Source organism: Oncorhynchus mykiss, chromosome 20, assembly GCF_057628025.1.
Source record: "Oncorhynchus mykiss isolate SJ-2025 chromosome 20, ASM5762802v1, whole genome shotgun sequence".
Classification (NCBI taxonomy): domain Eukaryota; kingdom Metazoa; phylum Chordata; class Actinopteri; order Salmoniformes; family Salmonidae; genus Oncorhynchus; species Oncorhynchus mykiss.
The window spans coordinates 23,239,987-23,749,114 of NC_143041.1; the positions used below are offsets into that span (position 1 = coordinate 23,239,987).

Here is a 509,128-nt window from a genome sequence, read left to right on the forward strand (position 1 = left end):
TAAAATGTAAAACTATTATTCATGTCCATGTTGCTCATTGCTCCAGTGTCTCATGTTGCCAGCAAAATTGTATCATGGCCTTTAATGTGCTGCTGAGCCTGAGCTGGCAGTGCTAATGTATTAATTTGAGTTTTTGCTCAATCTGATTAGGCCTACGGCCCTGTGTCAAACTGCTGCCCATAGCTCACACAGATATTTACGGTCAGCTTGTCCTGTCCGATGGGACGTTAGTTGGTGAGTGAGGGTGAGGGGTCACCTGATACAGCCCTCTGATGGAGCGGAGAATCCACAAGAGATGTTATTTTACAAATTTTTAGGATCCCAGAATCCTTCAATGATGAGCTGACACATTAGAGAATTAGAGGGTTTTGTTCAGTGATGTAATGAGAGAATAATATTAAAGGAGAGGATGTTTGACTGTAGCTTTTCATGTACAGTAGGAGAATAGATCTAAACGCTATGTGATATTTCTTAATATATGTATATTGGTATGTACATGTGCATTTAACGAGGCACAGATGTATTTCAGAGGGGTATACTACAAAGCAGTATCAATGAGTTAGTCAGCTAACTTCGATAAATTAACTGTTGATTATCTGATTCAATAAGAAAGTCAAATATCTGTTTTTGGTTGTTGAGACAATTAGACCATGCCAAATTCGCGCTTATCTTCCAAAATGTTGAAGTTATTTCAGAATATTTAGGCAAGTTAGCTGGCTAACTCCTTGATCCTAATTTTTAGTATACCCCTTCAGATTTCAGCAAGAACGAAACAATGTAAAAGTATTTTAAAACAGATATGAATTTATTGTTTCAACATTTTAAATCCAAACATTTAAACATCAAAGCTCTTGACAGTTTTTTCCCTTTCTTATCAGTAACGTAGTAGATAGCGGACTCACAGGGATGCATAAAAGCATGTCTTCTTACACTCTACATCAGCAAAGATAATATACAAACACAAACTGTGTTCACATTTACCTAACAGAGTAGAAAACTGCAGAAGCATCATTTGGCACACAAATGAATGTATTATAAACTGAGTATATTCCCTGCGTATTATCGTTACGATATTTTACAACTAAAATGCAACCGTTGGTTTCAAGGTAAAGGGTGGACAACATGTATAATGTCACATCATGATCATAATATCATCATTATTGACACAACACCAGCCAAGTGAAATAAATATTTCTTGCAGATTCACTCTTCTGGTGTGGTCTTAAAAATGATTCACACTTCTTAACACTGCTAAGCTTATTGTACTATTCTATAACAATGGTAATACATTAATGTGCCTGCTGCAGCATCAGGTGTTATATTTGAGTAATATGAAGGATATTACATTAGGGCAGTGTAGCTACTTCATAAACACAACATTATAATAAGATTATAAGCACTACTTAAGACATTTGGCGACTACCAGCCATGTACAGGCTAGACTGGGGGGGGGGGGGGGGGGTTATAAAACATGATTGAAAGGTTTAAAAAAAAAAATGTCTAGAAGTGCTTATGAAGGCAAATGTCACACACACAGCATCAAAATAGTCTGTATACTTTAAGCCATAACTACTCCCAGCTGATACATACATTACAGTAAATGTGCTCACACCAGTGTGGCTTTGGAAGGATGGGTAGGAAGGAGATAGTACAGTGCAGCTCTATTACAAACATAAAGGAAGACACACATAAGCTGCCAAGGGTTAATACTCACTAGAGGTTAGGTGTGCTTACAAGACACTACTTTCTGTACCTACTTGATTTCTAGACAACAAAACTATGTCACTGCCTTGACCTAAGCCTCTACTTACACAATGTATCCAATCAACACTGGTGGTCGTATTTAAAATAGGAGGAAACAAAAAGGAATATGCGTCTTTGTGTTACAGTATCTGGGTCATTCCACCAATTGACTACCTTTCTGGGTATTATAACATGTTTTATTTAACCTCATTTTAATATTATGTCAAAGAACAAATGTTTAACTTAATAAAAAACACTTTTTCCCATCTCAATTTTTTTTTACTATAGTAAATGCCTATTAAATGCCAAATATAGTAACATGGTTGACGGTAACATGGTTGACGGTAACAGGGTTGACGATTTCATCTTAAATCAGCCATTAATCCCCTTGTGACAGGGGGAATGGAAGCTTGTTGTGTTAAACAGGTAAGGGAAATTAAATGCAAGCTTCCCCCCAAAATGTTTTATTGTTAAAACATTTCAAGCCTGTCTATCTATGGGTAACAGGGTTGACATGTTATGCTCGACCCACTACGTTTCCCACCACAAAACAACAGGAAATGGCCAAAAAGAGTAGAACCAGCTCACCTGCTTTTACACTATGATTTGACTATTAGATATTCCATGTTCCTTTTGAAAAAATTAGTTATAGTTTCACTCTTTTAAAATGAGAGTTCAGTTCACGTTACAGAGTTGACCTTAAACGTAACAGGGTTGACATAAATTTCATGTGATTAGATCAGGTCAGGGCAACTTTGAATACATCATGAGGGGCCGCAGTGGCTCGCGGGTCTGTGTACTCACATCCCAGGGGGGGTCAATTGACCTGCAGGCCTACAACAGAGGGGCTGCGGACCGCCAGTTGCCCATCCCTGGATTAGATTAATCACTAATCACATGAAATAAATCATCATCATCAGAAATTACTTTGTCAAAGCAACAAAATAACTAGGGCTTTACAGTAACCAGGTTTCCATCCAACATTTTTATGCGAGTAAAGTAAATGTCTGATAGAAAATGTCACGACAGGCCTGATGGAAACAGCTAATTTGTTACGCTAGGTGGGATGTTTTTGTCTGTAAAATGTATTATGGGAGAAATGGCGGTATTCACAAATATTGATATAATAACTGTCATATCAAAGTAAACTCGAATTCACACCATGATATGGTGTGTGGTTCTCCCACTATGACTCGGGAAAGCATTCAGTTTATTAGGCTACAAATTAAATAACCCACAGGGCACACCCTGGTTGAATCAATGTTGTTTCCATGTCATTTCAATGAAATTATGTTGAACCACCATGGATCAGATATTGAATTGAGGTCTGTGCCCAGTGGGAAGTTATGATGAACTTCACAGGGTGGTAATAATGCACGGTGATGAGCTTGTTGCTCCTTTCCAATAAATATTGAGGGTCTTATTCTGGTGACATGATGATCGATCAGCTGCTGTTTGACAAATAAAAATAATCTCAGGGGACATCCGATTCTTTAATGAACACACAGAGAGATGTAATACTTAAAAAAACAATATAGTGCATTGTTGTGACGTAAAGAAAAACATTTCAAATACAAAAGTGCACAACTCATACTGCACAATTTAAGACAGGCAGAAGTCCCACAATTTCCTGGTACACTCCAAGGACCACCATAGACTTTAGATTTTAAGAAAATAAATACATTCTTAAGATATATTATTTACAATGGACACATTGTTCCAAGTGTCACACCTTTCAGTGCGCTTCTTTCCTCCCACCTATTCCCAGACAATTACCTACAACTAAAACAGAAAAAAACTATCCTCATTAATCAGTGCATTGGTTCCTTTTGATCATCACTTCGTTATACTATAGGGTTGTGAGGTCTAATACAGTGAGACAATTCTCAGCGCTGGTCTAAAAAGCACCAGATTTCACTACAAGTTAGAGCCTTTCGGCATGAATAATGTCCTGTAAGTGACTGTCGAATTCATTGAACGTGCAGACTGCAAACGCGGTTGTAAACTGCCCTTGGAGAAACCTCAGGACTCATATGGCTGTGTTTTTCACTAGACTCTGACTGAAGCAGCTGGTTAAAAAGATTGATTAACAAAGCCACGAAATCAAAATGCAGTGAGTAGTACATTTATTCAAACTGAGCTGCACTCTCTATCGCCTTTTTTAAATTTAATGGGATATTATATTAATGTGTCCTGATCATGCACTGGTTCCCCTGTCCACTCTCAACAACCGTTCCATTATCGTGTTATCCAGGGTTCTAGTGAGTTAGATGAGCTACAGCAATACAAAGTTGGGGTGGGAAGAAATTGGCTTGCCACAATTGACGTGGACCCAGCAACCAGCAAAAACCAGTTGTGACTCACACATTATGGCACAACGCAATATTCTTCTCAACTAGGCACACTCTTAAATATGACTTGCCCAGTGTACAACTTGCCTCTGACGAATCCAGCCCCTACTTGGCCTTGGACTCCTTGTCAGCGGCAACCTTGAGGTAGGACTTGTAGAAAAAGGAGGCGAACAGGAGCAGGTAGCTGAGGTACATGAGTGAGCCCCAGGCGATGTTGGGCACGTAAGACGGGCAGCGCACTTCGTGCATCCAGTGGTAGACCAAGCCTAAGACAGCAAGCCCCATCACCATCTGCATGATCTGGGTGGCCGTGATGACCATGGCGCAGGGTCGGGGCACCCGGTAACCAGCCGCCCGGGCAGCATAGTAGGTGTACATGAAGGAGTGGACCAGGTAGTTCATGGTCATGAACCAGCCACCACCGGCCACCTGGTCCTTGTAGGAGTACCAGGAGTAGACCAGCACGGTAATGTGATGGTACCAGTGCAGGAAGATGAGGCGCTGCTTACGGAGCACGATAAACACCGTGTCGCCTGAAAAGGGAGGGAGGGGGAAATCACTTAGTTATACTCTGATGTTTGATCACTTTCCCTCTCTCTCAAACAATAGTGAACACACATAGTAGAAGTATAAAGTTGTGAGGACCGGCTTTTTGGATCGCACTTGCAAAAAAATTATTGGAAAGATGGGATGTTGTGGTCCTCAAAAAGACAATCAAGCACTAAACACAAACACACTTGCACAAACACACACACCATATTAGGAAGCATACTACAACATACTAGCGAACTCTTAAACTGAACATACTCTACAGTCAGGGACGGCGGAACAATTTTTTGACGGGGGGGCAAACATTGTTTTTGTTTATATTTTTCGGCTTATAATTTCTGACATTTGGTAGGCCATTTGTTAGTGTACTTGTCTGTAATTAGATACATGCATCTTATCATCTGTCATGACTTGTTGCCTTAGAAGATAGAAGACTAAATTAAGCCTTGCCCACAAGAATAATGTCACTAATCGATAGAATGAAGGCATCAATAATAATCGAGTTTACAGGTGTCAAGTTCATTTTCACTTCTGCTCCTCTCGCCGGAGTGAGGACGTTTAGGGACCAGGGAGACAATAGCCCAACTCTAAAACAATGACCCAACATGTTTATAATAAGATTTCTGGATTCAGATTTTGTGTGGTTGATAAACTGTCAGCTTTTATGTCGCTGACAAAGACGTTTACACATTCCTTAATCGCACATTCGCATTCTCTCAAGACGCTGAAAGAAAGAAATTATATTATTGCAGAGACAAAATTACCATTTTAATTCTGTAGGAGTTCATATTATATTAAGCTACATGTGAGAAGTTATAGGCCTACAGTCAGTGCCCAGACTTCATTCCATTTAACCCAGTTGAGCTTCGAAGGTGCGCAGACCAGGGGGTGGGGCCGCTGCTGCCACAACCCTACTTCTGCAGTCTCTGTGTACAGTACAAACTAAACTGGTCTAATACTGTATATTGTCCCATTCTAGAAGCATGCCCTTCCTGTCTCTTGCTCAGGAGGAGACATACGTCAATTATTCCCTAATGGATTTGTTTTTGCCACCTCAGCATCTCTGTCCATTTATCAACACTATTACTTCCCTGTCTGACTGACAGATGGGCAGAAGTGACTAGATTACTGCTCTGAGAGAGGGGACAGCAACAAAATGCAGCCACACAGGTCTTAATGTAATAGGCCTCTGCTGATCAATAGAAGTGCACTAGAAACTTCAAATGCTTCCGGAATTACATAAATAGACAAATTGTTTCAAGGTTGTTTTTTGTCCTGCACCAGCCTCCTTCTCTATGATTGGCCCTCTGACCTAATTTACCAATTACAACCCACTCCATTGCTCCCACTCATTGGCCAGGGCCAGAAATGACTTGTATACATCAGCTCAAGGTGAGCTGACTATCTTGCACTGCATGACAGAGAGGTATATGCATGTCTGTACTACATTACATACACTGAGTGTACAAAATACAAGGAACACCTTCCTAATATTGAGTTGCACCCCATTTTGCCCTCAGAAAAGCCTCAATTCGTCAGGGCATGCACTCTACAAGGTGTCAAAAGTGTTTCACAGAGATGCTGGCCCATGTTGACTACAATGCTTCCCACAGTTGTGTCAAGTTGGCTAGATGTCCTTTGGGTGGTGTAGCATTCTTGATACACACGAGAAACTGTTGAGTGTGAAAAACCCTGCAGCGTTACAGTTCTTGACAAACACAAACCGCTGCGCCTGGCACCTACTAACACACCCTATTCAAAGGCACTTAAATATTTTGTCTTGCCCATTAACCCTCCGAAGGGCACACCCACAATCCATGTCTCAATTGTCTCAAGGCTTAAAAATCCTTCTGTAACCCGTCTCCTCTGATTCATCTACACTGATTGAAGTGGATTTAACAGATGACATCAATGAGAGCCTAGCGTTCACTTGAATTCACCTGGTCAGTCTATGTCATGGAATGAGGTGTTCCTAATGTTTTGTACACTCAGTGTATTTCTATCTGAAGCATTCAGAACTGGACCCTATTTGGGACATTTCTTACCCAACTCAGGGGCCTTGCTCAGGACAAAGGCGTAGGCCCAGAACTTGCTGACAGGAGCGCTGTAGAAGCTGGTGTCACACACCGACTGCTTAAAGCCACTTTTGTTGAGGACATGGAACATGTAACATCCGGTCCTGACAGCTCCGATGATACTGTGGAATGAAACACATATAGATTATGAGATAATGCAATAATGCATAGTGTTATGTGAATCTGCTCTGTCTAACTATAGGGAATTCACTATTACACACAAGTCATTGGTATACAAAACATTTTTAACACAAGTATAATGCCCATGGTCGATCAGAGTGGACTGTAAGTAGGTTTGTACACGTCTGAATTCAGCTCATATTTTTATACACCTGAACTATAAGCTTTGTGGTTGTCATAATGTAATGCGATATACATCTCTCAACTATATTATATACTGTCAGCTTTGCGGTGCCATGACGAAATGTGATATACCTCTCAACTATATGAACTGTCACTGTTGCAGTTGCCATAACGCTCTAAACCTGAAACAAGGTAAGAGATAAGATATATCAGTGGGTCACATCTCCAATTGGCTGTCCTTCCCCTGTCTCCAACCATTTTACCACCTCCATTAAGCCCAATAAAGACTTCGACACACATGGTCTTACTTTGTAAACAGGATGCGTATGCTTAGTAAACACTGTATCGATTTGTAGCTTTCCTTCTCATCTGTAACACACTGTGGCTACTTACAGAGTGAGTGTAACGTTCTGACCTTTATTTCCTTTGTTTTTGTATTTATTTAGTATGGTCAGGGCGTGAGTTGGATGGGCAGTCTGTTTGTTTTTCTATGTTTTGGGGTATTTCTATGTTTCGGCCTAGTATGGTTCTCAATCAGAGGCAGGTGTCATTAGTTGTCTCTGATTGAGAATCATACTTAGGTAGCCTGGGTTTCACTGTGTTTTTGTGGGTGATTGTTCCTGTCTCTGTGTTTGCACCAGATAGGACTGTTTTAGGTTTTCTCACGTTTATTGTTTTCTTAGTTTATTCATGTATAGTGTCTTCATAAATTAAAACATGAATAACCACCACGCTACATTTTGGTCCGCCTCTCCTTCAGATGAAGAAAACCGTTACAGTGAGGTCATTTCAATTTGGACACACTATGAAAATATGTCACCTCTCAATTGTAAATCACAAGGCCTGTGTTGTGTCTTGTACTATCATTAATGTGAAGACTTTTATATTATCAAATCAATCCTCTGTGTAATTATTATGTGATTAAACTAATCATGTAAACATTAACTAGGAAGTCGGCGCACCACGGGAAAATGTTGTTTAGAGTTACTATTTCCCAAATTGAACTCATCAGATATTTTCATATTTGATCGATTACAGTCACTTATTAATGCATTATTACCTCATCAGTCATATTCTGAATGTCGCAAACTCTTGGATATCTGCACGAATCCTAGCATAAATGATTAATCAGCGATATACCAATTAGGTTAATTATTTATTTACGAACTAACTAAGTAATCACACAGAAGTACATAAACACACACAGGATAGATTATGCATTGGTTCCTAACATGATACAATGAAAAATCATGAGTGGACTTAACCATAGTACCCTCAACACCATAGACCCTCCAAACTCATCATCAAGCTGGAGGCCCTGGGTCTCAACCCCGCCCTGTGCAACTAGGTACTGGACTTTGACGGGCTGCCCCCAGGTGGTGAAGGTAGGTAACAACATCTCAACTTCACTGACCCTCAAGGGTGTGTGCTCAGCCCTCTCCTGTACTCACTGTTCACCCACGACTGAATGGCCATGCACACCTCCAACTCAATCATCAAGCTTGCAGATGACACAACAATAGTGGGCTTGATCACCAACAACTACAAGAGGAGGTGAAGTCACTCGGAGTGTGGTGTCAGGAAAACAACCTCTCACTCAATGTCAACAAAGCATAGGAGATGATCGTGGACTTCAGGAAACAGCAGAGGGAGCACCCCCCTATCCACATCAAAGGGACAGCAGTGGAGAAGGTGGAAAGTTTTAAGTTCCTCGGCGTACACATCACAGACAAACTGAAATGGTCCACCCACACAGTGCCTCTTCAACCTCAGGAGGCTGAAGAAATTTGGCTTGTCCCCCAAAACCCTGGCAAACAATTACAGATGTCACGCCCTGACCTAAGAGATCCTTATTATTCTCTATGTTTGGTTAGGGTGTGACTCGGGTGGGAAATTCTATGTTTTCTGTTTCTTTGTTTTTGGCCGAGTGTGGTTCCCAATCAGAGGCAGCTGTCTATTGTTATCTCTGATGGGGAATCATACTTTGGCAGCCTGTTTTCCACCCGAGTTTGTGGGACCTTGTTTTCTGTTTAGTTACTATTGCCTGACAGAACTGTGCATTTTCATTTTCAATTTTGTTATTTTGTTTGAGTGTTTTTTTAAATTAAAATCAGGAACACTTTCCACGCTGCGCCTTGGTCTACTTTTTCCACCACCAACGAGAGCCGTTACAACAGATGCACAATCGAGAGCATCCTGTCGGGCTGTATCACAGACTGGTACGGCAACTGCACTGCCTTCAACTGCAAGGCTCTCCAGAAGGTGGTGCGGTCTGCACAATGCATCACCGGGCGGGCGCACACTACCTGCTCTCCATGACACCTACAGCACCCGATGTCACAGAAAGGCCAAAAAGATCATCAAGGACAACAACCACCCGAGCCACTGCCTGTTCACACCGAGAGATTGAAAAACAGCTTCTATCTCAAGGCCATCATACTGCTAAACAGCCATCACTAACTCAGAGGCTGCTGCCTACATTGAGACCCAATCACTGGCCACTTTAATAAATGGATCACTAGTCACTTTAAACAATGCCACTTTAAATAATGGCACTTTAATCATGTTTATATATCTTACATTACTCATATCATATGTATATACTGTAATTTATACCATCTACTGCACCTTGCCTATGCCGCTTGGCCATCGCTCATCCATATACTTATATGTACATATTCTCATCTCTTTTTCATTTGGTGTAACAAGCCGTCATATAAAATCACATTTTATTGGTCACATACACATGGTTGGTTAGCAGATGTTAATGCGAGTGTAGCGAAATGCTTGTGCTTCTAGTTCCGACAGTGCAGTAATATCTAACAAGTAATCTAACAGTTCCCCAACAACTACCTAATACACACAAATCTACCTAACCCTAACCCTTCAGATTTGTGTGTATTAGGTAGTTGTTGGGGAACTGTTAGATTACTTGTTAGATATTACTGCACTGTCGGAACTAGAAGCACAAGCATTTCGCTACACTCGCATTAACATCTGCTAACCAACCATGTGTATGTGACCAATAAAATTTTATATGACGGCTTGTTACACCAAATGAAAAAGCAGGGACAGGTAAGAAAGAGTGGGAGAAAAGACAAAGGACTTCACTATCATACACACAGCTGATAACTAGGCTCATTGAAATGCTAATACTTTGCACATCAACAGCCGCTCATTCGAAAGGAATTGTAATTTATATATTTACACCTATATGTTTTGTTGTCTCTCTGTTGAAATCGCAGGTCCGTCTGCTGGAGAGTCAGTCGACAGAAAGTCTCTGGTTTGTCCACCAGAGTCTTTCGTAGTTATAGCACTGTTATAATGGATACATCAGACGTACCAATGGTCGTTCGATAGGGAAATGTTCTCCAGAATGGATCTTTCTGAGTATCATTCAGTCGTTTGATAGGGAAGTGTTCTCCTCTCGTCTTCAGTCGAGTTTACTAGACTATTTTACATACAGCCTCAGACTGTGAATGTGTCATCTTGTAGTTTTCTTAACCAGCTCCATGCTCTCTGGTCTATAGTAGCCATTTTTTAACTAAATGTACATTTTGGCACAAGTGCTATTTAAGCACCTCCTATTTAAGCACTCAGGGAAAAAGGGGCGTTCTCTCCTTTTTTCGTAATGTCTGTGCTCACGTGGGTGTGGCCACCGACTTGGTTAAGACTTCATATGAAAAACAATTATCTCATTTAGAAGGCTAACATCACCTCACAAATAGTTTCATATTTAATCATATCAGTTCCCCAACATTTGGGTGTGACCCTGATCACTGGGAAATACACATTCAGAGATAAAGTTATGTTGTTATACTGTCCTTTATGGGATCCCGAAACACAACTGATCTGACATAATTGTTCTTTAAGTGCCCACGGACCACTCCAACTGTTTGAACAAAGATAAATATTGTTTCATTCCCCCATCTGTTGATGTTTTTGGTGGGAGGACTATCTTTGTTCCACAGAGGTTTATTTCCCTTAATATTGCAAGACAAGGAAGAGAGAGTTTCTGTAAGGCATTTACTGTCGGACAACTTCACCCCTCTCCCCCTCTGTAAGGGAGAGAAGGCGCTGTAGAGCAGACCCACTGTAACCTGATCCTTCGGATCCTTATAGGAGTCAAGACACCTGAAATGTAAAAATAATCCAATGATATTCCAGGAAGCCATCCCCAAACCCATGTAACTAAACACAAATCAAACAGCAGTGGGAATAACACAAGAAGAGAGCATTGAGACACAGTTGTCATTTTCAGGGAAATAATGTAGCTGCTCTGAAAACTGCACAGTCATGGGCAATTAACATTACATTATCAAATGTTAACTATCTATGTTATCTATGGTAACCAATAACGAATAACACCATTATCAACGTTAACCATCTGTAAAAACATTATCTATAGTTACTACCTACCGTCTCCACATTATCAATAGTAACTAGCTATCTATATGTTATATATGGTACCAACCTAACACCAACCTCATCATTGGTAACTAACTTTCTATTACAAAGGATTAGTAGTCTATTCTTAAAAAACATATATGGTAAAATGTTGCAGTGATTGTGCAGTAATGAATATACGGATTATAAAAGTGTTTCATATGCCAAGGACACGCTATCCTGTCCAGCTAGCACCAAGGGGATTGAGTGGGCAGGTTATGCCCACAGCTCCGGGATTAGGATTAAGGTTGGCACAGCAGGGGGCATGGGCACAGACGATGATGATGTACCTCTGTGGCACATCAAAACCCTATTGTGAGCTGTAAAATGAGGTTCTGTGTACTCCTTGACTCCTCCTTAATAATAAGGATAACAGATTGGATTTCTATAGCCCTTTTCCACAGTTATATAGTACATTGTATAGTGAATCCTGGATTGCATATGGTTGTTGTGTATATATCTGAGTTCCCAGCAGGTTTGGGGTCAATTCCATTTCAGTTCCAGACAATTCAGAAAGTTTACTAAATTCCAATTCAACATTTTCTACATGGAATTTTTATTTGATTTTTATTTCACCTTCATTTAACCAGGTAGGCTAGTTGAGAACAAGTTCTCATTTACAACTGCAACCTGGTCAAGATTAAAGCAAAGCAGTGCGACACACACAACAACACAGAGTTACACAAAACAAAACATACAGTCAATAATACAGTTGAAGAAAATCTATATACAGTGTGTGCAAATGAGGTAAAATAAGGGAGGTAAGGCAATAAATAGGCCATGGTGGTGAAGTAATTACAATATACCAATTAGACACTGGAGTGATAATGTGCAGAAGATGAAGTGCAAGTAGAGATACTGGGGTGCAAAGGAGAAAGATAAATAAATAAATAAATACAGTATGGGGATGAGGTAGTTTGATGGGATATTTACAGATGGGCTATGTACAGGTGCAGTAATCTGTGAGCTGCTGTGACAGCTGGTGCTTAAAGCTAGTGAGGGCGAAATTAGTCTCCAGCTTCAGTGATTTTTGCTTGTCTGGAGGTTTGTTAACACAGTGTCCAAAGAATTGCCAGAAGTATACAGAATGGTCTCGTCTGTGTAGAGGTGGATCAGAGAATCACCAGCAGCAAGAGCGACATCATTGATGTATACAGAGAAGAGAGTCGGCCCGAGAATTGAACCCTGTGGCACCCCCATAGAGACTGCAGAGGTCATTTGAGAAACCGAGGCTGTTTAGTCTGCCGATAATAATGTGGTGATTGACAGAGTTGAAAGCCTTGGCCAGGTCGATGAATACGGCTGCACAGTAATGTCTCTTATCGATGGAGGTTATGATATTGTTTAGGACCTTGAGTGTGGCTGAAGGTGCACCCATGACCAACTCTGAAACCAGACTGCATAGCGGAGAAGGTACGGTGGGATTCAAAATGGTCGGTAATCTGTTTGTTAACTTGGCTTTTGAAGACCTTAGAAAGGTAGGGTAGGACAGATATAGATCTGTAGCAGTTTGGGCCCTTTGAAGAGGGGGATGATCGCGGCAGCTTTACAATCTTTGGGAATCACAGACCATACGAAAGAGAGGTTGAACAGGCTATAAATAGGGGTTGCAACAATTTCAGCAGATCATTTTAGAAAGAGAGGTTCCAGATTGTCTGGCCCGGCTGATTTGTAGGGGTCCAGATTTTGCAGCTCTTTCAGAACATCAGCTAACTGGATTTGGGTGAAGGAGAAATGGTGGAGGCTTGGGTGAGTTGCTGTGGTGGGTGCCTGGCAGTTGACCCTGGATAGGGTTAGCCAGTTGGAAAGCATGGCCAGCCATAGAAAAATGCTTATTGCAATTCTCAATTATAGTGGATTAATCAGTGGTGACAGTGTTTCCTAGTCTCAGTGCAGTGGGCAGCTGGGAGGAGGTGCTCTTATTTTCCATGGACTTTACAGTGTCCCAGAACCTTTTTGAGTTTGTGCTACAAGATTCAAATTTCTGTTTGAAAAAGCTAGCCTTTGCTTTCCTAACTGCCTGTGTATTTTGGTTCCTAACTTCCCTGAAAAGTTGCATATCACAGGGGCTATCCGATGCTAATGTACACCACAGGATGTTTTTGTGCTGGTCAAGGGCAGACAGGTCTGGGGTGAACCAAGGGCTATATCTGTTCCTGGTTCTAAATGTTTTGAATGGAGCATGCTTATTTAAGATGGTGAGGAAGGCAGTTTTAAAGAATAACCAGGCATCCTCTACTGACGGAATGAGGTCAATATCATTCCACGATACCCCGGCCAGGTCGATTAGAAAAGGCCTGCTCGCTGAAGTGTTTTAGGGAGCGTTTAACAGTGATGAGGAGTGGTTGTTTGACAGCAGACCCAATACGGATGCAGGCAATGAGGCAGTGATCGCTGAGATCTTGTTTGAAAACAGCAGAGGTGTATTTGGAGGGCGAGTTGGTTAGGATAATATCTATGAGGGTGCCCGTGTTTACGAATTTGGGGTTGTACCTGGTAGGTTCATTGATAATTGGTGTGAGATTCAGGGCATCAAGCTTAGATTGTAGGATGGCCGGGGTGTTAAGCATGTCCCAGTTTAGGTCACCAAGCAACACAAGCTCTGACGATAGATGGGGGGCAATCAATTCACATATGGTGTCCAGGGCACAGCTGGCGGCAGAGGGTGGTCTATAGCAAGCGGCAATGGTGAGAGACTTGTTTCTGGAAAGGTGGAAAAAAGTAGAAGCTTGAATTGTTTGGGTACAGACCTGGATAGTAAGACAGAACTCTGCAGGCTATCTCTGCAGTAGATTGCAACACCGCCCCCTTTGGCAGTTCTATCTTGGCGGAAGATGTTATAGTTAGGGATGGAACTTTTAGGGTTTTTGGTGGTCTTCATAAGCCAGGATTCAGACACTGCTAAGACATCCGGGTTGGCAGAGTGTGCTAAAGTAATGAATAAAACAAACTTAGGGAGGAGGCTTCTAATGTTAACATTCATGAAACCAAAGCTTTTACGGTTACAGAAGTCAACAAATGAGAGCACCTGCAGGTCCTGGATTAACCTCTACATCACCAGAGGAACAGAGGAGAAGTCGGATAAGGGGACGGCTAAAGACTATAAGAACTGGTTGTCTAGTACGTTCGGAACAGAGAGTAAAAGGAGCAGGTTTCTGGGCGCAATAGAATAGATTCAAGGCATAATGTACAGACAAAGGTATGGTAGGATGTGAGTACATTGGAGGTAAACCTAGGCATTGAGTAATGATGAGAGAGATTGTCTGTAGAGACGTTTAAACCAAGTTATGTCACCGCATATGGGGGAGGTGGAACTAAATGGTTGGTTAAGGCATATTGAAAAGGGCTAGAGGCTCTACAGTGAAATAAGACAACAATCACTAACCAGTACAGTAATGGACAAGGCATATTGATATTAGGGAGAGGCATGAGTAGCCGAGTGATCATTGGGGTCCAACATTGAAGATCATTTTTACATTTCGGTGTACTTCCTGAATAGACTGGATATGAAATGGAATTGACCCCAACCCTGGTTCACAGCCAATTTATACAGTGCATTCAGAAAGTTTTCAGACCGCTTCACCTTTTCCACCATTTGGTACATTACAGCCTAATTCTAAAAGGGATTTTAAAAAATGGGTCCTCAATTTACACACAATAGCCCATTATGACAAAGCAAAAACAGGCTTGTAGAAATATTAGCAAATTTATTACAAATAAACACTTAAATACCTTATTTACTTAAGTATTCAGACCCTTTGCTATGAGACTCGAAATTGAGCTCAGGTGCATCCAGTTTCTATTGATCATCCTTGAGATGTTTATTCAACTTGATTGGAGTCCACCTGTGGTAAATTAAATGTATTGTACATTATTTGGAAAGGCACACACCTGTCTATATATGGTCCCACAGTTGACCTTGCATGTCAGAGCAAAAACCATGCGATGAGGTCGAAGGAATTGCCCGTAGAGCTCCTCGATGAACAGATCTGGGGAAGGGTACCAAAAAATGGCTACAGCATTGAAGGTACCCAAGAACACAATGGCCTCAATCATTCTTAAATGGAAGAAGTTTGGAACCCCCAAGACTCTTCCTAGAGCTGGCCGCCCGGCCAAACTGGGCAGTCGGGGGAGAAGGGCCTTGGTCTGTGAGGTGACCAAGAACCTGATGGTCACTCTGACAGAGCTCCAGAGTTCCTCTGTGTAGATGGGATAACCTTCCAGAAGGACAACCATCTCTGCAGCACTCCACCAAGTAAGCCTTTATGGTAGATTGACCAGAGAGAACCACTCCTCAGTAAAAGGCACATGACAGCCCACTTGGAATTTGCCAAAAGGCACCTAAGGGACTCTCAGACCATGAGAAACAAGATTCTCTGGTCTGATGAAACCAACACTTTGTAGCCTGAATTCCAAGCGTCTTGTCTGGAGGAAACCTTGCATCATCCCTACAGTGAAGTATGGTGGTGGCAGCATCATGCTGTGGGGATGTTTTTCAGCAGCAGGGACTAGGAGACTAGTCAGGATCGAGGGAAGATGAACAGAGTAAAGTACAGAGAGATCCTTGATGAAAACCTGCTCCAAAGTGCTCATGGATGTCATTGAAGAAGAGGAGTTTAAAGGAGAAGTTTTCAGATTTCGCTCTAGAAATCCCTGTTTTTACGTATTCCATGTGTGTGTTTAGAAGAGGAAAATGTCACCCCTAAATCAAGATTGTCCATTTAAACACCGTTAATTCTGAGAGAGAACTAGCTCTATATACAAAAATCTTTGTGGCCAACATTTCCCCTGCTGAGGTTAGCAAGGATGAGGGAGGATAACGAGGCTAACCACCATCAACACTGATGTTGAGCTTCACTCACACTGATTGGTTGAGTAATTGATTGAATGATTGATTATAGTTTGATGGTGTTTAGGAATACACATAAAGCTATTATTACTGCAACAAAGTGGTCCGTGTGTGTCACTCACCTGAAGATAGCCAAACTGAGTGACCAGAGGACAAGTGGTCGGCGCAGGTTCAGCTTGGGCCTCTCTCTCATGAAGTGTTGGACCCCGAAGATGATTGCAGCATACAGTCCACAGAACATAAAGGACTTGCTCCTATTGAGGAAAAAATAAACACAAAAACAAATCATCAAACCTGTTCTTAAGTGATTAGTGTACTTACCTGTGCCCTAGGCCATGATTTAGATGAGCGCACGGTGGAAATGCAAAAAAGATCTGAATCTTAATGGTCCTATTCCAGACACATTTTCACCTCATTTAACACCAGGTGCCTCGTGACATGGCACATCTTGGGGGGGGGCTTACCTCATGTGTTCGCTATTGCTCCTCTATTTCCCTCAAGCAAGATGGGAGGCCGATGATATCAGCGGGCACCACTGACCAACTCCTTAAATGCCCTACTCCTTGAAGTTTGCAGTGGTCTAAAAAACACTATTTCGCTCAAAACATTTTTTTTTTTTACCCTTTAGTGTGTGTACTTTATTGTATTTATAGTTAGGATATTGCTTTTCAACCGGAAAAATAAATTGTAAAAAAATCACTGGAGACTGTCTTAAATCTATTTTAGACTACAACCATGCATTTATGTGATGAATGATCATTCTGAATGGATGAACCAGTCATAAGCCGACTTTTAGGATTGACACTGCAGTTCACATTTCTAGTTCCTTTTTACTTGGTGGCAGTCCTCTGAATGTACACACAGCAAGCCACGAGGCGAGCTAAGCTAAACTCGATCATCTACATTTCCACAGACTGATACCGTACTGGCATTATACAGATGATGTTACATAAGGCTATTAACAGTGGAGGCTGCTGAGGGGAGGACGGCTCATAATAATGGCTGAAACGGAGTACAATGGATGGAATGGAGTGAATGGAATGGTATCAAACACATGAAAACCATGTTTTTGGTACCCTTCTATTTATTCCATTCCAGCCATTATTATGAGCCGTTCCCCCCTCCATCCCCTCTATTTTCCAGACTCCATCCCTATTCGTAATCATGGAACCAATGATTAACCAAGCTTAGATGTTGACATACTAACCAGAACTTCTACTACTGCAGCCCGTGGGTAATCAGGCAATTAGATTGAGTATACGTCGCTCCCGTCTAAAATCAACTGTGATGCTATGTGAAAACAGCTAGAAGCGGGATGCAATGACAATACTAGATATATCACTGACTGGACATTTGTTTTAACCAAAAGGTCAGTTGAGGCACTAAGGCTGAATACTAGAAAGCAATGATGTGTGTACTTCAGAGGGGGTTTATTTTGATGACGGACCAGATGACTAATCCAGATTGACAGAATACATATTAAACAGATAAGATGTTGTTGCTTGACCCAGTTTGGTAGGACTATATACAGGGCACAATACAGTAGGGCTTTAGTGGTCATTCTCAGTCCCAAACTTTCACTAAACTGATGAAGGATTCCATAGGGAAGCATTAAGAGCAATACCATCACTGTGTCTATGGATAGTCAAAAGCTATTTAAAACTATTATACATCTAAGTTGATTTATTTATGCATTTTGTCTCAGGGAAGTGAACCCGGGTCACTGTTGTGAAAGGCAAACAACCTATGTATCGCTCCATTAGGGTTAACACAATTGGTGGGAATTGTAACTTGGCTCATATAGTGAGGATCGCTAAAGTATTCCGGTGAACCCCTCCCTTTGTGTAAACTGGAGTGGCTCAATGTAGTGCACTCCCTATTTCTGACTGTGAAACAATGCTGAGTAGACTGCCTTATCATAACTACCTAGCCACTGGAAACAGGGAATGTGTTATGGGCATTACAGAGCAGGAGAAAGAGAATGGAGAGAAGCAGCAGTCATTGTATCCTTTGGAGGTGGAGGTCAAATACAATGTGTTGGCCTTATTTTGCTCCTTGAAAGAGAGAAAATGAGGGCCTGAGACCCGAGAGAGGGGTGGAGGGTTCTGGGGGAGCAAAAGTTCTCAGAAAGCAGACATTTCTGCCTTTTCTACTAGCTAGCTTGTTTGGCTAATCAGCAGAATGCATGCTGAAGCAGGTCTAGACCATTAATCACAGCGTGGCAGGCCTGGATGTCACATGCAAGCAAAGCATTGGTGTTTCGTGTGCCTCTCTAGATGTGCTTTTAGACTATTCCAACTATCCTCCACTTCGATGCTTTGCTGTAGCCTACGCAAATGAGCTCGATCTGAGGAATGCATGGGCAGGGTGAAACAGGGTGAATTTATTTGGCCAACACTGCACATTTCCAGGAATTTTTCAATCCACATTGACAGCTTTCTTGCCTCTGAGACTGTCTCTTAAGTCAGAAAATGCCAACAAGAACCCAAGTACGTCTGTGCAGAAATGTGGTCTGTCTTGGTCTTCAGACAATTGATTGTACACAAAGAGAAGCATTTGAGACCATTTTGGTTTGTGTGCTGGGTAGCATATACTAATTTGATAGGGAGAGCCGGTGAGTTGATATTAAAAGTTATTAAATGTAAGCCTATTGATATCCTATATTGTAAATATGCCTATGTATTTAATACAGTAATCATCACATTAGATATTTAGTAATCATTCATTGCATGTGACTGCACGTGCATGTAACACAAACTGAAGTGAACAGCAGATAGGCTATACATCGAGTTTGACGTCATATTGTAGTAACAATGTAACAAGCAACATAGGGGATGGCATCTGTATCGTGCGATGGATCAAAGGTCATTAACGTTAATAAAAGATGAAAGCTGAAGTTAAGTTGGTAGCATAGTCAAAACTAACATTGTGTCTGCTCTTCGATACAAATGTTTTTAAAAAACGCGACATATGTTCGGAATCATTGAAGAATCTGGTCAATATACAGATTTTATCGCAATGAGCCATTGTTTACACAATGCAATCGCTCGTTGCGGGACGAAGCACAACGTGTAGCCTACATGACATTGTGTTTGGATGAGAGCTCAATCCATCCAAAATTGGCGGTGGGAATTCACCGGCTTTAGACTACGTAGGCTAGGCTACTCTTTTATCCAGGGATGAATTGGTAACGTTAGCCTACTCACCAGTTTTCTTGCATCCATTCGAGAGCGCCCTTTTCATCAAATTTTCTCTCAAAATCGTATTCTGCAAGCGGGATGTGTTCTGTCTCGTTCATTTTCGTAATTTCAGTTTCCTCCAGTAAAAATCCTGGTCTATGTTTTCACCCTGTCTGTTGGGTTGAATTATCTAGGTTTGGGAGCAAATGGGAGGATGCAGTAGAGAGTAGAGATGCACTTCCCGGCTGTCACTCACGCACAGTAGCTGAGCGCAATCACTTCCCCTCTTGCCTGGCTACCCCAAACTCCTTGCTCCGGCCTAACCTCCTAAAGTATCAAGCGTAAAAAGAAATGCCTGAAACTAGATCCCCTGCATACTGGTCTTGACGAGAATAAAAAAAAACTGTCGTGGGAGGTGCTCTTCTGCACTGTTCAACCAATCAATAAATGTGGAGGAGGAGTTAAGATGGAGTTCCGCGTCACAGGCTCTCTTCCCATTACCCTTGAAAACAGGAACATCCGGTTGTTGGGGACCGGGCGAGGCTAGGGTTACCACAGCCACAAAGTAAGCATTGGCTATAGGTTTATTGTAAAAATTCATGAAAACTAAAATGAATTTATTGGTCTTAATTTAAGATTATGGTTAGGTATGAAGCATTAGGGTTAGGCATGTAGTTAAGATTAGGGTTAGGGTTAGGTTTAAAAAATCTATTGTAGAAATTAGGTAGCGTGCCTCTGGTTGTCATTGGCTAGCTCCGGCCAAAAGCTGTGCCAAGCCCATGGACATTGGCCACTGACTGGAACGAACTGCAAAAATCACTGAAGCTGGAGATTCCCATCTCCCTCACTAGCTTTAAGAACCAGCTGTCAGAGCAGCTCACAGATCACTGCACCTGTTCATAGCCCATCTGTATACAGCCCATCTATCTACCTCATCCCCATACTGTATTTATTTATTTTGCTCCTTTTGCACCACAGTATCTCTACTTGCACATCCATCTTTTGCACATCTACCATTCCAGTGTTTAACTGCCATATTGTAATTACTTCGCCACCCTGGCCTATTTATTGCCTTATAACTCCCTTATTTGACCTAATTTGCACTCCCTGTATATATACTTTGTTTTCTTTTTTCTACTGTATTATTGACTGTATGTTTTGTTCATTCCATGTGTAACTCTGTGTTGTTGTGTGTCGATCTGCTATGCTTGATCTTGGCCAGATCACAGTTGCAAATGAGAACTTGTTCTCAACTAGCTTACCTGGTTAAGTAAATAGTATCTTCAGGGAGGGATGTGATTCCTCCCAGACCATTTCTAGAATTGAAATCTATTCTAGACCGTCTGATTCGTCCCAGAAACTGATGGGTTGAGCCCAGTGGAGGGTATACACAGGTATAAGCCTGTATACCCACTTATTTTTCAGTGGGCATTGCATATACTCACTTCTTGATCCCCACAATGTGTATCAAAGTAGTGTAGTGGACGTATACGTCATATCAATTAATAAGGCTATACAAATCACATCTTAATTGTCACATACACATGGTTAGCAGATGTTAATGCGAATGTAGCAAAATGCATGTGCTTCTAGTACCGACCATGCAGTAATATCTAACAAGTAATCTAATCGGACGGCATAGGCTAGATGCAGTAGATGGTATAGAGTACAGTATATACATATGAGATGAGTAATGTAGGGTATGTAAACATTATATAAAGTGGGATTGTTTAAAGTGGCTAGTGATACATTTATTACATTCTATTTTTAATTATTAAAGTGGCTAGAGATGAGTCAGTATGTTGGCAGCAGCCACTCAATGTTAGTGATGGCTGTTTAACATGGCTCTGAGATAGAAGCTGTTTTTCAGTCTCTCAGTCCCAGCTTTGATGCATCAGTACTGACCTCACCTTCTGGATGAAAGCTGGGTGTTAGGGCAGTGGCTCGGGTGGTTGTTGTCCTTGATGATCTTTTTGGCCTTCCTGTGACATTGGGTGGTGTAGGTGTCCTGGAGGGCAGGTAGTTTGCCCCGGTGATGCGTTGTGCAGGGCTCACTATCCTCTGGAGAGCCTTATGGTTGTGGGCGGAGAAGTTGCTGTACCAGGCGGTGATACAGCCCGACAGGATGCTCTCGATTGTGCATCTGTAAAAGTTTGTGAGTGTTTTTGGGTGACAAGCCAAATTTCTTCAGCCTCCTGAGGTTGAAGAGGCGCTGCTGCGTCTTCTTCACCACGCTGTCTGTGTGGGTGGACCATTTCAGTTTATCCGTGATGTGTACGCCGAGGAACTTAAAAAACTTTCCACTTTCTCCACTACTGTCCCGTTGATGTGGATAGGGGGCTGCCTCCTCTGCTGTTTCCTGAAGTCCATGATCATCTCCTTTGTTTTGTTGACATTGAGTGTGAGGTTATTTTCCTGACACCACACCCCGAGGGCCCTCACCTCCTCCCTGTAGGCCGTCTTGTCGTTGTTGGTAATCAAGCCTACTGTAGTGTCGTCTGCAAACTTGATGATTGGGTTGGAGGTGTGCATGGCCACGCAGTCATGTGTGAACAGGGAGTACAGGAGAGGGCTCAGAACGCACCATTGTGGGGCCCCAGTGTTGCGGATCAGCGGGGTGGAGATGTTGTTACCTACCCTCACCACCTGGGGGCGGCCCGTCAGGAAGTAAACACACCAGCCAGCTGGTCTGCGCATGCTCTGAGGACGCGGCTAGGGATGCTGTCTGGGCTGGCAGCCTTGCGAGGGTTAACACGTTTAAATGTTTTACTCACGTTGGCTGCAGTGAAGGAGAGAGGAACAGATCAGAATGTTTATCTTAAATGTTATAAACTATTATTTGTTGATATTTTAGGCACAGCGATGTGCACAAGGCAGTAGGCCTACACGTGAATGTAAACATCGCTCTAAAATGCAAGAGGTTTCATGGACAGAGATGGAAATATTGGTTAGAAATTTAGAAAGAGGGGAGATCTAAAGATGCAACAACTATCATGGATTGTTATTATGACTACGATAATGCCTTTGGCTGCTAGACAATGAAAGATAGTTGAAAGAAAACCAGTACAACAGGAGAACACATATGAGTAAGTCTTAATAAAATATTTTCCTCCACTTTTCTCTGGCGGGATTTTGGCTACAGGCTACTTTGAAGCAAGGTAAGACACGACTCATAATATATGAAGTATGAAGTAAAACGTCCAGGTTTCAAGGAACAGGAAAAATATAGCGATGCTATTGTACGCCTAACATCTTCTGGTAGATGGAAAGGCTTTCCCAAAAAACCCTCTTATTTAAATGTTAAAGGGTAACTTCACAAAACAAATCTAAATTTCTTAGATTTTTCCCAGACCTCAAAAGGGGTCTCCTGCTGTGGTTTAAGCATTATTATGGACTTAAAACATCCAATGTAGTTATTTTCCTATTAAATAAGTGTGACTTTGAGAGCAAAAATCTGAAGAAAATAATGTAAAATTCAGAAACTCGTGAATTTCTGACTCAGTTGACAGCCTAATTGATCTGTTTCAATAGTAGGCCTACTATTAGCCTACTTGCACAGTACATCTTGGGTTGGCCTGACTGTGAAATACCAATATGGGATTGATACATTTTGATCATTCAGAGTGAATGTCACTGTTTCTCACAGAAGTTATCACACAAGGCGCCTTTACTTCACCGGGCAGGGCATTTGGGAAGTTTTTGTCAAAATTAGAGTACCCATTTCTCTAGGCATCACAACACCACTGGTTGGGCCAGAGCCAGAACACTCATTTAGAAAATACATCATTGGCTTTGATACATTGTTTGGTTAGAGATGATCCAATCGCTGATTACTTTATTTTCTACAACACACCTCATTTTGACGTCACCAAAACCAACTTCAATGATGGCATTCCAGACTGAAGTATGTAGCGAATGATAAAGCAGTGGAATAATTCAGTTTGAGTCATCAGGCAACATCCTCTTAATCTCATGGACTGAAAGCCAAAATGTTGGAGGGAGAGAAGATGGAGCTTGAATCAGTCTAATCACTCTGAATCGGTCTAAATCACTCATGTTGCTTTCAACTGGATGGTGCTCAATGACAGATTTAGCTCATGATTGAAACATAGGCCAAATTAGTCTCATGTTTCATTCAATTTGACTGATTCAACACACAAACATCTGAGAGTGTCCTATGCCAAACATATTGAGCCCCCTCTTGGGATGCTGTGGCCAGTCAGACAGGCAGTAGTTATATTGTCAGTTACTACTATTAAACAATTATTTAACTTTTAAGAACTGAGGCATTCACTTTCCAACTATGGTCAAAGATAGTGCTATAGAAAATACACTAAGGCTGTCACACCCTGATCTTTTTTCCTGTCCTTGTGATTGTCTCTACCCCCCTCCAGGTGTCGCCCATCTTCCCCATTATCCCCGGTGTATTTTTACCTGTGTTTTCTGTTTTTCTGTTGCCAGGTCGTCTTGTTTGTCAAGTCAACCAGAGTTTTTCTCAGCTCCTGCTTTTTCCCGGTGTCACGCCCTGACCTAAGTATTCTTTGTTTTCTTTATATATTTTGGTTAGGTCAGGGTGTGACATGGGTGATGTATGTGTTTTTGTACTGTCTAGGGTTTTTTGTAGGTTTATGGGGTTGTTTACCATCTAGGTGTTTATGTATGTCTATGGTTGCCTAGATTGTTTCTCAATTAGAGGCAGCTGTTTATCATTGTCTCTAATTGGGAACCATATTTAGGCAATCATCTTCTTTGGGTATTTTGTGGGTTATTGTCTATGTTATGTTGCATGTTTGCACTCAGTTTTGATAGCGGTCACGTTTGTCTTATTATTTTGTTTGTTTAGTGTACTTTGTGTTTTTCGTCTTTCATTAAAAAAATACTGCGCTTTGGTGTCCTCACTACGACGATCGTGACAGAATAACCCACTAACAATGGACCAAGCAGCAGCAGCGGCAAAGAATGGAGGACTCATGGACTTGGGAGGAGATTCTGGATGGCGAAGGACCCTGGGCACAGCCAGGGGAATATCGCCACCCCAAAGCAGAGCTGGAGGCAGCGAAAGCAGAGAAGCGCCGGTATGAGGAGGCAGCATGGCAGCGTGGCTGGAAGCCCGAGAGGGAGCCCCAAAAAAATATTGGGGGGGAAGCACACAGGGAGTGTGGCGAAGCCAGGTAGGAGACCTTCGCCAACTTCCTGTGCTTACCGGAGAGAGAGAGGAACCATGTTATGCGGTGGAGCGCACTGTGTCCCCGTGCATGTGCATAGCCCGGTTCGGTACATTCCAGCTCCTCGTATCGGCCAGGCTAGGGTGGGCATCGAGCCAGGTGCCATGAAGCCGGCTCTACGCATCTGGTCTCCAGTGCATCTCCTCAGGCCGGCATACATGGCACCAGCCTTACGCATGGTGTCCCCGGTTCGCCAGCACAGCCCAGTGCGGGCTATTCCACCTCGCCGCACTGGTCTGGCTACGGGGAGCATTCAACCAGGTAAGGTTTCGGCAGGCTCGGTGCTCAAGATCTCCAGTGCGCCTTCACGGTCCGGTCTATCCGGTGCCACCTTCACACACCAGCCCTCCGGTGGCAGCTCCCCGCACCAGGCTGTCTCTTCGTCTCATCCCTACAGGTGCTCCCATCTGTCCAGCGCTGCCAGAGCCTTCCTCCTGCCTAGCGCTGCCAGTCTCGCGTCTGTCCTGAGCTGCCAGTCTCCTGTCGGTCCTGAGCCGCCAGAGTCTCCCGTCGGTCCTGAGCCGCCAGAGTCTCCCGTCGGTCCTGAGCCGCCAGAGTCTCCCGTCGGTCCTGAGCCGCCAGAGTCTCCCGTCGGTCCTGAGCCGCCAGAGTCTCCCGTCGGTCCTGAGCCGCCAGAGCCGTCAGCCTGCCAGGAGCGGCCAGAGCCGTCAGCCAGCCAGGAGCCTCAAGAGCCTTCAGCCAGCCAGGAGCTGCCAGAGCCGCCTGTCATGCTGGCAATGCTGGAATCTCCCTCCTGTCCGGAGCTGCCAGAGCCGCTCCTCAGTCCAGAGGCGCCTTTCCGTCCAGTGGCGCTCTCTACGATGATCTTCAGTCCGGGGCTCGCTGCGAGCGTCCCGCACCCGAGACGCCGCCGTGAAAAAGGCCCACCCGGACCCTCCGCTTTTGATTAGGTTTTTGCGGCCAGAGTCCGCACCTTTGTGGGGGTGTACTGTCACGCCCTGACCTGAGTATTCTTTGTTTTCTTGGGGCAAAAAAGTATTTAGTCAGCCACCAATTGTGCAAGTTCTCCCACTTAAAAAGATGAGAGAGGCCTGTAATTTTCATCATAGGTACACTTCAACTATGACAGACAAAATGAGGGAAGAAAATCCAGAAAATCACATTGTAGGATTTTTTATGAATTTATTTGCAAGTTATGGTGGAAAATAAGTATTTGGTCAATAACAAAAGTTTATCTCAATACTTTGTTATATACCCTTTGTTGGCAATGGCAGAGGTAAAACATTTTCTGTAAGTCTTCACAAGGTTTTCACACACTGTTGCTGGTATTTTGGACAATTCCTCCATGCAGATCTCCTCTAGAGCAGTGATGTTTTGGGGCTGTTGCTGGGCAACACATACTTTCAACTCCCTCCAAAAATGTTCTATGGGGTTGAGATCTGGCTAGGCCACTCCAGGACCTTGAAATGCTTCTGACGAAGCCACTCCTTCGTTGCCTGGGCGGCATGCTGAAAGACCCAGCCACGTTTCATCTTCAATGCCCTTGCGGCAGGGTAGCCTAGTGGTTAGAACATTGGGCTAGTAACCGGAAGGTTGCGAGTTCAAATCCCCGAGCTGACAAGGTACAAATCTGTCATTCTGCCCCTGAACAGGCAGTAACCCACTGTTCCTAGGCCGTCATTGAAAATAAGAATTTGTTCTTAAAACTGACTTGCCTAGTTAAATAAAGATAATAATAAATGCCTTTGCTGATGGAAGGAGGTTTTCACTCAAAATCTCACAATACATGGTCCCATTCATTCTTTCCTTTACACGGATCAGTCGTCCTGGCCCCTTTGCAGAAAAACAGCCCCAAAGCATGATGTTTCCACCCCCATGCTTCACAGTAGGTATGGTGTTCTTTGGATGCAACTCAGCATTCTTTGTCCTCCAAACACGACGAGTTGAGTTTTTACCAAAAATGTATATTTTGGTTTCATCTGACCATATGACATTCTCACAATCTTCTTCTGGATCATCCAAATGCTCTCTAGCAAACTTCAGACGGGCCAGGACATGTACTGGCTTAAGCAGGGGGACACGTCTGGCACTGCAGGATTTGAGTCCCTGGCAGCGTAGTGTGTTACTGATGGTAGGCTTTGGTCCCAGCTCTCTGCAGGTCATTCACTAGGTCCCCCCGTGTGGTTCTGGGATTTTTGCTCACCGTTCTTGTGATCATTTTGACCCCACGGGGTGAGATCTTGCGTGGAGTCCCAGATCGAGGGAGATTATCAGTGGTCTTGTATGTCTTCCATTTCCTAATAATTGCTCCCACAGTTGATTTCTTCAAACCAAGCTGCTTACCTATTGCAGATTATTGTCTTCCCAGCCTGGTGCAGGTCTACAATTTTGTTTCTGGTGTCCTTTGACAGCTCTTTGGTCTTGGCCATAGTGGAGTTTGGAGTGTGACTGTTTGAGGTTGTGGACAGGTGTCTTTTATACTGATAACAAGTTCAAACAGGTGCCATTAATACAGGTAACGAGTGGAGGACAGAGGAGCCTCTTAAAGAAGGTATGTGAGAGCCAGAAATCTTGCTTGTTTGTAGGTGACCAAATACTTATTTTCCACCATAATTTGCAAATAAATTCATTAAAAATCCTACAATGTGATTTTCTGGATTTTTTCTTCTCATTTTGTCTGTCATAGTTGAAGTGTACCTATGATGAAAATTACAGAACTCAATGCAAAAACAATGCATTCCAATGGTGTCTTATCAGCAGCACCTGACATACTGTTTATACATTGGCGGGTGGCTATATTTGTCCTATTTCTCACTTGTTACACACTTGTACACCTGCAGGGTTTGTGTGGTCAAACTATGTCCCACATATCCCAATCTGTACTTACTCCCTGATTTAACCTAGCTAAATCTGAGTAAAAGGGCTCTGAGACATTTTTAAATATTAGTAGACAGCAAAAATCAGCATAGGGATTACCAATTAATTATTACAAAATCAATATGCTCAGGCCTGTCATTTTATCATTGCATAATATAACAGAAATTCACATTAATTTGATCACTGCATAATATAAGAGAAATAAACATTCAAATGTGGAGACTGTTGCCATACCATCTGTTCCTCATTTGCACCGGTGCACCATTTGAAATTGTGTTGCATATAAAATTCTGTTAAAACCTAATCACAGACAAATAAACCGTTTAATAAAAGCATTCAAGCATTTCTACACATTTGAAATAATACACGTTTGCCCAGAATGAAGTAGCCAGCACATGTGGCCAACAGTTTATCAGATAATGCTGTTGTTTTTCCCATTCCCATTTAAGCTCAGTCTTATTCACTAGCCAATGAGTTAGGAAGCCTGGCTAAGAACTTATTGGTATGAGAATGATGTCATCTTCTGGACAAAGCTAAGACGTAATAGGGTGTAATAGTATGGGATACTGTGTCTGCAGATTTGTAATAACTCAAGACTTAAAGCATAAACCAAAGCATAATAAATGCACTTGGGATAAACCTTGTTAAATAATTTACATTTTACAATGCAACAACAGCAGACAGATGTCATCCCAAATGGATTTAAAAAAACTCCTATAAGTAACCTAGATGCACATTCCACAGTTCTCATGGGAAAGAATATTGTTTGTTTGAGTAAAATGTTGTGAAAGGCTATGAAAGTAAGAACGAAGCGTCATAGATCTGCCTTTCCCCGGCATGAGGCCAGGGCTGCTGGAATGAGCATGATCTCTCCTCTAACAACCTCCCTGCCCATCAGTGTACTTACATCCTCCCTTGAAGCCAATAGGTGGCGGAAGAGAGCAGGAGAAAATATAGAGAGCAGTGCCATGTACTGACAGAGAGAGTGAGAAGTTTACCTGGACATGATGGTCCCCCAGTGCAGTGTTTCTCAGACACCCCAGAAGGTGCCGATTTTTCCTCTATCCCAGCACTAACACATCAGTTTCCAGTGATAAGAAGATGGCAACGGAAGAAATGGTAGCCATTTTACGGGCGCCTAACCAACTGTGCTATCATGTGTTTTTTTCAAGTATTTTATAAATTCATTTGTACATAATGTTTCTGCCACTGTATCTTACAGCAAAAAGAAGCTTCTGGATATCAGGACAGCGATCCCTCACCTCGGAATAGACAAAGAATTTATCTTCAACAAGCAGAACACGTACTTCAGACACCCGACAAGGCCAAAATCCCCGTCATTGGCAAGAGAAAAAGACACAGGTATAGAGGACACAGGGCGGGGTGCCTCGTAAGGATTCGACAACGGCGAGTGGGAAATCTGCCCTCACCATCAATATTACTTGCCAACGTACAATCATTGGACAATAAATTAGACGAGGTACGATCACGAAAATCCTACCAACGGGACATCAAAAACTGTAATATCTTATGTTTCACCGAATCGTGGCTGAATGACGACATGGAAAACATTCAGCAAGCGGGATATACAGTGCCTTGCGAAAGTATTCGGCCCCCTTGAACTTTGCGACCTTTTGCCACATTACAGGCTTCAAACATAAAGATATAAAACTGTATTTTTTTTGTGAAGAATCAACAACAAGTGGGACAAAATCATGAAGTGGAACGACATTTATTGGATATTTCAAACTTTTTTAACAATTCAAAAACTGAAAAATTGGGCGTGCAAAATTATTCAGCCCCCTTAAGTTAATACTTTGTAGCGCCACCTTTTGCTGCGATTACAGCTGTAAGTCGCTTGGGGTATGTCTCTATCAGTTTTGCACATCGAGAGACTGAAAATTTTTCCCATTCCTTCTTGCAAAACAGCTCGAGCTCAGTGAGGTTGGATGGAGAGCATTTGTGAACAGCAGTTTTCAGTTCTTTCCACAGATTCTCGATTGGATTCAGGTCTTGACTTTGACTTGGCCATTCTAACACCTGGATATGTTTATTTTTGAACCATTCCATTGTAGATTTTGCTTTATGTTTTGGATCATTGTCTTGTTGGAAGACAAATCTCCGTCCCAGTCTCAGGTCTTTTGTTGACTCCATCAGGTTTTCTTCCAGAATGGTCCTGTATTTGGGTCCATCCATCTTCCCATCAATTTTAACCATCTTCCCTGTCCCTGCTGAAGAAAAGCAGGCCCAAACCATGATGCTGCCACCACCATGTTTGACAGCGGGGATGGTGTGTTCAGGGTGATGAGCTGTGTTGCTTTTACGCCAAACATAACGTTTTGCATTGTTGCCAAAAAGTTCAATTTTGGTTTCATCTGACCAGAGCACCTTCTTCCACATGTTTGGTGTGTCTGCCAGGTGGCTTGTGGCAAACTTTAAACGACACTTTTTATGGATATCTTTAAGAAATGGCTTTCTTCTTGCCACTCTTCCATCAAGGCCAGATTTGTGCAATATACGACTGATTGTTGTCCTATGGACAGAGTCTCCCACCTCAGCTGTAGATCTCTGCAGTTCATCCAGAGTGATCATGGGCCTCTTGGCTGCATCTCTGATCAGTCTTCTCCTTGTATGAGCTGAAAGTTTAGAGGGACGGCCAGGTCTTGGTAGATTTGTAGCGGTCTGATACTCCTTCCATTTCAATATTATCGCTTGCACAGTGCTCCTTGGGATGTTTAAAGCTTGGGAAATCTTTTTGTATCCAAATCCGGCTTTAAACTTCTTCACAACAGTATATCGGACCTGCCTGGTGTGTTCCTTGTTCTTCATGATGCTCTCTGCGCTTTTAACGGACCTCTGAGACTATCACAGTGCAGGTGCATTTATACGGAGACTTGATTACACACAGGTGGATTGTATTTATCATCATTAGTCATTTAGGTCAACATTGGATCATTCAGAGATCCTCACTGAACTTCTGGAGAGAGTTTGCTGCACTGAAAGTAAAGGGGCTGAATAATTTTGCACGCCCAATTTTTCAGTTTTTGATTTGTTATTTTTTTTTGAAATATCCATTAAATGTCGTTCCACTTCATGATTGTGTCCCACTTGTTGTTGATTCTTCACAAAAAAATACATATCTTTATGTTTGAAGCCTGAAATGTGGCAAAAGGTCGCAAAGTTCAAGGGGGCCGAATACTTTCGCAAGGCACTGTATGCTGCACCAGCTAGATAGAACAGCACACGGGGGGGGGGGGGGGGGGGGGGGCGTTCTGTGTACATTTGAAAACAACAGCTGGTGCATGAAATCTAAAGAAGCTGGTCCAGACGGATTACCAGGACGTGTGCTCCGGGCATGTGCAGACCAATTGGCAAGTGTCTTCACCGACATTTTCAACATATCCCTGATTGAGTCTGTAATACCAACATGCTTCAAGCTGACCACCATAGTCCCTGTGCCCAAGAGCACTAAGGTAACCTGCCTAACTTGACTACAGACCCGTAGCACTCACGTCCTTAGTGGCTGGTAACGGCCCACATTAACACCATTATCCCAGAAACCCTAGACCCACACCAATTTGCATACCGCTCAAACAGATCCACAGATGATGCAATCTCTATTGCACTCAACACTGCCCTTTACCACCTGGACAAAAGGAACACATACTGTACGTGAGAATGCTATTCATTAACTACAGCTCAGCGTTCAACACCATAGTGCCCTCAAAGCTCATCACTAAGCTAAGGATCCTGGGACTAAACACCTTCCTCTGGCCTGATCACCGATAATGACGAGACAGCCTATATGGGAGGAGACCTGGCCGGGTGGTGCCAGAATAACAACCTATCCCTCAACGTAATCAAGACAAAGGAGATGATTGTGGACTACAGGAAAAGGAGGACCGAGCACGCCCCCATTCTCATCAATGGGGCTGTAGTGGAGCAGGTTGAGCGCTTCAAGTACCTTGGTGTCACCAACAAACTAGAATGGTCCAAACACACCAAGACAGTCTTGAAGAGGGCACGACAAAACCTATTCCCCCTCAGGAGACTGAAAGGAACAAAATAACCTATCCCCCCGCCAACCCCTCTTTTACGCTGGTGCTACTCTCTGTTTATCATCATAGTATACATTCATGTACATATTACCTCAATTAGCCCAACTAAACAGTGCCCCCGCACATTGACTCTGTACCGGTACCACCTGTATATGTTTTAAATTGTACCTTTATTTAACCAGGTAGGCCAGTTGACAACAAGTTCTAATTTACAAATGCGACCTGGCCAAGATAAAGCAAAGCAGTGCGAAAAAACAACAACAGAGAGTTACAAATGGGACAAACAAACGTACAGTCAATAACACAATAGAAAAATCTGTATACATTGTGTGAAAAGGAAGTACGGAGGTAAAGGCAATAAATAGGCCATAGTGGCGAAGTAATTACAATTTAGCAATTAACACTGGAGTGATAGATGTGCAGATGAGGATGTGCAAGTAGAAATACTGTTGTGCAAAAGAGCAGAAAAACAAAAACAAATATGGGGATGAGGTAGGTAGTTGGATGGGCTAATTACAGATGAGCTGTGTACAGCTGCAGTGATCGGTAAGCTGCCCTGACAGCTGATGATTAAAGTTAGTGAAGGAGATATAAGTCTCCAACTTCAGTGATTTTTGCAATTCATTCCAGTCACTGGCAGCAGATAACTGGAAGGAAAGGCAGCCAAAGAGGTGTTTGCTTTAGGGATGACCAGTGAAATATACCTGCTGGAGCACATGCTACTGGTGGGTGTTGCTATTGTGACCAGTGAGCTGAGATAAGGCGGAGCTTTACCTAGCAAAGACTTATAGATGACCTGGAGCCAGTGGGTTTGGCTACGAATATGTAGCGAGGACCAGCCAAGGAGAGCATACAGGTCACAGTGGTGGGTGGTATATGGGGCTTTGGTGACAAAACAGATGGCACTGGGATAGACTGCATCCAATTTGCTGAGTATTGTGTTGGAGGCTATTTTGTAAATGGCATCGACGAAGTCAGGGATTGGTAGGATAGTCCGTTTTACGAGGGTATGTTTGGCAGCATGAGTGAAGGAGGCTTTGTTGTGAAATAGAAAGCCGATTCTAGATTTAATTGTGGATTGGAGATGCTTAATGTGAGTCTGGAATGAGAGTTCACAGTCTCGCCAGACACCTAGGCATTTATAGTTGTCCACATATTCCAAGTCAGAACCGTTCAGAGTAGTAATGCTAGTCGGGCGGGCAGCGATCGGTAGAAGAGCATGCATTTCGTTTTACTAGCATTTAAGAGCAGTTGGAGGCCACGGAAGGAGAGTTGTATGGCATTGAAGCTTGTTTGGAGGTTTGTTAACACAGTGTCCAAAGAAGGGCCAGATGTATACAGAATGGTGTCATCTGCGTAGAGGTGGATCAAAGAATCACCAGCAGCAAGAGCGACATCATTGATATATACAGAGAAAAGAGTCGGTCCGAGAATTGAACCCTGTGGCAGTCTCCATGGAGACTGCCAGATGTCCAGATAACAGGTCCTCTGATTTGACACACTGAACTCTATCTGAGAAGTAGTTAGTGAACCAGTCATTAGAGAAAATACGGCTGTTTATGCTGCCGATAAGAATACTGTGATTGACAAGAGTCGAAAGCCTTGGCCAGGTCGATGAAGACGGCTGCATAGTACTGTCTTTTATCGATGGTGGTTATGATGTCGTTTAGGACCTTGAGCGTGGCTGAGGTGCACCCGTGACCAGCTCTGAAACCAGATTGCATAGCGGAGAAGGTATGGTGGGATTTGAAATGGTCGGTGATCTGTTTGTTAACTTGGCTTTCAAAGACTTTAGGAAGGCACGACAGAATGGATATAGGTCTGTAACAGTTTGGGTCTAGAGTGTCTCCCCCTTTGAAGAGGGGGATGACCGCGACCGCTTTCCAGTCTTTAGGAATCTCAGATGATACGAAAGAGAGGTCGAACAGACTATTAACAGGGGTTGCAACAACGGCGGTGGATAATTTTAGGAAGAGAGGGTCCAGATTGTCTAGCCCAGCTGATTTGTAGGGATCCAGATTTTGCAGCTCTTTCAGAACATCAGCTGTCTGGATTTGGATGAAGGAGAAGCGGGGGAAGCTTAGGCCAGTTGCTGAGGGGGGTGCAGAGCTGTTGGCCGGGGTTGGGGTAGCCAGGTGGAAAGCATGGCCAGCCTTAGAGAAATGCTTATTGAAATTCTCGATTATCGTGGATGTATCTATCGGCGGTGACAGTGTTTCCTAGCCTCGGTGCAGTGGGCAGCTGGGAGGAGGTGCTCTTATTCTCCATGGACTTTAAAGTGTCCCAAAACTTTTGGAATTAGTGCTGCGGGATGCAAATTTCTGTTTGAAAAAGCTAGCCTTTTCTTTCCTAACTGACTCTGTATATTGGTTCCTGACCTCCTTGAAAAGTTGCATATCGCGGGAACTATTTGATGCTAGTGCAGTACGCCACAGGATGTTTTTGTGCTGGTCAAGGGCAGTCAAGTTTGGAGTGAACCAAGGGCTATATCTGTTCTTAGTTCTACATTTTTTGAAAGGGGCATGCTTATTTAAGTTGGTGAGGAAAACCCTTTTAAAGAACGACCAGGCATCCTCTACTGACGGGATGAGTTCAATATCCTTCCAGGATACCCGGGCCAGGTCGATTACAAAGGCCTGCTCGCAGAAGTGTTTTAGGGAGCGTTTGATAGTGATGAGGGGTGGTCATTTGACCGCGGACCTATTACGGACGTAGGCAATGAGGCAGTGATCGCTGAGATCCTGGTTGAAAACAGTAGAGGTGTATTTGGAGGGCAAGTTAGTTAGGATGATATCTATGAGGGTGCCCATGTTTATGGATTCAGGGTTGTACCTGGTAGGTTCCTTGATAATTTGTGTGAGATTGAGGGCATCAAGTTTAGATTTTGGACGGCATATCTTAGTTTAGGTCACCTAACAGTACAAACTCTGACGATAGATGGGGGGCAATCAATTCACATATGGTGTCCAGGGCACAGCTGGGAGCTGAGGGGGGTCTATAACAAGCGACAACAGAGAGAGACTTATTTCTGGAGAGATGGATTGTTAAAAGTAGAAGCTTGAACTGTTTGGATAGTATGACAGAACTCTGCAGGCTATTTTGGTGGTTGGTGGTTATACTACTTGGTGAAGATGAAGATACTACTGTCAATCTTTCAGTGAAATGTATTTCAATAAGTACAAATGTTTTACCAATGCCTTATCTTAAACTCCACTGAAATAATGTAGATTTATTTTGACTGTATAGTTTGCAGTATAAAAGAGTCAATTGTTCAGTGCAACACATTTTCACTCATGGGAATCCTGTGGAGCAGCATTCTGTGCAGTGGTTATCTGCTTTCTAGTTGCCTGCCATGTCTATAATTTCAAAAATACCTGTATCAAGGTGTGTGTGTGTGTGTGTGTGTGTGTGTGTGTGTGTGTGTGTGTGTGTGTGTGTGTGAGTGAGAGATGAGACAGGCAGTACCACCATCAGTGCATCATATGACTACCAAGATGGCATAGCAGTTCAGACGTCTTTTGTCCTCGTCTTGTCGTGTCCCGTATATATATATATATATTTACAACTTTTTTCACATACCTTTTTATATATATTTTTTAATTTTCCATAAACTCATCTTCAAAACACTCCCCTGCAACCCGCCTCACCAATTTATATTTACCTCAAATCTGTAATCCTCCAAGAAGCTAGCCAGAAACTAGCCAGAAGCTAGCCAGGAGCTAGCCAGAAGCTAGCCAGGAGCTAGCCAGAAGCTAGCCAGAAGCTAATCCAGAAGCTAATCAGAAGCTAATCAGAAGCTAATCAGAAGCTAGTTAGCTTCTTTACTGGCTAATCGTTAGTATTCAGCTAGCGACGGTTTGTGGTCATCAGCTATCCTTTAGCTCGAAAATCTATCGCCAGTTTTGTACGGCGCAGCGCGGCTTGGAACGGAACATACCGGACAAATTTTTCTCTCCATGTCCCTGGATTTCAACCGCTAACTCTGGACATTCATACCTGGATCTCACAGCTAGCTAGCTGCTATCCGTGTGACTATCGGCTTTCGTCGATTCCGGAGCAAACATCAATTATTCCGGAGCTAGCCAGCTGAAGAGTTCCATCAATCACTCCTGGGCTACAATCACCTATCCGGACCCGTTTTACTGCCTACGCGGAGCCCCACCGGGCCTTCACAACTGGACTGCCGACGTTATCTACCGGAGGAGTTATCCGGCTGGCTCCTCCGTCGCGACGTTACCTGAACGCCCATCTGCGGCCCGCTAACCGTTAGCTGTCTTATCGGCTGCTATCTGAATAGACAATCGGACTATTTATTTATTTATTTATATTATTATTATTATTATTATTATTATTTAATTTTTTCTTCTTGGGCCTCTATAACTATATCTATTGTTTTTTGTTGTTGTTGTGTGATTTGGATTAATCCCCTCTACCACACGGAACCCCACTAATCTACTGACGGAACGCAAGAGGTGGCTAATAACAGACCTCCATCCTATGCTAGTTTGCTACCGATGGCCTGGCTAGCTGTCTGAATCGCCGTGACCCCCAACCAACCTCTCTACTCACTGGACCCTTTTGATCACTCGACTAAGCATGCCTCTCCTTAATGTCAATATGCCTTGTCCATTGCTGTTCTGGTTAGTGTTTATTGGCTTATTTCACTGTAGAGCCTCTAGTCCTGCTCACTATACCTTATCCAACCCATTAGTTCCACCACCCACACATGCAATGACATCTTCTGGTTTCAATTATGTTTCTAGAGACAATATCTCTCTCTTCATCACTCAATACCTAGGTTTACCTCCACTGTATTCACATCCTACCATACCTTTGTCTGTACATTACACCTTGATGCTATTTTATCGCCCCCAGAAACCTCCTTTTACTCTCTGTTCCAGATGTTCTAGACGACCAATTCTTATTGCTTTTGGCCGTACCCTTATTCTACTCCTCCTCTGTTCCTCTGGCGATGTAGAGGTGAATCCAGGCCCTGCAGTGCCTAGCTCCACTCCTATACCCCAGGCGCTCTCTTTTGATGACTTCTGTAACCGTAATAGCCTTGGTTTCATGCATGTTAACATTAGAAGCCTCCTCCCTAAGTTTGTTCTATTCGCTGCTTTAGCACACTCTGCCAACCCGGATGTTCTAGCTGTGTCTGAATCCTGGCTTAGGAAGACCACCAAAAATTCTGAAATTTTAATCCCAAACTACAACATTTTCAGACAAGATAGAACTACCAAAGGGGGCGGTGTTGCAATCTACTGCAAAGATAGCCTGCAGAGTTCTATCCTACTATCCAGGTCTGTACCCAAACAATTTGAACTTCTACTTTTAAAAATCCACCTCTCTAAAAACAAGTCTCTCACCATTGCCGCCTGCTATAGACCACCCTCTGCCCCCAGCTGTGCTCTGGACACCATATGTGAACTGATTGCCCCCCATCTATCTTCAGAGCTCGTGCTGCTAGGTGACCTAAACTGGAACATGCTTAACACCCCAGCCATCCTACAATCTAAACTTGATGCCCTCAATCTCACACAAATGATCAATGAACCTACCAGGTACCTCCCCAAAGCCTTAAACATGGGCACCCTCATAGATATCATCCTAACCAACTTGCCCTCTAAATACACCTCTGCTGTCTTCAACCAAGATCTCAGCGATCACTGCCTCATTGCCTGCATCCGTAATGGGTCAGCGGTCAAACGACCTCCACTCATCACTGTCAAACGCTCCCTGAAACACTTCAGCAAGCAGGCCTTTCTAATCGACCTGGCCGGGGTATCCTGGAAGGATATTGATCTCATCCCGTCAGTAGAGGATGCCTGGATATATTTTTTAAATGCCTTCCTAACCATTTTAAATAATGCCCAATTCAAGAAATTTAGAACCAGGAACAGATATAGCCCTTGGTTCTCCCCTGACTGCCCTTAACCAACACAAAAACATCCTATAGCGTTCTGCATTAGCATCGAACAGCCCCCGTGATATGCAGCTGTTCAGGGAAGCTAGAAACCATTATACACAGGCAGTTAGAAAAGCCAAGGCTAGCTTTTTCAAGCAGATATTTGCTTCCTGCAACACTAACTCAAAAAAGTTCTGGGACACTGTAAAGTCCATGGCGAATAAGAACACCTCCTCCCAGCTGCCCACTGCACTGAAGATAGGAAACACTGTCACCACTGATATATCCACCATAATTGAGAATTTCAATAAGCATTTTTCTACGGCTGGCCATGCTTTCCACCTGGCTACTCCTACCCCGGTCAACAGCACTGCACTCCCCACAGCAACTCGCCCAAGCCTTACCCATTTCTCCTTCTCCCAAATCCGTTCAGCTGATGTTCTGAAAGAGCTGCAAAATCTGGACCCCTACAAATCAGCCGGGCTAGACAATCTGGACCCTTTCTTTCTAAAATTATCTGCCGAAATTGTTGCCACCCCTATTACTAGCCTGTCCAACCTCTCTTTCGTGTCGTCTGAGATTCCCAAAGATTGGAAAGCAGCTGCGGTCATCCGCCACTTCAAAGGGGGGAACACTCTTGACCCAAACTGCTACAGACCTATATCTATCCTACCATGCCTTTCTAAGGTCTTTGAAAGCCAAGTCAACAAACAGATTACCGACCATTTCGATTCTTACCATACCTTCTCCGCTATGCAATCTGGTTTCAGAGCTGGTCATAGGTGCACCTCAGCCACGCTCAAGGTCCTAAACGATATCTTAACCGCCATCGATAAGAAACATTACTGTGCAGCCGTATTCATTGATCTGGCCAAGGCTTTCGACTCTGTCAATCACCACATCCTCATCGGCAGACTCGACAGCTTTGGTTTCTCAAATGATTGCCTCGCCTGGTTCACCAACTACTTCTCTGATAGAGTTCAGTGTGTCAAATCGGAGGGTCTGCTGTCCGGACCTCTTGGCAGTCTCTATGGGGGTGCCACAGGGTTCAATTCTTGGACCGACTCTCTTCTCTGTATACATCAATGAGGTCGCTCTTGCTGCTGGTGAGTCTCTGATCCACCTCTACGCAGACGACACCATTCTGTATACTTCTGGCCCTTCTTTGGACACTGTTAACAACCCTCCAGGCAAGCTTCAATGTCATACAACTCTCCTTCCGTGGCCTCCAATTGCTCTTAAATACAAGTAAAACGAAATGCATGCTCTTCAACCGATCGCTACCTGCACCTGCCCGCCTGTCCAACATCACTACTCTGGACGGCTCTGACTTGGACAACTACGTGGACAACTACAAATACTTAGGTGTCTGGTTAGACTGTAAACTCTCCTTCCAGACCCATTTCAAACATCTCCAATCCAAAGTTAAATCTAGATTTGGCTTCCTATTTCGCAACAAAGCATCCTTCACTCATGCTGCCAAACATACCCTTGTAAAACTGACCATCCTACCAATCCTCGACTTTGGCGATGTCATTTACAAAATAGCCTCCAATACCCTACTCAACAAATTGGATGCAGTCTATCACAGTGCAATCCGGTTTGTCACCAAAGCCCCATATACCACCCACCATTGCGACCTGTACGCTCTCGTTGGCTGTCACCTCGCTTCATACTCGTCGCCAAACCCACTGGCTCCATGTCATCTACAAGACCCTGCCTAGGTAAAGTCCCCCCTTATCTCAGCTCGCTGGTCACCATAGCATCTCCCACCTGTAGCACACGCTCCAGCAGGTATATCTCTATAGCCTCTCCTTTCAGTTCTCTGCTGCCAATGACTGGAACGAACTACAAAAATCTCTGAAACTGGAAACACTTATCTCCCTCACTAGCTTTAAGCACCAACTGTCAGAGCAGCTCATAGATTTCTGCACCTGTACATAGCCCACCTATAATTTAGCCCAAACAACTACCTCTTTCCCTACTGTATTTTATTTATTTATTTATTTTGCTCCTTTGCACCCCATTATTTTTATTTCTACTTTGCACATTCTTCCATTGCAAATCTACCATTCCAGTGTTTTACTTGCTATATTGTATTTACTTTGCCACCATGACCTTTTTTTGCCTTTACCTCCCTTACCTCACCTCATTTGCTCACGTCGTATATAGACTTGTTTATACTGTATTATTGACTGTATGTTTGTTTTACTCCATGTGTAACACTGTGTCGTTGTGTGTGTCGAACTGCTTTGCTTTATCTTGGCCAGGTCGCAATTGTAAATGAGAACTTGTTCTCAACTTGCCTACCTGGTTAAATAAAGGTGAAAAAAAAAAAAAATTATTGAAAAACATTCTCTTGTCAGAGGAGGCTGGTTTGATATTGATGAGGATGTTTTTTCTTGAATACCAAATATGCCATTTATTGTTGTTGTGGGGGGAAAGCTGAAGGGAGGTGTTCGTTTTGGAAGTATGTTGATCTTTTGACTCCGACATGGAGCAGACCTCCTACATACCAGCCCCTTGTGTCACACCTAAACAGGCTTGGTTATCAGTGCAAACTTGTGATGCTGAATTTTGGGAGCCGTCATGTACATGTGCTGACAACACTTCAGATTGCAGGCCTGCATAGAACAAAGGCAAGCCAGCTCGTAAGGTACTGCTCCGTGTCAGCGGTCACGGGCAGGATAGCTGTATGGAGAAGAATGTGCTTTCTATATTAATAAGTTTCCAGATATCCATATCCTTCTCGACTGTAATGTAATTTGTGGGTTAAAATAAAGTATTTAAAATGTGTATTTATGTTTGTGTTTGTGTCAGGAGCCTGGGAATGAATATGGTATCTTACCTTTCTGTTGAGTTTTCCAATGAAACCTCACATAAATCATAGCCTGCTTCTCTCTGCACTGATACATCTATGAGGGGGTTCCACTCGCACCAGGAACTTTCCATAGTGTGTTCATTATCAACTCCTGACTTTTCCTAAGCACGAAATCCATAGATATACTGTATTTTGCTTATCTCAGATTTTCATCCAGGAGTAGGCTATGCTGTGTTAATGTATAGAAATTATGAGTAACACCTATAAGCAAAATCATGTCATCTGTACTCCCCTTATCAGTGGTCTGGACAACACCTGTGACTCCCAGAATATCCTCAGTCTCTTAGTGCCAGACAAGTCTTTGTTAACAGCATTGCCATCCAATGACATCAGACTGTAGTCTAGCCGTGCTCACGTATCCCTCCCCACAACAACTGAATAACTTGTCATACCTGCATGCAAACTAATGAGTCTGGGCTGCAGTGACTGAGCATGCTCGAACCGGAAGGGAGGGTGTGAGATGGTGTGAGCATGCTCTAGTGTGTTGTGATGTCTGGAAAGATAGAATATCCTACTGTTATGTTGCAGTAGACGCTCCACCGGCATATTTCGTTCCCATAGGAAACAACGTAAGGAGCTGTCCGTTTCAGCACTTCATAGGCTACCGTCGCCTTTGTGTATCTACATCACGTAATGTCTATTTCAATTTGATGACCTCCACACTTGATGGAACTCGAAGCTGCGGACTGCAGTGCCAATAACAGCGTGTTGCCTGCGGTACGCCGGTGTAATAGACAACGCATCTCTTATTCCGTGGGCTATGCTATATAGTAACATGCGATCAGACCAACTCACCGAAACCTTGCTGTCCTTCTGCAACGTTTAACCAACATAATGTTCCGGTAAGTGACACGTTTTAAACATTCGCATGTGATTAATCAACAGGATGTCACGTTCCTCTGCATGTCGTTTGTTATAGGTTCAATGATATCAAATGGCAAAAGTAGCATTCTTCTCCGACATATCAATGACTAATATCAGGACATTGTACCATGTTTTCGTGGTGTACCTTTAGGATGTGCAACCTCTAAGAGTGTCGTCGATGTTGCTGTAATGTATCTATTATTTTGTACCGCATTGCATATTTTGGTAGTACACATTGGCAAATTAAGTTTTGCTCGTAAATGGAAAAGTTGTGTGTGATCGAATACTGGGTCATATGGATTGTGAGCTACGTGAGGAGATTGTAAATTAAGATTTTTATCAGGATGTGGGCAATTCCATGGTAACGGTATAGCACTGAGACTCTGATTTTTCACTTTAAAATGTATGCCAAACAAAAACCATTGATTTCAAGGTTTAACAAACCATATCGTGCATTCGGAAAGCATTCAGGCCCCTTGAATTTCTTCACATTTTGTTACTTTGCAGCCTTATTATAAATGTGTTTTTTTTAAACGCGAATTCATTTACACACAATACCCCATAATGACAAAGCAAAAAACAGGTTTTTAGAAGATTTTGAAAATGTATTAAAAATAAAAACCGGAAATATAACATTTACATAAGTATTCAGCCCTTTATTCAGTACTTTGCTGAAGCACCTTTGGCAGCGATTACAGCCTTGAGTCTTCTTGGTATGACACTACAAGCTTGGCACACCTGTATTTGGGAAGTTTCTCCTATTCTTCTCTGGAGATCTTCTCAAGCTCTGTCAGGTTGGACTTGTCCAAAAGCCACTGGCTGTGTGCTTAAGGTCGTTATCCTGTTGGAAGGGGAACCTTCACCCCCAGTCTGAGGTCCAGAGCGCTCTGGAGCAGGTTTTCATCAAGGATCTCTCTGTACTTTGCTCCGTTAATCTTTCCCTTGATCCTGACTGGTCTTCCAGTCCCTGCCGCTGAAAAACATCCCCACAGCATGATGCTGCTACCACCATGCTTCACCGCAAGGATGGTGCCAGGTTTCTGTCATTCAGGCCATAGAGTTCAATCTTGGTTTCATCAGACCAGAGAATCTTGTTTCTCATGGTCTGAGAGTCTTTAGGTGCCCTTTGGCAATCTCCAAGAGGGCTACCATATATATTTTACTGAGTGGTGGCTTCCGTCTGGCGACTCTACCATAAAGTCCTGATTGGTGGAGTGCTGCAGAGATGGTTGTCCTTCAGGAAGGTACTCCCATCTCCACAGAGGAACTCTGGAGCTCTGTCACCTCCCTGACCAAGGCCCTTCTCCCCCAATTACTCAGTTTGGCCGGGCGTCCAGCTCTAGGAAGTTTATTGGTGGATCCAAACCACTTCCATTTAAGAATGATGGAGGTCACTGTGTTCTTCGGGACCTTCAATTCTGCAGAAATGTTTTGGTACCCTTCCCCAGATCTGTGCCTTAACACAGTCCTGTCTCTGAGCTCTACAGACAATTCCTTCAACCTGGTGTCTTGATTTTTGCTCTGACATGCATGTCATCTGTGGGACCTTATATAGACAGGTGTGTGCCTTTCCAAATCATGTCCAATCAATTGAACTTACCACAGGTGGACTCCAATCAAGTTGTATAAACATCTCAAGTATGATCAATGGAAACAGGATGCACCTGAGCTCAATTTTGAGTCTCATAGCCAAGGGTCTGAATATTTACAGTTGAAGTCGGAAGTTTACATACACTTAGGTTGGAGTCATTAAAACATGTTTTTCAAACACTCCACAAATTTCTTGTTAACAAACTATAGTTTTGGTAAGTCGGTTAGGACATCTACTTTGTGCATGACACAAGTCATTTTTCCAACAATTGTTTACAGACAGATTATTTAACTTATGTATCACAATTGCAGTGGGTCAGAAGTTTACATACACTAAGTTGACTGTGCCTTTAAACAGCTTGGAAAATTCCAGAAAATGATGCCATGGCTTTAGAAGCTTCTGATAGGCTAATTTACATAAGTCAATTGGAGGTGTGCCTGTGGATGTATTTCAAGGCCTACCTTCAAACTCAGTGCCTATTTGCTTGACATCATGGGAAAATCAAAAGAAATCAGCCAAGAGTCTGGTTCATCCTTGGGAGCAATTTCTAAATGCCCGAAGGTACCAAGTTCATCTGTACAAACAATAGTACGCAAGTATAAACACCTTGGGACCACGCAGCCATCATACCGCTAAGAAAGGAGACACGTTCTGTCTCCTAGAGATGAACGTACTTTGGTGTGAAAAGTGCAAATCAATCCCAGAACAACAATAAAGGACCTTGTGAAGATGCTGGAGGAAACAGGTACAAAAGTATCTATATCCACAGTAAAACAAGTCCTATATCGACATAACTTGAAAGGGGGAGGCTTGCAAGCCGAAGAACACCATCCCAACCGTGAAGCATGGGGTTGGCAGCATCATGTTGTGGGGCTGCTTTGCTGCAGGAAGGACTGGTGCACTTCACAAAAAAAGATGGCATCATGGGGGAGGGAAATTATGTGGATATATTGAAGCAACATCTCAAGATATCAGCCAGGAAGTTAAAGCTGGGTCACAAATGGGTCTTCCAAATGGACAATGACCCCAAGCATACTTCCAACGTTGTGGCAAAATGGCTTAAGGACAACAAAGTCAAGGTATTGGAGTGGCCATCACAAAGCCCTGACCTCATCCTAGAAAATGTGTGGGCAGAACTGAAAAAGTGTGTGCGAGCAAGGAGGCCCACAAACCTCACCAGCTCTGTCAGGAGGAATGGGCCAAAATTCACCCAACTTATTGTGGGAAGCTTGTGGAAGGCTTCCTGAAACATTTGACCAAAGTTAAACAATTTAAAGGCAATGCTACCAAATACTAATTGAGTGTATGTAAACTTCTGACCCACTGGGAATGTGATGAAAGAAATAAAAGCTGAAATAAATCATTCTCTCTACTATTATTCTGACATTTCACATTCTTAAAATGAAGTTGGGATCCTAACTGACCTAAGACAAGGAATTTTTACTAGGATTAAATGTCAGGAATTGTGAAAAACTGAGTTTAAATGTATTTGGCTAAGGTGTATGTAATCTTCTGACTTGGGGCGACGCACAATTGGCCTAGCGTCGTCCGGGTTAGGGAGGGCTTGGCCGGTAGGGATATCCTTGTCTCATCGCGCACCAGCGACTCCTGTGGCGGGCCGGGTGCAGTGCGCGCTAACCAAGGTTGCCAGGTGCATAGTGTTTCCTCCGACACATTGGTGCGGCTGGCTTCCGGGTTGGATGCGCGCTGTGTTAAGAAGCAGTGCGGATTGGTTGGGTTGTGTATCGGAGGACGCATGACTTTCAACCTTCGTCTCTCCTGTGGCGGGCCGGGTGCAGTGCGCGCTAACCAAGGTTGCCAGGTGCATAGTGTTTCCTCCAACACATTGGTGCGGCTGGCTTCCGGGTTGGATGTGCGCTGTGTTAAGAAGCAGTGCGGATTGGTTGGGTTGTGTATCGGAGGACGCATGACTTTCAACCTTCGTCTCTCCCGAGCCCGTACGGGAGTTGTAGCAATGAGACAAGATAGTAGCTACTAAACAATTGGATACCACGAAATTGGGGAGAAAAAGGGGTAAAACATTTTTTTCATAATAATCAATTATAGAATAAGGCTGTAACTTATCAAAATGTCGTAAAAGGGTCTGAATACTTTCCGAATGCACTGTATGCCTTAAATAAATAAAAAATACACCTGAATACTGACGAAAAGTAATAGAATAAAGGCTCTACTCAAAATGTTTTAGCATAATATATTTACTGAAAGTGTTTTCTATTCAATCTGTGTAAAAACATTGAATTGTTTAATTTTGTGAGGAATACCTCTGTAACATTTAACTGCATTTTCAGCAATTGCCACAGTGAGTGGCAGTGAGTTTATGAGATTGTCATGTTGCTATTGTCAACATACATACCATTACTAATAGCCTACATTGAATGTTGAATTAGTTCTACATCAGATGAGGTCTTGGTATAACTAAACATAAAGAGACCCTTACAATAAAACAACATCGACAACTCACCTGAAAAATGAAAGTGAGAAAAACATTTTTGTTGAACATGTGGTTGGTTTTCAGACACGTGTGAAGTTTCACATGTTCAGTTCTAGTTTTTGTTCCCCACACATACATTTTTACCACTTCATGCTATATATGGTCTCCAATTCAGGGAACGACCCTCCTTTCCCTTCAGAGGGAAACTAGCAGTGGGATACCGGGTTGCTATGTTGTTGGAATGAATGTGCCAAAACCTTCAACTGGAAAAAAGGCAGTGAAAGCAAAGGCATGGGTAACAACCAAAATTGGGGATAATTGCAGGAAAGAGGGAGATATTTTATTTAACTGTGTCACCTGGAAAACAATTTCTTTGCATTCACATTTAAACATTTTGTTTGCAATAATAAGAGTGTTGTTCTCGACTTCAGAAGTTTTGCTTGATATTAATATGGCACTTACTCACTAGAGGATTGCACTATATAATAACACTGATAGTCAGTTGTTTAAAGCGTGAATTCTTAATTGAAACTTTAACGAAGTGTTTTCCCATAGTTTGGGTAAAACACTAAGAGATGACGTTAGAGAAATGCAACCACTCTCAAATCCATAGACTATTCTATGGATCAAGGACTGACCATCCATGATATCACCGTTTTTTGTTTTCTTAGTTTTCTTACATGTGAAACTGCAAATTAGATTTTGACATGTTATTGTGTTTTTCACATGTGAACTTGCAACTTTACATGTGAAATTGAGATTGTAATGTGTGTGTGACAATGTTACGTTAGGAGGTAGGTGAAGGAGTCAGGCAAAAGAGAGCAGAAATGTCTGAGATGCGTACTTTTAATAGGCAAGTCCACCAAATACAGGTATGGCACAATCCAAAAGTCAAACGCCCTCAACAACAGACACACCCGTTACTCACGCAAGGAGGAACAAACAAGCTCCTAAATAACACTCTAATTAAATGCGTGAAATAAAAAATATTGGGCACAACCTCACTGAGCTACATCACAAAATAAATTGGTGATGGCCAGTAGGCCGGCGACGCCGACCGCCTCCCGAACAGGGAGAGGAACTACCTTCGGTGGAAGTCGTGACAGTGTGAAGTTTTCTTACATGTGAAACTGCAAAAACATTTTTTTTAACAGTATTGATTTTCACATCTAAACTTACATGTTAAAAACATGTGAAATTTAGACATGAGTTTTTCACATGTGAAACTGCATATCCAATTCTCACGTGAATGTTTTTAACATGTAAAACTGCAACTTTCACATGTGAAACTGCAATCACGTGTAAGGTGAAAACATGTTATTCTCCTCACATGTGAAAAGGTGGTGTTAACATGTGAACTCAAAATGCAATAAATGTGAAAATATGGTTTCACATGAAATTTAAGCAAAAATTTTACATATGTTTTTTTCTTGTAAGGAGAGGCCTAGTACAGATACAACATTTCCCATAATGTATGATGATATATATGCTAATGATGATGAATTATACTGCAGAGACTGCTCGATTTTACAGCTGCCTTAGGGGAGAAGGATACATGACCATTCCAGGCACCCTGTCAAATGCTTCCTTGGAAAATAGTAACCCTCTCCTCTATTACTAAGGCCAGCCGAAAGTGTCTGTCTTCATTTGTTGCACTTTATGAAGTGCTTGCTTTCCCCAGAGTCTTCAACCAGGCTCCTCTCTCTGGCTATTAGCTCTGTGATGGGATGACAAAGGTAGCGATATTGTATCACTGTATTCCCAATGCTACTGTCCTCCCCACCCCATACATTCTTAGAAAATGATTTGCTATCTAGAACCTAAAAAGGTTCTTCGGCTGTCCTCATAGTAGGACCCTTTACACAGAGGGTCTAACTAACATGGTACCCAAAATAGTTCTACCTGCAACCAAAAATAGTTCTACCTGGAGCCAAAAAGGGTTCTCCTATGTGGACAGCTGAAGAACCCTTTTGGAATTCTTTTTTCTAAGATTGTACACAGAGACATATCTACAGATACTGAACTGACAGAGCACGCACACACACACCCACACAAAGATACCTCCTTTATCACCTTTGCAGTTCTGCTTGCCATTGCATTTCCCTAGAAACACCACAGCAGTTAAGTATTCATAGATTTCAGATGCACAAGAATCTTCTCATGTTATCACTGAGAACTATCTGCAAAAACTTAAGTTGGATGGTTGCACCTCATTATGAATGCCTTAAAAACATTTTGTAGACAATCTGGTGTCTGATCTGTTAATTGATCACAAATTGATCATGAATTGGAAAATATGTCTAGTGTAAGGCCCAGGTTAATGACTAAATTGTGCGGTAGCACTGTATATCTTAGAATGATTTGTCTATTGTGTATTGGGGCTTTGATTTGCAAGCAATGCAGGAACATAATAGCTGTGAAATAAGATCCACAACAGATTGCATCTAACATAATGCCCAGGAACCCAACATAATGCCCTGATAACATGTTATGTTTCAGAGACAGGATAAAGTGGTATACAGCACTAACCATGTCCGAAGGAACCTAATTGATTCTTGGTGTAACAGTGTTTGTGATTGTCTGCTGACCTCTTTATCTCGCATTGTTAGCCAGGCTAAAAAAACAGCACACTATTGGTGACTGATCAAGCTTGAGAGATTATTTTGTCTTCCTCCCACGTTTTTGTTTTGTTTCCTTCCATACGCACGCACGCGCACACACACACACACACACACACAGTTTCTCACTCCCTCTCACTAACCCCTATGCTTTTGTCTTTTTCATCATTTTGTGCTTTTGTGTTTTTCCATTTGAAATCATTGGATGGCTAAGGAGCTCATAGATTGTACAGTCATATTCATCCCATAAAGAGGTTCCTGACTGTGCTGCTAATTTTAAATAGATACTGAGCAGGTCAATATTGTTGTTGTTGTTGTTGTTGATTTGGATCGTTTTAGCCTTATCATTAGGCTAATCTTCAGACAGTCCTTCAATTTACAGTTACATACAAAATGCATACAAATACAATCAAAATGCAATCAAAGCCATGGACAATAAGGTTAAGCCAAACAAGCAATATCACATTGTAGGATTTGGGGTGGTGCTGCTGGCACTAAAGAGGGCAGTTTACATTTGGAATCTGTGATTATGTCAAGCTTTTCACGTTCCTGCTGCTATAATTAGGGGCTGCTACAGAACTAGCACAATCTGTGGAGCTGTCTTGGCTTTGCTGCAGATGGAGGGCTTTGCAGTAGCCTTGTGTGATTAATGAAAATAAAACCTGTTAAAGAGGCACTCTGTTATTGTTAGAGCCGAAATGCCTCCTCTGCTACTTTGTTTAGAGCTGTGTTTTGGCCTGTGAGAGTCAGAGAGAGAGTCTAAGTGTTTTAGCTTGCATTCTTGGCATGTGTGAGATGTTTGTTAAGTGCTATTTCATTGCCAGTAATATATTTCGTAGTCTGTTATTTGGTAGTCAAAATGTCCTTTGGAGAGTCGTGCTTAATAAATGTATGTCACCCTACATATCTACTTCCAATGCCAATTAAGGCATTGATGTCCAAAATGGCTTGAATTAATACACATTTTTTTTTGTTATAAACCATCAAACCATTTATAACAAATAATGTTTTTTATTACTTCAATCAATTTTTGATCATACAAGGTTATTTTTTTACATTTATTTTACCTTTATTTAACTAGGCAAGTCAGTTAAGAACAAATTATAATTTACAATGACGGCCTACCAAAAGGCAAAAGGCCTCCTGCGGGGACGGGGACTGGGATTTAAAAAAAAAAAACAATATAAATATAGAACAAAACACACATCACAACAAGAGAGACCACACAACACTACATAAAGAGAGACCTAAGACAACAACATAGCAAGGCAGCAACACATGACAACACAGCATGGTAGCAACACAACATCACAACAACATGGTAGCAACACAACATGATAGCAGCACAAATATTATTGGGCACAGCCAACAGCACAAAGGCCAAGATGGTAGAGACAACAATACATCACACAAAGCAGCCACAACTGTCAGTAAGTGTCCATGATTGAGTCTTTGAATGAAGAGATTGAGATAAAATAAAAAGGTTAGGCAAATAGTACTTCTCTAGAACATTTTAGATAGAACGTGAGAGAGAAAAACTAGCCCCATTCACATTAAAGTGTTTGGGCACTACTAACTTGTCGCATGTCTTATTATGATATTATTTTAGTACCCTCAATACAACAGTGACATTGTTTGTCTTTGTAAAGTGGACTGTGGACAACGAGCCAAATTGCCCCAACGGTGGAAGCAATCAAGATAATCCTATAATTTGATTGGCCTTAACACTATTTGTTTGAAATGGAACACTGTACATGATTAGTAATGACTATGGTTTGCTTTTACGGTGGGCTATAGCGAGGCTGCTTAAGCTTCAATGCTTTTAAACCCCTCCGCATGCATCTGCCTTCAGCAGTGCTGACACTGCTCAAAGGTAAAAGCTGGCTTCAGTGGTGCATTCTGCAGAGATAGCTTGTTGTGATAGTCAATAGGTCGCTCTGAAATTCTGATGTCTGTTATGAGGATGCCCTGCTATGAGTGAAGCCGTGTGATTGTGCATGTTTATCCATATGCTGTTGTCTGTTGCAAAGACAGGCAACACTAATCTGTTACGCAAGATGAGAATCTTGGAAGCAAAACCAGCAGAGGTAAATGTCTTCAAATCCTGCAAGCGACTTATTCATAAATAGTAAGCTTAAGCATACGTTTTCAAATTCCATTTCCTGTCTTCTGAGAGGACACAATTAGTTGACTATCATTATTTTTGCTACCAAATATCCCCCATATTCAACAGTGTGCAGGGGAACGCATGGCTGCAGACAGTGACACAGGAGTAGGGCTACAGATGAGACGACAAGCCAGGGTACATTTGTGTAAATTACCTGTCAGCTCCACAGTTTCCGTTGGAGGTCATGGGTAGAGAGGTGGCCAGCTGCCTTGCAGCACTCTCCTATTGTGACTGGTAATAGGTTTCACTTGACTGCGGGCAAAGGTTTTCACTGGCAGTCCCGGTGTCATCACGCTAAAGGTTTGTTCTGAGAGGATGGCTGTGTTTACAGAATGCCATGTTTTGGGATTGGCCAAGGCTGTTAGAGGAGAGGAAAGTTACGGCTTCTTCTCTTCACCCGTCTATTGTTTATCAGGGCTCGTAAATCCTCTGTGCTCTCGAGTTATCAGTGTCTGCTGCTGGTGGCTCGTCCTGTCAGAAAGACAGTTCTGCCTGCCTGTCTACTTGCCCATCCGTCCGTCCATCTGTCTATCTCTAACTAGACAGTTAATGTGTATGTCTTTGTCTGCTGAGCCTTTAGTCCAGACTGTGAACCCCAGCATACAAGCAGACAGGAGAATCAGTATTTTATAGAAGAAGAGCAATAAGTTGTTATTTCAATTGATCGTCACTGTGCTGTTGAGTCATTTGGTACACATTAGAGATTGTCACACCAAATAACAGACTTTCCATCCTGAGTGAAGTGTATATGCGTTTTCACACAGGATGGAAATGCATAGAATAAGATAGGTTCACTCTTTTATTTAAAGCTACCAGCGATGCTCTTTAATATTTCAAAAGACTGAAAGTGTGCTATACTTTCTTCCTGTGCTGATCTGAGTGTCTGAGAATGCTTTTAGACTTCACAGCTAGATCTCTCAACTGTGACTCCTGATGCAACACGTTATGACTGCATAGTTCTGTATCTCAAACCCTTTGAGATACACTACATGACCAAAGGTATGTGGAAACCCCTTCAAATTAGTGGATTCGGCTATTTCAGCACAACCGTATGCTGACAGGTGTATAACATCGAGCACACGGACAACTGTAAAGTTGGTGGAGGAGGAATAAAGGTCTGGGGCTGTTTTTCATGGTTCGGGCTAGACCCCTTACTTCCAGTGAATGGAACTCTTCACACTACATCATAAAATTACATTCTAGATGATTCTGTGCTTCCAACTTTGTGGCAACAGTTTGGGGAAGGCCCTTTCCTATTTCATCATGACAATGCCCCTGTGCACAAAGCAAGGTCCATATAGAAATTTGTCCAGATCGGTGTGAACGAACGTGACTGGCCTGCACAGAGCCCTGACCTCAATCCCATCGAACACCTTTGGGATGAATTGGAATGCCGACTGTGAGCCAGGCCTAACCGCTCAACATCAGTGCCCGACTTCACTGATGCTCTTGTGGCTGAATGGATGCAAGTCCCCGCAGCAATGTTCCAACATCTAGTGGAAAACCTTCCCAGAAGAGTGGAGGCTATTACAGCAGCAAAGGGGGAACCAACTCCATATTAATTCCCATGATTTTGGAATGTGATATTCAACAAGCAGGTGTCTACATACTTTTGGTCGTGTAATGTATCTCTCTCAATATCACCATTATAGGGATTATATCAGTTTCGATGGAACTGATAGGCGCTTGGGGTAAGGATTAACGTGGCTGAACGACGATACGGAAAATATAGAGCTAGCGGGATTTTCCATGCACCAGTAGAACAGAGACGCTACCTCTGGTAAGACGAGGGGTGGGGGTGTGTGTCCATTTGTCAATAATAGCTGGTGTGCGATGTCTAATATTAAAGAAGTCTCGAGGTATTGCTCGCCTTAGGTAGAGTACCTTATGATAAGCTGTAGACCACACTATGTACCAAGAGAGTTCTCATCTATATTATTCATAGCCATCTATTTACCACCACATAACGAAGCTGGCACCAAGACCGCTCTCAACCAACTCTATAAGGCCATAAGCAAATAACAAAATGTTCACCCAGAAGCGGCACTCCTAGTGGCCGGGGACTTTGATGCAGGCAAACTTAAATCAGTTTTACCCCATTTTTACCAGCATGTCACATGTGCAACCAGAGAAAGAAAATCCTAGACCACCTTTACTCCACACACAGGGATGCATACAAAGCTCTCCCCTACCCTCCATTTGGCAAATCTGACCATAATTATATCTTCCTGATTCCTGTTTACAAGCAAAAACTAAAGTACAAGTGACTCGCTCAATATGTAAGTGGTCAGATGACGCGGATGCTACACTACAGGACTGTTTGCTAGCACAGACTGGAATATGTTCCGGGATTCATCTAATTGAGGAGTACACCACCTCAGTCATCGGCTTCATCAATAAGTGCATCGACGACGTCTTCCCCACAGTGACTGTACGTACATATCCCAACCAGAAGCCATGGATTACAGGCAACAGCTGCATCGAGCTAAAGGCTAGAGCTGCTGCTTTCAAGGAGACTAATCAGTACACTTATAAGAAATCCCGCTATGCCCTCAGATGAACCATCAAACAAGCAAAGCGTCAAACAAGCAAAGCGTCAATACAGTCTGTATTCCCCGTTCACCCACAACTGCATGGCTCTGATGCTCGTCGGATATGGAAGGGCTTGGAAACTATTACGGACTACAAAGGGAACCCAGACACGAGCTGCCCAGTGACGCGAGCTAAATGCCTTTTATGCTCGCTTCGAGGCAAGCAACACGGAAACATGCACGAGAGCACCAGCTGTTCTGGATGACTGTGTGATAACGCTCTCGGTAGCTGATGTGAACAAAACCTTTAAACAGGTCAACATTCTCAAAGCCGCTGGCCCAGACGGATTACCTGGACATGTACTCAAAGCATACTTGGACCAACTGTCAAGTGTTTTCACTGACATTTTCAACCTCTCCCTGACCGAGTCTGTAATACCTACATGTTTCAAGCAGACCACCATTGTCCCTGTGCCCAAGGAAGCGAAGGTAAACTGCCTAAATGATTACCGCTCCGTGTCTCACATCTGCCACGCTGATCCTTAACACTGGGGCCCCTCAGGGGTGTGTACTTATCCCCTTCCTGTATTCCCCGTTCACCCACAACTGCATGGCCAAAGATGACTCCAACACCATCATTATGTTTGCTGATGACACAACAGTGGTAGGCCTAATCACTGACAATGATGAGACTGCCTATAGGGAGGAGGTCAGAGAACTGGCAGTGTGGTGCCAGGACAACAACCTCTCCCTCAATGTGAGCAAGACAAAGGAGCTGATCATGGACTACAGGAAAGGAGGGCCGAACAGGCCCCCATTAACATCGACGGGGCTGTAGTGTAGCGGGTCGAGAGTTTCAACTTCTTTGGTGTCCACATCACCAACGAACTATCATGATCCAAACATACCTAGACAGTCGTGAAGAGGGCACAACAAAACCTTTTCCCCCTCAGGAGACTGAAACGCTTTTGCATGGGTCCCCAGATCCTCAAAAGGTTCTACAGCTGCACCATCGAGAGCATCCTGGCCGGTTGCATCACCGCCTGGTATTGCAACTGCTTGGCATCTGACCATAAGACGCTACAGAGGGTAGTGCAAACGGCCCAGTACATCACTGGGGCCAAGCTTCCTGCCATCCAGGACCTATATAATAGGCGGTGTCAAATGAAAGCCCATACAATTTCATAACACATTTTACTTCTTTTTAGAGGAACAAGTTTTTATATTTTCTTGAATTATTAAAGTCACCCATATTCATTGCACAATATGTTTACATTATTTATGGTGCCTATGAATTGTAAATATGGCTATATTAACCCTAAACCTACAGCTCATGCTGAAGGTTTGTTATCATTTGTTTATTCAGCTATATTAGGTACATGTTTGGACGTGTGTGTGTTGAAAACTATTACTTTCCCGTAGTGAGTACCCTATACTACAGAATCAGCATTGGTCAGGGTCTATCTGGCTATTGTTGTTCAAATCAAACAACAGGTGTAGACTTAGTGTAATGCTTACTTACGGGTCATTTTCCACCAATGCAGATTTAAACATAAATATTTAAATAATAATAATGACACAAGAAATAAATACACAGTGAATAACGAATAACAATAGCGTGTAAAAAATAACATGGCTATTTCAGGGAGTACCAGTACCGAGTCGATGTGCAAGGGTAGCAGGTGATTGAAGTAGCTATTTACAGTACATATAGTTAGGGGTGAAGTGACTAGGCAACAGGATAGATAAGAGACAGTAGCATTAGCGTATGTGGTGAGTGTGTGTGTGACAGTATGCGCGTGTTATGTGTGTGTGGGTGTGTGTATGTGTGTGTTGGGGTGTCAGTGTAAGTACAGTATGTATGCGTGTGTGGGTAGAATCCAGTGTGTGCATAGAGTCAGTGCAAGAGAGTTAGTGCAAAAAAGGTAAATGCAGGTAGTCTGGGTAGCCATTTGATTAGCTATTTAGCAGTCTTGTTTAGCCGTCTTATGGCTTGGAGGTAGAAGCTGTTCCGGGTCCTGTTGGTTCCAGACTTGGTCCACTGGTACCACTTGCCATGCGGTAGCAGAGAGAACAGTCTATGACTTGGGTGGTTGGAGTCTTTGACAAATTTTTTGACCTTCCTCTGACACCGCCGGTATGGATCCTGGATGGCAGGGAGCTCGGCCCCAGCGATATACTGGGCCGTACACACCACCCTCTGTAGCGCCTTGCGGTTGGGTGCCTTGTAGTTGTCTTACCAAGCAGTGATGCATCCAGTCAAGATGCTCTCAATGGTGCAGCTGTAGAACTTTTTGAGGATCTGAGGGCCCAAGCCAAATCTTTTTAGTCTCCTGAGCGGGAAGAGGGCACGACAGTGTGGGTGTGTGTGGGTTGCAAAATAAATTATCAGGTTTTCCAAAAATCCTGGTTGTAGGAATCTGGATTGCCTGCTTTTTTTTCTCTTTTGTTTTTTAACCTATATTTAACTAGGCATGTCAGTTAACCTTGTCAGCTCAGGGATTTGATCTAGCAACCTTTCGGTTACTAGCCCAATGCTCTAACCACTAGGCTACCTGCCGCCCCGCTTATTTCCTCCTGATTCTGGGAACCTCCAACTGGGATTTCAGGAAAACCAGAGAATTTATTGAAAGTTCCAGGAATTGTGCAGCCCTAGTGTGGACCATGTTAATTTCTTAGTGATGTGAACACCAAGGATCTTGAAGCTCTCAACCCACGCCACTACAAGGCCCTCAGTGTGGATGGGGGCGTGCTCGTCCTTCTGTTGTCCTGACACCACACTGTTCCTCTCCTAACTCCCTCCTGAACTCTATTCCACATATCACTCTTCCCTTCTGCCCCAGTGCCCTCTGTGCCTAGAAATCAACCCTCAAACTACTGTACCCACCACCACACTCACTCCTACCCTTTACACAGTGTGTTTGGCAGAGTGAGAGAGCGGTCCAGCTGGTGTGCGTGTGCTGATTGGTTGGTGGTGCATTCGGTGGGTGTGGTCTGAGGAAGCGTTGCCTGCAGGGGAAAGCTGGCCAGTGTAACAGCAGCCTGTAGTAGTAGTAATAGGGCAGTTCCATGGATCTACTGCATACTGCAGCCGGGTAGGGGAGGGAGGAAGGAAGGAAGGAATTCAAGAAGACGGGCTAGTCATGTGGGAGGTGTAAATCCACTGTGGATGAGCGCGCTAAGAAGAGAAGAGGTGAGTATGTGATAGAGGAGAGACGAGAAGAGAGGCAGGGAGGAGTAGAGATTTGGCTCTGTGTGAGACTGCAGCTTCTGTCTCTGCCGCTGCTATTACTGTGCTGTGTGTGCACCGTCGATCAAGATAAGGCTTTACTAGGAGAACAGAGAGCCCTGACAGAAGATGAAGTTGTATCTAATGTTTGGGCGTGATTATGATGACAAATGAAAGATATAATGAGATCCTACTAGTCAGAGCATGGTAAAGTAAGAATGCATGCTCCCATGGGTGTGTGTATGAGGTGTGTATGTACATGTGCATGTGTGAGCGATAGAATGTGTTAGTGAGTGTGTACATATTCATGGGCGTATGCATGGGGCTATGTTTGTGTATACGCAGAATATGAGTATGAATATGTTAATGCATGCACTTAAAGTAGTTTTTCTGTCCCACAATTATGGCTTTTACAGATAAACTGGGCAGGTTGAATACAGGTGTGTGTGTGTGTGTTATTGTCAATAGCAAACAGGTCAGTATAGGCATATACAGAGGGGCAAAAAAGTATTTAGTCAGCCACCAATTGTGCAACTTCTCCCACTTAAAAAGATGAGAGAGGCCTGTAATTTTCATCATAGGTACACTTACACTATGACAGACAAAATGAGAAAAAATCACATTGTAGGATTTTTCAGGAATTTATTTGCAAATTATGGTGGAAAATAAGTATTTGGTCACCTACAAACAAGCAAGATTTCTGGCTGTCACAGACCTGTAACTTCTTCTTTAAGTGGCTCTGTCCTCCACTCGTTACCTGTATTAATGGCATCTGTTTGAACTTGTTATCAGTATAAAAGACACCTGTCCACAACCTCAAACAGTCACACTCCAAACTCCACTATGACCAAGACCAAAGAGCTGTCAAAGACACGAGAAACAAAATTGTAGACCTGCACCAGGCTGGGAAGACTGAATATGCAATAGGTAAGCAGCTTGGTTTGAAGAAATCAACTGTGGGAGCAATTATTAGGAAATGGAAGACATACAAGACCACTGATAATCTCCCTCGATCAAGATCTCACCCCGTGGGGTCAAAATGATCACGAGAACGGTGAGCAAAAATCCCAGAACCACCTAGTGAATGACCTGCAGAGAGCTGGGACAAAAGTAACAAAGCCTACCATCAGTAACACACTACGCCGCCAGGGACTCAAATCTTGCAGTGCCAGACGTGTCCCCCTGCTTAAGCCAGTACATGTCCAGGCCCGTCTGAAGTTTGCTAGAGAGCATTTGGATTATCCAGAAGAAGATTGGGAGAATGTCATATGGTCAGATGAAACCAAAATATAACTTTTTGGTAAAAACTCAACTCGTCGTGTTTGGAGGACAAAGAATGCTTAGTTGCATCCAAAGAACACCATACCTACTGTGAAGTATGGGGGTGGAAACATCATGCTTTGGGGCTATTTTTCTGCAAAGGGACCAGGACGACTGATCCGTGTAAAGGAAAGAATGAATGGGGCCATGTATCGTGAGATTTTGAGTGAAAACCTCCTTCCATCAGCAAGGGCATTGAAGATGAAACGTGGCTGGGTCTTTCAGCATGATAATGATCCCAAACACACCGCCCGGGCAACGAAGGAGTGGCTTCGTAAGAAGCATTTCAAGGTCCTGGAGTGGCCTAGCCAGTCTCCAGATCTCAACCCCATAGAAAATCTTTGGAGGGAGTTGAAAGTCCGTGTTTCCCAGCAACAGCCCCAAAACATCACTGCTCTAGAGGAGATCTGCATGGAGGAATGGGCCAAAATACCAGCAACAGTGTGTGTGACAACCTTGTGAAGACTTACAGAAAACGTTTGACCTCTGTCATTGCCAACAAAGGGTATATAACAAAGTATTGAGATAAACTTTTGTTATTGACCAAATACTTATTTTCCACCAGAATTTGCAAATAAATTCATAAAAAATCCTACCATGTTATTTTCTGGATTTTTTTTCTAATTTTTCTGTCATAGTTGAAGTGTACCTATGATGAAAATTACAGGCCTCTCTCATCTTTTTAAGTGGGAGAACTTGCACAATTGGTGGCTGACTAAGTACTTTTTTGCCCCGCTGTACATGTATATAGGCATAGGCATCTGAAATCCTTTGCTATGGCTCTCGGTAGGGAAATAGTGACCAGACGCTCACAGTTTCCTTACCTTTGTCATAGCCAGTAGCTTTAGATCCGTCATCAAGGTAGCGCATTTTCACTCTGTTCACCCAGATTAAGATCACTTTATTGGTCAATTACACACAAGGTCCAACAGATATTTGACCTCCGTTGTTAACCCAACCCGTCCAAAAGACACACATACATATACAGGTAGTGGGGCCAACCAGGTCCCTCGCTGGAAAACAGCGCTAATTGAAAGCAACAAACTCGTATTAGTTCTTATCGAGTCTTAAAAAATGCTATTGTTTAGGACATATTCACTGAGACGTTTTTTCTCCTGTGTTTGTCACATCTAAGAGAGTCAGTCTCCAAGGACTGAGTAGTTTTTCTCATGCATGAGATGTCTGTGGTACAAAGAAAGGAATAACAATTGAACACATTTAATCATAGTGGTGATGTAGATTCAATATGCATTTTCACTCCTGCCTCCATATACAGCCACTAATAAAATGTATTTGACCCTCCTGGTAATAGCTCTGATGCTCCATGAATCAATAAATGGATGGACACATAATCCTCCTTTTAAACTGAACAGGGTAGTGCTGGCACAGAAAGAGCATTAAGTTAAAAAGGATGTTTCCTAGAAAGAAAATAGGTTTATTTGGGCTGTGGGGTGTCTTGGTAACGTTTTTACAAATATTTGTTTTTGTCATTCTTCATTATGTTTTTAAGAAGTCACTAAAGCAGGGAAGATTAGATCTTTAACTGCCACAAGGTCATGTACAACTTCATGACATTCCGCTAGTGAGTACTAATGGAAAACATGTATTTTCTCCATCTCTCTCTTTTCTCTTTTCTCTCTCTCTGACATGCACACACACACACACAAACAGACAGACAGACACACACACACACACAGACACACTCTCTCCCTGTAGGCATTACAGTTTTTGTAATGTTACCCGTAATGTTCCCCTAATGTTTGAGTGTCCAGTTTTTCGTTGGTTTGGGGGAACAGCCTATGTTAGCAAAAAACCTTCTGAGAACCCTTTTAGCACGCTTTGGTGTAACAGTTAGAAGAACATTCCCTTAATGTCAAGCAGAACTTATTTAGAAAGTGTTCACAATTTTTCTCTGAATATACAGCATTAATGTTCTAGATGCCTGTTATGGGACGTTGCAAGAACATTCATGTGTCCAGTAACCTTTATTGTTACCATGACAAAGACCAAAGCCGGCGGGAGTACCGTTGAGGACGGTAGTGTCTCCGATCAAAAGAGAGTTCTACAAGCAACTGTGACAACAACAAGAAAATAGCTTCGAGTATTTTGTCCAAATACTGGTGGAGTCAACTAATAAAAGAATGGGCGACCTGACCAGAGAGGTCGAGGACCAGAAGAACAGTTTACAGTTCTCCCATGGTCAGCTCGATGAGTTTAAACAGGACAACGGCAAGATGACAGCAATCTGTAAGTCATTGAGAGAGGACATCAGTTATATATGTGAATCCATGATAACAATGACAGAGAAATCAGATTATCTCCAGGGACAATCAAGGCGGGAACAACATGATTGTGGACGGAATTGCAGGATCTCCACATGAGACCTGGACGGAGTCTGAGCACAAAGTAAAGGAAATGATCTTGGAGAAAGATGGACCACAGGAAGATTGAGGTGGAGTGCGCCCACGGGACTGGAAAACCCACCACCGGTGACAGCCCCAGGCCGATAGTGGTCAAGTTCCTGAGGTTCAAGGACAAGGTAGCTGTTCTGGAAAGAGCTAAGAACTTGAGAGGAATGTATATCTTCATCAACAAGGATTATCCTGAAGCTGTGCACCAGACGTGGAAAGAACTTATCCCAGCCATGAAAGCTGCCAGAGCGCGTGGGGACATTGCTTACATCTGCTATGAGAGGCTCATTGTCCACCCTCCCTCCCAAAGGCCTGGAAGGGATGAGAGAGCCAAGCCTATGGGATCGTAGCTTCAACCCTACAGCACAAACACACACACCAACTGATTAATGGACTGGTGAATGTATTTAAAAAAAAATCTTGCTATGTTTGCTATTTTCCATATTATGTCTATCTCTGATAGGCTAACCAGGAAAGGGAGGAAAATAGTCCATATGTAGCCTTAGAAATAAGGTTAATGAAATCAATAATTTGCTAACAACAGATAACATTTCTATATTTCTGACTTAGATAATTAATTTGATGATACAGCAGTAGCAATACAAGGATATAACATACAGTACCAGCCAAAAGTTTGGACACAACTACTCATTCCAGGGTTTTCTTTATTTTTACTATTTTCTACATTGTAGAATAATAATGAAGACATCAAAACTACGAAATAACACATATGGAATCATGTAGTAACCAAAAAAGTGTTAAACAAGTCAAAATATATTTTACATTTGAGTTTTTTCAAAGTAGCCACAGCTATGCACACTCTTGGCATTCTCTCAACCAGCTTCATGAAGTATTCACCTGGAATGCATTTCAATTAACAGGTGTGCCTTGTTAAAAGTTAATTTGTGGAATTTCAAGTTAAGTTTGAGCCAATCAATTGTGTTGTGACAAGGTAGGGGTGGTATACAGAAGATAGCCCTATTTGGTAAAATACAAAATCCATATTATGGCAAAAACAGCTCAAATAAACAAAGAGAAACGACAGTCCATCATTACTTCAAGACATGAATGTCAGTCAATTCAAGAAATGTCAAGAACTTTGAAAGTTTCTTCATGTGCAGTTGCAAAAACCATCAAGCGCTATGATGAAACTGGCTCTCATGAAGGCCGCCACAGGAAAGGAAGGCCCAGAGTTATCTCTGCTGCAGAGGATAAATTCAATAGAGTTAACTGCACCTCAGATTGCAGCCCAAATAAATGCTTCACAGAGTTCAAATTGTAGAGTTTTGGTTCTAACCGTGTGTCTTTGTGAGACGCAGAGTAGGTGAACGGATGATCTCTGCATGTGTGGTTCCTACCATGAAGCATGTAGGAGGAGGTGTGATGATGCTTTGCTGGTGACACTTTCAGTGATTTATTTAGAGTTCAAGGCACACTTAAACAGCTTGGCTACTACAGCATTCTGCAGCGATATGCCATCCCATCTGGTTTGCGCTTAGTAGGACTATCATTTGTTTTTCAACAGGACAATGACCCAACACACCTACAGGCTGTGTAAGGCTATTTGACCATGAAGGAGAGTGATGGAGTGCTGCATCAGATGACCTGGTCTCCACAATCACCTAACCTCAACCCAATTAAGATGGTCTACTTTCCTGGGGACCTGCATATTGACTGATTTTCATCAAGATGTCTGCTCAGGAGGAAGCTTCTCACTGTAACCAGTGCCTGTAATCTGGTTCAGGATATTAGTCAACCTACCAGGGTGTTTACAAACACTACAGGAACAAGATCCTCTACATGTATTGATCACATTTTTACTAATACTGTAGAACTTTGTTCTAAAGCTGTATCCGTACCCATTGGATGCAGTGATCACAATATTGTGAAAGCCAAAGTTCCAAAAGCTGGGCCTAAAATAGTGTATAAGAGATCATACAATAGATTTAGCTGTGACTCTTATGTGGATGATGATATTTTGTTGGTCTGGTGTGATTAATAAGCGGTATTCATACAATGCAATTGAAGAATTTATGAAATTGCTTCTTCCAATTATTGAAAAACATGCGGTTGAAAAAATCCTAAGGGTCGACCTAGAATTGGACCCAGGTTCTTTGCTGTTAGGTCTCCCTAGTAGGCATATTACTTATGTGTGTAAGAGGAGGCTTTAAAAACATCCTGACCTTCGCAGCGAGGAAAAACATCCTCTTACAGTGGATTAATGACAAGGTCCCTTCTGTTAAGGATTGGCATGAGATACTACTTGAATGGGATCCATTAGAATATCTGACATGTACATTACATTCTAAAACAGATCAGTTCTACAAAATGTGGGAACCTTATTTAAATGACCTAGAACCTGATTTATCAGCTATTCTGCTGCAAGGATTTACTTTGGTGGTTGTTGACCTGTCTCAGGATTACACTGTAAATTCCATGTGTTGGACCCAATTCCTTTTTTAAACTGAGCTTTTGTGTTTAATTTCTGTCTTTTTTGTTGTTGTTTTTTGTTTCTTTGTTATTCTTATTTTATCTTTGTTACTATATCTCTTAATATGGGATAAAATTGTGAAATGTCAATAAAAATACTACTACAAAAACCATGCACTTTAAGAAACTGACTGTTAGAGCTGTTAAGGTTCCATGGATTGAGGAGGAATTGAAACTGTATGGTTGAAAGAGATTGGTCAAAAGGAGTGGCTAGCTAATAAAGTTACTGCAAATGGAGAAATTATGTGACTAAACTCAAGAAAAAGAAGAAACACTTTGGAGTACTTTCAATTAAATTATGGGCAGAAAGACAAATTCTACTCCATCTTTCATTGAATCAGATGGCTTATTCATCACGAAACCATTTGATGGTCAAATCAAATCAAATTGTATTTGTCAGATGCGCCGAATACAACACCTTACAGTGAAATGCTTACTTACAAGCCCTTAACCAACAATGCAGTTTTAAGAAGAAAAAATAAGAAATAAAAGTAACAAATAATTAAAGATCAGCAGTAAAATAACAATAGTGAGGCTATATACAGGGGGTACCGGTACAGAGTCAATATGTACATGTAGTTATTAAAGTGGCTATGCATAAATAATAAACAGAGAGTAGCAGCAGCGTAAAGGGGGGGCAATGCAAATTGTCTGGGTAGACATTTAATTAGATGTTCAGGAGTCTTATGTCTTGGGGGTAGAAGCTGTTTTAGAAGCCTTTTGGACCTAGACTTGATGCTCCGGTACCGCTTGCCATGTGGTAGCAGAGAGAATAGTCTATGAGTAGGATGACTAGAGTCTTTGACCATTTTTAGGGCCTTCCTCTGACACTAGCTGGTATAGCGGTCCAGGATGGCAGAAAGCTTGGCCCCAGTGATGTACTGGGCCGTACATACTTCCCTCTTAGGTGCCTTGCAGTCGGAGGCCGAGCAGTTGCCATACCAGGCAGTGATACAACCAGTCATGCTCTCGATGTTGTAGCTGTTGAACCTTTTGAGGAATTGGGGATCCATGCCCAATTTTTTCAGTCTCCTGAGGGAGAATAGGTTTTGTCGTGCCCTCTTCACGACTGTCTTGGTGTGCTTGGACCATGTTAGTTTGTTGGTGATGTGGACGCCAAGGAACTTGAAACTCAACTTGCTCCACTACAGCCATGTCAATGAGAATGGGGGCGTGCTCGGTCCTCCTTTTCCTGTAGTCCACAATCATCTCCTTTGTCTTTATCACATTGAGGGAGAGGCTGTGGTCCTGGCACCACACAGTGCCTGGCCATGCAGTCATGAGTGAACAGGGAGTACAGGAAGGGACTGATCACGCACCCCTGAGGGGCCCCCGTGTTGAGAATCAGCATGGCGGGTGTGTTGTTATCTACCCTTACCACCTGGGGGAGGCCCGTCAGGAAGTCCAGTATTCAGTTGCAGAGGGAGGTATTTAGTCCCAGCGTCCTTAGCTTAGTGATTCGCTTTGAGGGCACTATGATGTTGAACGCTGAGCTGTAGCCAATGAATAACATTCTCACATAGGTGTTCCTTTTGCAATAGAGATTGCATCATCTGTGAATCTGTTGGGGCAGTATGCAAATTGGAGTGAGTGTAGGGTTTCTGGGATAATGGTGTTGATGTGAGCCATGACCAGCCTTTCAAAACACTTCATGGCTACAGACATGAGTGCTACGCGTCCGTAGTCATTTAGGTAGTTTACCTTAGTGTTCTTGGGCAAAGGGACTATGGTGGTCTGCTTGAAGCATGTTGGTATTACAGACTCAGGCAGGGATATGTTGAAAATGTCAGTGAAGATGTTAGCTTGCCAGTTGGTCAGCGCATGCTCGGAGTACACTTCCTGGGGATCTGTTTAAAGGTCTTACTCATATTGGCTACGGAGAGCGTGATCACACAGTCGTCCGTAACAGCTGATGTTCTCATGCATGTTTCAGTGTTACTTGCCTTGAAGTGAGCATAGAAGTAATTTAGCTTGACTGGTAGGCTCGTGTCACTGGGCAGCTCGCGGCAGTGCTTCCCTTTGTAGTCTGTAATAGTTTGCAAGCCCTGCCACATCCGACGAGCGTCGGAGCCGGTGTAGTACGATTCGATCTTAGTCCAGTATGTACGCTTTGCCTGTTTGATGGTTTATCGGAGGGCATATCATGATTTCTTATAAACTTCCAGATTAGAGTCCTGCTCCTTGAAAGCGGCAGCTCTACCCTTTAGCTCAGTGCGGATGTTGCCTGTAATCCATGGCTTCTGGTTGGGGTATGTATGTACAGTCACTTTGGGGATGACGTCATCGATGCACATATTGATGTCGCCAGTGACTGATGTGGTGTAATCCTCAATGCCATCGGAAGAATCCCGGAACATATTCCAGTCTGTGCTAGCAAAACAGTCCTGTAGCTTAGTATCTTCTTCATCTGACCACTTTTTTTATTGACAGAGTCACTGGTGCTTCCTGCTTTAGTTTGTGCTTGTAAGCAGGAATCAGGAGGATGGAATTATGGTCAGATTTGCCAAATGGAGGGCGAGGGAGAGCTTTGTACGTCTCTCTGTGTGTGGAGTAAAGTTGGTCTAGAGTTTTCTTCTCTCTGGTTGCACATTTAACATGCTGGTAGAAATTTGGTAAAACCGATCTAAATTTGCCTGCATCAAAGTCCCCAACCACTAGCAGCACCGCCTCTGGATGAGCATTTTACTGTTTGCTTATGGCCGTATACAGCACATTGAGTTCGGTCTTAGTTTCAGCATCGGTTTGTGGTGGTAAATAGACAGCTACGAAGAATATAGATGACAACTCTCTTGGTAGATAGTGTGGTCTACAGCTTATCATGAGATACTCTTCCTCAGGCGAGCAAAACCTTGAGACTTCCTTTGTCTTTAATAAAGAGAGGCTCTTCTTTTTTTAACATCACACTCCACAAAGCATGTCCTGCAGGCTCCTGTGTGACTGTATTGTGATGGAAGGTGTGTGGTTTTGTGTTTGGAAAAGTGGTGGCGTTAAGTGAGTGAGAAGGGAAATGGTTGCATATCCAAGAAGCAATGTGCGTGTGAGCAGGGTTTGTGAGAGAGAGCTTTCAATTTTGTGCAGATGAGGGATATACATTTTATAATAAATTATACATCTAATTTATTTATTTGTTGTCCTATCATTCTGGAATGGTCCCCAACCCTATACCCTAGACACCCACCTGAGCGACCCAGACACTAAAGAGAAGTCCTTATCGGTTTTATGGGCCTGCTGTAAGTTGCATATAGTTTATGTAGCCAAAACAGAAAGTTAAATGTGGTCAGAGACCTACTAGAGCAGCACAGCCCCTTTAAGATGCTGAGCCTGCCTGGCAGTGTTGGTCCTACAAAGCCAAATCCCTCTGATGGGAGAGCATAATATACAACGAAAATCTAAAAGCATTGACAACCTTGAATTCTGGTGGGGTATCCCCACCCAGGTAGTGGCAGTGCTGGCAACACCGGCTCCAGTAACCCATTGGGAGGGGGTCACACTCGGACATTTAGAGAGGCACAAAATAATCAAAGGTCTGACTGCACAGAGATTTTTGCGAAAATGGTCACAATGGGGGACCAGCATGTATGTGTTTCAGGTGAAGGTGGGTGGATCTGATTTTTGCACATTTTTGCTCAATCTTGCATGCTTTCTCGAACAGCTGTCCCTGTATATGCATTCATAAATCATGTCCTTTCTTGAGTTGGGCTCTTGGATGTAACATCCGTTGAGCATCTGATCTTAGGGTTGATTGTGAGGGAAAGGGGTTATGTGTGTGTGTGTGTGTGTAGGTGTGTGTGTGTGTGTGTGTGTGTGTGTGTGTGTCCCACATCTGTTGCAAGAGGGTAAGGATGTTAGGGACAATATAAGATGAATAACAATACTTGTTTGCTAAATAATAATTGCTTAACAAAAATGGCGACATTATTACACATATTAATTGTTAATGATGGAAATTAAGACATGCAAGATTTTTGAATATATATATCATTTTCATCGCTATATATAAAGCAAATTGAGGTGAGAGCATTGGAAATACTTATAGCAGTTGATCTGCTTCTGTTCTGTGGGTGGCACTCTGTGCTCTTTTTGAAGGATGGGTCCTGGCCTCTCGGGGGGCCTATGGATCCGGGGGGACGGGTGTGGTCTGCCGGTCACTAGGATGACAACCCAACTTGGGATGGGGCGGGCTTTAGTGTGTGGAATAGTGGAGAACAATTGGAGGGTTACTTAGTAGCAATGCAAATATCATGGTACATGGACACGCCTACTCATTAAAGGGATTTTCTTTATTTTTATATTTTCTACATTGTAGATGTATTTGTGTAGAAATCCAAACTATGAAATAACACATATGGAATCATGTATTAACCAAAAAAGTTTTAAACAAATCAAAATATATTTTATGTTTGAGATTCTTTGACTTGATGACAGCTTTGCACACAAAAAGTCCTGCAGGCTCTTGTTTAATCTTATCTTGATTATTGTCCAGTCATATGTTCAACTGCTGCAAAGAAAGACCTAGTTAAACTGCAGCTCGCTGAGAACGGAGCGGCATGTTTTGCTCTTCATTGCAATCAGAGGGCTAATATTAATACTATGCATGCTCCGTGTTTTGTTTTCCCGCATGACTGGTGTTTTGTGTGTACTATTTAATGAAGCTGTCAGTTGAGGACTTGTGAGGCATGTGTTTATCAAACTAGACACTCTAATGTACTTGTCCTCTTGCTCAGTTGTGCACCGGGGCCTCCCACTCCTCTTTCTATTCTGGTTAGAGCAAGTTTGCACTGTTCTGTAAAGGGAGTAGAACACATCTTCAGTTTCTTGGCAATTTCTCACATGGTATAGCTTTCATTTCTCAGAACAATAATAGACTGACAAGTTTCAGAAGGAAGTTATTTGTTTCTAGCCATTTTGAGCCTGTACTTGAACCCACAAATGCTGTCGCTCCAGATACTCAACTAGTCTAAAGAAGGCCAGTTGTATTGCTTCTTTAATCAACAGTTTTCAGCTGTGCTAACATAATTGCATAAGGGTTTTCTAATGATCAATTAGCCGTTTAAAATGATAAACTTGGATTAGCTAACACAACGTGCCATTGGAATACAGGAGTGATGGTTGCTGATAATGGGCCTCTGAACCCCTATGTAGATATTCCATGCAAAAGCAGCTGTTTCCAGATACAATAGTAATTTTCAACATTAACAATGTCTACACTGTATTTCTGATCAATTTGATGTTATTTTAATGGACAAAAAATGTGCTTTATTTTCTTTCAAAAACAAGGTAATTTCTAAGTGACCCCAAACTTTTGAACGGTAGTGTATAATATATGCCATTTAGCAAACATTTTTATCCAAAGCGACTTGCAGTCGTATGTGTACATGTATATGTAGCAATTGTCCCAGGAATTAAACCCACTATCCTTTCGTTGCAAGCACCATGCTTTACAAAGTGAGCTACAGAGGATAAGTAAGGAACATTTTAACCCACGTAACTCCAACATATCCCCAAGTTTTCATCATTATTGTAAAGCCCTAGTTATTTTGTTGCTTTGATATTTCAAATGATATGGGATGTATTTACATTTTCCCCTAAGGTCATCCCTGTTACATGAACAGAACTTTCATTGTATAGATGTTTGTTTCTCCCAAAGAAACATAGACCATCTAATAGTCAAATCATAGTGTAAAAGCAGGTTAGCTGGTTCTACTCTTTTTGGCCATTTCCTGTTGTTTTGTGGTTGAAAACTGAGTGTGTCAAGCATACCACGTCAACCCTGTTACCCATAGATAGAAATGTTTTGACAAGTGTAAATGTTTTGTTACGCTTCCATTTAATTGCTCCTCCCTGTTGCACACAACAAGCTTCTATTCCCCCTGTCACAAGGTGAGCTATAGCTAAATTAAGATGACATTTTCAACCTTGTTATGATCAACCCTGTCACTTTTATAGTCATATTTCTTAATATAACCTCTTAAGTTGGGAAAACATGTTTGTTATGAAGTTGAACGTGTGCTCTTTATGACATAGGGTAAAAAGTAGGTGAAATGCACTCTTCATGGAATTACACTGATGTGGAGAGAAGTTGGGGTCAGAGAAGGGAGATAAGCTATTAGTGGGATAGAGGAGTAGTTTTTGGAAAATGCTTTGTGTGTTTGTGTGTGTGTGTGCACGTGCACAATCTTTCATGTGTGTGTTTGGCATGCCAAGTCTCAAATACATTCCCTTTGTTCTGTCAAGTCCTATTTGCGCCCCACAAACGCACACTCTCTCAAGTCCTAACTTCAATCTGTCACTCTTAGCTACCCTCTTCCTCTCGAGTTCATTGACCTCGTTCTTTCTACGTAGCTTCTCAGAGTAACACGTGAAACAAAACTTCTGATAGTTTGACAGCAGGTATTGCTTAACTGAAAGCATTTTGTTCAGCAAATAGTTAGACTTGCTTTAAAACCAGTTAACGATCAGACCCTTTTTTTCAATTTCCTCCTAAAATAACATACCCAAATCTAACTGCCTGTAGCTCAGGACCTGAAGCAAAGATACACATATTCTTGATACCATTTGAAAGGAAACACTTTGAAGTTTGTGGAAATGTGAAATTAATGTTGGAGAATATAACACCTTAGATCTGGTAAAATATCTAATATGTTTGAAATTAAAGAGAAAGGCCAGACACTGATGTAGGATTATCTATGTAATTCAGAGATTGTCCACAAGATGGCAGCAGTGTGTGTGTGCAAAGTTTCAGATTGATCCAGTGAAGAATTACATCACTACAGAATATTTTGTAACAAGTCTGCCAGGAGTTTGCCCAAATGTGCCGAATTTGTCAATTTATACATTTTCAAGTACATAACTATAGAGAACATGCAAGAAAAACTATGTTTACACACTCCCAGGAATGTCATACACGATGGATCATTAGCTTCCCTACAGAAAAGGCACTAACCTTCACACATCTGGATGGCCGCGCGGGGTGGGTGTGGAGCCAGAGACAGGAGTGGGGTCAAATTGTAGAACCCAGTTCCTACATTTGAATATAAAAATGTATTTTATCAAACAAAACTACACTACATTTTATCCCTCAGGATGACAAATCAGAGCAAGATTACTGAATGTAAGTACATTATTTACCTTCAGTGGTAAATGTATCAAACCAGTTGCCATGATACAAGTGTTTTGTTGATGTGCACTATCCTCAAACAATAGCATGGTATTTTTTCACTGTAATAGTTACTGTAAATTGGACACTGCAGTTAGATTAACAATAATTTAAGCTTTCTGCCCATATAAGACATGTCCATGTCCCGGAAAGTTGGCTGTTGTTTACAATGTTATTCCAGTCACATTATCGCATACTGAGCAACAACTGTCCCGGTTTAGGGACACCGATCTGATAGAGGTTTTGTGAGTTGAAACTTTTGTGATGACAGAGGGACAGCATGGTGTATGACATGCTGACATACATAGCCAGTTCTATGTTTTGAAGAAGAAGAATATCGGGAAGCAATGACAAAAGTTATAGAGTCCCTAGTCTCCTTCCCACTGAATCAATGTCAAATTGATTCCTCTGAAGAAAACCAAGCCTTAATTTCCTACAGCTTAATGCTTCCTAAACTGAATCCCCTTGAAGTGTCTTGTCAGAATATATACTGTGCTTTGCTCTGATTGGTTTTATTCAGTGTTCTGACTGCAAGTGTTTCAGCTCCTGTGTTATCATGTATGAGTCAGCGTTCAGGAGAGGAAGTGAGGTGGATGATCCACCTGGCTGATCTTCAATATTCTCAATGAAAACCACATAAATATATCCCCCTATAATACTTAAGGCATCATCCTATATTTACAGTATATTTCTACAGATATAACATTATTACTAAAGAGATTTGTATTGGTTACAGTAGGTCCAACCCCCTCAGTATTTGTAATTTGGTGTGAAAAAAGGCATTGAACATGGGTGAGATAAGGACAAAAGGCAGGAGATGATGGATCTAGAGTGGTCATTCAATTTACTATAAAGAGCATCTTACAAACTGACCTGACTGATCCAGGAGTTGTTGTTGTAGCGACCCCCATGGCATTGGCCCTGACAGAGGGTCTGTGTAACAGCCAATCAGGATAATGTGTCATTCTCAATTACTAGGGCACCTAATCCACTGTTTTAAACTTGTAGAAAGCCAGAAGGGTGGCATTTAGTCATCAGGAAAAGCAGCTTTTCTTTGTTTTCTTTGCCAATTATCTCAATGTTGTAAAGTCTAGATTGGAAAGGTTTAAAGTCTAGATTGGAGGATCAGAAATGCTTGTTTGTACCTCTATGTCTGCAGGAGTGTACAGTATTCTATAGGGATTATGGATTACTTTTCTAGGTTATCTGAGGCTGTTCCCTCTTTATTGTACTACTGCTACTCTCACTCATTCACCTCCTTACTATCTTATTCAGTAATTTCACTACCTCAGTTCTTTACTCTTACACTTAATCCTCCAGTCATCGCTTCACTCATTAACAGACAATAGCTGTTCTCCATGTGTAACACACATGATCAGAAAAGTATGACTTCTCACTACCTACTGTTTGCTTTGTCTCTCTCCATCCCTCCCTCCCTCTTTTACAGGTATGGTGACTAGAGATCTGCTGGAAGCGACCTATGGGCCTGTTGGTCCCATTTGTCCACGATATCCTTATTCTTACTGAGTAGGAAAGAAGATCTCCTCAATATATACTCCTCTCTCTTCTTTATCATTCTCTCTCTTCCTGGCCTCGTGATGTGCAGAGTGTGAGGTCATGTCCCAGTCTGGAAAAGTCATTCATCTGTATGTGGAGGTGAGGTCAGCCCCAGAGCAGGATGGGAAGGGGGGCTTGGGAGGAGGAGTGGAGGGGCTTGGGACTGGGAGTGACTCAGCCTCAGCACAGGATCAGCCAGCGGGGCTTTTGTCCCAGCTAGCCTGCCAGACAAAATGCCAAACTCCTAGCAAAGCTCCAATACACCGCCTGGCCCATAACTTCACCCACACCCAGTCTCCTTCCAGACACAAAGTGAGCTTCCAGCTCCACCAAGGTAATGGCACCCAATCGCCTAGCATCTCCCAGCAACAGAGTTTACCAGCAGCACTGACCCACTCCCCAGCCTTTTCTGGGATTGGGAAGACCACCACCCCACACACACACCCCTCCAAAGGGCAGGGGGTGGGGGGCAATGGCAAACGGTCGGTGGTCACCTTCAGCTACATTGAGAAGGCTAACGTCAAGACAGTGGAGAACCCACAGAACTCAGCCTATCAGAGGAGGTGTGGGGAGGAGCTGTCGTCCCCACCTTCCCACCCCCGGAATAAACTCAGCGACCCCATCTGGTTGGGTAGTCCTGGCTCCTCATGCAGCTCCAGTCCCAAACTAGCGTTTCGTCCCCCAGGGGGTCACCAGCAGCAGCTGACAGGCTCCCCCAGCCTCCGCCACCCTGTCTTGGATCCTGTCGGTATTGCGGCCACCCAGCGTGCCCTGGAGGAGTTTGGGTTTGGTTCCCCCCTGTTCAGGAGTAAGATCATCCATGGGCTCGAGCAGAGTCCCAGGGGCTCCCGCCACAACCAGCAGGCCCGCTGCCTGTCCTGGGCCGGCGGTTCTCCTGTCCAGCGCCACAGCGCCTGCAATAATCTCCACAATAATCACGCTGTGGATGCAGATAGAAACCGGGCTATTTGCGGGCCATTACCCAGGAGCTCAGCCTCCGTCCAGCTTTCGTCCCATGCTAGGCAGGCCACTCTGGGCATGTCTCCTAACTCAAGACCCAGGTCGTGCATGGGGCTCCAGGCCCAGAGCCCACACCACTGGGCAGGTCAGGACAAAGCTTTAGCAGGTAGTCCAGCCACACAGAGACAAGTGCACAAGCCCTGTAACAGTAGTTCCTCCTCTCAAGGGACCATCCTCCAACTTAAAAATAAACTAGGGGAGGGAACTGTACTGAATCAGCTAAGTTGTAGCAAACCCTCCTCCCCAGCTAACAGCCCTGAAGTGGCCCGGAGGCTAGCCGAGGAGGCTACTAAAGTATCCTCTATTTTAGCAGAGGTAAAGAGGAACTCATTGACATTGCACAATGCTTTAGACGAAGTAGAGAGACCCAACTCTGGATGTATGTCTGGAGAAGCTGACAGTTCTGTCTCAAATGTACAACGGCAACATTTGCAGCATCAGACAGTTAAGATGAATATCCCTTTACACGGCCAACACACACCAGCGTCGAACGACATTGACTCTCACCGGGCTGGAAACTTTTTACCATCGTCACGCACACAGGACTCAAACTCTCCAACAACAACCAATCACGGGAAACAGCATGGAAGAGGGCAGGCTCAGAGCTCCATTCTATCAGACACAGTAGTGGGTGTAGGAGGGTCCCCTGCCCTGCCTTCACGCTTCATCCGTCCATCTCTTCCCCCAGCCGAGACCAGCTCCCCTCTGAAAGACCCCAGGCTGCTGAGAGCCCAGCTCAGAGTCACAGAAAGCCCCACACTGCATCGCTGCCAGCCCCCTCAGTACACTAGAGATTTCTGGTCCTTCGAGCCGGACGAGAGAGTCGACTTCTCCTGCTTTGATACGGGGGATAGTGCCGAGCTGGCCCGTAGGCTCTATATACGCCAAAGTGTGGTGGAAGCTCCTGTCAGCTGGAGCCACCTGGTGGAGGAGGAGAGCAGAAACTCCAGTTCCAGCCCCATACACGGACCTGGACCTGGGCAGCAGCCCCTAAGCGTGGCCCAGCAGAAAAGAGCCGAGCATAGGAGGAGGGAGGTTCTGCTGCTGGGCCCTGTGGTGCTGGACTCGCCAAAGGAGGATGAGGGCCTGAATGGGGATGGGGAAGAGGTTCACGGACCAGGGCAACAGCGAGGCCTGCTGAGGGTTGAGGAGCCTCCAGAGGGGGAGCAAATCAGGGTAGCAGGAGCCTCATCACGCAGCTCCAGCGGGGTGACCGGTAGCCTGGGGGAAAGGGACTGTGTGTCCCCAGAGTCCAGTCAGTCCAGCCACCAGAGCAACGAGACAGGGGCTGCCACCTCAGGGATACAGGTGAGACATTATTCTTCAAATATGTTTCATTGAAATATTCATTTTAATATATTGATGTTAACTAAATATATTTTGTATTTTGTTAATTTTACCATGTGTGTGAAGGTAAAAGAGTGCCACCAACCGATAGGCATGCCGGTTTAGATATAGGTGTAACTGTCCCAGCTCCCCGGTTAAAGGACAAAAATGACAGGTAGGAGACAGATGTACGGAACACACGTTTATTACCACACACCAAACAAGGAGGATACGTAGTGATAGTGTATAGTGGTTTTATGGTCATTCACACACTGGACTGCCTAACAGACAGGCAGTCCAGGGTGGAGGCTTGGGTCCAGTGGTGAGTCGTGTTGAGGTGGTGCAGAGTTCTTCTGATCTGTTGTCTATGCACCCCTGTGTCCAACTAAAGAACTGGCAGGAAAAGGGGTCTGTTACCTCAACTAATAGGGCCTGTGATTGGCTGACCAGGTCAGCTGACTGCGTTCCTTGGCAACCTGGTCCCTAACACAGAGGTGTAAAGTGCCCTATGCCACTGAACAATAGGTTCAGAGAATGGTAGCTTCCTTGGCAGTAAAAGGCTACAAAACGTGTCTCTCCAAATCAAATCAAATTGAATTGGTCACACATATTTAGCAGATGTTATTGTGGGTGTAGCGAAATTCTTGTGTTCCTAGCTCCAACAGTGCAGTAGTATCTAACAAGAATACACACAAATCTAAAAGTAAAATAATGGAATTAAGAAATATATAAATATTAGATTTAGCAATGTCGGAGTAGCATTGATTAAAATACAGTAGAATAGAATACAGTATATACATATGAGGAATAGAAGACGACAGAAGAATGCTGTTCATTGACTATAGCTCAGCCAATCACAGGCCCTATTAGTTGAGATAACAGACCCCTTTTCCTGCAGTTCTCAGCATTTAAACATTGTTTAAACATTATTAAAGTGACCAGTGTTCCATTATTAAAGTGGCCAGTGATTCCAAGTCTATGTATATGGGGCAGCAGCCTCTAAGGTGCAGGGTTGTGTAACCGGGTGGAAGCTGGCTAGTGATGGCTATTGAACAGTCTGATGGCCTTGAGATAGAGGCTGTTCTCCAGTCTCTTGGTCCCAGCTTTGATGCACCTGTACTGACCTCACCTTCTGGATGATAGAGTGGTGAACAGGCCGTGGCTCGGGTGGTTGATGTCCTTGATGATCTTTTTGGCCTTTCTGTGACATCAGGTGGGGTAGGTGTCCTGGAGGGCAGGCAGTTTGCCCCCAGTGATGCGTTGGGCAGACCGCATCACCCTCTGAAGAGCCCTGTGGTTGCGGGCAGGGCAGTTGCCATACCAGGTAATACAGCCCGACAGCGTGCTCTCAATTGTGCATTTGTAAAAGTTTGTGAGGGTTTTAGGGGCCAAGCCAAATTTCTTCAGGCTCCTGAGGTTGAAGAAGCGCTGTTGCGCCTTCTTCTGTTGTGTTTTCTTCACCACAATGTCTATGTGGGTGGACCATTTCAGATTGTCAGTGATGTGAATGCAGAGGTACTTGAAGCTTTCCACCTTCTCCACTGCAATCCCATCAATATGGATAGGAGCGTGCTCCCTCTGCTGTTTCCTGAAGTCCATGATCAACTCCTTTGTTATGTTGACGTTGAGTGAGAAGTTATTTTCCTGGCCCCACTCCCCACTCTCTAATGAATAATGAACTTCTTCCCTGTAGGGTGTCTCGTCATTGTTGGTAATCAGGCCTACTACTGTTGTGTCGTCTGCAAACTTAATGATTGAGTTGGAGGCATGCGTGGCCATGCAGTCATGTGTGAACAGGGAGTACAGGAGGGGGCTGAGCACACAGATGGGGCCCCTGAGTACAGGTGCGGCCCCTATGTTGAGGATCAGCAAAGTGGAGGTGTTGTTTCCTACCTTCAACACCTGGGGACGGCCCATCAGGAAGTCCAGGACCCAATTGCACAGGGCGGGGTTCAGATCCAGGGCCCCAAGCTTAATGATGAGCTTGGAGGGTACTATGGTGTTGAATGCTGAGCTATAGTCAATGAACAGTATTCTTCTATTCCTCTTGTCCAGATGGGATAGGGCAGTGTGCAGTGCGATGGTGATTGCATCGTCTGTGGATCTAATGGGGGCAGTAAGCTAATTGAAATGGGTCTAGGGTGCCAGGTAAGATAGAGGTGATATGATCCTTACCTAGGCTCTCAAAGCACTTAACGATGACAGAAGTAAGTGCTAAGAGGCGATAGTCATTTAGTTCAGTTACCTTTGCTTTCTTGGGTACATGAACAATGGTGGACATCTTGAAGCAAGTGGGGACAGCACACTGGGATATGGAGAGATGAACATGCTTACTCACGTCGGCCACGGAGAAGGAGAGCCCACAGTCCTTGGTAGCGGGAAGCTTTAATGGCACTGTTTTATTCTCAAAGCTGGCGAAGAAGGTGTTTAGCTCGTCCAGAAGCAAGACGTGGTATCTGCAACGTGGCTGGTTTTCCCTTTGTAGTCCCTGATTGTCTGTAGACCCTGCCACATAAGTCTCATGTCTGAGCCGTTGAATTGCGATTTTGTCTCTGTACTGACGTTTTGCCTGTTTGATTGCCTTACGGAGGGAATATAGTGGGGCAAAAAAGTATTTAGTCAGTCACCAATTGTGCAAGTTCTCCCACTTAAAAAGATGAGAGAGGCCAGTAATTTTCATCATAGGTACACTTCAACTATGACAGAAAAATAAAAAAAAATTAAAATCACATTGTAGGATTTTTAATGAATTTACTTGCAAATTATGGTGGAAAATAAGTATTTGGTATTTTATCACAATACTTTGTTATATACCCTTTGTTGGCAATGACAGAGGTCAAACGTTTTCTGTAAGTCTTCACAAGGTTTTCACACACTGTTGCTGGTATTTTGGCCCATTCCTCCATGCAGATCTCCTCTAGAGCAGTAATGTTTTGGGGCTGTTGCTGGGCAACACGGACTTTCAACTCCCTCCAAAGATTTTCTATGGGGTTGAGATCTGGAGACTGGCTAGGCCACTCCAGGACCTTGAAATGCTTCTTACGAAGCCACTCCTTCGTTGCCTTGGCGGTGTGTTTGGGATCATTGTCATGCTGAAAGACCCAGCCACGTTTCATCTTCAATGCCCTTTGCTGATGGAAGGAGGTTTTCACTCAAAATCTCACGATACATGGCCCCATTCATTCTTTGCTTTACACGGATCAGTCTTCCTGGTCCCTTTGCAGAAAAACAGCCCCAAAGCATGATGTTTCCACCCCCATGCTTCACAGTAGGTATGGTGTTCTTTGGATGCAATTCAGCATTTTTGTCCTCCAAACACGACGAGTTGAGTTTTTACCAAAAAGTTCTGTTTTGGTTTCATCTGACCATATGACATTCTGTCGGCCACGGAGAAGGAGGGGGGGGGGGGGGTGCACTGTATTATCCTCAAAGCGGGCAAAGAAGGTGTTTAGTTTGTCTGGAAGTGTGACGTCGGTGTCCATGACGTGGCTGGTTTCATTTTGTAGTCCATGATTTCCTGTAGACCCTGCCACATATGTCTCGTGTCTGAGCCGTTGCGACTCCACTTTGTCCCTGTACCGGCATTTCGCTTGTTTGATTGCCTTGCGGAGGGAATAACTACACAGTTTGTATCCGGAAATATTCCCAGTCACCTTGCCATGATTAAATGCAGTGGTTCGCGCTTTCAGTTTTTCGCAAATGCTGCAGTTTTTCGCAAAAAACTGGTTTCCACGGTTTTTGGTTTCGGTAGATTTTAATAGTCACAGTGGGTACAACATCTCCTATAAACTTCCTGATGAACTCAGTCATCGTATCCATGTATTAGTCTATGTTATTCACATATCCCAGTCCTCGTGATCAAAACATTTTGAAGTATGGATTCCGATTGGTCAGACTGTCACGCCTGCTCAGGCTCCTATGCCTCAGCTGGCTCGCTAGGCTCCCACGCTTCTGCCAGGCTGGCTTGTCCGGCGCCCGTGCCTCGGCTGGCACCCGTCATGCTCGACAAGGTGGGACGCTGGGTGGCGCCCCTAGAGGGGGGGTAAATGTCACGCCTGCTCCTGCTCTTTCCCCCTAGTACTCGAGGGCGCCTGGCTGCCCTGCATTACGCATTCCTGCCACCATCATTACGCACACTTGCCTTCCCTCGCCATGCGCATTAGGGATTTATTGGACTCACCTGGACTCAATCACCTGTTTATTACCTCCCCTATATTTGTCAGTTCCCCAGCTGCTGCATTAATTGTCACACATCTGTGTTTTACCCTGACGCTGTTCCTGTCCTGTTCCATGTTTCTTCCTTATTAAATGTTGACTCCCCGTACCTGCTTCTCTACGCCAGTGTCGGTCCTTACAGACTACACCTTAGCACGGGTACTTCCAGTTTGAGTTTCTGCCAATAGGAAGGGAGGAGCAAAATGGAGTCGTGATCAGATTTGCCAAAGGGAGGGTGGGGGAGGGCCTTGTAGGCATTTCGAAAAGTTGAGTAGCAGTGTTCCAATGTTTTTTCAGCGCGAGTACTACAGTCAATGTGTTGGTAGAACTTCGGTAGCATTTTCCTCAAATTTGCTTTGTTAAAATCCCCAGCTACAATAAATGCTCCTCTGGATATGTGGTTTCCAGTTTGCATAAAGTCCAGTGTAGTTCTTTGAGGGCTATCATGGTATCGGCTTGATGGGGAATATACACGGCTGTGACTATAACCGAAGATAATTCTCTTGGGAGGTAATACAGTCGGCATTTGATTGTGAGGTATTCTAGGACGGCTGAACAAAATCACACTAATTACACTATGAGTAGTTAATTATGAAACATACACCCCTGCCTTTCTTCTTCCCGGAGAGTGCTTTATTCCTGTCTGCGCAATGTACTGAGAGCCCAGCTGGCTGTATGGACGGGGACAGTATATCCCAAGAGAGCCATGTTTCCGTGAAACAGAGTATGTTACAATTCCTGATGTCTTTCTGGAAGGAGATCCTCGCCCTGAGCTCGTCTACTTTCTTATCCAGAGACTGAAGATTAGTGAGTAATGTACTCGGAAGCGGTGGATGGTGTGCACGCCTCCTGAGTCAGACTAGAAGTCCAATCCAAATACCTCTTCTCCGCCGGCAGTGTTTTGGAGCAGCCTCTGGAATAAGTTTAATTGCATTGGGAGGTACGAACAACGGATCCAATTCGGGAAGTCGTATTCCTGGTCGTAATGCTGGTGAGTTACTGCCACTCTGATATCCAAAAGTTCTTTCCGGCGGTATGTAATAACACAAAGTATTTTCTGGGCTAATAACGTAAGAAATAACACCCCAAAAAACAATACTGAAAAGTTACTTAGGAGCTAGAATAAGAGCTGCCATATTTGTCTGCGCCATGTCTCCCAGGGCTAGAGAGAGGGTTAAGAAGAGAGGGTTTTTAACAGTGGCTTTTGTATATGTGTACATGTCTGTGTGTATGTCTCTTTGGTTGTTCCAGACGGACAGTGGTTCTGCAGTCCCAGGCCCCTCCCTCCACTCTCAGAGGATAGCTCGTGCCAAGTGGGAGTTCCTATTTGGGACCCCCGCTGAGGAGGATGCCAGCAGGGGGGAGAAAAGTGAGAGCATATTTACCACCCATACTCATTACCCATAGAGAAAGATACAGTATTAGCTATATACAGTATTTATGACTATGTCTATGGCTCTTTAACTGTATAGAATAGACCAGTGGTTTTCAAAGTCAGGTCGCAACCCCTAGTGGGTTTTCAGGGAACTGCAGTGGGGTCACCAAAATAAAATACTAATATTTAGAGTACAGATTATTGTATGGGACAATATACTAACTTTTTTGAGAAAGATAATAGAAACATTTTATTGTGTTGAGTAAATGTATTTTGTTTATTTATTATTTATTATTTTAATTTCGATAAGAGTTGAAAATGCAATGAATTTATGGTTATTTGTTGATGTAAAAATCGGAATGTACCGATTTTAAGGTTGCGTCATTAGATTTGGGGAAGTGTGGGGTCGAGAGAAGTTCTTGGGAAAAAAATGTTGTCCCCGGTGAAAAAGTTTGAATACCACTGGGGTAGACACTTTACTGTACTATGTGATTCAAGTGACATGAAACGTGTTAAAACATGCTCAGAGGTCAGTCTTCAGCAACCTTACAACAACATTAGGATTAGCATGGCAGCACAGTCATTTTCCATTCCTTTTCATCAACTGCTTCTTCTGTTCCATCATGACAGATACCATCGAGGCCTCGACAGCTCCTCCTAGTGGCCAGTCCAGTGAATCCCCCACCCCCACGCCCCCCACCTCCCTCCCCCTCATCTCGGCTAATCATGAGGTGCAGCACGTGGAGGTGGAGCTGGTGACTCCTCACCCAGCTGTGGCGGGGGCGTCGCCCAAGACGGGCATCATCCGGATGACCCTCAAGTACTCGGAGACGGACCTGGATGCCGTGCCCCTGCGCTGTTACCGCGAGACCGACATCGATGAGGTGCTTTTGGCTGAGCAGGAAGACGCCGACTCAGCATTTGGCAGTAACCGTAGCGTGAAAAGCACGTCGGGTACAGACAGCAGCCCCCTCGGTGTCTGTCCCTATGAGAGCACAAGCGCGGAGGAGGAGGAGGTGGAAGGAGAGGAAGAGGAGCTGGAGGAGGAGGAGGAGGAGGTGGTGAGCTGGGCCTCAGTGAGGATGCAAGGGGACATTAAGAGACAGCAGCAGCAGCAGGTGATTAGTCAGCTGCTGAAGAGGTGAGATGAACATAGACACATAGGCACGTAGAAACACACACTCACAAATGCATACACACACGTGCACGCAATCACACACATAATCATACACACGTATATAATGCAGAGACACAAACACATGCTCACACATTTGAAGTTTGATAGTACTCATAGCAGTCTGTAATAAAAATCCTATCTATTTCTAGCATCTGTCCTTGTGAATAGAACAAAGGTGCTTTGAATTAAGATATTAATCAATGTTTCAGTTGGCGTCGTCATTTTTCTCCCACAAGAACACTGGTGAAGCAGGATCTGGCAAGAGCTACAGTAGTATATGAATGTGTGTCTCTTTCCGCTACCTTATGTTGTATGTCTCCTTCTGCTACCTTATACAGTGCCTTGCGAAAGTATTCGGCCCCCTTGAACTTTGCGACCTTTTGCCACATTTCAGGCTTCAAACATAAAGATATGTATTTTTTTGTGAAGAATCAACAACAAGTGGGACACAATCATGAAGTGGAACGACATTTATTGGATATTTCAAAAAAAATTAACAAATCAAAAACTGAAAAATTGGGCGTGCAAAATTATTCAGCCCCTTTACTTTCAGTGCAGCAAACTCTCTCCAGAAGTTCAGTGAGGATCTCTGAATGATCCAATGTTGACCTAAATGACTAATGATGGATGGTAAATACAATCCACCTGTGTGTAATCAAGTCTCCGTATAAATGCACCTGCACTGTGATAGTCTCAGAGGTCCGTTAAAAGAGCATCATGAAGAACAAGGAACACACCAGGCAGGTCCGATATACTGTTGTGAGGAAGTTTGAAGCCGGATTTGGATACAAAAAGATTTCCCAAGCTTTAAACATCCCAAGGAGCACTGTGCAAGCGATAATATTGAAATGGAAGGAGTATCAGACCACTGCAAATCTACCAAGACCTGGCCGTCCCTCTAAACTTTCAGCTCATACAAGGAGAAGACTGATCAGAGATGCAGCCAAGAGGCCCATGATCACTCTGGATGAACTGCAGAGATCTACAGCTGAGGTGGGAGACTCTGTCCATAGGACAACAATCAGTCGTATATTGCACAAATCTGGCCTTTATGCAAGAGTGGCAAGAAGAAAGCCATTTCTTAAAGATATCCATAAAAAGTGTTGTTTAAAGTTTGCCACAAGCCACCTGGGAGACACACCAAACATGTGGAAGAAGGTGCTCTGGTCAGATGAAACCAAAATTTAACTTTTTGGCAACAATGCAAAACGTTATGTTTGGCGTAAAAGCAACACAGCTCATCACACCATCCCCACTGTCAAACATGGTGGTGGCAGCATCATGGTTTGGGCCTGCTTTTCTTCAGCAGGGACAGGGAAGATGGTTAAAATTGATGGGAAGATGGATGGAGCCAAATACAGGACCATTCTGGAAGAAAACCTGATGGAGTCTGCAAAAGACCTGAGACTGGGATGGAGATGTGTCTTTCAACAAGACAATGATCCAAAACATAAAGCAAAATCTACAATGGAATGGTTCAAAAATAAACATATCCAGGTGTTAGAATGGCCAAGTCAAAGTCCAGACCGGAATCCAATCGAGAATCTGTGGAAAGAACTGAAAACTGCTGTTCACAAATGCTCTCCATCCAACCTCACTGAGCTCGAGCTGTTTTGCAAGGAGGAATGGGAAAAAATGTCAGTCTCTCGATGTGCAAAACTGATAGAGACATACCCCAAGCGACTTACAGCTGTAATCGCAGCAAAAGGTGGCGCTACAAAGTATTAACTTAAGGGGGCTGAATAATTTTGCACGCCCAATTTTTCAGTTTTTGATTTGTTAAAAAAGTTTGAAATATCCAATAAATGTCGTTCCACTTCATGATTGTGTCCCACTTGTTGTTGATTCTTCACAAAAAAATACAGTTTTATATCTTTATGTTTGAAGCCTGAAATGTGGCAAAAGGTCGCAAAGTTCAAGGGGGCCGAATACTTTCGCAAGGCACTGTATCTTCCTAACAAACCTACTTAACAATAGACCTTTCAAACCAGTTTGATGAAATGTTTTGCTTTAGCATTCAGTTTTCTAAGGTCAAACATTTAAAGTATACAGTGTGCCATAGTCAGTCACTACACTAATAATGCAATATTTCAGCTGAGATCATTTCCAGGGTGACTCACTGAGAAAATTAGACTGTACTAAGAGAGTAGGTAATCTTCCTGTGTATCATTCGTGGTCTCTCTCCTCCTTTCCGTCTTTCACTCTCTACCTCTAGGCCGTTGGACAGTTTCTTTGACAACCTCCCGGCCCTCAAGTCGCCCGTCCTGTTGTCGGGGCCTCGCCTCGCAGGCACCTCCGAGGACAGCTTCAGCCGCCATTTTGAGAGCATAATGGAGTCACACCGCGCCAAGGGTACGTCCTACGGCAGCCTGGACCTGGACAGTGAGGAGCTGCTGACCTCCAGCACACAGACCGTCCTGACCTTTGACCTCCCCACGCTGAACCCAGAGATCCAGGGGGGTCAGATGATCTGTCAAAGCGCCCGGCAAATTGTCAAGCTGAGCTTCGCCCCATTGGCCCACTGCGAGAGGGGGACAAGCCTATCAGATTCCATCGTCACGGTGACGGGAGACTCGGATGCCACGCGTGCCCCCTCCAGCGAAAGGCTGAGTAGTAGCCCGGAAGACACGCCCCTGCGAGGGGGAGGGGGCAGGGCACGGATGCTGGGGAGCAGCTGGTACAGCAACCCCACATTCTCCTTCCCTAGGTCAGTGATGTCATACAGCAGCAACCCCTCCCTCTCTTTCCACAGGTCAGTGTTGTCATCATTACTATTCTGATGTAGTACTGTATGAAAGGCCAGACCTGATAGGCTACTGACATACAGTATGAGGTTATTCTTATAGATGAAGTAAAGCCAAGATAGAATCCCATTCCAAACATACAATATGGTATAATGTGAGATGAAATTAAAAACAAATAACCACTATATTATAGTGTATTGTCTATGTACAATATTAGAGGAAAACGTGGTAAATGATGATCATATTGTGCGTAGGTTATGTACTGTGCATGTACTTTGAAAATATACTTTTTTAGTGTCGTCCCCCAACTTTGAACCCAGCACCATCTGGTAGGTTTTGTGGTTACTGTAGAGAGGAACTGAGGTGCTGATGAGGGAGAGAGGAGAGCCTTGTTGTTTGAGTGTCTGTATTTGTGTTTGACAGCACTGAGACAGTCACCTTGTGGTATAGACCACTAGATGGTGATAAAGGACCATGTTGTAGGTTGTGGTTAAAACTGTCTGAGCACAACATACATACATATATTGTATTTTACCCCCTTTTTCTCTCCAATTTCAATCTTGTCTCATCACTGCAACTCCCCAACGGGCTCGGGAGGCAAAGGTCGAGTCATGCGTCCCCCTGAAACATGACCCTCCAAACCGCACTTCTTAACACCTGCCCACTTAACCCAGAAGCACCAATGTGTCAGAGTAAACACCGGTCAAGACGACACGAGGTCAGCCTGCAGGCGCACGGCCCGCCACAAGGAGTCGCTAGAGTGCGATGAGCCAAGTAAAGCCCCTGGCCAAACCCTCCACTAACCTGGACGACACTGGGCCAATTGTGCGCCACCCTATGGGACTCCCGATTATGTCCGGTTGTGATACAGCCCGGAATCACTGTGATGCAGTGCCTTAGACCGCTGCACCACTTGGGAGGCCTCAACATACAGGTTTTTTATAGCTGAACGTGTGGACCACTTGTAACAGTATAAGTTTAGACTGTCCCCTCGCCCATACCCGGGCGTGCACACATCAACAACAGTCACCCTCGAAGCATTGTTACCCATCGCTCCACAAAAGCCGTGGCCCTTGCAGAGCAAGGGGAACTACTACTTCAAGGTCTCAGAGCAAGTGACGTCACCGATTGAAACGCTATTTAGCGCGCACCGCTAACTAAGCTAGCCGTTTCACATCCGTTACACACTTATGGTGTCTACTGTAAGTTATCTTTTTTGGAGAAAATAGTATTATATTTGCATTCTTCAGTTAACATGGCAGAATTATGTTTATTGTTCAAGATTGACATTTTAGTCATTTAGCAGACACTCTTATCAAGAATGATTTACAGTAGTGAGGGCATACATTTTCATATTGGTCCCCCATGGAAATTGAACCCACAACCCTGGCATTGAAAACACCATGCTCTACCACCTGAACCACACAAGGTAGTAGTGACTGGTCAAGTTAGTGGGTGTGTGTGTCTGTGCGTGCCGGGTGCGTGCGCTCCTGTGCATGCGTGCGTGTGCGTTAGTGTGGTACTCGGGACACCCACACCCGGCAGAAATTGTTAATAACCCATCGCAACCGCCCGACGATACAGTGAGTGTACAAAACATTAGGAACACCTTGCTAATATTGATTTGCACCCTCTCTTGCCCTCATAGCAGCCTCAATTCATAGGGGCATGGACTACAAGGTATCAAAAGCAATACACAGGGATGCTGGCCCTAGTTGACTCCAATGCTTTCTACAGTTCTGTCAAGTTGTCTATATGTCTTTGGTTGGTGGACCATTCTTGACACTCACGAGAAACTGTTGAGAGTGAACACCCAGCAGCATTGCAGTTCTTGACACACTCAAACTGGTGTGCCTGGCACTTACCACCATACCCCATTCAAAGGCACTTAAATTGTTTGTCTTGCCCATTCACCCTCTCAATCCTTCTTTAACCTATCTCATCCCCTTCATGTTCCCTTGAGTGAAAACGTTTGTGAACCCCTAGTCTATATCATGGAAAGAGCAGGTGTTCCTAATGTTTTACACTCATGTACTGTATGTGCTAAAGTGAAGATCTGAGGCCTGCACCCTAATCTACTAATATAGAAAATGCACTGTTGGCTACAGTCAGAGATGATGGAACGATTTAGATATGTTTCTGCTTATAATTTGACATTTTGGTAGGCTATTTGTTAGTCAACTTGTCTATAATTAGATACAGTACAAGCAGCTTCTCTTCTGTCATTATATGTTGCCTTAGAAGACTAAATAAACCCTTGCTCTTCAGAAAAATGTCATAAATCGATAGAATGAATATAGAATCTAGATGACATCTGTACACTTTTCTCTGTCATCTCTGCTTCTTTCAGGGGTCAAAGATGTTTAGGGATTCAACCTGGTCTCAGAGATTTTCATATGATTCTGTACATAAAGCCGAGACACTCCATTTAGTATGATATGTTATGTTTCGTATGGTATGTATTAATTGGTGGATGTCCATTACCCATTTTGAAGGATATATTACGACTCTGCAAAACATGCAATATGTTCCGAATTTGTTAAATGTACAATATGTTCCGAATTTCCAAAACGTATCATATGTTATCAATTCTAGCTAGGTGGCTAACATTAGCTAGGCTAAGGGTTAGGGTTAAGTTTAGAAGTTAGGGTAAAGGATTAAGGTTAGGGTTAGGGGAAGGGTTAGCTAAAAGAGTTAAAAAGGGTTTCTACAATAACACTACTAAAGGACAGAATGGAGGTATAAATTGTAGAATTTCATTTTTCCATGAGATCTTTTTCAATAATAATAGACACGATTTTGTGTATTTTACTCACAAAATATAATTTCAGTCAGTTTTCCACCATTGGTGACTCACATTAGGCAATCATAAAATGACAACAAGACTGAAAGGAAATGCCGTTTGGAGAATTTCAACATTGGATATCTTTTTCAACCTCTGAGATCTTTTTCAATATTTGAGGAAATCAATTTTACTTATTTTAACAGCATAACATAATTTCCAAAAGTTTTCAACCGCTGGTTGTTAACGTGATGTAATATGACTTGAGGCAATTTCTACCATAAAACTACTAAAGGACAGAATGGAGGTATAAATTGTAGAATTTCAACCATGAGAGATCTTTTTCAATTGTAGTAGACATGATTTGTTTATTTTACTCACAAAATATAATTTCAGTCATTTTTACACCATTGGTGACTCACATTAGGCAATCATAAAATGACAACAAGACTGAAAGGAAATGCCATTTGGAGAATTTCAACATTGGATATATTTTTCAACCTCTGAGATCTTTTTCAATATTTGAGGAAATCAATTTTACTTATTTTAACAGCATAACATAATTTCCAAAAGTTCAACCACTTGCTATGATTATATAATATGACTTTTGAGGCAATTTCTACCATAAAACTAATAAAGGACAGAATGGCGGTACATTTTGGAAAGTTTGACCATGAGAGATCTTTTTCAATAATAGTTGACACGATTTTGTGTATTTTACTCGGACCATTGGCGGATACCATGACATAATATGCCTTTTGATGCCATTTCTACCATAACACTACTAAAGGACAGATTGGAGGTATAAATTGGAGAATTTCAACCATGAGAGATCTTTTTTCAATTATAGTTGACATGATTTTCTGTATCTTACCCACAAAATATAATTTTAGTCAGTTTTCCACCATTGGTGGTTAACATTAGGCAATTTCTTTCATAAAATAAGAAGTCTGAAAGGTAATGTCTTTAGCAGAATTTCAACCTTGGAGTTCTTTTTCAATATTTGATGAATCTTAACAGCAAAACATGATTTCCAAAAGATTTCAACCATTTTTTGTTAACATTATATAATATGACTTTTGAGAATATTTCTACCATAAAACTACTTAAGGACAGAATGGCGGTATAATTTGGAGATTTTGACCATGAGAGATCTTTTTCAATAATAGTAGACAAGATTTTGTGTATTTTACTCACAATATATCGTTTTCGGCAGTTTTCCACCATTGGTGATTAACATTAGGCAATTTCTTTCATAAAGTCGTCTGAAAGGAAATGCCATTTGGAGAATTTCAACATTGGATATCTTTTTCAATATTTAAGGACATCAATTTGACAAATTATTTTAAAAAAAACATACATTTAAAAAAAAAAAAAACATAATTTCCAAAAGTTTTCAACCGCTGGTTGTTAACATGATGTAACATGACCTTTTAGGCAATTTCTACCATAAAATGTTGAAGGTTAGGGTTAGCTAGCATGCTAAGAATACTGAATAAAAATATAAAGTGTAAAGTGTTGGTGATGGTAAAGTCAATCTCACCAGAGAAATCGAGCGAGGGAAACAGCATGCCTCTGTCTCAGTATGTGTAGTCCATGCTCTCTGGAACAAAAGAGTTGTTGCCGCAGTAGCATTTGATTGATTGATGCCACCAATCAGCATTGAGCTGAGCTCAACTGTGGGCTGTCCTGGCGCAGAAAAACACCACCCCAAGGGAGGCCAGTTTGGATTTGGCTTCACACCATCAAATCACATCCTGAGCAAAATGTCATCATTGTCGGAAAAACGTGTCCGTTTCTGGTCTGCTTGTGTTCATGTCCAGCAGTAGCTAGCTTGCTCAATTTGTCTGTTCCTAAGCCATGGATGGAGATGGGGATTTGGACTTGTGGTTTTGACTTAATTCTCTGTACAGGTTATGATAGCGATGATCTAACTATAAACTAATATATTGTGCCACTCCCCCAAGGCGATTGAAGTTCAATATGTAGCCTAGATGTATCCTAGTAGGCTCACGATAGCTAGCTAGCTAACTTAACGGTTCATTGTTGCCCATGCGAGGAAGTTAGTCTTTTAAGTGTTTTAGCTAGGTAGCCTATGAAAACAAAAACTTAAAGGGTACACAGCCATAGACTGTTTTGCCAACATGAAAGAGAAGAGGTCAGGATTGGCGTTTAATTAGGATTGGCGTTTAATTTTGAGTTCCCCAAAAAATGTTTTACTTGTGCGCGCACATAAGCACGCACGCACACACACAGAAATTAGTACCATGGACAGCCACATGATATTTAGCAACATTGATTGGACTAAATCATTTTTGGTATCTTTAAGTTTGTTTTCACTGTATTAAACTAAGCATGTATAGCCTTGTTGATTTAATGATGTTTAAATAAATGTTTAAGTTGAAATGGTGCTGGAATAGAGGAGGCAGTGCTCCCGTTGTCTTTGTGCCGATTGCTGTAACTCCATGCTTCTCAATCAGTAGTTGTCGAAAACATTAACTTGCTTGACCATGCTGCAGGTCCCATAACTGTTTGTTACATGCAATATTTGCTTTGTGGACTTCACCGGACAGATGTTGCTCTCCTGTTTTATGATCAAATCAAATTGTATTTGTCACATGCGCCGAATACAACAGGTTCACCTTACAGTGAAATGCTTACTTACAAGCCCTTTACCAACAATGCAGTTTTAAGAAAAATACCTAAAAAAAGAAGAAATAAAAGTAACAAATAATTAAGAGCAACAGTAAAATAACAATAGCGAGGCTATATACATATATGTACATGACTATGTACAGGTACAGAGTCAGTGTGCGGGGCACCGGTTAGTCGAGGTAATTGAGGTAATATACAGTGCCTTGCGAAAGTATTCGGCCCCCTTGAACTTTGCGACCTTTTGCCACATTTCAGGCTTCAAACATAAAGATATAAAACTCTATTTTTTTGTGAAGAATCAAGAACTAGTGGGACACAATCATGAAGTGGAACGACATTTATTGGATATTTCAAACTTTTTTAACATATCAAAAACGGAAAAATTGGGCGTGCAAAATTATTCAGCCCCCTTAAGTTAATACTTTGTAGCGCCACCTTTTGCTGCGATTACAGCTGTAAGTCGCTTGGGGTATGTCTCTGTCAGTTTTGCACATCGAGAGACTGAAATGTTTTCCCATTCCTCCTTGCAAAACAGCTCGAGCTCAGTGAGGTTGGATGGAGAGCATTTGTGAACAGCAGTTTTCAGTTCTTTCCACAGATTCTCGATTGGATTGAGGTCTGGACTTTGACTTGGCCATTCTAACACCTGGATATGTTTATTTTTGAACCATTCCATTGTAGATTTTGCTTTATGTTTTGGATCATTGTCTTGTTGGAAGACAAATCTCCGTCCCAGTCTCAGGTCTTTTGCAGACTCCATCAGGTTTTCTTCCAGAATGGTCCTGTATTTGGCTCCATCCATCTTCCCATCAATTTTAACCATCTTCCCTGTCCCTGCTGAAGAAAAGCAGGCCCAAACCATGATGCTGCCACCACCATGTTTGACAGTGGGGATGGTGTGTTCAGCTGTGTTGCTTTTACGCCAAACATAACGTTTTGCATTGTTGCCAAAAAGTTCAATTTTGGTTTCATCTGACCAGAGCACCTTCTTCCACATGTTTGGTGTGTCTCCCAGGTGGCTTGTGGCAAACTTTAAACAACACTTTTTATGGATATCTTTAAGAAATGGCTTTCTTCTTGCCACTCTTCCATAAAGACCAGATTTGTGCAATTAACGACTGATTGTTGTCCTATGGACAGAGTCTCCCACCTCAGCTGTAGATCTCTGCAGTTCATCCAGAGTGATCATGGGCCTCTTGGCTGCATCTCTGATCAGTCTTCTCCTTGTATGAGCTGAAAGTTTAGAGGGACGGCCAGGTCTTGGTAGATTTGCAGTGGTCTGATACTCCTTCCATTTCAATATTATCGCTTGCACAGTGCTCCTTGGGATATTTAAAGCTTGGGAAATATTTTTGTATCAATATCCGGCTTTAAATTTCTTCACAACAGTATCTCGGACCTGCCTGGTGTGTTCCTTGTTCTTCATGATGCTCTCTGCGCTTTTAACGGACCTCTGAGACTATCACAGTGCAGGTGCATTTATACGGAGACTTGATTACACACAGGTGGATTGTATTTATCATCATTAGTCATTTAGGTCAACATTGGATCATTCAGAGATCCTCACTGAACTTCTGGAGAGAGTTTGCTGCACTGAAAGTAAAGGGGCTGAATAATTTTGCACGCCCAATTTTTCAGTTTTTGATTTGTTAAAAAAGTTTGAAATATCCAATAAATGTCGTTCCACTTCATGATTGTGTCCCACTTGTTGTTGATTCTTCACAAAAAAATACAGTTTTATATCTTTATGTTTGAAGCCTGAAATGTGGCAAAAGGTCGCAAAGTTCAAGGGGGCCGAATACTTTCGCAAGGCACTGTATATGTAGATGTAGATAAGAGTTATTAAAGTGACTTATGCAAAGATAACAGAGAGTAGCAGCAGCGTAAAAAGAGGGGGGGTAAAAGCTGTTTTAGAAGCCTCTTGGACCTAGACTTGGTGCTCCGGTATTGCTTGCCGTGCAGTAGCAGAGAGAACAGTCTATGACTAGGGTGGCTGGAGTCTTTGACAATTTTTAGGGCCTTCCTCCGACACCTCCTGGTAAAGAGGTCCTGGATGGCAGGAAGATTGGCCCCAGTGGTGTACCCTCTGTAGTGCCTTGCGGTCGGAGGCCTAGCAGTTGCCGTACCAGGCAGTGATGCAACCAGTGGCACAATATGCTCTCGATGGTTCAGCTTTAGAACCTTTTGAGGATCTGAGGACCCATGCCAAATCTTTTCAGTCTCCTAAGGGGGAATAGGTTTTGTATCTTCACGACTGTCTTGGTGAGCTTGGACCACGTCAGTTTGTTGGTGATGTGGAACCAAGGAAGCTCTCAACTACACTACATCCCCGTCATGAGAATGGAGGCATGCTCCATACTCCTTTCCTGTAGTCCACAATCATCTTCTTGATCACGTTAAGGAAGATGTTGGTGTCCTGGCACCACACGGCCAGGTCTCTGACCTCCTCCCTATATGCTGTCTCGTCGTTGTTGGTGAGTGAACAGGGAGGACAGGAGGGGACTGGGCCCCCGTGTTGAGGATCAGTGTGGCGGATGTGTTGTTACCTACACTTACCACCTGGGGGCGGCACGTCAGAAAGATAGTCTTGTTTTCATCCCCTACAACATGTCAGATTTCTAATGTTTAGGTGTCAACTGGGCTGCTGCAACATTTATGTCATGAGTTTGCTTGTGTCTGTCCGGAGTGATTATGTGTTATCTTTGAAAGTGCAAAGAATACTTGAGCCCACGTGAAAAAATATGCTGCATCAACCTCTCTCTTTAATCTAACTTTTAATGGATGAGGCGATGGAAGGTATCAAATAATTCAGCATTGTTTTCGGCATCCCAGAAAAGATGTTCAGCATGTAAAGTATCATAACATGCAATTACAAGTGGCTTGATAATGGGCTCCCTGTATACATTTGATACCAGTTGGTATTGAACGCCCTCAACATTTCATCGTTCTTCATTAAACTGATCTCAGGCAGAGCCCTCACTTTTAATTCACTCCTTTTCTGTGTACCCCAGTGAATGATAGGGGTTCTTTAAAAAAAATGTCCACCACATTTTTGGTAGTGTTGGCCATTCTGGCAGAGAAAACTGCACACTCGCGCTGGTAGCTAGAACCCCCATAATGCTCTGTGGCACAATCCCAATACAACATACTAGATTCATCCTACATCTATGATTGGATGGACAACATGTCAGCTCATACTGCAAAAGCTTTGATTGATTCCTGACATTTAATCCTAGTAAGAATTCCCTGTTTTAGGTCAGTTAGGATCACCACTTTATTTTAAGAATGTGAAATGTCAGAATAATAGTAGGGAGAATGATTTATTGCAGCTTTTATTTCTTTCACTCCCAGTGGGTCAGAAGTTTACATACACTCAATTAGTATTTGGTAGCATTGCCTTTAAATGGTTTAACTTGGGTCAAATGTTTTGGGTAGCCTTCCACAAGCTTCCCACAATAAATTGGGTGAATTTTGGCCCATTCCTCCTTGACAGAGCTGGTGTAACTGAGTCATGTTTGTGGGCCTCCTTGCTCGCACACGCTTTTTTAGTTATGCCCACAAGTTTCTATAGGATTGAGGTCAGGGCTTTGTGATGGCCACTCCAATACCTTGACTTTGTTATCCTTAAGCCATTTTGCCACAACTTTGGAAGTATGCTTGGGGTCATTGTTCATTTGGAAGACCCATTTGCGACCAAGCTTTAACTTCCTGACTGATGTCTTGAGATGTTGCTTCAATATATCCACTTAATTTTCCTTCCTCGTGATGTGAAGTGCACCAGTCCCTCCTCCAGCAAAGCACCACCTGCCACCCCGTGCTTCACGGTTGGGATGGTGTTCTTCGGCTTGCAAGCCTCCCCCTTTTTCCTCCAAACATAACGATGGTCATTATTGCCAAACAGTTCTATTTTTGTTTCATCAGACCAGAGGACATTTCTCCAAAAAAGTACGATCTTTGTCCCCCATGTGCAGTTGCAAACTGTAGTCTGGCTTTTTTATGGCGGTTTTGGAGCAGTGGCTTCTTAATTGCTGAGCGGCTTTTCAGGTTATGTTGATATAGGACTCGTTTTACTGTGGATATAGATACTTTTGTACCAGTTTCCTCCAGCATCTTTACAATGTCCTTTGCTGTTGTTCTGGGGTTGGTTTGCACTTTTCGCACAAAAGTACGTTCATCTCTAGGAGAAAGAACTCGTCTCCTTCCTGAGCGGTGTGATGGTTGTGTGGTCCCATGGTGTTTATACTTGCGCACTATTGTTTGTACAGATGAACGTGGTACCTTCAGGCATTTGGAAATTGTTCCCAAGGATGAACCAGACTTTTTTTCTGAGGTCTTGACTGATTTCTTTTGATTTTCCCATGATGTCAAGCAAAGAGGCACTGAGTTTGAAGATAGGCCTTGAAATACATCCACAGGTACACCTCCAATTGACTCAAATGATGTCAATTAGCCTATCAGACGCTTCCAAAGCCATTAGATAATGTTACGTAATTTTCCAAGCTGTTTAAGGGCACAGGCAACTTAGTGTATGTAAACCTCTGACCAACTGGAATTGTGATACAGTGAAATAACCTGTCTGTAAACAATTGTTGGAAAAAGGACTTGTGTCATGGACAAAGTAGATGTCCTAACTGACTTACCAAAACTATAGTTTGTTAACAAGAAATTTGTGGAGTGGTTGAAAAACAAGTTAGTATTATTATTATTAACTCCAACCTAAGTGTATGTAAACTTCTGACTTCAACTGTATGTACTGTCACTGTGGGGACGACGTCATCGATGCACTTATTGATGAAGCCAGTGACTGATGTGGTGTACTCCTCAATGCCATCGGAAGAATTGCGGAACATAGTACAGTCTGTGCTAGCAAAACAGTCCTGTAGGTAACATCTACTTTCTTATTGACTGAGTCACTGGTGCGTCCTGCTTTAATTTTTGCTTGTAAGCAGGAATCAGGAGGATAGAATTTTGTGATGAAACAAACGTATGTGTAGTTGAATTTATTCCGGCACTGTGTGACTGTTGTCTCTTTGCTGTCGCTGCCTTATTGTATATCACGGTGGCAAATGAACGAATGTGTTATAGAGCAAACAACGCAATTATCACAACATAGGTTGTAATATGGCTTTTTATTGGCTTGGCTTCCCCAGTGATGTTACCCACATACTGTTACTGCCTATTCTATGTGTCTGGTAAATATTTACATTGTGCTGGTATTGAAAATATGCTGGTGTGTTTACGGACATATTCAATCAATCCCTATCCCAGTCTGTTGTTCCCACATGCTTCAAGAGGGCCACCATTGTTCCTGTTCCTAAGAAAGCTAAGGTAACTGAGCTAAACGACTACCGCCCCGTAGCACTCACTTCCGTCATCATGAAGTGCTTTGAGAGACTAGTCAAGGACCATATCACCTCCCCCCTACCTGACACCCTAGACCCACTCCAATTTGCTTACCGCCCAAATAGGTCCACAGACGATGCAATCTCAACCACACTGCACACTGCCCTAACCCATCTGGACAAGCTCGTCATCAAGCTCGAGACCCTGGGTCTCGACCCCGCCCTGTGCAACTGGGTACTGGACTTCCTGACGGGCCGCCCCCAGGTGGTGAGGGTAGGCAACAACATCTCCACCCCGCTGATCCTCAACACTGGGGCCCCACAAGGGTGCGTTCTGAGCCCTCTCCTGTACTCCCTGTTCACCCACGACTGCGTGGCCACGCACGCCTCCAACTCAATCATCAAGTTTGCGGACGACACAACAGTGGTAGGCTTGATTACCAACAACGACGAGACGGCCTACAGGGAGGAGGTGAGGGCCCTCGGAGTGTGGTGTCAGGAAAATAACCTCACACTCAACGTCAACAAAACTAAGGAGATGATTGTGGACTTCAGGAAACAGCAGAGGGAACACCCCCCTATCCACATCGATGGAACAGTAGTGGAGAGGGTATTAAGTTTTAAGTTCCTCGGCGTACACATCACAGACAAACTGAATTGGTCCACCCACACAGACAGCATCGTGAAGAAGGCGCAGCAGCGCCTCTTCAACCTCAGGAGGCTGAAGAAATTCGGCTTGTCACCAAAAGCACTCACAAACTTCTACAGATGCACAATCGAGAGCATCCTGTCGGGCTGTATCACCGCCAGGTACGGCAACTGCTCCGCCCACAACCGTAAGGCTCTCCAGAGGGTAGTGAGGTCTGCACAACGCATCACCGGGGGCAAACTACCTGCCCTCCAGGACACCTACACCACCCGATGTCACAGGAAGGCCATAAAGATCATCAAGGACAACAACCACCCGAGCCACTGCCTGTTCACCCCGCTATCATCCAGAAGGCGAGGTCAGTACAGGTGCATCAAAGCTGGGACCGATTTACTGAAAAACAGCTTCCATCTCAAGGCCATCAGACTGTTAAACAGCCACTACTAACATTGAGTGGCTGCTGCCAACACACTGACTCAACTCCAGCCACTTTAATAATGGGAATTGATGGGAAATTATGTAAAATATATCACTAGCCACTTTAAACAATGCTACCTAATATAATGTTTACATACCCTACATTATTCATCTCATATGTATACGTATATACTGTACTCTATATCATCTACTGCATCTTTATGTAATACATGTATCACTAGCCACTTTAACTATGCCACTATGTTTACATACTCATCTCATATGTACATACTGTACTCAATACCATCTACTGTATCTTGCCTATGCCGCTCTGTACCATCACTCATTCATATATCTTTATGTACATATTCTTTATCCCTTTACGCTTGTGTCTATAAGGTAGTAGTTTTGGAATTGTTAGCTAGATTACTTGTTGGTTATTACTGCATTGTCGGAACTAGAAGCACAAGCATTTCGCTACACTCGCATTAACATCTGCTAACCATGTGTATGTGACAAATAAAATTTGATTTGATTTATTGCAGAGGGCTTGTCCACTCCATAATGTGATAAGAGTTGGAATTTCACCCTTTGCCCCCTCCCTCACAACTCCCAAGTGGTGAAGTAGTCTAAGGCACTGCATCTCAGTGCAAGTTGCGTCACTGCAGTCCCTGGTTGAAGTCCAGGCTGCATCACATCCGGCCGTGATTGGGAGTCCCATAGGGGGGCGCACAATTGGCCCAGTGTCGCCCGGGTTTGGCCGGGGTAGGCCATCATTGTAAATAAGAATTTGTTCTTCACTGACTTGCCTAGTTAAATAAAGGTTAAACAAAAATAACAAAGGTAAAAATCTCCCTTTTGAGATGTTTTGTGCCATTAAACAGATGCCCATTGTGTAGAACTGCTCATTTAGACAGACGAGGGGGTCCAATTATGTGGCAATGGCCCCTTGAAGCGGAGGCTGACACTAGTGGGAATTCTAGTGGGAATTCTCTTATGGCCTCTGAGCAGCATTGTGATAGCTGAACAATTAGTCCTAACTACTGTAATGTGTTATGGTGTTTGTCACCTGCGGAGTTGCATACAGTAAACCGGCACTTCAATAATGGCTGGTGCTCACAATAGGCCTCTCTAATCCATGTACAGTGCCTTGCGAAAGTATTCGGCCCCCTTGAACTTTGCGACCTTTTGTCACATTTCAGGCTTCAAACATAAAGATATAAAACTGTATTTTTTTGTGAAGAATCAACAACAAGTGGGACACAATCATGAAGTGGAACGACATTTATTGGATATTTCAAACTTTTTTAACAAATCAAAAACGGAAAAATTGGGCGTGCAAAATTATTCAGCCCCCTTAAGTTAATACTTTGTAGCGCCACCTTTTACTGCGATTACAGCTGTAAGTCCCATCAATTTTAACCATCTTCCCTGTCCCTGCTGAAGAAAAGCAGGCCCAAACCATGATGCTGCCACCACCATGTTTGACAGTGGGGATGGTGTGTTCAGGGTGATGAGCTGTGTTGCTTTTACGCCAAACATAATGTTTTGCATTGTTGCCAAAAAGTTCAATTTTGATTTCATCTGACCAGAGCACCTTCTTCCACATGTTTGGTGTGTCTCCCAGGTTGCTTGTGGCAAACTTTAAGAAATGGCTTTCTTCTTGCCACTCTTCCATAAAGGCCAGATTTGTGCAATATACGACTGATTGTTGTCCTATGGACAGAGTCTCCCACCTCAGCTGTAGATCTCTGCAGTTCATCCAGAGTGATCATGGGCCTCTTGGCTGCATCTCTGATCAGTCTTCTCCTTGTATGAGCTGAAAGTTTAGAGGGACGGCCAGGTCTTGGTAGATTTGCAGTGGTCTGATACTCCTTCCATTTCAATATTATCGCTTGCACAGTGCTCCTTGGGATGTTTAAAGCTTGGGAAATCTTTTTGTATCCAAATCCGGCTTTAAACTTATCCACAACAGTATCTCGGACCTGCCTGGTGTGTTCCTTGTTCTTCATGATGCTCTCTGCGCTTTTAACGGACCTCTGAGACTATCACAGTGCAGGTGCATTTATACGGAGACTTGATTACACACAGGTGGATTGTATTTATCATCATTAGTCATTTAGGTCAACATTGGATCATTCAGAGATCCTCACTGAACTTCTGGAGAGAGTTTGCTGCACTGAAAGTAAAGGGGCTGAATAATTTTGCACGCCCAATTTTTCAGTTTTTGATTTGTTAATTTTTTTTGAAATATCCAATAAATGTCGTTCCACTTCATGATTGTGTCCCACTTGTTGTTGATTCTTCACAAAAAAATACATATCTTTATGTTTGAAGCCTGAAATGTGGCAAAAGGTCGCAAAGTTCAAGGGGGCCGAATACTTTCGCAAGGCACTGTATCTCTATTACGAGTCAAGGTGGACAGAATGTATACCTCATCCAAAGGATGTACCTATTGACTATGAGTAATTGGGATGAGGGAGAGAGGGTTGTTGGGAGAAAGAGGGAGGAAGAGATTTTGAGTGAAAGGCGGTCCAAGTTCCGTGCCATGCTTAGATCCCAAGGTCTGCAGGGGACGTTGCAAAAGTTTACACAGCGTGAGAGGGGGGTGATAAAGAGAGAGAGAGGGCGGAGTGAAGAGGGGAAACAGAAACAAACAGAAAGAGAAAAAGAAAGACGATAGGTTTTGTTCAGCAGTGCCTCTTTATCTTGTCTTATCTTAGCCGTAAGGAGATAGGGGAAAAAAACTAAAATGAATGAAAGAACCCAGACTTACTAATCACCTTTGTACAACTGTTGGTCTTTGCGAAAACTAATGGGAGTGATTTGCTAGATGACACTTAGGGCTTATGGGGATAGATTCCAGGTGATGCACTGTACTAGCACTAGCTATCACATTGAGGTAGAGGGGATCGGTAGAGGGGATCGGTAGAGGGAAGGTGGTGATGCAATCAAGCCAGGGGGCCTGGGCAGGGACAAGGGGGGGATCAGGGAGGTTGGTAGGGTAACTAGTTTGAGACACTCAAACAGAGAGGGGACAGGTACGACAGTGAAGGCCCGCTCTGTGTTCTGTTGCCGTGGCTCACTCCAAGACGATATGTACCTTTGTACTCGCCACTCAAACTCACAGTCGAGGTGATAGCCCTAATCCTTCTCTTCTCTTCCTTCCTCTCCTCTCAGACTAGGTAGCGTGGAATGTTGGGACTACAGTATATGGTACCGGCCTGCAGCTCCAACTGTGTGACTGACTGATTTTCAACTTTTCTTAGAATGCTTTGTGCTTTACAGTTACTGTAGCTGCTGTCCAGAAAGCACACCATAGTACACCAAAACATTTAGTAGCTGATCTGCTTCTTTTGCCTGGCTCCAAATAATACAGGGGTTTCTGGTCATTGATCAGTAACGTAGCCATTCATTCAGCTAATAAAATGGCCTGTTTGCTCTGTGGAGGTAAGTATGACTCAGGGATGATAAGAAAGTCTGGATGTGCTGTGCTTGTGTTATTTTCCTAGTAGTCTGGGTAAAGTATGTGAGTGTGTGTTTCAGTGGCATGGTCCTCTATAATTTTAAAACCATTTATTACTAACAGATAGAACTCACGGGTCTTAATTCCGTTATCTTCCATTTTTTAAAGATCCATCCTTGTTCCAAGGTGACATAAAATGCTTCAATTATTATCACAGTATAATTCAGATATAGTACGGCCTGCACTCCTGAACCTTCTAATACTTTCAAGGGAGCTTAATAAGTGGGAGAAAGAGATTACATGAAGAGAGTTACATGAAAATATTGATTTAAAGAAAGAGCTTGTATAATGTATTAATATACTGTATTATCATTGTGTCATACCAAAAGTAAACATTGCCCTACAATAGTGAAGGTTCTAGTTATTTTCTTTTTCAATAGACCTGACTAGACAGGATTGCTGTAAGCGTTACAGTGCTGCTGAGAAGAAATTAACCACATCCTCATTCATAAACCCATCCCCTCACTCTTTCTCTCTTCCTCCCACTCCCTCTCTCTCTCCCTGTCCTCTCTTGTTCTCTACCCCCTCCCTCTTTATCCCCCTCCATCTCGTTCTTTCTCTCTCTCTCTCTCTACTCATCTCTCCTTCTCTTTCCCCCTTCTCCTTGTAACCCCCTACTCTTTTTCTGTCCCTCTCTCCCCCTTCAGGGAAAAGGCTCGTCTGGCGACAGACTCAGAGCTGGACCAGGACCTCAGTGAGCTGCTGGGCCTGGGGAGCAGCGACACCCTCACCAATGGTAACCGTGCCAACGGGGAGGCCGCTAAGCGCCTGGCCAAACGCCTCTTCACCCTGGACGGCTTCAGGAAGTCCGACGTGGCCCGCCACCTCAGCAAAAAGTGAGCACCTGGCAACTAGCCTTCGTGTGTTATCAATCACTCTCTTTACTATGCGCTGCTATACATTGTCAATATATATAGCATTTACTGCTATAATAAGCCTGGTTTGGAACTTATCTTAAACCTCTGTCTTCCTCCGCGGCCCTAAGTTTTCGTCTCCAAGGCTCAAACCGACTGCGCTGTGTGACTGGGAAAGCTGGTATCTGATTAACATGTTTTTCTCTCTCTCTCTCTCTCTCTCTCACTCACTCACTCACTCACTCACTCACTCACTCACTCACTCACTCACTCACTCACTCACTCACTCACTCACTCACTCACTCACTCACTCACTCACTTACCCTAGCAATGACTTCAGTTGTATGGTTGCAGAAGAGTATCTACACTTCTTTAACTTCAAGGGTCTTGCTGTGGACCAGGCTCTGAGGTGAGGGGTTCAGACTGACTGACTTGATCAACGCGAAAAACAAACCAGTTTTCCATACATTGGTTCTTGGTGACTGGATTTCTAGACATTACAAACATTGTTTTGGATATGTTGCCTTAAAAGGGATACTGGGCTTCATTTTGTGTTCCATTGATCCAGTCACTGTAGTTAATATATGGTAATACTGCTCTCTGGTGGCAAGTTGAGTGATGGCAGCTTAATAGGCCAATAGTGTTTATAGCACATAAATAACACACCTAAATCAATTAATCAAGGGCTTGGTGATTAATTAAGTAGTTGAATGAGATGAATAAGTGCGTAATGAGGTGCGTTTTCGCTGGTCTGGAACTTAAAAATGGCCACCCTGAGGATACTGGATACTTGACTGGGGTTGAGAAACAGTGTAATCCTGCTTAATGTGTGTGTATGTGTGTTCCAGAGCCTTTCTCAGACAGTTTTCCCTGATGGGGGAGACTCAGGAGAGAGAGCGGGTGCTGGCTCACTTCTCCAGGAGATACCTGCACTGTAACCCCAAACGTATACCCTCTGAGGGTAAGAGGACAGTACTGTCTAATGTCTACTATAGTTACTATAGAAATACGGCAGCTCAGTCGTCATGTTAATAGATGCAGTAGTGTAAAGTACTTTACTTTACTATTTATATAAAACATATTTTACCTCACTACATTCCTGTTTTCTCCCCAATTTCGTGGTATCCAATTGGTAGTTACAGTCTTGTCTCATCGCTGCAACTCCCGTACGGACTCGGGAGAGGCGAAGCTCGAGAGCTATGCGTCCTGCGAATCACAACCCAACCAAGCCACACTGCTTCTTGACACAATGCCCACTTAACACCGTACACCTGGCTACTGTGTCATCGTGCACTGCGCCCGGCCAGGCACAGGAGTTGCTAGTGCACGGTGGGACAAGGACATCCCTGCCGGCCAAACCCTCCCCTAACCCGGACGACACTTGGCCAATTGTGCCGCCGCCCTATGGGTCTCCCGATCGCGGCCGGCTGCGACAGAGCCTGTACTCGAACCCAGAATCTCTAGTGGCACAGCTAGCACTGCGATGCAGTGCCTTAGACCACTTCACTACATTCCTAAAGGAAATAATGTACTTTTTACTCCATGCTTTTTCCCTGACACCCAAAAGTACTTAAGTTATATTCTGAATGCTTAGCAGGACTGGAAAATGTTCCAATTCACGCACTTATCAATAGAGCATCCCTGGTCATCCCTATTGACTTTGATCTGGTGGACTCACTAAATACACATGCTTCGTTTGTAAATGATGTCCAAGTGTTGGGGCGAGACCCTGGCTATCCGTAAATAAATAAATAAACATGAAAATTGTGCCGTCTGGTTTGCTTAATATGATCAATTTGAAATGATTTATACTTTTACTTTTGATACTTAAGAATATTTTTGCAATTACATTTACTTTTGATACTTAAAAATATTTGAAACCAAATACTTTTAGACTTTTACTCAAGTAGTATTTTACTGGGTTACTTTTCATTTTCTACAAAGGTATCTTTACTTTTACTCAAGTTTGAAAATTGGGTACTTTTTCCACCACTGAATATGATGGATATGTTTCTTATCCAGATGGTGTCCATACCTTGACCTGTGCCCTGATGCTGCTAAACACAGACCTGCATGGCCATGTAAGTAGAGTTCAGTCTGTGTGTGTGCGTGCGTGTGTGTGTGTGCGTGTTAGGTGAGTTCAGCCTAGAGTTTAGAGTAGAGACCATTTTCAGAGATCCATCCCCCCAGGCTCCACTGACTCAGTACAATGGTAGTTATGGGGGGAAAGCCCCAGACTGATTGAAGGCTGATCTGGGACCAGCCTCCTGATTACAATGTGCTCCACACACTATCATAAATCCAGTCCATATCAAGCTGTAGACTGATTTCAGTACAACTCTAAATCTAGGCAATCTACAGCTGCATGGTGTGATGTGCAGCCTCTGCAAATGATTACAGATAGTTAAGTCAGAGCCATTTATATAATATATGGATACATTTATCTCTGATTGAAGGGGCTAGAGCTAGCTGGATGAAAAACCCACTCTCTCTATTGAGAGATGCCAGGCTGATATACCCTTCAGTGTATTCACCCCCCTCGACTTATTCCACATTTTGTTGTCTTACAGCCTGAATTAAATTTGCAGTCAATATATACTTATGTAAATGAGATATTTCTGTATTTCATTTTCAATACATTTGCAAACATTTCTAAAAACATATTTCCACTTTGTCATTATGGGGTGTTGTGTGTAGATGGGTGAGAATGTTTCAGGCTGTAACAGGCTGTAACACAAACAAATTTGGAAAAAGTGAAGAGGTATGATTACTTTCTGAAGGCACTGTAGCGCTGTGCTTCATCATCATCATTCATCATCATAGTCACCAATGTCGTCATCTTCTTCTTCTTCTTCATCATCATCATCATCATCAATGGCGTCATCCTGTTCATCATAGTCTCCTGCATCTTCTTCTTCATCATCATCATTCATCATCATAGTCACCAATGTCGTCATCTTCTTCTTCTTCATCATCATCATCATCAATGGCGTCATCCTGATCATCATAGTCTCCTGCATCTTCTTCTTCCTCTTCATCATCATCATCATCATCAATGGCATCATCCTGATCTTCTTCTTCCTCTTCATCATCATCATCATCATTGGCGTCATCCTGATCATCATAGTCTCCTGCATCTTCTTCTTCCTCTTTATCGTCATTGACTCTTTTCATCAATATTTCCACTATCTGTGAAAGTCCTCAGCCTGAAGTGTCTCCACTTGCGCTGCCGAATAGCTAGATTTTTGATGGCAGGACTGAGTAAGACGCTTCAGGAGGGTGGTGACGTGTGTTTGTGAGGCAGAGGTCCTGGGTTGAGCCTCGGTATGAGCCGAATCAGGAGGAAGTGATACTCGCTAAGCAAGCAGCGTGACGTCCTTTGCACAGTCTTCCTCTTAACACTCTCAGCTCATCAGCTAGATTAAATCATTTGGATGAGGTCCATTAAAGTAATTTCTTCCCATAACATCCTTCAAAGATGAATTCTAATATAGCTGTCAGAGAGCTGCAGAAGGTCTGATGAATTATAAAAATCTGTGAATGTATTTGTGGTTCAAATATTTTTGATGACTGATATTAGTGATACTTTTAAAGATTATATGTATACATAGCATAGTAGTCTCGGAAATCCCAGAGCTAAGGCAACAGTAGTAGGTCTGGAAATTATGTAGGATTTTCTTGGCCAATTCAGGGAGGGTGCTCTTCAGGCAGACAACTCTTCCAACAAATCACACGTTTGGCGTAGACAGGCTTCAAAATAATCCCCTCTGAAACATGACCGAGGTGGTCATGCAATGTGGACGCAGATGGCTAGGCACATTTTTTCCACAGTCAGTCAGTGGTTGTAAACTTGTAATGCTAACTTCATGGCGCAAAAATACACTCATTGAATATATCCTCCGCGAGCTCCATCTAGCTAACTACCGGAAATGTTTATAGCAGAGCTCTGGACGGATTTTGAGGTACCCAACTCCGCCCTTTCGTCTCTCTCAAATTGGCGTTGGCTTAAGTACAGACATGTACTATATGCTGGAAAATTGGTACATTGTGGGAGGCAACCCGTCTGTCTCGAGAGATTAATAGCATAGAGTTGTAATGGTTTTCTTCGTGAGAAGGAGAGTCGGACCAAAATGCAGCGTGTGGTTTACGATCCATGTTTATTAATACGAAACACGAATCTCCAATTCAATACTACAAAACAAAACGTAACGAAAACCTAAACAGCCTATCTGGTGAAAAAAAACACATAGACAGGAACATCACCCACCAACACACAGTGAAACCCAGGCTACCTAAATATGGTTCCCAATCAGAGACAATGACTAACACCTGCCTCTGATTGAGAACCATATCAGGCCAGACATAGAAATAGACAAACAAGACATCCAACATAGAATGCCCACCCAGATCACACCCTGACCAATCAAAACATAGAAAATACAAAGTAAACTATGGTCAGGGCGTGACAGTACCCCCCCCCCAAGGTGCGGACTCCGGCCGCAAAACCTGAACCTATAGGGGAGGGTCTGGGTGGGCATCTGTCCGCGGTGGCGGCTCTGGCGCTGGACGTGGACCCCACTCCATGACAGTTTTAATCCCCCTCCTAAACGTCCCTAAATAGGTTACCCACCACAATGATAACATGGGACAGAGGGACAGCTCGGGACAGAGGTAACTCGGGACAGATGGGTAGCTCAGCCCTGAGAGGAAGCTCAGCACTGAGAAGAAGCTCAGCACTGAGAAGAAGCTCAGGCAGGTGGTTAGATCCGGCAGATCCTGGCTGGCTGGCGGATCCGGAAGATCCTGGCTGACTGGCGGATCTGGGAGAATCTGGACGACTGGCAAATCTGGGAGAATCTGGACGACTGGCAGATCTGGGAGAATCTGGCCGACTGGCAGATCTGGAAGAGTCTGGTCGACTGGCAGATCTGGAAGAGTCTGGTCGACTGGCAGATCTGGAAGAGTCTGGACGACTGGCAGATCTGGAAGAGTCTGGACGACTGGCAGATCTGGAAGAGTCTGGACGACTGGCAGATCTGGAAGAGTCTGGACGACTGGCAGATCTGGAAGAGTCTGGACGACGGGCAGATCTGGAAGAGTCTGGTCGACTGGCAGATCTGGAAGAGTCTGGTCGACTGGCAGATCTGGAAGAGTCTGGACGACTGGCAGATCTGGAAGAGTCTGGATGACTGGCAGATCTGGAAGAGACTGGTCGACACAGACTGGCTGCTCTGGCTGCTCCATGCTGACTGACAGCTCTGGCTGCTCCATGCTGGCAGACTGCTCTGGCTGCTCCATGCTGACTGGTAGCTCTGGCTGCTCCATGCTGACTGGCTGCTCCATACTGACTGGCAGCTCTGGCTGCTCCATGCTGACTGGCTGCTCCATGCTGACTGGCAGCTCTGGCCGCTCCATGCTGACTGGTTGCTCTGGCTGCTCCATGCTGACTGGCTGCTCCATGCTGACTGGCTGCTCCATGCTGACTGGCGGCCCTGGCTGCTCCATGCTGACTGGCGGCCCTGGCTGCTCCATGCTGACTGGCGGCCCTGGCTGCTCCATGCTGACTGGCGGCCCTGGCTGCTCCATGCTAACTGGCAGCTCTGGCGGCTCCTTGCAGACTGGCAGCTCTGGCGGCTCCTTGCAGACTGGCAGCTTTGGCGGCATCCTGCAGACTGGCAGCTCTGGCGGCTCCTTGCAGACTGGCAGCTCCATGCAGACTGGCAGCTCCTTGCAGACTGGCAGCTCCTTGCAGACTGGCAGCTCCTTGCAGACTGGCAGCTCTATGCTAACTGGCAGCTCTATGCTAACTGGCAGCTCTATGCTAACTGGCAGCTCTATGCTAACTGGCAGCTCTATGCTAACTGGCAGTTCTGAACAGGCGGGAGACTCCGGCAGCGCTGTAGAGAAGGCAGGCTCTAACAGCGCTAAACAGGCGGGAGACTCCGACAGCGCTGGAGAGGTAGAGGGCTCCGACAGCGCTGGACAGGCGAGGCGCACTGTAGGCCTGATGCGTGGTGCTGGCACTGGTGGTACTGGGCCGAGGACACGCACAGGAAGCCTGGTGCGGGGAGCTGCTACCGGAGGGCTGGGGTGTGGAGGTGGTACTGGAAAAACCGGACCGTGCAGGCGCACTGGAGCTCTTGAGCACCGAGCCTGCCCAACCTTCCCTGGTTGAATGCTCACGGTCGCCCTGCCAGTGCGGCGAGGTGGAATAGCCCGCACTGGACTATGCAGGCGAACCGGAGACACCGAGCGCAAGGCTGGTGCCATGTAAACCGGCCCAAGGAGACGCACTGGGGACCAGCTGCGTAGAGCCGGCTTCATGGCATTAGGCTCGACGCTCAATCTAGCCCGGCAGACACGCGGAGCTGGAATATACCGCACCGGGCTATGCACCCGCACTGGAGACACCGTGCGCACCACTGCATAACACGGTGCCTGTCCGGTCTCTCTAGCCCCCCGGTAAGCACAGGGAGTCTGCCCAGGTCTCCTACCTGGCATAGCCATACTCCCTGTTAGCCCCCCCCCAAGAAATTTTTGGGGCTGCCTCTCAAGCTTCCATCCGCGTCGCCGAGCTGCCTTCTCATACCAGCGCCTCTCTGCTTTCACCGCCTCCATTCTACGGTAACCTTCCTCGCACTGCTCCAGCGAATCCCAGGCGGGCTCCGGCACTCTCCCTGGGTCGGCCGCCCACCTGTCGATCTCCTCCCAAGTAGTATACTCCATACTGTACTCCTCTTTGGGCTGTTCCTGTTGTTTCTTCTCCCGCTGCACCTTAGTGCGGCTACACTCCCCTGGTTTAGCCCAGGGTCCTCTCCCGTCGAGGATTTCCTCCCATGTCCAGAAGTCCTTATTGCGCGTCTCCTCGCGCTGCTCCTGCCTGTTGACACGCTGCTTGGTCCGTTGGTGGTGGGTGATTCTGTAATGGTTTTCTTCGTGAGAAGGAGAGTCGGACCAAAATGCAGCGTGTGGTTTACGATCCATGTTTATTAATACGAAACACGAATCTCCAATTCAATACTACAAAACAAAACGTAACGAAAACCTAAACAGCCTATCTGGTGAAAAAAAACACATAGACAGGAACATCACCCACCAACACACAGTGAAACCCAGGCTACCTAAATATGGTTCCCAATCAGAGACAATGACTAACACCTGCCTCTGATTGAGAACCATATCAGGCCAGACATAGAAATAGACAAACAAGACATCCAACATAGAATGCCCACCCAGATCACACCCTGACCAATCAAAACATAGAAAATACAAAGTAAACTATGGTCAGGGCGTGACAAGAGTAAGTACTGTGTGTCATATTTTTCAGAACATTGGAAAAAGGATGTCCTGCACACAGTTCATTGGCAACCTGGAGGGTCTGAATGAGGGTCAAGACTTTTCCAAAGACCTTCTGAAGGTGAGTCACTGTACTGTACATTGCTATAAACACACACACAAGCACACACACATACGCATACACACATGTGCACATGCACACAAGCACACACACACTGATGCACATGCATGCACACGCACATGGACACACAGACACATGAACACACAGACACAAGCCACAGCGAGTGTGTTTGTGTGTCCTGCTGAGTGCTTTGTGTTGTTGTGCCATGGTATTCTGTACAGTAGCTCGGCCAGCTGGCCTCCGTGTGTCCCCTGAGTCCACCTACCACGGCTCTGCCTCGGTCACCATTCCCTGTAGCACAATTCGGCATGGCGCGGGGCGGGGTGGTGTGGGTTGGTGGAGGCTAATTGTTATGTTGTCTATAAGATATACTGCACATCCCCTCCGGGGCATCTGCGCTCAAGATCAGACAATATTAGATTATGATATTAGGTTATTCCTGTTGTTGGCAACATAATGGGATTAGGTCCATCTGGGGGACTTAATTTAGAACCCACAGACACACTAGTGGATGCCAGATGAGCTAAATCAGTGGGTTGCCTGCTGTTGACATGGCTAATGATGATGCGTTTTATTAATTTTGTCTGCAAAGTGTTCCCTCAACACAATTCCCCAGAGCAGAAGTCAACAAGTTGAAATGATGTATCTATAATACATGAGAGGGAGTATGGAATATTTTTCGCCCAGAAATTAAGGTGTATGAATTCTAAAACAACTGCTTTTTGTATGTGAGAGAACTAGAGAGACATACAGAGACATACAGAGAGACATAGAGAGACAGAGAGACTTCTTGTTGCCACAAGTAAATAGCAACCAGTGAAGAACAAACACCATTGTAAATACAACCCATATTTATGTTTATTTACCCTTTTGTACTTTCACTGTTTGCACATAATATGACATTTGCAATGCCTTTATTCTTTTGGAACTTTTGTGAGTGTAATGTTTACCGTTAATTTTTGTTTATCATCTACTTCACTTGCTTTGGCCATGTTAACATACGTTTCCCATGCCAATAAAGTGCTTAAATTGAAATTGAATTGAGAGAGAGAGACATAGAGAGAGAATTACATTACTTTCAGACAAAATTACAGCTTACTTGAACAGAGCAATACTCAAACATGAGGCATCAAAGCCCAACAAACTGCATGCTATTAAGAAATGCTATAGATTAAAGAAATAGTGTAGAAATCTACCAAAGAACAATTGGCCAAAAACAAATCCAATCCCTCCTAGATGACATTCTGGGCTAAATGTTTATTGTAATAGTGAAGGTGTTAACTTAGCAGTTGAATGCCTGAACAGTATATTTGTCATATCAAATGTAAAAAAAATATATATATTTTTTTCAATGACAGCATTTTTAAGGGCACAAGGCGAGACCTAAATGCAGACACAGGAGGCAGATGGTAGAGCTCCGACATATATTATAACAAAGGGAGTAGGCAAAAGCAGGTCGGGGACAGGCGAGAGCTCATAAACCAGGTCCAAACAGTACCAGACGATAGGTAGTCTCGAGGTCAGGCCAGGCAGGGGTCAGAAACCAGATCCGAGTCCACAACAGTACAAGAGGATAGGCAGGCTGTTAGTCAGAACAGGCAGAGTGGTCAGGCAGGCGGGTACGCAGTCAGGACAGGCAAGGGTTGAAACCAGGAGGACTAGAAACAAACAGAGACTGGGAAAAACAGGAGCAAGGAAAACAGAGAGACAGGAAAAACAGGGATAAATTCAAAAATGCTTTTGACTCAATTTGGCATAAATTAATTCCAGACACAATTGCCCTAGAGGATACAAACAATCACACATACCTCAGCCTAAACATCAGCACCACAGGTAACTAGAAAATATCAGCACCACAGGAAACTAGCAAACATCAGCACCAAAGGAAACTAGCAAACATCAGCACCAAAGGAAACTAGCAACCATCAGCACCAAATGAAACTAGCAACCATCAGCACCACAGGAAACTAGCAAACATCAACACCACAGGTAACTAGCAAACATCAGCACCACGGGTAACTAGCAAACATCAGCACCACAGATAACTAGCAAACATCAGCACCAGAGGTAACTAGCAAACGTCAGCACCACAGGTAACTTCCACAAGGCTGTGAACAATCTGAGAGGCAAGAAGGGCCTTCTACGCCATCAAAAGGAGCATACAATTTGACATCCCAATTAGAATCTGGCAAAAAATACTCCAATCAGTTATAGAACTCATTGCCGTCTATGGCAGTAAGGTCTGGGGTACACTCACCAACCAAGAACGAACTAAATGGGAAAAACACCCAATTGAGACTCTGCATGCAGAGTCCTGAAAGATATCCTCAGAGTACAACGCAAAACCCCTAATAATGCATGCAGAGCAGAAATAGGACTATACCTGCCCACTAATTATCAAAATCCAGAAAAGAGCCATTCAATTCCAGAACCACCTAAAGGAATGCAATGCCCAAACCTTCCATCACAAAACCCTAACATTGAAGGAGATGAACACCTCAGCCAACTGGTTCTGGGGCTCTGTTCACAAATACAAACAAACCACATGGAGCACCAGGGCAGCAACACAATTAGACCCAACCAAATTAAAAACTACTTCAAGACTGTTGGAAAAGCATTCCAGGTGAAGCTGGTTGAGAGAATGCCAAGCATGTGCAAAGCTGTCATCAAGGCAAAGGGTGGCTGCTTTGAAGATTTTTTGGTTACTACATCATTCCATATGTGTTATTTCATAGTTTTGATGTCTTCACTATTAATCTACAATGTAGAAAATAGTAAAAATAAATAAAAACCCTTGAATGAGTAGGTGTGTCCAAACTTTTGACTGGTACAGTATATATAGATATATATGTCAGTATTACACTCAAATTACACAAGCCCACAAACAATTTGAACACAAACTGGATCTGTTAGGTTGGATGCAGTCTATCACAGTGCCATCTGTTTTGTCACCAAAGCCCAATATGCTACCCACCACTGCGGCCTGTATGCTCTCGTTGGCTGGTCCTCGCTTCATACTCATCGCCAAACCCATTGGCTCCAGGTCATCTACAAGTCTTTGCTAGGTAAAGCCCCGCCTTATCTCAGCTCACTGGTCACCATAGCAGCACCAACCCGTAGCACACGCTCCAGCAGGTATATCTCACTAGTCACCCCCAAAGCCAATTCCTCATTTGGCTACCTTTCCTTCCAGTTCTCTGCTGCCAATGATTGGAATGAACTGCAAGAATCACTGAAGCTGGAGATTCATATCTCCCTCACTAGCTTTAAGCACCGGCTGTCAGAGCAGCTCACAGATCCCTGCACCTGTACATAGCCCATCTGTAAATAGCCCATCCAACTACCTCATCCCCATACTGTATTTATTTATTAATCTTGATCCTTTGCACCCCAATATCTCTACTTGCACATTCATCTTCTGCACATTATCACTCCAGTGTTTAATTGGTATATTGTAATTACTTTGCAACCCTGGCCTATTTATTACATTATCTCCCTTATCTTACCTCATTTGCACACACTGTATATAGACTTTTTCTACTATATTATTGACTGTAAGTTTGTTTATTCCATGTGTAACTCTGTGTTGTTGTATGTGTCGTACTGCTTTGCTCTATCTTGGCCAGGTCGCAGTAGTAAATGAGAACTTGTTCTCAACTAGCCTACCTGGTTAAATAAAGGTGAAATAAAAACATTTAAATAGGTGAAATACCACAGTGTGCAATCCCAATAGTAAAATGTGTTATCTGCTGCCACGAGAAAAGGTCAACCATTGGGTCAGAAACACCAATGTGAATATAACCTATATCAAGTCAATTCAAAGTTTATTTGTCACGTGCGCCGAATACAACAGGTACTTCACCTTACAGTGAAATGCGTACTAACAAGCCCTAACCAACAGTGCAATTTTTAAGTTAAAAATAAGGGGGGGGGGGGGGGGGGGGTGGATGGACACAATGCAAATAGTCCGGGTAGCCATTTGATTACCTGTTCAGGAGTCTTTTGGCTTTGGGGTAAATGCTGTTGAGAAGCCTTTTGGTCCCAGACTTGGTGCGGTAGCAGAGAGAACAGTCTATGACTGGGGTGGCTGGGGTCTTTGACAATGTGTAGAGGTGCTGGATGGCAGGAAGCTTAGCCCCAGTGATGAACTGGCCCTCTGTAGTGCCTTGCGGTCGGAGGCCGAGCAGTTGCTGTACCAGGCAGTGATGCAACTATGCTCTCGATGTTGCAGCTGTAGAACCTTTTGAGGTGCTGAGGACCCCTGCCCGCTCTCCATCTCTCCATTTCTAAATCTTCTTGTCACTTTTTTTTCTCTATGCTTTGCTCTCGTTTTCTGTCTTTCTCACCTTTTGCTTTGTCACTGTACATGCTCCCTCACCTACTTGCACTCCCACTCCCACTTCTCTGCCCCATCCCCCTCCTGGCTTATCCTTCAATCACTTCCTTCCTTCTGACTGAATGAATGTCATGCCGATTCCCTGTTATCTGCTTCATATCCCTAGTCTCCTTCCCTCATTTTCCTACTTTCCCATTTCCCCCTCCATACCTGGAATGTATCCCTGCTCAGCACAGAGTTCACATAATCATAATAATTTTCCATTATATGCACACAGACACAAACATGAACACACACACGGGCGCACTTGAATGCACACACACACACACACACATACATGTGCATGCATAGACACACACATACAAACACACACACACACGCTGCTATGTGTCTCATACTGGGCCAACCTGAGCCTGACATCTGCACCAAGTGGGGGCTCAATCCATCCAATTTCACTCACTCTCATTCTGTCTCTGTCTCTTTATTTCATACTCTCATTCTGTCTCTCCACTTCTAGCTCTCTCTTTAATGCTCTCTCTTTCTCACTAACTTTCTATCTCCTTCTCTCTTCCCCCTCTCTCTCTCTCTCTCTCTCTCTCGTGCCTGCTCTCGCTCTCCCTCTCGTTTCCGTTTTCAGTATAGCACCATTTTGCCAGCACCGCAGCACCACACACCATGCCACCCTCTCACTCTTTGCCTACTCTCTTTCTCCTCCCTCCCTCCCTTTTTCTTGAGATTCAAAGTGTTTTATTTCCGGCGGTATGAAATAGCAGTGACCCCCAGAGGAGGCAAACCTGTGCTGCTCTTCTCTTCTATCTCTGACATTACACTCTCTCTCTCTCACCATCTTTCTCTTTCCCTGCTACAGTACTTCCATTCCTCAACCCCCTAATACTAAGCAGCTCATGGCCAGTCTTCTGTTTTTTCCTTTCCCCCTTTCCCCATACTCTCTTTCTCTCCTCTAGCTCTTTCTCCTTTCTCCTTCTGCACTCATTCTGTTATGCATATTTTATTTATCGTGAAGTAAGGAGGCATGTTGTATCGTTGTTTGTTTATTTGTTTATGTACATATATATTCATGTTCAACTATTTTATAGAGACTCTGTCTTGTATCTAGAGTACTGTAGAATCGAATATAAAAAATCACATAGATCTCATATCTCCAAAGATACATAGTTATATAGAGTATAGAGGTGGGTAAGGTGATAAACATGTGCCATATGTGGTACTGTATATGGATATACAATATAGTATGGAGAATACCTTTGTCACGTTCTGACCTTTATTTTCCTTTGTTTTGTCTTTATTTAGTATGGTCAGGGCGTGAGTTGGGGTGGGCAGTCTATGTTTTGTGTTTCTGTGTTTGGCCTGATATGGTTCTCAATCAGAGGCAGGTGTTAGTCGTTGTCTCTGATTGGGAACCATATTTAGGTAGCCTGTTTTGTCATTGTGGGTGGTGGGTGATTGTCTATGTTAGTTGCTTGTGTCAGCACAGTTCTTATAGCGTCACAGTCGGTTTTTCCGTTTATTGTTTTGTGTAGAGTGTTTTCTTTAATTAAAATATCATCATGAACACATACCACGCCGCATCTTGGTCCGATCCTTACTCCTCTTCAGACGAAGAGGAGGAAATCTGCCGTTACAACCTTTTGCATCCAAAATACTGGAAAAACACAAACGGATCACATTCAGTTACACAGATTACAGACAAATGTGAGGTGATCTTTTGGGGGGGATTTCCATACGTATGTTGAGGTATGGCTGGGAGGGACAGAGGGGTACTAAACTGAACCCTCCAACTACAGCTGAAATCAGGAACCAGGTGGCTTATTTCATTCATTCTCTTATTCTCTCTCTCTCTCCTTGCTCTCTATTTAACTCTTTCTCACTAACTTTCTCTCTCCTTCTTTCTACCCTTCTCTTTCTCTCTCTCTCTCTCCATCCCCCTCTCTCTCTTTCTCGCCCGCTCTCTCTCTTGGCAATGCAGCTTTCTCAGATTAAACCCAGTGATGTGTTTCCCGTTAACATTACAATAGAGGGACAGAATGGAGAAATCTCCTGTACTGTGCAACTAGCTGGCTATGGTGTCACACTTCTCTCATTTATTTTTTGTGTAAAACAAATAAAACCATGAAAAAGGTGACATGGCCGGTGGCCCATGGGTCTGTTAAGATTGTTTTTAAAGATTTTGGCTCAATTTCTCTGTTATACTAATCTGTAATGAGACTTTGACTGACCAGTGGGCAATGGCCAGCCCCCCTATCAAGATGGAAGTTTACATACACCTTAGCCAAATACATTTAAACTCAGTTTTTCACAATTCCTGACATTTAGTCCTAGAAATAATTCCCTGTCTTAAGTCAGTTTGCATCACCACTTTATTTTAAGAATGTGAAATGTCAGAATAATAGTAGAGAGAACGCTTTTTTTCAGCTTTTAATTATTTAATCACATTCCCAGTGGGTCAGACACTCAATTAATATTTGGTAGCATTGCCTTTAAATTGTTTAACTTGGGTCAAATGTTTCGGGTAGCCATCCACAAGCTTCCCACAATAAGATGGGTGAATTTTGGCCCATTCCCATTCCTCCTGACAGAGCTGGTGTAACTGAGTCAGGTTTGTAGGCCTCCTTGCTCACACACGCTTTTTAAGTTCTGCCCACAAACTTCTATAGGATTGAGGTCAGGGCTTTGTGATGGCCACTCCAATACCTTGACTTTGTTATCCTTAAGCCATTTTGCCACAACGTTGGAAGTATGCTTGGGGTCTTTGTCCAATTGGGAGACCCATTTGCCACCAAGCTTTAACTTCCTGACTGATGTCTTGAGATGTTGCTTCAATATATCCACACAATTATCCTCCCTCATGATGCCATCTATTTTGTGAAGTGCACCAGCCGCTCCTGCAGCAAAGCTCCACCACAACAAGATGCTGCCACCCCCGTGCTTCACGGTTGGGATGGTGTTCTTCAGCTTGCAAGCCTCCCCTTTTTCCTCCTAAAATAACGATGGTCATTATGCCCAAACAGTTCTATTTTTGTTTCATCAAACCAGAGGACATTTCTGCAAAAAGTATGATCTTTGTCCCCATGTGCAGTGGCAAACCGTAGTCTGGCTTTTTTATGCCGGTTTTGGAGCAGTGGCTTCTTCCTTGCTGAGCGGCCTTTCAGGTCATGTCGATATAGGACTCGTTTTACTATGGACATAGATACTTTTGTACCTGTTTCCTCCAGCATCTTCACAAGGTCCTTTGCTGTTGTTCTGGGATTGATTTGCACTTTTCGCACCAAAATAAGTTGTTCTTTAGGAGACAGAGCGCGTCTCCTTCCTGAGCGGTTTGACGGCTGCGTTGTCCCATGGTGTTTATACTTGCATACTATTGTTTGTACAGATGAACGTGGTACCTTCAGGCGTTTGGAAATTGCTCCTAAGGATGAACCAGACTTGTGGAGGTCTACAATGTTTTGGCTGATTTCTTTTGATTTTCCCATGATGTCAAGCATAGAGGCACTGAGTTTGAAGGTATGCCTTGAAATACATCCACAGGTACACCTCCAATTGACTCAAATGATGTCAATTAGCCTATCAGAAGCTTCTAAAGCCATGACATAATTATATGGAATTTTCCAACCTGTTTAAAGGCACAGTCAACTAAGTGTATGTAAACTTCTGACCCACTGGAATTGTGATACAGTGAATTATAAGTGAAATAATCTGTCTTTAAACAATTGTTGGAAAAATGACTTGTGTCATGCACAAAGTAGATGTCCTAACCGACTTGCTAAAAATATAGTTTGTTAACAAGAAATTTGTGGAGTGGTTGAAAAATTAGTTTTAATGACTCCAACCTAAGTGTACGTAAACTTCCGACTTCCACTGTACATGTTTTTTCTTCTCAACTCTCAATACTCAGCTCAATAGCAACTATTTTACAGCCAAGGTACAGTATTTGATATGGCTTTGAGACACAGTTTGGAGCGGCGTACGTGCGCGAAATGGGCACTGCCCATTGCGAGGGCATAGGCAACTGCAAAGTTTTTTTTAGCACATACATTTACTGTTGGATGAATACATACCTACTAGCAGTGGGCATTATATTTAAAGTTAGCGATCTAGATTGTGTGTTTTGAGTTTCCACTTCCTCAGGTGTTGAACCCCAAAGGAATTAGCCTATGCTATTAGTTAGTGCACATAAATAACTCAATTGAACAACAACAGAAATCTGGAAATTCTGGAGTCCTATTATGACAGTAAATTATAGCAACTATAGTTGCCCAAAATTCACAGCAATCACTGGATTAGGTTTCACATCAAAATATCTTGAACCATGCATTCCTGCTTGGACGTGTTGGATAAAAACAAACATATTTCTTGAGTGCCAGCACTACTGCCTGTATCTAAAGAGGGTGTGTAGGGTCAGGGTATACAGTGGGGCAAAAAAGTATTTAGTCAGACACCAATTGTGCCTGTTCTCCCACTTAAAAAGATGAGAGAGGCCTGTAATTTTCATCATAGGTACACTTCAACTATGACAGACAAAATGAAAAAACAAATCCAGAAAATCACATTGTAGGATTTTTAATAAATTTATTTGCAAATTATGGTGGAAAATAAGTATTTGGTCAATAACAAAAGTTTATCTCAATACTTTGTTATATACCCTTTGTTGGCAATGACAGAGGTCAAACGTTTTCTGTAAGTCTTCACAAGGTTTTCACACACTGTTGCTGGTATTTTGGCCCATTCCTCCATGCAGATCTCCTCTAGAGCAGTGATGTTTTGGGGCTGTTGCTAGGCAACACGGACTTTCAACTCCCTCCAAAGATTTTCTATGGGGTTGAGATCTGGGGACTGGCTAGGCCACTCCAGGACCTTGAAATGCTTCTTACGAAGCCACTCCTTCGTTGCCCAGGCGGTGTGTTCGGGATCATTGTCATGCTGAAAGACCCAGCCACGTTACATCTTCAATGCCCTTGCTGATGGAAGGAGGTTTTCACTCAAAATTTCACAATACATGGCCCCATTCATTCTTTCCTTTACACGGATCAGTCGTCCTGGTCCCTTTGCAGAAAAACAGCCCCCACCCCCATGCTTCACAGTAGGTATGGTGTTCTTTGGATGCAACTCAGCATTCTTTGTCCTCCAAACACGACGAGTTGAGTTTTTACCAAAAATGTATATTTTGGTTTCATCTGACCATATGACATTCTCACAATCTTCTTCTGGATCATCCAAATGCTCTCTAGCAAACTTCAGACGGGCCAGGACATGTACTGGCTTAAGCAGGGGGACACGTCTGGCACTGCAGGATTTGAGTCCCTGGTGGCGTAGTGTGTTACTGATGGTAGGCTTTGGTCCCAGCTCTCTGCAGGTCATTCATTAGGTCCCCCCGTGTGGTTCTGGGATTTTTGCTCACCATTCTTGTGATCATTTTGACCCCACGGGGTGAGATCTTGCGTGGAGCCCCAGATCGAGGGAGATTATCATGTATCTTGTATGTCTTCCATTTCCTAATAATTGCTCCCACAGTTGATTTCTTCAAACTAAGCTGCTTACCTATTGCAGATTCAGTCTTCCCAGCCTGGTGCAGGTCTACAATTTTGTTTCTGGTGTCCTTTGACAGCTCTTTGGTTTTGGCCATAGTGGAGTTTGGAGTGTGACTGTTTGAGGTTGTGGACAGGTGTCTTTTATACTGATAACAAGTTCAAACAGGTGCCATTAATACAGGTAACGAGTGGAGGACAGAGGAGCCTCTTAAAGAAGAAGTTACAGGTCTGTGAGAGCCAGAAATCTTGCTTGTTTGTAGGTGACCAAATACTTATTTTCCACCATAATTTGCAAAGAAATTCATTAAAAATCCTACAATGTGATTTTCTGGATTTTTTTCCCCCATTTTGTCTGTCATAGTTGAAGTGTACCTATGATGAAAATTACAGGCCTCTCTCATCTTTTTAAGTGGGAGAACTTGCACAATTGGTGGCTGACTAAATACTTTTTTGCCCCACTGTATGTGTGGGGATGGGTTGTGTGTATGCTGAGCTCACACATTCTTGCAGGTTACTTATACATCTATACGTCTGTATCTGTGTGTACCCAATTTTGACACAAAGAACACTTTAAACCATTCAAATGTGCACTAGGGGCCACTGTCCTGTTCCCTAGTCCCACATACTATTGCTCAGCAGAAGTAGTATGTCACACAGAGAGATGTTTGCACACTGGTCATAGTGCTGACACACCCCCCTCAGTGTTCAGTCAGGGTATTAGACCGACATAACTTTCCTATCAGCAATTCTAGGAAAGGATTAGTGTTGTGCATTGGGGTTGTGCCGCAGAGCATCATGGGGGTTCTGTGTGTTGAAATGAGCAAGTTCTAGATAAATGGTTGAAATAATTCCTGTCTCCCATCTCATAATTTTTGAATTGTTATAAAGATGTTCTTATGAATCCCCCCCAGACATAACAAAATATTGGTGAGGAAGTCTGAACCTACAGAAACTATTATATCCAGAAGAAGTTGTTTTTTACACGTTTTAAACTGTTATTTTACATGGTACAGTCTAGGCTAATGTTAGCGCAGTGTATTGCTAGCAGAGGCAAGTGCATAGTTGAGCTAGCTAAAGGCCTGCACAGACTGTAAACATTTTGCCGTCTTATGACATGATTTTGCTGTCCCAGATAAAATTTCCCCGTTGTGGGCCAAATCTTGCGTCGTAAACAATTGCTGGAAATTTTGGTTCGTTCAGTGGGACAGGGTCTGGGTCTGCCAATTAAGTACCACTACATGCGGTCGTAGTCTCCGACAAAGTTTTGGCAGTGTCAGAAGCCAATCCCAGTGACTGACCAATAGGAACACGGTAGCACTGAGTATTATTGTGAATAGTCAGATTACTATAATAGTTTGATTTAAATGTTTACATATTTTTCAAAAAAGAAAGAATAAGAAATAAGAAAGATTTCCCTAATGATCTTGTTTACATGACACATTCAAAATCAAGTTACCCAGTGGGATTTAATAAATGCACAAAATTGCCAAAATAAATGTTCTACCACAAATGACTATGTTATTTTTGGGACGCCTATTTGATGCTGAGTTCGGACATATCAAGTTTGTATTTGAAAACTATATCTAAGACACATACTTTTAGTTTTTCACTCGTCCATAAGCATAGAGGGAGGCTTGCGCTGCCTGTGTTGACAAATGCTAAGCTCAAAAACATCCCTGCACAAACATAATTTCCTGAGTTCGACTGTTGTACTCAAGGCATCAGTTCTTCGTTCACAGTATTTCCCATTATCAAGGGCCATATTCAAGGGATGTCCAATGTCACCTCTGTTTTTTGCCCTGGCGATAGAACCCCTTTCTATTAAGTTTAAAGGCCACACCCTCAATACATAGTATCTACAGATGCGGACTGGAACACAAAGTTTCCTTGTATGCAGATGACTTGCTTTTATATATCTCAGACCCTGAAGCGTTTGTCCCCGAGGGACGTACTGCGTAGGTTTGGTGTGTTTTCGGGCTATACATTGAATTTCTCAAAAAATGAATGCTTTCCTATTAATTAATTAGCATTACAAATTCCACAGGATACTATTCCATTTCGTATGTCCAAGTCTGGCTTTAAATATTTAGGGATCATTATCACCCGTACCTTGTCTTCCCCCCCATGATGAGAACTTTACTCCCCTAATTAACAAATTTAAACTGGACTTTCAGAGCTGGAGTATTCTTCATTTTACTTGAGCTGGTAAAGTGAATTGGATCAAGATGAATGTATTGCCCAGATGTCTGTACTTGTTCCAATGTCTCCGTCTTTTTTTACCAAAGTATTTTTTCACTTCAGTGGATAAACTTATATATTTTTTTCTATTGGGCGGTGGGAATCCAAGAATACGTAAAGCATTTCTCCAGAGAGATAGAACACACGGAGGACTGGCCATTCCTAACTTGATGTATTATTACTGGGCAGCGAATATACAAAATATTATTTACTGGCTTCACACCCCAGAAACGGACTGGTGTCAAACAAAAGCCAATTCCTGTTTCTCCTCCTCTTTGTCAGCCTTAGTCACCTCCAATCTCCCTCTTTCAGCTTCGTGCTACACATCCAATCCAGTTGTTGTCAATATTTTTTATATTCAAGGTCCTATATGTAATACTCACCTCTTCCTTCCAGGCAAACTGGTTCAGCTTTTAGGCTGTGGCAGATGAATGGCCTTACTAAGTTTAATTACATTATATTGATGGCACCTTTGCCATTTTCGAAGACCTCACTATCAAATTGATTCTACCCCATTCAAGTTTATTTAGGTATTTCAAATTCCGCCGGTTTATTCGCACTTGAAGCCCAACCTTTCAAATTCTATCACCCAAAACACCTTTTCAACTAAAGTAACTCATATCCTGTATTTTTTAGATAATCATGTGCCTTGATAACCTATCACTCAATAAAATCCGATCTGAGTGGGAAAGGGAACTTGGTGGAGAGATCACTGATGAAGTCTGGAATAATGCCTTACTTACTGTAAATGGAAGCTCCTCTTGTGCCCGGCTAAGCATTACACAGTTTAAGGTACTTCACCGTATCCATTTCAGCAAGGCCAGATTATCCAAATTCTACCCAAATATTGATGGGTCATGTGACAGGTGTCAAGGCCCCTTGGTGGACTTGACCCACATGTTCTGGTCCTGTCCCTGTCTGACAGATTAATGGTCCACTATATTTAAAACCTTTTCTGAAGCATTTGATATCAAGTTGCACCCTAGTGCAGAAATTGCTATTTTTGGAGTACCAAACAACAATTGTTCTCAGACCAATATCAATCAAATCAATCAAATGTTTTTATTAAGCCCTTATTACATCAGATGATGTCACAAAGTGCTGTACAGAAACCCAGCCTAAAACCCCAAACAGCAGGCAATGCAGGTGTAGAAGCACAGTGGCTAGGAAAAACTCCTTAGAAAGGCCAGAACCTAGGAAGAAACCTAGAGAGGAACCAGGCTATGAGGGGTGGCCAGTCCTCTTCTGGCTGTGCCAGGTGGAGATTATAACAGAACATGGCCAAGATGTTCAAATGTTCATAGATGACCAGCATGGTCAAATAATAATAATCACAGTGGTTGTCGAGGGTGCAACAGGTCAGCACCTCAGGAGTAAATGTCAGTTGGCTTTTCATAGCCGATCATTCAGAGTATCTCTACTGCTCCTGCTGTCTCTAGAGAGTTGAAAACAGCAGGTCTGGGACAGGTAGCACATCCGGTGAACAGGTCTGGGTTCCATAGCCGCAGGTAGAACAGTTGAAACTGGAGCAGCAGCACGGCCAGGTGGACTGGGGACAGTAAGGAGTCATCAGGCCTGGTAGTCCTGACCATGGTCCTAGGGCTCAGGTCCTCCGAGAGAGAGAATGTCACGCTCTGACCTTTAATATCTCTGTTTTCTTTATATTTTGGTTAGGTCAGGGTGTGACGAGGGTGGGTATGCTAGTTTTGTATTGTCTAGGGGTTTTGTATGTCTAGGAGTTTAGTAGGTCTAGGTATTTGTATATCTATGGTAGCCTGATATGGTTCCCAATCAGTCTATCCATCAGTCTACAACCAATCCGTCTATTGCAGTTGATTGGTGACAATGACATGAACATATATTCAGCATGACATTCATGCAAGCATTATAATATATTTACAACCCAAAAGTAACATAAAATGCACTCGTAACTTATGGCATAAGCAGTATACAAAACATTAGGAACACCTTCCTAATATTGCATTGTTCCCCCTTTTCCCCTCAGAACAGACTCAATGTGTTGAGGCATGGACTCTACAAGGTGTCGAAAGCGTTACACAAGGATGCTGGCATGTTGACTCCAATGCTTCCCACAGTTGTGTCAAGTTGGCTGGTAGTGGATATCTACTCCAAATAGTCTCATCCCACACATGCTCAGTTGGATTGAGATCTGGTGACTGGGCAGGCCACCGCAGTAAGCTGAATTCACTGTCATGTCCATGGAACCATTCCTGCCTTGTGGCATGGGGCATTATCCTGCTGAAAAAAATAATTCACAGATGGATACACTGCTGCTATGAAGGGATGCACATGATTGGCAATGATCTTCAGATATCCTGTGGCATTCAAACGTTGCTCCGCTTTTATCAAGGGGCCCAATGTGTGCCATGAAAACACACCCCACACAATCACACCACCACCACCAGTTTGCTATGTTGACATACGTCATGATGGATGCATGTATTCTTGTGGTTTTCTCCATACCCTAGTCCTCCCATCAGCGTGAGACAGCAGGAACCGGGATTCATCAGACCAGGCAATGTTTTTTCAATTCTCCAATGTTTTCATCCCTTAGCCACTGCAATCACAGTTTCTTGTTTTATGCTGAAAGAAGTAGAACTCTGTTAGGTCATTGGCTGCCATACCCCATTTGTGTCAAGGTACAACGAGTTGTGCATTCTTTTATGGGTCTTTGACCATCAATGTTGTACTGGACTGTCAGTTGAGTAACTGTAGCCTGTCTGTTACTCTGCACAATTTGTGTCAGCCTCCTTTGTCCTATTTCATCAATGACCTGTTTTCGACCTTTGGGTTTGTGGACCATTTTTGATACACACGGGAAACTGTTGAGCGTGAAAAACCCAGCAGCTTTGCAGTTCTTGACACACTCAAACCAGTGCTCCTGGCACCTACTACCATACACTGTTCAAATTAACTTGAATATTTTGTCCTGCCCATTCACCCTCTGAATGGCACATATACACAATCCAATGTCTTAGTTGTCTCAAGGCTTAAAAATCCTACACTGATTGAAGTGGATTGTAGCTTTCACCTGGATTCACCTGGTCAGCCTATGTCATGGAAAGGGCAGGTATTCCTAATGTTTTGTACACTCACTGTATTTAGACTAAGCTTCGTCTGGGCTGCTGCGTGATAGCCAGCTAGCTAAGCTAACTACAAGCTAACTAGGCGGCACATTCCATCATTGGAGACAAAATGCACCCTGGGAATCATAATCATGCTGTAGACGGGGGCAATACATAAGGTTCAAAATTACAAACGAGGAATCGTGCAGCATGACTAACAAAAACAATAAAACATCAAAATGTTTATCAAATCTTACAGTAGAACTTTGGAATTAAAAACTGATTAATGAGTGAACTTGAGGATGAAACGTCAGTGAGTGAAGTGAATGAAGATCACGTGACTGAGAAAAATATTGCACGGTTGAGGTTGGACAATATTGAAGGGATTGACAATCAGGAGCCTATTGAGAAACAAAAAATGGCTGGAATTGTTGGAAACATTGGACAGTTTGATTAAAGTCTTGAACAGTGGAGCTCATATACAGAATGGTTAGAATATTTTGTTCTTGCAAATGACATTGATGAGGACAATATTTGTTGTGTTATTCTTAAGGCTCAGTAACTTGAGGACACGATGGGTATAATTTTGGGTAAGTTTACTCGGCAAGCTTAGCACTGCATCACAGCATACATCATCAGCACATGCATACTCTTCTTCTACATAACTACATCCTTAGTAGATACTTCTGTTCTGTATGTAATAATGCATGTATGTCTCTAGTGGTAGACTTGAGTAGTGCAGCAGAGCACAACATATTTCCCTCTTGTGAAAGTAAAGAGCTCTCTAAGCATAACCCAAATAAAGCAATTCACAATGCTTGAATTTAACCATTATTATTTTACCAAGCACATAATAATAACAATGTTAAAAGACAGCACAGTAACATCAGAATATCAAATTTACACTTTAGCAGTTTTGTTTTTACTTACAACCTTCCAGATTTACTGAATATAGTCCTTTAGCCAAGCCGGGCTTCGTCTGACCCTAAATTGACTCTGAGCATCAGTTTGAATAGTCTGTTGCAAGTGCAAGGGAACTTTGAGATGCGCATCACTGACACAGTGAGAGATGCAACGCCTTCCGGCAGGTAGTGGTTACCAAAAGGTTGCAAGATCGAATCCCCTCTGCCCCTGAACAACCCACTGTTCCGAAGCCGTCATTGAAAGAATAATTGTTCATAACTGACTTGCCTAGTTAAATAAAGGTCAAATTAATTTTTTTTTGTTGTTTTTAAACAAAGTAGGTGCTTGGTCCTTTAGTTTGGATAACTTTCGGTGGCGCACTGTACTTCGGTGTACCCTTTTAGACATAAAATGGGAGTTTTACATGCACACAACCTCCCTCTTTGATGATTGTTTTGCCCCCCGTTTGGCCACTGTGTAGGATTTCACTTTTCTTGAGTGGCACGCACTCTGTGTCGGACATATAGTTTCCAAGGCTTTCCCTCTCAGATCGCGGTTTGGAGACAGTCTTTTAAAACGTGGTTCCAACATTCCACCTCGCCATTTGCTCGTTGGTAGTAACGAAATCCATTCATCTAAAGTGAATTGGTCACCATTATCTCTTACGATTTCTGTGAAGTTTTCATTGCGACTGAACATATCAGTTAAATACTTACTGACATTCTGGGTAGATTATTAGAACATTAGGTACATATTCTTAAATATTACATTATTAACCTATCATCATTAATATAATATTTTATTTACAATGTACAAATAAAACTAACGGTGTCTTTGTCTTTTCTTGTTTTTGCCAAAAAGTAAACAAATTAAAATGCCAGGGAGGAGTTATTGTGACAGGGTAGGAACTAAAGTGTTGATTCGTGTTTCCTAGGGGACCCTATAAGCTTTGGCTACATTGCATGTTTTCCCTTAGCTACTTCATGTAGCGAACATATTCTTGCTTTGCATATTCCTCTTTGATTTAATAGACACTGTTGCACAAACAACATGCTGATTTAGGTCTACACCATTACTGGTATTATCAGGCTGTATTAGCTAGCTACGTTTGCTTTTACTCAGTACATTTATTAGCTAGCTAGCTATTAGCATTATCGGTTAACAATTAGCGTCTCACAAGATTTAGGGCAACTTGCTAAGAAAATACGAACTAGCTGTTTGCTGATGTAAGAAACACAAACTAATAGTGTCATTATAGAACGCTAGTGGATTTATATTAATAAGCAAAGTGAAAATAGCATTGTTGTCATCAACATTGTTGCATGTGCTGCATTGACCATGCAGACTGAATGCAAGGGTCTCGTGGTTGAACATCAAATGCGCTCATTGAATGAGGGCGTGGTTAGGCCTGTGTGGGGAAGTGGCGCAGAGGTGACTCAAGTAGCGAAGTAAACTATAGAAATTGACATTACACTTGGCGTATCACATTTAACAAAGTAAAAACCCAAACCGGTCCCTGCATCAATTCTGGTATATCATAAAAAAGATATACCACCCAGCCCTACTCACAAGGTCCCGTTCACGTGGTCTCAGCTGCAGAACGGGCGTTCTTGGACCTCAAACACCAATTCACTTCCATCCCAGGCAGTTTGTGGTAGAGGTCGATGCCTCGGACGCCGGAGTGGGGTCTGTCCTGTCCCAGCGTTTGACCCAAGACCAAAGCTGCATCCCTGCGCTTTCCTCTCCCATTGTCTCAACACCACGGAAAGGAATTACAAAGTGTGTAACCGAGAACTACTCGCGGTGACGATGGTGTTGGAGGAGTCGAGGCACTGGTTAGAGGGGGGGAACACCCATTGATAATATGGACAGATCACAAGAACCTGGAATATCTCCGCACCACCAAGCGCCTCAACTCCAGGCAAGCTCGGTGGACCCTGCTATTCACTTGATTCAACTTCACCATCTCATACCGCCCGGGGTCCTAGGATGTGATGCTCTTTCACGCCTCTCTAGCCCCGCTGCTACACCAATGGACCCCGAGACCATCTTCCCTACCTCTTGTCTCTTGGATGCACTCATCTGGGGTATGGAGAACCAGGTCCGTGAGGCGCAGCGTTCCCAGCCGGTACAACAACATTTTTGGTGTCCCAACTTGGTTCCTGACGTCTCCGCTTTCGTCGCCGCCTGCACCGTGTGTGCCCAGAATAAAACTCTACAGCAAGCTCCGGCTGGCCTCCTTCAACCTCTTCCCATTCCTTACCACCCCCAATCCCATATATCCCTGGACTACGTCACAGGTCTCACTTCATCAGATGGCAACACCACTATCCTCACTGTGGTGGATAGGTTTTTCCAAAACCTCCCATTTCATTCCCCTTTCTTGCCTGCAGCCAAGGAAACGTCCCAGCTCACGGTGCAGCACATCTTCTGGATCCATGGACTTCCGGTGGACAAGGTCTCCGACCGCGGTCCTCAGTTCTCGTCCCGGTTCTGGAAGGCGTTCTGAACCCAGATTGGAGGCTGGCCGATGCCCCAATGAAACGGCCAGATGGGGAGAGCCAATCAGGACCTGGAGACGACCCTTCATTGCCTCGTCACCGCCAACCCCACCACCTGGTGCCAGCAACTCGTGTGGGTCAAATACACCCAAAACACCCTTCCCTGCTCGGCCACTGGTCTCTCACCATTCAATTGTTCCATGGGTTATCAGCCTCCACTCTTCCCTGAGCAGGAGGAAAAGGTCAGCATACCCTTGGCCCAGATGTTTGCCCGCCCTTGTGGCCTTAGCTGGAAGAGAGCCCGGTCTGGGACCCCAGCTCCCCGCTATCATCTCGGGCAGAGGATATGGCTGTCCACTCGGGATCTGCCCCCCTGGGTGGAGTCCTGCAAACTTTCCCCCCGTTTTATCGGCCCATCTCTAAGGTCTTTGGCCCCTCTGCTGTTCGCCTTCTGTTGCTCTGCACTCTCCGTATATATCCCACTTTCCATGTATCCAGAATTAAACCCTTGTCTCACAGCCCTTTGTCTCCTGTTTCCAGGCCCAACCCTCTCGCTCGTCTCATCGAATGGCCATCCGACTTACACGGTCCTGAGTGTTCTACCTCGGGGCAGGGGATTCCAGTACCTGGTTGACTGGGAGGGTTATGGCCCGGAGGAGAGGTGCTGGGTCCCCGCTAGGAACATCCTGGACCCAGCCCTCATCGCTGAGTTCCGCCGCTGGCACCCCGGTCAACCAGGTATGTGCCCGGGTAGGATGCCAGGTGGCGCCCCTGGGGGTGGTTCACCTGTCTTATTCTTGTCTCCACCCCCCACCAGGTGTTTCCCATTTGTCCCCATTTATCTCCTGTGTATTTATACCTGTGTTTTCTGTTTGTCTGTTGCCAGTTCGTCTTGTGGAAAACAGAAAGGAAAACACTGATACATTGAATGTTAATATTGTGACACTATGTTATACATTTTTTTACCTCCTGTTTCAGGAAGTGATGTCACTGAGTGCTGCCCCTATATATAGGACCCTCCACCCCCACCTGGGATATGGATGCCTGATGAAGACCTAAGGGTCGAAACATTGTAAATGTTATCACCTAGGATCATGAGCAGCAGTGTGCAGTGTTTTCCTTTCTGTTTTCCATGAGTTTACCTATAACTCCAGCACCTGCGGAAAGTACCTGGATGTGCATATGTTCCTCAGCTTTGCCAGTTCGTCTTGTCCCGTCAAGTCCTACCAGCGTGTTTTCCCATTTTTCAAATTTCTACAGTTGCTGTTTTCTAGTCTTCCCAGTTTTGACCATTCTGCCTGCCCTGACCCTGAGCCGGCATGCCGTTCTGTACTTTTCTGATACTGCCCTGGATTACTGACTTTTGCCTGCCCTTACCCTGAGCCTGCCGTTCTGTACCTTTCTGACTCTGCCCTGGATTACTGACCTCTGCCTGACCTTGGCCTGCCATTTGCCTGCCCTCTGTTCTGTAAATAAACATCTGTGATTCGAACTGTCTGCATCTGGCTTCCACCGGACCTCTGATGTCCTGATAATAACAGTTAATGATAACTAGGGATAGAGGATAGAGTTCATTCAAGGGATCTCACTCTCTATATATATTTATAAACATTAATGGTGCCCCACCTTTGATTAATTTGGATAAGATAACCAAATGTATTACAATATATTAGATCAACTAATTATTCCACTAATAAATCAGACAATTATCTGGAATATCCATAGCCAAAGTTACAACACTTCCTAGCATCTGGCCATCATTTCCTGTAGCATTGATAGCCACCAAGTAGTTGTTGAAGATTTGCAACCACATGGCAGACGGCATCAGATTGACCAGGGGAGGGCAGGAATGGAGTAGGTAATGATGCTAAAGCTGCCGCATAGGGCCAAAGACATTTAAGTTACTACGCAGCCTACTACAGCCAGACAGACCAAGTAATAAGATGTATGGGGATATTGTACAAATACTGAAAGGACACTTTTCACCTAAACCAGTAGTTATTGCTGGAAAGGTTCCACAGAAGAAATCAAGAAGAGGGAGAATAAGTGACAATGTTTTCTGCTGCATTAAAGAACCTATCATAGCACTGTGAAATTAATGATGTACTAAATGACACCATTAGAGACAGACTTGTACTCAAAAGAGGCTATTGCCTGAAAGTAATCTGACCTTGGCAAAGCCCATTGAAGTCAGTGTGTCCATGAAAATAGCTGCTAAAGAGGTTCATCAGTTGGGTTGATCAGGACAAGTGCACAGAAGAAATCAAGAAGATTGCTAGTGAGAGGTTGATAGACGTCGTCACAGTCTGCTAGAACCGAGGAGCTCGGTGTTCTACCCCAGAGGAGACAGCATTCCCCAAAGCCCAGAAGACGATAACCCAGAGGAGGTCTCCTGGAGGAAACCTGGTTCTTTTCTTTTTCTTTAATGTTTTAAAATAAAACACCCTTGAAACTGAGTTATCACACTTGTGTCTGATCTGCATAAACATTTAGATCAAACTTCCTGGTCTGCCACAATGCGTACAATGACACATGGAGACACAGGACTACCCCCATCTTAAAGAAACATGGATAAGTCTTTAATGGAGAGTAGGGTAGCATGAAATACATTACAGTGAAGCTTAGCATTAGCATGAAAGACAATTACAGTGAAGCTTAGCATTAATCCAGACAGCAAAACAAAGTTCCTGAAAGGACGACCAGTACCGTATGTTATCAGACCAAAGGTTGAGGCTGATTTGGACACTTTAGTCAAGAAAAAAGAACTGGAGCCGGTCAGCATGAGTGAATGAGAAACACCCACCGTACCAGTCCTTATGAAGTATGGTGGAATCAAGATATGTGGAGACTTTAACAGAGTTAACCTTATGTTGTCTGCTGAGCAGCATCCGCTACCACACATCAACAACCTTTTCGCAGGCTTAGCTGGGGGTCAAAAGTTCAGCAAAATTTACCTCTGCCAAGCCTACTTGCAGATGCACGTGGATGAAAAGTCAAAGGAGCTGCTGACTGTCGTGACACAGAAGGGACTCGTCGGGTACTGTCATCTACCGTTTGGAATCACAAGTGTGCCAGCGCTGTGCCAGAGGGCGATGGACCAGATCTTGAGTGGATTGCCAAGAGTACAATGTTACCTGGATGACATTCTCATTACTGTGAAAGATGAAGAGGACCATCTACAGAACTTGGATGTGACCTAACAGAGATTGAAGGACTGCAAGTTTGTAAGGACAAATGTGCATTCTTCCAATCATCGGTGGAATACCTTGGACACGTCATCAACGCCACGAGCCTGCAAAAGGCTCCATCCAAGATCAAGGCTATCTGAATGTCATCCAACTACGTTGTTTCCTGGGGTTACTGAATTACTCCGGACACTTTATTCCGAGCTTAGCAACAAAGCTTAAGCCGCTGCATGCCTTTACAGAAAAAAAACATGATTTCACATAAGGAAAATCAAATGATTTCACATGAAATTTTACATATGAAATCTTGTGAAATGTGTTTTTGGAACACTTCACATGTGATCACATGTTTTCATGTGTATTTTCATGGTATCACATGTTGCTTTACACGTTGTCACATGATATCACATTCATTTCACATGAAGTATCACATTAACTTCACATGATATCACAAAACTTCACGTTTTCATGATCACATGAAAACGTGTGACATTCATGGGGTTTTTACATAAGGGATGTCAGGTACTGCCCTGTCAGGACAAAACATGGAAATGGATTGAACAATGCAAGGAAGCATTCGGGAAAACCAAGGAAACACTTCTGAAATCTGAGGCATTGACACACTTTGACCCATCATTGCCCATCCAACTAGCTTATGATGCTAGTCCATATGGTGTGGGAGCAGTCGTGCCCCATATCATGCCTTCTGGTAAGAGAAGCTTTCACATTGAGGACATTGAAATAAGCAGAAAGTAACTATGCACAGATAGAACGAGAAGCCCTAGGGATTGTTTTTGGAGTATCTGTACAGGAGGAAGTTCACCCTTCTTACAGATCATCATCTGCTGACGAGCATCTTTGGACTACATACTGACATTCTGTCACTTGTTGCAAGCAGAATGCAAAGGTGGGCTTTGTTGTTCTCAGTACACACCTACGACATCAAGTACCGCATGTCAGAACTGCACCGCAATGTAGATGGACTTTCCAGGTTACCACTACCTGTGGTCAAGCCAGAGTCACATCAAGTGGACATATTCTACTTCAGGCAAGTGGAAAATGCACCAGTCACTTCAACACAAGTGCGGAGAAACCAGAAACAGTGCTATCTGAAGTGATGGACATTATCATCAAAGATAGAGCCGCAGGAGATGGTCCGGAACTGAAACCCTACCTTTCGATGAGAACTGAGCTGTCAGTACAGTCCGGTTGTTTGCTGTGGGGGAGGAGAGTTATCATTCTGCCTTCGCTGAGGAAACCAGTGTAAAACATCTACACCCAGGTCATTGTGGAATGGTTTGCATGAAGGAAATTGCACAAAGCTACTTCTGGTGGCCTGGATTAGATGAAAGTATTGAGGAGAAAGTGAAAACATGTTCCTCATGTCAGAAGGTTCACAACATGCCTCATCTTGCACCTCATCTTGCACCTCTTCATCTGTGGGATTGGCCGGAGGATGCGTGGCAACAAATACACGTCAACTTCGCAGGTCCATTTGAGGACAGAATGTTGCTCGTGGTCGGAGATGCAAACATCAGGTCAATGGCGTACAGCACATCAGGTCTGCACCGTATCATCCATTTACCAATGGACTGGCAGAGAGGTTTGTACAGACCACGAAACATGCCTTAACACTAGAACCGCCATAGGCCAATGCCCCCTGCCATATGATTTTGTATTTTAAATAAATCTGCCATTTTGAAGGCAACGTCCTCCTCCTTTCCTGACTTTTTCTAAATAGTTGCATTTTAAATTGCTCAGTTGTCAGCATTTCTTGATTACAAAGAGAAAAATATTTAGAGCATGTTAACCAGTTTTTTCACATCTATTCCTAATTTAAGAGGCCATGACAAATGTGCTACTGGGCGTTAGTACCATGGCGCTAATATGTCTCTCCTCACTGAATGAATGCCGTCAATGGATGAATGGGCGATAGAAACTGATAATCGTGCATGTGACTTAATATCGATATTTGAATTAACTGGATAATGAGGGCGAAGAGGGTGATTTCATTTAGAACAATAGTGTGGTGATGTTGAAGAATTGTGAACACCAAGAAAGCAGCTACTGCTGCCAAGGAGACAGCCAAAGGAAGCGAGCGTCGTACTCCTCCTCAGCATAGTGCTCTAAATAACTTAACTTGCTAGTTTTCCTGTCTGTAAAGAGAAGGGCGGACTGAACATTGATCCAGCTGCTCTGATTGAATAGAGCGAAGCTGTCTCTGTTCACTTCTCATGTTTTGGTCTGATCGTTTAGAATGCTGCTGCCTCCTGATAGCCTGCTACTATGATAAATCAATAGGCGAGAACGTTTGCTAGAAAGCTATCAATATGCATAATATCTAACAAGCGACGCGATAGTAGGGAAGGAAGAAGAAACGCTGATGCGGACTCTGACTGAGTGACAGCAAACTTGTCTTCTCGCTGCAAGTTTTGAGGACAGGACACACAGACACACACACCCATAATACAACACAGTAGATTAATCTGATACATACTGTAGGTTAAAGGGGATGCCCGACACACGCGTTCTCTAGGGGGTACTTGGAGGCTTTAGAAGCCCAGTGGTTCTAGTGCTAAAAGTGTCTCAGGGTCAAGGGACACTGCACCAATGCTTTAACAGCTTCTTGCTATCCTACAGGAACATGCCTCATGCAGCCACCAAGGCTTTGCCTGCATCGAAGCTTTCCCACAAGCTTCAACCTACTCAAACGTCCCAACGCAATGGAGACAGTGCAACGTTAACAGGAGAGCAAAGTCAAACGTTGTGAACTGAGAGCAAATGGCAGTGCTTTCAATCCTGGAGAAACCGTCTTAGCTAGGAACTACCTCAACAGACCAAAGTGGGATCCTGCCGAGGACGTCATCTGGTAAAGGCACACAGATCAGTTACTGTTGAGTAAAGCGACACCGACATAATCACCAGTCCACACCAGGAAGTGGTCCAGTACTTTTACTGGGTGACACCCTGACCCAGCAGTTGTCACCTAGGGGCTGACAGTCACCTTCTCAGGACTGTTGTTCATAATGGGGACAATTTAAGCAGGAGGGGAGGAAATGTTCTGTATTGAGGTTGTGCAACAGAGCATAATGAGGGTTCTATGTGTTGAAATGAACACGTTCTAGATAAATGGTTGAAATAATTCCTGTCTCCTGATTATTTAATTGTTATAAAAACGTGGATATGAAACCAATGACACATAACAATTAGGATTTGGGGCCCTTGTGTAGCACATGGATAAGATTTTCACCTTGAGCCTTTAGCTACTCCTTAACTCCTATAGCTGCTCGGTCTTAGAAAAGCCACGTTAGCTGCTATTAAAATACCTATTTTAATTGGTTGTCTGCTAGCCCAAGCCAGTGAGTCATTGTGCACTGTGCAGAGGCCAGGGCCAGGGACTGTAAGCTTGCTCGCTCATTCTCTACTCTACAGTTGCTCTAGCTCAGAGGTTTTAAAAGCAGTTAATGATGCACTGAACTAGGTTACACTTAGAGAGGAAATATGCTGAAAAGGGGACATGAAACATCAGGCATATGTGGGTTACATATGTTAGGGAACTCTTAAACCAGTAATCATTTATATCATTGGTTATCTACTAGCAGAGTTTATCATATTTTGTTCTCTGTGGAATTTGAGGGTGAACTGTGCTTTTGCTTCTACATTTGGCTGTGTGTCTGTCCCCAAAACCTCTTAGAGACATTCGTCCAGGCCAGGATATCTTATGCCATGCTGCTGGGTGCCAGCCTTGCCAGTCTGGGCTTAGGGAAAGAGGTCATGTCTGAGAGGGGTGGGGAGGGGGGGGCACTGGTTGGCTGCTTAGATCAGCATAGATGTGGGCTGTAGAGTGCACCCCCCCTGCTCCCCAAGCTGTCTCACAAGTGAACATAAGAGAGAGTGGACGAGAGAGCGAGAGAGGGAGAGAGTGTGCACGTGTGTGTGTGCTCACTCATTCGTGTATGTGAGAGCGAGAGAAACAGAGAGGCTCAGGCTTTTACTCACGACTAAAGTTGTCCCTCAGACTGTCAGTTTTAATGCAGGCTGCTTTGGACTTCACTTAAGCTCCACTAAAGGGTCATCTCTGCTCCCCCTGTTCATTTGAGACAGACGTCTCAGCTCTACCGCCTTTGATAAGGTCATACAAGGCATTGGCAAGGGCAGTGCATATATGAAAAGACAAGGAAAGATGTGTTGGACAAAGCATTATCTCATTATCTCATCTCATTATCTCATGACCTTGTTTCTGTGGTATTTTTTTGCATCTGTGCTTGAGCATACAGAGAATAGATCTAGCTCTTAGTCCTTTGTCTTGCCTCCCGGTTAGATATACAAACCTGAGATGTTTCAGTCTTGCGGTCCTACCGATGCATCACAAGCTGTGTGAGTGAAACCCTCATTAAATCTCTCGTCAGCCCAACGGCTGTAGATTTGGTGATTAATCCTGTTCCATTGTCCCTCTTACTGATTCTTAAGTCAATACATCTATCTGACACATTCTCTGGAGGCTAGTCCTCCTCCTTCATCACTCTTCTCAGCACAGGTTCCTGACAGGTGCTCCATTTTCTCCTCCATCTCTTTTCTTTCCGCATGGTGGGGATCATTGTAGAGCATACAATACATACAAATTGTATTTGGTGATACTGTTTTAAATTTCAGGTGTGCGATTGTAGCTATCATTCTCTTGGGAAAGCGTTAGTACTAAAACTCAATCATTTGTGCAGCAGTCAAATGCCTTAAAAGCAATATGCTTTTATAAATGGTGTTACTACATTTTGTTTTGGGATGATATATTCATAATTCAATAGCGGTTGTCTTGATTGTTAACCTCTAAAAGGCTAAGCAGTTGGGGGGGTTGTACTAAGTTGGTTGTACTAAGCTAACATATGGAATTGTTTTAAGATGGTCATACCATGGATCATTTAGCTATTTGATTTAGAATTTTAGGACCGCTTTAGGTATTAAAAAATATTTGTATCAAATATTGAATTTGGCCTTCACTACTATAGTCCATAGAAACACATTGAATATCACATTCATAAATGGCAAAAAAGAAGTGTCTGTCCTATATCTAGGATATGTAAGAAAACTCAGGAAATATTTTCGTTTTTTTGGACACATATTTCTAACCCTTTATTTTTGTTGGCACAAAACTACCTCCATACTTCCATTCATTTGTATGGGTTACCTTCAAACGAGTCCCGTGGGGCCTGTGGGGGTTGTAGAGCAAAACAGAGAACACCATCGAACACTGCTGTAGCTTGGTCCCTTTCCACCGCAGATGCGGAAGGCCAACGTAGGCGGATGCGATGGATTGAGATGCAGCCCATGCAAAAAAAAAACGATATCTCCAGTTTAAACTACTGGGTTTTGATGGCATTTTTTGTACTATGTTACTTATATTGACGCACGGGTGCATCAATAGACTGTTATTAAACACACGCTTGTTGGTGACGCATGGTCTGGTTTGACCTTTTTCATTACTGGTTAAAATTATGTATTTTTACACGCCACACACAAACACACACATTTGTACACACACACACACACACACACACTTGTACACACACACACACACACAGGGCTGGGGAGTAACGGATTAAATGTAACGGTAACTGTAATCCGTTACCAGCAAAAACATTGTAAACAGATTACAGATACTTTTGAAAAACTAGGTGATTACTTCAAGGATTAATTTTAAATTCAGAAAGGATGTTTTAGAAAAATAATCTTTGACACTTCTCTGTTTTCGCAATGACATTCAAATCAGCATTGAAAAAAGGCGCAAATTGAAGTTTGTCCAACCTCCTGAACGAGTCTGACCACGATGATGACACACCAAATGTGTTTGATAGATCGCGGGAAAAGCGCAGGAATAGGCTTTTAGGCTACAGTCCAAGGTATGTCTTCCAATTGTGCGACTGCTGTCTGCTTCCAAAGATTATCCAATTTATTATCCAATTGTGCGTCGCCCCACGGATCTCCCGGTCGCGGCCGGTTATGACAGAGCCTGGGCGCGAACCCAGGGTCTCTGTTGGCACAGCTGGCGCTGCAGTACAGGTATAATTTAATCAAATTATTATATGTAGTAGAAAGCGATGTGTTAGAAGAATCCTACATAACCAACCCATAAAGTAAAATTCAACATCAATATATGGCCAGCTATGTAAACTTTAACATTGATTCATCCTGAAATAGATGTTGTTCAATGGTAACATACATTTTTGTCTTCTTCTAATACCTCTTAAGGGGAAAGTAACCTAAAAGTAGCTGAATGTAATCAGATTACATTACTGAGTTTGGGCAATCCAAAAGTTATGTTACTGATTACAATTTTGGACAGGTAACTAGTAACTGTAACGGATTACATTTAGAAAGTAACCTACCCAACCCTGCACACACATACATACACAAAAGAAAACACACATGCTGATTCCAACCATCTCTCACCTTCCCTCACCTTACCGCTTTCTCTCCCACCTCACTGAGGAAACAAGCACTGAATGCTAGTTACCATTCAAAGTATATTGAGGCTTATGTGTGTGCTGCGCGCCTGAGTGTGTGTGTGTGTGACTGGTGTGAGTTGGAAGGCTGTGATTTGCTCCCGACAGAGAGGGGAGGGATGGAGGGAGGTGCGCATACGAACGAGAGAGTGAGAGAAAGAGAGCACATTCACAGTCGCTGTCTGGTTTATTTCCTCAGTACGACTCTGGCAGCTCTCCTCCACAGCAGCAGAAAGACACAGAACCAAAAACAGAACGGTGAAAGATAGACAAGCGAAAGACGGAGAGAAACAAGGTGTGAAAGACAACAGCAGGAGGACAAGCTTTACTCTAAACCTCCCCCTCCAGATGGCACAATGGGAAAGGATTTGGAACAAGTGAAAAGTGGGAGCGAGACAAGACATGTGATCTAGAAGAACAAGGTGTTAAAAGTAGATGCTGAAAAGGGTCCTGGACAGATGGACGGATGCTGATCTCCTAAAATAGAGGGGTAGTCACCACTCCATTCTGACAGACAGAAGGGTGCCCATTTTTACACTGGGAGCAACAGGATATAGCCCCCTTTACTCTACTGGATAAGACTGTACCTCTGTACCTACTGTACCTCTTTCTCTGACAGTGTCATTCTCCTTTTCTCTTTTATTTGGACTTTGGCCTAGTCAGTCAGTCAGTCAGTCAGTCAGTCAGTCAGTTGTTCATTACATTTTTCTCCTGTTTCTTCATTTCTTTTTGTTCATCTCTCCGGGGCAAGTGACGCAACCGAGAGTGCTTTTTGGAATCTTTGCTGAAGAAGACTGTCCTCTATTGACCCTTTACATTGTGTTTGTTTGTGTGTGTGTTTATATGAGCACAAGGACGTATGTGTGTGTGAGCCTGTGCCCTTTTTACCTCTTAATTTCCACCCTTTGCACCCATCTGTTTCATGCTGGCTGTCCTTTCACACCTCTGCAAGTGTCGCGCACCATCTGCGAGTGTGTCATTGTGTGTGTGTGTGTGTGTGTGTGTTTCGGTGTGAGTGTGTGTACGTATCTGTCACCCGCAGTTGCGCCACTGGTCAAAAGTTGGCCAATTGGATCAGAGCCATTTTTGGAGGCAACGTGGCATGCTGTTTTAGCTGGGCAGGAGGGGGACAGAAGGCCGGCTGTTTAGGGATCAGTTTGAGAGATTCTACTGTGTTCTCCCGATAGGACTCGAAAGGCTATCAAACCTCCTGGAGGATCAATTTAATCAGCATCTGATCCAACAAGTGTTAACTGATCACCTGTGGATGGTGTACCTTGGGAATACAGTGAGTGGCAGTGAAGGAATCATCCAATCGGCACATGTTTTATAGATGACCTGTCCGATCATCCATTATTAAAGCCCTGGCACTTTGGGTTTTGCCTGTAAGGTGTTGATGATCTCTGGCACCGTGGCCGTCTGCTTCCTGTGCCGGTCTTCTTGGAACTGTCACTCAACTGCTTGGCCCTCAGTCTCCCTATTGTACCTAGGAGCTGCCAACACAGACTGACAGACCTTTTTTTATTTTCTCGGCCATGCTGTACTGTGTAACTCTCTGAACGAAAGAAGACATTTTGCGAAGAAAGAAAGGACGTTCTGACTCTGTCCAGTGTGTACCGTTCTGTGTCCACACTAACGGACTGCCTAAACTGAGGCAATTGGCCTCTAGTCCCGTGCTACCTACTGTGTTTCATCAATCCTGGGGCCATGATTGGTGTCAACAGCCTGCACTCGGCGGGGCGCCTGCGCTCACGATCCCTGTGCTCGGTCCGCTATGGGCGAGACTTCCGTATGATTGACCCATTCCGCTACCCCCGAACCCCCCGCTCACGCTCCCTGAAGCCCCTTATGTTCCCAGACCTGCTGGGCAAGGCCCAGGATGGACAGAACCACCCGCAGGCTCGCAAGAGGAAGAAGGTACAATGTGCCACCCGGGTAAGACTCCAACTAACATAGCCCAACCTGGTGTGGACCATGTTTCACTGTTCAACACTTACTTTGGTTGTGTTTGCATAGGTTAAAGTGAGTGGGGTTGGGTTTGAAGCATTCAGAATCATAGTGTTTTCTTATTTCTGATTACATTGTGCATTGCTGTCATGTCAACATAATGTAAAATGCCATGCCTAGTACTTTACATACTATAAGTGTGTGGAATTTAGGGAAATAGACAATCATAGACAATGCAACCTTGTACATCCGCAGATGCATTCATTTCTATATACAGTTTATGGACCAAATGTGGTTGTGAATAATTTGTTAGTTGAGTACATTGCAGTTTAGGTGTTCACAAGGCTGACAGGCCCTTCCGTAACCTAGGCTACCGCATGTTGTGTGTAGTAACCGGTGCTAACACCAGCCCTCAAGGCTAACTCTCATTTGCTGCCCTGGTGCCGTGCGTGGGACGCTGACGTAGCTTGTAGGTGAAGGTGACGAACATCCATCCTGATCTGAATGAGGCCAGTTGCTCCTAATGGCACTCATTATGCCTCTCCCACCACTCCTCACCCTCTCTCTCCCCCCTCCTCACCTCCTCTTCTGGTTCTGACAGGTTCTCCCCATACGTTTCACTTATTCCACCATTAACTCCCCCCTCATCTCCATTACATTAGACTCCCTTCCACGGTCTCCTTGGCAGTCAGGACCAGTGTAATGTGTTTATCAGCATCAGTCTCTCTTAGCTTGATCTCATTCCAACATACTACTACAGTAATTATGTATACTTCCCTAATGAAGATATAGCCTTTTTGGAAAGAAGGCGTATTTTGGACCCTGGGTTTGAGATAATCTGTCTTGCTAGCTAATGGAGTTTGGATGAACAGTACTGTATTCTGAGATATACGTAGATATAGTGAGCTCCAAAAGTATTGGGACAGTGACACATTTCTTGTTGTTTTGGCTCTGTAGTCCAGCACTTTGGATTTGAAATGATTCAGTGACTATGAGGTGAAAGGGCAGACTGTCAGATTTAATTTTCAGCCATATCGGGTGAACCGTTTAGAAATTACTGCACTTTTATACATAGTCCCTCCATTTTAGGGGACCAGAAGTATTTGGACAAATTCACTTATATATATATATATATATATTAAAGCAGTCAAAAGTTAAGTATTTGGTCCCATATTCCTAGCACACAATGATTACATCACGCTTGTGGCTCTACAAATGTGTTGGATGCATTTGCTTTTTGTTTTGTTTGTGTTTTCGATAATTTTGTGCCCAATAGAAATTAATGGTAAATAATGTATTGTGCCAGTTTGGAGTTACTTTTATTGAAAATAAGAATAGAACATGTTTCTAAATATTTCTACATTGTGGATGATTACTATCATGATTACAGTCCTAAATTAATCGTGAATAATGATGAGTGACGCACAAATATCATACACCCAAGGCATGCTAACCTCTCACCATTCCAATGACAGGGGAGGTTATCATTTTGGGGGGAGTATGATATCTGTAACTTTCTCACTAATCATTATTCACAATTCATTCAGGATTATTCGTAATCATGGTATTATCCACATTTGTGTAGAAGTGTTTACAAAAAGTGCTGTAATTTGTAAACGGTTCACCCGATATGGATTAAAATACCCTCAAATTAAAGCTGACAGTCTGCACCTTAAAATCATAGTCATTGTATCATTTCAAATCCAAAGTGTTGGAGTACAGAGCCAAAACAACAAATAATGTGTCACTGTCCCAATAGTTCACTGTGAACAGTATGTCTGAGATGTGAGATATACAGCTTACTTCTTATGTTAGTATGTTGTGCTTTTGGTTCAATTTGCCTGGTTTTCCAATCAGAAACAAATGAACAGGAATTGTAATTACATTTAAGTGTATATATGTAGAAACCAATAATTGACTAAAACATAACCATGAATCCCAAGGTAATGAGATTTCTCAATGAGCCACTATAGCTGTCGTCACTGTTGCTACTAGCAACAGCAGATCAATCCATCTGTTTTTCAGGTTCACAAATTCACCCCCAGATTTTATGTTGAAGAGTTTTGTGCTACAAAAGATTGCATGTAAATGAGACTTTGAAATATGCCAACGCCGGCTTCTCACAAAGAAAGTATCTGTGCTGAATATTAATATTCATGAAGCTTGGAACACAGTTTGATTTTCAATTTGATACAGTTTGTCTCCATAGCAATGGGAAATTTGAGTCGGCCCAGAACTGAAAATCTACATGGTCTGGCTGCTCATGAATACTCATAAATTCTGACATTCAAGTATTTCAGTTAGGGACAGTTTAATAGGGAACTTAGAACACTTGTTTTATTGGACACACTGCATCAAACACATTGTTCATTTCAATGGGTTTGACTGAGAAACCACACCGCAATATTATTTCTAGAATAGTTGGTGAAATCCAACGCCAACAGTCAATCAACTCGAATGATTCAATTGAATTGAACATCATCAGCATCAGTTTTTTAATCAGACAGAATGTATTAATAAATAAAGCCAACACTGATTTAAATGGCAGATCAGACCTACTACCCATGACAGCCATTTGTCCTGTCCTTTGTCCTTTCTATCAACACTGGTGTTAGAAGTGGGATCCGAACCCACTATGTATTGATAATGGTGTCCTGTCTCCTTAATCGGTACACCATTGTATATTTTCCCCAAATTCAGAGGATGTGGGAGGGACAGTAGTGGTGATGATGTACTTCCTGCTAAAGTCCTCTCCATCATGTCAGCTGTCACAGTTGTCCATCAGTCCCATCCCTACTAGGCCTTAATATGAATTTACCATCAGGGGCTGATACCTCTACAGAACCTCAGTGCTAAACGGTTGATCATATTCCGCTGGCATATCCCATTGTCACTAAAGGGGCTGGATTTGAATAGGAATGTCTAAATCGCTTGGCTGTCACAGGAGATTTATGGGAGAGCGAAGCGAAATGCAGACACTCTCCAAAAGCCTGTTGCATTTATCAATGAGGATGCACACAGAAACACTTGCTTTTTCTTAAAAATCCTATTTTGCCTGCTGCGTTACTCAATAGACTCACTTTAATTGAGCATGCAGTGCTCAAACTTAATTTTGCCCTATGACAGAGAGGATTCTTGAAAGGAAGGAGGAGCCAAAACTATTGATTGATTGGTGATTAACTGGCTTTACGACTAAATAGTTTATTGATTGATGGATTCAGCCATTAGTTTCTACCAGGTGAATCTGTGTACTATTTGTCATTATTATCTAACTGGTGTATTACTTTTCTTCCACAGGCCCTGTACAACTCAATCAAGAATGAGAAGCTTCAATGGACAATGTGAGTTCCACTTCAATGCCTGCATGCCTTGTTATCTACAGTACCAGTTTGGACACACCTACTCATTCAGGGCTTTGTTAATTAGAATGTTAATTAAAATGCATTCCAGGTGACTAACTCATGAAGCTGGTTGAGAGAATGCCAAGAGTGTGCAAAGCTGTCATCAAGGCAAAGGGTAGCTACATTGAATAATCTCAAATATAACACTTTTTTGGTTACTACATGATGCCATATGTATTATATCATAGTTTTGATGTCTTCACTATTATTATGCAATGTAGAAAATAGTAAAAATAAAGAAAAACCATGGAATGAGTAGGTGTGTCCAAACTTTTGACTGGTACTCTACATACAGTATTTGTGCATTTAGGTGTATTTTGAGTGTGTGAATGGGTATGTCTGTGTTCTGACACACACACACACACACACACACACAGTTCACCCAGAGTCCACACACACTCAAATAGTATTTGGACAGTGAAGAGTATTGATAGATTTGTTAGCATCCTTATTAATGATGTGCATGTTGTTGGGTTGTGATGGAAACATTTGTGTGTCAAGGGTTGCTATTCTGGATCTCAGCCCACTGTGATTCAGAGATGCCAATTCAGTTGCTGGCTTTCCAAGCTTTGTTACCATAGTTACAGCACCATGGCTACAACTCCATAGCTACCATTCTGCTCTTGCATCTGTGTTCCAGCGCAAGCATAAACACGCACTTCTGAACACACACACTCGCGCACACGCACACACCTATCATTCCATTAAAGGGTCCTTGTTGCATCCTGTACAAAGGTATGACCACAGCCTCCCACTAACTTCCCCAAAATAGCAGCAATCCTGGAGTAGCTGACTGAAATGTGGTCAAAGAAACAGGTCTGGGAACAGATCTACAAAGAGAGAGGCAATCCAGTTCAAACATCTCTATAGAAACAGACTGCCAATTAAAATACATGGCCAAGATGCCAGGGACAAGAGGCCGACGATAGAGTAGTCATTTTTAGAAACATCCATACAGATACTGTAGTAGGCACATAAACCCTTGAATACATGAATGCATAAACTATCACCATTGAACATGTGAACATGTGATTACACAAACACGGATAGATATGCTGCACCACTAGATAGCCGACAGAGAGAGAGAGACAGCGCACATACCCACTCTTGCCAATGCAGGTGGATGTGCCCACATGTTCTGCGCACACGCACAATCAAACACACACATATTTCCTCATTCAGCACGGGAGTGGGCGTGGGGAGAAGCTCTGGGGGTTCAGAGAGAAAGGAGGGTGGGCATCATGTTCCCCATAGAAAGAGAGAGAGGGAGGGATAGAGAGAGAATGAGGGAAACAGAAAATAATGAAAGGGAATGGAGAGGAAGTAGAGAGAGAATACAGAAGGGGAGAGAGAGGGAGAGAGAGGGGAAGAACAATATAATAGAAGAGGAAATAGAGAGAAAGGGAAACAAGGCCCATCTGCTAATCTTGCTCTCCTCCCTTATTGACTCAAATCTAGGGTTGCAAGGGGAGAGTATATTACTGGAAAATTTAAGTTTACCAGTAAATTAACAGAAATTTGGAAACTTTCAAGGAATATAAGGAATTTTAGTGGCCTTTTTGGGTACTTCAGATTATGTCTGTAATTAACTCTAGCCCTCTGTGTGGTCTTATCACGTGTAAAATATATATTTTTCAATCTAATAAGATTATATAAAACAATATAGAATGACAAAACTGTAAAACATTATCCTAAATATAAACCATCAACACCATTCGTGTTTAATAGGAGGGTTTCAGCATGAAATATCCTTTATATATTTGACATACTTTGGTTTATTTAACTAGGCAAGTCAGTTAACCTGTCCTCGCCAACAGCCAGTGAAATTGCAGGGCGCCAAATTCATACAACAGAAATCTCATAAATCAAATTTCTCTAAATCAAGTATTAGGCACCATTTTAAAGATCAAATTCTCCTTAATCCAGCCACAGTGTCTGATTTCAAAAAAGCTTTACAGCGAAAGCGCCACAAACAATTATCTTAGGTCACCACCAAGTCACAGAAAAACACAGCCATTTTTCCAGCCAAAGAGAGGAGTCACAAAAAGCAGAAATATAGATAGAATTAATCACTAACCTTTGATGATCTTCATCAGATGACACTCATAGGACTTCGTGTTACACAATACAGTATGTTTTGTTTGATAAAGTGCATATTTATATCCAAAAATCTAATTTTACATTGGTATGTTATGTTCAGTAGTTCCAAAACATGCAGTGATTTTGCAGAGAGCCACATCAATTCACATAAATACTCATCATAAACATTGATAATAGATACAACTATTATACATGGAACTTTAGATAAACTTCTCCTTAACCTCCAGCGTCGAGCAATCCCGTATCCGGGAGCGTAATCATAGCCTCAAGCTCATTACCATAACGCAACGTTTCCTATTCATGAAAATCGCAAATGAAATGAAATAAATATATTGAAACACAAGCTTAGCCTTTTGTTAACAACACTGTCATCTCAGATTTTCAAAATATGCTTTAACCAAAGCTACACAAGCATTTGTGTAAGAGTATTGATAGCCTAGAATAGCATTAAGCCTGGCATTCAGCAGGCAACATTTTCACAAAAACAAGAAAAGCATTCAAATAAAATAATTTACCTTTGAAGAACTTCGGATGTTTTCAATGACGAGACTCTCAGTTAGATAGCAAATGTTCATTTTTTCCAAAAATATTATTTGTGTAAGAGAAATAGCTCCGTTTTGTTCATCACGTTTTGCTAAGAAAAAAAATGAAAATGCAGTCACTTACAACGCCAAACTTTTTTCCAAATTAGCTCCATAATATCAACAGAAACATGGCAAACGTTGTTTAGAATCAATCCTCAAGGTTTTTTTCACAATTCTATTTGATGAAAAATCATTCCTGGCAGTCGGTTTGTCATCAGAGGCAAACGGAAAAATACTGCAGCTGGAGATTACGACGGAGGACACCAAGCGACCACCTTGTAAATGTAGTCTCTTATGGTCAATCTTCCAATGATATGCTTACAAATACGTCACAATGCTGCAGACACCTTGGGGAAGACGTGGAAAGGGTAAGCTGACTCCTAGCTCCTCCACAGCCATATAAGGAGTCATTGCCATGAGGCGGTTTCAAAAAATGCGGCACTTCCTGATTGTATTTTTATCTGGGTTTTTTCTGTAACATCAGTTCTGTGGCACTCACAGACAATATCTTTGCAGTTTTGGAAACGTCAGAGTGTTTTCTTTCCAAAGCTGTCAATTATATGCATAGTCGAGCATCTTTTCGTGACAAAATATCTTCTTAAAAACGGGAACGTTTTTCATCCAAAAATTAAAAGAGGGCCCCCTATATCGAAGAAGTTAATGCAACCGCTATGTCAGATTTCAAAAAAACTTTACAGAAAAAGCACACCATGCAATAATCTAAGGACAGCGTTTAGAGCCCAAACAAGCCAAAAAGATATCCGCCATCTTGTGTAGTCAACATTAGTCAGAAATAGCATTATAAATATTCACTTACCTTTGATGAGCTTCATCAGAATGCACTCCCAGGAATCCCAGTTCCACAATAAATGTTTGATTTGTTTGATAAAGTTCATAATTTATGTCCATTTCCCTCTTTTGGTTAGGGCGTTTGGTAAACAAATCCAAACGGGCGTGCAAGTCCAGCGGAAAGGTCAGACGAAAAGTCCAAAAGTTATATTACTGGTCGTAGAAACATACCAAACGAAGTATAGAAACAATGTTTAGGATGTTTTTAACATAAATCTTCAATAATGTCCCAACCGGAGAATTCCTTTGTCTATAGAAAAGCAATGGAACGCGAGGTAACTCTCACATGACCGCGCCTCACGAGCGCGTGGCTGCTGGCAGACCTCTGACTCATTCCCCTCTCATTCAGCCCCCCTTCACAGTAGAAGCCTGAAACAATGTTCTAAAGACTGTTGACATCTTGTGGAAGCCTGAAGAAGTGCAAGATGATCAATATCCCACTGTATCTTCAATAGGGTCTGAGTTGAAAAACGACCAACCTCAGATTTCCCACTTCCTGGTTGGATTTTTTCCTCAGGTTTTGGCCTTTCTCAGGTTTTTGCCTTACATGAGTTCTGTTATACTCACAGACATCATTCAAACAGTTGTAGAAACTTCAGTGTTTTCTATCCAATACTACTAATAATATGCATATATTAGCATCTGGGACTGAGTAGCAGGCAGTTTACTCTGGGCATGCTTTTCATCCAAAAGTGAAAATACTGCCCCCTAGCCCAAACAGGATTTAAGAACAAATTCTTATTTACAATGACAGCCGGGGAACAGTTGGTTAACTGCCTTGTTCTGGGGCAGAACGACAGATTTTTACCGTGTCAACTCGGGGGATTCGATCCAGCAAACTTTCAGTTACTGGTCCAACACTCTAACCACAAGGCTACATGCCTTACTATGTCAATATGTCTGGCGTCAGTTGTGAAAAAATACAATAGTTGGAAGAGCTTCAGAGTTCACAGAAAATATGCCATTGCTGATTTTTTTTCCCATTAAAGCTGCAATATATAACTTTTAGAGCAACCCAACCAAATTCACATAGTTATAGTTATAGATCATCATTCTCATTGAAAGCAAGTTTAAGAAGTGGTATATGTGTTCTATGTGTGCTATTTCTATGCATATGGTTCTTAAGTTTTGTTTTTGCGTCTTACTTTCAGTTTTGTACACCAGCTTCAAACAGCTGAAAATATAATATTTTGGTAATTGAAAATATATTTCACAGCAGTTTTAGATTGTACAATGATCTCGAAATTCTCTATGCTTGTATTGTCACATAAACTGAAATTAAGCAAACTGTTAGAATTTTTGCAACCACAAAATGGTGGAGTGATTTCTGCATAGTGCACCTTTAATTAGGCTATTTTTTCTATAATCATCCTGTCTTCCATTGTATCCTCTCCTGCTGGCTCCTATCACCTGTTAGAAGAAGGAATAAGAAGAACCCATTTCACTGGCATTAGAATATAGACACCACCAGGCTCCTGAAAAACATTCTCATAATAATACCAATATACCAGTCCAATGATTTACATTTTTTGTTTATTCATTTATTTATAAGGGACCATGCAAATTACACCTACAGCTACATCACTCATTTACATAATGATGATTTTGATAGATTTTGGTTACGATAATGATTATTTTGAGGACTAAAATAAAAGCTGAACCATTTCCATGGATGAAATGCTTTCTATCATCACGGTAATGTACGTCAGGCGTTGTGATTACTTCTGCTCTGCATCGGGTGCCCTATTTCACCTGACCACAACAGTATACAGGAACACTGATACTGTATCTTGTCACGCATCATATGTGTTTTAATGGGAAAGTGTCATAGGTGTGACAAGACTATTGTGTCCACTTTAGCTACTGGTGCAACAATGTCATCACACTTCCCAGCATGCCATGCAGGTCTGCCAGCCCAGCCCCAGACCTAATCAACCTGTTCCCTCTCTTCCCCCTACACATCACCACCCTATCCTCCTCTCCTCTCCTTCTATCTCACCTATCCCCTCTTTATTATGGCTCCTACCTCCTATATCAGCTTTGTCTTTCTAGGCTTTTGTTTTCTGTCTATCTTGCTCGCTCCCCCATTTCCGTCCATCCCCTCTCACGCTCTCTCTCTCTCTCCCTTTACTTTGTCAGTGTATAGTGAGATTCACGCAGGCCAGCAGTTACCAGGCAACAGGCTAGAACTCTGAGACACATGCTCACCAGCTCTCACTAGCTCTCCATCCTGCTCTGTCTCTCGCTAATATAGAGCTAACTGTTGTTGTGTACTGCTGGTTACTCATATCTTAATCTCAAAGGTTTCCAAGGGAGTCCATTTTGATGGTGGTTTGCACGTCTGTTTTGTGAACTTCTACACTGAAACTGAGGTAACAACTGTAGTCCTTGTTTTAAACTGGGTTTGGCTGATATTTGGTGGATTAACTGACTAGTATTGGGAAACATTATAGGAAAGGTTCAGCTCTTAAAATGAGCTATCTATCCTCTTAACTGCTGCGTCAGGTCCAGATTATCCCGCATGTAAAAATATGTTAGCAGCAGCCCAACCATGTTTGTAGGATTATCATATAAGTAAGGGGGATGTGGTGTAAATTGTTTATACTAAGTACAGTATCTTCATCTTGAGTGGAACTGGAGTGATCATTATTTGAACCTGCCTCAAAATTCCAAACTACACTCACCGGCCAGTTTATTTGGTACACCCATCTAGTACCAGGTTTAACCACCCTTTGCCTCCAGAACAGCCTAAATTCTTCAAGGCATGGAATTTACAAGTCAGAAATGTTCCACAGGGAAGTTAGTCCATGCTGGGGCGATGGCATCATGCAGTTGCTGCAGATTGGACGGCAGTACACCACCACCTGTACCGTTGATACCAGGCAGGAAGGGTCCATGGACTCATGCTGCTTATGCCAAATCCTGACTCTGCCATCAGCATGACACAACAGGAACTGTTATTTGTCGGACCAGGCAATGTTTTTCTACTTCTCAAATGTCCAGTGTTGGTGACCGCGTGCCCACTGGAGCCGCTTCTTCTTGTTTTAACTGATAAGAGTCGAACATAGTGGACGAGTTGTGCGTTCAAAGATGCCGTTCTGCACACCACTGTTGTACTGCGCCGTTATTTGTCTCTTTGTGGCCCGCCTGTTAGCTTGAACAAATCTTGCCATTCTCCTTTGACCTCTCTCATCAACAAGCTGTATTTGCTCACAGGGCTGCCATTGACTGGATGTTTTTTGTTGTTGATTTCACGTTGAATTCACGTTAGTTGACAACTCAACCAAATGTATGTCAAAACTAGACATTAAACTGATGTCTGTGCCCAGTGGGACCTAATGTGACATCGTTGGACTAACTCGTCTATAATAACACTCAGATCAAGAGTTGAGAGAGCTGATCCTCAGCTGCTAAGCTCTCGTTAAGAGAAATGGCTCCTCATGGCTGCTCTGATGGGGTATGTAACAGAGAGCTGAAACTATCTCCAAATCCTAGGCATAGTAGGAAGCCAAGGTTTGAATACATTTAGTAGGCAGTGCCTACAGAGTTTTTCCTGACCTTGTGACATGAAGAAGAAAAACTCTGGGCCCTATAATTATAGCCTATATATAACTACGAACAGAGTTTTTCCTGTCAGGCCATGTCAGGAAAACCTCCTGGCTCTATGTACAGTATGGAGGTGTCACTTCAGTCGGAGGTCATGCTCTTTGTAATGGCTGTAATGGAATGATATGAAACACATGGAATGGCATCAAACACATGGAAACCAATTGAAATGGAAACCATGTGTTGATTACCTTTCCACTTATTCTGTTTCCACCATTACAATAAGCCACCCTCCTTCCACCAGCCTTCACTGGTATAGGGATGACAATCAACTGTATACTAAGATACAGACACAGTTATATTTTCATTGTGCACTGATAACCACAGACATTGTATAGTTTTCTAATAACACATCAATTGTAACCCATTTATTTGTTTTGTTTGAGCTAGTTTCGCATTTGGGAAAGTACTACTTTTCACCATTTTGGAGGGGTTCCTCTCACAAACAACGGGGAAACATGCCACTGAAAAAGTCAGTGACAAGTCTGAAATTTATCTCAGAGATAGGAAGTCCCTAGTGGAACAGAATGCCCTTGTTTTTCACCTCAAAGCTGCCATGATATCGATCGTGTCGCTCTCCTGCTGCGGTGTGTTTTGATCAAGGAGAGTGGACTGGTTCTCTAGAGACCAGGAGGAAATCACAAAGAAATGGTGGAGGGAAGGAGGGAGGAAGAGGGGAAGACAGCAAATTAAGGCTTTGAAGAGGAAGAAACACTATCATTCACTCAGGTTTCCCCTAGGTAGAATTGTGCTTTGTAAATATGTTATATAACCAAGGCTATACCCACACACCACTTTAGAAATGTTGGTAGATGACAAAATGCACATTATAACTGGGAGAGGGACTTTGAATAGGCCTATGTGTTCTGCTATTGAACTACTCTGTCTCATCCTATCTTATAATGGATGGTCACAGAGTGAGATTGATGGAAAGTGATTGGTTGAACGTTATTGGTTGATGTGTTGCCAACGGAGGCGTGGTAAAATAGTAACCAGGTTTCTCACCCTTCTGTTTCTTGTCGCTATAGCGACGAGGAGGAGATGCGGAAGTCTTTTTCAGAGCTGGGGGACACCAGCCAGGCAGACTCCACCTCTAAACACATGAAGAGCACGGCCAGCGGCGGGAAACCACTAGTGGCCATGGCCCAGCCCTCAGGAGCCCTGCTGTATAAGAACGGCTTCCTGGTGCGCAAGGTGCACGCTGACTCAGACGGCAAAAGAAGTACGTGCCAAAACCATATACATACATTTATAGCTCTGGTAAAAAAATATATAATATTGACCACTATAAGTCATCATAGAATGTGTCAAACCCCCTATCCCCTCCCTATCCTCATCGCTGTTTATTTGTTAATCCTACTCATTTAGTCTTTTGCTGTTACTTTAGCAGCAGCTACAGTATACTTCTTGTGGTCCACATACAGCAAATCGTATAATTCCTACCACTTAGTATGAAGCAATGTATTGAGGTCTGATGTTAGTATGGAAATTTGAAGCTGACCTGAGTTTTGACCTAACTATTCTCCTGGTCACAGCACCGCGTGGGAAAAGAGGATGGAAGACGTTCTATGGCATTCTGAAAGGGCTGATTCTCTACCTACAGAAGGTGAGCAGCTCCTGCCGACGGGAGCAGGTGTGACGAAACTTCTGCCACTTCTGTCCCACTTTATGAACTCACAAGACTTTCACTGTTCCACACCACAGAACATGGCAAAATGTTCTGAAAAGTCTCAAAAAGACTTCCAAGTCCAATCACTTTTTACATACTCGTATTCAGTAACGATACAGTTTCTGCACCAAAGAAAAAAAAACAAAAGATTGCTAAGATTATCCCACTTTGTTACATACCCATATACAATAACATTTGTGATACACGTATACCAATATTTGATTGACACAAACTGAAATACTAAAACTGCTCATACAGATGCACTCTCCAACCATGCAGATGGATTTTCATACCCTGTTGAGTGTGGATGTTATCAGAATGAGATAATTCACAAAGGTTGAGTCTTTTGTTCAGTGCCTTCAGACTACAGTCCTCAGACCTGGCACTGCCCTCTATGCCCATATAGACCAGTGGTCCTGGCCTTTGCTACGGGCAGCCCTGTCAGCTTCTTGGGCTTGTGTTCCGCTAAATTTGAACGGAAGCAAGGGTCCCGTCCAGAGATGTTACCATTGCGACGCAGCTGTGCCAATGATTTATGTACTGTATGTCTATGGGCACTGGTCTCTGGTCAAACAGTCAGGTCTGCTTTGGGGAGAGGCAAGGCCCCTTACTGGGGTGTCAAAAATACCCCTTTCCTTAGTATGGTTTGTTTTGAAACATTCCAACAACAAGTCATCCTGCAGAACGAGAGGTCGGGACACAGTTATCTACTAGAGTGTCCTGATTCAAAGAACCATCTTGGCATTGAATACACTACCCTGCGGTTAGAAGAACTACTGCGATGGTCAATAATGACATAATGACGTATTCACACTTTATGCTGATTATCATTGTTTGACCATGCAGGGAGAGTACCGGCCAGATAAGCAGCTGTCGGACGAAGATCTGAAGAACGCTGTGTCCATCCACCACTCTCTGGCCATGAGGGCTGCCGACTACAGCAAGAGACCCAATGTGTTCTACCTCCGCACCGCCGACTGGAGGGTCTACCTCTTCCAGGCACCGTGAGTCCCATCCCTCACTTCATTGTTCTAGTCCCATCCATTCTTAACACACCTCAAAGACTGACTTATACCTTGCTTTCTCACACTCCTGTAAGATCGAGCCATCCCTCGTTTTTACGAGTTCGGTTCACACACTTTCAATTGAATTGAATTTGTCTTGGAGCCATATCCTGCAACTTATTATTAATTGCACAGCACGTCCACCTCAGTCAATAAACCTGGGCTTGAATTTGCAAGGTCGCCCTCCTCCTCTTCTCTCCTTGTTTGAGCACTACCTGTCTCGCCCCAGTCTCTCCCCTTCTCACCAGATACCAAATAATGGCAAATAATCACCAAATAATGGCTGTTGCTACCTCCTGCTGTGTCTGTGTGTGTGCTTGGGAGGAGGAGGGCAGTGGGGGGTGTAAATTCAGGATGCAGAGGCACATGACGTGGCCACATGTCCCAGTCCCCCAGGAGGACCGGCTCTTCTCCAGTTGCAGCCTGCATTTGTCCCAGAGATATTTTTTAATTTTTCTCTCTCTCTCTCTCTCGTTGTGGCAGAGCTGTCTGAGCAAAGCAGCATTTTGTTGTATTCAGCAGCCGTGATGATAATCACTAAGATGTCTTAGTTAGCGGTGGGGATTGAAATGTGTATATGCATGCGTGCAGGTCCATCCTTGGTTTGTGTTTGTGCAACACGATCTCACAAACTCACTGTGCGTGTGTGCTTTGTCCACCATAGAAGCACAGAGCAGATGCAGTCGTGGATCACACGCATCAATACGGTAGCAGCCATGTTCTCGGCGCCACCTTTCCCTGCAGCCATTGGTTCACAGAAGAAATTTGCCCGACCTCTGCTGCCAAGCTCCACCTCCAAACTGTCACAGGTACCCTCCTTTACACCATATCATCATATCACCAATCAAATTGACCATACCATATCACCACCATAATTTTAAAAATCCCTGAAGGCACTCTTTAAAATTAATGAATAAATGTGATTATTTGAAATGTCCACAAGGACAAAACTCAGTCAGGCCTAGAAAGTTGACATGAGTGATGATGATGTGCTGGGAGAAAATGCATGGACGTCTATCTTCCCATCACCCTGGTCAGGTGACATGGGTGGCGAACTCTGAACTCTGAGTATCTGTGCCTACAGGAGGAGCAGGTCCAGTCCCATGAGACTCGGTTCCGGGCCATCTCCACTGAACTGGCTGAGCTGCGCTCATATCCTCCAGACCGAAAGGTCAAAGGCCGCGAGCTGGAGGAGTACCGCCAGCGAGACGAGTACCTGGAGTTTGAGGTGAGCCCGAGGCGACAGTGTGTGAACTTTTAAAAGGCAACAGAAAGGAAAATAAAGAAATTGGAATTTAGTAGAGCGTTAAGTAATTATGCAGCACTGCATTTCTGTCTCATTCACTTCCTCTGCTTCCCCTCTTTGCGTTTCTTGCCTTCCCTCCTCTCCCTCTGTCTCCTTCTGCCTCCATCCCCTCCCTCTTCTGTCATGTAGAAAACACGCTACGGTACCTACGCCATGCTGCTGCGGAACAAGATCCGCTGCGGCGAGGATGACCTGTCCGTATTCGAGGTTCAGATCCTGGAGGACAATGGGCTGCAGCGCGCCCATTCCAGCCCCACGCTGCAGGACTTCAGCCAGGCAAGCCAGGCCTCCCAGGGCAGCAGCACCAAGGAGCCGGTGGGCTGCAGTGGCATGGGAAAAGGCTCGAAGCACACCGAGGCCCAGAGATACAGCTACCGCCAGGCCGTCAAGAAGTGAGGCAGGGCGGGGAGCCGGGTGGTGATGACGTGGCAGGTTTGTCTCCCTGCGCAAGTTTTCATTTGAAATCCAGTGGAGGGGGCTTATAAGAGCTTGAAAAGGAGAGGGGTGAGAGTGTACTGTATACACCATGCCCCCCCCCCATGGCACCCCCACCCGGCACCCCCGATCTCCTCGGCCAATAGGGGAGGTGCAGATCCTATGACTGGCCAATGCCAGCGGTGCGTTGGGGCAGGAGGGAGGGAGGAGCGTTGGAGAGGTCATGCAGCTTGGAAAGAAGGTATTCCAGCGAAAGCTTGCTGCATACGTTAATAGACTGTACCATACCGTATGGTAAGACAGAGGTTCCTCCCGTAACCAGTATCACCGCCGTACAAGGACTCCCATTCAGCGTATTTTTCTTTCCTTTTCTTTCAGGGCACCTCTCCCACAAACCCCTCCTCCAGCCTTTTTTCTTGAAATGTTTTCCTCTGATTTGGGACCAACCATGTTTACACATTTGACACATTAAGTCTCAGATGACTGTGCTATTGATTTGAACACGTGTTACAGTACTGTAATACTGTAGTAACAGGAGCTAGATCCTCGACTCATTGCATTGCTGTTCCCTTTTTTTCCATGACATCTGTGTGTGTCCACATCCATGAGGGAGCCTTAACGACAAGGGTACTTGCAGCTCCTGAACTCTTCTTTGGGGCAAATGTGATGGCAACAAGTTGGCTCTAGTGGATCAGAATGGCAGTGCACTACACACCCGGATCCGCAATGGAGGCTCAGTTGCAGCTCTCCCTCCTGGCCCAAGTCAGGGCGAGAGACTGTGCTCTCATGACTTCAAACCGCTCCAATCTCTGCCCCCTCTCTCTCTGCTCCCCTGTTCTCACATTCTCTGTCTCAGAGAGGGGGTAACTGTGGCTCCCCTCTCTACCATCTATTCCAAATGGGTTGTCAGAGTGGTTGATGTCATTTGAGCCACACTAGTTTACTACTGTACAGCTACACACGAGTAAAAAAAAATGTAATTGTACTTAATAATCCTCTCAGCAAGAGAGGCCCATGGTTTCTTAATTGCTTTTCCTTAAAGGGGCAATCTGCGATTAATATATATGCCCATTGATTTTTGAAGAATAAAACTATCGATGCCTCATGAGCTTAGTTCAACCCAAAATGTAAACTTGTTTAACTCCTTTGTTTGTAAACAATGTAATTGTAAACAAACATGGTATAGCCTCAAAACGCCAGCCTCATCCCTCAGCTGTTTACCAAATCAGTGGTAGGGTAACCGCTATGTTATTGTTCAAAACTTCAGATTGCCCCTCTAATAACAGTTGTTAACCCTCCTACCTAGCCAGTTGCTTTAGCTTTGTCTTGCAGCAGGCTTCTTTTTACTACTCTGTGAGTGAATGTTGTTTTTTCTCAGCATGCCTGCATCGAGCTCTGCCTTTTTCTTCTTCTTGGGGAAAAAAAATGTTTGGGTTATGTTGTCTTTGTACTAATCCTGTTGTATTGACATGTCTTCCCTGTTACTCCCTGTGTAATCACTCGTTTATAAGACCTGTTTTAACACTCACCAGGCAGACCCTGAATGTACTTGTTTTTTCAATATTTGTACAGCCTTTTACAATAACCTGTTGATGTTGGACATTCTCCCCCTCCTCCTGTGTACTGTTACAAGTGTTATTATAGTAAACCTATGGCATAAGTTTTCTAATAACCTGCCAACTACTATATTATGCTTATATTGTATGATACATTATATTTGTCGTTTTACAATATATCCTGGTGAATATGCATAAAATAAACATACAGAGTTGATATTATACATTCCCTGTATTTAAATGTCCTGAAAGTGATCTATGATAATCATGTGTTTTTACATAGTATTCTGTATGTAAAGGGTCAACAAAGGCACCAGCACAATCTTGAGTATTGTCTAAATGCCTATGTATCTATCAAACAATGATGAGATTGAGAAAGGAGATCTGGCGAGGTGGGACAATACCATAATCAAATTCCCATCATTATTTCAACTCCCTGGCCTGAAGTATTCTGAAGAGAGTGAGAGAGGCATTCTTCTTTAAATTGGTAGCATGATTCACTTTGAAGGTATTTGTTGATGTTGTCACAGAGTAATGTTTTGCTGTTGTTGCTACATGAAAAACAGACATATGGAATAATGTAGTGGGTGTATGTGTAACGTGTGAAATGCGTGAGGAGGGCCTTGTAGGCTAATAGACGGGGGAAGCAGCAAGACATTTACTGACAGAATATGTATGGAAGCATATCCATACCATATCCTCAGTCAATGTAAAGAAAAATAATCAACATAACTATTTCATGACATACCTTCAGTTTCAAGCTACTCAGGCTTTCAAATGTCGGCCTTGAACAGCTGTAATGCCAGCATCGTACCAGCAGAGAGAGCTGTTTAACAGGACATTCAGTTACCTTTCAGCCATAACATTGCTGCACCTGCACTGCACAAGCTTTTTAGGGTGGCCCATTGGCAGTCTCTGGATATGGAGTATTGCTGAGCTATGTGTGACCAGTGACTGAGAGTTCTTTGTGTGTGTGCTTGTGTATCTGAGGAGATGTGTTTCTGTTCTGCTGTAAGTTTGTGAATGTCATTGAATGCAGCATGCTGCAACCTGGCTGACCTGCTGTTCTACTAAGGAGCCTATTTAAGGAATGTGGCTGAGGATAATGGTCTAGCCAGTGCATTCATGTGATGTTTTAAAGCAGCAACGGTTTATCCAGCTGTGTCCATTAACTTTACTTACCTTGCTGGAAATGTTTTTTTTGTACAATTTTAGTACAGATAATTGAATGTTATGTCTACGTTTAGCATGGTGTATTTTGCCTCTCGTCTTTTCCTATCTCACCTCAGTCATTTTCAAATTCTTCTCCTTCCTTTTCCATGATCTCTTCTCCACTCCAGTCTCCTCTGCTCATGCTTTCTTTCCCTCTCTATTCTCCCCTCCGCTCCTCCTCCTCTCTCGCATCACTTCACAATCCCTCTGTCACTGATATTGTCAGTTTGTTCTGCCCTCTGTTTCTGTCATCATCTCACTAATCTTTTAGGAAGCTGCCTTTATCAGATAACTGTATGTGTTTATTGTTACTATAACTGATGATATATACCTTTAATTGTATTGTAACGATGTTACAGCTGTGATATTACTGCTTGGTACTTGTATTTATCGATAGTGTTTGACACTGGTGGCATATGTTGCCAGGGTAGTCTACCACAGAATTACATGTCCCCTCGGACATTGGAGGGAACAGGGTAAGGACTGAGGGCCTTTTACATACAAAGGGACATTGTGTTGTTCAATCAACAGGTGAACAACTGAAAATCTCATCTCTCACGCACTATTTGTTCATATCATAGGGTCTATGCAATACACGCCCTGTTTCCTGTGTCCCAGGCACTAATCATGAGGGAGAGAGGCATACGGTATAGAATCTGTTATAAAGCAGTATGATAGCCGGGACTAGCCTCAGCTTCAACCTCAGCGAGCTCTCTATGCCCACTCTGCCACCCCGCCCCCTCTGACATCATCACAGAGCAGCTGCAGGGTCTCCATGGCACTGGTTTGCATTGAAACCACTAGCTCCCAACAAGTGTTCGCTCTATGATACTGAAATGAAAGCCTAGGTGTTACTGTATGTTCAACCCATTCCCAGCCAGCACTTCTGAATGTGACATATGTGTGTGTGTATTATATATATATATATATATATATATATATATATATATATATATATATATATATATATATATATATATATATAAACAGCATGAGATAATATTATTATGGTCTGCTTTCCTTTGTATTATGTTTAGTGTATTTAATGAATGGTTAATATACAGAACAACATTTTTGTCCTTCAGTTCATTGTCATGTTTTTGGTTTTATGACGCTGAATAAAGTCAATGTATTTAATGCTGTTTTATGCTGATGTGTTGTAGACACCACACCAACACTTTCAAAACTGTGATATAATACACTACAGTGGGGTTCTGACTCATTTCAGTTTTCTTAGAATGCTGCCAATGAGAGACATTTAAAATGTTTTTACTTGAATTGTTTTACTCATTTTAGCTGTACACATGTCCACCACCTGTTAAAACCTCACCTCGGTAAGAACACATTGTTTGTATAGGAGCTTTTCTTTTGGGAAGCGTAAAGGAAAAATAAAAGTGTTCTAAAAAGTGACTCAAGTCTTTACATTTCTTTCTTTTGTCAAATATCAAAGTCAAACTACGTAAAATAATATACCACCACACATGGAGCCAGACTGTTTGCACCTGTCATTTCAAAAGGGAATTAAACATTGATTATAAACTGGGTGGTTCAATCTCTGAATGCTGATTGGCTGACAGCCATGGTATATCAGACCGTATACCATGGATATGATAAAACAATTACTTGTACTGCTCTAATTACGTTGGTAATAGCAATAAGGCACCTCAGGGGTTTGTGATATATGGCCAATATAACACGGCTAAGGGATATATGTCCAGGCACTCCGCGTTGCATCATATCTTGGCCATATACCACACCTCCTCGGGTCTTACTGCTTAAGTATAAAGTGGGTAAGACATGATCATGATGCCATTAGTATCCTTCACAGCCGTGTGTGTGTGTGTGCGCGCGCGTGTGTGTGTGTGTCCATCACAGACCTTTAAAACACGTATCACTTTTTAATAACAATATCACAGTGATCTAGGTCTTTGGCATGATGTCACACATTTAAGCAGCAATGTCAGACAAGGGTGTCATGCCCCAATTATTTTAGATGGGGAACAAAGTACGTGAGGATATATATTTTATATTTGAGATTCTTCAAAGTAGCCACCATTTGCTTTGATGGCAGCTTTGCACACTCTTCTTGGCATCCTCTCAACCAGCTTCATAGGGTAATCACCTGGAATGCATTTTAATTAATAGCTGTGCCTTCTTAAAAGTTAATAGGTGGGATTTATTTTCTTCTTAATGCGTTTGAGCCAGTCAATTGTGTTGTGACAAGGTGGGGGGGTATACAGAAGACAGCCCTATTTGATAAAAGACCAAGTCCATATTATGGCAAGAACAGCTCAAATAAGCTAAGAGAAGTGACATTCCATCATAACTTTAAGACATGAAATTCAGTCAATACGGAAAAAAATTCAAGAACTTTGAAAGTTTCTTCATGTGCAGTCGCAAAAACCATCAATCACTATATTGAAACTGACTCTCACGAGGACCGCCACAGGAAAGGATGACCCAGAGTTACCGCTGCTGCAGAGGACAAGTTCATTAGAGTTACCAGCCTCAGAAATTGCAGCCCAAATAAATGCTTCACAGAGTTCAAGTTACATACACATGTCAACATCAATTGTTCAGAGGAGACTGCATGAATCAGGCCTTCGTGGCCCAATTGTTGCAAAGAAACCACTACTAAAGGACACTGATAAGAAGAAGAGACTTGCTTGGGTCAAGAAACACGAGCAATGGACATTAGACCGGTGGAAATCTGTCCTTTGGTCAGATGAGTCCAAATGTGACATTTCTTGGTTCCAACCACCATGATCTCCGCATGCGTGGTTCCCACCGTGAAGCATGGAGCAGGAGGTGTGATGGTGTGGGGGTGCTTTGCCAGTAACCCTGTCAATTATTTATTTAGAATTCAAGGCACACTTAACCAGCATGGCTACCACAGCATTCTGCAGCGATACTCCATCCCATCTGGTTTGTGCTTAGTGGGACAATCATCTGTTTTCAACAGAACAATGACCCAACACACATCCAGGCTGTGTAAGGGCTATTTGACCAAGAAGGAGAGTGATGGAGTGCTGCATCAGATGACCTGGCCTCCACAATCACCCGACTTCAACCCAATTGAGATGGTTTGGGATGAGTTGGACTGCAGAGTGAAGGAAAAGCAGCCAACAAGTGCTCAGCATACGTGGGAACTCCTTCAAGACTGTTGGAAAAGCATTCCTCATGAAGCTGGTTGAGAGAATGCCAAGAGTGTGCAAAGCTGTCATCAAGGCAAAGCGTGGCTACTTAAAAGAATATAAAATATAAAATACATTTCGATTTGTTAATAAAATTGCTAGGTGGCTAGTATTACTGAGAAGCAACAAAACATTTCATTTAAGTAATTTAGCATACACTCCTATCCAGAGCGACTTACAGTAGTGAGTACATACATTTTTCATGCTTGTCCCGCATGGGAATCAAACCCACAACCCTGGTGTTGCAAGTACCATGCTCTACCAACTGGGCCCCACAGAAAGGCAATTTTTGTCTTATTTATTCATCAAGAAGGAATCAATAGGCTACATAGCTTGATCAAATTTTTTTCATTTTACACGTGTATGCTAAACTAAATCTGAGGGGGCACGTGCCCCCTATGGGCATGATGCCTCTCTCAGGCACACCTGTTTCATTTTACTTTCCCGTCAGAAAAGCAGCTGGGTTTTTGAGCGAGTCCTTCCCATCACTGGCAGCAAATCAAACAAATCAAACACTGTGTGTCACTTGCCAGTCTTTCTCATCCTCCACTGACAATACTGTCTGGAGTAGGTGATCTAGTGTCCTGTCGGCCAAACCAATATTTCATTTCAGAATTTATTAAAATTAGGTTAGGTTTAATGGCAGTGTTCCCTCAAAATGTTTTCGGCACTGAGCAAATTTCAGGTCTGCTGAGCTCAAACTTCAACTTGTGAAAATTCTGTACAACTTCCGCAGAGCGTTTACTGTGAACACTGAGGCTGTACCCACTTTAAGTTACAGTTTTAACAGTGGCCAAGTAGGCTACTGTGGCTATTTGATCATAATGAAGGCCTACCAGAGAGGCCTACCGTAAAAAATAATGGAGAAAAACGCATCCCATAACATTTTAACATGGAAATAGCTGTTCTATCATTCAGCCTACAGCAGCAGCCAATAAGTGGTGTTCGTTCCATGTTTTTTCTAAGGGCTTGACATTAACCTATTGGTTAGGTGGCTGAAGATAAATGTGGCTGAAAAGGTGACTGAAAATAAATGTGTTTGATGCAAGAAACCACTTTACAAAATAAAATGTATTATTATTCCCATACCATTATTACAGAGAATCAGGCAAATTATGCTATGCTCTGCCTATTGGCTACATAGCTTATTCAATACTGTCTCAAAATAATGTAGCTAACTAAACACAGTACAGTTCAAAGGGAATGGCACAGATCCATATATGGCAATGGGTATTTGCATATAGACCTACTACAACTCTGATTGGTTATGGCGCACTGGTCTGTGTAGAATAGGGGCCTGAGTCAGTGTCTATCATTGCAATAGAATCCTACTCCAATGCGCTCTGCCTACCAAGAACATGTCTTGCACAGTTAGTTTTACATACTAAATCTTGCATATTTGGTTTTGTTTCGGTATATTACATTAAAAGTTCCTAATATTGTGTTGGTTCACATTTGCCACAGTAGAGCGAAACTTTGATAGTGTTAACTAAAGGAGAAACTGTAGAAAGTTGAGTTCGATCTTGTGCTTCTCTCTAGGGGCTCCTATTTCTTCTGCTGGGCAGTCCGAGGTGAGCTACATGCTTAGAAGGAACATTGGTTGAGGGTTTGGTTAAGGGTAGGGTTAAGACATTGGCAATTTTAGCATGTAAATCTTGGTGGGGCCAACCCTTAGATATATGCCAGCAAAGCCACTACACAACACAACACTAAAAAGTACATTTGTCACTATAAAGGTGACAAACGGTGCCCACAAACTGTTAGGGCCTACATAAGTCCTAACAGCAGTCCTAACAGCAGTCCCAACACCTTACCACTGTTACTATCAGCAGAGCCTTGTCTGGCAGTGAAACAATTCATTCAGCCCCATTTACTACCTTTTAAAAAAAACATACATGACCGATCAAAAGTTTTAGAACACCTACTCATTCAAGGGTTTTTCTTTATTTTTACTATTTTCTACATTGCAGAATAATAGTGAAGACATCAAAACTATGAAATAACACATATGGAATCATGTAGAAACCAAAAAAGGTTTAAACAAATCAAAATATATTTCATATTTGAGATTCTTAATTCAAAAGGCACTCGCACATCTGAGCAATCTTTTTTGCAGGTGTATGGTAACAGTTGAACAACATGAAGGCAAAATGAAACCGCACACTGCTCTGACGAAGGCCGTGAGGCCGATACGTAAGCTTATTAAAGATCAGTGATACTATCAAGAGCAGTGTGAGGTTTCCTTTTTCCTTCATATTTGAGATTCTTCAAATAGCCACCCTTTGCCTTGATGACAACTTTGCAGACTCTTGGCATGATATGGCTGACTTGCTTAAACAAATGTGGCTTCTACTGACAATTCAGATGTACAAACTATGGAATAAAGGGACAACAGGCGGATAAGAGGCAATCTGTAATTTCGATTAAGACATTAATGAGCGATCTAGGATGGACGTACAGTAGTCAATGTAACTATTAGTTCAGCGCCAGAATTCAGAACATGGGATATTCTTACAATATTCTCCCTGTACACAAAGTCAGAACCGTAGAATAAATAAAGGGTATAAGCAGACAATGAAAGCTCTTACAATATTTGATGATGACATTTCAGGCTATAGGCTACATGTGCACCACCAAGTCAGAACAGTAGGTTAAATTATGAGGGGAAAAGGGACCAAATTATTAAGGTGAGCCACATGTGCTACTAACAGCTTACTATATAATAAACACTTTGTATTACTTTCTTAGCTACAGTATACATATATCCCTGGTATATTACATACTTTATGTAGCAGCATACAATACATTTTTTCGACTCACCTTGTTGTGCTGTGCTCACTTGAACAGGAAGGTGGCATGGCGGTCCTTCGTGGACAAATTTTGTCATCAAACTTTGTCATCAAAGTCTGTAATTCTCTGGATTTATGGTACTTTCAAAACAACTGAGAATTCTGAAATAATAAAGGTAGAATCATGACATTAGTGATCTTCAGGCCCAAGTCTCCCTGTAGATTTTGCTGTGATGTAGTGTTCCCGTGAGTGACAGAACACTGAACTAATCACAGTGCAACTAGAGAACATTACCAACCCCAACACTTCGTATTTTCCAACATTACCAACCCCAACACTTCGTATTTTTCGGTGGCTGCCCCACCACCGCAGAAAGCACTGAGCTAGGCTGAAACACCTGCATCAAAAAATAATTGCTCAAATCTGAGTGGGCACGTGCCTTTGTGCACCTTATGGGCATGATGTCTCTTTCGGACACACCCCCATATCATTTTTTTCTCCTCAGAAAAGCAGCCGGGTTTTTTGGCGACGTCACATCTAGGAAAGTACACATTCCTGTCATAGTGCATTACTCGAACACAAGAAGATCTTTCTTTTTATGAAAAAACGGCCGCTGACTGTCTTATGAAATATCGTAATAATTAGCTATTATTACACCAAGATTTCTGTAATAACCAGCTACATTCGTTTTTTTTCAAGCAAATAGCGTTAGCTGGCTGTCCAACGAGCTAACTGTGCTATCTAACGTTAGCTAGCTATGTTTACTTTCGTCTTCAAGCTTCGTTGATCAGTCACGGGTGCAACAACCCTGCAAGGGAAACATGGGCGATTGTGAAGTTTAAACGTTTATCTTTATATTGCCCATTGATCAATTTTGTTTACGGACATCAGACAGGGGAGCTAAATTAATAGCTAACGTTAGTTAGCAACGCTAGCTGACTAGCAACACTAACGAAGGTATGGCAAACTTGAAAGTTGTTTAGCTAAATAGCGAACGTTAGCTAGCTAGCACTAGCTGTAAACAGTAGCCATCAAGCTAACAGTTAGCTAGTAAATGTTTAATTTACCGCATATGTGGCTAGTTAGAAATGTTGACAATTTGCATAGCCAAATGTAACATTAATAATCCTTGTTATTACCGTTACAGCAATGGATAAGCCTCCTTTCAGACAAAACCAAAACTGCGGGAACTGGGAATTGAAAGAGAGATTGGGCATGGGCGGTTTTGCCCATGTCTACCTGTATCAACATCATGTAAGTATTTAACTAACGGCCACATTTTCATAAGTAACCCCTAGTACTCTAAGCTGTTCCAGAGTCCAGATTTGAATCATGGTAGCTGAATATCCTGCCAAATCAGACAAAGAGTTGGATGTATGTTTACATATAGTTGAAAGGAAGTTAACCACTTCCTAGATATGAATAGTAAGCCTGACTGGATGATATCACAGCTCAAATTTGCCAGAAGATACCTACCCTACTGTTACACTGAGCTGCGCAGGGATGTGAATGCAATCATGATTACTGTGAAGCTGGTGTGTTAATGGGTTGGAAAATGTACCTCAATGCAGGGATGGGATATGCGCTGTTTTACAAATTGTACCTTTATCCACAATGCTTCATGGAGAATGTTGGGATAATGTGCTAGCTAGGAGTAGACACAGCAGCCATTATGGAATGACACATCATGTTGAACAACAAATGAGCTGATTGGCAAACACTGCCATTCCAAAATGGGTCACCGCAGCCGTGGCAACTACTAGCTAGTAGGGCCAGGACGATACTGTATCGCGATACACGTTAGTATCGTGGTACGGAAACACAACACGAAGCGAATTTCACTTCTTTAGTAAAACAGGCTTAATGTTGGAAACAAACACCATAATGTTGTCATCCAGAGTCGAATGTATTTATTTTCCAAGCTAAAGCACACAACATTTTAAATCAGGTTTTTAAAGGACCAATAGAATTTGGTCTGCTTCGTGTTAAAAATTTTGCATTTGAAAAAATATTGCGAAATGGTATCGTCCTGGCCCTACTAGCTAGCATGAGGATGAAAAATGGCAGTTTTCCGGGAAAACTAGCAGTATTTAAGTCTTCTCGATAGAGCAGTGTGAGTAAAGGTACAATTTGGAGTAGTGGCACATCCCATTGCTGCATTGATGTATGTTTTCCGATCTATAGCTCTCACGTGCTCCACGGAGAAGCTCATTGTAAACAAATATAACACGGAACCCAAACCGGCTGCGTGCGATCGTGCATACAATAATTTTGTCCTCCCGTACCACAAACGATAATGATGCGCAGGTTAAAATATCAAAGCAAACTCTGAACCAATTACACTAATTTGGGGCCAGGTCGAAAAGCATTAAACATTTATGGCAATTTAGCTAGCTAGCTTGCTCTTGCTAGCTAATTTGTTCTGGGATAACGTATAAACATTGAGTTGTTATTTTACCTGAAATGCACAAGGTCCTCTACTACGACAATTAATCCACACCTAAAACGGTCAACCGAATCGTTTCTAGTCATCTCTCTTCCTTCCAGGCTTTTTCTTTTCTGGACTTTATATTGTGATTGGCAACTTTCATAAATTAGGTGCATTACCGCCACCGACCTCGTTCATCTTTCAGTCACCCACATGGGTATAACCAATGAGGAGATGGCACGTGGGTACCTACATCTATAAACCAATGAGGAGATGGCAGAGGCAGGACTTTCTGCGCGATCTGCGTCACAAATAGAACTGACTTCTATTTTAGCCCTTGCCAACGCAGACGCTCGCGAGCAGTGTGGGTGCAATAATTGAATAATATAGATTTCTAAATGTATTTTGTAACGATAGGGTCAGTATCTTTTGGCAAAGGTCAAATGCCACCACTTGAGAAAAACACCCTGTAGCTTAAAAATACCTTGCTGTTTTGTGTTCTTCTCACTGTGAATTTATAAGTGCACATCTGTTGAGTTGACAAGATGAGATAATAGATGAGACTTGACTGTACTCAAATTAGTTTGATGGATACCCTAGGCTTTGTACGACATTATAAATTACGTCGAGATTCCATCTTAATTCGCTCTAACTTTATGGAAAAAGGTTTAGTCAATAAATCCAGCAACTCCTCTCATGCAGTTTTATTTAAAATGTAGTACCCAGACAGAAAATCCAATAAGCGTTTTATAGTTACATCGTTAGGGTAAGTTAACCAAAAGTGGACACACTCCAATCAGTTTCTGAAACAATTGCCCAGACTTTGTAGACAGTTTAATGCTTAAACCTCATCTTCATCAAATTATCCATTAAAGATACCAACTCAACCTACGTACGTCTACATATGGGTGGTTTAAATTGTATCAAATCTCTAGTAATCGATTATACCCACTGTCGTGTCTTTGGCTATGCCGGATTAATTGCTATGACATGCTATTCTATAAAATAATTTCTCCGTAATTAATATCACCTGATTGAGCTAATCATGTAAATGTAATTAACTAGAGAGTCGGGCACCACAAAATAATATTTATAGACCTGTTATCTTCCGAATAAACGCTTAAAGATTTAGTAATATATTTTACATCAATAGCAGTCAACATTAATCGTCATTTTACTTCAGTCTCATAACCTAGAATTAACAACTTTCAGATTATCTTCAAGAACCCTGGCTAACAATTTGAATCAGCAATACAAAATTGGGTTTTATTATTTATTTACTAAATACCTAACTAATCACACAGGATTACATATACAAAGAATGAATTATACCTAGATAATTCTTTACGTCATAGGAAAACGTCCCTAGCGAGCGGAACAGATATGACAGCTTGTTACACAAAGGAAAAGGGGTTTGAGTGAAAGAGCGGGAGACTGGGGAACAATGGGAAGAAGCTGTGCTATCATAAATACAGTATCTTATGCATTCTAAATTACCGTCCATTTGGAAATAGAAAACGCAATAAATATTTACTCTGAGCTGCGCTTCAGTAGGTTGGTGGTAGATGGAAGACCGTGTTGCCAAACCGAGTCCTCTGTCCTTTCAAATCAAATCAAATGTATTTATATAGCCCTTCGTACATCAGCTGATATCTCAAAGTGCTGTACAGAAACCCAGCCTAAAACCCCAAACAGCAAGCAATGCAGGTGTAGAAGCACGGTGGCTAGGAAAAACTCCCTAGAAAGGCCAAAACCTAGGAAGAAACCTAGAGAGGAACCAGGCTATGTGGGGTGGCCAGTCCTCTTCTGGCTGTGCCAGGTGGAGATTATAACAGAACATGGCCAAGATGTTCAAATGTTCATAAATGACCAGCATGGTCGAATAATAATAAGGCAGAACAGTTGAAACTGGAGCAGCAGCACAGTCAGGTGGACTGGGGACAGCAAGGAGTCATCATGTCAGGTATTCCTGGGGCATGGTCCTAGGGCTCAGGTCCTCCGAGAGAGAGAGAGAATTAGAGAGAGCATATGTGGGATGGCCAGTCCTCTTCTGGCTGTGCCGGGTGGAGATTATAACAGAACATGGCCAAGATGTTCAAATGTTCATAAATGACCAGCATGGTCGAATAATAGAATTAGAATGAGAATTAGAGAACGCACACTTAGATTCACACAGGACACCGAATAGGACAGGAGAAGTACTCCAGATATAACAAACTGACCCTAGCCCCCCGACACATAAACTACTGCAGCGTAAATACTGGAGGCTGAGACAGGAGGGGTCAGGAAACACTGTGGCCCCATCCGAGGACACCCCCGGACAGGGCCAAACAGGAAGGATATAACCCCACCCACTTTGCCAAAGCACAGCCCCCACACCACTAGAGGGATATCTTCAACCACCAACTTACCATCCTGAGACAAGGCTGAGTATAACAAAGACCTCCGCCACGGCACAACCCAAGGGGGGGGGGCGCCAACCCAGACAGGATGACCACATCAGTGAATCAACCCACTCAGGTGACGCACCCCCTCCAGGGACGGCATGAGAGAGCCCCAGTAGCCAGTGACTCAGCCCCTGTAATAGGGTTAGAGGCAGAAAATCCCAGTGGAAAGAGGGGAACCGGCCAGGCAGAGACAGCAAGGGCGGTTCGTTGCTCCAGAGCCTTTCCGTTCACCCTCCCACTCCTGGGCCAGACTACACTCAATCATATGACCCACTGAAGAGATAAGTCTTCAGTAAAGACTTAAAGGTTGAGACCGAGTTTGCGTCTCTGACATGGGTAGGCAGACCGTTCCATAAAAATGGAGCTCTATAGGAGAAAGCCCTGCCTCCAGCTGTTTGCTTAGAAATTCTAGGGACAATTAGGAGGCCTGCGTCTTGTGACCGTAGCGTACGTGTAGGTATGTACGGCAGGACCAAATCAGAGAGATAGGTAGGAGCAAGCCCATGTAATGCTTTGTAGGTTAGCAGTAAAACCTTGAAATCAGCCCTTGCTTTGACAGGAAGCCAGTGTAGAGAGGCTAGCACTGGAGTAATATGATCAAATTTTTGGGTTCTAGACAGGATTCTAGCAGCCGTATTTAGCACTAACTGAAGTTTATTTAGTGCTTTATCCGGGTAGGCGGAAAGTAGAGCATTGCAGTAGTCTAACCTAGAAGTGACAAAAGCATGGATTAATTTTTCTGCATCATTTTTGGACAGAAAGTTTCTGATTTTTGCAATGTTACGTAGATGGAAAAAAGCTGTCCTTGAAATGGTCTTGATATGTTCTTCAAAAGAGAGATCAGGGTCCAGAGTAACGTAATTCTTCTTTGAAGAATAGCTCTGGTGGTCACTTGGATAAGTTGTAGTAACGTCGTTGTGTGGTAGATGGGATACTCTGTCTGTTCCTTCCTAACCTGCGTTTGCAGCTGCGGTCGCAAACTCAACGGCTAGGAGGTATCACTTCTGTCGTGAATAAGAGTTCAAAGTTCATACCATTCGCAACCAAAGCTCATACTGATGTTGGCTTCGTTCTGTAGTTTTATCTGAACCATTCTGACATAGGATCGTCATCCTACCTCATTGGAACAGAGTTATGTTGTCGTCAAGGCTTTATATAGGAAGGGAGAAAAGTGGTGTGTGTCATAGTTTACAACCTCTGTCTCTTCACGTGGGCGGGCCACTGAGTGAGCAGCCCTAACTTATGAAAACCCACATCTCACATTTTAGAAGGTAAAATCACATTTCATCCCATCACAAATAATTTCATATACAAACATTTAAATTGAACAACAATTCCATGTGAATCTGATAACTCTGATGTGTAGACTTTCCACTGTAGAGTTTGTCATCTTATCATTGATGAGAATGTCTCAGATGACAACCGAACTGACATCATATTCATTAAGTACCACTGCACATGTTCAATTGTTCGGATTACCAGAATATAGTTAATTTCCCCCCACATACTGATGTTCCCAGAATCTCTATGTTGTTTTAAAAAAAATGTAACCTCAGTAGGTTAGAGAAGGAAAAAGGCGGGAAGAGGTATTTATGACTTTCATAAACCTAACTCCCAGGCCAACGTCATGACAAGACATACAGTTTATCATATTTTCATATATTCACAGAATCCATATAAAACATAAGAAATTCTTAGGTACTCACAACAACCATTCCATTTGCTTTTTCAAGGACTCTCCATAGCTACGAAGCAGCTCTCCAAACATACTCCCAGCAGAACAAAAAATACACTTTTGTTTCCTGGACAATGACCATGGGATCCTCAACGGTTCTCTAACCTCCCCTCTCAATACCACCCCGTGATATTCTATGATGGGCAGTGAATGAACAGAACCCTAAGATAACATTATCCACATTTCAAGCATCTGATTAAGCATATTTCTATGTTAATCCAAACGTCAGATTAAGACTAATTTCCATATTCACACAACTCTCATATCCCAGTCACACAATGCTATTCTCAAACATACCTAATCAATTCGTTTTTCAACAATATTTTAACCTGCAGGAATATTTTCTAATTTCTATCTCATTACTTATTCCTAGGATAATGCAACTTATTCCTAGGATAATTACATCTTTCAATACTTCTAAAATGTGGTACAGGTTTAAAACAATTACAAATGCACCTTACTATCTTATACTATATCATAAATGGTCTTAACTAGTTCACACAGATTCCGGATGTTTTTAACATTAAATGGCCAAAACAATTTCACACAGATTCTAGATATTTAACGCTAAATTACCAAACCCAGGGCATACCTGGCTAGCACATTTAAAATAATTGGAATTCACCACTTCTGAGGATCACTTTTTTCAGAATGAGGTCCTTCTTCCAATAGGGTTTCACCAGGTACCGTGTTTCACACAGAACCCAGAGTCACCCTGGCCACTCACCCCTACAGACCGCACCAATCCCCACTCTGATCAATTCAGTGTCGGGACGTACCCCCCCTCACACATGAATACACACTCAGAGCCTACGTAACAGAGGCTTTTCTTAACTCGACCTCAATTGTTTTGCTAAATAACCTCTTTATTTAAAAAAAACAAAGTTCGAGATGTGGTATCCACTCGGCTCGCTGAATCTCAGAGCAAAGGTGGGTCCATCTACTTCGTTCCCGAAGTGTGGTCTCCCTGAGATCCCAAGTTTGAGGGATCCCTCGTGCATGATTTACCCAGGTCGTCAGGAGCAGTCACCAAGTGAAGATTCACATCCCATCCTCATCGCCAAATGTGGTGGTTAAGTTCTTTACTATCAATTGAGTAGAGACAAACTTGTCACAAGTCAGAGTTATACTTAAACTAAATATTTAATCCCTTATTAATAAGGAAGCAGGTCAATGCAACACACACACAAAGTGAATCGATTGAGTGCTCTACGATAATGATGGCTGGTTGACGATTTACGATCAAATGATTCGTTGAGAGCCCCGAGACAAAAGTACAAAGGTCTTTTATAGCCAAGATACACCCCTTTCAACCTACATGACAAACAACATATATATATAGAATGGGTCACAAGGTTAAGATTTGTATGAAAGATACCTATAATACATAGCAGAAAGTACAGTGCCTTGCGAAAGTATTCGGCCCCTTTGAACTTTGCGACCTTTTGCCACATTTCAGGCTTCAAACATAAAGATATACAACTCTATTTTTTGTGAAGAATCAACAACAAGTGGGACACAATCATGAAGTGGAACGACATTTCTTGGATATTTCAAACTTTTTTAACAAATCAAAAACTGAAAAATTGGGCGTGCAAAATTATTCAGCCCCCTTAAGTTAATACTTTGTAGCGCCACCTTTTGCTGCGATTACAGCTGTAAGTCGCTTGGGGTATGTCTCTATCAGTTTTGCACATCGAGAGACTGAAATTTTTTCCCATTCCTCCTTGCAAAACAGCTCGAGCTCAGTGAGGTTGGATGGAGAGCATTTGTGAACAGCAGTTTTCAGTTATTTCCACTGATTCTCGATTGGATTCAGGTCTGGACTTTGACTTGGCCATTCTAACACCTGGATATGTTTATTTTTGAACCATTCCATTGTAGATGTTGCTTTATGTTTTGGATCATTGTCTTGTTGGAAGACAAATCTCCGTCCCAGTCTCAGGTCTTTTGCAGACTCCATCAGGTTTTCTTCCAGAATGGTCCTGTATTTGGCTCCATCCATCTTCCCATCAATTTTAACCATCTTCCCTGTCCCTGCTGAAGAAAAGCAGGCCCAAACCATGATGCTGCCACCACCATGTTTGACAGTGGGGATGGTGTGTTCAGCTGTGTTGCTTTTACGCCAAACATAACGTTTTGCATTGTTGCCAAAAAGTTCAATTTTGGTTTCATCTGACCAGAGCACCTTCTTCCACATGTTTGGTGTGTCTCCCAGGTGGCTTGTGGCCAACTTTAAACAACACTTTTTATGGATATCTTTAAGAAATGGCTTTCTTCTTGCCACTCTTCCATAAAGGCCAGATTTGTGCAATATACGACTGATTGTTGTCCTATGGACAGAGTCTCCCACCTCAGCTGTAGATCTCTGCAGTTCATCCAGAGTGATCATGGGCCTCTTGGCTGCATCTCTGATCAGTCTTCTCCTTGTATGAGCTGAAAGTTTAGAGGGACGGCCAGGTCTTGGTAGATTTGCAGTGGTCTGATACTCCTTCCATTTCAATATTATCGCTTGCACAGTGCTCCTTGGGATGTTTAAAGCTTGGGAAATCTTTTTGTATCCAAATCCGGCTTTAAACTTATCCACAACAGTATCTCGGACCTGCCTGGTGTGTTCCTTGTTCTTCATGATGCTCTCTGCGCTTTTAACGGACCTCTGAGACTATCACAGTGCAGGTGCATTTATACGGAGACTTGATTACACACAGGTGGATTGTATTTATCATCATTAGTCATTTAGGTCAACATTGGATCATTCAGAGATCCTCACTGAACTTCTGGAGAGAGTTTGCTGCACTGAAAGTAAAGGGGCTGAATAATTTTGCACGCCCAATTATTCAGTTTTTGATTTGTTAAAAAAGTTTGAAATATACAATAAATGTCATTCCACTTCATGATTGTGTCCCACTTGTTGTTGATTCTTCACAAAAAAATACAGTTTTATATCTTTATGTTTGAAGCCTGAAATGTGGCAAAAGGTCGCAAAGTTCATGGGGGCCGAATACTTTCGCAAGGCACTATCTGCTGTGTCAACAGTTTTCATTGTATAGAGAGAGACCAGTGTCTGTCCCTCCGACTCCAAACTGGAACCATCTCTCTCTGGTACCATATCGAACAGAAACATTAACTCATGCTCTGGAATGCTCTTTAGGTTTTATCACCCAAAAGACATTGTAAATCTCCTCTGTGTTACCTCCCAGAGGCCCATCCTCAGTAGAACACACACACACAATAGTTAACTAAATACTATATTCTGTTGCTTAAAACACCCATTTGATGCAATAAAAGTATTACAACATAATCTTGCTATTTTTCCACCATAGGACACATCAGAAAAAATTGCAGTGAAAATGTGTCGCCTGGAGTTGACAGCAAGAAACAAAGACAGATGGAGCAGAGAGATCCAGATCATGAAAAAGTTTGTCTATGTCGTATTATCCTGTGTACATCATTGAATGCCATACACGTTTGAACTGGGTGACATATACTTTTTCAATGAGTGAAATATCGGCATTTGCTTCTTGTATAGTGCATTCGGAAAGTATTCAGACCCCTTGACTTTTTCCACATTTTGTTACGTTACAGCCTTATTCTCAAATATTCTGCACAGATAATTTCAGGTCTCTCCAAAGATGTTCGATCAGACCTTCATCAGACCTTGTTTCTCATGGTTTGCACTGTATTTATCAAGTACAAAGTCTTTAGGTGCCTTTTGGAAAACTCCAAGCTCGATGTCATGTGCCTTTTACTGAGAAGTGGCTTCCGTCTGTCCACTCTACCATAAAGGCCTGTTTGGTGGAGTGCTGCAGAGATGGTTGTCCTTCTGGAAGGTTCTCCCATCGCCACAGAGGCACTCCTGAGCTCTGTCAGAGAGACCATCGAGTTATTGGTCAGACCATCGGGTTATTAGTCATCTCCCTGACCAAGGCCCTTCTCCCCCGATTTCTCAGTTTGGCAAGGCGGCCAGCTCTAGGAAGAGTCTTGGTGGTTCCAAACTTCTTCCATTTAAGAAGGATGGAGACCACTGTGTTCTTGGGGACATTCAAAGCTGCAGACATTTTTTGCTACCCTTCCCCGGGTCTGTGCTTTGACCCAATCCTGTCTCGCAGCTCTACAGTCAATTCCTTCCACCTCATGGCATCATGGTTTTTGCTCTGACATGCACTGTCAACTGTGGGACCTTATATAGACAGGTGTGTGCCTTCCCAAATAATTTCCAATCAATTGAATTTACCAAAGGTGGACTCCAAGTTGTAGAAACATCTCAAGGATGATCAATGGAAACAGGATGCACCTGAGCTCCATTTTGAGTCTCATAGCAAAGGGTCTGAATACTTATGTTAATACATGTTTAATACATGTTTGCTTTGTTGTTATGGGTTATTGTGTGTAGATGAGGCATTTTTATTGAATCCATTTTACAGTAAGGCTGTAATGTAACAAAATGAGGAAAAGGTTAAGTGGTCTGAATATTTTCCAGATGCACTGTATTTATCAAGTACAATGTTTTTCTTGCCTATTCAGGTTGAGTAATCTCAATGTAGTGACAGCCAGAGACGTGCCAGAGGAGATGAAGCACATTGCCTTAAACGATCTTCCACTGCTGGCCATGGAGTACTGTTCCAAGGGAGATCTCAGAAAGGTGTGGCAGCTGAAGATGAATACTTTATTGTCCATTCCCCTTATAGTCCACACACTTTTTCTTTTATTTGCTATAAACCCCCTTGACATATACAGACTCCCGAGTGGCGTCAGCCATGTTGCAGTGCCCCTGGATCAGTGAGGGGTTATATGCCTTGCATACGGGCACAGTGACACAAATGGTTCTGTCATGAGCAGGCATTTGTCCAACAATGTGTTTATGGTTGAATTTGACAGATGCTGAGCAAGCCTGAAAATTGCTGTGGACTGAAAGAAAGTGAAGTACTTTCCCTGCTCAATGACGTTGGTATGTACTGTACCCCACTGTTGTATTGTGTATAATTGTGGGTCTGCATAGAACTGATTTCTGAATGGTCTTTATATGCAGGTTCAGGCATCCAGTATTTGCATGAAAACAAGATCATACACAGAGACCTTAAACCAGAAAACATAGTACTCCAGGAAGTCAATGGAAAGGTAACCTAATATTTATGGACTAGCACACTGTTATCATGTTTTTTTTATATAACGGTTTACATTTTTGTGTTATTGATGTTCTCTGGTGTGACTTTGTCTGTTTATTTTTAAAGACTACTGTTAATCTTGCAATGTTAATATGTCACAATGTTTTCCTTGTTCAGTTGGTTCACAAAATTATAGACTTGGGCTATGCCAAAGACTTGGACCAGGGGAGTCTGTGCACTTCATTTGTGGGAACACTGCAATACCTGGTGAGCATATTATCCCTCCTGCAAGCACTCCTAGATTCCTGTTGACTTAACGTTGCGACATTGTCTCTGTCTGTTAGTCACGATTGATTAAAACCGGACTTACTAATTGATACTTGCATATCTTTTCCCCCCCAGGCCCCTGAATTATTTGAGAATAAGCCTTACACTGTCACAGTGGACTACTGGAGTTTTGGCACAATGATATTTGAATGCAGTTGTGGGTTCCGGCCTTTTCTGCACAATCTTCAGCCTGTCCAGTGGTAGTTGTCCCTGCACATTTAACAGTTTTCAAGTGTTAGTTTCAATTCTGAGTGATCCTCCAAGGGAGACCAGGTAACCACCTTGAATGCCATTTGATATGTTATTCCTCAGGGCCAGCAAAGTGCGGAACAAAGGTCCCAAAGACATCATGGCTGTGGAGGAATTGAATGGGGAAGTCAGATTCTCCACACATTTACCATACCCCAACAATCTGAGCAGGTCAGACACCATCACATATTCTATTCTAGTGTCATTATTACAGTGCCTTCAGGAAGTATTCATACCCCTTGACTTATTCTACATGTTGTTACAGCCTGATTTCAAAATGGATCAAATATATTTTTCTCTCTCGCCCATCTACACACAATACCCCATAGTGACAGTGGAAACATGTTTTTGGAAATGTATTGTATGTGAAATGCAGAAATCAAATTTTAATGAGCCTTTTCTATGACACTCCAAATTGAGCTCAGTTCCATCCAATTTCCTTTGATCATCCTTGATGTCACTACAACTTGATTGGAGTCTACCTTTGGCAATTGTTTAGACATGTTTTTTAGAAAGAAACACATCTGTCAATGAGGTCCCATAGTTGACAGTGCATGTCAGAGCAGAAACTCTCATTAAGTCCAAGGAACTGTCCGTAGATCTCCGAGAGAGAATTGTGAGGAGGCATATCTGGGGAAGGGTATAAAACAATTTCTAGTCTTGAAAGTTTCCAAGAGCACATTGGTCTCCATCATTGGGAAACTGAAAAAATATTGAACTACCCAGACGCTGCCTAGAGCTGGCCGTCCAACCAAACTGAGGAACTGTGCAAGAAGGACCTTGGTCAGGGAGGTGACCCAAGAACACAATGACCACTCTGACAGAAATACAGAGTTCCTTGATTGAGATGGGAGAACCAGCCAGAAGGACAACCGTTTCTACAGCACTTCACCAATCTGGGCCTTATGGGAGAGTGGCCAGACAGAAGCTACTCCTGAGAAAAAAACACATGACGGCACGCTTGGGAGTTTGCAAAAAGGCATGTGAAAAACTCTGAGAACATAATGCAAAAGATTCTGTGGTCTGACGAGAACCTCTTTGGCCTGAATTCAAAACTATATGTCTGGAGAAAACCAGGCACAGCTCATCACCCGTCTAACACCATCCTTACAGTGAAACGTGGTGGCAGCATCATGCTATGGGGATGATTTTCAGCGGCAGGGACTGTGAGACTGGTAAGGATAAAGGGAACAATGATTGGAGCCAAATGCAGGCAAATCCTTGATGAGAACCTGTTTCAGAGTGGAAACTACCTTCGACCGGGGCAAAGATTCACATTCCAACAGGACGATGACTTCAAGCAAACAGCCAAAGCAACACTTGAATGGCTTCAGAACAAGAATGTGAAAGCCCTTGAGTGGCCCAGACTTGAATTCCATTGAAAATCTGTGGAAGCTCCCAATCTAATTTAACAGGGCTTGAGAAAATCTACAAGGAAGAATGGGAGAAAATCCCCAAATCCAGATATGCAAAACTGATACAAACATACCCAAGATGACTCAAAGCTGTAATCGGTTCTACAAAGTATTGACTTGGGTGTGAATACTTATGTAAATTAGATATCTGTATTTAATCTTCAATAAATTTGCAACAATTTCTAAAAACATGTTTTCACTTTGTCATTATGGGGTATTGTGTGTAGATGTGTAATAAAAAATATATCTAATTTAAATTCAGGCTGTAACACAAGTGTGGAATAAGTCAAGGGATATGAATACTTTCTGAAGGCACTGTAACCACCGGTCTTATTCTGTCTGTGTATAGCAGGGGTGCCCAGCTCTGGACATCGAGGGATGTGTATGCTGGTTTTCATCAAATCAAAATCAAATGTATTTATATAGCCCTTCTTACATCAGCTGATTTATCAAAGTGCTGTACAGAAACCATGCCTAAACCCCAAACAGCAAGCAATACAGGTGTAGAAGCACGGTGGCTAGGAAAAACTCCCTAGAAAGGCCAAAACCTAGGAAGAAACCTAGAGAGGAACCAGGCTATGAGGGGTGGGCCAGTGCTCTTCTGGCTGTGCCGGGTGAAGATTATAACAGAACATGGCCAAGGTGTTCAAATGTTCATAGATGACCAGCAGGGTCAAATAGTAATCACAGTGAACAGGTCAGGGTTCCAGGCAGAACAGTTGAAACTGCAGCAGCAGCACAGCCAGGTGGACTGGGGACAACAAGGAGTCATCATGCCAAGTAGTCCTGAGGCATGGTCCTAGGGCTCAGGTCCTCCGAGAGAGAGAATTAGAGAGAGCATACTTAAATTCACACAGGACACCGGATAAGACAGGAGAAATACTCCAGATATAACAGACTGACCCTAGCCCCCCGACACAGGAGGGGTCAGGAGACACTGTGGCCCCATCCGATGATACCCCCGGACAGGGGCCAAACAGGCAGGATATAACACCACCCACTTTGCCAAAGCACAGCCCCCACACCGCTAGAGGGATATCTTCAACCACAAATTTACCATCCTTAGACAAGGCCGAGTATAGCCCACAAAGATCTCCGCCACGGCACAACCCAAGGGGGGGGCGCCAACCCAAACAGGAAGACCAACATCAGTGATTCAGCCCACTCAAGTGACGCACCCCTCCTAGGGACGGCATGGAAGAGCACCAGTAGGCCAGTGACTCAGCCCCTGTAATAGGGTTAGAGGCAGAGAATCCCAGTGGAGAGAGGGGAACCGGCCAGGCAGAGACAGGAAGGGCCGTTCGTTGCTCCGTTCACCTTCACACTCCTGGGCCAGACTACATTCAATCATAGGACATACTGAAGAGATGAGTCTTCAGTAAAGACTTAAAGGTTGAGACCGAGTCTGCGTCTCTCACATGGGTGGTTAGACCATTCCATAAAATTGGAGCTCTATAGGAGAAAGCCCTGCCTCTAGCTGTTTGCTTAGAAATTCTAGGGACAATTAGGAGGCCTGCATCTTGTGACCGTAGTGTAGGTATGTACGGCAGGACCAAATCGGAAAGATGGGTAGGAGCAAGCCCATGTAATGCTTTGTAGGTTAGCAGTAAAACCTTGAAATCAGCCCTTGCCTTAACAGGAAGCCAGTGTAGGGATGCTAGCACTGGAGTAATATGATACATTTTTGGGGTTCTAGTCAGGATTCTAGCAGCCGTATTTAGCACTAACTGAAGTTTATTTAGTGCTTTATCCGGGTAGCCGGAAAGTAGAGCATTGCAGTAGTCTAACCTAGAAGTAACAAAAGCATGGGCAAATTGTTCTGCATAATTTTTGGACAGAAATTGTCAGATTTTTTGCAATGTTACATAAATGGAAAAAAGCTGTCCTTGAAGCAGTCTTGATATGTTCGTGAAAAGAGAGATCAGGGTCCAGAGTAACGCCGACCTTCACAGTTTTATTTGAGACGACTGTACAACCATCAAGATTAATTGTCAGATTTAACAGAAGATCTCTTTGTTTCTTGGGACCTAGAACAATCATCTCTGTTTTGTCCGAGTTTAAAAATAGAAAGTTTGCAGCCATCCACTTCCTTATGTCTGAAACACAGGCTTCCAGCGAGGGCACTTTTGGGGCTTTACCATGTTTCATTGAAATGTACAGCTGTGTGTCATCCGCATAGCAGTGAAAGTTAACATTATGTTTTCGAATGACTTCCCCAAGAGGTAAAATATATAGTGAAAACAATAGTGGTCCTAAAACGGAACCTTGAGGAACACCGAAATTTACAGTTGATGTGTCAGAGGACAAACCATTCACAGAGACAAACTGATATCTTTCTGACAGATAAGATCTAAACCAGGCCAGAACTTGTCTGTGTAGACCAATTTGGGTTTCCAATCTCTCCAAAAGAATATAGTGATCGATGGTATCAAAAGCAGCGCTAAGGTCTAGGAGCACGAGGACAGAGATGCAGAGCCTTGGTCTGATGCCATTAAAGGTCATCATCCTTATCTTTTAGCCACAGACTAATTTTCAACCTGGGAAACCAGGGTCCTGTTCATTAGGGTGCCAAGTAACAGAACATTGAGATAAAAAAAATAAAAACTCTTATTGTGGAGAACAAATATGGTTGTCTGTCAAAAGTAGAACAGGGAATCATGTCAGCTCAATTTATGACCACATTCTGAAAGTTTCACCTCATTGAGCAGCATTAATCGAAAACCAAGATGATAACTTGAGGGAAACGACCATGACCTGTATAGATTGAATTTGTTTCCCCTCCACCGGGGGGGTGGGGGGTGTTCATTTGCATTGCACTCATTTAGGACACTCCTGGAGCCCATGGAGATGCTGCTGCAGCTGATGCTGAAATGGGACCCTGTCCAGAGAGGAGGCAAGACTAACGCTGACAGCAAGAAACCCCTGTGCTTTGAAGTGCTGGAACAGATATTATGCATGAGGGTTAGTTCTGTAACGTATCATGCCCTATCTCTTGAGCTAACAATAGTCTTTCAAGTGTCTCTTAAGGCCGGGCTCTTATTTGATTTTCTCATGGACAATATTCAATTGACGCTTATATTTCCCATAGTGTGTTAATGTACACATAATATAGTTTTTAAACAAATGTTAAGTTTGCCTGCTCGTGCTTGTTATTTTGGATTGACTCTAGCTGCTAGCCAATCAGCTTCCTTTATTTTACCCATATCATTTATCCCATTGGCAGGTTGTCCACATCCTGAACATGACCACGGCCCAGGTCCACTCATTCCAGCTGGCCCCAGATGAGAGCCTCCATAGCCTGCAGCGCCGCATCGAGACTGAGACCAAGATCGAGTTGGTCAACCAGGAGCTGCTGCAGGAGACGGGGGTGTCGCTGGACCCCAGGAAGCCCGCAGCCCAGTGTGTCCTCGAGGGGGTGGTAAAGACTTTGGTTCCACTTCTAATGTTGTATTTTGTTAGAATATAGTTTTGATACAGCACATTGGAAATCTTAATCACCTGTTTAGCATTAACATATTTAGCAATTGACCACCATGTAAAGTGGTTGTCTTTGTGTGTTGTGCAGCGAGGCTGGGACAGTTACATAATCTATTTGTTTGACAAGAGTCTCACCAAGTACTCTGGTCCCTTCAGTGCTAGACAGCTGCCTGATAAAGTCAACACTATTGGTGAGTACTGCCTTCTCTGCCTGCTGATAAATATTGAGAGATCTAAAGGCGATCGGATGGAAATACAAGCTCATGCAATTAAATAGAGGTAGTGTTTTTTATTCTTAGACAACAAAAACAGAATTGAGCATTCAGTTAAACTTGTGCTCCTTCCATGGTTTGGTTCAAAGATGTCTTCAGTCATATGTACCAAGCCTTATGTAGGAGCTTGTTGTCCTTTTTCCTAGTGCGGGAGGCTAAGTCCCAGCTGCCCCTGGTGGTGCTGAAGAAGGTGTGGGGCGAGGCGGTGAGCTACATCTGTGGATTGAAGGACGACTACAGTAGACTGTTCCAGGGCCAGAGAGCTGCCATGTGAGTAAGCCTGCTTTACTAGACACCAAAAGAGTGAAGTTAAAGGAAGCAAGATTCTTTCTTTTGAATTTGGTAATGTCTCAAACTGGAATAGCTGAAAGAAGTTTCCAGACTTTCTTTGGAAGAATCAGCTCTTTGCTTTTTCATAAGGCATGTGTGATCTTGTTATTTTGATGTATGTTTTAGTTTTTTTAACAGACAAAGTTATTATATTCTGTGTGTTTGTCCAGGCTGAGCCTCCTGCGCTACAACACCAACCTGACCCGGTGCAAGAACGGCATGTTTGCCTTCTCCCAGCAGCTGAAGGCCAAGCTGGACTTCTTCAAGAGCAGTATCCAGTACGACCTGGAGAAGTACAGCGATCAGATGCACTATGGGATCTGTGAGTATTGGCTGGCTGATGATTGGTAGTACCAGGAATGGTCACCCACATGGCATGCAGCTGAAATGATACCCTATTCCTTATATTGAGCGATGCTTTCAACCAGGGCACAAAGTAGGGAATAGTGCCATTTTAGAAGCAATCATGGTTTTGTAGTATGACAAGATAGTGTTGGTTATTTTCATGAGATTTGTTTTTTCCCCCTCTCCCACAGCCTCTGAGAAGATGCTGAAAGCTTGGCAGGAGAATGAGGAGAAGGCGGCTGCATATGCACAGGTACCGGTTGGGATGGATTTTTGGTATTGAAGGCATCTTAGTTGAGCTGCTGTCTGAATGGCTTGAGGTACAAGTTAACCACAGATCTAGGATCAGATTACCCCACCAATCCTAATCATCCCTAGCTACACCTGCTGTCTGAGCCCGATGTGTAATGTATGTTTTGTCCACTAGGTGGCCGAGGTGAGCCACCTGGACGAGGAAATCATGTCGTTACACTCAGAGATCGTGGAGCTGCAGAGGAGTCCCTATGCTCGTCGCCAAGGAGACATCATGGAGCAGCTGTGAGTGTTCTACTCTAGGCAGGAATGACAGGCTGTCTGCCTCTACTGAATTAAATGCATGAAGGGTCTAGGACAGTGGTCACCAACCTTTTCTGAGTCAAGATCACTTTCGTAGTCAAAAAGCAAGCTGATGTCTACTGCTCAGATTAAAAAATATATATATTTTTACATTAAACTGACAAACAGTTTTGTAGGAATGAGGTTTGGGCAGTTGGCCTAATACCTTATCACAGCATATGATTGATCATATATTTCAAAACTTGAGCTTTGATAACAAAATAGATCAGTTGGTTTAGCACTTGTGAGGCACTGTGGAGCATGAAATGAAATAATTCCCTTTTTTATTTTACTGGACTGATGGTACCTGCATCTGATGGTCAACGAGGTCAAATCACAACGTCAGTGATCTTCAGGTGGAGAAGTCGGAGCTCTAGAAAGATGCCAGGGTTTCCGACTTGGAATTCAGAGTTGGATGACTGTTCAAAACTATTTTTCCCAACTGCCTCTCACAGTCCCAGCTCTCCTTTTCCTTTCCTCTGGTGAGACTGACCAGAGAGAGGGGACACCCGTCTTCCACCTGGTGGCGAAACTCGAGTCGCACCGCATCTGCCTCATGCACAAATTAATGTTGTTCCTATGACCAGAGAAAGTTATTAAAATCGACACGACAAACTTCTAATAATAATAAAACGCAGGGCTATCGATACTTGGCTACTCATTCATTGCAGCTGCAACCCGAACGGAAGTACGGAGAAACGCGTTTTGCGATAGCGTTGAATTAAAACAGTGACAGTGCTGAATATAAACTTAAACATGAACTCACTCATAAAAACAGCAGCTCTTTGCTGTATTCATTGACAGTCTCTCTGTGGTCATGGTTTTAAAAGTTATTAAATCTTACTTGGCTAGTAGCCTATTAAACTTGGCTGTGGCCAGGGTCATGGAAGCTCTGTAGCCATGGTGATTTGACCTATCCGATTGGTCAGCGCACTAGATGCACTCGATTTAGTCACAGATTTGCCCTTTCCTGCCGGGTAGGCGGAGTTTGTCTCATGGGAACACTTTGCTTACCTGGTGCGCAGAACTTGAATCAAGTGAATATACTGGCAAAAGGTGAACAATATTTTTTTAAAGTAGCGCAAGCCTTTATCGTTCGTTGGCTTTTTTACAGAAATATTTGGTGATCGACTAGGAATGCCTTGAAGATGGCGATCGACCGGTTGGCAACCACTGGTCTAGGAAGTGCCAGGAAGTTGTGGAAGTAGATGGAGCCTCATTGAAATGTTTGGCTTCTGATTTTGCTAGTAGCTGACCTGATGTTGTTTGTCACTTGCATTGCCTGTCCTATACATCTAGAGTACTCAAATGCACATATTAAGAAGAAAATGTCAACTGCTGTATCATTCTGAAAGCCTCAAACAAGATTTAAATGAATGTTCTAGGAGAATTGATCGTTCATTCCTTGATTTCAGGGAGGACAAGGCGATTGAACTCTACAAACAACTAAAAATGAAATGCCGAAGTAAGCCACTTTTGTCCAATAAATACAGTCACTGCATTGCAGACATTTTCAATTTCAATAAGGCACTGTAGTACTTTTGGATATTGAATAGAATCTGTAATCGTACGACGGTAGTTGTATAAACACTACCACGTTCTGACACCTGTGTGCTGTTCTTCCCTCAGCACCTGACCCTGGTGTGAGCAGTGACAGCTCAGAGATGGTTAAAGCCATTATACAGACTGTCCAGAACCAGGACAAGGTCCTGAGAGACCTCTACACACACCTCAGGTAAGCAGGGTCTGGGACTGTTCAGTGGACTGTCACTTCACCAACTGAACGCTGCAGATAGAAATGACCTTAATAAAGCTGACCTGATTCTATACTCTGTATGTTAGAGAGGCATGCGTCTGTTCTATGCTATATATTTTTACCTCATTCTTAACCTTTCGCAATAATGTGCCTTACTGCTGAGGTTCCCAAACTGGGGTCTGCGGCAGGGGGTCCACGGCCAGATCTCTAAATGTATTTATATTATATGCATTGTTTATTTTCTATGAATATTGCTAACAACGGATTAAACCAATTTTGGCTAAGGGATTTGTAAATTAAGAGGGTGTAATACAATACTATGTAATATTAATCTACAGTATGTTCTTAACCATGGGCAACATGGTCCTGGGAGGCTCACAGGGATATTAGTATCCATAGTACTTCTTGTATTCCCCCCCAAAATGTTGTTTTTGAACATAAATTCACTGTAAGGTAATCTATAGAATCTATAGAATAGGCTACATTTGGTTATTATGATATAGTTTTTTAAAAACATGGCTAATACAATTTAGCAATGCCAGTCATTACTCTTCTTTAGAATTGCATTGTATACATTTGTTTCTAAAGTACAGTGTCATTTTGTGAAGATATGAAAATGGGACGCTGCCTCTGCCTCTAACATTTCAAAATACTAATAGACATGGCTCCAGTAGGCTAGCCAAGACAAATGCTAGGTGTCTTTTTGTTGCTTTCTTTTTGCTGACAGTCAACAGTTGCCTGCATATATTCACTATTTAAGGTTTACTGTTGTAAATCACTTTCCCTAAAATACATAAATAAGCTCTGTGAGTAGATTGATGGGCGCTTCTTTTTGCTCATGTACTGCTCGAAGTTTACTCGTGGGTTATCTGGCTACACTGACTTCTTGCTCCAGCCAATCGCTTCCCCACGCCCGTAGATGTTGGTTTCTTCTTCACAATGAGTCTGGATCTGAGTACCTCCCCAACTCTTAACTGAATGCGAGCACATTCAGGGCTGTCTGATGGGTCCAGAAACTGATGGGTTGAAAACACAGGTGGATTAAAGCAGTGTTTTGAAATTTCGTCATTGGCTTTGATACTCTGATTGGTTGGAGACGATCCAATCGTTGACATCTTTGTTTTGTACCACGCCCCTCGTCACAACAAACAACTTCAATGATGGTACTCTGACTAAAGTTTGTAGCGAACGACAGAGGAGCAGAAGAAGTTGGTGTGAGTCGTCAAATATAATAGAACATGTAAAGTGTTGGTGCCTCGTTTCAGCAGCTGAACTAAAAGATCCCAGAAATACTAAAAAATCGTATTTCTCTCGAATGTTGTGCACAAATTTGTTTACTTCCCTGTTAGTGAGTGTTTCTCTTTTGCCAAGATAATCCATCCACCTGAGAGGTGTGGCATATCAAGAAGCTGATTAAACACCATGATCATTACAGGTGCACCTTGTGCTGGGGACAATAAAAGGCCACTCTAAAATGTGCAGTTTTGTCACACAACAGAATGCCACAGATGTCTCAAGTTTTTTTTGGGGGGGGGTCATTACTGCAGGAATGTCCATCACAGCTGTTGCCAGAGAATTTAATGTTAATTTCTCTGGTGTAAGCTGCCTCCAATGCTGTTTTAGAGAATTTGGCATTACGTCCAACCAGCCTCACAACCGCAGACCACATGTGGCCACGCCAGCCCAGGACCTCCACATCTGGCTTCTTCACCTGCGGGATCATCTGAAACCAGCCACCCGGACAGCTGATGAAACTGTGGGTTTGAACAACTGAAACATTTCTGTACACACTGTCAGAAACAGTCTCAGGGAAGCTCATCTGCGTGCTTGTCATCCTCACAAGGGTCTTAACCTGACTGCAGTTCGGCGTCGTAACCAACTCATTGGGCATATGCTCACCTTCGATGGCCACTGGTACACTGGAGAACTGTGCTTTTCATGGATAAGTCCCGGTTTCAACTTTACCGGGCAGATGGCAGACAGTGTGTATGGCGTCGTGTGGGCGAGCGGTTTGCTGATGTCAACGTTATGAACCCAATGGTGGTGGTGGGATTATGGTATGGGCAGGCAAGCTACGGACAACGAAAACAATTGCATTTCATCGATGGCAATTTGAATGCACAGAGATACCGTAATGAGATCCTGAGGCCCATTGTCGTGTCACTCATCTGCCGCCATCACCTCATCTTTCAGTATGATAATGCACGCCACTGTCACAAGGACCTGTACACAATTCCTGGAAGCTGACAATGTCAGTTCTTCCATGTCCTGCACACACACCAGGCATGTCACCCATTGAGCATGTTTAAGATGCTCTGGATCTACGCATATGAAAGCGCATTCCAGTTCACGCGAATATCCAGCAACTTCGCACAGCCATTGAAGTAGATGTCGCGCTACATTAGGTAAATTGGTTACACCAGATACTGACTGGTTTTCTGATCTGCACCCCTACCTTTTTTAAGATATGTGACCAACCGGTGCAGATCTGTATTCCCAGTCATGTGAAATCCATAGCTTTAGGGCCTAATGAATTTATTTAAATTGAGTGATTTCCTTGTGAACTGTAACTCAGTAAAATCTTAAATTGTTGCATGTTGTGTTTTTATATTTTTGTTCAGTGTACAAATAGCATAACATTTACATGTGTAGTCTTCAAATCAAATTTTATTTGTTACGTGCTTTGTGTAGACTAACAGTGAAATGCTTACTTACGGGCCATTCCCAGCAATGGAGGGAAATAACAAACAAAAAAACACAGGGAATAAATACACAATGAATAACGATAACTTGGCTACATACACAGGGTACTGAGTTGATGTGCAGAGTTACAAGGTAATTAAAGTAGATACAGTATGTACATATAGGTAGGGATAAAGTGACAAGGCAACATGATAGTAGTGGCGGCGGCAGCGTATCTGAGTCAAGAGTTAGTGCAAAATGGATCAATGCAGATAGTTAACCAAATACCTACCTGGACTAACTATTTAGCAGTCGTATGGCTTTGGGTAGAAACTGTTCAAGGTTGGTTCCAGACTTGGTGCTTCGTTACTGCTTGCCATGTGATGGCAGAGAGAACAATATGACTTGGTTGGCTGGAGTCTTTGACAATTTAGAATTTTTTTTTTTTTCAATTTAAAGTTTTATTAAGTTTTCTTGTTTTTCAATCAACCAACAAAACACATTCCACATTCACAGATGTGACAGGCTTTAAAAAATTAAAAAATAATAATACTTTTGAAAAAATAAAAATACAATTAAAATGAATGATAAAGTCAAATAAAAGCATTTATTTTTCTTAATCTATATATTTTCCTTTGGTATACATATACATACATACATACATGTATGTATGTATGTATGTATGTATGTATGTATGTATGTATGTATGTATGTATGTATGTATGTATGTATGTATGTATGTATGTATGTATGTATGTATGTATGTATGTATGTATGTATGTATAAACTAAATAAAAAAAAATTTTTAAAAAAAACATAACACTTGCAGCAGCACTATCAAGGTTCTTATCAGCTATTTCAAGCATTCGCTGAGACGACGGGCCAATAATTCGTTTTTAGGTTTTACAGTACCTTACACAACATGTATCTGCGCATTTCCCTAGTCACCCTGTTCACTCTGTCCAGTTTGAAATATAGTTGAATAGTGGAGACCAGAGTCTATCAAACTTGGGCTGTCTCTTGTGGAGGTCATAAGTGAGCTTTTCAAGAGGAAGAAAGTCAACAATCTGGTCAATCCACATTTTAAATGTAGGAGGGGTATTAGAGGCCCACAATAGAAGAATACATTTCTTAGCAAAGTATGTAATAGTCATAAGCAAATTTTCTCTGTCAGGATCAAGAACAAAGTCCTGCTGGGCATTAAGAAGATAGATACACGGGGTCATATCAAACTGTACATCTAGTATTTTCTGTGCAGCAGTATGTACAGATTGCCAGAATCTGGCAATCTCCCTACAGCTCCAAAATACATGCATATAGGTTCCACTTTCAGAGGTACATCTTTTACAGTTAGGAGACATATCTGTTTTCAGTCTATGGAGTCTCAAAGGAGTATAATAAAATTTGTACAAAAATTTGTAATTAGATTCTTTCATTTTTACACTGGTAGAGGAGCAGTATACCCTGTCGCAAACCTCCGCCCATAACTCATCACTGATAGTCAGACCAAGGTCCTTTTCCCAGATTATTTTCAAAGGAGTAAAGGAGGAGCTTCCTTTCTCAGAAAGGAGTCTATAGATGTGAGATATTTTGCCTTTAATGGATTGTGCTGTGACAAGAAGGGTTTCAACTTCATTCAACTGAGTTCTAAACCTCCTCTTGGAGGTAAATGAGGAAATTACATGTCTAATTTGAAGATATTTAAAAAAAAAATGGGATCTTGGCACATCGAATTCACTGCAGAGCTCTTGAAAGGATTTCAGTGTAGTGGTTTTCTGATGAAATAGGTCTGAAAAGGTCCTGATTCCTAGAGTATGCCAAAGATTAAAGTTGGCATCCCTCAGGGCTTTTGGCAAGTCTGGGTTGCCTACTATAGGCGAGTGAGAACATATTTGGGAGGAAATGCCCAGGTATTTCTTACAGTCCCTCCACGCTAGTAGGGTGCTGTAAATCGCAAAGGTTTTGGCTATGTTGCCCACTTCACTAAAGTTATTAATGAATCTAATTGAACTTAAGGGCAATGAACCACAGGATTGGGCTTCTATCTGAATCCACGTTGACTCTTGTCTGTTTGTGATCCATGTTAGCATGTTGCGGATTTGGGCAGACCAGTAGTACAGTTGAAGGGAGGGAAGGGCAAGACCACCTTTTAGATTCAGGTTTTGATAAAGTGGAAAACTTGATCCTAGGTTTTTTATTGCCCCATATAAATTTGGTGATGCTTTGGTTAGTTGTTTTGAAGAAGGAAACTGGGAGATAGCATGGGAGCATCTGAAATAAGTAGTTTAGTCTAGGGAGGACGTTCATACGGATTACATTAATTCTTCCTACTAAGCTAATTGGGAGGGAGATCCAGGTTTGGAGATCGTTCTTGATTCGATCCAGGAGTGGAAGATAATTTTCCTTAAAAAGGCTATTCAGATCTGGTGTTATGAAGATCCCGAGGTATTGAAACCCGTGTGTTTTCCATTGGAAAGGACAAAGTGTCTTCATAGAGCTGGTGAGTGTAATATTGAGAGGGCAGACAGTGGATTTGTTAAAATTGATCTTATAACCTGAAAACTTGCCATACTGAGCAATTGTGTCTAAAATGAGAGGGAGGGATTTCTCAGGGTTGGATATGTAGAGCAAGACATCATCCGCGTAAAGCGAAATCTTGTGCTGCAGGCCACCTGCAGAAACACCCATAATACTTGGATTGCTCCTTATCAGCTCTGCCAGAGGCTCCGCCCCCAACAAGTAGAGCAGTGGGGACAGCGAGCACCCTTGTCTTGTGCCCCGTTCCAGAGGGAATCTGTCAGAGTTCAGTCCATTAGTAGTCACCATGGCATTTGGATGAGAGTATAGTGATTTGATCCATTTAATAAAATTTGGGCCCATATTGAACTTTTCTAAGACTGAGAACAGAAAGCTCCACTCCATCCTGTCAAACGCCTTCTCAGCATCCAGTGAAGCCAGCAGGACAGGGGTCTTTTGTGCGTTTACTTGATCAATAATATCAAAAAGACGGCGAATGTTATCAGAAGAGTATCTGTCTCTAATAAATCCAGTTTGGTCCGCTTTTATTATTTTGGGAAGAAGAGTGTTTAGTCTTTTGGCGAGCAATTTGGTAATTATTTTATAGTCGAAATCCAACAAGCTTATGGGCCGGAAGGACGAGCAGGATAGGGGGTCCTTGTCCTTTTTTAGCAACACTGTAATGCGAGCTGTGTGCATTGAGTCTGGGAGAACTCCGTTTTTGCAAAAATCCTCCAGCATTGGCATGAAGATAGGGCTGAGCTGGGGCCCAAAAGCTTTGTAGAACTCTCTGGGGAATCCATCTGGGCCTGGGGACTTATTAGGTGGCATGGAGGTAATTGCCTCCAGGATCTCCTCAGGAGTGAAGGGGGAGTTGAGATCTTCCTGGTCGGTCTCTGATAGTTTAGGTAGCGAGATTCCCTCTAGGAAAGAGTGGAGTTCTGCCTCTGTGTGTTTTCTCTCAGGGGTATATAGTTTGCAGTAAAAATCATGAAAAGTTAAATTGATCTTTTTTGGGTCATATGTGACCTCGTCCTCTGCTGTTCGGATAGCCATGATTGTACGCTCTGACTGCTCCTTTTTTAATTGGTAAGCAAGCAATCTACTGGGCCTATTGCTATACTCATGGTATTTCTGTTTAGTAAAGAAAACTTCTTTTTTTTTATCTCCCGAGTGTAGTCCAAATTCAGTTTGGCTTTGGCTGCTTTAAGATGACTCCAGGAGGTGCTGTCTAGGGATTGTTTATGTATTTTTTCACAGCATTCCAGCTCCCTCTCAAGATCTAGCCTGTGTGCTTCCATTGCTTTTTTCTTAGAGGAAGCATATGCAATTAGATGACCTCTTAGTGTGGCTTTAGCAGCGTCCCACATTGTGGCCGGAGAAACAGGAGAGTGTTTATTGTCTTGTGTGTAGTTGTCTATCCATGTAGTTACCAATGTATGGAACTCGTCATTTGATAGCATGGAGGTGTTGAATTTCCAGCTCTTTGACCTCGGGATGTTTTTGCAGAGGTCAAAGCAGAGGTGGACAAAGGCGTGATCTGAAAGTGCTATGGGTCCGATTGTACATGTGGCTGAATTTATGAAACTCTTTGGGATAAAAATGTAATCTATACGGGAGTAGGTGTTATGGACATTAGAGTAGTATGTATAGTCCATAGATGAGCTATTATTCTCTCTCCAGATATCTATCAGTCCCATCTCTTTAGTAAGAGAGTTCAACATCTTTGCAGATCTAGGATTTGTGGTGGGGACTTGAGATGATTTGTCTAGGGTTGGGTTAAGGGTACAATTAAAATCTCCGGCCACCACGCCAAAGGAGACACAATGCTCATTGAACAGGGTTATAATTTTTGACATGAAGGCAGGAGTATCTGTGTTAGGGGCGTATATGTTTAATATAGTAATTGGTTGACCATATAGTGACCCAGTTATCAAAATAAATCTCCCCTCCGGATCAGATATGTTTTTGTCAATTATGAATGGAACATTTTTATGGATAAGTATGGCTGTGCCTCTACTGTTTGATTTGAAAGATGAGAAATACACCTGTCCCACCCAAGCTCTGCGGAGTTTGGCATGTTCAGCATCACAGAGGTGTGTCTCTTGTAATAGCGCAATGTCTGCTTTTTCCTTTTTTAGAGCACATAGTATCTTTTTTCGTTTTATTGCATGCCCTAGACCATGGCAGTTCCATGTCAATAGATTTAAGGTACTAGTCATCGTCATCGAGCAGTAATCGAACTTTAGTGCAAGTCATCGCTGGGTAAAAGTGGATAGTAATTACAGCTGCGTTCACATAAAAGGAAAATAAATGGTGTACATAAAATAATAATCTCTGAACACCCCAGCCGAGTTCCCAAACAACTCGACACATCCCGTTGGATCTATTACCCCCCCGCTCAGTCTCAATTCTGTGTTCCGAATAAAACAAAAACCGGGAACAGTTAGCAACGCACAACGTCTCCTTCTCCCCACCAAAGAAATGCATTATCCTCTCCACCCCGCATTGAGTAAATAACACAGTTGCCCTCGTCCAGACCCCAGTAAAAGAGGGGAGAAAAATAAAATCAATAGCCCAGCCTACATATGCCTCCCCCAAGGGACATAGGGAACCCCAGGTAATAATAGCAACAACAAAAAAACAGGGAAATAAAAGTAGGCTGAAACATTAGTAGGCCTAGGTTAGGCTATACAGCCCATCCCTCTCAGTTAAAGGACAATAAATATAAATTGGACGGCTATAATGACATTTAGGGGGTGGATCTCTGGATATTGGCTATATGTCGTCTTACCTCCTTTAGTAATGGCATTAATCGCATTTAGTCATTGGTCTGTTTCTCATTGGCCAGGATTGTCTTTCAAAAAACGTTTTGCCTCTTCGGGAGTTTTGAAGTGTCGCAAGGCTCCTTGGTGAAGAATCCTGAGCTCGTTTGGGTATTTGAATCCCCTGAAGATGCCTCGGTCAATGGAGTATTTCTTCACTTCGTCAAATTCTCGGCGTATTCCAGCTGACAGGTCCTGGTGTAAAGCGAGTTTGGCGTTTCCCACTGTGATGGTGTTGTTTTTCGCCGCCTGTAGGACTCGTTCCTTGTCGGTGAATCTCAGGAAACGTATGGTGATTGGACGCGCTGGTTGTCTAGCTGCTGGTGGGGGCCTCAGTGCTCGGTGAGCTCTCTCGTTCTATGGGCCTGTCGGTGGGCAGGTGGAGCCACTCGGGAAGTTTGTCTTGCAGGTAGCGGATCAGTGGCATGTTTCCCTCTTCTTTTTCGCCCAGATTGAATAGAACACAATTATTCCTTCGCCCCCTGTTTTCCAGGTCCTCTGTTTTCTCTTCCAGATGCTCGATTTTCTTTTTAGCATATGCTATTGTTTCCATGGCATCTGTCAATAAGTTTTCCATGGATAGGATTCGCCCCTCTGCCTCGTCCAGGCGCCCCGCGTTTATGGTTATCTTGTTGTTGATGTCAGGCAAAGCGTTTTCCAGGATTGTCACCTTGCCCCCTATCGCACTGAGCTGAGAATTAATGGCATCTAATTTAGTGTTTAGTTCTGTACGTTGGGATCTCAACTCAGAAAGGATGTCTTCGACAGAGTGCGAGGTTGGCATTCGTTGTGCCTCGTGGGGGAGCGGGTTCTTTTGCTCCTGGCTAATGGCGCTAGTTTTTTCTGAAGCTAGCTTCTTCTTGGAGGCTTTTTCCGTCGCTAATACTCGAGTCCGGGTAAAAATGTCACCTGTAGTGTCGCCTTTTGTAGCCGCCATGACTTTTTCTTGCTAAAGTTAAATGAGTTTGAACTTGGAGTGGAGGTAAGATTAGGAATTGCTGTAGTCCACAATCAGCTCCTTTGTTTGGTTGAGGGAGAGGATGTTGTCCTGGCACCATACTGTCAGGTCACTGACCTCCCTATAGTCTTTCTCGTCATTGGTGATCAGGTCAACCACTGTCTTGTCAGAAAACTTTAAGGATGGTGTTGGAGCCGTGCGTGGCCACACAGTCGTGGATGAGCAGGGAGTACAGGAGGGGACTAAGCACGCACCCCTTGGAGTGGGTCAAGGGTGTGTTGGATAATGTATTGATGTGAGCATGACCAGCCTTTCAAAGCATTTCATGGCTACAGATGAGTGCTACGGGGCAATAGTCATTTAGACAGGTGACCTTAGTGTTCTTGGGCACAGGGACTATGATGGTCTGCTTTAGATATTACAGACGGAGTCAGGGAAAGTTTAAAATGGCAGTGAAGACACTTTCCAGCTGGTCAACAAATGCTCTGAGTACACGACCTGGTAAGAGTATTTGAGCGGAGCGAGGAGCGTGCCAAATTTGGCTGGGGCGTAGAGCAAGTTTCCCAAAGGCTGGAACGTTGGCCTTCTCGCCCTCTCCAATTTCGCTTCTATAGCTCTCCCAAGTAGTGCTCATGTCATCAGCTCAGGGCATGCCCAGCCCAGCATGCATTTGCAGTCTACTTGTCTGATGCTATAGCCCTTTGTTTTAGCTACTGTCATGAAGTTTGCTAAATATTTTCATAAAGAAACTGATAAAACACACAGGTGCAAAATCAAGGTGACTTACAAAGTTGAGGAGGCGCAAGAGAGGGAGTGGGGTGATGTAGTGTCCACAACTAAAGAATCATTGTCTAATCTGAAAAAACACGTATCCTGAAAGCATGATGTTGTACTTACTATGTGCATATGCTAACAAAATAAAGAGGTGGGTAGCTAGCTAAGTGTCATTGTAGCAAAGTATTTATAAACTAAAAATCTGATATCTTAAGTTTTAATTTTTGTTTTGTCATCAATATAATAGGCCACCATTGATTGTGGCCCAATAGGCCTGGCATATTACCTCTTTCAAGGAGCATTCCGTTTTGATAGGTCTAAAGGTTTTTAGGCTAAATAACCCTTTCTTACCTGCATCCCTCCCCAGTGGCTCTGCAAGCACAGAGCGTGTATTCTCCGCTGCTGGCCTGCTCTCCAGGTATCATTGCACGAGCCTGAAGCCACAGACTCTGAATTAATTTTTAGAAATACGAGTTTGGCCAAAGGCACTGAGCCTAATAAGGCGTCACTAGGCAGCTTGTGGCTGGGTTTCCCTTTAATCTGTGATAGATTAAGCCCTACCACATCTGACAAGCATCAGAGCCAGCGTAGTAGGATTCCATCTTGGTCCTGTTTTGACTATTTGATGGCTCAACGGAGGTCATAGGGGGATTAGTGTCCCGGTCCTTAGTGGCAGCTCTAGCCTCAGTGCGGATGTTGCCTATACATTTGGGCTTCTGGTTGGGATATGTACGTAGGGTCACTGTGGGAATGATGTCGTTGTTCCCACAGTGTTATAGTATGAATCTCTGAACATATTCCAGTCTTTGCTAGTGAAACAGTCTTGTAGTTTAGCATCCGCTTCATCAGACCACTTCTGTATTGAGCGTGTCACTGGTACTTCCTGTTTTGAGTTTTTGCTTGTAGGCAGGAATCAGGACGACAGAGTTGTGGTCAGATTTGCCAAATGGAGGGTGAGGGGAGAGCTTCTTCTGTGTGTCTTCAATGGTAGACTGTGACAGAGTAGGTAAATGTTGAATTGGAATACCAAAATGCGCTGAACAGTTACTGTCGCAACATGTTTTTACTGGTTCCAGGCCATCGTTAATGTCGGACCCTGCACGCAAAATAAAATAAATTAATATGCCAGAAAACAATAGGCTAAGTGGATTTCCACTCATCGTTACCACATATGGAAAGTGCAAATTCACTCACATTGTATGGAACGTGCAAATTCATTTTCTCTCCCTCGACTGCAACCACAGCACACACAACGCATACAACCAGATACCGAAAGGCGTGACAGACAGCAGACCGTCAAACCAGCAGTATTTCGCCATCATTGTTGACTTTGACTGACAGGCGCCTGACCTATCGAAAGATCGCTAGAAGATGCATATTGTTCTTTCTAGAGGGAGAGGGCTCGGAAGACTTTTCTGACTAACGAATTGAAAAGTAGCCTACAAAATTTAAGTGGAAAACACTGTTTAACTTCTGTTTCCCCATGCAGTAAGATCTTATTGAGCAAGCAGAAGATCATTGACCTGTTCCCGCGCATCGAGAAGACACTGGAGAACATCAAGGATGCCGACAACACCGTGATGCAGATGCAGATTAAGAGACAGAGAGAGTTCTGGCACCTATTGAAGATTGCCTGTGTGAGTGACGATGAGGTTTTATCTATAGAACTTCAGTAAAGTTAGTCATAAGATCATGAAGTCATATAACTTACTATAAGATGGCATTGGGTTATTTTAAGTCATGTGCAATTGACCCTTTGCTATGCCTCGTCCCAGATTTATGGGCAACCAATTGCTGATCGGACACGAGCCAACCTTGCTCGTGTCCGACAAGCCTCAAACAAGCTCTAGTTTTAAACGCATGGAAGCCAATGATGGCAATGGCAAAAAATGTATTGTTTAAATGGCTAAATAATTTAAAAGTGCACCAGGGTACTTGCGACTGTGATCCCTAAAATGTTGTGGTATTTTTCGAATCCAAAATTATACTTTTGTTCCATTGTTTGCTAGCAGGTTAGCTAGCTACACTGGCACTGCCTCCATTGAAAATGCTAGCTAGCCATTTAAAGTTGCACTATGCAAAAATCGCTCCGCCATTTCCTCATTGGTAAAACTAATAGTTCATCTAATTTCAATTTGTGACAAAATAAGATGGTACAATGATTCTCTATACTATCCACTGCTAAATATATTTTCCATAACCAAAAATATTGTTTCAGCTGGTTGAAGCTTGTGTACAAAACTTAAGAACGTGAAGCATAGATATAACGCACATAGAACAGATCTACCGCTTCTTAGACTTGTTTTCAAGTAGAATGATAGATTTATAACTCACATTTCTATGTGAATTTGGTCAGGTCTTGTTTTTTTACTTGTTTTTTATAAATGTATTAGCTAGTTAAGCTAGCTATATTATGCATATAACACCTATTGTCAACATTATATGATTTAAGAGCACTAATTAGCTCCGAGAGTGGTTAGTATCTTTGACTGCATGCTGACAGTTTATTCAGAGCCATCCAGTGTCTAGTCACACCTAAAAACATCATTTTACCATGATCCTGTGAAGCAATTGTTATGACAGTCCACCACAACATACCAGGGGGTCTCTTGATTAGCAAGAAGCAGTCTGCTTAATTTCATTGTTTATTAAAAATACTGTTTAAGATCATTGTGAGGGTTTTTCTCCACTAGTTTGGAGAATTGGGCTTCCCAGGAAAATGTCTGAGGTTGCAACAGTAACCAAGGGGGCGGGCTTTACTTGACTTAGCAAAGGGTACATTTTCTATAGAATTCACTTAGCCTAGTTCATAATGTGATCTATATGAGTAATGGCATTTGTCTTCTCCCAGGCTCAGAATTCTGCAAGGAACTCGATAGCAGCCAGCCCAGAGTCGTCCAACCCTCTGCAGGTGTCCCAGTGGGCCCAGTCTGCCCAGCCTATCAGCTCCCCTCACCCACTCACCTCCCTACCTGGACCCAATGACAGGTAGTGGTCAATACAGCAGACAGGAAGGGTTTGTGTTTTGTGTAGCAGATTGAAAGGAATGTCCAGACATTCAGCAGCAGACCAAAAAGAATGTCCTTCGTACATTGTGACTTATTCTGCCTCTCTCTTTCTCTCTCCCTTCCAGTGATGCTGCCCCACGACTGCTTCAGGAGAACCAGAAGTACCTCAGTCAGCTGACCAGCCTGATGCAAGAAGCTGCTGACGAGCAGTCCAAAAGCGTAGTGGTAAGTTAGGCCATTTTCTCAAAGCTAGCTAGACTTGTAATGGAATCCTGTTTCCTGGTATTCTGTCAATGCAGTGTCTTATATTTCACTGTTGCACTTCACCACATTTTCTTCAGTGTGTTAGAGAGACTGCCGCTAAAAATCTACTTCTGTTTTGAAAATGGCATATGTGGCATCGATAAAGAGTCAAACATTTTATTCTAGTGTCAACATTTACTACAAAGTGTAAATAGGATAATTAGGGTCATAAAGTTAGTCTAATACAAAATGGAGATTTGTGAGAATATGGCAAAAAAATGTGATGTAACATAATAAAGGGTACCGTAAATTGGGTTGGGTTTATATTTCAATCCTGCCCTCAGCTGGCAGCAACCAAGTAATCATCAATCGCTGCATGTGACCCGTGTAGTAATGGTCAGTTTGGTTTGACATTCGTTATCCCTATGGGGCTAGTTAGGGACCATCAGTTAATTACACAAGGAATAAAATATTGGGACAATTTCAATAGCTTCAAATTTCAATTACTTAAAACTGTCAAACCAAATCAATTGTAGAAATTCATGTACAAATATTTAAAGCATTTGAGACAACTAAAAGATGTGCAACATTAAAATATTGTCGCATTTAAATTGTGACAAAAGCCCAAATCAGAAAGTTCAGCCCCCCTTTAAGTCTTTATAATATGTGATTCACACCTGAAACACATACTTTCTTCTTTAGTTGGCACCACTGGTGTGCGTCATTTACCCAGCACTCTCTTATGTGGGTCAACTCCCTATAAGGGTGGGATTAAGTATCCCAGGTCAGGAGCGTGATGAGGTTCTGAGTTCGTTCTCATTTGGCCTTCAGGATGTCTCTTATCTGACCTTGTTAAGTGTAGAACATTACCTTAAGGCTAACTGAGTTTGAATTTAGACTCTGATCCATTTAAAACAAGTCTGGGGAGGTAGCCTAGCGGTTAAGTTGGGCCAGTAACCGAATCCGTGAGCCGACTAAGTGCTAAATCTGCCTTGAGCAAGGCACTTAACCTTACTTGCTCCTGTAAGTCGCTCTGGATAAGAGCGTCTGCTAAGTTACTCAAATGTAAATGGGAGGTTGGCTGCCTTGCTGGAGGGAACGGAGATTAATATCTAAACCACAACCCAAACGCCATTCTACAGCGACAACCTTAAAACCTGACCTCAATGTAGCTTTGTGTCATAATCTTTTGGTTTGTCTTTGTAGGACCAAGATTGGAGCTGGACTAAATATGAAACGTCTACAAAACTGCAAAAACGAAATGTGTGAATTTGTCAACCACAGGAGACTGCTGAGGGGAGGATGGATCATAATAATGGCTGGAATAGAGTGTATGGAATGGCATCAAACACATGGAAACCATGTGTTGAATACCATTCCGTTCATGCTGTTCCAGCCATTTATATGAGCCCGCCCTCCCCAATTCAGGTGCCACCGGCTGTCTCTGATGTCAACAACAAACAAGGCATTGTCTAGCTAATCCCTGCCTGCTCTCCAACCAAGTAACACTAAGGACTGAATGTCGTTAACAAAATGGAGTCACGGTTATGTTGTACATTTTGATGTGTGGTCATCCACTTTAACGACTAGCCGGAGGGCCCCCCCCCCCAAAAAGGCTGATTAAAAAATACACATGCTCAATGACTCACTTCTCCATTTTCTCAGCTATTTGGTGGGAAAGGTGGATGATGTAGTAGCATGGCTTTTATATGAACAAAAAAACGGATTATCTGAACACAAGACGTCAGTCGTCCTTTGCTCTTCAAGCAAATGTCACCTTTTCCTCACTGATTATTGTGCAAATCTAAGTACCACTATTCATCAAAATCCACATTTTACTATTAATATCATATCAAAGTATCTAAACTGTTAAATCAGGCGAACTGTAGCATCTGATTGTGTGAAAGTTTTGTAATGACGGAGTATAGCTAGTGTGTTTGGGCTAAGGAAATGGGACTGATAAAGCTTGATATGCATGCACATTTGTATTGAGCCTTATCATGTCTCCTGATGTGACTCAACACAAGGAAAACCACAAAAGATGGAGGTGGTAAAAGGAAATTACAATCAAGCAACAGCACTTTGACACTCCCAAGTATCCTGGTTCCCTTCTATACAGAGGAAGTAGTCAGACATCTGGGGGATGGATGCCCTCTAGAATCCTGTTTATGAGTCTGTGCTCTAGTGACACAGCTCTCATTTCAATCATCCAATGGGACAGGAAATGTATAAACTGTATTTAAAATAAAGTCATGCATCGATCAAGGGGATAGGGTTTTGATCATGTGTGAATCTTATTTTGATTTAAGAAAAGTATTCTATCATGACTACACACTTTACATAGAAGGGGGGGAAATATGGAAATCCCATAGTTACTTTGTGACAAAGGATGCTGGTCTGTTTCATATGTTGGAATTGTTGATATGTTTAAACCTGAAAAAAGGAATACATACCACAAGTTAAATTCAGTTTTTTGTGTGCATTCTTTTCACTGGATGCTCAATGTATGGAAACAAATGGCGGGACATGGTAAATTATTGAATGTACTGTAGTTACAACCCTTGAGGTGTAACTTAAGTGTTGACTGTAACGAAGATAAAGTGGATGCTATGCTCCAGAAAGATGTATTTATGTAGTTAAGTGCAATGGACAATTATTTTTAGTAGTTAAGTGACATATCAGTTTCCTTCATTAAGGTTTGTTTCCATCTGATGGTTTTAACCTGTCTATGAATGTTTACTTTCTAGCAATTGTATAGATTAACATTTTCTTGGTATTACAATAAAAAATTACTTTGGCATGAATTTGTATTCCTTACATTGGTTCTGAAGATGCTCTTTAACTGTATTAAAGCAGTCCCCTGGCTGCTGTGGATTGATAAAATGTAGCCCTACTTTACTATGTTTGTGGTACTCCCTATTTCTGCCAGTGGTGGTTACTATGCCCATATTTCTGCTTTACCAAATTCCAAAGGTTGATTTTAATATGCTTGCTGAAGCTTGAGGAATGTGTGTAAAGAAGAAACCTGTCCGCAAACACAAGCTGTGTCTTTGGTTTACTGTGGTTACATGTTTGCTTGTGTTCAGGGAAACCTTTAACATATACTTGGCAAGAAGATTATACAATTCTTCTGATTTTAAATATGCAGTAATCAATTAGGCCTAGTTTAAAAAAAAAAAAATTTAACAGGAATTTAATATCATACTGATGATTTTCTCACCATTGAGATTAACATGAAGGAAGTTTAAACCCCGTTCTTTCCCTTCACACTAATAATCAGTCACTGATTCATTACATGAATCACTGTCCAAAGAATATGCTGGTATTCTTGTACTTTTTCCACTGTCTTTATGACACATTTCTTTGTTTCCATTGAAAAGAGTCACTCTCAGCTGGCCATGTGACATGTTAGTTTTTCTGTAGATGTGAGGAAATGATTTAGGAGCTGTGAGGGTGAGTGCCTGTGAGACTTGTCAGGTCATGTCTGGCAGAGAAATGTACCTCCCCATTTTTTATAAATGAATGGAAGAGTAGGTCTATTGGTCCTCGCTTCAGATGTGATCAATGCAATTGTCAGAAATGTTTGCATTCCCTTCATGAAGAGGCGGTTAGTCATCTCTTCACCTAGTATTTAAACTTAAAGGAAAACTCCTCCCATTAGTCCATTTGTTAATATTATAGTCCCAAAATATTTTGTATGTCAGTAAGATTTAGTTTTCCAGATTTATAACCTACAAAATACAGAAATAGAGCTGGTACTGGCTGTATTTCTGAAAATTGTATTGGTCACATACACGTGGTTAGCAGATGTTATTGCGGGTGTAGGGAGGGAAATGCTTGTTCTTCTAGCTCCGACAGTGCAGTAATATCTAACAAATTACACAACATATACCCAATACACACAAATCTAAGTAGGAATGAATTAAGACTATATACATACAGTTGAAGTCAGAGGTTTACATGGGTAATTCTGCAACTACGGGAACTTCTATGTCCTCAGTCAATGTTGGGGTTTTATAAAAATATGTTTTTATTCTTTATGTTAAGTTCACACTACAATCACCCCATATTTTTTTCAACATCTCTATCAAGTATTTTAGCTACTTTTCAGATGCATTTTATACCTCAATTTCACTGTTTTGCCCTTTCCCTGACAGACTGAGCTTCTATGAGAAAACATTACATAATGTGTAATTATTCTAGATAATTAAATCAAATCTATATCAATATTTATTTTGAGTATGCCCATTATATTGTTATTTACACAAAATATACCTGTCCATTGGTAGTGGTGTCATTTCCACCACTGAGGGCACATTCCTCTAAGGTTGTCAAGAGAATGTTAATTTAGTTACCATGGAAACATAGTGACACTGAAGAACATGGCTGCAGAGGACAGTTGTTCCAGATGTGATGTCCAGAAGTTAAAGAAAAATCTAGGTAAATATTGCTTGTGTAGAGAATATTTTTGTCAGTCATTTCCAAACAGGCTACACTTTCTTTAATATATTTGATGTATTTAATGTAAACCATATGCTAGCTTGTAATACTGGCCAAAGCATGCTAAGCAGTCTCATTTTTCTCCAAAAACAGCAAAACATAATTTCCATCACAAACTTAACTGTGATGGAAATGTCAACGTGGTGGAAATGACAGAAATCCATTGTTATTACTTTAGGCTTATTTAACGTTTTAAATTACTTGAATCTAGATAATGATCCAAGGTGTGAACAATTGGAAAACATAAGTAGTATTTCTTTGTTTTTAGAAGATGCCACAAAAAACAGCATAGAGGTCACAGACATAGAAACACAATTTTAAATGATCCTATATGATACCAGGAACATCTGCAAAAAGACAGGTAGAGATACTGGAAGAAACAATTGAAGGGAGAAGTGATTTCTATCTCTGAGCTTACAAAGCGAGAACAAAGAAGCAAGAGATGGAAATGTAACCAACGGAATAGAAGACGGACTTTAAAGAGAGCAGTTGCAATGGAGACCTACCTATCAGGCAGCACAACACCTTAGTCACCAGATGACTTGCAGCCAGAAAAAGAGGCCATCATACCTGCCCCTAACTTACCTGCCCTGATACCCCGTCCTCATCTGCAACAGGAATGAGAAGTCTAATACTTGCTAGAAAGAAAAAGGTTGGAAGAGGTCGCTGAAAAACATAGAGATTTGCATGACAAATGTCAAACTTGATGAAGCTTAACGGAAAACTGAGAAATACAAAAAAGGTATGATCAACTGATGAAGAAAATGGAGAGACAAGATTCCCCAAAGACAAAACAGAAATTGAAGGGAACCTCGAAAAACTTGAAGGATTATTGTTTCAAAATGCCATCATTGCAGAGTTAAAGCAAAAGTATAAAATAATGCGCAGTGCCAAGGACAAACAAGTGGCTTCAAAAATTCTCAGAGGCAACATCCTGAGAAAGTATGGCCTGGCCAAAGCTGCAAACAGAGAAATTGGATTTTCAGCAAAAGCAATGAGGGCAAATGAAATCAGGCCATCAAGTCTTCAATACTCCAGGAAAAAGCAGCGTAACATAATTAGCACAGCCACAGAAGAGGAAATCACTAGATTCTATGAACATGATGTCAATAGTAGAGAAACAACTGGGAAAAAGGACACACTAACAAGAAACAAGGAAAAAAAGCAGAAGTGCTTCTTGAATGGCACATTTCAGAACCATTATCAGGATTTTAAAAGGGAATATTTAGAGATTAAAATGTCCTACTATGAATTCGTTATTTTTGGGTTGTCAAGCCAACAGTCCAGGATAGGGACACATGCCTCTGCAAAACCCACGCCAACCTCCAGTTCATGGTGGACAAACTACAGCATCACAAAGTGATCCGCTGCAGCAACAATCAAACCTTATTGAGTCTTTGTGCTGTGAGAACCTGAAGAAAGATTGATTGCATGTACACAGAGTTCTCCCTTTGCTAAGCCAAAGAGCTTTGAGCCAGAGACTTTGATGCTGGTGAGCAGACATGGTGGTTTGAGTGGAAAAGTAAAGCTGAAGAGAGAGAGAAGGAAAAACATGGAAACATGGAAAAGTATGCACACACTGCATATTCTATTGGAGGACTTCTCCAAAGGATTGAAAGAGAAGTTGGGGAAACACATGTACAACATTCGACACCAATACTCCAAACAGAGAATTAAAAGAGAATCTGCGGAAAGAGGAGATCATCGTGCATATTGACTTTGCAAAGAACTCAGGGGTGCAACTTTCACTAGGGATGGGTGGGGGGGGGCATGTCCCCCTCACATTCTGAAATTGTATTTTCATCCCCTCCAGTTCTATCATTTGAATGTGATACAAAATGAGGCAACGGTGTGCTTTAGGACCATGCAGACACCTCCGAGCGGGTAGGCTGTTTGGAGTGTTTATCCGACTGGATAAATCAAATTCTAATAATTATCCCCCCCCCCCCCCACTTCTAAAACCAAAGTTGTGCCACTGAGAGAACTACCTGTGTAAATACACCAGTGAAATCCAGGCAGTTCACTTTGGTGATTCTCATGCAGGTGACCCTCCACACTGTGTTGGACATACCACAAATGATACCGTTTCACTTTGCTCACTGAGCTCTTCTTTGCGGATGACCCCTCTGCAATATGGGTTCATTTCTCAAAAACACTGGCCTACTTCCTTGAGCTCTGCCCACTTTTGGAATCTTACTTTTTCTTAATTAAATGTTAATTTAAATTAATTAAGTTAATTCAATGTTCTACAATGGTTGTTGTTCAAAATGTTTGCAATAAAATAATTGTTTTAAAATTTGTTTTTGTTTTTTTACATAGATGTCATTTCCACCACACCTATATTTTTAGGTAAATTAGTGTAACAGTATAGCTTCCGTCCTTCTCCTCGTCCCTACCTGGGCTCGAACCAGGGACCCTCTGCACACATCGACAACAGCCACCCTCGAAGCATCGTTACCCATCGCTTCACAAAAGCCGCGGCCCTTGCAGAGCAATGGGAACAACTACTTCAAGGTCTCAGAGCGAGTGACGTCACCAATTGAAACGCTATTAGCGCACACCCCGCTAACTAGCTAGCCATTTCACATCGGTTACACTAGTATATTATGTATAATTTATATTGATTGATTTGTTTTAGATAGGGAAATCACATGGTTGTTATCATCTCACAAAAGGGTTGGGTGGAAATATCTTATTTTTTTATAAATCTTTTCAGCTGTCACACAAAGGCAAGTTTATACATTCAAGCATTGTGTTGAATTATTCATTTTAGGAATACCTTTAAAAATAATATTTAATGCAAGTTAAAGTACAAATCTATAAGAAATGTGTTGTAAAATAATTGTATGATAATTCATTTAACTAAAATGGATGTTTAATGATGTGATGGAACTGACATTTGTCTATGGCTGTCTGAGAAAAACGACAAATATATCCATTCCTGAATAGTACGATCGCAGTGTTACGTTCCCCAGTTTGTGTTGTAGTTTGTGTATTTGCATGTGTTTTATTTCAGGAAATGGCTTCCTGAAATCCCTCAAGCAGCTGATTGGTCGACTCCAGGGCTAATTGGAGAGCGGACCCCGCCCCCTCGTCAAGACAGCTGTCTCCAGTTACATTCATTCTGAAGCTATATAAAAGCCAGTGTTCTGTTCAGGAGAGAGAGATTTTGGAGGTAGGGATTGCTGAGAGAGATTTTGCTGGGAGGTCATTGCAGAGCGATTGATTGTGATAGAGAGATTTGTAGGTAGGGATTGCTGAGAGAGATTTTTGCTGGGAGTTCGTTGTTGGTATGTTTTGTGAGTTTGTTGCTCAGGTAGAGCTTATTTGATGTCCTTTGTTAGTTTGTGAAATTGTTTAATATCCTGTTTCATTTGTTCCCAGGGGGGAAGGGGAAGGCACCTTGGGAGTGTTTAGGCAAGAGGCCCGCGGGCATACATATACAGTGCCTTGCGAAAGTATTTGGCCCCCTTGAACTTTGTGACCTTTTGCCACATTTCAGGCTTCAAACATAAAGATATAAAACTGTATTTTTTTGTGAAGAATCAACAACAAGTGGGACACAATCATAAAGTGGAACGACATTTATTGGATATTTCAAACTTTTTTAACAAATCAAAAACTGAAAAATTGGGCGTGCAAAATTATTCAGCCCCTTTACTTTCAGTGCAGCAAACTCTCTCCAGAAGTTCAGTGAGGATCACTGAATGATCCAATGTTGACCTAAATGACTAATGATGATAAATACAATCCACCTGTGTGTAATCAAGTCTCCGTATAAATGCACCTGCACTGTGATAGTCTCAGAGGTCGGTTAAAATCGCAGAGAGCATCATGAAGAACAAGGAACACACCAGGCAGGTCCGAGATACTGTTGTGAAGAAGTTTAAAGCCGGATTTGGATACAAAAAGATTTTCCAAGCTTTAAACATCCCAAGGAGCACTGTGCAAGCGATAATAATATTGAAATGGAAGGAGTATCAGACCACTGCAAATCTACCAAGACCTGGCCGTCCCTCTAAACCTTCAGCTCATACAAGGAGAAGACTGATCAGAGATGCAGCCAAGAGGCCCATGATCACTCTGGATGAACTGCAGAGATCTACAGCTGAGGTGGGAGACTCTGTCCATAGGACAACAATCAGTCGTATATTGCACAAATCTGGCCTTTATGGAAGAGTGGCAAGAAGAAAGCCATTTCTTAAAGATATCCATAAAAAGTGTCGTTTAAAGTTTGCCACAAGCCACCTGGGAGACACACCAAACATGTGGAAGAAGGTGCTCTGGTCAGATGAAACCAAAATTTAACTTTTTGGCAACAATGCAAAACGTTATGTTTGGCGTAAAAGCAACACAGCTCATCACCCTGAACACACCATCCCCACTGTCAAACATGGTGGTGGCAGCATCATGGTTTGGGCCTGCTTTTCTTCAGCAGGGACAGGGAAGATGGTTAAAATTGATGGGAAGATGGATGGAGCCAAATACAGGACCATTCTGGAAGAAAACCTGATGGAGTCTGCAAAAGACCTGAGACTGGGACGGAGATTTGTCTTCCAACAAGACAATGATCCAAAACATAAAGCAAAATCTACAATGGAATGGTTCAAAAATAAACATATCAAGGTGTTAGAATGGCCAAGTCAAAGTCCAGACCTGAATCCAATCGAGAATCTGTGGAAAGAACTGAAAACTGCTGTTCACAAATGCTCTCCATCCAACCTCACTGAGCTCGAGCTGTTTTGCAAGGAGGAATGGGAAAAAAAATTCCGTCTCTCGATGTGCAAAACTGATAGAGACATACCCCAAGCGACTTACAGCTGTAATCGCAGCAAAAGGTGGCGCTACAAAGTATTAACTTAAGGGGGCTGAATAATTTTGCACGCCCAATTTTTCAGTTTTTGATTTGTTAAAACCTGTTAAGGATATGGCAGACATATGCCCCCTTTGGAGAGATTGGGTACCCCTAGTAAACTGAAAAAAAAATCTGTCAAAAATTGCTAATATATGCAAATAAAAATTATTATTGGATAGAAAACACTCTAAAGATTCTAAAACCGTTGGAATTATGTCTGTAAGTATAGCAGAACTCACAGGGCAGGCATTCTTCCAAACTAGTTTTTGTGGCCATGAAAGTTGGAGCAACTTTGACGTCATGGCCCCCACCCTTCCCAACCAGTTATGATTCTGGGGAGACTTTATCTCTTCCGCTAGATGTCCTCTTTCAGTAGAGCTTTAAATCGTTCAAATCCCGCGAGAATTGACCCTATGGGAGTGAAATTAGTGCGTGCCACGAGAGAATAGGCTGTGCGTAGGGGCGCGAATTGGTCCCAGCCATTCCTTTGTTCCAGCACTCGAGAGAAGGGCAGACGATGGCCGATTGAATTGAAGTTTGTTTTGCGTGTCTAAAACATCATAAAGCTTGCTTCTGCACTTAGTTTGACCTGTTTAGTCGACATATAATATGTAATTTTGAAGTTTTGATGCGCAACTTTTCCGGACCAGAGGACGTTTTGGGTGCATTTCAGCTGATGTTATTAGCAGTAGCTAATACAAAGACGCAAGACTTGAAACCAAACGATGTATTGGGTAAGTATGAAGCCTTCCAGAACATTCTGAACGAAGACCATCGAAGGTAAGGGAATATTTATGCTTAAATCTGTGTTTCTGTTGACTCCAACATTACGTAGAAATGTAGCTTGGAACTGAGCGCCGTCTCAGCATATTGAATAGTGTGCGATTTCTGTAACGTTAAAAATAAATCTAACAAAGCGGTTGCATAAAGAAGCAGTGTATCTTTCTAACTATATGTAGAACATGTATATTTAGTCAAAGTTTATGATGTCTATTTACGTTATCTTGCCGCGCTACCTAGATTTCCTGCGGGCATTTTTGAGTAATTTCTGAACGTGAACTCACTGTAAATGGACATTTATGGATATAAATGGCATATTATTGAAAAAAAATAATATGTACTGTGTAACATGTCATATTACTGTCATCTGATGAAGATTTTCAAAAGGTTAGTGAGCGATTTATTTTTTAATCCTGCGCTTGTTGATTGCATGTTTTGGCTATTCAAATGAGCTGTGTCTGGTGGTGGTTTTACATATATATGTGCTATGTTTTCGCCGTAAAACATTTTAGAAATCTTGCTGGCTAGATGAACAAGGTGTTTATCTTTCATTTGAGCTATTGGACTTGTTAATGTGTGGAGGTTAAATATTTTTAAGAATATTTTTGCGTTCCATGCGCCACCGTTTCAGCTGAACGTGGGAGGGTTGATTCCCAATTGGGAACCAATATCGTAGACAGGTTAAAAAAGTTTGAAATATCCAATAAATGTCGTTCCACTTCATGATTGTGTCCCACTTGTTGTTTATTCTTCACAAAAAAATACAGTTTTATATCTTTATGTTTGACGCCTGAAATGTGGCAAAAGGTCGCAAAGTTCAAGGGGTCCGAATACTTTCGCAAGGCACTGTACCCGTAGTATATTCACTGTCTAGGCACACTAGGTAAGACCTGGGCGGACCACCCCCTGTATTTTGGTTAGGGCACCAGGTGGTGCTAAATTAGGTAAGTAGTGGGTAGGCAGGTAAGATAGGAGAGGGGGGGGCTTTGAGATTTACTTTCTTTGCTTTGGTTCCGTCCAGCCCCTTTTCCCCATATTACCGTGTAAAGGAATAAAGTCCTTGTAAACGGTACCACATTCTGTCTGTTGTCATCCTTACTCGCACCTACAGTCCATACCTCTTTCACTTCAGAGTTTAGTTGTAGCAGGGTGTTGCGTTTCCTCTTCATAGAGGCGTGCGTAACATAATGGGGGCTCATCCGGGATCTTTCCATTAAACCCACCGGACCCTGCTGCTCTGAGCTCTCTGTGGTTAGTTATTGAGGTGTGATGGTAGGTTGTGAGTTTGGATGACTTGTTTAGTTAGTGTGTTCAGGAGACTGCATTGTATAAGATGGCTGCCTCAGCCATCTCCAAGTTTTTTGAAGCGCCCTCTATTGATTGTTTGGGTAGGTTTCGTAAAGTAGACCTTATAGCTATTGCTGACCATTATGGATTTGTTTTCCCTGAGAAAGCCCTAAAGGCTGAGCTTTTGTTGCTAGTCAGGGAGGGTTTAGTGAGAGAACGGATTCTCTCATTGCAAGGAGAGGAGACGGGTAGACCTTCCGATGCCAAGTCGGCGGACAGGGCGGAGGAAGGGGTTCCTCATACCCCCTTTACATTGCCCCGATTCGATCTTTTATCTTCTGCTTCGGGTCGTTCAGAAGGAACTGCTAGGCTGAAGGTGAGGCTGGCTCGGTTAGAAATGGAGCAAAAAGATAAAGAGAGACAGATGAATTTTGAACTTGAAATTAGGAAAATAGAAGCTGACAAGGAGGTGAGGATCCGACAACTGGAGCTAGACGCTCGCTCCAGTGCGACTTTACAAGCTGCTCATTGTCAAACCCACTTCGATGTGAGTAAAAACATAGCTTTATTCCCTCCATTCCGAGAGTCGGAAGTTGATTCTTATTTCTCTGCATTTGAGTGTGTGGCCGCTGCGCTGCATTGGCCACTCGAGGTTTGGCCGCTCCTGTTACAATGTAAATTGTCTGGGAAAGCCCAGGAAGTAGTAGCTGCTCTCTCCCTGGAAGACCGTTTATACTACGATACAGTTAAAACTACTGTGTTGCGGGCTTATGAGTTGGTGCCTGAAGCTTATAGACAGCGCTTCAGGAACCACAAAAAAACATCTCACCGTACATTTGTTGAATTTGCTAGGGACAAAGAGTCTCTGTTTAGTCGCTAGTGTTCAGCCAGCAAAGCTAACACCTTTGCTGATATTAAGGAGTTGATGCTATTGGAGGACTTTAAAGGCATCCTCCCAGATAGAATTGTAGTTCATTTAAATGAACAGAAAGTGGCGACATTGGCCCAAGCAGCAGTGTTGGCAGATGAGTACGCTTTGACACACAAGACTGTCTTTGGTGCTCCGCGTTTTGAAGGATCGGACGATTACGTCATCAGTTCCTCGTTCAGGTCGCTTTTCCTCTGACAACCCTAAGCCTTTTCGTGAAATCCGTGAATGTTTTTACTGTCACCAAAAGGGTCACGTGATTGCGGACTGCCCAGTTTTGAAAAATAAACCGCAACAGTCCCAGTCACCGTCCCCAAAAATGAAAAGTTTGGGTTTAGTCAAGTCTTTGGCTCGTCCATTGGATCGAGTTATTGATTCAGCATTTCAGAAACCGGATCCTGTCTATGCTTCATTTATCTCTGCCGGTTATGTTTCCTTAACAGGAGAACAAGCTGATCAAAGGCCTATCCAAATCCTACGAGACACTGGGGCGGCGCAGTCAGTAATCATTACTGATGCTTTACCCTGGTCTCCTGAAACGTATTGTGGCTCACATGTCATATTACAGGGGATAGAGACAAAAACCGTACCTGTACCATTACACTGGGTCCACTTAGTGTCAGACTTGGTATAAGAACGTTTCCGTGTTGGTGTAGTATCTACACTGCCAGTAAAAGGAGTCACATTGCTACTAGGGAATGATATTGCTGGTGGTAATGTCATTCCTGTGTTAGAGGTAGTAGACAATCCAGAAATCAGAACTACAGATGAGAAATTGGTTCAAGCATTTCCACATGTTTTCCCTGCTTGTGTGTTAACGAGGGCACAATCTCGCAAGCTAGGAGATGTGGTGGATTTGGCTAGTTCCATTTTTGAGAATGTTGAGGTAGAAGACAATGCACCGAGTATGCCTTCTGCAATGCCGACAGTTTTTACCCCCGTAAAAACTAAGGCAGGGGAAAACGAAATTGTGCCCCAATTACATGACATTCTTTTGTCTGTCACCCCCGAGAAGGTGATTGAATGTCAAAAAGAAGACACCAGTCTTCGCTAAAACTAGAGAGACCGCCTACTTTATGGAAGCAGGAGTTTTGATGCGTAAATGGGCATCTCATGACACCATTAATGACTGGAGTGAAGTGTGTCAAGTGGTTGTTCCTACACCGTTCCGACAGCAGGTGCTGTCACTCGCCCATGACCAGGCGTGGTCTGGACACTTGGGGATCACAAAGACTTATAACCGGGTCCTTCGTCATTTCTTCTGGCCAGGTTTGAAGTCTGACGTGGTCCAATTTTGTAAAACATGTCACATATGTCAACTCACTGGGAAAGTGAATCAAACAGTTCCACGAGCGCCACTCTGCCCGATTCCTGTGGTGGGGGAACCGTTTGAAAGAGTGATAATTGATTGTGTAGGTCCATTGCCGAAAACCAGGTCAGGTAATCAGTTCCTACTAACAATGTGCAGTGCTACTCGATACCCAGAGGCTATTCCTCTCTGTACTATAACGGCTAAGACTGTGGTGAAGGCACAAGTGAAGTTCTTCTCTACGTTTGGACTCCCTAAAGTAATCCAAACTGATCAGGGATCCAACTTCATGTCTAAACTGTGTTCAAATGTGTTAAAGACATTGTGTATTTCCCATCAGGTCTCCAGTCCGTATCATCCAGAGAGTCAAGGGGCTCTAGAACGCTGGCATCAGACGCTGAAGGCAATGCTACGCAAGTATTGTATGGATACCAGTACTGATTGGGATGAGGGGGTGCCTTTTGTCCTATTTGCTATAAGGGAAACGATACAAGAGTCCTTAGGGTTCAGCCCTGCTGACCTTGTGTTTGGACACACCCCACGGGGTCTGCTTAAAGTTTTGAAGGAGCATATCTTATCTCCTACACCCAGTAGCGCCCCTAAAAATGTGATGGAATATGTCAGTAAGATGCGGGAGAGACTGCACGCCGCATGTGCGTTAGCCCAAAAGTCTCTCTCCTCGTCTCAAAAACGCATGAAGTTGCATTATGACAAAAAGGCTGTTGGCCGTTCATTTGCACCAGGGGATCAAGTTTTAGTTTTGTTGCCAATCCCTGGCTCATCTCTGTCAGCATGTTTTTCTGGACCATATCTGGTGGAAAAGAAACTCAATGACACCAATTATGTGATAAAGACACCAGATCGAAGGCGTTCTTCCCGTGTGTGTCATGTTAACATGCTGAAAACATATGTGCGTGAATCTCCCGACAGCTCCTCAAGTAAGCCTGCCGTCTCCAGTGTGGCTGCGGTGGTGCTGAAGCCTGGCTGGGACCTGGATAAGGAGGACGGGTTGGAGTTATGCCATACGTTACAGCAAGGTGAACGCCTCTGTAATTCAGAGATGCTGAAGAAGTTACCCTCTCAAATGGAACATTTGGATAATGATCAAACTAAGGATCTTATCCTATTGATAAACAGTTTTCTCAGTGTGTTTCAGGACATTCCAAGTCGCACATCCATCTTGGAACAAGACGTGGATGTGGGGAACGCTGTTCGGGTTAATGCTAAGAAAAGGGAGGTAATGAAAAGTGAGGTAGCTTATTTATTACAGAATGACATGGCAAAACCCAGTAACAGCTCCTGGAGTTCCCCATGTATTCTTGTTCCTAAGCCTGATGGTACATCCCGCTTATGTACGGACTATCGTCGCGTAAATGCAGTTACAAAGTCTGATTCTTTTCCTCTACCTCGCTTAGATGACTGTATTGATAGAATTGGCTCTGCTGCTTACGTTAGTAAGTTAGATTTGCTAAAAGGTTATTGGCAGGTGCCTCTGACCTCTTGAGCTTCTGACATATCGGCTTTTGTTACGCCAGAACTTTGTACAATACACTGTGATGCCCTTTGGCATGTGTAATGCACCTGCTACTTTTCAGCGGCTAGTTAACATTGTGTTTGCAGATCTGCCAAATTGTACTGCTTACCTTGACGATGTGGTGATTAATTCGTCTACTTGGTCTGATCATCTCTCCACTTTGAAAAGTGTGTTTCAGCGGTTGGAGAATGCTTCTTTAACCCTCAATTTGGCCAAGTGTGAGTTTGGGAAGGCTACAATGACTTACTTAGGTAAACCAGTGGGACAAGGTCAAGTGCGCCCAGTAACTGGCAAAGTAGAAGCAATTGTTGCTTTTCCTGCTCCCACTACTCGCCGCCAGTTGCGCAGATTCCTGGGGATGGTAGGGTACTATCGTACCTTCTGTAAGAATTTCTCGACGGTAGTAGCTCCCCTTTCATCTCTGCTTAGTCCCAAGGTACCATTCAAGTGGTCCAAGGACTGTAACTACGCTTTTGAGTCCGCTAAAGCGCTACTTTGTAGTGCCCCAGTGCTTGCCGCCCCCAACTTTGACAAACCTTTTAAGTTGGAAGTAGATGCTAGTATAGTGGGGGTGGGTGCGGTTCTCTTACAGGAAGATGAAGACGGAGTGGATCGGCCCGTCAGTTTCTTCTCCCGTAAGTTCAACTCGTGTCAGTCAAGATACTCTACAATTGAACAAGAGACGCTGGCTTTATTGCTTGCCTTACAGTTCTTTGAGGTATATGTGGGCTCCAGTGCCTTGCCTGTTATGGTCTTCACGGACCATAATCCATTGGTGTTCTTGAAGCAAATGTACAACCAGAACCGCCGCCTTATGCGGTGGGCTCTGATTGTACAAGGATATAATGTACAGATAGCTTATGTGAAGGGCTCGGCGAATGTGGTTGCTGACGCTCTATCACGGGTTTACTAACTGGGGAAGCGATGGCTTTTGTTATTGCAAAACTAGGTTTGCAATTTTTGTGGTGGGCGTGTTACGTTCCCCAGTTTGTGTTGTAGTTTGTGTATTTGCATGTGTTTTATTTCAGGAAATGGCTTCCTGAAATCCCTCAAGCAGCTGATTGGTCGACTCCAGGGCTAATTGGAGAGCGGACCCCGCCCCCTCGTCAAGACAGCTGTCTCCAGTTACATTCATTCTGAAGCTATATAAAAGCCAGTGTTCTGTTCAGGAGAGAGAGATTTTGGAGGTAGGGATTGCTGAGAGAGATTTTGCTGGGAGGTCATTGCAGAGCGATTGATTGTGATAGAGAGATTTGTAGGTAGGGATTGCTGAGAGAGATTTTTGCTGGGAGTTCGTTGTTGGTATGTTTTGTGAGTTTGTTGCTCAGGTAGAGCTTATTTGATGTCCTTTGTTTGTGAAATTGTTTAATATCCTGTTTCATTTGTTCCCAGGGGGGAAGTGGAAGGCACCTTGGGAGTGTTTAGGCAAGAGGCCCGCGGGCATACATATACCCGTAGTATATTCACTGTCTAGGCACACTAGGTAAGACCTGGGCGGACCACCCCCTGTATTTTGGTTAGGGCACCAGGTGGTGCTAAATTAGGTAAGTAGTGGGTAGGCAGGTAAGATAGGAGAGGGGGGGGCTTTGAGATTTACTTTCTTTGCTTTGGTTCCGTCCAGCCCCTTTTCCCCATATTACCGTGTAAAGGAATAAAGTCCTTGTAAACGGTACCACATTCTGTCTGTTGTCATCCTTACTCGCACCTACAGTCCATACCTCTTTCACTTCAGTTTAGTTGTAGCAGGGTGTTGCGTTCCCTCTTCATAGAGGCGTGTGTAACACGCAGCCATTATCAGATATTATTTCTAGACAAATCAAAGATGATTATAATACTGGTAAAATAGTGTTTCAATACATTTTCATTTCCCGAAGTTGCAGAATCACCCACATACACCTTAGCCAAATACATTTTAAACTCAGTTTTTCACAGTTCCTGATATTTAATCTGAGTAACAATTCCCTGTTTTAGGTCAGTTAGGATCACCACTTTATTTTAAGAATGTGAAATGTCAATAATAGTAGAGAATTATTTATTTCAGCTTTTATTTATTTCATTACATTCCTAGTGGGTCAGAAGTTTACATGCACTGAATTAGTATTTGGTAGCATTGCCTTTAAATTGTTTCATTTGGGTCAAACGTTTCTGGTTGCCTTCCACAAACTTCCCACAATAAGTTGGGTGAATTTTGGCCCATTCCTCCTGACAGAGCTGGTGTAACTGAGTCAGTTTTGTAGGCCTCCTTACTCGCACACGCTTTTTCAGTTCTGCCCACAACATTTTATATAGGATTGAGGTCAGGGCTTTGTGATGGCCACTCCAATACCTTGACTTTATTGTCCTTAAGCCATTTTGCCATAACTTTGGAAGTATGCTTGTCCATTGTCCATTTGGAAGACCCATTTGCAACCTGACTGTCTTGAGATGTTACTTCAATATATCCACATAATTTTTCATCCTCATGAAGCCATCTATTTTGTGAAGTGCACCAGTCCCTCCTGCAGCAAAGCACCCCCACAACATGATGCTGCCACCCCCGTACTTCACGGTTGGGATGGTGTGCTTCGGCTTGCAAGCCTCCCTCTTTTTTCTCCAAACATAACGATGGTCATTATGGCCAAACAGTTCTATTTTTGTTTCATCAGACCAGAGGACATTTCTCCAAAAAGTATGATCTTTGCTCCCATGTGCAGTTGCAAACCGTAGTCTGGCTTTTTTATGGTGGTTTTGGAGCAGTGGCTTCATCCTTGTTAAGCGGCCATGCCGATATAGGACTCGTTTTACTGTGGATATGGATACTTTTGTACCTGTTTCCTCCAGCATCTTCACATGGTCCTTTGCTGTTGTTCTGGGACTGATTTGCACTTTTCACACCAAAGTACGTTCATCTTTAGGAGACAGAACGTGTCTCCTTCCTGACTGGCATGACGGCTGTTTGGTCCTATGGTGTTTATACTTGCGTACTATTGTTTGTACAGATGAACGTGGTACCTTCAGGCATTTGGAAATTGCTCCCAAGGATGAACCCGACTTGTGGAATTCTACTTTTTTTTTCTGAGGTCTTGGCTGATTTCTTTTGATTTTCCCATGATGTCAAGCAAAGAGGCACTGAGTTTGAAAGTAGGCCCTGAAATACATCCACAGGTACACCTCCAATTGACTCAAATCATGTCAATTAGCCTATCAGAAGCTTCCAAAGCCATTACATAATTTTCTGGAATTTTCCAAGCTGTTTAAAGTCACAGTCAACTTCGTGTATGTAAAGTTCTGATCCACTGGAATTGTGATACAGTGAAATAATCTGTCTAAATAATTTTTGGAAAAATTACTTGTGTCATGCACAAAGTAGATGTCCTAACTGACTTGCCAAAACTATAGTTTGTTAACAAGAAATTTGTGGAGTGTTTGAAAAATGAGTTTTAATGACTCCAATCTAATTGTATATAAACTTCCGACTTCAATTGTATGGACGAGCGATGTCAGAGCGGAACGAACTAAGATACAGTAGAATAGACAAACAGTATTTACATATGAGATGAGTAATGCAAGATATGTAAACAAACAAAGTGACTAGTGTTCCATTCCTTAAAGTGGCCAGTGATTCCCATAGGCAGCAGCCTCTGATGTGCTAGTGATGGCTGTTTAACAGTCTAATGTCCTTGAGATAGAAGCTGTTTTTCAGTTTCTCGGTCCCAGCTTTGATGCACCTGTACTGACCTTGCCCTCGGGATGATAGCGGAGAGAACAGGCAGTGGCTCGGTTGGTTGATGTCCTTGATTACCCTTTTGGCCTTCCTGTGACATTGGGTGCTGTAGGTGTCCTGGAGGTTGGGTAGTTTTATTTTTTTAACCTTTATTTAACTAGTCAAGTCAGTTAAGAACAAATTATTATTTTCAATGACGGCCTAGGAACAGTGGGTTAATTGCCTTGTTCAGGGGCAGAATGACATTTTTACCTTGTCAGCTCGGGGATTCGATTTTGCAATCTTTCGGTTACTAGTCCAACTCTCTAACCACTACACTACTGCCGCCCCAGTTTGCCCCCGGTAATGCATTGGGCAGACCGCACCACCCTCTGGAGAGCCTTGCGGTTGTGCAGTTGCCGTACCAGGCGGTGATACAGCCCGACAGCATGCTTTCAATCTGTAAAACTTGGTGAGGGTGGCCTCCCGGGTGGCGCAGTGGTTAAGGGCGCTGTACTGCAGCGCCAGTACAGGGGTTTGCGCCCAGGCTCTGTCGTAACCGGCCGCGACCGGGAGGTCTGTGGGGCGATGCACAATTGGCCTAGCGTCGCCCGGGTTAGGGAGGGCTTGGTCGGTAGGGGTGTCCTTGTCTTATCGCGCACCAGCGACTCCTGTGACGGGCTGGGCGCAGTGTGCGCTAACCAAGGTGGCCAGGTGCACGGTGTTTCCTCCGGCGCATTGGTGCGGCTGGCTTCCGGGTTGGATGCATGCTGTGTTAAGAAGCAGTGCGGCTTGGTTGGGTTGTGTATCGGAGGACGCATGACTTTCAACCTTCGTCTCTCCCGAGCCCGTACGGGAGTTGTAGCGATGAGACAAGATAGTAGCTACTACAACAATTGGATACCACGAAATTGGGGAGAAAAAGGGGTAAAATTAAAAAAAATAATAAAAAAAAACTTTGAGGGCCAATTTTTTTTTTGCCTCCTGAGGTTGAAGAGGTACAGATTTGTACCTTGTCAGTTCAGGGGTTTGAACTTGCAACCACTTTTTGGAGAAATGTCCACTGGTCTGATGAAACAAAAATAGAACTGTTTGGCCATAATGACCATCGCTATGTTTGGAGGGAAAAGGGGAATGCTTGCAAGCCAAAGAACACCATCCCAACTGTGAAGCAAGGGGGTGGCAGCAACATGTTGTGGGGGTGCTGCTGCAGGAGGGACTGGTGCACTTTACAAAATAGATGGCATCACGAGGAATAAAATGTGGCTAAATTGAAGCAACATCTCAATGCTACCAAATACTAATTGAGTGTATGTAAACTTCTGACCCACTGGGAATGTGATGAAAGAAATAAAAGCTGAAATAAATCAAATCAAATGTATTTATATAGCCCTTCTTAGATCAGCTGATATCTCAAATCATTTACATAAACCCAGCCTAAACCCCAAACAGCAAGCAATGCATGTGTAGAATCACTCTACTATTATTCTGACATTTCACATTCTTAAAATAAAGTTGTGATCCTAACTGACCTAAGACACGATTAAATGTCAGGAATTGTGAAAAACTGAGTTTAAATGTATTTGGCTGAGGTGTATGTAAACATTCTACTTCAACTGCACCTGTAAGAAAAAAACATTAGCCCTTGAACAGAAGATGTAAACAAAGAGTCTCCAAACTAGACAGTTCAGTCCATTTCATCTGGAGGTTGGCTAAAACACCTAACAGAGCATACGAATGAAAGGAGGTTAAGTAGTCCTCCAAGGTGAGCAGGTTGAGTTCGTGCCGGCATAGGCCGTTCTTCAGTCGCAACTGTTTGTGGCTCTGGCCCTTGGGGAGCCCAAAGTGGCTCGGGCTCAGGTGGTGATAGGAGTGGAGGAGGTCCATCAGGTGGTGTATCTGGCCTCTATGTCCGTTTTGTGGGCATTTGTATTATTTGAGGGGCAGGGACTTTTCTGGGGGGGCTGGTGTGCCAGCGTGATCCATTTATCAGCATGAAGGTGGCGAGCTCCAGATGTCGACTGACCTGCAAGGGGTCCGATCAGAATGAGGCCATTCTGTTGCACCGCTGAGGCCGTCTGGCTCAGACCCAGTCTGACACTTGGATGATTGACTTCTTCACCCTGTGTGCCTTGTCGAAACCCTGTTTCATTGCTCTTTGGTGCCTGGTCACTGCCTGCTTTTCTTGGATGCGCCTAGTCGCCTAGAGACCCTGAGAGATGACTGCTCTGAGAGATGATGTTGCATCTGGACCCCTTTTGGATTGTTTGGCACTGAACTAAAAAAACGAAAGTATTTATCTAGTGAATATGTTGCAGGTACGCTCAGAGGATCGAGGTCTCTAGTGCCCAAAAGCCTGTATAACATGGGCAACACCATTGAAGACTGATACATTGGGATCTCTGTACATCTCCAGGTGTGGCAGCAATTAAAAGTTAGAGTTAATTCTCCTTTTGAATTTCACTTTTTTGTTAACAATTTTTTTTTAAACAGCCGCCCCCAAAAGTGGTCTCTACTGGTTTTGCTCTTGCTGCTGAAAGTCTCTTCAAGCAGCCTGGTTTAATCTGGGTCATCCTTGATCTCAGGCAAGGGAATCACACAGGCTACCGGTCTGAGGTAAATTCTGATGTTTTCCTAGAAGTGTTCAGCCAGGACTTGGCTACTGTCAGTATAGATAGCTTGAGGCAGCGAGCTGTCGTGCCACCTCATGAGGAGCAAGTTCAGAGTGACTGGTTCTGATCAGGCAGGATGATGAATGGGAGTGGTACTGTCACCCCATAGAGCACCAAGAGGTGGTTCTGGAGTAGGGTGACTTGCCTGAATGGCAATTGGAGGAAGGAGGTATGGTTTGCCATCTGTCGGAAACACTGAAGATCTGACCCCCGTCACTGGAGGATAAGGTGGAATTGGCCTTCACATCACAGAAAGAGGCTTTGGAGGGTCCTCTTCACCAGGAGCCAGGTTGAACTCAGGTGAGAGAGTGAGCTGACTGTTTGGAGACAGATGTGGCCTTGGGAGTCCTGGGTACAGTGAGAAGCTACTGTCCCATAGACTCGCTCTGATGAGTCACAGAAAGTGTGCAGTTCACATTCTACCATCTGGTTGTCTTCCCGTAGGGGCATATAGCATCAGGGCATGGTTATGTTGGAGAGGTCTGAGAACTAATTTTCCCATGTCTGCCTTCTGTCCATTAGGAAGTCAGGCTGTATGGGGTCTTCCCAGCCCATCATGCTGCGCCAGAGGTCCTGTACAAGAACCTTTGCCTGGGTTGTGAAAGGGATTATGTAGCCTAAGGGATCATATTAGCTGGCCAGTCTTGTGTAAATGACCCTCAGAGTTGTTTTATCTTCTCTTTGGACAGCTCGTTGTTTGTAGCCGAGGGTGTCTGGCTGACAGCTCTTGCGCAGTCCCAGAGCTGGTTCTTGTGGATCGATGGTGGTCTAAGAGAGCCATAGCTCACTGCTCTCAGACCTCACTCTGGAGGAAGGTGTTCCACAAAAGAGGGTTTGTTACTGGCCCATTGCCTGAACTCGAAACCCCCCGACTAAGAGGCAGCAGTACAGCCTGTCCGCCAATGACTTTCCCTCTGTCTCCGTGGCTAGACATGAGACAGTTGTCCACATAGAAGGGTTGCACGACTCCTAAACATAAGTGTTGCCATCATGGAGCATGATTCTGGAGGGCATAGATGGCAAAGCAAGGACAACACGTCGTTCCGAAGGGTTGGACCTGCCATTCATAGGTGCTGGGCTCTGCTTTTCAGTCCAAAACCCTCCAAATGAACCTGAGGAGTGGCTTGTCGGAGGGAAGAAGGCACACCTGGTGCAACATGCCTTTGACATGGCTGCTTATAGCCACTGCGTGTTGCCCAAACCTGAGGAGCATTCAGAGCAGGGAAGGGCCAAGTGTTGGTCCTGGTAGGAGGCATTCGTTCAGGATCTGACTGGTGTGCTGATAGGAGCAGTTGAACACTAGTCTGCATTTGCCGGTGTGTTGCTCAACAAGGTGGTGTAGCAGGTACCAGAATGCCAGGGATCCTTCCTCAGCATCAGGAGTGAGTTTGGAGAGACAGCCTGAGGTTACCAGCTTTTAGATCTCCTGATGGTGGACTTCGGCCAGCCTCAGATTCCTTAGCAACCGACGCTCAGTGCCACGAATGGAAGGCATCACTGCTCGTTTTGTAGCATGAAGCTGTGGGCTCTTGGGGGCCCTGAGTAGAGGCTTTGCATATCTCTGGACCCCCCCCAAAGATTATTGTGGTCTTTTCTTCCAGTAGATTCAAGGCAAACTGATCTTGTTTGGAACGTATGACTTCCTTTTCGTCTAGATAGAGGAATGTGTCCACTTGCCATAGCTTTTCTACATTCATCAGGAGTTCAGTGGCTGGGGAAACAATGGTAGAGAATAGGCATTGCTGGACGTCTGTGCGTGGCATCAGGCTTGCCGAGTACTGCACAACCCAACCAAGCTGGACAGTGACAGGGCCTCCCAGAGGGCCAATATGGACTGGATTGATGGGAACCAGCAGAGGTGGATGGTAAGACCCTATGAGCAATAGAGGCTGTGCCCTGTGGATCTGTGGAAGCGGCAAGGCCTTCAGATGTGGGTTCCTCCTCTGAAGCATGTCAGGGGGAGGTGTGCTCGGCTAGGCTGAGACTGCCTGTTGTGAAAGCATTTTGGACTTGATGCAACAGTCTCCTTCAGGGTATATGGTGAATGACGCAGAAGTTCCGCTTACTTGGCGGAACTTATAGTTGAACTTATAGTTCAAAGGCTCAGTACCTCTGGTTCACCCTCTACTGTAATCCAAGGCAGTAGGCAGCAGCAGGGAGAATGGATCGTTCAGAGCTGTCATCAAGAATGTCTCCATCGCCTCCTCACCATGATGTAGGATGAGTGACCACTTTTAATGTCACTCGTGGTGAGCGGTTTGGGCGGTCAAGATATAGGAACCCCGTCTCGGCTGTGTCGGTGCTGACCATAAGGACGTTCCTGTGCTCTTGCGGTATGACCTCATGTAGCACGGTGAGGTGTAACTCCTTGAAGGTGTTGCATGGGAGGGGGAACACCTCCAGAAAAGGCCTTTAACTGATACCAATCGCTGACCTTCTCCCTCGAGAGCTGCTTAAACTCAGGAAAGGGGCATAGGAAGTGTTCTTCTCCTTCACAGTAAGGACTATAATTTAATTCTTAGGCTTGTTCTAGTTCGATTGTTGCTGCTTACCACACGAAAAGCTGTAACTGGCTTGTTTGTCAAGTTCACTGGTCAGGAACATGTTGGTGGTACCCAGGCAACTTGGTTATTTCTGGTTAACTTGTCCTGGTAGTGTCAACATTGTGAACAGAGTGGCATTGGGGTTATGGTATGGGCAGGCATAAGCTATCCTGAGGCCCATTGTCGTGCCATTCATCTAAACGACCCTACGTTTTTTCCAAGGTATCCTTGACCAACTGATGCATATCTCTATTCCCAGTCATGTGGAATCTATAGACTAGGACCTAATTAATTTATTTAAATTGACTGATTTCCTTATATGAACTGTAAAATCTTTGAAATTGTTTCATGTTGCATTTATATTTTTGTTTGTACAATTATCTTATCCAAACAGATTACTCATTTCTGTAGCACTTATCAATAGCTGTTGTCAAGTTGTAAATTATAGTGCATGGAGAGAATAGTGTTTTTCCATCCACTAGGAACCGGTAGGTTTGCTAGACATTATTCATGGTTTCCTCGCATGTAAAGGGGGTGGAATTATTAGGGAATTAAGTAATTTATTCAATGTCTACCCAAACTGAATAGCAGGTGAATAGCATGCTATTCTCCTGCTTAAGTTCAAGGTCAGAATACGCATAGAGAAAAGTGCAGAAAAGGGAATTACGTTCCATTTATGTGCTTAACTCGGGTCAAAATCTGTCCCTTAAAATCACCCAGAAAGACTCACAGCTGTAGTCGCTGCAAAAGGTGATTCTAACATGTATTGACTCAGGAGGTTTAATACTTATCTAAATCAAGATATTCCACTTTGACATTAGATTTGTGTAGATCGTTGACAATAAATGACAATTAAATCCATTTATATCCCACTTTGTAACAACAACATGTGGAAAAAGTCAAGAGGTGTGAATACTTTCTGAAGGCACTGTACCTCTCACATGTACCATTCATTTGTAATATCTTGAAAAAAGAACTAACATCAATGTAATACTTATTTTTTTAAAGGCACACTGGCTTGAGATCATAAAACAGTAAATTAACATTCATAAGTACAAGAATTCCAAAGTAGAATTACGCTCTCTCCCTTGTAAAAAGTGCAAACAGAGGCAACCTATAAAAACGAGTGAAACTGCCAAAGGTTCATGTCAAAGGGAATGGTCTACTGTAACATGTTTGTTTTTTTACATACAATAATTGAAGAAATAAAAACACTGCATGAGAAATGCACCAGCAATCTGTTCCAGCATTTTCCAAACCACTTTTCCACAGTGGTTGAGAAGCACATTCTGAGACATCACTATGTTGATGTTGAGTTTTCAAAGACATTCTCCACAGATGCATATTAGGCTCAGTCATTCAGGACCTCCTAGAGTCTGAAACAAGAACTGGGCTCATCAAAGGTCTGTCTTCCTATGAGTCAACATATTGCTACATGCAGTAGTCATCATTGACGTGGCATGGGGGGAGGCTTCAGTGCAATCTTGTGGCTTGCTCCTCCTGAGGTCTGCTGAACACACAGGGATCAGTTAGACGGCCATCTTGAAACATGCCCTTCAATTCTGGTTTCATAAGGAATTACCAACAAAGTAATTTTTTTATTTTACTTTCGTGCTATGTCATGATTTTAGGAGACAAAAGACATGACTACAATAAGTGTGTTAAATGAACACCTACTTGTGGGTATTTAATGGGTACCATTGGTGCTGTGGCCTTGACTGGTGGCACTGGGACAACATGCTTGATTTTCTAACAGAACAATATACACCAATTGATAATGAGTTCATGATAAGACTGTGTAGAGACCATGTAGTTAGTTGTTATACAGTTATTAAATGTCAACATGCTATTAACTGTAATGGCTGAAATGACTTACCGGTGTGCTACTCAGAGTCGGCAAAGGCTTTGATGGAGGTAGGGGTTTAGTCTGATAAAAAATAGAATAAAGAAAATGTTTGCACAAGTTTGGTGCGTCAGTATACAGTACGTTTCTAAGATTCCTGAGTTTAGTAACATGATATGTTTCAGTATTTCAATTGACATAGCTCACCGGTTCAATGCAAGACTGTGGCAGCACTGCAGGCAAGCTCTTTGGTGGCTGGAAGACAAAATATTGTTCTCCGCTTAGTCTGCATTTATTTTCCTTTCTAAATATCTACTCAAAACATACCCACTTTACTTTAGGCAGGCTATCTCTATCAGTTCAGCAAACTGTTTAAATTCTTGTTGATATTATTATATATTACATAGGAACTACATACAGTTGAAGTTTACATAGACCTTAGCCAAATACATTTAAACTCAGTTTTTCACAATTCCTGACATTTAATCCTAGTAAAAATTCCCTGTCTTAGGTAAGTTAGGATCACCACTTTATTATAAGAATGTGAAATGTCAGAATAATAGTAGATAGGATTTATTTGAGCTTTTATTTCTTTCATCACATTCCCAGTGGGTCAGAAGTTTACATACACTCAATTGGTAGCATTGCCTTTAAATTGTTTAACTTGGGTCAGAAATTTTGGGTAGCCTTCCACAAGCTTCCCACAATAAGTTGGGTGAATTTCGGCCCATTCCTCCTGACAGACATGGTGTAACTGAGTCAGTTTTGTAGGCCTCCTTCCTCACACACGCTGTTTCAGTTCTACCCACCAATTTTCTATGGGATTAAGGTCAGGGCTTTGTGATGGCCACTCCAATACCTCGATTTAGTTGTCCTTAAGCCATTTTGCCACAACTTTGGAAGTATGCTTGGGGTCATTGTCCATTTGGAAGACCCATTTGCGACCAAGCTTTAACTTCCTGACTGATGTCTTGAGATGTTGCTTCAATATATCCAAATAATTTTCCTCCCAATGACGCCATCTATTTTGTGAAGTGCACCAGTCCCTCCTGCAGCAAAGCACCCCCACAACATGATGCTGCCACCCCTGTGCTTCACGGTTGGGATGGTGTTCTTCAGCGTGCAAGCCTCCCCCTTTTTCCTCTAAAGATAATGATGGTCATTATGGCCAAACAGTTCTATTTTTGTTTCATCAGATCAGAGGACATTTCTCCAAAAAGTACGATCTTTGTTCCCATGTGCAGTTACAAACCTTAGTCTGGCTTTTTTATGGCGATTTTGGAGCAGTGGCTTCATCCTTGTTGTGCGGCCTTTCAGGTTATGTCGATATAGGACTCGTTTTACTGTGGATATAGATACTTTTGTACCTGTTTCCTCCAGCATCTTCACAAGGTCCTTTGCTGTTGTTCTGGGATTGATTTGCACTTTTCGCACCAAAGTAAGTTCATCTCTAGGAGACAGAACGCGTCTCCTTCCTGAGCGGTATGACGGCTGCGTGGTCCCATGGTGTTTATACTTGCGTACTATTGTTTGTACAGATGAACGTGGTACCTTCAGGCATTTGGAAATTGCTCCCAAGGATGAACCCGACTTGTGGAATTCTACTATTTGTTTTCTGAGGTCTTGGCTGATTTCTTTTGATTTTCCCATGATGTCAAGCAAAGAGGCCTTGAAATACATCCACAGGTACACCTCCAATTGACTCAAATGATGTCAATTAGCCTATCAGAAGCTTCCAAAGCCATGACATAATTATATGGAATTTTCCAACCTGTTTAAAGGCACAGTCAACTAAGTGTATGTAAACTTCTGACCCACTGGAATTGTGATACAGTGAATTATAAGTGAAATAATCTGTCTTTAAACAATTGTTGGAAAAATGACTTGTGTCATGCACAAAGTAGATGTCCTAACCGACTTGCTAAAAATATAGTTTGTTAACAAGAAATTTGTGGAGTGGTTGAAAAATGAGTTTTAATGACTCCAACCTAATTGTATGTAAACTTCCGACTTCAACTGCATATGTATGTTATGTGTAACATGATACTACAAATGACTCCACATAAGGCCTTTATCAATCTGCCTGGACTAGTGGTAATGTTGAGATAATGTTGTGGTAATGTAGCTCACCTGTGGAGGGGGCCTGGAAGGGACCACAGTGACAAACAGAGGGATACAGGCTTGTGTTGCAGATGACTCCATGAAGGTGGGTTGGCTGATTTGGGGGGGCTTGCTAAGAGGATTACCCTTCCCACTCCGCTCCTGGAACATTGGGTTCAACTGGCCCGGAGCAGAGTGGACTTTCCTTCAAATACAGATCAATACTTAACACATCAATATGTTGATTGTGTACCAAATCATTTGAAATGACAACTGAAGAGGCATTCACAAAAAGCTAAAAAAAGAATACGTTGGCGGAAAAAACTCACCTTTTGGAAATGTAGTTCTCTCTTTTGTCCTTCTTGCAGCACATCAGTCCTGCAACCAGGAAAGTGAGCAGCAACAAGACAGCTATTGATGCAGAGACACCAGCTACCACCCCAAATTGGTCTGCAAAACCAAAACATTACTAATCATTAAAAGATGTCCATTTTTATCAACTGTTCAGGTTTACCTTTACAAAATGTAACACATGATATGAAATACATAAACCACAATGCATGTCACAACAGAGTGAATGAGGCATACCTTGAGGCAAGTCTGAATACTTGACGTCACAGTAGGGTGGAGCCCAACCTGGGTTACAGTGGCACTGTCCCTTGTTGTTGCACACCTAACAAAAGAGAGCCATGATTGTGATGACAATTCTAGCGGAAGTTTTCTAACAACTCAAAATCAACAATCAATGCACTCACCCCATTGTTGTGGCATTTTGATGAACAGTCCTCCGTTTGACCATAGACTTTGACATCTTGGCATTTGTGATCATAGCAAACCTATGGAAACAAAGATGAATTGTTCACTTCATTTGCACACTCATATGAATTCCAATAAGGCCCTCTCAAGGGATGATTTGGATTTCAGAAACAGTCTTACCTCATTCATTCCACATTTGGTTCCTGTTGGGACCATGTCGAGGGCTCTTGTCTTATCCTGGTCCACTGCTATGTTGCATGTTCCCCTCATTGTATAGGAGGCCTTCTGCCCAGTAATGGGATACTCATCCCCTCCCGAGCAAAATAGCGTTCCACATTTTATATTCCTAGGAGAAGAAAATAATATGATAATGTCTTTCTTAACAACACAAACTTACGGAAGTATTGTAATAGCTGTTTTCTATTATTTGTAAATTGCCTTGGGAGGAACATTGTGTGATCATATTGTGAAGTGAAATGTCAGGAAATGGAAATGTCAAAACACAGGAAGTCAATGTGACAGATGGGAGTGGACATACTGTGGTGTGCAACGCACAAAGCCATATTTGGTCCTTCCGCAGTGGGCACCTTCAATGCCACCGAGGTTTAGATTAAAGCAGGAATCCGTGCCTACTTGTGCCGCTAGAAGATAAGAGAGATGAGAGTTATGATTCTTGGTTCCACAGGATATGACAGGAATCCTTACTGCAGATTATCATCATTGCACAAATCACAATATGACATTTAACTTGCACTAACTGAATGAGATTATATCTAGGCCTATTTTGTTTCTGGAAGGGTTCTGCTTTGTGTTAATGAAATAACATCATACAGTTATGGATGGTTGCGCTATGTCATAACTAGTGTAGTGTAAATGAATATATAATTGATAAGAAACATCATTGGCTATGTACTTAAAACAGTAAAGACAAGTACCTGGTCCCCATAGTCTCTTGCAGTGTTGCTGAAGTGTTGGGCATTGCCCATTGTAGCAGTACCCCAGACTATAGTTGCAAGGTTTCCCGTTCATTTTAAAGGTATCTTCTGGGCAATGCTCTGAAGTTCCAGTGCAATACTCTGCCAGGTCACAATCACTGGAAGCTGCTCTACACAAACTGGTTGCCTGTTTAAGCTGAAGGTTGAATGGAGAACAAATAGTTCAGTGGTTGAGTAAGTAACTTCCTAACAGATTAATAACTAATACAGCTAACATAAATGTCTGCTAAAAATCGGACACTACTACTACAGCAAAGTGTATGATTCTTGGTTAGATGCCAAGTCTGGTGGTTCATACAGTACAGATTTTATTTGATGACTGACTAGGCCCGCTTCTTACAGTCCCCTGACTGTCATTTTGGAAGGAGGAAGGATATGGACTGTACAGTACAGGGAAACACATTATTGCTAGTATCCCAACCCTGGTTTCTCAATCCACCCATCTGTTCTTTATAGAGCCGAACCCTACTTCTCTTATGGCTATGTTCTTTTTTTGTTGCTGGTGGTTATTAGTTGCAGTTGGTTGGGTGTGTCTGTCTGAGTCGTGGTGAGCAAAGAGAGATCAAAGATGGACGTTACCAGCTGGTCTGAGTCATTCAATCATACGTTTAATAAAGCACCCAGATTTGAATATGGTTTTACATAAAGATCAAAAATGCACTTACTTGGCAGTTTTCGCAGCATGTTCCATGATCACAGCTGGATCCCTCAGTGAGGCGACAGGTTGTGGGGTCACAGCAGGGATTCTTACACTCCTGGGAGGGACAAAAGACACACCAGTCCGAGACAAAAGACAAAATAACTATTTCATCTTACCACTGTCAAATGAATTATTTATAAAAGTCAGTCACCCAAAAAATGTCATTTAAGGTGCAAAGCATTCATGCATGTGTATATTTTGTCTCCCTTTCATATGCGTTTGAAAATGTTTGTCATCCTTATAACAAAGCCAAACCTTTGAGTCAGAGGAATAGTGTAAGACAATATAATCAATGGCAGTGTACATACAGTACCAGTCAAAAGTTTGGACACACCTACTCATTCAAGGGTTTTATATTTTTCAAAGTAGCCACACTTTGCCTTGACGACAGCTTTGCACAGTCTTGGCATTCTCTCAACCAGCTTCATGAGGAATGCTTTTGCAACAGTCTTGAAGGAGTTCCCACATATGCTGAGGAGTTGTTGGCTGCTTTTCCTTCACTCTGAGGTCCAACTCATCCCAAACCATCTCAATTGGGTTGAGGTCGGGTGACTGCAGAGACCTGGTCCTCTGATGCAGCACTCCATCACTCTCTTTAGTCAAATAGCCCTTACACAGCCTGGAGGTGTGTTGGGTCATTGTCCTGTTGAAAAACAAATGATAGTCCCACTAAGCACAAACCAGATGGGATGGCGTATGCTGCTGAGTGTTGTGGTAGCCATGCTGGTTAAGTGTGCCTGGAATTCTAAATAAATCACAGACAGAGTCACTAGCAAAGCACCCCCACACCCCCTCCTCCATGCTTCACGGTGGGAACCACACATGCGGAGATCATTCGTTCACCTACTCTGCATCTCACAAAGACACGGAGGTTGGAACCAAAAATCTCAAATTTGGACCCTTCAGACCAAAGGACAGATTTCAACCGGTCTAATGTCCATTAATCTTTTATTCTCATTGGTGTCCTTTAGTAGTGGTTTCTTTGAAGCAATTGGACCATGAAGGCCTGATTCACGCAGTCTCCTCTGAACAGTTTATGTTGAGATGTGTATGTTACTGGAACTCTGTGAAGCATTTATTTGGGCTGCAATCTGAGGTGGAGTTAACTCTAATGAACTTATCCTCTGCAGCAGAAGTAACTCTGGGTCTTCCTTTCCTGTGGCGGTCCTCATTAGAGCCAGTTTCATCATAGCGCTTGATGGTTTTTGCAACTGCACTTGAAGAGTTCTTGACGTTTTCTGGATTGATTGACCATCATGTCTTAAAGTAATGATGGACTGTTGTTTATCTTTGCTTATTTGACTTGGTATTTTACTAAATAGGGTTATCTTTTGTATACCACCCCTACCTTGTCACAACACAACTGATTGTCTCAAACGCATTACGAAGGAAAGAAATTCCACAAATGAACTTTTAACAAGACACACTTGTTAATTGAAATGCATTCATGAAGCTGGTTGAGAGAATGCCAAGAGTGTGCAAAGCTGTGTTCAAGGCGGCTACTTTGAAGAATCTCAAATCTCAAATATATTTTTATTTGTTTAACACTTTTCTGGTTACTACATGATTCCATGTGTTATTTCATAGTTTTGATGTCTTGACTATTATTCTACAATGTAGAAAATTGTACAAATAAAGAAAAACCCTGCAATGAGTAGGTGTGTCCAAACTTTTGACTGGTACTGTACATGGAGCCTGACTAACCTCTACAGTTCCACAGTCACACTCCTCTCCAGGGTCCAGGAAGCCATTGCCACAGGCAGGCCCCACATACAGCTTGTCAGAGCCGGGTGTGTCCTGCAGACAGCTGGGATTGGCTCTCTCCAGGAAGTCACTCAGCTGCTCCTGACTGCAGCCACTGAACAGCTCTGGGTACACTGACCTGAAGGTGTGGGAATGATAGCTCACTTTAGAATGACTAACATAATAACATAGGAAATGCCTCAGTGTGTCAATGTGTCGCGGACCAGGATGTCTTGCTCCCAGGCAGACTAAATAACTTTTTTGCTCGCTTTGAAGACAATACAGTGCCACTGACATGGCCCGCTACCAAAACCTGCGGGCTCTCCTTCACTGCAGCCGACTTGAGTAAAACATTTAAACGTGTTAACCCTCGCAAGGCTGCAGGCCCAGACGGCATCCCCAGCCGCGTCCTCAGAGCATGCGCAGACCAGCTGGCTGGTGTGTTTACGGACATATTCAATCAATCCTTATTCCAGTCTGCTGTTCCCACATGCTTCAAGAGGGCCACCATTGTTCCTGTTCCCAAGAAAGCTAAGGTAACTGAGCTAAACAACTACCGCCCCGTAGCACTCACTTCCATCATCATGAAGTGCTTTGAGAGACTAGTCAAGGACCATATCACCTCCACCCTACCTGACACCCTTGACCCACTCCAATTTGCTTACCGCCCCAATAGGTCCACAGACGACGCAATCGCAACCACACTGCCCTAACCCATCTGGACAAGAGGAATACCTATGTGAGAATGCTGTTCATTGACTACAGCTCAGCATTTAACACCATAGTACCCTCCAAACTCGTCATCAAGCTCGAGACCCTGGGTCTCGACGCCGCCCTGTGCAACTGGGTACTGGACTTCCTTACGGCGACCCCCAGGTGGTGAGGGTAGGTAACAACATCTCCACCCTGCTGATCCTCAACACTGGGGCCCCACAAGGGTGCGTTCTGAGCCCTCTCCTGTACTCCCTGTTCACCCACGACTGCGTGGCCATGCACGCCTCCAACTCAATCATCAAGTTTGCGGACGACACTACAGTGGTAGGCTTGATTATCAACAACGACGAGACGGCCTACAGGGAGGAGGTGAGGGCCCTCGGAGTGTGGTGTCAGGAAAATAACCTCTCATTCAATGTCAACAAAACAAAGGAGATGATCGTGGACTTCAGGAAACAGCAGAGGGAGCACCCCCCTATCCACATCGACGGGACAGTAGTGGAGAGGGTAGTAAGTTTTAAGTTCCTCGGCGTACACATCACGGACAAACTGAATTGGTCCACCCACACAGACAGCGTTGTGAAGAAGGCGCAGCAGTGCCTCTTCAACCTCAGGAGACTGAAGAAATTTGGCTTGTTACCAAAAGCACTCACAAACTTCTACAGATGCACAATCGAGAGCATCCTGTCGGGCTGTATCACCGCCTGGTACGGCAACTGCTCCACCCACAACCTTAAGGCTCTCCAGAGGGTAGTGAGGTCTGCACAACACATCACCGGGGGCAAACTACCTGCCCTCCAGGACACCTACACCACCCGATGTCACAGGAAGGCCATAAAGATCATCAAGGATAACAACCACCCGAGCCACTGCCTGTTCACCCCGCTATCATCCAGAAGGCAAGGTCAGTACAGGTGCATCAAAGCAGGGACCGAGAGACTGAAAAACAGCTTCTATCTCAAGGCCATCAGACTGTTAAACAGCCACCATTAACATTGAGTGGCTGCTGCCAACATGCAGACTCAACTCCAGCCTCTTTAATAATGGAAATTGATGGAAAAATGTATCACTAGCCACTTTAAACAATGCCACTTAATATAATGTTTACATACCCTACATTACTCATCTCATATGTATATGTATATACTGTACTCTATATCATCGACTGCATTTTGCCATCTTTATGTAATACATGTATCACCAGCCACTTTAAACAATGCCACTTAATATAATGTTTATATACCCTACTGTTAGGAAATTATGATTAATATGACTGAACAAATCATTTTAAATGTAACTGTAACTAAGTAAACTTATTTTATATCTGATTAACTATATGAGTTCATAAGGTGGGATTGTGAGACAGGACAAGGAGTAATAAAAGTTAATGAACACCATCCCAACTAGGAAGAAACGAATGGGTTGGGGACTGTGTAAACAAATAATGTCGTTAACCTAACGTTGAACCTACAGAAACTTAGCTCTGGGGTTTTTAGATAAGGCAGTGAGTGCATCCCTGGGTTTTCTGTTAATTAAAACTGTCAGTTCAGTGGTGATCGATAATGTTGAGGGGTCAAAAGTTATCTGGGAGTGTGTTAGTAAGTTAGAATGAACTTTTCACCTTACTTTGTCCCGGTCGAGAGGAGGGGATTCTGTTAAAGCAATGAAATGACGTCATGATCTGTATATAAACTGCTGCACGTGATTAAGTGGGAGCGAGCTCCGAGAATAAATTATATTACCTATTATTGAAAGACTGGTCTGCGTCTATTTTATGCAAACAATACATTTTAGGAATTCTCATAAAATAGATTAAGGGCTTTCAATTGATGAAAGCACATTGGCATAAATTAAATTACAGTAACACCTACATTACTCATCTCATATGTATATACTGTACTCTATACCATCTACTGCATCTTCCCTATGCCGTTCTGTACCGTCACACATTCATCTCTCTTTATGTACATATTCTTTATCCCTTTACACTTGAGTGTATAAAGTAGTAGTTGTGGAATTGTTAGGTTAGATTACTCATTGGTTATTACTGCATTGTCGGAACTAGAAGCACAAGCATTTCGCTACACTCGCATTAACATCTGCTAACCATGTGTATGTGACCATTAACATCTGCTAACCATGTGTATGTGACAAATAAAATTGGATTGAATTTTGTGAGTAATTGTGTAATGTATGAGTGTTTTTGTCTTTACCTGAGCCGATCTGCCATGACACAGTTGTCGTTGTACAGCGATGTCCCACAGGTGCAGCCTGAAGTATCATGGGACATGCCCAGGTTGTGGCCCATCTCATGAGCGATGGTCGAGGCAATGCCAAATGGGTTTCTATTGTGGTCCTGGTTGACTGCACCTGAACTTCCAGTGCACATGGCAAGTTTATTTGCCAGTCCGACAGTATCGCCCAAGAAATCTTTACCACTGTTAAAAACAACAAAATGTTGGGGAAAAGCTTTAGAATTTGTTCATCGTTCTAAAAGACGAGACATTTGTCCATTGTTCTAATTTTATGCATTAAAAACAACATTTTATATTTACATTTTTTACAGTACATAATATCAAACAATAATGTCATGGGAAAATTGTGATTAATTGCAATCCAGTTCCTTTCATCAACACAAAAAATAAAGATACGGCTAATTACTCACGTGACAAACTGGGCATTGTCATGCTTTACCCTCTTTAGAAGGTCGTCTTGACGCCACTGGAGAAACCTATCCAGGGTGTTCTCAGGACTGGCTGTGACATCAATGTGATCCCTGGTAGTCCACATCTCCAACCCCACCAGCATGACCCGGATGTTCAATGGCTGATACAACTAGGAAGCAGAGACGGCAATCTTTTCAATAACTCCTTCGTGAATATAAGATACACGTACTAGAGCTAGGTCGGAAAACTCCTGGCCCTAAACTCGGATTATAAACAGTAAGCAATTCAATAAAGTGCCTATAACTAGAGCCTGGACCGGTGAATCTCTATGCTTATGCAGACATTCACATACACACATACAAAACGACACACAAGTAGATGACTTCCTTGAAAGGGTACCTTATCAACATGATTGGCAATTTCCAGCATCCGAGTTTTGGTTTCGCTTCCAAATATTTTGTACTGAAAAATAAAATTAAAATACATACACTGAACAAAAATATAAATGCAACATGCAACCATTTTACTGAGTTATAGTTACATATAAGGAAATCAGACAATTGAAATAAATTCAGTAGTCTATGGTTTTCACATGACTGGGCAGGGGCGCAGACATGGGTGGGGGCCTGGGAGGACACAGGCCCACCCACTTGGGAGCCAAGCCCACCCACAAAAGGGCTTTATTACAGACAGAAATACTCCTCAGTTTCATCAGTTGTCCTGGTGACTGGTTTCAGACGATCCTGCAGGTGAAGAAGCTGGATGTGGAGGTCCTGGGTTGACGTGGTTACACATGGTCTGCTGTTGTGAGGCCGGTCGGATGTACTGCCAAATTCTCTAAAACTACGTTGGAGCGGTTTATGATAGAGAATTTAACCTTCAATTCTCTGGCATCCGTTCTGGTGGACATTCCTGCAGTCAGCGTGCCAACTGCACACTCCCTCAAAACTTGAGACATCTGTGGTATTGTGTTGTGTGACAAAACTACCCATTTTAGGGTGGCCTTTTATTATCCCCAGCACAAAGCGCACCTGTGTAATGATCGTGCTGTTTAAATCAGCTTCTTGATATGCCATGTGGATGGATTATCTTGGCAAAGGAGAAATGCTCACTAACAGGGATGTAAATCACTTTGTGCACAAAATTTGATGGCAAATGGAACATTTCAAACTATAAAATCTATGTTGATACATAATATACCTCTGTGTAGTCAGCCACCAGATACATCTCCACAAATCTTTGAGGTCCAGTGATGGGTTTACTTTTCTAAAATAAAATAATAAAAAAAGGGAGATAAGAAAACACTGGACTCACCTTACAAGATAAATACAACTAGTAGAAAACATGAACCCTGAACACTATTTTTGGATGTGTATTGTTGCAACTAAGTAACAAAAGGAAGCAGTAGTAAGTAACTGCATACCCAGCCTTTGGACTTGAAGAGGCCCGAGAGTCTGGGAGCCGGGCCCTGGTCGTGGTCATAGACCGTGCTGTCGTTGGAGTGACCACAGCTGGCCTTGTTGGTTCTGAGGTGCTCCTGCCTGTACAGAGCATGCTCCCCATCGGCAGAGTCTCCTAAAGGCTCAATCAAGTAGACCTTCTGCTCAGCCCTCACAAAGCCACTGGAAAGACACATCAGTGAGCGGTTTACTGAGTGTGGAATTGCAAGGCACGGACAATCGGTTTCTCCCCAATTAAAATAGCATTGTTACTCCAATTATATGATATAGTATGAATAATCAACATCAAAGGCAGTAAGCTATTCAGTATAGCAACTCTAATCATTGTCTTGTAGGTGAAAAGACAGGTACATTTCTAAATGTCTAAGACCGCTTTCAAAAATAATTTCAACCACAAATGTCTCAGTGATTTGAATTACACATATGTGGAAATATAGCCATGTTGAATTTCTCAAACGAGAAGTTTGATTTCCTGAGAAATCTATTGATTGCCAACTAGTTCAGAAAGTTCAGAAACTGCCAATAGAAAACAGGAAATATGCAGAAATACTCACTTACCTAATGCCAGAACAGATTCCAACACTAACAGATGAATCTTCAATGCCTTGAATATGACCATGATAATAGCAGTGGTCCTAAAGGAAGTTTAAATTAGTACAAGTATTGGTTTAGAGCTTCTCTTGAATGAAACAAAACAAAGTGACACAAATCTGAACTACTATATTTAATGGCTCCGATACCTCATAATTTGGAAATGTTGTCACCCGCTTTCCATCTTCGGAATAGTTCGTTTCAGTGTAATGCCTCCCAATAAGTTGCCTATGAAAATAACAATTAAAATAACTGCTACTAAACTTGCTACCAAAACACATCTAGTAAATAGTGGATGGTTAAAATAATGTACCTATTTTTGTCAAGATGAATTGTGTGGTTCTCTCCAGAAATGGTTAATACATATTGTAGCCCATCAGGATAAACCTATAGGTAAGATGTCGACAATGAAACGCTGTTCTCCTCTTTATTGGGGATTTGAAATACTGTATTTCCCTAATTTACAGGAACCACTGTTACATAGTTATAGAGAAAAGATAACGGGATGTAAGCACCTGGTTTGAGAAAATGTTTCTTTTGACCCGACCAGTCAGTCTCTGAGGTCGGACGACATCGTAGCGCTCCACGTGATCTAATGTCCGTGCGCCCTTGACCAGTACAACTAAAAGAACAGACATCCAGACCTATTATAACGTTTATCTCTTTCTTATAGTAATTGCTATTCATTTAAAGTCTAGACATTGATCATACGACGAGCATCAAACGAGTTCTAAACATTGCAATGTTATATATGTCAAATTGCGTTATTATCCTAACAGATGTGCTAAGAGGTCCTTATAAATACAGTACTGTACAGCAAAATACAAATTTTTGTATTTCATTCAATTGTTCATAATTAGCCCATTATTTTATATTTAAAAAAACTTCAGATAGTACATATTAAACCATAATTATATATGTTAAACTTACCACAATAGATAATGCATAACAGGAATATATATAGAGTGTATCGCATGGCTGGAGCGTAATATCCCTGAGTTTCTCAAGTGTGCTGTATTGCACGGATACTGAACACAGACATTAAGCAGCTCTCTAAGGTACCAGTTCCGCCTCTCCGTTATGTAGCCTACGTTATCAGCAAAGGGCAGCCGTTGCGTGTAGCAATCATGACATCACATTTTACCGGAAAACCGGTCCAGATTATTAATACTGTTTACTGTTACCTAGGAATGTTTGAATTCTGTAAACAAAGAGCACAAAGAGAATGCTTGGGGAAATTTCATATTTTTTTTATTGAACAATAAAACACAAAAACAATTTTCACAAGGTAAAAAACAAGTTACCCATATAGAGGTCCAGGTTTTCTTTAAATTCTTCTGAGAGAAATTCATAGTTCATGATTATTTATTCCTATGCCCATAAAGGGGAAAACACCATATAGTCAAATCTATGGTGATAGTTTCTTGAATAAAACACTAAACAGCTTTATGTTTGACAGCTTCATGTTTGATGTGGAGAGGAATGTCGTCTTTGAAGTTGGTTTTTGATATGGGCATGAGTAGGAGAAATAAATACTTATAGAGTGGGTGACCATCATGAACACTCACATAAAACAGTGCTATGCAGCAGCCTTCTGACTTCTCTCTATAGCCATCCTCTCAAGGCGCTCTGTGTAGAACCCGTTGAAATCCAACCTATGGAATCAAGTTCAAATCAGTTTTGACTAGGATTATAACTATAGCTAAGCCTATCCATTTAAGCAACTAACTAGGATCTATAGGCCAGGGGTTCCCAACTCTGGTCCTGGGCCCTTTTTCCCCAAAGCATCTTAAAGGGAAATAAAGAAAATCACTTCATATTCGTCATCTCCAGCACCATCCCAATATCAACATATGTGAAAAGGTGTTTTTCCAATGGCATCATCCAATTATTAGACAATTAGTAGGCAATGCCTACAAATAATTGGTTAGAATCACACGATGCACACCGATGAGGTCAAGCGTCTTATATCGGCTGAAAGCTTAAATTATTGTTAATATAACTGCACTGTCCAATTTACAGTAGCTATTAGTGCGGAAAAATGCCATGCTATTGTTTGAGGAGAGCTCCAAACAACAAAACACTTTTTTCACTGCAATAGGTTTGATAAATTCACCTCTGAAGGTGAAATGTGTATATACATTCTGAAAACTTGCTCTGATTTATCATCCAAAATAGTCCCAGAGATAACATGAAGTGACGTTTTGTTAGATAAAATCCTTTTTCATATCCTAAAAAGGTCTATATAGAATTCACGATCGATTTTGTATTTCCACTCGTTCAATTTTTTTTTTTTAAATGAAAAAAAGAAGAAGAAAGGAATCTGTGAAAATCTAATCCTAAACGTTGTTTCAACCAGTCAAATCACGTTTGTATGTATTCCTCAGAGATCCTAGAACGTAACTAGACTTCACTATATCATTAGGGGTGTAGTATATCCTATAGGACACCAAATTTGGTCAGAGAGCGACGCCTTCATGGCACTCCGATGACGCGGGTGGTCTTCACTTGATCGACTCTAACTTTGTCAAAATCGGGGTCAAACAAAGCTAGCTAGATAGCCAATGAGAAACTCTGTATGTGTCGCAAAATGTAGCTGCTAACCTTGTGCGACAGCATGCCTTTTCCTTTTGGACATATTCAGAATTATGAAAGTTACGAAATCTGGTTGTTTTGCAAATGTTGAACTTATAATATGGCTACTAATACTGGAAAAGCTAAATCAAAGTCCAAGTATACAGTTTATGATATTTTTGCAGAAAAATGTCATATGAATGCAAATGTCTCCTTCACGATTTGCCCAAATGTACCTGGGTGACTTCACACTAAATGTCATGTAGTTCGCTCATACTTCAATAAACTTTGCACATACACTGCTGCTATCTTGTGGACACCATCGGAATTACAACCAGAGTGATGGCTGGAAGTGGGACCTTTCGGTTGGATTTCAAAGATGGTGGTAAAATAAAAATAAAAACGGTTTTCTTCTACCAGATCTAGTGTTATATTCTCCTACAAGCCATTCTTGTGATTATTGTGACTTTGCCATTGTAATTGTTTGTAAGCTTGTGTAGTTTAAAATGAATCTATGATTGTATGCTGTTGATCTGTTGTTTTTTTGTATGCTGTTCTTTGTATGCCATTTTAATATTTGATAATTAACCAATGATATTAGGCCACACTTGGCCATGATTACAGACACCTGTGTCTTTTGACACTATATAAACGAGTCATCCTGCAGTGTTTGATTATACCCTGATGAAGACAGCTTGGCTGTCGAAACGTTGGACATTCAATTTTTGCATCTGAGCTCCTAGAGTGTGCGGCTCTCTTTTATTTTCAAGTGTAACATGATGTACCAAATTCAGTGCATTATTATAGGGTAGGCTAAGCATTAGAATAAGCCACCTCAATATTTGCAGCCAGATGGGTGATAATATATCTCTAGGAGCTGATCTGTCGTCAGTAGTGTGGAATAATTATAAATGTTAAGGTAAGACGTGAATGGAGAAAGCTGATCCGAGCGCAGCGACGCCTTTCTTTTGTTCCCATCAGTATCGACACATGCTCCAATGACGCACTTAGTGAACGTTCTCTCTGCGGGGTGTTTTTGCGAAACTCATGTTACATCTTCGGCCAAAATAAGTGTAAGTCTAGATTCCATCGCTATCAGAAACCGGGCACTGTGCAGTAGACCCACCTGTAGATGATGTTTATCATGCTGTGCTCACAGTCATTGGTGCTGTAGACGCTGAGCTTGTCCAGCAGGTCCAGGAGCAGTGTACTGAAGTTGCTGTCAAACTTGCTGACGGTGGCTTCGAAGCATGAGTCTGACTGCAGGGTGTCCACGTGCTCCGCTAGAAACTGACAACGTGGGAAACCACATAGGTAAGACACTTGCTGGTTGGGGAATAGCATAGCATATCACATCATAAATCATGCAATATTTGATAGATAGCATTTCTATTCTGTCTCAAATACTAATTGCCATCATTACAATACTACTGTATTTGGTTGTTGTTCTATATAACATACGCATATAAAACTATAAAACACAGATTTTCATACATGTTTAACCTTTGAAAACACTGCTACAAGTTGGTTAGTGAGTATCTGCTGTAAATTAGTATGTGTGTAGTTACCTTGGAGGTGAGTCTCTTCTTCTCTTGCTCCTCGGTGCGTTCGCTCTGGGTGGGAGGACCCTCCATGGTGCCATGCTCCAGAGACAGCCGGTTCAACTCCCGGTCCAGCTTCATGCTCCGGGTGAAGCGCTACACCAGGAAATACAAAGTATTCAAACCCCTTGACTTTTTCCACATTTTGTTACGTTACAGCCTTATTCTAAAATGTAGAAAATAATTTTTTCCCCCCTCATCAATCTACACACAATACCCGATTATGACAAAGCAAAAACAGGTTTTTAGAATTTTTTGCAAATGTATTAACAAAAAAAACCCTGAAATATCACATTTACATAAGTATTCATACCCTTCTTCACTCAGTACTTTGTTGAAGCACCTTTGGCAGCGATTACAGCCCTGAGTCTTCTTGGGTATGATGCTACAAGCTTGGCACGCTGGTGTTTGGGGAGTTTATCCCATTGTTCTCTGCAGATCCTCTCAAGCTCTGTCAGGTTGGATGGGGAGAGTCACTGCACAGCTATTTTCAGGTCTCTCCAGAGACGTTTGATCGGGTTCAAGTCCGGGCTCTGGCTGGGCCACTCAAGGACATTCAGAGACTTGTCCCAACAGGTGAAGGTTCACCTATTGGAAGGTGAACCTTCGCCCCAGTCTGAGGTCCTGAGTGCTCTGGAGCAGGTTTTCATCAAGCATCTCTCTATACTTTGCTCCGTTAATCTTTCCATCAATCTTAAATAGTCTACCAGTACCTGCCACTGAAAAACATCCCCACAGCATGATGTTGCCACTACCATGCTTCACCGTAGGGATGGTGCCAGGTTTCTTCCAGACGTGACGCTTGACATTCAGGCCAAAGAGTTCAATCTTGGTTACATCAGACAAGAGAATCCGGTTCATCATGGTCCGAGAGTCCTTTAGGTGCCTCTTGGCAACTCCAAGCAGGCTGTCATGTGCCTTTTACTGAGAAGTGGCTTCTGCCTGGCCACTCTACCGTAAAGGCCTCATTGATGGAGTGCTGCAGAGATGGTTGTCCTTCTGGAAGGTTCTCCCAACTCCACAGAAGAACTCTGGAGCTTTGTCATAGTGACCATCGGGTTCTTGGTCACGTCCCTGAGTGTGTGCCTTTCCAAATCATGCCCAATCAATTGAATTTACCACAGGTGGACTCCAAGTTGTAGATACATCTCAAGGATGATCGACGGAAACAGGATGCACCTGACCTCAATTTCGAATCACATAGTCTGAATACTTATGTAAATAAGGTTCTTCTGTTTTTTTATTTTTTAAATACATTTCCAATAACCTGTTTTCGCTTTGTCATTATGGGGTATTGTGTGTAGATTGATGAGGAAAACAATTAATTTAATCAAAATTAGAATAAGTATGTAACTTAACAAAGTGTGGAAAAAGTCAAGGGGTCTGAATACTTTCCGAATATACTGTAGACACACATTTAATAAGGATCACCAGTGAGAGACACTGTAAAGTCATACACTGAACACTGGGGGGGAGATATTAGGCTACATATCATAATACTGCAGTCAGATTATCTAATGTGCATGAGATGCACGTCAATTCAAACATTCAAAAACACTACATGTAAGCTAAAACAAGCTGCCTTGACGTTCACGGTTTTGTAGTTGCGTTCCACATCCACGCACCTGCATGCAGTTGGTGAACATGACACACACGGACATGAGCTTGGAAAAGATCTTAAGCAGCTCTGAGTTGGTCAGCATGCAGTCCTTCAGGCAGTTGTCCAGGAAGCTGGTGTGATGACACAGCATGTCGTCTATGTTGGAGGCCTGGGGAAGACAAGATGGCCTATATTAAGATATTCCTGATCAATGCAGTGCTTGGGACTGTTACGACAGTGTGCACTAAGCCACAGCATGCAGTTATTAGGAGCAATGAAAATAAATGTAATTGGGACTGGAAAAAACGTTTGACCACAACAATCTTGGGTCAAAGCAAAGTAAAGTCTCACGGCTGACATTTGTAACGGATGCCACTACTACAACATGCACAGAACAATTACGATAGACACAACTATAGGCTAACACATTATAGCACTGAATGCTATCAAGGTGAAAAGCAGCCTTGGTTACAATCCACACACAGATTTCAAGTTCTTCTCCATGATATGCCAGGTGGGCTCCATGACTTCAAACATCATGTAGTACTGGATGTTCTGTACAAAGTTCAGCATGCGCTGTCTCAAGGCAAACGCTGTTGCAAACCTACAGGGAGGAGGAAACCAGATAGCTCATATCAGAACTTGATATTAGGAAGCTGGCACTAGAGAAACAAACAAGGAAGTTAACTGAAGGAGTTTTGTCAACTCACCACTTGGCTCTGTGCAAGGCGTGCTGCTTGGCTGTTTTGTTGCTGATCCACACGTTGCACAACAGCCTCTCGACATGTTTGCAGTAAAAAATGTGCCGGAACAGCATTTGGTATCTTGTCAGCGCTTTCCTGAAAAATAAAAAAATATATACACTGCTCAAAAAAATAAAGGGAACCCTAAAATAACACATCCTAGATCTGAATGAATGAAATATTATTATTAAATACTTTTTTCTTTACATAGTTGAATGTGCAGACAACAAAATCACACAAAAATTATCAAGGGAAATCAAATTTATCAACCCATGGAGGTCTGGATTTGGAGTCACACTCAAAATTAAAGTGGAAAACCACACTACAGGCTGATCCAACTTTGATGTAATGTCCTTAAAACAAGTCAAAATGAGGCTCAGTAGTGTGTGTGGCCTCCACGTGCCTGTATGACCTCCCTACAACGCCTGGGCATGCTCCTGATGAGGTGGCGGATGATCTCCTGAGGGATCTCCTCCCAGACCTGGACTAAAGTATCCGCCAACTCCTGGACAGTCTGTGGTGCAACGTGGCGTTGGTGGATGGAGCGAGACATGATGTCCCAGATGTGCTCAATTGGATTCAGGTCTGGGGAACGGGCGGGCCAGTCCATAGCATCAATGCCTTCCTCTTGCAGGAACTACTGACACACTCCAGCCATATTGTCTTGCATTAGGAGGAACCCAGGGCCAACCGCACCAGCATATGGTCTCACAAGGAGTCTGAGGATCTCATCTCGGTTCCTAATGGCAGTCAGGCTACCTCTGGCGAGCACATGGAGGGCTGTGCGGCCCCCCAAAGAAATTCCACCCCACACCATGACTGACCCACCGCCAAACCGGTCATGCTGGAGGATGTTGCAGGCAGCAGAACGTTCTCCACGGCGTCTCCAGACTGTTACGTCTGTCACATGTGCTCAGTGTGAACCTGCTTTCATCTGTGAAGAGCACAGGGCGCCAGTGGCGAATTTGCCAATCTTGGTGTTCTCTGGCAAATGCCAAACGTCCTGCACGGTGTTGGGCTCTAAGCACAACCCCCACCTGTGGACGTCGGGCCCTCATACCACCCTCATGGAGTCTGTTTCTGACTGTTTGAGCAGACACATGCACATTTGTGGCCTGCTGGAGGTCATTTTGCAGGGCTCTGGCAGTGCTCCTCCTGCTCCTCCTTGCACAAAGGCGGAGGTAGCGGTCCTGCTGCTGGGTTGTTCCCCTCCTACGGCCTCCTCCACGTCTCCTGATGTACTGCCCTGTCTCCTGGTAGCGCCTCCATGCTCTGGACACTACGCTGACAGACACAGCAAGCCTTCTTGCCACAGCTCGCATTGATGTGCCATCCTGGATGAGCTGCACTACCTGAGCCACTTGTGTGGGTTGTAGACTCCGTCTCATGCTACCACTAGAGTGAAAGCAACGCCAGCATTCAAAAGTGACCAAAACATCAGCCAGGAAGCATAGGAACTGAGAATTGGTCTGTGGTCACCACCTGCAGAACCACTCCTTTATTGGGGGTGTCTTGCTAATTGCCTATAATTTCCACCTGTTGTCTATTCCATTTGCACAACAGCATGTGAAATTTATTGTCAATCAGTGTTGCTTCCTAAGTGGACAGTTCGATTTCACAGAAGTGTGATTGATTGGAGTTACATTGTGTTGTTTAAGTGTTCCCTTTATTTTTGAGCAGTGTATATACAAATTCAGAACACATGATTATAGTATTGGCATTTGGCACGCCCTGGTTTTGGGTCCCCGAGGGGGGTTTCTCAATAGATTGAGAAGCTATCATTAGGGTATAAAACTTTATACAACTTTTTTTTATCCCTTTTTCACCTTCTTTTAACCAGGTCATACTGAGGTCCGAAGACCTCTTACCCAAGGGAGACCTGGCCTTGGATATAGCCCCAGTGTACCTACCTGTTGATAATGAGAGACAGCGGCCACTTGACGATGTAGTCGAAGGAAAAGGCCTCCAGGCCGCTGAGGGCCACCTCGGTGGGGTCGGCATTGATGATGGCCTTCTCCTGCTTGGTCTCAATGGCCAGCACCCGCAGCAGCTGGGTGATCACGTCATGAGGCATTAGGTCAATCTGGGAAACAGGAACAGAGGGTGGATGGATGAGTTCAGTGTGAAGCCCCTCCCAAAACAGTCAAATAGTCTTTTATATGTATAGCCTATAGACATTTGCAATTCTGCCCTTCAGCAATTTTCTATTACTGTGCTAAAGTGCATCTATACCGCATCTAATGCGGTAAACAGCAATGACGCCATTTGAATAACAAGATCATAAATGACTTTAGGTTCTCCTTAAAGTAGTCAACAGTGTTCCCAGCTGCTGTAATTATTTCATATTTTTTATTGGTATCCCCAATTACCCAACACAAATAAAATACATAATATAATAACATAATATACATAACACTGCGCCAACTGCTTGAACAGACAGTTTGGTACCTTCAACACATCAACACCTCACACAAAGATCAATAGTGATGCAGTCAATCTCTCAACTTTTGAGCCAGGAGAGATTGACATGCACGTTACTGACATTCACACTCCCTGGACATTAAGTGCAATACGTGCTGCTCTGTTCTGGACCAACTGCAATTTATCCATGTCGCTCTTTGCCGCATGACCACACAACTGGGCAGTAGTCCAGGTGCAACAAAACTACGGCCTGTAGGACCTGTCTGGTCGACTGAGACGTCAAGAAAGCAGAGCAACGCCTTATCACGGACAGACCTCTTCCCATTTTAGCAACCATTGAGTCTGTATGTTTTCACCATGACCGCTTGCTATCTAGGGTTTCACCCAGCAGTTTAGTCTCCTCAACTTGGCTCAATCCCCACATTATTCAATAATAGATCTAGATGTTGGTTTAGGGTTGAACGAGTGATTTGTCCCAAAAACGATGTCTTTCATTTTTTATATTTAGCACCAGCCTAGTTACCCATTCTAAAACTGACTGGAGCTCAATGTAAATGGGTACATTTATTTATTTTAGTGTAATAGCCAACATATATACTGTTGAGTCGTCAGCGTACATAGACTGACACACAGGCTTTATTCAAGGTCAGTGGAAGGTCATTAGTAAAAATGAAAAACAATAATGGCCAAAGACGGCTGCCCGGCTGTACACCATCCAACTCTCAATCCATAATTGAAAGGATACAAATCCATAATACCTATGTTTTTTCAATGATCTCAAAAGCTGCATTGAAGTCTTACAGCTCCCACAATCTTCTATCAATTACTTTCAACAAATCATTTGTGTCAGTCCCGAGCATGTTGAGTGCCCTTCCTTATAAGCATGCTGAAAGTCTGTCATTGGTTTGTTTTCTGTAAAATAATTTTGTATCTGTTCAAACACAATTATTTCCAAAAGTTTGCCAAGTGCCGGTAACAGGCTGTTTGAACCGGTGCTCTGATATTCTTGAGCAGCGGAATGACCTTTGCCTCCCTCCAGGCCTGAGGGCACACACCATCTTCTAAGCTTTACAGTGACGATGTGGCAAACAGGAGTCGCAATGTATTCCGCTACCAACCTCAGCAATTTACCATCCAGGTTGTTGGTACCAGTTGGCCTGTCCTTATTTATAGATAGCAACAACAAAAAAAATGCACCTCTTCCACTCCCACTTTGTGGAACTCATAAACTACAGTGCTTGTCTTTCATTATTTGGTCCGTTATGTATGAATATGAAAGCTCAGCGGTTGATGTTTGCATGTCATGCCTAAGATTGCTAATCTTCTCAACAAAAACGTTATTAAAGTGGTTGGCAATATTATAGGGTTTTGTTATGAACAAGCCATGTGCCTCAATGAAGGCACCTGCCTGATTGATGGAGCGGAGTTGGCTTTTATGCCTAGAATTGAACTTAAGGTGCAGACATTTTTTGCAAATGTCTGAAAATAAACAAATAAATGAAATATCACATTTCTTACTTAAAAAAAACATGCATTATTGGTTAAGGGCGTGTAAGTAAGCATTTCACGGTATATATATTCGGCGCATGTGAGTTTGGACACACCTACTCATTGAAAGGTTTTTCTTTATTTTTACAATGTAGAATAATAGTGAACACATTAAAACTATGAAATAACACATATGGAATCATGTAGTAACCAAAAAAAGTTAAACAAATCAAAATATATTTTATATTCTTCAAAGTAGCCACACTTTTGCCTTGACAGCTTTGCACATTCTCTCAACCAACCTCATGAGGAATGCTTTTCCAACAGTCTTGAAGGAGTTCCCACATATGCTGTACACTTGTTGGCTGCTTTTCCTTCACTCTGTGGTCCAACTCATCCCAATCCATCTCAATTGGGTTGAGGTCGGGTGACTGTGGAGGACAGGTCATCTGATGCAGCACTCCTTCACTCTCCTTTGTGGTCAAATAGCCCTTGTTGAAAAACAAAATGTCCCACTAAGCCCAAACTAGATGGGATGGTGTATGCTGCTGAATGCTGTGGTAGCCATGCTGCCACCAGCAAAGCACCTCCACACCATCACACCTCATCCTCCATGCTTCACAGTGGGAACCACAAATGCAAGATCATCTGTTCACCTACTCTGCATCTCACAAAGACGGTTGGAACCAAAAATCTCACAGTTGGACTCATCAGACCAAAGGACAGATTTACACTGGTTTAATGTCCTTTGCTCACGTTTCTTGGCCCAAGCATGTCTCTTCTTCTTATCGGTGCCCTTTAGTAGTGGTTTCTTTGCAGCTATTTGAGCATGAAGGCCTGATTCACACAGTCTCCTCTGAACAGTTGATGTTGAGATGTGTCTGTTACTTGAACACCGTGAAGCATTTATTTGGTCTGCAATCTGAGGTGCAGTTAACTCTAATGAACCTATCCTCTGCAGCAGAGGTAACTCTAGGTCTTTCTTTCCTGTGGCAGTCCTCATGAGAGCCAGTTTCATCATAGCACTTGAAGGTTTTTTGCGACCTTCATGCCTTAAAGTAGATGGACTGTTGTTTCTCTTTGCTAATTTGATCTGTTCTTGCCATAAAATGGACTAGAGGCGTCACTACAGAAACCATGGTTCGAATCCAGGCTGTATCACAACCGGCCGTGATTGGGAGTCCCATAGGGCGGCGCACAATTGGCCCAGCGTTGTCCGGGTTTGGCCGGTGTAGGCCGTCATTGTAAATAAGAATGTTCTTAACCGACTTGCCTAGTTAAATAAAGGTTAAAGGAAACACTTTTTTTCGTCACAACTGAACGTATTTAGAAGGAAAGAAATTCCACAAATTCAATTTTAACCAGGCACACCTGTTCATTGAAATGCATTCCAGGACTACCTCATGAAGCTGGTTGAAAGAATGCCAAGAATGTACAAAACTGTCATCAAGGCAAAGGGTGGCTACTTTGAAGAAACTGAAATATATAAACTTTTTTTGGTTACTACATGATTCCATATGTGTTATTTCATAAAGAAAGGAGGACCAAGGCACTTCATATAATTAATTAAAATGCCTTTATTTGTATGTTCAATAGAAACCAAGTTTTTTCTTTTTTTATCTGACGCATTTTGGCTGCATGGCCAAGAAATAATAATAATAGTAATAATAATAGAAATAATACAATGTCCGCTTTTGAACAGCTTTTCCAATTAGCCCTAATTAGAAGAGGGAGTGGTTACACAATTGATTGGACACACCTAGTAAGCAATACTATACACATTAAAAAGTGAAATACTGTAGCTATGTTATCATAAATATACAACTCCAAGCTAGAAGTATCAGAACACATAGAAAGGTAGTTCTAACCTTAAATATGACTGGGAGAAGTGTCAAGAATAAGAAAGAAATATATTCCATAGTCACTAGAACACAGCAAACATGAACAACAACAGTCTAAACATAGCTGAGGGCAATTGAGCAAAATGTCCACTAGATGACAGCAAATGGACCTATCACGACCCTACAGGAAGGGTGAGAAATCCATATCTTCATTTAAACCAGGGTACTTAGTGGCCTGTAGTTTGTAAATCCATATCTTCATTTAAACCAGGATACATAGTGGCCTGTAGTTTGTAAATCCATATCTTCGTTTAAACCAGGGTACTGAGTGGCCTGTAGTTTGTAAATTCCAAAACTTTCCCTTTGTTTTAACTGTTTAAGACAGTCCCCTTTTCGAAAACATGCTTCAGAGTGCTCAAGACCTCAGACTGGGGTGAAGGTTTACCTTCCAACAGGACAACGACCCTAAGCACACAGCCAAGACAACGCAGGAGTGGCTTCAGGACAAGTCTCTCAATGTCCTTGAGTGGCCCAGCCAGAGCTAGGACTTGAACCCGATCTAATATCTCTGGAAAGACCTGAAAATAGCTGTGCAGCGATGCTCCCCATCCAACCTGACAGAGCTAGAGAGGATCTGCAGAGAATAATGGGAGAAACTCCCCAAATACAGGTGTGCCAAGCTTGTAGCGTTGTACCAAGAAGACTCAAGGCTGTAATCACTGCCAAAGATGCTTCAACAAAGTACTGAGTAAAGGGTATGAATGCTTATGCAAATGTGATATGTTTTTTTGTTTTAATACATTTGCAAAAATTTCTAAAACCTGTTTTGGCTTTGTCATTATTGGGTATTGTTTGTAGATTGAGGGGGGGAAAACTATTTAATCTATTTTAGAATAAGTCTGTAACGTAACAAAATGTGGGAAAAGTCTGAATACTTTCCGAATGCACTATATTAATGGGGATTTGGCAGTTCTAACAGTTTCTTGATGGGCACATGCCTATTAGAAACCGGAAGAAGCCGTTTCATAAATGATTCATATGTGGCATCAGGTTGTTCCTCATCACATACATCAGACCAACAAATATTTTTCACATCTTCGACATAGGAATCATCATTACACAATTTTAGGTCCAATCTTTGGAACTTTGGTTTTTATAGATATGGCTATTATATTATGACTACATCTGATGGGTGTGGATACTGCTCTAGAGCAGATTTCTGCAGCATTAGTAAAGATCTGATCAATACACGTAGATGATTCAGTTCCTATTCTGTTTGTAAATACCCTGGTAGGTTGACTGATAACATGAACCGGATTGCTGGCATCGGTTACAGATTGAAGCTTCTTTTTGAGTTGACAGCCTGATGACAACCAGTCAATATTTAGGCCACCCAAAAAATAGACCTGTTGATATCACATACATTATTGAGCATTTCAAACATCTAGTCCAAATACAGACTTTTAGCACTCGGTGGTCTATAGCAACTTCCTACCAGAATAGGAGGCAGATGAACCTGTAGCCATATTACTTCTCCGTCATCTGACAGAGGCTGAGAGAGGAGCACAACAGGAGTATGATTCGACATACATAGCAACACCTCACCCATTTGCGTTTCTCTCTTTTCTATATATTCTAGAACCATGTATAGCTACTACAGAATATAAATGTTTTCTGATGTTAGTAAGTTGTCAATTTCATGAACCTTGTTCCTCAGAATACATGTTAACATGGGCTATTTTTAGTAATTTTCAAATCAAATTTGATTTGTCACATGGGCCAAATACAACAGGTACAACCTTACCATGAAATGCTTAGCCCTTAAAAAAAAAAACTCTGCATTATTGGTTAAGTAAGAAAATATTTGCTAAAAACATTAAAACAATAATACTTTTTTTTCTTTTAACTATAAGGGCTTCTGCTTGTTTTTCTGCTTGTTTTTAGTGCTACCCTGAGAGGCAGATGTGAGGTAGAGATGTCAGTGACATTCACATTTGAGCCAATTATACTGAGTGGGCTGCCCATAGTGGGCTTCTTCCTAAGGTAGACGGTTTCAGTGCAAAGAATAGAAATCAATTCTATGGGCATGTGATTATTGCTGACAATACAATCTTTACATACTTTATGTTACTTACATTGACTGCACTTATATTTCTCTGGGATATACTGTGATACGATTTCCATGTCCTGCTTATTATGACAGGGAGGACTGGAGCGCTACCTTACCCAGACCGTCACTCTCAAACTTTCTTCAAGTACTGTAAGCTATATGCTCAGACAATGCGAACTTTCTTCAAGTACTTATTTTGGGAAGGTTACATGAGCCTATTCATTCATCATAATGCATGCATGAAATAATATTTCAAAACATAATGTGTACAGTATGTATTTTAGGTCATGAACCGGAATGAATAAGGAATTAGGCTCCTATCCTTAATAACCACTAGATAGTGCTGTTGTAATCAAAATAGCATAAATTACAGACTGGTACTCTAGCATATTTACCTTCAGGTCATCTTTGAATGGGTCTGTGTTAGCAGTACTCATCCTCAGAGCCAGCTCTAGCAAGGCCTCCAGTCTGGGAGGGACAATGTCATCAACTGGCTTTTTGAGCTCCTCTTCCGTCAGGTCCATGAAATGGACAAAGAAATCTCCCTTGTCCATCAAGAAGTAGTGCTTGATTGACCTAGGGAGAATACATCTCTTAGCATATAACAGAACATACCAAATTCGAAAAACCCATCAGACTTTATTGACCTATTTATAGTTTTGTTGTTGTTTACCTAAGGCGTGCGACCAGCTCCTTCTCCTCCATCAGGAAGTCAAGGAGGACCTTACTGGCGTAGTAGTAGGATTTTTCTATCTGCTCCACGTAGGCTCTCTCCTTGAGAGTGTAAAGGACCTCTTTAGCATCCGGACAAGTCACGTCCCGGCCACACTCTCTCACCACATTGAGATATTTACCTATAGAAGAGGACGAGAAGAAAAACCAACTCAAACAACTCAGAAAATGATCAAGAACTTGATACTATTAGTTTTTCAAAGGAACACAGTGAATTGCACTGGGCATTGTCAGGATACACTAAAAAGTGATCGGAACAAATCTGATCCAAATAGTATGATGCGTCTTACCTGTACTCAAAATTTTGTCTGCCATTTTCTGAAGAAAGGATGGAATTCTGTGCTGTACGATTGTGTACCGCTGATCCCAATACTTGTCGTTGTAGTCCTCCTGGATCTTCTCTTTCTGTAGCTCGTGCTCTTCAACCATGAATTCACTATGAAGACAAAATAAATCACCAAAGATGTGCTGAACTAACTCATTGTCTGAAATCTAAATTGTGTCTTAAGTCATGTCCAAGCCTGTGACCCAGTAGAAAAGTACTGATGTGATTCAATGTAAGAACTGTGGTAAATGAGTTGAGCGACAAAAGACTGTACCTGTAAGGGTCCTTGATGATGCCTCTATAGATCCATTTCTCCAGTATCTCAAAGTAAGGGACACTAGCTGCTTTCGTGAGGTAGAGGCAGAGTTCCTGGGCCTGACTGTCTCCAGTGTAGTTGAAGGTACGATCGTGAAGGAGGCTCAACGTCGACCCACCCATGCAGTCTCCTTTGTCCACCGAGGAGGCTTTGAAAACAGAACATGACACCCACTGATTAAATAGACATCAATAACCTTTGGAGACATTTTTTTTATACTATGAGTACTTTTTACTTTGGGCAGTCTGCAACAACATACCTTAATGACCATACCACACACACAACCATCACCAAATCATCATAGACCATAAAACAAGACCGGCATAACACCACTGACAGGTCAGTCTAAGCATAATACAATTGAATGTCCAAAAGTGCACCCAAAAAGCAACGCAAATATATCTACCAACGACATTATATTGTATGATCGAATATATGATCCATATGGAACATACAGTGGGGCAAAAAAGTATTTAGTCAGCCACTTAAAAAGATGAGAGAGGCTTGAACTTGCACAATTGGTGGCTGACGAAATACTTTTTTGCCCCACTGTATATAGATGTTTTATTGTTTGATCATGAAGGCTTTACCAATGAAGGCTAGGATCTCCATGGTCCTCATGGTGGGCTGGATGTAGAACCAGAGCTTCTGCAGGGAGAGCATGCCCTGCCTGTGGAGGTGCTCTAGCTGGGTCACCAGGATCAGATACTCCTTCATCAGGGTCCTCATGGCTGCCGTCAGGGCGTGGTTCACCTGGCCGTACTCAAAAGACGACTTCTCCTCAGTGAAGCTGCCAGACATAACACAGCCAAAATGTTATGCCAGAAAATCCAAATGATTTGACAACACAATGCACATTTTCCTTTGATACATCTCCAGATGGTGTAAGGATCTACATTTGAGTCTAGCAAATGAGACAATAAAGGGAAATATAGCTGCTTAACCTTAAAGTTCACTCACCGTGCTATAGTAGAGTAGTATGAGGCAACTGGTAGTACCCTATTGACCAGCTCCTTGATGGACATGTCAAGGGTTGGGTCAACGATGAAGGAGCGATTCTGCCTCCCGAGGACAGGCTGGGCCGTGATGTCTCTGCCGTCCACACCAACCAGCACAAAGAGCAAATCATCCACCAACGCCTGCTCCTGGGCTGGCAGGGGCATTGTACCTGATCATAAAATACCAAAGAGATTATTTGTGGTGTGCTCATCCTCATAATCGCTAAACATACCAGGTACATTTTCACAGATTTTGTTATTACATGAAAATGAGCAGCCACTCAGTCAGTGTAACTATGCAGGAATTTCATGAAGTCAATCAAAATGTGTCAAAGTGAGATATGAGGAGCATTCATACCAATGGCCACTGCTGGGTCTCCTGCTGCTGTGGCACCGGTGTTGAAGTCCCCATTCAGAGCAGGACGGTCATACACCCAATTGGGAAACACCGGGTTGGGCTGAGTGGGGTTCTTTTTGTTGTGTCTGTCCCTCAGCATCTTTCGTGTGATTTCAGCAGACTGCAAACATGGAGGGGGGGGGGGGGGGGGGGGGGGGAGTAGTAGAACTTTGAGATGTATTCAACTCTAGCCTTTTCAAAACAAATTGGTCCGGCTCACTTGAGGTAGTCACATGCGGGCCAGGACCTTTTCCTGAATACATGACCTGACCTAGTAATAGTAAAAATATGTAATAGACTATAATAGGGCATCAGGCCTTTCCTGGTCAGGAAGACTGGCCCTAATCAAAATTAACCTTAAAATGACACGAGTACACACCTGGGGCACATTGGAGCTGGCAGTGACATTCCCCAGCTTCTTGCGCAGCTCTTCAAGTTCCTGCATTGACATCTTAGTGCTGGTTGGAGGGATAGCAAAGGTTGTACTTGTTGTCGCATTAGCAGACACTTCAGACCTTTCTTTGGCATTCTGTTGCAGACATTGGAGGATCTGGAGAAGATCAACGCACAACACAATGTTATTGGGACATAACATAATACTGTACTGTACTTGACATTTGAACAGTGCAGTTGTCGGCATCTGAACAACATTAGATGTAAAATGTAAGTGATTACCTCTTTATCCTCACTAAGCTTTGATAGGAGGTAGACCAGTGGGTCCAGGTTGCGGACATTTTTTGACTTGAGCTCATCATATTTCCTTAGGAAGTCCTCTGGCGTCTTTGAATACTCTGCTATTTTGACCTGTGAATGAAAGTTGAATCAACGTTGAAAGTTTAATGAAAGTTTAATCATCTGTAGGAAACGCATAGGAAGATCATCATCCTATGAAACATTTGCCAATAACTTCCCCATCAATCACCTTTGCACTGTGTGCAGACACTGTTGTGGTGATGTAAGGTGTCCTGTTCTTCTGCAGTAGATCAATAAACACTTCTGCCCCATCACCTCCTCGCACATGAAGCAGACTGAGCAGCTCATTGACATCATGGTGTATCCGAAACTCACTCATGGCTCAAGCAGCTGAAATTAGAAAGGTAGTGAGAGTCAATAATCAAACCTCTGTCAACTCTCTAACAACCAATCGGTTGAATAATGTCATACTGGCAGTTCATAGTTGAAGCATGCAAATGTGTAAATGAATGTGGTAAATTGCAATCTACCACCACAGTCCTGATGTTGCAACTTCTCTGGCTGCATAGGGACAAGACTTGTATTGTTTGAGATTCTAGCTGGTGCCCTAGTACAGTGCGGTTCCCAACCAGTGGTACTAGGAACCCTGGGGGTACTTGCCCTATCCACAGGGGGCACCTGAGAAGACTCTGGGCCAATTGTGCGCCGCCTTATGGGACTCCCGATCACGGCCGGTTGTGATACAGCCCGGGATCGAACCAGTGTCTGTAGTGACGCCTCTAACACTGAGATGCATTATCCTTATACCGCTACGCCACTCGGGAGCTAGTTACGTTAAATTTAAAGTAGGGTCTGAAAATAGAGCTTTTAACTATCTAGCTCCCTGGTTAGCTAATGAACGGAATCTTAGCAATGGCAGCATGATTAACAGCATGCAACATGGATCGCTAGCTAGCTGTGTAGCACATTACCTGAAGCCTCTGTTGACTACAAGCAGTTACCGCCACGCCAACTACCTGCAAGTGGCAACCAATGGTAGCAACACAACGTGTACTCGGTATAAGATTTTTCATAATAAAAGTTCAGATATAAAATGCTTTAATTAAAAGTACTTCGTATAAAGAGATTTACAACATCTCCAACAGAGAACACATTTGTAATTTTAAATCTCTATTGTATGACCGACAGCAAGCAGAATAACATGTATATTTATTCATTAACTCTTATTTTGGAGGGAGAATACGACATACCGGAAGTATACAGTAACGACGTTACAACCCGGAAAGAATGCCCTCTTCTGTTAACGTTTGAATAAACAAGAATGACCCATTTGTTTTAGGAAAAGATTGCAAGCGACGTGTCAAACATATATAGTTTATTTCAACTAAGTAATATCGATGTCTCGTTTAGGGTATTTATGTTTGGAATTTATCGAATGTGTGTAGCAACGCCCTAATGCCAGCCACCTTGTTGGGGAAAAAGAGCCCCGTTGTGTTTACAAATCGATAAGCATTATTGTTACCCTGAAGTGTAATAATAGTGGTGTTTTTTGACGAAGAAAATATGGCCGAATTGCATGTTGTGGAGCAGAGTGTTACTGCCACAATAGAACAAACCGAGCACCATGATGTCCGAGGCTCTGTTCGGCTGGCTGCTTCGCCCACTCTCATGGTTTCACCGCGGAGTAGCTTGCCTACCAGTCCTGGGGTGTCGAGTACTAGTAGAGCGGTGTTTGGGTTCCCAATGAAGAGCAACCTCAGTTCCCCATCGGAGCAAGCCGAGAAGCCAGAATCCCGCTGGGTTTGCCTAAATGTCGGTGGAACCTATTTTGTCACAACCAAACAGACATTGTGCAGGGACCCCAAATCGTTCCTGTACCGATTGTGTCAAGAAGATCCGGATTTGGACTCTGACAAGGTAACATATTCTATAATAATATTTTTTGGCATAACGTTCTATCATGAATCAAGGTGCATCAATGTAGCATTCATAATGCACTGCCGCTCATCACGCACGAGATGACACCCAAACACTTTAAAATGCCTAGTTAAAATGTTAGACAATTGTAACACTCATTAAAGTGTAATGCTCAGCCATTTTACAATAATGCATTATTTTATGTGCATGTGAAGAAGCACCAGAGAAGCCTTTATCTGACACTCAAATATGTAATACACACTTTTATAAATATCCTAGGATGAGACGGGTGCTTACCTAATCGACAGGGACCCCACATACTTTGGCCCCATTCTGAATTACCTGCGGCATGGGAAACTGATCATGGACAAGAACCTGGCAGAGGAAGGTAAGACTGTATAAATGGTCCCCAAAGTGTAAAATACAATCCCTGTCACACCATGCTTTATTTAGAATAAATAAAATTGTCCAATGGTTAGTATCATTTAAACAAAACAAAAAAAAATAACCTTTTATTTAACCAGGTAAGCTAGTTGAGAACACAAGTTCTCATTTACAACTGCGACCTGCCCAAGATAAAGCAAAGCAGTGCGACACAAACAACAACACAGAGTTACACATGGAATAAACAAGCGTACAGTCAATAACACAATAGAAGAAAAAAAGGTCTATATACAATGTGTGCAAATGGCATGAGGAGGTAAGGCAATAAATAGGCCATAGTAGTGAAGTAATTACAATTTAGAAAATTAACACTGGAGGGATAGATGAGCAGATGGTGATGTGCAAGTAGAAATGCTGGTGTGCAAAAGAGCAGAAAAGTAAATAAAAACAATACGGGGATGAGGTAGGTAGATTGGGTGGGCTATTTACAGATGGTCTATGTACAGCTGCTGCGATCAGATAGCTGATGTTTAAAGTAAGTGAGGGAAATATAAGTCTCCAGCTTCAGCGATTTTTGCTATTTGTTCCAGTCATTGGCAGCAGAGAACTGGAAGGAAAGGCGGCCAAAGGAGGTGTTGGCTTTGGGGATGACCAGTGAGATATACCTGCTGGAGTGCGTGCTACGCGTGGGTGTTGTTATCGTGACCAGTGAGCTGAGATAAGGCGGTGCTTTACCTAGCATAGACTTATAGATGACCTGGAGCCAGTGGGTCTGGCAACGAATATGTAGCGAGGGCCAGCCGACTAGAGCATACAGGTCGCAGTGGTGGGTGGTATAAGGGGCTTTGGTGACAAAACGGATGGTACTGTGATAGACTGCATCCAGTTTGCTGAGTAGTGTGTTGGAAGCTATTTTGTAAATGACATTGTCGAGGATCGGTAGGATAGTCAGTTTTACGAGGGTGTGTTTGGCGGCATGAGTGAAGGAGGCTTTGTTGCGAAATAGGAAGCCTATTCTAGATTTAATTTTGGATTGGAGATGTTTAATATGAGTCTGGAAGGAAAGTTTACAGTCTAGCCAGACACCTAGGTATTTGTAGTTGTCCACATATTCTAGGTCGGAACCGTCCATGGTGGTGATGCTATTCGGGCGGGCGGGTGCGGACAGCGAATGGTTGAAGAGCTGTATTTGGTTTTACTAGCGTTTAAGAGCAGTTGGAGGCCACAGAAGGAGGGTTGTATGGCATTGAAGCTCGTTTGGAGGTTAGTTAACACAGTGTCCAATGAAGGGCCAGATGTTTACAGAATGGTGTCGTCTGCGTAGAGGTGGATCAGGGAATCACCCGCAGCAAGAGCGACATTGTTGATATATACAGAGAAAAGAGTCAGCCCGAGAATTGAACCCTGTGGTACCCCCATAGAGACTGCCAGAGGTCCGGACAACAGGCCCTCCGATTTGACACACTGAACTCTGTCTGAGAAGTAGTTGGTGAACCAGGCCAGGCAGTAATTTGAGAAACCAAGGCTGTTGAGTCTGCCGATAAGAATACGGTGATTGACAGAGTCGAAGGCCTTGGCCAGGTCGATGAAGACTGCTGCACAGTACTGTCTTTTTTCGATGGCGGTTATGATATCGTTTAGTACCTTGAGCGTGGCTGAGGTGCACCCGTGACCAGCTCAAAAACCGGATTGCACAGCGGAGAAGGTACGGTGGGATTCAAAATGGTCAGTGATCTGTTTATTAACTTGGCTTTCGAAGACTTTAGAAAGACAGGGCAGGCTGGATATAGGTCTATAACAGTTTGGGTCTAGAGTGTCACCCCCTTTGAAGAGGGGGATGGCAGCTTTCCAATCTTTAGGGATCTCAGACGATATGAAAGAGTTTGAACAGATAGGGGTTGCAACAATGACAGCGGATAATTTTAGAAAGAGAGGGTCCAGATTGTCTAGCCCAGCTGATTTGTATGCTTCCAGGTTTTGCAGCACTTTCAGAACATCTGCTATCTGGATTTGGGTGAAGGAGAAGCTGGGGAGGCTTCGACAAGTAGCTATGGGGGGTGCGGAGTTGTTGGCCGGGGTTGGGGTAGCCAGGAGGAAAGCATGGCCAGCCGTAGAGAAATGCTTGTTGAGATTCTTGATTATCGTGGATTTATCGGTGGTGACAGTGTTTCCTAGCCTCAGTGCAGTGGGCAGCTGGGAGGAGGTGCTCTTATTCTCCATGGACTTTAGTATCCCAAAACTTTTTGGCGTTAGAGCTACAGGATGCAAATTTCTGTTTGAAAAAGCTAGCCTTTGCTTGTATTGGTTCATGACTTCCTTGAAAAGTTGCATATCGCGGGGACTATTCCATACTAGTGCAGTCCGCCACAGGATGTTTTTGTGCTGGTTGAGGGCAGTCAGGTCAGGAGTGAACCAAGGGCTATATCTGTTCTTAGTTCTACATCATGTGACTAAACTACTGGTTGTATCTCTCAGGTGTCCTTGAGGAGGCAGAGTTCTACAATATTGCATCACTAGTAAGGCTGGTCAAGGAGAGGATACGGGACAACGAGAACAGGACATCTCAGGTATGTCAGGGAAATGCAGACATGATGAATGGAAAGGCCTTGGACCGGGATGGACGATGCCATTGCTGTTGTGAAATAACACATGCTAAACCAAACACTAAAATGTCAGAGGATGAGTGTGTTTACAAGTCTGTTAGTGTGTATACTGACACACTCGCACACATGGCACTGTTCAAAAGCTAAACATTTACTGGCAAGTTAACCCTAATGTGTACAGGTGGCTTTTATTGTAGTGTCTGTTTTTCTCTTAGGGCCCAGTGAAGCATGTGTACCGGGTGCTGCAGTGCCAAGAGGAGGAACTCACCCAGATGGTGTCCACAATGTCAGATGGCTGGAAGTTTGAGCAGGTGGGCCTAATAGTCCTCATGTCACACTTGTCTTTAAATCCATAGGTCATTGGTGGTAAGTCTGGTTATTTTTGAAATCTCAAACTTTGCCTAAAATTTCATGTGAAGATGACTTTTAAGCTAATTTACAATCCCACTTACCCTTTCCCATTTCCCCTCACAGCTCATAAGCATCGGCTCGTCCTATAACTATGGCAATGAGGACCAGGCTGAATTCCTGTGTGTGGTTTCCCGGGAGCTCAACAACTCCACTAACGGCATTGTTATCGAGCCCACTGAGAAGGCCAAGGTGAGATCAGCATTTGAGAGTGTCTGGAACTCATGTGTTGGGCATGAAGTCAGAAGATTCTCGCTTGTAGGTGTAACATCAAAGTTTTTCAGGCGTTTCCGACTTCAAAAGTGGTCTAATGTGTAGATTGAGCTGCATTGTTTCCTTCAAATAAGATCATGAAATTAGCCGGTGCCTAATCTCGGAAACCCAGAACTAAAGTCTTGCATAATTATGTCAGATGCTCGATTAGGTTCTGGGGGCAGATGTGTTAGAAAAAGATATAAGAACGAGGAATGGAAGCAGACCTGTAGCTCCACTCCCCTCTGCAAGTCTATGGGCAAAAAGTCCCCTCTCCTTCCTAAATTCGAAAGATGCGAACACCTGCGAAACTGTGATTTGTCCAAATGATCAGTGACGAAAACACCTGAGCATCGTCGCATCCCACAGTCGGTTGACAAATGCTACGATACCATTTATATTACGTGCTTCTGTCCGTGAGAGATTAGCCAGTGCCTATCTCTCCCATTCATTTTGGATTGAGGTGTATATACTGTTGCTGGATCTAGACTGACACGTTTTCTCTCCCTACAGATCCTCCAGGAGAGAGGTTCACGGATGTAAAGAGACTCCCAGGCCTGAGCTCACCCTTCTCAGCTCATGTGACATTTCCAGACGTCTCCTGCACCACCTCAGCCATGGTTCATATCTTTACCCCTTCCACCACCAGCCCGACTCCTCCTTTCACCTCTCCCTCCTCTTGGTGTGCCTTTCCACAGTGGGGGGGGGGGTTCCCATCCTCCTCGCCTACAGTGCTACAACATAACCCCATTGCCATTTCTTATTCTCAGTTATATTCGTGTGAACATTTTGAGGGATTCTGAAGAGATGACAATAGAGTATTTATTATTAAATGTAATACTTTTTGTCATAAGTTTGATTTTGAAGATTCCGGTTTTGCCCCTGATCATAGCCCCCATCTTGTCCATAGTACATCCACACAGAGCTAAATCATTGTCACTGTCCTCATTCAGGTGATCACACAGCTAATGGGGAGGCGTTTCCTTTTCTGTCTGGCTTTGTTGACTTGGTGGAAATCTCCTCAGGACTTTAAAAGGACAAAAAAAGAAAGCCGAAAAATCTACTGACTGTGACCTGCCCCCTTCTACAACCCTGAAGATTCACCTATTGGGTGAGAGGATGCTGTAAGCAACATAGCTCACCCTCTGACGTCCACTCCTAGTCCTTACATCTCCACAGCTGGAGCGCTAAGACAGTTCATAGTTGCTTGGGAGGCTGAAAGCCGAGAGGTGGGGCTAAGGACAGAGAAGTAAGTCACAGGAATATTCTACAGCCCTCAAATTCAAATCTGGACCTCAAAGCCAGTTCTACTGCTTTTTTTTGTTTTTCTTCCCCTCTAATCGTGGACTGATTTTTAACCTGGGACACCAGGTGGGTGCAATTAATAATCAGGTAGAACAGAAAGCCAGCAGTAGTCCGGACCTCGTTGGGTAAAATTTGAACACCCCTGTTCTACAGCATCTCTCTTTTGGTCTTCTTGTGCAGTCAGTCCTGGTCTCACAGCAACTCTTGCCCAATAAGACCAGACGATAGTGGGGAGATACAGACCCTTGTCTAACAGAGGCTCCACCCCACCGTAGTTCATCAGTGACTTCCACTGCTGAGCATCCATCACACACATTTTCTTTTTGGCTCGGGTCAAAGTCCTTTCTCACCAGGAGGGCACATATTTTCTTACAGCCGTACTAAAGATGTTTCAGTGCAAAAGAAAACACACAACTTAAAAGACTAAACCACACACACATGTACACAATTGTCAGGCATGTGAGGAATATAAATCTATATATAATGAAATTATATGGAGAAAAAAAATGAATGCAAATGATGTAGTTATTCATTTCTGTTTCATAGTTGTTATATTTGTGTAGTATGGTGAGTTCTATTCCGTTGAGCGAGGAAATATCACTCCTAAACCAATTTTCCTGAGGTGTTTCCCCCAATGACAAAGGTGTACGTTTGTGTATGTAGTGCCTCTGCTATTCATCAATGATTAAAATTATGATCAGCGACCCAGTTTTTCAGCGACACAACTTCTAAGTAGATTTTTTTTGTTACCTATAACCCTTTCAAATGATCCTTCTCGCAGATATACTATTATGTTCTCTTGCATATCTTAGAATTGTAATCGGAGATTAAAGAGACGGGTTATTGAATAAGCTTTTATTTGACATCGAAAGATGGTATGTGTCCTATACAGTGGTCTTGTGACCCTGTTGGACTTGTATCCATCTGTATGATGCCTCAAAGCCTAGGGCCCCTTTTCCCTCTGGCAATGCCTCTGGCATTTAATTTTCATGCCAAATGCCACTCACTCTGCATTTGCCTGTTACACACCTTGGTGTACATTCAGTTAACAGCTTTGCTTAACATTTTGCAGTATTTACTGTGTTAATTCTAGAGTATGCTGAAAGGAATGTTTTAAATGCATACGTTTGGATCTTTTTATAGAGTAGACGTAACCACAGGAACATTGGGTACTGAAAATTCTGCATGGATGTGACTTCAGCTTTCGATTTGTTACATTGGGGGAAAATAAGGAAATTATACCTTGTTTCTCACAGTGTCACATCCCTCTGTGCCAACCAACAGTGATGGGTACCTAGCTTGTCTGGAGTATACCTCTTATTATTCACATATCATTGTCCCAGGAGTAAATCCTGGCATTACCCCATTTGTAATACTTCTGAAAAGTTCAATTTATTCGGTCAATCTGACTGTGTACTTAAAAGAAGTACCCCACAGGTAACCAATATCACATCATTTTTGTTTTACTGGCGTCACAAAATCCATACACCTTTTCCTGTGTATAATGAATATTTGGTGCAATTATGTTATATCAGCATGATTTAAGAATGCGTTCGGCTTAAAACACACAAATAATTACCTGTGCTGTTGTCATGCTCCATGACTGTTTTATCAGACTCTAGAGCTCTGACAATGTTGCTATGACTTTTATTTCTCCTCTTGGAGTGGATGTTGTGCAATTCTACTACGAAACTGGGACAAAAGTGCAGTAGTGCACAGACTGTGCTGCTAGAAGAATGCCTGACTGTCTGATAGAGAGACACCTTCTCCTCTTTGGGCCTTTTTCAAAGCTCCCAGAGGTTGTTCTATTTCCCTTTGTCGTGTCCAGTGTTGTGCCTTTGACCTGTGTTGTGCACAGTTGTCCCCCCCTCCCCCGTGGTTTATGAGGCTCATATCGGAAATGAAAATCTACAAGACACAGAGGGACTCGCATTGAGTGGTCCTCGGTTGGTTCAATCTCCCATTATTAGTCAGTGAGAGGAAAAAGCCCCCTGGAATAGACCTTTACGAGTCTATTCTGTCGTCAAGACTAAGGCCTGTTTGTTCATGTATAATGCAGATTATCAAACTTAACTCCTTTTCTTTTAATGCCAATACTTTTGAACCAAGCCTCCCGTATTGACCCCTGTAGCTCCTGAACCTTTGCCTGTCGCTGCATTCTTCCGGTTTTCTTTCCTGAAATGTGTGTAGACTGTAGGTGTGGTTGGCTTTGTAAGTTTATCCCACAACCGAGGCAGAGAAAAGGAGACCGTAGTTGTAATCAAAGCAGTGCCCCAGTATATCTTAGTAAAAACCAGCAGTGCTTTTTTCTTTTGGAAAAACGGCGACTGCATAAGCCACGTTTATTTGGCTTTCTCTCTTGAATTGCATGTTTAAGGCAATTTATGCTGTTTATTTTGATGCCATGATAACTATACTGACAGTTGTTTTACTGTATTGTTTGCATTCACTTTTGAAGCACTTATTTTTACGTTCAGTGTACCCAAATGTCTCCTTTTGACATTTATTTGTTTTGTTTATACTTGCAGATTGATTCATCCGATTTTGAAAGGGAACTTTTTATTCGGATAAAAACGATCATTGCAAAAAAAGAAAGTGTTCCCCCATCACTGTACTATTCAGATATTTGTGCAATTTTAACAAATCTGCAAAAAAATACTCTCATTCTGGCACGTAAAAACATGAGAGCATGCATTGTACTAGAGATTGTTATGTACTGGAATTTGTCTGACCTCTGTGTTAGTGCAAGTGTATTTGGTGCATGGTTGGAGAGCATAGGGAAGGCATGGCTCTGTGTTAGGTGTAGATTTTTTGTGTGGAACAGTGGGTCTGCAACTAGAAGTATTCTCTAATCATGCTTTGTTTTTATGTTGTTTTTGTATCCTGTCATGTCAATTTAACAGTAGGTCTAGCTAAAAAAAAAAAAAAAGAACTAGCTTAAAGTTAACCTCAAATTAACATACACTCTTTGTCAAATGAAAACTGAACAAAACTGCATACCCCAACCTTGGATTTAGGATCAACTCAAACTAAAACTCCACGAGCAAAATGAAGAGGATCATTTGAATCCTGGCTCATTCTGCCATAGTTAATCTGTAACACCTGCATGCATTTCTAAACATACACACATACACATTTAGACGTACTGAAAATGTCAACTATTAACAGTTATTTTAACTGTATTAATTTATCAACAGTATTAATGTCAAATGTGATTATTGTCAATGGAGACTGTGGAGAAAGAGAACTTTTTGTCTGATGTCCTTTTTGCTTTTATTTATTTTATATTTTGGAATTTTGTCTACCAATGCAGTTTCTTTAAATGTAACATTTTTAACAAAATCCAGTCCGGTTTTTAATCATAAAATGTGTCTGTGTTTTAAAATGTGTGTGTAACTTGTGTTTTGTACAGCTGTCTACTAGCCCCAATGGTTCCGCCAAACCCAACGGTTCGCCAAGGTTTACATTGTCTGGCCTTGTGCAATACACTCCTAACCCCCGCGTCCGGTTCGTACATAAAACATCCTCCATTCAGGCTGCAAAGACATTGGTTTCCTCCTTAACTTGATTTAATGGGGGGGCCGGACTTAAAAACCTGGGAAAATATGTGTACTGTCTTAACATCACTCATTCAATAGCCAACCATGCTCGAAAGTAAAATAGACCTGTAAATATAACAAATATTTTACAGTATGGGTAGGCTACAGTATTGCTGTGCAATAGGAGCCTGATATCATACCTATTTAATTTCAGAGCAGGCCTGGACATGCAGGACAATCCACATTATTTCAAAAGAATGGACAAATTCCACGACATCCAATGAAACAACAGCTGACATGTCTGATTGTCCATTTCACCAGCACTGCATAAAATATGATTCCTAGGAGAAAAATAAAATGAGATTGAATAAATATGGTAGAAGCATATTTTGTAACAAGAGTGAGTAATGGTGACATCACATGAACCGCTTATGTGTATTGGTGTGAAGGGAAAGAGATGTCTGCAATGGTAAACTTGGTGATAGTTGGTTTTAATATGGCTGGTACACCAACATCTGTGAGTATACATTTGTGTTAGGTTCTGTTTTAAAAGGGAGAAATGAGAGGCTGACACTGTGGTGTTACCTTTGCTGGCAATGGCTGCCTTCTGTGGTAGTCCGTCTCACTGTTGTTTAAAGGCCCTGTCTTAATCGGGGAGGACAGCAGAGAGATAAGAGGGGAAGAGTTCACAGGATGTAACAGCAGAAACTCTCTGTGTGTGCGTTTGGCTCCATTTTAACTAGTTAGGAAAGGGGAGAAATGAGAGGGACAGAGGATTCAGTATATATAACAGCTGAAACTGTGTGTTGTGTTACCTTCGCCTGCATGGCTGTCCAGTGCTGCTGCCTGCGTTTGTCAGTCTCACTGTTGTTCATAGGCTCGTTCCTAACTGGGGAAAGAGATGAGAGGGGCAGAGTTCACAGGATGTAACAGCAGAAACGCTTTGTGTGTGTGCATGAGGAACTGTGACAAAGGAAATAGTAAGTATGACCTAACGGTTACTTGTTATCATGAATCCAACTCAATGAAAGGGATCATACTTGGAACAGAAACAAACTTGATCGTTGTTAAACATCGTTATTAAGCCCATATATGCGGTATTACTACTAGGCTGTCAACTCAGTCACATGAGTAAGGATTAGCCTATGCACGATTAAACACTGAAGACAACTTCCTTTTTATTAAATATTGATCATCTTTTCTCTCTATCCTAAAATTTAAAAAACGCATCTCATTGGTCCGAACCATGCAAATGGCCTCATTAAAGTCACAAAACAACAAAGCTCAGGTGTTATGGAGCGTTCCACAAAAGGCTCCGTTCCAGATGAAAAAGTAAAAAAGCTGACCCCCCCCCTCCCCGGAAAATGTAGGACGCGGAGTATAGGAGGGGTTATACTATAACTGAATAAAAGGGGTAATTTGGGGTTAAGGGAAACAATGGCCATGTAAGCATTTTTTGTCTGAAAACACAGAAGAAATGTGTATATTAACACTGAAAACACACCTATACATGACAAGAAAGTATGTAAACCTATACTTGATGTGAAGTTTATGCTCATCGTTCATCTTCTCCCTTAGTGCTGCTCGGATGAATTTGGGGGGTATATCTGGAAACTTGTTTTGCACAGTTCCTAGAAATCCAAATCGGGTCAAAAGTAAAACATTTTATGAGTTAATATATGGGTTTTGCCACTGGAAATCACTTTCTAGTGCTGCATTAGGATCTAAATGTTTCCCATACCAATTATCAGTTTGACTTTTCCCTCATCAAGGGCCGGCTTTGCTGAAGTCCCTTTATTGGCATTTCCAATTTTTGCAGATAATCTATAGGTAGCAATCACCTGTCTCCCAAAAAGCCACAGCCAGCTCTTTAACCATGGTTGTGCTTGGAGGTGCCACCTCTACCGCAGGCCCGCAGCATGGCATTACTGATGCCCAAAGGGGTAATCCCCTCTGCCGATGGTCCTGGCTGTATAAATGTTAACATAATCATACACTAATATCTTAGCACTGTTCAACGTTGAAAGATGACAAGTACAATTTCTGAATGGCTAATTAAGCACTTACCTTTGTAAGTGGTTGGGCAGTGACCTGAGAGGGTAGAAGCTGGGGCACAGCTTCAAGTTTTAGAAGCAAGGCTACTCATGAGATTGAAAAACAGATACAAATAAACCTCTTTTCAATTCAATCATATGAAAGGAGCGAGAGACAGACAGAAGAGAGAGACATTCAGATGATTCCTTAATAACAACACAAACATGCCTATAGCAATACATACCTCTCTGCAGAGACAATGTTCAGGGTTTTCAGTTCCTGGTTTTGGACCTTCAACTGTTTCACCTCTTTTTTTAAGAGCCTTCATATCCTCTTCCTCCTCTTCCTTAGCCTTATTTTCCCTTTCTGTGATCTTCTCCATAAGGAGAAGATCCCTTGTCCCGTCAGCAACCTAATCAGTCAAAAGTTTAACGTGAGAAAATAGAAGCTCCTAGATATTGAGAGAGCAATTGAATTATTACATTTAAGTATCTGCATAAGAATAAAAACTCTTGGGCCTACCTTTCTCGTCTTCTTTGCCTGATTGGTTTCAGTGCTGAGGAGAGTGTATGAGCGCTTGGTCGGTGTTTGCCTTTTGCGTTTGGCTTCCTCGTCCTTCCTTTGACTCTTAGGTGCCTCTAGTTTGAGTAATTTCCTCATCAATTTGTCTTTGTGCTCTATAAAAGTGGGAGTTGATAGACAGCAACAATTAGGCAAACATTACTTAAGCATTGCGATAATATAAGAGACACCAGTTTAACATATCCATGCAAACATTAGCCACAGACATAGGACAACCAGCCAGACAGACATGTGAGAGAGAACCGATGTCACATAAGTTACAGACAGAGTGAAACCTACCACTTGTTTCAATCACTTTGGCAGGAGAACTCTCGTCCTCCCACACAACATGCACTATTTCCCTCGCTTTGAGCATTTTGTTGTGAGGTACAATATCAAATTTGTATGGCTCCTCCTGCCACTCTATTAGCATGGAGTAATCATTACAAAGGGTAGTAGTAGTAGGTAGCCTGGCGGGTAGGAGCATTGGGCCAGTAACCGAAAGATTGCTGGATCAAATCCCTGAGCTGACCATGTAAAAATCTGTCATTCTGCCCCTGATCAAGGCAGTTAACCCACTGTTCCCCGGGTTCCGATGACATGGATGTCAATTAAGGCAGCCCTCTGCACCTCTCTGCTTAACTTAACTGTATACAAGTTGTTGTTTTTTTACATTGTATTTATTTATTTATTCAGAGTGTATATCAATGAGGGTGTTTCTTAAACTGGCAGCATGATATATGAATGCATTATTACATTGACTGAACTGTGGGCTTACTGAAACCATTATCAATTGTGTTGGTATCTATCAAATTAAAAAAGCATATACTATATTTATTGCATTTGAACATTGTAATTTATTACATTTCCCATCTGCTGAGTTTAAATGTCTGATATTGCATTATATTTCAAAAGTCTATTTTCTCTGTTGTTACAACATACTGTATCTCAAACCCTGTAGGAATATCAAAATCCTGCAGTTTTTGGTTCTGCAAGATTGCTGCAGGAATGTACTTGGCCCTGCAGGTATTGCCATATCCTGTATGAATATCAAAATCCTGCAGGGTTCAGTCCTGCATGATACCTGCAGGAATGTTCATGTTTGTGCAGGAATTTTTGCACAAGAAGTCATACTCCCGCAGGAGTCACTTTTCCTGCAGAATTTTGTCACCTGCACAATCCATCACAAAAGGTTGAATTCCATTGCTGTAGGACTTTTTTGTAAGGGGCCAGTGTTTTTGGCACTCGTTATATTTTTATGCAAATAAAAAAAATGCGGCATGCATTTTCAGAAAGAGTCAATGCAAAATATTAAAATATTTTGCCCACACCTCAATAGAAATGTGGTCAAATTTGCCATTGCACATTCTTTTCGAAACTGACATGGCCCAGTTCCAACATTCCAAATCATACAAGAAATGAGGGTGTTTTTGTTACCAAAAAACTCCCAATAATATACTGCACACAAATCCTATAATCTCATGGTTGATAAATGAAGCCCCTGGACTCTATGTTATCACCTGAACTCTGGTGAAGTTGTGGTCCAAATTGTTGAGAACTAGGGTTCAACTCTATGGAGGACCAAACCTGCCATAATTAGAAATAAATGATTATGTTAATAAATCCACATATACAGTACATTTGGAAAGTATTCAGACCCCTTGACTTATTCAACATTTTGTTAAGTTACAGCCTTATTCTAAAATTGATTACATTGTTTTTTCCCCTCATCAATCTACACACAATAACCCATAATGACAAAGCAAAAACAGGTTTAGATTTTTTGTGTGCAAATGTATTACAAATAAAAAAACAGATGTCAAATTCACATAAGTATTCAGACCCTTTACTCAGTACTTTGTTGAAGCACCTTTGGCAGCGATTACAGCCTCGAGTCTTCTTGGGTATGATGCTACAAGCTTGGCAAACCTGTATTCGGTGAGTTTCTCCCATTCTTCTCTGCAAATCCTCTCAAGCTCTTTCATGTTGGATGGGGAGTGTCGCTGCAAAGCTATTTTCAAGTCTCTCCAGAGATGTTTGATTGGGTTCAAGTCCTGGCTCTGGCTGGGACACTCAAGGACATTCAGAGACTTCTCCCGAAGCCACTCCTGCATTGTCTTGTTGTGTGCTTAGGGTCATTGTCATGTTGGAAGGTGAAACTTCGCTCCCAGTCTGAGGTCCTGAGTGCTCTGGAGCAGGTTTTCATCAAGGATCTCTCTGTACGTTGCTCCGTTCATCTTTCCCTCGATACTGCCTAGACCCGCCTTCCCTGCCGCTGAAAGACATCCCCACAGCATGTTGCTGCCACCATCATGCTTCACTGTACGGATGGTGCCAGGTTTCCTCCAGACATGACACTTGGCATTCAGGCCAAAGAGTTCCATCTTGGTTTCATCAGACAAGAGAATCTTGTTTCTCATGGTCTGAGAGTCTTTTAGGTGCCTTTTGGCAAATTCCAAGTGGGCTGTAATCTGCCTTTTACTGAGGAGTGGCTTCCGTCTGGCCACTCTACCATAAAGGCCTAATTGGTGGAGTGCTGCAGAGATGGGTGTCCTTCTGGAAGGTTCTCCCATCTCCACAGAGGAACTCTGGAGCTCTGTAAGAGTGACCATCGGATTCTTGGTCACCTCCCTGACCAAGGCCCCTGATTGCTCAGTTTGGCCAGGCGGCCAGCTCTAGGAAGAGTCTTGGGCGTTCAAAACTTCTTCCATTTAAGAATGATGGAGGTCACTGTGTTCTTGGGGACCTTCAATGCTGCAGACATTTGTTGGTACCCTTCCCCAAATCTGTGCCTCAATACAATCCTGTCTCAGAGCTCTACAAACAATTCCTTCGCCCTCATGGCTTGGTTTTTGCTCTGACATATACAGTCAACTGTGGGACCTTATAGAGCCTTTCCAAATTATTGTAGGATGTCATTGTACATAAGAATTTGTTCTTAACTGACTTGATTGTTTTAAATAAAGGTTAAAAAAAGCTAATAAAAATGTATTCCAATCAATTGAATTTACCACAGGTTGACTCCAATCAAGTTGTAGAAACATCTCAAGTATGATCAATGGAAACATGATGCACCAGAGCTCAGTTTCGAGTGTCATAGCAAAGGGTCTGAATTCTTATGTAAATAAGGTTTTTCACTTTTCACTTTGTCAATATGTGTGTAGATTGATGAGGAAAACAATTGATTTAATCAATTTTAGAATAAGGCTGTAATTTTAATTTTTTTTTTGAAAAAGTAAAGGGGTCTGAATACTTTCCAAATGCACTCTAAATAGAAACATTTATAAATCAATAAATGCACACATAAATAAATGAAATACAAAAATAGTGACCAAAGTTCATTCCTTTTTCTCCACATATTTGTATGTATTAAATGATTGATCTTTGAATCGTCTAAATATTCACACTTTCATTCATTTATATATTCATTTATATATTTCATTCATTTATATATTTGTCAATCAAACGTCTGTGGGTGGACACCATTGGTTGATCAATGTCACTGTGCAACGTCTTGCTTTTGCCTGGCTCAGATGGTCCAAAAAGAGAGATGTACAACCCGTAGATAGCTACATTAGCCCAGTTTTTCTGGCAAGTATGGCTGCAATCAGGCGAGCGGTAGCCAGAGACTTCACAGTGCTGTCTAACACAAACAACGCCTCTACAGATTACCTGTTTTATGGTGTGGAGGCATGCATCAAAAACTTGTGTCAGCTAGCTGCTACAAGGGACACAGAGGTGAACCCATACATGTTTTACAATTTGGAGGAAGTTGCCTAAGGACTTCACCAGAGTTCAGGTTATAACAGAGACTCCTGGTGCAGCACAACATAGACAATTGGCCTCTGGGTCACCATAATCACAGTTTTTCAACTGGTCATTCAGTACAGCACTGTTTCAAAACTGAACGCACCCCAGGCAAATGCGCCGTGGCATTGATCAACCAATGGTGTGTTAGATACCACCCACATACGTTTGTTTGACACCCCTTAATTAACATATTGGAGGAAGAAATACAGAAATAATATAAATGAATAAAATGAAAGTGGGATTAATTATTTAAATAAGTATGTATCTATGTATGTTTGCATCATTTATCCATGTATCAATTAATATTTTTTATGCGTGCATTTATTTATGTATATGTATTTATTCATATATTTGTTTATTTATGTGTGCATTTATTCAATTATTTCTAATTATGGCAGGTTTGATCCCTCATAGAAGCGGCTTGTACAGTAATGCCAAATCGGATAAACTGTGCTGTAAATATGACTGCTAGCTAAATATGACTGCTAGTTCAGCTCAGAGAAAATAAACCGTCCATCATACAAGGAAGTACGCCTCACATTGCAATTTCTTTGACCACTCTATTAAAAAAAAAATGTCATAATCAAGCAGATTTTTCTACCCCTCATGTCCACGACAGACTGGTCTGAATTGACAGTACCAACGGACCAAAATATGACTATTCGTAATGCAATCTGTGATGAACATAACCGCATCAAGGCTCTTACATCCTGTTTCCTCCCACCCCACCGAGAACGCGATATTGTTACTCCAAGGCAGAGGCTAGGAGTTCCAGCTGGTTTGTGTATGATGTGGTAGAAAGGCTAAAAATGGTCGAAGCGAAGTAATGACCGTCAGTAATAATACTTAACCTCAAAAGGTAAGAAATTTGCGTTATGGGTGGCTTGCCAATGTGTTTATGTGTAAGGTAAACAAGCCTTTCTAGCCGACCTTAATTTGCTGAGCAATGTGACAGTCAACTGAAAAACAATAGGCTAATTGTGTTGCTTTCCTATTATGTCAGTGTTTTTATTATGAGACCGGACGTAAATTAAACTAAATGTAACCTATGTATTTTTTGACGGGAAGTAGGCTATTTGAGCCAAGAAGATAATCTTCAACAATAATAACAGACAGTAGACTATAGGGCAGGCAAACTGTTTTCTCACCGCCGTAGATCCTAGTCGACGAGTTGTGTTCTCGAGTGCTGTTGCTGTACATTGATTCAAAATAGCCGCTCTGTAATTTGGTGTTCGCATGCGGTCAATGGTTTGGATGGATCGAAGTCTAGGTCTTACTTGACCCTTGATTTTGATCTCCTACAGTTAAGATTTCTAATATCAAATATATTGATATTGGCATGCCACGTGGATATGCTACTAGAGTGCCAAAGGGACCAGAAAACAAATTGCTACTGAAAATTGAATTGGATGATGATGTCGCACATGCCCAAATTGGACCATGGCACCAGTCTTTGAAGATTAGCCAACAACTCACACATTTACATTTTAGAATGGGATAAATGACAGCTGAGTTACATGCTTCTCATCCTGTTATGAATGTGCGCCTAAATGCAAATTATAGGCAATGTTTGGAAATATTTAAGGCTAATTGCGCATAGTCGCAATGTGAATTTGTGCCACTAAACAAAGATTACATCCATAAATCTTCACTGGAAAAGGTCTTGCACAGTAGGCCATTCATTCGAATTTGTAGACTTTCTCAAGCACATGCCAATATGTGCCATATATCCTACTCCCTTCCCCCTTCATGAACAGTCAACAACAGGGGAATTCTTTGGGATTATAATCAAATCAAAATTGATTTGTTGCATACACATGGTTAGCAGCGAAATGCTTGTGCTTCTAGTTCCGACAGTGCAGTAACATCTAACAAGTAATCTAACAGTTCCCCAACAACTACCTAATACACACAAATCTAAAGGGGTGAATGAGAATATGTACATATATGGATGAGCGGCATAGGCATGTGCAGTAGATTGTATAAAATACAGTATATACATAATGTAAGAAATGTAAACATTATTAAAGTGACTAGTGATACATTTATTAAAGTGGCCAGTGATTGGGTCTCAATCTATGCAGCAGCCTGTCTGAGTTAGTGATTGCTGTTTAGCAGTCTGATGGCCTCTAGCTTTGATTCACCTGTACTGACATCACCTTTTGGATGATAGCTGTGTGAACAGGCAGTGGCTCGGGTGGTTGTTGTCCTTGATGGCGTTCCTGTGACATCGGGTGCTGTAGGTGTGGAGGGCAGGCAGTTTTCCCCTGTAATGTGTTGTGCAGACCGCACCACCCTCTGGAGAGCCTTGCGGTTGAGAGCGGTGCAGTTGCCGTGATACAGCCTGACAGGATGCTCTCGATTGTGTATCTTTATTTTTTTTACCGTTATTTAACTAGGCAAGTCAGTTCAGAACAAATTCTTATTTTCCATAATGACCTAGGAACAGTGGGTTAACTGCCTTGTTCAGGGGCAGAACAACAGATTTTTTACCTTGTCAGCTTGGGGATTTGATCTTGCAACCTTTGTTACTAGTCCAACGCTCTAACCCTAGGCAACATGCCGCCCCATCTGTAAAAGTTGGTAAGGGTTTTGGGTCACAAGCCAAATTTCTTCAGCCTCCCGAGGTTGAAGAAGCGCTGCTGCGCCTTCTTCACCACACTGTCTGTGTGGGTGGACCATTTCAGTTTGTCTGTGATGTGTACGCAGAGGAACTTAATTCTTTCCACCTTCTCCACTGCTGTCCCTTTGATGTGGATAGGGGGGTGCTCCCCCTGCTGTTTTCTGAAGTCCACAAACATCTCCTTTGTTTTGTTGACGTTGAGTGAGATGTTGTTTTCCTGACACCACACTCCGAGTGCCCTCACCTCTTCCCTGTAGGCTGTCTCGTCGTTGTTGGTAATCAAGCCTACTACTGTTGTCGTCTGCAAGCTTGAGGATTTAGGCAGTCCTTGTTAGCGAGCCACGACGGGGGCACTGTATTATCCTCAAAGCGGGCAAAGAAGGTGTTTAGTTTGTCTGGAAGTGTGACATTGGTGTCCGTGACGTGGCTGGTTTTCTTTTTGTAGTCCGTGATTTCCTGCCACATGTCTGAGCTGTGTAATTTCGACTACACTTTGTCCTTGTACCGGCATTTTGCTTGTTTGATTGCCTTGCGGAGGGAATCACTACACTGTTTATATTCAGCCATATTCCCAGACCTCTTTCCATGGTTAAAGCGGTGGTTTGCGCTTTTCAGTTTTGTGTGAATGCTGCCATCCATCCATGGTTTTAATAGTTACAGTGGGTACAACTTCTCCAATGCACTTCCTTATAAACTCATTCACCGTGTCAGCGTATAGATCGATGTTGTTCTCTGAGGCTGACCAAAACATATCCCAGTTCGCGTGATCAAAACAATCTTGAAGTGTGGTCAGACCAGCGTTGAATGGTACATCCTGTTTGAGTTTCTGTTTATAAGATTTCCCGAAGGGAGGGTGGGGGAGGGCTTTGTATGTATCACGGAAGTTAGACTAGCAGTGATCAAGTGTATTACCCCCACGTGTAGTGCAATCAATATGATGATAGCAAATTTGAGAACAAGGCTACCTAAATTCTTTGTTAAAATCCACAGCTACGATAAATGCAGCCTCAGGATATATGGTTTCCAGTTTACATAGAGTCCAGTGAAGTTCCTTGAGGGCCATCTTGGTATCTGCTTGAGGGGGAATGTACACAGCTGTGACGATAACTGACGAGATTTCTCTTGGGAGGTAAATATGGCCGGCATTTGATTGTAAGGAATTCTAGGTCGGGTGAGCAGAAGGACTTGAGTTCCTGTATGTTGTTAATGATTAACGACTCATGGTGTAATCATAAGCATACACCCCCGCCCATCCTCTTCCCAGAGAGGTGTTTATTTCTGTCGGCGCGATGCATGGAGAAGCCTGCTGGCTGAACCGATCCCGAAAACATATCCCGAGAGAGCCATGTTTCTGTGAAACAGAGAATGTTACAATTTCTGATGTGTCTCTGGAGGCAACCGTTGCTCGAATTTCGTCTACCTTGTTATCAAGAGACTGGACATTGGCGAGTAGTATAGTCGGAAGAGGTGGGCGATGTGCACGTCTATGGAGCCTGACAAGGCCGCTCCGTCTGCTCCTTCTGCGGCGCTGTTGTTTTGGGTCGGCTTCTAGGATTAGATCCATTGGGTGGTGGTCCAAACAGAGGATTCGCTTTGGGAAAGTCGTATTCCTGGTCGTAATGATGGTAAGTTGATGTTGCTCTTATATCCAATTGGTCTTCCCGGCTGTATGTCATAAGACTTAAGATTTCCTGGTGTAACAATGTAAGAAATAATATATACAAATAAAAAAATACTGCATAGTTTCCTAAGGACTCGAAGCGAGGCGACCATCTCTGTCGGCGCCATGTTGCTCGCCATCCTATAATGATGACAGCATTAAGTGAGTTTGTATTTTAGATTTGTGGTTGCAATTACGATTTGCAAATCTGTAATCTTAATTTCGCACGCTTGATGTGTGAATAAATGTAACAACTATCGCAAACTTGTGACTTGACACTTGAACACATTTTATAAAATTGGCAAGGATCATTTATTTTCAGAATTATAAAAGTTCCATTTATGACCATGAATATTCTGCTGTGAACACACTTGCAGATTTTGAATCTACGCGTTCTCAGATTTCTGTCGATACTGTCACACACCCAGAGATTCGTACATTTATAGACAGTGTTTCACAAGGAAAAAATTGGGGGCAGGACCTTCAACACCTGACCAATCAGTTCCCTCTGTCAAAAACAATATCATTGGCTGTCTTGTTCCATCAACCAAACCGCATGCAACAACAAGAGCTGACCAGGACGACCTGATGGAGGAAGATGGCAGGCGCTCGACCGTAGGTGAGTTCTGGAAAGTTGGCTTTCACAGTTTGTATGAAGTGATGTTATCACCTTTGTATACGATCATGTGTGTAACCTTAGCACTGTATAATGTTCATCCCTATAGTTAGATACATCCCCCAAGTTCATCCATTGGCTCGTCAGCTCCCGTTAGCTAACTAGCTAGTTATTTGTCATTAACAAGTTAGATTATCTTTAGCCAGATCCTACCCCACCACAGTGGTAATTTACGTCAGCTAAATTGTGGCTTTAGCTAGTTAGCTATATGTTTTCAAAATGTCACGTATGAATAAAAGATGGCTAATTGGTGAGTCTGATTTGTCATCCCTAGATGATACCAGATCTAGCTAATCTTCATGTTTGTATGCAGTAACTTTTACAGGAGAATTATGCAAACATAGACTGTGGGCAACACTATCTATCTCTCATTCTAGAGCATAGAACCCTGAGTTAAATGTCATTGTTCATCATTTTTATTACATTACATGTGTTCATGTTGTCTCTTACCTATGATCACAGCGTTGTTTGAAACACAGCATATCTAATAGTAAAAGTTCTGGTCTAATTAACTAACCACCAACAATTCCTATTAGCTGAGACATTTTACAAACTAACAGCAATTACATTTTTTCAAAACCAACCCCTTCCTCTTTCAGGACTGCTCTCCAATATGTGGAAAATAATTCTCAAGAGATTTCATACAACATCATGAATGTTTCTGTGGCGAAAGGTACAGCTCTTAATGACACTGACATATTGATAATCTGATCGGTTTCTATTTCAATTAGGCTTTTTATTACGTAAACAGCATGACTGATCTGAGGTGAAAGTTTGAAAGCAAAGGACAATGTATCTCATAAATATGGAAAACTAGGAATTTCATGACATGCTTTGTTTAAATACATATTATTTGTTTGTTCGAAAGATTGTCCACAGAGGTGTCAAAATCCTTGAAGGGGGTGCCCAAGGAGGGGAGTGCCTCTGAAGAGTGTGTAGCTGGGCCATCACACAAAGCACCAGAGCCTGGTTTGGTTTTAACTGTTTTGTTTCACAGTTATGTCTTTAAGCACGATGTGACTAAACTGATGTAGGGGTGCATGTCTTGTCACGTTAACACAAAATTCTGTGTTTTTTACGCAGAAAAAAAAGAACGCATAAGAAATATCTTGCTGCGTTTTGTAAATGCAGATGTAAAATGTTTCTTAATGTTATTTATGCTTGGCATTCAGACACATTTTTGTGCTTCACTCGGAGGAGAATTCACAAACGGGAATGAAAGTACTATAGTTACATGTCCCTGGTCACTTTATTGAAGCCAAAAAACCTATTGACTTTTAATATAAAACGCAGTTGAAATGGTTGAAAATGCAGATTTCTGAACTCTTAACATGACCCCAGTGTCAATGATAGTATTGCTTATTCTATTGTCGCTACCATGGATAATATTTTACTACTAAAGAGTTCAAACCAGTAAAGTCTGTAGTGGTTACATCCTGTCCAAGGTAGTTACAGAGAGCAATAGAGGAAATTATATATTTGTATGTAGGCTGACGTTAAATGTACCATGCATTCAGAAAGTATTCAGACGCCTTCCCTTTTTCCACATTTTGTTACATTACAGCCTTATTCTAAAATGGATGAAAATGTTTTTTCCCCTCAATCTACATAAAATACCCATTTTTTTTTATTTTGGGGGGTCGGGACATTTTAGCAAATGTATTAAAAATGTATATCTTAATTACATAAGTATTCAGACCTGAAATTGAGCTCAGGTGCATCCTGTTTCCATTGATCATCCTTGAGCTGTTTCTACAACTTGATTGGAGTCCACCTGTGGTAAATTCAAAAGATTGGACATGATTTGGAAAGGCACACAGTTGTCAGTGCATGTCAGAGCAAAAACGATGCCATGAGGTCAAAGGAATTGTCTGTAGAACTCCAAGACGGGATAGTTTCGGCACAGATCTGGGGAAGGGTACCCCAAAATTCTGCAGCATTGAAGGTCTCCAAAAACACCGTGGCCTCCATCATTCTTCAATGGAAGAAGTTTGGAACCACCAAGACTCTTCCTAGAGCTGGCAGCATGGCAAAACAGAGCAATTTTGGGAAAAGGGCCTTGGTCAGAGAGGTGACCAAGAACCCAATGGTCACTCTGACCAAGCTCCAGAGTTCCTCTGTGGAGATGGTTGTCCTTCCGGAAGATTCTCCCATCTCTGCAGCACTCCACCAATGAGGCCTTTATGGTAGTGTGGCCAGACAGAAGCCACTCCTCAGAATAAGGCACATGACAGCCCACTTGGAGTTTGTCAAAAGGCACCTAAAGACTCTCACATCATGAGAAACCAGATTCTCTTGACTGATGAATCCAAGATTTTGGCCTGAACGTCAAGTGTCACATCTGGAGGAAACCTGCCACCATCCTTACAGTGAAGCATGGTGGTGGCAGCATCATGGGTATGTTTTTTTTAGCGGCATGTACTGGGGGACTAGTCAGGATCGAGGGAAAGATGAACGGAGCGAAGTACAGTGAGATCCTTGATGAAAACCTGCTCCAGAGCACTCAGGACCTCAGACCTGGATGAAGTTTCACCTTCCAACAGCACAATGATGTCCTTGAGTGGCCGGATTTGAACCCGATCGAACATCCTATAGAAAGACCTAAAAGTAGCTGTGCAGAGACACTCCCCTTCCAACCTGACTGAGCTTGAGAGGATCTGCAGAGAAGAATGTCAGAAACTCCCCAAATACAGGTGTGCCAAGCTTGTAGGCTGTAATCGCTGCCAAAGGTGCTTCAACAAAGTACTGAGTAAAGGGTCTGAATATTTATGTAAATGTGATATTTCAGTTTTTTAGTTTGAATAAATGTGCAACTAAAAAAATATTATGGGGTATTGTGTGGAGATTTGTATTTATTTAATCCATTTGAGAACAAGGCTGTAACGTAACAATGTGGGAAAAGTCAAGGGGTCTGAATACTTTCCGAATGCACTGGTTACCTGTACATGGGTCTTGCATTATCCAAGGATGATGTATTATCCTTTACTGATCATTGATTATCCTGATCTCAAAGAGCTGTAATATTGCATTTATTTTACTTAACCTTGGCACTTTAGTCTCAGATTCACATTCTTCCCCTGTACCTTTTTTAAACACATGAATTATTTCCCTATGGTTTGTCTTTTTTTTTTCAGAATGGAAGACCGACAGGTCATCCTTCGAGGGCAGCTGTGCGCTTCAGGAGGATGTTACTCCAGGAGCAAGAAAAAGCTCTAAGTTTCACCATGGACATTCGTGGCAGTGTTTAGGACAGAGAAACGTTGATAATCTGCTTTTACCAGTCCCATAAAGTCGATTGCGCTAGCACCCTTTGCTGCGTATTAGAAGGTAGACTGCAACGTGTCATTTGCATGTATTTTTTTGGACTCGTCAGTTCTGCAATGTCTGACAAACTGTTTGAACCTATTTCAAAACCTACTTGTGTTATAGGGGATGCTGCCTTCGGAGACTGGGTCAGTCAAGACTTCATAAGTTTCGCTGTGCATACGTTGCAAACAGGCTTCCACATGAACTGTGGTATGTTGATCAATTATATTATTTTAGGCTACAGTTCTCTTGAAAGGACAAATCCGCACACTGCTAGTTTTATTTTACAACATTTTACGTGTCTGCCTCCGGTGAAGGCCAATAGGCTGACACGTAAGCTTTTAATAAAGTGATACTAGCAAGATCAGTGTGTGGGTTTCTCATTTCTTTCCAGATCTCATTGTTATCGGCAACAGGATTGCTCAGGTGTGTGGGCCTTTTTGAATTTTGAGCCTATAGTTTTCTCACATGGTGACACTGAGCTTCAAACCGATCATTCATGTAACAATAAACACTGCATTGATCATTTGAAAATAATGTGTTCCTGAGTGCAGGTACATCAGCATTTCTGGAGATACGTGACACATCTGATTATGTTGAGTAACGGAAAACGATTGAGCTTGTATGTATTACAATAAAGATGTAGTGATATCAGCAGGATGGATGTATTAGCTATACAAATTGAAGTGAAAAATAAGTCACTTTTGACATGTGCTGCTGAGCTGTCTGATGACCAAAAGGCTGTAATCGGGTGTTTGGCTGACATGTGGGACATCCCTGAGGTCACAGCCGAGAACAGCAAATGGCTATTCTACCGTCTACTACAGCATGTGTTAATCAACCTTTTCCAGAGATTGTTATCTGAACAATAGTGACCGTTACCCTAGCTTAGTTTTTCAATTTAGTTATGTACCCTTATTCCTGCTTTTATTTCAGTTTTGTGACATTGGATTATGTTTGAAATGTCTAATCGTTTGTCTGTTTTGCAGATCCTGGCAAGAACCATTTGACAAATGAAATATTTGCGACGTGGATGTGGTTCCACTCATGTTCCCCGGCGTGGCAGATGTTGTGTGCAGTCCTGAGGTAACAACCTAATGCCACATGATCAAAAGTTCAGTTCAGTTTCGGTAAAAAGATGAGGGATGGGTCGAGTAATATAACCTCTTTCAAATACGTAGACCGAGCTATGTATGCAAGGACTGACCATCCATATCAAAATTATAGTTTTAACCATGTTTTGAGGCAATATAGTGTTTGTTTACATTACTTTGTAGTGTTTGTTTACATTACTTTGTTTACAAGAATTGGAATAAAACAAGTTTATATTTTGATTTCTGACGGTGTAAGAGTTGAATTAATGAGGTGTTTATAGTTAGAATCCAAGAATCCATGGGTACCAAAAATCATTAATTTGCAAGCCCAATGTATGTAGCAACTGCAGATGGATCATTTTAAGTCTGTAAAATTGCATAATGTTTACTTATCACTTGTTTATGGCATTCTGTGACACTGACCTACTGAACTTTATTCTCCTTTGAATTACTATTTTTGTTTCAATGGATAAATAATTTAACAGTGCACCAGGGGTACTTGTGACTGATTCCTGATATTAAGGGCCTGTTGGAGGATTTCATTCATGAATATGATTGCTGCAGGTGTTAAACATTATTAGTATTTTTTTTTAAACTAGGCAAGTCAGTTAAGAACAAATTCTTAAAGCATTTATGTAATGATTTTTTTTTAAAGCACAAGGTTTCAGAATGGTCATGTTAACTGACGGATATCTCATAGAACAAAATGTGTTAGATCTCCTAAGCCTGTATTAACCTGTGACCTTATTTTCGGTATTTATCCACAAACCCTAATCTTTCCCCATTCATGTTGTACAATGGCTAAACAAACCAGGTAACTAATTTCTGGTTTTTAGAACTACAAGCTGGCGAGCTGGCGAGCTCTATTGCTTAACACGTACAAGTGTTGCTTATGGTTTGACTGTTTCCTGTGCATTGGACACAAAAGGGAGTATCATATTGAAAAGGCAGACATAAAAAATGACAATCATTTACAAAAAGCAAATCAATCACCTCAAGATTGTCTTCCTCAAATTGGGTTTTGACTTTATCCCATAGCTAAAGCTGCTCTGGACTGCGATTTGTCTCTGTCCGTAGATTATGATTTTTCCAGCCTGCAACAAAGGTTTTGAGGGCTGCTTGGAGGTGTGGGAGAAACAAAGTGTAGACCAGAAGAGGTGCAGTGTGTTTTCAGATGTCAAGAAGTCCATTTTATTCAAGGGTGTGAAGCAAATAGTAGATACAGGTGACTGCAACCCAGACATCACGCCATAGATGTTCAACTCTGACAAAGTACAGGATTGTTAGCATATCCAATTTATTAATGTTATCTGTAGCACATGGTTTACCTTTTATGTGGCACATCAAAACTCTGACTTCAGAAGCAGGTGTGATAGTAACAAAACGAGGGAAGGGAACATGAAGTAAACATTTCACTTGGAAACAAATGCACCCAAGGACTTTTCCTCATTGTGCACACACAGGTGGAAGACAGCTAAATCAACAAAGGATGTTGCAAGATGGCTATTAAAAACATTCTATGCATGTTAGCCTAGTGGTTAGAGCGTTGGACTGGTAACCTGAAGGTTGCAAGTGCAAACCCCCGAGCTGACAAGGTACAAATCTGTCATTCTGCCCCTGAACAGGCAGTTAACCCACTGTTCTTAGGCCGTCATTGAAAATAAGAATTTGTTCTTAACTGACTTGCCTAGTTAAATAAATAAAAAATATTTATGTAGAAGTGGTAAGTAGAGTTTTACATTGATGTGATACCTATTTTTTGGGGTTTTGTTATTACTGTCACAGCTGTATTAATGGTGATATATGTTTCATTTGTCTGATAAAAAGACATGCCTTGATTGCACACCGTGGACTGAAAAAGTTTAAAGCCGTTGATGCCCTGTTGTTGGTAGCTGCATCCAAGTACAGAATCTGTATATACCGGTAGACAGAAAACACTCATGGTGTTGATAAATGTAAAATCATGACATTGCATTGATGATCTTGAAAAAAATAACTAACTATGTTTAGGCTACTACTCTAAACACACCAAATATACATTCTTCAAAGAGTTTTGTAAGGGCTTGCAAATTATAGTATTTGAAATCATATTTCATTGTTCACAAACAGCGTGTCTGACTAGACTAGAAGTTGCCCTGGACTGTAACTGTACATCAGATGCATGAATGGACATGTGAATTGGCCTACTACCAGTCTGGAGTCTCTGTTTCTATCGGTTACTCTGAGTGCTAGAAGTCTCACCCCACACCAGAGCAGCTAAACAATTGTCCTCTACCCCTCCTTTCCTGTTCTCTCCCTTAGCTCATTAGCGTCGCTATTTTTTTCCTGTTCCTTAAATGTTTGTAACTTGTACGTTTACTTCATTATGCATGTCTTAGCTTGCTTGAAAGTAGCCTATAGCCAAAATCCCATCATAGAAACATGGAGGCAATTGTTTCACAATTATTTACTCATGCGTTCTCCTGTTCTATTGGTTTTCTTTAAACTTTACTCCATTGTCTAGCAGCTAAAGGCATTAAAGGGAATAGGCTTTGTGTGTTTGGACCATGATTGTTTGTTGGTGACGTGGACACCAAGGAACTTGAAGCTCTCAACCAGCTCCACTACAGCCCCATCAATGAGAATGGGGGCATGCTCGGTCCACTTTTCCTGTAGTCCACAATCTTCTCCTTTGTCTTGATCATGTTGAGGGAGAGGTTGTTATCCTGGCACCACACGGCCAGGATAACAACTTCCCTATAAGTTGTCTCATCGTTGTCGGTGATCAGGCCTACCACTGTTGTGTCGTCGGCAAACTTAATGCGGTTGGAGTCGTGCCTGGCCATGCAGTTATGGGTGAACAGAGAGTACAGGAGGGGACTGAGCATGCACCCCTGAGGGGCCCCCGTGTTGAGGATAAACGTGGCAGATGTGTTGTTACCTACCCGTGAGGATGTCTGGGATCCAGTTGCAGAGAGAGGTGTTTAGTCCCAGGGTCCTTCGCTTAGTAATGAGCTTTGAGGGCACTATGGTGTTGAACGCTGAGCTGTAGTCAATGAATTGCATTCTTACGTAGGTGTTCCTTTTGTTCAGGTGGGAAAGGGCAATGTGGAGTGCAATAGAGATTGCATCATCTGTTGGGGTGGTATGCAAATTGGAGTGGGTCTAGGGTTTCTGGGATGATGGTGTTGACGTGAGTCATGACCAGCCTTTCAAAGCATTTCATGGCTACAGACGTGAGTGCTACGGGGCGGTAGTCCTTTAGGCAGGTTACCTTAGTCTCTGTGCCCATGAACACTATGGTGGCCTGCTTGTAACATGTTGGTATTTAAAAAAGGAGTATACGCAATTCCCTCTGAAAAATAAGTGGGTATAGACTAGGGATGCACCAATTTACATATTTGACCGATATCCGATATTATCCTTGCCAAAAAAAACGATACCGATATTTAAAAACTTTGCGTCCGTTTAAGCATTCTAGTACAGTTAAATAGTTCACACACACACAGAACTAGCAGTCCCTGGTTCGAATCCAGGCTGTATCACAATCCGGCCGTGATTGGGAGTCCTATAGGGCGGTGCACAATTGGCCCAGTGTCGTCCGGGTTTGGCCATCATTGTAAATAAGAATTTGTTCTAAACTGACTTGCCTAGTTAAACAAAGGTTACACACACCACACTGACCAAAAAGTTAATTTTGTTTGCGTTTTCGTATGTCCCCATTACCAGTAAAACATAATCAAAACCTATTTCTTTCACTTACTTGCTGTTTCGTTGTTCATTTGTTCTGTCTCAACCAGGATTTCATCATACATGTCAAGCTGTGAAGTTTCAGCTATATCTGACTGTGGCCTTTCTTTCACGGTGCGCACTGTCACTGTGTCCGTTGAGGGAAAAAAGTATTTGATCCCCTGCTGATTTCGTACGTTTGCCCACTGACAAAGAAATGATCAGTCTATCATTTTAATGATAGGTTTATTTGAACAGTGAGAGACAGAATAGCGCATGTCAAAAATGTTATAAATTGATTTGCATTTTAATGAGGGAAATAAGTATTTGACCCCCTCTCAATCAGAAAGATTTCTGGCTCCCAGGTGTCTTTTATACAGGTAATGAGCTGAGATTAGGAGCACACTCTTAAAGGGAGTGCTCCTAATCTCAGTTTGTTAACTGTATAAAAGACACCTGTCCACAGAAGCAATCAATCAGATTCCAAACTCTCCACCATGGCCAAGACCAAAGAGCTCTCCAAGGAGACTGATAATTTCTTTGTCAGTGGGCAAACGTACAAAATCAGCAGGGGATCAAATACTTTTTTCCCTCACTTTATAACATTTTACGTTAATCCTGTTTTCTTATCTGCATCAAAGTAGCAGTCCTTGTACCTAGCATTAAGCATGGTGGCGACACAGTAAAGAGGCTCAGAGAGAATGTCACAGAATCGCTTGTTCACAGCCTCGAGTACTTTTGTAAGTTTTAACCCCATGGTCTGTGTTGGCAGTTTTGTTGAGCAGGCGTTTCAATGCCATGACAGAGGGTATCACGTCTGCTGCAGACGCAGTTGATTAGCTTATTTGCCGAGTCAGTTGTTCGAATGGCGCTAGGAATGTGTTCATGTTTCAAACATGTTTTCAAATGCCATTGAAATGGCAGCAGCGGTATGAGAACCAGCACATTCTTGAGCATGCAATGCAGCTTTCCTCAGTATGAAATCCTCATCCACCCACTGTGCTGTCAGACTCTGCATGCTCATGGGGCTGACTTCGCTGGTCCCAATGTCAGTGATGCCCATAGCAAGTAGCTCATAGATGTGATTTTCAACAATACTGTGTGACTCTGGTAGGGCAACATCTGAAAAATAGCACCTACTTGGTAGTGTGTACCGGGGCTCAAGGTGCTCGACCAGTCGGTGAAAGCCAACATCATCCACAACCGAGAACGGTTGATTGTCAAGGGCAATGAATTCCATTATCTTGGCGTTAATGGATTTCGCCTTTGCGTTGTCTCGCTGAAATGTTCTTACTCTTTCAAATGACTGCTTGACTTTAACTTGTTTTGTTGTTGGAAGTGTGCGCTTAGTATTTTTCTGCTTTCTTCTCAGGTTACCTGATTAGTTTATGATTGGTGTCCGTGTGTACCAAGGAAAGGGGGCTTTGCACTGAATAACTTTGTCGCACCACACATCGAAGCCTGGCAAGGTGAGGCAGGATCTCAGCTGCATCCACATGATGTATTGACACTCTCAATCTCCACCACTGAACATGGAAGCCCATTGACACCAACTGTCCCTTGACCATATGATAGCCAGCATCTGGGATTTGATGGTTGTCAGTGTTGTTGAGCTCTTCATCACAAATAGTACTGTATAACCCCCACAGGTAAACCATAATTCATGCCTTCTAAATATGGTACACTTGGAGACCCCCAATAACTCTGCAATGCATGGTACCGGAAGGTAAGTTTTGAGCATATTCTTCACTTCTCTTTGAATGACAAGTTTTTGGCTGCCTGTTACCCCAACAACTGCCTCAAACTGAATTGATGTCGTTGGGCGAGCCTCAATTTCAGCTTTGACAAGATTTGATTAATCTCTCAATGTCTCTGTGATCATTGGAGGGAAATCAACCTGATCGGCAAAGGATTCAATGAGGATATGCTCATTATTGAACAGGAATTCCAGGTAATCCAGATCAAGGGTTGTATGATGGCTTGCTGCAACCTGGACTGCAACCTCTCCCGGAGCTGGTCTTTCAGAATGTTCTGACAATAGAAAAACACAATTAGCTAAGCATACAGTTCACTTATGTTTTTGTCCATCAAATATTTACCCATGTATTCTTGAATAATGTCTTAGAAATAACCTACTGCCTCTAATGGACTGTTTCACTCTATTGCTTAAGTGTTGCTGTATACAGGTTGCATGGCTGTAATGTGCAGTAGGTAGTTAGCTAGCTCGCTAAAACCAAGATGCCACAAGTGTTGCTGAAATGATTACAGCTCTATGGATGCCACTGTACTGTAAATTGTCTTGCTATCTTTAGTTAACGGTATCTGGCTAACCAATGCATGGATGAACTTGGGGGGGGGGGGGGGGGGGGGGACTTCAATTTGATGATGATTTTGAAAACCAGTCACGAACGTTAGCTACCCAATGCATCTGAATTCACACAGTGTTAATTTACCCTAGGTACGGGAACTACAAACCTAGCTAAGGGTAGTTGGCTAGCCAATGCATGAATGCACGTGGGGGGTGTAATTAACGTTATAGCGATGAACAAGATCATAACATCACTTCATACAAACTGTGAAAGCAAATTCTATAGAACTCGCCTCCCTCTTCCTCCATCACATCATGTCGTCCAGGTTGCTTGGGATTTGATCGATGGAACAATCCAGCCAATATTGGTTTTGACAGAGGGAACTGATTGGTCAGGATTTAAAGATTCTGCCCTCAATTTTCAAAACACTTTTCCTTCCTTACAAATGTACGACTCTCTTTGTGCGTCACGGTGACATAACTCAAGAGTGTGCGCAGATTCAATCTTTAAGTGTATTTTTAATTCACAGCAGAATATTAATTGTCGTAAATGGAATTGTAATAATTATGGAAATAAATTATCCTTGCAAAATGTATGAAATGTGTTCAAGTAAAAAGTTTGCGATTGTTACATTTATTCACAAATCATGATACAAGCTTGCAAAATTAAATTACACATTTGCAAATCGTAATTGCAACCACAAAATGAAAATAAAAACTCATAGTTCTGTCATCATTATAATCCCATACCCCTCTCCCCATTCACAGGTGAGAAGGAGAGACATGGTGAGATGGAATATACTAGTGAGTGTCATCCACCCTGGCAAACTACTAGGGCATTGCCTCAGCATCTGAGAAGAGTATGAACCGGAGGAATGGCAACAAGGTGGCAGGGGACTGTGACAGCTTCCAGATGGAGAGCAAGGCCCCGGAGCAGGCACCCAGCATGGAGCAGAAGAATGGCGAGATCATGGACTCTGAGGAGGTGGAGAATGGCAAATCTGAACCCATAAACCCTCTGGCTATGGATGGGACCGTCACTGCACCTGACGGGGGTTGGGGCTGGGTGGTGCTGGTGGCCACCATCCTGGTGCTCGCCTTGACTCTGGCCTTCCCCTCCTGCATGGGCATCTTCTACACGGACCTACAAACAGAGTTCCAGGCCAGCAACCAAGAGACCTCCTGGGTGCCTTCTATAATGACATCGGTGCTTCATGCTGGAGGTATTGTAGTCGAGTCACATCCTAGTTTCCATAGATTTAAGCAGGATTCTTTTCAGGATTCTTTTTGCAGTGACACATTCATATACAGTGGGGCAAAAATGTATTTAGTCAGCCACCAATTGTGCAAGTTCTCACACTTAAAAAGATGAGAGAGGCCTGTAATTTTCATCATAGGTACACTTCAACTATGACAGACAAAATGAGAAAAAAATCCAGAAAATCACATTGTAGGATTTTTAATGAATTTATTTGCAAATTATGGTGGAAAATAAGTATTTGGTCACCTACAAACAAGCAAGATTTCTGGCTCTCACAGACCTGTAACTACTTCTTTAAGAGGCTCCTCTGTCCTCCACTCGTTACCTGTATTAATGGCACCTGTTTGAACTTGTTATCAGTATAAAAGACACCTGTCCACAACCTCAAACAGTCACACTCCAAACTCCACTATGGCCAAGACCAAAGAGCTGTCAAAGGACACCAGAAACAAAATTGTAGACCTGCACCAGGCTGGGAAGACTGAATCTGCAATAGGTAAGCAGCTTGATTTGAAGAAATCAACTGTGGGAGCAATTATTAGGAAATGGAAGACATACAAGACCACTGATAATCTCCCTCGATCTGGGGATCCATGCAAGATCTCACCCCGTGGGGTCAAAATGATCACAAGAACGGTGAGCAAAAATCCCAGAACCACACGGGGGGACCTAGTGAATGACCTGTAGAGAGCTGGGACCAAAGTAACGAAGCCTACCATCAGTAACACACTACGCCGCCAGGGACTCAAATCCTGCAGTGCCAGACGTGTCCCCCTGCTTAAGCCAGTACATGTCCAGGCCCGTCGGAAGTTTGCTAGAGAGCATTTGGATGATCCAGAAGAAGATTGGGAGAATGTCATATGGTCAGGTGAAACCAAAATATAACTTTTTGGTAAAAACTCAACTTGTCGTGTTTGGAGGACAAAGAATGCTGAGTTGCATCCAAAGAACATCATACCTACTGTGAAGCATGGGGGTGGAAACATCATGCTTTGGGGCTGTTTTTCTGCAAAGGGACCAGGACGACTGATCAGTGTAAAGGAAAGAATGAATGGGGCCATGTATCGTGAGATTTTGAGTGAAAACCTCCTTCCATCAGCAAAGGCATTGAAGATGAAACGTGGCTTGGTCTTTCAGCATGACAATGATCCCAAACACACCGCCCGGGCAACAGAGGAGTGGCTTCGTAAGAAGCATTTCAAGGTCCTGTAGTGGCCTAGCCAGTCTCCAGATCTCAACCCCATAGAAAATCTTTGGAGGGAGTTGAAAGTCTGTGTTGCCCAGCAACAGCCCCAAAACATCACTGCTCTAGAGGAGATCTGCATGGAGGAATGGGCCAAAATACCAGCAACAGTGTGTGAAAACCTTGTGAAGACTTACAGAAAACGTTTGACCTCTGTCATTGCCAACAAAGGGTATATAACAAAGTATTGAGAAACTTTTGTTATTGACCAAATACTTATTTTCCACCATATAATAAATTCATAAAAAATCCTACAATGTGATTCTCTGGATTTTTTTCCCTCATTTTGTCTGTCATAGTTGAAGTGTACCTATGATGAAAATTACAGGCCTCTCTCATCTTTTTAAGTGTGAGAACTTGCACAATTGGTGGCTGACTAAATCCTTTTTTGCCCCACTGTATGCATGCAGGGAAATGTGCTCAAAGTAAGTTCAATGATCACTGACAGTAAGTGTAGTACAGTATAAGACTATTAATGTAGGTGTTTCAGTGGCCGAGCCAGTCTAAACATGGTACAGACGTCCTTCCATTTAAAACACTTAAAGCAGAACTTCTAAACCACTCAGCAGACTAGCAGTTCAAAGAGACTCTAAAGGTCCTAAACAGTCATTCTGATTCCCATGTAAAAGTTTCCATTTGTGACTAAAATATCACCCAAATTAATGCAATTTTTTTGGTTAAAATTAATTTATCTCATGGCTAACTACCAGGAAGTTTGAAAAGACAGGCTGAGTGGGCAGGGAGCTTATATTCATGAGCTCGCCTTGACTGACATTTGTTTGAAATGCCTATGTGAAGAAACTTCAATGCAGTGAGCAGTTTTGCAGTAAAATCATCTCAAGCTAATTTCTTGTCTCTTCTGATGCGGTTCCCAGCAGCACTGACGGATGTGTTGACATGCCAATTGCTTCAGAGTTTTGAACGACCCTTCCCCCATTTGTTCCATGCTGGCCGTTGACCTAGCCAGCCATTAACTAGCTGACACCAGACACAGAGGAGACATATAAGTATCTTTGCCATAGATGAATAGTGTAAACTGTTATCTATATTTGCTGACACCCTACAGTCAAATTCTGGCACCATTACAATTGCTATCTAGCTATATAAACCATACCCCTCCGCAATCACGCATTCTCCGAAGTTGGTTATGAGACAGTACTTATTTAAATTAGGTAAGAGAATATCATGTAACCATTGGTGTATTGGAAGAGATGGCGAATGCACACTGTCAAAAATAAATACAAAATGTAGGCTTAAATGGAAAATAAAGGTGTTTATTAATAAAACATCATGGTGCCCCAAAAAATCATAAATGAAAGGTAAAAACAAAACACACGTTTTGGCTTTAGGTCATCATCGATGTGAATGTCGGCACACACATTTGGCTTCTATTTCAAGGATAATTGCATGTCACATGATCAAGCAAGAATACACATAACATCTATGAGTTAGTGCCTAGTAGAATAGAATGCATGACATAGATTATATACTAAAGCGGACTGAGAGATATCCTCAATTATTGCTTTTACATATACTATGTGAACATTTCCTCAGAATAAATAACACAGGATTGTAAGAGTAGGGAGCTAGAGATACCACTAGATAGCGGTATCGAACACCAAGAACAGGCAATATACTATATATGACATTAGAAGAGCTGCATGTGAGGAAGTGTTTGATAAGGTAATAAACATCTTTATTTTGCATTTAAGCCTCAGTTTTGGATTTATATTTTTTTTTTGACAGTGTATGGGTCCCCCATCTCTTCCAGTATTCTTATTTGGACTCCTACGCACCTGGAACAGACACTATTTAGTAGTAAGAACCTTTAAAAGAGCGCAGAATGCCTCTTACCATTGGTGTATTAAAATGAGACTTAGGGTGATGTCACCTTATCCTCTTAATAACCCTGCTTGCTGAATCCAGTTGTTTGCCACGGGGGAGGGGACCAATAACTTTATGATCAAACTTTGTCAATGTAGAGGCAGTAGTCATTTTTCATACTTTGGTCATCATACTCTGACCTGGTTTCATCAAAATATCATCACTTTTAATGGAATTCATGCTTTTGATTGCTCATGACCTTTAAGACCAAGGTGGAGTGTTTGTCCATCAGGAAATATTATATCAGACCATATGGATGATTTTCTTTCCAATATCTTTTATTTGCAGTATTCGTTAGAGAGACAGAGTGGGGCAGCTGATAAATGTGTTTTTATGAGATGTCACTTTGTGTATTTGTTTCACTCTTGAACGACACTGAACAAAAATTATAAATGCAACATGCAATTTCAACAATTTCAAAGAGTTTAATGAATTACAGTTCATATAAGGAAATCAGTCAATATAAATAAATAAATTGGGCCCTAATCTATGGATTTCACATGACTGGGCAGGGGTGCAGCCATGGGTGGGCCTGGGAGGGCATAGGCCTACCCACTTGGGATCCAGGCCCAACCATTGGGGAGCCAGGGCCCAACCAATCAGAATTAGTTTTTTTCCCCACAAAAGGGATATATTAAAGACAGAAACACTCCTCAGCACCCCTCCCCCATTCAAACGATCCCGCAGGTGAAGAAGCCGGATGTGGAGGTCCTGGGCTGGGGTGGTTACATATGGTCTGTGGTTGTGAGGCGGGTTGGACGTACTGCCAAATTCTCTAAAACGAAATAAACATTACATTCTCTGACAACATCTCTGGTGGGCATTCCTGCAGTCAGCATGCCAATTGCACAATCCCTGAAAACTTGAAACATCTGTGGCATTGTGTGACAAAACTGCCCATTTTAAAGTGGTCTTTTATTGTCCCCAGCACAAGGTGCACCTGTGTAATGATCATGCCGTTTAACCAGCTTCTTGATATGCCACACCTGTCAGGTGGATGGATTATCAAGTGCAAAGGAGAAATGCTCACGAAAAGGGATTTAAACAAATTTGTGCACAAAATTTGAGAGAAATAAGCTTTTTGTGCATAAGGAAAATTTCTAGGATGTTTCATTTCAGCTCATGAAACATGGGACCAACACTTTACATGTTGTTTATATTTTTGTTCAGTGTATATGACACATGATCATTCATTGTGCAAACATTTGATTTACTACAGTGAGTGCAGAGGTTTGCGGTCTCAAAGTGACTAGTCAGATCAGACACACAGTCTTGTATAACTAACCTTGTGGGGACACAAAATTCAGTCCCATTCAAAATCCTATTTTCCCTAACCTATAAACCTAACCCGTATCTTAACCCTAACCCCAAAACCTAACCTTAACCCTAAACCCCCTAGAAAGAGCATTTGTGGGGACGAACAAAGTGTCACCAGTTGGTCAAATTTTTGTTTGTTTACTATTCTTGTGGGGACTTCTGGTCCCCACAAGTATAGTTAAACACGGCCGCACACACAAAACCCATGGAAAGTGTGTATGAGAGTCAACACAGCCCCTGTTTGTTTATTTGATAAGGGGGATTTCAAGGGATTGTGTTTCACCCTTACACACCAATGATGTGTAGCGCCACATGAGCTGCCTTCCTGTGTTCAGTCACAGGGGGTCGGTCTGTTTCTGTGTGGATTTCAAGCCCTTAACATCTGGAAAAGTGTGTGTGTGTGTGTCAACTGCTTCAAAGCAACAACAAAGAATCACCAGCATTTAATTAAGTTGCTGAGTTAGAAGATTAACTTCTGAGCAATGTGTGGAGAAATCAGTAAGCTGGTGGGCATTTCCATCGAAAAGGACCCATGAGCACCAACATGGAGCATATCAAATTGGGTGTCCAATGAAAGTTATATTTTGGGGAATTGAAGGCATAGATACAGTTGAAGTTGGAAGTTTACATACACCTTAGCCAAATACATTTGAACTCAGTTTTTCACAATTGTCCCTGTCTTAGGTCAGTTAGGATCACCACTTTATTTTAAGAATGCGAAATCTCAGAATAAGAGTAGAGAGAATGATTTCTCAGAGTTCAGTGTGTCAAATCGGAGGGCCTGTTGTCCAGACCTCTGGCAGTCTCTATGGGGGTGCCACAGGGTTCAATTCTCGGACCGACTCTTTTCTCTGTATATATCAATGATGTCGCTCTTGCTGCTGGTAATTCTCTGATCCACCTCTATGCAGACGACACCATTCTGTATACATCTGGCACTTATTTGGACACTGCTAACAAACCTACAAACAAGCTTACACCACTCCTTCCGTGGCCTCCAACTGCTTTTAAATGCTAGTAAAACTAAGTGCATTCTCTTCAACCGATTGCTGCCCGCACCCCCCCGCCTGACTAACATCACTACTCTGGACGGTTCTGGCCTAGAATATGTGGACAACTACCAGTACCCTGGTGTCTGGTTAGACTGTACACTCTCCTTCCAGACTCACATTAAGCATCTCCAATCCAAAATTAAATCTAGAATTTGCTTCCTATTTCGCAACAAAGCCTCCTCGACTCATGACGCCAAACATACCCTCATAAAATTGACTATCCTACTGATCCTTGACTTCTGCGATGTCATTTACAAAATACCCCCCAACACTCTACTCAGCAAATTGTATGTAGTCTATCACAGTGCCATCCGTTTTGTCACCAAAGGCCCATATACTACCCACCTCTGCGACCTGTATGCTCTCGTTGGCTGGCTCTCGCTACATATTCGTTGCCAAACCCACTGGCTCCAGGTCATCTATAAGTCTTTGATAGGTAAAGCCCCACCTTATCTCAGCTCACTGGTCACCATAGCAACACCCACAAATAGCACGTGCTCCAGCAGGTATATTGCACTGGTCATCCCCAAAGCCAACACTTACAGTGGGGCAAAAAAGTATTTAGTCAGCCACCAATTGTGCAAGTTCTCCCACTTAAAAATATGAGAGAGGCCTGTAATTTTCATCATAGGTACAGTGCCTTGCGAAAGTATTCGACCCCCTTGAACTTTGCAACCTTTTGCCACATATCAGGCTTCAAACATAAATATATAAAACTGTATTTTTTTGTGAAGAATCAACAACAAGTGGGACACAATCATGAAGTGGAATGACATTTATTGGATATTTCAAACTTTTTTAACAAATCAAAAACTGAAAAATTGGGCGTGCAAAATTATTCAGCCCCCTTAAGATAATACTTTGTAGCGCCACCTTTGCTGCGATTACAGCTGTAAGTCGCTTGGGGTATGTCTCTATCAGTTTTGCACATCGAGAGACTGAAATTTTTTCCCATTCCTCCTTGCAAAACAGCTCGAGCTCAGTGAGGTTGGATGGAGAGCATTTGTGAACAGCAGTTTTCAGTTCTTTCCACAGATTCTCGATTGGATTCAGGTCTGGACTTTGACTTGGCCATTCTAACACCTGGATATGTTTATTTTTGAACCATTCCATTGTAGATTTTGCTTTATGTTTTGGATCATTGTCTTGTTGGAAGACAAATCTCCGTCCCAGTCTCAGGTCTTTTGCAGACTCCATCAGGTTTTCTTCCAGAATGGTCCTGTATTTGGCTCCATCCATCTTCCCATCAATTTTAACCATCTTCCCTGTCCCTGCTGAAGAAAAGCAGGCCCAAACCATGATGCTGCCACCACCATGTTTGACAGTGGGGATGGTGTGTTGCTTTTACGCCAAACATAACGTTTTGCATTGTTGCCAAAAGTTCAATTTTGGTTTCATCTGACCAGAGCACCTTCTTCCACATGTTTGGTGTGTCTCCCAGGTGGCTTGTGGCAAACTTTAACCAACACTTTTTATGGATATCTTTAAGAAATGGCTTTCTTCTTGCCACTCTTCCATAAAGGCCAGATTTGTGCAATATACGACTGATTGTTGTCCTATGGACAGAGTCTCCCACCTCAGCTGTAGATCTCTGCAGTTCATCCAGAGTGATCATGGGCCTCTTGGCTGCATCTCTGATCAGTCTTCTCCTTGTATGAGCTGAAAGTTTAGAGGGACGGCCAGGTCTTGGTAGATTTGCAGTGGTCTGATACTCCTTCCATTTAAATATTATCGCTTGCACAGTGCTCCTTGGGATGTTTAAAGCTTGGGAAATCTTTTTGTATCCAAATCCGGCTTTAAACTTCTTCACAACAGTATATCGGACCTGCCTGGTGTGTTCCTTGTTCTTCATGATGCTCTCTGCGCTTTTAACGGACCTCTGAGACTATCACAGTGCAGGTGCATTTATACGGAGACTTGATTACACACAAGTGGATTGTATTTATCATCATTAGTCATTTAGGTCAACATTGGATCATTCAGAGATCCTCACTGAACTTCTGGAGAGAGTTTGCTGCACTGAAAGTAAAGGGGCTGAATAATTTTGCACGCCCAATTTTTCAGTTTTTGATTTGTTAAAAAAGTTTGAAATATCCAATAAATGTCGTTCCACTTCATGATTGTGTCCCACTTGTTGTTGATTCTTCACAAAAAAATACAGTTTTATATCTTTATGTTTGAAGCCTGAAATGTGGCAAAAGGTCGCAAAGTTCAAGGGGGCCAAATACTTTTGCAAGGCACTGTACACTTCAACTATGACAGACAAAATGAGGAAAAAACATCCAGAATATCACATTGTAGGATTTTTTTTGTATTTATTTGCAAATGATGGTGGAAAATAATAACGTTTTCTGTAAGTCTTCACAAGGTTTTCACAAACTGTTGCTGGTATTTTGGCCCATTCCTCCTTGCAGATCTCCTCTAGAGCAGTGATGTTTTGGGGCTGTTGCTGGGCAACACGGACTTTCAACTCCCTCCAAAGATTTTCTATGGGTTGAGATCTGGAGACTGGCTAGGCCACTCCAGGACCTTGAAATGCTTCTTACGAAGCCACTCCTTCGTTGCCCGGGCGGTGTGTTTGGGATCATTGTCATGCTGAAAGACCCAGCCATGTTTCATCTTCAATGCCCTTGCTGATGGAAGGAGGTCTTCACTCAAAATCTCACGATACATGGCCCCATTCATTCTTTCCTTTACACGGATCAGTCGTCCTGGTCCCTTTGCAGAAAAACAGCCCCAAAGCATGATGTTTCCACCTCCATGCTTCACAGTAGGTATGATGTTCTTTGGATGCAACTCAGCATTCTTTGTCCTCCAAACACGACAAGTTGAGTTTTTACCAAAAAGTTATATTTTGGTTTCATCTGACCATATGACATTCTCCCAATCTTCTTCTGGATCATCCAAATGTTCTCTAGCAAACTTCAGACAGGCTTGGACATGTACTGGCTTAAGCAGGGGGACACGTCTGGCACTGCAGGATTTGAGTCCCTGGCGGCGTAGTGTGTTACTGATGGTAGGCTTTGTTACTTTGGTCCCAGCTCTCTGCAGGTCATTCACTAGGTCCCCCCGTGTGGTTCTGGGATTTTTCTTGTGATCATTTTGACCCTACGGGGTGAGATCTTGCGTGGCGCCCCAGATCGAGGGAGATTATCAGTGGTCTTGTATGTCTTCCATTTCCTAATAAATGCTCCCACAGTTGATCTTTTCAAATCAAGCTGCTTACCTATTGCAGATTCAGTCTTCCCAGCCTGGTGCAGGTCTACAATTTTGTTTCTGGTGTCCTTTGACAGCTCTTTGGTCTTGGCCATAGTGGAGTTTGGAGTGTGACTGTTTGAGGTTGTGAACAGGTGTCTTTTATACTGATAACAAGTTCAAACAGGTGCCATTAATACAGGTAACGAGTGGAGGACAGAGGAGCCTCTTAAAGAAGAAGTTACAGGTCTGTGAGAGCCAGAAATCTTGCTTGTTTGTAGGTGACCAAATACTTATTTTCCACCATAATTTGCTAATAAATACATAAAAAATCCTACAATGTGATTTTCTGGATTTTTTTTCTCATTTTGGCTTTCATAGTTGAAGTGTACCTATGATGACAATTACAGGCCTCTCTCGTATTTTTAAGTGGGAGAACTTGCACAATTGGTGGCTGACTAAATACTTTTTTGCCCCACTGTACTTTGGCTGCCTTTCCTTCCAGTTCTCTGCTGCCAATGACTGGAACGAATTGGAAAAATCTCTGAAGCTCGAGTCTTATCTTCCTCTCTAACTTTAAGCATCAGCTGTCAGAGCAGCTTACCGATCACTGTACCTGTACACAGCCAATCTGTAAATAGCACACCCAACTACCTCATCTCCATATTATTACTTACCCTCTTGCTCTTTTGCACCCCAGTATCTCTACTTGCACACTCATCATCTGTACATCTATCACTCCAGTATTAATGCTAAATTGTAATTATTTTTTGCCTCTATGGCCTATTTATTGCCTACTTCCCTACTCTTCTACATTTGCCAACATTGTACATAGATTTTTTATTTTGTGTTATTGACTGTACGTTTGTTTATGTGTAACTCTGTTGTTGTTTTTGTCACACTGCTTTGCTTTATCTTGGTCAGGTCGCAGTTGTAAATGAGAACTTGTTCTCAACTGGACTACCTGGTTAAATAAAGGTGAAATAAAAAATAAATAACATTTATTTCAGATTTGATTTCTTTCATCACATTCCCAGTGGGTCAGAAGTTTACATACACTCAATTAGTATTTGGTAGCATTGCCTTTAAATTGTTTAACTTGGATCAAACGTTTTGGGTAGCCTTCCCACAATAAGTTGGGTGAATTTTGGCCCATTCCTCCTGACAGAGCTGGTGTAACTGAGTCAGGTTTTATAGGCCACCTTGCTCGCACACACCTTTTCAGTTCTGCCTTCAAATGTTCTATACGATTGAGGTCAGGGCTTTGTGATGGCCACTCCAATACCTTGACTTTGTTGTCCTTAAGCCATTTTGCAACAACTGTGGAAGTATGCTTTGGGTCATTGTCCATTTGGAAGACCCATTTGCGACCAAGCTTTAACTTCCTGACTTATGTCTTGAGATGTTGCTTCAATATATCCAAATAAATTTCCTCCCTCATGCCACCTATTTTGTGAAGTGCACCAGTCTCTCCTGCAGCAAAGCACCCCCACAACATGATGCTGCCACCCCCGTGCTTCACGGTTGGGATGGTGTTCTTCAGCGTGCAAGCCTCAAATGCAAGACTCAAATGATGTCAATTAGGCTAACAGAAGCTTCTAAAGCCCTTACATAATTTTCTGGAATTTTCCAAGCTGTTTAAAGGCACAGTCAACTTTAGTGTATATAAACTTCTGGCCCACTGCAATTGTGATTCAGTGAATTACAGTGGGCTCCAAAATTACAATACTTAAAAATATATAAACAATATAATTATAGACAAACTCAAAATACCAACATGTGAGAAATACTTTACTTTATTAATGTTTCAATGGAACCCACCAAAATCATACAATTATTTAATACAAAATACATTTCACCAAAATCAAGGTTTCATAATAATTGGCACTCCTCATTCAGTACTTAGTGCAACCATCTCTGGCAAGGATAACAGCATGGAGTCTTTTCCCGTAATGTTTGACAAGGTTAAGGAACACATTTGGAGGGATTTTGGACCATTCCTCTATGCAGATACTTTCAAAATCTTTCACAATCTTGGGTTTCTTCAACTCAGCCCACAGGTTTTCGATTGGATTGAGGTCCGGTGACTGAGATGGCCATGGCAGAACATTGATTTTGTTGCCTCAAAACCATTTCTGTGTGGATCTTGAGGTATGTTTTGGGTCATTGTCTTGTTGGAAAGTCCACATTTGGCCAAGTCCCAGCCTTCTGGCAGAGGCAACCAGATTGTCAGCCAAAAGTGCCTGGTACTTGGTGGAATTCATTATGCCATCAATCTTAACCAGTGCCTCTGGACCTCTGGAATTAAAACAGCCCCAAAACATCACTGACCCACACACCATATTTCACCGTGAGTATGCGGTGCCTCTCCTTGTATGCATCTCTGTTTCGACCCCTCTCCTTGTATGCATCTCTGTTTCGACGCCAAACATGCCGATGCTGTATCTGACCAAAACGTTACATTTTGGTCTCATCTGACCAGAGCACCTTCTTCCGATCATAATTTAAATGACGTTTGGCTAACTCCAAGCGCTTGCGTCTGTGTCTTGGAGTCATTAAGGGCTTTCTTCTGGCAACCCTTCCAAAGAGCCTGTGGAGGTGGTGGCATCTGATGGTGCTTTTTTAAACCTGGTGACTCCAAGACGCCACCAAGACCTGCAATTCTTTCACAGTGATTCTGGGGGTTTTGTTGCTTCTCTCACTATCCTCCTCTCTATCCTGGGGGGCAAAATGCATTTGCGTACTCTACCCGCCCTGACAGTGCTCAGTGGTATATTCAATCATTTGTGGATCTTCTTGTAGCCATTACCAGATTTATGAAGGTCTATGACCATCTGTCTCTTTTGAACTGCCAGTTCTTTTGTTTTCTTCATGGTGTTGCATGACAAAAGGATATTTCCATGCGTGTTCCTCATTTTTATACCCTAGTATAAAAGGAAGTGATATAATGGCTCAAAATAGTTCCTTAACACTTAGATAAACTTAAATAAGTGGAATTTAATTCCTGGTTTAATTTTGGTAGATGTTATTTACAAAAATATTTAAGGGTGCCATTAATTGTGAAACCTTGATTTGGAAGATATTGATTTTTAATTTAATCAATAAATTATTTTGTTGGGTTCCATTGAAACATTAATAAAGTACAGTATTTTTCACATGTTGGTATTTTTCTAATTATATTGTTTATTTGTTTGAGTATTGTTTGTGCATTGCCAGTCAGGGGTGCCAGTAATTTTGGAGCCCACTGTATAAGTGAAATAATCTGTCTGTAAACAATTGTTGAATAGACTACTTGTGTCTTGCACAAAGTAGATGTCCTAACCGACTTGGCAAAACGATATTTAAAAAAATATATATTTAAAAAAATATTGAATTTTTTTCTCCCCAATTTCGTGGTATCCAATTGTTGTAGTAGCTACTATCTTGTCTCATCGCTACAACTCCCGTACGGGCTCGGGAGAGACGAAGGTTGAAAGTCATGCGTCCTCCGATACACAACCCAACCAAGCCGCACTGCTTCTTAACACAGCGCGCATCCAACCCGGAAGCCAGCCGCACCAATGTGTCGGAGGAAACACTGTGCACCTGGCAACCTTGGTTAGGGCGCACTGCGCCCGGCCCGCCACAGGGGTGGCGATGAGACAAGGACATCCCTACCGACCAATCCCTCCCTAACCCGGGCGACACTAGGCCAATTGTGCGTCGCCCCACGGACCTCCCGGTCGCGGCCGGTTACGACAGAGCCTGGGCGCGAACCCAGGGACTCTGATGGCACAGCTGGCGCTGCAGTACAGCGCCCTTAACCACTGCGCCACCCGGGAGGCCAAAACTATGTTTGTTAACAAGAAATTTGTGGAGTGGTTGAAAAACAAGTTTTAGTGTATGTAAACTTCCTACTTCAACTGTATAACCATAATTATGCATTTCTGTGTAGTAGAGATCAGGGACCCATGATGTAATTCGATTACTGTAATTCTATTACCAGGTGTATATCCACTTCACTTACTGTAGTTTAATAACGAAAATATACAGTTTGGACACACCTACTCTTTCTTGGGTTTTTCTTTATTTTTCTATTGTCTACATTCTACAGCGAAGACATCAAAACTATGAAATAACACGTGGAATCATGTAGGAACCATCAAAGTGTTAAAAAGATTATTCACAGTAGCCAGCCTTTGCATTGATGACGGCTTTGCACACTCTTGGCATTCTCTCAACCAGCTTCATGAGATAGTCACCTGGAATGCATTTAAATTAACAGGTGTGCCTTGTTAAAAGTTAATTAGTGGAATTTCTTTCCTTCTAAATGCATTTGAGCCAATCAACAAGGTAGGGGTGGTATGCAAAAGATCTAACCCTATTCGGTAAAATACCAAGTCCATTTTATGGCAAGAACAGCTCAAATAAGCAAAGAGAAACAACAGTCCATCATTACTTTAAGACATGAAGGTCAGTCAATCCGGAAAATATTCAGAATTTGTCCCGAAAGTTCAGAAAATTTCTTCAAGTGCAGTTGCAAAAAGCCATATAGTGCTATGATGAAGCTGGCTCTCATGAGGACCGCCACAGGGAAGGAAGACCCAGAGTTACCTTTGCTGCAGAGGATAAGTTCATTAGAGTTACTATCCTCAGAAATTGCAGCTCAAATAAATGCTTCAGAGTTCAAGTAACAGACACATCTCAACATCAACTTTTCAGAGGAGACTGCGGGAATCAGGTCGAATTGCTGCAAAGAAACTACTACTAAAGGACACCAATAATAAGAAGAGACTTGCTTGGGCCAACAAACACAAGCAATGGACATTATACAGGTGGAAATTTGTCCTTTGGTCTAGAGTCCAAATCTGAGATTTTTGGTTCCAACCGCCGTGTCTTTATGAGACGCAGAGTAGGTGAACGGCTGATCTCTGCATGTGTGGTTCCCACCGTGAAGCATGGAGGAGGAGGTGTGATAGTGTTAGGGTCCTTTGCTGGTTACACTGTCAGTGAGTTATTTAGAATTCAAGGCACACTTAACCAGCATGGCTACCACAGTATTCTGCAGCAATACGCCATCCCATTTGGTTTGCGTTTAGTGGGACTATCATTTGTATTTCAACAGGACAATGACCCAAAACACACCTCCAGACTGTGTACGGCTATTTGATCAAGAAGGAGAGTGATGGTGCTGCATCAGATGACCTGGCCTCCACAATCACCCGAGCTCAACCCAATTGAGATGGTTTGGAATGAGTTGGACCGCAGAGTGAAGGAAAAGATAACAACAAATGCTCAGCATATGTGGGAACTCCTTCAAGACCATTTGGAAAAGCATTCCTCAGGAAGCTGGTTGACAGAATGCCAAGAGTGAGCAAAGCTGTCATCAAGGCAAAGGGTGGTTACTTTGAAGAAAATAGCAAAAATAAATGAGTGGGTGTGTCCAAACTTTTGACTAGTACTGTATTTTGTCTTAATTCGAAGCATATTTAACCGTTTTAGGAAAACGTTTTCGCATTAAAAACCGAGGGAGATTTGACTGTAATTCCGTTACCAAAGTTTGCACAGTTCTTCCACTAAATAAATGTTTGTACATTTTTCGGTGGATATTTTTAAAAGCTGTCCTTGTGCATAGAGTTGTATGGTTTGTAAAGGGGGAAAAAGCAATTGTTTGGCATACATTTTAAAGTGACGGCACGATGTCAGGGTGTACTTGCCATCTATCAAATCAGTTTTTACTACTTATTACACTTAAGTTCCCTTTGGTGCACCACATGGCTCGACTAAGTATATCTCTACAATATCTAACTGGGCATCTTACTGAGAACTCCATATTGCTGATATTGCTGCCAATGCTTGTTTAAATACTAATTCCCAACAACTGAACATAGACACATAGCCGCAGGAAGTATGGGTGCTAATGGTGCTGCAGCTTCCCCTGAAAAATCAGAAATGAAAATATATCTAAATAATAAAAAATAAAAATAAAAATGTAAATGTTTTTTCACAAAAGTACTGGGCCTTTACTATATATTTTATTAGCAGACTGATATAGCCATCTGTGGTGCAGGCAAATTCTTTTTTTTTGGTATGTGTATAAAAAAAAACATTTTAAAAATGAAGCAGATGCTGAATATCCCTTTGAGCATGGTGAAGTTATTAATTAGGCTTTGGATGGTGTATCAATACACCCAGTCACTATAAAGATACAGGCATCCTTTTGAAACCGAGTTGAATGGTTGTCATACGAGAACTGAGGATGGATCAACAACATTACTCCACAATATTAACCTAAACGGCAGAGTGAAAGGAAGAAAGCCTGTACAGAATAAAATTATTCCAAAACATGCATCCTTCTTGGTGGTATAGCTGCATCATGTTATAGGTATGCTTGTCATCGGCAAGGACTAGTGAGTTTTTTTAGGATTAAAAAGACACAGAATACAGCTATAATCATTCCTGGAGGAAATCCTGCTTCAGTCTGCTTTCCAACAGACACTGAGAGACAAATTCCCCTTTAGCAGAGCAATAACCTAAAACACAAGGCCAAATCTACACTGGAGTTGCTTAGCAAGAAGACATTGAATGTTTCTCAGTGGCCTTGTTACAGTTTTGACTTAAATCGGCTTGAAAATCTATGGCAAGACTTGAAATGGCTTTCTAGCAATGATCAACAATCAACTTGACAGAGCTTGAAGAATTGTAAAAAGAATAATGGGCAAATATTGTACAATCCAGGTGTGCAAAGCTCTTAGAGACTTGCCCAAAAAGACAGCTGTAATCATGTTCAAATCATCTAGAAGTAACATAATTGAGTTACACAATACGTTTTTTAAAAATAATTTAAGATGATTTGAAAATGCTTGAAAATGCTAATATAGGTACCATTGACTTGCATTGGATTTGTGCCACAAATTCTAAAAAGTTAGCATTTCAAACAGTGGCCAACCAAACCAAACCATGGGTTGCTGTCATAGCCTGCTTACAGGGTAAGGAAACTCGTGTAATTTTGTAATTTGGGTGAACTATCTCATTAACATTGAGGGGGGTCTTCCAACATTTTTCACCTAATAGCAGTAACACCACAATCTAATGGTCAGAATCTGGTAATATCAGGATGTAGGATGGGACTTAACTTGTTAAGTTTATGTTTTTCTCTGAACAGGGGGAAAAAACATCACCAAATTCACTGGGAATATATTACATAGGATGAAGAAACAATATTCCAGGCTGCAGCTCCATACTACTAATGAAACACAGAGAACTGATACTATATCCTCGTTGTTGGGGTGGGATTGGCATGAGGTGTGTGGGGTCCATGGTGGCTTTCGACCATTCCTTTGGATAACTCATGTCTAATTCATTGTTAGAAAAAAACAGAACAAACTGATATAGTGGGTGTCAATCCTCTTCCGTGTGCTTTTTGAGGTGGAACGACCTACTTTCTTTTAGGTTTTTGTGTGTTTAACCAATAGCATGTCTCCTTTAGGTCCATTCTGCAGTGTATTGGTGGAGAGGTTTGGTTGCCGGGCGACGGTGATGCTGGGCGGGGTCCTGAGTGGGCTTGGAATGGTGGCCAGCTCGTTCACCCACACCATCACTGAGCTCTACGTCACAGCTGGGATTATCACAGGTCACTGCGCTCCCACATACACACACGGAGTCACTCCACATCAGTGGCGGTCGGAGACGTTTAAGATGAGGGAGGACGATTATTTTTTTTATGAGCATGTCCTATTACAGCATATTGGATGATTGTCATATACAGTGCATTCGTAAAGTATTCAGACCCCTTCCATTTTTCCAAATCTTGTTACGTTAGTCTCATTACAATCTATATAAGGTCCCATGGTTGACAGTGCATGTCAGAGCAAAAACCAAGCCATGAGGTCAAAGAAATTGTCCGTAGAGCTCCGAGACAGGATTGTGTCAAGGCACAGATCTAGGGAAGGGTAACAAAAAATGTCCCCAAGAACAGAGTGGCCTCCACCAAATTTGGATCCACCAAGACTCTTCCTAGAGCTGGCCGCCTGGCCAAACTGATCAATCAGGGGAGAAGGGCCTTTGTCAGAGAGGTGACCAAGAACCCGATGGTCACTCTGACAGAGCTCCAGAGTTCCTCTGTGGAGATGGGAGAACCTTCCAGAAGGACAACCATCTCTGCAGCACTCCACCAATCAGGTCTTTATGGTAGAAGAGTAGCCAGATGGTAGCCACTTCTCAGTAAAAGGCACATGACAGTCTGCTTGGAGTTTGCCAAAAGGCACCTAAAGGACTCTCAGACCATGAGATACAATATTCTCTGGTCCGATGAAACCAAGATTGAACTCTTTGGCCTGAATGCCAAGAGTCACGTCTAGAGGAAACCTGGCACCATCGCTACGGTGAAGCATGGTGGTGACAGCATCGGACTTGAACCCGATCTAACATCTCTGGAGAGACCTGAAAATAGCTGTGCAGCGACGCTCCCCATCCAACCTGACAGAGCTTGAGAGGATCTGCAGAGAAGAAAGTGTGCCAAGATTGTAGCATCATACCCAAGAAGTCTTGAGGCTGTGATCGCTGCCAAAGGCACTTCAACAAAGTAGTGGGTAAAGGGTCTGAATACATATGTAAATGTGATATATATATATATACAGTATATCACAAAAGTGAGTACACCCCTCACATTTTTGTAAATATTTGAGTATATATTTTCATGTGACAACACTGAACAAATGACACCTTGCTACAATGTAAAGTAGTGAGTGTACAGCTTGTATAACAGTGTAAATTTGCTGTCCCCCCCAAATAACTCAACACACAGCCATTAATGTCTAAACCGCTGGTAACAAAAGTGAGTACACCCCTAAGTGAAAATGTCCAAATTGGGCCCAAAGTGTCAATATATTGTGTGGCCACCATCATTTTCCAGCACTGCCTTAACCCTCTTGGGCATGGAGTTCACCAGAGCTTCACAGGTTGCCACTGGAGTCCTCTTCCACTCCTGACGACATCACGGAGCTGGTGGATGTTAGAGACCTTGCACTCCTCCACCTTCCATTTGAGGATGCCCCACAGATGCTCAATAGGGTTTAGGTCTGGAGACATGCTTGACCAGTCCATCACCTTTACCCTCAGCTTCTTTAGCAAGGCAGTGGTCGTCTTGGAGGTGTGTTTGGGGTCGTTATCATGTTGGAATACTGCCCTGCGGCCCAGTCTCTGAAGGGAGGGGATCATGCTCTGCTTCAGTATGTCACAGTACATGTTGGCATTCATGGTTCCCTCAATGAACTGTAGCTCCCCAGTGCCGGCAGCACTCATGCAGCCCCAGACCATGGCACTCCCACCACCATGATTGACTGTAGGCAAGACACACTTGTCTTTGTACTCCTCACCTGGTTGCCGCCACACACACTTGACACCATTTGAACCAAATAAGTTTATCTTGGTCTCATCAGACCACAGGACATGGTTCCAGTATTCCATGTCCTTAGTCTGCTTGTCTTCAGCAAACTGTTTGCGGGCTTTCTTGTGCATCATCTTTAGAAGAGGCTTCCTTCTGGAACGACAGCCATGCAGACCAATTTGGTGCAATGTACGGCGTATGGTCTGAGCACTGACAGGCTGACCCCCCACCCCTTCAACCTCTGCAGCAATGCTGGCAGCACTCATACGTCTATTTCCCAAAGACAACCTCTGGATATGACGCTGAGCACGTGCACTCAACTTCTTTGGTCGACCATGGCGAGGCCTGTTCTGAGTGGAACCTGTCCAGTTAAACCGCTGTATGGTCTTGGCCACCGTGCTGCAGCTCAGTTTCAGGGTCTTGGCAATCTTCTTATAGCCCAGGCCATCTTTATGTAGAGCAACAATTATTTTTTTCAGATCCTCAGAGAGTTCTTTGCCATGAGGTGCCATGTTGAACTTCCAGTGACCAGTCAGTATGAGGGAGTGTGAAAGCGATGACACCAAATTTAACACACCTGCTCCCCATTCACACCTGAGACCTTGTAACACTAATGAGTCACATGACACCGGGGAGAGGAAATGGCTAATTGGGCCCAATTTGGACATTTTCCCTTAGGGGTATACTCACTTTTGTTGCCAGCGGTTTAGACATTAATGGCTGTGTGTTGAGTTATTTTGAGGGGACAAATTTACACTGTTATACAAGCTGTACACTCACTACTTTTACATTGTAGCAAAGTGTCATTTCTTCAGTGTTGTCACATGAAAAGATATACTCAAATATTTACAAAAATGTGAGACGTGTACTCACGTTTGTGATATACTGGGTATATATATATATATATATATATATATATATATATATATATATATATATATATATATATATATATATATATATATATATATATATATAATTTTTTTTTAATGTATTTATTTCCTTTATACATTTATACAAAAATGTCTAAATACTTGTTTTTGTTTTGGTATTGTGTGTAGATTGATGGGGGGGGGGAACTATTTAATACATTTTAGAATAAGGCTGTAACGAAACAAAATGTGAAAAACATCAAGGGGTCTGAATACTTTCCGAATGCACTGTATATTCCATTCACCCAGCTCAATGTAACATCGAAAGGTTTAGGCTACTACATGATACTAGAATTTTCCCTATACCCATCATGAGGTTTCTACAACCTAGCCTATGAATGAACGTTTACAAGGTGCACAGGTCGAGAGAAAAAGGAGAGTGATCAAGGTCACAGACAGTGACACATTCAATATCGCTTTGCACACTCTTGCCTTCCTCTAGCTGATCGAGGGTGTAATCATTAGTCAAATTCAGGTATGTTTATCCCCGTTTTGTTCCATTTGCTTCTGTTAAAAAAACGTTTTTTTAAACAGAATAGCGGAATGAATAACCCCCTGATCACACGCAAACACAGTTCAGCCACATCCAAATAGAATAAAAATGTTGCTTGTTGTATAATTCCTTCTCGCATCTACGTGCTCTCCTCCTCTCACCTTTTCCCTTCGCTTGTGGACTTCAGTGCACAACACGTCAGCTGTCTGTGACCAGGCAAAAAAAACCTTTCCAAGCCAAACCTTCATATCATAACCGCTAACTGCTACACACAGCCTACATCGTTGTCACCATATTAGCTAACATTATGTTAGTAATGTCATAGTCAACATAGCTACTACAACTAACGTGTTAGTAACCCGCTACAATCATGCAGTACAGTGAGCAAGCAGTTTAGTAGTTACACCGGCAGGCCCCGGTGGCAATAAATTAGCTTATTATTATGCTTTCAGTACTAGATTAATTCTCAAATCATTTGATTGGCTGGACAAAATGTCAGTTCATGCTGCAATATCTCTGATAGGTTTTGGACGTCCTCCGGAAGTTGTCATAATTACTGTGTAAGTCTATGGAAGGGGGTGGGAACCATGAGCCTCCTATGTTTTATATTGAAGTCAATGTACACAGTGGAGGACGGAAACTACCTGTCCTCCGGCTACACCATGGTGCTGCCCTACAGAGTGCTGTTGAGGTTACTGTAGACCTTCATTGCAAAACAGTGTGTTTTAATTAATTATTTGGTGACGTGCAAATATTTAGTGCAGGATTATCTAAAAAGGATAACGTTTTTCAATATTGCACTATTTACATTTTTTTGAAATTCACTGAGGAGGATAGTCCTCCCCATCCTCCTCCACACAACAGCAGTTAACCCCTAACCACAGATCTAGAATCAGATAACCCTACATTCCAATTCTTCCCATGATTATTAGGGCAGGTGAAAAAATCTGACCCTGTATCAGTGGATGGGGGCAACCTCCCATGCATTCAGCCATGTGCCTTACTCATTGTCTTCTTGTTTGATAGGACTTGGATTCTGCTTCAGCTTCCAGCCTGCAGTGACTATCCTCGGGCACTATTTTGTACGGCGACGGGCTTTCGCCAACGCCATGTCGTCCACGGGCACGGCTCTGGGCCTGTGCACTCTGCCCCTCCTGGGCAACTACCTCCACACTGAGCTGGGCTGGCGTGGGAGTTTCCTGGTGCTGGGGGCTGTCTTGCTTAACTGCTGCGTATGCGGAGCTGTGATGAGGCCCCTGGGGGGCCCCAGACACCGTGGCCAGCCCCTGATAAACCACAGGCCTCTTCAGCTGAAGGAGGAGAAGCTAAAGGGGAGAATGAGGGCCTTGTGGGCCGGTCTGATGACTGCCCTGCGTCGTCACATGGCCTTTGATCTCTTATGTAACAACCTGCGCTACCGTATGTATGCTGTGGGCATCACCTGGATGATGCTAGGCTTCGTGGTGCCGCTGATCTACTTGGTTCCCTACGCCACGGCCCACGACATGGAGCAGAGCCAGGCCGCCCTCCTCCTCTCCATCCTGGGTATCGTTAACATCGTGGTGCGGCCTCCTATCGGCCTGCTCTTCAGCCTGCCCTGGTTCAAGGGGTGCCACACCTATGTGTTCTCTGCTGCTCTGCTGGTGAATGGGCTGAGTAATAGTATCTGCTGCATCGATGCCAGCTTCCCCGTGCTGCTGGCGTACGTGGTGACCTACGGCCTGTCCATGAGCGTGGTGGGGTCGCTGATGTTCACCGTCCTCATGGATACGTTGGACATGAGTCGATTCCCCGCTGCCCTGGGCCTGCTCGCCATCATGGAGAGTGTCACGCTGCTGATCGGTCCCCCGCTCGCAGGTACCGAACTCACTGAGGCATGGTGTGTGTGTGTGTGTGTACTGTGTGTCTGCCTCCCCGAGAAGATTTACTATTCAATTAATAATTACATTTTATATTTAATGAATCAAATAAGTGCTGTAGTGTAACTTGGAGTGCTAGACATGCCAACAAAACCCTTATCTACAAATAACAACACACACAACGCTGTGGTCGAAGGCAAGCAGCATATCCTGTTGCTTGGATTCCATGGTCATCCAACCAATCATGTGTTTCCAAGGGAAACAGATTGTGTGTGTGTGTGTGTGTGTGTGTGTGTGTGTGTACACATCCGTACATGCCTGTGTGCTCGTGCCTGTGTGTGCATGTTGCGGGGGGGTCTCTGAATAAGTAATCGCGGGAAGTACACATCTGACTTGAATTAGAATGTAATGTTCAGCCCACAGTGTAGGTCTGGGCTCCGTGTTTCCTGGGGAGGGGGGGGGGGGGGGGGGGGGGGACTGAAATAGACAGGGGGGCTCTCTTATTTCAGAGCTATTTTAGGCTGCATACCTGACATTTGAGCTAAGTTTTATTTGTACTGCTTATGTGGTTGGCTGAGTTTGCCTGTGCCATGGCAATACTGTATGTTATTGGTGTAGTTATCTCGTTATGTCATCATGATCTGTCTTTCATGCACTGCTAGGGCCCTGCTAATGCTGAGATTGGCTCCTGTTATTGTTGTTGTTGAAGATGTTTATGTTGTTGCCGTTGCAGGAATCCTGGTGGACAGAACAGGGGAGTATTTCTACGTCTTCTTTGTCTGCAGTGCCACTGTTGCCTCATCGGCTGTATTCCTCATGGTGTCTTTCTACTGGCTGGACAGAAGGGACAGGAGGGCGCTAAAGGGGCAGCAGGTGCCACCCCAGGTCCCCCCACCAAAGCCTGCCAGTGGTAACAATTTGATCCCCCAGTGCCAGTACCGCAGTGTGCCCACAGAGGGGGACAAAGACAAGGCCCCAGACTCCGAGACGGGGGACGTCACCCGCCTGTGAACATCGTCACTGTCCAAACACACAAACCAAACTCACAGATGTGTACTTCCCGCGATTCTGTATATCGATTGTATATCCTGTGTTGCTAATATTAAAGTAGAAGTGTATGATAATTTATATCCCAATCTGTTCTGACATTCCATTTAATCATAGTATACACACTCTTGACTGTTAGAGTATTGATTGCAAAGGGGTTGAGTATTTCATCCAATGGGTGAATATTACATATAGTATAGACGTGGATTATTCATTGTTATTACAGTCTACACTGTTTATGCAGACTAGAAAATACTGTTACTGGTGATTGAATGCAGTACTTTTTCACACATGCCATAAACCTTAAACCAGTGCCTTTTCCCTCACACCCTGTTGCACGTACAAGAAGACATGCCACCTTAAGAATCACTCACCACCCTTCAAAAAGCAATGACTGTGCAAAAGACACAGGGCCTTTGTACAGACAATCAAGCAAAATAAACATATTCAATTTCCTATACATACTACACCAGAAGAAACCTCAACTGAATGATAAGTACTGTACCAGTTTATTTCAATATCAATGACTGATATCATTGATTGAGCATACCAATGTCAAACTCTTAATCTCAAGGAATCTTACATTTTTTGGCCCTAAACACATTTGTTTATGATTATTTTCATGTCTTGATATGTTAATTAGTTAGACAACTATCAGTAGCCTACTGAGAATGGCTTGTGTAAAAGTACAGGATGAGTCACTAGGACATGGGTGCTTTCCATTGTCAAAGACTGAAGCAAGTACTGTAGCTGTTAGAGATTTATGTTACTACTCTACCTATGAGTATTTCAAGTATGGACTGTAATTCATCACAAGATTACTCTAAGGAACATACAGTCGCATATGTGGCAACATACTTTAGGCCAGGGTTTCCCAAACTCGTTACTGGGCCCCTCCCCTGGGTGCACGTTTGTTTTTTTGCCCAAGCACTACACAGTTGATTCAAATAATCAAAACTCGATGATGAGTTGATTATTTGAATCAGCTGTGTAGTGCTGGGGGAAAAAAACAAAACGTGGACCCAGAGGGGGCCCCAGGACCGAGTTTGGGAAACCCTGCTTAAAGCTATGGCTCCCTTGCAATAGGAATATGAATATATATTTTTATATAAAGGGCTATTGTTTCTTGCACTGGGGCCAAATAATTATTTTTTTCTTCATGTGATTCAATACATTATTTATATAAAATAATTATGGAAATTATAATAAATGTAATCCTATAAAAAACATGTTTTTTATTGTGTGTTTAAAAGGGTGATTAATCGTTTCTCATCAGGAAATGTAGATTGGCAAGTGGCAATGGCAAAATTGGCTATTATTTGTCACATCTACTCCCGCTCCTTCCCTCTGGTGTTCGATGTCGATGGTCTACTAACCACCGGTCCTGGCAACCCATCTTCACGCATACTTGGCAACCACAATTACGCATACCTGTGTCTCATCTGTCACACCTGGACTTCAGTACTCCCTGATTACTTACCCTTCATATAGAACTCTTTTGTTGCTAGTCATCAGGTAGTATTGTTTGTGTTTCCATGTCAAACACTGGTCTTGTTTTGTATTGGTCCATGGTTGTTGTTATTAAACTCACTAACTGCACCTGCTTCCTGACTCCTTGCATCTACGTTACAGAATACTACCTCACCAAATGGAAGCAGCAGTTAATTTCCCAGATGGTCAGCGAATAGAGATACCTATTTCGCCAACACCACGACCAGTTGGCACAACTGGGGATGGCTATGGAAGAGGTCCTCCGCTTCCTACTCCAGTACTTCCTATATTTCACTCATCAAATACAGTGCCTTGCGAAAGTATTCGGCCCCCTTGAACTTTGCGACCTTTTGCCACATTTCAGTCTTCAAACATAAAGATATAAAACTGTATTTTTTTGTGAAGAATCAACAACAAGTGGGACACAATCATGAAGTGGAACGACATTTATTGGATATTTCAAACTTTTTTAACAAATCAAAAACGGAAAAATTGGGCGTGCAAAATTATTCAGCCCCCTTAAGTTAATACTTTGTAGCGCCACCTTTTGCTGTGATTACAGCTGTAAGTCGCTTGGGGTATGTCTCTATCAGTTTTGCACATCGAGAGACTGAAATTTTTTCCCATTCCTCCTTGCAAAACAGCTCGAGCTCAGTGAGGTTGGATGGAGAGCATTTGTGAACAGCAGTTTTCAGTTCTTTCCACAGATTCTCGATTGGATTCAGGTCTGGACTTTGACTTGGCCATTCTAACACCTGGATATGTTTATTTTTGAACCATTCCATTGTAGATTTTGCTTTATGTTTTGGATCATTGTCTTGTTGGAAGACAAATCTCCGTCCCAGTCTCAGGTCTTTTGCAGACTCCATCAGGTTTTCTTCCAGAATGGTCCTGTATTGTAATTTATTTTTGAGTATTCGATACGGGTTGTTTATGTCAACCGCTGGTATTCAAGGGAGAGAGCTGTTATGCTACTAGCCTCATGACATGAATATGCGTAGCCATCTCGAGACAACTCCGATATTAAGTGTTTTTTCTTAAAGTAGCCGGGATGTCACGTGTTCTACTTATATCAGTGCACTCGTAACAACTTAAGCATTACGAAACTTATATTCAATCAAATAAACCTCATGTAGCAAATAAGCCATACATTTTTTGGGGTTTACCAAATTCGACTCTCTCATTGACCTCCATACAAATACTCCTTGCTCGGTGGGCCAAACAACAACAAAAACTGCACCTGCCGAGATGGGTCTTTCTCTACCTCTTCTTCTCTGCTAAAACTGACGGATTTTGATGGGGATTTTTTTATTATGCTACTTAGATTGATGCACAGGTGCAATAAGCAACTTTTTGGCTGACCCGACCAAATTCATAGAAATGTGAATTTGTGGGTGGCGCAGCAGTCTAAGGCACTGCATCGCAGGTCACCTGGGTTCATTCCCGGCTTTATTACAACCTGCTGTGATCGGGTGTCCCATAGGGCGACGCACAATTGGTCCAGCGTTTTCCGTGATAGGGGAGGATTTGTACGGGGGTGCTTTTTACTTGGCTCATTGCGCTCTAGCGACTCCTTGTGGCGGGCCGGGCGCCTGCAGGCTGATATCTGTCGTCAGTTGAACAGTGTTTCCTCTGACACATTGGTGCAGCTGGCTTACGGGTTAAGCGGATTGTTGTTAAAATCATCAAATCAAATGAAATTTATTTATATAGCCCTTCGTACATCAGCTGATATCTCAAAGTGCTGTACAGAAACCCAGCCTAAAACCCCAAACAGCAAGCAATGCAGGTGTAGAAGTGTGGTTTGGCGGGTCATTGTTTCAGAGTACACATGACTCGACCTTTGCCACCCGAGCCCTTTAGGGAGTTGCAATGATAACGCAAGATTGAAATTGGGGAGTTAAAGGGGATAAAATACAACATAAAATATCCAAATCTGCATTACCAGTCAAAGTTGGGACACACCTACGATTCAAGAGTTTATCATTTTATTATTTTCTACATTGTAGAATAGTGAAAACATCAAAACATGAAATAACACATGGAAACATGTAGTTATTTTATTTTATTTTACCTTTATTTAGTTACCAAAAAAGTGTTAAAGAAATCAAAATATATTTTAGATTCTTCAAAGTAGCCACCCTTGGCCTTGACAGCTTTGCACACTCTTGGCATTCTCTCAACTAGCTTCACCTGGAAGGCTTTTCCAACAGTCCTGAAGGTGTTCCTACATACGCTGAGCACTTGTTGGCTGCTTTTCCTTCACTCTGCGGTCCAACTCATCCCAAACCATCTTGATTGGGTTGAGGTAGGGTGATTCTGGAAGCCAGGTAATCTGATGCAGCACTCCATCACTCTCCTTCGTGGTCAAATAGCCCTTAAACAGCCTGGAGGTGTGTTGGGTCATTGTCCTGTTGATAACCAAATGATAGTCCCACTAAGCGCAAACCAGATGGGGTGGCATATCGCTGCAGAATGGTGTGGTAGCCATGGTGGTTAAGTGTGCCTTGAATTCTAAATAAATCACAGACAGTGTCACCAGCAAATCACCCCAACACCATCACACCTCCTCCATGCTTCACGGTGGGAACCACACTAAATAAAATTTGGATGAGCAATGACAGACCGGTATAGGCAAGATGCAATAGATGGTATAAAATACAATATATACACTACCGTTCAAAAGTTCGGGGTCACTTAGAAATGCCCTTATTTTCCTTGAAAACAAACACGAAATGAGTTGCAATATGAATAGGAAATATAGTCAAGATGTTGACAAGGTTATAAATAATGATTTATAATTGAAAAAATAATTGTGTCCTTCAAACTTTGCTTTCGTCAAAGAATCCTCCATTTGCAGCAATTACAGCCTTGCAGACCTTTGCCCTTTTAGTTGTCAATTTGTTGAGGTAATCTGAAAAATGTTCACCCCATGCTTCCTGAAGCACCTCCCACAAGTTGGTTTAGCTTGATGGGCACTTTTTACGTACCATACGGTCAAGCAGCTCCCACAAAAGCTCAATAGGGTTGAGATCCGGTGACTGTGCTGGCCACTTCATTATAGACAGAATACCAGCTGACTGCTTCATCCCTAAATAGTTATTGCATAGTTTGGAGCTGTGCTTTGGGTCATTGTCCTGTTGTAGGAGGAAATTGGCTCCAAATAAGCGTTGACCACAGGGCATGGCGTTGCAAGATCCCTTTTACCCTGTACAAATCTCCCACTTTCCCACCACCAAAGCACCCTCAGACCATCATATTGCCTCCACCATGCTTGACAGCACTCCTCCAGCATCTTTTCATTTTTCCGGCGTCTCACGAATGTTCTTCTTTCTGATCCGAACACCTCGAACTTAGATTAGTCTGTCCATAACACTTTTTTCCAGTCTTCCTCTGTCCAGTGTCTAATCTTTTTCCCATCTTAATATTTTCTTTTTATTGGCCAGTCTGAGATATGGCTTTTTCTTTGCAACTCTGCCTAGAAGGCCAGCATCCCAGAGTCGCCTCTACACTGTTGACGTTGAGACTGGTGTTTTGCTGGTACTATTTAATGAAGCTGCCAGTTGAGGACTGTTTCTCAAACTAGACACTAATGTACTTGTCCTCTTGCTCAGTTGTGCACCGGGGCCTCCCACTCCTCTTTCTATTCTGGTTAGAGCAAGTTTGTGCTGTTCTGTGAAGGGAGTAGTACACAGCGTTGTACGAGAGCTTCAGTTTCTTGGCAATTTCTCGCATGGAATAGTCTCAATTTCTCAGAACAAGAATAGACTGAAAGAAAGTTCTTTGCTTCTGGCCATTTTGATCCATTTTGAGCCTGTAATCGAACCCACAAATACTGATGCTCCAGATACTCAACTAGTCTAAAGAAGGCCAGTTTTATTGCTTCTTTAATCAGAACAACAGTTTTCAGCTGTGCTAACATAACTGCATAAGGGTTTTCTAATGACCAATTAGCCTTTGAAAATTATAAACTTGGATTAGCTAACACAACGTGGCATTGGTTGCTGATAATGGGTGTCTGTACGCCTCTGTAGATATTCCATAAAAAATCTGCCGTTTCCAGCAACAATTAGTCATTTACAACATTAACAATGTCTATACTGTATTTCTGATCAATTTTATGTTATTTTAATGGACAAAAAATGTGCTTTTCTTTCACAAACAAGCAGTGAACAAATGAATGGTGAATGGTAGTGTACATGTGAGATGAGTAATGCAAGATATGTAAACATTCTTAAAGGGGCGTTATTAAAGTGACTAGTGATCCATTTATTAAAGTGTCCTATGTATTTAGGCAGCAGCCTCTCTAGGTTAGTGATGGCTGTTTAGCAGTCTGGTGGCCTTGAGATAGAAGCTGTTTTTCAGTCCCTCGGTCCCAGCTTTGATGCACAGTACAGACTGACCTCGCCTTCTGGAGGTTGTTTTCCTGACACCACACTCCGAGTGCCCTCACCTCCTCCCTGTAGGCCGTCTCGTTGTTGTTGGTAATCAAGCCTACTGCTGTTGTGACGTCTGCAAGATTGATGATTGAGTTGGAGGCGTGCATGGCCGCGCAGTCATGGGTGAACAGGGAGTACAGGATGGGGATGGGGTAGGGCAGTGTGCAGTGTGATGGCGATTGCATCGTCTGTGGACCTATTGGGGCGTTAAGCAAATTGAAGTGGATCTAGGGTGTCAGGTAAGGTGGATGTGATATGATCCTTGACTAGTCTCTCGACGCACTTCATGATGACAGAAGTGAGTGCTTACGGATAGTTGTTTAGTTCAGTTACCTTTGCCTTGCTTAGTACAGGAACAATGGTGGCCATCTTGAATTATATGTGGACAGCAGACAGGGATAGGGAAAGATTGTACATGTCTGTAAACACCAGCCAGCTGGTCTGCGCATGCTCTGAAGATGCAGCTAGGGATGCCGCCTTACGAGGGTTATCACGTTTAAATGTCTTACTCACGTCGGCCACGGCGAAGGAGAGCCCACAGTCCATGGTAGCGGGCCGCGTCTATGGCACTGTATCCTCAAAGCGGTTAAAGGTGTTTAGTTTGTCTGGAAGCAAGACGTCGGTGTCCGTGACATGGCTTGTTTTCCCTTGTAGTCCGTGATTGTCTGTAGACGCTACCACATACGTCTCGTGTCTGAGCCTTTAAATTGCGACTAAACTTTGTCTCTATACTGACATTTCACTTTGATTGCCTTGCGGAGGGAATAACTACGCTGTTTGTATTCGGCCATATTCCCAGTCACCTTTCCATTCTTAAATGCGGTGGTTTGCACTTTCAGTTTTACACGAATGCCGCCATCTATCCAAGTTTTCTGGTAAGGGTAGGTTTTAATAGTCACAGTAGGTACATCTCCTATACACTTGCTAATAAACTCTCTCACCGAATCAGCGTATATGTCGATATTGTTCTCTAAGGCTACCCGGAACATGTCCCAGTCCGCGTGATCAAAACAATCTTGAAGTTTTGATTCCGATTGGTCAGACCAGCTTTGAATAGTCCTTAGCACGGGTACATCCTGTTTGAGTTTCTGCCTGTAGGAAGGGAAGAGCAACATGGAGTCGTGGTCAGATTTGCCCAAAGGAGGGCGGGGGAGGGCCTTGTATGCATTGCGGAAGTTAGAGTAGTAGTGATCCAGCGTTTTTCCAGCGAGAGTGCTACAGTCAATATGCTGATAGAATTTAGGTAGCCATGTTCTCAAATTTGCTTTGTTAAAATCCCCAGCTACATCAAATGCAGCATTGGGATATATGGTTTCCAGTTTGCATAAAGTCCATTGAAGTTCCTTGGGGGCCGTCATGGTATCGGCTTGAGGGGCATTTGATTGTAAGGAATTCTTGGTCAGGTGAACAAAAGAACTTGAGTTCTTGTATGTTGTTACAATTACATCACGTTAATCATGAAACATACACCCCCGCCCTTCTTCCCGGAGAGATGTCCTGTCGACATAATGCACAAAAAAATCCAGGTGGCTGTATCGACTCCGACAGCATATCCCGAGAGAACCAATCCCTGACGTCTCTCTGGAAAGCAACCCTTGCCCTAATTTTGTCAACCTTGTTATCTAGAAACTGGACATTAGAGAGTAATATACTCGGAAGCGGTGTGTGGTGAGCGCGCCCCAGAAGACCGCACAGTCTACCTCTTCTCCGGCAGCGTTGTTTTGGGTCAGCCTCTGGAATCAGTTCAAATACCCTGGGTGGTTCGGACAAAGGGATCCGCTTCTGGAAAGTCGTATTCCTGGTCGTAGTACTAGCAAGTTAACTTCGCTAAGATATCCAATAGTTCTTCCCGGCTGTATATAATAACACTTAAGATTTTCTGGGCCAACAATGTAAAAAATAATACATAAGAAAAAGAAAACACTACCTTTAGTAGTGGTTTCATTGCAGAAATTCCACCATGAAGGCCTGATTCCCGTAGTCTCCTCTGAACAGTTGATGTTGAGATGTGTTCATTGTACTTGAACTCTGTGAAGAATTTATTTGGGCTGCAATTTCTGAGGCTGATAACTCTAATGAACTTATCCTCTGCAGTAACTCTGGGTTTTCCTTTCCTGTAGCAGTCCTCATGAGAGCCAGCTTCATCATAGCGCTTGATGTTTTTTGCAACTGCACTTGAAGAAACTTTAAAAGTTCTTGAAATTTTCCAAATTGACTGACCTTCATGTCTTAAATTAACAATGGACTGTCATTTCTCTTTGCTTATTTGACCTGTTCTTGCCATAATATGGACTTGGTATTTTACCAAATAGGGCAATCTTCTGTATACCACCCCTGCCTTTTCACAACACAACTGTAGTTTTGTTGTCTTCACTATTATTCTACAATGTAGAAGATAGTTAAATTAAAACCCTTGAATGAGTAGGTATCCAAGCGTTTGACTGGTACTGTATATTTATTTATTTTTTATCTGCGAGCCTACAAAAGGGGGGCCGGCCTGCGGCCCATCCCTGCTTTATAAGTATTATTTCACTCAACTGTCTCTTTCCATTCCCCTGTCTCTTTCATCAATGCTGTTGTGAATCTATGAATCACTTTCTAGTGTCCAGTTATGCATTGACTGTGCTCCCTTATGGCTCAGGTGGACCAGGCTGCTGCAGGCATCCTGGCCCTGGGACTGAAGAGGGGGGACAGACTGGGCATGTGGGGACCCAACACATGAGTGGGTCCTGTTCTAGTTTGCCACAGCCAAGGCTGGCATCATACTGGTGTGCACTGACACTGATGGCACGTAAAGGAGGAATCTTAATGTGGGAAAAGTGTTCGTTTTTGCACCCTCTTCCTGGGTACATTAAAGAATATGTTTTCAGTGGTTATGTTTTGTTCTCTCTGACAGACGTCTGTTAACCCAACCTATCAGGTGCAGGAGTTTCAGTTTGCTTCGAGGAAGGTGGGTCATTTGAGTTGGCAGTCATTTCATGTCATATATTTTGTTCAATGAGAACAGTACTGGGTGTGGTGCGCTTAAGTAGGATGGGCCGCTGATTGCTTTTGAAACATTTTATGATGATGATAATGATGTTGATGTTCATTGGTGGTAATAAGTGTTACGCAGTTGTAATGCAAGCAGGTGAATGTAATATTCTCTTCTTTGCTGGTTTTGACCCAGGTGGGATGCAATGCCATTATGTGCCCGACCCAGTTTAAGACCCAGAAGTACTGTGGCATTCTCAGATAGAGCTGTCCAAAGATGGACACTGCTATCCCAGGATCTGTCAAGAGTGCCAGGTTTGACCACACTGCTTTCTTCTTTTGATGAATTCTCAACTATCAGTTACATTGCGTGATGGTCAAAGCACAATCCCCACAAAAAAACTGCATCAGGTTCTGGAGGGTACAACACTTTGAACATTTCAGATAGAAATATCTTCAATAGAGCTGGCATGATTCCCTATGCTACACGGTTGAGGCGTGTCTGGGACAGTAAACCATGGTGTAGGTTGTGTGTTGTGCCTCAATCAAGTTTTTCCACTCTTCCACCCCCCCAGGTATACCTTTGTCTACGGCAATCCTACAATGTACATCGACATGCTGGGCCAGCCTGACTTGGCCAAGTTCGACTTGTCGTCAGTGGAGGGAGGTAAGAGATCATGTTTAACTGGTTTCTGTTCTAATCATATTCTTGAAATCAAATGTATTGAACATTAGTTAGGATGGTGATTGATTGGGATGAAATTCTGCATTCTCGGGGGGTCCTAGAGGACCGGTATTGGAATCTTGGAATTGATGATAGCAATTAGATGATTGGTAGAGGATTTGGTAATTAGATGATTTGGTAATTGATAATTAGTCTTAGATGTTAGTTAGTTTGTTTCTGCATTTTAGGCATCATGGCTGGTTCCCTGTGTCCACCTGAAATAGTGAAAGTAATTTCTACCATGGGCGTTAAGGAACTCTTAGTGAGTAATGTTTTTCTTAAGTTAATTGATTACTTTAAGTTAATTGATTTTTTGGATATACGTGATTGTCCAGAGCGTTCACTCACATGGTTTCCCTGTCCTGAGTCAGTCCCTGGTTAGCAGGGAAGGCTCAAAACGAGCTGTGAGCTGGCCCTTCAGGACCGTCACTGCAGGGCGCAGTTAATATATTTTTTCGTTAGAGGGAGACATTTTAATATGCAAATGTCCCTCCAGATTCATCATTGCAGGGTTGTTGGCCGACTCTACTGCATGTGTTTGTTTTAGCCCAGCACTAACACACATGCTTCTACTAATAAGCTACAGATTACGATTTTGATTAGCTGAATCGGGTGTATTAGTGTTACGCTGGGACAAAAGCTTGCAAACCCTGTAGCTCGCCAGGAGCAAGGTTGGCTATCCCTATGATATTGTCTCTCTGTTAATGTCTTAATCTGTTAACGCACAGTAGTTGAAAATGGAATCAAGACAGACAAGGTTACATCTTTATTTCTTAAATGTTTATTGGATGTGAGTTGTTCACCTCCAAAAGTCAAAAAAATACATTTTATGATGTTCAATATACATAAAAAAGAAGAGCCAAATCTTAAGAGTTATGATACTCGCAGAGTATGCTTATGCTTATATGATGCTTATGGACAATCCATTGACTTAGCAGTAAAAAATATATTTTTTCAATGTCAATCAATTACTTTAAATGAAATGTAACACAGAGTGTCTGGGCGTGTCCGCTAACAAATGAAGCATTGCCACAGCAGGGTGGATGGAAAAGGCAAAATATTTAGTATATTACTTATTTAGTCAAAGACATGACAACTCTGCCACCTTTTCTCATATCCATTTTGAACTGTACACCATTTCCCCCTGTGATAACATATTTAAATGCATTGCAAACCCTTTTAAACTTAATTCATGTAAGAATAAAGTATCTTTGTATCTCTAGGGAGATTGTCTTTTGTATGTATTCATTCGTTAAACGAAAGATACTGCTGGAGAACTGGAGTCCTCTCTTTGTTCATGTCGTCTCTGACTGTTCCTTCTCAACTTTGACCTGCCATCGCTCCGTTGTCTCATAAACCCTTTCAGAAAAAGTCCTCAGCCGCCTGCGCTGTGATGTATCGTTTACCTTTGGTCAGAGTTTGAGAGGGGTCACGCTACGTCGACGTCCGTTTTATGGTCACAGTCCTTTCAGGATGTTTTCTCAGTCTGACAGAGAATTTCTCACAGGAGAAGCGAGACAGCGAGACATGACCAACGGAGTGACCCATAGTTGGGGAATTATGTAGGCCATTGCTGTGGCAGTAGGCGGCAGGGTCCTGAAAGGTGAAGGTGTAAAGCTGAAGGTGTGAAGGTGTAAAGCTGGCGTCGAGGAGAGTCAACATGGCTGTTTGTCTATGTGTTGGTTGTAGGATGCTTGACAAATTCCTCAGCCGTTGAAAAGAGAGTGGGATGAAAGAAAGGTGTGTGTTTGTATTGATAAAGGTTGTGTGTATGTTGTGTGTGTGTGTGGGTTGTGTGAATGTTGTCTTTTAACTGAACCACACAATTCTTCCACTTGTGTACAAGTGTTTTCTTGAGTCTGCTTCGTGTAAAGCCTTTTGGTTTTCTGTTTGTGTTTTTTGTGTGCATGTGTTTGTGTCATGTATCACTTCCTGTGTGTACATGTGAAATTGAGATTTGGCAGATAGTGAGTATGGACAGTCTTGAAGTAGCAGTTAGAGTTGCTTTCTTTCTTTCTTTCTTTCTCTGCACACGTACAGAGCCCGTCACCTGGACAGGCCTTTCCCCTCAGGCAGCGTCTCCTGTAGAAAGACAAACATCAGCAGCCAAATCAAACAGTCTGCCCTCCTACTGGTCAACGCCATGACCGGGACACACTGTTCTGTTCTGGACAGGACACCAAGGCCAAGATGGAAAAAGAACAGCAGGGGACAGACTCTGACGAGCAGACAGAGAGTTCTGAGGGAAGGAAGAGGGAAAGGGAAAGATGAACGTCAAGCTAGGCAGGTCCCAAACCACCCCCTGACATTAAGTGCTACTGTCTCAAGCCAAAGTCATTTTGTGTCCTACACACACAAATTCCCTCCTTCATATGAATACAAGCTGTGAGGAAAGCATTGAAGCCTGAAAGGGACCAGCAAAAATGTGAAATGTGTATCACAATCAAAACCCTTTGTCAAGATGTACTTCGGTAAATTCATGACTTTAAACTCTCGCAGGTCTGATACTGAGAAACTCATAACCCGGTGGGCACACCACGTCATTTCAGTATGGATAATTGGGTAATATTTGGTTGAAACATTGATCAATAAGATTTCAACCTACTGTGCATTCAGAAAGTATTCAGACCCCTTCCCTTTTTCCACATTGTGTGACTTTTTAAAAAATGTATTAAATAAAAAAATCCTCATCAATCTACACACATTACCCCATAATGGCAAAGCAAAAACAGTCCACCTGCAGTAAATTCAATTGATTGGACATGATTTGGAAAGGCACACACCTGTCTGTCTATAAGAACAAAAACCAAGCCATGAAGTTGAAGGAATTGTCCGTAGAACTCCGAAACAGGATTGTGTAGAGGCACAGATCTGGTGAATGGTACCAAAACATTTCCGCAGCATTGAAGGTCCCCAAGAACACAATGGCCTCCATCATTCTTAAGTGGAAGAAGTTTGGAACCGCCAAGACTCTTCCTAGTGCTGCTCGCCTGGCGAAACTGATCAATTGGGGAGAAGGGCCTTGGTCAGGGAGGCAACCAAGAACCCGATGGTCACTCTGACAGAGCTCCAGAGTTCCTCTGTGGAGATGGGAGAACCTTCCAAAAGGACAACCATCTCTGCAGCACTAAACCAATCAGGCCTTTATGGTAGAGTGTCCAGGTGGAAGCCACTCCTCAGTAAAAGGCACATGACAGCCCGCTTGGAGTTTGCCAGAAGAAACAAGATTCTCTGGTCTGATGAAACCAATATTGAACTCTTTGGCCTAAGTGCCAATGGTCATGTCTGGAGGAAACATGGCACCATCCCTATGGTGAAGCATGGTGGTGGCAGCATCATGCTGTGGGGATGTTTTTCAACGGCAGGGAATGGGAGACTTTTCAGGATCAAGGGAAAGATGAACAGTGCAAAGTACGGACAGATCCTTGAGGAAAACCTCCTCCAGAGCGCTCAGACTGGGGCAAATTATTACCTTCCAACAGGACAATGACCCTAAGCACACAGCCAAGACAATGCAGGAGTGGATTCGGGACGAGTCTCTAAATGTCCTTGAATGAACCCGATCTAACATCTTTGGAGAGACCTGAAAATAGCTGTGAAGCGACGCTCCCCATCCAACCTGACAGAGCTTGAGAGGATCTGCAGAGAAGAATGGGAGAAACTCCCCAAATACAGGTGTGCCAAGCTTGTAGCGTCATACCCAAGAAGACTCGAGGCTGTAATCGCTGCCAAAGGTGCTTCAACAAAGTAGTGAGTAAAGGGTCTGAATACTTATATATAATGTAATATTTCAGTTACATATACATTTGCAAAAATGTCTAAACACTGTTTTTGCTTTGTCATTATGGGGTATTGTGTGTAGGTTGATGAGGGGGAAAAACGATTTAATCCATTTTAGAACAAGGGGGTTGAATACTTTCCTAATGCCCTGTACATTCACTCACTCAAATGTCTTTACTCTCAAATGTCTTTACATTTACATATCAAACGTAAATTGAATTTCTAAAAGCACAACCAAATTCCAAAGGAAAAACAATGTCTGATTTTTGGTTTAGTTGTCAATTCAAATGTCTATCACTGCGCTTTCAACCCATTAAAAGCACAGCAAAGTTCAAATGGTAATACAATGTCAGATGTTAGGTTTATTTATACAACAGATTCATTTGTTATCATTGTGCTTCGTTTTATAGCAGAACCAAATGACCTGGATTGCAGTTGAGATTACATTGAAAGTGCATATTGCAAGTGATCAATGGCAGTCAAGATTCTGAGCAGATTATTACAGTAATTGTGAAGATCTCCACAGACCTGTGACGACCTACTGTACGCATGCTATCTTGAACATACATGCTTTATATGATTACAATAGAATAAATGTATAGTTACAGTAACCTCAAATGTGGCCATGGATGTGTGACTCATTTTAAGGTTCAATTTTACATTAGTTTGTAAGATACTATTTACTGTATTACAAAAGTAATATTGAATTGTTTGGTTGACAACACAACCAAATATCAACATTTAAAGGTGATGTATCTACTGCTTGGAAAGTTCCATCTAAGCCACTGGCTTAATTCCATTCTTTAACTTTCATTTTTGGTTGAATCCAACATATAATTTATTACCTTGTTGACAAGTTAATAGGTTATTTATTGTATTTCAAAAGTGATATTGAATTGTATTGGTTGTCAACGCAACCAAACAACATTTGAAGGAGATTTATCTTCTGCTTGGATAGTTCCATCTGTGCCACTGATTTAGTATGGCTTTAATTTCAGTTTGTTGACAAGTTAATAATTGATATGTTGGATTCAAGTCTTCATCTCAAAATAAAATTTAAGAATAGGACTAAATCAAACTTTAAATGCACTTTAAAGTGGCAAATGTACATTTTTAGGCAACGTGACCAAAATCACATAGAAATGTGAGTTAGAAATCTATCATTCAACTTGAAAGCAAGTCGAAAGCAGTAGATCAGTTCTATATAAGCTATTTCTATGCTTCCCATTCTTAATTTTTGTTTGTACACCAGCTTCAAACAGCTGAAACAACAATATTTTTGATTGTGGAAAAAATATTTCACAGCGGTTTAGATGGTACAATAGTTCTCTACACTATACTAGCTTATTTTGTCACACAAACTGAAATTAGGCAAATTATTAGAGATTTAGCAACCCGGGAATGGGGCAGTGATTTCTGCTCAGTGCAACATTAAATAAAGTTTGATTTAATTTAGTCCTATTCTTTAACTTTGATTTTTTTGGTTGGATAGAGGAGTGAATCCAACCTATGAATTATTCATTTGTAGGCCAACTGGAATTAAAGCCAGACTAAGTCCAGTGGCACAGATGAAACTTTCCAAGCAGAAGATGCATCCCCTGCAAATGTTGGTATTTGGTTGCGTTGACAACCAAATAGAATTCAGCATCACTAAATATAATATCATACCATTTTAAATCAGCAAGCGCCTGAAATCGTAAGTCTATTGTGTTGTCTTTTTTTGTTGAATTCGGGGTTGAATTTAAACAATAGCTGTTAGGGTTGCAAATTATATATATGCCTAAATAGCATGATTGATGATATACAGTGCCTTCAGGAAGTATTCACACCTCTTGACCTTTCCACATTGTCTTGTCTTAGTGCCTGAATTTAAAATGTATTAAATGTAGATTTTTTTTGTCACTGGCCTAAACACAACACCCCCATAATGTCAATTATGGAATTATGTTTTTCAAAGTATTCAACCTGTTTGTTATGGCAAGCCTAAATAAGTTCAGGAGTGAACATTTGCTTTATAAGTTGCATGGACTCTGTGTGCAATAATAGTGTTTAACATGATTCGTGGATGACTACCTCATCTCTGTACCCCACATATACAATTATCTGTGAAGTCCCTCAGTCAAGCAGTGCACAGATTCAACCACCAAGAACAGGGAGGTTTGCCAATGGCACCTATTTGTAGATGGATAAAAATGAAAAAAAAAGCAGATATTGAATATCCCTGTGAGCATAGTGATTAATGACACTTTGGATGGTGTATCAATACACACAGTCACTACAAAGACACAGGTGTGCTTCCTAACTCCGTTGACGGAGAGGAAGGAAACCGCTCAGGGATTTCAACAATGGTGACTTTAAAACAGTTACAGAGTTTAATGGCTGTGATAGGAGAAAACTGAGGATGGCTCAACAATATTGTAGTTACTCTACAATACTAACCTAATTGACGGATTGAAAATAAGGAAGCTTGTACAGAATAAAAACACTCCAAAACATGAATCCTGTTTGCAACAAGTAAAGTACAGTAATATTGCAAAAAATGTGGCAAAACAATATATTTCTGTCCTGAATACAAAGTGTTATGTTTGGGGCAAACCCAACACAACACATTACGGAGTACCATTCTCCATATTTTCAAGAATAGTGGTGGCTGCATCATGTTATGGGTAATGCTTATAATTGTTAAGGACTGGGGAGTTTTACAGGATAAAAAATAAACAGAATGGAGCTAAGCACATGCATAATCCTAGAGGAAATCCTGACTCAGTCTGCCTTCCACCAAGCACTGGGAGATTAATTCACCTTTTAGCAAGACAATAACCTAAAGCCTAAGGCCCACTCTGGAGTTGCTTACCAAGAAGACAGTGAATGTCCCTGAGTGGCCGAGATACAGTTTTGACTTAAATCTACTTGAATAATCTATGGCAAAACCTGAAAATGGTTGTCTAGCAATGATCAACAACCAATTTGACAGAGCTTGATTTATTTGATTTTTTTAAAACATAATGGGCAAATGTTACACAATCCAAGTGTGGAAGGCTTTTTAGAGACTTACCCAGAAAGACTCACAGCTGTAATTGCTGCCAAAGATGCTTCTACGAAGTATTGACTCGGGGGTGTGAATACTTGTATAAATAAGATATTTCTGCGTTTCATATTCAATAAATTAGCAAACATTTTCTACAAACATGTTTTCACTTTGTCATAATGGGGTATTAAGTATAGATGGCTGAGATTTTTTTGTTGTTGATTTAATCCATTTTGAATTCCGGCTGTAACAAAACAAAATGTGGAATAAGTCAAGGGGTATGAATATTTTCTCAAGGCACTGAGTGTTAAAGTATGGTCACATTTCATTTGCTCTGTTAAACCTACCCTTTGGAATTACTTTTTCTCACCAATTTCGTGATACGATCTTGTCTCATCACTTCAAGGACTAGGGAGAGGTGAAGGTCGAGACTCATACGTCCTATGAAACATGACCTGCCAAGCCGCGCTGCTTCTTAACACACTGCTTGCTTAACCCGGAAGCCAGCTGCACCAATGTGTCGGCGAAAACACCATCCAACTGACAACCAAGTTCAGCTTGCAGGCACCCGGCCGCCACAAGCAGTCGCTAGAGCACGATGAACCAAGAAAATCCCCCCCGGCCAAACCCTCCGCTAACGACACCTTGCCAATTGTACACCACCCCATGGGGCTTCCGGTCATGGCCGTCTGTGACACAGCCTGGGATCAAACCCGAGGCTGTAGTGGCACATCAGCACTGCGATGCAGTGCCTTAGACTGCTGCTTCACTCGGGGCTGGTCAAATTTATTTTATTTTTAAGTGGAGATCTCTCAACTATCATTCTCACAATAGCACATTGGTAATAGCCAGAAAATATCATAGCTGGGCTGTGCTTGGTTAAAACCTTGGATGGGAGGCCATAGGGTAGCTGTAGATAAATCAATTATCCAGGAGGTGCTGCCCAGCCCATAGTATTTTTCTGATAGTGGATATAACGTTGAAGATCTGGCATGGTTTTAATGGTACAAATTCAACATATTTTATAGGGTTTTCTATGTTGAAATTTGGTTAACTTGATGACAATGCTGTGCTTGAAATTTCACCCTCAAAACAACAGTTTAGGTTGAAGACCTTTTTCAAATCCAATGTATTTCCCACATGAATTCCACTACACAATACGATGACAAATTACATTGAAACAATGTTGATTCAACCAGTTTGTGTCCAGTGGGAAGCTTGCTAGCTTCAGCTCATAAATTCACTTAACTGAGGTTTACTTTCCTATTTGCGGACTAGTTTTGTAATTTGGAGAGTCATCGACAGTCAGATTACCTCTTTTAATGGCGCGTGCCCTTCTTGGCTCTCTTTGTCTTGACTTTGCAGCTGCTGAAGGCAGAACTGTCTCTGATCTGTTTTCCTCTCTGTGAGGATGGAGATGCACAGAGCGCATCAGGGCGCTGGCGGCTAGAGTCCATCCACCTAGTGGGGGGAAACAGAGAGAATTAGACACAGGGTCTCGGAAAAGGAGAGGACATTTTCCAATTACTGGAGGAAAAGTGTGGTACATTATGGCTACCACGTTTGTCTTGTTAGCCAGGTTAAATATGAGCTCCTTACTTGCGCAGAGGGGCAAGCATGCAGGTGCAGCTCCAGGGGTTGTTGGAGAGCGTGAGGTTGGTGATAGTGGTGAACTCCAGGCTGTTGGGGAGGGACTTGAGCTTGTTGTTGTCCAGGTGCAGAGACTTGATGGCCGTCACTCCATTGAACGCAGCGTCAGAGAACTAGAGGCAGAGATACAGACACAGTATAAGAGGCTTTTTAGTTTCATTTGAAAAGATAGACTTTGACAAGATATTCAAAACATAACCAAGAACAGTCTTGTCCTTCAAATCCAAAAGTAATTTATTGCATGTATAATAGCTTCCCACGGCTCATTTGACATCCCTGAATTTAACTATTGAAGTCCCTAAAATCAACCAATATGTCAGGTAAATCTCCCCTTTCATTTAGCAGAAGCTTTTCTCCAAAGCGACTTACAGTAGTGAGTGCATACATTTTCGTACTGGTCCCCCATGGGAATCGAACACACAACCCTTGTATTGTAAACGCCATGCTCTACCAACTGAGACACTCTCACAGGGCATTGAGATCACACCAAGCCTGCTGATAGATGGATGTAGAATTTGTTCTACCCTTGCAGTTAGACCTCATCCTTAATATCTGTCAGAAGGCAGACCGAGATGTTTGGTAGAGGGAATCCTTTTTTTTTTCTTCCTACAACAGAGTCACTCTGTCATGAAAGCCTCCACTCATAACTGGTTCCTGCAGCGGTGCTTATGTAAACTTGACTGTCTCACCCCTCTCTTCTCCTAAACTTCATATGTGTTTGTGAGGCCGCTAAAAACTTCACAGAGGTGCAAGATGAACTGATGCTCACCATGTCAAGTTTGGCTCTTAGCCTTCTAGCAGGAGGAGAGAGGGAAGGAAGGAGGTCTGGGGGCAGCTGTGAGAGGAGGGTGGACTTTGCTTTGGGGGGGATGAGTTATGTATGTCTATAAGAGATGAAGCTATTGATTGAGGCATCTTTTTGGAAATTTCCACTGCGGAGGTTCGCGAGCGCCCGAGGTGGATGTTTCTGGTAATTTGAGGCAATGGAAGATGGATGACTTCCATCATGGTCAGGTTTCTCTCTCTCTCTCTCTCTCTCTCTCTCTCTCTCTCTCTCTCGGAGCCACTCCTCTGCCAGGAAGGCTTGCAAAGGGCCCAATTGTCCATTCAACTCAGGGGCGATGTACAAGCTAAAAATACCTGTCCTTCATGGGCCACGGAACACCCTGCCTCTATTTACCTCTCTCCTAAACCTTACTGACCTGTTTGCAGGATCCTCGTGCTGAGGGCAAAAAAATGCACAAAGCTGAAAATAACACTTGTGTAAAAATTAGGCTGGGACATGCTTGGATATGGCCAAGCAAAAACAAAACACCTTAAAAATAACCATGTCCCCCGCCACCCCAAAAACCTCAACATCTCCCGCTGCTTTCCCCTCACTCTAACTCACAGGAATACAGTCTGCCAGAGACATGTCTTCATACTGTAGCATGGATACTGTGCACTCAAATATTAGATTCACTTCTAGTATTGAATAAACTCTGAGTTTGGAATGTATGCAGCAAGGTAGTCCCTCCATCAGTATATGGAGTTATAACGGGCAGTGTGTTCATTGGGAATTAGGCAGAAAAGCTCTCATCGGAGTCTCTCTCTCGAGGTCTTCTCATCTCTCCACTCAGGCCTGGATTGGGGTTGGTCAGCCGAGGGAGATAGCGATCGTGCAACCTCGTTACATTTTACATTGTTACGCTATGAGTTACTAGATGAAGGGTTGGCTGTGTTATCTCTAGATAGGAAAGAATTTCCAGTGATGCCTGCTGTTGTTCCATGAACTCTTTAGCCTTGGGGTGTCTGTATGATAGTTCAAACTTCTCTGCCATAGACTGGAGCGATTATAGGGGACATCTCTGCATCACTCTATTTGTAAATAGTGACTCCCAAAGGATGGAAACTAGCCAGATCTTAAAAGCCTCTTCAGACTGCACTTAAGTGTAATGAGGCAGTCACCCACCTCAAACACCAACGTGAACCTCAGGAATGATCAATCACTGCGTCAATGATATCTTGGGCTATCCGTATGTGCCTTGGGGAACCCCTATGTGATGGTGTGTTTGGGTTTACATTACATGCTGAAGAGTTTGGTCCATACCAGCGGTTTGTTATGATGCTACTAGGTGATTGTTTGATTGTTTGTATGTTTGATGTACATTCCCATGTATTTCCTTAATGTAAAGAGCAGGGACCTCAGCACTCCAACTCCACTTCTTGTCCTCACAAAGCTAGATTGGACATCCAATCTTCAACACCAACTGTCCACCAACCAACTACATGTGGGAATGGAGCTACACAATACTAAAACACCAATGCTCTCTACCACTGTGCAAAACTCCAGACCCACACAATCTCAGATGCAGAGTCAACTAAAACGAAAACTAATCAAGAAAAAAATATGTTGTAAACTGATAGAAAATAATTAACCCATTTGAAAAACGAACACTATACTGAAACTATGTTTGCCTCCAAAGAAAAGTTAAATAAAACCATTATGAATTATGCTACATTTTAGTTTTTTTCTAGATCTAATGGGGTTTTCTAGATCTAATGGGGTTGCTACATTTTGTTGTATTTTTGTATGGGGGGGGGGTCACATCTTACATCTGAGGGGGCAGTAATACATAAGGTCATAGATTAGGGGTTCTGTTAAATCCACATCACATAAGATCAGCTTTACAGCGTGATTAAAAGTTAAAGGCAATGTTTCCACTTTAGCAGAGACACCATTCACGGTAACCGCTGCATACTGTATGTCAGCTCAATCGGAAATTACCTTAAAATTTCAATCGCAGAATCTCTGACGCTGAAGCGTTGAATAGAGCCCTAGATTTAAAAGGAATAGCGCAGAGACTGGTGCAAAACATATGGTGAAAGGGGACTCTCTCGCCCATGTTTACACCAATCCAATGCTTTTTAACTTAGTACATGTAAGAACAATCAAGTTAGCTACCTAGCAGATTGTTTCCATGTTAGCTAGGGATAGTGATGCACAAGCTAGGCCTATTTGTAACATCACCGTCTCCTAGCCATATTTACCCGCTAGATTCAGTAGCTTGAAAACCCCAGCCTCCCAGGCAATGAATTGTGTCCAACACTGCAACTAAATAATATAAAAACTATATAGAAATATTTTTACTAAATAAAACTAGCAAATCAGGTCTGAAAACATACTGGAACTATAAACTGAATTCAAATAAATATCGAAAAATGAATAGAAATAACAAAAAACTATAATAACCTTTTGAAAGATGCTCTCTTTTCACCACACCATACCCCAAGCAGAGCAATCAGGATCAAAGAACACAATCAACTGTTTTTTTTGTGTGTTTTTATTTCCCAACCGGGAGTCATGCTGAGACCAAGTCTCTTTCTCAGATGAACCCTGCATACACATCAATACACATCAAAAACATCAATATACACTATACACATTAATAATACACATCAATACACTAAAAGCAAAACACAACCATAGAAAATAAACACATTGTTCAGTAAAAAGGTCCTCAATCAGCCTTTTGAATTGCCCTAGAGCCTTGGAGAGCAAGGTGCAAAAAAACTAAAAGCAGATCGACCTAACTCAATAGAGATGGAAGGGATCTCCAGAGTTCGCCATCCCTGAGACCGGGTCTGGTATCTCGTACGTCTAAGTTAACAATGAAGTAACGTACGACGGAAGTTTATGCAGGAGGCGTTATAAAGAAAGAGTGCAATGCATCGATCTATAAGATTTTAAAGAGGGCCAGCCTACTTTCTGATACAGAGTATAGTGATGTGTACAGAACCTATTGCCTGAAATAAAGTGTAGTGCGCTATGATAAACTGCGCCCAATGGCTTCAATACAGTAGCAGCTACATTCATATAGACAATATCCCCATAGTTTATAACCAGTATGAATGTTGACTGAATGATTTGTTTTGTGTTATTTAATGAAAGGCATGACCTATTCATATAAAATAAGCCCATTTTAATTCTTAACTACTGTAGCTCATCAACATGCTTTTTGAAAGATAGCTTTTCATCAATCCAGATGCAGGGACATGATCAATGAGGGCACCATACAATGTACATAAATCATCAGATACATTTTTAAGTGGTTTGGAGAATAACATATATACTTGGTTTTACCTGCATTAAGTACCAATTTCAATTCAACAAAGGCTTTCGGCAAAGCAATGAAGGCACACAACAGTGTCATCTGCATACAGGTTTATGTTAATTGATTTTGCAGATATACCAACATTGTTTATATAGACAGTAAAATGTACAGGACCTAAAATCGATCCCTGTGGGATACCTTTTGTAATATCAACTGGCAGGACTCAATGTGTTTTTTATGTTATTGATATTTATTGGAAAGGAGCATCAAGCTTATCACTTTCACCACAACTTATTTCATCTGTAGCCTAATAAACTGCAATTTTTTAACTTTTTTTTTTACTTAACCTTTATTTAAATTGGCAAGTCGGTTAAGAACAAATTCCTATTTACAATGATGGCCTACACCGGCCAAACCCGGACGACACTGGGCCAATTGTGCGCCGCCCTATGGGACTCCCAATCACGGCCGGTTGTGATACAGCCTGTATTTGAACCAGGGTGTGGGTAGAGACGACACTAGCACTGACATGCAGTGCCTTACAGCTACGCTACTTGGGAGCCCCTTTCCCGATTTCGTAGTGGGAAGACCATGCAATATATCATTGCGTGACTCCAAATTGATTTCGATATAATATTTACACCACCATTTATCGCATAATTCATTTTACAAACAAAAAGATCCCACCATATCGAACGAATTGTACCGGCATTTCATATTTCCGTCAGGCCCGATCATAACTTTTTCGTGCACTAGTTAATTTATCCACATCAAATGGTTGGATGGAAACCTGGTTAATGATTCCGCTATCAGGGTAGCAGAAAAAAATACTATTTTAAGCAAGGCATCTACAGTACAGTGGCACATCACAAGTAGAATGTTTTTCAACAACCAGACACAGAGATCCCGCTGGTCTCATCCTGACCACGTGTGGCCTGCTTTCATCCCATATGGGTGCTTCCCATATGGGTGGATGTCATCATAAGGATTTTATTACCATACAATGAGACAGATGGGGAGAAAGCACAACAACCAAAGCATAAATATTGTCTTCGTATCCCACACTCTCGTAAACCTGAAAGGTCAGTCAAAATATGATGAATGGTAGAGATCGGCTTAACCACCTCCCATTACCACCTGCCCTTGGCCTACGGTATGTGACCACGGAACTGGGAGAAGAGAAACAACTTTTGACTACTGGAAAATGGGGAGTTGGCCAGTGTCAAGCCAGAATGTACATGTACATAAGCAAATGAAATATGGCAAGCCAGAACCAAAACAAACAAACAACAAGCCTCCCTAATCCGCAGGGCTGCTAGAATTTTTAGGACAAGAATATAGCTTTTTATATCATGGTGCCTCTAATCGTTGAGACCTGTGTTGCATGAAATTAAACTTGCAATGCTCTCTCATAGTAATAGAATCATATACTGCTTCTACGCCATCCTACTATTGCATTGCCCTACTCTTAAACCAGGGCTGCCCAACCCTTTTCCTGGAGATCTACCGTCCAGTGGGTTTTCAGTCCAACCCTAATTTAACACAACTGATTCTGCTAATTAGCTGCCTGTCAACAAGACCTTAACTATCTGATTCAGATATGAAAAATTAGGGTTGGACTGAAAACCTACAGGACAGTAGATCTCCAGGAAGAGGGTTGGGCAGCCCTGTCTTAAACTCTCAATTGCCAAACTCTCACCCTTCCCAACTCAATAAGTTATTTGAGCAGCCATAAAAGTACCCCCCTCCCCTTAACAATATGAGACTGACCTTTTCCAGCCCCATGCCATCCAGGTTCAGCTTCTCCATGTAGCGTCCGAAGCTCTGGAAGGCGTTGTCGGGGATGCTCCTCAGGGGGTTCTTGGCCAGGCTCAGTTCCTCCACCACTCTCAGCTTGCTCATGGCCAGGCCAGGATAGGTGGACAGCCTGTTCCTGTCCAGGTGCAGGATGGCCAGGTTCTCCACATCGTCCAGAGAGCCCGGCTGCAGCGAGTTCATCTCATTGCCACTCATGTGCAGCCAGCGCAGGTCTTTGGCTCCGGCGAAGGTGCCTGGCTTGATGTCACGCAGCTTGTTGTCATTGAGCTGCAGGATGAACAGGTTGATCATGGGTGAGAAGATTCCCTTGGGCAGGTCGCTGATGCGGTTGCCATCCAGGTAGAGGTAAGTGAGCTCGGTGAGGTCCTCGAAGGCACCTGGCTTGATGCTGGTGATCTCGTTGTTGGACAGGTAGAGGTAGATTAGCTTTTTGAGTCCCTTGAAGGCCTGGCCGCCAATCTCATGGAGCTGGCAGTGCTGCATGTGCAACGAGATGAGACCCTTGCTGCTGGCGAAGGAGCCAGTGGGCAGGCTGCCCAGGTTGTTCCTTTGCAGGTTGAGCAGACGGGTGGCCTCGGACACCTGCGGGATCTTCTTCAGCCCCACGTTGTCACAGATGACATGCTGCAGGTCCCCATGGCAGTGACACTGAGCCGGGCACTGGCTGGGGGCGCCCCAAACAGCCGGGCCGAGGACCAGCAGGCAAGTCCCCACCAACAGGAAGCTCACACACGGCATACTGACGCCACTACTCTGCTCAGTCTCTCCACCTGGTCTGTCTTCTGTCTTCTTGAGAGCTTCTTCTTACTGCTTGACAGGCACTCTAAGCTAGAAATTCCTCCAGAAAGCCTCAGGGAGATAGAAAGAGAGAGCAGAAGAATTCAGAGAGGGAAGGCAAGAGGTGAATGGTGTGAAAGAGGGGGAGAGTGAGAGTGGACGTGACTGAGAGAGGAGGGCAGTGCAAAAAAGATTCACTCCGGGCTTTGAGAGGAGGATGGAACGGCAGTCAACAGAACACAGCACTATTTATAACATTTATTTAAGGAAAAAATTGAGAAGGGCTTGCCAGGGTGTTACGTGGAGACCGCGGGGCTGCAAGAGGAAGTCAAGTGTCTATGACAGTTTAACCCTGCACATGCAGGAGGACAGGTCGGGATCTTCCACTGACCATAGTCAGTCAATTTTACTAACTTCTGGTTAAACTTTGTAAAAAGCTTTCAGATCTTCTGCATGAGACATTTAAGCAAATAGTTTGTGTGCGTGCATACTTTTCTGTTGCTTGATATGTTAAGCACGCAAACAATCTCTAGTTAATACTTGGTCATTTTAGTAATATAAGCAGAACAATTGTGTAAACAATGCACTCTCAAGAAGAAATCAAATACAGTGTCTTGGTGGTTCAGGCACTTTTGACTGCCACTATACAGTCGCAATGGTCTGTATACCTGTACAGGTTACCAGGGTTTTTGTTGGGTAGATAAGGAGCCCTCCACTGGTCGTGGTCATTGTCAGTCATTTCTAAAATATTTGCCTGAGTGAGTTAGTGAGTGTGCAGTCAGACGGCAGGTAAGAGGTTAAGGTGGCAGTGTTTAGGGTTCCAGATGTCTATTGTTTTTCAGTCTGTGGTCGGAGGAAAAGGAGCCCGTAATCGTCCCCAGATGGTTGGCAAGAGGCTGGACTCCTTTTCAATTCACAACAATGGGTGCGTTTATGAATCCGATGGACACTCTCATGATAAGTGAAATCTTGAGTTTACTCAACAAATCTAGCGGTTTATCGGGAACATCTTTCTCCTGGCTGTCCAAGTGAATTTCTCACCGTCCCCATCCCCAAACAGCTCCTGCAATGCTTCTTTGTTCACCAGTCATGATCCTAATCAGCCACTCTATCACTACTGGACTTACACCTGTGAGTTGAACATTTCACCCCCAGAGGGATGGGCTCATGTGGCAGCAGATCAATCATCTAGCAAGCGCTTCAAAGGCTGTTACCGATGGTGACTCTGTTGGTCCAGATGCCAAGTTTTTGTGTTCACTTCACTCTATTTACAAGTTGACCTAGTTAAAATGTGTCAATTTAAAAGCAGTTATCAAGAAAAGGTTATCAGGAAGACTCATTCAGGGATGTAAACAGTGACACCTCACTGAGCTCCCATGCCCTGGCCTGCTGATTCCCCTCCTGCTCTTAGCTGACTCAGCTGGGCCCGGTGTGTGAACTGTGAAGTGCAGCGCTGACAGGGAACTCTCCACCAGACAGTGGGCACTGGCATACAGGCATCCTTTTCCATGCCCCTCAGTCACCTTATCCGACTACCTCTGCAAATAATATCACTTTTGACAGGGTTGTAGATAGTCATGAATAGTGGTGTGGTGATACTGTATGTTTAATTGTGCTCTAACAGTGTGGTTTATTTTTTGATTGACAGATTGTCTATGGAACTATGGAGAACAGACCCGTGACATTCTGTGGCTTCCCATGAGACAACTTGGTGAGAAAGTCACAAACTTGGATGCATTACCAATAACTTAGAGGTACGTCTCATCCATCTGAGTCAATTTATGTGCATATGTTTGAATTTCTTAAACTTAAATATACTTCTTGTATATTGTAAAGTTGTATTGTCACGTGCACGAGTACAGTGAAATGCCTTTCTTCAAAGCTATGTCTATTAAGCATGCCTACACATGTACATGTCTTATCCACAAACATAGAACTGCTGAGAGCATGATTTTATTACCATGTGGTAAATGATTGCAGTAGAGTAGAGTAGACCCTAACCCTGTTGTTCTTACCACTGCTGTTTCTCAGGCTAAGGTAGTTGACCCTGGCTCTGGAGAGCTCAAGCCTCTTCAGGGACTACTGTATGATGCTGGAGTACTGGGAAGGCCGTTGCCAAGACAGACGAGTGCATCACCAAAGAATCAAGGCCATTGTGTTGAGCTCAATTGTACCAACATTTTTGCAGAACCCGTTGGACCAATGTTATGTTTTAGCAGGCACAGGTTAACAGGAAAGGGAGGCCATGTACAGCAAAGTGCCTTACACAGCACCGTCAGCTAAACACTGACAGCCAAATGATTTTGCACTATTTTTAGGACCAACCCTGATTATCTTGTGACAGCCTTGAAAATCACCTCATCAATCTGTGACTGTGACAAGCTGCTTTTTACACCAAATAAAGGTTTTACACTTTTTTAGCCATGTTACCAAATCTCTAGGGACCAAGAGTTGAGAGTTGAAGGACCTCTACCTGCCTTTTTACAGTGCATTCGGAAAGTATTCAGACCCTTTCACTTTCTCCTAATGCTAATCTTATTCTAAAATGTATTAAATAGTTTTTTTCTACACACAATACCCCATAATGACAAAGCAAAAACAGGTTTCAAGAAATGTTAGCAAATGTATAAAAAAAACTTAAATATTACATTTACATAAGTATTCAGACTCTCTACTCTACTTTGTCGAAGAACCTTTGGCAGCGATTGCAGCCTCGAGTCTTATTGGGTATGACGCTACAAGCTTGACACACCTGTATTTGGGGAGTTTCTCCCATTCTTCCCCACAGAACTATGCTTCACCGTTACAGATGGTATTGGCCAGGTGATGAGCTGTGCCTGGTTTCCTCCAGACATGACGCTTGGCATTCAAGGCCAAAGGGTTCAATCTTGGTTTTGTCAGACCAGAGAATCTTGTTACTCGTGGTCTGAGAGTCATTTAGGTAACTTTTGGCAAACTCCAAGCGGGCTGTCATGTGCCTTTTACTGAGGAGAGGCTTCCTTCTGGCCACCATTAAGGCTTCCTTCTACCATTCAGCATGGCTTCCTTCGACCATTAAGGCCTGACTGGTGGAGTGCTACAAAGATGATTGACCTTCTGGAAGGTTCTCCTATCTCCACAGAGGAACTCTGCTTCTCTGTCAGAGTGACCATCGGGTCCTTGGTCACCTCCCTGACCAAGGCCCTACTCCCCAATTGCTCAGTTTGGCCGGGTGGCCAGCCCTAGGAAGAATCTTGGTGGTTCCAAACCACTTCCATTTCAGAATGATGGAGGCCACTGTGTTCTTGGGACCTTCAATGCTACAGAAATGTTTGGTACCCTTCCCCAGATCTGTGCCTCGACACAATCCTGTCTCTGAGGTCTACAGACAATTCCTTAGACCTCAAAGGCTTGTTTTTTTCTCTGACATGCACTGACAACTGTGGGACCTTGTATAGACAGGTGTGTGCCTTTCCAAATCATGTCCAATCAATTTAATTTACCTTAGGTGGACTCCAATCAAGTCTCATAGCAAAGGGTCTGAATACCTTCTAAAAAACCTGTTCTCACTTTGGCATTATGGGTATTGTGTGTAGACTAATCCATTTTAGAATAAGGCTGTAACAAAATGTGAAAAAAGTGAAGGGATCTAAATATTTTCTTAAAATAAAACAAACTGCACCATTAAATGTCAGGCGTAGGTGTATGTTTTTATTGGGAGGACAGACGTTTTTTGCTTTTCCATTGATCTCAGTGGAAGGTGGACGGCTGTTAAGCCTGTGGGACACCTCTCGAACATTCCTATAGAGGCATGCAGACATACAGCTGGTTAGGATTTCCTCTCAGGTTCATTTTTTCCACAATACATATGCTCTGCACATGACACTTGTCTGAGTCAGGTCTGCAATTCTTCTAGATGAGAGACCCAGACCCTGCCCTGGAACAGATCAGAGGGCCAAAAAGATCACAGGTGCCTTCGAGGCCTGCTGAGGGTTAGTCAAATACTTGAAAATCAAATGGAAAATACATGTGGGTGTATCTCAGGAAGGCATTGAGTTTGACAAATATTGAGATTTGTTTACTGAATGCAGAGACTTTTCTTTGGGACCATACTGTATGTCAATACTGTATGTCACTGACCAGCAAAGTACTGGATCACAGACATGACTGCTGGAGATTTTGGCCCAATATTAACCAGCTTTGGTGATATTGATTGATCCAAAATATATTTTATGAACACTTTTGACTATGACCAAGCCAACAATATCACCAGAACTTGGATGTGGAGCACCAGAACAGCCCAAACCACCCAGTCAGTATGACACTGCAGTACCTTTGATATTCAGACAACCCCCACATTCCAGAGGACCACTAACAAGGCTATTCTTCAGAAGCTGTTTGGGATACATTGTGATTTGTAGATCACTGATTCTGTGCAGTGCCTTGCTTAATCCAATCCCCTTGAACATGCTGAGTAAATCCAATCAAAGGGACATAATAGCTTATGTCATCTCTAAATCAGCAATGACTAACTGGGATGAAGAGTCTAAAGTCTATATTGTCAGTAGCTGAGAGCAACAGAGCCAGTTCACTTCACAGCCTTCAATGTGGCAAAGCAAACCAGTGGTACTGGTCTCCCTCATGTGGCATTGAAGTGTAAAGCAATTTTAAATCTTGGAAAGTATGTTTGCTACGAACTCCTGCATAATGTGTGATTCTATGTGATTCTCTGTCCCTCTCATAAAGAGCATAATATAATTTCAACTATCCAGGCACATCTCCATACCCATCATGAGGTTGCTACAACCTAGCATATGAAAGTTTACAACATAGGTGCACAGGTCAAGATACATTTTTGTAATCAAGGTGGCACACATTGACGCATTCAATTCCGCCTTGCACACTCTCGCCTGCATCGAGCTGATCTAGCGTGTAATCATTAGTCCAACAGTTACAAACGAGAGTTTCTATTGGACAAATTCAGGTATGTTTAGCCCCGTTTCGTTTGCTCCTGTTTAAGAAACATTTTTCAACAGAATCGACAAAATTAATACACCCCTGATCACACGCAAACACAGTTCACTTTCAAAGCAGCGAGATCGTTGTATAATTCCTTCTCGCATATATGCGCTCTCCTCCCCTTTTGAACATCTGGACTAAGGTATGTAGATACAGTTGAAGTCGGAAGTTTACACACACTTAGGTTGCAGTGAATAAAACTCGTTTTTCAACCACTCCACAAATCTTCTGTTAACAAACGATAGTTTTGGCAAGTCGGTTAGGACATCTACTTTGTGCATGACACAAGTAATGTTTCCAACAATTGTTTACAGACAGATTATTTCACTTATAATTCACTGTATCACAATTCCAGTGGGTCAGAAGTTTACATACACTAAGTTGACTGTGCCTTTAAACAGCTTGGAAAATTCCAGAAAAGGATTTCATGGCTTTAGAAGCTTCCGATAGGCTAATTGACATAATGTGAGTCAATCGGAGGTTGTATTTCAAGGCCTACCTTCAAACTCATTGCCTCTTTGCTTGACATCATGGGAAAATCAAAAGAAATCAGCCAAGACCTCAGAAAACAAACTGTAGACCTCCACAAGTCTAGTTCATCCTTGGGAGCAATTTCCAAATGCCTGAAGGTACCACGTAGATCTGTACAAACAATAGTACGGAAGTATAAACACCATGGGACCACGTAGCCATCATACCGCTCAGGAAGGAGACGCGCTGTCTCCTAGAGATGAACATACTTTGGTGGGAAAAGTGCCAATCAATCCCAGAACAACATTAAAGAAACTTGCTGGAGGAAACAGGTACAAAAGTATCTATATCCACAGTAAAACTAGTACTATATCGACATAATCTGAAAGGTCGCTCAGCAAGGAAGAAGCCACTGCTCCAAAACCGCCATAAAAAAGCCAGACTACGGTTTGCAACTGCACATGGGGACAAAGATCGTACTTTTTGGAGAAATGTCCTCTGATCTGATGTTTGGAGGAAAAAGGGGAAGCCTTGCAAGCCGAAGAACACCATCCCAACCGTGAAGCACGGGGGTGACAGCATCATGTTGTGGGGGTGTTTTGCTGCAGGGGGGACTGGTGCACTTCACAAAATAGATGGCATCATGAGGATGAAAAATTATGTGGATATATTAAAGCTTGGTCGCAAATGGTTCTTCCAAATGAACAAAGTTGTGGCAAAATGGCTTAAGGACAACAAAGTCAAGGTATTGGAGTGGGCATCACAAAGCCCTGACCTCATCCTATAGAACATTTGTGGGCAGAACTGAAAAGGTGTGTGCGAGCAAGGAGGCCTACAAACCTGACTTAGTTACACCAGCTCTGTCAGGAGGAATGGGCCAAAATTCACCCAACCTATTGTGGGAAGCTTGTGGACGGCTACCTGAAACGTTTAACCCAAGTTAAATCATTTAAAAGCAACGCTACCAAATACTAATTGAGTGTATGTAAACTACTGACCCACTGGGAATGTGATGAAAGAAACAAAAGCTGAAATAATTCTCTCAACTATTATTCTGACATTTCACATTCTTAAAATAAAGTGGTGATCCTAAAAAGGGAATTTTTACCAGGATTAAATATCAGGAATTGTGAAAAACTGAGTTTAAATGTATTTGGCTAAGGTGTATGTAAACTTCCCACTTCAACGGTATGTATCATTTAAACATTCTCTCTATATTTATCACAACATGTGTCACTTGTGCCATACTCAGCCATTCTCATTCTCCTCTGTGAGCATGTCCAAGAAGAGTTCAGTCACCTGAAGGGTTCTCAGGTCCTCCAGGTTCCTCGGATTGTAGGCGAATTTTGCCAACACTTGCTCTTTCTTGTAGTTACACCAATATTTACACATTCTATTAACCACATGGCCGCCTGTATAACTAAGCTAGAAACGTACCGTCACTGTCTGTGTCCCGAAACTCAGTGAACCGATCTCGTCACAGAACGTCCTTTTCCCGACATCATGTCACAGGTACTATGAGTAAACGATTGACTAATTTATTTACAATGACGAACGTTCATTCCAGATAAATTAAACATTAATCTTTGAATTTTTCACTTAGGTGTTGTTGCTGGATGCTTGGGATGCATTGGTCTGTCTTAGAATTGTTTCCCTTCACATCCTTAAAGTGGCAATCAGCAGTTGAAACAATAACAAAGCCGTTCCCCGCCCCTGGTTCGGTGAAAAGATAATGGATGGTGCTGGGGAAATGGAACCACTCTCAAATTCATAGCGCTATGGATGCAAGGACTGACCAACCATGATACACAAATTATAGTTTTAACCATGTTTTGAGGCTATAGTGTTTACATTTTCTTTGTTTACAAATGTTGGAGGGAAACAAGTGTATGTTTTGGGGTTCTGATGAGGTACGACAGTTGAACTAAGCTCATGAGGCAATTTCTAAGTTATATTCTTCAAGAATCAATGGGTACAAATAATTAATTTCTAAGTCCATAAATGTATGTAGCAACTGCTGATTGCCCCTTTAATGGTTTTGTGGAGGAGGATATTACTGTGTTTTACTTTATTGGTGAATAGGTGGCAACTATATTAATGTGTATGCTTTATCATTTAAATAGTTTAAATAAACTATCACAAGATTAAATCGTTTTAACCAATGTATTTCGTGATGAAGGGGGCGTATCTGGATAAAGTCACTGTAAGTGCAGCTTTTGCATGCTTGGAGAGGTACCGTTATTATACCTCAGTGGGGGAGGTCACTATAGATGTTTCCCATGTTTTTGCAAAATACTAGTGGGACGAGAACATTTGGCAAAATTTCGTGGCCCGTGGTTGTTGTCTACCATGAAACAACATCAACTGTCTGTCGTAAATAGGGAGGAACATTTATGATACCCAAATGCGGGACAACAGGATGATTTGCTGAGGAGGATTTTTTTTCTGCTCTTAAAAAAACATATATACACACAGTACATGTCAAAAGTTTGGACACACCTACTCATTCAACGGGTTTTCTTTATTTTTACTATTTTCTACATTGAAGAATATTAGTGAAGACAAACTATGAAATAACACATATTGAATCATGTAGTAACCATAAAAGTGTGAAACAAGTCAAAATATGTTTTATATTTGAGATTCTTTAAAGTAGCCACTCTTTGCCTTGTTGACAGCTTTGCACACTCTTGGCATTCTCTCAACCAGCTTCATGAGGAATGCTTTTCCAACAGTCTTGAAGGAGTTCCCACATATGCTGAGCACTTGTTGGCTGCTTTTCCTTCACTCTGCGGTCCAACTCATCCCAAACCATCTCAATTGGGTTGATGTCGGATGATTGTGGAGGCCAGGTCATCTGATGCAACACTGCATCACTCTCCTTCTTGGTCAAATAGCCCTTACACAGCCTGGAGGTGTGTTTTGGGTCATTGTCCTGTTGGAGAAAAAAAATCACAGTGTCACCAGCATTACACCTCCTCCTCCATGCTTCCCGTTGGGAACCAAACTCTGTGAAGCATTTACAGTGCCTTGCGAAAGTATTCGGCCCCCTTGAACTTTGCGACCTTTTGCCACATTTCAGGCTTCAAACATAAAGATATAAAACTGTATTTTTTTGTGAAGAATCAACAACAAGTGGGACACAATCATGAAGTGGAACGACATTTATTGGATATTTCAAACTTTTTTAACAAATCAAAAACTGAAAAATTGGGCGTGCAAAATTATTCAGCCCCCTTAAGTTAATACTTTGTAGCGCCACCTTTTGCTGCGATTACAGCTGTAAGTCGCTTGGGGTATGTCTCTATCAGTTTTGCACATCGAGAGACTGAAATGTTTTCCCATTCCTCCTTGCAAAACAGCTCGAGCTCAGTGAGGTTGGATGGAGAGCATTTGTGAACAGCAGTTTTCAGTTCTTTCCACAGATTCTCGATTGGATTCAGGTCTGGACTTTGACTTGGCCATTCTAACACCTGGATATGTTTATTTTTGAACCATTCCATTGTAGATTTTGCTTTATGTTTTGGATCATTGTCTTGTTGGAAGACAAATCTCCGTCCCAGTCTCAGGTCTTTTGCAGACTCCATCAGGTTTTCTTCCAGAATGGTCCTGTATTTGGCTCCATCCATCTTCCCATCAATTTTAACCATCTTCCCTGTCCCTGCTGAAGAAAAGCAGGCCCAAACCATGATGCTGCCACCACCATGTTTGACAGTGGGGATGGTGTGTTCAGCTGTGTTGCTTTTACGCCAAACATAACGTTTTGCATTGTTGCCAAAAAGTTCAATTTTGGTTTCATCTGACCAGAGCACCTTCTTCCACATGTTTGGTGTGTCTCCCAGGTGGCTTGTGGCAAACTTTAAACGACCCTTTTTATGGATATCTTTAAGAAATGGCTTTGTTCTTGCCACTCTTCCATAAAGGCCAGATTTGTGCAATATACGACTGATTGTTGTCCTATGGACAGAGTCTCCCACCTCAGCTGTAGATCTCTGCAGTTCATCCAGAGTTATCATGGGCCTCTTGGCTGCATCTCTGATCAGTCTTCTCCTTGTATGAGCTGAAAGTTTAGAGGGACGGCCAGGTCTTGGTAGATTTGCAGTGGTCTGATACTCCTTCCATTTCAATATTATCGCTTGCACAGTGCTCCTTGGGATGTTTAAAGCTTGGGAAATCATTTTGTTTCCAAATCCGGCTTTAAACTTCTTCACAACAGTATCTCGGACCTGCCTGGTGTGTTCCTTGTTCTTCATGATGCTCTCTGCGCTTTTAACGGACCTCTGAGACTATCACAGTGCAGGTGCATTTATACGGAGACTTGATTACACACAGGTGGATTGTATTTATCCTCATTAGTCATTTAGGTCAACATTGGATCATTCAGAGATCCTCACTGAACTTCTGGAGAGAGTTTGCTGCACTGACAGTAAAGGGGCTGAATAATTTTGCACGCCCAATTTTTCATTTTTTGATTTGTTAAAAAAGTTTGAAATATCCAATAAATGTCGTTCCACTTCATGATTGTGTCCCACTTGTTGTTGATTCTTCACAAAAAAATACAGTTTTATATTTTTATGTTTGAAGCCTGAAATGTGGCAAAAGGTCGCAAAGTTCAAGGGGGCCGAATACTTTCGCAAGGCACTGTATTTGGGCTGCAATCTGAGGGGCAGTTAACTTTTATGAACTCAACGTCTGCAGCAGAGGTAACTCTTGATCTTCCTGTCTTGTGGCAGTCGTCATGAGAGCCAGATTGACTGACCTTCATGTCTTAAAGTAATGATGGACTGTCGTTTCTCTTTGCTTTATTTGAGCTGTTCTTGCCATAATATGGACTTTGTCTTTTACCAAATAGGGCTATCTTCTGTATACCACCCCTACCTTGTCACAACCCAACTGATTGGCTCAAACGCATTAAGAAGGAAAGAAATTCCACAAATGAACTTAACAAGGCACACCTGTTAATTGAAATGCATTACAGGTGATAACCTCATGAAGCTGGTTGAGAGAATGCCAAGAGTGTGCAAAGCTGTCAAGGCAAAGGGTGGCTACTTTGAATAATATTTTGATTTGTTTAACACTTTTATGGTTCCTACATGATTTAATGTGTTATTTCATAGTTTTGATGTCTTCACTATTATTCTACAATATAGAAAATAGTACAAATAAAGAAAAACCCTTGAATGTGTCCTCCCTCCCTCAGACAATCCCACAGGTGAAAAGCCTGATGTGGAGGTTCTGGGCTGGCGTGGTTACACGTGGTCTGCGGTTGTGAGCCCAGTTGGACGTACTGCCAAATTCTCTAAAACTACATTGCAGGCAGCTTATGGTAGAGAAATTCATTAACATTAAATTCTCTGGCAACAGCTCTGGTGGACATTCCTGCAGTCAGCATAACAATTGCATGCTCCCTCAAAACTTGAAACATATGTGGCATTGCGTAACAAAACTGCACATTTTAAAGTGGCCTTTTATTGTTCCCAACACAAGGTGTTGTAATGACATGCTGTTTAATCAGCTCCTTGATATGCCACACCTGTCAGGTGAATGGATTATATTGGCAAATTAGAAATGCTCACTAACAGGAATATAAACACATTTTTGCACCAAATTTGAGAGAAATAAGCATTTTGTGCATGTGGAAAATGTCAGAGATTTTTCATTTCAGCTCATGGAACATGGGACCAAAACTTTACGTGTTGGGTTTATATTTTTGTTATAAAACTATTTATTTTGAGATATTGTCTGTGTATATTTGATACATGTAATTGTATATGTTGTATGATATGGCACTATCACCATTTGGAGCACCAAGGCCTGTAAATAAATCTACACTGAGCACGTCAACCTGCCTTGCCTTCTGCTGATTTCATGCCCTTATGACTGTTACAAGGTCCCTATTTAACAATTACATAGGCTAATCAAAATATGTAGACAAAATCATGAAATGGCTGCCTGGTAGCCGCAATAAATAGACAAAGATTTGTAGTTGAACAAGTATATATATATATATATATGTTACTTGACTTGACTTGAGACTTGACTTGCTTTTAGAATGCACAGGACTTGACTCGAGTCTCGACCCGTTCTACTTGGGACTCGACTTGAGATTCAGATCTTGTGACTTGAGACTTGCTTGTGACTCAAATAATAGTGACTTGGTCCCACCTCTGTATCACAACCAGCCATGATTGGGAATCCCATAGGGCGGCACACAATTGGCCCAGTGTCATCCGGGTTTGGCCGGTGTAGGCTGTCATTGTAAATATGAATTTGTTCTTAACTGACTTGCCTAGTTAAAGGTTCAATAAAATAAAACATTAAAATAAAGCTCTGGATGGAGGCGCTTGCAGAGAAGAAGGCATGATGACCATTGACCCAATGGCCATAACAGACACTGGGCTAGGAAGACAAAATGACAACCTCCCTTTGGTGGGGGACTGGGGGTTGTGCCATACAGGCCTTTTGTGGTGAGGGAATCTTCCAACAAACAAATGTACAGTGAGCAAAAAGTAATGTCAAGAGCATCGTTATTGTGAAGGTTTTCAATGTGGAAAGTTCACCTAACTGAAGTGTTTCATGGCCCTTTAAATCATTGTCAAAGAAAGGCAATAAGGTATTTGGGTTGTGGGTAGAATTTAAAACGTTTGCTGCTGGCTGCTGAAACATCACTACTAGACTTGTTAAATGGGCAAAGCATATTGTTTTGGACCCTTTTCCTCCGTATGATAATAAGTTACAGCTGTGAAGAAACCAACTGTAAACGCAGGCAAAACATAATGTGCACCCAGAATGAATTATCTTCTCCTGTTAGTTCTACCCACTGGAGAGGGACTGTTTCAGTATATGCAACTCATTTAGAAACTTGTGATATGAATGTGATTAAATGCCAATAATTGGAAGGGAATTTCTGTGTTGTTCACACCATTGGTTCGTTATTTTCTTGCCAGCTATGTCAAAATAACAGGGGACCTCAAATGGAAATTTAAGAGTCTAGACAAAATGATCATGATTCTACATGTTTCATGCATAGCTTCGAAACATGTAGAATCCTGAACATTTCGTCTAGACTCTTAAATAACAATTTGAGGTCCCCTGATTTTTTGACAGTGGTTAAACTGGATTAGATGGGCAGATGGACTACTTTTAAAATAGATTGGTTTAGATCATTGTCACTGCCAATGTATGCGATTGCTGGTTTCCTTTCTGTTTGAATGAACACACGATAATGTTGGGGGGAATTATTTTGTGTGATCCCTTCTACATATAAAATAATATGAATCTACATCCTAATTTAGAAAGAAACTATTTGGAATAGTTTTCGTGTAGTTTTATTTCATTTACATGTACAAAGGTCATCCACCAGGTGGCAGTGTGGATTTAAGGCTCCGTGGAGTTTCTCATTCAGTCTTGTTCCTAGTCAAATCAAATTATATTTGGCACATACACGTGTTTTGCAGATGTTATTGCGGGTGTAGCGAAATGCTTTCGTCAGAACTGTTTTGAGGGCAGAACAAATGTGACTGAACAGTCAGTGGGTAGAGTTTACACTTAACGGCAATTTCATTATTTAATCTTACTCTTTCTCAATGCATCTTCCCTCGTTTCCTTGCACAGTCTCTCCTCACTTCTTCAAACCGCAATGGAGAAGGTCCAAGTGGGGTCCTTCGACCTTGCTCACTCCACAGTTAGCACCATTGGCAACATTTCAAGCTATCGAATTGGTTTGTACTTGTACGTTGTGTTGATGATTGAATTACAGGAGAATGAGACCAAATCATGGACGCTGGACAGAGTGGATTTCAGTTGTAACAAAAAGGCAGTTTATTGAGTCAAAATATATCTTGTCCTGCAGTTTAACGTGCACGGACCTGATTCATATAGCTCAGAAGGAGTTAGCTGAAAAAGGGGCTTAGACAAAGGTTACAGCAGTTTTTATACATACATGTCTGTGTGTGTCCTGGGGTCGTGAGATAAGAGAACTGAAAGGGGCAGTTTATGGTTGGGTATATGTGTTCGTTCCTGTTTGGGCAGGGATACGTGCAATGACTTGAGTCAAGCGGATAAGTTTGGCGCTGTATAATATATGAGCTATGTGTATGAATATATGTATATATGACAAATCCCCCTCTTCACATCTTTTAAGACGTGAAAACTATAGCAGAAACGAGAAGGAGGATATAACGAAAACAAGAAGCCCCCTCAAGTATGCAGCGAAGCGAGGTAAATAAGCAAGGACAAAAAGGAGGCCACTCCAAGTGCTACACCTGGAGTGGCCAAGAGGAGTAGTCAGGAAGAGGGGTTCCTGAAAAGGTGGAAACGCCTCATCAGGGTCATCAACCGTCAAAAGCGGGTACATGTGGGTCTGGTTGCTGGGCAATGGGGTAATGGCAGTGGTGATCACTCTAGTGGCTAATGTGCGTGCGCAAGGAATACAGCAACAACCGCACAGGGTTAGGATAGCCACAAAAACAGCTACAGACACTAGGACAGAGGAGATCAGGGTCTTATAGTTACCAAACGCATCCATCCAGGAGTCTCACATAGAGGTGTCAACTCCGGAGTGGTGCTTCATCTTACCATTAAGTGTGCGAAGACCCTCTAGGGCAACGGTAAGACTACATGTCAACAGCAATTCTATTTTGAAAAGCCATCAATGATGTTGCTGCCAGTTGTCCATGTACAGCCTCAAATCCTTGCTGAGTCCAATTGCCTAGTTTTTGTACATTGAAATGAATGTAGTTAATACAATCTACATTCTTGTTAACTGTACACCACCAACAAATAGATGATTCAAAGCCTGCAGCCACTTGGTCAATGAGTTTATACTCATCTGGGGACGCCAATTGCATCAACGTAAGTTGGGTCCCCAGCTGAAGGGCCCACCATGCGCTTGGTCCTGGTAGGCCAAATTTCAGGACCCAGGGGCTTGTATGCGGGTGAGCAGATCTTGGACGCCTATGGGGTAAACAGAGATTGGCAGCAGAAGGTTAACAAGCGTACAAACTCCAGTGGTGTACCGGGGAAGTCCGTCAAACAGCTCAGTCCCCCCACACCACCACCATACGTCAGCTCTGGACACCGGTTTAAAAGAACTTGTAATGACATGAGTGTGAGTACACCAACTTGCAGGGAGTTGTCCCAGAGACCGTCCTCCACCTGTCATGTTGATGCATGTGAAATTAGCCTTAGCCACCTTAGAGGAAAATGTGGGTTTCTTAGCAATATCGGAGACTACTGGATAAACCGTGTCCCATTGTGAGCAATTGGCGGGTGGGTTGTCTTTATTCATAAGGGGCAGTAGGCAGTCATCAGTCAGTACTGCCGGCACTATGCGAAGCAGAGGCCTGGCTCCCATGCACACAACACAGCTTTGCAAGGTTGTGTTGGCTGCTTGTTCAGCCAATAAGAGCCAATTATTGGAAAACCCAGAAATTCCAGTGGTAGTGTGTATTGTGTCATCAGGGGAGGTGGGAGTGGAAATCATAGTTACAGGACCCCAGACTCCTGTCCCCTGAGCTACAGAGACAGTCTTGCTTATGTCATCTCCTACAGTAATCGCTGTGGGCTGACCCTTTTCCACAGAGCAGATTTGTACTTGCCAAAATACCTTTATCTCAGTAGAGCCTACATTTGGAGCGACCCAAAAATCCTGACAGACCTTACTGGGTTGGGCCCGGATAATTAATTGGAGACCGGTACTGGTCCTGGTCAGAGACAATCTGCTCCTCCATTCAAGAACTGTCTGACCAGAGGAACAGCTTGACCAGTCATAACCAGTCTCAGCCACCAGATTTTGCCAGGTCCATTCGTCATAGGTTTTCCCTTTTGTCATGTACCAGTCATACCTGGTGTATGAAAGAGCCGTCAGTCCCTTCCTAATCCTCTCGTCTCCCCATGTCCCCCAAGGTAGTGCAATGGTGGTGGTTGCATTCGTGGGTATACATAAGGTGGTGCTTCTAACCTTGTCTGGTGTGCATGGTGGGTCTGTAGGTGTAGTGCTACGTTTGGTGTGTGTGAGATTGAAGGGAGTGGTGCTAGGAATGTTATCAGGGATAGGGGTTGGGGTGAGAGGGGTTGATGCTTTAGTATGTGTTTGTTGTTCTATTAACCATGTGAGAGTGCCTAGGGTTACTCCAAATATCAGTAGGAATATCACAAACAGTGGTTCAGATATTCCTAGCCTTGCCCAGGGAGAGAGAAATATCCCTTTAACTGGGCGAGGTTCCTTTATCAGGGTTAGAGGGGTTTGATGCCCCATCACCTGAGTCAGGAATTTCTTCATTTGGAATCAAATTTAGGCTGTTCAAATCAGCTCTGACTTCAGTCAGTGTTCTGGAAGGAGTTGGGGCTGGGGTGCAATGTGTAAGGTGGTGCCAAGGTGCGCCTGATTTACCTTTGACCTGGACTGAGTGTGAAGTAACCTCCTTCACTTCGTACGGTCCAGTCCAACTGGGTTCCAGCCACTTTCTCTTGTGGACTTTAACCCTCACCCAGTCACCAACATTTACCTTCAGTGTTGGAGTGTCCCCCGGCAGCTCCCCCTCCTGGACCTTGTGAACCTGGGTAGAGAGTGCTGCAGAGAGAACCGTCAGTTTTTTCACATAATCAGACATTACAATTTGTTGTACATCAAGGGCGGGCATATGACCTCCCTCCCTTGGTGGACCAGGCATGACTCTTCCAGTCATTATCTCATGAGGAGAGAGATGGGTGCCTGCTCCTGGTCAGGCTCTCATGGCCATCAACGCCAGAGGCAGGACTTCAACGTCAACTTAGAACCTGCACACACTTTAGCTATCTTAGCTTTCAACTTTTGGTTTGACGTTCTACCAGACTTTGAGATTGGGGCCTGTACACAGATCCAAATCTGTGGGTTATGCCAAATCTTTCTTCCACCTGTCTTAGGTGTTTGTTACTGAAATGTGAGCCACTGTCAATATACCTGGGTATTAGTTTGGTTTGTAGCCACTTAATGACTGACCTAGCATTCTCTCTTGCTGTTGGTATTGCTTCTAACCATTTGGACACCTATCTACCATAACTAAGAGATAGCGTTTTATGCTACTGTCCTGAAAATATGCATTAGGTATGTTTGATATGGTTTCTTCGGGTTGTCTGCCACAGATGCTGCATTTGTCACAAAATAAGTCAGTCATTACGTCGCAAAATAAGTCAGTCATTACTTTAATTTGAGGGTGCCACCAGATGTGCGAGACCTTTTGAAGGGTCTTTAGTTTCACCAGTCCTTTGTTCTTGGTTCTTTGTTCTGCTTCCTTTCTGCTTCCTCCCCCTCTTGTTTCTGGAAAAGGACGGATGAGGTGAATTCGTCTTTTACAGAAACATCCAACCGCAGATAGATCTGTTGTCAGTTGTGCAAAACCTGTTGATGATCCGGGTGCGAGGAGGTTCATTGGTATTGGGTAAAAAATAAAAATAAAAACTTTTTTTTTTCTTCAGTAAGTTGGCTCCCTTCTCCTGCAGCGGGTGGGGGACATCTTCATTGCCAGGACATAGCGTTCCCTGCCATATCTTGCTGTTGCTGCATGTGGCTGGATCCTGGGTGGTTGTATTCCGGCTGTTCCTGCTGCATATAGCTAGGTTCTGGTGGGCTGTAGTGTAGAGGTGGGGGTCCTCCTCTTCCTCTCCCTGGTGCTCCTCCACGTCCTGATAGTGAAGGAGGACAGAGTGGCATAGTTCCCTTCAGTAGGGTAAGATCTGCGCAGTTCATCCCATAAAATGGTCCTGAAACGATCTAGGGGCAGAGTGGGTGGCTGGTCTCTGAGGTCGGCTGCTGTCATGCTGCCGTTCATGGTCCCATGGTTGGTGGCTCTGGCTAGTAGTGCTTTCATGTCTCCTAGGCGGAGATCCAGACCGGAGGTCAGAGTCTGCAGCTGGTGTAGCCATGCGGAGGCTCCTCCATGTAGGCTGGGCATCTGTTCCATCAGTGTGGTCAGGTCAGTCATTTTCCAGGGTTGGTACTCTACGTAGCGTGGATCAGCTGCTGGGCGTAGGGGATACATGCTGGCTCCACCCCGTTCCAGGTCCCAGTCTTCTCTGGTGGTCACTCCTTTAGATCTTAGTCCAGCCACCCTGGCAGACTTCCGGGTGGCGGTCGCCCCCTGTGTGTCGGTCATGTCAGTCACCTTTCCCTTCATCATGCCTTCGATGTGGTACTCACCCATCCCTCTGCCTTCATTATTCATCAGGCCCTTCGCTTGGGCTATTGATTCACTTAATTCTCTCCTTAAGTGTTGTATTTCACAGTCTATTTCTGAACTGGTGGGTGTCTTTCTGTTGCTGTCCTCATCATCTTCTGTTGCCTGACTCTCGTGGCTGAGGTAGGAAACGCTCACCTGTAGCTCCAGAGCCTACCGAGCCTCCGAGATCTATCAGGAGGGAACCGGCAGAGTTTCCGGGGAAGGCTCCTTCCTTGCATTGGTGTTCTCGCTTCTGGGAGGTGTTCCCTGGATGTGGAGTGCTGGTGGTGGGGAGTGGCTCTCACTCTATCTGCCCTCCTGTTATTCCGAAGCTCATAGCCCCATTGAGCTGGCCTGCCTGTATGCTTAGGACTGGGGCCTGTATTGCGGGCTGGGTCCTGGTGAGGAAAGGGTTGCCTTTGAACGGGTTGTGAGACGGGCCACGTTGATTGTGCCCCATTGAATATGGTGGAGGTTGGGCCACCTCTATTGGTATCTCTGGGTATAGAGAGGGAGGAGCAGACGCCGTGTTGGTGTTGTCAGCTTGGGGGGCTGTGGGAGAATAATTGTGTGGAGCTTTGGTATCTGCTAACGTTGCAGAGACCACGCCCATTATGTCTGGTTTCTTCTGCGGTTGCACTCCCCTACTCTCCTCTATCGCCCATGTCCCTATCTTTAGCTCTGCTTCTGCTCTCTCTCTCTCTCTCTAGTGCCTTCTTTTCGGAACATGTGTATCTTGTTCCTCTCCGTCTCACTCGCTCTTGCTTCTTCTACTGCGTCCTCTAGCTCTTCCTGCATAGATTGGAGTTTCCCCCCTGTAGGAGGTCCCCCGCTAAAGTAACCTGCTTGTGTCCATTTTAATTTGATCCGTTCCCACACTTTCTTCACTTTACTATACTGTTCTTTCCCTCCCGCTCTATCAATCATACTCTGATCTAAATATTCATTGAATTTGAGTTTGGGCGTGGTGGCTGCAGACATTTTATCTAGTTCGTCTGATAAAGTGTATAATGTGTTATTTAGGTATATTCAATCCTTACTATGTGGTGTTTATTTCTATCGTTGTATGCTTAGCCCGTCCCTGGTCGAAACCAGGGATGTATTTGCGGTGTCGGCACAGACTTATCTCTTCCAACCCCACCCTCGCATACAAAGGGGGTTATCAGTATGTGACGCCAGCCACGTGTGTGTTTCTCCGGTATTTTATTTGAATTTGTTCAGCGATTTATTTAGTGATTTTCTAGAAATGATTCGTCGATTTCCTTTTGGAACAATATATTAGTAAATTCAAGCGGTTCTATAACAATTGTCAGAATAATTTTAGTACTTTAGGAACTACCAATTGAAATTGGAAAACGAAAAGTCAGTGTTTAACTCGGCGGCTGTCAATCAAAAGTCAAAGGCTCGGCGGCTTATTTAAGTACTTTCTAGAAATAATTCAGTAATTTCCTTTTGGAACAATATATCAGTAAATTTAGGCGGGTGTGTAACAATTATCAGAATAATATTAACATCTTGGGGAATACCAACAGCAGAAAAAGGAAGATATCAACCAGTCAGCATTCAGCGCGGCGGCTGGGTTAAATCACAGCTCGGCGGCTGGTATGGGCAGTATTTGGGCTCAGAAGCCGTCAATTTTACATCGTTTATGTATTCACAGTATGGCAATCATTCCCCAACAAATGTTTTGTCTGAATTGGGCACAACAAATTTGCGGAATGTCAAATCTGGTTATATTAATTATAGTTTGATGTGCAATGGTCACATTCCCGATCTCTGTCTTGTGGAACGCCAAATTTACATGTACTATATCTATTCGACTACACCTCTAACATAACCAATTAAACAGTCTACAACTTATTTAATAGGATCTTTTACATGCAGATTCAGTCGATCTATTAATTAACTACACCTCTAACACAACCAATTAAACAATATACCACTTATTTAATAGGATCTTTTACATGCAAATTCAGTTAATTATCTGTTAACTACACCTCTAACATAACCAATTAAACAGTATACCACTTATTTAATAGGATATTTTACATGCAGATTCAGTTAACCAGTTATTCAGCTTCACTTCATACACAACCTGATCAACAGGACGGTTTTCTATGCAGATTTCAGCTCATCAATTATTCATTTGGTCAACACATTAACAAATCATAAAAAGTTATATTATGCACAAGATATCTTCTGACCTATGCCTTCAACAGTTTAGTAGCAATTTTAGCAACAATTCATACTCACCCTCAGTACTACTGATCAAAATTTGGTTGTAGGCTAAGATACAATATGCAGATTTTGATTTAACAGGCTCTGCTTACCTTTTATGTCGAGCGCTCTGATCAGTTCCCTGAGGCAAGTTGAATGGCCGACGTCTCCTAGCGAGAGGTCACTCTTCCGTTTGGTTTGCACCCAATGATTTGTCTCCTCTCACATCAACTTGTCCTAGATCGAATTCAGATTGGGTAAACCATCCTCTGCTACCAAGTTTTGTTGATGATTGAATTACAGGAGAGTGAGACCAAATCATGGACGCTGGACAGAGTGGATTTCAGTTGTAACAAAAAGGCAGTTTATTGAGTCAAAAGATATCTTGTCCTGCAGTTTAACGTGCACAGACCTGATTCATATAGCTCAGAAGGAGTTAGCTGAAAAAGGGGCTTAGACAAAGGTTACAGCAGTTTTTATACATGGAATAATGTAGGTAGAGTCTTGTCGTGTCGCCTTCTGAATGGTCCCGAAGGGTTGGAGGCGGACCTGCTCTAGCCAGAGCAGGAGCCCCATTGGTGCACAGCAGAGTCTTCTGCTCTGGGCACCCGACCAGTAGAGGGGGAATGAAGTGTGTGTGTTTATGCAAGAAGGTATTTGTGTGTCAGGGGATCGTGAGGTAGGGGGAACTGAGAGGGGCAGTTTTATGGCTGGGTGTGTGTGTTCGTGCGATGGAATGTCTGTGTGTGTCCTGGGGTCGTGAGATAAGAGAACTGAAAGGGGCAGTTTATGGTTGGGTATATGTGTTCGTTCCTGTTTGGGCAGGGATACGTGCAATGACTTGAGTCAAGCGGATAAGTTTGGCGCTGTATAATATATGAGCTATGTGTATGAATATATGTATATATGACAGTTGTCAATCGGGCGGTCATGTGTGTTGGCGAGGCAGCGGACCCTGGTTCAAGCCATAGGGCAGCGCCTTTGAGGGCTTCCCCCATTTTAATCAAATCAAATCAAATTTATTTATATAGCCCTTCGTACATCAGCTGATATCTCAAAGTGCTGTACAGAAACCCAGCCTAAAACCCCAAACAGCAAGCAATGCAGGTGTAGAAGCACGGTGGCTAGGAAAAACTCCCTAGAAAGGCCAAAACCTAGGAAGAAACCTAGAGAGGAACCAGGCTATGTGGGGTGGCCAGTCCTCTTCTGGCTGTGCCGGGTGGAGATTATAACAAAACATGGTCAAGATGTTCAAATGTTCATAAATGACCAGCATGGTCGAATAATAATAAGGCAGAATAGTTGAAACTGGAGCAGCAGCACAGTCAGGTGGACTGTAGTCATAGCAAGATAGACCAGAGCCTGACGTTTCCAACGGGAACTAATTCATCATAGCGGGTAAAACAAGCAATGTGGGCAGAGCGCGTTCTAGCATGTATTTGCTCTCGGAAATGTGTGTGTGTGCAATGACTCAATTCGCCCTTGCACTCCTTCTAAACAAGGGCAAATAAACTTTGGCAAAGGGTAAAGTCTACTAAAAGTAGTCCACTCTGTTTGTTACTGATTGTAGTTTTGGAAACAGAAAACTGTATGGAGATCAAATGTTTCATCGATGAGAAAATTGGCAGAATGTAGGTCAAAATCCATCACGCCCCATTTCCTAACACTGCCGGCCACTGGGCTTCCTATCATTACCATATTTGTTAATGAGTGGAAACGCCAACCGGATGCATCACAGTTACAGGTGCTTCAACCAAGTACTGAGTAAAATATCTGAAGACTTAAATGTGATATTTCAGTAAATGTTTAGATTTTTTATTTGCTAAAATTTCTAAAAACCTGTTTTTGCTTTGTCATTATGGGGTATTGTGTGTAGATTGATGAGAATTATTATATAGTTTTAAATTAATTTTAGAATAAGGCTGTAAAATAACCAAATGTTGAACAAGTCAAGGGGTCTAAATTATTTCCGAATTTACAGTGCATTCGGAAATATTTTTTTACTCAGTACTTGGTTGAAGCACCTTTGGCAGCGATTACAACCTCCTGTCTTCTTGGGTATGACACTACAAGCTTGGCACACCTATACTTGGGGAGTTTCTCCCATTCTTCTCACCTCCCTGACCAAAGCCCTTCTCCTCCGATTGGTCAGTTTAGTCAGGCAGCCAGCTCTAGGTCTTGGTGGTTCCAAACTTCTTCCATTTAAGAATGATGAGACACCCAAGTCATAGACGGTTCTCTCTGCTACCGCACAGCAAGCGGTACCGATGCACGAAGTCTGGAACCAACAGACTGACTCGACAGTCAACAGCTGTATTAAATATAATTAAAAAGGCACATTTTCGTCCGACACTATAGTGTGGATCGGATTGAAACCTGGCCTAGATCAAAGGAAAACTCCAATATACAATCTGTATTTAGCTCGTCATAAGACGCTAGGATTGAATTTCTGTTATTTGGATTGTGGACTCCCTGAAGTTGATTTATAGTTGGCTTTATATATTTTTTATTTTCTCAACATTTGAAGACAACTGATCATACATCATGACATATGACTAATAGACTGATGTATAATCAACATGTTTATTTGAATCTAAAATCATCCCATAAAATAAATCTGAAATAAATTAACAAAACTATGTACATTAAAACATACAAAACAGGCAATATTGCAATTGAATAAAACTGATAAAATAAATGTGAAAATAAGGGGAAAATACTTGCACAGGATGAAGTGCTACTTACTTCAAATATAGGTTGCCAACACACAATTGTGTGATATACAGTGCATTCGGAAAGTATTCAGACCCCGTGACTTTTTCCACATTGTTACGTTAGTCTATTCTAAAATGGATTAAAAAAAAATAAAAAAATCCTCAAAGCTACACACAATATCCCATGACAAAGCATAAAACAGGTTTTTAGATTTTTTTGCAAATGTATAAAAAAATAAAAAGAACAGAAACCTTATTTACATAAGTATTCAGACTCTTTGCTATGAGACTCAATTGAGCTCAGGTGCATCCTGTTTCCATTGATCATCCTTGAGATGTTTCTACAACTTGATTGGAGTTCACCTGTGGTAAAATTCAATTGATTGGACATGATTTGGAAAGGCACAGACCTGTCTATATAAAGATCCCACAGTGCATGTCAGAGCAAAAACCAAGCCATGAGGTCAAAGGAATATTCCGTAGAGCTCCGAGACAGGATTGTGTCGAGGCACAGATCTGGGGAAAGATAACAAAAAATGTCTGCAGCATTGAAGGTCCCCATGAACACAGTGGCCATCACTCTTAAATGGAAGAAGTTTGGAACCACCAAGACTTCCTAGAGCTGGCTGCCCGGCCAAACTGAGCAATTGAGGGAGAAGGGCCTTGATCAGGGAGGTGACCCCGATGGTCAATGTGACAGAGCTCCAGAGTTCCTCTGTGGAGATGGTTGTCCTTCTGGAAGGTTCTCCCATCTCTGCAGCACTCCACCAATCAGGCCTTTATGGTAGAGTGGCCAGACGGAAGACACTCCTCAGTAAAAGGCACATGACAGCCCACTTGGTTTTCCAAAAGGCACCTAAAGGACTCCCAGACCATGAGAAACAAGATTCTCTGGTCTGATGAAACCAAGATTGAACTCTTTGGCCTGAATGCCAAGTGTCATGTTTGGAGGAAACCTCGCACCATCCCTACGGTGAAGCATGTTGGTGGCAGCATCATGCTGTTAGGTTGTTTTTCAGCGGCAGGGACTGGGAGACTACTCAGGATTGAGGTAAAGATGAATGGAGTACAGAGAGACCCTGGATGAAAACCTGCTCCAGAGCACAACAGGACAACAACCCTAAGCACCTAGCCAGACAACGCAGGAGTGACTTTGGAACAAGTCTCTGAATGTCCTTGAGTGGCCTAGCCAGAGCCCGGACTTGAACCTGATCTAACATCTCTGGAGAAACCTGAAAGTAGCTGGGCAGCGACGTTTCCCATCCAACCTGACAGAGCTTGAGAGGATCTGCAGCAAATGGGAGAAACTCCCCAAATACAGGTGTGCCAAGGTTGTAGCTTCATACCAAAGAAGACTCAAGGCTGTAATCGCTGCTTCAACAAAGTACTGAATAAAGGGTCTGAATACTTGTGCAAATGTGATTTCATTTTTTATTTTATGTTTCATTTTTTTTAAACCTCTAAAAACCTGTTTTTCCTTAGTCATTATGGGGTATTGATGAGGAAAAAAAAACATTGAATCCCTTTTAGATTAAGGCTGTAACGTAACAAAATGTGGAAAATGTCAAGGGGTCTGAATACTTTTCGAATACACTGTATAAACAATTTTTTTCTTCCTCAATAAGATAACACTGAAAATTAAGAAAAACTTTCAGTTAAAATCCCCAAACTGAAAACTGGCAAAAGTGGTCTAAAACACCATGACAACACCACTCAAGTGGACAACTTTAAATATGTGATCAATATGACCAATACTGTGCACCATATGGTTAACAGGGCAGGAAGCCCAGAATACTCACCACAACAAGACAAGAAGGATTTCCTTCATCATCCCTTCTGAACATGTTTAAGCCAACACATGTTTACGGTTTCCATTCAATTTTAACACAGACACACAAACAAAACTGTAAAATATTAGATTCTTCAAATGGTTACTGGAATTAAACTCAAGGTCAGAAAGGCAGATGCGGTTGGGATATTAGGATATTTAAACCACCATCAATTATTGATGGGCAATATGTCAGCCTGTTAGGAGCAGGTCCATGTGGTGAACGATCATTCCAGGCTATTAAACACATCTACACCGCTGTGCCAGCTGCCAAGTCATTAACCGTAGTTTTCCATTCATAAATGGAAAATAACAGATGGAAAGTTGCAGGAGATAGGGTCTCTCCACAGCCTGAGGCAAAGTTGCTAGATACAGTAATACAGACATGTGCATCTTATTTCTTCTGACTCTGGCTAATCTATAGTCTCTCACCTGCTACAGTATCACTTGCCACGCACTGACAAATCGTAACAGTTAAATAAAATATAAGGAGTGTACAAAACATTATGAACACCCGCTCCTTCCACGACAGACTGACCAGGTGAATTCAGGTGAAAGAATTCAGGTGAAAGCTATGATCCCTTACTGATGTCACTTGTTAAATCCACTTCAAATCAGTGTAGATGAAGGGTTAAATTCCTTTTTTTTAAGCCTCGAGAAAAGTGACACATTGGTTGTGTATGTGTGCCATTCAGAGGGTGAATGGGAAGACAAGATTTAAGTGCCTTTGAATGGAGTATGGTAGTAGGTGCCAGGCGCACCGGTTTGTGTCAAGAACTGCAACCCTGCTGGGTTTTTCACACTCAACAGTTTCCCGTGTGTATCAAGAATGGTCCACCACCCAAAGGACATCCAGCCAACTTGACAACTCTGGGAAGCATTGGAGTCAACATGGGCCAGAATCCCTGTTTAATGCTTTCGACACCTTGTAGAGTCCATGCCCTGACGAATTGTGGCTGTTCTGAGGGCAAAAGGGAGGGGGTAAAACTGAATATTAGGAAGTGTTCTTAATGTTTTGTACACTCAATGTATATTTGAATCCCTCGCCGTTTCCTCTATAATAGTCCCACAAGCACTAAAGGGTCAGAATGACACAAAGATAGCCTGTTAATATGTAGTGACTGCAAAGAGGGGCCAGTATTACAGTATGTGAAAAGTGTTTAATCGTGCGGGCCATTTTTATGTCCTCATTTGAAAGTCAACACAATGCTTTCTGTTTTAAGACAGTCTTGTCCATTGGCAGAAGGTAGGTGTTGGGGGGGGGGGGGGCTTGGCAGTGGTACTGTCTGTCACCGTCACACAATGAGAGGCAGTAGGTCAGGGGGGGAGGGAGAGGGGGGTGCTGTGATGGCTGTCAGTGTGCCAGGGTCCAGGCCATTCACCGCCCTGCTGTAAACACAAACACAACATGGGTTAGTCTGGTCTACTGACGGTTAGGCAACATCTCACTTATTGCTACTTACAAAATGAACCTTGCTGGATTCATATTATGGGGTGGTAAAACAGGTATATTAGCATAGTAAACATAAAGTCTGCCTAGCCTAATAGCTAGGTATTGCCAGTCAAATGTAAAACCATACACATGCTCCCTCCCCTCTCTTTTAATACCTAGTGGAGTTTGTTAGTTTTGACCATATAAAAAAAGTGAATTCCAGAGTCGGCATGGGTTCGAATCCGGCCCACTGCCCTTTGGCTCCCCCATCTTTCCACTGTAATCTCTCTACAATAGAGCTAAAAAAAATTACAAAAGGAGTTAAAAAAAAAATATTCTAAAAAGGTGTGTTGTGTATTAATGTATTCCATTTCAAACACCCGTGTCTGGAATCCGATTCCTTCTTATCTATTTAGCTAGCTAGTAATATGAATAGTATGGCACAGTGGTGAGTGTGCTCTTTAGTAAAGAGCTATATTTATAACTTCTCTGCTCCTCCCTGCGGTGAAACTCAAACCGTGTCCTTGTGAGCATGTCCTGCTCAACATGCTCAGTCAAGCTCATATCTATAGTTCCTCACACAGTAGAAACAACACCATGGCACTATAACCTCTACACACAGTCACACCACTTCTACAGGGGACATAGTATTCATACCTTGAAAGACAACCTCAATAAGGAAAAACAGAAGGACAGCACCGGCTACATAAGAACAGGAAAAGGTTACTTTTTACTTTAGAATCAGCTGCAAAAATGTATTGTTCACATCCAGTAGTTTGTAGTTAATTGACAATAATTGAGCACAAAATTCAAAAAGTGTACCACAACCAACTTTCCATTGCACTACAGTACATGCTTTCTCCTAAACACCACAAAACTGAGAATCAATATCCCCCCAAAATGATTATTGATCCAAAGACCATGAAAGCTACCAACACACCAGATACAGATATATTCAATGGGAAGGAGATATATCTACTGTACAGCAGTGTTAAGAAGCAGAGAAATGTTCTGCCACCCAGAGCAGATATCTAGCCCCACAGTGAGTGAGTCTACCCCAGCGCTATAAGAGAAAAGTAGGGAGGCTTGTTAATCAAACAGCATGCAGGTGACCCACACATCATGAGAGGAGGAAGATTATTACCCAGAATTAATGCAGGGAATATGACCCTCTCTCTCCTGCTGGGGAAAAACACAAGGGTCTGAGAGACCTTGTCAACCTCCATAACTCCTCCAACGTCAACACACTTCCATGTACTCCCAACACTAAACAAACATTTCAAATACACATTTCTACTGTCAAATGGATCAACATCATCATTAAGAAATCTAACTGTAAAGCCAGAGGGGTCTTAACACAGCAAACAATACATCGAGAAAATGACTAATGCATTAGGCTTATAACCAAAACAAAGATTTGACATCTAAGAAATGTTGTCCTTTACAAAGTGGCTTTCTCTGAAAAACATATCTTCAATCTCCTGTACCTCACAAATGAGTAATGTGTGTGTGTGTGTGAGTCAGAGAGGGTGTAGTTGAATCTGGCTTCGACTTACGTTTTGTCGTAGTATGACGACGTCGTGTGGAGTATATGGGAGAACTTGGCTGTGTTGCCGTTGATCACGTTCCCGTTTTCCGTGATGGCATAAGAGTTCCTGGCTTTCTGGTCCTTGGCAAAGTTCCTGCAGGCTGTCAGCTTAGACTCCAGAGCCTGAGATGGATGTAGAGAACGCAAAAAGATAGACGTTCCACTATTAGCAAGAGGTTGATATATAGTATAAGATATCGTCTTAGTGTACCAGAGTATACAGTGAATAGCGAATGTGTGCAAATAGAAAAATGTATGTCTCACCCCCACTTTCTGTAGCAAGTCACTGACGATGTTGAGGGCTGATATTCTAGCAGAGGGAGTCAGTGAGTTACCAAGGCCATTGGACAACTCTGTAAAATGAATACAATATACAAATCAAAATCACATTTTATTAGTCACATGCTTTGTAAACAACAAGTGTAGACTAACAGTGAAATGCTTATTTACGGACCTTTCCTAACAATGCAGAGAGAAAGAAAATAGCAAAATATTAGAAAAGTAGAACACGTAATAATAAATACACAATGACTAAGGATAACTTGGCTATATGGGTACCAGTACCAAGTCATATAGTACCAGTCAAAAGTTTGAACACACCTACTCAATCAAGGGTTTTTCTTAATTAAAAAAATAATAATTCTACTTTGTAGAATAATAGCAAAGACATCAAAACTATGAAATAACACATATGGAATCATGTACTAACCCCCCAAAAAAGTGTGAAACAAATCAAAATATATTTTATATTTGAGATTCTTCAAAGTAGCTACCCTTTGCCTTGATGACAGCTTTGCACACTTGGCATTCTCTCAACCAGCTTCATGAGATAGTCACCTGGAATTCATTTCAATTAACAGGTGTGCCTTAAATGTTAATTTGTGGAATTTCTTTCCTTCTAAATGCGTTTGAGCCAAACAGTTGTGTTATGACAAGGTACAGGTAGTATACAGAATATAGTCCTATTTGGTAAAATACCAAGTCCATATTATGGCAAGAACAGCTCAAATAAGCAAAGAGAAATGACAGTCCATCATTACTTTAGGACATGAAGGTCAGTCAATGCGGAACATTTCTTCAAGTGCAGTCGCAAAAACCATCAAGGGCTCTCATGAGGACTGCCACAAGAAAGGAAGACCCAAAGTTACCTCTGCTGCAGAGGATAAGTTCATTAGCGTTACCAGCCAAATAAACGCTTCAGAGTTCAAGTAACAGGCACATCTCAACATCAACTGTTCGGAGGAGACTGTGTGAATCAAGCCTTCATGGTTGAATTGCTGCAAAGAAGCAACTACTAAAAGGACACCAATAAGAAGAAGAGAGTTGCCTGGGCCAAGAAACACAAGCAATGGACATTAGACCGGCGGAAATCTATCCTTTGATGAGTCCAAATGTACGATTTTTGGTTCCAACTGCCGTGTCTTTGTGAGACGCAGAGTAGGTGAAAGGAAGATCTCTGCATGTGTGGTTCCTACCGTGAAGCATGGCGGTGGTGTGATGGTGCTTTCTGGTTACACTGTCAATTATTTATTTAGAATTTAAGGCACACTTAACCAACATGGCTACCACAGCATTCTGCAATGATACGCCATCCCATCTGGTTTGCGCTTAGTGGGACTACAATTTGTTTTCAACAGGACAATGACCCAACACACCTCCAGGATGTGTAAGGGCTATTTGACCAAGAAGGAGAGTGATGGAGTGCTGCATCAGATGACCTGGACTCCACAACCAACTGACCTCAACCCAATGGAGATGGTTTGGGACAAGTTGGACCGCAGAGCGAAGGAAAAGCAGCAGATAAGTGCTTAGCATATGTGGGAACTCCTTCAAAACTTCCAGGTGAAGCTGGTTGAGAGAATGCCAAGAGTGTGCAAAGCTGTCATCAAGGCAAAGGGTGGCTACTTTGAAGAATCAAACATCTCAAATATATTTTGATTGATTTGTTAGGCCTGTTATCAGCAACCATCACTCCTGTATTCCAATGGCACGTTGTGTTAGCTAATCCAAGTTTATCATTTTAAAAGGCCAATTGAGCATTAGAAAACCCTTTTGCAATTATGTTAGCACAGCTGAAAAATGTTATTCTGATTAAAGAAGCAACAAAACTGGCCTTTAGACTAGTTGAGTATCTGGAACATCAGCATTTGTGGGTTCGATTACATGCTCAAAATGGCCAGCAACAAAGAACTTTCTTCTGAAACTCGTCAGTCTATTCTATTCGTCAGTTCTGAGAAATGAAGGCTATTCCATGCGAGAAATTGCCAAGAAACTGAAGATCTCGTACAACGCTTTGTACTACTCCCTTCACAGAACAGCGCAAACTGGCTCTAGCCAGAATAGAAAGAGGAGGGGGAGGCCCGGTGCACAACTGAGCAAGAGGACAAGTACATTAGAGTGTTTGGCTTGAGAAACAGACAAGTCCTCAACTGGCAGCTTCATTAAATAGTACCCGCAAAACACCAGTCTCAACGTCAACAGTGAAGATGCGACTCCGGGATGCTGGCCTTCTAGGCAGAGTTGCAAAGAAAAAGCCATATCTCAGACTGGCCAATAAAAAGTAGATGGGAAAAAGAACACAGACACTGGACAGAAGAACTCTGCCTAGAAGGCCAGAATCCTGGAAGAGAGAGAGAGTGGTGTGTGTGTGTTTATGAGAGAGAGGGAGACGGAGTGTGTGTGTGTGTAAGGGAAGGAGAGTGTGTGCGCTGGTGGAGAGTAAGAGAAGGTTTCATGCAGCGTATTCCCCTGACTGCCACAATGGCATGCAGACCATTATTCATGTACATTCCTTCCTCCCATTTCTCCAGCGATCAGTAGCCCACGATCAGCTCCTTTGTGTTGCTGACGTTGAGGAAGAGGTTGTTGTCCTGGCATCTCTGATCTCCTCCCTATAGGCTGCCCAACTGTCTTTGGTGATCAGGCCTCCCACCGTCGTCGGGAAACTTAAGAATAGTGTTGGAGTCATGCGCGGCCACACATTCATGGGTGAAAAGAGAGTTCAGGAGGGGACTAAGCACGCACCCCTAAGCCCCCCCCCCCCCCCCCCCCCCCCATGTTGAGGGTCAGCGTGGCAGATGTGTGATTGCCTGCCCTCGCCACCTGGGGGCAGCCCATCAGGAAGTCCAGGATCCAGTTGTATTGGCAGGTGTTCAGGTAATTAGCTTAGTGTAATTTTCATCATAGGTACACTTCAACTATGACAGACAAAAGAAAATAAAATCCAGAAAATCACATTGTAGGATTTTTAATGAATTTATTTGCAAATTATGGTGGAAAATAAGTATTTGGTCACCTACAAACAAGCAAGATTTCTGGCTCTCACAGACCTGTAACTTCTTCTTTAAGGGGCTCCTCTGTCCTCCACTCGTTACCTGTATTAATGGCACCTGTTTGAACTTGTTATCAGTATAAAAGACACCTGGCCACAACCTCAAACAGTCACACTCCAAACTCCACTATGGCCAAGACCAAAGAGCTGTCAAAGGACACCAGAAACAAAATTGTAGACCTGCACCAGGCTGGGAAGACTGAATCTGCAATAGGTAAGCAGCTTGGTTTGAAGAAATCAACTGTGGGAGCAATTATTAGGAAATGGAAGACATACAAGACCACTGATAATCTCCCTCGATCTGGGGATCCATGCAAGATCTCACCCCGTGGGGTCAAAATGATCACAAGAACGGTGAGCAAAAATCCCAGAACCACACGGGGGGACCTAGTGAATGACCTGCAGAGAGCTGGGACCAAAGTAACAAAGCCTACCATCAGTAACACACTACGCCGCCAGGGACTCAAATCCTGCAGTGCCAGACGTGTCCCCCTGCTTAAGCCAGTACATGTCCAGGCCGTCTGAAGTTTGCGAGAGAGCATTTGGATGATCCAGAAGAAGATTGGGAGAATGTCATATGGTCAGATGAAACCAAAATATAACTTTTTGGTAAAATCTCAACTCGTCGTGTTTGGAGGACATAGAATGCTGAGTTGCATCCAAAGAACACCATACCTACTGTGAAGCATGGGGGTGGAAACATCATGCTTTGGGGCTGTTTTTCTGCAAAGGGACCAGGACGACTGATCCGTGTAAAGCAAAGAATGAATGGGGCCATGTATCGTGAAGGCATTGAAGATGAAACGTGGCTGGGTCTTTCAGCATGACAATGATCCCGAACACACCGCACGGGCAACGAAGGAGTGGCTTCGTAAGAAGCATTTCAAGGTCCTGGAGTGGCCTAGCCAGTCTCCAGATCTCAACCCCATAGAAAATCTTTGGAGGGAGTTGAAAGTCCGTGTTGCCCAGCAACAGCCCCAAAACATCACTGCTCTAGAGGAGATCTGCATGGAGGAATGGGCCAAAATACCAGCAACCGTGTGTGAAAACCTCGTGAAGAAAACGTTTGACCTCTGTCATTGCCAACAAAGGGTATATAACAAAGTATTGAAAAACTTTTGTTATTGACCAAATACTTATTTTCCACCATTATTTGCAAATAAATTCATAAAAAATCTTACAATGTGATTTTCTGGATTTTTTCCCCTCGTTTTGTCTGTCATAGTTGAAGTGTATCTATGACGAAAATTACAGGCCTCATCTTTTTAAGTGGGAGAACTTGCACAATTGGTGGCTGACTAAATACTTTTTTGCCCCACTGTATAGGGTATCTTATCCATGTCCTTGTTCAGCCACGACTCCGAGAAACGTGGATATTATAGTTCTTCAGGTCCCATTTATAGGATAGTCTCGAACGGAGCTCGTCCATTTTGTTATCCAGTGATTGTACGTTCGCCAATAGAACAGTCATTGACATACAGTATACTTCACATAAAAAAAAGGAGACAGTGTTGAGGTCAGAGCAAAAGGGTACCTGTGGGGTTGGCGAAGGCATTGTCCAGACTCTTCGCGAGCGGCGTTGCGGGGAGAGACAGTGAGGCCTGGACAGAGTAATCCATCTTGTCATTGTCCTCCTGGGTGGGCGAGGTGGGCGCCGACATCCTGGTTACGTCCGTATTTCGCTCTCGGACAGCAAGCTCCTGACGCAGGTCTGACAGACAAGCAGACAGACAGACTATTTAAGGCTAAATCAGACCAGACAATCAGATTGAGGTTAATGGTGTGATAGTCTCTCCCAACAATAATTTGTGGCTGTAAGCAATGCTAATGCTGTGAGTACATGGGTTCTATTCATTTCACACATATCACTGAGAAGATGAAAGAGAAAAGGGAACAGCTAATTTTCGAATGAGTCAAAACGGATCAATAAGCACCTCTGGCCTCATCTTTCAATCTCTGCACTGAGACCAGGACGAATTCCTTCTCATCCAGCTCGCTCTCCAGGAAGGCGTTCCTCTCGATAGCATGGTTCAGACGCTGCTCAAAGTCCTCCAGGGACACAATTGTAGCCCTGCAGAAATAAATAAATAATTTAATTCAAAGGAAAACACTGTTCAGTGGACTCTTTGCTTCTGCACACAAAGGCACATGCTGAAACATACACTGATACCCGTGTTTCACCGTGATGCATTACTGTTATTTAGTGCTAAATTAATCTCCTGTGGACAAACTGTGCAAACATAAATCGAGCCTCTGACTAAATTATGCATGATTTTTGTTCTTGGTTAACAGAGGTCAGTGCTAAATTAGCATTTCAATTAACATGTTTGCTGAAAGGACATATTCTTTCCACAGCTTACCAGCTTGCACATATCATATTCCATTCCATGTCGATGATGCTTAATAAGCATTGTTTGAACCAAAAGATTACATGAAATGAAATCAATGAAACAAAAATGAAATGAAACAATGACTTATGTTAATATCATGTATCATACAATAATGATTCATTTTGAAATATGATGTAAATAGTCCCATATATTCAACATGCTGTAAGCTATTGTTTTTTTAAACAGTTAAACTTTTTAATCCCTTATTAACTCTAATTAGAATGACCTATGCTATGTTCATTGGTTGCACTGATTGTCTACATACATCATGAACGCTTGAACCAGGGTATGGCACTGAGTTGGGAGCATATACAGTGCATTCGGAATGTATTCAGACCCCTAGACTTTTTCCACATTGTTACGTTATAGCCTTATTCTAAATTATTCTTTAAAAAAAAATGTATTTCCTCATCAATCTACGCACAATACCACATAACACTGTACAACATCACAGTACCAAAAAGTCACGATACTTATGATACCAACATTTTATAATACCATTTCATATGATACTGACACTTTGCTTATAAATTCAGTAAAACTTTAAGCAACAGCAACTAGCATTCGCCAGTTCAAATAATGTAACTTTCAAGCGCGTATCACGTGTGGCAGCGTAATCAGCCAGCCCCATCCCCTTCCAGCCCTCACTAGCTTCTCTCCAGCCTATTCTTCCTGCTCGTCTATTCCTCCATCAGTTTTTAAAAATATAATTTATCTGTGAAGGAGAGCAGGGATTCAGATACTGATCAGTCTACTGTTGTTACATTTTTACATTTCATACATTGGAGCAAGCAAAGTTGATACATTTTATATAATTTCATCCCAGATATAACCAGTCTGTGTCAGCCTTGCAAGTTCACTGTCATGCAGCAGTGCCAGAGAGGAAAAACAGCTTTTCAACAGGCATGCTGGCAGCTTTACATCAAAGAAAACAGCTCTTCCCTAGTTCAAATTATTTAAGAAATATGAGCCATACAACCGGAGCTACCTTTTTTTCTTCCTGCGCGATATCATTTTAAAACCAACCCTGAGGTGATAATTACTGGTTTGATAAAGAACAACAGTAAATCAGTAATTTTACCTAGCTGGGGAACAACCTGGTAACTTGACAGTAGGTCTAGGCTAATTTGATTGGCACTGGAAGAAAGGAAAAGGGTCTGCTACTCATGAGATGTGTTTCAAAGGATTCATATAGGCCTAATGTAAGCCTAAACTATATCAAAGTGTGGTGTGTGTGTGTTTATAAGAGAGAGTGTGTAAGGAAGGGAGTGTGTGTGTTCCAACTGAAGAGTAAAGAAGATTTCATGCAGCGTTTTCCACTTATTGCCACAATGACATGCAGATCATTAGGTGCCACGCTGATCCTCAGCACTGGAGCCCCTCAGAGGTGCGTGCTCAGTCCTCTCCTGTACTCCCTGTTCACCTTACGACTGCATGGCCAGGCACGACTCCAACACCATCATTAAGTTTGCAGACGACACAAAAATGGTAGGCCTGATCACCGACAACGACGAGACAGCCTTTAGGGAGGAGGTCAGAGACTTGGCCGGGTGGTGCCAGAATAACATCCTATCCCTCAATGTAACCAAGACTAAGGAGATGATTGTGGACTACAGGAAAAGGAGGACCGAGCACGCCCCCATTCTCATCAACGGGGCTGTAGTGGAGCAGGTTGAGAGCGTCAAGTTCCTTGGTGTCCACGTCACCAACAAACTAGAATGGTCTAAACACACCAAGACAGTTGTGAAGAGGGCACGACAAAGCCTATTCCCCCTCAGGAAACTAAAAAGATTTGGCATGGGTCCATGCCATTCTATGCAGTATTGAATTATACAGTGTGAAGTTAAATGCTATATGTGTTGTAATGAGTAGAAGTGTGAATATCAGTGACAGGTTTTTTTGTGTAGCACATGCACATAACGTTTAGAAAACGGGAACAATTGTCGAACAGGACATGAGGCCACTGAATTTTCCCCCTGTGGTATTACGAAATTACTTGGCATTGTAATACTTGGCCTGGTATCGTTAGTAAAATGTTGGTTTCGTGACAACACTACTCTCATTAACAAGCTCCTTTTGCCCACAGGACTGCCGCTGACTGGTTGTTTCTCGGTAAACCATAGACAATGTAGTGCGTGAAATGCCCAGGAGGGTGGCCGTTTCTGAGATACTGGATCCGGCGCGCCTGGCACTGACGATCATAGCACGCTCAGTTGCTTAGGTCACTCGTTTGCCCATTCTAACGTTTAATCAAACAGTAAACTAATGCCTTGATGCCCGTCTGCCTGCTTTATATAGCAAGCCACGGCCACGAGACTCACTGTCTGTAGGAGCGATCCAATTTCGTGAACGGGGTGGTGTACCTAATAAACTGGTCGGGGAATTTACAGCAATCAGACCCATTTGGGCCAGAGGCATGTTTTAATTGGAATGGGGATTTTCCATCAGTCATCTGATTACTCCCAATGAAGAGCACAGTGGGGAATGAATTAGAAAACATGCAACAAGCATCTCAGCCTCCAGCATTCATCAGCACCTCTCTGCATGGTGTTAATGTATGAGTTTGTGTTCTGAAAGAGGATGAATACTTTTCCATCAACTGTTAAATTAGTACTACTGGTAGATATTGTCTCTACTATTGCCTTTTTCATCCAAAACAAAAATCCTGAAGTATACAGTAAATATCATGTTATGACGACTTCTACAGCTCCTCTTCTAATGCTGTATCCAGTATCTGTCTGTTAGATACTGTTTAGTGGTCTGGTCTCTTAGCTGACCTCTTAGCTCTTTCTAGGTCGTCGTTGGACTGCTCTAGCTCCCGCACGTATTTGTGGAGCTTCTCCTTTATGCCCCTGGTCTGTCCCAGGTCATCCTCCAGCATGTTGATCTGTTTGTAGCTCTGGGCATACTGCTGCTCCAGTTTTTCCTGGGGGGGTCAAGAGATGGAGAGAGAAGAGGAGGGGGGGACCATTTTAAATAGGACGTTAAAGCTTTATTTTCCTAAGACCTCGCAGTCACACGCATACCCAAACAAGTGGAGGGAACCACCGTGGTAACCTACATTCGGTCATCTATTTTACAGAGCACTCCGTTGTGATCCGTTTACTCCAGCGTTCTCAGGGTATGGGATGATGATGTGAGCCTTTATCTTCTCCTGGAGGTCAGCTCCAAAATTTGTCTGGGTCTGCCAGTCTTTCTGACCTATATCTTCTGGATATGTCACGTCTGAATCAATTAACCACTAACCTGGGCCAGACAAATCCTGCTTTGTCCTGAAATGCCATTTTACATTAACTACATATTCATCAGCACATACATTCTAGCCTACGTCAAGTAGCTCATAACAAGGCGTTACTCAAGGTGACAGACACAGTCTCAGACACAGTCTCTGGCATCAGAATGAGAGAACCAGTCATTGCTGTGGTATTTTCCATAAACAAATGCATGAAAGCAATAATTGTTTATTGCCTGGAATAAACACCAGACAGTTGAAAAAAAAGCAGAACAGAAGACAATCTCACCATCACCGGTGGGGTGACTCGCATGGCTCGAGTCGTAATGTGAACATGGACAAGGGAGCCACACTCATCCCAGCGCTAATTACGGCATGAGAATGAATGTGCTGCTGATGCATTGTGTATGAGAATGATGAGTTTCATGCAAATTAACCACAGCTGGATATAACAGGATGTCGAGGGGCAGTAAAACATAGGTGCCGATTCCCCATAGTAGTGATCAGAGCAAGATTGGGAAAGAGAGTTCCTTGTCTGCCTGACTGATACGATTTCTGTCTAAGAACTCTGTCTCCTTTACTGTTGAACATGCCTGATACGTCATTAAGAACTTCTATTAGGTTGGAATACTGACAGACACATGCTAACGAAACGTGCCTCCTCCCTGGAGACCGCAATAAAAAACAAGCCATGATGATATAAGGCAGCTTCAAATAGTCATCAATAGTTTATCATGTCAAGGGTATGGAGTGTTTCTTAGGTTGTCAAAAGAGGAGCATGAATGCTAAAGGCGCCTCTAAAATATTTTCTTCATGCAGTAAACTCACATTCCAATAACAATACGTATTTTTTTTACTTGAGCCGATCTAGTGTATTGTGTCCCTCTTGTGTACCTTGAGTGAGTCCACCTCTTTCTTGAGCCTGCTGTTTTCAGAGTGCAGGACTCTCGTGCGGTGCTCGGCCTGGCCCAGCTGGGTCTCCAGCTCTACCTCCAGCTCTCTGCTGCCCTCCTGAAACTCCAGCAGCTCCTCCTGGGCCTCCTGGCAACTGACAGGGCAGATACCACCGGAGGACATGGTTAGTACAACAGTCCATTAGTATTTATTTGGTTTTTACTATGAAATGAAAGTACCCAGGTTAAGTATATAAGACTTAAAGAAACTCTCCTGTACTTTTGTATACTTTTTAACCAGTAGTTCTGAAAGTAGAGCTCACGAGCCAAAAGTGGTCCCTGAAAATTGAGTACAACGTCACACATGTGCAGCTATGTGCACCACATCATTGCCCTCTCGCTCTGCTGCGGGTGCATGATGTGACTTTTGCTAGCTGTCACTCATATGGTGAGGGGCTGAAGCTCATTGGTTGAACTCAAATTGCTAGGACAGGGCAGATACCACCGGAGGACATGGTTAGGACCACATGGGGGAAAATGGCGCCGCACAGCTTCCAGAGAAACAGTCGCTTTCAAACTAGGGATTTTGTGGCTAGGCTAATTGCAGTAAGACAGTAATTCTGCTCATATTGGGAGGTTTAAAACATACTCAGTATTCACCAAAGTTCCGGAGCATATCTTTAAAAATAGAAATCACAAAATCATGTTGTTACAGCCTTCTATGATGAATGGTATCTACGATCTACAAGACTTCTTAAAGTCAAAGCGTATCCTGTTTTGTAGACAGTAACAGGAACTAGCAACCCATAGATGACCAATCTTTGTTTATCTAATAACATGAAAATCCTACATGACATACAGTAGGTACTTAAACATACACTGTCTTCAGGCCATTTAAACAGTGGAAATTGAAAGCGCCGATCCTGGCCGCTTCACAAAGCCCACACAGGATTTGCACGGTTACGCTTGATCGTGATCCAGCCAATCAAAGAACCCTCTGACTTTCCTAACACCACATTGCATCACTTGTCCACCCTGGCCTCTCAAACGGCAACAGACTGTCTGTCTGCTACCCAGAGCAAAAGTAGATATTATATAAACAACCAAAAGGTTGGGTTGTTTACTGTGGGCATGTGGCCAGGACAGGGTAGCGTTTCAGGGTGGGGGTTGGGTTGAATGGGGTTATGTAAGTAAGTGTCTGCCGCCCGCTAAAGCCATGGACACACAGCTGCTCTAAAAATGTGTCCAGGGGCCATCGGCATTGCACGCTACAGGCATGTGACCGGTGGGACATGGTGGAAGGGGGGCCTGGAAACAGCACCTACCTTCCTGCTATGGGCTGTCTGTCCTGTGTTGCTACCCTGGGGGCAGTGGTGTTTTGAAGGGGAAAGCCAAGTGGGCTCTTTAACTTTAAAACCCCAGCAGGTCACCACTTCCTCCATCTGTGGTTAGTTCCAAACGCAGCATCAGCACCCTCGGCGGTCTTTGAACTGCTTGTTTTGCCCAAGAGGTGAATGTCCCTTTCGGATATCCCTGAGCTGTCAGGGAACCCGAGCATCCTTTTATTGGCAAACTATTTTTGCAACAGTGTTTAGGGGAATCCTCAAGCAAGAGCATCTATTGTTGATATTAAGGAGCTGCTTCACTACCAAATTCATGACAATCTTAAACACACATTTATTGAGCGATACAAAGGGGAGTGGCTTTGATTCCCATTGGGTGTAAATGTCCAAAGAGCCTCATATAACAGTGTGTAGTTACACCCAGCGCTAGGGGAATCTGTTGTCCACTGCGATCTTATCAGCAGTCTTTTGTATCAAAATAGCAGTGCGCCTGTGCCGTGCGATGACGATGTTCATTGAGAGAAATAGAGTCACGTCTGTCGCCCACTGCCAGTCTCGCACAGATGGGAAAAGAAAACATAAATCTAAGACCGCTATTAAATTCAGTGTAGACTTCAGGTATATTTTTTGGTATTTTTCCCCCATTCAGTGTAGACTTCAGGTATATTTTTTGGTATTTTTCCCCCTTTTTCTCCCCAATTTCGTCATACCCAATAGCGATCTTGTCTCATCGCTGCAACTCCCCAACAGGCTCGGGAGAGGCGAAGGTCAAGTAATACGTCCTCCGAAACATAACCCATCAAACCGCGCTTCTTAACACCTGCCTGCTTAACCCGGAAGCCAGCTGCACCAAAGTGTCGGAGAAAACACTGTTCAACTGATGACCGAAATCAGCCGGCAGGTGCTCAGCCCACCACAAGGAGTTGCTAGAGCGCAATGAGCCAAGTAAAGTCTCCCCGGCCAAACCCTCCCCTAACCAGGATGACGTTGGGCCAATTGTGCTCCGCCTATGGGACTCCCGTTCACGGCCGGTTGTGACACAGCCTGGGATAGAACCCGGGTCTGTAGTGCCGCCTCGAGCACTGCGATGCAGTGCCTTAAATCGCTGCGCCACTCGGGGAGGCCTTAAGAAACTTTATAATGTGAAACCAGATCTGTCCCTTTGGAAGTATAAAGGAGTATTGAAGGACATTCCTAACATGGTCTTACATAAAGGACTTTCACAGGTTAAACTATATCGGTCATTCATTAATGCTCTTAAAAACGAAAGAGTGAGGAGAGCTAGGCTATGAGGTCAATGTAACAATTCTGGCTGGGGAATTTCCTTTCAGAAGTACTCAGGATTTTAAAGTACAGATATAGATATAGATATATATATATATATATATATATATATATATATATAGTGCTGCTCGGTTACCATGCACACAGTGAAACCACAGGATTCCAACATATTGTCATACTTTGAGTTTCTGGTAAATTCAAGTAAAAGAAGCCTGATGATCTTAGATATAGCATGAATGTACCATAAAAGGCATGACTTGTGCATATCTTACTTTTTCTGGTACTTGAGGGAAAGAGTCTTCCAGAAGTCAATCTCCTCGTCTTTCGAGGTGAATTTTGGAATCATATCTGTGTTCATGATATACATTTAGATCTGGAAAATCAACAGAAACAATTTATATTACACAGATCAAATGTATTTATATAGCCCTTCTTACATCAGCTGATATCTCAAAGTGCTGTACAGAAACCCAGCCTAAAACCCCAAACAGAAGCACTGTACAAACAAACAATTATCAGTAGCACTGTTGGGTTGAAAAAGTTGAGTGGAAATACATTATCTTCATATAGACGAACAACCACCAGAGCAAATATGGTACATTAAACATGTTTCCAAAAAGGAATAGGACCACAGTAGAGTACACAGGGCATCCATCAGTGACACAGGACATTCTTCATTAGAAACATAATGAACATAATGACAGAATGACCTGTCCTCTGTCCTCTCCAATCAATACCTTCTCAACATCCTCTCAAGCTATTTTTGTACAGTTGCAGCAGAGTGCCATAGGGTGTATTTATGCGTAATGGATGTGTGCCCCCGCTCGTCCTCTCTCGAGCCCTCTCTTCTGTATAGTCACAAAACACACTGGAATGATTTTCAACTCAGCAATTTCAACTCTTATCTAGTAATAATTTATTATGCACTGTATGCCAAAGCCACAGCAGTTGGCTCTTCCGCAGGTTGCCTAGCTCTTGAACTTTCCAGGCCAGTTAGTGTTGGACTCCCAGGACTGCAAGCGTTAGCCTATCTAGCTTAGATCTATCGCCTAATAAGACCGACATCAACTCCTGGGCTGTAGCATCAGGTCCCATCAGGACGCAGAAATCTGTAGATCAATTATTTTTCTGGGAACTAATCAAAGGGCACGTCTGAGTCCATAGCCTCAAACAGGGTCGATTATTAAAATAACTGTATTCATTTCCCCTAGCACAGAAAAAAGGGATGTAACAACGCATATTTGAGTTTCCTGGAAAGAGGAAACAGAAATTAAAAAGCGATGTGTTAGCCTATACATAGAGATCTGCTGTGTCAACTGCTGTTGCAGTATTAAGTTCCAGATAACTCTCTAGATTCAAATGTAAAAAATTGGAAATAGGTTGCAGTAAAAAACGAGACATTCTAATTTCCCTGGAGGAAGAAAAAAAAAAAAAAAAAAAAGAAGTGTGGCCAGGAGTAGGGCTGTGGCGGTCATGAAATTTCGTCAGCCGGTGATTATCAAGTAAATAACCGTCGGTCTCACGGTAACTTACAAACACATTTAGCATCTCCTGGCTTCCACACACAACCTACTGATACAGACCTTTGGAACATCTACAAGTCTAATAAATCCATGTAATAAAGCCTACACCTTCACAATAAATCCATTGTTTATTTTAGACAGGTCTAAAGAAACATTAATGAAGAAAATGTAGTCTATTTCAGAAGAACAGAATAGCATACTCTGAGTTGTCCTTTATTTAAGGTCCTGATCTGGCTATGTCATATGGCTGTGGGCTACACTAGTTCATTTAGCAGACAAGATTTGGTTAGAATTCTGTGGCATTATTTTATAATGTAGAATACAATTGAACAAAGCTGAATAAAAAAGAAAGGATATTTTCTTCAAATAATTTGAGGGAGTGCGCACATGCGGCTATTCTGTGTTGAGCGGTTAACAAAGAAATAGGTACTCCTATATGCTTCATTTAGAGTTCTACAAACGTTGGGCTATATGTTTAGAATTGAATACATTGTAAGGCTGTATGATGCGAGTAATCATGATTTGAAAGGCATGAGCTCTGCTTAGTTTTTTGTGCAGGCTGTATGTAAACACTTCATCAGTCTCTCATTCACAATTTGACAAGCACTTAATAATGACTGGAATTTCCAGGCGGCATCCCCTGTGTGCGGCACCCTAAAAAAAATCTATGCCTTTTGCGGCCAGCGGCCGGTTGTTCCATTCTTCCTAAGTGCTGCGTGCTCCGAAGCGCCTCTCACTCACATGGCTCTCCATCACGTGATCAGATCTTTCTCACAGGCTACAAGTGAAGACAGTACTTTCTTGAAGTACTTTCTTGAAGCACATCTGTATTTAGGGAGTTTCTCCCATTCTTCTCTGCAGATCCTCTCAACCTCTGTCAGGTTGGATGGGGAACGTCTCTGCCCAGCTACTTTCATGTCTCTCCAGATATGTTCGATTGGGTTCAAATCTGGGCTCTGGCTGTGCCACTCAAGGACATTCAGAAAAAGCTACTCCTGCGTTGTCTTGGCTGTGTACTTAGGGTCATTGTCCTGTCGGAAGATGAACCTTCGTCCCAGTCTGAAGTCCTGAGTGCTCTGGAGCAGGTTTTCATCAAGGATCTCTGTACTTTGCTCCGTTCATCTTTCACTCAATCCTGACTAATCTCCAGTCCCTGCCACAGAAAAACATCCCCACAGCATGATGGTGCCAAGATTCCTCCAGACATGACGCTTGACCCTTCACATACAGTGCCTTGCGAAAGTATTCGGCCCCCTTGAACTTTGCGACCTTTTGCCACATTTCAGGCTTCAAACATAAAGATATAAAACTGTATTTTTTTGTGAAGAATCAACAACAAGTGGGACACAATCATGAAGTGGAACGACATTTATTGGATATTTCAAACTTTTTTAACAAATCAAAAACTGAAAAATTGGGCGTGCAAAATTATTCAGCCCCTTTACTTTCAGTGCAGCAAACTCTCTCCAGAAGTTCAGTGAGGATCTCTGAATGATCCAATGTTGACCTAAATGACTAATGATGATAAATACAATCCACCTGTGTGTAATCAAGTCTCCGTATAAATGCACCTGCACTGTGATAGTCTCAGAGGTCCGTTAAAAGCGCAGAGAGCATCATGAAGAACAAGGAACACACCAGGCAGGTCCGAGATACTGTTGTGACGAAGTTTAAAGCCGGATTTGGATACAAAAAGATTTCCCAAGCTTTAAACATCCCAAGGAGCACTGTGCAAGGGATAATATTGAAATGGAAGGAGTATCAGACCACTGTAAATCTACCAAGACCTGGCCGTCCCTCTAAACTTTCAGCTCATACAAGGAGAAGACTGATCAGAGATGCAGCCAAGAGGCCCATGATCACTCTGGATGAACTGCAGAGATCTACAGCTGAGGTGGGAGACTCTGTCCATAGGACAACAATCAGTCGTATATTGCTCAAATCTGGCCTTTATGGAAGAGTGGCAAGAAGAAAGCCATTTCTTAAAGATATCCATAAAAAGTGTTGTTTAAAGTTTGCCACAAGCCACCTGGGAGACACACCAAACATGTGGAAGAAGGAGCTCTGGTCAGATGAAACCAAAATTGAACTTTTTGGCAACAATGCAAAACGTTATGTTTGGTGTAAAAGCAACACAGCTGAACACACCATCCCCACTGTCAAACATGGTGGTGTCAGCATCATGGTTTGGGCCTGCTTTTCTTCAGCAGGGACAGGGAAGATGGTTAAAATTGATGGGAAGATGGATGGAGCCAAATACAGGACCATTCTGGAAGAAAACCTGATGGAGTCTGCAAAAGACCTGAGACTGGGACTGAGATTTGTCTTCCAACAAGACAATGATCCAAAACATAAAGCAAAATCTACAATGGAATGGTTCAAAAATAAACATATCAAGGTGTTAGAATGGCCAAGTCAAAGTCCAGACCTGAATCCAATCGAGAATCTGTGGAAAGAACTGAAAACTGCTGTTCACAAATGCTCTCCATCCAACCTCACTGAGCTCGAGCTGTTTTGCAAGGAGGAATGGGAAAAAAATTCAGTCTCTCGATGTGCAAAACTGATAGAGACATACCCCAAGCGACTTACAGCTGTAATCGCAGCAAAAGGTGGCGCTACAAGGTATTAACTTAAGGGGGCTGAATAATTTTGCACGCCCAATTTTTCAGTTTTTGATTTGTTAAAAAAGTTTGAAATATCCAATAAATGTTGTTCCACTTCATGATTGTGTCCCACTTGTTGTTGATTCTTCACAAAAAAATACAGTTTTATATCTTTATGTTTGAAGCCTGAAATGTGGCAAAAGGTCGTAAAGTTCAAGGGGGCCGAATACTTTCGCAAGGCACTGTACCTAACCAATTCCTTGGCTCTCTTATTTTCAGTGCCATAATGTCCTTGAGGAGCAGATTCAATGCATGAGCAGCACAGCCAATGGGTGTGATGTGAGGGTAGGACTCCTCCACTTCAGACCAAGCAGCCTTCAAGTTCGCAGCATTGTCTGTCGCCATTGCAAATACCTTCTGTGGTTCATGGTCATTGATGACTGCCTTTAGCTCATCTGCAATGTAGAAACCGGTGCTTCTGTTGTCCCTTGTGTCTGTGCTCTTGTAGAATACTGGTTGAGGGATGGATGTAGTTAATTATTCCTTGCCCACAAACATTCGATCACCATCAGAGATGATTTCTCTATGATTTGCTTGACCTTCACCGGAACTCTGCATCCAGCAAATGAGAAGATAAAGAATGTCTGGTTGGAGGGGTGTATGCTGGGCGAAGAACATTAAGAAATATCTTCCAATACAAATTCCCTGTGAGCATCAGAGGTGAACCAGTTGCATACACAGCTTGAGCAAGACATTCATCAGTATTTCTCTGACTACGTTCCTCCATTGAGTCAAAAACACTTCTGATTTCAGGAGGACCATGTGCTGTTGCTATCGATAAGGTGTCTGATTCATCATTTTCCCCTCGAATAGAAGTAGAGGGACTCTTTGTTGCATTCTTCACATATGATTTGGCACAGTATTTGCAAATGTACACAGCTTTTCCTTCTACATGAGCTGCAGTGACATGTCTCCACACATTAGATAGTGCCCGTGGCATTTTCCTGTAAAGATGAGAAAACAAATGAGTAAAAAAAAACTAACACAATTCCATGTACAGATAAATAGTTAAGCAGTTAGATTAAACAACTCCTTTGTAAGATAAATGTTTTAAAATGAAACATGTTTGGAAACTGGTGAATTAATACTCCTCAGTTGGCAGACTCAAGCAAGCTAAAACCCACATGGTAGCAAAAACTAACTAGCAGAGATTGGTTAAGTTAGAAATTATTTAAAACACTTGCTGTAGGCTACTATTTACTAATTAGCTAAACATTATGTCATAAAATATATTCGCCCCTCCCAGTATTACCATCAAAACTTACCAGAAAGCATGTAGTCCTTGGCTCAGACAGTGTAGTAGCGTGAGCTCAATAGCATCTCCTTAGTGTGCAAGATCTTGAGTATCAGCTGTACATATGATGGATGAGTGCACTGCACATGTGATGGAAGAATGCACTGTGCATGCAGAGGGTAGCAATTCCATTGGAAATGGGGATAGTTTAACCAAAATATGCCACAAGACCTAGAATTGCCTTATGTGTATCCCACAAAAAAGATTCACTCTTATAAGCTAACTTTTGATGAATGTATGCACAATTCCCCAAATTCCAGGGCTTAACTTCCCATGGACATTTTCCAGAATTTACCATAAAAGTTTCTGAACCTTTGCAACCCTAGGACTGAGAGAAGGGAGTTGGAGAGGAAAGAAAGAGGTAATGTAGCTTTTACTTTAAGGCCACTACTCATTATAATATTAAGCCCACATGACAGGAAGATGCATGCAGTGCCTGACACGTTTTCGATTACCACTGAATTATTTAGGTGGGAAAAGGAGAAATTCTCCTCTCTGGCAAAAATGATATCACAAAATGTGGTGCAGAAGAATAGTAAAGAATAATATACTGGCTCGTACTGAAGGTAACGCGTTAGCTAGCTACATCATGATCTCATTGTTGCATCATCATCATCTCTAACAGGAATCCTTAACGTGAAGAACATCTGCTGCCAGAAAAAAACACTGACATGACAAGCCCATTTCAAGGCCATCTGGCATGTGGAAAAATAATACTTCACAAATCTATCCATCTATAACAAATAAAGTACAGCATTGCCATTTAGTTTGCTGTCATTAGTCACAAGATAGTACGCCAAAACGAACTGTCAAAACCAAACTGTCAGCTGTCAAACATGCCCGGTCTCGAGTCGCTATAGCCACACGGGGCGACGCTTGGCTAACGTTAACTAGCTAGCTACTTACTGGTAGCTACCCGCATCAATTCGAAGGAATTGTATTTTCTTGCATTTTGCGATAATAAAGACAACGATTACATTGTGTAAAATTCCAACACAATGTCATACATACATACATATTGCGACGTACTTGAACATTTCCAGTCGGTGTATTGCCCCTTTCGATGGTTTTCAGTCCATAGCTGTCCTCTCGGTGGTTCTCTGTAGTGATTTGCAGTTCCCTAACGATTCGTTCTTTTTGAACGACTCTTTTTTTCTGACTCGAGAGTCCTGATTCGTTTTTCTGAGTGACTCGTTCATATTAGGGGGTTGTTTGACCTACTGTAACTGTTAAGTGCTGGCAGCAATGAGTCAGTCCTACAGCAGGATTAATACACGCTCCTCTGTCATATGCGCGCAGGGAAATAGATCATGAGCATAGAGAAGAAAAATACACGTTTACACCTGATAATTGATTATTGAATATTATGATTAAAAACAGAACACGAGTAAAACGTGAAAGCACGTTAAAAAATGTCAACACCTCACCTGATTGGTCAGAAGAAAATGTCCTGTCCACCAGAGCTCATGTCTTTCCTTCGGTGCTTGCTTGCAGATTTTTGTTTTTAACTGCTAAACTTTTGGCACAGATTAGTCGCAAAATGTGTGCCAAAACTCTTGAGTGCACAGATTCGACATCGGCAAATGTAGTTTTGATTCACAGAAGAAGATTCACGAGTCGCAAGTTTACTCAATGAGTTGTATTCATTCTGAAATGTAGTTGCGTGCTTGCAAATCATATTGAATTTATTCACATATGTTTGCAAGTGTTGTATTTATACATGTTTATACATTTATACATGTTTGCAAGTGTTGTATTTATTCACACATCACGCTTCCAAGTGTTGCATTTATTCTCAAAATAACTACAAAACTCAGTCTACAGGTGCAACTCATACTTTACATGATTGTGTAATGAAGTCAATATTTTACCTCCATAGAACTTTCCATCACTACTCTGTTGGGAAGAAACTGTTGATGCTACGTGTAGGCTGGTACACACGCGCAGCCTTCATCATTCAAGGACAAGACACGCACTAGAGCAGAGCAAGTGCATCAAAATAGATTTTTAGCATCATCTGGTGGTCAAAAGCTGCTCCAAATTTGATAATATATTGGCCCATCTATCTATCCAGTTACTTTATTATTATTTATTTGTTTACTCTCCTTATGCTAGCCTGCTTTTATGGTCATTTTAAATCGCAGAGAGTGTTTTTTTAAAAATAGTTTTTCGAATTACACGGTTCTATAGCCTACCAGTTAATATATAGCTCAGTGTTCTATATGATTGATTATGTTTAAGCTACTACAGTGTTTGACTGAGAACGTAACAATAACCTATCTCGAACCAGAATTATATATTGTTGTTGAGTGGTGAATTAATTGGTTGATTTTTGGGGGTGATCTAGTCATATACTCTCCTATTCATGTATAACATTCTGGGGGATTTTTTTGTGCTAACTTATTCACTGGACACGTCTGTTTATTATAGGCTGTTTATTATAGACTGTATTATATGCTTTATTGTTAAATACTGTATTATAAGCAAGTGCCTTCGGCTTGTGCAAGAGGTGTCACTACAGTCCCTGGTTCGAATCCAGGCTGGATCACATCCGGCTGCGATTGGGAGTCCCATAGGGCAGTGCACAATTGGCCCAGCGTCATCCGGGTTTGGCCGGGGTATGCCGTCATTGTAAATAAGAATTTGTTCTTAATAACTGACTTGCCTAGTTAAATAAAGCTTAAATAAAATGTTAAAAAAATAAAAACTCTTGCATCCAGCTCACACACAGGTGCATATCCCTGCCTCTTTTCACTCACTCCCCCTCTTTCCAAATCCCCAGTCCACACAAATGTTGCTTAGTAACAAGTCCAAACAACTAATGTCAAAAATTGCTGTTTGCAAAATTGGAGTAATCCCACAGGGCTAGAGGGCCCTTAGAAAGGTTTGTGCTGGCAGATTGTGCTGCAGTGCTGGAAAAATGAACTTTTCAGTGCATGAAATGGGTGTTCTCCATACAAATTCATAGCACACTGTTGTGAGCCATAGTAGTGGTGCATGGGTTCACCCACACCCACCCGCAATTGCTAATAGCCCATTTGCAACCGCCCAACTATATGTGATAAAGTGAAAATCTGAGGCCGGCACCTGACCCTAACCCGCAAATATAGCAATGCGCTGTAGGCTAAAGTCAGAGTTGGCTGAACAGTTTTTTGGCAGGGGGTTTATTGTCTGGTAGGACAACAGGAACTATATTCAATAGTCAGGTTCAATGCTATCTGAGAGTCCAATTTGTTTGCAATGTACTGCAATTTAAACTGATGTATAAGATTTGAACAGCTTATAAACTCCATAAAGAGTGTCTGAGAACTATAGGATGTTTATTGGTTGACCATGTGTGTGCATGCCATTTACAAAGGTATTATATGATTTGTCATAACCTCTCAGGTTACATTTCTAAATAATATTGGACTATTCTGTGACAGTATTTGAATATGTCAGTGATTGTTCTTTGATTGTTTGTGTGATGGGTCAGTGGGTGGATGTTGATGTCACTATTCTTAAAAAAATATATAAATGGTTTATTTAATCAGTTGAGACAAAAGAACATACCTAAATCAACAGATGGATTTACCTATCATTAGCACATTCCCAATCCAACCCACGCAATCTAGAGTTAGCTAGGCTTGTAGCCTTAAGTCTTTAAGTAGGGCCAATAGACCTACTGCTATTTCTAATTTCTTGACACCTGTTCTCCCACTCATCAGATACCTTAATACCATTATTTTCTGCCTCTCCAGAAGTTCCTGTTACACCGGTTGATGGTCGTTGCCAGCCTCCCCCAGCAACTCACCGACAGGAGAGACCTGGGAGGTCAGCCAAACGCTACTGTAGAACACATTTAAGAGCTTTTAGGACAAAGAGGGTGTGCATCCCAGGGCAGATTAGAAGGCATCACTCTTTCACTGATAGAAGTCTTCCCTGTACATTGCTGCAGGTTTCTCTTCCTCCTCATAAGCACGGTTTTGTTTATAGCTGATATGTCAAATCAAAATCAATGTTCAAAATTCTTTATAATGTGTTTATGAGTCTCTGAGGTTGAGACATACTTCCTCTACAACTTCCTCTTGTTAGAAAAAGCCTTCAACAGTTACTCCAATTTGAATGATCCTTATTGGGGTTACTCTAACAAGTTCCTTGTTATGGGCCACTTTATGGCTGTCACACCTAAGTCTGCAAATGAGAAGAAAGGACATTATGGGGTAGGCCTTTTGTCTCCCACAGATTGAAGACACTCCATACTAAAAAACGGAATATAATGCATGCAATAAAGCTTATTGACTCTGTTATCGTAGAACCAGGGTTACGCAATTAACCTTACGTTCTTTCTCCTTTGGTTGTGCAGTAGACTACAAGGAGCTGAGCCAGTGCTTGCAGAGGTATTACCAAGGTGACACTATCACAAGCCTGCTTTTGCTGTACCCAACATGCTTCATATCATTGAGGTAGCCAAGATTAGCCAGTAATACCTTTTAATGAAACCCATAGCAATAATTATATGCAAATCTGTCAATTACTTGAATACAAGTAAAACCTCTATGGCCCATCTTACCATTGATTAGGATAATGATATGGGATTTTCAATCATTACCATTCTTTTTGTTTCTCTTCTAGTCTTCCAGCGAGATTCGTGTGTCTCTGCTGCAGGATCTGAGAAACATGCAGGAACGGCCACACTGGCATAGTATCTTACTTCATGCAAATTTGAATCAATATATCATAGTTATATCTGTTCTGGCACTAAATTCAGAGGGTCAAGCATGTGCATTCTGTTGACAGACCAACCAAAGTCATTATAGCTTGACTAAAACTTGGCCATAAACAGTGTTTGACATGCTGTCTTGATGTTGTCATGGTCCCTGTCATCGTCATGCAGCGTCTTGATCGAGGCGCCCAGGGTCCTGGTGATGTCACATTACATTCCCAACAGGATGTTTCAGCAGTAGAGCTGCAAGGTGCTGAACGTGCAGCCCAGGGTGGGAGGGGCTTCGAGTAGGGACAGGCTGATGACGAGGAGGAGGACACAGAAACACTGGTCAGCACTGGGAAACCACCTCCTCAAAGCAACCAAGGTGAGTCATCAATGGCAACATTGCCACTGGTGGTCAAACTATAGAGACAGACTTATCCAATCCCGTCTTGGGTTCATTGTGGGGAAGATCTAATGATAGATAGTTATCAGCCACATGCTAATTTTGGAAGAAATTAGGCCTACTATAGATTTAAATTTGGAATCCCTTATCACTGACTGACCACTTGTTTTGGTGCCTCCATCATCTCTCTATGGGTACAGGGTTCAAAGATGCCCCCGGGTTTGTGTTGGTTGAGATACCAGAGATGATAGTTCCTCCGGACGTTCTGGTCCAGCACCTGTCCAGAGGAGAACTTCTAAGCCCCAAGCAGTACACTCTTAGAAAAAAGGGTTCCAAAAGGGTTCTCTGGCTGTCCCCATAGGATAACCCTTTTTGGTTCCAGGTAGAACCGTTTTGGGTTCCATGTAGAACCATTTGTGGAAAGGGTTCTAAAATGGAACCAAAAAATATTCAAAGGGTTCTCCTATGGGGCAGCAGAATAACCCTTTTAGGGTTCTAGATAGCACCTTTTTTTCTAAGAGTGTACCTGCGGGCCTAACACACCCTTTGCCACATCCTCATGGACTCTGGTGAGCAGGACTTTACACACTCATCAACAGGGCTGGTTAACTCCATTTGAATTCAGTGAATTTAATAAGTTATATGAAGTTCCAGTACATTAATTAATTGAACAAATTGCCAATGAAAGTCAATGGCTCTCAGATTGTTACATGGGTCACATTACCTGATAACTTTGATACCTATACATTACCACATGCTGTATGTTCTGTGATTGTTCAAAGGGCACGTGTTTGGAAGCGGTTTAGTGTTTGGCCCAAAAGGTCAAAGGTATGGGTCTGTCAGCATGTCACATCAAACCAATGCACAAGTCTAACATTGCATGCATCATCTCACTTTTGACCTGAATGACTTTGAAAGGATTCTCTCTGAATGAAGGATATTTTGATTCCGGCACAATATATTGCTGTGTACCACAGAGATTCTGAGGTTATGCTGTGCATATAATTTGGGGTTCACAGCGTACCTGTGAATACCTGTTGTTATTGTCTGAGTTATTATTATTATTTGACATGGTCAAATAACTCAAGCATAGATTGGTTGAACCATGTTAAGGAAAGTGATATAAGGAAAGTGTTAACAATTCCCTTTTTTGACTATGTAATGCTAATGCAACCTCTTAAGGATCGGATGTTTTTCAATTTCCGCCTAAAATTACATACCCAGGTCTAATTAAAATAATAATGAAAAATCTTCTCCTCATGAAAGTCAGATTCACTCCAAATTTGGACTTTGGACTCATCACAATAGTCACTAAAGAATGTGAGAAAATAACATATGCTAATATGCTAAAATATGCTAAAAATACTTCAAAAATCTTCCCATGAAGGACCAAATTACACGAAATGTGGAATGCAGGCACATTGTACATGTCTTAACTACAGTGCCTTGCGAAAGTATTCGACCCCCTTGAACTTTGCGACCTTTTGCCACATTTCAGGCTTCAAACATAAAGATATAAAACTGTATTTTTTGTGAAGAATCAACAACAAGTGGGACACAATCATGAAGTGGAACGACATTTATTGGATATTTCAAACTTTTTTAACAAATCAAAAAATGAAAAATTGGGCGTGCAAAATTATTCAGCCCCTTTACTTTCAGTGCAGCAAACTCTCTGCAGAGAAACTCTCCAGCAAACTCTCATCTGCTCTGGTCAGATGAAACCAAAATTGAACTTTTTGGCAACAATGCAAAACGTTATGTTTGGCGTAAAAGCAACACAGCTGAACACACCATCCCCACTGTCAAACATGGTGGTGGCAGCATCATGGTTTGGGCCTGCTTTTCTTCAGCAGGGACAGGGAAGATGGTTAAAATTGATGGGAAGATGGATGGAGCAGCCAAATACAGGACCATTCTGGAAGAAAACCTGATGGAGTCTGCAAAAGACCTGAGACTGGGACGGAGATTTGTCTTCCAACAAGACAATGATCCAAAACATTAAGCAAAATCTACAATGGAATGGTTCAAAAATAAACATATCAAGGTGTTAGAATGGCCAAGTCAAAGTCCAGACCTGAATCCAATCGAGAATCTGTGGAAAGAACTGAAAACTGCTGTTCACAAATGCTCTCCATCCAACCTCACTGAGCTCGAGCTGTTTTGCAAGGAGGAATGGGAAAAAAATTCAGTCTCTCGATGTGCAAAACTGATAGAGACATACCCCAAGCGACTTACAGCTGTAATCGCAGCAAAAGGTGGCGCTACAAAGTATTAACTTAAGGGGGCTGAATAATTTTGCACGCCCAATTTTTCCGTTTTTGATTTGTTAAAAAAGTTTGAAATATCCAATAAATGTCGTTCCACTTCATGATTGTGTCCCACTTGTTATTGATTCTTCACAAAAAAAAATACAGTTTTATATCATTATGTTTGAAGCCTGAAATGTGGCAAAAGCTCGCAAAGTTCAAGGGGGCCGAATACTTTCGCAAGGCACTGTAGCTCTACTGGTCAGGCTTATGGATGCATTTTCTTTCCTGTTAACATACTGCCACACACACCATACTCACAAGGCATGATTAAATACACACCAAACCCAAATCATACAAAAAAATGTTTTTAATAGTTTTAACATTCTGACGAGGATTGTTTCCAATCTTACAGTACCTGTCCACAGCAAGTGTTCTGCTCTGACTGGGAGAGGGCATGTCATATTTCAGTGTCCCCAATGTCACCGCAGTACATTAGGGCCTTTTTATATCTAAAAACAATGTCTCTGGATCATCAAACCTTCCCTTTTATTTTGGCCCCCTTGTATAAATGTATTATTTGAACATAACTATGCAAACACATTCATGAAGATGTACTTGCTTACCAAACAATAGCTGCATGCACCACTGTGTCATCATTTGCAAATGTTTATACAGGCAAACCAGGTGTGTTATATCTCACACTTTTTCAGGCTTGCCTGATTGACCAATAAAAAAGGTCTATCTTTGTTTTGCCTAATATAAATCAGGATTTGTTCATCTGATGGATAATTGGATTGATTTATGCCGATATAAAGGTTATCCTCAGAGAATAACATTCCATGTTTACAGACAAAAATAAATACAAGTCATCCATTCAGTGTCATTCTGTCTTGACTCATTAGGCAAAAAAGCTAAAAGTTAGATGCTATATTGTCTCCAAGTTGCATAAAGTAATTCAGTTTGGCAATTATTAAGTCATGCTTAGATGTACAGTAGCCTCCATCATATTTATTTGACTCTGCTGAGTGAATAGTTGATTGACAGGATGGAAGTAGGAGCAAAATGCAATACAAGAACTGTGGACTGATAAACTGATCATAGGGCAAAACGGAACAATTCTACCTGCATTGCAAGGCTCTTTTTTCTTTTCACATATAAAAATAAATATGACACGCACAGGTAAATAGGACCAAAGATAAGACAAATTTCACAAGCATGATGAAAAATCATGCTGCTGATTTTCACACATAGAACAATGTCTAGTCATAATCCCCAAGCCTGTTCACATCACGGCCAAACACCTGTCCACCCTGTTAAAACTACATCCACAACACAGAGAATTCCCCCTTAAAGCAACCTGAGGCAAACAGTCCAAATAGTCACTAGTACATTCCTCCTATTCATTGAAAAAACATGTTTTTATCTTACAGTAACTCAAAGGGCATGTTTTAAAAAAAAATGTAACAGTGGAAATATTCTGTGGAATCTCTCTCACCAACTACTGCCCTTGATAGACAGGATTTCCGATGTTAATAAAGTTGTGTTTTCAATCAATATGTACAAACCATTACTCATGAACAGAACAGCCACAGAACAGCATATTATCACCACCGACAAACGTCTAGATAGACACAGAACTGGCCATTCACTTCAGCACATCCAAATTGTAAGAACAGCTTTCAATAATGTAAATGCAATTTTGTCTATATTATATATTTTTTGAATTCCTCAAAATAATATGGCATGATTAGCATTTGTTGCATCACTACAGGCAGAATTAAGACAAAAGCAAAAAAACATCAGTATAAACAGTAAAAAAAACATGGGACCCTCTTAATCTTTGAGGTTTCTCTGTTCATAAATACTGTAATTGCACTTTGTTTTATCGTTTAGAAATTCAAACTTTTTGTTCTGGAACTGTCTAGTAAGCATTGGGTGAACTGTATTACTTTCAGCGGATAATATTAGTATTCTCCACTGGGGAATATACTCTGTACTGTAAGGTTGGAATAACTAGGAAACTATGTTGACTCAACTGGTTTTAGCCTCGAGGGATGGCGGTCCTCGTTTTACTTACCAATTGACAATCATGAGAACATCCCTTATAATAGCTCTACTGGTCAGGCTTATGGACTAGTGGAGACTTGCTGCACACTGTGATGCAGCACTTTCCGTTTAGACATACTGTATCATTAAGCTCTAGGCTGATGACTCGGCACTTTTAATCTAACATTCCTCTAAAATAGATTTAACCTTGAAACTATGTCACTGCTAGTACAATTACTGTACTGTATAAAGCTTGTGAGTATTTGATCCCCTGCTGATTTTGTATGTTTGCCCACTGACAAAGAAATTATCCGTCTATAATTTTTAATGGTAGGTTTATTTGAGTGAGAGACAGAATAACAACAAAAAAATCCAGAAAGACGCATGTAAAAAATGTTATAAATTGATTTGCATTTTAATGAGGGAAATAAGTATTTGACCCCTCTGCAAAACATGACTTAGTACTTGGTGGCAAAACCCTTGTTGGCAATCACAGAGGTCAGACGTTTCTTGTAGTTGGCCACCAGGTTTGCACACATCTCAGGAGGGACTTTGTCCCACTCCTCTTTGCAGATCTTCTCCAAGTCATTAAGGTTTGGAGGCTGACGTTTGGCAACTCGAACCTTCAGCTCCCTCCACAGATTTTCTATGGGATTAAGGTCTGGAGACTGGCTAGGCCACTCCAGGACCTTAATGTGCTTCTTCTTGAGCCACTCCTTTGTTGCCTTGGCCGTGTGTTTTGTGTCATTGTCATGCTGGAATACCCATCCACGACCCATTTTCAATGCCCTGGCTGAGGGAAGGAGGTCCTCACCCAAGATTTGACGGTACATGGTCCCGTCCATCGTCCCTTTGATGCGGTGAAGTTATCCTGTCCCCTTAGCAGAAAACCCCGCCCAAAGTATAATGTTTCCACCTCCATGTTTGACGGTGGGGATTGTGTTCTTGGGGTCATAGGCAGCATTCCTCCTCCTCCAAACACGGCGAGTTGAGTTGATATCAAAGAGCTCTATTTTGGTCTCATCTGACAACACTTTCACCCAGTTTGTCCTCTGAATCATTCAGATGTTCATTGGCAAACTTTAGACGGGCATGTATATGTGCTTTCTTGAGCAGGGGGATTCCTTGCGGGCGCTGCAGGATTTCAGTCCTTCACGGTGTGTTACTAATTGTTTTCTTGGTGACTATGGTCCCAGCTGCCTTGAGATCATTGACAAGATCCTCCATTGACAAGATGTAGTTCTGGGCTGATTCCTCACAGTTCTCATGATCATTGCAACTCCACGAGGTGAGATCTTGCATGGAGCCCCAGGCCGAGGTAGATTGACAGTTCTTTTGTGTTTCTTCCATTTGCGAATAATCGCACCAACTGTTGTCACCTTCTCACCAAGCTGCTTGGTGATGTTCTTGTAGCCCATTCCAGCCTTGTGTAGGTCTACAATCTTGTCCCTGACATCCTTGGAGAGCTCTTTGGTCTTGGCCATGGTGGAGAGTTTGGAATCTGATTGATTGTTTCTGTGGACAGGTGTCTTTTATACAGGTAACAAGCTGAGATTAGGAGCACTCCCTTTAACCTCTTGAAGCTAGGGGGCACTATTTTTATGTTTGGAAAAATAACGTTCCCAAAGTAAACGGCCTATTTCTCAGGACCAGATGCTAGAATTTGCATATAATTGATAGATTGGGATAGAAAACGCTCTAAAGTTTCCAAAACGGTCAAAATATTGTCTGTGAGTATAACAGAACTGATACTGCAGGCGAAACCCTGAGGAAAATCCAATCAGGAAGTGCCTCTTATTTTGAAACCCTTCTGTTCCTATGCAAGCCTATCCTCCATTTAAAGGGATATCAACCAGATTCATTTTTCTATGGCTTCCCTAAGCTGTCAAGTCTTTAGACATAGTTTCAGGCTTTTATTTTGAAAAATGAGCGTGAATGATCACATTGCGTAAGTGGGTAGGTGGGGGCTCTCAGAGTGAGTTTTTGCGCTACAGAGTAAAGCAGCCATTGTTCCACCCGCTGTTATTGAAAAACCTACACACTCGGTTGATATATTATCGAATATATATTTTAAAAACAACCTGAGGAATGATTATAAAAAACGTTTGACATGTTTCTGTGGACATTATGGAGACTATTTGGAATTTCCGTCTGCGTTGTCGTGACCGCTCTTTCCTGTGGATTTCTGAACATAACGCGACAAACAAACGGAGGTATTTTGGGTATAAAAATAATCTTTATGGAACAAAATGAACATTTGTTGTGTAACTGGGAGTCTCGTGAGTGAAAACATCCGAAGATCAAAGGTAAAAGGTTAATTTGATTGCTTTTCTGATTTTTGTGGCCAAGCTTCCTGATGCCTAGTGTACATGCTAGGCTATCGATAAACTTACAAACGCTTGGATTGCTTTCGCTGTAAAGCATAATTTCAAAATCTGAGACGACAGTTGGATTAACAAAAGGCTAAACTGTGTTTTGCAATATTGCACTTGTGATTTCATGAATATGAATATTTTTTAGTAATATTATTTGACTGTGGCGCTATGCTATTCAGCGGTTGCTGACGAAAATGATCCCGCGACAGGGATGGGTAGCGTCAAGAAGTTTTAAGAGTGTGCTCCTAATCTCATCTCGTTACCTGTATAAAAGACACCTGTTAGCCAGAAATATTTCTGATTGAGAGGGGGTCAAATACTTATTTCCCTCATTAAAATGCAAATCAATTTATAACATATTTGACATTTGTTTTTCTGTTTTTTGTTATTCTATCTCTCACTGTTCAAATAAACCTACCATTAAAATTATAGACTGATCATTTCTTTGTCAGTGGGCAAACGTACAAAATCAGCAGGGGATCAAATACTTTTTTCCTTCACTGTGTATATACAGTGGGGCAAAAAAGTATTTAGTCAGCCACCAATTGTGCAAGTTCTCCCACTTAAAAAGATGAGAGAGGCCTGTAATTTTCATCATAGGTACACTTCAACTATGACAGACAAAATGAGAAACAAAAAAAAGTATTTGGTCAATAACAAAAGTTTATCTCAATACTTTGTTATATACCCTTTGTTGGCAATGACAGAGGTCAAATGTTTTCTGTAAGTCTTCACAAGGTTTTCACACACTGTTGCTAGTATTTTGGCCCATTCCTCCATGCAGATCTCCTCTAGAGCAGTGACGTTTTGGGGCTGTTGCTGGGCAACACGGACTTTCAACTCCCTCCAAAGATTTTCTATGGGGTTGAGATCTGGAGACTGGCTAGGCCACTCCAGGACCTTGAAATGCTTCTTACGAAGCCACTTCTTCGTTGCCCGGGCGGTGTGTTTGGGATCATTGTCATGCTGAAAGACCCAGCCACGTTTCATCTTCAATGCCCTTGCTGATGGAAGGAGGGTTTCACTCAAAATCTCACGATACATGGCCCCATTCATTCTTTCCTTTACACGGATTAGTTGTCCTGGTCCCTTTGCAGAAAAACAGCCCCAAAGCATGATGTTTCCACCCCCATGCTTCACAGTAGCTATGGTGTTCTTTGGATGCAACTCAGCATTCTTTGTCCTCCAAACACGATGAGTTGAGTTTTTACCAAAAAGTTATATTTTGGTATCATCTGACCATATGACATTCTCCCAATCTTCTTCTGGCTCATCCAAATGCTCTCTAGCAAACTTCAGACGGGCCTGGACATGTACTGGCTTAAACAGGGGGACACGTCTTGCACTGCAGGATTTGAGTCCCTGGCGGCGTAGTGTGTTACTGATGGTAGGCTTTGTTACTTTGGTCCCAGCTCTCTGCAGGTCATTCACTAGGTCCCCCCGTGTGGTTCTGGGATTTTTGCTCACCGTTCTTGTGATAATTTTGACCCCACGGGGTGAGATCTTGCGTGGAGCCCCAGATCGAGGGAGATTATCAGTGGTCTTGTATGTCTTCCATTTCCTAATAATTGCTCCCACAGTTGATTTCTTCAAACCAAACTGCTTTCCTATTGCAGATTCAGTCTTCCCAGTCTGGTGCAGGTCTACAATTTTGTTTCTGGTGTCCTTTGACAGCTCTTTGGTCTTGGCCATAGTGGAGTTTGGAGTGTTACTGTTTGAGGTTGTGGACAGGTGTCTTTTATACTGATAACAACTTCAAACAGGTGCCATTAATACAGGTAACGAGTGGAGGACAGAGGAGCCCCTTAAAGAAGAAGTTACAGGTCTGTGAGAGCCAGAAATCTTGCTTGTTTATAGGTGACCAAATACTTATTTTCCACCATAATTTGCAAATAAATTCATTAAAAATCCTACAATGTGATTTTCTGGATTTTATTTTCTTTTGTCTGTCATAGTTGAAGTGTACCTATGATGAAAATTACAGGCCTCTCTCATCTTTGTAAGTGGGAGAACTTGCACAATTGGTGGCTGACTAAATACTTTTTTGCCCCACTGTATACACATACTTTAAATAAATATTTATATTTTTCACATCTTCATATATACAGTTGAAGTCCGAAGTTTACATAGACTTAGGTTGGAGTCATCAAAACTCATTTTTCAACCACTCCCCAAATTTCTTGTTAACAAACTATAGTTTTGACAAGTCGGTTAGGACATCTACTTTGTACATGACACAAGTAATTTTTCCAACAATTGTTTACAGACAGATAATTTCACTTATAATAAATACACTGTATCACAATTCCAGTGGGTCAGAACTTTACATACACTAAGTTGACTGTGCCTTTAAACAGCTTGGAAAATTCAAGAAAATTAAGTCATAACTATAGAAGCTTCTGATAGGCTAATTGACCTCCACAAGTCTGATTCATCTCCACAAGTCTGATTCATCTCCACAAGTCTGATTCATCCTTGGGAGCAAAAAAGCCAGACTACGGTTTGCAAGTGCATATGGGGACAAAGAAAGATCATGCTTTTTGGAGAAATGTCCCCTGGTCTGATGAAGCAAAAATAGAACTGTTTGGCCATAATGACCATCGTTATGTTTGGAGGAAAAAGGGGGAGGCTTGCAAGCCGAAGAACACCATCCCAACCATGAAGCACGGGGTGGCAGCATCATGTTGTGGGGGTGCTTTGCTGCAGGAGGGACTGGTGCACTTCACAAAATAGATGGCATCATGAGGTAGAAAATGATGTGGATATATTGAAGCAACATCTCAAGACATCAGTCAGGAAGTTAAAGCTTGGTCGCAAATGGGTCTTCCAAATGGACAATGACCGCAAGCATACTTCCAAAGTTGCGGCAAAATGGCTTAAGGACAACAAAGTCAAGGTATTGGAGTGGCCATCACAAAGCCCTGACCTCAAGCCTATATACAGTGCAATTTGTGGGCAGAACTGAAAAAGTGTGTGCGAGCAAGGAGGCCTACAAACCTGACTCAGCTCTGTCAGGAGGAATGGGCCAAAATTCACCCAAACTATTGTGGGAAGCTTGTGGAAGGCTACCTGAAACGTTTGACCCAAGTTAAACAATTTAAATTGACCAATTGAGTGTATGTAAACTTCTGACCCACTGGGAATGTGATGAAAGAAATAAAAGCTGAAATAAATCATTCTCTACTATTATTCTGACATTTCACATTCTTAAAATAAAGTGGTGATCCTAACCGACCTAAGACAGGGAATTTTCACTAGGATTAAATGTCAGGAATTGTGAAAAACTGAGTTTAAATGTATTTGGCTAAGGTGTATGTAAACTTCTGACTTCAACTGTATACATGTGTGTATATAAAAAGGCGAGAGGATGAAATATATACAGTACCAGCCTACTCCTACTACCTACTTTGTAATCATGTAGTAACCAATAAAGTGTTAAACAAATCAAAATACATTTTAGATTTTACATTCTTTCCAAGAGTGTGCAAAGCTGTCATCAAGGCAAAGGGAGGATAATTTGATTTGTTTAACACTTTTTTGGTTACTACATTATTCCATATGTGCTATTTCATAGTTTTGAGGTCTTCACTATTATTCTACAATGTAGAAAATAGTCAAATAAAGAAAAGCCCTTGAATGAGTGATTTGTCCAAACGTTTACATGGTACTGTATATATTTCATCCTCTCGCCTTTTTATATACACACATACACAGAGGCTTCAGTATTTACAATAGTGTTGTGATGGATAAAATATATAGCACTTGAACGTAAGTGCATGAAAGAGCAGCGTTTGTTGTGGCTTCCAAACACTAATCAGTGTTATGGATGGAAAGTTTCTAAGGAGACCATAGGTTTGTGTTGGTCATGGGCGGGCCCCTCACCTTTGAACCTCATCACTGGATCATCAGTTTGGAACATTGCTATTATGTGTTGTGGATGTCAATCATACTCCTCTGCACCGTAATCATCGGTATAAATACTTTCAGCACAAAGTATCACATTCCTCATCATCAAATCCTTTATATGGTGGATTCCTCTTACTAAAGATGGGGTATAGGGGACTGAAACAGCAACCGGCGTATATTTTCAATGAGAGCCTATTCTTATTCCCTGTGTGATAGAATATAAACACACGTTCTAGCGTGTATCTAGCGTGTATCTAGCACGTTCTAGAAATGTATCTATATTCCGGATAACACCCACACATACAGGACCGCACTCATATACACACTTGCTCTAACAAAAAAGTTTTCAATATTGGCTTTCAAACAGCTGAGCAGGCTCCCCAGTGACAGGCTCTTGCCAGATAAGGCTCTCAGGGCGCTCGTTAAAGAAGCTGAGGCTGAGTGCAGAGAGGAGGTATAGTCCCACCCTGCACATTCCAATCATACTCACTTTTCAGCATTCCATTCCTTTTATATAGAATTATTCTGTTTGTTATGTTTCTATGTCCCATTCCCTCTACAGCCTCTCCTATGATAATGTACAATTAAGTACATGCTATACTATAGAATATCTGTATACCGTATTTATAATTCTATATCTGTATACCTATGGTTGTATTCTTATATTATATGACACATATAATATCTCACTGTTAATATAATATACTCTGAAATGGACAGTATAATAAACAGTCATTTTAAATAGTAAATACTATATTACCCAGATTTAACTTCCCGTCTAACAGCCAAATGCAATCTTAATCTCCCTTTGAAGAGTGTGATTGGGGATTCAAACTCAAACTGGTCTTGCAGTACCATATATATTTTCTATGGCAGAACTCGCCACTTAATGATGCAGCGCATTTCCAAACACATCACACAATTCACAAACACACATTCAGCCAGGAAGGAACAAGGGGTTGCCAGTGATCTCAAAGTACGAGGAATGGTTTAGGATGGCATCAAAAGGAATGCTATAGACTTGGTGACAGGGAGAGGAAATCAGAAATCTACTGTCCCTTTCCTTTACTACTACACTCACAAGAGTAGAATCCATTCCACCGAGCAAATCGTTTTCATGTCTTGTATGTGAAGTTAGAGGCAATATTGCAAATGACTCAAATAAGCCAAAAGGAAAGAAAAATAAACACTATTGTTGAAAAAGAAAATTCTTAAAATTGAATGCACCACAGACAGAATCAAAGGAATCCAGTCAACATAAAAACAAAGCATTGTGTCCGATTCTGTGTATCAAAAGTTCCTCCCCCCACAGTCTCAGAGAGAAACTCTCTGGATGTGGATATACTGTATGTATTTTCTGTATTCATATATATTTCAGGTTATAAGATTAACTTTGTTTTACAGGGCTGAACCCGGTGTTTGGTCTCTATGGGTGGAGGTGTGGTCTGGAGTGAGTCCCATTGGGTCAAAGGTCAGAGAACGGGTCCTGGGAACAGGCTGGAATAGTAGGGCTGGGGGTGAAAACTTGTGATGTCATAGTATCGTGCTCTCAGACTCTTCCTCTGACTCTGTCTTGGGGGTAGGCTGGACCACCGCCACTGAGTTCCTGTAGGGGACCATCTTAGGCTCATCGAAGATGCCATCCAGTTCCACGTTGATGATGGGGATATCCAGGTTGCAGAAAGAGTCTGAGTGGTCAAAGATCAACATGAGAAGAGAAAAGAAAATAAGAGATAGAGAAAATAAGGGTTGCTTAGAATAAGTCTGTTCCCAGACATGATTAAGTCAATGCTGAATGATGCATTACACACAGCAGGGAGGTGCTCGGGGTAGGTTTGTAATACTGAAAATTTCATGTGAAGAAAGAACACTTGTTCGAGGTGTGGATAACAACAATTCCCCAACAGTGTCCAGTGCAGTCACCACAAACATTAATACTTTGTCTTTGATCTCACAGTCATGTGAGAATGATGACATCCATTGTGTAACACTTGAAATGGACAACAACCAGTGAGTGGACAACAGGAAGTGTGTGTGTGTGGGGGGGGGTGACTTTGCAGAGTGTAAGCAAGGGGACAGCGGTGGGATGTGGCATGGTTTCGGGAGAAGAACAGTAAAGAAAGCTTCTTGGGATAGTAAAATGACGTCAATCTTCTGTGTGAAGTGGAGTCAGTGGACGGTCTTTCAGACATATCCACAAGCCATGCATCGCGCCAGTCTCAGCCACCATGCAAAGGGCAACGAAATTGGTTAGTGGTGGACTGGACAATTCAGAGATATATAGATATATACATATGAGACGTCATGTATACAGGTATATACAGAGAGCTGGAGCCATGCAGCTCCACAGTGAGCCAGGATGGCGGACGGTTTGTTGGTTGGAGGGGCGGGAGGGTGAGTACAGTACTGGAATTCCTGCTTACCCTAAAAGGCCCTTTCACATTTAGCCCATATTGAACCATTCGCCTCATACCGCTGTAGGCAGACGATAATAGTAGACAAAATAATGAAAAATATGGAAGAACAAGAGATATTGATTAGAATCTTTGAACCTGTTCCCTGCAGTTTTACACAAAAAGTATCAGTCATTTAAAAAATGACAGAAAAGAGTTCACATTAAAACCACAGAGATCCTATTAAATTCCTTCTATGATTAAAATGTTGTCAGGCACACTGGAGAATGAGACGCTCCACCTTTACCAGAGATGAGAGTGTATAAGCGGGCTCCTAGTGTGTAGAAACTGCATTGAAGCATTTACCTGTGGACATGCTCTCCCCAGGAGACAATCCATCCAGCAGGACACCACTGTGCTCCAGGGGTTGGGGGCTGGAGCCAGGGGTGCTGGGGGGCTGCGGTGGGGGCAGGCTGGGCCTCTGCCTGGGAGGCTTGGGAGTGGGCCTGGCCTTGGTGAGGGTGCCGGCTAGCGAGGGAGGGGAGGAGAGGGTGGCGGTCTGGGCCTGTCCAGGAGAGCCGATGGTGGCGTAGCCCTGAGGGTAGCCAAAGCCATACGGGGAAGGGGTACTAGGAGGGGTGGGGGACAGGCTGACTGGAGAGGGCTGACCTGTGGACTGGTCAGACATTCCCCCAGACTGAGAGTAGTGCTTAGGTGGGATGGGGGCCAGCTTTTTAGCTGTGGAGAGACCAGACAGAATGCCAAGTGTGAGAGAAAAGCAACACAGATTGTAATTGAGAGGTGACAAGCCAAAACAAAACACTCTGGCTGCTTTGTACATAGCACAGTCTCTCTCAACATGCATACGCACGCCCGCCCGCACGCACACACAGACACACACACAACCTTCTTCCATCAGTACCTCTTCTCAGGGTGTGAGGGCTATGTTCAGAAGAGGGCTGTGATGGCCCACCAGAGGGTGCTGTTCCCTGGAAGCCCTTCTGTCCAATCACTGGAGAGAGCTCCTTGTTCATCAGAGTACTGGGGAGGCGAAAAGGATATATGAACAACAATATGTCATTTTTTCATAGCATCTTCTTCAGGTTGTGTGTGTGTGTGTGTGTGTGTGTGTGTGTGTGTGTGTGTGTGTGTGTGTGTGTGTGTGTGTGTGTGTGTGTGTGTGTGTGTGTGTGTGTGTGTGTGTGTGTGTGTGTGTGTGTGTGTGTGTGTGTGTGTGTGCGTGTGTGTGTGTGTGTGTGTGTGTGTGAGAGGCTGTGTGTGTGTGTGTGTGTGTGTGTGTGTGTGTGTGAGACTGTGTGTGTGTGTGTGTGTGTGTGTGTGTGTGTGTGTGTGTGTGTGTGTGTGTGTGTGTGTGTGTGTGAGACTGTGTGTGTGAGACTGTGTGTGTCCGTGTTCACTGCCTGTCAGTAAGCAGTGAACGCCATGTAGCTAACAATTGCCAATCAGGATGAATATATTGACCTTATTCCTGCACATGTCATGACATCCATAGGAATGAAAATCCCTGTAGTTCAACGTCAAATAATCTGAGTGACCACTTTCACAACTGCAAGTATACGCACTACCAGCTATATTGCAGTGGAGCATAAACCCCCCAAAATCCAAGCCCAAGCCTGTAGGCTTAATAGATTTTTGTTGCCTTTTATGGCACTATGCAGCCAGAATGCCAATGGGTACAGAGCTTGAAGGAAAAAACCTAACCAGATTATAATAGGATGGGAGTGACAGCTCTCCCAGCCCCAAATTCCCCCTCCTATTGACAGCAGATGAGGATGGGTGATCGGGACTGGAGGGATTTGGAGTTGGGGTGGAGCTATCCAATGAGGCATTCCTTATGGCTGTTGATGTAAAGCCAATGATTGGTTAGGAATCATGCCCAGCCCATCCATATTTTTCACTTAGTCACTCTAAATCCAATTCCTATTCAAAAACCAAACTAGCCAACTACCTTCCAAGGCCAACTGGGCCCACTAAAATGACTCATTAACACCCACTATATTCTGCTATCGCTGAGAGCTTTGCATATTGTTTGTTGCTTGGCAACATCCTCCTATAAAATAAGGTACTAAAACGCTCCAATAGAACAGAATGAGAAAATTAACAAAATGTATAAAACAAGATGTTGGCATATTGGAGGCAGCTCCCTCTCTCTCACTCTCCCGTTTGTCTCCCAATATCCCTCTCTCATCTTGTCATTATGAGCCACTCAGGCTTGTGTGTGTTACGAAGACTGAGTTTGTATCCAGGTTCTAGGAGTGGCCGGACGATGTGGCATAGTATTTACCCAGTCAGCTTGGCTCCTCTCTCTCGGCTACAGGCACAGGCGGCCCACGGTAGAGGTGTGGACAGGGGAAAGTTAGGGGTCTGGGGAACGAGGGACGGGTCGTGTCGGGTTAGCACGAGGGGGGTTTTGATGTAGAGGGGGGAGACGTTAGTTTCTGACGGTGGGGACGCATGCAGAGCTTCGGCCAGGGAATTCTGTTTGGGCAGGTGCAGGGAGCTGGGCTTGGGGTTAGAGTTAATATCAAGCTGCTGTGGGGAGGGAGAGGGAGAGGGGCACGAGGAGGGGGGCAGTGGGTGAGGGCTGTAGTTAGACCAGCGTGGGGGAGGTGGGGGAGACGGCCCGGGGGGCACGGACTCGGGACCGGGGGCGACAGGGCGCGCGCACTGCGGTGCTCGGGGGTAGAAATGGTGAGGAGGTGGGTAGCAATAGGAAGAAGAGGAAGAAGAGGGGTAAGGGGGAGGGGGCCTCTCCTCCTCCGGAGAGGGGTAGGCATAACAGGAGTCCGACCAAGTGGATGACGCATCATCGGAGCTGCAATGATAAAAATGTAAATGATTTCACAGGGAATTGAATTGTTCTGAGTCAGGAAGAGGCCAATATTGGCACGTTCTTGTTGTGGAACGAAAAGCATTGTATAAAGAATTATACTGTATGTGAGGAAGTCCAGTGGGCCATTCTGGCATGTTCGTGAACACTCAATAACCAGTGCAGTTAAGTGTGAAGGAGAACAAGTGCGGGTTTTTGTATCAGGGAAGGAATTAGTCAACCAACGTTGAACAGAGACGTATTAAGAGGGTGAGGAGAGTGGTCTAAGGAAATACAAAAATTGAAAAGAAAAAAGAGCAAAGGAAAAACATTAATACAGGCCATGCCATACAGTATATTCATTCAGCACAAATCCTAAAACTGCTTGACAAATGCAAGATTTTTTTTCCCCCATCTTACATGAGCATACCCCATTCATAGACGCTAACTGCCTTAGCGCCTATTGACGATCGTATCTTCTGAACAGGAATTATTACTATTATATATATTTTTTATTATTATATATATTTTTACCCCTTTTTCTCCCCATTTCGTGTAATCCAATTGTCCCATCGCTGCAACTCCCCTACGGACTCAGGAGAGGTGAAGATCGAGAGCAATGCATCCTCCGAAACACCACCCTGCCAAGCCGCACTGCTTCTTGAAACACTGCTCGCTTAACCCAGAAGCAAACCGCACCAATGTGTCGGAGGAAGCACCATCCAGCTGGCGAACTAAATCAGCTTGCAGGCGCCCGGCCCGCCACAAGGAGTCGCTAGAGCACGATGGGACAAGGAAATCTCGGCCGGCCAAACCCTCCCCTAACCCGGACGACGCTGGGCCTATTGTGCACCGCCTCATGGGTCTCCCGGTCTCGGCCGGGTGTGACACAGCCTGCGATTGAACTAGGGTCTGTAGTGATGCCTCAAGCACCAGTGCCTTAGACCTCTGCGCCACTCGGGAGGCCGTGACCGGGGAATTTTTGTTACGAGCCCCCAATGGTTGCTCTAAACATTGACACGCATCACTCGTGGTACGGTTCAGGAAACATATCAGAAAGAAATGTTTTTCAAAAAACAAAAGGTTAAATTAAACCTTTATAGGGTTAGAGTTCCCACACTGCCATATTTCCATGTGACATCGCTTGTTTACGGAAAACAGACGAAAGACAGAGGGGTGTGCTAATAAGCTTTCTGCATCTCCGAACACTTGTGTGTAAACGGAAGACTGAAGCCACAAACGTGTTGTCACTGAAAAATACTGTCGGGCTGCAACTGTGTTAAAACCAGTTAAAACAGTATGTATTTTGCATTTGTGAAATTATTTTGATGTGACATGAAAGTAGAGGGATTTATGTTTCTAAGACCGTTCCGCAATTGAGAATCGATTCAAGTTTAGATGGAGTTTTTGGCTGTTTTGGCTTCCAGAGACAAATCGTCTTTAAGCAGAACGTGTAATTGCCCTTGGACTATAAGGAGTACCGTTTGGCTCCTTTAGTCCATGATCAGTGTTAATGAAACCTGTTCTGATAGTTAGAAAGGAAAAACATGTACATGGCAAGCTACCTCTGTGATGAGGTGAGCCTTTTCTTGCTCACATTGTTACAATTTTATGAGTAATGGATAAAAAAAGTGCTATCTGAAAAACTAAAAAACAAATACTTTATGTCCTTCTACCGAAAAACAACCCTCTGGTACAACCTGTATATGAAACTAAACAAGCACAAAAGTTTCTTCAAAGGGCTCTAGAAACTCTGAAGATCAAACACAAGGACAATCAACCACAATGAAAACAACATCACACAAGGTCAAACCAAGTTTGAGATGAAACTGGGCGTTGGTTCACAGAAAGGTGAAGACGATGCATGGGAAAGAGAATTAGAAGACGTAAACAGAAAAAGTAGACAACACCTTGTCGATGTCAGTTTCAGGACGCGAGGATTGGGGTAAATTGGAGAGGGGGGGCACAACAGCCTTACCTGGCACGGTCGCTGCCAGCGGGGGGAGGTGTTGGTGAGGGGGACGCAGAGAGCTCCCCCTGCTCAGGTATGAGAGCGTCTGAGGGAGGGAGGGGGGGTTGCATACTCGGGGGCGTGGAGGAGGTTTTACGCACTGACGACGAGCCCCTGCGCGACACCCAAGAAGTGTCCATCACCCTGACCCCCATGCTGCAGTGGGACAGAGACACACAGTCAATCAAATACAGTGGTCAGAGGTCAGCCAAGCCCGGGGAGCCTCATCCTGTAGTACTCACAATCGTCAGGACACTCCTTACCGAACAATATGCATAGAAACACTAGGGAAAGGAGACATTTGTAATAATGTGTCACAGTGTGGGTGTATGTATGGTTGGTCACTGTGTGACAAACAACTGTTGGCACCTGTTATTGCCATTAGTACTTGTCAAAGCAAATCAGACGAGTACATCTAATGCCAGCAATTGCAAAGATGCATTTTAAGTAAATAAACCGCACTGTGTGATAACATTGTACACACAGAAACTTGACAACAGATAGTTGACAGCACTGTCTGTCAACAGCACTCTGTAGGGAACGCTGAACTATAGGATTACAAGTGTGTCATTTGGACGATAGAATAATCATGACTGGAATACTGGAATACTGACAGACACATGACGACAGAGAGAGGCTTTCTTTGCACAGGCAGTTCAGACAAGAGTAAACAGAGAGAAGAACAGAGTAAGTACAGTACCTTTGAATTTTCCTAACGCTGCTTGGTAGGACAAAAACATCACAATAAAAGGTAAGGATCATGAGAACCTCTGTTAATTGATTCAAAGCATCACGACATGTAGTGTATATCAAAGCAACTGGGGGAGCAGTCGGGTCAGGGTTCGGATCCCAAGATGGAGGATCACCAGGTCGAGCCTTCAGGCTTGGATTGCAGGAGGTTATGCGGGATGGAAGTCATGCTGAGAGTAATGAGGTGAGGGATTTGAGGGGTGAAGATATTCCTTCCCAAATGAGCTCCAATCATGTCCTACAAGTGAGCCAGTTAACCAATTAGGGCAACGTTTCCCCACCGACGTAATAAATACCCCAAAATAACACCAACATACAGGAAGTTACTTGCAGCAGTGGTCAATGTGCTTGTTTACTTTAAAAAACAATGTACAACCATTGATGGTTAAAGGCTAGGTAATATTCAGATATTTTTGGAATCAATGACAATCTCACACACCAAGCAAAGAAACAGTCAAGGGCATGGCATGACATCTCCCACAGTGCTTTAGAGAAAGGTCCAGAATGAATAAAACCATAACAGAGGTATGGATTTGAATTTGGACATCAAATCTGGGAATGCTACTTCCTCATTGGTCTCAGTTTGTACTAGGGGGCCGAATGCTCCTTGTCCTGATCTTCCTGCTCTATCTGGAGGGGCGTGTGTTTCTAATGAGAGCAGCGCTCTATTGATTGGTCCCAACACAGTCCTCGCCAAGTTTAATTAGCTGGGTTTACGTGGCCCATGAGCTGAGGGGCTCAGACGTCTGCTGAACAGGGAGGTAATTTGAAAAGAGAGAGAGAAAACATGATTGACTTGAAACAAATCCTCCGTACAGCACAAGACTGCTTACTGCACCACCATAGACCAACATATTTCTCTGAGCTCCCTGTTCTGTCTGTCTGTCTTAGTGCATTTCTATCTGTCGCTCTCACCCAAGATGAAGAATAATTGAGTGACATTCTCTCCACCCCTCTCACACCCAGACTGAACTCTTTACTAAGCTCTCCTTTTCACTGGGTGTACAGAGTTATATTATTATAGAAACAAAAACTATTGACATGGAAAGGTGGCATGATGCTATAACTAAAGGCATATAGCTTTCACAAAACACTCAAACCTCTCACTAGTCGATCAAGCCATCAGCTTTCATCGGCTCATCCATACCTCAAAAGTCCCATTGTTGTAACTATCCTTAATTCTGAACTCTACAGCAATAACCAATACCACTAGTAATCCTTGTTGTCCAATGGTTCATGTTCCAGTTAAGAATGTTCAGCAAGAACATGAAGGGAAGACAGGCGGTTAGGTAGTTGACTTCAGAAAGAGGGATTTAAGAGAGATGGAAAAGGTAGGGCAAGACAGGTACAACACGAGTCGGTTCTTCTTACCCATCCTTCTTATAGAACTCTAGCATCATATTGTCAGTGGCCACACTGAGCGGACGTCGGCTCTGGTCATTGTGCTTGCGATCGGAATGGTCCATATCCGGAGAGGGCATGGAGCTGTAGTTGGCGTTGTGGTTGGTGTGGACCGGGCTGCCGTAGTTTCCTGTGACATTAAACTCAATCTCTGAGAGAGAGGAAAGCGATAGGTGAGGCGATTACTTTTGTGACAATAAACATGTATCCCGTTATAAGAACTGATTCTTAAAATTGTGAATAGGTCCCTTACGGCCCCTTAAGATGACTGACTGTCATACTGTATATGTACGAGCAGGTGCCGGTTTTCATTTACCCACATACAGAGGGTGATACAGGGACATTACATTATAGGCGGTCGTGGCTTACAGAGGCTGAACAGACAGTGTCCTCTCTCACCTCCAGGGAAGAACCAGTCAGCGTGCTGGATGATGGGCTCAATGATGCCTACAATCTGCAGGGACACAGTGGTCATCATCTCTGTAATGTTCCTGGATGGAGGGAGAGGAAGAGATATGGTGGAGTTTTAATTTGATGAAGAGCGATTGCCAGACAGTGAATTCAATGCAATTGTTCAGCACTGGCAATTATCAACTTGAACCTTGGAGATATGAGTATTATTTAATTTGGACCGTTTTATCTCTTTAAGTCACTATCAATGGCCAGGAAATGTTTTTAAAAAAGGTACTTGATGTATAGTCTCAATGGTATGATTAAATAGTGTGTTAAAGATAGGTAAAGTCCTACCCTTCCTGCGTTGTCCACAGCAGGTTGGGACCCAAGACTATTGCAATATTCCCAGGAGTCATTTTATTGTCATCCTGGTAGTCATCTAACTTGGCGAGGAATTTGATTAAATACCTGAAAAAGAAACAATTAAACTAACAATACGTTTGTTTTTTTCGATCATGATCATTCATGTACTGTATACTGCATTGGCTGACAAATCTCAGAATCCTACAGATTGTTGTTTTCTGGCTCATCTAAGATGAGCCGATTGTTCAGACAGAACCCCAGGCAGCTCATTTCAATTGGGCTATGACAAGGACAGGTTTGACAGGTGTTCGAAAAAGAAGACAACCTAAAAATAAGCCCATTAAGTGAGATTCAATGATGACACTGACAAGCACCGGAGTCTGTCAGCCTTTGGATTTCTGTTTCACCCGTACGTACACCCTCTACTCCCTCCTTTTGATCATACGTCAAGCTCCTGCAACCAATATTCCATGATGCTATCCTTGATCAAGCAGCCAACACAGAAAAACACAGAAAGCACACCCAGTTCTGGCTGCTTGAAGGCTATGATGAACTCTTCACCAGTTCAGTGCAACTGCTGATGTGAAATGAGTAGCGAAGGATAGAAACAGTGAAAGGTGATTGAAACGGAAATCATTTAATGGTCAGGCAAGTGCCAAGAAAGACCAGAGAGTGAAATGGGTGCGGGACAGAGAAAAAGCTAAACACAGATAGGGCGACTCACTTGAAGTTGTTGCCATTGGCCAGGGGTAGCTTCTCGCAGGCTGTGAGGAGGGCTTGGAGTCTCTTGTCCTGGTCTTGAATGCTGCCAGACAAACCATAAAATAACAGCTTAGCGTGAAAGAGAAACCCCACATCCAATGATCTCATACTTTTCAAGTAAATAAAGAATCAGCAGCATAGAGTAGGAATCAAACACAATGAATAAACATCAACTAATGGCGGCACCATTACAAACTGATACGGACTTAGAAGCTTGGATCCATTCATCATAAAGTTCAAAGGTCATCAGTGGCTCAGGGAGTTCCCGTAGGTAGGATTTCAAAGCACCTGTTGGGATGAGACAATAGGAGGGTGAGTGAAAGTTAGATGGATAAACAGAGAGGTTGAGGGTGGTGTGTGTTTTGAAAATGAGAGGGAGAGCTTGGAGTAATAGAGTAAGAAATTGTAAAATGGGCCTAAAGACGTCAGGCCTAAAGACGTCAGTGCCAAAGGATGAAACACTTCATAAAACACACAGACACAGAAAGATGGAGAGGGGGGGGATGTAGGTCTCTAATGCAACTATTTCTCCTGGGGATGTATTTTATGTGAAGGATGGACCAGGACTTCAGGATGTCCCTTGCATTCTGACGGTACAGAGGAAACCACAACAGCTGTGCCACCATTCTGTCTGTAGAGTGTATAGTTAAAGTCAGAAGACTACATACACCTGAGCCAAATACATTTAAACTCAGTTTTTCACAATTCCTGACATTTAATCATAGTAAAAATGTTGTGCCAGTTCAGTGGTGTCAGTGGTGGTGTCAGTTCAGTGGTGGTCAGTTAGATGACCACTTTATTTTAAGAATGTGAAATGTCAGAATAATAGTAGGGAGAATGATTTATTTCAGCTTTTACTTCTTTCATCACATTCCCAGTGGGTCAGAAGTTTACATACACTCAATTAGTATTTGGTAGCATTGCCTTTAAATTGTTTAACTTGGGTCAAACATTTCAGGTAGCCTTCCATAAGCTTCCCACAATAAATTGGGTGAATTTTGGCCCATTCCTCCTGACAGAGCTGGTATAACTGAGTCAGGTTTGTAAGGCCTCCTTGCTCGCACATGCATTTTCAGTTCTGTCCACAAATTGTATATAGGCTTGAGGTCAGGGTTTCGTGATGACCACTCCAATACCTTGACTTTGTTGTCCTTAAGCCATTTTGCCACAACTTTGGATGTATGCTTGGGATCATTGTCCAATTTGGAAGACCCATTTGCGACCAAGCTTTAACTTCCTGATGTCTTGAGATGTTGCTTCAATATAACCACATAATTTTTCATCTTCATGATGCCATCTATTTTGTGAAGTGCACCAGTCCCTCCTGCAGCAAAGCACCCCCACAACATGATGCTGCCACCCCCATGCTTCACAGTTAGGATGGTGTTCCTCGGCTTGCAAGCCTCCCCCTTTTTTCTCCAAGCATAACGATGGTCATTATGGCCAAACAGTTAGATTTTTGTTTCATCAGACCAGAAGGCATTTCTCCAAAAAGTATGATCGTTGTCCCCATGTGCAGTTGCAAACCGTAGTCTGGCTTTTTTATGGCGGTTTTGGAGCAGTGGCTTCTTCCTTGCTGAGCGGCCTTTCAGGTTATGTTGATATAGGACTCGTTTTACTGTGGATATAGATACTTTTGAACCTGTTTCCTCCAGCATCGTCACAAGGTCTTTTGCTATGTTCATCTCTAGGAGACAGAACAGTCTCCTTCCTGAGCGGTATGACGGCTGCGTGGACTCATGGTGTTTATACTTGCGTACTATTGTTTGTACAGATCAACGTGGTACCTTCAGGCGTTTGGAAATTGCTCCCAAGGATGAACCAGACTTGTGGAGGTCTACCATTTTCTTCGGAGGTCTTGTCTGATTTCTTTTGATTTTCCCATGATGTCAAGCAAAGAGGCACTGCGTTTGAAGCTAGGCCTTGAAATACATCCACAGGTACACCTCCAATTAGGCTAATTGACATCATTTGAGCTATCAGAAGCTTCTAAAGCCATGACATAATTTTCTGGAATTTTCCAAGCTGTTTAAAGGCACAGTCAACTTAGTGTATGTAAACTTCAGACCCACTGGAATTGTGATACAGTGAATTATAAGTGAAATAATCTGTCTGTAAACAATTGTTGGAAAAATTACTTGTGTCATGCACAAAGTAGATGTCCTAACCAACTTGCCAAAACTATAGTTTGTTAACAAGAAATGTGTGGAGTGGTTGAAAAACGGGTTTTAATGACTAAGTGTATGTAAACTTCCGACTTCAACTTTATGTGTAGGCATGGCAGTGTGTGTCTATCTGCACTCGATAAACACATTAAATGCAAAGCAGTTTGAATCCCTCCCAGGGAGCATCTTTACTATTGCTGACCCTGTAAAACAATAGATGTCACTGCACCTATCCGGTGTATGTGACAATAAAACATTTAAAAAATGTTATTCACTTTGTTAGAAAGCGCTATGCTGTTGACTTGATTCTGCTGTGTTTAAACTGGGTGACGTGGGACATGAATCCGCCTTGGTACTACTCTCCCCTCAGGAGAGGGTTGCAAATGGGCTTTCCTTTTGGTGCTGGTTCTGTGTATCAACCTGGTTGACATGGAATCAATAGAAATGAACATGGAAAAGGATTCAGAGAGGATTCTTTTCAAGGCTAACTCAGGGTCTGTGTATTCACAGGTACTCACACAGCCAGGATCATAAGAAGGCTGTGTATAAGACAAGACCTAAGTCTAAGTTCTTAGGTTGACATGGAGCCCTTGATAACCCGAACGGACTAGGGGCAGGATTCGGAACGATCTCCGTGACAATGTCAGGGGCCATGATAATACAGTGCAGAGTGAAATGAAGTGAGGTATTTGGGGGTGTTGGGTTGCCAACTCACCTGCGATGGCGTGAGGGTCTGCAGAGTACTCCTGCACGTCCATCACCCCACAGTCTAGAGACGCCTTGAGCTTCTTCAGTTTGGAGGCCGAGGGCGCCACTCTGAACAGGCCCTGGAATGGGACAGGGACACAGGAGATTAGGCTAATCAGTATGTTGTCACTTGGTAATGGGAAGACATACTGATAGTGTGGAATACACACTGACCTCTTCCTGCATGCCACACTCCAGCAGCATGGTGACACAGGCTTCGACGGGGAAGGCAATGTCCCGCCCGCTGAGGGCAAGGTGCTCCTCTAAGGGTTTCCCATAGCACGGCTTCTCCACCCAGGTCTCTGTCAACCCCAACACACACAGCACCAAGGTTACACAGCAGGTTAATCGGATTATTATTAAGGTTGCCTCATACATATATAGCTTCTGAGCAGTCCCTATTGACTTTAAATTATACATAAAAAGTTTACGAAAAGCATACTGCAACCACAGATATGGGTGCATTGTGAATATCGGGGTTGGGTTCAGTTCTATTTAAACTACAGAAATTCCATTCATGAATTGATACGTCTTCATTAAAAAAACAAAATTGCCCTTTTCAAATTCAAATTCACAAATGTAATTTCTATTCATCCCCAGAACTGACTAAATTTAAACGGAATTGACCAACCATGATGAATAGAGAGAAGATGTGCATCAGTGCTCCTACTGCAGGGTTGAATGAGGACAGAGATGGCATAATGTGTGTGTAATAATGAGTGAGGGCCGGGTGGGCACTGGGCAGACAGACTCACCCTGGTGGGCTTTGATCTGAGGCAGAATATTCTGAAGGAGCTCTAACGACTTCCTGTGGTACTCTGCCTGCACCTCTATCAACTACACAGAGAGAGAGAAAGAGAGAGAGAGAGAGAGAGAGAGAGAGAGAGAGAGAGAGAGAGAGAGAGTAAGAGAGAGAGAGAGAGAGAGAGAGAGAGTAAGAGAGTAAGAGAGAGAGTAAGAGAGAGAGAGAAAGAGAGAGAGAGAAAGAGAGAGAGAGAGACGGGAAATACAGAGATTAGTGTATTTTCTATGTCCCTGTTTGTACCTCAATGAAGACATAGTGAGTGCTATTAGAGAGACCGTTCAGTCCTTACTGTCTGAAAGTAGCTTGCATAGTCAATTTCTTTGGCCACAAAATTGTACATGTCTGCTGATAATTGATCCTGGAAAAATACAAAAGAATAACTTCAGAAAATAAACAGCAATTTCAGAGAAAACATATTGAGGAGCGTTAGAAAGAGAACGAGAGCGAGGAAAAGGAGATGTAGACTGACTCGACAGATCTCCATTCGATTGGCTGCCTCTTCCATCTCTTCCCTGAGGTGCTCGCCCTTGGCCCCTGGCTGCACGTTGCTGGACATACCAGACTTGGAGGACTGGTGGAACCTGAGGGGTGGAGGGGAAGAAAGAGGGGGGGTTACACATCCTATGCAAACATATAGACATCCGCTGCTTCCCAATTCTCTATCGTTATGCACTTGTTCACTTTCCAGTCTGTCTGTGTCTGTCTATCTGTCTGCCTTCCTCTCTCTCCTCTCTATACTACCCACTTGTCCATAGTATCTCTCCCCCTCTCTCTCTGGTTTATTTGTATGTGTCTGAGAGGTCTGAGTCACAGAGCAGAGATAATGTCCACTGCTGCCAGGGGAGCTCAATGCACACAGCAGGGTGATGGGGAAAAAACTTGACACACATTTGGGTCAGCAGAAGAAACTGCAGGAGCTCTGTGAGGAAAATGCATTACATTTCCCCAATGTCTTGGCCCCTAATGTGTGTGTAATGTGTATGGGTCAGACTCAGCACAGAGGCCCTGTGGTTGCAGTCTATCCTTGAGCCACAGTCCTGAATACGGGAAGGGCATTGGAGAGATACTGAGTTATGCTGGAAGTGTGACTGTAAAAGGAAATCCTGGTAAAGGAAAGAAGATCCATGGAGAGCAAAGGTGAGGTGGAGAGCCAAGGTGAGGTGGAGAGCCAAGGTGAGGTGGAGAGCCGAGGTGAGGTGGAGAGCCATGGTGAGGTGGAGAGCCAATGTGAGGTGTATATTAATAAGGTGAAGGGGTATGATGAGGTGAGTATTTGAAGGGTGGAGAATGTGGCCACGCCTAGATCCTCACTGTAAAATATGGCCGATCAAACAGTGACGTTCATGTGGAACGCTGTATAGAGGTCCGTTCACAGAGGACTGAGTTTCTCTCTGTTTTGGAAACGACGGGCAAATCACAAATCCTTTTTTACACACAGATACACACAACAAAAGCACCTTGAAAATCACACAGAGACTCCTCACATACTGACACAGACACACTGTCAGTCAGCAGCTCGTACCTTGTGCGTGCCGAGTCCATGTCCAAAACCAGTTTTGCTAAATGTTTCCTTTGTTTCTGGATGTTGGGGATTTCCACCTGAGTGAAATCACATCACAAAACAAAGACACTTTACTCTGGTTTGTTCTGTAGTGTGAGAGATTGGATAGAGACACACGGGCATTGTCATAGGAATCATGTTCTCACAGCTTGTGTAGCTTTGTAGGTGAGATAAATTTGCAGTGGTGACGTTCATGACCGTGGTACAGATGATGGTTGTTATGGTCTACAGTAAGTACCTCTGCCAGTTCGTATAGGGGTTCCACCACGTCTCTCTCAATGGTGAACTCAAACAGGATGAGCTCCAGAGCCATCTTCTCCTGTGTCTCACCACACAGCTTCAGCATCTTCCTGCAACCGGCCAATGAGAGGCCAGAGAAAATAGCACATAGCCAATTAGAACACAAAACGAGACCAGACCTAATTTCACTAGAAATTGTGTGGTATTACTGTATGTGCTATCACTATGGCAAAGTCCACACCTTCACAATAATGGATAAAAGTGTTATATGCTGTTAAAATTTGCTGATGCAATACAATAAAGTCATTCATTTGACAAGAGCTCAGTCTTCACAAGCAATGACCGTAATAATCGCTCTGCTGTTGATCATGTGTCATGATCATGAATCGGGCCTGGTTCACTGGGTGACACTGCCACGTTTTCCATGTCAGCACACTTTAAAAAAATCCCATGACGGGTGTGGCAGATGATCATTCTGTAATTAAGGAGATTAATGTATGTGTGTTAGTGTATTTGTGTCTGTTTGTGTGTGCACTCACCCCAGTAGCGAGTCGTCGCCCAACACTGCTGCTCCCTCCACCAGACATTGTGCTAGTGTTGTGAGGGGTAGCTTTTTCTACACAGAAAATAGAACAGGAGAACATGTACCACACTCTACTGTCATATCAATGTCAGCATTACAAGAAGGAAAGGGAAAAATACAGGCAGACAGGCAGACTCACAGAGGGCGATCTGACAGATCTCTTCTCCACATCCACCCCCTGTTGGCCCTGCAGACAGGCGGTCAGCTTCTTGTGGGTGCTGTGGGACACCTGCTTGACCAGCTCCAGCCGCTTCTCCACCTGATGGACAGACAGTAGGATAGGGCTCAGTAAGCTGGGCATCTCTCTACAGACACACACACACACACACATACAGGTAATCGGAAGTGTGCCAAGTAAGTGTGCTCTTTGAGACTTAAGTGTTCCCTACACACCTACACTCACCCGAAATACATCCAGTGGAACCGATGTCACATCCCTTGACAACTTCATTCATCTGTAGCAATTATAGCCAGTAGCCTAGTCTGGGCACCAGCCTTTTTAGCTAACATAACATTCCAATCCTGCCGTTTGCCAAATGACAGGAGTGACAAGAACTGGAATGAAATAGCTGAACAGAGACGGCAACCAGGCTCCCTCAGTAAATCAGAGGGGATGTTCAGACTTTGTCTCCCATTGCTGATGAATTTTGCCTTGGGGAATTCGACACTCATTTCACACATAGCATACTCTTAGGGATAGAGTTTCACATTCAGGATAGAGGTATGACCTACTTGCAGTTCACACACACACACACACACACACACACACACACACACACACACACACACACACACACACACACACACACACACACACACACAGCAAACAGGCATGTCCTAGACCTACAGTATCAGCAAATGTTTGGACAAAACTACTCATTCAAGACTTGTCTTTATTTTTACTATTTCTACGTTGTAGAGATGCAGAGTAGGTGATGCGATGATCTCTGCATGTGTGGTTCCCACCGTGAAGCACGAAGGAGGAGGTATGATGGTGTGGGGGTGTTTTGCTGGTGACACTGTCTGTGATTTATTTAGAATTCAAGGCACACTTAACCAGCATGGCTACCACAGCTTTCTGCAGCGATACGCCATCCCATCTGGTTTGCGCTTAGTGGGACTATCATTTGTTTTTTAACAGGACAATGACCCATCACACCTCCAGGCTATGTAAGGGCTATTTGACCAAGAAGGAGAGTGATGGAGTGCTGCATCAGATGATCTGCCTCCACAATCACCCAACCTCAACCCAATTGAGATGGTTGGGGATGATTTGGACGGCAGAGTGAAGGAAAAGCAGCCAACAAGTGCTCAGCATATGTGGGAACTCCTTCAAGACCGTTGGAAAAGCATTCCAGGTGAAGTTGGTTTAGAGAATGCAAAGACTGTGCAAAGCTGTCACCAAGGCAAAGGGTGGCTACTTTGAAGAATCTCAAATATAAAATATATAAATATAACATTTGTTTAACACTTTTTTGGTTACTACATGATTCCATATGTGTTATGTCATGTTATGTCATTTTGATGTCTTCACTATTATTCTACAATGTAGAAAATAGTACAAATAAAGAAAAACCATTGAATGAGTAGGTGTGTCCAAACTTTTGACAGGTACTGTATATTAGGCCTTTATAAGCATACAAACACACACATAAATGCACACACACAAAATTACATTTTTACTCATTTCTTACTTGTAGAAGGTCTTCGCTTAATACTTCTGTTTTTTCAGCTCTGCGATGAAGATGAAGAAACAGAGACGATTAGGGTGGAATGGGGAATTTGGGGAGACATTATATTACAAGTTATCGTGGGAATTGGTAAATGTATGCACGTACCGATGAATCAACGTAATTAGAGAACATTTTCATTTGGAAAATTAATTTCCCTGATAATCCCTTGACCTGACCATATAACAGGAAGGTTAACTTTACTAAAGAGTGTGCTAAAGAAAAAAACAGCCATTTGGCTGCCTTATAGAACAAACTAGGCCAAGCTCCATTTGGGACATTTATGGTGTGTAGTGAATAGAAATCTGACATATTACGTCACCCACTCCCTCATCACTCACTGTCACAGAATATTGCTCAATACTGTACAACAAACATAGTTCTTTGGTTTACTTTAGCTAAGTTGCCATTTTGTCAGTTACTTTGGTAGAATGAGGTTGCTAAGATCACTAGGATGAGCATGAATGTATACTTTATCATACAAAATAATATGAAAACCATCCCACTCCTTCAGTCACTCACAGTTCAAATTACATTCCTGAACAGGCTAAGATGCCTGTGAGGACGGAGCATTCATCGACAGGATTCCTTGTTTGTGCTGATTCTCCGTTTGTGCTGTGCAGTTGATAACCAATACAGTAAACGCTACAAAGTCCGCCTTCTTTACATGCAAAATGTCAGGATCCCTCTGTTGACAAGGAATATCATCTGGTGTCTATACGCCCTACTGCCATTCTTTTTCAACTTCACTCCTTTCTGCCACTCTTCTCACCACCTCCGTATAGGAGACATACTGGACACCCCTTATTCTTACCACCTCCGTCTCCTTCACCCTAACAGGACACTTCAGAGATTCGGGTGCTTGTTCACCACCACAATTCCAGCATTTAGGTTCAGCTGGCATATAATACCCCTCCCGTCTACATCCACTTGACACATGACCAAATATTTTGCATTTATCACGCTGCATGGGTTTGGGCACGAAGGCTCTCACGGGGTATCTCATAAAACCCAAATACATGTGTGAAAAGGGAGAGACTCCAAAAACAATAGAATGGATGGAGATAGGATCTTGACCCCTGCCTACTCTTGTCCAAAACGGTTTAACAGCAGAGTCGTACTTAATGTAAAAGTAAACACTAGTAACATGGCAGTTAGGGTAAAGCACTGAGGTATTATTTGCCCAAAATGGACACATTATGTGTAATGTACGCGCTTTACAAATACATTTTTGTTACTATCAATACAAGTGATGTATTGGTCTCACAGATATCATTCGCGCAAAGGCTAACTAATACAAAATCACAGTTAACTCTAGTTCACTCCAAACCGCACAGATCATGTTAACTATGTCACTATCAACCCCTACCTTCTCCAACAAGCAATTGAGAAAGCACTCCATCCTAACCCTTGAATGCCAGTGGCTATAGAAACTTACTGAGAATTGCATTTCCTGCGTGAAGCCCTGCTCCTAGATACCTGCAGCCTTTTCTTCCACATACCCACAGAGTGTGGGAGGAAACATGTGCACACTGACTGGTTTCGGGCAATGACAGAAACGAGACAGAGATTGGGAAAGAGAGAGCGAGAGAGTCAGAAGGAAGGGGGGGGGGGGGCAAGAATGAGACCTGACTGTCAGTTCCTTTCACTCTCTCACCTATTCCCTCACTTCCACCCCCTCTAACAGCTCCTCTCTCTGGCTCTCTGTATCCGTGCCTTGACAGGAATAGAACATAATAGTAGAGAACAGGCAGAGAAAAACAGAAAGGCCTTGTATTTCTGCAGAGGGATCAGCTGCAACTCACAATGAGGGTGATGAGAGGCCAAGCATAGATCTAGATCTGATGGATGGGACTACTGCTCATTTATATTGTTCAACTCCTATGGCAGCGGTTCTATAACTTAGGCTGTTTCTATTCTTAGCTCGCCAGGCCCTGGGTATTGATCTTGATCAGTGTTTCCCAACAACAGTTCTCGAGTAGCCCCAACAGCACACATTTTTGTTGTAGCCCCGGACAAACTCACCTGATTGAACTAATTGAGGGCTTGATGATTAGTTGACAAGTTGAATCAGATGTGTTTGTCCGGGGCTACAACAAAAATGCGTACTGTTGGGGGTACTTGAGGACTGGATTTTGGAAGCACTGATCTAGGTGATGACTAACAGGAGAGGCTGGAGCGGAGACTTGGTCTTTATTCCATCTTCAGCAGCCTTTCTGTGCTAAGAGCAGAGGTGTGGACTCGAGTCACATAACTCGACTTGCAACTCGACTTTGACTTTAACACCAATGACTCATGACTTGACTTGGACTTGAGCCTTTTGACTCAACCTCACTTGATACCCTCACCAAGCCCAAATATAAAAAATTATGCTATTAACAAGTGTGCAGCGCATCAACTCTTTTTTTAACAGATTACAGTATGAGTCGAACAGCAGCCAATCAAATTGTGCCAGCTGAGAAAAAGTGGCAGTGCAAAGGAACGTCGGTGGGTGAATTCAGATGGAGCCCTTGGAAAGAAAAAAATATTATTTTCGGATATAAAGACGATGCTGTATCAACAGAAGATGGATTGCAACTTGCAACAATTTCCAACTTTGTTCAACATTTGAAGCTGCACAAAGAACGGTAAGTCGTGGCTAATATAGCCGACAGCTATATAATTTATAACTTTACTAGTGTAGCATGTAGGCAACATAACGTTAAATCAATGAGCCTCCACACAGTCAGTCAGTGCGGGAACATGATCATTGCACCCAAGATTGAGCTACAACTGGCTAGGCAGTTGGTAGCCTAAATCCTGCCTGATGTTACTGCTGTTCCTAAAGCCATTGACATATGTTAGCCTACTGTAACCACACACACAGTGCGCCCCATAGCGATCCTCGATAGTCGATCACTATTGGGGGGGGGTCTTTCTCATGGCTACCCATGTTTTTCCATGGAAATATAACATTTATTTGGAAAGTAATAAATATAGAGATATTTTTTAAAGCATTCATGATTTGCATAAATGTAACATACTAACTATTACTCTTGTTAAAAATATGAAATTGTATTACATTTGGTGAAAAGCACATTATGATTTGATTAGGACTCGAAACTCAAAGTTTAGGACTTGAGACTTGACTTGATACTTGACGGTCTTGACTTGAGACTTGACTCGGACTTGCCTGTCTTGATTTGGGACTTGAGTGTTAAGACTTGAGAATTACTTGTGACTTAAAACAATGACTTGGTCCCACCTCTGGCTAAGAGTAGCAGCGTGTAGCTCCCTATGTCTTCTGCTTAGGTCTTCTGCAGTACACACTTCAACACTTAGCAAATAAAGCTGTGTGTTAGTGGGTGAAGGTGTGTAGGGGTAGGGTGAGTGGGTGCGTGAAGAGTACATTATAGTACAGTGTCAATGTAACTCCATTCATAAACAATCCTCAATCATTTCTGTACTTCTTCTTGGATGTAAACCTGAGGGCATATCAGTGGGTACCAGAACGGTATATATATGGATCTGGCGGGGTCCCTCTATTCTTGGATTCAATCCCTGAGCCATTAGACGGACGGGATTTTGAATGAGATTTACTCCAGCGTATTAATTAAACCGTGAGTTAATGACGCCCTCATACAAACACAGGAACGGTTTAATGAGTGCATTACAAATAAGTAAATTGTTGTGACGGCCAACATTGGAACTCTCTCTCTCTTTTGCTCACACAGTTACACACACTGACAGTCATTTTCCAGGTAGGGTCTGAGGCTGCTCTAAATACTCTAATAGAAAATGCACAGTAGGCTACAGTCAGACGGAGGAACGACTTTTTGACAGGGGGTGCAGGATTTATTTTGGCCTGATTTAGATACGTTTGCTCAGAATTTCCAAGATTTTGGTAGGCTATTTGTTAGTCAACTTGTCTATAATTAGATACATGCAGCTTCTCTTCTGTCGTGATGTTTCCCTGGAAGCCTAAATTAACCCTTGCTCACCAGAGTAATGTCATAAATCGAATGAATGCTTCAATCTAGTTGACATTGGTAAAAGTTCTCTGTCATCTCTGCATCTTTTGCGGAGCAAAGACTTTTAGGGACCGGGGAGAAAATGTAATAGCCTACCTCTGAAAGAATGGGAGATTTTCTGCGCAAAATGTCCAAATGACATCAGTTTGACCGGTTGTAAGAAAATAGAAAGCTGTGAAAAAGACCCAACATGTTTCTGATAAGATTCCAGTTTGGCTTGGATGCATATTTTACGTGGTTTAAATCCTATCAGCTTTCAGCTACTATCAGTCTATCAGCTTTTATGATGCTGATAAAGATAGCACCTCTACAGATGGCATCTAACTGTGCATTGGCATTCTCTCAAGATGCTGAAAGAAATAAATTATATTTCTCCTGTTCCCGAGTCAAAATTTAGTCTACATTTGGTGTATAATTTTACAGCAAGAAATGCTTAATTGTGCATGAGTTAATATTAAGGCTAGGTGAGAGGTTATAGACCTACAGTCAGTGTAGGTCTGAACAGAAGGCTACAGTTCTCTTGACTGGAGTGTGGACCTCAATTCATTTTCAATCACCCACGTGGGTATTTGCTCCTAAAAACCAATGAGGAGATGGGAAAGGCGGGACTTGCAATGCGTCAAGCGTCAAAAATACAGTGCCTTGCGAAAGTATTCGGCCCCCTTGAACTTTGCGACCTTTTGCCACATTTCAGGCTTCAAACATAAAGATATAAAACTGTATTTTTTTGTGAAGAATCAACAACAAGTGGGACACAATCATGAAGTGGAACGACATTTATTGGATATTTCAAACTTTTTTAACAAATCAAAAACTGAAAAATTGGGCGTGCAAAATTATTCAGCCCCTTTACTTTCAGTGCAGCAAACTCTCTCCAGAAGTTCAGTGAGGATCTCTGAATGATACAATGTTGACCTAAATGACTAATGATGATAAATACAATCCACCTGTGTGTAATCAAGTCTCCGTATAAATGCACCTGCACTGTGATAGTCTCAGAGGTCCGTTAAAAGCGCAGAGAGCATCATGAAGAACAAGGAACACACCAGGCAGGTCCGATATACTGTTGTGAAGAAGTTTAAAGCCGGATTTGGATACAAAAAGATTTCCCAAGCTTTAAACATCCCAAGGAGCACTATGCAAGCAATACTATTGAAATGGAAGGAGTATCAGACCACTGCAAATCTACCAAGACCTGGCCGTCCCTCTAAACTTTCAGCTCATACAAGGAGAAGACTGATCAGAGATGCAGCCAAGAGGCCCATGATCACTCTGGATGAACTGCAGAGATCTACAGCTGAGGTGGGAGACTCTGTCCATAGGACAACAATCAGTCGTATATTGCACAAATCTGGCCTTTATGGAAGAGTGGCAAGAAGAAAGCCATTTCTTAAAGATATCCATAAAAAGTGTTGTTTAAAGTTTGCCACAAGCCACCTGGGAGACACACCAAATATGTGGAAGAAGGTGCTCTGGTCAGATGAAACCAAAATTGAACTTTTTGGCAACAATGCAAAACGTTATGTTTGGCGTAAAAGCAACACAGCTCATCACCCTGAACACACCATCCCCACTGTCAAACATGGTTGTGGCAGCATCATGGTTTGGGCCTGCTTTTCTTCAGCAGGGACAGGGAAGATGGTTAAAGTTGATTCTTCACAAAAAAATACAGTTTTATATCTTTATGTTTGAAGCCTGAAATGTGGCAAAGGTCGCAAAGTTCAAGGGGGCCGAATACTTTCGCAAGGCACTGTATGTCTAAAAGATTAAGAATTTGTCAGGATATGGTGCATATCTTCTACCTGGAACCAAAAAGGGTTATTCAAAAAAGGGTTATTCTTCGGCTGTCCCCATAAGAGGACACTTTGAATAATTTGGTGTCAGGTAGATTCCTTTCAGTCTACAGGCGAACCACTGCATAAGAGAAATAGGAGTTGAGTTATCCTGACAGACGTGCCCCTCTCTGGAATCAACATGGAAAGAACATTGGATTTGAAAAAAGTCACCATCCAGTACTGTTTTCATCTCATTTCTAGCATCATGGTAAACATTGAAATTAGGGTAAAACTTAATTAACTTAACCAGACTAGGCTGTTACATCAATCTAATTTCATCATAAGATGAATATAAATTCAATATTTACTGGGTGGTTGAAATTATGTTGAATTTCATATTTGATTAGATATATTTTATTTGACCTTGTTCCAATGTTAATATGAAAATGGTCTGAATCAACGTCATTGTTTCAATGCCATGCTATCAACCTGAAATAAGAGGTATATTAAAAAAAATGTGAAGCCACAGTCCAATGATTCCTGCTTGAACAGTGACTCCTACTGGTGTATTAGGGGTAATGCACTTCAATGAGAACAAGTCTACCGTCCAGATGCCTACCTCTATGTACCCCTCATTAACTTTGGAGACAAGCTGTGTTTGTTTTCAGCTGAGGTGTCATGTCAACACATTTAGACATTGATCAGCTTCCACACTCATTTGCGTAGGACCCCTAAATAACATTGAATAGTTGAAAGTAACTCTTTTAACTTCTCTTACACAAGCTGATATGTGAAGGACCTAATTTCAACGTGAAGCTAGGTATACTATCATTCGTCTATGGTTGATTGGACCTTTGGAAGTTGAGCAGTAGTTACCATTCCCCCTATAAATAGGATGCAAAATTCATGATATTTATAATAAACTTTTACCTTTGGATATTGTATTTTATACATGTATATGTTATTCATAATATAAGCTACAGTATATACAGTTCCTTCAGAAATTATTCATACATTTTACATTTTAGTAATTTAACAGATGCTCTTATGCTGAGCGACTTACAGTTAGTGCATTCATCTTAAGATAGCTAGGTGGGACAACCACATATCACAGGCATAGTAAGTACATTTTCCTCAGTAAAGTAGCTATCAGCAAATTCAGAGCTAGGAGGGGGGAGTGGGATATTTAAGATACTCTTTGAAAAGGAGGTTGCTGGTGGGAGGACGGCTCATAATAATGGCTGGAATGGAGTCCATGGAGTGCTACCAACCACATGGAAACCACATCTTTGATGTGTTTGATACCATTCCATTAACACCATTCTAGCCATTATTATGAGCCATCGTCCCCTCAGCAGCCTCCACTGTATCCAAATGTTGTTGTGTTACAGTCTGAATTCAAAATGTATTAAATATTATTTTTCCGCACCTGGATTGTGCAACATTTGCCCAATATTCTTTTCAAAATTCTTCAAGCTCTGTCAAATTGGTTGCTGATCATTGCTAGACACCCATTTCCAGGTCTTGCCATTGATTTTTAAGATGATTTAAGTCAAAACTGTGACTGGGCCACTCAGGAACATTCACTGTCTTCTTGGTAAGCAACTTGGTAAGCAACTTCTTGGTAAGCAAATTGTCCTGCTGAAAGGTGAATTCATTTCCCAGTGTCTGGTGGAAAGCAGACTGAACCAGGTTATCCTCTAGGATTTTGCCTATACTTAGCTCCATTTAATTTATTATTTTTATCTTGAAAAACTCCTCAGTCCTTAACAATTACAAACATACCCATAACATGATGCAGCCACCAATATGCTTGAAAATATGGAGAGTGGTACTCAGTAATGGGTAGCATTGGATTTTCCCCAAACATAACACTTTGTATTCAGGCTAAAAAGTTACTTAACTTAACTGGCTGAGGTAGGCTATGAGGCTTAACAGCATCCTTCACAATAACAAAATATACACTACCATTCAAAAGTTTGGGTTCACTTAGAAATGTCCTTGTTTTTGAAAGAAAAGCAATTTTTTGTCCATTAAAATAACATAGAATTGATCAGAAATACAGTGTAGACATTGTTAATGTTGTAAATGACTATTGTAGCTGGAAACAGCTGATTTTTAATAGAATATTGACATAGGCATACACAGGCTCATTATCAGCAACCATTACTCCTGTGTTCCAATGGCACGTTGTGTTAGCTAGTCCAAGTTGATCATTTTATAAAGCTAATTGATCATTAGAAAACCCTTTAGCAATTATGTTAGCACAACTGAAAACTGTTGTTCCGATTAAAGAAGCAATAAAACTGGCCTTCTTTAGACTAGTTGAGTATCTGGAGCATCAGCATTTGTGGGTTCGATTACAGAATCAAAACGTCCAGAAAAACTTTCTTCTAAAACTCATCAGTCTATTCTTGTTCTGAGAAATTAAGGCTATTCCATGCGAGAAATTGCCAAGAAACTGAAGATCTCGTACTACTCCCTTCACAGAACAGCGCAAACTGGCTCTAACCAGAATTGCACAACTGAGCAAGAGGACAAGTAGAGTGTCATTAGAGTGTCTAATTTGAGAAACAGACACCTCACAAGTCCTCAACTGGCAGCTTCATTAAATAGTACCCGCAAAACACCAGTCTCAACGTCAACAGTGAAGAAGCGACTCCGGCATGGCTGGTCATGGCTCACAACAATAGCAGCCTCCCGGACACCCTAGACCCACTCCAATTCGCATACCGCCCCAACAGATCCACAGATGACGCAATCTCAATTGCACTCCACACTGCCCTTTTTCACTTGGAGAAAAGGAACACCTACAGTGGGGAGAACAAGTATTTGATACACTACCGATTTTGCAGATTTTCCTACTTACAAAGCATGTAGAGGTCTGTAACATTGTATGATTTTTAAGTAATTAATTTGCATTTTATTGCATGCCATAAGTACTTGATCACCTACCAACCAGTAAGAATTCCGGCTCTCACAGACCTGTTAGTTTTTCTTTAAGAAGCCCTCCTGTTCTCCACTCATTACCTGTATTACAGTGCCTTGCGAAAGTATTCGGCCCCCTTGAACTTTGCGACCTTTTGCCACATTTCAGACTTCAAACATAAAGATATAAAACTGTATTTTTTTGTGAAGAATCAACAACAAGTGGGACACAATCATGAAGTGGAACAACATTTATTGGATATTTCAAACTTTTTTAACAAATCAAAAACTGAAAAATTGGGCGTGCAAAATTATTCAGCCCCCTTAAGTTAATACCTTGTAGTGCCACCTTTTGCTGCGATTACAGCTGTAAGTCGCTTGGGGTATGTCTATCAGTTTTGCACATCGAGAGACTGAATTTTTTTCCCATTCCTCCTTGCAAAACAGCTCGAGCTCAGTGAGGTTGGATGGAGAGCATTTGTGAACAGCAGTTTTCAGTTCTTTCCACAGATTCTCGATTGGATTCAGGTCTGGACTTTGACTTGGCCATTCTAACACCTGGATATGTTTATTTTTGAACCATTCCATTGTAGATTTTGCTTTATGTTTTGGATCATTGTCTTGTTGGAAGACAAATCTCCGTCCCAGTCTCAGGTCTTTTGCAGACTCCATCAGGTTTTCTTCCAGAATGGTCCTGTATTTGGCTCCATCCATCTTCCCATCAATTTTAACCATCTTCCCTGTCCCTGCTGAAGAAAAGCAGGCCCAAACCATGATGCTGCCACCACCATGTTTGACAGTGGGGATGGTGTGTTCAGGGTGATGAGCTGTGTTGCTTTTACGCCAAACATAACGTTTTGCATTGTTGCCAAAAAGTTAAATTTTGGTTTCATCTGACCAGAGCACTTTCTTCCACATGTTTGGTGTGTCTCCCAGGTGGCTTGTGGCAAACTTTAAACAACACTTTTTATGGATATCTTTAAGAAATGGCTTTCTTCTTGCCACTCTTCCATAAAGGCCAGATTTGTGCAATATACGACTGATTGTTGTCCTATGGACAGAGTCTCCCACCTCAGCTGTAGATCTCTGCAGTTCATCCAGAGTGATCATGGGCCTCTTGGCTGCATCTCTGATCAGTCTTCTCCTTGTATGAGCTGAAAGTTTAGAGGGACGGCCAGGTCTTGGTAGATTTGCAGTGGTCTGATACTCCTTCCATTTCAATATTATCGCTTGCACAGTGCTCCTTGGGATGTTTAAAGCTTGGGAAATCTTTTTGTATCCAAATCCGGCTTTAAACTTCGTCACAACAGTATCTCGGACCTACCTGGTGTGTTCCTTGTTCTTCATGATGCTCTCTGCGCTGTTAACGGACCTCTGAGACTATCACAGTGCAGGTGCATTTATACGGAGACTTGATTACACACAGGTGGATTGTATTTATCATCATTAGTCATTTAGGTCAACATTGGATCATTCAGAGATCCTCACTGAACTTCTGGAGAGAGTTTGCTGCACTGAAAGTAAAGGGGCTGAATAATTTTGCACGCCCAATTTTTCAGTTTTTGATTTGTTAAAAAAGTTTGAAATATCCAATAAATGTCGTTCCACTTCATGATTGTGTCCCACTTGTTGTTGATTCTTCACAAAAAAATACAGTTTTATATCTTTATGTTTGAAGCCTGAAATGTGGCAAAAGGTCGCAAAGTTCAAGGGGGCCGAATACTTTTGCAAGGCACTGTAACTGCACCTGTTTGAACTCGTTACCTGTATAAAAGACACCTGTCCACACACTCAATCAAACAGACCCCAACCTCCCCACAATGGCCAAGACCTCTTGGCCAAGACCATGGCCAAGAGCAACTGCTCGGCATCTGACGCTACAGAGGGTAGTGCGAACAGCCCAGTACATTACTGGGGCCAAGCTTCCTGCCATCCAGGACCTATATAATAGGCGGTGTCAGAAGAAAGCCCATAAAATTGTCAGAGACTCCAGTCACAATTTTATGGGCTGTTTTCTCTGCTACCGCACGGCAAGCGATACCGGAGGACCAAAAGGCTCCTCAACAGCTTCTAGCCCCAAGCCATAAGACTGTTGAACAATTAATAAAATCGCCACTGGACAATTTACACTGACCCCCCCGCCCTCCCTTTTGTACACTGCTGCTACTCGCTGTTTATTATCTATGCATAGTCACTTCACCCCTACCTACATGTACAAATTGCCTCAACTAACCTGTACCCCCGCACACTGACTCGGTACTGGTGCCCCCTGTATATAGCCTCATTATTTTGATTGTGTTACTTTTTATCATTACTTTTTATTTTAGTCTACTTGGTAAACATGTTCTTAACTCTTCTTGAACTGCACTGTTGGTTAAGGGCTTGTAAGTAAGCATTTCATGGTAAAGTCTACACTTGTGGTTTTCGGCGCATGTGACAAATAAAGTTTGATTTGAAGTGGCTCGATGTCTGGAATTCAATCAGCTCAGTTTGAATTGCAGCCTCATCCAGCGAGGGTATTGTTTTCTTGGCAAGGGAGGATAATTCTCCACCTAGGTGGACTGTGAGAGGATCATGTACAAACACAATGATATCCTTGGGCATGCTGTAGTATTCAGATCTGGTGGAGAAGTTGTCTGATCCCTCTGCCTGTCGTTCTTCAGTGTGCAGTAGCCTTCCAGATGACAAGTCCAAACCAAACAACTCAAGCTTCCTAGTAAAGGCCTCAAGTTTTTCCACCATGTCCACAACTGTTTTCCTTCTTCCTTGTAACTGCAAATTTAACCTGTTTAAGTGACAGAATTTGTCAGCCCAAAAAACTGTGTGTAGCTTGCAGCTAACGCTTCAATGTTTCTGTGTCTGGCCTCTCTGGGGCGGGAAGTCCACTTTGAAAGTTCCATGCTTAGAGTCATAAGACACACTGGCTTGGCATTGGGAAAAGATGGTAAGATGAACACACACCTCTCTGTATATTCTTCCCTGAAACTTCGATTTTCATTATCCACCTTTCTTTTGATACAACATTTTCTCTTGCTATCAGGCTAATTGTTCTGAACGAATGTTGATGTTAAAAACAATAGTGTAGCCTACAGTAAGCTACGTAGACCTGTTTTTCCCCACCGATCAATGCACATAGAAATAGACAAAAATAATAATTGAGACATGGTGATTTTATGTTATTATTATGTTATTGTCACTGAGTTTATTATGTACTAATCAGATGTGTTAAAAACATGTTTAATTTGTAGTGTAGGCCAATTCATTGTGCTATATTATATACTAATTATGTTCTGGCCCACTGACTATTAGCTCAGAAAAAATTTGGCCCGGGGCCAAACCTAGTTGGCAAATCCTGCACTAGGCCCTCCGTGGAATGAGTTCCACACCCCTGCTATACAGACTTCCTTCTTTTCACTCTGTCAATTAGGTTAGTATTGTGGAGTAACTACGATATTGTTGACTCATCCTCAGTTTTCTCCTATCACAGCCAATAAATCCTGTAACTGTTTTAAAGTCAACATTGGCCTCACGGTAAAATCCCTGAGCGGTTTCCTTCCTCTCTGGCAACAGCGTTAGGAAAGACTCTTTTATATTTTTGTGACTGGGCGTATTGATACACCATCCAAAGTATAATTACTACCTTCACTATGCTCAAAGGGATATTCAATGTTTGCTTCTTCCAATAGCTGCCCTTTTTTTGCAAGGCATTGGAAAACCCTGGTTTTGTGGTTGAATCAGTGTTTGAAATTCACTGCTCGACTGAGGGACCTTACTGACAATTGTATGTGTGGGGTACAGAGATGAGGTAGTCATTCAAAAAATGATGTGAGTCCATGCAAGAGTGAGTCCATGGAACCTAAACTCAGCAAAAAAAGAAACGTCCTCTCACTGTCAACTGCGTTTATTTTCAGCAAACTTAACATGTGTAAATATTTGTATGAACATAACAAGATTCAACAACTGAGACATAAACTGAACAAGTTCCACAGACATGTGACTAACAGAAATTGAATAATGTGTTCCTGAACAAAGGGGGGGTCAAAATCAAAAGTAACAGTCAGTATCTGATGTGGCCACCAGCTGCATTAAGTACTTTAGTGCATCTCCTCCTCAAGGACTGCACCAGAATTGCCCGTTCTTGCCGTGAGATGTTACCCCACTCTTCCACCAAGGCACCTGCAAGTTCCCAGTCATTTCTGGGGGGAATGGCCCTAGCCCTCACCCTCCGATCCAACAGGTCCCAGGCGTGCTCAGTGGGATTGAGATCTTCGCTGGCCATGGCAGAACACTGACATTCCTGTCTTGCAGGAAATCACACACAGAACGAGCAGTATGGCTGGTGGCATTGTCATGCTGGAGGGTCATGTCAGGATGGGTACCACATGAGGGAGGAGGATGTCTTCCCTCTAACGCACAGCATTGAGATTGCCTGCAATGACAACAAGCTCAGTCTGATGATACTGTGACACACCGCTCCATGACGGACCCTCCACCTCCAAATCGATCCCACTCCAGAGAACAGGCCTCAGTGTAACGCTCATTCCTTCGACGATAAACATGAATCCGACCATCACCCCCGGTGAGACAAAACCGCGACTCGTCAGTGAAGAGCACTTTTTGCCAGTCCTGCCTGGTCCAGTAACGATGGGTTTGTGCCCATAGGCGACATTGTTGCCTTTGATGTCTGGTGAGGACCTGCCCTTACAACAGGCCTCCAAGCCCTCAGTCCAGCTTCTCTCCGCCTATTGCAGACAGTCTGAGCACTGATGGAGGGATTGTGCATTCCTGGTGTAACTCGGGCAGTTGTTTCCATCCTGTACCTGTCCTGCAGGTGTGATGTTCGGATGTACCGATCCTGTGCAGGTGTTGTTACACGTAGTCTGCCACTGCCAGGACGATCAGCTGTCCGTCCTGTTTCCCTGTAGTGTCGTCTTAGGTGTCTCACAGTACGGACATCCGCAGTCCTCATGCCTCCTTGCAGCATGCCTAAGGCACATTCACGCAGATGAGCAGGGGTCCTGGGCATCTTTATTTTGGTGTTTTTCAGAGTCAGTAGAAAGGCCTCTTTAGTGTCTTAAGTTTTCATAACTGTGACCTTAATTGCCCACCGTCTGTAAGCTGTTAGTGTCTTAATGACCGTTCCATAGGTGCATGTTCATTAATTGTTTATGGTTCGTTGAACAAGCATGGGAAACAGTGTTGGGAAACCCTTTACAATGAAGATATTTGGATTTTTACGAATTATCTTTGAAAGACAGGGTCCTGAAAAAAGTTTCTTTTTTTGCTGAGTTTATTATGTGACTTGTTAAGCAAATGTTTACTCCTGAACTTATTTAGGCTTGCCATAACATAGCGGTTGAATACTTGTTGACTCAAGACATTTCAGCTTTTCATTTTTTATTAATTGGTAAATATGTCAAAAAACATAATTCCACTTTTACATTAGGCGGGATTGTGTGTAGGCCAGTGACAAAAAATATATATTTTACATTTGGGCTGTAACACAATAAAATGTGGAAAAAGTCAAGGGGTGTGAACTTTCTGAAGGCACTGTATACTATCGAAGCAGAAGACACATCTCCTTCAAATGTTTGGTTGTGTTCACAATTCAATATCCAGTTTTTTTTTATTTATTTTTTTACAAATGATTAATTGATATGTTGAATTCACTTCTCCATCTCAACCAAAAATCTAAGTTAAAGAATAGCACTAAATCAAATCAAACTTGAAAGATTTGTAGTTGAGATGAGATGTGAATCCAACATATTAATAACATTTAAAATCCACTGACCATCCTTCATATACAAGACAATATCCAATTTATAGGGCTAATGGTAGATACTTTCAATGATCCAATCAACCATGGGTGAATGATAGTATGCCTAGCTACGCGTTGAAATGATGTTGCCCTTTGTTGGGCAAATCAGATGTCAATGTAGCCTACATAAACCAACCTCACTCCGAATTTACTTTCACATACAGCTTGTGTAAGAAAAGTCAGAGGAGTTACTTTCAACTATTCAATATAATTTAGGTAGTTTACACATGAGTATGGAAGCTGATCAATGTCTAAATGTGTTGACATGATAACTCAGCTGAAACAAACACAGCTTGATTCCAAAGCTAAGCAGAGCGCAGACAGTAGAGGAAGGCATTTGGATGGTAGACTCATTCTCACTGATGTGCATTACATTTCAGACACCAGTAGGAGTCACTGTTCAGGCAGAATCATTAGACTGTGGCTTCACATTTTATTTCGATACACCTCTTTATTTAGGTTGATAGCATGATGTTGAAACAATGACGTTGATTCAAACATACCATTTTACTATCAACATTGAAACAAGGTCAAATAAAACACTCAGTCTAATCAAATCAGAAATTCAACATAATTCCAACCACCCCAATACATAGTACGTTGAATAAAAATGATATTTAAAAAAAAAAATCTTTCTATGTGGAATTTGTAACGCAATTTTAATGTATACATAGTTCTGATGATTATTTTGAAATTAGATTGATGTAACAACCTATTAATCATGTCAAGTCAATGTACAGTATTTAAGTTGAAGTTTTACCCCTAATTTCAATGTTTACAATGCTGCTTGAAATTAGATGAAAACAGTACTGGTTGATGACTCTAAACAAAAATCCTATGTATATTCCAAGTTGATTCCACGTCACAATATGTTGATAAAATTACACTGAAACAACGTTGATTCAACCAGTGTGTGCCCTGTGGGATCATGCAACAGGCACACAAAGACTTACAGAGAAAATAAAATGGGGCCAAAATGTCCATCTGTAGGCCAAAAACTACTTGAAATACTACTGTACACCTGCATGGCCTACACATACATGACACAGAGGGATAGAGGCTGAGAAATCCAACACCGCCTCCTCAGAGCAACAGATTCCACATGGCTGCTGCTTTGTTATCGTCTGAGCTCTAGTTCTCTCTGCAGACATGTTTTTTGTTCCCTAGCACATATTTAGCCAGCCAACACACACACACACACACACTACAGATGTGCAAAGAGAATGGTCATCATTGAAAAAACACCAGTCATAAGGTGGTTCCAGGTGGAATTGAACGAGGAAGGAAGGAGAAAGAATAGAGAGAGGGCTGAGAGAGAAGGGGATATAGAGACAGGATGGAGTAGAGAAAGCAGAATATCGGGTGTCTATTTTGCTGACGTTCGTTTTATGGGGACTTGGCCCTTATAGTTAGTGTAGTATGGGGATCACAGCTGAGGCGTGAGAGGCTGGGGAGGAACATGTAGGCTTCTCTATGGAAACCTGAATTGACTTTTTCATCAATTATTGTTACAGTACCAACACTTTTGTTACAGAGACTGACAGCTCTGACCATTTCAGGTGGAGACAGGTGGTTCGATTACATTTGGAAGTAGCCAGTAACTAATAGAACTATTCCAGTTGTAAGAATATAAAGACTGTATACTATAGAGTTTATCAAAAAGAAAAAGAGAATCAGCCTAGTCTTGACTAGAGCCATAGAGAGAGTTTGGCCAGGTTTTAGAATGACTACCATGTTAGCGCCTTATTCTCAAAATGTTGGTGATGTAACAATACGAGAGTGCCTCCAACACTTCCCTATGAAATGTCCCGCTGTAAAACAAGCAAAACAACACAGCGAATTTAACAGACATTTTTATTGATTGGCATTATGGATATACAGTGCCTTGCGAAAGTATTCGGCCCCCTTGAACTTTGCGACCTTTTGCCACATTTCAGGCTTCAAACATAAAGATATAAAACTGTATTTTTTTGTGAAGAATCAACAACAAGTGGGACACGATCATGAAGTGGAACGACATTTATTGGATATTTCAAACTTTTTTAACAAATCAAAAACTGAAAAATTGGGCGTGCAAAATTATTCAGCCCCTTTACTTTCAGTGCAGCAAACTCTCTCCAGAGGTTCAGTGAGGATCTCTGAATGATCCAATGTTGACCTAAATGACTAATGATGATAAATACAATCCACCTGTGTGTAATCAAGTCTCCGTATAAATGCACCTGCACTGTGATAGTCTCAGAGGTCCGTTAAAAGCGCAGAGAGCATCATGAAGAACAAGGAACACACCAGGCAGGTCCGAGATACTGTTGTGAAGAAGTTTAAAGCCGGATTTGGATACAAAAAGATTTCCCAAGCTTTAAACATCCCAAGGAGCACTGTGCAAGCGATAATAAAATGGAAGGAGTATCAGACCACTGCAAATCTTCCAAGACCTGGCCGTCCCTCTAAACTTTCAGCTCATACAAGGAGAAGACTGATCAGAGATGCAACCAAGAGGCCCATGATCACTCTGGATGAACTGCAGAGATCTACAGCTGAGGTGGGAGACTCTGTCCATAGGACAACAATCAGTCGTATATATCTGGCCTTTATGGAGGAGTGGCAAGAAGAAAGCCATTTCTTAAAGATGTCCATAAAAAGTGTTGGTTAAAGTTTGCCACAAGCCACCTGGGAGACACACCAAACGTGGAAGAAGGTGCTCTGGTCAGATGAAACCAAAATTGAACTTTTTGGCAACAATGCAAAACGTTATGTTTGGCGTAAAAGCAACACACCATCCCCACTGTCAAACATGGTGGTGGCAGCATCATGGTTTGGGCCTGCTTTTCTTCAGCAGGGACAGGGAAGATGGTTAAAATTGATGGGAAGATGGATGGAGCCAAATACAGGACCATTCTGGAAGAAAACCTGATGGAGTCTGCAAAAGACCTGAGACTGGGACGGAGATTTGTCTTCCAACAAGACAATGATCCAGAACATAAAGCAAAATCTACAATGGAATGGTTCAAAAATAAACATATCCAGGTGTTAGAATGGCCAAGTCAAAGTCCAGACCTGAATCCAATCGAGAATCTGTGGAAAGAACTGAAAACTGCTGTTCACAAATGCTCTCCATCCAACCTCACTGAGCTCGAGCTGTTTTGCAAGGAGGAATGGGAAAAAATGTCAGTCTCTCGATGTGCAAAACTGATAGAGACATACCCCAAGTGACTTACAGCTGTAATCGCAGCAAAAGGTGGCGCTACAAAGTATTAACTTAAGGGGGCTGAATAATTTTGCACGCCCAATTTTTCAGTTTTTGATTTGTTAAAAAAGTTTGAAATATCCAATAAATGTCGTTCCACTTCATGATTGTGTCCCACTTGTTGTTGATTCTTCACAAACAAATACAGTTTTATATCTTTATGTTTGAAGCCTGAAATGTGGCAAAAGGTCGCAAAGTTCAAGGGGGCCGAATACTTTCGCAAGGCACTGTATGTGTATCCATGTATGTACTGTGTTGTGGTGTCAACAAATTGCATATCTGCTTTCTCGTGGTATCTTCTTAAGTTTTGAAAACTATCCGAAATAAACAGTGTTGATTTTCACTTAGCAACGGCTACGGAGGAGAAAGTAGCGCTCTCGGAACGATCAGACAGAAATCGCATTGGCCCTGTACACACTGAGTATACGAAACATCTTTCCATGACATAGACTGACCAGGTGAATCCAGGAGAAAGCTATGATCCCTTACTGATGTCACTTGTTAAATCCACTTCAATCAGTGTAGATGTAGGGGAGGAGACAGGTTAAAGAATAATTTTTAAGCCTTAAGACAATTGAGACATGGATTGTGTATGTATGCCAGTCAGAGGGTGAATGGGCAAGACTAAATATTTAAGCGTCTTTGAACGGGGTATGGTAGTAGGTATCAGGCGCACTGGTTTGAGTGTGTCAAGAACTGCAACGCTGCTGTGTTTTTCACACACAACAGTTTCCTGTGTATATCAAGAATTGTCCACCAATAGAAAACATTCGAGTCAACATGGGCCACCCTGGGGAACGCTGTCGACAACTTGTAGAGTCCATGCCCAGACGAATTGAGGCTGTTCTGAGGACAAAAAAGGGGTGCAACTCAATATTAGGAAAGTGTTCCTAAATGTTTTGTAAACTCAGGTTATATGACTCTGGTCTTGGCCATATAGGCTTTTGTACTGGTCCTTTTAATCTGTTAGTTAATACCAGGGTTCTCGCTAAAGAATGTAAGAGAGGAGCTGGGCCACCTTGTGGATTGGTTGCGCCACAATAAAAATAATAATACATTTTTAAAAATTATATATGCAGTACCAGTCAAGAATTTGGACACACCTTCAGGGGTTATTCTTTATTTTCTACAAAGTAGCCACCCTTTGCTTGGATGACAGCTTTGCACAGTCTTGGCATTCTCTCAACCAGCATCACCTGGAATGCTTTTCCAACAGTCTTGAAGGAGTTCCCACATATGCTGAGCACTTGTTGGCTGCTTTTTCTTCACTCTGCGGGCCAACTCATCCCAAACCATCTCAATTGGGTTGAGGTCGGGTGATTGTGGAGGCCAGGTCATTTGATGCAGCACTCCATCACTCTCCTTCTTGATCAAATAGCTCTTACACAGCCTGGAGGTGTGTTGGGCCATTGTCCTGTTGAAAACAAATGATAGTCCAACTAAACGCAAACCAGATGGGATGGCATATCGCTGCAGAATGCTGTGGTAGCCATGCTGATTAAGTGTGCCTTGAATTGTAAATAAATCACAGACAGTGTCACCAGCAAAGCACCCCCACACCATCGCACCGCCTCCTCCTTCACGGTTGGAACTACACATGCAGAGATCGACCAAAAAATTCTAATTTTGACTCATCAGACCAAAGAACAAATTTCCACCAGTTTAATGTCCATTGCTCGTGTTTCTGGCCCAAGGAAATCTCTTCTTCTTATTGGTGTCCTTTAGTGGTAGTTTCTTTGCAGCAATTCGGCCATGAAGGCCTGATTCACACAGTCTCCTCTGAACAGTTGATGTTGAGATGTGTCTTTTACTTGAAATCTGTGAAGCATTCATTTCGGCTGCAATTTCTGAGATGCATTTAACTCTAATGAACTTATCCTCTGCAGCAGAGGTTACTCTGGGTCTTCCTTTCCTGTGGCGGTCCTCATGAGAGCCAGTTTCATCATAGCGCTTGATGGTTTTTGCAACTGCACTTGAAGAAACTTTCAAAGTTCTTGAAATGTTCCGGATTGACTGACCTTCATGTCTTAAAGTAATGACGGACTATCGTTTCTCTTTGCTTATTTGAGCTGTTCATGCCAATATATGGACTTGGTCTTTTACCAAATAGTGCTGTCTTCTGGATCTTGATCTGGGGACCCATGCCAAATCTTTTCAGTCTCCTGAGGGGGAAAAGGTATTGTCGTGCCCTCTTCACGACTGTTTGGTGTGTTTGGACCATGATAGTTCGTTGGTGATGTGGACACCAAGGAACTTGAAACTCTCGACCCGCTGAGGATTCCCCCCCCCTAAATTTTATAACGTAACACAATGTGGAAAAAGTCAAGGAGTCTGAATACTTTCCGCACTATATATAACTTTTTGTTATTATATAAGGCAATTTTTTGCTCTAGATTGCAGGAAATGGCAATTACAGGTGTTTAAAAAAACTGGAATGCTGTACAATTAAAGCGCTGCATCAGGGCGTCAGTCAGCGAGATCTGCATAGGTTCCATTACAGCAGTTAGGGACTAGCATCAAACACTGAACACTGCAGCAGTTTCTGAAATCACTGCTGGAATTCCGTGTGTGTGTGTGTGTGTGTGTGTGAGAGTGTGTGAGTGAGTGAGTGAGTGAGTGAGTGAGTGAGTGAGTGAGTGAGTGAGTGAGTGAGTGAGAGAGAGAGAGAGAGAGGTTGCCTTTTTAAAAGGAGTCAATGTAAATATTTTAGATTATCTGTGTGCTTTCCCCATGCTTGCAAGTAGTTCACAGCCGTAGTGAAGAATGATTGGGATGTTTTGAGAAAGCTCCCTTTAGACAATGCTCCATTTTCTCTAGCTCTCTCAGAAGTCCTCTGACTAAAACTGGAATGAAGTTGTCATCACATCTTGCAGTCAATTTTGCTTCAATGTTTCTCAGAATAGCAGCTGACTCCACAGCACAGCGGTCCTGGCATTCAAGCATCTTGCTCATGCCACTGAATATGGTCAAGTTTCCATGGACAAAGGCCAGCCAAAGTTCAGTCAGTGGATCTTTGAACATTGCTCACAGGACAACAGGGCATTTATCTTCAGAAAAAAAAAAGGATTACAATGGCACATACCTTTTCAGCACTCTTTCTAGAGCAGGGAGCATGGACAGCCAGCGAACATTGCTGTGTCCTAAAATGTTATGGTACTCCTGGCCAACAAACTCACAAAAGCTCTTCAGTCTTCTATTCTGACGGTGAAAATATGAAAATATCCTGTGAGCAGGTACTCAACATCAAGGGGAGTCATATCCAAAGCTGTTCTGGCCGTGTTATGAATGATGTGGGCAGGACAACCTAAGCCAATCACCTCCCGCTGCAGAGCATTTTTAACTTTGGTATGGACATTGACCCTCCCCAGCCTATTCAGTCCTCCAAAGTTGGTATTTGTGTTGTCGGCAGAGAATGTCACGACTTTGTTTTGCAGGTTACATTTTTGGATGACCACCAGGACCTCAGCTGCAATCTCCTCTGCTGTTTCTCCTTTCAATTCAACAAAATCATGCAGTATTGTTTCCACAGATGTGTTGCCACCATATACTGTATCTTACAATATCTGACTACTACTGGCAGCAGCTTTACATGTCCATGATTGGACGCATCAATGGACAGGGACACAAATTCAACCTGGTCTTGGTCCTGTGTTACCAAAGTAGTTGCTCATAGTGCTAACACGTTACTCACTGTGGCTTCACATTTTGTCCTAGCACATGTAAACTTCGGCTCATAAAGCTTTTGTGTCAGTTGTGCTGTGCAGTCCACAGATCTGTAACTATGATTGTGTCGCATAGTGTGGTATGCAAAGACTGCACACCTAAATCATATTCTTCTTGGGAAGGCTCTACCTTTTTGAAGAATGTGGTGACAGAGGGCATACCAACACGGGCAATCAGACAGGCTTTATGCTTTTTCGTCTGTTGATGTTCTACCACTGCCGTTCTTCCCCCACTGCCAATTGAAAAAGAGGAATTACAAAGGGTGCAGTTAACCATTCTATCGTCTTGACCTGAGCGTATAAATGGAAATTCTCTCATCACGTTGTCATTAAAATGGCATTTCCGTTTCTTGGAAAGAGCCATTGCACCTCCTCTCTCTGCTCTTCTTCCCCTCTCCTTGTGTCACTCTTCTTACTCTCTTAACTTTTTCTTCTCCTCCAATCTTTCTCCACTCATCTTCCTGCTCTTTATTCCTTTCCTTCTCTTTACCTTTCCACCTCACTCTTCCACTCTCCTCGCTTCACTCTTTACTCCCTTATTTTTTTTTCTCCTTCTCCAATCTTTAATAATAAATAGTACACTATTAGATAAAATACTTTGGTTAACAGATTCCCATTGCTTGCCTCATTTTTGTATTTTATCCCCCCCCAAAAAATGGTTTGCAATAATAAATTGGCAGGCTCTGTAATCATATCTTTACCTTTCCTCCTCTATCTCTTTCACTCTTCATTATGCTAATGTTATCCATGAAAATGTCAATATATTTTCACACTACTTATAATGCCAAACCATTAAAATTGTAATCTACAAATAAATATTCTCATAATTAATTGTGCATTAATTTAATATAATCATATTTTCAAAATAGCCCGCCCACTGCATGTTTACATGTGAACGTTTTTTAACCTAGCTACCATGACAGTAGCTGGCTAACCTAGCTAGATAACTTAGTCGATATTGCTAATATTAGCTAGCATTGTTGCTTCATTCCTTCTATTAATTTAATATAATCATATTTTCAAAATAGCCAGTCCACTGCATGTTTACATGTGAACATTTTTTTAACTAGCTACCATGACAGTAGCTGGCTAACCTAGTAGACATAGCTAATATTAGCTAGCATAACCTATTTAAAACCTTAGAGCATCTATCTATATAATAAATTGTGACATTATAACATCATTAGCTAGTATCTCAAACAAGTGTAAGTTTGTTTGTTTGTTTGTGGTGATGTTGTGGATTCACTTGACACTTGCTAGCTTCTGGCTGAGTTTTCTTTAAAACTAGCGCGAGCAAGTAGTTAGAAGAAGAGTGAATGAAGCTGATATAGCGAACAGCCCCCTCTGCTGGACAAAACAAGCACAACACGATTGAGACATCAACCGGTAGGCTCTGCTGCCCGGTCTTGTCACGTATAATATTATTTCACTTTGCGCACAGTTAAAAATGGGGACATTTCCGTGGACAGATCCATCCGGGGACAGGCCACCAAAAACAGGGACTGTCCTTGGGAAACGGGGACGTCTGGTCACCCTAAGCATAGATGTAGCTAGCTATATGTTCTCTAGGGTGAATAAATGAAACCAGCTCCAGTAGGTTAATCCTTTTGAATGTTAACTGTATTACTGTACTGTATTGTACTGTATTATATGGACTGGAAATACGCACATCGTTCAAACCATGATAAAGCAGAAGAGAACATGCGATTCTGGAGCAGCACATGCGGCCTACAAAGTTACAAGAATAGGATAGCGAATTGTATTTTAATATAGAAATATAATAGGGCCTACTATAATTAGTAGGCTGACGCAGATGTACCTTTCATAATATTTCCGCTAATGTTATTAGCCTACCTCCTCTTTCTCTCTCTTGTTACTTCATTCCTTCCTTGCTTTCAACAGTAAAATTAAATGCGTTTTGTTGACTATATCTTAAATCACTCTAATGACATCCTTGAATAACATAGGACTAGAATTAGATGCAGAAGGCATTCCCTTCTCTTCACGAAGATTGAATGTTTATGGGTCTGAATAAAGAACTGCTATAGAATGTTCAAGACTGGCATTTTCCCCTCTATTCAGATTACAACCTCCCACTTTCCGTTATTCAAAAATGAAATATCGCTATTTTTAAAACAAGCTACAGAAATTTGGTTGCAATTTCGGTGTAATCCAGCAGAAAATACAGAACAAATAATACAATATATATTGTGGTTAAACTCAAATATACTAATTGATTTAAAAAAATTATCTTGTGAAAAAATGTTTAAAGACCAAAATTGGTTAAAGAAAAGATTGATAACTAAAAAAGTATACCCGTTTAATTTAAGGACCAAAGCATCTACAGCTGTGCCATAGAGATTGCAAAATAGTTGGGAAGAGATTTTCGATCTACCGATTCCATGGCACATGGTTTATGAACTGATAAGCAAAGCGACACTGGATTTAAAACTTTAAATTTTTCAATTTAAATTATTATACAAAAACCATCCCAGCTCTTTTAGATTCTGCTAAGAGAAAAAAATAATTTGATCATTTGTTTTGTTACTGTTCATATGTAGCTTGTTTTTGGTACCAGATCCAGGAATGGCTGAAGAATTGCAACATTTACCTGGATACAGATAGCAATACTGGGTGATTTGAAAAGTCATAGTCAATCGATCAATAATATAACAATACTTTCAGCAAAATTGTTTATCTTTAATTTACAATCTGAAAGAAAGGTTCAGATATTTGTGAAACATCAAGCACAGTTGAAAAATATATGGCAAAACGGAAATCCAATATGGATAGTGTTGAGATAGATGGGAGGGGTTGAGTGTAGCTGAAGGGTGGGAACAATAACAAGACAACTAATGTAAAATATACTGTGTCTGTAAAATTAACATAGGTTCAGAACTTTTCTGAAACAGCACAGTTAAAAATATATGGCAAATAGAATGGTCTTTAGAAACAGGTGGGAGGGGTTGAGGGTAGTGGAAGGATATGAGTAAAAACAAGCAAAAGATAACTATTGTAAAACAGATAAATCAAATCAAATTTTATTGGTCACATACAAATGGTTAGCAGATGTTAATGCAAGTGTAGCAAAGTGCTTGTGCTTCTTGTTCCGACAGTGCAGTAATATCTAACAAGTAAATCTAACAATTCCCCAACAACTACATAATACACACAAATCTAAAAAGGGTGAATGAGAATATGTCCATTTAAATATATGGATGAGAGATGGCCTAACGGCATAGGCAAGGTGCAATAGATGGTATAAAAGACAGTATATACATATGATATAAGTAATGTAAGATATGTAAATCACTATTAAAGTGGCATTATTTAAAGTGGCATTGTTTAAAGTGACTTGTGATCCATTTATTAAAGTGGCCAGTGATTGGGTCTCAATGTAGGCAGCAGCCTCTCTGAGTTAGTGATTGCTGTTTAGCCTGATGGCCTTGAGACAGAAGCTGTTTTTCAGTCTCTCGGTCCCAGCTTTGATGCACCTGTACTGACCTCGCCTTCTGGATGGTAACGGTGCGAACAGACAGTGGCTCGGGTGATTGTTGTCCTTAATGATCGTTTTGGTTTTCCTGTGACATCGGGTGCTGTAGGTGTCCTGGAGGGCAGGTATTTTTTGGGAAGACCGTACCACCCTCCACCACCCTCCACCCGTACCACCCACCATTTCAGTTTATCTGTGATGTGTACCCTGAGGAACTTAAAACGTTCCACCTTCTCCACTGCTGTCCCTTTGATGTGGATAGGGGGGTGCTCCCTCTGATGTTTCCTGAAGTCCACGATCATCTCCTTTGATTTGTTGACGTTGAGTGAGAGGTTGTTTTCCTGACACCACACTCCAAGTGCCCTCACCTCCTCCCTGTAGGCTGTCTCGTTGGTAGTCAAGCCCACTACTGTCGTGTCATCTACAAACTTGATGACTGAGTTGGAGGCGTGCATGGCCAGGCAGTCTTGGCTGAACAGGGAGTACAGGAGGGGGCTGAGCACGCACCCTTGTGGGGCCCCAGTGTTGAGGGTCAGCGAAGCGGAGATGTTGTTTCCTACCTTCACCACCTGGGGGCGGCCTGTCAGAAAGTCCGGGACCAAATTGCACAGGGTGGGGTTGAGACCCAGGGCCTCCAGCTTGATGATGAGCTTGGAGGGTACTATGGTGTTGAATGCTGAGCTGTAGTCAATGAACAGCATTCTTACATAAGTATTCCTCTTGTCCGAATGGGATAGGTCAGTGTGCAGTGTGATGGCGATTGCATTGTCTGTGGACCTGTATGCGGTATGCAAACTGGAGTGGGTCTAAGGTGGCCGGTAAGGTGGAGGTGATATGATCCTTGACTAGTCTCTCAAAGCACTTGATGATGACAGAAGTGAGTGCTATGCCCCGTTAGTCATTTAGTTCAGTTATCTTTGCATCCTTGGGTACAGGAACAATGGTGGCCATCTTGAAGCATGTGGGGACAGCAGACTGGGATAGGGAGCGATTGAATATGTCCGTAAACACACCAGCCTGGTTGCTCTGCTCTGAGGACGCGGCTAGGGATGCCGTCTGGGCCTGCAGCCCAGACAGGGTTAACACGTTTAAATGTTCTACTCATGTCAGCCACGGAGAAGGAGGGGGGGGGGGGGGGGTGCACTGTATAATCCTCAAAGTGGGCAAAGAAGGTGTTTAGTTTGTCTGGAAGTGTGACGTCGGTGTCCATGACGTGGCTGGTTTCGTTTTGTAGTCCATGATTTCCTGTAGACCCTGCCACATATGTCTCGTGTCTGAGCCGTTGCGACTCCACTTTGTCCTTGTACCGGCATTTCGCTTGTTTGATTGCCTTGCGGAGGGAATAACTACACTGATTATATTCAGCCATATTCCCAGACCTCTGTCCATGGTTAAATGCGGTGGTTTGCGCTTTCAGTTTTGCACAAATGTCGCCATCCATCCACGGTTTCTGGTTAGGTTAGGTTTTAATAGTCACAGAGGGTACAACATCTCCAATGCACTTCCTTATAAACTCACTCACCGAGTCAGTGTATAGATCGATGTTGTTCTCTGAGGCTGACCAGAACATATCCCAGTCCACGTGATCAAAACAATCTTGAAGTGTGGATTCCGATTGGTCAGACCAGCATTGGTTGAATGGTTCTAGTCACTGGTACATCCATTGAAGTTCCTTGAGGGCGTCTGCTTGAGGGGGAATGTACAAAGCTGTAAAGATAACTGATAAGAATTCTCTTGGGAGGTAATATGGTCGGCATTTGATTGTAAGGAATTCTAGGTTGGGTGAGCAGAAGGACTTGAGTTCCTGCATCTTGTTATGATTACAACACGAGTCATTAATCATGAAGCATACACCCCCACCCTTCCTCTTCCCAGAGAGGTGTTTATTTCTGTCGCGCGATGCATGGAGAAGGAAAGGTGGCTGAACCGATTCCGACAACATAACCCGAGACAGCCATGTTTCCGTGAGACAGAGGATGTTACAATCTCTGATGCTCGAATTTCGTCTACCTTGTGGTCAAGAGACTGGATATTGGCGAGTAGTGTACTCTGGAGCGGTGGGCGATGTGCACGTCTACGGAGCCTGACCAGGAGGCCGCTCCGTCTGCCCTTTCTGCGGCACCGTTGTTTTGGGTCGGCTTCTGGGATTAGATCCATTGTCCTGGGTGGTGATCCAAACAGAGGATCCACTTCGGGAAAATCATATTCCTGGTCGTAATGTTGGTAAGTTGACATGGCTCTTATATCCAATAATTCTACCCGGCTGTATTCTACCCGGCTGTAAGACTTAAGATTTCCTGGGGTAACAACATAAGAAATAATAGATAAAAAAACAAAATACTTCATAGTTTGCCAAAGACTCGAAGCGAGGCGACCATTTCCATCTCTTGACTGTGTCCGTAAAATGTATGTAGTACGTATAAGCTGGAAGTAGGAGCCTAAGTGTTGTTGTTCATTAGTTTACTCCAATTAGGGAAGGGGTGGTAGGGTTGGTGGAAAATAATAAAGGAAAATATATTTTAGATGTGTATATATACTATATTCAGTAAATCAAATCAAATTTGATTTGTCACATACGCCGAATACAACCTTACAGTGAAATGCTTACTTACAAGCCCTTAACCAACAATGCAGTTTTAAGAAAAATAAAGTAAAAAATAAATAAAAATAAGTTAAAAAATAGATAAGTAAAAAAATCTCAAATAAAAGTAACAAATAATTAAAGAGCAGCAGTAAAATATCAATAAAGAGGATAAATACATACATACATACATACATACATACATACATACATATATATATATATGTGTGGGATTGGAAATGACGCAGGCAAATACATTGATGGAAGCTACAATCTATTTGCAATATTACAGCTAATGTCACATTCTGACCTTTATTTCCTTTGTTTTGTCATTATTTAGTATGATCAGGGTGTGAGTTGGGGTGGGCAGTCTATGCTTTTGTCCCCAGTGCGGGTGCATAGCCCAGTGCGGTACATACCAGCTCCTCGTATCGGCCGGGCTAGAGTGGGCATCGAGCCAGGTGCCATGAAGCCGGCTCTACGCATCTGGTCTCCAGTGCGTCTCCTTGGGCCGGCGTACATGGCACCAGCCTTACGCATGGTGTCCCCGGTTCACCAGCACAGCCCAGTGCGGGCTATTCCACCTCGCCGCACTGGCAGGGCAACCAGGAGCATTCAACCAGGTAAGGTTGGGCAGGCTCGTTGCTCAAGAGCTCCAGAGCGCCTGCACGGTCCGGTCTATCCAGTACCACCTCCACGCACCAGCCCTCCGGTGGCAGCTCCCCGCACCAGGCTGTCTCTCCGTCTCAGCCCTAGAGGTGCTCCCGCCTGTCCAGCGCTGCCAGAGCCTTACTACTCTCCAGCGCTGCTAGATGGGGGGTACTGTCACGTTCTGACCTTCATTTCCTTTGTTTTGTCATTATTAATATGGTCAGGGCGTGAGTTGGGGTGGGCAGTCTATGTTTGTTTTTCTATGATTTTGGGATTTCTATGTTTCGGCCTAGTATGGTTCTCAGAGGCAGGTGTCATTAGTTGTCTCTGATTGAGAATCATACTTAGGTAGCCTGGCTTTCACTGTTTGTTTGTGGGTGTTTGTTTCCGTGTCTGTGTTTTTCACCACACGGTACTGTTTTGGTGTATTGTTTTTGTATCAGCTGTGTTCATGTTGAGTATTTCTTATTAAAAGAACCATGGACACTTATCACGCCGCATATTGGTCCTCCGATCCTTCTCGCCTCTCCTCTTCAGACAAAGAGGAGGAAAACCTTCACAGCTAATCTACCCCTTAAATGTGTTTTTATTTAAATACATAGTTATAATAATAACTGCTATAGTCTACCGCCATCATGCGTTCACTCTTCTTTCAAACTACCTGTGAGTTCTATTGGCTGCTGTATTTAACATTCAGGAAAAAATAGCTTGCGTCCCTCTTCGAAGTCTATTGGTATAAGACATGCAAAAATAAATAATAATGTCCAGCAAGCTATTCTAGCCAAGGAGCATTTTGTAAGGAGAGGCCAGCGGAGCACAGGTGCTTGCATATTGCACAAGAGACACAGGCTATAAATTAGAAGCTTATTATGCATAACCCATTATTAATTAGCTAAATAAAAGCCTAATACTGCTAGGACATCTACATATAGGACTATATATCAATCTAGAACAGGATGATCTATTTTGGATGCAATTTGAATGGAGTTGATGGAGAGAGAGAAAGACTGCGAGAGACTGCTCATGCGTGCACAGATTTAAAGTAATGATATTCGAGTGATAGTGTCACGACTCCTAACGAAGGTGGCTCCTCTTCCTGTTCGGATGGCGCTCGGCGGTCGTTGTCACCGGCCTAGTAGTTGCCACCAATCCTTTTTCCCTTTTCTGTTGTTTATGTCTGATTAGTAACACCTGTTTCTGGTTTAGGTTTTAGTTGGGCTATTTAAGCCGGTAGGCCCGCCTGGTCTTTGTGCAGGCTTATTTCTTTCCCACTGTGTGGTAGTGCTTGTTGTTTTTTGGGTTTTCCCTCCGGACTGGTTAGGTCCTGGTTTTGGGCATTTGTGCATGTGCGCCCAGTATCTTGGCGAGTACTATTTTTCCTGTGCGTAATAATGCGCTATTCTGTACCTTCTGCCTCCTGCACCTGATTCCGCACCCACTACGCCCAGTGCGTTGCAGATAAGCAGTTTTAAAACTCTGCAGCTGCAATAAAATATTAAATCATCTTTACAATTAAAAACAAGGTGACCCCTGAAAGCCAGATGGAGATGGGTACATTAGACACACATTAAGTCTTTATATTAGGCTACTGTAGCACAGGATATTCTACAGCAAATGTAGGCCTACCTGTCAAAGAAAAACAAATGATCATTATGAGATGATAGGTCTACATGCATTGTGATCTGCGCTCCATACTGAGATGAGCTGTCTGTCCCCACCCTGAGAGTTGATTCATCACGCAGAGGCCGTAGAGAAGCCAGATTTAGACGTTGCATATAATTTATCAGTTCCATTTCACGCCATGCTGTTTATATAAATAATTGATTGTAATTTACCAGTTTCTCTCAGTTATTTATCCCGGCAAAAGGGAGTGGTTTTGGGCGGCAAATCCCGGTAAATCTTGGTAACTGGGTTCCCGCCATTCAACCCTACATGGGTCCCTGACCCTCCATCTCTCGTTCAGGCGGTGGACCAGCCACCTTAAATGGCCCTTTAAACACATCACACACAGAAGATGACTACCCTCATCAAATATTAATTAATCTGCCAAGTACTTCATCTCAATCAGCCTCAAGGACCAAGGGATGTCCTATCCTTGGCTACAGTGGCTAAAGGCTACTGATCGTGGATGGTGATGCCCTTTGTGCAGTGCATGCCTATGGGAGGATGCTAAAAGCTAAGTAGCAGCTCTTAATGAATTAATTGAAGCTTGCTAGCGTGCTGTCAGGATCACATCAAATCACTAGTTAATGGCTTTTCTCAGCATTAAATAGGGACAGGTCAGCTATGAATGGGAGATAAATCCGTTACTAACGTTGTTAAGCGCCGGGACCCCTACGGCAGTATGGTGTGTGGGGGGATAAATCCTGGCTTTCTTTATTGCGATTAAAAAAAAAAAGCAGATAAGCACTATGGCGTATTTAAGGTACTGCTTACCTCTAGAGGGGTATGTATGTGTATGTGTGTGTGTGTAGGATACAGTGGGTACCGGATAAGGCCCAAGGCCAAGTCAGCCCAGCCAGGGCTCCCATAATTCCATTTCCTCTCTGGTCCCTGGTTAGCCTCTGTGGTACGCTCACAGGCGTACCACAGACCACAGTTGAAGTCGGAAGTTTACATACACCTTAGCCAAATACATGTAAACTCAGTTTTTCCTTACATTTAATCCAAGTAAAAAATCCCTGTCTTAGGTCAGATAGGATCACCACTTTATTTTAAGAATGTGAAATGTCAGAAAAATAGTAGAGAGAATGATTTATTTCAGCTTTATTTCATTCATCACATTCCCAGTGGGTCAGAAGTTTACATACACTCAATTAGTATTTGGTAGCATTGCCTTTAAATTGTTTAACTTGGGTCAAACGTTTCAGGTAGCCTTCCACAAGCTTTCAACAATAAATTGGGTGAATTTTGGCCCATTCCTCCTGACAGAGCTAGTGTAACTGAGACAGGTTTGTAGGCCTCCTTGCTCTCACTCTTTTTCAGTTCTGCCCACAAATGTTCTATAGGATTGAGCTCAGGGCTTTGTGATGACCACTCCAATACCTTGACTTTGTTGTCCTTAAGCCATTTTGCCACAACTTTGGAAGTATGCTTGGGGTCATTGTCCATTTGGAAGACCCATTTGCGACCAAGCTTTAACTTCCTGACTGATGTTTTGATATGTTGCTTCAACATATCCACAATTTTCTAGCCCGATGCTGCCATCTATTTTGTGAAGTGCACCAGTCCCTCTTGCAGCAAAGCACCCCAACAACATAATGCTGCCACTTGTGTGCTTCACCGTTGGGATGGTGTTCTTCGGCTTGCAAGCCTCGCCCTTTTTCCTCCAAACATAACGATGGTCATTTTGGACAAACAGTTCTATTTTTGTTTCATCAGACCAGAGGACATTTCTCCAAAAAGCACGATCTTTGTCCCCATGTGCAGTTGCAAACCGTAGTCTGGCTTTTTTTCTGGCGGTTTTGGAGCAGTGGCTTCTTCCTTGCTGAACGGCCTTTCAGGTCCTCGTTTTACTGAGGATATAGATACTTTTGTACCTGTTTCCTCCAGAATCTTCACAAGGTCCTTTGCTGTTGTTCTGGGTTTGATTTGCACTTTTCGCACCAAAGTACATTCATCTCTAGGAGACAGAACGCGTCTCCTTCCTGAGCGGTATGATGGCTGTGTGGTCCCATGGTGTTTATACTTGCGTACTATTGTTTGTACAGATGAACGTGGTACCTTTAGGCGTTTGGAAATTGCTCCCAAGGATGAACCAGACTTGTGGAGGTCTACCATTTTTTCTGAGGTCTACGATGATTTCTTTTGATTTTCCCATGATGTCAAGCAAAGAGGCACGGAGTTTGGAGGTAGGCCTTGAAATACATCCACAGGTACCCCTCCAATTGACTCAAATTATCTAAATTAGCCTATCAGAAGCTTCTAAAGCCATGACATCCTTTTCTGGAATTTTCCAAGCTGTTTAAAAGCACAGTCAACTTAGTGTATGTAAACTTCTGACCCACTGGAATTGTGATACAGTGAAATAATTTGTCTGTAACCAATTGTTGGAAAAATTACTTGTGTCATGCACAAAGTAGATGTTCTAACCAACTTGCCAAAACTATAGTTTGTTAACAATACATTTACGGAGTGGTTGAAAAACGAGTTAAGTGTATGTAAACTTCTGACTTCAACTGTAAGTCACTGGTAACAGACACTTTTACATTAACAACCTGGTTGGTCGAAAGCTGAAGAGTTACAAAATTTGACATAACAGCACAATTCCAAGAGCAACTCAGGCTGCCACATCACAATAACAAATTGAGAGACATTTTACAACAGTTTATGGAGTGATTTTCCTATCAAAATGAAAATCAAAATGGGAGGATAGTATTAGCAGTCTCCAAAAACAACTTTCTTTCTCTAGATTTATGTACGCACTGCATGGTCTGATATCACAAGCCACCGCCCTTTTGCTTCATGACATCATGGCATGACTCAACCAATAAAAGCCCTGTTTGAGAAGAGTCACATTGAGCCAAATAAAATGGCTCTTCATAACACCATTCAATTACACACTGGATTTCCCCCACCTGCCTGCCACAGGCACACAGCACTCAATAAAGTAGTAATCATGTCATGTGTGCTCCCTGTGGCTTGAACAAGCAGCAGGCAATGACAAAAATCAGTGACTCTGCTAGGCCTAAGGACTGATATAAGAGACAGATAGTCATGCATTTGTTCATGCCCCACACTGGTAAACGTAACTGTAAATGTCATCACGCTGTAGATTTGTAGCCGTGTACCAGGCTGTTTAGCCAACATTCCACTCGGAGTAAAGGAGTGAAATGTTAGCTAAACTGTTATTCACGCTAGTAGATTTGTGTTTCCCCTTGTAACTCTGCTTCTTACATTAAAGTATGGTCTATTGAGGAGGAGGGCCATTGGTTCAAGGACTGAAGCTTCCCCCAAGAGAGTCCTTCCAGGTGAATGTAGATTACCCAGCATGCTTCACTCTGCAGCAATGGAGGTGGGATGTGGGGGATGGGTTGCCATGGTAGCACAATGTTCCACAACGGTCGGGGTGGATAAAACTGTAATGTGTAGATGTCATCTGATGATGAATGCAGTTTTAAAGTTAACAAGAGTGGTCTCTCTGTTGGAGGAACACGGTGGTGGTAGAGCTAGATGGAGGCCAAGCATTCATTTGTCAACACCTACTGAGCTGAGATCTGTCACACAAACACACACACACACACACACACATACAGAACACACACCTGGGTCTGACAACTTGGGTGGAAAATTACTGATGAAGATATCGGACTATATTGCCACTCATATTTGCCATCTCTTAAATATAAGCCTACAGGAAAGCATGCGCCCTCAGGTGTGAAGGGAAGCAAAAGTCATTCCACTCCCCATGAAAAGAAAAACAACCTTTGCTGGCTCAAACAGCCAACCAATCCACCTGTTATCAACCCTTAGTAAACTTTGACCAGATAAAATGCTATTTCACAGTAAACAAATTAACAACAGACTTACAGCACGCTTATAGGGAATTGCATTCAACATTTATGGCACTTACACAAATGACTGTTGATCAGCTGAGAGAAATTGATGATAACATTGTGGGAGCTGTTTTGACTTCAGTGCAGCTTTTGACATTATCGCTGGAAAAACGTATGTGTTATGGCTTTACATCCCCTGCTATATAGTGGATCAAGAGTTAACTGTCTGACAGAACACAGAGGGTGTTCTTTAATGGAAGCCTCTCCAACATAATTCAGGTAGAGTCAAGCATTCCCAAGGGCAGCTGTCCAGGCCCCTTACTTTTTTCAATCTTTACTAATGACCTGGCACTGAGTAAAGCATGTGTGTCTATGTATGCTGATGACTCAACACTTGTACACGTCAGCTACCACAGCAAGTGAAATCACTGCAACACTTAACAAAGAGCGGCAGTCAGTTTCAGAATGGGTGGCAAGAAATAAGATAGTCCTAAATATTTCACAAACTAAAAGCATTGTACTTGGGACAAATCATTCACTAAACCCTAAACCTCAACTAAATATTGAATTGAATAATATGGAAATTGAGCAAGTTGAGGAGACTAAACTGCTTGGTGTAACCCTGGATTGTAAACTGTCATGGTCAAAACATATTGCAACGGTAGCTAAGATCAGGAAAGGTCTGTCCATAATAAAGTGCCCCTCTGCTTTCTTGAGATCGCTATCAACAAAACAAGTACTACAGACCCTAGTTTTGTCACACCTGGACTACTGCCCAGTCATATGGTCAAGTAGCACAAAGACGGATAAAGATTTACATTTTAAAAAATTGTTCTGGGCCAATTGTATTTTGCTTATGTCTGTCCTTTTGGGGGGGGGGGGATTTCTAGCTGCCCTATATTTTCCCACTGTGCTATAAAAGATCAGAATATTTCTATTCTCAAATTCTTTACAGATTGTAAATAGAGACCGACCAGCTCGATTCGGTCATGTCACGCCCTGACCTTAGAGATCCTTATTATTCTCTGTTTGGTTAGTCAGGGTGTGACTCGGGTGGGAAATTCTATGTTTTCTGTTTCTTTGTTTTTGGCCGAGTGTGGTTCCCAATCAGAGACAGCTGTCTATCGTTGTCTCTGATTGGGGATCAAACTTAGGTAGCCCTTTTTCCCACCATTAGGTTGTGGGATCTTGTTTTCTGTTTAGTTACTGTTGCCTGACAGAACAATATACATTGTTTGTTTATTTTTGCCCTATCATGATGGAACAGTGCCAACCCTATATCCTAGACACCCACATGAGTGACCCACCCACAAAGGAGAAGTCCTTATCCGTTATAGGCAAGTAGCCTACACAGCCATGACAGAAAGGTGAACGTGGTTAGAGACCCACTAAAGCAGCACCGCCCCCTCAAGAGTCTGAGCCTGCCTGGCAGGCTAGGTCCAAAAGCCATAGCCCCCGGATGGGTAAGCATAATATACAAGGATTTTCTCAAAGCTGCTAATGAGAACCTTGACGACCTCGTACCTAGTCGGTGGGCATACAGGTGGAGTACCCCCACTCAGGGCGCGGCAGTGCTGGCAACACTGGCTGCAGTAACCCATGGGGAGGGAGTTACAGAATAATTAAATGGTATGACTTCACAGAGGTGCTTCGGAAGATTGGCCTTAATGAGGGGCCAGCCTGTGTGGGTGTTGGGGGTGAGGGGGGTATCTGAGGTCCCTCAGCTAGTACTAGATATTGGTCAATCAAATCTTCCCATTCCTGCTCAATTTCACATTCCTTCTTAAACAGCCAAACTGTATACGCATTCACATATCAAGTCTTCTCCTGAGTTGGGCTCGGGGATGGAACAAACGTTGAACATATGAGCTTGTGGTTGTGTGTGTGTGTGTGTTCAGTCTACATGGTCAATGCAGCACATGCAACAATGTTGATGATAACAATGCTGTTTTCACTTGGCTTCTTCATATAAATCCAGTAGTGTTCTATAATTACACTATTAGTTTGTGTTGCTTACATCCGCAAACAGCTAGTTTGTCTTTTCTGAGCAAGTTGGGCCTAAATCTTGTTAGCCGATAATGCTAATCGCCAGGTAGCTAGCTAATAAATGTACAGAGTCAGAGCAAACATAATTAGTTATACAGCCTGTTATGATCAATGCATGTGCTGCATTGACCATAATGGCAGTGATGGTGTAGACCTAAATCAGCATGTTGTTTGTGCAACCCTAAATCAAAGAGGAATACAAGCTGCCTCTGATTGGGAACCACACTCGGCCAAAAACAAAGAAACAGAAAACATAGAATTTCCCACCCGAGTCACACCCTGACTAACCAAACAGAGAATAATAAGGATCTCTAAGGTCAGGGCGTGACATGACGAAACGAGCTGGTCGGTCTCTATTTACAATCTGTAAAGAATTTGAGAATAGAAATATTCTGATATTTTATAGCACAGTGGGAAAATATAGGGCAGCTAGAAATCCCCCCCCCTCCCCCAAAAAGGACAGACATAAAAAAATACAATTGGCCCAGAACAGAGCAGTACAGCTGGCTCTTAAATATACACGGAGAGCCAATATTAATAATATGCATGTCAATCTCTCCTGGCTCAAAGCAGTGACTGTGTCACTGCTTGTCTTTGTGAGAGGTATTGACATGTTGAAATCCCTGAGCTGTCTGTTTAAGTATCCAGAATAAAATACAAAATACATCTCTTCACTAACTTCAAGGTTATGTGCTGCAATGTGTGTATGTGTGTGAGTGGGAGGAATAAAAAAATCTTAATTGAGTCTTCATACTTGTACTAGGTGTCTTTGTATGCTGAAATCTAAGTATATGTAAGTCTGTGTGTGTGTGCTGCAGTGTGTGTTAGTGTTAATCTCAGTGGATGTCCTTTGGGCCTGGCTGTACTTTCTATTTCAACAAACACACAACTGGATAAATAATCAGATACATAAACTGCAGGCTGTCACTAGCAGATGTCTTCTAAAGTAGTCTGAGACACTGAAAATCCTTTGATAATAACATGGCTGGAAAAAGTCACTTGCTGTCCTCAAATTTATGGGATAAGCTTTGTAAACAAAACCTTCATTCCAACAACTACAGTTGAAGTCGGAAGTTTACATACACCTTAGCCAAATACATTTAGTCTCAGTTTTTCACAATTCCTGACATTTAATCCTTGTAAAAATTCCCTGTCTTAGGTCAGCTAGGATCACCACTTCATTTGAAGAATGTGAAATGTCAGAATAATAGTAAGAGAGAATGATTCATTTCAGCTTTTATTTCTTTCATCACATTCCCAGTGGTCAGAAGTTTACATTCACTCAATTAGTATTTGGTAGCATTGCCTTAAAATTGTTTAACTTGGGTCAAACGTTTCAGGTAGCCTTCCACAAGCTTCCCACAATAAATTGGGTGAATTTTGGCCCATTCCTCCTGGCAGAGCTGGTGTAACTGAGTCAGGTTTGTAGGCCTCCTTGCTCGCACACGCTTTTTCAGTTCTGCCCACAAATTTTCAATGGGATTGAGGTCAGGGCTTTGAGATAGCCACTCCAATACCTTGACTTTGTTGTCCTTAAGCCATTTAGCCAGAACTTTGGAAGTATGCTTGGGGTCATTGTCCATTTGGAAGACCCATTTGCGACCAAGCTTTAACGTCCTGACTGATATCTTGAGATGTTGCTTCAATATATCCACATAATTTTATCCTCATGATAGCATCTATTTTGTGAAGTGCACCAGTCCCTCCTGCAGCAAAGCCCCCACAACATGATGCTGCCACCCCCATGCTTCACGGTTGGGATGGTGTTCTTCGGCTTGCAAGCCTCACCCTTTTCCTCCAAACATAACGATAGTCATTATGGCCAAACAGTTCTATTTTTGTTTCATCAGACCAGAGGACATTTCTCCAAAAAGTACGATCTTTGTCCCCATGTGCAGTTGCAAACCGAAGTCTTGCTTTTTATTGGCGGTTTTGGAGCAATTGCTTCTTCCTTGCTGAGTGGCCTTTCAGGTTATGTCGATATAGGACTCGTTTTACTGTGGAAATAGATACTTTGAACGTGGTACCTTCAGGCGTTTGGAAATTGCTCCCAAGTATTAACCAGACTTGTGGAGGTCTACAATTATTTTTCTATTGTCTTGGCTGATTTCTTTTGATTTTCCCATGATGTCGAGGCAAAGAGGCACCGAGTTTGAAGGTAGGCCTTGAAATACATCCACAGGTACACCTCCAATTGACTCAAATTATGTCAATTAGCCTATCAGAAGCTTCTAAAGCCACGAGATCATTTCATAGAATTTTCCAAGCTGTGTAAAGGCACAGGCTGTAACGATCTTCATCTTTATCGGATGAGGAGTAGGAAGGATCGGACCAAAAAGCAGCGTGGTAAGTGTCCATGATTATTTATTATAACAGAACACAAAAATTCCAAATAGCAAAGTGAACGTAAGAAATGAAAATCGAAACAGTCCTGAAAGGTGAAAACACAAAACAACTACCCACAAACACCAGGTGGGAAAAGGCTACCTAAGTACGGTACTCAATCAGAGACAACGATAGACAGCTGCCTCTGATTGGGAACCATACCAGGCCAAACACATAGAACAGAAAACATAGAAACACAACATAGAATGCCCACCCCAACTCACGCCCCGACCAAACCAAAATAGAGACATAAAAAGGAACTAAGGTCAGTGCGTGACACAGGCAACTTAGTGTGTGTAAACTTCTGACCCATTGAAATTGTGATACAGTGAATTATAAGAGAAATAACATATCTGTAAACAATTGTTGGAAAAATTACTTATCATGCACAAAGTAGATGTCCTAACTGAGCTGCCAAAACTATAGTTTGTTAACAAGAAATTTGTAGAGTGGTTGAAAAACAAGTTTTAATGACTCCAACCTAAGTGTATGTAAACTTCCGACTTCAACTGTATATCACAATAATGTACCCCCCCCCCCCCCATTTCAAAAAGCTTGATAAACACATGCGGCACTCATAGCCAAGCCAAACTTAAAGCCTCTTGTGTTAACCCGAAAGATGAGCAACATCGGAAAAGTCTACTGGCGTACTTCACTCTCCAAGGGGGTCGCCATTTTACAGAGAGCTACTCAAAACAATGAAAGTGGTTTACCTACAGTAACTCACAATTATGGTTCAAAGGTTAGCCCAGAGCCATGATGAGACGGGCAACAGAGGTCTCAGGAAGTAGCGTTGCTATGCTGCTACAAGATGAGTGTCGCTGAAACATTAATGCTTCATGCTCTTGTAGCATCAATATTTCAACACTGATAAAACATAGCAGAGGCCCACAGTAGCATATTGGTGGGTATGTTTGGTACTGTGTAGTTGTGATGGAGGGCAGAGTGTAAGGACGTAACTGCTATTAACTACCATATGTCAATATGGTACAAGGAGCATAAAAACAGGGAATGCTTCCCCAGAGTAGTGAACGTCTGGTCAGAGGACTGTTTTGCATCTAACAACACCAATGGTTCATTGGACAGTTTTTACAGATTCGCTACTACTCAATTCTCACTCCCCAATCAGGCCTGAACCAGAGCCAATGGTGTTATTCTGAAGAATCACACATTTGGCAAATGGACCTATACTCTTTCCCTTTGTTTCTCTCCTCTATCCTACGTCACTCTCTCACACACTCCCTCTCTTTTTTTCTCCATTCCTTGTCTTTTCCTTTCTCTCTCTCCTTCCCTATTTATGTCTCTCCCTTTTTCTTCCTTTCTCTCTCATCCCCTGTTTCTCCAACTCTCCCCCCAGTGTTGTGTTGTCTTTTGTTGACAGAGAGAGGAACTCTGGCACCCTGTGTGGGGACAGTTATTTGGACTCTTCACAGCAGGAGCATGGGGAGGCTCAGACACTGCCAAGTTCTCATACAGAACAAGAGACTGAGCAGAAAGAATGACTAATAGCTGTGCCGGGAGGAAGAGGAGGAAAGTAAGAGGAGATGAACACCCTAAAAACCCATCCCAAGTTACAAGAGTTCACTACAGTGCAGACTGAGAATGCGGCACCAAAGCGTCTTCAAATCTACATGGACATATTTCAGTGCATAGTAATGAAAGTGGATAGGTCAGAGCAAACAATTATGCAGACAGGATTGAAATGACGGGAAATGTATCAACTTGTGCTGTTTCTAAGGGAGGGTTCTTGTTTGTTGTGCTCCTGAGAACGATAAGAGGGACAGAGAAAATGTTGCAGGCCGCTGGAAGGTCGGGACACTGATCACAGTATACAATGCCTTAAGAAAGTATTCAGACCCCTTGACTTTTTCCACATTTTGTTACGTTACAGCCTTATTCTAAAATGTATTAAAAATAAAAAAAAATATCATCAATCTACATACAATACCCCATCATGATGAAGCAAAAACAGGTTGTTAGACATTTTTGCTAATTTATTATATATAAAAAACTTAAATATCACATTTACATAAGTATTCACACCCTTTACTCAGTACTTTGTTGAAGCACCTTTGGCAGTAATTACAGCCCTGAGTCTTCTTGGGTATGATGCTACAAGCTTGGCACACCTGTATTTGGGAAGTTTCTCCCATTCTTCTCTGCAGATCCTCTCAAGTTCTGTCAGGTTGGATGGGAAGTGTCGCTGCACAGGTATTTTCAGGTCTCTCCAGAGATGTTTGATTGGGTTTAAGTCCGGGATCTGGCTGGGCCACTCAAGGACATTCAGAGACTTGTCACGAAGCCATTCCTGCTTTGTCTTGGCTGTCTGCTTAGGGTCGTTGTCCTGTTGGAAGGTGAACCTTAACCCCAGTCTGAGGTCCTGAGCACTCTGAAGCATGTTTTCAAAAAGGATCTCTCTGTACTTTGCTCTGTTCATCTTTCCCTCGATCATGACTAGTCTCACAGTCCCCGCTGTTGAAAAACATACCCACAGCATGATGCTGCCACTACCATGAATCACCGTACGAATGGCGCCAGGTTTCCTCCAGTTGTTACGCTTGGCATTCAGGCCAAAGAGTTCAATCTTAATTTCTTCAGACCAGAGATGATTGTTTCTCATTGCCTGAGAGTCTTTAGGTGCCTTTTGGCAAACATCAAGTGGGCTGTCATGTGCAGACAGTTCTTGGTCCTTTTACTGAGGAGTGGCTTCAGTCTGGCCACTCTACCATAAAGGCCTGATTGGTGGAGTGCTGCAGAGATGGTTGTCCTTCTGGAAGGTTCTCCCATCTCCACAGAGGAACTCTAGAGCTCTGTCAGAGTGACCATCAAGTTCTTGGTCACCTCCCTGACCAAGGCCCTACTCCCCCGATTGCTCGGTTTGGCCGGGCGGCCAGCTCTAGGAAGAGTCTTGGTGGTTCCAAACTTCTTCCATTCAATAATGATGGAGGCCACTGTGTTCTTGTGGACCTTCAATGCTGCAGGCATCTGTACTCTGATTTGTATGACATACTACTGACAGGTTTACAGTGATGCATTTGTATGGTGCTCTGCCCCAGCAGGCTTATATAACCTGCCAGGCTGTTGGCTGTCACTCACCCACCTGCAGCTCAAGTGAGTTGGGTGCTATGGCTGCAGGGGTAGATCCCACACTACCAGTGCTCTGTGGTTAGCGAGGAGTTAGCACATTGTGCTAGGATCCAGAAGCTATAGACCAACACTGAACAAAGACCATTGCAGTCTCTGTCTCTCACAAAAACTCTTAACCTAGCCTAACTCCCATACATGGTGATACCTTACACACTCTGGGAGAGAACATGGAGGAAGAGGGAGGCGTGGGAGTATAACACATCTGAAATATGTCAATCAGGACAAGTCCATCCTCTTTGCCACTTTAACACCTACAATTTGTGACAGACACAGGGTTCACTCCCATAAAGCCCTAGCTAGCTTTGTTTGACACCGATTGGTGCTTATTTGACAAAGAGACAGCCGATCAAATGAAGACCGCCCGTGGCTTCGGCGTGCCATGAAGACGTTGCTCTCTGATCAAATATGGTGTCCTATAGGATATACTACACCCCTAATGATATAGTGAAGTCTTGTTACGTTCTAGGATCTCTGAGGAATGCGATTTGACTGGTTGAAACAATGTTTAGGGTGACATTTTCACAGATTTCTTTCTTTGCAAATTGAACAAGTGGAAATAAAAAAATTGATTGTGCATGCTATATGGATCTTTTTAGGATACGAAAAAGGATTTTATCTAACAAAACGACACTTCATGTTATCTCTGGGACCCTTTGGATGATAAATCAGAGCGAGATTTCAGAATGTAAGTACACATTTCACCTTCAGAGGTGAATTTATCAAACCTATCGGGGTGAAAAAGTGTTTTGTTGTTAGGAGCTCTCCTCAAACAATAGCATGGCATTTTTTCGCAGTAATAGCTACTGTAAATTGGACAGTACAGTTATATTAACAAGAATTTAAGCTTTCAGCCGATACAGTGGGGCAAAAAAGTATTTAGTCAGCCACCAATTGTGCAAGTTCTCCCACTTAAAAAGATGAGAGGCCTGAGAGACCACTGATAATCTCCCTCAATCTGGGGCTCCCAGATCTCACCCCGTAGGGTCAAAATGATCACAAGAACGGTGAGCAAAAATCCCAGAACCACACGGGGGGACCTACTGAATGACCTGCAGAGGTGGTCAGAGGAAACCAAAATATAACTTTTTGGTAAAAACTCAACTCGTCGTGTTTGGAGGACAAAGAATGCTGAGTTGCATCCAAAGAACACCATACCTACTGTCAAGCATGGGGGTGGAAACATCATGCTTTGGGGCTGTTTTTCTGCAAAGGGGCCAGGACAACTGATCCGTGTAAAGGAAAGAATGAATGGGGCCATGTATCGTGAGATTTTGAGTGAAAACCTTCCATCAGCAAGGGCATTGAAGGAGTGGCTTCGTAAGAAGCATTTCAAGGTCCTGGAGTGGCCTAGCCAGTCTCCAAATCTCAACCCCATAGAAAATCTTTGGAGGGAGTTGAAAGTCCATGTTGCCCAGCAACAGCCCCAAAACATCACTGCTCTAAGAGGAGATCTGCATGGAGGAATGGGCCAAAATACCAGCAACAGTGTGTGAAAACCTTGTGAAGACTTACAGAAAATGTTTGACCTCTGTCATTGCCAACAAAGGGTATATAACAAAGTATTGAGATAAACTTTTTTTATTGACCAAATACTTATTTTCCACCATAATTTGCAAATAAATTCATTAAAAATCCTACAAATGTGATTTTCTGGATTTTTTTTCTCATTTTGTCTGTCATAGTTGAAGTTGTACCTATGATGAAAATTACAGGCCTCTCTCATCTTTTTAAGTGGGAGAACTTGCACAATTGGTGGCTGACTAAATACTTTTTTGCCCCACTGTATAAGACACTTATACACTGCTCAAAAAAATAAAGGGAACACTTAAACAATGTAACTCCAAGTCAATCACACTTCTGTGAAATCAAACTGTCCACTTAGGAAGCAACACTGATTGACAATAAATTTCACATGCTGTTGTGCAAATGGAATAGACAACAGGTGGAAATTATAGGCAATTAGCAAGACACCCCCAATAAAGGGTGGTGACCACAGACCACTTCTCAGTTCCTATGCTTCCTGGCTGATGTTTTGGTCACTTTTGAATGCTGGCAGTGCTTTCACTCTAGTAGTAGCATGAGACGGAGTCTACAACCCACACAAGTGGCTCAGGTAGTGCAGTTCATCCAGGATGGCACATCAATGCGAGCTGTGGCAAGAAGGTTGGCTGTGTCTGTCAGCGTAGTGTCCAGAGCATGGAGGCGCTACCAGGAGACAGGCCAGTACATCAGAAGACGTGGAGGAGGCCGTAGGAGGGCAACAACCAAGCAGCAGGACCGCTACCTCTGCCTTTGTGCAAGGAGGAGCAGGAGGAGCACTGCCAGAGCCCTGCAAAATGACCTCCAGCAGGCCACAAATGTGCATGTGTCTGCTCAAACGGTCAGAAACAGACTCCATGAGGGCCCGAAGTCCACAGGTGGGGGTTGTGCTTACAGCCCAACACCGTGCAGGACGTTTGGCATTTGCCAGAGAACACCAAGATTGGCAAATTTGCCACTGGCACCCTGTGCTCTTCACAGATGAAAGCAGGTTCACACTGAGCACATGTGACAGACGTGACAGAGTCTGGAGACACCGTGGAGAACGTTCTGCTGCCTGCAACATCCTATAGCATGACCGGTTTGGCGGTGGGTCAGTCATGGTGTGGGGTGGCATTTCTTTGGGGGGCAGCACAGCCCTCCATGTGCTCGCCAGACGTAGCCTGACTGCTATTAGGTACCGAGATGAGATCCTCAGACCCCTTGTGAGACCATATGCTGGTGCGGTTGGCCCTGGGTTCCTCCTAATGCAAGACAATGCTAGACCTCATGTGGCTAGAGTGTGTCAGCAGTTCCTACAAGAGGAAGGCATTGATGCTATGGACTGGCCCGCCCGTTCTCCAGACCTGAATCCAATTGAGCACATCTGGGACGTCATGTCTCGCTCCATCCACCAACGCCACGTTGCACCACAGACTGTCCAGGAGTTGGCGGATGCTTTAGTCCAGGTCTGGGAGGAGATCCCTCAGGAGACCATCCGCCACCTCATCAGGAGCATGCCCAGGCGTTGTAGGGAGGCCACACACACTACTGAGCCTCATTTTGACTTGTTTTAAGGACATTACATCAAAGTTGGATCAGCCTGTAGTGTGGTTTTCCACTTTAATTTTGAGTGTGACTCCAAATCCAGACCTCCATGGGTTGATACATTTGATTTCCATTGATCATTTTTGTGTGATTTTGTTGTCAGCACATTCAACTATGTAAAGAAAAAAATATTTAATAAGAATATTTCATTCATTCAGATCTAGGATGTGTTATTTTAGTGTTCCCTTTATTTTTTTGAGCAGTGTATATACCGACATTTGTTGTTTTTCTAAAATCTGAGGCTGGAGAGTCAGTTCTGGGCCCCAGACTGTTACTCAAACAAACACAGCTCACATTCCTGGATGAATACTCATACAGCTAGTGAATGACAATCTTACATTTAAAAACATATTGATTTTGTAATATATTCTAACCAACACTAGCCTATTTATGGGTTGCACGTTTCATCACAAGATGCATCAATGCATTGCCATTTGTCGCAGAAGATGATTTCATCAAAAGTGCATTACAGTGGATTGGAAATACAATGCCATTTCTAAAGAAGGTAAATAATTAGTTGCGAACACCGTTTGTCATCATTGTGATATTGCATGAATGACTTTAGATGCAGTATAACATTAGCTAGCTAGCTAAGATTGAGGGGAGACTAGGGCTGTTACGTTGACGGTATTACTGCCACACCGGCGGTCACGAGTCATGACGGCAGTCAAATTCCACGTGACCATTTAGCCACAGTAATTAGGCTTCTCCAAGTTCTGATTCTGTTCTTGGTCATTAGTAGCCAACCAAACTGCCTGGTACTCAGCACTATTGTCCCACTAATCACTCTGACATCAATGCAAATGTAATTGCAAATCTAATCAAACACTTCATGAGAGCCCATGTGCTCAGCTTTCTATAGACTAGGTCTACTATATTTATTTCTCAACGTTCCTAATATTAAGCACATTGCTTCTCTTTACAACAGGAGTATAGCCTACCTGACTGCTATGAAAATGAACCACGGAAAAAATCAAATCAAACTTTATTTGTCACATGCGCCGAATTCAACAAGTGTAGAATTTACTGTGAAATGCTTACTTACAAGCCCTTAACCAACAGTGCAGTTCAAGACGAAGAAACTATTTACCAAGTAGACTAAAATAAAAAGTAATAATAAAAAGTAACACAATAAGAATAATGAGGCTATATACAGGGGGTACCGGTACAGAGTCAGTGTGCGGGGGTACAGGCTAGTTGAGGTAATCTGTACATGTAGGTGGGGGAGAAGTGACTATGCATAGATAACAAACAAACAGGGAGTAGCAGCAGTGTATTTTTTTCTTCTGCCCATGTTTCAAGACAGGTGCATGACAATGTTCCATTTTAAATCAAATCGAATTTCACACATACCGTCGGGGATGCCAAATACAGCATTTCAATATGCGCGCAGTTGTGTCCCCGATGTGTCTGTCTTCACTTGTAGCCTGTGAGATAGACCCGATCATGTGACGGGCATTGGCTAATAAGAATTGAGCTATCTGAGAGAGTCATGTGAGTGAGAGGTGCTTCTGAGCGCGCAGCCGAGAGAAGATAATTATAATTATTATATTCAGCCCAAGGGCACAGCGGCCACTGCACGTAAAAGGTATGGATTTTTTTAGGTGGCATTACGGCCACACAAAGGGAATGCCACCGGGAAATTCGAGGCATTATCAAGTGCATGTCAAATTGTGAATGAGAGACTGAAGAAGTGTGTGGAGCCTGCGCAAAAAACAAAGCAGAGCTCATGCCTTTCATGCAACTTTTTTCAAATCATCATTAGAATCGCATTAGAATCGTGGAGAGCGGCTTGAGAACGTTCATAACAATGTTGTGACGCGACCGAGTGACGGAGGTGCGACCCATGAATACGGTTGGCTAGGTAGAGGGAAACAAACCTAGTTAAAAAACAAATTGGCGTGACAATGCCCATTAGGAGTTGACAAGAAACGGGAGCACAAACGGGACTAGGCTACAGGTAATCTTGGACACACATAAGAAAAGACACTAACGAGACTAGCGAAGTCTCCACCCCTCTAAATGAAAATTCTCAGCCAGTTTCGGGCAAGTCTATGGGCCAAATGTCCCAAAAGATGCAAGCACCTGCAAAATCGTGATTTGTCCAAATGATCAGTGACAAAAAATGTGTACGGAACAAAGTTCCTCATTTGTTGTCGCATCCGACTGTCACGCCCTGATCTGCTTCACCTATCCTTGTGCTTGTCTCCACCCCCCTCCAGGTGTCGCACCTCTTCCCAATTATACCCTGTGTATTTATACCTGTGTTCTCTGTCTGTTTGTTGCCAGTTCGTCTTGTTCGTTCAAGCTAACCAGCGTTTTCCTGTCAGCTCCTCTCGTTTCCCAGCCTCGTTTTCCTCGTCCTGGTTTTTGACCTCTGCCTGCCCCTGACCCTGAGTCCGCCTGCTGTCCTGTACCTTACCCTGGATCTTCGACCCCTGCCCGCCTTGACCGGTCTTTGCCTGCCCCTGTTGCTACAATAAACATTGTTCCCGTGACAGTCTGCACCTGGGTCTTTCCTAGATTCCTGATGCCCACAGTCTGTCGACATCACTATTTATGTTATGTGCGTTGTCCACGAGAGATTAGGTTAGAGGTAGACAATTTCTTATTTTTATAAGAAACGTTAATGTGTTGAAAATCCCAAATTGTTTGCATAGTCAACTTAAACACAGCTCTGACACACACACTTATCCCACCAGACATGCCAACAGGGGTATCATAGTCCCCAAATCCAGAACTAGTTCAAGAAAACGTACAGTATTATATAGAGCCCATATTGCATGGAACGTCCTTCCATCTCATATTGCTCAAATAAACAGCAAACCTGGTTTCAAAAAACAGATAAAGCAACACCTCGCAGCACAACGCCTCTCCCCTATTTGACCTAGATAGTTTGTGTGCCTTTAATTTTTTTTTTTATGTAGTTCTGTCCTTGAGCTGTTCTTGTCTATTGATGTTCTGTATTATGTCAATCTGTATTATGTTTCATGTTTTGTGTGGACCCCAGGAAGAGTAGCTGCTGCTTTTGCCACAGCTAATGGGGATCCTAATAAAATACAAAAAAAAACATTTATATTTATATATATATGATCAGTGACAAAAAAAAAAAAATATATATATATATATATAACAGACTACACAGGGAGGTGGTTGGGAAACTAGATGATGGAATGATACAATCCCACTGTAATCCATACAGCCTTCAGAAAAGCTTGAATATTATCCACAGATTGTGAGCTAAAGATGAAAACCTTTCCTACGAGTATTATTATATTATTTATTGACTGACTATGGCTTTCCAAATCACCCAACACTGCTATTTGTAAGGTTAATTTTAACTGCATGTTGTGATTTTTTTTAACCATTCCTGAACCTGTGACCAGAAACAAGCTACATAGGTACAATACCAGAATAAATGATCTATTATCTCTTCGCAATAAAATCTACAGAGCTGAGATTGTTGTATGCCCCATATATATATATATATATATATATATATATATATATATATATATATATATATATATATATATATATAGATAGCATCGAAAATTTATTTTGCAACCTGTATGGCGCAGCTGCCCGTTCCTTTCAGCCAATTTGTGTCTTTAACAAGTTCCCTACCTTATCCCTTTTCCACCTGCCGCCTACATTTTTGGGTTGTAAATTTGGATTGAGCAGATATTCCCATATATTTTTGATAACTGCATATGTGACATAACTCCTCCATTTCTAGTCATAATATCATTAATAAATATAATACAATTTTTAAACATTTTTTCCATGAAGAATTGTTTTTAAATAATCAATATATTTGAGTTTAACCATAACATTTGCTGTAATATTTTCTTTCTGGAGGACAAAACTGAAATTGTAACCAGCTTTGTATGGCTTGTTAAAGAAAGGTGTCTCCGGTGCGTGTGCATAGCCCGGTGCGGTACATTCCAGCTCCTCGTATCGGCCGGGCTAGAGTGGGCATCGAGCCAGGTGCCATGAAGCCGGCTCTAGTCTCCAGTGCGTCTCCTCGGGCCAGTGTACATGGTACCAGCCTTACACTACGGGGAGCATTCAACCAGGTAAGGTTGGGCAGGCTCGGTGCTCAAGCGCTCCAGTGCGCCTTCACGGTCCGGTCTGTCCGGTGCCACCTCCACGTACCAGCCCTCTGGTGGCAGCCCCCCGCACCAGGCTGTCTCTCCGTCTTCTCCCTACAGGTGCTCCCGCCTGTCCAGTGCTGTCAGAGCCTTCCTCCTCTCCAGCGCTGCCAGAGTCTCCCGTCTGTCCTGAGCTGCCAGAGTCTCCCGTCTGTCCTGAGCTGCCAGAGTCTCCCGTCTGTCCTGAGCTGCCAGAGTCTCCCGTCTGTCCTGAGCTGCCAGAGTCTCCCGTCTGTCCTGAGCTGCCAGAGTCTCCCGTCTGTCCTGAGCTGCCAGAGTCTCCCGTCTGTCCTGAGCTGCCAGAGTCTCCCGTCTGTCCTGAGCTGCCAGAGTCTCCCGTCTGTCCTGAGCTGCCAGAGTCTCCCGTCTGTCCTGAGCTGCCAGAGCCACCAGTCTGTCCTGAGCTGCCAGAGCCGCCAGTCTGTCCTGAGCTGTCAGTCTTACAGGATGAGCTTTTCTTAAGAATCTACTGGAGAACCATTTTGGGTTTAAGCATAATTTATGTTTGAGTGAAGCTTTTAGTGAGAGGTTTAAATATCTAATAATTTTAGCCCCCCAAACTCAACAACATTATATAAATAGGCACGATAAATTTTGTCTTGCTTAGCATTCCAAATAAAATGAAATATTTTTTGCTCATATGATTTTAAAAACAAATTATCTGGAGTAGGCAATGCCATTAGTAAGTAAGTAAAATGTGATAGGACCAAAGAGTTCATCAATGTCATTTTTCCATAAATAGACAAGTATTTCCCTCTCCATGGTTGCAAAATCTTATCTATTTTAGTATGATATGTTACATTACATTGCAAACGGAATAGTGGTCGTACAACACCATAGTACCCTCCATTAACCTCTTTATCCTACCCCCTCCTTTTTCGATACAAATGGATATTTTGGGCATTCATGGACGGATTTAATCGGGAAAAATACCAATTTGTGATGTTTATGGGACATATAGGAGTGCCAACAAAGAATATCATCAAAGGTAATGAATGTTTTATATTTTATTTCTGCGTTTTTGTGTAGCGCCGGCTACGCTAATTCTTTTGTTTACGTCGCCTTCAGGCATTTTGGGGTGTTGCATGCTATCAGATAATAGCTTCTCATGCTTTCGCCGAAAAGCATTTTAAAAATCTGACTTGTTGGCTAGATTCACAACGAGTGTAGCTTTAATTCAATACCCTACATGTATATTTTAATGAACGTTTGAGTTTTAACGAGTACATTTAGCATTTAGCGTAGGTGCCTACTTGAGACGCAGACGTCTCAAGTAGGAGCAAGAAGTTAAGCTCTGGGCCCTGGGTCTGAACCCCGACCTGAGCAGCTGGGTCCTGGACAACCTGACGGGCCACCCCCAAGTGGTGAAGGTAGGAAACACCACTTTGCTGGGCCCCACAAGGGTGCGTGTTCAGCCCCCTCCTGTACTCCCTGTTCACCCATGACTGCGTGGCCACGCGCGCCTCCAACTCAATCATCAAGTTTGATGACGACACAACAGTAGTAGGCCTGATTACCAACAATGACGAGACAGCCTACAGGGAGGAGATGAGGGCCCTGGCGGAGTGGTGCCAGGAATATAACCTTTCCCTCAACGTCAACAAAACAAAGGAGCTGATTGTGGACTTCAGGAAACAGCAGAGGGAGCACTCCTCTATCTACATTGACGAGACCGCAGTGAAGAAGGTGGAAATCTTCAAGTTCCTCAGCGTACACATCACTGACAATCTGAAATGGTCCACCCACACAGACAAGGTGGTGAACAAGGCTCAACAGAGCCTCTTCAACCTAAGAAGGCTGAAGAAACAGCTGCACAATTGAGAACATCCTGTCAGGCTGTATCACCGCCTGGTACGGCAACTGCACCGCCCGTAACCACAGGGCTCTCCAAAGGGTGGTGCGGTCTGCCCAACGCATCACCGGGGGCACACTGCCTGCCCTCCAGGACACTTACAGCACCCGATGTCACAGGAAGGTAAAAAGGATCATCAAGGTCATCAACCACCCGAGCCACAGCCTGTTCACCCTGCTATCATCCAGAAGGCAGGGTCAGTATATGTGCATTAAAGCTGGGACCGAGAGACTGAAAAACAGCTTCTATCTGAATCCGCTTACTCAACCCTGCACCTTAGAGTCTGCTGCCCCATATACAGTCGTGGCCAAAAGTTTTGAGAATGACACAAATATTAATTTTCACAAAGTCTGCTGCCTCAGTTTGTATGATGCTAATTTGCATATACTCCAGAATGTTATGAAGAGTGATCAGATGAATTTTAATTAATTGCAAAGTCCCTCTTTGCCATGTAAATGAACTGAATCCCCAAAAAACATTTCCACTGAATTGCAGCCCTGCCACAAAAGGACCAGCTGACATCATGTCAGTGATTCTCTCGTTAACACAGGTGTGAGTGTTGACGAGGACAAGGCTGGAGATCACTCTGTCATGCTGATTGAGTTCGAATAACTGACTGGAAGCTTCAAAAGGAGGGTGGTGCTTGGAATCATTGTTCTTCCTCTGTCAATCATGGTTACCTGCAAGGAAACACGTGCCATCATCATTGCTTTGCACAAAAAGGCTTCACAGGCAAGGATATTACTGCCAGTAAGATTGCACCTAAATCAACCATTTATCGGATCATCAAGAACTTCAAGGAGAGCGGTTCAATTGTTGTGAAGAAGGCTTCAGGGCACCCAAGAAAGTCCAGCAAGCGCCAGGACCGTCTCCTAAAGTTGATTCAGCTGCGGGATCGGGGCACCACCCGTACAGAGCTTGCTCAGGAATGGCAGCAGGCAGGTGCGAGTGCATCTGCACGCACAGTGAGGCGAAGACTTTTGGAGGATGGCCTGGTGTCAAGAAGGGCAGCAACGAAGCCACTTCTCTCCTGGAAAAACATCAGGGACAGACTGATATTCTGCAAAAGGTACACGGATTGGACTCCTGAGGACTGGGGTAAAGTCATTTTCTCTGATGAATCCCCTTTCCGATTGTTTGGGGCATCCGGAAAAAAGCTTGTCCGGAGAAGACACGGTGAGCCCTACCGTCAGTCCTGTGTCATGCTAACAGTAAAGCATCCTGAGACCATTCATGTGTGGGGTTGCTTCTCAGCCAAGGGAGTGGGCTCACTCACAATTTTGCCTAAGAACACAGCCATGAATAAAGAATGGTACCAACACATCCTCCGAGAGCAACTTCTCCCAACCATCCAGAAACAGTTTGGTGACGAACAATGCCTTTTCCAGCATGATGGAGCACCTTGCCACAAGGCAAAAGTGATAACTAAGTGGCTCGGGGAACAAAACATTGATATTTTGGGTCCATGGCCAGGAAACTCCCCAGACCTTAATCCCATTGAGAACTTGTGGTCAATCCTCAAGAGGCGTGTGGATAAACAAACACCCACAAATTCTGACAAACTCTAAGCATTGATTATGCAAGAATGGGCTGCCATCAGTCAGGATGTTGCCCGCCCAGAAGTTAATTGACAGCATGCCAGGGCAGATTCCAGAGGTCTTGAAAAAGAAGGGTCAACACTGCAAATATTGACTCTTTGCATCAACTTCATGTAATTGTCAATAAAAGCCTTTGACACTCATGAAATGCTTGTAATTATACTTCAGAATTCCATAGTAACACCTGACAAAAATAACTAAAGACTAAAGCAGCAAACTTTGTGGAAATTAATATTTGTATCATTCTCAAAACTTTTGGCCACGACTGTACATACGTTTCCATGGAATCGCTGGTCACTTTAATAATGGAACACTAGTCACTTTAATAATGTTTACATACTGCTTTACTCATTGCACATGTATCCTATTCTACTGTATTTTAGTAAATGCCACTCTGACATTGTTCGTCCTACTATTTATATATTTCTTAATTCCATTCTTTTACTCTTAGATTTGTGTATTGTTGTGAATTGTTAGATAATACTGCACTGTTGGAGGAGATAGGAACACAAGTATTTCGCTATACCCGCAATAACATCTGCTAAATACACCACTGGTCAAACATTTTAGAACACCTACTCATTCAAGGGATTTTCTTTATTTTATTACTATCTTTTACATTGTAGAATAATAATAATAATAATAATAATAATAATAATAATAATAATAAGACATCACAACTATGAAATAACACATATGGAATCATGTAGTCACCAACAAAGTGTTAAACAAATCTAAATATATTTTATATTTGAGGTTCTTCAAATAGCCACCTTTTGCCTCTTGGCATTCTCTCAACCAGAACTCCACCAATCAGGCCTTTATGGTAGAGTGGCCAGACGGAAACAAGTCCTCAGTAAAGGCATTTGACAGCTCACTTGGAGTTTGCCAAAAGGCACCTAAAGGACTCTGACCATGAGAAACAATATTCTCTGGTCTGATGAAACCAAGATTGGCCTGAATGTCTGGAGGAAACCTGGCACCATCCCTACGGTGTAGCATGGTGGTGGCAGCATCATGCTGTGGGGATGTTTTTTGGTGGCAGGGACTGGGAGACTAGTCAGGATCAAGGGAAAGCTGAACGGAGCAAAGTACAGAGAGATCCTTGAGGAAAGTCTTTGAATGTCCTTGAGTGGCCGAGTCAGAGCCCGGACTTGAACCCGATCGAACATCTCTGGAGAGACCTGAAAATAGCTGTGCAGCGACGCTCCCCATCCAACCTAACAGAGCTTGAGGACCTGCAGAGCACAATGGGAGAAACTCCCCAAATACAGGTGTGCCAAGCTTTTAGCTTCATTCCTAAAAAAGACTAGAGGCTGTAATCACTGCCAAAGGTGCTTCAACAAAGTACTGAGTAAAGGGTCTGAATACTTATGTCAATGTGATATTTCTGTTTAAAAAAATGTTTTTGGGCATCCCGGGTGGCGCAGTGGTTAAGGGCGCTGTACTGCAGCGCCAGCTGTGCTATCAGAGACTCTGGGTTCGTGCCCAGGCTCTGTCGTAACCGGCCGCGACCGGGAGGTCCGTGGGGCGACGCACAATTGGCCTAGCGTCGCCTGGGTTAGGGAGGGGTTGGCCGGTAGGGATGTCCTTGTCTCATCGCGCACCAGCGACTCCTGTGGCGGGCCGGGCACAGTGCGCGCTAACCAAGGTTGCCAGGTGCACGGTGTTTCCTCCGACACATTGGTGCGGCTGGCTTACGGGTTGGATGCTCGCTGTGTTAAGAAGCAGTGCGGCTTGGTTGGGTTGTGTATCGGAGGACGCATGACTTTCAACCTTCGTCTCTCCCGAGCCCGTACGGGAGTTGTAGCGCTGAGACAAGATAGTAGCTACTAAAAAACAATTGGATACCACGAAATTGGGGAGAAAACAGGGTAAAAATAAAATAAAAACAGTTTTTGTTTTGTCATTATGGGGTATTGTGTGTAGATTTATGATGTGAAAAAACAATTTAACACATTTCAGGATAAGGCTGTAATGTAACAAATGTTAACATTTTGATTTGATTTGACAACATCATACAAACTTATCATGCATCATGGAGGACGTATAGTATATTTTCTGAGACCAGGCTGCTTGTGCGTCATAACGACAAAGGTTAGGATAATTTACATTGACTGTTAAGAGAACTAACGACAAAGGTTAAGATAATTTAAGTAAAAGGTTAGGATAATTAGGAAAAGGGTTAGCTAAATTACTAGACAGTTGTGGTATATGCCACCCATCTCCCCCGACCAACACCCTACTTTCATTTCTGTCTTAAGGAACCAGACCATTATTCCATTTCTAACGTAACATAACAAATCATACTAAATGCAGGTAGAACAATTTATGTAAAATAGCAAACGTCTGTTTTATGTGGCCAGGCTCCACACAAAAACACACAACCTGCATTTTAACAGATCTCTAGGAGGGCTGTATAGAATATGTTCAGAATACGGGATCAGATGGATAATGGTGTACAGCTGGCTATCCTGGGAGTTTCTCTATCCTGACTCAGCAAGAGTTTGTGTGTGTGTGTGTATGTGTGTGTGTGTAGTCCAGGAATGGCTCCGGTCTTCCTATCAGACACAGCTTGGATCCTCATTGAGGTGGGGGGAATACCTCAAGGAGGAACGACACAGCCAGACGAACTGGGAGGTTCAGAGGAATGTGCAGAGGAATGTGCACTCTGATTGTAAAATAGTAATATAAAAAGCACTGGGACAAAACGTCAGCTGTTTATTTGCAGTTGACGTGAGACTCAGAGGATGTCTTTACTATGGTACAATGGGTCTTTGACGATAGATGTACAATACCATATAACATAGACAAAACCACACACAGAGTATACAAGCATATATGAAGTGAGTGACCGAGCCTAACAGTGAATGTTAAGTGACACGAGAACCAACCAGCGTCAAGGTCACAATAAAGTAGCAACAACTCGTTGTACTCTTCACTATAGGTGTGTCTGGTTACCAAGGCACTTTCCTACATGCATGCCTTTAAAAAAAGGGACAACATTGTGACAGGTGAGAGTGACGCCCACTGTGAAAGCCCTCCAGAGAAACAACCAGGCAACATTCTCAGGAAGGGAATCCAGCCTTACATTCTGTGATAATACAGCCGGCAGAGAGTTATAATAGCTGCCGTCGTACATGACAGCCAAGACAATGGCTACTAACACAGGTAAGACACATAAATGGGATGTATTGAGACTTTAAAAATATGTGTGTTCAGCTAAGCCAAAATGTCTGTGTAAACCATCTCCTGTCAGTGACAAATATCTTTGCTACATCTTCTTGTGTGCAGATCTATAATATTTTGTGCATAGCTTTTTTCCCTCTCTCATATCACAGTCTGCAGGGACCAGCATCACTGTTACTCCCCTGATACAGGTGTTGGTATAACACACCACCCACATGGGTCACAAACAGAGAGCTGTTATCCCATAATCCCACATATGGATACAACACATATCTATATTACTCACACTGAAAAAAGCACATTGCCTCATCATGCATATACTAGAGAAGGAGACTGACACACACAAACCACAAAGTGCGGCGAAATGTGCCATTATGTACAAAGAACACTCTTTCTGTGCATTCGCACACACAAACAAGCACACGCACACACACGCACACACACACGCACCCTTCCTCTGCACACGTATTCCTTTATCAGTCAGCAACCCACAAAGCCTGAAGTAGAGGAATACAGGCATAGAGGAATTCCTTGTTGCTGCTGCACAGACTGCAGATGAAGAGAGAGAAGGTCCCTCCAGGCAATGTGGAGGTCCTCTGGGTTTACTTGTACCCGTTATACCACAAGCCCTGCAGACACACACAGTTCTAATGAAGCACAGCAGAACCAGTTAAACAGTAGGGATATTTATGGCACACAGTCTCTGCTGCACTGCTCTGGCTGCCTGCAAGGCCTCTACCTCATTCCGACCCACATTCCATCCTATCACGCTGAAATATTCATTGTATCACTGCTGATCATGATTCCTTTCTGCCTCCACAATAGCATGGGAAAGCAGTGTGCATTGTTACTGTGGTTGTGTTTGAAATGGCACCCTATTCCCTATATATGGTTCCATAATGTTCTGGTCAAACATAGTGCACTTTATAGGGAATAGGGTGCCATTTTGGACACACACTGCGTCTTTATCAGATCAGATCACAGTGAATTCCTGGTTCTCTCATCATATCCTTGCTTTGTGTGATGGAACTGAGTGAGGAAGGGTCTTGATAACTATAGACTAGCCAAGTGTCACTCTTCCTCCACCATTGTAAAAATAATACTGCATCTTGTCTTGGGAAAGGTCACCAATGTAACAAAACATCAACAGTAAACACGCAGAGGTAATCGTGTGTGTAGGAGTCATCTTTTACAATGACCCTCTCTTAGAGTTCCTATAGGGGTCCTTTAATATGTGACTTCATAGATGTTGTTCCTCGTCATTCCCTCTTCCAGAGCGCCACAATATGCCATTTACAATCTGGAAAGGTCAGCCAGCTCAGCAAAGGAATGACAATGGCTTCATGCCACGATTGATCGTTTCCAATTACACCTTGGGATATCATTCAGTCACATAAACAGGGATTGGGTGAAAGCCGCAATATATATATATACATACAGTGGGGCAAAAAAGTATTTTGTCAGCCACCAATTGTGCTCTTGCGTGGAGCCCCAAATCGAGGGAGATTATCAGTGGTCTTGTATGTCTTCCATTTCCTAATAAATTGCTCCTACAGTTGATTTCTTCAAACCAAGCTGCTTACCTATTGCAGATTCAGTCTTCCCAGCCTGGTGCAGGTCTACAATTTTGTTTCTGGTGTCCTTTGACAGCTCGTTGGTCTTGGCCATAGTGGAGTTTGGAGTGTGACTGTTTTGAGGTTGTGGACAGGTGTCTTTTATACTGATAACAACTTCAAACAGGTGCCATTAATACAGGTAACGAGTGGAGGACAGAGGAGCCTCTTAAAGAAGAAGTTACAGGTCTGTGAAAGCCAGAAATCTTGCTTGTTTGTAGGTGACCAAATACTTATTTTCCACCATCATTTGCAAATAAATTCATAGAAAATCCTACATGTGATTTTCTGGATTTTTTTCCCTCATTATGCGTCATACTTGAAGTGTACATATGATGAAAATTACAGGCCTCTCTCATCTTTTTAAGTGGGAGAACTTGCACAATTGGTGGCTGACTAAATACTTTTTGGCCCCACTGTTTATATTTTTATTTTACTAGGGAAGACATATTGAGTCCAAGGTCTATTTTTCAAATGCGCCCTGTACGATACCACACAAATATACACAAAATATACATATACACTACCATTCAAAAGTCACTTAGAAATTAACTTGTTTTTGAAAGAAAAGCACATTTCTTGCCCATTAGAATAACATTAAATTGATCAGAAATACAGTGTAGACATTGTTGATGTTGTAAATGAGTATTGTAGCTGGAAACAGCAGATTTTTTATGGAATATCTGCAGGCGTATAGAGGCCCATTATCAGCAACCATCACTCCTGTGTTCCAGGGCACGTTGTATTGGCTAATCCAAGTTGATCATTTTAAAAGACTTATTTATCATTAGAAAACCCTTTTGCAATTATGTTAGCACAGCTGAAAACTGTTGTTCTGATTAAAGAAGCAATAAAACTGGTCTTCTTTGGACTAGTTGAGTATCTGGAGCATCAGCATTTGTGGGTTCGATTACTGAGCAAAAGTACAAGTATATTAGAGTGTCTAGTTTGAGAAACAGATGCCTCACAAGTCCTTAACTGGAAGCTTCATTAAATAGTACCCGCAAAACACCAGTTATACCCGCAAAACACTCAATGTCAACAGGGAAGAGACTCCAGGACGCTGGCCTTTTAGGCAGAGTTGGAAAGAAAAAGCCATATCTCAGACTGGCCAATAAAAATGTAATATTAAGACGGGCATAAGAACACAGACACTGGTACTATATGTGGCAGAGTCTACAGACAATCATGGATTATGAAGCTAAAACCAGCCACGTCGCGGACACCGACGTCTTGCTCCCGGACAAGCTAAACACCTTCTTTGACCGCTTTGAGAATAACACAGTGCCACCGACACGGCCCGCTCCTAAGGACTGTGGGCTCTCTTTCTCCGTGGCCGACATTTAAGAGTGTTATCCCTTGTAAGGCTTCCGGCCCAGACGGCATCCCTAGCCGCATCCTCAGAGCATCCGCAGACCAGCTGGCTGGAGTGTTTACGGACATATTCAATCTCTCCCTATCCCAGTCTGCTGTCTCCACTTGCTTCAAGATGTCCACCATTGTTCCTGTACCCAAGAATGCAAAGGTAACTGAACTAAATGACTATCAGCACTTACTTCTGTCATCATGCTTTGAGAGGCTAGTTAAGAATCATATCACCTCTACCGTACCTAGACCAGTGGTCACCAACCGCTTGATCGCGATCGACTTGTCGATCTCCAAGGAATCGCCAAACGCCAAACGCCAAAAAAAACAACGATAAAGGCTTGTGTTCCTATTTTTTTTATTAGTCTCGAACTGTTGGTGGTAGGTGCAGCCAATTCAGCTGCCCTTTGCGCTGGGTAGGCAAACTGTTGCCATTTCATGTGTCTGAAGGTACAAACTCTGCCTGGAGAGGAAATTAAGTGCACTATGCCACCGGTGGCACAGATGACCGAGTCTGCAGTAACTTAGCAGGCATAAAAGAAAGCTACGTCAAAATTGATACTGTGAGATTTCAAAATGTTTAAAACCGCAACTAGAGAGAGACTGTCATGAATACAGCAAAGAGCTGCTGTTTTTACGAGTGAGTTCATGTTTAAGTTCTTACTCAGCACTGTCAACACTTTGTATTCAACACTTTTATAACCTATAAAATGCACGTTCTTCCTATTTCCACACAGCGCTACAACAAGCAGTGCAGCAGTAATGAATAAGTAGGAAAGTGTAACTATAGACTTGCATTGTTGTCATTAATAGCGTCTTGGGTCTTTTTTAATATCAAGGAATATTTCACTTTCTTTCTCTGTTCAGAGTAACAACATGAATTTGTGCATGAAGCAGAAATAATGCGGTGTGACTAGAGTTTCGCCATCAGCTGGAAGACGGTGTCCCTTTTTGGTCAGTGTCAGTGGAGGAAAGGTAGAGCGAAGGGATTTTGAGAGTCGGACCCTCAGTCTGCTGCTCTCTCCCTCTGCTGAGACTGACCATCAGATGCAGGCACCATCAGCCCAGTAAAATAAAAAGCTAATTATTTAAAAGTATACTCACCTGTGCCTCACAAGTAATACAACAATGGATCTATTACGGGTGTGATCATATAGCTTACCTCAAATTTTGAAATATAATTTTTAAAAATGTCCCGAACAACAATGCATTGGCAGACAAATTCAAACAAAGCCAGTATGCGGTGATAATGTATTGGGCCTATAGCTTTCTGCACAAACCTCATTGCTACAGTACTGTTTTTAATTGGTTATTGTTGCATAGGCTTACATTTTTTTGTCATGTTAATCAGAGCGGTAGGTCTCGGCATGTATGGTGGTTGGTGACCACTGCCCTAGACCCACTTCCATTTGCTTACCACACCAATTGATCCACAGACGATGCAATCGCCATCTCACTGCACACTGCCCTATCCCTTTCGGACAAGAGGAATACCTACGTAAGAATGCTGTTAATTGACTAGAGCTCAGCCTTCTACACTATAGTACCCTCCAAGGTTATCATTAAGCTCGGGGCCCTGGGTCTGAACACTGCCCTGTGCAACTGACGGGCCGTCCCCAGGTGGTGAAGGTAGGAAACAACACCTCCACTTCACTGAACCTCAACACAGGGGCCCCACAAGGGTGCGTGATCAGACCCCTTTACTCGCTGTTCAACCATGACTGCGTGGCCACGCACGCCTCCAACTCAATCATCAAGTTTGATGACACAACAGTAGTAGGACTCATTACCAACAATGACAAGACAGCCTACAGGGAGGAGGTGAGAGCCCTGGAGGAGTGGTGCCAGGCAAATAACCTCTCCCTCAACAAAATGAAGGAGCTGATCGTGGACTTCAGGAAGTGGGAGCACGCCCCTATCCACATCGACGGGACCGCAGTTGAGAAGGTGGAAAGCTTCAGGTGCCTCGGCGTACACGTCACTGTCAATCTGAAATGGTCCACCAACACAGACAATGTGGTGAAGGCTGAAGGAATTCGGCTTGGCCCTGTCACACCCTGGTCGAAGTATTTTGTGTTTATCTTTATTTATTTGGTCAGGCCAGGGTGTGGCATGGGTTTGTGTATGTGGTGTGTATATATGGGGATTGTAGCTAGTGGGGTGTTCTAGTTAAGTCTATGGCTGTCTGAAGTGGTTCTCAATCAGGGGCAGGTGTTTATCGTTGTCTCTGATTGGGAACCATATTTAGGCAGCCATATTCTTTAAGTTTGTGGTGGGTGGTTGTCCTTAGTGTCCTTGTTCCTGTCTTTGTTAGTTTACACAAGTATAGGCTGTTTCAGTTTTTGTTACGTTTATTGTTTTGGTAGTGTTTGTGTTTAGTGTGTTTTGTCATTAAACATGAATCGAAATCTACACGCTGCATTTTGGTCCGATCCTTGTTCCACCTCTTCGTCAGAGGAGGAGATAGAAGAAAGCAGTTACAGAATCACCCACCACAAAAGGACCAAGCAGCGTGTCAACAGGCAGGAGCAGCCCAAAGAGGAGATGCGCAATAAGGATTTTTGGACATGGGAGGAAATCCTTGACGGGAGAGGACCCTGGGCTAAACCAGGGGAGTGTAGCCGCCCAAAGGTGCAGCAGGAGAAGAGGCAACAGGAGCAGCCCAAAGAGGAGGACAGTATGGACTATACTTCTTGGGAGGAGATAGACAGGTGGGCGGTCGACCCAGGGAGAGTGCCGGAGCCCGCCTGGGATTCGATGGAGCAGTGCGCGGAAGGTTATCGGAGAATGGAGTTGGCAAAGCAAGCACGGCGGCGCGGACGGAAGCCCGAGAGTCAGCCCCAAAAATGTCTTGGGGGGGGGGGGGGGGGGGCTAACAGGGAGTATGGCTACGCCAAGTAGGAGACCTGCGCAAACTCCCTGTACTTACCGGGGGGCTAGAGAGACCGGGCAGGCACCATGTTATGCTGTGGTGCGCACGGTGTCTCCAGTGCGGGTGCATAGCCCGGTGCGGTACATTCCAGCTCCGCGTATCGGCCGGGCTAGAGTGAGCATCGAGCCAAGTGCCATGAAGCCGGCTCTACGCATCTGGTCCCCAGTGCGTCTCCTTGGGCCGGCTTACATGGCACCAGCCTTGCGCTCGGTGTCTCCGGTTCGCCTGCATAGCCCAGTGCGGGCTATTCCACCTCGCCGCACTGGCAGGGCGACCGTGAGCATTCAACCAGGTAAGGTTGGGCAGGCTCGGTGCTCAAGAGCTCCAGTGCGCCTGCACGGTCCGGTCTACCCAGTACCACCTCCACACCCCAGCCCTCCGGTAGCAGCTCCCCGCACCAGGCTTCCTGTGCGTGTCCTCGGCCCAGTACCACCAGTGCCAGCACCACGCATCAGGCATACAGTGCGCCTTGCCTGTCCAGCGCTTCCAGAGCCTTCCTACTCTCCAGCGCTGTCGGAGTCTCCCGCCTGTCTAGTGCTGTTAGAGCCTTCCTCCTCTACAGCGCTGCCGGAGTCTCCCGCCTGTTCAGAGCTGCCAGTCTGCAAGGAGCTGCCAGTCTGCAAGGAGCTGCCAGTCTGCAAGGAGCCGCCAGAGCTGCCAGTCTGAAGGATGCCGCCAAAGCTGCCAGTCTGCAAGGAGCTGCCAGAGCTGCCAGTCTGCAAGGAGCTGCCAGTCTGCATGGAGCAGCCAGAGCCGCCAGTCAGCATGGAGCAGCCAGAGCCGCCAGTCAGCATGGAGCAGCCAGAGCCGCCAGTCAGCATGGAGCAGTCAGTCAGCATGGAGCTTCCAGATCTGCCAGTCAACCAGACTCTTCCAGATCTGCCAGTCGACCAGACTCTTCCAGATCTGCCAGTCGACCAGACTCTTCCAGATCTGCCAGTCGACCAGACTCTTCCAGATCTGCCAGTCGACCAGACTCTTCCAGATCTGCCAGTCGACCAGACTCTTCCAGATCTGCCAGTCGACCAGACTCTTCCAGATCTGCCAGTCGACCAGACTCTTCCAGATCTGCCAGTCGACCAGACTCTTCCAGATCTGCCAGTCGACCAGACTCTTCCAGATCTGCCAGTCGACCAGACTCTTCCAGATCTGCCAGTCGACCAGACTCTTCCAGATCTGCCAGTCGACCAGACTCTTCCAGATCTGCCAGTCGACCAGACTCTTCCAGATCTGCCAGTCGACCAGACTCTTCCAGATCTGCCAGTCAACCAGACTCTTCCAGTCAACCAGACTCTTCCAGTCAACCAGACTCTTCCAGTCAACCAGACTCTTCCAGATCTGCCAGTCAACCAGACTCTTCCAGATCTGCCAGTCAACCAGACTCTTCCAGATCTGCCAGTCAACCAGACTCTTCCAGATCTGCCAGTCAACCAGACTCTTCCAGATCTGCCAGTCAACCAGACTCTTCCAGATCTGCCAGTCAACCAGACTCTTCCAGATCTGCCAGTCAACCAGACTCTTCCAGATCTGCCAGTCAACCAGACTCTTCCAGATCTGCCAGTCAACCAGACTCTTCCAGATCTGCCAGTCAACCAGACTCTTCCAGATCTGCCAGTCAACCAGACTCTTCCAGATCTGCCAGTCAACCAGACTCTTCCAGATCTGCCAGTCAACCAGACTCTTCCAGATCTGCCAGTCAACCAGACTCTTCCAGATCTGCCAGTCAACCAGACTCTTCCAGATCTGCCAGTCAACCAGACTCTTCCAGATCTGCCAGTCAACCAGACTCTTCCAGATCTGCCAGTCAACCAGACTCTTCCAGATCTGCCAGTCAACCAGACTCTTCCAGATCTGCCAGTCAACCAGACTCTTCCAGATCTGCCAGTCAACCAGACTCTTCCAGATCCGCCAGTCGGCCGGGATCTGCCAGAACTGCCAGTCGGCCAGGATCCGCCAGTCGGCCAGGATCCGCCAGTCGGCCAGGATCCGCCAGTCGGCCAGGATCTGCCAGATCCGCCAGTCAGCCAGGATCTGCCAGTCAGCCAGGATCTGCCGAAACCACCAGCCAGCCAGGATCTGGTAGATTCATCAACCTGCCTGAGCTTCCTCTCACTCCTGAGCTTCCTCTCACTCCCGAGCTGCCCCTCAGTCCCGAGCTGCCCCTCAGTCCCGAGCTGCCCCTCAGTCCCGAGCTGCCCCTCAGTCCCGAGCTGCCCCTCAGTCCCGAGCTGCCCCTCAGTCCCGAGCTGCCCCTCAGTCCCGAGCTGCCCCTCAGTCCCGAGCTGCCCCTCAGTCCCGAGCTGCCCCTCAGTCCCGAGCTGCCCCTCAGTCCCGAGCTGCCCCTCAGTCCAGTGGGGTTCTGGGTGAGGACTACTAGGCCATGGTCGGCGGCGAGGGTGGACTATCCAAGGACGCGAGGAGAGGGGACTAAGACATTGATTGAGTGGGGTCCACGTCCCGCGCCGGAGCCGCCACCATGGACAGACGCCCACCCGGACCCTCCCTATGGTTTTGAGGTGCGTTCGGGAGTCCGCACCTTAGGGGTAGGGGGGTTCTGTCACGCCCTGGTCAAAGTATTTTGTGTTTATCTTTATTTATTTGGTCAGGCCAGGGTGTGGCATGGGATTTTGTATGTGGTGTGTATATATGGGGATTGTAGCTAGTGGGGTGTTCTAGTTAAGTCTATGGCTGTCTGAAGTGGTTCTCAATCAGAGGCAGGTGTTTATCGTTGTCTCTGATTGGGAACCATATTTAGGCAGCCATATTCTTTGAGTTTGTGGTGGGTGATTGTCCTTAGTGTCATTGTTCCTGTCTTTGTTAGTTTACACAAGTATAGGCTGTTTCAGTTTTTGTTACGTTTATTGTTTTGGTAGTGTTTGTGTTTAGTGTGTTTTGTCATTAAACATGAATCGAAATCTACACGCTGCATTTTGGTCCAATCCTTGTTCCACCTCTTCGTCAGAGGAGGAGATAGAAGAAAGCCGTTACAGGCCCTTAAGATCCTCACAAACTTTTACAGATGCACAACTGAGAGCATCCTGTCAGGCTGTATCACGGCATGGCAACAACACCACCCGCAACCACAGGGCTCTCCAGAGGGCCCAACGCATCACCGGGGGCACACTGCCTGCCCTCCAGGACACCTACAGCACAGTCACAGGAAGGTCAAAAAGATCATCAAGGATATCAACCAAGCCACAGCCTGTTCACCCCACTATCATCCAGAAGGCGAGGTCAGTACAGGTGCATCAATGCTGGGACCGAGAGACTGAAAACAGCTTCTATCTCAAGGCCATCAGACTGTTAAACAGCCATCACTAGCCGGGTACCACCCGGTTACTCCACCCTGTACCTTAGAGGCTGCTGCCGTGTATATACATAGACATGGAATCACTGGCCACATTAATAATGGAACACTAGTCACTAATAATGTTTACATAGTGCTTTACTTATCTCATTGTATATACTGTATTCTATTCCACTGTATTTTAGTCAATGCCACTCCGACATTGCTCATCCTAATATTTATATATTCTTTAATTCCATTCCTTTTACTTTTAGATTTGTGTATTGTTGTGAAATGTTAGACACTAATGCACTGTTGGAACTAGGAACACAAGCATTCTGCTACACCCGCAATAACATCTGCTAAATATGTGTATGTAACCAATAAAATTTGATTTGATTTGAAAAAAAAGATGAGGTAGGACAATTTATTTTCATGAGCATGACCTTATTTCTAGTATAACATATTGGAAGACTGTAATTCATATTCCATTCACCTAGTACAATGTAACATCGATAGGTTTAGGCTACTATATGATACTCAAATTTTCCCTATACCCATCATGAGGTTGATACAACCAAGCCTATGTACGAAAGTTTAAAACCTAGGTGCACACAGGTCGAGAGAAATTTGAGGTGACAGTGTCACATGGACAGAGTGACACATTCAACACATTCAATTGCACACTCTTGCCTGCATCAAGCTAATCTTGACTGTAATCATTAGTCCAACAGTTGCAAACAAGTTTCTATTGGACAAATTCAGATATGTTTATCCCCGTTTCGTTCTGTTTTGATTCCGTTAAAAAAACATTTTAACAGAATCGGTGGAATGAATACACCCGATCACCCGTATACACAGTTCACTTTCATAGCAGCCACGTTGTATTCTTACTCGCATCTATGCGGTCTCTCCTTCTCACATTTTCCCTTAATTTGTGGACTTCAATGCACAACACAATCAGCTGTATGTGATAGGCAAAAAAAACTTTCCAAGCCAAACGATATCATAAATGCTACACACATCCTACATCGTTATCACCATATTAGCTAAAGTAAAGTTATAACCTAGTCAACATAGCTAATAGAACTAACGTGTTAGCAAACCCGCTACAATCATGCAGTAACGTTACAGTGTATAGTGTATAGTCAGTAAGCAGTTTAGCAGTTACAACGGCGGGCCCAGGTGGCAATAGATTTGTAAAACCAAAAGCTTACCTTGACTTGGAAGAGTTCCAGTGTTGGATAGTCATAGCCAGCTAGCTAACAAAGCATCCCTCTCTTTGAGCAGGATGTTTGAGTAAGCTAAAGGCTGCCTTTGCTAGCTAAGTGAAACTGAAAGTGGAAAAAAAGACACTGTCTCTCATTTGCTTCTCCTTCATTGTTGAAGAAATGTATTTGTTAAAAACTGTTCAACTATTGTCTACTCACCACATTTTATGCACTCATGCTTTCAGTACTAGATTCATTCTTTGATCCTTTGATTGGGTGGGCAACATGTCAGTTCATGCTGCAAGAGCTCTGATAGGTTGGAAGACGTCCTCCGGAAGTTGTCATAATTACTGTGTAAAGTCTATGGAACGGGTGAGAAACATGAGCCTCCTAGGTTTTGTATTGAAGTCAATTTACCGAGAGGTGGATGGAAGCTAGCTGTCCTCCGGCTACACCATATTATTTGGTGACGTGAATATATTTACAATAGTTTAATCTAAAAAGGATAACTTTAATGTTTTACCATTTTTATTTTTATGAAATTCACTGAGGAGGATGGTCCTCCCCTTCCTCCTCTGAGGAGCCTCCAATTATGGGTATAGGGAAAATTTGAGTAGCCTAAACCATTCGATGTTACATTGAGCTGGGTGAATGGAATATGAATGACCGTCATCCAATATGCTGTAATAGAACTAAGCCCATGCTCATAAAAAAAAGGATTATCCTCCCTCATCTTAAATGGCACCAACTGCCACCACTGCTGCCAGTATAGACAACAGTAAGACGACAACCCTCAGAAAGGATGGGAAGTATAACCTGAGCGGGACTTGGTCCATCTCTGAGTCAATATCTTAATGCAGTCTTGAAATATGAAGAGAGGGTCCAGGCTCTTAGGAGTGATTTCGTAAATCTCGGCAACAGACCAAATGTATTCTACTATCGGTATAAACCGGTATTGCGGCTTGGTGGACAAAAAGGGAAGTGGGGGTCAACTGAGATGAGACACTACAAAGTTGATAATTATAACAATTGAAATGCTATTCCTTTGGACATGAACGCTCACTCATTCGGGAACAATTGCAATCAATATACACTGCTCCAAAAAAATGACGGGAACACTAAAATAACACATCCTAGATCTGAATGAATTAAATATTCTTATTAAATACTTTTTTCTTTACATAGTTGAATGTGCTGACAACAAAATCACACAAAAATGATCAATGGTAATCAAATTTATCAACCCATGGAGGTCTGGATTTGGAGTCACACTCAAAATTAAAGTGGAAAACCACACTACAGGCTGATCCAACTTTGATGTAATGTCCTTAAAACAAGTCAAAATGAGGCTCAGTAGTGTGTGTGGCCTCCATGTGCCTGTATGACCTCCCTACAACGCCTGGGCATGCTCCTGATGAGGTGGCGGATGGTCTCCTGAGGGATCTCCTCCCAGACCTGGACTAAAGCATCCGCCAACTCCTGGACAGTCTGTGGGGCAACGGTGGATGGAGGATGGTGGATGGAGCGAGACATGATGTCCCAGATGTGCTCAATTGGATTCAGGTCTGGGGAACGGGCGGTCCATAGCATCAATGCCTTCCTCTTGCAGGAACTGCTGACACACTCCAGCCACATGAGGTCTAGCATTGTCTTGCATTAGGAGGAACCCAGGGCCAACCACACCAGCATATGGTCTCACAAGGGGTCTGAGGATCTCATCTCGGTACCTAATGGCAGTCAGGCTACCTCTGGTGAGCACATGGAGGGCTGTGCGGCCCCCCAAAGAAGTGCCACCCCACACCATGACTGACCCACCACCAAACCGGTCATGCTGGAGGATGTTGCAGGCAGCAGAACGTTCTCCATGGCGTCTCCAGACTGTCACGTCTGTCACATGTGCTCAGTGTGAACCTGCTTTCATCTGTGAAGAGCACAGGGTGCCAGTGACGAATTTACCAGTCTTGGTGTTCTCTGGCAAATGCCAAACGTCCTGCACGGTGTTGGGCTGTAAGCACAACCCCCACCTGTGGACGTCGGGCCCTCATACCACCCTCATGGAGTCTGTTTCTGACCGTTTGAGCAGACACATGCACATTTGAGGCCTGCTGGAGGTCATTTTGCAGGTCTCTGGCGGTGCTCCTCCTGCTCCTCCTTGCACAAAGGCGGAGGTAGTGGTCCTGCTGCTGGGTTGTTCCCCTCCTACGGCCTCCTCCACGTCTCCTGATGTACTGGCCTGTCTCCTGGTAGCGCCTCCATGCTCTGGACACTACGCTGACAGACACAGCAAACCTTCTTGCCACAGCTCGCATTGATGTGCCATCCTGGATGAGCTGCACTACCTGAGCCACTTGTGTGGGTTGTAGACTCCGTCTCATGCTACCACCAGAATGAAAGAACAGCCAGCATTCAAAAGTGACCAAAACATCAGCCAGGAAGCATAGGAACTGAGAAGTGGTCTGTGGTCACCACCCTTTATTGGGGGTGTCTTACTAATTGCCTATAATTTCCACCTGTTGTCTATTCCATTTGCACAACAGCATGTGAAATGTGTTGTCAATCAGTGTTGCTTCCTAAGTGGACAGTTTGATTTCACAGAAGTGTGATTGACTTGGAGTTACATTGTGTTGTTTAAGTGTTCCCTTTATTTTTTTGAGCAGTGTATATTTTTAAGCTCAGTGTGTGGTCAGGATCTCTGTTGAAAAGTTTGTTACTGTTGGAGAGTCTGTCTGCCCTCTGTCGTGGTTAGAATCGATAGTTCAGAGTGACATTCATTCATGTCGTTATAGGATAGATGTTTCGGTGGTTGTCGGTCTTCGCGTTCAATGATACCGAATTCCTAGCTGCAGACTAGTAATTAATATCAAAGTTCTTATTCTGTCGGTATTGATAGTCTAAGAGTTTAACCACATGGTATGGTTAAAAGATTCAGCCATCTACTCAAAACATTACACAATTTCACAAACAGTATCATCCTCACTCATTCATCATTCATGTACAACAATTAGATGGAAGCCTCATATCTGAGGCTATTGTATAAACAGCGTTATGGTAATGTGGCCGTATTGTCTCCCATGAGTTTCACAAAATTGTACCAAACGGATCAGTTTGTAGCTGGTTTCTTCACCAATCTTTTATACCTTCTCCAGAACATAAACATTTTTCGGATCTCAAGTTCTGTGAGGTGGAAGAAATTCCTTTGTTCTCTCAATGAAAACTCACTCTCTCTATACTGTGGCCATGAGGAGATAATCTCCTCCAGGAATTTACGACCTGAGGTCGCAGCAGCCTGAGTGTAGAAGTCAGAGAGAGGGGGATGGTGCTCGCTGTACCCAAAGAGGGCAACATCATGACACTTGTGCGTGAAAAGCCCAGGGGGCCAGCCGTTTCTCAGATACTGGAACCGGCACTATTGGTACCGACAATCATACCACACTCAGTTTCTTAAGTCATTCATTTTGCCAATTCTAACATTCAATTGAACATTAACTGAATAACTCTATTTCTTTCTGGCTGCTTTATTTAGCAAGCCACGGCCACTTGTCTGTAGGAGCGTGGTGAACGGGGTGGTGTACCTAATAAACTGAGGATATATGGATGCGTCAATTATTTACAATATAATTTAAATATATACAGTTGAAGTCGGAAGTTTACATACACTTAGGTCATTAAAACTCATTTTTCAACCACTCCACAAATTTCTTGTTAGCAAACTAGTTTTGGCAAGTCGGTTAGGACATCTACTTTGTGCATGACACAATACATTTTTCCAACAATTGTTGACAGACAGATTATTTAACGTATAATTCAGTGTATCACAATTCCAATGGGTCAGAATGTAAAATACACTAAGTAGACTGTGCCTTTAAACAGCTTGGAAAATTCCGGAAAATTCCAGAAAATTATGTCATGGCTTTAGAAGCTTCTGATAGGCTAATTGAAATAATTTGAGTAAATAAGGAGATGTACCTGTGGATGTATTTCAAGGCCTACCTTCAACCTCAGAAAGAAAATTGTAGACCTCCACAAGTCTGGTTTTCAAACGCCTGAAGGTACCACGTTCATCTGTACAAACAATAGTATGCAAGTATAAACACCATGGCATCACGGATCAGCCGTCATACCACTCAAGAAGGAGACGCGTTCTATCTCCTAGAGATGAACGTACTTTGGTGCGAAAAGTGCAAATCAATCCCAGAACAACAGCAAATGACCTTGTGAAGATGCTGGAGGAAACAGGTACAAAAGTATCTATATCCACAGTAAAACGAGTCATATATCGACATAACTCCACAAGGAAAAAGCCACTGCTCGAAAACCACCATAGAAAAACAGACTACGGTTTGCAACTGCACATGGGGACAAAGATTGTACTTATTTGAGAAATGTCCTCTGGTCTGATGAAACAAAAATAGAACTGTTTAGCCATAATGACCATCGTTATTTTTGGAGGAAAAAGGGGGAGGCTTGCAAGCCGAAGAACACCATCCCAACCGTGAAGCACGGGTGTGGCAGCATCATGTTGTGGGGGTGCTTTGCTGCAGGAGGGACTGGTACACTTCACAAAATAGATGGCGTCATGAGAATGGAAAATGATGTGGATATATTGAAAACATCAGCCAGGAAGTTAAAGCTTGGTCACAAATGGGTCTTCCAAATAGACAATAACCCCAAGAATACTTCCAAAGTTGTGGCAAAATGGCTTAAGGACAACAAAGTCAAGGAATTGGAGTGGCCATCATAAAGCCCTGACCTCAATCCTATAGAACATTTGTGGGCAGAACTGAAAAAGTATGTGCGAGGCTTACAAACCTGACTCAGTTACATCAACTCTGTCAGGAGGAATGGGCCAAAATTCACCCTACTTATTGTGGGAAGCTTGTGGAAGGCTACCCAAAAAATTGACCCAAGTTAAACAACTTTAAGGCAATGCTACCAAATACTAATTGAGTGTATGTAAACTTCTGACCCACTGGGAATGTGATGACAGAAATAAAAGCTGATATAAATCCTTCTCTCTACTATTATTCTGACATTTCACATTCTTAAAATAAAGTGGTGTTCCTAACTGACCTAAGACAGGGAATTATTATGTCAGGAATTGTGAACAACTGAGTTTAAATGTATTCGGCTAAGGTGTATGTAAACTTCCGACTTCAACTGTAGGTCTATATAGCCTATACTGTATTTATCTTTAATACAATCATCTTTATATCCTTCACTTGTTTGTAACAATTGCAAAGGCATTGTATTTGTTGTCAGATTCATTATGAAGTTATCGGTAGTACAGAAAGACAGAAGCATCTTGAGTTTGTGTTTAGCGGAGATCTTCTGTATATAAAGTGACATGATAGGGCAAAAAAGCATCTAACGATGCACGTAACTGTTCTATGAGTGGTCTGAGGCTGTCGTTAAATAACAAGATTTTTCAAGTGCAACTTTAGTAATGATGGTTTTGGGAAAGAGGTTGGAGGTTTGACAATGCTCTTATGAAGGTTATAACGATGAACTTAGCCTTAAGATATTTTTGGGAAACTGGGCCCAGGTTTCTTCAGTGGGAGCAGAATGTCTGCAGCACAAACCACGGAAAGGCCTATCCTTAAATACCCTTAAATATTGTACCTACAACAGATTGTCAACAGGTATCCTGTGTGGTGTCTCTCAAACACTGGTATCCTCAATACTGATGACGGATCAGTTCCTATGAGATATTATCACCTTTTGCTACAAATATTGAGGCGGCTTATTCTAACACTTACCCTATAATAATGCACTAAATCAAGATTTGGCACATTATGCACACATGTAGGCTACACAAATACTGTATATTGAGGCAGAAATATACACCACACGGCATACCTGTTGACAAACACTGGGACATCTATGACAGTGTCATGTACAGTAATAGTCAAAAGTTGACTCACCTACTCAGTCAAGGCTTTTCTTAATTTTTACTATTTTCTACATTGTAGAATAATAGTGAAGACATCAAAACAATGAATTAACACATATGGAGTCATGTAGTAACCAAAAAAGTGTTAAACAAATCAGAAAATAGGAGTTGCGCTGTGATTGGCTCAGTGTTCTGCCACTCATGGGGAAACTACGTCACCAGTCCTTAGTAAGGGTAGACATAACATTTTTTAGCCCTCTCTGGGTCCTGCCATATAGTTACATTAGTAGTGCCCTTCCAAGAAGGCTCAAGGTCATTAGCCACAGATGAAATGACGTCAAATCACGTTAAATGTACAGTAGCTTTGATTGGATGGATCATGACAACATCTTACTTTCAAAATCTTAGCTAGCAGTCATCATCATGAATCATGTTGACAATCTACTGGCAAATCCTTTTTAATCCTTGTCACATGAAGAGAAATAATGAAGATAAATTATAGATAAAATGTATCAGTGCTCATCGGCCATTGGACATAAACATTACACAACAAGTTGGAAATCGCAAATTCAACAATGAGTGGTTTGGAAGGAATCGGTGACAGTGGCTAACTGCAAGCATTGCAACTGGGAAGTCGGGGAATAAACAAGCTCAGACTGGGAATATACATTTTGAACAGTCATCCAACTCGGAATTATAAATCTTTCTCTGATGACATAATTTGCCCACGAAGGACCGCCGCGCCACCTTCCTGTTCAAGTAAGCACATTACAACAAGGTGAGTCCAAGAATGTATTATATGCTGCTGCATAAATTATGTAATATGCCAGGGAGATATGTATGCTGTAGCTAAGAAAGTAATACTAAGTGTATGTTGTGTAGTAAGCTGTTAGTAGCCCATGTGCCTTCCTTTGTTTAAGCATGTCAGCCATATCAGCTATGTTTTTTAAAAAGGCAGTAAATGAGGCTGAATGAATAGTTTCGCTGCCAGACAAGGCTCCGCTGATAACCAGGTGTAGTGGTGGTAAGGATTCACTCTTGTGCTGAAAAGAATGCTCTGCTGTTGGGACAGCTTTATGTAGGCCATAACAGTTTTTGGGCACCGCTTTCGGCGTTATAGTGCAATTAATGTATTGTTTAGTGTTGTTGTGTAGTGGCTTTGCTGGCATGCATCTAAACATTTTTGGGGGAGTTTGCCCCACCAAGATGTACATGCTAAAATCATCACTCTGTGACAAAGATATTCACCGCTATAAAACCAGTGTGGACACAGGGGAAAAGGCATGTATCAATTTCCAACCAGCTAGCTATCCAGAGATCAATGAACCAGGGATTTAGCTGGCAGAGATCATCACTGCAATTAGTTATTCACACACACAAACACACACACACACACACCAGGTTCGTCATTCACCGCTCTATATGTCTCATTTGACGCTTTGTTGTTGGTATGTTCCTGTTTGTTCACTTAGGGTGCAAAGACATCCTTTAACCCATGACCCAGTCTATCACATAGAGCGGTAACAGGTAGCTCTGTTAGTGCAAGAGTTAAATCTCCCCTTCAACCTGCATCTACCTCTATCTGATCTGAAACTGTTCGCAGTGGGATGCAACAAAGACCCACACTCCTTGTAAAAAGCTGTTGAGCGGGGTAGAAGACGGCTTTTAGAGCTTGAAAGAAGCCCGAATCTGGGCTAACATTGCTCCTGTTGTGCGCTGGCTCATTATAATGACATATCATGTCATATCACTTCATGAGCAACATCTTTATGTTTCATCAAAGACTTTAATCTCTGAGTTGCAGGGATGATTGGTGCTGTGCGATGCTCGCAGACAAACTTTTGGAGAGAGAGAAAGAGGGCAACTGAAGTCCATGAGCCTTGCTGGTGCAGGGAACATCAACAATTCAAACACCGAGGGTGGCTGTGAGGGTTTAGCCAAGTCATGTTGCTCTCTCTCTGGTTACCTGTAAGAGCACACCTGTTTACTTGTGATAGTGTAAGAGGATGTGGGTGTCGTCACTTGTCACGGGTGTGTAGGTGTGTGTGTGCCACGCCCACTCCTGAACTGTCTGTCTGGCTGTCAGTGTCACCCACTGCATTGTTCCTCCAATACAATACAGGAGGTGGCAGTTTCTTACACAGGAAAGTCATTAACATGGTGCACACAGTGTCACAGACAATAGGTTCTAATTAGGTTCTTTAGCCTTTTACTGCAGTCGGCTAAATCAGGGTCACAAAGTGCTTCTTGGTAGTCTTTGAAACAAAAGTACACACCTCACACACATGGTTATGGGTTTTAAAAACAAAGATACCTGTATCATGTCAGATATGCATCCCAATATTGCACTTTATATACATCACAAAAGACTGAAATATAACAAAACTGTTTGACATAGAATTATAATGTTGATTAATTATGAAATTATGAAAAATACTAATAACATTCCACCCATGAGGCCACTAGAGGGCGTATTGGTCATAAGACTGAAGGAAATGGCCTAAAGTGTTGCTATAATATGGACAATTAATTATCCTGTCTTGTTGCAGGATTCAGTGTGGAGTTAGCCACCATGTTGATTTAAAGACACTAATTGGAAGTTCACTCTGTGTGGGGCAATATACAATGCTGATGAGGATGTATAAAAAAAAGGACAAAACAAGAGCAGTTATTTTAGTATTCGACCCAGAGTTATTAAAAAGTGGAGGGAAGAGAAATAAAAGAAAAGCAGAGACAGTGGAGTCTGAAAGGGTGTCGGTGACCTAGTTTTCAGTGTCTCCGCGTCCAATCTAATAGCATTACAATCCAAAAAAGAAAAGAGTCGATTAGCATTTTTTTTTTTAAAGGGGCACTTAGCTCTGCTCGCTCAGCGCTGTCCAATTATGTTAGTTAATTATGAAGAAGTACTTTGTGTTGCAGAACTGAGCTCAGTTAGCGCATTAGCTATGATGCTGTTCTTTACAAGGTGTGTGAAGCCCCTGCCGGGAAGGTAAGTCTCTGATTAATTTCAGGAAGAAGTTTTCTATCTCTGCACAGCAAAACACAGCTAGCACACTCACTCGCAGGCCTGGAAAGACACAGTCCAGTCCTGCACATTGCTCCCCTCAACGCAATTCCAGCATTATTTAAATCAAATTCTGCATTGATTTAAATTATGGAATATAAAATAGAGATATTCCAAGGTCCATAACAGCCTATTTCACACAGAGACAATAGCCACTTTGTTGTTCAAATGATATCCTACATTAAAGAACATAATCTGTTGTGGTAGGAAAGATGATAACATCTGCTGTCTAAAAATGCTAAAAAAATCAGAAGTATGCTCATAGATGATGATTTCCCCCAGCTGATACTGTCGATAATGTTGTTAAAATATGCGAAATATCGCATGAATGCAACATTTTTACATCATTACTGAGGCCTCCTATGCGAATGAATCAACTGTTGCCATGGAATTCCTGTCCGGAAATGAGAGCGAGTGTTCTGGGGCCTATTAAAGTGATATACGACAGCAAAACCTAGCGACTCATTGAAGGGGTTAATTAATGCTGCACTGAGGGGAGACATACGCTCCAGAGAGGGAGGCAGGAAATGAAGGGGAGGATTTCTTTCAGCCCACTGCTGTTTTCCTTCAGGCATCCTCTGACGATCCCTCTCTCTCTATTTCCCATCCCTCTCTATCTCGCTCTCCTCTATTGCTCATCCCTAGTGTCATCATTGTAAATACGAATTTGTTCTTAACTGACTTTCCTAGTTAAATAAAGGTCAAATAAAATAAATAAAAGTGTTGTGATAGTGTAACTCCCACCAGAGAGCCAAGGCTTCATCCCCCTTAGCCAGCCTTTTGTAGTGGACTCCCCTTCCCAGAATGCCACTTTTCACACTGATATCTTTACTCCCTCTCTCTCGCGCTCTCCCTCCAACTTTCTCTGCCTCTCTATCTCTCTCCCTACAGGCCACTATCAAGACAGTCATTCCAGCCACAAGGGAACAGCTCAGTAGCCCTTACCTTTGAGGCACTCTACACTGGGTCACTGACTGGCAGCAATTTACCACTCAAGAGTGATGCTGGTCTGAGATAGCCATAAGTAAAAGTTCTAAAGGAAGCCACTTCCAAAATACTGCAACTACCAGACAGTGTTTAGACCTACCTCAGGGTTCTCAGAGATAAAGCAGCAGTGGTGAATATAGAATGTCAACAAAATAGAGACAGGTTGACATATCATGGTTTCGTAATAGCAATCTACTGCCTCTGCATAATTGCTATATTTAAGTAAAGTCATTTTGATTCTGCCGCACATCCACTCACTGTATTACACAACCATTCATGGCTGACCTGGGTCACACTACAGTTCAGCTCCTCAGAGGCTGTGCCAGTTCTAGGCCTATGCCAGTCCTGTGCCTGCTCCAATCCTCCTCTCTCCTCCATAGACCTACCCAGTACCCCACAGCTCACCCTGGCCCCTGTCTCACCCAGCGGCTGGCATGGGTGACACCTGAGCCACAGAGGTTTGACTTGCCATTAAAGTTTAACAGGCAGGTATAGTAGTGTAGGTTACATGGTCGCTGTGGCCACACCCTCTGACAGCTGGGTGAGGAGAGGAGGTTTGGCATCCTGATCCCATATGGATCAAGTGACCTGGAGGAGTTGATAAAGCAAACTCCAGTCAAAGGTAGGAAGAATGGTGTTAGAGGTTATTTAGCAATCTATAATACACACACACACAATACGTACTAAATCTAGACGCACGTAGACATACAGTTAGATATGTGCACGCTCCTGCACCTCAATTAGGCTGATTTTTAATTTTACCTTTATTTAACTAGGCAAGTCAGTTAAGAACAAATTCTTATTTACAATGACGGCCTTGGAACAGTGGATTAACTGTCTTGTTCAGGGGCAGAACGACAGATTTTTACCTTGTCAGCTCGGGGATTCGATGTAGCAACCTTTCGGTTACTGGCCCAAACGCTCTAACCACCTGCCGCCCCTGATAGAAATCCTCATTATTCAGTTGAATGATTTTCAATTTGTGTGTCATTATTTCTATTTAGCCTACACTTTCTTGTTCTGAAACATGAGTGGGACGGGGGTGGCTTCGTGACAATGACCACAAAAGTATCCGCTCACCGATTTGACAGCTCTAATGCAGTTACACCCAAAGAACAGCCAAAGAACTGTGTCGGCTATCGCGGGTTAACACTCGGACTGATTCAATCTAGGCCTTACTTTATCCTTTATACAGGTGACCCAATTGTACAATAGATATCTGTGACTCCCCAGAAATGTCTGTAACCCCCACGTATGCAATAGTCTCAAAACAATCAGTCACAGTCACAATCAGTCACAGTCACAATAGTCACAATCAGTCACAGTCACAATCAGTCACAGTCAGTCACAGTCACAATGGTCCCCATTTTCAAAAGCGGAGTGGATGCGGATCCGACATCTCTTCCCAACAGCTAGAGGTCCGAAACTTCTGCGCATATGCGGGATTCTCTGCTCTACTCATTTGGCTGCCCAGAGAACTAGCTACTCTGGAGAATGGTCCTTGTTTAATAAAGTTAAATCAAAGCTGAATCAATGTCAGGGGCGGTTACCTCCGGATCCGTAGCCTCAGCCTTCATAAAAAGCCCTGTAAAAGGAAAAATAAACCAATGACTATCTACCCAGGCAGCCTGCTCCGCTGGACAATTTCCCTGTTTCCGAGAAGATTAGGCTCAGTGAATGTCACTCCACGGGGGGGGTATAGTGTGTCGGGCAAAGGCCACCATTACAGCGAATGAAAAAACGACCTTGGAGGATGGATATGTGGAGGGAAAGGAGCATGAAAGAAGAAGAATCTTGCCCATTAGAACGTGGGGAATGATTTGGGGAATGATTTGAGAGGAGCATAAAGCTAATGTGAATATAATGAGGAGGGCCTCTCTCTCCCCGACATCAGCCTAATTTATAATTCCATCCATTATTTCTCACTGTTACACTGCTGGATTGGTGAGGGCAGGAGAAGGAGACTTTTTTGACCATGCAAGCACCATTGCTTTATGATGTTTCTGAACTGCAATGAGATAAGAACAGAGGGAGCAGACACTGTTGATTACTTGTAAAACCTCATCAGTGTAATTGCTTTGTAATTGTACTGTATTGAGTTTCATTTTTTTTTGTTATAACACAAAGTTGAATAAAGACCCCTCCTTCTATATTCTGTAGCAATGTAATATTACCATAGTAATAACAATGCTTCTGCATTACATTAAGAACATAATGTAAAGCGTTACCTTTGACTAATCTAATAACAGAAGAGAGTGAAAACACTACTAGGAACTAGAGATCCCATTAATGCTTTAGAAATGTTTATGTTCCCATTTGAATGAGGTGATGACGACAGGAGGACCATGATGTGATGTATTTTCTTCTGGACTTCGTCTGACAGCTTTGGCAGCAGTCGAAACTCCAGTATAGCGTATGTGACAACTCCGAGTTAGATGTCAACGTATTGGAAAGAGCATGTGGTCACAGAGTGGGATTCATATTTACTCCCAATCCCAACAGGCAACAATTAGCCTTGCGTCTATTTTTACAACGGGTCATTTCCATGAAAAATGACCCATGAGCACCAACATGTGAAGTTTATAGGAGCATATAAAATGTGGTGTCAAACGCAAGCTAAGAGTCTATATTTTGTGGAAATTAAGGCATAGATACAGTGCCTTGCGAAAGTATTCGGCCCCCTTGAACTTTGCGACCTTTTGCCACATTTCAGGCTTCAAACATAAAGATATAAAACTGTATTTTTTTGTGAAGAATCAACAACAAGTGGGACACAATCATGAAGTGGAACGACATTTATTGGATATTTAAAACTTTTTTAACAAATCAAAAACTGAAAAATTGGGCGTGCAAAATTATTCAGCCCCTTTACTTTCAGTGCAGCAAACTCTCTCCAGAAGTTCAGTGAGGATCTCTGAATGATCCAATGTTGACCTAAATGACTAATGATGATAAATACAATCCACCTGTGTGTAATCAAGTCTCCGTATAAATGCACCTGCACTGTGATAGTCTCAGAGGTCCGTTAAAAGCGCAGAGAGCATCATGAAGAACAAGGAACACACCAGGCAGGTCCGAGATACTGTTGTGACGAAGTTTAAAGCCGGATTTGGATACAAAAATATTTCCCAAGCTTTAAACATCCCAAGGAGCACTGTGCAAGCGATAATATTGAAATGGAAGGAGTATCAGACCACTGCAAATCTACCAAGACCTGGCTGTCCCTCTAAACTTTCAGCTCATACAAGGAGAAGACTGATCAGAGATGCAGCCAAGAGGCCCATGATCACTCTGGATGAACTGCAGAGATCTACAGCTGAGGTGGGAGACTCTGTCCATAGGACAACAATCAGTCGTATATTGCACAAATCTGGCCTTTATGGAAGAGTGGCAAGAAGAAAGCCATTTCTTAAAGATATCCATAAAAAGTGTTGTTTAAAGTTTGCCACAAACCACCTGGAAGACACACCAAACATGTGGAAGAAGGTGCTCTGGTCAGATGAAACCAAAATTGAACTTTTTGGCAACAATGCAAAACGTTATGTTTGGCGTAAAAGCAACACAGCTGAACACACCATCATCACTGTCAAACATGGTGGTGGCAGCATCATGGTTTGGGCCTGCTTTTCTTCAGCAGGGACAGGGAAGATGGTTAAAATTGATGGGAAGATGGATGGAGCCAAATACAGGACCATTCTGGAAGAAAACCTGATGGAGTCTGCAAAAGACCTGAGACTGGGACGGAGATTTGTCTTCCAACAAGACAATGATCCAAAACATAAAGCAAAATCTACAATGGAATGGTTCAAAAATAAACATATCCAGGTGTTAGAATGGCCAAGTCAAAGTCCAGACCTGAATCCAATCGAGAATCTGTGGAAAGAACTGAAAACTGCTGTTCACAAATGCTCTCCATCCAACCTCACTGAGCTCGAGCTGTTTTGCAAGGAGGAATGGGAAAAAATGTCAGTCTCTCGATGTGCAAAACTGATAGAGACATACCCCAAGTGACTTACAGCTGTAATCGCAGCAAAAGGTGGCGCTACAAAGTATTAATTTAAGGGGGCTGAATAATTTTGCACGCCCAATTTTTCAGTTTTTAATTTGTTAAAAAAGTTTGAAATATCCAATAAATGTCGTTCCACTTCATGATTGTGTCCCACTTGTTGTTGATTCTTCACAAAAAAATACAGTTTTATATCTTTATGTTTGAAGCCTGAAATGTGGCAAAAGGTCGCAAAGTTCAAGGGGGCCGAATACTTTCGCAAGGCACTGTATGTTTTCCTACTCTTTTCCATCCTGGAATAAGCAAAGGTTTTGATTTCTGGTCACACAGATGGAAAGGGGGTCTTAAAAAACATATACTAGAAAAAGTATTAAAAGGTAAAGGCCCCTGCCAAATAATATCAACATTTATATTTAGTTTTGCATAAATTACTTGCCTTCTGTAGGTTTAAAAGTCAACTGCCCCTCAGAACCAACTTCTCTGGTTTAAAACAGCCTACAGGTAAGTGACATCGATATGAGTCAGAAACATTAATTTGAGTGTCAAAATTGCCTACAAAGTGTAAATAGGATAACTTTGGTTTTAAAATCAGTCTCGTCCAAAACTGAGTTTTGTTAGTGAGTTCATATGGATTACTTACATGCCCATGTTTGCCAATGATGCCAAATTGACCAGAGACAACACGCCCCCAGCTGCCATGTGGACATTTGTTGCCAAGTCTGCACATGGGTGCAACGTACACACATTTCGCTCGGCAAATAGGAGTGAATATGGGCATCCATAAAGTTGGTGAAACTTCCAATGCAATTCAACAATATGACCAGGAATGGATTACATCCAAAACGTACAACATTATTTGATCATGCTAGCGAGGCTAGCTATGATACCACTGATGAGGTGGAAAGTTAGGTTCCTCGGCGTACTGACAAACTGAAATGGTCCACCCACACAGACAGGATGGTGAAGGCGCAACAACGCCTCTTCAACCTCAGGAGGCTGAAGAAATTAGTCTTGTCACCTAAAACCCTCATAAACGTTTACAGATGCACAATTGAGAGCATCGTGTCAGGCTGTATCACCGCCTTGTACGGCAACTGCACCGCCCCACAACCGCAGGGCTCTCCAGAGGGTGGTGCAGTCTACACAACGCAATCACAGGGCAAACTACCTGCCCTCCAGGACACCTACAGCACCCAATATCACAGGAAGGCCAAAAAGATCATCAAGGACAACAACCACCCGAGCCACTGCCTGTACATCCCACTACCATCCAGAAGGCGAGGTCAGTACAGGGGCATCAAAGCTGGGACCGAGAGACTGAAAAACAACTACTATCTCAAGGGCATCAGACAGTTAAACAGCCATCACTGGCACAGAGAGGCTGCTGCCTACACACAGACTTGAAATCATTGATTGGCCACTTTAATAAATGGAACACTAGTCACTTTAATAATGGCACTTTAATAATGTTTACATATCTTGCATTACTCATCTCATTTGTATATACTGTATTCTATACTATCTATTGCATCTTAGTCTATGCCACTCTGTCATTGCTCATTCATATATTTATATTTATTCCATTCCATATTCCATTAGGTATTTGTTGTGGAATTGTTAGATATTACTTGTTAGATATTGCTGCACTGTCGGAACTAGAAGCACAAACATTTCGCTACACTTGCAATAACATCTACTAACCATGTGTATGTTACCAATACAATTTGATTTGATTTGATGAAAGGGGAATGATACTAGAGCTAGTGAAAGACATCTAGCTAACGTGTAATGTGATGTAGCATGTCAGAGAAAGATGTGCATATCGCACTTTAGCTAGCTAGATACCAATAGGCTAACTGCAACCTATGGCATTTAGGTTCAATACAGAGCAGGCACTTAATTGGATACTAGCTTGTTAGATAATCATAGGATGTAGCCAGCTTGGAGATGCATTATATTAGTATGAATGAATAATCATTATTTTAATATGTTGGTAACCTGCTGTATGAAAGTTATAATGCCCTTGAAACCGGTGTTTGGATGATATTGGTACATCGTCTCGGGCCTAACAACACCCATGCCAATATATCCTCCAAACACCGGCTTCAAGCGTATTATCACTTATCTTTTATTTCATTCACAGGCTACGTACAAAATCTGGTGGATTTGTTGTTCAGCAGGGTTGTGGGAACCCCATATCAGGAGCTGTTACAGGAGGCTGAGGCAGTGGCCAGACTCCAGTCCCACTTCAGATTAATGGAGGACACTTGAATCAGGTTGGTCACATTTGATCTGGTCGATGGTAAAAAAATACTATCTGTCCTGGAATTCAACAAACGAATACAGATAATGTAATCAGTGCTGTGTGTACAGTGCATTCGGAAAGTATTCAGACCCCTTGACTATTTCCAAATTTTGTTAGGTTACAGCCTTATTCTAAAATTGATTCAATTGTTTTTTCCCTCATCAATCTACACACAATACCCCATTATGACAAAGCAAAAACAGTTTCTAGAATGTTTTGCTAATTTATGAGAAATAAAAAACTGAAATACTACATTTACATAAGCATTCAGACCCTTTACTCAGTACTTTGTTGAAGCACCTTTGGCAGCGATTATCACCTCAAGTCTTCCTGGGTATAATTCTAAAAGCTTGGCACATCTGTATTTAGGGAGTTTCTCCCATTCTTCTCTGCGGATCCTCTCAAGCTCTGTCAGGTTGGATGGGGAGCGTTGCTGCACAGATATTTTCAGGTCTCTCCAAAGATTTTAGATCAGGTTTTAAGTCAGGGCTCTGGCTGGGCCACTCAAGGACATTCGGAGACTTCTCCTGAAGCCACTCCTGCAATGTCTTGGATGTGTGCTTAGGGTCGTTGTCCAGTTGGAGGGTGAATCTTCGCCCCAGTCTGAGGTCCTGAGAGCTCTGGAGCAGGTTTTCATCAAGGATCTCTCTGTACTTTGCTCCATTCATCTTTGCCTCAATCCTGACTAGTCCTCCCAGTCCCTGCCGCTGAAAAACATCCCCACAGCATGATTCTGCAAACACCATGCTTTACCGTAGGGATGGTGCCAGGTTTCCTCCAGATGTGACGCTTGGCATTCATGCCAAAGAGTTCAATCTTGGTTTCATCAGACCAGAGAATCTTGTTTCTCATGGTCTGAGAGTCTTTAAGTGTTTTTTGGCAAACTCCAAGTGGGCTGTCATGTGCCTTTTATTGAGGAGTGGCTTCCGTCTGGCCACTCTACCATAAAGGCCCGATTGGTGGAGTGCTGCAGAGACGGTTGTCCTTCTGGAAGGTTCTCCCATCTCCACAGAGGAACTCTAGAGCTCTGTCAGAGTGACCGTCAGGTTATTGGTCACCTCCCTGACTAAGGCCCTTCTCCTCCGATAGCTCAGCTTGGCCGGGTGGCCAGCTCTAGGAAGAGTCTTAGTGGTTCCAAGCTTCTTCCAATTTAAAAATGTTGGAGGCCACTGTGGACCTTTAATGCTGCAGAAATGTTTTATTATCCTTCCACATATCTGTGCCTCGACACAGTCCTGTCTCGGAGCTCTACGGACAATTCCTTCGACCTCATGGCTTGGTTTTTGTTCTGACATGCATTGTTAACTGTGGGACCTTAAATAGACAGGTGTGTGCCTTTCCAAATCATGTCCAACCAATCAAGTTGTAGAAACATGTCAAGGATGATCCATGGAAACAGGATGCACCTGAGCTCAATTTCGAGTCTCATAGCAAATGGTCTTAATACGTATCTAAATAAGGTATTTCTGTTTTGAATCTTTATACATGTGCAAACATTTCTAAAAACCTGTTTTCGCTTAGTCATTATGGGGTGTTGTGTGTAGATTGCTGAGTATTTCTTATTTTAAAATGTTTTTTATTTTAGAATAAGGCTGTGAAAGTCAAGGGGTCTGAATCCTTATGTTGTAAGGAGGTGCACCCTTCCTTCCACTGTGCCAATAGATTACTGCTGGGGCCGAGTGAGTAATGCCAACCAGTCAGTGCCATTCTGGCATGTGTCCCTTGTGAATTAGCTGCGAATCAGGATCTCTGATTAGCTATGTTCAACCGTGCATTTACTATTGGCTTCCATGACTGTATGGTGACAGTCTCTCTCTCTCCCTCCCTCTGTGATATAGGACCTGGGTCGGATATAGGAGTATTCGTCCAAACAGGTCAAGGAACTCCTGTCTTATTCGCACATCGTTATATAAGCAGAACACTGCTATGTGTTATGTGAAGTTCGGTTCATTCTACATGGAACTGTTACACTTGAAAGTGATCGAAGCACTTTGTTATTTTACATAAGCTCGGCAATTGGTGCATCACTGTTATCGTCACTTTTTTTATATTACTCTGTAGGCTAGTGACCGATGCAAAGCTACTTCCTGGAGGAAGCTTTGACTCGGTCAGTAGACTACAGAGTGGTGTGAGAAGAGTGCCATCCTCCTGCATCTCACATCTGCCTGTAGTTATTGAACTCTGCCTGCTGGGCGATCTAACAGAGGACATAAGGAGAGAGGAGACAAGGCAACACTAGCCAGTTATAGAATATTGTGTTGTAGGACAGCTGAGCCGACTCAAGACCGGGCATTCAACTTGGGAGTTGATACTGTTTCCACGGTAACATGCATTTACATAGCATGATGAAACGTTGAAACTAAGTTGCAAGCTGCTTTCGTAGCAAGGTGTTTAAAACGAGTGTCTTCAGCTGTGCCACCATGTTCAGTACGCTTCCCATGTTTGTTCTTTTGTATCTGTTCCATATTAAACTCACCTTCTGCACCTGCTTTCTGACTATACGTTACATCGTCTTCTCATACATGTTGACGAAATACTAATGTTTCAGTGTCTGGGGGTTTTACAGTGCATTCAGAAAGTATTCAGACACCGTCACTTTTTTCCACATTTTGTTACGTCACAGCCTTAAAATGGATTCAATAAATGTTTTTCCTCATCAATCAACCCACAATAACACATAATGACATTGGGAAAAAAAAAATTCTTTTTTTAAATAGCTTATTTACACAAGTATTCATACTCAAAATTGAGTTTAGGTGCTTGATTGGAGTCCACCTGTGGTAAACTTAATTGATTGGACATGATTTGAAAAGGCACACACCTGTCTATACAAGATCCCACAGTTGACAGTGCATGTCAGAGCAAAAACCAAGCCATGAGGTCGAAGGAATTGTCCGTAGAGCTCCGAGACAGGATTGTGTCAAGGCACAGATATGGGGAAGGATAATATAACATTTCTGCATTTCTGCAGGTCCACAAGAAGACCGTGGCCTCCATCATTCTTAAATGGAAGAAGTTTGGAACCACCAAGACTCTTCCTAGAGCTGGCCGCCCGGCCAAACTGAGAAATCAGGCGAGAAGGGTCATTCATCTGTGAATTTGATGGTTACTCTGACAGAGCTCCAGAGTTCCTCTGTGGAGATGGGAGAACCTTCCAGAAGGACAACCATCTCTGCAGCACTGCACCAATCAGGCCTTTGCGGTAGAGTGGCCAGACGGAAGCCACACCTCAGTAATAGGCACATCACAGTCCGCTTGGAGTTCTCTAGTCTGATGAAACCAAGATGGAACTCTTTGGCCTGAATGCAGAACGTCACGTCTGGAGGAAATCAGGCACCACTATCTCCTGGCCAATACCATCCCTACGGTGAAGCATGGTGGTGGCAGCTTCATGCTGTGGGGATGTTTTTCAGAGGCAGAAACTGGGGGACTAGTCAGGATCAAGGGAAAGATGAACGGAGCAAAGTACAGAGAGATCCTTGATGAAAACCTGTTCCAGAGCACTCAGGACCTCAGACTGGGGCGAAGGTTCACCTTCCAACAGGACAATGACCCAAAGCACACATCCAAGACAATACAGGAGTAGCTTCGGGACAAGTCTCTGAATGTCCTTAAGTGGCCCAGCCAGAGCCCAGACTTAAACCTGATCGAACATCTCTGGAGAGAGCTGAAAATAGCTGTGCAGCGTCGCTCCCCATCCAACCTCACAGAGCTTGAGAGGATCTGCAGAGAAGAATGGTAGAAACTCCCCAAATACAGGTGTGCCAAGCTTGTAGCGTCATACCCAAGAAGATTTGAGGCTGTAATCGCTGCCAAAGTTGCTTCAACAAAGTACTCAGTAAAGGGTCTGAATGCTTATGTAAATGTGATATTTCTGTTTATTGTTTTTATAAATGTGCACAAATTTCTAAAAAACTGTTTTTGCTTTGTCATTATGGGGTATTGTGTGTAGATTGATCAGGAAAAAATCTATTTAATACATTTTAGAATAAGGCTGTAACGTAACAAAATGTGTAAAAAAATCAAGGGGTCTGAATACTTTCCGAATGCACTGTAAAACCCTCTGACTCTGAAACATTAGTATTTCGTCAACATGTATGAAAAGACGTTGTGTGTAGAGTAAGTTTTATGTTTACTTAAGAGTGTGTCCAGAGATAAAGTCATGCAAGTTGGGATTTCAATCAGTTTTTACAGAGTTCTATGCTGACCTTTTTTTTTTATTACAAGGAACAAGTGAAAAATGTAGGCCCGTACAAAGAAATGTTAGGGCACAATTAAAAATATTTGAGATATTAAAGCTATAATCCTTACTTTTTCTAGGCACACTGCGGGTAAAATTGTCAAGTCTTGTTTTGTAATGTTGAAATCCCAGAGTTTGGCAGTGGAGAGAAGCGGGCATGCAGGAAAGTGTGCAGGTGTGGAGGGTTGTGAGGCCACTCACTGGCACTGTCAGAGTAAGGAATCCCTGGCTCAGCTTCACTCAATCACCCAGGTTGATGGTGATGGAAGGATGTCATAGAATTGACCATGCTATAATGCCCATTGGCCATCTCTCTGACTTACTCCACATCATTGGTTCCTTTCCCTCCCTGCCCCCACCCTCTTCCAGCTCCTATCACTCTTTGAGGATTTGCTGCATCATTATGACAAGCGCTATCTTTCTTTGGTCTTTCATGGAGAAAAACATGGCATCTAATCAAAGTATGAGCCAAAATGACATAAAGGGCAGCCATTTTGAGGCTATCATTGCTGTCTGTCATCGTTGATAAACACAGGCCAAACAGCTAGGAGAAACACACTGTTCCAGACCATTGGCTTCCTCCAGTCCACCTCCCATCCTCTGATTTAGAAGATGCTGTCATCGGGAAGAGCAAAGAATGGTCGGGTGTGGCGTCTGCATGGTCCTAAGGGGCTCCGACTCATATCCCTCAGCAGCGCCTGCATGTCTCCCAGCGTCCCACTACAGTGGTTGCAGCAACGCTCAGCTGCAGACAGCAACGTCTCTGACCGAGAGCCTCTACAGAGAGAACAGGGCTGATGACGTCCCACAGGAACACACTCAGAAGCTCTTACAATCGAACTGTCTCAGATGATTTTTGACTGAGACTACCGTCTAAAATTGCCCTATGCCATTTCAGTAGTATAGCTACCTGAGTTTTCCCTGACCACGTGACCTGACCAAGAACAACTCATGGCGCTAACCCTAACTACAGGATCTCATTATGGACCACTTGTAAGTTGCAAGTCCTGTTTGATCATGATCAGGGGAGCGCACAGAAAACAAGATCATTCCATCTCTCTGAGAGGCACATTTCTGAACCATATCTCGAGGGGCAATACCATCCCCCTATCTTCTCTTCCTTAATTTCTGTCACTTTCACGGCATGCATGTAACAGCTCTGAAAGGTTGTGGCCTGTTTTCTGTGAAGCAATCAGGATCCACAAAAAGGGTCGACTGCAGGGGAAAAGGACTGATGTCAGAGTGATATGTAAAAATGGAGAGAATGAGGAAGAGAGGAACATGAAGAGAGAGGCAAGGTAACAGAATGACACAGACTTAAAAAATCTATCATCTTCAAATGTATGCCAAACAAAAACCATTGATTGCAAAGTTAACAAACTCTATGCACAAGGACAACTTTCAACAATTTCCACAGAAAATTGTACAAAAATGCATTTACACTGAAAAAAATATAAACGAGACATGCACCTTTCATTTTCTCATAATTACAGTGGAGCCCAGAGATGGGGCCCTGATTGCTTGTAGGAATCTATTACTGCCCTATCGCCATGATTAACGAGGATGTACACATACACACTCATTGTGTGTGAAGAAGCTGATGACAGTGCCTTTCAACACATCGCTGAGGTGCAACACTTCACACTATAAAAGGTAATGTCACCTCCCATTATCCGGTCCACTACTGAACCCCCTGTAGCAATACACCACTCACTGCATCTTGTTTGACCTCAGAACGCACATTAGCAACCCCCTGCTAATGGCTAGGCTTTAGCTCAGTGTTAACACAATAGTGTGCAAACAACCTGGGTTTAAACCCAGTCTGTCATACCTAAAAGATTGAATTTGGCATGCACAAAAACATTTTGTCATTGCATTAGGCATCTGTCTCAGATGCCTACCACAGAATACTGAATACTGATTACGTTCCAAGTAAAGGGCTATCAATTCATAAGCCCTGAAAATGACCATACATACACTGCACTGCAGAATTAAGTCGAGTATTCGCACAATGTCTGACAAATGGGGTTCATTAACTTTTAACGGAATGGTCCAGCAGTCGGGGAGGAGGAAAAACAGATGAACGTAATTTATGTTCACCCCCTTATGGAGTAATTTGTCCTAACCTGAAAACATGTAGAAAGACACTCTCATTAAGACCCAGCAGTTGGGTGGCGGTGGTCTTCAAACCAAGACCAGGTTAATGGTATTGAGGGTTGACAGGGTCAAGAAAACAATGCCTCTCATATGTGTACAAGGACACAGTAGTGCTTGCGACATGGGGACATCCATGCAGTGGTTAAAGAAGTCTGGGATTGACAGCGAATCCCTGGTGGATTCTATACCCTGACGGACATGCCTGCCTGCGTTTACATGCCCGCCCTTGTATCAGCATAGAGCAAACACTGAAACAAAGCTAAGAAAACACTCAAACTCCGAGACGAACCCCAATCGTTGCCCCTGGTGAGACATTAACTGGTTAGATAGCACATGCACAGAGCATTGTCACAGACACATAGGCTTACTGCAGCAGTCACCAACCTTTTCAAGCCAAAGATCACATCCCAAGTCCAAACGTAAAACCAAGATCTACCACTTGCAAATAATGATGACAAAACAATGCCACAACGTAGTTCCACTTTGACATTCTTTATTTTCTTACCTGTCAGTCACACGCAACGTTTTCATTTAAATAGTATAATCAGAAATGCAACTATCATTCAACATTTTATAACAGTCATATTACATGTTTCAATATTTCCACAGGTCTATTACTCATTCACCATTCATATGGTGAATGACAAAATGACAATACTCAAGTAAGTGCAACTAGCATTCAAAATATTATGACAACAGTCACATCATTCAATTGTTCTAAAATATGTTCACACCAATCACAGCCCTACCACCATTCATTACCTCAATAATCAGTCAATTACAGGCCCAAGCCAATCATGTACAGTACTGTTTCACTTTCCCTTTTGAACAACATAACACAGATCATATCCTTTTGTAAACAATATAGCCTACAAACAGATTTCAAACTGGCAATACTCACTCACTCTGATGGCTGTGGATGATTTCACCTCCCCACACACACGCATTCAATGTGATGGCTGTGATTGCACACTATCAGCAGGTGCTCCATAGTCTGTCTCATACAGCAAGTCTAACACTGTCTGTAAGATGTCTATTAGTTAGACAAGACCTGTTCTTTGACTTGATTCTTTTCATCTGTGAAAAGGCCATCTCACAGAGATATGTTGATCCAAAGTAGGCCTTCGCCTTAAGGATGAGCTGTCGGTTTGGTAGAAAGCGACTGCTGTGCTTTCAATACAGACTTGAGCTCGTCAACTTTCTTTGAGCGAAGTGTGCTCTTTAGCGGGTAGTTTTTTTACTTGGGGTGAATGGTGTTTGTGGTGCCGCTCCACGTTACCCCTTTTAGCGAGGGCTACAGCCTGGTGACAAATCAGGCAAATCCTTTTGTCCTTAACTACGGTGAACAGGAAATCGTGTTCCCATTCTTCATGACATGATACATTTTTTGCTCTTTACGTTGTGCCTCCGCCATCGTTTCGTTAGATTGCGTATCGATAGCTCGTGAGCGTTACAAGTGCCTGAGCTAATCAGGGACATAATTTGTCAGACGTTAAAACCTAGAAACGGTATTTGATTGGCCAGATATACACCTGCCCCGCCCCTCCAACCCCATCACTTCACACATGGAGCATTTCATTTGAAATTAAATTTATAAATAATAATTAATACATTTAAACATTTAGACCTTTATGATTTTTTTTCTATGATTTTGAAAACTCCTCGCGATCGACTTTGAATGCTTCCAAGATTGATTTGTCGAGCGATCAAAAGGGCTGGTGACTTCTGGCTTACTGTAAGTACAGCAGCTAGAGAAAGAAACTCTGGATCTGTCTTCAATGAGACTTCAGGTATCCTTGGGATTCCACATGCAATGTTTGGCAGCCATGTCCCATCATTCTCTTCCCTGTCTTATGGGACACTGGCACTGCCTGCTACCTCAGGGTATGTAATGTCACCTATCCTCACACAAGGCCTTGAACAGGGTTCAAGTATGGCACTCAAACCTTCACAGCCAAGGTCCAAAGAAAAGCCATACACGCTGCCCTAAGTTACAAGCATAGTTTGTTGTTTGCCATTGAACAAACCCGTTCATCAATCAAATAATGGATCCAGGCACGGTTATACATCATTCCAACTTCGTTTTGAAATGGATAAGAGTAAAAGCACAAGATGGATACCCCAAAATAATGAAGACATTAGTGGCGTGCCTGCTTTTTTCCCTGAGAATAACATGCAATTTACGGCAATGTCTTCAATCATCAGCAATAACAGGGCAGAATGACAGTCAGTCAGTAATGGTAAGGCCAGAAATGCAATGTATGAAGGCAAATAATGCCCCTTGGGTCTAATAGTCGAAACAAATCATAAAGTAAAAAAAAAAAAGACAATTTCTCACTGTTGCTGAGGATTAGGAACCCATTTTCTGACATCCTTATTTCCTGGAAAACAGGGAATGGGGATAACATAACAGTTTCCCCCATTTCCTTTTGCTCTTTTATCAGTGCCCACATTCTTTCACTTCCGCTGCTGACCCAGCAGCATGGCCGAAAGTTCCAAAACACAAATCTCTTTCTCACGTTTTTGAGATGAAAACATCCTTTCCTAAAGAGATCCCGGCACTTCCCGCTAACATAACAGTTTCCCCCAATCAAGACCTGACCTCTCACAGAAAGTCCAATCAACACAAAAACTGTGAATGAGAAGATTAAAAAAAACAGCCAGAGGAATTAAAGCAGTTGTCTTTGTGACTTGCCTGCTGCCTTCCTCACCACAGCCCAGACAGTCACACATTTTTACACAGACACATTTTTATACAACACCATTACACAGGACCCCGCTAAAATAGTACAACATATAATTGAAAAAGCCTTTGCGGTAATGCATCTTCTTCCCCATAGCTTATTGAGTGAGCCAGCATAAGCCAGGCAGCTGCCAAGGTCACAGAGACATCCCCATTTACATGGATGCCCAGCAGTCAGGAGCCCTGCTGGTGCCTCCACCCTCTAAATGTGACTAATTGCTCCTACAGTTCTGCTTCTTAGGGTACAGGTTATTACTCAGTACTGGGGTGTTACGCCTCAGTGGGCTAGTGCTCCATGCATCAGCTTCAGCTCTCAAAGTATACAGGTACACACGCACACTTGTGCATTCATGGACACACACACACACACACACAAACAGCTGGATGGGATGACATGTTGATGAGGTCACTAGAGTGTGGTGATATTAACACACCACACCTGGCCACACCAATAGGGCAGAGGTACATGCATGCTTTGACTCTCTTACAAAGATACTAAATGAGATCGCAATACTTCAATTAACAGGTGTGCCTTGTTAAAAGTTCATTTGTGGAATTTCTTTCGTTCTTAATGCATTTGAGCCAATCAGTTGTGTTGTGTTAAGGTAGGGGTGGTATACAGAAGATAGCCCTATTTGGTAAAAAAGCCAAGTCCATATTATGGCAAGAACAGCTCACATAAGCAAAGAGAAATGACAGTCCATCATTACTTTAAGACATGAAGGTCAGTCAATCTGGAAAATTTCCATAACTTTGAAAGTTTCTTCAAGTGCTGTCGCAAAAACCATCAAGAGCTATGATGAAGACCCAGAGTTACCTCTGCTGCAGAAATTGCATCCCAAATAAATGCTTCAGAGTTCAAGTAACAGACACATCTCAACATCAACTGTTCAGAGGAGACAGCGTGAATCATGCCTTCATGCCTTGCTGCAAATAAACCATTACTAAAGGACACCAATAAGAAGAAGAAACTTGCTTGGGCCAAGAAACACGAGCAATAGACATTAGGCCGGTGGAAATCTGTCCTTTGGTCTGGAGTCCAAATTTGAGATTTTTGGTTCCAACCGCCGTGTCTTTGTGAGACACAGAGTAGATGAACGGATGATCTCTGCATGTGTAGTTCCCACCGCAAAGCATGGAGGAGGTGTGATGGTGCTTTGCTGGTGACACTGTCTGTTATTTATTTAGAATTAAAGGCCACTTAACCAGCATGGCTAGCACAGCATTATGCTGCGATATGTCATCCCATCTGGTTTGTGCTTAGTGGCACTAACATTTGTTTTTCAACACCTCCAGGCGGTGTAAGGGCTGCATCAGATGACCTGGCCTCCACAATCACCCAACCTCGACCCAATTGAGATGGTTTGGGATGAGTTGGACCGTAAAGTGAAGGAAACGCAGCCAACAAGTGCTCAGCATATGTGGGAACTCCTTCAAGACTGTTGGAAAAGCATTCCAGGTGAAGCTGGTTGAGAGAATGCCAAGAGTGTGCAAAGCTGTCATCAAGGCAAAGGGTGGCTACTTTGAAGGATCTAAAATATAATATATTAGTTGGTTACTACATGATTCCATATGTGTTATTTAATCGTTTTGATGTCTTCACTATTATTCTACAATGTAGAAAATAGTCAAAATAAAGAAAAACAATTGAATGAATAGGTGTGTCCAAACTTTTGACTGGTACTGTAGATCCAGATTGCATTTAATGGTCACAAAGGAATCCTCCCAAAGCTTTTTAATCGTGACTCATCCTTTCTAAATGCCCAGATGATAGTGGTCGGAGAATTTGGTCTAAGACTCCTCCTTCGTTCCAGTACTACAACCAGGTAGTCTAGCAGTTAAGCACGTTGGACCAGTAACCAAAACGTTGCGGGTTCAAATCCTATAGCTGGCAAGGTGGAAAAGTCTGCTGTTCTGCCCTTGAGCAAGACAGTTAACCCCCAACAACTATCATGTTTTAAGGTATGACCCAAGTGCAGGCAGTGTTGAAGAAACAAATGTTTATTCATTAAGTAGGGGCATTCAAACGATAGGTCAAGGCAGGCAGGGGTCAATAATCCAGAGGGGGTGAAAGGCACCAGAACACCAGGCGGGCTCAGGGTCAGGTCAGGCAGGAAAGGTCAGAACCGGGACTATATCAAAGACAGGAGCAAGGTAAACCGTTGGTAGGTTTGAATGAACAAAACTAACTCGCACAGACAGACAGAAAACACAGGTATAAGTACACAGGGGATAATGGGGAAGATGGGCGACACCTGGAGGGGGGTAGAGACAAGCACAAAGACAGGTGAAACAGATAAGGGCATGACAACAACAACTACTCCCCGGGTGCCGATGATGTGTATCAAACCAGCCCCCCACACAGAAGATGCATTTCGGTTGAATGCATTCAGTTGTGCAACTGACTAGGTATCCCTTTTCCCTTAAACTGCTTCCATCACAGTTTCCTATTCCCTCTGCCTGCCAAGTCCACTCTGTTGAGAGGTTATACCTTTTGCATTGATCAGCGTCTGTATCAGTGTCTGACTAACTGACTCAGCGAAGCCTTAAAGAGCAAGTCAGCAGGCTATGCTATAAGGATGTTATGACATAGAATATGCTGTAGGTGTGCCAGCGTCATCCGTTAACATTATCTCAGACTCAGGCAAGAAAAACAAAGTGGTTGTAACATACTTTTACCACCGCAGGGCTGTATTAGAGTCAGCACTGACAATGCGGAAGTCATTAACCTGAGAACGAAAACGAGTTAATCTGGTTGTGGTGCATACATCATTGTCTTTGTGTTTGATCTGACTAGCAGGTCCTGTTTGCCAATTTTGATTACCTGAAGAATAAAGAGTCGAGTTGAAACAAACACAACATTGATTGTGCATTGGGTTATGCATCAGTGACAGAGAAAAGCTCCTCAGTCATGCGACAAAGACACAATGTTGACATGACTTTTATACTAAGCAAAAATATAAAACACAACATGCAACAATTTCAAAGATTTGACTGAGTTACAGTTCAAAAATGAAATCCGTCAATTGAAATAAGTTCATTAGGCCCTAATCTATGGATTTCACATGACTGGATGGATTTCACATCTGTTGAGCACAGATACCTTAAAAAAAGAAGGTAGGGGCATGGTTCAGAAAACCAGCCAGTATCTGGTGCAACCACACTCTGCCGCATGCAGAGTGACACATCTCCTTCTCATAGAGTTGACCAGGCTGTTGATTTTGGCCTGTTGTCCCACTTCTCTTCAATGGCTGTGCGAAGTTCCTGGATATTGGCAGGAACTGGAACACGCTGTCAAACACGTCAATACAGAGCACCCCAAACATGCTCAATGAGTGATATTTCTGGTGAGTATGCAGACCATGAAAGAACTGGGACATTTTCAGATTCCAGGAATTGTGTACAGATCCTTGCAACATGGGGCCGTGTATTATCATGCTGAAACATGAGGTAATGGCGGCGGATGAATGGCACGGCAATGGGCCTCAGGATCTCGTCTCTGTATTTCTGTGCATTCAAATTGCCATCGATAAAATGCAATTGTGTTCATTGATGGTAGCTTATACCTACCAATACCCTAATCCCTCCGCCAACATGGGGGCGCTCCGTTCACAACGTTGACATCAGCAAACCACTAGCCCACACAACGCTATTCACATGGTTTGCGGTTGTGAGGCCGGTTGGACGTAGTGCCAAATTCTCTAAAACAACGATCGAGGCGGCTTATGGTGTAGAAATGACTATTCAATTATCTGATAAGAGCTTTGGTGGACATTCCTGCAGTCAGCATGCAAATTGCACGCTCCCTCAAAACTTGAAACATCTGTGGCATTGTGTTGTGTGACAAAACTGCACATTTTAGAGTGGCCTTTATTGGCCCTGGCACAAGGTGCACCTGTGTAATGATTATGCTGTTTAATCAGCTTCTTGATATGCCACACTTGTGGAGGTGGATGGATTATCTTGGCAAATGAGAAATGCTCACTAACAGGGATGTAAACAAATGTGTGCACAAAATATTAGAGAAATAAGCTTTTTGTGTGCATGTAAAATTTCTGGCATCTTTTATTTCAGATCATGAAACATGGGACCTACACCTTACATGTTGTGTTTATATTTTTGGTTAGTGTAGTTACCGTATAAGGTATGGGTGGGTCCCATTCTCTCTTACTGTATCCCTGTCTGTCACAACCCAATTTGGCCTCACTAATACCACTACCCCAGAGACATAAAAACCACTAGTGCTCTTGGCTCTGCTGTTACCGTAGTAACAGAGACACACAGATCTTGGATTTCATTTCACTGAATAGGGGGCACATTCTTGCCCCACAAATATTCAAATTAGGAGAAAACACCAGTTCAGACTATCTGATATTGCAGGCCTTCTGTCAAGACATAGTAGACAGAACAGGCAAATGGTATGCAACCCGTGTCTACATTCTAAAGTGAGCCTTGTGTTTTCAAATTCTAAGCAAATTTTGACATGTATTTTCTATTGTTGGATAGCACTCTTGAATGTAGTGAATAAATGTGGTTAATACCCAGGAATTCTAGTACAACATAGTTTCAACATCAATGACTCTTCCTTTGATTAGCGAATAGGCTATATGAGATTTTGTTTGGACTTTACCTTTAAATTGCATACGCATTATGCTATTCCATTAATTAATAATTTGCTTTGGCGATGTCCAGGTGTCCAACATCAGTTTGGAATAGTACCCAAGCAGAGAATGCCTCGCATTTGCGTCGTGTCACATTCGCACACTCCCCGATTGTGCGTGCGAACCATGGTCAACCGCGCGACCACTGTTACATCAATTAAGGCCTTATAAAGAAAACTTCTAAAACCAGCAGTGGTGCATACAGATATCATCTGCAACATGAACATGCAAACTTCACGTAAGATTCAATCATTTTCGACCGAGAAGTCGGATGGAGCATATATAGGCAGCCTTTTCTGCCTCATCGAAGTACGTCCAAGATTGCACAACTAAATGGGTCTCTTAATAAATGTGCCCTTACCTGCCCACTGTTTGGTTGGCGAGCTGTCGCATTCTATTGAATTGCTTCTTCATCTTCTATTTTTCTGCGTTAACACCGATGGATAGAGCGACTCCACATTTCTCATTGACAAAACAGTCCGGTTCTCCAACGAGAATTACAAGACAGCCCACCTTTTAACAATCCTTTTTTATCATAGCCATAAGGAACGCATCGCAAATCAAGAGTAATAGGGGAGACAATTTCAACGCATTTTATGGTCCCTGTCACGCAGTCCACTGCTCAGAGATGCTGTACCAATTTCTCCGGGCAGAGTGACAGCTCACGACACGACGCTGCGCAGTAGCGCAGTATGGGGAATGTAGTTCCACCGACCAAACGTTGAGCCTACAAAGAGACCATCAATGAATTCTACATGATACAGTGTTTAAAACAAAGTGTATACACTTTTTTTCAAACTGACAAAATATCTAGCTAACACCCTTGTTCAGTTTAAAAGCAATTCCATTGCTCTATAGGTAGGTTACATTGAAAAACAAGAATTGAGTGGGCATTCACTGTTCGTATGGGCCAAGGTCTACTTGCAGACCCCAAGTACCAAAATATACTTTTTGCATTTCAGTATAGACAATTTAATCTACTTACAATATCAGGTAAAATATGCATCTAATACAACATGTCAGATAATGTCTAAGGAACGTGGTTTGATACCTGGTAGGTCACACACAGACCCTGGCACATGTCCCTAAAATGTCCAATTTGGTTTGTTGATAGTACAATAAAGCAGTCAGATAGTATAACTAGTTTAGGTAGGCCTAGTCTGCAGAAAAAAATATTATGTGGTTTGCTAAGGAAAACAGCATCATCTTGTGGCAATTAAAGCAGAGTACCACACAGATTCTTTACTCATTTAATTGGTATAATTTGTGCTTGGCATTGGCTGCAAAAGTCTGTGAGATCTTTTAACAGCAACACATACACTTTCTGTTCTCAAGGAAAAATATCCAAAGGAATATGCTGTCATCAAAGACAGAAATGACTTTGGGTGCTATGCAGTTATTTATTATTAGGCTACCATATCTGGGAACTTCCCAAGTATATGCATTGTAATGCAAAACATTCACAGGACGACGATGAGACAGCCTATAGGGAGGAGGTCAGAGACCTGGCAGTGTGGTGTCAGGACAACAACCTCTCCCTCAACGTGAGCAAGACAAAGGAGCTGATCGTGGACTACAGGAAAAGAAGGGCCGAACACGCCTCCATTTACATCAACGAGACTGTAGTCGAGCGGGTCAAGAGTTTCAGATCTAATTGATTTATAAAGCCTTTTTTTTTATATCAGTAGATGTCACAAAGTGCTTATACAGAAACTCAGACTAAAACCCCAAAGAGAAAGCAAAGCAGATGAAGAAGCACGGAGGCTAGGAAAAACTACCTAGAAAGACAGGAACCTAGGAAGAAACCTAGAGAGGAACCAGGCTCTGAAGGGTGGCCAGTCCTCTTCTGGCTGTGCCGGGGGGAAATTCTAAGAGTAAATGGCCATTAAGACCAGATTGTTCTTCAAGTTCCTTGGAGTCCACATCACTAGGGACCTATCATGGTCCAAACACACAAACACAGTCGTAAAGAGGGAATGAGAACAACGCCTATTCCCCCTCAGGAGGCTGAAAAGATTTAGCAAGGGACCTCAGATCCTCAATAAGTTCTACAGCTACACCATCGAGAGCATCACCACTTGGTATGGCAACTGCTCGTCATCCGACTTCCAAGGCGCTACAGAGGGTAGTGCATACGGCCCAGTACATCACTGGGGCCGAGCTTCCTTACAATCCAGGATTTCTATACGAGGCAGCGTCAGAGGTACGCCTTAAAAATTCTCAAAGACTCCAGCCACCCAAGCCATAGACTGTTCTCTCTGCTACCGCACGGCAAGCACTACCAGAGCGCCAAGTCTGGGACCAAAAGGCTCCTTAACAGCTTCTATCCCAAAGCCATAAGACTGCTGAACAGTTAATCAAATGGCTACTAAGACTATTTGCATTGACCCCCTTATTTATGTTTGTATTTATCTCTTGCACAAGCTCAATGTACATTCACTGGATTCTAACGACACACACATACAGTGGGGCAAAAAAGTATTTAGTCAGCCACCAATTGTGCAAGTTCTCCCATTTAAAAATATGAGAGAGGCCTGTAATTTTCATCATAGGTACACTTCAACTATGACAGACAAAATTAGAAAAAAATATAGAAAATCACATTGTAGGAGTTTCTATGAATTTATTTGCAAATTATGGTGGAAAATAAGTATTTGGTCACCTACAAACAAGCAAGATTTCTGGCTCTCACAGACCTGTAACTTCTTCTTTAAGAGGCTCCTCTGTCCTCCACTCGTTACCTGTATTAATGGCACCTGTTTGAACTTGTTATCAGTATAAAAGACACCTGTCCACAACCTCAAAACAGTCACACTCCAAACTCCACTATGGCCAAGACCAAAGAGCTATCCAAGGACACCGGAAAAAAATTGTAGACCTGCACCAGGCTGGGAAGACTGAATCTGCAATAGGTAAGCAGCTTGGTTTGAAGAAATCAACTGTGGGAGCAATTATTAGGAAATGGAAGACATACAAGACCACTGATAATCTCCCTCAATCTGGGGCTTCACGCAAGATCTCACCCCGTGGGGTCAAAATGATCACAAGAACGGTGAGCAAAAATCCCAGAACCACACGGGGGGACCTAGTGAATGACCTGCAGAGAGCTGGGACCAAAGTAACAAAGCCTACCATCAGTAACACACTACGTCGCCAGGGACTCAAATCCTGCAGTGCCAGACGTGTCCCCCTGCTTAAGCCAGTACATGTCCAGGCCCGTCTGAAGTTTGCTAGAGAGCATTTGGATGATCCAGAAGATGATTGGGAGAATGTCATATGGTCAGATGAAACCAAAATATAACTTTTTGGTAAAAACTCAACTCGTCGTGTTTGAAGGACAAAGAATACTGAGTTGCATCCAAAGAACACCATACCTACTGTGAAGCATGGGGGTGGAAACATCATGCTTTGGGGCTGTTTTTCTGCAAAGGGACCAGGACGACTGATCCGTGTAAAGGAAAGAATGAATGGGGCCATGTATCGTGAGATTTTGAGTGAAAACCTCCTTCCATCAGCAAGGGCATTGAAGATGAAACGTGGCTGGGTCTTTCAGCATGACAATGATCCCAAACACACTGCCCGGGCAACGAAGGAGTGGCTTTGTAAGAAGCACTTCAAGGTCCTGGAGTGGCCTAGCCAGTCTCCAGATCTCAACCCCATAGAAAATCTTTGGAGGGAGTTGAAAGTCCGTGTTGCCCAGCAACAGCCCCAGAACATCACTGCTCTAGAGGAGATCTGCATGGAGGAATGGGCCAA

General features: G+C 42.7%; 10 protein-coding genes and 2 long non-coding RNA genes across 41 annotated transcripts; 5 read left to right on the forward strand and 7 right to left on the reverse strand.

Moving 5' to 3' along the window:
* Nucleotides 1–786: 786 nt before the first annotated feature.
* On the reverse strand, nucleotides 787–19,940 carry LOC110499154 (very long chain fatty acid elongase 6). Its single transcript, XM_021576104.3, has 4 exons — nucleotides 19,523–19,940; nucleotides 16,439–16,570; nucleotides 6,689–6,840; nucleotides 787–4,627 (listed from the first exon to the last, which is right to left on the reverse strand). Exons 1-4 carry the CDS (start codon nucleotides 19,612–19,614, stop codon nucleotides 4,200–4,202), a joined length of 804 nt encoding a protein of 267 aa, XP_021431779.1. The 5' UTR covers nucleotides 19,615–19,940; the 3' UTR covers nucleotides 787–4,199.
* A 20,897-nt stretch (nucleotides 19,941–40,837) lies between these two features.
* LOC110499153 (uncharacterized) lies at nucleotides 40,838–155,721 on the forward strand. Of its 2 annotated transcripts, none has more exons than XM_090212625.1 (17): nucleotides 40,838–41,247; nucleotides 70,682–73,119; nucleotides 78,604–78,721; nucleotides 79,358–79,868; nucleotides 82,120–82,656; nucleotides 98,667–98,855; nucleotides 99,202–99,282; nucleotides 99,722–99,834; nucleotides 100,896–100,954; nucleotides 106,201–106,290; nucleotides 139,827–139,870; nucleotides 148,098–148,291; nucleotides 148,605–148,675; nucleotides 149,585–149,742; nucleotides 150,467–150,611; nucleotides 150,887–151,030; nucleotides 151,238–155,721. In XM_090212625.1, the coding sequence occupies exons 2-17, from the start codon at nucleotides 70,852–70,854 to the stop codon at nucleotides 151,502–151,504; spliced, it is 4,989 nt and encodes a 1,662-aa protein (XP_090068751.1). In that variant the 5' UTR covers nucleotides 40,838–41,247; nucleotides 70,682–70,851; the 3' UTR covers nucleotides 151,505–155,721. The 2 variants fall into 2 exon arrangements, with proteins under 2 accessions (XP_090068751.1, XP_021431775.3); XM_021576100.3 differs by having other exon boundaries at nucleotides 82,120–82,611.
* A 4,915-nt stretch (nucleotides 155,722–160,636) lies between these two features.
* LOC110499151 (inhibitor of nuclear factor kappa-B kinase subunit alpha) lies at nucleotides 160,637–196,586 on the forward strand. 2 transcript variants are annotated; one of them, XM_021576096.3, is made up of 22 exons: nucleotides 160,637–161,252; nucleotides 161,443–161,549; nucleotides 170,229–170,323; nucleotides 171,430–171,547; nucleotides 171,784–171,853; nucleotides 171,935–172,023; nucleotides 172,188–172,277; nucleotides 172,413–172,537; nucleotides 172,650–172,757; nucleotides 176,827–176,962; nucleotides 177,225–177,419; nucleotides 177,567–177,669; nucleotides 177,897–178,020; nucleotides 178,251–178,402; nucleotides 178,617–178,678; nucleotides 178,853–178,962; nucleotides 180,435–180,484; nucleotides 180,649–180,754; nucleotides 192,021–192,168; nucleotides 193,383–193,519; nucleotides 193,665–193,764; nucleotides 194,989–196,586. In XM_021576096.3, the coding sequence occupies exons 2-22, from the start codon at nucleotides 161,445–161,447 to the stop codon at nucleotides 195,049–195,051; spliced, it is 2,286 nt and encodes a 761-aa protein (XP_021431771.1). In that variant the 5' UTR covers nucleotides 160,637–161,252; nucleotides 161,443–161,444; the 3' UTR covers nucleotides 195,052–196,586. The 2 variants fall into 2 exon arrangements, with proteins under 2 accessions (XP_021431771.1, XP_090068752.1); XM_090212626.1 differs by lacking the exon at nucleotides 170,229–170,323 and having other exon boundaries at nucleotides 160,799–161,252.
* A 22,052-nt stretch (nucleotides 196,587–218,638) lies between these two features.
* LOC110499148 (disintegrin and metalloproteinase domain-containing protein 8) lies at nucleotides 218,639–232,575 on the reverse strand. 2 transcript variants are annotated; one of them, XM_021576093.3, is made up of 23 exons: nucleotides 232,371–232,575; nucleotides 231,956–232,062; nucleotides 231,754–231,827; nucleotides 231,590–231,668; nucleotides 231,408–231,484; nucleotides 230,813–231,011; nucleotides 230,590–230,655; nucleotides 229,789–229,851; nucleotides 229,389–229,558; nucleotides 228,937–229,161; nucleotides 225,971–226,148; nucleotides 224,232–224,321; nucleotides 223,507–223,702; nucleotides 223,110–223,212; nucleotides 222,752–222,917; nucleotides 222,571–222,651; nucleotides 222,404–222,488; nucleotides 222,145–222,265; nucleotides 221,846–222,020; nucleotides 219,923–219,970; nucleotides 219,749–219,799; nucleotides 219,550–219,621; nucleotides 218,639–219,379 (listed from the first exon to the last, which is right to left on the reverse strand). In XM_021576093.3, exons 1-23 carry the CDS (start codon nucleotides 232,414–232,416, stop codon nucleotides 219,320–219,322), a joined length of 2,532 nt encoding a protein of 843 aa, XP_021431768.3. In that variant the 5' UTR covers nucleotides 232,417–232,575; the 3' UTR covers nucleotides 218,639–219,319. The 2 variants fall into 2 exon arrangements, with proteins under 2 accessions (XP_021431768.3, XP_021431767.3); XM_021576092.3 differs by having other exon boundaries at nucleotides 218,639–219,382; nucleotides 232,371–232,560.
* A 99-nt stretch (nucleotides 232,576–232,674) lies between these two features.
* On the reverse strand, nucleotides 232,675–250,530 carry LOC110499147 (gamma-tubulin complex component 2). Its single transcript, XM_021576091.3, has 18 exons — nucleotides 250,251–250,530; nucleotides 249,509–249,669; nucleotides 249,262–249,390; nucleotides 248,966–249,136; nucleotides 248,548–248,707; nucleotides 248,152–248,359; nucleotides 247,782–247,981; nucleotides 247,150–247,339; nucleotides 246,841–246,986; nucleotides 246,492–246,672; nucleotides 246,214–246,394; nucleotides 239,869–240,041; nucleotides 237,926–238,054; nucleotides 237,699–237,819; nucleotides 237,241–237,384; nucleotides 235,583–235,711; nucleotides 235,141–235,304; nucleotides 232,675–233,095 (listed from the first exon to the last, which is right to left on the reverse strand). The coding sequence occupies exons 2-18, from the start codon at nucleotides 249,656–249,658 to the stop codon at nucleotides 233,020–233,022; spliced, it is 2,652 nt and encodes an 883-aa protein (XP_021431766.3). The 5' UTR covers nucleotides 249,659–249,669; nucleotides 250,251–250,530; the 3' UTR covers nucleotides 232,675–233,019.
* Nucleotides 250,523–259,533, forward strand: LOC110499149 (BTB/POZ domain-containing protein KCTD5). The gene is made up of 6 exons (XM_021576095.3): nucleotides 250,523–251,196; nucleotides 251,476–251,584; nucleotides 254,056–254,147; nucleotides 254,399–254,494; nucleotides 254,658–254,783; nucleotides 255,357–259,533. The coding sequence occupies exons 1-6, from the start codon at nucleotides 250,843–250,845 to the stop codon at nucleotides 255,384–255,386; spliced, it is 807 nt and encodes a 268-aa protein (XP_021431770.2). The 5' UTR covers nucleotides 250,523–250,842; the 3' UTR covers nucleotides 255,387–259,533.
* Nucleotides 259,534–259,699: 166 nt separating this feature from the next.
* On the reverse strand, nucleotides 259,700–262,516 carry LOC110499150 (uncharacterized). The gene is made up of 4 exons (XR_002469923.3): nucleotides 262,244–262,516; nucleotides 260,503–262,133; nucleotides 260,273–260,332; nucleotides 259,700–260,028 (listed from the first exon to the last, which is right to left on the reverse strand). It is a non-coding gene; the product is annotated as an uncharacterized LOC110499150 (long non-coding RNA).
* A 4,039-nt stretch (nucleotides 262,517–266,555) lies between these two features.
* Nucleotides 266,556–306,721, forward strand: LOC110499145 (monocarboxylate transporter 6). 8 transcript variants are annotated; one of them, XM_021576087.3, is made up of 6 exons: nucleotides 266,771–266,951; nucleotides 275,347–275,443; nucleotides 282,236–282,690; nucleotides 298,888–299,031; nucleotides 303,238–304,068; nucleotides 304,804–306,721. In XM_021576087.3, exons 3-6 carry the CDS (start codon nucleotides 282,330–282,332, stop codon nucleotides 305,079–305,081), a joined length of 1,614 nt encoding a protein of 537 aa, XP_021431762.1. In that variant the 5' UTR covers nucleotides 266,771–266,951; nucleotides 275,347–275,443; nucleotides 282,236–282,329; the 3' UTR covers nucleotides 305,082–306,721. The 8 variants fall into 8 exon arrangements, with proteins under 8 accessions (XP_021431761.1, XP_021431762.1, XP_090068754.1 ...); XM_090212627.1 differs by lacking the exon at nucleotides 275,347–275,443 and adding an exon at nucleotides 280,532–280,628 and having other exon boundaries at nucleotides 266,823–266,951; XM_036955927.2 differs by lacking the exon at nucleotides 266,771–266,951 and adding an exon at nucleotides 274,479–274,567.
* An 8,788-nt stretch (nucleotides 306,722–315,509) lies between these two features.
* Nucleotides 315,510–330,118, reverse strand: LOC110499144 (chondroadherin). 2 transcript variants are annotated; one of them, XM_021576085.3, is made up of 4 exons: nucleotides 329,067–330,118; nucleotides 323,152–323,315; nucleotides 322,867–323,013; nucleotides 315,510–316,826 (listed from the first exon to the last, which is right to left on the reverse strand). In XM_021576085.3, the coding sequence occupies exons 1-3, from the start codon at nucleotides 329,850–329,852 to the stop codon at nucleotides 322,872–322,874; spliced, it is 1,092 nt and encodes a 363-aa protein (XP_021431760.1). In that variant the 5' UTR covers nucleotides 329,853–330,118; the 3' UTR covers nucleotides 315,510–316,826; nucleotides 322,867–322,871. The 2 variants fall into 2 exon arrangements, with proteins under 2 accessions (XP_021431760.1, XP_036811824.1); XM_036955929.2 differs by having other exon boundaries at nucleotides 315,510–316,983.
* A 53-nt stretch (nucleotides 330,119–330,171) lies between these two features.
* LOC118942048 (uncharacterized) lies at nucleotides 330,172–333,559 on the forward strand. Its single transcript, XR_005037953.2, has 3 exons — nucleotides 330,172–330,263; nucleotides 331,540–331,645; nucleotides 331,923–333,559. It is a non-coding gene; the product is annotated as an uncharacterized LOC118942048 (long non-coding RNA).
* An 18,784-nt stretch (nucleotides 333,560–352,343) lies between these two features.
* Nucleotides 352,344–377,261, reverse strand: LOC110499142 (nuclear distribution protein nudE-like 1-A). Of its 12 annotated transcripts, none has more exons than XM_090212634.1 (11): nucleotides 376,717–377,261; nucleotides 370,082–370,182; nucleotides 367,184–367,337; nucleotides 365,835–365,983; nucleotides 362,602–362,738; nucleotides 362,202–362,378; nucleotides 357,601–357,689; nucleotides 357,305–357,459; nucleotides 356,893–356,927; nucleotides 356,406–356,450; nucleotides 352,344–355,705 (listed from the first exon to the last, which is right to left on the reverse strand). In XM_090212634.1, the coding sequence occupies exons 2-11, from the start codon at nucleotides 370,174–370,176 to the stop codon at nucleotides 355,695–355,697; spliced, it is 1,047 nt and encodes a 348-aa protein (XP_090068760.1). In that variant the 5' UTR covers nucleotides 370,177–370,182; nucleotides 376,717–377,261; the 3' UTR covers nucleotides 352,344–355,694. The 12 variants fall into 12 exon arrangements, with proteins under 12 accessions (XP_090068760.1, XP_021431757.3, XP_090068759.1 ...); XM_021576082.3 differs by lacking the exon at nucleotides 376,717–377,261 and adding an exon at nucleotides 376,319–376,571; XM_090212633.1 differs by lacking the exon at nucleotides 376,717–377,261 and adding an exon at nucleotides 376,305–376,536.
* A 14,548-nt stretch (nucleotides 377,262–391,809) lies between these two features.
* Nucleotides 391,810–506,051, reverse strand: LOC110498769 (rho GTPase-activating protein 44). 8 transcript variants are annotated; one of them, XM_090212639.1, is made up of 23 exons: nucleotides 505,734–506,043; nucleotides 409,660–409,699; nucleotides 408,105–408,224; nucleotides 407,922–407,998; nucleotides 407,381–407,492; nucleotides 407,104–407,180; nucleotides 406,051–406,162; nucleotides 405,871–405,939; nucleotides 405,532–405,613; nucleotides 404,951–405,078; nucleotides 404,745–404,856; nucleotides 402,071–402,152; nucleotides 401,827–401,907; nucleotides 401,094–401,207; nucleotides 400,746–400,837; nucleotides 400,317–400,497; nucleotides 398,896–398,916; nucleotides 398,163–398,351; nucleotides 395,660–396,190; nucleotides 394,277–394,395; nucleotides 393,721–394,092; nucleotides 393,385–393,436; nucleotides 391,810–392,649 (listed from the first exon to the last, which is right to left on the reverse strand). In XM_090212639.1, the coding sequence occupies exons 1-22, from the start codon at nucleotides 505,784–505,786 to the stop codon at nucleotides 393,429–393,431; spliced, it is 2,772 nt and encodes a 923-aa protein (XP_090068765.1). In that variant the 5' UTR covers nucleotides 505,787–506,043; the 3' UTR covers nucleotides 391,810–392,649; nucleotides 393,385–393,428. The 8 variants fall into 8 exon arrangements, with proteins under 8 accessions (XP_090068765.1, XP_036811831.1, XP_090068766.1 ...); XM_036955936.2 differs by lacking the exon at nucleotides 395,660–396,190 and having other exon boundaries at nucleotides 505,734–506,046; XM_090212640.1 differs by lacking the exon at nucleotides 398,896–398,916.
* Nucleotides 506,052–509,128: the final 3,077 nt, after the last annotated feature.

Excerpts from the sequence above, each read along its gene's own strand:
- LOC110499154 (XM_021576104.3), bottom strand. The coding sequence starts at position 19,614 with ATGAACGAGACAGAACACATCCCGCTTGCAGAATACGATTTTGAGAGA. Across the intron at positions 16,571-19,522 it reads GAATGGATGCAAGAAAACTG|GAGCAAGTCCTTTATGTTCT; the intron begins GTGAGTAGGCTA and ends TTTCCTCAATAG. Across the intron at positions 4,628-6,688 it reads GAGCAAGGCCCCTGAGTTGG|GCGACACGGTGTTTATCGTG; the intron begins GTAAGAAATGTC and ends CTCCCTTTTCAG.
- LOC110499153 (XM_090212625.1), top strand. The coding sequence starts at position 70,852 with ATGTCCCAGTCTGGAAAAGTCATTCATCTGTATGTGGAGGTGAGGTCA. Across the intron at positions 73,120-78,603 it reads CTGCCACCTCAGGGATACAG|ACGGACAGTGGTTCTGCAGT; the intron begins GTGAGACATTAT and ends TGGTTGTTCCAG. Across the intron at positions 139,871-148,097 it reads GAGAAGCTTCAATGGACAAT|CGACGAGGAGGAGATGCGGA; the intron begins GTGAGTTCCACT and ends TTGTCGCTATAG.
- LOC110499151 (XM_021576096.3), top strand. The coding sequence starts at position 161,445 with ATGGATAAGCCTCCTTTCAGACAAAACCAAAACTGCGGGAACTGGGAA. Across the intron at positions 161,550-170,228 it reads TCTACCTGTATCAACATCAT|GACACATCAGAAAAAATTGC; the intron begins GTAAGTATTTAA and ends TTTCCACCATAG. Across the intron at positions 178,403-178,616 it reads TCAGATGCACTATGGGATCT|CCTCTGAGAAGATGCTGAAA; the intron begins GTGAGTATTGGC and ends CCTCTCCCACAG.
- LOC110499148 (XM_021576092.3), bottom strand. The coding sequence starts at position 232,416 with ATGCGATACACTCTATATATATTCCTGTTATGCATTATCTATTGTG. Across the intron at positions 231,828-231,955 it reads GAAACATTTTCTCAAACCAG|GTTTATCCTGATGGGCTACA; the intron begins GTGCTTACATCC and ends TCTTACCTATAG. Across the intron at positions 222,652-222,751 it reads CCAAATGTGGAATGAATGAG|GTTTGCTATGATCACAAATG; the intron begins GTAAGACTGTTT and ends TTGTTTCCATAG.
- LOC110499147 (XM_021576091.3), bottom strand. The coding sequence starts at position 249,658 with ATGAGTGAGTTTCGGATACACCATGATGTCAATGAGCTGCTCAGTCTG. Across the intron at positions 247,982-248,151 it reads TACTACTCTACTATAGCACG|CTTCACTGAGGAGAAGTCGT; the intron begins GTGAGTGAACTT and ends TATGTCTGGCAG. Across the intron at positions 233,096-235,140 it reads ATGATAAACATCATCTACAG|GTTGGATTTCAACGGGTTCT; the intron begins GTGGGTCTACTG and ends TTGATTCCATAG.
- LOC110499149 (XM_021576095.3), top strand. The coding sequence starts at position 250,843 with ATGGCCGAATTGCATGTTGTGGAGCAGAGTGTTACTGCCACAATAGAA. Across the intron at positions 251,197-251,475 it reads CGGATTTGGACTCTGACAAG|GATGAGACGGGTGCTTACCT; the intron begins GTAACATATTCT and ends TAAATATCCTAG. Across the intron at positions 251,585-254,055 it reads CAAGAACCTGGCAGAGGAAG|GTGTCCTTGAGGAGGCAGAG; the intron begins GTAAGACTGTAT and ends TGTATCTCTCAG.
- LOC110499145 (XM_021576086.3), top strand. The coding sequence starts at position 282,330 with ATGAACCGGAGGAATGGCAACAAGGTGGCAGGGGACTGTGACAGCTTC. Across the intron at positions 282,691-298,887 it reads ATCGGTGCTTCATGCTGGAG|GTCCATTCTGCAGTGTATTG; the intron begins GTATTGTAGTCG and ends TGTCTCCTTTAG. Across the intron at positions 304,069-304,803 it reads GATCGGTCCCCCGCTCGCAG|GAATCCTGGTGGACAGAACA; the intron begins GTACCGAACTCA and ends TTGCCGTTGCAG.
- LOC110499144 (XM_021576085.3), bottom strand. The coding sequence starts at position 329,852 with ATGCCGTGTGTGAGCTTCCTGTTGGTGGGGACTTGCCTGCTGGTCCTC. Across the intron at positions 323,316-329,066 it reads ATGGCATGGGGCTGGAAAAG|TTCTCTGACGCTGCGTTCAA; the intron begins GTCAGTCTCATA and ends CTCTGCCTCTAG. Across the intron at positions 323,014-323,151 it reads ATGCTTGCCCCTCTGCGCAA|GTGGATGGACTCTAGCCGCC; the intron begins GTAAGGAGCTCA and ends TCCCCCCACTAG.
- LOC110499142 (XM_090212632.1), bottom strand. The coding sequence starts at position 370,176 with ATGTATATCATGAACACAGATATGATTCCAAAATTCACCTCGAAAGAC. Across the intron at positions 362,739-365,834 it reads GACCTAGAAAGAGCTAAGAG|GGCTACAATTGTGTCCCTGG; the intron begins GTCAGCTAAGAG and ends TTATTTCTGCAG. Across the intron at positions 357,460-357,600 it reads ACTTGCTACAGAAAGTGGGG|GCTCTGGAGTCTAAGCTGAC; the intron begins GTGAGACATACA and ends CATCCATCTCAG.
- LOC110498769 (XM_090212641.1), bottom strand. The coding sequence starts at position 411,195 with ATGTGGAAGAAAAGGCTGCAGGTATCTAGGAGCAGGGCTTCACGCAGG. Across the intron at positions 407,999-408,104 it reads GATCTGTCAGATCGCCCTCT|AAAAAGCTACCCCTCACAAC; the intron begins GTGAGTCTGCCT and ends TTTTCTGTGTAG. Across the intron at positions 398,917-400,316 it reads GAGTTCTATAAGAAGGATGG|CAGCGTTAGGAAAATTCAAA; the intron begins GTAAGAAGAACC and ends TGTCCTACCAAG.